Source organism: Lepisma saccharinum, chromosome 9, assembly GCF_977018435.1.
Source record: "Lepisma saccharinum chromosome 9, izLepSacc3.1, whole genome shotgun sequence".
NCBI classification, from domain to species: domain Eukaryota; kingdom Metazoa; phylum Arthropoda; class Insecta; order Zygentoma; family Lepismatidae; genus Lepisma; species Lepisma saccharinum.
This window is the reverse complement of record NC_139237.1, coordinates 30,750,531-31,253,103: the sequence shown is the minus strand read 5'-3', so window position 1 is coordinate 31,253,103 and position 502,573 is coordinate 30,750,531. Positions and strand designations below refer to the sequence as shown.

The 502,573-nt window shown below is 38.0% G+C and overlaps 1 long non-coding RNA gene across 2 annotated transcripts; it reads right to left on the bottom strand.

Moving 5' to 3' along the window:
- Positions 1-15,278: 15,278 nt before the first annotated feature.
- LOC145991984 (uncharacterized) lies at positions 15,279-397,414 on the bottom strand. Of its 2 annotated transcripts, XR_014442117.1 has the most exons (4): positions 397,320-397,414; positions 312,847-312,906; positions 21,071-21,127; positions 15,279-15,442 (listed from the first exon to the last, which is right to left on the bottom strand). It is a non-coding gene; the product is annotated as an uncharacterized LOC145991984 (long non-coding RNA). The 2 variants fall into 2 exon arrangements; XR_014442118.1 differs by lacking the exons at positions 312,847-312,906; positions 397,320-397,414 and adding an exon at positions 107,138-107,268.
- Between the last annotated feature and the right edge of the window lie 105,159 nt (positions 397,415-502,573).

Genomic DNA, 502,573 nt, shown 5'->3' with positions numbered 1-502,573 from the left:
ACATAACCATAACTACAAACCTCATGGAGCTGATAAGGTGTAGTCGAAGAGACTTCAGGATGAGGGTCTTAATAGTTGAATGGTTTGAGAAATGCCTCAAAATCTGTTATTATTATAGCTGGATGCTCCAAGAGGGCATTATGTTGTTTAAATTTCTCAACCTCTCCTGGTTTGGGCATAATCATACGTATAGGTTTATTCTCACCACAACGTTTTTTGTGCTTTTTAAGTTTCTGGTTAGCGTCACAGTTCTGATTATCAAAAGTGGACAAACACTTATGATAAATGTTGTGTTCCCCGTGACGCTTGGTTGCTTGCCTTCTAACCAGACAAGAGAGATTGCTTTTAAGACAGTAATGGGAAATATTGTTATCTGAAATAAGTAACAAATCGATGAAAGTAGCATGATCATCATCGATGGTGATGGATATTCAAAATGGCTGTATGCAGGATACCCGATACCCGACATAGCATACTCAAATTCAACCTTATACTGCATATAATGATGAACCTGCTCTGGATTGTTTTAACTATCAACTGGGTAAAGTTTTGCCAAGACACACGACAGAAAAGACTTGTTCTCGTTATTTTGTATATTGACCACAGCTTTTTTGTTCTGAATATCTACTGGATGGGGGACATAGATATAAGCAGAGAGGGGTGAGAATTGACTTATTTTCAGTTCCAGTTTGTGTGAAATTCAGCTTAATTACCAACCATTTCCTTTGGCCTCGAATTCCTCGTGTTTCGTGAGCAGTGTGTCCTTAAGCTGAGCATAGATTTGTTCAAAATTATCAATGTCACTCAAATATAAAGTCTGGGTTTTTGAACATTGGTGAAATATATCACGTGTTTCATCAGGTTTCTCATATTCAGAGGATAGGATAGTATAGAAGTTAATAGATTTATTTTTAAATTTATTTTTCAGGAGGTCTATTATTAAAGATTTTATGGTTTTTAAGAAAATGTTGATATCACAGGGTGGCTCCGATTTAAAGGAGTGATCATTGAGTCGATCACCAAAAGATATAGCACTAGGTGTAGTCGAAGATCTACTTTGTTTTGGTTCAGGGCTATCAGTTGGAGCAACTATATCTGCTTCTCTTTTTCTAGGATTGCTCTGGCTGGTTGAAGGTTGAGATTCACAACTGTTGTTATTTCTGCTCATATTAGGTATGCTAATAGCATGTCCACAATAGGGACAGGGTTGCGATGGTAAAATAGGATTTTTTGTTTGATCATTGCATATTACGCGTTTTGACAAATTAATTTTGGATATGAATTACCACAATTGGGGCATTCAGTTTTCCACATTGTTTTTATTTGTTAATTATATATAAATTTCCTGGATATACTACAATTCTAGAGGGTGCCGATATTTCAATCTCATTTGGAGATAATAGTTTTTAGAAGAGTTTTTAAAAATTGAAAATAAACTAATCTATGCATAAGTATATTAACAATAGTAAATTATTTTTGGTATTGGTGATTATATATAGATTTTGCTGGAGACACAAGTGTATGCCTAAGTGTATCAAAAATAGTAAATAGTTTTGGGTATTGGCATTTATATATAGATTTTGCTGGAGACACAAATTTATGCCTAAGAGTATCAAAACTAGTAAATTATTTGGGTATTGGTTATTATATATAGATTTTGCTGGAGACACAAGTCTTTGCCTAAGTGTATGATAAATAGTAAATTATTTGGGTATTGGTATTTATATATAGATATTGTTGGAGACACAATACTAAGCCTAAGTTTATCAAAAATGGTACATTATTTTGGGTATTGGTATTTATATATATAGAGAGAGACCATACAGACCAATCTTGGCAATACTGAGCGAAGTCCCAGAGTCTCCGGAATTAAGTATAACTGGAAGTAAGTATGACAGGAAGTTAGTATGGTTAGAAAATTAATGAGCTCGTAAAATCTATGAGAGAGGATGGAAATAAAGGGAGATAATGTCGTACTAATATATATATATATATATATATATATATATATATATATACAGCCAACCAATCAGCTGGGGGTCACGTGGATTTGATGGGACATTCCCGAGCTAGCTTAATTCTTAGAATTCCTACCAGTGTCACTAACGGGACATTCCCGAGGTTGGTTAATGCTTAGAATTCCCACCAGATTCACTGACGGAACATTCCCAATGGGTCAATGCCTCGATGTCCACACAGGCCTACTATTTATAGAATGGGTCTATACCTGGAGGTCCACCCGGTATTGATGAGCTGGGCCGATATCCACACGCGCCTAGTATGGATGGAATGGGTCCATGCCTCGAGGTCAAAGACACACACTCGGTATTGATGAGATGGGTCCATGCTATTGTCGCAGTGCGATCAAACATAGACTGCCGGTATTGACTGTCACCGTAAAACAGGTCAAGAGAACTGGTAGCAGGTGTATTTGATACATAAGCAAAGGTGAAGCTTGAAAAAGAATGGGGGCTATACTAATATTACTTACTCACCCAACCAATCCACAGAGTGTCCCCTTGGGGGTAGAATGTACCCGATCCAGCTAAATTTCTCAGAATTTCCAGAGCTAGCCTAATTCTCTAAATTCGCTACTTTCTCGTAGCTCCTAAATTTCTTCGCGATTGATGGTGGGTTGTCAGCGGTATGGTACCCTGCCCGAAAGGAGGAGGAGAGTTGGTATGCTTTCTCAAGCGACTTGAACCTTAGCGAGTCAAGTAGCTCGATCCCAGAACCTGACTATTTCGTATCGCTAAAGCGCGGTACTTCTAATTCCAGCTATATTTAGTTCTTTCAGTCTAGTATGACAATTGCCTAATTCGAAGAGTGCGATGAGTAGTAAGTACGCTCGTTCCCAACAGATGGTGTGCGATGTATTTCTGTTGAGTAATCTGAATAATCATAGTGACCTTCAGCACTGTTGATAATCTTTGATTTTCAGAACCTGTTTCGATGAAACATTGCACACATAATGAAATACGTGTGTCTGTCCTTTCCGCCATGTAACACATTGTACGTTTATTATTTTATAAAAGCAACATAATTAGAAAGTGTTATTTTCGGTTAAAATTTAGAACTGCTTCATATGTTCCCTAATTGTTACCGACTCAGCTAAAAATTAGCGGACTCGTCTGGGTAATTCGTCAATATATCCGATTCTTTTGACGTTGTAAAAGGAACGAAGGAACGGCTAAATACTCAAAATTTAAAGTTTGTTCATCTGTCCGCAGTTGAAAATTGTGCCCTTGTCTTAAAATATAGCAATAAGCACATTGACGTGAATGGAGATTTTCAACACGCACGTTATTACAACAATGTAACGTTTGTAGTAGAGAATTATGAATTTAGTGTTCAAATCCGTGGATGGTTGACGGGGAGTGAGAGATGGAGCTCTGGCTCACGATGAACATTAAGTGACGTTAGCGTAGACTTGTGGTGAAAGTAAATGACTTTGTTTACATGCAAGCATGGACGTCGCCTGAAATTTTCTAGGGGGTGTCGAATGAAAGATGTTGAGGACAACCCCCTCCTCAAAAAAAAATGTGACACAGAAAAGTGGCATGTGCTAATGGTTGTCAAGGGGGGGGTTAATTTTGAAAATTATTGTATTCTCTGTATTTTAAATTATGTTATCATATTATTATTCTATTAACACTACTAATAATGGTAGAAGTAGTAGTATTATCAGCAGCAGTAGTAATAGTAGCAGCAGACGTTTTAGTTTAGTTTTAGCATGTGGGAAATTTCTTAAATGAATAATATAGTACTTGTTACAACCAAGAATACATAACAGTCATTTCTAACATTAGTAGCAGTGGCAGCAGAAAAAGCAAACCCAGTAGTATATGAAGCTTTGGAAGTTAGTTCCTTTCTTTGCAGCCATACAATTAACAAACTTTAATATATCTTTATTTTACATTTTTTATTTTTATTCCTTAATTTATCACTGACCGCGGGGGCAAAGTCGGTAACGCGTCTGATTACCTTGCTAAAGGTCCCGGGTTCGATCCCCGGCCAATTCAAATCCGGAAACTTTTCTAACGTTGGAAGCGGCTCCAGACCACCCAGCGTCGAATGACATGGGTACCTGGGGGAAACATTGGAGGGGGTAAAGGCGGTCAGGGGCATGATGCTGATCACATTACCCCAACCACGACAGGGACAAGAAAGTGTGGGGCGTTACCCCCCCACACCTATACGCCTTCATGGCGTGGTGCTAACTGCAGCCGAGCATTTTACCTTTCTTAAAAAATTATCTTTAATTCTGTATTTTGAAAATATACGTACTTATTTCGCCATTATTACATATTAATCCCATCATACACATATTTAGACAACAATATGTATAAAATGGGTAATTGACTTTAATATAAGTAAGTATTTTGTAGGAAAAACATATGTTCTGAGAAGAAACGGGATATATATTTAATGAAACAAACAGTTGAAAACTACATGCAATTACCAAGTCAACTATTTGTAGTGCACGTGTACTCACCGAAGATGAAAAGTATTTTGCATGCCTTGTTCTGCAGCAAGATTCTGCTTACGTTTCCTCATATTTCAGAAAGTCTCATGAATCTCACAGTTTTCTCTTAGTTTTGTCAACTATCACCATCACAGTGCACCACACAACACTGCCATACGGTATAATTAACAAAATATGTATTCATAGCATTAAATTTTGTTGAAGAAGTATTTTTAAACTTTGCATATCAAATTAAGTTTTGAAATATTTTAGTTCCTAGCTCAATCAGTATATTTTATTTATTAATAGGGGAAGATACGAGTCGCCCTAGACGTAGTCAACTTCTGTATATAGTAATATCCTTATTATCCTTTACTTAGAGTACTGCCACTTTATGTACGTGCGGGGGGGCAAGTACATAAAGTGGCAGTACTTTAAGTAAAGGATAATAAGGATATTACTATATACAGATGTTCTATGTTCCCTGCGACGCCAGAGCTCCATGGTTCGGAAACCGGGCTGGGCATGGGTGTTCTTTGTAAATGTCCCTTCATCAATTTCTTATGATCACTCGTAGTGATTAGCCAAAAGTGGCAAAAAAGCGATTTCAAATAACAATTTAATCAATCGATTAATGTAGTAATTAAACTATTTATATGAAAACTTTTTTTCATTTCTGTATTTTGAAATGCGTGATTACTTTCTCTTTGTAGCCTTCAAAACCAGTGAGAGTATTCATTTCACAGAAATGAATAACTTTTAAAAGGGAAAGCCATCAGAAATTAATTATATACGTACATATATATTAGTTAATTTAAGTTGTTTTCCCCCACTCTTTAGATTAATATTGATCATAAAGATAAAATATGTATGAATGTAAAATATACAAAAAAACGCAATGATTCTAACTTATAGAATCTCGCGCATTGCGGGGATTACAAAGCTGGGAAAGGAAATTTTTCACCGCCCATAGTTAATTTTTTCTTGAGTCAAGCAGGAAGGAACCACAATAGAATATTTGCGCAGGGAATTGAATGCGTGCTGTAGGTGGCTTTTTGCTGTTGTTCCTATTAGCGATTGTAAAATTTAATATTTATTTAGCTGTTGGTTTAGTATTAGTACTAGTCCTGTGTTTACTGAAGTTAAAGGCAATGAATATTATACAATATTTGCGTGTGAAAATATTTGGAACAGGATATTTTCCGGAGAAATTTCAGATAGTTAATGCAGGTAGGCCAGTACCATCTCTTGTACAGTGGGATCCATCAGTATTACCGTGCAAATTGTCCATGACTATTTTTAGAGGTGTGCGGGACAGAATGTTTGGTTTCGGGACGGGATCGAGACGGGAAACGAATTTTTACTTTCAGAAATATTTAACATTAACCTTCAATTTCGACTTATGTCTCACAAGAGTTACTTCAAAATTTCTACTCTACAAACATCTTTAAATATTAGCATTTAAATTCCATGACATAGAACATTTGCTCCACAATATCTTACTTTGTTAAAATAGAGAACAAATACAAATCTAACATTGGACATCACACATTCGATTTTGGAAACATTCTCGTCTCCTGCAAACTTCCTACTATGACAAAAATAATACCTCTCAAACCTGTCAATTACAATAAAATTTGGGAGTCTAATTTTGCCTTCGAAGTTTTCTCACTAAGATAAAACAGGAGTTAGAAGTCTCCAACTCTCTTTCCAATGTGTTTCAGATGCTTTAATGTTTTGAATTATAAATGTTCTGCCCTCTTCCTTGGGATTAACAAACATCAGAGAACAAGATCATAATTGTTTTATTAACTAAAAATGGTGATGGCTGAGCCGAAAATGTGTTCAGACATAAATTGAAGAATATGAAATTTCCAATAACTGTAATAAGATAAATGTTTGTGATTTAACCAACCATTTCACTGTTAATAATATATGTAATTTCTTTACAGGTGCTGCTCGTTGTGGAACTTAGATGTAATGTCTGTGATCATCGGGAAACAAACTGAATAACCTTTTTGGCAAGGCAACAATAGCTATAACCCAATATTGTATTATTTGTGAACAAACGTTGAGTGAAGGTGACACTGTGGTTGTGATAAAAGGCTTAAACGCTAGAAAGAGCAGCAGTTTACGTCAAAAAAGATGGAATATTTGAGAAATTGGAAAATGAGACGAATGAGATTACATATTAAGTGCCGTAAAGACTATACTCGTGAGAATAGTATTACTGCTGCAAGTAATCGTTCGCCACAAAATTCAATACTCCTTTGATCAGCAGTGTATATATTTGACATCAAACGTGATTGCTTGTTTTGCAGTGAAGTTTGTGATTTTGAAGCAGAAACGAGAAAGAATGTGAACAGGCGAGTTAAAATATTTGAAGTTCGATCCTTAACATTCAAGGTACAAATCATTGAAGCTGCCATCAAAGGAAATGATGATTGGGGAAGGACAGTGCTTGATCGAATTCGTACCGTTATTGATGTAGTTGCAGTTGAGGCTAGGTATCACCATCCTTGTTTCACTAAATTTTACACATCCTTACCGACATCGGGAAAACGTGGTAGGCCTGAAGATGAGTGTATTTCTATAGCATTTCTGCAGTTATGCTGCTACCTTGATAATGATAACGACGAGTGTCAGTACTCGATGAATCAACTTATGACGAAGATGAAGGAATATCTACAACAAGATACTGATGTCTCAGAAAAAACTCTTAGGAAACGCCTATGTGATCACTACGGAGAAGACATGATAATAACAACACGTAAAGGGTAAACCGCTACAGTATGATTCCGTGATACAGGATATAAAATATTATCCAAAAGTCGGTACACACAGAAAGAAGAAGATCCAAAGAACGAAAGACTTAGAATTGTTAGAAATGCTGCCGCAATAATTCGGGAAGATATAAGATCTGAAACATATGTATCCAAATCCACATGAATGCTTGAAGACAGCTGATGATATGGTTCCAGAGACATTAAGGGTCTTTACAGAGGGTGTGATTATGAAACGAATAAAGGAAATGAATACTCCATCAATAGAAAATGTGTGTGTATTGAGCATGCTATTATATCAGCAGTAAGACCACGATCATTCAATTCAATGATTCAGATTTGACTTGGAGTTCATCTACATAGACATTTTGGTTCAAGAAATATTATTGATACGTTATCAAGCATGGGTTTATCTGCATTCTACAATGAAGCCGTATTGCATCTTAGTTCTGCAATGTTAAGTGATGAGGAAATTGTTGCTGACAAGGAATCATTCAATCAGTTTGTTTTTTATAATGCAGACATCAATGTTCGGACCTTGGACGGACTAGGAACTTTCCACAATATGGGGAGCATTATGTGCTCTACTCCTGCAAGATCTGTTCTTCCCAGAAAAGAAATTGTTCGATTGAAGAAGCAACCACCAGAATGTTACCTTGCCAAATTTGGTAATGTTCCATTACGCACATACGTTGTGCCTGCTGTCCGTGGCCTGCAGAAAATCAAGATTAAAAAATTGAATTCACCAAACAGGTAGAACCATCAGTGCATGTTGCATCACTTCTTGATTTTGTATGGATGTGTGGAAATCACCTTAATTTGTCACCAAGTCCAAGTTGGGGTGGTTATATGGAGCTTACCACTGAAGGTAGCAACGAATATCACATTTCTGAAATAAGTATATTACCATTTATAAAGCTGCTGCCGACAAGTGCAGATGCCATATACTCATCCCTTAAGTTCGCAGTTGAAGAATGCACGAAACATGGTCAAAATACATGTATTGTTACTTTCGACCAACCTCCATAACCAAAAGCCTCTGAAATTGTTGCGGCTTCTCATGACAACGGAGATCTGTCGTCAGTTGTTCTTCGTCTAGGGGGATTCCACATGCTTATGTCGTAAATGTGAGCGATAGGATACATGATAAGGGGAAGCGGATTGGAAGAAGCTTGGTCAGTAATATATGCTTCAAATTCTGTTGAAAAAATTATTTCTGGACATTCATACGCACGATCACTACGAGCACACTTTATCACACAGTTAGCATTATTAAGAGTTCTCTTTGAAAACATGAATATCACTGATAAGCACAATCATGACATACTCGAGCTTCACCAGTTACTTATGACTTCGAATCCATCTACTGTTCATATAATAACCAACGAAACTGTTAATACATTGTCTGAGAAACTTCATGTACTCATGAACTCATGCGGAAACAAGTCAAAGTTATAAGTTGTGGGTTCAGTATTTCAGACAAATTCAGTTGATTCGTCATTTTATTCGAGCCGAAAGATCAGGTCAGTGAGAGTTACATATCGAGTGTGTGAAGGAAATGCTGCCACACTTCCATGCTGCCGGTCACCTTGCGTATGCACTGTCAGCACTTCTCTACTTACAGCAGATGCTCAACTTACACACGAAGATGTCCCCAGAAGATTACTAAAAGTTCACATCCTAAGGATTTTTCACTGTCAGAAGGTCAAACAAGTTTTGGTCTGGGGTATGGACCGATATGACCATCGAACAGGTCCTTATGCGTACTACGAAAACATCAGGTGGCCTCACACATGGTCGTGGAGTGAGCGATAGTGTGCTGACGAATTGGGTTCAAGAAATGCCAGCAGCTACATACGTATCATACGCAATTGAAGAATTTTGCGAAAAATTTTATGTGTGGAGAGCAACACGTTGAACTAAGACATCACGCCAGGAAAGATACGATAAGGATGTTAAGAAGCTTGTGGCATGGTTTCAAGAACATCCACCGTTTAGAGAAACAAGCGAACTTGTGTCTACTGCTCCTGGTATTGTTGGTGACGAAACAATAAAGTGTGACACAGCAATTGATCTTGGAACAGATGCCATGAAAGCAATGACAAACAGCAATTTTGCAGATGTAAAGTTAAATGGTAACCAACAGAGTAAAACCTTTGTCTGCTGTTGTCTCTAGTATTAGGATGCATAATTAAATCATACCTGTGAACACGATGCACTTGTTTAGTTGCATTATGTGCTCAGGAGACACTTAAGATCTAGCAGCATGTTTTCAGTATGAGTTAGCGCCACAACCACTTTCCTTATTTGATGAGTCAACTGTGATGTGGAAATGTAAAAAAAATCAGTTTTATATGAAGCTCTGGAAAAACTTGTTCCATGTGAAATCACACCTCCGGATGAAACATGCACATATGTTCTCGATGGTGGGCATATACTGCATCGAGTTGTTTGGCCCCGTCAAAAAACTTATAATGACTTGTATACTACCTACGCATCATACATCTTCAATCATTATGGTGCTAACAGCATTGTTGTCTTCGATGGGTACAACTCCCCAACATGTACTAAATCAGAAGAGAGAAATCGTCGTTCAAGGAAACTATATTCTGAAGATATTAAATTTTCGGGAGAAATGATAACGAGCACAACTCAAGAGAAGTTCATAGCAGACAGTAGTAATAAAACAGGATTCATTGAGTCTTTATCCCATTATCTGGAAAGTGTCGGAATTCAGGTGAAGCAAGCCTTAGCAGATGCGGACAGATTGATCATAACCACTGCCGTAGATCTATCTCACACTGATTCAAATGTTGTAGTAATTGGAGACGATATTGACTTACTTTTGCTGTTAATTGTACTAGCTGATAAGAATGTAAATATATACTTTGTGAAACCTGGACGAGGTAATAATATTCCAAGAAGTTGTATAGCTCGCAACAACTCCAGCAAAAACTCTGAGTAGAAATGTGTAATTGTATATTGTTCTTTCATGCGGTGACAGGTTGCGACACAACCTCTGCTTTATTTCGACAAGGAAAGAAGAATTATTTACAATGTTAAATAATAGTGAATTGTTAGTGAAGTTAGTTCAGATATTCAATGAGCAACAGTTTCTGCTGTCTGTGTATGGCTCACCAACCAGCATCAAGTCTTTGGATATATTACGGCCAGAGCACAACTCGGATTGTCGGGGACTTTTAGTGTGTTGTTTGAAATACCATACTGGTGATATCTACCAATTTTTATTTCTGTTGGAATTTTTTCATTCTTTTATGACATTTTGCTTATTTTTACTGTACTATTGATAAGATAACCGAATCTAACTTTTTAGTAATACAAGAAAAAACATAGACTTAAATGCATAGCAAATAGTACTATTCTCTCAGCACGACACATTTTCGAGATTATGCACTGACCTGCACTGACCTTTGCAGGTTTTTTAGTTAACTCGTAATCCTCGTCAAAAACTACGGTAACATCATAATGTCATATTGTACAGAAGAGGGAGGACATCGCCCACCACCGTTGCCAGCCATAAATCTCTCTCTCTCTCTTCATCTTACAGCAAAGTTGGCATCTCTATTTTTTTTTAGTTGTAAGTAAATTGTCAACACACTCTAGTTAATAATGCTACATATTATACGCACACACGTACACACATACTATATTACCACCCACCCATCTCTCTCTCTTTTACGACAGTATATATGTTTGTTGATTAACCTAACCTAACCTAACCTAACCTAACCTAACCTAACCTAACCTAACCTATCTTCTTGTTTAGTATATGTAGGTTGGCAAAAATTGCTTTATGCACTGTAACGCAAGCCTCAAGCAAAGTTGCCAGCTTCTTGCTTTAGGTTAGGTTAGACAAAAAAACTGTAGGTGGGCTGTCGGTTGTTTAACTCTCCCCTCTCTCTCTCCTCTCTTTTTTTTTGTAAAAAGCCATGGCAAAAATACCAGTAGGTTGGCAAATTGCTTTATGCACTGTAAGGCAAGCCTCAAGCAAGGTTGCCAGCTCCTTGCTTTAGGTTAGGTTAGGTTAGGTTAGGTTAGGTTAGAGTAGGTTAGGTTAGAGTAGGTTAGGTTAGAGTAGGTTAGGTTAGGTTAGGTTAGAGTAGGTTAGGTTAGGTTAGGTTAGAGTAGGTTAGGTTAGGTTAGGTTAGGTTAGGTTAGAGTAGGTTAGGGTGGGTGTTGGCAGCTGTTGGTTGTTTAACTCTTCTCTCTCTTTCTCTCCTCTCTTTTTTTTGTAAAAAGCCATGGCAAAAATACCAGTGCTTTATGCACTGTAAACCAAGTCTTAAGTAAAATTGCCAGCTCCTTGCTTTAGGTTAGGTTAGACCAAAAAAAGCTGTAGATGGGTGTTGGTACTTGTCGGTTGTTTAACTCTTCCCTCTCTCTCTCCTCTCTTTTTTTTTTTTTTGTAAAAAATTATGGCAAAAATACCAGTAGGTTGCCAACCTTGCTTTATGCACTGTAAACCAAGCCTCAAGCAAGGTTGCCAGCTCCTTGCTTTATGCACTGTAAGCCGAGCCTCAAGCAAAATTGCCAGCTCCTTGCTTGAGGCTAGGTTAGACCCAAAAAAACCTTGGTGATTTTTTTCGAGTAAAATATTAGCAACACTGCGAGAAAATAAAACTTATGCCTTACGAGAAAAATCCATTAAGGCGAGCCTCAAGCAAGATTGCCAGCTCCTTGCTTGAGGCTACGTTAGACCCGAAAAACCTTGGTGATTTTTTCGAGTAAGCAGCTGGCAACACTGCCATCAAATGAGGCTCATGCCTTACGAGACAAATCCATTAAGGCAAGCCTCACTGAGCCTCAATAGAGGTCCGTCAACCCGGGCACTTCCTCTACTGTAGTCAATAGCCTAGAGTGAGTGCTGTGGGGCACAGGGATACTTTAATAATATTACAAATGTAACATGTTTACTGAAATGCCGAATAAAATATCAATTTCCCAGATAGAAATAACTGGAATTATGTTCCTAGGAAATAAAACGTTAACATTAAATGCGCATATTTTGGGAAAAAAATACATATATGTGGTTTAGAGGAGGATTTTCCTTTATTCAAGTTGTAGCAAATCTTGTTTTTGAAGTAAAAAGGATGAAATTATCACCCCTCCCCAGTGTACATAATTTCTAAGTACCAAACTACTTACATTATGTTTGTTTTATACGAGTCCAATGAATTGAATAAGTGTAATTTCAATTTGCACTCAGAGAGGGTCCGATAGAATTTTTGCTAAGTCAAAAGTGAAAAAAGTGACATTTCAAACATTAATAGGATGATTGATTTGTTTGATGTACATTTTGATGTTTTAAGTCCACTTTATGCACAGCAAGGCTAATCGGGACTGGACCTACAGTTCAAAGTGAGATATGAGCCACTATGTGAATCCACCAGGTATCGAATCCGGGACCTGATTACAAGTTGACGTTGATTAATAGGATGAGATTCCGCTACCTTGCATACTTAATGATTAAGTATCTAGGAACCAAACAACTTGCATTACTTTACTCGCTTTGGAAGGAGCCATTGGAATTATCCTCAGTCCATCGTGTAAAAAAATTTATTCCAGAAATGAATTGGTTGAGATTCGCAATCCTGGGTTATATAATAATTCAATTTGCAAGATATAAACTTGGATTACATTTAACATATAGCAAAGATTAAAATGAGCAAAGCATAATAATTTCTTGACAAGGTTAGAGTGGTTTGTATTTGACCAGCAATCTATGCAATGATACAATTCAGTGGTGTTAATAAAGAAAACACACAGGATCCTCTTACAACGCAACCTAAACTTCAATTTTTTGCTGGTAAAAATAAACCTCGGCTAAATTTCTTGTATAACTAGGAATAAAATTAGAGCATTCTAGTATACTAGGGTGTGGAATTGGTATTTCATTGGTGCATGTTCGAAACCATAGCATTCAAATCAATAGAATACTGTTCACCAAACCCCAGCTACTTAACCTGCACATTAATAACATTTTGTGCTTATCACGTTTTACAGTGAGTAATGAGTTTCGTAAATTCCCTAGGTGGAAGAACAGGTTCATATTGGTCCACTGGCAAGTATTGATGGTATATTTCAACTTATATTCATGCTCAAATTCTAAAAATGTTAAATTTATTTAAAGTACTCTCGAGCTAATGCATGTGTTCTTTTCAAGCTGGAAAATGTATATTATTTATCCCAGAAATCGGCGAAATTGATTTTATTTTGCAGTCCATTTCATCTAGTAGATAGGATCTTGACGTTTCATTAGTCGAGTTATGTGTCTCTAAATTGACATATTACTGAAGCATAATGAACATGTGTAAATTCTTTTGCTCCCTTGCAGCCAGATCTGGTTCTTTCGTGCACTCATTTTGCTGTGAACTGGAGAACTCACCCCCGTACCCAACTATGATGCCACCACTTGCTCATGGAAAAATACATAGACCAACTTTGTACGTGACGTGATATTGTTATTTATGCCGCGTCACCCCACTCCCCCTTACATCCACATCTACTTTTTCATAGCACCGCATTTGACTTGAATGACATAATATTGTTATCCGGGATTCCTTTATTTTGGATTTCATACAATCTACGGTAGATTATTGAGATGGGTGACACCGCCGGTTCTAGACGATGAAATCTCAGAAAAAAATTGTCATCACTTTAAAGTTCATGACGTTTGGGCGCCTAGGCGGAATTTCACCCCTTACACCCCATCAATCACGCTGGACTTCAGCTGACTGCTCTGTCTTTCACATTGATATAATGTTCTCTTTCAATTACCTGGACGGATTAGTATTTAGAACAGACAAACGAACCAGTGTCTATTATCGCTCCCCGTCCAATAGCGAAGCCATTGTAAGATTGTGTATAGCATCTTATTCTAAAACCAATTGTTTAAGGGAACATTTTGGACTGAACAAATTTAAATTACACGTTAGAAAGGAATTGCACTATCGGAGAATTCAGAAGTTATGTGTAGATTTATTTTTGTCCACTAATTGGGACTGGACCTACAGATTAAAGTGAGACACAACCACTATTTGCTTCCCCCGAGTATCGAACCCAAGATGTCTTCGTTACATGGCGACGACGTTACCACATCGAGAAGGCTCCTAATGTTGTGTGTAGGAAATGAGCATGCCAGGTGTAATATAAAGAGTGTCAAAAAGAGGAGAAATTTTGAAACGGAGTTATAGGTGAAGAAAATAAATACTGCAAGAGATTTCATCATATCAGTAAATAGCGCAGAACATACCATTACATAAATTACGTACCGCTGATGAAATGGGTAGACAAGATCTTCAATATAACGTCCAGTAGATGGCCGTTTTCTAAGCAACGATTCCTGCAGTCATCGAGGAACATCCTTCATAGCTCAACGTAACATGGTTACAGGAATCTGCGAAATTGCCTTACAGCTCCTTTCGACTAGACATGTTACAATGGAAGAATAGCTCAGATTCCTGTGGACATGTTACGTGGAGCCATGCAGGATGTCTTTGAATATGTAGTCTTCTACTGAACACGATTATTATGTTCTAAAACTTTCCATCTCATCAGCGGTATGTAATTATGTAATGGTATCATCTACGCTATTCATTTCCATGATTAAATCATTTGCAACTATTTGCTTTCTTCACCTACACCTCCGTTCCAAACTTTCCCGTTTTCTTAAGAAATCCTTTAGTAATCAATCCTGCAATATTGACACACATCTCGTAAGAACGCTAATTTTATTACTTATAAATTATCTTAGAAGACACGAAGGTATATTATTTTAGTTATTTCTGTCACTTTCTGATATTTAACATGCTCTATCGGGCATCAGCAAAACTTGCAAAAAAAAAGTGGACCGAGAGGTTATTATCCTAGGCATCACAAGTAATTGGATAAGGATTTTTTCCCCTTGGAAGAGCAAGATATGAACCTTTCAAAAGTTAACGGTGGGGAAAAATATTTGGAATTGTTCAATTTATTATAATTTAATTTTAAATTACATAATCATGCTAGTATTATTAGTGTAAATTATCCTTTATTAGTAACATCGTTACAAGTGAAATTTGTTTGAAAAATATAGTAAAACAGGCAATTCTTTAATGTTTGTGTGTTCCATTTTGAGGAAGTGCAAAACGTGCGTGAATCTCTGAAACTTCAGTTTCATTTTCAAATTGGAAACCTGAAAAACAAAATCCACTCTTATTAAAATCAGATATAAAAGCTATAACGAATCATATTTAGTATTATAAATAACCAATTTCATATTTGTATTTTAAACATAGAAAGCGTGGATAACTTCAAAACATATGTCACATTCAATTTGGCTAAGTCTACAGTCTCAGGAAATTTTGCTGGCAGCACTCCGACTAGAAAACGCTTCAAAAAATTGAATCTGCCATTCAAATTTAAGTTTGCTTCAGTAGAGAAAATAGCTTTAGTCACAGTTCTTTTCACAGGATGATCAACGCAAGGTTATCAGTATTTGATATTTAATCACCATTGCTTAATTGTTGATTTTCTAACGGGAATAACCAGACATAATAATTTCATCCTAATATTGTGTACTCAAATCGCAATGAATAGCCTCAGTTATATTTCACCATCTTTATACATGTAATTAAATGTTATTGGGTGTGTGGGTATGTAAGTATATGCATTCGTGTCCCTTATTTGAACATATTTCACATTGTTTTCCTTACATGAGACGATATTTTATTAATTATTTTACATATTAATTTTTAGTTGTTGAATTTACTAATTTGTTTATTTCGGTAATAGTGGTGATCGTAGCTGAAAGTAATGCAAAAATTACGTTGTTGAGGTAAACAGCTTGTTGTAAAATCACTTTATGCATTCATAGGCTAATTGCATCTCCACGTACGTTTAAGTTGGAATCTCAAACATTATGCAACCTGACTGAAAAACAGAAAGTGCATAATGATTACAAGACGTTAATATTTTACCAGTGTACTCTTGAAAACACCTACAATAATGATGTAAAAAGGTGTTGCATTATATGTTAATTATTTGCATCACAACATTCTAAAACTTTAGGTTCACCACACTCAATTATGGTAATTGCATATTCAAATAAATATAAAAAAATATATACAATTTCTACAATCAATTAATTTTAAAAATTATTTCAGAAAGGAATATACAAATTTACCAATGTTGTCTCATATAATCAGAACTAAAAATCCCTCTCCACAAACTGAAGTAAAACAGAATAAATTCTTCAAAAATAGTAATACATGCAAAAGGAAAAAATCTAGTGGTTTTTAGAAACAACATTTTCTTTTCTGCCGTAAATGTTTTTAAGACTATATTTTTGTACACTAAACACTCATATTAAAATAGAAACGAAAAATAAACTGAATATTTAGTCAACTTAAGTACTTGTAATGACATCGAGTTGACCATTGTAATTATTTGTTACGTTTTTATTTAACGAATAATGTATAATAGCTCTTACATTCTCACATGTTTATTTATTATTATTGGCAGCCATAGTTTCACTTATTTTAACATTAATAAGTATATATATATATATATGAGCGAAAAAAAATCATATTAATGTTAAAATTATAAATTTTTCAATGTTGCCTACTTGATCGTCGTTAAGTACAGAACTCTTTAATACTGATGTATCTACATGTGTAATAACAACAAGTTTAAGTTATATACATATATAAAACACAAGTTGTTTCATTAACCCTTAAGTCTCACTGTAGTGTTCTCATGTGGTTTGTTAAAAGAACGACGTGTGGAGACAGAAAATTTTTATACGTGTGACTGCTGCGAGGAGCGGAACATTTTCTTTGGCGTCCAGCGTCGTAGCATCCAGCTTCCTCTCTAGTCTTAAATTTTGGGGAAGGTGGAGGGGAGAGAAAATGTAAGAGAATAATTAATATTTCTTCAGTATTCAGTAACCATCCGAATGCATACCTTATGAGAGCTAACTGTGTTTGGGAAAAATCAGAACCATAGACATCGTTAGGGGGTGGGGGTTGCTAGCAGTTCTGTATGCTTTTTTCACTTGAAGAAAGCAGTTAAAGTTTCCTACTATTCTCTTTATGTGAACAATTTATCAGGCGACCGGACCCATGAATATATTTTTGTTTTTTTTAGTTATTAAAGGAACTTTTCATCATTGATATTTTGTCGAATTAAATTTTCCAGGGACAGAGAGTTCCATTCCAAACATTTGTAAATAGTGGCAGGCCGAATGAGAAAATTTAGTATTATTATTTCTCCTAGCAAGTCAAAGTTTATAAGGGATGAAATTGCATTCTTAATCCTTGTATTATTAACAATGGGAATTAAAATTGACCCAGTCCGAATCGAAGAAAATAAGCAAATACAAACCCATAAAAATCTTCGAAATTTCTTTAAATTAGTATGAATTCTTGCATATTTTTCTAAATTCCTAGCATTAATTGTTCTTTCAAACTATTTGAAAAAAAATGTATGCACAAATTTGTATTGTGCCTTTAAGCAAAACGCATTAGACCAAGTTCAGATTTTCATTCAGGAAAGTATAATGTTAAAGTTAGCAGACACGAATAAATAACTATTTTGTAGTTCAAGCTGGTTAAGGGCAGTTCTGTAGCAGAAAGACAAGGTAGATATTTAGTCCCTCGTGAGAGTGGAAATGTTTCAAAAGTCTTAAGAAAAATATGTTAGGACTTTCAATACTCCTTGGTCCTAAAGAGTAAGTAAATTTTGTCAAAGAAATTATGTAGACATACTTGGTACCCTACCAACTTCCAAAGGTTTTCAGTACGTAATTATAATTGTCGAAGGTATATCTAAATTGTACATTTAAACAACAAAGGAAAAGTTCATCCAAAAGTAATTGAAAAATTATCTAATTTATTTTTTGACAGCAGGATTTGTGTGGATGTAAATCATGACAACACGTTCTCTTTTTGTAATTAACTTCCCTTTTCTTTACATTAAGCATGAAACATATTACTTTTTCACCTTATTATATTAAAAGTATTTTGGATCAAAGGTATAAAGCTTTGTAGCACTAGTGTTCTTCTTTTAAATATAATATGCTCCTGAACTGGTTCAGTCAAAAAGTGCTTCCTCTCAAAAAGGATCTGGACCTGTTGTATAGGTATGAAGTATCCTTTGAAGAGGTTTGATGTGCGCAAAGGAAAGCTCCTGGAAGTTTGTGCGTGACTTTATATCTTCCAAGAAGGGCAAGGTCGGATAGGAACACAGGTAGCATTAATGTTTCTTTAAATCGTGCCAATTTAAGCTTTGCTTTACAGATTGGCAAAGAAACAATATACCACTCTGTTTACCCCGCTAAGTAGTGATGGGAATATTGCTTGTGGAATTACGATGAGAGGGTTGTGGGTTTGATTCTTGGGAGTGCTCGTCGATGGGTAAGATATTTTTCGTAATCTTTTTATAATTTCTGAAATTGTGTGTATGCATGAAGGGTAGTTCGGGAGCGGGTGATCGGAGGATGGAGATGGCGTGTCTGACGGTGTTGGAGGAGATGCTGTATAATCAGAGGCAACACTCAGGAAATGATCTAAATATTTGTCTAGATCTGTGTGGTGCGAATCATTCATCCATGAGGGACGGTGGACGGGATTGTCGAAGGCCTAGCGTTAGAAAATGCAGTGTGCAAAACATTTGAGCAAAGAGAAGAAACATATTTCAGTGAGCAAGAGAAACGCAATTCCAATTTAAATTCGGCATTTCAATTGGAAGTGGATGAATGGTCGCTGAGTATCAGGTGAATAAAAGGCTGAATTTACTTCCAAAGACCGTTCGCTCTCGAAAGGTTCAATGTCGCTGAAGTCGCCTTATCATGACGCCTCAGGTCGTCGCCAATTGCATACTCTTGACTGATTGATTAGTTGGTTTGCTTTACTTTACTTAATTTTTTTTTTGCCACTTTTGGCTACTTTGCGAAGATAGGGATGATGAAATTGATGAATGGACATTCATAAACATCCATGCTCAGGATGAATTTACTTCCAATTTCATACTCTTGACTGATTGATTAGTTGGTTTGCTTTACTTTACTTATTTTTTTGCCACTTTTGGCTACTTTGCGAAGATAAGGATGATGAAATTGATGAATGGACATTCATAAACATCCATGCTCAGGCTGAATTAACTTCCAAAACCGAAATCTGAACCCAGTATTCGGTCTTGTAGTGCGATGTACCAATTGCATACTATGTCTGTTTGCATGATTGTCAGTGTTCGCTCTGTCTCTCTTATCAATGTATACACACACACTCACGGACGTGTACACACTCTGTGTGTACATATGAAGAATTCCATGTTAAAGTAACGTTGAATTAAAATTTTGTAAAATTTTAAAACTTTTTAACCTTAATCTACTTGTGGGTTAACAATCTCTCTTTGTTTTGTATAAAAACTCAAGTATTATACTGAATTAAGTATAATGTTAGGAGGTAATTTACATATAGTTCGTTTATTTTAATTTTTAATTATTTCTTTTTCTACTGTGTTCCAACCGGTACATACGAAGAGAGTTAGTTTCTTATTTAACTTCTAAATTTATCTTCTACACCACGAGAATATTAAAAGGTCAATTACCTTCTCTCCTTCTCTTACAGATTACCCACAAAAGTTGAAAACCATTATTGATATTTGCACGAAGTGGATATTTTGTCATTCTCCGTCTGGTGCTCTCTAACAGTGTGCAAAAAAATTAGCAGGTTCTCTGCAGTGGCCAGCCGACTGAAGCACGTCCATAGAAAAAACAGCATTTGATCACGCTGAAATAGCAAGCTCTGTCCAGGAAGAGTTCAATATAAATTTTTCACCTGTACGAGGGGAATTTTTGACGCCACCTCCATAATATACTTTCCAATCCCAATGAAAACCTTGATCATGTTACTGCTATTAAGTATTATTTTTAAACATTTTAAGAACTACTGGAAAAATTGTTTATTGTATACGTAAATGCATTTATATAATACCTGCATAATAATATCAAAATAACAATAATGGTACAAATGAAAAAAGGGCAGTATTGAGCATTTTTACATTCTTGAGTACCTCTTTGTTGGAACCTAACAATTGACTGTATATCTGAAAATACTCAGCATGAAATTAACTTTTATATTTCCTTTGGATCCATTATTTTTTTTATATACATATCATACATGTTACTAACTTTCTCCACTCCATTATTTTCAGTAAAACCACACTTTTTCATCTTCATCTTCAGTTTCCATCTGTTTTTTTTTTTGAAACTTCTTTCTTTCCATTTCCTATAATTGTTTCCAATATGAAACATACGGTTGTAACAAACTTAAAAAAAATAGCCACGCATTATCAAAATTAAGACTTTTGCGCTATTCACCGAAAGCACATAGATTTGGCCCACACCGAGGATCCCGCCTGGTGCAGTCGCTCAGCCCTTCATCCGCCCCTGGCGCTGTAGACATCACGCTCTTGCGCGTGAGTTCACCTCCTCTCATGTGCGTATTTCTTATCGATAACAGACAATATCATTTCATGAAGTTTGGTTCATATGATTGTTCTTGATGGAATAGCCACTGTAACCAAAATGTTCAGATAGTCTCACACTCGAAATTCATTTGTGTGCTTATAAGGAGTTAGATGAAATTAGGTATGGCGAAACCGGCATGGACTCTTTACACGCTAATAACTAAAATATAGTTACATTTTACAATTTTACCTCACACTGTTAAAAGATACAAAATCTGCAGAGTGATTCCTTGACAGTAATAGACCAAATATATTACATTGTCATATGATGGATTTAAATGTATATGCTTACCTACATACCCATACCCGTGCAATACAGAGGTGCGCAACAATGTTCATCACCTTCAATCTGTAATTGTACGGAAAAATGTATTTTCAGTTTCGGCTTACTAAAATTTTAATCACTGCTAATTATCGAATTGAATTCTCTAAACTTATATGTTACCACAAGATATTTTTCTTATATTTCTATGACTACTATTATTAAATTTCTTAGTTATTAAAGTTATGTAAAATTATTGAAATAAATTAACTTTGAATCTTAATATTTAAAATTTGTTTTCTATATTTATTAGTTGTAAGTTTGTGTACACACGAAATTTGAATATATTGGTACAGGGACTTGCATAAGGAACCCTAAACACATTATTAAAAATTGCTATGAATCTCTTCATTAAAAATTAAAAATAATGATTGGCATACAAAGTGTGAACATTCAAGAAACAAACAATTCAGTACAATTATAAAACAAGGAGCATTTGGGTTAAGATAGTGCCATAAATCGCATGGTGTTGCAGTGCCAATCTGCCCAGCATGTTCTGCTCATCGCAGATCTGACCATGCTAAAGGAACATTCATCGATTTAGAAACTACCATCATGGGAATATCACACAAAACATGGGACATTTCCATTCGCAGATTGAACTCTCTAACAAGTGCATCAAGATTTGATCATATTTGAACACATCTTTGCACACAACCCACACACCGTTAGTGGAGGCTTTATACAGCTTTGATAATTATAGGTTGCAGACGGGGCTTAGCTCCTTAAAATTTCCTCGGAAAGACACATCAACCTCTTGCACTGTAGGTTCTGATTATGCTTGATATTGATCATTCACTTCATTTCCAGTTACCGGAAGAAATACATACTGAAACAGGCGTTGTGAATTATGTGGATATATTCCGTACGTAACGAAATGACAGAACGAATGCTGCAGAAGGCCAATTGATTGATACCTTTACCCGTATATTTTTGTGTGTTTTAACACCTGTGATTGTGAAGTACATTAGTATATCAAGCAGAAATTAGCTGCTATTATTCAAATGCAATGAAATAATTGCTTGTATGTTTGTCCAAACAAAAGCCTGTCAGTTGAACCCTATTGTAGCATTTGACCATAAATAAGAAAATATTGATTGATTTGTTATTTTAAGTCCACTTTATGCACAGAAATGCTAATCGGGACTGCACCTTCAGTTTATAGTGCGATCCGAACCACTATGTACCTTAACCGGGTATCGAACCCTAGACCCCTTGATTTCAAGGCAATGACGCTACCACTGTACCATCGGGAAGCCTATAAATTTGAAAATGAGACACCAAATAGCAGCAGCGTGCTGGTAGTGTCCGTGCACACATAATGGAAGGAATGCTGTCGCACATTTGAAAGCAGAACTTTGGATGGATTATCATAATCAATTTAATCTTCGTTCACAACGCCATTTTTTAATGTTCGTGTTTCTGATGTATCTTTTTGCGCAACGGTAACGAATTAAGGCTGGATTTGATTTTCATTTTCAAGATTTTTTGTACGAAATCTTGTTATACGTAAATAAGTTATGACGTTATAATTGTTAGATTATGACGTTATACTGGATAAATGAAAATGAGATCACATCTAAAAAAAATACATCTGTTTCTCAGCATATCGTAATTTCTACTTCTTATTAAATTATTTTCTATGAAAACTATAAAAATGTTGCTTTGTTGAAAGAATAAACAATGAATTCGAGATAGGAAAACTGTAAAAGTGCAACTTTTCTAACAGGGGTTATTTCACATTTCATAGATACGGTGTTGCTTTCATTCATGCAGAGATGATGTAAAATTTATTTATAGTTGCTTCTAATTACCACACTGTCATATTTCTACAATTCTGCAGAATTTTATGACTTGTTGAGTGTAACAAAACGGTTAAAGGAAAGCCAGGAATTGTAATTACTAATGCAATAGAGTGTCAAATTTTACATTTTCAGAATGGAGAAAAATTCGGGGAAAATGTTTGAAAAATTATATATCCAAATACTACACTTGGGGGAAAGCTTATCTTCATTTGGAAGCAGGAGAGAGTAGATGATGATTCTTGTAGCCCCTCACCCACTCACCCACTATTATAAATTTATAGCACAGTAGACATTCAAGATGAAGACGGGAGGTAATAAACAAATCTCATTACTCTATCTGGAACGACCACAATGGACTTTAGGATCACATTCGTTTTTGTTTTTTTAAGTATGTGTATTTCTTTTATACCATGAAATTGATCACACAAGTAGGAAGATTAACCTCGCAAAATTGATACAGGCTGAATTATTGTCTTGCCGCACCCTGTGGTCTAGAGGTTAGGACATCGCGCTGTGACTCCAAGGGTCCCGAGTTCGAATCCCGCTCGGGCTTGTTTGTTTGAGAATGTCCATTCATACATTTCATCATTTCATCACTCATCCCCATCTTCGCAAATTAGCCAAGAAGCACAATAAACTAAATCAATCCAATCAATCAATCAATCAATCAATTAATGTCTTAAGAGATTCCTGATTAATGGTTCTTCGTCGCAAAGTCACATAGCAGAATTTGCTGTGTTGATGAAAGCTGGCTGACCCTCAAGGTGGAGTGTATAGCAATGCGTCATACGATAATTTTCTTTCATGTCACGGGCATGAGAACGTTTTGGAAATTTTTAAGAATGGTCAAATCGGGTAACTTGTCTCTGGAAGTGAGGTCTATTTTCAAGGGTGCAAAACTGGAGAAAACTTTCAACAGAGAAAGGGAAGGAAACTTTATAGAAAAGAGTTACAGAGATGAACAAACATAATAAAAATGAAACTCAGAAACTAAGGAAGAGATACAGGATAGAGGGGATTACATGTTTCCAAGTTGAAAGTTACTGGCATAATTTGGTGAATTTGGTGATTTGAACCTACAACGTTTCGTTCTTGACAAAAAAGTAAAACAAGGAGTCCATCCAACCAACTTTCATTTTTTATGAAATAGCCTAAGCGGTAGTATCCCCCGTTTATTTTACTTCTTTCCCTCAAGTTTTACATTTCTGAGTTTTTCAAAATTTTCAGTTTTTCTCATTTGGACAAACAAACATATAAATGATTGCAGAATCGTCATTTATAACGGCATTTCAGATCTTGATGTCGTTCGAGATTATCGATGACCGGGAGGACGTGAACAGTAAGGATTGATTACGATAGGAGGTTAGGGAGGGGGAATGAAAAAGACATCCTGGATACTGGAATACATGTTGTATGTCTTTATATTTACAGAAATCAGGTGACATTACTACAGGCTTATCTGAAACTCGTTAACCCAGAACAGGCGCGCGGGACACATATGTAGACCAACCGATTTGTTTGACACGCAATGCCATCTGATGAGTCAGGTGCATTGCTCCCAGTACCTTCCTACCTCTTCTCTTTCTAAGTTTTAAATGTGCTTACACACTTCTAAGTATAAGGTACTCTGCGTTGTTAGGGTCAGGGCTACATAATAGCCCACGCGCCAATTCGTGTCATAGAGGGAGAAAAATACAAACCATCATTTCCAGTGGTAAACTATGTATTCTGCAATGGTTTGAAGACAGCTCGGAAGCTGAAGACGTTATTACAAATGATAATGATGATGGAGAATAAGATGACGTCATTGAGGACATTCGCTCAGGGATAATGTAGAGGATATGGATCAGAGCAATCACCTGACATACAGTGATGAAAATGGAACCGATTTGGGAAGATATTTTCTTGCCAAAGACAATTTAAATGAAATAAAATACATCCCTGGAAACTCCTACGTCCACACACGATCACTCAATATAGTTTTTCGCTTGCCTGGAGTAAAACGGAAATGGAAAAACCCAGTCGGAACTGTAGTGTTTTGAACTTTTTCTCAACAGTAACATTTTGTAAATTATCACCGTTTGTACTATTATTTATATTGATCTAGTGGAAAAAGGTATCTTCATTGGGATGCGAGAAACGCAGTGAAAGTAGATATGCACGCATTCTTTGGTATTCTTCAACAGTGTGCTTACCTTTCATTCATTCATGAAAATAAGACTTTAGTTTGGACTGATCTAAGCTCCTTACATGTAAATTTTACATTTAAATATCTTTGTAAAACATTTTTTGTGTGTTTTTTTATTTTGTTAAAAAACCTTGAATTTAAGGCTCGACTGTACTTTTGGCATCCGAATGGGCGATTTTGTTTTCAAAATTTTCCTCTCCATTCGAAAAACTGCTGTGATATTCCAAGATCTGAAAAATTAAATCAGCTTAGAATTCCTTCTAGAGCATTGGAATGAATTTTCGTAAACTTTGCTTTCACTGTTATCTAGATAATATAATTATATTAATAGACTTACTTAATCGCAAAACTATTGATAATATCTAGATAAAAGTGAAAGCAAACTACACAAAAATTCACTTCAGTGCTCTAGAAGGAATTCTTAGCTGACGTAATTTTTGAAATTTTGGAATATGAAAGCGGTTTTCGAAAGGGGAGGAAAATGTTTTAAAAAAATCGCCCATTCGGTTCCCAAATGGTCTTCTCAAAGCTTGTACTAAAAAAGTCATTTTATACAATGTTTTTCATTTCATCGCAATATTCAACTAGCGTAATATATCACAATATGATGATTACATAATATTTATGCTTATAACATACATTTTTGTACACAATTGTCTTCACTAAATGGATGCTAACAACATTTTGAAAAAAATATGTGAAAACTGTTTAAGTATATTTTATCATAAATTTTCGAAGGAACTTTTTTTAAAAAAAATTACGCATTACGTTCTCTTGTAAACAAACTCTCATTTTTCAAAAACAAAATTTGAAATTGCCATACAACGGGTTCAAAACGACCAAAAAATTGCCATGAAACAAATGTCTCTTTAATTTTGAAATAATGTTTCGATTTCTTTAATAAAGAATGTCATTGGCTACATATGTAGCAAGCGCGACTAATAGTGTAACAAATTTTGGCGCTCCTGTTCTATGTTTAACTAAGAGGAATCTATCTATTTTTCTTGCCCTTGTGCCTGTATAATGTATAATCCTTCTAACCGTTATGGGAGGGGAATCAATGGTTTTCTTGCCTGCAGGTCTGTTCCCATGAGCTGCAAATTTTGCTAGTTATACGTTTTTGCCTTTAAGGAGGTAAAAGTAACACTGGCTCATGGAATGATTTGTGTTTCACAGTACATAGAGTGTGGTGCATTTTCATGGTAAAGAATCAAATATCCTCTGAAATTATCGCGGCCACGTCAATTGGCTCTCTTCATTCTATGGTCACTTCCGTTCCCACTTCTTATATTGGTTATCTGGAGGAAGAATAGATGAGGAAGTAAAATGAAGAGCACAAATGGGTGGTGGAATATATCAAAGCGTAAAACAATTAATATGGAACAGGAATGTAACTCTGAAATGCAAGAAGGCAATATATAACACATACTATGTGCCATTAATTACGTACGAAGCAGAAACTTACTTGGATAATGACAGAGAGAGACAAGATAAAGATGCAGGCAGTGGTGATGAAATTCTTAAGGATAATATTTTGGAAGTTAGATAGGATAGAATAAGGAATGAGGAGATCCGACATACAGTTGGTGTGTTGAAGTTTCAGGGAAGAGAGATCAGGCACAGATGAAATGGTTCGGACACATGATGAAGATGGATGCAGAAATTTTACCAGTAGGAACTTACAATGCAAAAGGAGTGGGTTTAAAGCCAATGGAGAAACCAAGATGTCGGTGGAAAGAACAGATGGCAGAAAATGTTATGAGAAGAGAACAAGATTAGAACACTGTAGAAAGAGAGGAGTGCTGGAAGACCAGGAAGAAATGAAGGGGATTGACTTCTATGCAGACTCAACCAAAGGCATGAAACAACGAAAGATAGTAATGCTGATTAGTGGGGAATCGAATTGTTTCCTTTATTCTTGTCTCAACTTGTTTTATTAACTCGAATACATTGTGACATAAGGCAAGCTTTGGATTCCTATCTTGAAATTCTGAGCCTGTGAGAGGAAAATTACCCAGTTGAGAGGAAAGTGCTTCTATAGAATTTGTAGTTTGGCCGGTAGGTGTCTGGTTCGTTTTGATCTGTTTTAGATGGTTGGTGGTTGGCTCCGCTCTGCGGTAGATCTGGGAACTTGAAGGGATTCGTCGCGGCGAGACAAAGTGCAGGAGGAGAGGTAGTTGTGGGAGTGGATTGAGTGCCAGGAGAACAATTGTTTATCAGGAAAGACAGAAAGGATGTTGGTTGAATGTTACTCGGGAGACAGGATTAAGCAGCAGGAGAGAGAAATCTAAGAGAAGCTACTACCTTTAACGCGGTTGCCTGGACAGCTGCTCCGGTCTGTAAAGGTTGCAGTAATTTTGAGAACAGAGAGGGAGAATACAAAATTTGTAGTTATTTTGCTAGGGTTATGGAGCGCTCTATTTCATTTCGTTCTTCTGTAAAGCAGGTTGGGATGAGCAATTTCTGTAATTCAAAATTTTTAGGTTTGCGATCTGGTCTTTGCGTGAATGTCTTGTCAGTCAGGCATGCAATATATTTTGAGCGTATACCGGAAATTATGTACAAGAGGATATTGTCGCCAGTAGTTTTGGTGGAAAGAACTGTAATGCTAGGGATTTTTTAAAATATGTAATATCCTCATGAACTGGTTTGGTTAAAAAGTGCTTGTTCCAGAAAAAGATTTCTATCGGTGACCGACTTATGATGCGTTGATACTCTGGTAATTTAAGAGAACTGTTTTACCTTAGGCGTAGTTCTACCAGATGAATAACACGGTACATCGGTTTAGATTTTAGAATATTTATGATACATAAATGGTATGTAGAACCGTAATTACAACTGTCTAATACATCTTAGTAAGTAGGAAACGCGCGCGTAGTATGTTGCACTGCCGAGCTCACATGAGCAAGTAGTTCTTGCGCTTGTGCTCATGCTCCGCAGACGCATCGCAGCAGAATGCTTTCATTCCCGAACATACTCCCCCGGTTGAATGAACATCATTCAACTAATCTCCGTCTTTACGTATGGGGAGGAGCACAATTTTACTAACACTTCTTCTAAAAACTCCGTCTTTCGTTTTCACTGTCACTACACGCACAAGTCCATTGTTCCCAGGATGCACCGCTTCCACCTTAGCTAGTTTCCACTGTAGTGGGAATACGTCGTCCTCCTTCAGTAGTACAACTGTCCCTGGAGATAAATTCTTGGTGGAGGATGTTCACTTCTGGCGTTGTTGAAGAGAATGTAGGTATTCTTTATTCCACTGCTTCCAAATGGATCTTCTCATCTACTGTATCAGCTGGTATCTGCTGAGTCTATCGGCAGGTATGAGGGTAAGGTCAGGTTCTGGGAAGGTTGTTATAGTTCTACCAATGAGAAAATGCCCTGGAGTTAATATCTGGTAATCTGATTCGTCGGGTAAAACGCAAAGTGGTCTTGAATTTAATGTTGCTTCAATCTGCCTAAGTACTAAAATCTTCGTAAGTTAGTATGGTGCTTCCCATCACTCTTCGTAGATGATGTTTTAGCGACTAAATCGCCGCTTCCCAGAGTCCACCGAAATTTGGCGCTCTTGGTGATATGAATTTGCATTGAAAGTGCTCATTTGCAGCGTAGTCTTGAATTACATCTTGAAACTGGATAGATTCAAACATACTGTGTAGTTCCTGAAGTTATCTGTGTGCACCTCGAAAAGTACTGGCGCTGTCACTGTAAATGGCTGCCCATTTTACTCTTCGGGATATAAGTCTCTTCAATGCATCAAAAAATGCTTCGGTTGTTAAATCGGTAACAATTTCAACGTGTACAGCCTTCGTTGAGAAACACACAAAAAGTGCAATGAAACATTTTCTCATCGCTTTGCTCCTTGGCGTTCCAGTCTTTATCCTTATCGGTCCCGCGTAGTCTACGCCACTGTACATGAATGGATAAGCTGCTCGGATTCTGTGCTCCGGTAGATGTACCATCAGTTGTTTACTAGCTTCTGATTTCAGTCTATGGCATTTGTCTTCCCCGGACGATCCAATATTTTTGTCTGATAGAGGAAAGTAGTAACTGTGTTCCAGCATGCAGTAATCTGTCATGTTCGTATTCAATTAACAGCCGTGTAAGATTGGAGGCAAGATTATCTGACATTTAGCCTCAAAAGCTAGATCGCTGTTTTGTAAACGTCAGCCCACGCGAATAATAAAATCGGCGTCGAGAAATGGATACAGATCTTTTATTCCACTGTTTGGTGAAACTTCTCTCTTCAGTGTTAAGTTTTCTATTTCTTGCGCGTAGAATAAGGCTTGCGTTACTTTAATGCACGTATCTCTGGCTCGTTGCAAATAATTGGCATTCTGTTTCGAAGTACAAACATTTCTCTTCGTGGGTCCCTTGCAATTATCAATGAAAATATGACAAAGCGCCATAACTCTCATCATTCTCAAAAGGTTAGAAAATCTCGTAAGAATTTCATCTGATTTGTGGGTAGTTACCAATGAGGTTATTTTCACCTTTCTTCATTCTAGTATTTCTATAGGTGCATTCATTCCAAGACTGATGTCGTTGATGGCCAAATTCGGATCTTTATCTGATTGGCTTAAAAATACTGGTCCTTGGAATCAAAGTGAGTTTCCCTTTAGCTTCAGGTGTTCGACTCCTCTCGATAACACATCAGCAGGATTATCCTTTGACCTTTCAACCCGCCAATCACACACCGGTGTGTATTCTTGGATTTGAGCCACTCTATTTGCTACAAAGGGTTTCCAAGTCTCTGGGCCCTTTGCAATCCATGCCAAAACAATCTGCGAGTCTGTATATAAATATACCTCGTTTATTTGGAGATTTAATAAAGGTATTACTTTGTTAACTAATTTTGCCAATATAAGTGCTGCAGACAGCTCAAGGCGAGGCAATGTTATTTTCTTAAAAGGTGCAACCTTCCCCTTGCTGCACAATAACCATGATTAAACTTCTCCTCCTGCAGTTACAGTTCTGACTTAAATGCACGCGTCGTACATTCTCTCAGACGTGTCAAAAAAACCGTGAATTTGAATATTTATTACCTTTCCTTTAGGTAAAATGCATCGTGGAACTTTAATGCCTGAAATGTGGTATATTTGTACTTCCTTTCATTGATTTAATATATCTGGAGGTAACTCGTCGTCCCAGGATACATTTAGTTTCAATAGTTTCTGGAGAAACTGTTTAAACAGTGCAATAACAAGCCCAATAATTCCGAGCGGATGGAAGAGTTGTGCGATTTGACTGGCAACCCTGCGTTTGCTTACAACTTCGTAAATGCTCAAATCGTAGCCGGCCAAATTGTTTTCTTTCTTTGCACGTATCGTCGAAAGGCTTTGTTTATCGTAAGGAGGTTTGCTGCAGCCAGCAGCCTCACTGTTTCTTTGATTGTTGATAACTGGGTGATTGTTGTTTACCAAACGAGTGTTGGTGTCTGCTTTCTCGTGTACTTGATCCCGCGTAGGGGAAATTGTAATGCATTTCTTCTTCCCGTAAGCTGGATCGCTGCGTAGGTGTTAGGTTGTAAGATTTTATTTGTTCGCCGGTGCGAGTGTAGCCAACTCAGCATTGCGATCTGGCGCTAGCGCTGAATCTCCGGCCGTTGATATGCAAAGAGTGTCAGCGGTTGTATTCCGATTGACACCTAGATTTTTTGTACTGTCGTCGTTAAACAGAATCGTGTCTTTCACTTCCATTAGCTCTAAAAGTATAGTTTCCATTACTCTTCCAGAATTGGATGCCCATTTTCGTAGCTTCAATCCTCCTGCCGATAGTAATGCTGACAGTTCTTTACGTATATTAATGGCTTGATTCTCGTCTTCTTGCCCTGACAGCAGGTCATGTATATAAAAGTCTGTCTTCAATATTTCAGTAGCTTGTGGATAGTTGTGCATTTCCTTTGTCGCTAGTTGTTGTAGGCATTTAGTTGCTAGATATGAGCTAGATGTCAGGCCATAAGTTACAGTTTACAATTCGTAGATCATCAGTGGTGCGTCTTGAGATTTTCGCCATAATATACACTGTAGTTTCCTATCAGAAGGGTGCATATGAATCATCCTATACATCTTCTGAATATCAGATTTCAGAGCTATTATATGAGTCCTGAAGCGAAGCAGTAACCCAAACAGGTCCTCTTGTAGAACCGGTCCTGCACTTTGTAGACAATTAAGTGATCTGCCACTGGTTGTTTTTGCTGAAGCGTCGAATACGACCCGTACCTTGGTGTGGAGCTAGCTGTATTCACAACTGGGTGATGGGGGATGAAATATCGGATGTCATCAGTTGCTGGCGCCTCTCGCACTTCCTGCACTGCTTGCATGTGGTGTAATCTCTCGTACTCGTTTATAAATTCCACATATTCTTCTTTCAATACCAGTTCTCTCTGTAATCGGCGTTCTAACTGTAAAAATCTGGAGTGTGCATGTTCCAAAGATTCCCTTAATGCTGATCTTTCTTCGGTCAAAGGTAAACGTACCGTGTAAGTGCCATCTTGATTCCTTTCTGTAGTTTGGCGAAAATGTGCTGCCATTTTCTTTCCTTTAGGCGTCATAATTTCTTGCGACAAATCTTCAACCGACCAGAAACGATGTAAGAGCATTTCCAACGACTCACCCTGTATGAAGAATGATCTGCTTGGATATGACGTTGTTCCTGGAGTGTTGCCCACTACAATCCAGCCAAACTGTGTGTTTTGTAACGTAGGCTATGGTCCATGTTTCGACATCTTCTCTGGCAGTAGGATATGGAAAAATATACTTGAAGAAATTAAAATGTCAATCTTAGCAGGAACATTGAAGTTTTCATCAGTCAGGCCATTATCGGTAGGTATCTCCCATGTTGAAATATCCATTTTTTCTGCAGGCAAACGTTCAGTAATAATTTTCAAGGCAGAACATTGTGCCTCTACAGTAAAGACATTAAATGTTGATTTAATTCACAGCATAAGGTGAATTTACAGTGTTTGAACTTATTCCCTGTATCAACGTATTTTGTCTCTGTCTTCGTAACCCAAGACGTTGTACCGTATCCATACTAATGAGGTTCACTTGAGACACCGAGTCCAATAGGATGCGGCAAGGCAAGTATTTTCCATCTTTGTCCTTTGCCAGCACACAGGCAGTACCCAGCAAAACATTTTGGTTCTTATTCTTTACTGAATACGATGAACTGGCTCCCTCTCCGACTTGAGGGTTGGAAACACTGCTTGCTTCGTTCGCAGCTGATCTTCCTGGAGGGAGAGGAGGTACACGGCGCTCGCCACTACTTTCTTCGTGCAAACTCGTGTGATGACGCAAACCTACAGTACCTGCAAGAGCCTACTTTACAATTCAACACTGAGTGATTAGCAAAACGCAAACAGTTCGTGCATATGCGGTTCTCATGCAGGAATTTATATTTCTGTTTATTCGCCAATTTAAAAAATGACTGGCATCTGATTAAAGGATGAAAAGGAGAGGCATCTCTGCAGTAGATGCAACCTTTGCTCGACGTAGTAAAATACGTGTTAGAGGTTTGTGGCGGTCTTGACGTTACTAACAGCTGGCGACCTTGCAAACGGCTTCGTCGATGTCGCAGGTTCATTTGCTTCGAATTTCTGTATAGAATTGCACTTAGCTTCTAAAAATATAAGCAATTCTTCAATGGTACTGAATTCTGTACTGTTTGATTGTTTTTCAAAGTCTCTTCTCGTACATTTATCCAATTTGGCTGAAAGATACTGAACAAGAAAAATATCAATTAAGTCCGCGTCTTTCTGAATGTTTCTTAATGCTTCTATAGAACTTCTAATCGTAGTCGTGAACTTTCTTAATCCTGTTACACTTTCCTTAGTGACTAAAAATGCATTCAAAATGTCATTTACGTAAGCAGCGGCTATTAACTTTGGATTATTGTATTTGCGCTGAATCAAATCCCAGGCGACCTTGTAATTAGCACATGTGAGTTGCAAATTCTCGATCGTCTGTAATGCATCACCCTTTAACGAAAGCCGTAAATAATGCAATTTTTGTGTGTCTGACAAGGTTTAATTTTTTCTATGAGGGCTACAAAAATATCTTGAAACGATAAAAATTGAGTGTAGTTTCCGTCAAACGTTGGTAAAGTTACATCTGGTTGCTTGATTGGAGATTTAGTTTCAGGTTTACATGTGTTATTCTTCCTCGTCGAGTCCTTGTCTATTATTGAAAGCATTTTAGCTTCTAAAGTGAAGTAACTTTGCTCAAGTGACGCTCTCTTCTCGTTGTGAGATTGGTCATCTGATAATTCGGCTATATAGTCAATTACATCCTCTAGTTTTGATAAAACACTGCCGAGTTGCTTATGTCTAGCAACAATTTCGTTTACATAACCACTTGCTTCGTCATAATTGGACACGTAGTTGTGAAGCCGAGTTAATTGTCCTTGTATTACACTGCGTTGTCTCACAAGCTTCTCAAGCATTTCACTTTCTTCCCGCATTTTCTCAGGCAAGGTTAGGAATATGAACAAACAAGCATGGAAAAGGTAAATAAAAGGATTTACTCACGTACATGGAATCTGCAGCCGTCGATAATTCCTCTGCTCTTTGCAACCCTGTGACTGGATCGTGCAGTATGTTGATTCTCCTCGCTCGCTCTAATTTCCCCTCGCGCGGCGTGGCTGAAGTGGCGGGAAAACGCCTTCGTTCTGTAACTTCACTGTACTTTCACAGTCTGTAACACTTCACTTCACTTAAACTGCACTTCACCAGTCCCGTCGTTTACCGATACCCGTAATTCATCCGGTTTTGCGGAGGACCATATGTTGCGGTAATGACTGACTTATGATGCGTTGATACTCTGCTAATTTAAGAGAACTGTTTTACCTTAGGCGTAGTTCTACCAGATGAATAACACGGTACATCGATTTAGATTTTAGAATATTTATGATACTAAATAATACATAAATGGTATGTAGAACCGTAATTACAACTGTCTAATACATCTTAGATAGTAGTATGTTGCACGGCCGAGCTCACATGAGCAAGTAGTCTTTGCGCTTTTGCGCATGAGCCGCAGACGGCTCGCAGCAGAATGATTTAATTCCCTAACAATCGGTTGGATGGGAGAGAAGTATGTTTGAAGATCGTGGAAATTTAATCTTTGATGTGCTTAAAGGACAACTCCTGGAAATTTGTGAGGGGCTTTATACAAGGTTACCTCAAACTTGACGTATTCCGTAGAATGCATGATAGTACAGCGAATTTGCAACAACTTAAACCCTAAAGTGCCTTATAACAAGTGTGTTCATTTTCGACATATTCCACATTTATTGATTTTGTTGAAAAACACCCGATTTCCAGGTTCAAAATTAAAATAAAAAAAAGGTGTTGATCAAATTCAACTTGTTCTAATTTGTATGTCATGCCACCAGGTTAACAATGTTCTATAAACAGTAAAACAATCAAGACCGCCAAACATTTTCAAAGAGCAGGTCAAAACTTACTCGATGTAAAAATTTTAAATGAAATTGCTTACCAGAACACAGCAAATATCTCAAAATATCAATAAGACACTAAGCCTACAAATTTATAGAAAAATTTTCTTGTTTTATCAGCTGTCCGAGGACGTATTATAATGTTCACAAAAAATTAAAAATCTTGAAAAAGTTCAATATAAACGGGACAGTTGGAGCGCAATTATGAATTGGAAATTGAAAGATCAATGAAATGGAAGAAAGTTTGTGTGAAATAATGGATTTATTTCAAAAGTATTTCTCAAAATCTTCTCCTCTATGTTAAATACACACTCCAACCCGCTTCCTTACTTTTCTTTTAGTTACTCTTGAAGTGAAAGTGCATCGCATTTCTTCAGTCGTATCGAGCATTCTTTGTAGGAGATTTTCCACGGAAAGCACTAGTGTTGCGTAAACTAAGGCTTTCATGTGCCGCCACACATCAAAATCGACAGGACACTTGTCGGAACATCTTGCAGGCCACTGGATTGGCCGTGCCCTCCCGATCCAACTCCTTGGAAAAGTTGTGTCCAGACACTGCCGTATGGTGACTCCGTACTGCCGTATGGTGACTCCGTACTCCCGTACGGTGATTCGATAGTATATCCAACTACCACAATCTCCATTTTTGTGCACCAAAAGCACAAAGAAACCCTGGAAAAGTTAAAAAAACTTTTTCCTCTGAATTTATGGATGGGAGTAATTGACAACTATTTCATTGAGTCCTACTTTAAACGGGAAGAATTACAAAGATTTTTAAGAATTGATTTGATGACATTGCTTGGGGATGTTCCTCTCGCAACAAGTCGACAAATGTTATTCGAGAACAATGGCTGTCCAGAGCACTATCGAATCATCGTACGGCAGTCTCTGGACGCAACTTTTGCAAGGAGTTTGATCGATAGGGTAGGGCCAAACCCTTGTTCTGCAAGGTGTCCTGAATTGTTTCCTGTCGATTTTGATGTGTGGCGGCACATGAAGGCCTTAGTTTAGGCAAGACTAGTGATTTCCGTGGAAAATCTCCAACAAAGAATCCTCGATACGACTGAAGAAATGCGACGCTCCTTCACTTCGAGAGTAACTAAAACAGACGTAAGGTAGCGGGTTCGGGTGTGTATTGGACATCGAGGAGAATATTTTGAGAAACACTTGTGAAATAAATCTATTATTACATATAGACTATATTCCATTAAATTGTTCTTTCAATTTCCAATTCATAGTCCGCTCTACCTGTCCTGTTGTTATTGAACTTTTTTTCAGATATTTTAACTTTTTGGTGAACATTATAATACATCGTCGGAGAGCTGATAAAACAAGACAATTTTTCTAGTAGTTTGTACCCTTAGTGTCTTATTGATATTTTGAGATATTTGCTGTTTTTTTTGGTAAGCATCTTCATTGAAAATTTATACATCGAGTAAGTTTTGACCTCCTCTTTGAAAATGTTTGGCGGTCTTGATTGTTTTACTGTTCATAAAACATTGTTAACCTGGTGGCATGACATACAAATTAGAACAAGTTAAATTCGACCAACACATTTTTTTAAAAATTTTGATTTTGAACCTGGAAATCGGGAGTTTTTCAACAAAATCAATAAATATGGAATATGTCGAAAATGGACCCACTTGGTATAATCACTTTAGGGTTCAATTTGTTGCAAATTCGCTATACTATCATGCCATCATGGAATACGTCGAGTTTGAAATAACTCTGTTATATTCGAGGAAGTTTAGCGTATGACTAATAGTACTGTAACAGAGGAAGCGTTTTCTGCTTTATATCGTGCCAAGCTAAAGCGCTTGCTTTGCTTTCCAGCTTGGCAAAGAAGTAATCTACCTCGCTGGGGTTCCCCCGCTAAACATGGATGTATATACCACTTGTGGAATAATAATAATTATTACTTTGAGGATTTTTGGGTTTGGTTTTAGGAGTGCATGTCGTGGGATTGGGTGTTTCTCATGATCATTTTGGGATTCCTGAAGATTGTGTATACGTGGCAAGGGTGGCACGGGAACATGTAATCGGAGGGAAAGTGCTGCTGGGTTTGATAGAGTTTGAGAAGGTGCAGATGCGAGAATCAAGTTTTTATCTAGGTATATATCTAGATCTGTGTGGAGCGAATCATTCATACATGCGAGACCGTGGACGGGGTTGTCGAGGGCGTAACTTCAGTTAATAGAGTGTACTGAACATTTGAGAAAAAATAAAAATATATTTCCATAAACATAAGTAAACGCAATTTCCAATGTTAATTTGGGCCTCCCAGATGGTGTAGTGGTAGCCTCGTAGCTTTGTAATCAAGGAGTCCCAGAATCGATTCCCGTTAGAGGAACATACTGGTTCGGATCCCACTTCAAACTGTACGTCCAGTCCTGATTAGCCTTTCTGTGCACAAAGTGGACTTAAAACACAAACATAATCAATCAAAAAACAATGTTAATTCGGCATTTCAATTGTATGTCGTGGGTGGTCGCTGAGTATCAGACGAGGTACAGCCTGAATGTTTCCCTTGTCGTGTGGGTGGTCAGGGAAAGTCTTATTAGGTAATAGTTCTAGTGTGTTCTATTAATAGGGAGTATGAAAAAAATCACTAAATTAGGATATTGTTTAATTAGCAAACAAGTCGAATCTCTACCACGATGCGTTAATCTCCACACTCACCTTGTCGAATCACCGCTCGCTGCTGGCAGTTTCAATGTTGATGACGTTGCCTTATCCCGACGCTTCAGGATGTAGCCAATTCCATACTCTGTTTGTTCGTACACACACACACACACATACACACACACACACACACACACACACACACATACACACACATACACACACATACACACACACACACATACACACACACACACATACACACACACACACACACACACCCACACACACACCCACCCACACCCACCCACACATACACCCACCCACACCCACCCACACACACCCACACCCACACATACGTGTAAACGTGGTCTTATAAGGCCCGAGTGAGTGTACATATGTTGTTGGAACCACTATAATTTGATAAATTAGCATAATCAAATTCATTTTAAAATGTCGAGACCATGCATGTGATTACAAATACCACCGTGGTTTTTGAAAATTATCATTTATGCAGTTTTCCTGACGAAAAAATTGTTACTATTCTTGTTGGAACCTGGTACCAATATCACCTGTCTAATTTACGTGTTGTAATTTTAATACAATTGCATCCGTTGTGGGTACCATTCAATATTGCAAAACCCGTCCAACCAATCACAATTCTTGTAGGTCACATGATTTCTTCCTGTGTGTAAGCAGCTACGTGCCATACCGAATTGGGCAATAGTTGTGAAACGCGCTTTACGGCGTCAATTGAGAGCGCGTAGCTTGCATGTATCTGTCTCGTCGGCGCAGAGCATTCGGAAGGGAGGGGGAAAAAAAAGAAGAGTTCCTCTCGCGGCGGAGTAAGGAAGGGATTAACTGCGGCGCAGTCAGTGGCGTACTTAAGGAGTTTTTGCCCCACTGTGGAATTGAGAAAGTAATTACATTTACCCTAATCGCTGAATCTAATTTTTACTTTGCATACTTTTTTGTGTTGTTTGAAGATTTCAGAAATCAAAGCAGGCTTGTGCGGCCTATCATGGCAACTGTGTGAAACGAAGCTCTTTATTGGAACGCTACCAAGCGAAACGCAATATGTAACAAGCGACAAGAGATACGTACCGCTTGGAATTGAACCCTCAGTAATCAATTCGACCTTTCGCATTGATGCGACAGGGCAAGCTGCACATGTCGCTTGCGGGTCGATGCATTAGGTTTTTCGAGCATGAGCGGTGAATTTCTTGCTTTAGATTGAAGTCGCCAGTGTTCATGGGTGTCCGGAAGGGGGGCAAGGGGGGCCGTGCCCCTCCTGGAAAAGTCAAACAAATAATATATTTCACACATATAATTTCATTTCAGCCACAATAATAAGTGTTTTTTAATGCACGAACATGATAAATTCAAATGGAAACAATGTTTTTTGAGGGAACATTGGGGAAAATGTGGCTTATTTGACCCCCTGGAAAAATACCTTCCTTGCCCCTCCCTGGAAAAAAAACCTGCTGACGTCAATGCCAGTGTTGTCTGTCGATTGTCACCTGCCACTTGTCGCTTCGATCTGAAGTCTCCTTGAAGGGGTCAGGGGAAGAATTCTGACGCAGGCGACAAGCGACAGTGTGCTTCCACATCGATAAGAGACACGGGTCCCTTTTGGCTTGTAGACTAAAACATTCACCGCCCGTGCACGACAACAAGTGGAGGCGTCACGATGCACAACATTGATAAAAAAGCGACATGCAATATTTGCAGCTTACCGTGCTGTATCAGTTCGAAACGTAGCATTGATTACCGAGGCTTGTCGCTTGTCGCGTTACGCTTCGGTATGGAATCTGCTTAAACGGCAGGAGACTGGCGACATGGAGATTTTATACCAAAGCAACAAGCGAGATTAGAAAATTCAATATAAGGCAAAACATTCACCGCGCATACGAGAACAAAAGTACGAAGCGACATGATGCACAGTATTAACAAAACTGGCAAATCAAAGCGACACGCAAGCTACAAGCGACACCTGCATCTTGTCGTGTCGCTTCTGTTCGAAAGGTTCAATTCATTACTGCTGGTTCACTTCCAAGGGACAGGTGTTGGTTGTCGCTTTCGTGTGAAATCTCCCTTACAAAGCAAAAAAGCTGCAAACGACAGACGACAAGTGACAGGCGACAAGCGACACGGAGAATTCACACAGAAGCTACAAGCGGCAAGCGATACTAGCACAGTTAGTTTAAATTCAGACATTCACCGCGCATGAGCTAACAAGAGCACGGTATTGAGAAAATTGCCTAATCAGAGTGACACATGCAACTTGTCCTGTCGCTTTCTGAATGCTGGTTTGCAAGTTAAGCGTGTCACGTGCCGCTCGCCTCTGAAAGCTACACCAAGCCATTGTTTTATTCAATTCTCCTCAGGGAAGGAAGAGAATGCTTATACAAATACAGTCTCCGCAGATCATTTGCGAAGCCACTCATTATATTTGAAACTCTATTTTCTGTGCACACTCAGCGTGCACTATAATCTACCGAAGCGGCCCTAACAATTTATTTGCTGGAACTAGGATCTCACTTTCTTCATCGTTGTGAAGGGTCACTCGCAATAGAATTGTTACGATTTTGTCTCTCTGCCTGAGAACAGAATTTGGAGACTATAGTCGACAAAAAATTACTTCTGTTGGAGTTATTAAGTTTGTGGAGGAGAGTGGTGCTTCAGATGGCTGTTCCATGTAGACTGTACATTTGAACAAAACGAGCAAAGGAAAAAGTCACTTATTTCATTTCTTTGTAAAATGAATTAAGTGTTAATTTACCAGAAGTCCAGTACAGTAAAACTATCCAAGTATATAATGGTGTGAGTCTTAATCGACATTTTAATTAAACCTTTCTTCGCAAACTGATTCAAAATTGAATAGGGCAGTGATTCCCAAAGTGTGCTCCGCGGCGCCCAGGGGTGCGATATTTTCACTGAAATGTCACTTACTTGTTAGTCTACAGATGGTTTTAGATATGATTGTTCCAAACATTAGCTTATTTAGTCCTTTTTACATAAACAATGTTTCTGAATTTGAAATATGTGCTTATTTTTTAACTTAAGGCAAGCAACCTAACAACACTAACTTAGCGTTGCAAGTTTTAGATAGGCCTATGCCTACATTCTGACTTGGGCGCCGCGGAAAAATTTTAAAATTTCAAAGTTTGGGATCCTCTGAGATAGGGCATAATTGTAATACTCGTAATGAATGATTGACGTATAAACTTGATGTGAAGCGTACAGAAATATTTGTTTCGCGAATGGAGCGAACAATAAAACGTTTTATAAATCTCATTCCTTGCAACCACCCAATCACAGTAACTCTTGATCACCTGACCTCTACTTCCACGTCACCCATGAAGTTTGCTGGTGTATCTTTGCGTCCTAGCACAAGCATTTCGTTTTCGCGCCTTTTTTACCGGACGCCCGGTCCTTTCTTACTTCGGTAGTTCTTCTCGCAGTCAAGTAGGAGGGGTACGAGTTCCACCTAAGGCCTCCCCGAAGGCCATGTCGACCTCCGTGGCGGACTGGTTAGCACGGCGCGCTACGACGCCAGGGGTTCCGGGTTCGAGTCCCGGGTAAGGCACGGGTATTTGTGTTTGTCCAAATGAGAAAAACTTAAAATTGAGAATAACCTAGAAATGAAAATCTTGAGAATATACTGAAAAACGGGGGATACTTCTGGTTAGGGGTATTCCTTAAAAAATGACGTAAAGGTTGCTTCGTCGCCTTGTAATCAGGGGGTCATGGGTTCGATACTCGGTGGAGGAATTTCGTGGTTTGGATTCCACTTTAAACTGTAGGTCCAGTCCCGATTATCCTTACTGTGAATAAAGCGGACTTAAAGCACCAACTCAAACAAACTAGTTCCACTTGCACCAAAAGCAAGCATACAGTCAAGAAGTTTAAATATCGTATGTCTTCATGTCGTTACCCAGTCTCAAACGCAGGATAAAAAAACACGATTAAGAAAAAGAAATGAACCAATGTTCTCGAGGCCGAGTTGGGAGAAGTATATTATGGTAAATAATCATATTGTAGTCACGCACACTTCTGTGTTGTAGCAACACTATTGACTTTCAATGGAATCATTACTACCCAGAAGTGTCCGTGACTGTACAACCCTAAACTGATGTTGCGTCACATTTTGTTGGTATGTCGACTAAGAAACTCTCATAACATGTCGCAATAAAACAAGTGGCTTCACCAAACTGAGGTGGAGGCGAACAAACCATTATTCTGCACTGTTATCTCAAGAGTCCGATATTAGCAAGAGAGGGAGACATTTCTTAGTCACAAGAAATGTTTTCAATTCACTACTTATAAAAAGTATATGGTGTCGTCTTGGCAGAACGAACTGACCTGACTACAAAAGCACAAGAAGCTAACTGTCTCGATTATTGCGATCATACGGTCTAGTTTTATTATTGTGTGTAGTTTTACCAACTAACCTTGAAAGAAACAGTTTGGTTCGACGTATACACGGAACATTTCCAACCAATGGCAGCACAAAACATGTCGCTACTAATACACAGCGACGAAGTGCAATAAGCCTACGATCACAAAATGAACAATCTCTATTTTATGGTGGTATTTTAAGACTTTAGATTTCAATGTCGTTGGAAAGGTGTAGAGTGCTTAACACAAAAAATACTAATAAATAATATGAATGTGAAACATGCAAGGGTAAAGTAAAGTGCATTACAGCGTTGCATGGATGTAGTTGTAAGAAGCCACATATTATATCTCACTTAATGTCCCACTATTTTGGAACATTTCTTGATTTAAGGCAGTTATTTGGAAAATATTGTCCGTCGACGAAGCTGCTATGCCTGCAGTCATCTGTAGAAGACAGAAAATATCAGTCCGGATACGAGTGCATCAGCTCAATCTATGGCGTAAACTCGTTCCGACTTTTGTAATTGTTAATCGGCCCAGATTTGAAAGCACCACTGATGCAAGGCCTGTTGTTGAGTGAGCGTGTCATCCGTTTCTTTTCCTACCTACTAATTTATGATGGCGGGCCATCAGCAAAAAGTGCATAATTTTAAAGAGTGGGAAGTTGCATGAACGTTTACTATACAGGGTGTCGCAAAACTCTTTCAACAAAGCTTGGGAGCTGGTAGATATCATAAAAACAAGTAACTTTTCCCTATAAAGTTTACCTCGAAAGCGCTTATCCTGTACGTATGCAACCCAACACAGAAAACGCTTGCTCTGACATAACTAGCAGGGGCGTGGCAGGGTTGCCACTAGCGTTCCTCGTTAAGAGATTGATTGATTGATTGATTTAGTTTATTTTACTTCGCGTTTTGTGCCTCTTGGCTAATTTGCGAAGATGGGGATGAGTGATGAAATGATGAATTTGATGAATGGACATTCACAAACAACCAAGCCCGACCGGGATTCGAACCCGGGACCCTTGGCATCGCAGCGCGATGTGCTAACCACTCGGCCACAGGGTCGGGCCCTCGTTAAGAGAGACGACTTAAAAACAACAACTTGGGAGTCTTGCTTGAGCAAAATCCAAAACATTAATGATACTTGCGATGTTGTAAGAAGGATTCACAGTATTTATAAACTGACCAAAACAAATAATGGCCAGACTGAAATTCAAGATTACTCATTCTAAAATATCTCCATAATTGATTGATTGATTTGGTTTATTTTAATTCCCTTTTCTGCCACCTTTGGCTAATCGCGAAGATGAGGATGATATGAAATAACAAATGACACCAATGTCTAGACCAGGATTTAAACCCGATACACCTGGCGCCGTAGCTAGCTGTGCTAACCACATCACCACGGAGTGTTACGTACATCATGCAATATCAACAATTGCAAGGGACACGTGTTATAGGGGAAATCCACGAACGAACAAATGTATAGGGGTTAGAGCTGGCGCTCTCCCATTGTGGAAAGACCACAAGGTGAATGCAACGCGGTCCTGAAAACTCGCCCTTCTGGCGTATGACGTCATCTGAGATACACAGGTGGGAAAGAAGTAAAGTTTGTTTAACAAAACAACAGTATTTCATGAACTTTAGAATATTTTGAGGGAATATTTAAGAAAGTATACATCTTCTGAAGTAAAAAATACACAAACTAAAATATTTTTTGTATAGTATGATTTCTATCAGTTAGTCGTTAAACTTCCACCTTGCAGTGAAAAGTATTCTTTAATAATTAGGCTATCTGATTTCCATCAACCTAGCGTGCAGCATTCTTCTGTGCTTTTTATTGGGTCATATGTACAGGTAGATATCTCGGTGGTCGAGCGTGTTGAGTGGTATACTGGTAACCTACGTAGCGAGGGATCCGGGTTCGATTCCCTGTGGCTGGTGTAAGGTGTGACTTTCGTGAAGGGTAGAAATTCCACGTGCCAAAGGCCTGGGCCGCATTCTGCAGAATTACGAGGATCTGGAGCCCAGACACACAGGCAGCATAATCCTTTGCTTTGTGTTGACATGTTTGCCCTGCGGACCACAGCAGTTCTAGTATTTGTCTCGATTGTAATCACTGGCGTAGGCAGAAGAGGGGGAGGCTTGAAGGGACTAGAACCACTCCGAAATTTTGAGAAAAATCAACATTTTCAAATAAAGCAGTGAGAACTCGGTTGGAAACCCAAGTGAGTGCTAAATGCAATGGCCAATGTGCTGACGTGTCCATAATTTAAATAAATCAATCAAGTATGTTCAAGTTCTGGCCTGGGCATGAGTGTACCTTTGTAACTGTAACTCATAATTCACCTTTGTCGTCGCCAATAGTGGCTGAAAACATATGTAAATTAAAGAATGTAAACACAAACACGCTGTTGCAATTCTGACCACCTCTCTTACATTGAAGCAATTTTTTAATCTTTTCTCCAGGCCAGTGCTTCTCAACACCGCTGTTATGTACTACCTGGTTAGTAGAGGTAGAATGAGAATGAAATACCGGCATTGGTGTCATTAGTGTTTAGAAGAAAGTTACAAAATTCAGAACTAAATTATAATATTTAGAACTAATTTGTAATATTTGAAACTATATCAACTCTTTTGGTTTATGAATAATTTGTGTCTTATAAATATATGAATATTAATTTATGAATAATGAATAAAATACGCAAATAAAAAGGTTGATTTAGTTCTAAATATTATAATTTAGTTCTAAATATTGTAACTTAGTTCTAAACACTAAGAAAAAATCTGTCGGTACCTCACTCTACGTCTACTCTGGTTTTCTGGGGTAACACATACAAACACATACATAAGGAGGGAGGAAAACCCGTTTGTGCCTTATTTACTAAAGTTGCCTCTACGTTCAATAGGCTCTAGGTTTAGCCCCCCCACCTCAAATGAAACCACAGGCATGCTGCTGTACCACTTTTTTCAAATTCGTAAGGCAAAAGTATTAGGAATTATCACTGCTTTCTGTAGCTTCAAATTATTTGGGGGGTGGAATCAAATTATTAAATTGGAATGCACTAGAGGGGTTGAAAGTGAAAAATAATTTTGCATGTGAAACAGTGTGAGTTGCGCAAGAAATTGCAAGATATATAGCCTAGTCATTAATAATGTAAAACATTTTAAACGCTGATTTATAAAATTAGCAGGTAGATCTGCACATAAACATTTTTAATATATCAAATAAGCAATATTTGATCAAAATAAGAGTTATGAGACTGGAAACGGAATGAAGAGACAATTATTGAATTCAATATTTTGGAAAATTTTACCTTCTGTCTTTTAAACGTTCTACGAAATTTTCTTTCGTAGTAGCAATTTTCTTCTGAGTACAGGTTATCATGAGCAAGATATTTTGAATGAACTAACAATAACATCCAAAAAGTTTAAAATATAAAATACTTTCTCCTCAGTCGATTTGATTATTGAGACAACTATTATTTTCCGAGGTAAAATTAGTTTAAGTTTTCCATGAACTTTAAATTTTCCAGTTTCTGAAATCTCTAGCACCATATTTGAGGCTGGTTTAGGACTCCTATTTACATACTCCCACACAGAGTGAGAGAGGGAGCTGATATGCACTGCATGGTGCCTTCAGGTCGGCAGTTACGGCGAGATTATCAACATATCAAGGAACAACTGTCACCATTGAATCTAGACTTGCAACTCATTATTTTGCTCACACTTTTTCATTTGTTCCCTTGTTTAATGGAATCAATAAATACTGTTCAATATTTACTTATGCATAGCAAGCGAAAGTTCATGTCATCTTACACAATGTCATGATTCTTAATTTAGAGCTAGTATATTTTCCTAAGTTTCTATATTCTTTCCGTAAAGTGAAACGGAAGTTTTCAGTACAGAAAGAAATATATTGTGCGTCGTTGCCTTGTAAATTAGGGGTCCCAGGTTCGATACCAGGTGGAGGCACATAGTTGTTGGGATACCACTTTGAACTGTAGGTCGAGTCTCGATTGGCTTTACTGTGCATAAAACAGACTTTAAAACACCAAATCAATCAATATACTGTAAAATCAATAAATGTAAATCATATTCTTAGTTCTTAAATTCTTATTTATATTTTATTGCTCGAACAAATTAACATTGCTCAAACAATTACATTACATTTACATGTAAATGTAACGTAATCGTCTATTTCGGGTGTTATTGTCGATTTGTAGTACCTGAAAAGTTTCAAAAGATGAACAGAATAGTGTGTTAACTAACTGATACGATCCTAGCTGTAGTTCAATACCAATTCAGGATAACAAAACTGTTGGAAAACAAACTTTGTATCGAAACTTTCCAGGATTTATCCATGCTCTTAAGCCGCGTTTACACCGGGTTGCTCACACATGTTACCAGCAAATGTCGTTAATATTTCGAAGAATGCTTGTGAATTTCTTATCAACATCTCATGTTTTCAACAGATTTCCCGTGTTGGAAACAGAAATGTTGTTATCCACTAGAAGTCGCTACAGATCAAAGGGCACTTCCCCTACAATTAGCTCCTGTCCGCAGTGAAGGTCTCACCCAGAATCTTCGGTCTTATCTGTTTCGACAAAATGACACATGCTGCCACAGAGAGTACAACGTCCTCCACGGTCGGCATCTGGCAGCCAAAATGTTAACAAAAGTTATTAACAAAAGTAAAGTGAAAGTAGTGTTATGGCTACCAACATTTTGACAACATCTGTTGTTAACCGTGTTGGTAACAAAGAGTTCATAACGTTTGCAGGGAACATTCGGTGTAAATGCGGCCTTATCCATCCCGTCCCCCTTACTCCGTAACGGTTGCCATGTGTCAGGCACTCTTTATTCCTCGAACCCCTACGCATGCAGGATCTTCTGTGGCTAAAATTTATACACGCACGTTGCATAACTGCACTATCGTGGTTTTTGAGAAAGGATTGTTGTAGAAAGGACGTTAAAATTCCCGTGATGAGAGTATTGATCGAGGCAGAAACTGTAGTTGAACCTGATACGCTTTGTTATGGTTAGGCCTAGTGGCCGTAGCGGTTAAAAAGTTGGGTGATTTGTTAATTACAAAGAAAAAATGTTTTTCCTACTTTTGTAAAGCGCCGAGATCATGCTTTTTTACTAGAAAATGTCTGTGTTCCTTGTAACTATTCTTTTCTATTCAAACTTACGTAGTTGTGGAGCAAAAAACTGTGCATGATGACTAATTGCGACTTAAATATAGGGAGAAATACAGAGCTCATCCTCATATTCGCGATTAGTCAAAAGTGACAGAAAAGAAAAGTGAACTACACCAAAACAATCAATAATGTCCAATTACCATCCTTTTCTCCGTTATTTAGTTAACGATACGATACGCAGTCTCAAGGTCATGTTTCATGATGCCGGGGAAAAGATATTCAGCTTCTGAAATGTCACTTAAACACGTGGGTAATAGAATTCAAAACTATACGCTCTCCTATCCCTTCCCTTCACACACATATGCAAGCGCAGACTAATTTATTTGGGAGTGTTAAGGGGTGTTTCAGTAGCCTATCTGGACAATGTTACCTTAATTGTCATACGTTCATTTCCCCCTTTCACAGAAACCATTTCACCTTATGGTTTATGGGTATGCATAATCACCTTAGCACAGGTTATTATTGCTATTATTGTGACGGTATTTATACTATTTATATGTGCCGCCACTGAAAATCGAGTCCGAGACATCTTGATTACGGTGACTGCTATATCAGTTTTGCAACCCCCCCCCCCACCACCCCTCGCTGAGGAACTCATTAATGAGGCTATATATAAAACCAGTAGCGTAATTTCTCGTGCAGTTTGTAGTACGCTAAATATTTACACATAAAGAAATCTAATTAGAATTCAGTAACACAATTGTTATGCAAGAAAAGCTGCATGCTATGTCGAATAAATTGAATAAGAAGAATATACAGTCGAAATTATCTTGTACTTCGCCAAAATGTGTGTCTTGGAGCCTAACCCTGAACTGTATTTATCAGACTAACGAGTGTCTGGTGCCTGGGTTGTGTCGTCCATATAGGTTTGTGATTGTCACTTCATCAATCTGATCGTATTACCATTTTCCCTCATCTTCGCAATTATCGGCAATGAATATTTGAAAGAAGCGCTGATCCAGAAACTGTCTGTTTTCATTTCTTCAGCTTTGGTTTCAAGTTTGGTCCTGAAAATTGGTTAACTCGGATTTGCGACCAGCCAAAGGGATGGCCTTTTTCCTCTGGCCCATTTCTTTCAAGAACTTTAATAAATAGTCGGGCTGTTTGCTTTGCTTTATATCCAGTGTAAGCTTTATATCCAGTGTAAACTTACTTTTCTCGGGGCCACATATCTTCGCTTACCTAGGAACCTTTGAATCCTTTATCAAATCTGTTTACAATTTTAAATCTCCTCTCCTTGCCTTCTTTCGTTTATATTTGAATTAAACGTTTAAAATAGTTTGAGACCCTCAACATTGACCCATGTACGCAATTGGATCTCCGACGCTGTTTTTTCTTGCTTGTGGGCTAGGGGACGTCAAGGAAGGGGAGGGAGTGGGTGACGCCGTTTTTGGCTGATTCCAGGGTTGTCGCTTGAAAGTACGGAAAGGGGGGAGACTATGCCATTCCTGTTTTCTCTGTGTTGGTACTATTTGAGGGCAATTGACCTGAAAGGGAATGATTGTCTACAGTCGGATTAAACATTATGGAAACTCGAGTTTGAGCTCCAATCAAAACATTAACCAGTAGAGCTACGTATTTAAATTTCGTCACGATTGGACCACAAGTTTTTTTAATTACAGAATCTCAAAGAGAGTGTAGTTTGGAAAACACCAAAAAAGCGGCATTTTATTTGGTTCTCACGAGGATAAGAAATTGAAGGCATAATTGAAAAAAATAGTTATGATAGCTTAATTCACAATTCAATAACTTAACTGGCTAATTTTTAATTCGAGAGCAAACTCGAGTAGCCATAATTTTGAATTGGACGGTAGTTCGGCGGAATCTTTCTTTATTGTTTCATTTATGACGCAGTGTTTGTGCAAGAGATCGTGATGATTAGATATAATGAGATATCGCTGTTCGGGAACAGCACATGTTAACGGCTTGTAAAGCAATCGCCTGTTCTCTGTTCCCTTAGCACATTTTAAGTCTTAGCGCCTTTCAACTCATTCAGCAAAGTGTCATGATGTTTTAACTTGATATATAAATAGCAGATATTAACATACTAATTAGTTTAATAATTTAAATGAATAATAGAAATATGGGTACACATAACACGTACGCAAAATTAAAAAGTATTTAACAAATTGTGTTTCAAATCGGAGAAACTTGAATTCAATTTATCATCATAATTATTTTCTTTCTTTCACTTTCCGATCTCGGAATGTAGTCTTGAGGCTTAGGCCCCCTTCTTTCGCAGTGCGGTGTGTGCGAAGTCACCTATACCACTAACACTGCGTATATTTTTCGGGCGAAGAGAGACAGCATAGAATTGTTGCAGTAATCAGGTCATCTTATCATATTATGCCCTATAACTCCACAGTCTCCCGTGATATTCAGTCATGGCGCAATGCACAGGGAACAGCTGTACTTTACTGCATAGACAGGTCCCTAGCTTCCCCCTTCCCTGCATTGAGGGAGCTGCTGCTATGCCACTGGTCACCTCTGAAACCTACTTTGTTCTTTTTTATGTCTTATATTTTGTTCAGTTATAAGCCCACGAAATGATTCCCTGTTCAAAAGGGACGTGGGGGGGAGTTATGGACTGTTAGGTTAATTTGTGCAGTTATGGACAGTACGAAGCTTTGTCGTTGGCCAGGCCACTGTTTTTTAGAAGTCATTTGTATTTGATATTTATTATTTATTTTACGTCTCTTTTCTTCAATTTTTGGCAATTCACGACGATGAATCTTGATTATGTTAAATGGATGAAGAGAGACTCGCAAAACAGCCTCGTCCAGGCTGACGGGACTCGACTTGAGTGTACGATCACCCAACGCACTCAACAACAGAGTCGAACTTTTATAAATGGGGGAATTCATCTTTTCGCACCATATTTCTAAGGAAATTACGTTACGACTATGCGTCAATCAGTGAGTGAAAATATGAATATATGTTAATAATAAGTTCAGATAGGATTATTTGTGTGTAAAATATTTGTGTTGACGTAAGAAAGTGAAGAGAAAAAGCTGTATAGTTTGATCGGGTGAACAGGCTCTTTCGTTGCAGCTGTAAGGGATTAAGGGATTAGCGAGCTACCGATAAGTAGGTCAGTGGTACAAACATTGTTCGAACGTCGATCTCTCCTTCTCAGGACGAAGCAGCTGAAATAGGCTGGAATAAAATACTTGAGTGATGCGGCAATGAACTTTCTTATGAGGGAGCAATAGAATGTAGTTGTTTTTTTTTATGTGGTACCATATAGGCAAAATTAGAATAAAAAATTTGACATGTTGTATCATAATGTGGAGGAAAGTAAACGAACCATGAAAGAAATGAGCGTCCGGCTGGAAGATAAATTGGATAAGTTAGAAATTAAAGTATATTAATTGAAAGAGTAATGTAGTTTAATGTAGAAAGATAGGTCCAATGTTCCATTTGTAACATTTTGACTATCTACTCCGTCCGCAGTCAACCACCGGTCACAGGTCTTCTTGTACTGCATTTGACATGTTTAACTCAATGTAGTTCGGCGAAAAGAAAAAAAGAAGCAAGCACTTCTTATCGCTATCTTGCAGGAGGGCGAGGGACAGAGCAGAAACGTTTTTAATCAGCTTCTTACAGAAGGCCTGATTTTCCTGCATTTACTTGGGCCTCTCCGATGGCGCAATGGTAGCGTGGTCGCCTTGTAATCAAGGGGCCCCGAGTTCGATACCGGATGGAGACACACAGTATTTCGGGTTTAAACTTTAGGTCCAGTCCCGATTTGCTTTACTGTGCATAAAGTGGACTTAAAACACCAAATCAATCAATCCTGCATTTACTTGAAAGGCAAAAACGTATCAGCAGCAAAGGAAGTGAATTATCCGATGTATGATTAGACGTCGAACTCCACCTAAAAGAAGTAGATATAATGATTTTGATTTTGATGTTAGAGCTTGAGCAAGATGAGAAATTCACTGGCGCTGTTGCAAAATTGTCAACTGTAAGGGAGTTGCCAGAGCCTGCTTGACGCAATGAGCTCCTTACCATGTAATCCTGCCTCTGCGTTGCCAAAATGTTCAGCATTTTTCAACGGATGGTCGTCACCTTTATTCAGTACTAAACAGTATAATCATGAAGCTTACGCATCGAAAGTAGAGATGTGATATTTATCGTTGTTGAAGCCTTTGTCGACGAAACATTGATGGAAACTGGTGACATGTCGGTACTCGGGTAAAGGCTATGCGGAAGGGAGGGAAAAAAGAACTGACTGTCAGTAACAGATCTACATATTTTGGGTCCATCGCAAAACATTACTTAATGTGCCTTCAATGTAAAACACACGTAATTGTGAACTGAAATGCAAAACTTTTACTGCTACTAAGTTTCTTCAGTGTATGTATGTTGTTTGTGTGTGATTTGATTTTGTTATTTTGCATCGCTTTGCTATCACTTTTGGCTAATCGCAACGATGAAGATGAGTGATGATACGATGAAATTACGAAATTGATGCAGGAACACTCACAAAGAAAACATATGTCGTTACCATTGGCGTCGTAAACTTTCCTAACCACTCCGTACGGAGGTCGGCATATCTGTGGATCTTTTTTACGTAAGTTTTTAAGTCCACTTTTATGCACAGATAGGTTAAACGGGACTGGACCTACAATTTTAAAATAAAATCCGAACCACTGTGTCCCTTTACCGGATATCGAACATGGTATGTATATACCTATAGAGAGGAAAGTAGAATTGTAAAGGTAGAGTTTTGCAAAATAATGTGCAGATGAAACTTTCCATAAGTCACTTACGACAGATGTTTAAATATACAATTCAGCTGGAAATGGTGGACCAATAACTGGTTCATAATATTTCTACATTTGCGCACTTTTAATTTCAATTTGTCAAGTTTTGGGCTGGGTATGCAGTTCTGGTTTTGTTGTATCCACGGGATTTTCGTCCTTTGCTCCGCCTGTCTGTCACAATTACAAGTATTATACATTCATTGGACAAACCATTCGTTATATTAATACTATGCACGTTCTCTCCAATAACCAAGTACGAAAGTTAACTTTTGCATTTCAAACCCCCTCAACCTTTGGCTCAGGGCGGTTAACAATTTGAAATAAGACATTCTTACTTTTGTTTGTTTGCTTGTCCTTGTAAATACAAGATTTAAAAAAAATATTTGTAAAATAATAATAAATTTTAAAAAAACTGGGAACGAAATGTTCGATCACAGGCCAGTTTCATAAGTAAAGCGTCAAAGAAAGGCAAACGCTGTCTGTTAGCTATTGTCTTTCTTTTGATTCATAGTTCTTTACTTTGATATCTCATTGTTGTTAACTTTAGCGAAAGGGAAAACTATTTCACTTTGCAAAAGAGCAATTCATAAATAATCTCTAATAATAATCGTCATGTTATATCGCACGACTAATTATTTTGTTAGACCTTGCTTGTAGCCTGGAGCGAAAATTAGATACCGGTCAAAATAATTCTTACGCACTACTCTGGCAGCCCGATGAGTGGAAGAAGGGGAACGACTTGACGATTACTGCAGCAGATAACACTCACTTGAGCTAGCAGTAGAAGAACTCTGCCGTTGAAACCATTTGTACAGTCACTGGCACTTCTGGGTTGTAATTATCCAACTGAAAGTCAATGAAATCGTTACAACCCAGAACTGTTAGTGACGTGTCATGATGCAACAAAAGACAAGTACAAAGGCATGCTTTTCTAGGATTCGAACCCTGAAACGTTACCCTTGCGTTCTACACGTAAACAAAGACGGACTAGAAGTAAAATCTAGATCTAGCATTTTTGTTTTTCAGACTGTCCAGTATTTGACGAAGAGAAACATTCCTGTTTTAATTTTTTATTGAAGTTTTTTATGAGGAGAGCGTATAAGCAGCAAATCTTTGGCTGCGACTAATGCTAATTCCGTGTTAAAGAAAGGAACATGCTAGTATTAAATTCTGTGAAGTAAGGTATTTTTTCGTGTTAGTGTAGTATTTTTTTTGTCCCTAAGTAACTTGGAGTTATGAATTATAATTTGGCTGTTATATCTGTAGGGCCTCCCCGATGGTGTAGGAGGAACGTCCTTGCATTGTAATCAAGTGTCCTGTGTTCGATGGAGACACATTGTGTTATGATTTAACTTTAAATTGTAGGTCCACAATGACTAGCCTATTTATATATAAAGTGGGTTTGAAATAAAGCTCAAGTCAATTTAACTCACCTGATTCATCTAACCTATTAAGCACAAAACATTAACAACATTTAGGACAGCTGTATTATTCGTAAATTCTCGTAACTTCTTCTTCTCTTAAATTTTACAATTATTTTACACTTCTTCTTACAATCCAGTAATATAGTATTTTTCCCAGTGCTGACATTTTTCTGTACATATATTAATAGTGGACTAAGAACGGTGCCACTATATAATCAAGCTTTGTAAGCAAGTGGTCTCAGATTGGATGTCAGGTGGAGGCACATAGTCCGGATCCCATCCAGTCCCGATTAGTTTATCTGTTTAAAAAGCGGACTTGCAACAAATCTTTAGCTCTTTACCTGAGCAGTAAGTTGTTAATCTGAAATAATTCTACACACGTTTATGTAATGTATTTATTTGTATTAACATCATTAGAATTAAATGCAAAATTAACATTAAAAGTTTTCCTTCTAAATGCTTTGAATTCAAAGCTTTATTCATCCATAGCATTTGAGCTTCAGAGGGAAGCAGGCGTGAGAAGAACGCTTGGCACCTCGAAGTCTGGACAAGACTCCCCGAAGATTAGGGATGAACAAGCGAAAATAACTAACAATTATACCAACACAAAATTAGATTTATTCAATTACTTTAATTTTGTTACTTCCAGTTTCCAAATGCAGCAGTAGGCAAGTTGTCCATCATTGTGAATATTATGCACATTGTTGTATGCAACAAAAAACGAGGATTGAAAGAAAAGCTCTAAGAAAACCGAACACAATATCAGAATGTCAAATAACAGGCACACAGTAGTGATAAGAGAGATGGGAGAAGATAATGTAACGCAACGTGCACACGTCGCGAAAATTGGCTTCTAAGGCCTAAGAGCCTTAAACTTGCTCTCCTAACCTAACAACGTAGGCAGTATTAGAATTATAATTGTGAAAAATATATACCTGCTAGTTACTTAGGAGTGTTAAGTTTGATGCAGTAAGCAAATTTTATCATCACTTGATCCCGAGCGGCGTTCACCGACAAGAAAACATAGACCAGATCTATTTAGTGCCCACATCAGTGAATTTCGAGTTCAAATTTTGTCATTGTTGACGTGCATTTTGTCTATTTCGTATTTTTTAAAAAAAAAACCGACACTGTATAAAATCTCAGGAGCTTAGAGACCACCATCGCGGGGGCGGCTGCTATGCCACTGTCATAAAGGAAAGAAATCGCTATCTTCAGCTCAAGGTTTTTTCCTTCCCCAAAGTTTCCTGGTGGGGACCATTACCAAAGGTACATTCATTGTTCTCTCTGTTGTCTTGTATATAGGAAAATGTATTATACGCATATACGAGTATCAATGCTAATATCCCTGCGTAAATATTTGTATGTTGTTTCTTTATATTTTTACTTTGAATGCACACATTTAAACAGAAAGTTCGGCAAAAGAAAACGAGTTTTGGGCGCGGCCTTGCCAGATGGAGCTGTGACCAAGGATTATAGAGTATTATAGAAAGAGCATTCCGATACACAGCAGTCTCTCATTGGCCAGGAGCAGCTACAAGCTCTGACGTGAACAAGAGGCGTGCGAGTCTTAATCGTACATATCTTGGTTCTATCAACCATTTACAGTAGAGTATTAGGCAAAAAGCAAGGAATAAGACCTAGGCAATAATATGAAGAAGTTTACAGCACGTAATAACAATAAATTGTGTTATACAAATCAAGCAAAAATAATCACGACTATCATGAAGTATCAAATATCAAAACGTAATCACGCTACATTGAAATCTAAAGTTGCTTGTGGGAAAATAAATGCAATTTTACGTATGAAATATTTCGCTACGCCACCAACACTTATTATCCTTCATACCTTCAAATTTCCACAGATGTTCGTTATTTATAATGGCGTGTTCATAATAATTTATATATGTCTAGTATATGTAGGATGCAGCTGTTGATATTTGACGTCGCTTTCTACGTCTTTATGGTAACCGCAACATTAAAAATGAATGATGAAATGATAAATTTGATGGGACCGTAGGCAAGATGAGTGTGGACACTATGTTCAAATCAACATTTCCCACGTAATTCACTGTCCACAAACTATGGGAAAACTGTAGAAATATTCTACTTGAAGTGATTTGTGTTTAGAAAACCGTAACTCAGATATATTTTATTTTTGAAAAATTGAAATATGTCTTCTAGACATTGTAAAAGGATAGAATCTAATGTCGTGGGAAAACGTAATCCATCAATAAAAGATTAACTTCCTCCTCCCTTTGTGGATGAATTACAAAGAAACTCGTGCCAGCTCGATGGCCAATGTTGTCAAGTGCGTTAAGTGTTTGATTTTGGATCCCGTCATTAAAGTTCCCGAGTTCGAGTCACTCGTGGGCATGGATATTCTTTGTGACTGCCCTTTCATCAATTTCATGTGATCATCACTCATCGCCGCGATTAACCAAAAGTGGTTAATCGCTTGTCGCCTGTTACGTGTCGTTTGTCGCTTCAGTGTGAAATTTCCCTTACAAAGCGAGAAGCTGGAAGCGACAGGCGACAAGCGATACGGAGAATTCACACAGAAGCTGTAAGCGACAAGCGACACCATGGACGGTATTGAGAAAACGGGCCAGTTTGAGCGACACACAAGCTTCAAGCGGCACGTGCGGTTTGTTCTGTCGCTTCTGTTGGAAAGGTTCACTTGATTACTGGGGGTTCGTTTCCAAGCGACTCGTGTCGCTTGTCGTCTGTCGTTTGTTACAAAATGAGAAATCTCTCTAAAGCTAAACATTCACTGCGAACAACGGACTGAGACAACAGGATTATAAAAGCCCAATTCGAGCAATACGCGAACGACAAGCGACACAGGCAGCTTCTCTTATCGCGTGTTTCTTTCCTCTCGAAGCTACATTAAGCTATTATTGTATTGTCTTCACCTAAGGAAAGGAAGAAAATGCTTACGCAAAGGCAGTATCCGCAGAACTTTTGCAAAGCCACTCACTACATATTTTCTGTGCACACTCAGTGTGCACTATAATCTACTGAAGCGACCCTAAAAAAATATTGCTGAAACTAAGTTTTCACCTTTTTCAACGTTCTGAAATGTCAGTCACAATACAGCTTTTAAGATCCTTGCGCCCTGGGCGTGATCAGATTTAGGATACCCTTCAGTCAACTACAATAGATTGATTGATTGATTTGCTTTATTTTACTTCGCTTTTTGTACCACTTTTGGCTACTTTGCGAAGATGGAGATGAGTGATGACATGATGAAATTAATGAATGGACATTCACAAACATCATGCCCAGGCCGGGATTAGAACCCAAGACCCCCGGCGTCGTAGCGCGATGTGATTGATTGATTGATTTAGTTTATTTTACTACGCGTTTTGTGCCTCTTGGCTAATTTGCAAAAATGGAGATGAGTGACGATATGATGAAATTGATGAATGGACATTCACAAACAACCAAGCCCGAGTGGGATTCCAACCCTGGACCCTTGGCATCGCAGCGCAATGTGATAACCACTTCCCCACTTAACTAAAATTTTACCTCTGTTGGAATTATTTGCTTGGGGGAGGAGGAGGTCGCATCACGTGGCTTTTGCGAATATACTATATTTCAACAAAGAGAGCGAAGGAAAAAGTCACTTATTTCATTCCTTTTTAAAATGACGATAGTGTTAATTTTAGAAGGCCGCGGTGGCTCAGTCGGTAACGCGTCTGACTACCATGCTCAAGATCCCGGGTTCGATCCCCGACCGGTTCAAATCCGGGAAATTTTCTAACGTTGGAAGCGGCCCTGGCGCACACCCAGCGTCGAATGACAGGGGACAGGGGCATGATGCTGATCACATCACCCGCACTCACGACCGGATCAAGAAAGTGTGGGGCGTTACCCCCACACCCCCTATACGCCTTCATGGCGTGGTGCTAAGCACAGGGGAGCACTTTACCTTTTGATAGTGTTAATTTCTCAGAGATCCAGTACAGTAAATTTACAAGAATAAAATCGTGTCTCTTAATGGAAATTTCAATAGAATCTTTCATCTCAAACAAATTCAATATTAATTGAATAGTGCATAATTTAATAAATATCTATTGAAAGTAGAGAGTATAAACTTGATGTGAAGTTTACAGAAATGTTTGTTTCGCGAGTGGAGCGAAAAAGGAAACGTTTTCTAAATCTCATCCTTTGTAACCACCCAATCACGATAACTGTTGGTCACCTGACCTCTACTTCCACGTCATCCAAGAAATCTGCTGGTGCTTCTTTGCGTCCAAGTTCATAGACAATTAGCCTTTCGTTTTTGCGATTTTTTTTACCGGACTCCCCTCCTTTCTTATTTCGGGATTTGTCCCTGCAGTGAAGCACGAGAAATACGAGTTCCACTTGCGCCAAAAGCAAGCATACAGTCACGTTTAAATATCGTGTGTGGATGTCGATACCCTGTTTCAAACGCGGGATACAATAAAGAACCCTTATTACTAGGGAAAGGAACTTTAGGTAAATAAATGTTTTTTCTGCGATAAGATAGAGACCCTCATTTTTGCCAAAATTCTTATCATAGCCTTATATGTCAACACAGCAAATTTTATTTTACATAAAAACACATATTTTCCAGTTTTCCGTATGTAAATACATATTTTGCGAATTTTCGTTTTAAATACATAAAATCGCTCGTTGACTTCATCTACCTCGAAATCCTCCAAGGAAAAATGTTTATTCTCCGCACCTCTTTCATATCGAGAGTGCTAGGTTTGTTTTGTCTTTGAAAACGCTCGCTGGCAGACTTCTGGCACCTCGCCTACGATCCTATCGGGAGAAAATAGCTGTAAGTAGCTGGGGCTGGCTACACGTAACGATAGCAAGGCTTTTTAATGAAGCAATGCAGCTATTGTGGCCAGAAGACATAAAATTTGACAATGTTCTTCTCTTGACAGATGCTGCAGCTTACATGCAGTGGTCTTGCCGTTAGCTACCCCAAAATGGTGCACGTTACATGTGTGGCGCATGCGTTGCATAGAATATGTGAAAAGATAAGAGCTCTTTATCCCAATGTCGATAAACTGGTTTCAAATGGGAAGAAAGTTTTTATCAAGTCGCCTAGAAGAATAGACATTTTTAAACAAAAATGTCCTGAGGTTCCCCTTCCCCCTACACCTGTAGTTACGCGATGCAGATGTTATGCCCAGAACTTTGAAAAAAAAATGTATCTGTTGTAAATGATCTCGACAAAGAAGAATTCTGCAAGAACTGTTGATGGAGCCCTCCTTAAAAGTCGAATTGGCATACATCTCAACAAACCTGTCCATTCTCTCTAATTCCATATGAAAGCTTGAATCGTCCGCGAACACTTTGGCAGCTTCCATTGGTGAAGTCCGTATAGTAGAAACGAAACTGAAAGAACTCACTGGATCTAAATGTCTAAATGTACAGAATTTTTGGGGAAAAACCAAGGTTTTCAAACATTGTGCCAAATTGCATGTGTTTTGGAAGGAGGTGAAGTAGAGGAAGAGGAAGCTTTGGCAAACTTCAGCGTTAGTGACATTTCGTGCTTCAAATACGCAAGAATTGTTTCTTGTGACGTGGAGCCATCTTTCTCACAATATAAGATGCTTTTTAGAGATAATCGTCACAGATTTACAATGGAGAATTTGGAAAGAACTATGGTGATCCACTGCATCTCTTCCAAAAAATAGCTCGCTAAGAGGTAATCATTTAGAAACTAATTTCAGGTGTTTAAAATGCATGTTATAGTTTGTTTTTGTTACCAAATGTTTTTATTTTTGTCACATGTTTTCCTGTTTTTATCACATATTTTCAACATTTATGACACATAAAAAATAAATATTTCTGAGTTTTTTAGCACATAAAGTTCCGTTCCCTACTTATTACCACCTTGTTGCCTCGAAACACTTCATCCTTGCGATAGGCAACCGCAGGGAGCAGGCAAGGTTGAATGAATGAATGATTTGATTTATTTTACTTCGCTTCTTGTGCCACTTCTGGCTAATTTGCGAAGATGGGGATGAGTGATGATATGATGAAATTGATGAATGAACACTCACAAATATCCATGCCCAGGCCAGGATTCGAACCCGGGAACCCTGGCGTTGTAGCGCGATGTGCTAACCACTCCGCCACGGGGCCGCGCAGGCAAGGTTGAGACCAACCTCTTCTCAGCCTTTCATATACAAGATTATGAAACTTCGAGTGACGTTATGAGGTAGTGACATTGCACCAATGTTGTTTCTGTGTCCTCTGCGTCTCTGTGTTGATTCAGCGACATTTTTCTTTGGAATCTCTGCCCGTCAGCATCTCATTGTAAAATACGAGTGTATTTGTTCTGACAGACAGTTGTTACTCGTGTACAGTAAAATATATCAAATATTCCTTTATTCTTCCTAGCTTACTAGAAACATACTTTGTACATTTTTCAAACTTTACAAAATATTTCCTCTTTAATATGCTGTTGCAACTTACATTTGAAACTTCTTTCGTGTAATATTAATTTTGTTGCAGCCCACCTCCCCCGTGGCGGAGTGGTTAGAACATCGCGCTACGACGGCAGGGGACCCGGGCTTGAATCCCGGCCTGGGTATGGATATTTGTGAATGTCCGTTCAATCCTCCGTACTTTCACGTGTCGCCAAAATAGAAAAACGCAAATGCAATCTATACTTTGACTCCCTTTTCGGTTGCCGTGTTCTTGTGGATCCCTCGCTGTTCTTTTGTTTTCAATCCAGCGCGTCGTTAGGTAGTAATATACAGGTGGTCCATTATACTTGTTTCGGCGATTTGAAGTGTGACGTCAGCAGGAGTAGGTTATTACGTACTTTTGAATATCAAATTCAATTAACGGTTTCACCTTATTAATGTTGTGTTATATATTTAATATTATTTTCTAATTAATTTTTTTTATTTTCTACCTATTAAAAAGAAATTGTATCGATAATGATGCATGATTTTTATATGAAGTTCACTCACAAATGAACCAACATGTCCTGATCAAGACTCGAACCTTTAAACTACAATTTTGCCCGACCCTGTGGCCGAGTGGTTAGCACATCGCGCTGCGACGCCAAGGGTCCCGGGTTCGAATCCCGGTCGGGCTTGGTTGTTTGTGAATGTCCATCATCAATTTCATCATTTCATCACTCATCCCCATCTTCGCAAATTAGCCAAGAGGCACAAAACGCGAAGTAAAATAAACTAAATCAATCAATCAATTTAAATTACAATTTCGAAATCGCGAGTCGACCACTCAACCAACCGAAGCGACTGCCAGAGGCAGTGGCGGCGATTGGGTTCCAAAATTTGGGGACAAGGTGTAAAAAGTGGGGGTGGGGGCAAGGACAATTTACTTTCCCTTGGTACATAAGATTTAGCATAGTGCGGGGACAAAAGTTGGAAAAAGTGGGTGGGGGCAACTACACCCCTCGACCCCCTAAACGACGCCACTGGTCAGAGGCTTTTTCGAGTCCCTTACCTCTACCTCATAGCGCTGATGGAACCAGTCGGCTGTTGCCTCAAACATGGCCTAAAGGAATACGTAGAAAGGTAAACTGAAGTGACATCCATCCCAGTCACTAATGATTCCGTCCATGATATCTGAAATCGTATCCAAGTTAAACGATTTATGCTGAGCCCTGAATGTCTATGGTACAGTGATTCGGACCCCATTTTCAACTCTATATCCAGTCCCAATTAACCCCGATTAGTGGCTCTAATCGGTTTGGCGTCTGACTGCCACACGGGATACAAGAGTTCTATTCCCGGTGTGGGTGATCTAAATTAGGATTTTTTTCCGGCCTCGTCACCGAATTAAGCGGCTCTGGGGGCTATCCAGCTTCAAATCAGTGTGTACCTGGAGGCAAACCTACAGGTTAAAGGCGGCGCTGGTGCTGATCACAACACCTCCAAAATGGCCGAGATCGAGAATGTGTGGAACCCTAACCTAGTTCCCCTGAATGTGGCACGGTGCAGTATGCACGGGGAAGTTACCTTTACGTTACCAAATCCTTTCAACTACACAGAGATACGAACAGAGGGTCTGTTAAAAAGGTTGTTATGTATTATTACAATATAACTTAATTCCAGTCGGGAAGGACGCGGACGCCTTGTAAAAAATGAGTACCAGGTACGATTCCTGGCGAGACAGATTGAACCGTGATTTGAATCCGACATTTGAGAATAAAGTGAATTTGAAACCAATTTGGCTAATCAGAAAGACTAATCCCAGAATCACGTAAAGATTTCTCAAAATTGTAAGGGCAATTACGCTGTAAATGTATGGGAATTACAAATCTATTTATTAATTCTATAATATAACACATGGGGGAAAAATATAAGGACAGATAGAATAGGGAGAAAGAAGGGTGGAGCAGAGAACACTGGAAGCTACGCATCGTGATTCCGTGGCGCCGTCTTGTCCGAATCGAATAACCGTTGCGAGAGGCTTAACGATTTGAGAGATGGTTTGATAAGGTACCATCTGCTGCAGCCTGACTAAACGTTTCTGTTGTTTGGTGTAGTCACTTCAGGCCACTGGCGTACGCAGAAGGGGGGGGGGCTAAATGGGCTACAGCCCCCTATATTTTTATAAAATAAACAAATGAAAGCAGAAAAGTCGGGAACCCCCCATTAAAGTAAACCCCGATAACCATTGTTGTCTTTCAATAACTTTTAAAACGAAGGTTTAAAATCGTATTTGGAGCTCATATCTGATAAAAAAAAGGGACATTATCGAAATTGACTTACAGCGATGTAGCTTATTCTATGATCCAAGAAAGATATAATCTCTGAACCAGCGTTCACATTCAGCTGTAGATATTGGAACAATTTTGATATAATTCACATAAACTTCGAGTGACGTGGAAATGTGTTGTGGAGTTTCTTTGTAGGTGCGAAGATTTTTAACTACTGACGCACACATCCTTTCGCTTACAAAGTTTGCCTGACATCTCACACACCTTCACAATTATCTAAATACCATGTATGTGCATTTTATGGGACTGTATGCGAAAATATACCTGAGTCTTCAAACCGGCTATTCATATTATTCACCAAAGAAGAAAATGCTTTGGAACATGGTTATCCTTAACTCCGAAACTATCGTCCTTCAAAGTGAATCAATTGTTTTCGATGCTTAAAGTGTAGCCATGTCTAAATATCTAAGAAACTGAACTGACGAGACGGAACTGAACGCTTCCAGATAATCACGAACCGGAAGCCGTTCCGGTCGGCTACGGTCCATTTCGAGCCCTGACCTCACCTTATGCTTCGTCTGTGTTTGTAAAATAACAAACTACGTGTAAATATTTTGTGCCAAACTTCCTTTGTTTTCGTTTTTGTAATCGGTGTAAAATGGGCGCACAGTACTGTAGGTACTAGGTAAATAAACAAATAATGTGGTGTTCTGAACTACGTTATTTGGGTTAAAGGTATTTTACCAGTATTGTATGAAAGACGGAATTGTCCATTTCCATCATGAAACTGTGCGCAAGGGCAGGAAACAATAAACTGAGAAAAGAAGAGCGCGTCCAACAGCAAGGCGCCTTGAATTCCAGAGGTTAGGTTACGATGAACAGAAATGTATAGCTTACACTACGTACAACACGGGTTAAAATATTGAAATAATATATATTAGTATTTTAAACGATAGTTTTGTAAGACAGTAAATAAATTCTCAAGTCCGACTTCGCCACCCACCAAACACCCCCTCGGGTCCCAGCTGTGAGTCGCGCCCCATAGGTTGAGAAACGATGCGATCCACTGCCATATTCCCCCTAGCATTTGAGTCGGACAGAAACAAGTTTGGGAAGAATGCTTCTGCAAGCTGTGTCCGTGCATGGCTCCTGGAAGTCTGGAGAAGGGTCGGCGAACAGTAGGAATCAAGGAAGGAGAAAGATAACGTTTGCTTCCACAAATTAAACTTGCAGTCAGTGGCGTGCCCAAGGGGGTGGGGGATTAGTGGCGGTTATAACCCCCCGTTTGGCCCAGCATTCCTAAAAGAAAAATGTCAAAGGTAGGAAAATATGACAAAATGAGGGCAGACTGCCAAGACAAAGTATACGTAACCCCTCATTTTGTAAACTCCTGGGCACGCCACTGCTTGTAGTAGCATACTTTTATTTGCATTCTCTTATTTTAAGTTTGCAGGCAAGTTGTCCTTCACTATGTTTATAACTATGCCATATGCAATACAAAATTTAAGGATTGAAAGAAAATCGCTAAGGAGACCTAGGACAACGGCAGAATATAAAATTGCACGGCGTACTTCGGCGATAACATAAAGGGGATAAGTTCTATACAACCTCTCACCTCACTTAAAGCAATAAACGATCTTTCAAACCCATATATTTTATCTTCATATGTTTTTATGGGTATCACTGTAGTTGAGCCTGTGACATTTTGTAAGCTAAGCCTAATGGCGGCAAGCGACTAAAAAGTTGGGAGTTGTGTTAATCACGGAGGAAAAAAAAGTTTCTCGTACATTTTTAAAGCGCACACATCGCGCTCTTTTACTAGCAGATATCTGCATTTCTTATCGCTTTTATTTTCTATTTAAACTCATGTAGTTGTGGAAGAAGGGTTTCCTTTAAATAACAGTGCGTGATGACTAATTCGACTAAAATATCGGGATAAAACTAGAGTTCAACTTCATCTTCGCGATTTGCCAAAAGTGGAAGAAAAGTTAAGTAAAATCAAATCAATAATCAATTAGTAGTGTGTCATTACCGGTCGAGCATCCTTTTCTCCGTCGTTATTTAGATAACGATACGATACGCAGTCTCATTCATGCATCATGATGCCGGGGAATACATATTCAGCTTCTGGAAATGTCACTTATACATTTGTTTAATGAATTTTTCAAATATACGCTCTCCTTTCTCTCTCCTCCCCTACACATGCGCACGTGCAGACTAATTCATATGGGAGTGCCTAAAGGGGTGTTTCAGTTGACTATCTGGACAATGTTAGCCTATTTGTCACAAGTTAATTTTCCCCTTTCACAGAAACCATAAGGTGTGTGAAGATGAAATTTTAACTTATGGTTTATGAGTATGCGTTTTCACATGAGCACACATTTTCTTATTTTTGTGAAGATATTTACGTTATTTACACATAAATAAATCTAATTAGAATTCAGTAACTCAACTGACATGCAAGAAAAACTGTATGCCATGGCTAGTAAATGGAATAATAATAATGAGAATATTGATCTATTTTACCTACTTTGTGATGAATACTATAAATGTTGTGAGGTTGAAAAGTTTGTACTTCGCTAAAACACGGGACGTTAGAGATTTTATTGCCACAGCCAATTCCTGACGCGCACTTCTTCTCTGTGGAGGCAATGGAAACTGTTTGAGGAAATCTAATAAAACAAGGGAAAGTCAAAATTCTACAAATAACTAAGTTGGTACTTTCTTCAGCATTCCTTGGCACTTTCTATTTCTTTTCAACCAATAGCTGCACTGAGTTCACTATTCGAAGAGAAATGTACAAGAACCAGATAATTATTTATTATTACCCACACAGATTGATTTGATGGCACCCAACAAATGTCAAACATTTCGCTAATTTCCATCATTGTTGTTTCTACTGCTTGACCACTCTAGAACAGATCCTATTATTTTTTTCTGAAAATAAAATAAAGTGCATCCATAAAATATTTAGGGTACAATGACTATCTTTCTTAAAAACATCTTGAAGAGCAAGCTCGAAATTATGACTCAAACAGTGTCATTCCATTCAAAGTACACGTTCAGAGGGGGACATTTTCTTCCCATGGTTGGGAATGAAAATATAAATGTAGAACAGAGCATGGGAAAAATAGAGGGGGGAAATTCCCCGGTTCACCCCTTCATTCGAATACTGCTTCATCCATCCGATCCTATTATCATTCACCTTCATCTTCGTGATTAGCCAAAAGTAGAAGAAATGCGACGTCAAAAAATTCAAATCAATCGGACTCTACTTCAAACCCTGTTTTCTCTAACGTAGACTGTTGCACCACTACAAACATCGCACTGATTACGTAGATCATTTTGCAAACTATTGTGGGTATTGTTAGCATTGTATTATTATTGTTTTGTCAAAATAGTTTGCTTGACACTCGTTAAGCAATCAAGGATTTCCTCTTATCACTGGTGAATCCCGAACGAAGGGTCATCTTTCTAGGCGGATTCCAGCTTTGGCTGCAAGTCGTTTCACTCTTCTGTCTTTAACTTTAGAAAGATCCGACCATTAAAATTCAAATCTCGAGACAGCAGAGGAGACATTATTTTCATTGTTATAATGGTACTTTCTACATTCTTAATTTTTTGAGGACGCATTTTGAGGTGTTCATGCACCACTGGCAACCACCGTGCGCATTCCTATGCCCTCATATATCAATTTTAATTTGCTTCATATGTACAAGACGTTGTTTGAAAGTGTGTTAATATCGGGTGTTTCATAGACGAAAAAGTATATATATATATATATATATATATATTGGTTACTGGGACTCCCTGTTGGCGTAGTAGTAAACGTCGTCGCCTTGTAATCAAGGAGTCCCGTGTTCGATAACCAGTTGAGACATAAAATGGTTTGTATCCCAGTTTAAACTGTACGTCTAGTCCCGATTAACCATACTGTATGTAAAATGGACTTAAAACACGAACTCGATCAATCTATCAATTTGTTTACTGAAAGGTGCTATTCGGAAATGAGCAAAGCGTTTTCGTTACTTAAAAAAAAATATCCAACATTAACCAACAAAATTGTAATCGAAACGTTGCTTTATATATATCTCGGCTATGACTGCCTGGAAAAGTTAAAGGACGCCACGATTGTTAAATGTCCGTCAACTCATTATATTAGCACACTAAATTCTGGGTTCGAATTCCTATGTCAGTTTCATCTGTCTATGTGGCAAATAAATAATCAAATATAACCAGAGATATACGTATATAAAGAGACAGTAAACATATAATTTTGGGGGGAGGGGTACTGACTGCATTTACGCACAGCATCGGCAGTATTAAAAACAAGGTCGGTAATTGCTTTGATAATATATCAAAAGGTAAATAAAAGCAAACGTTGTTATTCACTTTGTTGATTTCTGGTTAAATATTTTTTTTTACTATTTCATTATCGGAAGAAAAAATTCTTACACTCTACAGAAGAGAAATCATGTATTAATTTCCGAATAATAGTAACCATTTTATATCATATGCATATCATTAACATTATTCTGTTAAGGCTTGCATGTATCCTGCAGCGAAATAGGACACCTGCCAAAATACTTCATCGCAACCAAAGCAGTGACTCAAAGGCCAAGACAGTAGAAATGCATGTTCCAACGAACGTCAGTGGCTTAACCGTTATCTGTTTCACGGCGCCTGGAGTTGTCTCGCTGAGAGCTCGAGTTTCGGTTTCGCTTGTAAGTGAGTGAACACTTATATACACAAGCAACAGTGGCGTGTGCATGGGGGCAATTAGTTGGGAATACAGTACTCCCAATATGATTCAAGTTCGCTGTATTATTAACTTCAACTGCAAATAAAGATGGCGAAAAAGTGTGAATGTTTTCTGCTATCGCAATTGTCCCCAATGGCGTAGTGGTAACGGTATCACATTTAATGGTGCGGTTAGGCGTTTGATCACCATTAGAACCTCAGCGGCTGTTTCCATTGGATGATATTCAGCCAACAACTTCCCCGAAAATTGTTTGCGCGAAATCACACCCATTGCAATGATTACGGCAAACGTTTCGGAGCGTGTTGCAAACACTTTATAGGCATTGCACCTTCAGTGATTGTGGCAGTGATTGAAAGTGCAAATATAACGATTATATTCTAAATGTAGTCCTGCATTTTGTTTAGTCTCTCAACAATGACAAGACTATCTATTAGACTAGATAAAACGATGTGTAGGGCCTCCCACATTCCTCAATCGCGGCTAATTTGGAGGTGCTGTGATGTGAACAAGAAAAAGCATTGATTCAATATTAACATATTATTTTGAGGTTTAGAGAATGATAAAATATGACGTGTGTAACACTCGTGAAATAATTCGTTCCCTATTTATTAATGATGATAATTTTGCAATTATTTGCAACAAAAGAAGAAATTATTCATTAAAAAATTGCTTCTTGAATTTTAATGTTAAAAAGTATCAATATCTATTCATGTTACTGATTGGGAATGATCTACCAAAAGCGCGGATTTTCATAAATGACTAGCATGTGAGTCAATATGAGAAAACAACCGTCTCCTCGAATTAATAGCACGGAGTTAGTGTAGAAACTAGAGCCCCTGGTAGCAGCAGATTTTTCATTTATCCTTTATTAAAGTTCAAGTTGCTGCTTCTCATATAGTACATGCATGCGAAATATTGAGGACAGAGTGCTGAAAACAATTCTACCCTCTTTCTTTGTTGCTACTAGCATTTCTAGTTTTAGATGAGAGTATTTACGTTTTGAACGAGTTTCCCCCCTTCCCTTGAAGCAACAATGCGGCGAATTCAGCAGTCTTTCAACAACCACCCCTTCGCCCTCTGTGATGTCCCCAACTTAAAATATATATTAGCTTCAAGTACATTAACTTGACATGACATTTGTGTTAAAATGTAAAACAATTTACCAATTGATTTTAGGCGAGTTTAACCACAAATATTTAATTTTCGATAGTTATAACTGCGAAAGTCAGTTAACAAAGCAACACCTTAAATCCACAATCATGCAATTATAATTTATTTTATTTTAAAGGTTATCCCATTTTTCATATGTCCCTGGTCATTAACACTGTGTTACACATACATATCTGTAAGTTGGACGGCAGAAATACAACAACTTGAAGTATGGGGGCATACATACTATTCACCTTGAAACCACATCAAAGTTGAGGTATTGATACCGATATGGTTGAATGCTCGGCGGAGACCTGAAGGCGCCAATGCAAGTCTTATTCATCTTGCCACTTTTATCGTGTGCGTCTCGAGAATCACTCCTGCAAGCACAAAGTATTTCAGGTCGGCTCTGTGGCTGAATGGTGGGCGGCCCCTGTGGCGGAGTGGTTAGCACATCGCGCTACGACCCCAGGGGTCCCGGGTTCGATTCCCGGCTCGGCCATGGATGTTTGTGATTGTCTGTCCTGAAAAGTCTTGAAATTGAAATATGAATGAAATGATATGAGTGAATGAAGTGTGATGGGGGAAGCTTCCGCATAGGGGCTTTCCTTTAAAAAAAAAAAAAATAAAAAAATGGTTAGCGTAGCGTGCAACAAAACTCGGTGTCCTAGGTTCGCATCCTGGAAAACCTGGACATGAAATTATTTTTGTTCCAACAATCTGTTTCATCATTCATCCTAACCTTCATGTTATATGGGATATCTGCGAGTGGAATCCTCAATTTGAGGAAGACACAGCCATTTGCTGGTGTTATATAGAGATTAATTCGACTAATATTACTTATCGCTTTTGTCTCTTTTGGTCAATCGCTAAGATTAGGATGGAATTGATGTAAGGGCAATAACAAGAATGTATGGGCAGTACGCAACAAACAGACTGAATCTGAGTCTAGACGCGAAAGCACCGATTGTCTGTAAAATGTAGCCCATCCAGAGCGGGATATATAGAATTTGGACTATCCTTTATTTTGGGCACTGTAGACATTTTTATTAATAATTTGTTCTCATGGTACTTAATTTTCACTTACTGCATCATGCTCTGTACTAATAACACTTGTAAAGTTCAAAACATTGATACATCTGATTAAAAATTACTCATTAAACTTCGTTTTCCTTTGAAACAGCCACTTTCAATATATATTTCGCCAGACAACACTAATACCGCACACGCACTAAAGGAAAACGAATCAACACTACCTTATGGTAGCCACACTGCACGCGAACCGGTAAATCGGTAAACAATGATGTTGATTTTGGTCGCCAATATCCCCCAATTGACTTTTATTTGTTGGCATTCAAAATGTTTACATTAGTTTTTTCGAGGAACAATTACTTATATTCGAACAATAGAGTTGTACATACTCTTTGTATGATCTAGGTGACGTTTGAAAATAGGCCATGGTGAAATAACTTATTTAATTGCTAGATAGTCCTTCGTTAACGAAATAAGCAAGTAAAAGGATTTGGCATGTTTCAATTTGCCATGGTTTTCACTTCTGCCCCTTCAGCATCTCATTTTTGTCTGGCCCTAGGTTATAGCCTAGGATAGCCTAATGGCAACCCCCTTCCTCCCTGAGTCCAGGACGTGGAAGAGAGATTGACATTTAGGCTCTTGCAGGAAAGCCATGCATTACACCCCGCTTCTGTTATCGTTATTTAAGGAACCCTCTCCATTTTATTTGCGGGCAGTATTCCCCACGCTTTCAGTGACGTACTCACAAATGCAGTAAAGGGATGTGAACATAAGGTGGTTATAAAAGAGTCCCGGGTTCGAATCCCGGTGGAAGCACATGTGGTTCGGATTCCACTTTAAACTGTAGGTCCAGTCCCGATTAGCCTTACTGTGCATAAAGTGGACTTCAAACAACAAATCAAATCAAATCAAATCATAAGGGGTTTTCAGATATTTCTTACCACTCCTAGATCATGCCATATTTTCCTAAATTTTATTTTTATTTTATTTTAAGGAAAGTTGAGCAAAAATAAGACTACCTAGTTCTAAAACTCCTTCTAAATACGCCACTGTTCTTAACTTTACAGCTGACATATCAATACACCTATCTATCACCCAGTAACAAAATTCACCTCCGATTAGCGTGAAACACAATAATATCATGTTTTGTTAATATTTTCTCGCCAATCTTATATAAAATTAATCATCTCCATAACAGCTACGATGAAAAAACTCCGTGGCGAAACTGCCATGAATAACAAAGGCCTCTTAAGTGGTTTCCTTATAAGTTGACACGTGGTCAGCACATCGAATCCCTTTGCCTCTGTTATCTTTATCCTCTATTTAACGTAGCTCCCAAATTACCTTCAAGAAACCGAAATGTTCGGTAATGGAATTGAGTTCTAAGTCTACTTTATGCAAAGATGGGCTAATCGGTGCTGACCTATAATTAAAAGTGGTATGCGAACCACAACGTGCATAAGTCCAACAGTAAGGGAGCGGTCGGAGCGTGGGTGACGCAAGCAGCTCTTTACAATGTCATGCTACCCCTGCGTTGTCAAAATGTTAAGCATTCTTGAACAGATGGTCGTCGCCTTTATTCAGTGCTAAGCATTTGTATCATCATGAACCTTAGACATCGAAAGAAGAGATGTAATATTTTTTTTTTTTTTGAAGCTTTTGACAACGTAGCAATGAAGGAAACTGGCAACAAGGCGGCACTCGGCTAAAAGCGATGTGGAGAGGAGAAAACAAATGACTGTCAGTGACGAATCTACATATTTTTGGCCCATCGCAAAGCATTATTTAAGTTGCCTTGAATGTAAAACAAACACACTTGTGAAAGGAAATGATAAAACATTTCCTCCTGTTCAGTTTCTTCTATTTATGTATGTTGTTTGCGTGTGTCTGCAAAGATTTGATTTTGTTATTTAGCATCGCTTTTATACCACTTTGGCTAATCGCGACGATGAGGATGAGTGATGATAGGATGAAATTAGGAAATTGATGCAGAAACACTTACAAAGTACACCCACGTCCAGGGGGAGATGCGAACCGTAACCATTGGCTTCATAAGCACTGTGCTAAGCAGTCCGTGCGGAAATCGGAGTTTTTTAAATGTATAGTTTTAAGTTCACTTTTTTGCACAGATCGGTTAAATGGGACAGGACCTATAGTTTTAAAATGATATCTAACATGGTATACCTCTGTAGAGGGAGGTAGAATTGGAGAGGTACTGTTTGGCAAAATCATGTGCAGATGAAACTTTCGATAAGTCACTTGTGACAGATGTTTAAGGATACAATTCAGCTGGGAATGATGGACCAATATCTATTGCATAATATTTCTACATTTGCTCGCTGTTACTTTTAATTTGTCGAGATTTGGGTTGGGTATGCAGCGGTTGTTAGGTAACTAAATCACGTTTGATGGTTCCCAATGTAAATAGTACTTTCGTTCTATCCACGGGATTTTCATTAATTGAACATTCATTGAACAAACCATTCGTTAACTTAATATTAAGCACGTTCTCTCCAAGAACCAAGTACTAAAGTTAACTGTTGCATTTCGAAGTCCCTCCCGCCTTTCGTTTCACGCTACGGCGTTAAGAATTTCAAATAAGACGTCCTTATGTTTCTTTGTTTGATTTTCCTTGTAGATACAAGATTTAAAGAAGAATAATATGATATATAATAACGAAATATTGGATCACAGGTCTGTTTCCTAACTAAATCGTCAAAGAAAAGCAAACGCTGTTATTAATTTCGTTGATTCATAGTTCATTCTTTGCTATCTTCTTTATGTTAATTTTAGCGAAAGAGAAAACTATTTCACTAATTAATCTTTAATAATAATAATAATAATAATAATAATCGCCATGTTATAACACATGAGGTATAATTTTGTTACACATTGCTTGCAGCCAGCAGCGAAAATTACATACCAGTCAAAATAATTGAAAGCACTACTACTCTCGCAGCCTGGCAGGTGGAACACGGGAGTGTAGATTACTGAAGCAGATAACATCCACTCCTGCAAGCAGCAGAAGAGCTCTGAAGTTGAATTATATCGAGCTGAGGCATTTGTACATCTTATCATGATGCAAGAAAGGACAAGTGCAAAAACATGCTTTTCTGGGTTTCAAACACTAAAACTTTAACCTTTCGCGCTACACGTAAACAAAGACGGACTGCAAATAGAGAAACGCTCGTTTTTTAAAAAAAAAATTTTTAGTTCATCTTTGTTATGAGGGAAAGGGTATATGCAGCAGATCTTTGGAAACACTCATATAGTTTGCAGGTAATGATAATTCCGTGTTAAAGTAGTATATTCTGTGAAGTAAGGTATTTTTTGGGGGATCAGTGTAGTATTTTTTTTGTCACCAAGTAACTTGAAGTTCTAAATTATAATTTGACTGGTACAGTCCGGCCAAGGGAAACGAAACTAGCTGGAAAGTACGATTCCAAACGCGAGAAGGGAAGCAGGTAGAACACCACCCTGTGGCTCTTGCTTGCTATAGTAAAACCACAAGCAAAAAAACCTGCTCAGACCAGCAAAGCCTGTGCACCGTACTCCTGCGAGGAGAGGAGGGGGAGAGTGGACCAGGCTTCCTTATGGCACGAGCTGAACGCTGGGACATTTCGTCCATGGTTTTTTTCCTTGTGGTCGCTCTGTATGGTCCTCTTGCTGTGTTTATTACTGCTTTCTGTGTTGTGTTTGTGATGTCTCTTACAATTCGTAACAAACCGTTTCGAAGTGGAACAAAGAAAACAAAGACGTATTGGTCCCTGTTGCACATTCTACAAAACACCCTTGATATAATACACAATGCCACAAACCAATCAGTTACTACATGTTCTTTACTGTATTTATAATAGTTTGCATAATAATACTGTTGATACTATTCTGATTACTGCTGTGTACATTAGTGCTAATTATACGATTTAATAAGGATACCAATTTAATTGAATGACCGAAAATGAAGTTCCATGTTTACAAACAAGTTTATCTACTAATGTGACGTAATGAATACTTTTCTGATATGTTCCGTTTGCTTATATAGTATATGGATGGTTATTTCTTTCATTCTGTACCCTTACATAATTCGTAAACATCTATACGTATTTTGGCGGCGATGTTACTACGTTTGAAACTTCATTGTTTTTTCAACAGCTGACGATTTTCACGAAACCGGCTTCCTGAACAAAGTGCCCCTATTTTGCCAATGCGCACTTTCGTCCATGGTCTCAGCTAAGGTAGCCAGACAGTATGTCTGTAGGGCCACCCCGATGGTGGCAATCTCGGTGCCTTGTAAGCAAGGGGTCCTGTGTTCGATGGAGACACGTAGTGTTATAATTCAACATTAAACTCTAGGTCCACCATGACTAACCTATTTGTACATAAAGTGGATTTATAATAAAACCTTAAATCAATTTAACTGATTCTTCTAAGCTTTTAGGCCCAAAACATTAACAAAATATAGGATATATATTATTCGTAACTCCTTTTCGCTCTTAAATTTTACAGTGATTTTATACTTCTTTTTTTTAAATCCTGCAATATTGTATATTTCCCACTATTGAAATTTTTCTATACATATATTAATGCTTGACTAAGAACGCCTCAATTTCCAATCAAGCTTTGTAATCAAGGGGCCCCGGATTCGATGTCTAGTAGACACACATATTGGTTCGGATCCCATTCAGTCCCGATTAGTCTATCTGTTCACAAATCAGACTTGCAACAATCCATTATCTCTTTACCTTAATATCCAGGAACAATAACTTTTCGATCTGAATTCTAATTTGCTAATTCTTCACATGTTTACCAACACGAGTCTGCGAGGAGTAGCGATCGACAAGCGAAAATAACAATTATACCAATACAAAATTAGATTATAGCAGTATACATTGACTTGCATTTTGTTACTTCCAGTTTGCAAATGCAGCAGTAGTCACGTTGTCATTGTGCACATATTTTGATTGAAAGAAAAGCTATAAGAAAACCGAGGACAATGTCAGAATGTCAAAGAACACGGCACACAGTAGTGGCAAGAGAGAGGGGTGTAGGTACACGTCGCGAAAATTGGTTGCTATTGCTAAGACCCTTCATTCATTTCTGACATTCACTTGCAACCTCGCAATTAGCCAGAAGTGGTAGAAATGCGACGTCAAATAAACTAAGTAAACTAACAATAAGTATAAAACAATTGCAAAAAACATGCATGACGCTTCGAAATATGGATTTTTGAATTTAGTAATCCTCTCTCAACAGTGGCGTAGCAACATATAGCGAAGCCCTGGATGAGATTAGAATGCGAGGCCCCCATCCAATGGTGGAAATTAAATGGAAGTGGGGGTGAGCAGTCGCTCCCCTCTTTTTTCAGAACTGTGCTAAACCTTATCTGCCAAGGGAAACTAAACTGACCTTGTAATTTTTGTTTTCTAATCATTGATACGTGTTTACAAGACATTCCAATTTAGTCGGAACAGTCTATTCTTTCAAATCCCTGTCCCAATTTCTTTCAAACTCAAGTCGTAATTTGACTAAATGTTTCGAGGTTTTATTTTGGAGGCGTTAACCCCCATATAAACATGTTCTTCATTTTAATAATGATTCCTAATTATTAATAATAATTAATTAATAATTATTTCTTCCCGATACTTTGGACCTTAACATTGCAAGTCTACAATTCTACAATTAGGAAAGATAATAGTAGGCAAATTGTTCACCACCATTTTAATTCTCTCATTACTCTTTAGTGTTGCCCATGGGACGAGACGGGACAGGCTTTTAAAAATTCGAGACGAGACGAGCTTGACCATGTGTCATAAAACAAACGAATATTTTCGAGACGAGACAGCATTTCCACGAGACTCCACGAGACGAGACAGGCCAAAGTCTCGTCTCGTGGGCAACACTACTCTACATCCTGTGTTCTTCTAAGGGGTCATTCATTCTTTTGATGCGAAGCTTATGTTGACTGCGTTTCTATTTCAACCCATTATCATGACACTGTGGAAAACAGACTGAATGAAAATACAGTGGAGATGGACATATTGCTTTTACCGTTGGGTGTACACTTAGCACTATACGAGCTACGAGCTAGCACTAGCTCGTACAATAATACTACCGAAACATTGGTGGTCACATCCAGTACTCCCAACAGCATTTCACCGACCAGGGTCGACCACCTGGTTAGCACAACGCGCTACGACGCTGTGGGTTCCGGGTTCGAATCCAGGGTTGGGCATGGACGTTCTTTGTGAGTGTTCCGTGATCAATTTTCATCATATCATCACTCATCCTCATCATCGCGATCAGCCAAAAGTGTCAGAAAATCGACGTAAAATAACCTAACTCAACAAATCCAATAGCATTTCGGATGTTCTCTTTTGTTCCACATTTTCGGATCTGTCTCCAACCTCCTCAAAAAAAATTCTGGGTACGAGCCTGTTCTAGGAAGGAAGGAAACAACGCAAGCGTTTAAATGTCTCGCGCTTGCTTCGTGCCAGTTAGAGGTGTTTGTTGTTAACTTATTAAAATCGGGAGTGCAAGGTCAAGAGATTGAAGAGAATACAAGACAAAGGAAGTTCTATTCAATGAAAGAATAAATGTGTAAAAATGTCTAAGCAAGTTTTCGTAAATTTTTCCTAACTGTTTCACATGAGAAATACGACGATCATGTTTTACTTCTTTCGTGCCCCTTAGACTTAAGACCTGCCTGCCTGTATGTTATGCCTCTGATTGGACGTATTCATTCAAATTATAACGTTTAACTAGAATTTAAAACCAGATAAATACAGAATGTTTTAATATTGCTGCCCACAAAAAAATAGCATTTTCCATGACCCCCCCCCCACTTCTATTTATAACATTTTTCATATCAAGCTCCTTTAAGCGCGAAGTCCCGTGCGGTCGCGCACTTCTTCCACCCCTTGCTACACCCCTGCCTCTCAATGCCTTGGATTGTCTCGAAAGTGAATATTCTTTACGTTGCTAAACTAACATTTCCCCCCTAGGATAGTGAAATGATCCACATTAATGAAGCGACTGAAGAATGCGACGTATGTTTACGTTAATTTTAAGCGTTTTTCTACGTCGTAGGTTAATCGTTAATGAGCATTAATGGTGGAATCCGAATGAACACGATGATATATTCATTCCTCACCCAGGATTCAAAAGTAGGGCTTCTGGCTTCGTAGCCACTTCTTCATGGAGGCTGGAAGGTAAGTAATGAATACATTTGATTAGATGATTTTTAGCGTCGCTTTTTTCATTTTTGGCTAATCCAAACGACGAGGATGAGTAATAATATGATGAAATTGATGAAGGGCACCGTCAAGGGAACACCATGCCATGTTCCTCCACCGCGTGTCGAACCCGCGACCCCTAGATACATCAGAGCGTTGTGTGTATCATTCATGTATCCTTCACTACGGCAGAGATCGAGAATGTGTGGAGCCATATCATTTGCTCGAATGGTGTCACGGCAGACTGCCATACACAGGGGAGAACTTTACCTTTTGTAGCAGTCGCCACATATATTTTGATGGCATAAAATCTTCGCTGTCCCTTCAAGTACAGTTGCTTCTGTAACTTTGTAAATATTACCACACTGAGGGAAGGAATACGCTATCTTTCACTAAACCTGAATACTGTGTGACCATTTACTTCATTGCATTATTAATTATAAAATTCAATCAAATACACGGCTATAAATTATCAGGTTTAGAAACGGGAAGAGTATTTATGTCGTTTACATTTTATTTTGCCATCTAGAAAGTAATGTTTACTACAGTGGATTTAATATTTTCGTTAAGGTCATAGAAGGCAAATATGTTGTTTTCAGGCATTATATAAAAAATTAAATCGATGTCTTCAACTCGAGCTTTTTCCCTCAAAGTTTTCTGGTGGGGAACATTATCAAATGTACATGTCATTGTTCTCTCGGTTGTTTTATGCATAAGATGGCGCAGTGGTAGCGTCGTTGCCTTGTAATCAAGGGATCCCGGGTTCGATAACCGGTGGAAGCTCATAGTGGTTCGGATCCCACTTTAAACTGTGGGTCCAGTCCCGATTAGCCTTATTGTGCATAAAGTGGACTTAAAACACCAAATCAATCAATCAATTATGTATAAGCGAATATCTCTGCGTAAGCATTTGTATGTTATCTTTTTACATTTGAACTATGAAGACACACACGCAAACCGAAGTGACGAGCAGGACACAGTTCCTACTTTGTGAAAATAGCGCAATGGAGAGATCAAGCGTAAGATACCGTGACAACAGACACAGGGGGAAAATGCGCGGTGAACTTACTACAAGCAGGGAAGCGAATGTTTTGCCCCTGCGACGTTTTGGGGTAAAGACTTTCCCCTCTCGTTTAGTCGCACGTTAAACTGAGTGAGCGAGTACAGAAGACGTCAAATACGTGTAGCATGCAACGTCGCAAAAAGACATCGCAGCTCTCTGTCCACGGTTTCGGCGCGGCTGCAGAGGCGAGAGTGAAAACTTCGCTTCACTTATCAGTGTTGCCAAACACGACTGTTAAAAAAAGAACTGCATTGAAATTAAATGTAGTTAAGGATTGCAATCAAGCCGTTAACTTTGAGAAGTATAAACGTTTGTCTTCGTGTTCTACGAATAGGGATCCTATGTTCGAATACCGAAGCGAGAAGCGACACGTGTCACTTGGAAACAAACACTCAATAATATATGCTATGCTGCACGGGTAGTGTTACTTCAGTGAGAAACCCCTCGTTGCTCGTCGCTTCGTCCCAATGGAACTTTCGTACCGAAGCGATAAATGGCTTTGGAAACAAAAATTCTTAAATAAATAAAACTTTCTAACAAATGTGATATGACAAACTACACGTGCCACTTGCATGTTTCACGCACTGGGGACGTTATGGTGTTACTTCGGTCTGGTGGTCATGCCTACGCATTGAATGCTTTCTTGCAGAGAGATTTTAAACCGAAACGACAGGCAACAAGTAGCAAACGACGGCTGCAAATGACACTGAAGTTCATACCGAAGTGACAAGCGAAAAGAAAGACAAGCCACTTCAGTCTTCAAGTAAGCATTCACTGTTAAAGCCCGAACACCAGACCTAGGCGAACCAATTCAGGATATTGACAAACGGAAGTAACAGGCGAGACTTGCTTCTTCGTTTCGAAACGTGTCGCTTCTCGGCTTCCGCTTCTGAAAGTCATGGATGTCATGCAGCGTGTCGCCTTGGTCTGTTAGAGCATTTGAGAAAAACGCTTGCTTGTAGACAGAGGTATCGTGTCACTTGTCACTTCGATATGAACACCCCCTCCCTTTTGCCGGATCGCTTGTCGCCTTGGTCAGAAATCTCCATTCTTATCCTCATCATGGCCGAAAGGAGACAAGTAACGAGTTTCTACTGATAGCATCGTTTCCTGGTAATGGAAGAAAATGAGCTTTACAAATGAATTTCTGTTACCAGTATTATAGTAAAACCCAACTAATAATTTGTTATAGGCACATATAGAAGGGTCACATTTGGAGGAATAAATTCTATCGTAGCATTTTGTTTGATTGCAGGATTAAAGCCGACCCCCGTGGTAGAGTGGTTAACACATCGCGCTACGACACCAGGGTTCCCGAGTTCGAATCCCGGTCTGGGCATGGATGTTGTGGGAGTTGATTCATCAATTTCATGATATCATCAGTCATCCCCATCTTCGCAAATTAGCCATCAGTGGTACAAAAAGCGAAGTAAAACAAAACAAATCAATTACAATTACACTTGGAGTGTTAGAAGATAATAGAAAAACAGATCTAGTTCCAAAGTTTTAAGTTGGCAACATTGACAGCTCGGAAGCAACAAGACGGCCAGGCGAGAGGGGAACCCCGTCGGCATTTGCACGTACCTTTCTTCGCCTCTCAACCCCCTGTGATGTTCGGTACCAATACATGCGAAATAGATCCCAGATTTTACACACCCACACTTCCTGGTCCCAAGAGATGCGATTAAACCCCACACTTTTGCACAGACGTGAAGCTTCCAGAGCTGGCAGAGTTTAACACACACGTTAACACACAAATCGAACAAATAGCGACTTTTTGGTACCTTCGAAATACTTCGCGTACATGTCGAAAGGGGTCTCAGGAGTCTCGCAATGGTCTTCTCGCTGTTGGGACCGGCAAAAAGTCCCAACAATTTTTTTGGTCCCATTAAAAAAGGTGTTTAAACATACGCTGGTTCCCACAAGAATATATCTGCGTACTCACCCACACACACACACACACCCACCCACACCCACCCACACCCACCCACACACACACCCACCCACATACACACCCACACCCACCCACACCCACACACACACATACACACCCACACCCACCCACACCCACCCACATACACACCCACACCCACCCACACCCACCCACACATATTTACTTCCGGCCCACTTGTGGCCTATTTCTGGTTTATTTATATTGCATCATGTTTTGCAAAAAATTATTACCCAATAAATTATTAGACATGTGTTGTTTTCTGATTGGTTGGTTATGACATAATGTGATGATGTGTTATATTCTGATTGGCCTATTGTTTCAGATATTTTCAATGCGGTCCGTGCTTAGCCTATATAAAGAGATTTTGCATTGCATATCAGCCAGTATTGTGAGAGCTGTTGAAGAGTGAGGGTGTGTTGTTGCAGTGCTGCTTATATTTTTTAAACACAAAAATATTGCAGATTTGTATAAATTGAATTACAAATCTCTTTGATTTAATATATAGAATTTTTAACAACCTGTCATAGGTTTATTAAGTATAAAGTTTTGATTTGGACCCCAAGAAATTTTATATAAATACCAAAGCCAAAAATATTAACACACATACACACATACACAAAATATACAAAACACACTGCTGAACCCAACTGATATTTTTTATTAAGCATAGAATTTTGATTTGAATCCCAAGAAATTGTATATAATAAAACACAACAAAAATGCCAAATCAAAAATATTGTAATCAATGAAAAAAGAATATATCCAGCCCCAATTGGGCTAAGCATCAAAAGATTTGTAATCCAGACAAATGCAGAACTCCCACAAAAATTTGCCCTAAATGCCATAGAGAATATAGCATGCAATACTTCACATATACACATAAAGGTACTTGCTCTGCACAGTCATCAATATTGCCCCCACAACCATCTACATCTGGTCTGAAAAGGAAGCATGAAACACCTGTTAATGCTGGACCAGCAAAGCAGCCACGCTATGAACCCATCCATAGCAGTTTTAATGGCCAATTAAGGGATCACCGGTTTGTATCAGAGCCAAGATGTGGTATTAAGAATTTTTTGAACAGTGTAAATACTGATGTGCAGGCAATTCTAAATGCACAAAATGGCTCTTATAAGCTGTCCTCAAATTGTTTACACAATATAAGAAGCCAAATGGCACAAAATTTACACAGCCCCACATAACAGAAACTGTACCGGTATTTTCAAATGCAAATTCAGACAAAATAATAAGCAGTTTGATAGATCAATTGAATATTAAACACTCTGAATTTTCAGCAAAAGAGTCTGGATGGAGCCTATGCGGATCTCCACACAGGCTCTATGTTAATATTTCTGAATTCAACCCATTACAAGGTTCCACTTATGTGCCATTACCTGCCAATATCAAAAACAAAACAGCCGTGGTTAATATAAAAAATAATGATGATAAATGCTTTTTGTGGTGTATTTTAGCTGCTTTGTATCCAGTTTCAAGGAATCCTGAGAGAATAACTTATTATAAACAACATGAAAATGATTTTGATGAGGCAATGAAGGGTTTAGAATATCCAATGTCTGTCCAGAATATTGATAAATTTGAAAAAAAGGCCAGGAATATCAATGGAAAACAATTATCTATTAATGTATTTATTTGTTCTACTGGCCGTGGCAATTGCTTCATAGCACCTCTCAGAATCAGTACATTTGATGATGAATCTGCTATTCCGATTGATCTGCTCTTAATTGAAGGGGATGATACATATCATTACACTCTGATACATAATCTTCAAGCTTTAGTCAGAACACAACTAGACAAATCTAAGACAATATTCAAGTTGTGCAGAAGATGTTTAAGTGTATTTTGATGGTAGAAAAATAATAAATGGGGTTCGTGAAAAAAATGCAGAAATTGCTAAAAACAAGTTAATTGATCATCTGAAATACTGTGGGAACCATAAACCTGTTCATATGGTGATGCCTAATCCAAGTGAAAATGCCAAATTCAAAAAATTTGAAGCCCTGTTGGAACACCCAGCATATATAGTCTGTGATTTTGAATCAAACCTCAAACCTCTTGCATTCTGTAGCCCAGATCCTGAGGAATCTTCAATTACACCATACCAGTTACATGAACCTTCCAGTTTTTATTATGTGGTTGTACAGGATGGTGTGGTTAGTAAAGAATATTTATACATGGGAGCAGATGCCATCAAAGAATTTGCACAAAGAATAGAAAATGAGTGCCATAACATAGCATCTAATGTTTTATTAAAATCAAAACCCATGTTGCCTTTAACAGAGAAACAGATTGAAGATTTCAACAAAGAAGAAAAATGCCCGGTATGTGATTCTGAATTTTCAGATGCAAATATCAAGATTCATCACCATTCTCATACAGATGGTAAATTCTTAATGGCCCTGTGTAATAGCTGCAATATTCAGATCCAGAGACCAAAATTTGTCCCCATATTTTGCCATGGTGCATCCAATTATGATTTTCATCATTTGATCAGGTACGAGGGTTTTGACAAGCAGAATTTAAATATTTTAGCAGAAAATAATGAGAAATATATTGCCATTAGAAAAATAATTAAAGTTAATGGTGTTTCTATTCACTTAAGATTTCTTGATTCATACAGAATTTTATCGGCTAGCCTGGCTACACTAGCCAGTCAATTATCTGATGATCAATTCAAAATCACATGTACCATGTTTCCAAATCAGGACCTGAAATTAATTAGGCGGAAGGGTGTATATCCATATGATTATGTTACAGATTTTTCTAAATTTGATGAGTGTTCTCTGCCACCACAACAAGAGTTTTACAGCAAAATCAGAGGATCTGGAATCACTGATGAAGATTATCACCATGCCCAATTGATGTGGAACAATTTAAAATGCCAGACATTTGGAGATTATCACAAGGCTTATTTAAAACTTGATGTGACCCTCTTAGCTGATATACTGCAGGCATTCAGAAAATCTTCCATGCAAAATTATAAGCTGGATCCCATGCATTTTTACAGTGCTCCAGGCCAAGCATGGTCTGCAATGTTTTTAAACACTAAAATGCAATTGGATCTGATCCAGGATCAAGATATGTATCTGTTTATGGAACAATGTATAAGAGAGGGCATGGTGCAATGTTCTCAGAGATATGCCAGAGCAAATAACAAATATATTCCTGATTATGATCCAGCACTGCCATCAAATTATATACTGTATGTAGATGCAAACAGCCTCTATGGTTATGCCATGATGGATAAACTACCATATGCAGGGCTTGAGTGGGTTGAAGATTTTAATATTGAAGATCTTCAGGATTTTGATGACAGTAACTATGGCCTGTTCTTAGAGGTTGATCTGACAATTCCTGATGATTTACACAACACATTTTCTGATCTGCCCCCAATTCCCGAGGTTAAGTGTTCACCTGGCTCTAAACAGAAGAAATTGATGATGACTCTAGAGCCGAAACAGAATTATGTCATATATTACAAAAACCTCCAGTTCCTGATGAATCATGGTGTTCAAGTGACCAAAATTGGCAAAGTCTTAAGGTTCAGGCACTCAAGATGGTTGAAGCCATATATTGATACAAACACAGAGCTTCGAACATCTGCAATAAGCCAATTTGATAAGACCTTGTTTAAATTGATGGTCAATTCAGTGTATGGCAAAACAATTGAAAATGTCAGAAAACATATTGATGTTAAAATAATTACTGACCCCAGCCGTAGCAAAAAATTGATTGCAAAGCCCAACTTCAATTACAGAAGAATTTATGATGAAAATATGGCACTTTTCAACATGAAAAAAACAAATATTAAATTTGAAAAGCCTATTTATGTAGGGGCTGTGATATTGGAATTGGCCAAATTACACATGTTAAAATTGTATTATAATGTGTTGAAACCTTTTTATGGTGATTGTGTAAAATTGATGTACATGGATACAGATAGTTTTATACAAAGATTCACCCCCACAACAAAAAGGTGCCTGGCAAGTTAAAAGATGAGACACTTGGTGATGTTATTGTGGCATTTGCTGGGTTAAGAGCCAAGATGTACAGCTTTGAAACATGTAGTGGCGCTGTTGCCAAAAAGGCCAAGGGCATTGGCAGAGTGACTGTTGACAAAGAGCTTGAATTTGAGGATTACAAAAATTGCCTCAAATCATGTAGCACAATCAGAACATCAGAAAATAGAATTCAGAGTGTGGATCACTTATTGACTAGCAATGTTGTAAGAAAAGTGGCTCTGGACCCACATGATGATAAGAGATGTATTTTGTCATGTGGCATACATACTCTACCATGGGGGCATTGTGATTTGAAAAGTGGCAAACAATGCCCAATTACGGAGCATGATTTGAAATAAATAAACATGCCTATGAACTTATTTGGGTTAAAAAAACAGGCTATTATGGAGCTGCCAACACCACAACCCTCTTCTGATATGTTATCTAAACTAAGTGGCTTGTTAATTATTCATCTGAACAGCATACTTACAGATGTTGATGATGAAACAGGTAAAACATTGTACATATTTAACAATAATTTAAATCATTATCAATTACCTGTAGGTGGGCAATTACAATTTATTACAACCCCTGAGGGTGATGTCAAGATTTCAGTAGGGAAAAATATTTATAGAATTAAGCACTCAAACATGATTTCTGGCACTGTATATACTGTTTCTGCTGGTGACTGCTTATATATTGAGGTCCCTGGATCCTATGACAAGCTTATACCCTTTTTTATAGAATTAAGAATCAGATATTCAATAATAAATAACCACTAAAACAAAAATGCCTAATGATATATTTGGCCATACAAGACATGAAGATCACAGTGATGAGATTCTGATGCTTGATGTCAGAGTCAAGAAATTAAGAAGTGATTTACAAACTTTACAAACCACACTCAATGCCAGTCTTCAATTAGAAATTACAAATTTAAAATCACAATGCATGGACCCTCTTCTTAAAATTGACTCAGAACTCAAATTATTGCTTCAGAAATATACTGATTTGGCCACATTAGATAATTTTCAAAGTTTAGAAGAAGCTGTAGCAGCTCTTCAAGCCAAATTTAAGACCCAAGCCACCAACTTTGAGCAATTGAAACAGCAATTGGAAGAGCAGATAAATAATGTCCAGGCACAGCTCCAAACAATTGTCAAAAGCATAAAATCACAAGAAGATTTTGATCTAGTGATTTCCACTCTAAAAGAACAGATTCAATCTCTCCAAATACCTAATCTGGACCCTCTGAACAATGCCATAGCCGAGGTTAAAGAAAAATTGAGACACTTGAAAATTTTATGAACAATTTGCCATCTTCTGATGCTTTGAGTGCAATAACTCGGAGTGTTGCCAACATTAAGCTGCAACTTGAAACATATGAAGATTTTGGAAAAATTCAAAGTAACATAACCCATCTTGAGGGTACAATAGCAGCAGTGCAAAGTGATTTGACAAATGTACAAGAATCTCTAGAATCCCGCCTGCCTGGTATTGTAGACACACTTGTCAGTGTCCAGGAACAGATCACAAAGCTTGAAAACCTTAACACTGAATCTGAGCTGTCACATTTTCATCACTTGATCGATGATATCCAAACAAAACTTGAAATTTTACAACAATCAACACCCACTCAGGCAGATATAGCCCTGCTCCAAAATGCTATGCAAAATGTGGCTGATGCTTCTGAATTAAATAATGTGAAATTGGCACTTGAATCTTTGCAAAATACTGTCACAAATCTGCCTACATCACAGGAACTTAAAAATATAAAGAGGGCAGTGAATCGCATATTGAAATCAGAAGATATCAAGAATATCCAGAGATCAAACAACTTACTCAGACAGTGGCCACTCTACCAACTAATCAAATTATTAATGAACTGCATGCCCTGTTTGAGGATATCAGAAGACAGGTCCATGATTTTACTGCTCAAAATTCAAAATTGGCAGTTATTGAAAATTTGCAACAAATTGTAGCTAATATCAAGCAACAGCTAGGGGCCATGGAATCCAATCAAGCAAATGCTCTGTCTGTTTTTGCCACCCAGCTTCAAGAGATTGTGCAACAATACAAGAAAGTTGTTGTGGACATAAAAATCAAGCCAGGCCATGATGATGTTGTTAGGACCATCAATGAGCATCTTGAATCTGTAACAAGCAGATTGCTTACAGCAGAAAAAGAAATAACCGGCATAATCGAGAATCCAAAACATACAGTAATTCTTGAATTGTACAGCATCCCCAACAAAGAATATGATTCACCATTTACACCAGGTGGCAAAATATATATGCTGTCCCCTGCACAATTTTATTACCAGTTTTTTGTTGGGGGCACACTGAGACCAATCAAGATCAAATAATGGCTTCAACCACAGGCACACCACTACCCCACCTTATCAATAACAAATGCTGACAACAAAGTAAAAATCACCAGTGTAGAGTTAGAGGATTTTACAGATCCCAATACATTAGAAACATCCTATGCTGAAGATGATGGCTCTCTGGAATTTAAAATACAAATAGGGGACAAATTATATTTAGAAAATCCTGTAGTATCAGCTGCTGAACACCCCATAGTTGCAATATTCTTGTTTTCATATTATGTCTAGACAAATTATTGTTGATGAATTACACAGACAAGCCAGACATAATTATAAGAGACTCCCAGTAGTCACAAAAGGCATAGATGATTTATGGCAGAGCGACTTGATTGAAATGGCAAGTGGGCAGTTGAAAAATTTAGACAAAATCAACAAGGGCTACAAGTATCTACTCACTGTAATAGACACATTTTCAAAATTTGCCTGGGCTGTGCCACTCAAATCCAAGACTGGAAAATGTGTTACAATCATCAATCAGAGTGGAAGATCACCGCGATATTTGCAAACAGATAATGGCAAAGAATTTTATAATTCTGTGTTCCAACAATTTATTAAAAGCCAGTGAATACAACATTATTCGAGTTACAGTGATCTCAAAGCCTCAATTGTAGAGAGATTCAACAAAACCCTAAAAAATATTATGTATAAACAATTTACACTTCAAGGTAATTATAAATGGCTTAATATTCTTCCAGAACTTCTACATAAATATAACAACTCGGTCCATTCCACAATCAACATGAAACCCTCTGAAGTAACTTCATCTGATGAGCAAAAATTGATCAGGACTGTTTATTATCCTAGATACCAGCCAACAACAAGAAAGGCCAAATACAGGGTGGGTGATCAAGTAAGAATCAGCAAATATAAGCACTTATTCAAAAAAGGCTTTACAAGAAACTGGAGCACTGAATTATTTACAGTGGTTCAAGTTAAACCTGGGACCCTTAACACATATATAATAAAAGATCACCGAGGAGAAATTCTCAAAGGCAGCTTCTATGAAGAAGAACTCACCAAAACTAAACAGCCTAACACATATCTCATAGAAAAAATCATCCGCAGAAAAGGCAACAAGTTACTTGTTAAATGGCTAGGACTTCCAGAACACAGCTGGATCGATGCAAACAAAGTGATAATATGAACACCTGGGATGTTATAGAAAGGCTGGCAGAACCTGAACAGCAGAATAAAAGAAATGTAAAATTGCTGCCTGATAATATTAGGTGTCTTATTGTTGGGCCATCTGCTTGTGGTAAAACTACACTAATAGTTGATAATTTTTTATTGGCACCCAACTGGTTAGACTGGAAAAACAGGAACTTGTATGTTTTCTCTAAGAGCTTGGAACAATTAAAATATCAGCAGCTGATGAAACTATATGATGGATTGGATATTGCCACTTTTGAATCAGATGTTAAGCCACTCCATGAATGTCTCGATAATTCTGTTGTTGTGTTTGATGACATTATACTGGAAAATCAAAACAAGGTTAGAAATTTCTTTACACAGGGCCGACACAAAATCATAGATTGTTTCTACCTGGCACAGACTTTTCAAAAATACCGAAGCAGCTGATCCGAGACAACAGCAATTTTATATGTGTGTTTCATCAAGATCATACCAACCTCAAACACATACATGATGAATATGTAGGTGGGGACTTGAGCTACAATGATTTTTCCAAGTTTTGCAGTAGGTGCTGGAACCAGGACAGTTATGGGTTTGTCACAATTGATATGACAAGAAAACCCAATAGTGGCAATTACGGAAATAAAATCAACAATTTTCTAGACATTGAAACATATATAAATAACCATGAAAAGGCCAATCATTGATGATCTTAAATTAAGAGATTATCTTGTAAAAAGATTTAAGGGATGGAAATCACAGAACCGAGGAATTTATGAACAACACAAACAAACAGAACAGCCTATTATTGATGCTATTAGTGAATTAGGTAAAAATATCAAAACTGTTACAGAGCAAAATCAAAATTTGATCACAGAGCTTGTACCTGTAGCTGCAAGGAACATATTAGTTTATCCAATCACCCCACTTTCCAGTATTCATACACCTAGTCCCGTTGCTCCTCGAAGAATTGAAGCTACTCAGGATCCTATTTAATTGGGTCTTCTTGCTCAAAAATATTTAAGCACACCTAAAGACAACAAAGATGAGGTCTTTGGCTTATATGCTGACACAGAGCGTGATGTTAGCATAATACATAGAATTGGCAATTTCAGAGTAACATTTATGGGAGATGATCTAATTGTATATTCAGAATCTCATCTTGGACAAAGAGGTGGTTTTGTTAAATATCCCGGCACACCTGGGTTGTGGGAACTGATGACTAGGAAAAGGCCTGGGAACTATACAGATCAAGACTATGAACACTACAAAGAAATATTAATAAAATCAGATGCTCTATACCAGAACAATGATCCAACACAAAAAAGAGTCAAGTCTAGCAGTGGAGCAAAATACAACAATTTAATCAAGCCCATATGGTCACAAATTAAGACAGGCAGTGGAATCAAACAATACAACACCCTGCCTAAAGAATTTGTGTGGGTTGATGATGTCAGGAAACTTGTAGACAGGTTATTGGTGATAGCTGGGGAGGAAAATGCTGGCAACCACAATTTTTACAAAGAAAAGGTTGGAATTATGGACATGATAAGCACAAAATTGTCTAATTTTATAGTAAATGACACTAAGGGCATTGGATATCTTATAAAAATTATTAATACTCTACCACCTAAATTTTGGAATATTTCTGAGGGTCGGGGGTTGGTTAGTGACATTATAAACAAGCTGCCATTTGAACTACATATTCCAGGCTATCAGTATTTTGGTCCCGGTACAAAATTGGACCATAGATTAAACAGAGGTGATCCTGGTGTTAATCCCCTAGATGCTGCTTGTAGAGACCATGACATAGCATACAACACACATTCTGATCTAGACAAGAGACATGTTGCAGACAAAAAATTAGAAGAGGCTGCATTTGGTAGATTTGTAAGCAAAGATGCTTCTTTGAGTGAGAGAATAGCAGCATTGGGGACCACCATAGCTATGAACACCGAACAAAAACTGGGGTGGGGGCTGTGAATATGTATATAATAAACCTAGAATGAAGGCCAAGGGTGTTATGTATCAAATACCTTATGCAGGTCTTAAATCTCTTAAAACTATTGATAGTCTTTTAACCAAAAAGCAGCGCAAGAAAAAAAGCTCTTGTATTGCCAAGGGCCATGGTATGAAATTCTTGCTTAGTACCCCCCAATTAAAAAAATTACAACAATCTAGAAAAAAATCACATGTGGGGGGTTTCATATTTACTATCCCGGCCATCTTAGCAGCACTTGCGGCTGTTGGGAGCTTGGCTGGGGGATCAGCTGCCATAGCAAAAACAGTAATAGATGCCAAGAAAAATAGGGCAGAATTAGATGAATTGAAGCGCCATAACCTGGCCATGGAGAAACAAGGCAAAGGTGTTAAGAGAGCCATGAATAAGTTTAAAAAAACAAGAGCCGCTTACAAACCAAGATATTGAAGCTTTAATCAAGCCACTGGGCATCAAACATTTTAGAGGTGTGTACATGTCTGATTCTTTGCCAGAGCAACCACTCAACAAAGAGTGTGGCATTGTTAATTTGGATAAGTACAAAAATCAGGGCACTCACTGGATTTGTTATCTTAAATATTTAAACAATGAGGCATTTGTGTTTGATTCATTTGGAGGTGTTCCACCTGAAAATTTAGTACAATATCTAAAATCAGCTAATCTTTATTACAATAATGCCCGTGTTCAAAACTTCAAAGATGTTAATTGTAGACATTTGTGTTTATCTGTTCTTAGGTATGTCTCAAATAAATAAACCATCAATTGAAAATTTTCAAAAGGCCCTGTGGTATTTAAAACATCATGGGGGTATTCCATCTCACCAGCCAAAATTCAATATTGAAACTCAAATTGCATGATGATATAGTGTATCCCAAAACAATAGCTCTAGCAGTAGGGGATCAAAAAATTGTCATCACTCCAGGGCAATATTATCTGTCCACTCTAAATGCTCAATTACCCAGAGGTATAGTATTAACTCAAAATTCTGTCACTCACAGAGTAGAGATTGTATCTGCTACAGAAACAGTGGATCTGGGTACTATAGGAGAGCTGTTAGGCTTTGAGAACAACACAAAACTTGAAGCAGCCATCAAACACACTGCTATTAATATACCTAAATTCTTAGCCATAGAGACTCTAAATATTCACTGTAATGTGGCCGAGGGTATGATCACCAAATCAAATGGCATAGGCACCCACAAACTGGCATCATTGCAACATTCAAACCTAACTCTGAATTTATGGAGCCCATCATCTACACTCCATCCCCAACATTATATTTTCCTGTGTGCCATAATAGAATAGATTACATTGAGTTGATGGTCACTAATGAAAAAGAAGAATTAGTTGATTTTGCTGGAGCCACAACAACTGCAATCATAGAAATTAATATTTAAATAAAAATACATACAAAAAAAATGGAAAATATTGAGAGTTATGAGCTACAATCATTCCCCCCAAACAGGAGGACATTTGCAAATTTAAATCAACCCAACACAGAGATTGAGGTTGATCTTGATGTAGGGGATGGCTTTATACACCCCCACAGAGCAGATCTATACATCAAATTTGATGTTGTAAAGCTCGATGGAACAGATTATCCGGCAAATTCAAATATAAGATTGGTAGATAATTTTGTGCCGCATCTGTTCTCTGAAATTAAGATCAGAAAGCATGGTGTTGTTATAAACAGAGTGGATTATCCCGACATTACCTCCACAGCTTTGGCCACACTAAAATTGTTCAAAACCGAGGCTTCTTACTACAAAATAGGTGGATTTGAGGCTGGTGATAAAATTATATCTAAGAGCCACACTGTATTGTTTCCTATGCGCCTGTTGCCAGGATTCTTCTCAGATTACAAAGATATTATGTGGAAGGGTGGTTTAAGAATCACATTTAGAAGAGCTGCCAATGATAATAATGCTTTGATGAGGTACAGCACATTAAACTCTACAGGGGAAGCTCTGCCTAATACCCTTCCTGATGAGGGCAAATGCATTATGCAGACTATGGAGCTAAGAATCCCAGTTCTTGAATATGAAGCCAGTTATGCTCTTAAATACAAAGCAGATATAATAAAAAATCCACAGATTCCTTTACAATTTTATACATATCAATGTGTACAGAAGCCTGCAACTGGTACTTATTATGAGTTTGATGCTACAAATTCATTCTCCAGTATACAATATGACATGCCGGATTTTGTGGTGGTAATGTTTCAGACTGGAAGACACAATAATCAGGAAAAAAATTCAAGTAGATTTGATAACTGCAACATCAAGAACATATATCTTAAAAATGGCAGAAATGAGGTATTTCCTAGAGAAAATTATAATTTAGACATGTCCAAGGATGATTTCCTTAAATTATATGAAGCATTTACAGCATACAAAAGGGTCACTACTGGCAATACTGACATGTATTACACACCAGATGAATTCAAAGCACAGAGACCCATGTTGTCATCAACACCTCAAAAAAGAAACAAGTTGTGGTTAATGACAGGACAAACATTAAATTTATCTGTGAATTCCACAATACACTCCCTGATGACACTATATGTAGTGTTATTCTCATAGGTGAAAAATCATATGTTTATGATGTAAGAAATGAGAGAGTCACAGAGCAATTCTAGAAGAATTACATTGTTTTAATATTAGATAAACAAATTGAACCTGGTGTCCAATTGAACTTAAACCAGAAGTAAATATATGTGTGTGTGTGTGTGTGTGTGTGTATGTGGGTGGGTGGGTGGGTGGGTGTGGGTGAGGGGGCTTAGTTTTAGGTGTGGGCAAAAAAAATATCAAGAGGGGCATATTTTTAACAAATTTATGGACAACAATCTCACAGAAGTGCCTTTTATAAGTGTAGGCAAATCAATCTGAGGGGGGTCGTCATTTGTACACTAGGATTCAAAATTCTTAAAATTAAGAGCATATCACACTTGAAGAATTGGGGAATAAGGGCATCTTGGCATAATTTTAAGTGTGGGCAAATCGGGCTGTTTAATTATATGAGCTCATCATTTGTACACTTGTAAGTGGTCCTGGTTGTAGTACCAATTACACTACTTTCATGTTACTGGTATGATGTAATTGAAGATTCATCAGGATCTGGGCTGCAGAATGCAAGGGGTTTGAGGTTTGATTCAAAATCACAGACTATATATGCTGGGTGTTCCAACAAAGCTTCAAATGTTTTGAATTTGGCATTTTCATTTGGGTTAGGCATCACCATATGAACAGGTTTATGGTTGCCACAGTATTTAAAATGTTCAATTAACTTGTTTTTAGCAATTTCTGCATTCACTTCCCGAACCCCATTCACCATTTTTCTACCATCAAATACAGTCAAACATCTTCTACACAGCTTGAATATTGTATTGGATTTCCCTTGTTGTTTTCTGACTAAAGCTTCAAGACTGTGTATCAGAGTGTAATGGTGTGTGTCATCCCCTTCAATTAAGAGCAGATCAATCGGGACAGCAGAATCATCATCAAGTGTACTGATTCTGAGAGGTGCTATCAAGCAATTGCCACGGCCAGTAGAACAAATAAAAATATTAATAGATAATTGTTTACCATTGATATCTCGGGCCTTTTTTTCAAATTTATCAATATTCTGAACAGACATTGGATATTCTAAGCCCTCCATTGCTTCATCAAAATTGTGTTCATATTGTTTATAATAAGTTATTTTCTCAGGATGCCTTAAAACTGGATACAAAGCAGCTAAAATACACCACAGAAAACATTTATCATCATTATTTTTTATGTTAACCACGGCTTTTTTGTTTTTGATATTGGCAGGTAATGGCAGATATGAAGATCCTTGTAATGGGCTGAATTCAGAAATATTAACATAAAGCTTGTGTGGAGATCCGCATAGGCTCCATCCTGACTCTTTTGCTGCAAATTCAGAGTGTTTAATATTCAATTGCTCTAACAAACTGCTTATTATTTTGTCTAAATTTGCATTTGAATATACAGCTACAGTTTCTGTTATGTGGGGCTGTGTAAATTTTGTGCCATTTGGTTTCTTACATTGTGTAAACAATTTGAGAGACAGCTTATAAGAGCCATTTTGTGCATTTAGAATTGCCTGCACATCAGGATTTATACTGTTCAAAAAATTCTTAATGTCACATCTTGGTTCTGATTCAAAACAGTGATCCCTAAGTTGGCCATTAAAACTGCTATGGATAGGTGGTGCATAGCGTGGCTGCTTTGCTGCTTTAGCATTAACAGGTGTTTCATGCTTCCTTTTCAGACCAGATGTAGATGGCTGTGAGGGCAATGTTGATGACTGTACATAACAAGTACACTTATGCCTATTGTAATATGCTTTGCTTAATATTTTATGGCATCTTGTGCACTATTTAGTAGCCTTTCTGCATTTCTTAGGATCACAATTATGCCGGTGCCTAGACCAATTAGAACTAGATATATTTTTATTGCATTGATTACAATATTTCAAGTTTGGCATTTTTATTGTTTATTTATATAAAATTTCTTGGTCCAAAAAAACAGAACTATGGATAGTATGCCAAAACAATTATAACAGCAGTTAGTGGCTGAGCTGGTGCTTTTATACGCAAACAACAGCAATAACTAGGCTCTGGTGATCCCCAATATAGAGTATTTTTGCTCTATTATGCCGTTGTATATCACACTTTACCAGGTATCAAACCTCATCTGTATATCAGCTAGCAGTGAATATTCTCAAAGTCTCACGTGTGGGGATATTATTCTGCCACATGTATTTCAATCTCACACATTTTACCAGGTATCAAACCCATCATTATTATTTTTTTTAAATATCATTTTACGCTTTCGGTTTGCTTTATGCGCCGGTATGGCGTCTTCCCTTTCTGTCAACTGAGGATAAAGTAGCGATGTCTAATATAAAATTAGATGTCAGAAATAAGGAGCCAGAAATATTTGTATTTGGAAGGACACCTTTTCCAGCATCCTTGAGACAAGGTACATGCTTATTTCAATTGTAATTGTAACAGGAATTGTGAAAAGTGGAAACATTACAAAACAAGCTGTTTCTGTTACGGACTTCCTCTAACGCAATTTGCTGGGACCTGTTGCATGAAGAGGCCGCCGCCCAACCGACACGCTGGCGGTAAACGACTGAAATAACCCTGTATAATACGCAATTAAAGAAAAATCGTAAATTGGAAATACGAATGTTCATTTTTTAAGAGTATTCTTTCTGAAATGGAAAATAGGTAAATTTTTCTGCAGTTGGAAACACTGAACTAGTTCTCCACCACCTGGAGAGAATTGACATCACTTTTAAATGCAATTAAACTAATTTCTCTCGGTTTTAGGCACATTTACAGTAAAGATAAACTGCAGAATACGGGACGATTCTGCAAAGTGCATCGTTTCTCTGATCTGTAGCTAAAAATGGTTCGGAACTCCTGCAAAATAGTCTTTCAACGGATATCTTGTTGTACAGAGTTTCACGTTAGTAATATCCTTTAGCAGTTTGTTAGACGGTTGTCTTGTTATACTATTTCATCAAGAGCGAAACATCGTAGGTTCAAATTTCAACTACTCCTGGTTTTTTTATTCTCTTTATATATTTTCTTTATTTACCGAGTACTAAGTGCTGAAATATTGTAATATAAGATTTTAACAAAATCACTGTAATCATTTATGTAATGCATACCTCCGGAATGTTTCTGCTCAACGTCTTGATTTTTTCAGTGATTGGCAGTATTTTTGACAACTTCTTTCTTTTCATGCAGCTACCAATGTTATGTTAGCACGGGTGAAATATTTATATCGAATAAATATATGTTCTTAAACGTGACGTAATCAATGTGTCTCGGGATTTATATCAGATGGAGGTTCATTGCACAGTGGTTCGGATTCCTGTTTAAACAGTATGTCCAGTCCCGATTAGCCTATCTGTGAATAAAGTAGACTTAAAACAACAACAACAACAACACACACACACATACCATCGCACACATACTATCATACACAAAAATACGATGTTCTTTGTTTGTGCTCTTCACTACGAACCTAAAATATACGTCGGATTTTCAAATGATACAATCAGAAATATTATGCTGTATTCAACGTTTGAAACTACCCACCTCAAAATTTATATCGCATGTTTCTGTATCCGGAAGTGCTGGAAACATAGATAAGCATTCTCGTCCAAAGCCGTTTACTTTCCGAAATATATTTGGAAGGAAGTAGGTTTGAACCCATGACCATCCTTTCCGCAAGCAAACACGATCCCCCTACATCATACGGTTTAGGTTATTTTACGCACTCAGTTCGAGTGAAGACATACACATTTCTGTTGTGGTGTAGTGCAGTGTGAAGTGGAAAGTTTTAGGTTTTCGGTCGAATCTTTAGGATAGCTGAGGAATGCTTGTAGGATTAAACATTATGACAAGTACTCGGAAGTTGATGACCTAAAAAAAAATGAAAAGATGCCTTATAAAATTACCTAAAAATGGTAAAAATTATTATTAAATAATTTTCGCTGTAAAATTGAAAGCTTCATTTTCTTCATCAATTAAAAGAGAATAGTCTAACACGTCGATGAAGCCCGTTGTTTGGAGGTTGAAACTACTGAAGCAAAGGGGAAAAGAGCAACTAAGTGATAATGCAGTTTTACTTGTTTACTTCAAGGTTACATATAATAGACATCAAGGTTTTTCTTTATAAATCATTCATCTTCTTTCAGAACAGGCCTTCTACATTACTGTAGTTGGCCAGCATTCGAAAATACAGTTCTGCTTCGCGTACACCAGAGTATAATTTCATTTTGTATTGTAACTAATTTTTCTTTAAAACCACAGATTAAAGCTATAATAGTGTCCAGAAAAAGAACCTAAAGGTAATGTTCACACAAAGTATCTTTATCCATTGACAAATATTTCAGTTAAGAATAATATATGTGCTTTCCATTGACCGTATTTTCGATTCATGGTGAATTTGCTAATAGGGCCATGTGAATAAATTTAAATATATAAGATCTACTAGTAAACGCATTTTAAAATTCACGAAAGAACAGGGGAGAAGAAAAATATACCTCAAATATAAATACAAATTCAACAAAACTGTTAAAAATACTGACAAATAACCTAAATGCCAAACAAGGACGAAAAATGAAAAGAATGCAACATAGAAAGTGTTTTCTGGTTCTAACAGAAGGAAAACTGACATGATATAAAGTTTAGCGTTGTTTTTAACGGTCAGAAAAAGTTGATTTTTCATCAATTTCCGGACCCTAATTCCTAATTGTGGCCATTGTACAATTTGTAGCGAAGGAGGCGGCTTTCGTAAATTTTTCTTGCTGAGGAATCGTATCGTCCCTCATCTCCACTTTATAATACAGAACAAAATCTGGTACACATTTTGAGTATGACTAGCAGTTTACCAACACGAAAATATGTTTTTCATAGTTTGAAGTTTGTGAGGATGCACTTGCAAGGTCTTACATTGTTTTAATTTCACACATACTTTATATTTCATACGTTCAATATGCCTTTCCTCTCTGGTTCCTACAGTCTTTGGAAAGAAGCTGAAGTTTTTTGGTAACCGGGGTCTGGTTCAAATGACTTCATTTCGCTCTCCTGTCCCTACTTTAAACAAAAACAAAGACTTCGCAACTAAACGATTGCTTGTACAAAACACAGAAGTTGCATACAATTTACAAAATATGGCAAATCACCAATACAAATGTTCAATCTTCCCTTTCACCGTTTTTCGTTGTTTTTCTGAATTCGTTTCCTCATAAAAGTTGCCATGGCGAAATTATGGTCATGACGATATGTGTGAATTGGCTTCTTCAAACTGGTAGAATTTTTCACGAGTATATCGTTGAGTGTAAAGTTTACTAAGTTTAACTAAGAAGTTAACATTGGCGTCTGTATTTCACGAGTTGAAAGGTCATAGTAAGATGAAGTTATTTCTCTGATAGGAGGAAACCACATGACACGTGGAATGCACAAAATCAAGTTATGTAGAGCTAAGTCTGTGATGGTGGTTTCGAATATTGCAAAGTTAGTGGGAAAATTTTGTTATATATGATACTCATACTTTCTGTTGAAATATGAAAAACATTTCAGATACAAAGCAGTAACGAATTAACGATCATTCTGAGGATTTGATTTTTTTGTTTGTCACTCACTATATAAATACATATTAGTAGTTTCTTAACGCATCGGTCTCAGTCCCAATAACCATTTACTTATGTTAATTGGCGATTTAATATTAGTTTTAGACGCATCGTAAGATGGTGGTGAGGGGATTGGCAACAGTCATTACGAAGGAACGGACAAAAAATTGGCAATCTTAGCAATTTGAACTCATTAAACACTCTCATTCGTTACAGTAATGCACTACATCACTACTAAACATAACTGTACATGTTTTTTTAGTATATCAAAATAATCAATTTGTTCGGTGTCAATGAAGAACATAAACAACACATAATATTAAAAACATTACATTTTGGGTACAACCATTGCCATGAACACAAAACAAAAATTGGGGTGGGGACTGTAAATAAATAACACCCTGTGAAAATGGCAACCATGAAACCCAAGGGCGTCGTCTACCAGGTACGCTACGCAAACCTCAAACCTCTCGGAGCTCTTGATGGATTGCTCACCAAGAAACAGAGGGAGAAGAAATGTTCCTGCTTAGTCAAGGGCCACGGAATAAAATAACTCCTCAGCATCCCTCAGCTAAGGAGGTTGCAGCGTTCTCGAGAGCAGCAGAAGACTGGAGGTTTCATATTCAGCATACCGGCCATCCTGGCCGCTCTGGGCGCTGTGGGTAGTTTGGCAGGAGGCAGTGCCGCCATCGCCAAGACTGTTATCGACGCAAAAAAGAACAAGGCCGAGCTGGAAGAGTAGAAACGACACAAAGTGTTTATGGAGAAGAAAGGGAATGGTGTGCGCAGGAAGCTCGATACCCTGAAGAAGTTTAAAAAACTAGAGCCACTGTCTAACTTCGACATTGAATCTCTGATCAAGCCACTGGGAACCAAGTACTTCAGGGCCGTTTTCATGTCCGATTCCCTACCCTCTGTTGTTAAGAAAAAAGAGTGCGGTGTGGTCAACCTAGACAGTAACAAAAATCTGGGCACCCACTAGATATGCTATCACAAGCAAACAAACAGTAATGCTTTTGTTTTCGATTCATTCGGAGGTGTGCCACCAGCTAGGTTGGTGAAGTACCTGGATGCTTCTAACCTCTACTAAAACGACGAACGCATGAAAGGTGTTGACGATGTGAACTGCGGTCATCTCTGTGTGTCCATGCTCGTCTTCCTTTCACAAATATATAACCCTACGATCTAAGATTTTCAGAAAGCGTTGTGGCCCCTGAAGCACATTGGAAATGTTCCACCTCACCAGTAAGACTTCGGTCCTCAAACATGTATTGCACGACGACATCATCTATCCCAAATCCACTGCCCTTCGCGCATTCTAGAGAATGTACCCGATACCCATTGTGACGGTGCACAACAACAACACCATCAAGGTTGGCAGCGAAAAAATCGGCGTCACCCCAGGCCAGTACAAACTCTCTACCTTGCCAAGAGGCGTGCTGCTGTCACAGAACTCCGTAACACACACGGTGGAACTGGTGTCTGCCACAGAAACCGTGGACCTTAGTACCGTCGGAGAGCTCCTGGGATTCGAGAACGGTACCAAGTTCTAACCTGGCATCAAGCACATCGGCACCAATATTCCTAAATTTCTAGCCATCGAGACTATGAATGTGCATTGCAATGTGGAGGAAGGCATGATCACCAAGTCCTCGGACGGCATCCCTGGCAGCCACAAGAAGAGGGGTATCATCGCCACGTTCAAACCAAATTCGGAGTCCATGGAGCCCATTATCTACACACCCTCGTCACCGATATACTTTCCCGTGTGCCGCAATCGCATAGACAACATAGAATTGGCGGTGACTAACGAGAAGGGCGAGGTGGTAGATTTTGCCGCAGCCACAACCACAGCTGTTGTGGAGATCAATGTGTAATAAATAACCGTGATGGAGCATATCGAAAGTTACGAGTTGCAGTCCTTCCCTCCCAAGCGTCGCACTTTCGCCAACTTCAACGAACCGAACCGAAGGATCGAGTGCAATGTGGACTTCGGGGATGGTTTAATCCACCCTAACAGAGCTGACCTGTACGTCAAGTTCGACTTTGTACATAAACAACAATAACGAAGCTTTCCTGACCAACGCAAACCTGAGGCTTGTCGATAACTTTGTGCCGTAGAAGTGTGGAAGTTAGGAAGCATGGTATCGTCATTAATCGAGTCGACTACCCCTGTATCACTTCGACTGCTGTGGGAACGTTGAGACTGTCCAAGGACAATGCAGCTTACTACCAAGCAGGGGGATTCGAAGCAAGCACGAAGATCAAATCCCAAAGCCACACGGTTTTGTTTCCCATGCGTTTGCTGCCCGGTTTCTTCTCCGACTACGCAGGCATTATGTGGAAGGGTCGTTTGCGCGTTACCTTTCGCAGAGCTGACAACGACAACGATGCGCTGATGCGCTACAGCACCTTGGGTCCGGACGGAATCACTCCACTTCAAAACACACTACCCGACGCTGCCAAGTGCCTTGTCAGATCCATATAGCTGCGCATGTCCGTGCTAGAATATGAATCCAACCATGCCCTCAAGTATAAGGCCCACATCCTGAAGAATTCCCAAGTGCCCATCCAGTTTTACGGCAACCAGTGCGTGCAGAAACCTGCTTCCGGCAATCATTTTGAATTCGACGTGACCACACAGTTTAACAGCATCTGGTACGACGTGCCAGAGTTTGCGGTTGTGCTCTTCCAGACAACAACCACGAGAAAGATTCTAGCCAGTTCGACAATTGCAAGATCAAGAACATCTACCTCAAAAATGATAGGAACGAGATATTCCCTCGCGAGAACTACAACCTGAACATTGCAAGCGACGACTACCTGAAACTGTACGAGGCGTACACATCTTATAGGAGAGTGACCTCCGTCAACGTGGACGTGTACTCCACCCCCAACGAGTTCATAGCTCGGAGTCCCATGTTCGTCGTCAACATATCGAAGAGGAAGCAGGTGGTGGTCAACGATCGCACCAAAATCAAAATTGTGTGCGAGTTCCACGACGCCCTGCCTGCCGACACCCTTTGCAGTGTCATCCTTATTGCAGAGACAACTTTTGTGTATGACGTCAAGAACGAGCGGGTGACCGAGCAGTTTTAAATACACTGTAACAAAAAAATAATCACACTTGAGTGCACGAAAAACTGCCCTTTTCACCCTGTGTGTGCTCTTTTCTTGTCCTGTAGGACACTGGGGAGTTATTTCTGTTTTATAAGAGGAAGAACAAGAAGAATTTGAGTATCGTAAACCAATTGAAAAATAATTACAGGACTATGAACAGATGGAACTGGCTTTGCTGGTATTGAGACGATAGTGGCCCCACGGAAGTGTGTAGATCCCACACTCAAGGATGCACCTCTTGTCGTCGCGCGCATCCAGGGCGATCTGCGTTACTTTGTTGGTGTTCAACACATGGTCGACGCTCTAGATGCGCTGCTCCATTTCTAGAATCGGCGATCTGGTCTTCTTCAGGTAATCGACGTAATCCTTGAACTTGAGGTGCTCTCAGACCACCTGCCTGCCCACACCCTTGGCCTTTTTGGTGACAGAACCCTCGGCTTTGATAGCATAGGCTTTGGCACGAAACCCAGCAAACACGACAATCACATCACCGTCGTTTTCGTCTTTGAGTTTGCCGGGCACCTTCTTGTTGCGAGCCAAGATTCCGTATCTGTTCGGCTGGGGATAGCCAGAGGTATCGAAGAGGTCGACGACGGTTGGGACTATGGCTATATCCCCATACGCATCGGCCAAACGAACGTGGTACACAAGACTGTCTGTGTCTGTGTACAGTATCGATATGTTGTGGCCGTAGTGCGATCGTAGTGTGCCGTAGTACGTCTCGAACATGTGCAGCTTGCTCAGATCCAAGACCGTGGCGCCAATATAGATGGCCTTGGTGAGATTTACTTCATCCTGCTTCATAAGGATCAGAGCAAGCTGCTCGTTATAGATAGTCCGAGACTTGAACAGCGGACTCGCCACTTGCCTCACGTTCACACGATTCGCACGTTCTCCATGGTTTTCCCAAATACTACGTTGTTCATCAATTTGAAGAAGTCGCGATCGAAGTCGGAAGTGGCGGCTGTGCGATGTTTGGTGTTGAGCTCGATGTATAGCCTCAACCATGGAGAATGGTTGAAGTTGAGGATGCGGTGAACCGTGTGGACGGTGACCCCTTGCTGCATCAACCACAGGAGGTTCCGGTAGTACACAACGTAACACTTCTTGGGCTCGAAGTCCATGACGAGCTTTAGTTGATCCGAGCCGGGCGGTAACTTGAATTCCAGAGCTGGCGCGAGGTCGCAAAACAAATCCTGCAGCTTTTCGGAGATCTCAAAGTTCACCTCGGCAAAAAACCCGCATTCAGAATCGTCGAAGCATTCAACGTCAAAATTTGAGGCATCAACCCACTCGAACCCTCCGGAGGGAAGTCGCTGCATGATGGAGTGTCCGTACAGTTTGTTGACGTCCGTTTGCATGATGTAGTTGGACGGTTGGGAGGGATCGTAACCGGTGGTCATATGACGGTTGTTTGCGTGCGAGTGTCGCTGCGACACCTGGACCATTCCACCACGAACGGCACGTTCTACGAAAAGCATCATGTCCACATCCGAAAGAAGCTCAAGCTTGAATTTTGTGAAAAGGAACATGGCCGACCATGCCAGTCCAGGTAGACTGTAGAAGTACATAGGGTCCAGATTGTAAATGGTCTTCGCGGTTGCGAGGAACGCGTGAAACACATCAGCAAGGAGCGCCACATCAAGCTTCAGGTAGGCGTCGAGGTAGTCCCCGAGGTTTTGCAATCCAGCTCGCGCTACATGGACTGAGTATGACGGTACTCCTCCTCAGTGATGCCCGAGTCTCGCAGCTGACTGTGGAACTCAGCAACTTCTCCGCGAACTTGGCAAGGTCGGTGACGTATTCGTAGGGGTAGACCCCCTTACACCTGAAGAGGCAGACGTCCATGTTCGGAAAGATGGCGGAGGTGATGAGCAGTTGCTCGTCGCTGAGTTTTCCTGCAAGGGCATCGAGGCTGGGCGGGAGGAACCTCAAGGAGTCAAAAGCAAAGCTCGATGCTGGAGCGCGATTGCTGGATTGGTACCCACTTGCTTATACTGATATAGCGCTCCTCATTCTGAGCCAAGACATTGATTCACGCTTTGTCGTTCCCGAGATGAGTAACCAGGTGGTGGAAGTCGTACCCCGAGCCGTTATGGAAAAACACAGGGATGATGCGCGGGTTCCGGGCGTTCATATTGCAGCGGTTGCACCAAGGTCCAACGTAGTGACCATCAAAATGGTCATTATGGCAAACTTTACTGTTGTTGGCAGTACACTTCTTGGCGCAAACAGGACAGACGGTAGTCTCCTTGTGCCTACGCCAGTCGTCAGGAGACAACGTTAACATAGGCTTGCGGAACAACAGCATTTTCCCTATCTCAATGGCTTCCCCAACCATCTTCTTGAGAAAGTGTTTGGCTCCGTCTGGACCGCGGTACACATACAGCTCGGATGCTAATTGCCGATCTCGCCACACCAGAACATTGGCGTAACTCGAAGCCTCGTGGAGTTTGTAAGGGGAGGTGGAGGAAACTTTGGGGTTAGGGTAGCAGGTTGAGAGGGTCTAAGGAAGGCTTCGAAGTCTGCAAAGATCGCAGCAGGGTGTTCTACCATAGCACTATGCAAATGAAAACACTCCTCAGTACCAGGTTTGGGCAATACTGCCACCCCCGGCTCGTTGGTATCACAGTAGAGCTTGTGGCGAGCAAGCTTCTCGGCAGCAATGTTGGGACTTCGGAGGTGTTGGTAATTGCTTTTCTGGCTTGAAACAAGCCGGGAGAGGGAGAGAATGAGGGTGTAGTGGTGGTGAATTTCATCCTTCATAAGACGAAGATGGATTTCCTGCGCACCATCAGCAGCTACGTCGCTTACGTTGATGAGATTGACAACGTTTTCATCCTTGCTGAGGTCATAAATATTGATGGCCAGTAGCAGGGCCAGCAAATCGCGTGCTTGGGTTTCGATTTTGTGAATGTCCGAAATCTGCACGGGTTAGGCAATCTCAACCATCGCGTGCTCCAGCTCTGGCTCGTAGGGTAGGTAGTGGTTAACTCGGTGTGGCTGGTCTCTACTGTCCACAGGGTGCAACGCTGCAAGCACCGACCAGAGAAAGCACTTAGCGTAACTGTTTAGAATATTCAAAACATCTTTCTTGGCTGTTATCTTAGTTGGCAGGAGGGAATATTTGGATCCCAACAGTGGCAAAAACTTGGTCAGTTTGACACAGAGTTTGTGCGAGGTGCCACACGGCGACCCAGCCGAGCTTTTAGCTTCGTGCTGCTCATGTTTGGCCAGCAGCTCCTCGACAAACTTGTCGTAGATGTAGATGGTTGCGAGGTTGTTACTATCCGCTATATACAGCGTATTGGCCTTAATGTTGTGGTAGAAGTTGTACGTTTCATTGGATGGCTTCTTGTACTACCAACATAGCGGTGCGTAGAACTTGGTGAAGTTTGTAGCCAACGCATCGCGGAGAATGGAAATAAACTTGTCGCGTTTAAACTCCAAGAAGCTTCGCACTTCGCATGAGCCATCTGAAGTGATTAGAAAGTCCTCGAACGTATGCTCGAAAGCAGTTTGGTCTGCTTTCGCCACAGGCTTGACGCGTTTGACAGATGGAGAGTTGAGGGGAGCTGCTTCCGCCTTCCTCTTGATAGAAGCGGACAGTTGTGACACAGGTGCACCGGCACCCTTACAAGTAAGCTGTTGCTGCTTGATGTACGCGATTGGCAAACGTTTACCGGTTTTGTTGCGGACAAACACTTGCCTGGTACGCAATCACGCCAGTGTCGTGCATAATTAGCGTTCGAAACACTTTTTTCGCACTAAGAACAAGTCTTCACCGAACGCATCATGCTGAGATTTTTTTGGGGGGGTATGTTTATTTATACACAGTATGCAGTGCAGCGGAGTATAATGAAAAAAATGCAAACTATTTTTTTACTTCGTAAATAATTCACAAGAAGCACTGTGACAGGACGTCTGTATTTTTTTATTGCTCTCACAGGACTGACTGCTCTACACTGTGTACTTCTGACCATTCAAAAAATATGTTATTTTTAAATACAATCATTTTACACGTACTGAAGCACAAAAAATAATACACAATCACTATACTTACGTACTACGAGGAGTGCAGCAACACGTGTCCTTACTCTTCAACTGCTCTCACGGTACTGACTGATTTGTAATGTAGAACCCCTTAAGTACCTTAAGCGCCAGCCGCATTGAAAATATCTGAGACAGCAAGCCAATCAGAAGACAGCGCGTCTGATATGACATCATCATATTACGCAATAACTTGTTGCACAATGTGGCGCAACTTTTTTCTGACCAGTCAGAAGAAGCCACATTGATATGGTGTGATTTTTTTCAACCAATCAGAACATACTGTTATATAATCACTTGGTAAAGTATTTCGCAATATGGATGAAACTTGCTTGGCGGATGGAGACGCGTCGAGGGGAGTTGCATTCCTGTTGGCCAGGGCTCGATAGCTGGAGGTGATACCGAGGCCATGCACCTGAATTTAGGATCCCAGTCAACATACTAAGGTTGCCACAACGTTATATGCATGTTGTATTTATGATGCACTAGCTAATGCTCCGAAAACTAATATCGCTCTTTTTTTAAATTTCTACTAGGGGGTCTTACCGCCACAGAAAGAAACCTTCCCGGGCATGCCCACAACAACTTCCCAAATTTTCGTCACAATCCTATGAATGGTATAGGAACACATAAGAGACATACTAAGAAACATTTATTTATATATATATATATATATAGATGTTGCACAACGTTGTGTCAACGTAAACTGTACGTTGTAGCAACGTTAGGTATGTTAGGGGCTAAGGTTGCCACAACGTTTTGAGAACGTTACCTTGTTGACTGGGATGGTAATATATATATATATATATATATATATATATATATATATATATATATATATATATATATATATTTCGCACTCAGGGTACAGTTTGGTCTCCGTTAAAAAAATCGCTGCATACTCGTCAATCATTTTCTAAATTTGCAAAATATCCCATTTTCAATTCGATCCATTTATCTTAATCGAAGAAACCGACAACTCACATATCCCATATCATTGTATGCTTGCCCCATTTGCTTCTTTTGCTGTTGTGCTCAATCAATTGGCGATTTTCTTGAAGAGGTCTAATAGAACAACATACGGCGCTATGAGAGATATGAAATTAAAGATATTTTAACAATATACGACGTCTTTAGAAAGGCATATTAAGGTCCAAAGCACTTTGTCTAACACTTACTACCATTCCCTATTGCTGGCAAAGAGAGTTTAAAATGATATAGTATTGAAAAAAGTTGACTTGTTCCGAAGCATTCACCAAGTTCTGACATTTGCACATAGATGGTTCTGTTGTTGTCGATTATCAAATATTTATTTTTGAAATATCTCTAAAACAGAGAGACAGGCAAATTCTGTTTTCAGATTTCTAATGTACAGTCGAAGATAAGTAAAAGTATGAATACAACCTATGCTCGGAAATTCAAAACGGCGACCGGAAGTAGGTTTATTTCTTAAACGGTAGGAGTTAGCCAAAATCTGTTTGCAGATTTGTAATGTACACTCGCCTGATTTTTCGCTACCTGTGTGGAAAATATCTGCCAGGGCTACCGCAAGGGAATCTGTTGCTTTTGAAACACCGTAGACTTAGACGTTGCCTCGTTCTTCCCAGCGTAGAGATGTTAATTATTGCAGATTAGGCACACACAGGAGATGCACTACGTAAAAATTTTCAGCGAGAAATGCAGGCTCCTTCAGAACTCGAACCCGGGTCTCTGGCATACCGTGCCATCGCTCTATACACTGAGCTACCGAGCCGGCTGGTATGCCAGAGACCCAGGTTCGAGTCATGGGTGAGCCTGCATTTTTCGCTGGAACTTTCTAAATGGAAAAAAAATTGTTTGCTCATTTCCTAGTTCTGCTCTAGATTTTCGAACTTTTTCTGATTATTTTTCAAATACTCATTTCAAATGTGAAATCTGTTTTCTCGTACCTGCTATATTTGTTATGAAATTTGAAAGTTTTACTTTTGCTTTAATGGACAATGATGGACATTGATGTTTACATTTGGAATAGATTGACAATGACGCTTAGATCTACCTAAACACAGATGAAGAAACGTCATTTTCTGTTTTTCATATCAGATTATGGCTTTTAGAAATATACATAATAATGCAGCTGAATTTTTAGCCTACTGGCTACAAGAAAAACAATCTACTGCACTGCTAACCGAACAGTCATATTTTCGAAATGGGAACCAGATTCTTGTTGATATTTTAAGACGAATACTTTGTTTACTGCCATGAATGGTTACTCTTCAATGCAAAGGAATCTTGGCAAAAACTTGTCAAATGCAATATACATATATGTATGAACTGCAGAGAAAAAGCAAATGTTAAAAGAATTAACGTTTCCTGTTAATCACTGCAGGCTACCACCATGCTGTCGGTAATGCCCGATCCATGAAAATTCTGAAATTGAGCCTTCTGCTTCTCAGTAACTATGACGTGTAGAGAAGAAAATTTTTGCGTGTGTTCATACCTTGTCAGCATTAAGAAATACAGCAAATTTCATGAACATTTTAATCCGTGGGTTGCATTTTGAAATTTTTCTGGGTGATTTTTTCTGGAATCAATCATATTCTAAACACGTGGTACTACGTTCTATTGAATACTATGTAAGTCCTTTATATCAATTTTAGGTTCCGATATTACAATACTAATCAAATACTCAATGCAATATTTTTCTGGCGCAGTGTGATTGTGTGTTCGTCACATGAATCTTCCTACCCTTTGGCATATCTTAGAGAAGAAGACCACTAAAGTACACTTGGACGCACTGAAAATACGTACAATCTTAAAAAGGTAAAGTTCTCTCCTGTGCTCTACACAACACCATGAAGGCGTATAGGGCGTGTGGAGTTAAGGCCTGACAGTTTCTTGATCTCGGCCGATGCTTGGGGTGATGTGATCAAAACCACGTTTTTAGCAGCCCAGTATTTAACCCCCAGAATATCACTTTAAACAACGCTGGGTTGACGGCGGAGCCCCTGGAAAATGTTGGAAGAGTCACGGTTCTCCCCGCCGGATATCGAACCCGGATCTCTCGCGCGTTAGTTGGACGCCCTGACGACTTAGGTATCGCTGCTATTTTTATAGGTAAACAATAAATAAATAAATCGAAATTTTTCCTATTTGTTGGAGGCGACTGCTAATATAAGATGACATACGAATAAAATGTAAAATTAAAAATGATCGCATATGAAATTTATAAATCTTGGAAATTTTGAGTTAAAAACACTGAAAAAAGTGGCAACATTTATAGGATTTCAAAAGAATTACTGACATTTGCTGAGGTAGAGGTAAGTATAATATTTCAATAGTCAATATCTGTGATATGAAATCAGGCATTTAGTACCAACATGTTTGAATAACACACATATAGAAATATTTTTAAACAAATACTAAAATGATATGTGATCTTACCGGTTGGCCGGGGCCCTGACCCGCGAGCACGAAGGTGGCTAGATATAAAATGTAGAGAAGAAACATCAGAATACAAGTGTCCATCGTGATTTTTCTTGCAGTCATCTGTAGTTGCTATGCCACTACGGGCCGTATTTATACTCCACTAAATTCCCATAATTCCTCCATCACAGGAAGTTTCTGACGAATGTTATATCTATCTCCTATTGTTTCCCTCTTGCTGCGGTCATGGATCTCTGCACACGGAATGAAATACCATTTCCCCTTGAAAATCAAGTCCTTTTGTTCTCCAAAAGGAAATTATGAACATCATTACGTTTGTGAAATCGATTTTAGTATTAATGCTCTCTTCCCTTTGGCTACGTTAATATTATCGAATCTTGCTGATGTGTCTATAGTGTAAGGCGAATCTAGTACGTTTTACAATCTCCCTCTTGACCAGAAACAAATCAAAAGTACAAAGTTCACCAAAACTAATAGTATAACGACATTTTCTACTTACACAAGATCTTGGTGAGTTGCATATAGAATTAGTCTTAATTTCACGATTGCCACTTACATAATATACAGGGTGTAGCAGAACAACTTCAACAACGTAAAAACAAGTAACTATTCCTCAAAAAAATTTGCTACCTCGAAAGCGCTTAGTTTCTGTAAGAGCTTAAAATCCATGGTATATGTAGGCAACTCAACACAGAAGACAATCGGCCTGACACTCCGCTACGGTGGCCGGATGTACGATTGCGAGTGTCGATTCATCAATTTCATCATGTCATCGCTCTTCGCAAATTAGACAATCGTGGCACAATGAGCGAAGTAAGATAAATCAAATCATTAATCGCTCTGACATAACTTCCAGGGACGCGTGGCAGGGTTGCCATTGGTGCCTCATTAAGAAAGACAACTTCAAGACAACAACTTGGGATGTACAAATTTTCAGCGAAAAATTTCTACATAGTACACTGGCGAATTTTTTAATAAAGTCTCCCTCCTCTTAGTTAGATTGGAAGCAACAAAGAAAAACCGATGATGAATTGGAAACACTCCAGCATCAATGCCGAAACTATATGCAAGATAAGGAAGAGCTGAACAGCTGTCAGAAGAGCAATGTTAACAATGAGTCATCAAAGAATTAGCACAGCGTTTATTTCTATTTGTTGTCCATTTTGAGCTCTCAAGAAATCAGGTTCTGAGCTGGCGATTTATTTCCTTCATGAATGAAAATAGGTTGTTCATTTTTTCGTTTATTTTCTCTCTTTTGTCATTAGCTCTAAAACAAATATAAAAATAAAACGAGCAAAGAAAGTCGTTTCTTTCGGCACGTGACACGCATATGTGGTAACTTTGCTATTTTTACGACCATATTATATCCCTCTTGTTTACTTTCAACGATAAGGACGAATGTTGGAGTGACCAGAAAAAATGAACGAACACAATAAGCTCTTAAATATTACCCACGTTTCGAAAATAGATTCCGGCCCCAGTGGCAGAGTGGTTATCACATCACGCTACGACGCCAGGCGTCCCGCATTCGAATTCTGACCTGGGGATAGATTTGTGAGTGTCCATTCATCAATTTTATCATATCGTCACTCATCCCCATATTTGATTGAGTTTGATTGATTGAGTTTGTGTTTGAAGTCCACTTTATGCACAGTTTAAAGTGGAATCCGAACCACTTTGTGCCTCCACCGGGTATCGAACACTGGAACCCTTGATCACATGGCGACGATGCTACCACTGCGAAATCGGGGAGGCCTCCCCCATATTGGCAACTTAGCCAAAAATGGCACAAGAACCGTAGTAAAATAAAGCAAATCAATCAATCAATCAATCGAACATAGGGTCTCCGGTTTCATAGAGCAGTATGCAAAGCACTCGGTCATGAAGACCCTCAAAATTGAAATAATAAGTGGAACAAAAAACCTGATGTTAGAGTATTTTAAGAGTTTAGACAGATTAACAATTCTCGTCAATCTACAACAATTTCACCTGCATTGTGTGATTTTTGGTTCTGCCCTAATATAATTGAACGTTCTCTTCCGATAATAGTTACACACTTCCGTCTTGCAACACACAACCTCGACTCGGCACGATATGTGCATTTCCTTGCACCTTTTCTGTATTCTTTTCTATTTAGGATATATTACGTTGCCTTTTTGCCTCTTGGTTAATCCGTGGCGATGAGAATGATTGACCAATTGATAACAAGGATGTGAAGCGCAAACATTCCTTAATCATGGTTCGAACCTAAGACCTCTGTCTTCATAGCACGTTACAATCTGCCACGTGTCTCTTTTCATCTCCAGTCACCATTAATTTGAAGAGATAGAAAACGACGTTACTCAAACAAATTGTATAAATAATTTCCATGACCATAAACATTTGTTGCACTTGTTGAGAGAAATCCATACCCTCGTAACGTTATAAGTAAACGTTAACCTAGTTCATGTCCCAGGAAAACTTCTTTGCACGAAAATCGCACTGTGTCCACAGGATTTACGACTGAACGCTTACTAAAGTAATAGAAATGTGCATCCCCATTTCCATTAATCGTTCACTCTTATTTTGAGGTCAGCTAATTCGAACATACGACCCTAAGACAGCTACACACTGCCAAAAAACTTCATGTCAACAAAGCAATTACTGTATATTTATATATTTTATTTTTGGTAATGGAATATTTTTCCCTTAAGCTTCTTATTTACGTTTGTTTGGTTTATTTTACTTCGCTTTTCTGCCACTTTTGCTAAACGCAACGATGAGGATGAGCGATGAAAAGATAAATTGATGAAGGGACAGTCACAATGAACACCGAACGAACACAATGCTAAGGCGGTGTTTAAGCAAGCTGTGTTAACCACTCTACCACGGAGGGCGGAATCCTTTTTAGTTAGGAGAAATCGTTCCTTGACAGCGAACTAAGAACAGTTAATATGCGTCACGTCAGAGTTATAATATTTTAAATTTCTAACAATCAATTGGGATTTACTCTTAACAATTTTTTCCCCTACATAAAAACTTCCACACAGTTAAGATCGTTTACAGTAAGGGAAATAGCGTTAAAGTCTATGCTTTAAGGAATGATTAAGCACACTATGATGACGGAAAATAATAATTCACATGACTATTGTGATGTATTACATCGGTGAAACATTAATTTTCCATGAGGAAGAAATATTGAAAAACGCAGGGACACAATGACCAATTGATTTTTTATTTTACTTCGCTTTTCTTCCACTTTTGAGTAATCACATAGATAAGGATGAAAGGTGTATTTAGACGAAATTTGTGAAAGGCAATCACAAACGTAGGACACAGCCCAAACTTCAGAGATCATTATACTGGCCTTGTCTCTAGACACCAGATCCTCGTTAGTGTGCAAAATTTACTCCATTGTCACAATGACGTAAGCATTCGTAGAATGAATTTGCATATCATTCTCCCCACCCTCCCCCTAAGAAATGTGAGCTAAACTAGTGCGCATTCTGTGATATGTTCATTACTTCTCAGGAACCACTGGCGGCCTTCAACTAGTTTATCCTGGAAAAAACTGCGGGTTAGGATGTTAACAGATATTTCAGGGACATTATCAAAAGAATACTGTCACAAACGCAGAATGCAAAACATTTCTATTTTCTCATTTCTACTACAACCCTGGCGAAAAAAAGGCGGCTGGAGCGTGGTGTTCATCGTATCACCTCCAAAATGGCCACGCTCGAGAATATGCGGTGCCCTACTACCACATCCCCTAAATGTGCTTTCATGGCACGTTGCTATACGCACGGGGAACTTTTCCTAACCTTTACTACTACTAACTACTCATGCCAGGAATTTTGGTATTTTTTATACTTCTTTATTTGCCCATTGCTAACCTGGTTCATTTCCATCCATAACAGCAATTAGTCGATGCAATAAACATACGCCAAACTTAAAAAGAAGCAGTTGTTGGCCGCGCGCACGCTCACACACACACACACACACACACAAGAAGGGTGGGGGCTAGCAACACAAGAATCTTCCACAAACTGCCCAGATCATGCCTGACAAGACTCCAACAGAAAGCTTACCGGAAACAAGTTTACGTGCGCATAGGGTAGAGATGGCCTTCTCTGCAACTGCCTTCCCCAACTTTCTTATCCAATACAGGAGTAATGAAGTGTTTCTAACTACCTTCCAATCTAACTAAGAGGAGGGAGACCTTTTATTAAAGTTCACCAGTGTACATCTCCTGTGTGTGCTTAATCTACAATAACAACTTGGGAGACTTTTTTTGTGCAAAATACAAAATAATAATGTTACTTGTAGGAAGTATTTACAGTATTCAAGAGTGATATTTCTAAAATACCTCCATCGTGTTTCAACTGTCAATCAATTTCAATAATCGCATGGCTGATTGAATGATTGATTTGATGTTGTTTTATTTTAACTTACTTCGCTATCTACCAGTTTTTGGTTTGTCGCGAGGAAAATCATGAGTGATGATAAGATGAAATTGATATGATAAACTATGTGATGTTATGATATAATGAAATAATGAACAGACACTTAAAAAGAACACTAATGTCCAGGCCAGAATTCCAAACTACGGATGGAATAATCGAATAAGACACGTGCGACAGTTGTTCATTAAATCGACAAGTGAACTAGTGCAAACATAATGTGTTCGAGGCCTCATTTCAAACACGCAGACTGTAATGTTATAAAAAAATATTTATTTTTAAATTATACCTAGATATGTTAGTGCAAATTTTTGATGGAATCCATCACATAATACAGGAGCAAGGCCATTAATGAAAAGAAAATAATGTTAATTGTTCTTGTAATAAAATGAAAAACGTCATTTAAACATTAATTAGTTTAAAATATTTGTATCAACTCCTGATCAGTTCCTGCCTGGACAAAAGTGCTACTGGAATATTTATGGTCGTCGTCGTGATTTCCCTGAAAAGACAGAAAGGTTAAGTGAAATAAGAAAAATTGAAATAGACAAGGATTATTCTGGGAACTGATCCACTTGACAAGTTTGCTCGTCATCTCCAAGAGAGTGAGTTAAAAGTTGAAATGCGTGCGCCGTCCGAAAATGTCACCCTTACACTAAATTGAACCGTGAAACATATGAACATTTTATTGCGTGTTCTCATTTTGTTCTTTCTTAACAATGTTTCTCGTTTGATGATAATAATCAACTACAAAATAAAGACACTAATTCCCACGTAAATACAGCATGAATTACGAGTATCTCTCATTTTGAACCAAAGTCATTAGATATCATGAAGTGTTGAATAAACTCGCAAAGGGACCAAACAAGTTTCGATCAAAATTAAATTATTGATATAACTTCATTAATATAGAGAATTTGATATGACCCACTTTGTATAGACAGATGGCGTGAAAGAGAGTTTGTTGTGACACTGTTTCTTACTCTTAATCTTGCTGTACTTCTTACACCTGTTCAAGCGGTTCCGGTGCCCATCTAGCGTCGTATAATATGCGTACCTGGAGGAAACTCCGGCGGGGTAAAAGTGTCCAGGGGCGTGCTTGTGATCACATAAACATCATCTTCGGCCGAGATCAAGAATGTGTGGGACCTTAACTCCACACCCCTATACGCCTTAATGGGGTAGTGTAAAGCACAAGGGAGAATTTTAATTTTTACAGAAAGAACAATCACAATAAACATCCATGCCCAGTCTGTGAGTCCAGGTTCCCTGGCGCTGTAGCATGCTGTGCTAGTAACTCCGCCATAAAAATCAAAAACTATATTTTTGTTATATAATTATACAATACAATACTTTATATGCAACTTTATATTGAGTACCAGATTATCACATTCTTTTTATAATACTTATGCCCACAAGCATCGAGTAACTACATAATAACGCAACCTCCTCTTACAGTAATGGAGTATCAATCAGCACACACATGTTTACAGGTACAAATAAAAATTCATTCCTAATTAGACACAGGAACCCCTTACCCTATAACGCTACAGCCCAATATTGGGTCAAGGCTTACCTACCGACTGCTGGCCTCCCTTCCAGGCAGGACACCAAGGGGGCGTGGAGATCTGCAGCCAGACTAGGGGACGGGTTGTCGGCCCACCGACCCCCCAGCCGTTGTATGACTTCGCGGCCGGATTACGCTCACTCACTCGGAGCTCCCCAATTTCCTCACTAAAGTGGGTTGACCCTGGCCCTATACATAGGCCAAAAATTCCAGGAGACTGAAACCGGGATCGAACCTGTGCCGTTCCGCAACCGCCACTCAAAACATGATGCCTTAGACCGCACGGCCACGGAGGAGGGCAATGACACCTTGGCCTCTTTCAAAACAGAATGTTTTCAACTCCATTAGACTTTTCGACTGATATTCCTCACTTACGGTAAAGCATGGAGGTAATATATCATATTTGATACTACATAAAATTGCAAGACTTCGCATAAGGCATGGCGCTACAGGGATGTAGGGGAGGCTTAAGCCCCACTACCAAAACAGATTACATCCTCCCTTATAGCCCCCAGAACTTTACAGTACGGTAGACGAATGTCGACTGGAAATAGGAAAAAGAAGAAGTTTTTTCACTTAATATATGCTACGTATTACAATACTTCAATTTGGCCAATCACCAGTCACCAAATTTTATACAAAATTGACATGATGTTCTGCTGCCTACATGGTAGGTGGATGTATTTGGTGGTTGTGGGGTTGTTCTTTTGTTGGAAGTTCAAACGGTGACGAAGAATATGTGCATGCATCAAAATGTGCATAATTCCCCCACAAATCGAATCACTATTTTCGGAATAGGTCTAAATTCTTATAGGCAGGAGGACGTTCTACATCTAATGAACCTTTAAGCTATATGTCAGTTCCTCATTTGAGTACCGGTATTATTAGTGTCAGGAATGTTCCCTTATTCGTGTCGTAATTATACAGTGTCCTTTACGGCCGAGGAAGCCGTGGAGTGGCGGGAAGTAAGAGCACGTCTGCCGGCAGACTGGATGCAACATCCTCGTAACTCAAACTGCCAGCTATGAAATTAAATTTTCTTGCATTGACAGTTACAATTATAATGAACACGTACCATGTTAAAAGAGGTGTTTGAAATTATGTCCTCCTGCATCCATATATTTATAAGAAATTTTCACTAACACGTATCAGTTTATAACCACCCTGCCTGAAGCTATCAAACACATTTCGGGTTATACAAATAAAAAAAATACAGTTGAAGTAATATATATGTAATAGCTCGCTTTCATACAGCATACACTTACATTTCTGCAAACGCACAAGCAACACCTCGAAGCAACCTTCCACGTAGCTGGCTTCGTACCGAACTATTTCCTTCACTTGACACTGGTACAAACGAAACAGGTAACCTCTCGCGCATGCGCGATACACGAAATCCTGTACGACAGGAAATGGTCATACATCCCTCTCCTTCAATGAAAAATTTCACGAAGGGAGTAAGTGAAATTTTACACTTTTGACATCTTCCATGAATAGTTATTACATGTATAAGTTCTAAATGTTTCACACTTAGGTAATTCAAAAATAAAATAAAATTTCCATGATACACAAAAAATAACTCAAAGTTTTGTTTCTTAATTTTTAAAGATGATTGATTAATTCATCAAAAGAATTCAAGTCTTGTATCAACCCAAAAATAAATCATGATTATCATTATAACAAATATCTGTGTTTACAAACAAAATATCAAAATAAGTAGAATACATATCTGCATACAACATATTTATCTATACTTTCATTTGAATAAATGCTTGTATAACTCTGCGTTTAACTTTTCTAATTGTTTTAAATAATAATCTCTCTTCTCACTTGAACATTTCCATACTCTCAAGTTATTACTATGATGATTATCACTAATATTACCAGTTTTTAAGTCTATTAACTTGAAGATATTAGTTGCTTCGTTGCAAACTACTAAATATGGACCTTCATAAATTTCACAATATTTTTTGATACGATTCCCTAGAAGATTACTAAGGTAGTGAGTTTTGATAAATACTAAATCTGAAACTTTAATCTCAGCTCTATTCTCTTGCCTTACATTATATCTTTCATTCCTTTTCTTTTTTATCTCTAAGTCCTTAACAGAAGTCATATATAATTTATTTTTCCATTGTGGAACATCATTGAGGGGTACTTGAAAGTGATTCAGAGTACATGATTCCAGATTTCTATTAAGTTGTAATTCAGATGGAGCATACCCTAAACAAGTATGTATGCTATCATTTAGTAAACTCACAATTATATCAATATACTTGGGCCAATCTTGATGTTTTTCTTTACAAAATACACGCATTAGTCTGTTTAGTTCACAATGACTGCGTTCAACCATATTAGAATCTGGATGGTACATAGGAGTGTATGTTAACTTAATACCTAGGTTAGTCAAAGTATTTACATATTTCTTAGAATGGAACACTGCAGCATTATCGCTTACTAACTTATGTGGAATACCAAAGTGTCTTATATATCCTTCTAAGAGGACTTTCACAATGCTATCAGCTGTACTAGATCTCATTGGATAGGCAAATAAATACCTTGTATTAGCATCCTGCAATGTTAACAAAAACCTTTCTCCTTTTGAGCTTCTAACCAAAGGACCTTGAATATCTAAAAATAAAACAGTTTCACCTCTGTTATAATGTAACTGAAAAGTTCCTTTAGGCGGATGCCTGTTTGGTTTTGTTTTCATACAAATTTCACAGTCTTTAACATAACTCAAAATATATTTTCTCATACGAGGCCAGTAATAAATTTTCCTCATTCTTCTAAGAACTTTATCACCACCAAAGTGGCCCATGTTATCATGATAATTTCTTAATAATACAGAAATCAAAGATTGAGGTATACATATCTTCCATGAATTTTCAAAATGAAAATCTCTCATTAACAAAACTCCATTACATATTTTATAATATTTCTTCCAATTTCTACATTGTCTTGGCAAATTCATATTCAAACCTTCAGAATTGTTTAAATAATTAATGATAGGTTGAAACACTTCATCATTACATTGTTCTTGCACCAGTATTTCTACTGGTATATCCAAAATTTCATTTCTCAAGACTATATTATTGTTAACATGAACCAAAACAGGTTCAGATCCTTCAAAATGTCTTGATAATAGATCTGCGAGATCATTATCAGAACCTCTACAATATTCCACTGTAAATTGGTATTTCTGAAGCTGGAGAGACCATCGCAACAAACGAGGGTTCCAATTCTTTGAGTGATTTAACCAAATAAGACATTTGTGGTCACATACTATTGTGAATTCTCTTCCTAGAAGATATTGGCTACATTTTTCTATACAGAATAATAGACTTAGACACTCTAGTTCTGTTATGGTGTAATGCTTCTCATGATTTCTTAATGTACGACTCATGTTACTTATTACCCTTTTTTCACCATCAACAATTTGAAATAAATAACCTCCAACGCCAAGTAAGGAGGCGTCTCCTTGGACATAAAATCTTTGATGAATATCTGGATGGAAAAGTTTAACATCATTTGAAATTGCTTCTTTCAGTAAATCAAAACTTCTTTGTTCTTTCTCTGTCCACACCCACTTCTTGCCTTTTCTTAATAATTCATACAAGGGAGTACATATAACAGCAAAATTTGGAATAAATTTCCTCATCCATGAGAAACTACCAATGATTTTTTGGAGTGTTTTTATATTTTTTGGAGCTGGAAGATCAAGAATAGCTCTCACTCTTTCGGGGTTTACATGAATACCAGTTCTACCAATAATATGACCTAAGTACAGTAATCTTTCTTTACAAAAAAATGTATTTTTCAAGCGTATAGTCATACCAGATTCTTGCAATTTGCAAAATACTTCTCTTAAATGCTTAAGATGAGCTTCAAATATACTACTACGAACACATAAATCGTCAACATATATTATTACATTATCAGAGAGTGTATCTCCAAGCACTCTACTCATTGCCATGGTGAAAGCCTGCACACCATTGCAAGTACCGAACACAAGTCTTTTATATTGATATTGGTTCCCCTCAAAAGAGAATGCAGTATATTTTCTTGATTTTTCAGAGAGTAATACCTGATGGAATCCAGCTGACATATCAATCAGAGTAACATAAGGTTTATCCATAAATCCTTGAACTGCATCTTCAATATTTATAGGTCTAATCTGGCTAATCTTCTGATGCTTATTAATATTACGAAAATCTGTACATATGCGTATACTTTTATCTGCCTTAAGTACTACTACAAGAGGATTAAGATATGGGGAATCACACTGTTCAATAATATTCCATTCCAATAACTTATTGATATAATCACGTACAGCTTGTCTGTAGTGATATGGTATAGGATAAGGTTTCGTAACAAGAGGTTCATCTGTATTAAGTTCTATGTCATGGATGTATTTATTACAATGACCTGGTTTATCATCAAATAAACTTCGAAATTCTACTAGTAAATCAAATAATTTCTCCTTTTCATTGTCAGTTAAAATCTCTGCTTGCAAAGTCTTATTCCTTAAATCACTAATACTAGCAACAGTTTCACTCATTTCAGATTTTTTCATTATTCTGAGGCAATCATTTTCTAAATTATTTTCAGATTCAACATAGGTGCATGAAATTGGAATTAACTTAACTAAATGTGAACTTTCTTCTGAATTAAACATCATAGCATTATCTCTAAAGTCAATCTAAGCTTCTATACTATATAAAAAGTCTAAACCTAACAACACATCAACTGATAAATCTCTTACAACAACAAACTGGATTAGAAAATCAATGTTATCCATTTCAAGATTTACACAGAATTTACCTAACACCTCTTGCTTTCTTTTACCAGTATAATCAAGTAAAATTATGTCTCCTACAAGATCAAGTTTAGGACTCTTTACTTCAGACGTTACTTCTCTCCATCTTTTCTCTGACATAAGCGAAATTTCACATCCAGTATCCAATAAACATCTATTCTTTACTCCATTAATGTTCGCAAAAAGAAATGCAGTACCTTTTATCTTATTTCTTAAATTCACAGGTAACACCATATTACTTGAGTTATACTGCGCTTCGTTTTCCAATATATCCTCGTAAAAATCAATATCTATCGTACTTACAGTTTTCAATTGAGCTTCACTCATCTTCGGTTTAGATATTACATTACAAACCTCCTTTACATGAGTTTCAATGTCAGAATTAATTACAGACACAACACCATTGTCTTCATCTATGCTACTATGTGTCGTCGTAACAGTAGACTCGCATCTTAGTTTAAAGGTTGTGATTGCATGAACAAAGGTGCATTCGCTCTAGGCGAAGAATCTACATTTACTGTTTCTGTGTCTTCAGAACAAGATCTCAGTCCACTAATTTGAGAATTTCCTAATACAGGCTCTCTCATAAATCTACTATGACTATTATTACTAACTTGAATATTGTTATACGGTACTGTATTTGTACTACTATTTCGATAACTAGTTCCACTTGCAATTCTCTCATTACCATCATGTCTAATAATGTCATCATTACTAACATCGTAACTATATCTACTTCTTCTACTTATATTTGAATCATTCCCACTTATATTTGGTAGTCTATAACTTGATTGAGGACGGTTAGGTCTTTGAACCCATGATATTTGTCTTACATTCCCATTTCGGTTAGACATGTTTTGATCTCTATCAACATTGCCACTATTTTCATTCACATAATTTCTTTGAAAAGAATTTCTTATAGGTACTATATTCCTAACTGTATCACCTTGTATAATTTTCACTTGTCTTACACCTACAAATCTACCATCTCTTTTTGTTTCTTGTTCATACCCTGTATATAATGCTTCATGTCTAGCTACAAGCTCAGCTGCTACATTCAAACTTATGTATGGCTGATTTAAAATAGCTTCTTTCACTTTTACAGGTAACTGTTGAGCTACTAGAATTATCTTTTGTCGATCACTCATATCAGGCTGTATTGTTTTTAACAGATTAATCTGAGACCAAAAGTAACTCAAAAGAGACTGTTTTAACTCTTTAGAATACCTTTTACACAAAATATTAGCCAAAAGAGTCGATTTTCATGAAGAACTCTCGAATACATTTAAAAACATAAGCTTAAATTCATCATAACCACATATTTGTGCTTTCTCTTGTAAGTACCAGTTTTTAGCAACTCCTTCTAATAACAATGGAATGTATCTCATATATTCATTTCTCGATACATTCAACATTTCAAACCTATCTTCCACTTCCTGTAGGAACTGGGAAGCTAAATAATCGGTTCTTGTTGCATTAAACTTAGGAAATCTATCTACATCCGAATATTTTAATATTCCTTGCTTTAATTTTTTTCTGACCTTCTAAGCCTTTGTTCTGAATCACTATCAGAACTATTATACTCTGTTACATTTACTTTACTTAACCTACTATCACGTTTACTTTCAGTGTTTTTGCCATATGGAAATCCTACATTTATATCAGCCTTATCTTTATTTCCTTTCACTTTTGCTTGATATTCAGAACCTGAAGAAATACTTTCAGGATTATATTCCTTTTCAACATAATTTTGTTTTTTCCTGTACGTAATATGTTCAGATACTTTACTCGGAAAAGATACCTTATTTTCATTCTTAGATTTCGATAAAGTACTTACATCTATTCTGGATTCTCCATCTACGTATGTGTTACAAGGAACATTCATACTAGACGAAATGTTATTTAAACTAAGTTTCAACATGCCTATTTCATTGCTCAAATCTCTTAATTGATATTCCATGCCAACGCATTTCCCTTCTATTACGTCAATTTTATGTGTAATATCAGAAATTTGCTGAACACAGCCTTTTACAGTAGTATCACATTCTGTAATTTTACATTTGGTAGACTGCACACTTTGATTCAAATCTTGAAAAGTATGACCTACTTTTGTATTTAATTCGTTCAATTCTTTAGCAAGATCTTGTAAATGAACATCATAATTATCTGACTTTACTTTTAATTCTTTCGCACTACATTCATTATTCTTAACAAGATCGAACAAACTAGCAAACTTAGCCTGATCTTTATCCATTGCTTTCTTTATTTCAACAAACACAGTTTCGTTTTGCTTTACTTGATTGTCAAAAACTTCCCGTAATTTAATGTTTTGTGCATTGCAATTATCTGCAATCTCATTAATTTTACCTTCTAAATGATTACGTAATTCTAAAACTTGTTGTTTGAACACACCTGTACATTCTTTCATATTTGCTTTATCTTCGGCTATTTTCTTTTCTATTCTATTTTCCAACGACACAAAATCTTCTTGAAGTAACTCAACTTTTGCATTCAGGTTACATTCAATTCTCACTATTTCACTTTTTACGACATCAATTTCTTGCTTCAACGAGGTTTCAACTTTGCACACACTTGAATTAATTCTTTCTTCAACGTGTTTAGTTTGTTGGATTAACTCCTTACCTTGTTCTCGTAATTGTCCCTGCATCTCGTTGCTCTGCTCTTGTAGTTTTTCGAACATACGAGTTTCCATTTGCTTTAAAAGCTGCTCCATTTCTTTCGCCTTTCCTGACATGATTACTGCACTGCAACGTCTTCGCACACAGCTGGCGAGGAAAATAACTGAATCGCAAAGGTCACGTGGTCGCTACACTGCCAGTCGCTCTCTATCTTAACAGTCCATACGCGCTGAGTAATGCTCGTTCGTTTCGAGTCCCTGTGACGGGTACGCCAAACTTTGTATAACCACCCTGCCTGAAGCTATCAAACACATTTCGGGTTATACAAATAAAAAAAATACAGTTGAAGTAATATATATGTAATAGCTCGCTTTCATACAGCATACACTTACATTTCTGCAAACGCACAAGCAACACCTCGAAGCAACCTTCCACGTAGCTGGCTTCGTACCGAACTATTTCCTTCACTTGACACTGGTACAAACGAAACAGGTAACCTCTCGCGCATGCGCGATACACGAAATCCTGTACGACAGGAAATGGTCATACATCCCTCTCCTTCAATGAAAAATTTCACGAAGGGAGTAAGTGAAATTTTACACTTTTGACATCTTCCATGAATAGTTATTACATGTATAAGTTCTAAATGTTTCACACTTAGGTAATTCAAAAATAAAATAAAATTTCCATGATACACAAAAAATAACTCAAAGTTTTGTTTCTTAATTTTTAAAGATGATTGATTAATTCATCAAAAGAATTCAAGTCTTGTATCAACCCAAAAATAAATCATGATTATCATTATAACAAATATCTGTGTTTACAAACAAAATATCAAAATATGTAGAATACATATCTGCATACAACATATTTATCTATACTTTCATTTGAATAAATGCTTGTATAACTCTGCGTTTAACTTTTCTAATTGTTTTAAATAATAATCTCTCTTCTCACTTGAACATTTCCATACTCTCAAGTTATTACTATGATGATTATCACTAATATTACCAGTTTTTAAGTCTATTAACTTGAAGATATTAGTTGCTTTGTTGCAAACTACTAAATATGGACCTTCATAAATTTCACAATATTTTTTGATACGATTCCCTAGAAGATTACTAAGGTAGTGAGTTTTGATAAATACTAAATCTGAAACTTTAATCTCAGCTCTATTCTCTTGCCTTACATTATATCTTTCATTCCTTTTCTTTTTTATCTCTAAGTCCTTAACAGAAGTCATATATAATTTATTTTTCCATTGTGGAACATCATTGAGGGGTACTTGAAAGTGATTCAGAGTACATGATTCCAGATTTCTATTAAGTTGTAATTCAGATGGAGCATACCCTAAACAAGTATGTATGCTATCATTGAGTAAACTCACAATTATATCAATATACTTGGGCCAATCTTGATGTTTTTCTTTACAAAATACACGCATTAGTCTGTTTAGTTCACAATGACTGCGTTCAACCATATTAGAATTTGGATGGTACATAGGAGTGTATGTTAACTTAATACCTAGGTTAGTCAAAGTATTTACATATTTCTTAGAATGGAACACTGCAGCATTATCGCTTACTAACTTATGTGGAATACCAAAGTGTCTTATATATCCTTCTAAGAGGACTTTCACAATGCTATCAGCTGTACTAGATCTCATTGGATAGGCAAATAAATACCTTGTATTAGCATCCTGAAATGTTAACAAAAACCTTTCTCCTTTTGAGCTTCTAACCAAAGGACCTTGAATATCTAAAAATAAAACAGTTTCACCTCTGTTATAATGTAACTGAAAAGTTCCTTTAGGCGGATGCCTGTTTGGTTTTGTTTTCATACAAATTTCACAGTCTTTAACATAACTCAAAATATATTTTCTCATACGAGGCCAGTAATAAATTTTCCTCATTCTTCTAAGAACTTTATCACCACCAAAGTGGCCCATGTTATCATGATAATTTCTTAATAATACAGAAATCAAAGATTGAGGTATACATATCTTCCATGAATTTTCAAAATGAAAATCTCTCATTAACAAAACTCCATTACATATTTTATAATATTTCTTCCAATTTCTACATTGTCTTGGCAAATTCATATTCAAACCTTCAGAATTGTTTAAATAATTAATGATAGGTTGAAACACTTCATCATTACATTGTTCTTGCACCAGTATTTCTACTGGTATATCCAAAATTTCATTTCTCAAGACTATATTATTGTTAACATGAACCAAAACAGGTTCAGATCCTTCAAAATGTCTTGATAATAGATCTGCGAGATCATTATCAGAACCTCTACAATATTCCACTGTAAATTGGTATTTCTGAAGCTGGAGAGACCATCGCAACAAACGAGGGTTCCAATTCTTTGAGTGATTTAACCAAATAAGACATTTGTGGTCACATACTATTGTGAATTCTCTTCCTAGAAGATATTGGCTACATTTTTCTATACAGAATAATAGACTTAGACACTCTAGTTCTGTTATGGTGTAATGCTTCTCATGATTTCTTAATGTACGACTCATGTTACTTATTACCCTTTTTTCACCATCAACAATTTGAAATAAATAACCTCCAACGCCAAGTAAGGAGGCGTCTCCTTGGACATAAAATCTTTGATGAATATCTGGATGGAAAAGTTTAACATCATTTGAAATTGCTTCTTTCAGTAAATCAAAACTTCTTTGTTCTTTCTCTGTCCACACCCACTTCTTGCCTTTTCTTAATAATTCATACAAGGGAGTACATATAACAGCAAAATTTGGAATAAATTTCCTCATCCATGAGAAACTACCAATGATTTTTTGGAGTGTTTTTATATTTTTTGGAGCTGGAAGATCAAGAATAGCTCTCACTCTTTCGGGGTTTACATGAATACCAGTTCTACCAATAATATGACCTAAGTACAGTAATCTTTCTTTACAAAAAAATGTATTTTTCAAGCGTATAGTCATACCAGATTCTTGCAATTTGCAAAATACTTCTCTTAAATGCTTAAGATGAGCTTCAAATATACTACTACGAACACATAAATCGTCAACATATATTATTACATTATCAGAGAGTGTATCTCCAAGCACTCTACTCATTGCCATGGTGAAAGCCTGCACACCATTGCAAGTACCGAACACAAGTCTTTTATATTGATATTGTTTCCCCTCAAAAGAGAATGCAGTATATTTTCTTGATTTTTCAGAGAGTAATACCTGATGGAATCCAGCTGACATATCAATCAGAGTAACATAAGGTTTATCCATAAATCCTTGAACTGCATCTTCAATATTTATAGGTCTAATCTGGCTAATCTTCTGATGCTTATTAATATTACGAAAATCTGTACATATGCGTATACTTTTATCTGCCTTAAGTACTACTACAAGAGGATTAAGATATGGGGAATCACACTGTTCAATAATATTCCATTCCAATAACTTATTGATATAATCACGTACAGCTTGTCTGTAGTGATATGGTATAGGATAAGGTTTCGTAACAAGAGGTTCATCTGTATTAAGTTCTATGTCATGGATGTATTTATTACAATGACCTGGTTTATCATCAAATAAACTTCGAAATTCTACTAGTAAATCAAATAATTTCTCCTTTTCATTGTCAGTTAAAATCTCTGCTTGCAAAGTCTTATTCCTTAAATCACTAATACTAGCAACAGTTTCACTCATTTCAGATTTTTTCATTATTCTGAGGCAATCATTTTCTAAATTATTTTCAGATTCAACATAGGTGCATGAAATTGGAATTAACTTAACTAAATGTGAACTTTCTTCTGAATTAAACATCATAGCATTATCTCTAAAGTCAATCTGAGCTTCTATACTATATAAAAAGTCTAAACCTAACAACACATCAACTGATAAATCTCTTACAACAACAAACTGGATTAGAAAATCAATGTTATCCATTTCAAGATTTACACAGAATTTACCTAACACCTCTTGCTTTCTTTTACCAGTATAATCAAGTAAAATTATGTCTCCTACAAGATCAAGTTTAGGACTCTTTACTTCAGACGTTACTTCTCTCCATCTTTTCTCTGACATAAGCGAAATTTCACATCCAGTATCCAATAAACATCTATTCTTTACTCCATTAATGTTCGCAAAAAGAAATGCAGTACCTTTTATCTTATTTCTTAAATTCACAGGTAACACCATATTACTTGAGTTATACTGTGCTTCGTTTTCCAATATATCCTCGTAAAAATCAATATCTATCGTACTTACAGTTTTCAATTGAGCTTCACTCATCTTCGGTTTAGATATTACATTACAAACCTCCTTTACATGAGTTTCAATGTCAGAATTAATTACAGACACAACACCATTGTCTTCATCTATGCTACTATGTGTCGTCGTAACAGTAGACTCGCATCTTAGTTTAAAGGTTGTGATTGCATGAACAAAGGTGCATTCGCTCTAGGCGAAGAATCTACATTTACTGTTTCTGTGTCTTCAGAACAAGATCTCAGTCCACTAATTTGAGAATTTCCTAATACAGGCTCTCTCATAAATCTACTATGACTATTATTACTAACTTGAATATTGTTATACGGTACTGTATTTGTACTACTATTTCGATAACTAGTTCCACTTGCAATTCTCTCATTACCATCATGTCTAATAATGTCATCATTACTAACATCGTAACTATATCTACTTCTTCTACTTATATTTGAATCATTCCCACTTATATTAGGTAGTCTATAACTTGATTGAGGACGGTTAGGTCTTTGAACCCATGACCTTTGTCTTACATTCCCATTTCGGTTAGACATGTTTTGATCTCTATCAACATTGCAACTATTTTCATTCACATAATTTCTTTGAAAAGAATTTCTTATAGGTACTTTATTCCTAACTGTATCACCTTGTATAATTTTCACTTGTCTTACACCTACAAATCTACCATCTCTTTTTGTTTCTTGTTCATACCCTGTATATAATGCTTCATGTCTAGCTACAAGCTCAGCTGCTACATTCAAACTTATGTATGGCTGATTTAAAATAACTTCTTTCACTTTTACAGGTAACTGTTGAGCTACTAGAATTATCTTTTGTCGATCACTCATATCAGGCTGTATTGTTTTTAACAGATTAATCTGAGACCAAAGGTAACTCAAAAGAGACTGTTTTAACTCTTTAGAATACCTTTTACACAAAATATTAGCCAAAAGATTCGATTTTCATGAAGAACTCTCGAATACATTTAAAAACATAAGCTCAAATTCATCATAACCACATATTTGTGCTTTCTCTTGTAAGTACCAGTTTTTAGCAACTCCTTCTAATAACAATGGAATGTATCTCATATATTCATTTCTCGATACATTCAACATTTCAAACCTATCTTCCACTTCCTGTAGGAACTGGGAAGCTAAATAATCGGTTCTTGTTGCATTAAACTTAGGAAATCTATCTACATCCGAATATTTTAATATTCCTTGCTTTAATTTTTTTCTGACCTTCTAAGCCTTTGTTCTGAATCACTATCAGAACTATTATACTCTGTTACATTTACTTTACTTAACCTACTATCACGTTTACTTTCAGTGTTTTTGCCATATGGAAATCCTACATTTATATCAGCCTTATCTTTATTTCCTTTCACTTTTGCTTGATATTCAGAACCTGAAGAAATACTTTCAGGATTATATTCCTTTTCAACATAATTTTGTTTTTTCCTGTACGTAATATGTTCAGATACTTTACTCGGAAAAGATACCTTATTTTCATTCTTAGATTTCGATAAAGAACTTACATCTATTCTGGATTCTCCATCTACGTATGTGTTACAAGGAACATTCATACTAGACGAAATGTTATTTAAACTAAGTTTCAACATGCCTATTTCATTGCTCAAATCTCTTAATTGATATTCCATGCCAACGCATTTCCCTTCTATTACGTCAATTTTATGTGTAATATCAGAAATTTGCTGAACACAGCCTTTTACAGTAGTATCACATTCTGTAATTTTACATTTGGTAGACTGCACACTTTGATTCAAATCTTGAAAAGTATGACCTACTTTTGTATTTAATTCGTTCAATTCTTTAGCAAGATCTTGTAAATGAACATCATAATTATCTGACTTTACTTTTAATTCTTTCGCACTACATTCATTATTCTTAACAAGATCGAACAAACTAGCAAACTTAGCCTGATCTTTATCCATTGCTTTCTTTATTTCAACAAACACAGTTTCGTTTTGCTTTACTTGATTGTCAAAAACTTCCCGTAATTTAATGTTTTGTGCATTGCAATTATCTGCAATCTCATTAATTTTACCTTCTAAATGATTACGTAATTCTAAAACTTGTTGTTTGAACACACCTGTACATTCTTTCATATTTGCTTTATCGTCGGCTATTTTCTTTTCTATTCTATTTTCCAACGACACAAAATCTTCTTGAAGTAACTCAACGTTTGCATTCAGGTTACATTCAATTCTCACTATTTCACTTTTTACGACATCAATTTCTTGCTTCAACGAGGTTTCAACTTTGCACACACTTGAATTAATTCTTTCTTCAACGTGTTTAGTTTGTTGGATTAACTCCTTACCTTGTTCTCGTAATTGTCCCTGCATCTCGTTGCTCTGCTCTTGTAGTTTTTCGAACATACGAGTTTCCATTTGCTTTAAAAGCTGCTCCATTTCTTTCGCCTTTCCTGACATGATTACTGCACTGCAACGTCTTCGCACACAGCTGGCGAGGAAAATAACTGAATCGCAAAGGTCACGTGGTCGCTACACTGCCAGTCGCTCTCTATCTTAACAGTCCATACGCGCTGAGTAATGCTCGTTCGTTTCGAGTCCCTGTGACGGGTACGCCAAACTTTGTATAACCACCCTGCCTAAAGCTATCAAACACATTTCGGGTTATACAAATAAAAAAAATACAGTTGAAGTAATATATATGTAATAGCTCGCTTTCATACAGCATACACTTACATTTCTGCAAACGCACAAGCAACACCTCGAAGCAACCTTCCACGTAGCTGGCTTCGTACCGAACTATTTCCTTCACTTGACACTGTTACAAACGAAACAGGTAACCTCTCGCGCATGCGCGATACACGAAATCCTGTACGACAGGAAATGGTCATACATCCCTCTCCTTCAATGAAAAATTTCACGAAGGGAGTAAGTGAAATTTTACACTTTTGACATCTTCCATGAATAGTTATTACATGTATAAGTTCTAAATGTTTCACACTTAGGTAATTCAAAAATAAAATAAAATTTCCATGATACACAAAAAATAACTCAAAGTTTTGTTTCTTAATTTTTAAAGATGATTGATTAATTCATCAAAAGAATTCAAGTCTTGTATCAACCCAAAAATAAATCATGATTATCATTATAACAAATATCTGTGTTTACAAACAAAATATCAAAATATGTAGAATACATATCTGCATACAACATATTTATCTATACTTTCATTTGAATAAATGCTTGTATAACTCTGCGTTTAACTTTTCTAATTGTTTTAAATAATAATCTCTCTTCTCACTTGAACATTTCCATACTCTCAAGTTATTACTATGATGATTATCACTAATATTACCAGTTTTTAAGTCTATTAACTTGAAGATATTAGTTGCTTTGTTGCAAACTACTAAATATGGACCTTCATAAATTTCACAATATTTTTTGATACGATTCCCTAGAAGATTACTAAGGTAGTGAGTTTTGATAAATACTAAATCTGAAACTTTAATCTCAGCTCTATTCTCTTGCCTTACATTATATCTTTCATTCCTTTTCTTTTTTATCTCTAAGTCCTTAACAGAAGTCATATATAATTTATTTTTCCATTGTGGAACATCATTGAGGGGTACTTGAAAGTGATTCAGAGTACATGATTCCAGATTTCTATTAAGTTGTAATTCAGATGGAGCATACCCTAAACAAGTATGTATGCTATCATTGAGTAAACTCACAATTATATCAATATACTTGGGCCAATCTTGATGTTTTTCTTTACAAAATACACGCATTAGTCTGTTTAGTTCACAATGACTGCGTTCAACCATATTAGAATTTGGATGGTACATAGGAGTGTATGTTAACTTAATACCTAGGTTAGTCAAAGTATTTACATATTTCTTAGAATGGAACACTGCAGCATTATCGCTTACTAACTTATGTGGAATACCAAAGTGTCTTATATATCCTTCTAAGAGGACTTTCACAATGCTATCAGCTGTACTAGATCTCATTGGATAGGCAAATAAATACCTTGTATTAGCATCCTGAAATGTTAACAAAAACCTTTCTCCTTTTGAGCTTCTAACCAAAGGACCTTGAATATCTAAAAATAAAACAGTTTCACCTCTGTTATAATGTAACTGAAAAGTTCCTTTAGGCGGATGCCTGTTTGGTTTTGTTTTCATACAAATTTCACAGTCTTTAACATAACTCAAAATATATTTTCTCATACGAGGCCAGTAATAAATTTTCCTCATTCTTCTAAGAACTTTATCACCACCAAAGTGGCCCATGTTATCATGATAATTTCTTAATAATACAGAAATCAAAGATTGAGGTATACATATCTTCCATGAATTTTCAAAATGAAAATCTCTCATTAACAAAACTCCATTACATATTTTATAATATTTCTTCCAATTTCTACATTGTCTTGGCAAATTCATATTCAAACCTTCAGAATTGTTTAAATAATTAATGATAGGTTGAAACACTTCATCATTACATTGTTCTTGCACCAGTATTTCTACTGGTATATCCAAAATTTCATTTCTCAAGACCATATTATTGTTAACATGAACCAAAACAGGTTCAGATCCTTCAAAATGTCTTGATAATAGATCTGCGAGATCATTATCAGAACCTCTACAATATTCCACTGTAAATTGGTATTTCTGAAGCTGGAGAGACCATCGCAACAAACGAGGGTTCCAATTCTTTGAGTGATTTAACCAAATAAGACATTTGTGGTCACATACTATTGTGAATTCTCTTCCTAGAAGATATTGGCTACATTTTTCTATACAGAATAATAGACTTAGACACTCTAGTTCTGTTATGGTGTAATGCTTCTCATGATTTCTTAATGTACGACTCATGTTACTTATTACCCTTTTTTCACCATCAACAATTTGAAATAAATAACCTCCAACGCCAAGTAAGGAGGCGTCTCCTTGGACATAAAATCTTTGATGAATATCTGGATGGAAAAGTTTAACATCATTTGAAATTGCTTCTTTCAGTAAATCAAAACTTCTTTGTTCTTTCTCTGTCCACACCCACTTCTTGCCTTTTCTTAATAATTCATACAAGGGAGTACATATAACAGCAAAATTTGGAATAAATTTCCTCATCCATGAGAAACTACCAATGATTTTTTGGAGTGTTTTTATATTTTTTGGAGCTGGAAGATCAAGAATAGCTCTCACTCTTTCGGGGTTTACATGAATACCAGTTCTACCAATAATATGACCTAAGTACAGTAATCTTTCTTTACAAAATATGTATTTTTCAAGCGTATAGTCATACCAGATTCTTGCAATTTGCAAAATACTTCTCTTAAATGCTTAAGATGAGCTTCAAATATACTACTACGAACACATAAATCGTCAACATATATTATTACATTATCAGAGAGTGTATCTCCAAGCACTCTACTCATTGCCATGGTGAAAGCCTGCACACCATTGCAAGTACCGAACACAAGTCTTTTATATTGATATTGTTTCCCCTCAAAAGAGAATGCAGTATATTTTCTTGATTTTTCAGAGAGTAATACCTGATGGAATCCAGCTGACATATCAATCAGAGTAACATAAGGTTTATCCATAAATCCTTGAACTGCATCTTCAATATTTATAGGTCTAATCTGGCTAATCTTCTGATGCTTATTAATATTACGAAAATCTGTACATATGCGTATACTTTTATCTGCCTTAAGTACTACTACAAGAGGATTAAGATATGGGGAATCACACTGTTCAATAATATTCCATTCCAATAACTTATTGATATAATCACGTACAGCTTGTCTGTAGTGATATGGTATAGGATAAGGTTTCGTAACAAGAGGTTCATCTGTATTAAGTTCTATGTCATGGATGTATTTATTACAATGACCTGGTTTATCATCAAATAAACTTCGAAATTCTACTAGTAAATCAAATAATTTCTCCTTTTCATTGTCAGTTAAAATCTCTGCTTGCAAAGTCTTATTCCTTAAATCACTAATACTAGCAACAGTTTCACTCATTTCAGATTTTTTCATTATTCTGAGGCAATCATTTTCTAAATTATTTTCAGATTCAACATAGGTGCATGAAATTGGAATTAACTTAACTAAATGTGAACTTTCTTCTGAATTAAACATCATAGCATTATCTCTAAAGTCAATCTAAGCTTCTATACTATATAAAAAGTCTAAACCTAACAACACATCAACTGATAAATCTCTTACAACAACAAACTGGATTAGAAAATCAATGTTATCCATTTCAAGATTTACACAGAATTTACCTAACACCTCTTGCTTTCTTTTACCAGTATAATCAAGTAAAATTATGTCTCCTACAAGATCAAGTTTAGGACTCTTTACTTCAGACGTTACTTCTCTCCATCTTTTCTCTGACATAAGCGAAATTTCACATCCAGTATCCAATAAACATCTATTCTTTACTCCATTAATGTTCGCAAAAAGAAATGCAGTACCTTTTATCTTATTTCTTAAATTCACAGGTAACACCATATTACTTGAGTTATACTGTGCTTCGTTTTCCAATATATCCTCGTAAAAATCAATATCTATCGTACTTACAGTTTTCAATTGAGCTTCACTCATCTTCGGTTTAGATATTACATTACAAACCTCCTTTACATGAGTTTCAATGTCAGAATTAATTACAGACACAACACCATTGTCTTCATCTATGCTACTATGTGTCGTCGTAACAGTAGACTTGCATCTTAGTTTAAAGGTTGTGATTGCATGAACAAAGGTGCATTCGCTCTAGGCGAAGAATCTACATTTACTGTTTCTGTGTCTTCAGAACAAGATCTCAGTCCACTAATTTGAGAATTTCCTAATACAGGCTCTCTCATAAATCTACTATGACTATTATTACTAACTTGAATATTGTTATACGGTACTGTATTTGTACTACTATTTCGATAACTAGTTCCACTTGCAATTCTCTCATTACCATCATGTCTAATAATGTCATCATTACTAACATCGTAACTATATCTACTTCTTCTACTTATATTTGAATCATTCCCACTTATATTAGGTAGTCTATAACTTGATTGAGGACGGTTAGGTCTTTGAACCCATGACCTTTGTCTTACATTCCCATTTCGGTTAGACATGTTTTGATCTCTATCAACATTGCAACTATTTTCATTCACATAATTTCTTTGAAAAGAATTTCTTATAGGTACTTTATTCCTAACTGTATCACCTTGTATAATTTTCACTTGTCTTACACCTACAAATCTACCATCTCTTTTTGTTTCTTGTTCATACCCTGTATATAATGCTTCATGTCTAGCTACAAGCTCAGCTGCTACATTCAAACTTATGTATGGCTGATTTAAAATAACTTCTTTCACTTTTACAGGTAACTGTTGAGCTACTAGAATTATCTTTTGTCGATCACTCATATCAGGCTGTATTGTTTTTAACAGATTAATCTGAGACCAAAGGTAACTCAAAAGAGACTGTTTTAACTCTTTAGAATACCTTTTACACAAAATATTAGCCAAAAGATTCGATTTTCATGAAGAACTCTCGAATACATTTAAAAACATAAGCTCAAATTCATCATAACCACATATTTGTGCTTTCTCTTGTAAGTACCAGTTTTTAGCAACTCCTTCTAATAACAATGGAATGTATCTCATATATTCATTTCTCGATACATTCAACATTTCAAACCTATCTTCCACTTCCTGTAGGAACTGGGAAGCTAAATAATCGGTTCTTGTTGCATTAAACTTAGGAAATCTATCTACATCCGAATATTTTAATATTCCTTGCTTTAATTTTTTTCTGACCTTCTAAGCCTTTGTTCTGAATCACTATCAGAACTATTATACTCTGTTACATTTACTTTACTTAACCTACTATCACGTTTACTTTCAGTGTTTTTGCCATATGGAAATCCTACATTTATATCAGCCTTATCTTTATTTCCTTTCACTTTTGCTTGATATTCAGAACCTGAAGAAATACTTTCAGGATTATATTCCTTTTCAACATAATTTTGTTTTTTCCTGTACGTAATATGTTCAGATACTTTACTCGGAAAAGATACCTTATTTTCATTCTTAGATTTCGATAAAGAACTTACATCTATTCTGGATTCTCCATCTACGTATGTGTTACAAGGAACATTCATACTAGACGAAATGTTATTTAAACTAAGTTTCAACATGCCTATTTCATTGCTCAAATCTCTTAATTGATATTCCATGCCAACGCATTTCCCTTCTATTACGTCAATTTTATGTGTAATATCAGAAATTTGCTGAACACAGCCTTTTACAGTAGTATCACATTCTGTAATTTTACATTTGGTAGACTGCACACTTTGATTCAAATCTTGAAAAGTATGACCTACTTTTGTATTTAATTCGTTCAATTCTTTAGCAAGATCTTGTAAATGAACATCATAATTATCTGACTTTACTTTTAATTCTTTCGCACTACATTCATTATTCTTAACAAGATCGAACAAACTAGCAAACTTAGCCTGATCTTTATCCATTGCTTTCTTTATTTCAACAAACACAGTTTCGTTTTGCTTTACTTGATTGTCAAAAACTTCCCGTAATTTAATGTTTTGTGCATTGCAATTATCTGCAATCTCATTAATTTTACCTTCTAAATGATTACGTAATTCTAAAACTTGTTGTTTGAACACACCTGTACATTCTTTCATATTTGCTTTATCGTCGGCTATTTTCTTTTCTATTCTATTTTCCAACGACACAAAATCTTCTTGAAGTAACTCAACGTTTGCATTCAGGTTACATTCAATTCTCACTATTTCACTTTTTACGACATCAATTTCTTGCTTCAACGAGGTTTCAACTTTGCACACACTTGAATTAATTCTTTCTTCAACGTGTTTAGTTTGTTGGATTAACTCCTTACCTTGTTCTCGTAATTGTCCCTGCATCTCGTTGCTCTGCTCTTGTAGTTTTTCGAACATACGAGTTTCCATTTGCTTTAAAAGCTGCTCCATTTCTTTCGCCTTTCCTGACATGATTACTGCACTGCAACGTCTTCGCACACAGCTGGCGAGGAAAATAACTGAATCGCAAAGGTCACGTGGTCGCTACACTGCCAGTCGCTCTCTATCTTAACAGTCCATACGCGCTGAGTAATGCTCGTTCGTTTCGAGTCCCTGTGACGGGTACGCCAAACTTTGTATAACCACCCTGCCTGAAGCTATCAAACACATTTCGGGTTATACAAATAAAAAAAATACAGTTGAAGTAATATATATGTAATAGCTCGCTTTCATACAGCATACACTTACATTTCTGCAAACGCACAAGCAACACCTCGAAGCAACCTTCCACGTAGCTGGCTTCGTACCGAACTATTTCCTTCACTTGACACTGGTACAAACGAAACAGGTAACCTCTCGCGCATGCGCGATACACAAAATCCTGTACGACAGGAAATGGTCATAAGTTCCTCTTCCGAAATTGTTTCAATTTCATTCCTCATATTTTCTGTTAATTCTTGTAATATATGGCTTCCGGTGTAAAAGCTTGGTAGTTCGACACCAAGAAAGAAAGTGTTAAGAGACTATGAATTTGAAATATTAAAATTGAGCACCACACCCAGCCAGTCTGGCTAAAAGACTGTTGCATTGTATCTAATTGGTCCTGAGTTCAATCCCTGGTCGAGGCACATTTCATTAAGTAGCTTGGAAACCACTAAAAAATACTGCAATATGTTCAAAAGTCTGCACGCTTTGTCAATTTAATGTTCTTCGGAGACTTGGGAATATGCCTACATTGACCAAGCGTGCTGATTTTTTAACCGTATTGCCGTATAATTGGTTGCATTTATATTTACCTCATGTCTAAGGTTATAAAATAATTCCTGCACTGTCTAAGTAGCCCATTTCGATTCCAACATGTGAAACCAGAAGAGCTATATGTGAGGAGAATATTAAAATTATGATTTAATTTCCAGTGCTTGATCACCTAATTTCCAAATTAAAGGAAAGCTTTGCTAAGGACATTGACGTGGTAATTGGAGTTGACCGTTTCATTTTAGAAATTTTCAATTTTATGAACTATGAAATGCAACAATCTTTCGCAGCTCACTACTGTCGTGATATTGAAGGAAATTTGAGATAAGAACCGTTCAGCGACTGTTTTGCAATGGTTGAAAAGTTCAAAATTGCATTTAACAAACTTTGTAAGCTTTGTGTTATTCATTAACAGTTGAATGCAATGGAGGTGATTGGGTTCAAAAACTGAGGGGGGTGGGGTGAGGTGCAAGAAAAGTTTACTTTCCCTTGGTTCATAAGGTTTAACACAGTTGAATGCAATGGAGGTGATTGGGTTCAAAAACTGAGGGGGGTGGGGTGAGGTGCAAGAAAAGTTTACTTTCCCTTGGTTCATAAGGTTTAACACAGTGCGGGGACAAAAGTGGCAAAAAGTGTGGGGGACATCTGCACCCCATGCTTCCCCTCTCCTAATCGCCGCCACTGCACAAATCTAAAATCTAAATGTTTTCCTCCATTCCATAAAAATAATGTCCTGCACTATTTTTACAATAACGGTTACATTTGAGGGAATAAATGCAGCACCTCTAGTTTACCAATCCTATTACGAACGAAACCCTTTATTTACTGCAAACTAGAAAAATGTTCTTTCACATTCAACCAGTGGCGATGATTATAGGGGCGTGCGAGCAGTTGCTTTCCCGCACACGTCTTTACTATATACCGACATAAAATATTTAAGGAATAATTTTATTATGGTCACAGCATTCGCATGGCAAATCCATCTTGTTACAGTTAGGAACTTTATAGAAAAAAGTTTCTATCTTGCATATTTTGAAAATGCTTTCGAAGATATCATGCCTAGTTCGACTAGTTTCAATTTATATATATGTGTATTGTATTATTTAAAATAACACACTGCTTAAATTATATGTGACTTTAGTTTCTGAGGTTCAGATGCAAAACAACTACACATAATATATTTATTTCCAAATATGAGCAATTTATTCGCCAGCCACATTAAGCAAACCAGTTAACAGGTAACGAATAAAGTAGGAGTGAGTGTTAATAAGAAGAAATTTCCTACAAAAAGAAATGGAATAATTCAACTATGTAGAATGTAATACAAGCAACTCCATCTCCCGTACTTGCTTCGAACATTTATCGTCCTGAGAATAGATAATATTCTGTTAGAGCATAATATCATAACTGCAATAAGATTACATTACATTTCTAAGTGAAGGATTAGGTATGGCAGTCGCCATTTATACCTCCTCGTTCGCAGTCCTATTAAAATGAAGCTTAAAGGTTCCTTAGATGTTGAACGTCCTCCTATTTATAAAAAAATGATTTCGCACCTGTTAGACCTATTCCTAAAATTAATGATTCAATTTTGTAGCACCTTTGGTGACTCATAATTGGCCAAATGGATGTATTATAATGGAAAATATTAAGTTAGAAAACTACTAGTTTTTCATATTTTCGGTCGAAAGGTACCTAACATAGGCTATAAAATTCTAGGGGAAAAGGGGCAGAAATTTTTTGTGGTTCTTCAGCCCCCTAGCTCGCCTGGAGCGCCGTCCCTGATGAGGTGGACATAAGTTAAGAAAAACAGATATTCTAAGGGAAGATGACTCACTAGATGGACAGTTTGATTCAGATGGTCACTGAAACTCATCAATGTAACATTTGTAAGAGTGCAGTGAAATATGTTAAAAGACTCTCAATCACTTTATTTACTTTATTTACAAAAGGAACTAATTGTTTCCAATTATCTCCGCAAAAACGCAGAATTACCCTGAAGCCAAGGGGTTCCTGTTTCGATACCCAGTGGAAGCATATAGTAGTTTAGACCCCATTTCAAACTGTGGCTAAAGTCCTGATTAACGTCTCTGTGAATAAAGTAGACTTAAGAATAAAACCTAAAAATTATTATTATTTCTCTTTTTAGTCTTCTGGGTGTACATGTAATATTGAAATTTTCGTTATGTGGAACATTACTAATTTTGTCCTGTACATTTATTTTTTAAAACTATAACATGTAATTCTTAGTTTTACAATCTCAAATATACGGATATATTATTTTAGTCGATCTCCTGTAACTTGTCACGGTATGCCAGATACTCAGTTCGAATCCTGGTTGAGGCTGCATTTTCGCTTAAATGTCTATGTAGTACATAATTGTGTGCCAAATTATGAGATAACTAGACAAGTTGTTTTGAAAATTTGCTTTAGAAAATTATATGGCTTGCTGGTCTTACCTTTGTTTACACTATAGGACACCCTAGAAACTTATGAGACGATAAGTAAAATAAATTAAATCATTCTACTAATATAGCTTACCGTTTTCTCATAGAAATACGCATAAATTTATAATTACGTATCGATATAAGATAATATATTCTATTATACTCCTATTAATATTTCAATACTTGTTCGTAATACAACTACTTTGGTTTCTTAAAAAGAAAAAGTAAGTTTGAAGCCAATAGTATTTAGTTTACTTGAGAAAATACTGTAAGCTGGGGAAAGATGGTAAGGAAAAATGTAACCTGTATCTCTATTAAACATGTACCATACATTTCAATTACTGTTCAGTATAGTTTCTACCCGCTCATTTTATAAATGAACAAATTATTTCTGAACCTTAAGATAAACTATTTTATATGTATGCATGTATGCAGATCAAAGCCAAGCTATCAATATCTTACTTATAAAACAAGTAGGATAATATGGCATAATATGCTCACTACTTAAACAAAAATAGAATGCACAAGCGTAAAACTTACCTCACACATTCTTAACTCGTGCGATGCTGCTTCTTCTATACATGTCTTCTATCATAGACACATATTTACAGGGCAGGTGAATTTGTTCTACTTCCAGATAATCCAACTGACCATAGAGTAGGGTATGTATTTCTACTTCTAGCATAGGCTCAGCAGGAGATAATGGAGTTTTTCTGCTGGACACGTGGAGGCATTTAAAATGTTATTTTTCGGTGAGGCAACAGACAGCTCTAGTTTTGTTCCGAATCGATTTGCAAATCCTTTTTGGTAACCTGGTGAACTTTTACAACTTCAATTGCTTGCGCTACTATAACATGGGCTTTGTTTCCTAGAACTTGGGTAACTAGCTCTACCATATACTCGAGGGCTATCAGTTCTACCAGAAGGAGATGTTCCAATTCCACGAGATGAATACGACACTGCTACTAAGGGGCTGAGACTTCGCCTTTGTGACATTGGACTTTAGCCAGTTCAACCAGGACTTGCTGGGCGGTATCCCGAAGAAGATATTTACGATGAACTTGGACTACGTTTTGTTCGACAGCTGGCACTAGCGCTCCTTGATCTAGAACCTGTTTCTAAGGGACTTTTGGACCTTCGTCGAGGTGAACTTAATGAACTTTTAAACGAACGGGACGTGGGTGAGCTTGAATTTCTTGGAGATACAAAATATATATTTGCAGTGTCTTGGTTAGCTGTTCCACAAGGGTTTCTTTTACGAGGTGAATATCGGCTTGGACTACGATTTCTAACACTAAGCGGTAGACTTCGTTTTCCGCTGCAGTTACAATCCGCTACTCGTTATACCGTTGCATAGCATTAAAAATGAATTGTAGCAGGTACATAAGATGAATCAAATCAACATGATAATAAGAAGAGTTACCAAAGCTGCCAGATCTTCTTGAACCATCTACTGTCGAAGTAGACGAGAAGAAGCTAGTCCTTTGATACTATGGTTCAGAATTTCTGTTCTTACTTTGGTCCCCATGGGGATTCAGTCTTTTGGTTCATATTTCCATGACTAGTGATAGAACCTCGCTTGCTCCCACTTAATCGAGCTGCATCACTAACATACTAAGTCTCATTAAAAAAACTCTGGAGTTCGACAAGAACTTTTATAAACAGAATCAATGGAATAAAAACCTGTATAGCCTATTGAATCTTTGTCAATATCGCTGTTGGCATAAAATCTGGCAGATAAACTCTGTCCAACCTAGTACGAATGCCCTGGCAGTTCGCTATAATTATCCGATTTACATAAGTCTTGAATGACACGTATTGTCTCAAGAAGGAGATTGGCTATATCCAATATCTTCTGAGATCTTGTATAACGATATCAATGATGAGGTATTCTATAAATAAGACTGAGATCATCTCTCAAGCTTCCTAACCTAGAACCACCCCCTCCTTCAATGCTTACACTGAATCCAGTTTTATCAATTCCAAATTTGCCAATTCTTCTATTGTCACTTCTCTCAGTTAAGACCATATCAAACTAGAACTCAACATTTTGTCGAGACAGTTTTCTTCCTAGAAGTCCTGAAGTAACAACACCTGTCATTGTAGACCGTTTTTCTATCAAATTTATATCTAAACCACCAATTCCGGAGGCGCTCAAAACTCCTTCACACGAAGTACCACCAGTTTCACCAACTACATCACTGTAACTTGAGTAGTATATGTTTATTCTTTCACCGGATAAATTCGTTTCATACCATAACCTATTTTGGCAAAAATTAACCTATATTTTCATATCTTCTAGTGGATTTAGCTAAGTTCTAGGTGTAGCAAAATGCCCAACCATGCTAGTACCCTCGTACTAAGGTGATTAACATGAGCTAAAATATTTGAATATCAAGCTTGAGAATTCCACCCTTAGAGTCATGTGACATTCTTTTAATTAATTGTGAGTGTATATAACTTATGCTTCAAACAAGTGGCTAGTTTTATTTGTGAATGGTGCAAAGGAAGTTTTTTAGATATGAAAACTACTGACTACTTGATTACTAGATATCTTGAAACACGCTGCTTTGCTAATACCTAAGGTAGTTTCTTAAATATTATTTAGGTTACTTACATTATGAAAATAAACTTTTAAGGCATCCTATGTGAGAGACTAGTTTAGTCTAGTGTAGTAAATTAAACAACTAAAATTGTTCTGTGACTCTTTCATTCTTCACATCTATGTATCATCTATACCTTTGTAAATATGTGCTATCATATTTATTTCTACTCAAAATAATTTCTTAAATATGGTATAAACCTCAAAGCTTTCATATTTTTATTACTAACTAACTAACTCTCTGGCCTTCTCAAACCCAAAGGTTCATGGCCGCAGCAACACAGGCCTTCCATCTGTCCCTATCTTGAGCAAGATCTATATACTTTTTTCCATCCCTACCGATTTCCTTTAAGTCCATCTCAACGTTTTATTACTAAAATATTTTGTTAGATATAAGAACTGACTACTTGGTTACAGATAAATGAAATAGATACTACTCTTAATACACCCTATTTTTTTCATCCTTATTTCCACACGTTTAATATAAAGAAAATAGATACTACTTTTATCACACCATTTCTTTCATTCTCATTTGCCATGACTCAACATGAAAATGTATATGGCTCAGCAGGTGATTGGTGTGAAATATTCCATGCATAGCCAGAGTATAGCGTATAGCTATTGTATAAGGTAGACCTAAAAACAGTAAAACAATGTATATATTTAACAGTATTGTAAAAACAAGTGTTTACATATCCATAGTGATGCTTGCCACCATTAGACTTGCTAGTATAAACATAAACAAACTACAAAACAAAGCAAAACAAAACAAAGTGCATTGGGGGACTTTATAATTCAGTCAGCTATAGATATTGCTCTCATTCAAGGAAATTATGTGGACTCCCACACAAACTAAAACTTAAAATAAGTAAATTCTCACCTCTTTTTGCTTATACATATGTCCCTCTTCCAGTAGATATTCAGAACAAGAAAGCTGTAGTCAATATAAAAAATAAAGATATTAAGTGGTGTGTCTTGGCAAAACTTTAGCTAATTCATTGGAATTATAATCCACAACTAGTTCATCATTATGTACAGTATGAGATAATCAAAATAACTCTTAGCAATCAATGTGTATGGCTATACAGAAAATAATTTTGTATATTCTCTCGGAATAAATACTACCAATAATGATAATGCAACTGAGATTGATTTGTTACTTATTTCAGATGAGAAGAATTTTCATTACCGTCTTGTTCATAATCTTTCTCGTTTGTTTAGAAATCAAATAACTAAATATCCTGGGGAAATCAATTTAACTATATTCAATAATTGTAACCAATAGAAGTACGTTAAATATAATAATCAAGAAATTGCTATCCAAAAACTTAAAGATCACAAACAATACTGTGGTGAGAACAAGCCTGTACGTATGATTATGTCCAAACCAAAAGAAGTTGAGAATTTTAAAGAACACAAGGCCTTGTTGGTGCATCCAGCTATACTAGTAGTAGATTTTGAGGCATTACTCAAACAATTCAACTATTCAGATCCTGAATATCAATTCCATGAGGTTTGTACTTATGATTATGTAGATGTTTGGCTTAATTTATTAAATCCTAATGAACCTTATGTGTACAGAGAATCTAATGCAGTCAAATATTTCTTCCAAAAAATAAAAGAAGAAGAAAGAAAATTTGGTAAAGTATTATCTGGGTCAAAACCAAGATTACGATTATCTGCTGCTGAAGAACAATTATATGATGCTACTGAGATTTGCCCACAGTGTAATTCATATTTTACAAATTAAAATAAAAAAGTCATCATCATGACCAATTCACAGGAGAAAATTTGGGGATTTTGTGCAAAAGCTGTAATCTCAAAATACAAAGAGACAAATGTGTCCCCATTTTTTTCACAATGGCCGTGGATACGATTTCTACTATTTAATTATGAAAAACTAAATATGCTGACCAAGGCAGTAATTTATTTTATAAAAAACATAAACTAAACGTAACGTTTCAACCTTCTAGCAGGGTCTTCTTCAGACTCTGTATCAAGTACAAAAGTAACAAGATACAAAAACAGGGCATTATATATACACAAACATTAATCCCTCCAGACTATTTAGAAAGTTGTTTGGAACTTTCTAGCAGGTGACTTTCACTTTCCAAACAACTTTGTAAATAGTCTGGAGGGAGTAATGTTTGTGTATATATAATGCCCTGTTTTTGTATCTTGTTACCTTTGTACTTGATACAGAGTCTGAAGAAGACCTTGCTAGAAGGTGGAAACGTTACGTTTAGTTTATGTTTTTAATAAAATACATTACTGCCTTGGTCAGCATATTTAGTTTTTCATAATAATGGTGTTATATTTAATTATGTATCTAAGTTATGATACAGAACATATAAATGTTCTAGCAGAAAATCAAGAAAGATACATTAGTCCTAGCAAAACAGTAAAGGTTTCTGTAAACAGTACTATTGGGAAGAGATTTCTAGACTCTATGAGATTTCTCTCTGCTGGCCTGGATGCTCTTGCCAACAATTTATCTGATGAACAGTTCCAAATTACAACTAATAGTTTTCCTGGCTTAGGAATAGAACATATTACAAAAATATTGGTCTATCCGTATGAATATGTAACTGACCATATTAAGTTTAATGATGAATCTCTTTCTCCTTTCAAGGAGTTCTACAGCCAACTCAGAGAAAATAATATTACAGATAAAGATTACCATCATGCACAATTAATGTGGAAGAAAGTAGGGTGTAAGACACTGGGAGATTACCATGATGCTTATCTTAAGTTAGATGTGACAATTCTTGCTGCGGTATTCCAAGCTTCTAGAATATTGTCTATGAATATTTATAAATTGGACCCTGCACATTTATTACAGTCCGCCAGATTAACTTTGGCAGGTATGTTTCCAAAGACAAAAAGTACGTTGTAGCTAATTTCAGATGTGGATATGTTTCTTTTAATAGAAACAGATATTTGTGGGGGCATGGTACAATGCACATAGATATATGCAAGAGCCAAAAATATACATATGATAAAAGAATATAATCCAAATGAACCCTCTAGCTATATATTCTATTTTGATGTGAATAATTGTTATTGTTATTCAATGGTGCAGAAACTCCCCTATGGTGATTTTGAGTGGATACAGCCTATATCAATATATATATATATATATATATATATATATATATAATGTGATGACACAAATATTGATTTCTTTGCTGAGGTGTATCTGTTTTCCTCAAAAGTTATATAATCTGTTTTCTGATTTGCCACCAGCCCCTGAGTTAAAGTGTCCACCTGAATCAAATGAGAAGAAGCTTCTGATGACTCTTGACCCTAAAGATAGATATGTCATACACTATAAGAATCTCAATTTTATAATAGCAAAAATGGTTCTTATAGTGGAAATTCGAAGAGTCCTCAGATTCACGCATAAGGAGTGGTTGAGGTTTCATATTGAAACTAAGACGAGACACAGAAGACTTGCTACTTCAGATTTAGCTAAGGATTTCTTCAAATTAATGAATAATGTTGTCTATGGTAAGACCATGCCGAATGTTCGGAAGCATGTAAATGTAAGACTAGTCTCTGATCCAAAAGGTGTAATAAACTAGTGACAGATCCAAAATTTAAATTTCGTAAAATATATCACGCAGATTTGTCACTTTTAAAAAAGGAAAAGCCATAGTTCAAATTTAACAAACCTAAATATGTGGGAGCTGCAGTTCTGGATATGTCTAAGACCCACATGTTGTAACTTCACTATGGTACAATAAAGCTTTTATATAAAGATGACTTTTCTCTTCTATATATGTACACAAATAGTTTTGTATATCATATCAAGACAACTAATCTGTATGAAGATATAAAACATCTTAAGTTAGTTGATTATTTTGACACATCTTCATACCCTCCTAATTCCTTCCGACAATACAAAGGTGCCAGGCAAAGTAAAAGTGAAAAGTAATGATATTATTAAGGACTTTATTGGATTACGAGCAAAAATGTAGATCTGAAAAATATATTCTTAAAGAAGCCAAGGAAGTAGGTAGAACTACAATATAGAAAATAATTCTCCTTTGATGATTATTGCAACTGTGTCAAATTTAAGTCTCCCAAACTGAGGGAAGAAAAATTAATTCAAAGTTTTGATCATATATTAACTACAAAGAAAATAAGATAAACTGTCAGAAGATGACAAGAGTCAGATTCTTTCATGCGAGATACATATATTACCATTAGGTCACTTTTGCCTAGGAGATGACAACCAATGTAATATTTGCCAATAAAGTAACCATGAATCTGTTTGGGTTTAGAAAACATGTTATGGAAGTGTCTGTTCAGATAGCCTCAACAAATCTCACTAATCTTTTATCTACGATAAATTGACTACTAATTATCCACTTCAACAGTATCATTCAAAATATTTTATATTTTTAATAATAATCTAAATTTATACAATTTCCCCATTGGTGGGAAATAGTAATGTACAAAAAATGTTGAGAATAAGAGTGACACAAAAATATTTACTCGGAGTATTATCTATCGTATTACTGTCAATATGATGAGATGAATACTGCCGCCACATATGATATATCTGCAAATTATTGTATGTATATAGAATTGCTGGGAGAGTATGTTAAACTTATATCTTTGTTTTTGGAGTTGAAAATCACTTATCCTATAGTAAATGATCATTACCAAAATGCCTAATACTTACCAGATTAAATGTTCTATAAGAAAACTATTATGTTTGTATAAGCAATATGAGAAAATAAAATACATGTTTCCTCGCAACTAACGTATAACTGAAAGCCTGTTTTTCCTGTGCTGCATTGGAATGTTGCATGCTGCCATAATTAGCCTTGGGAGTAAAAACGTCATTACTGAGTCTGCCCGTGCAAAATCAATATCCCCACATTCTCATACTTGCCGAGAAAAGGAGTACTTTCAACATAGAACGGGCCAACAGGGTGTGATAAAAATAATGTGTACTTTTTCAATAAGGCAGCTATAGTATATATATTCCCATAAGCAATGGTTGTGTTAAGTAGAAACAATTCTTATATCTTGGATGAACTATTTAGGCTATGCTATACCTTAAAAGCAGGATGAGACTACAGGGTGTGTTAAAAGTAATATGAATTTTCTCAATAAAGATGCTATAATCTATGTATTCCCATAAGTAAGAGACTATGTTACGACGAAATTATTTTTACATATAATAGTAATTGAAGAACAAGAAAATAAGATATATTAAAACACATTCACATTATCTAAGGATAAGTAGAAACAATGGTTAGGAATACCTATGTTTTCAAATATTTTATATTGAAGAGCATGGTCTATTTTAATTGCATATGATCTTAGAGTAATATGGTAGTATATGTTCCTACTAAAAAACTTTGAAGTTAAAATTCAAAAAAAAACATTTTAGATATTTTTCAAATTTTCACTTTTCAACAAGTTTTTCAATTCTTTTGAAAATTTTAATTTTTTTAAATATTTAATTTTTTTCAAACTTTTCAATATTTTTTTCAAATTTTTAATTTTTTGAAATTGTCCAAATTTTCAAAATGTTTCAAATTTTTCATTTTATTTCAATTTTTTCCAATTTTTTCTATTTTTTAGAAACAATTTTTTATCTAAGATTCCAACAAATGTATACCTTTGTTTTTGGAGTTAAAATCACTTATCCTATAATAAATAACCATTATCAACATGCCTAATGATATTTTTGGTCATACAAAACACAATGATTACAGTGATGAAATTCTTGAACTTGATGTGAGAGTCAAAATAATACGTACTGATCTACGAATATTACAGGAAATTATCAACTCTAGTCTCCAATCTGAGATGGCTAGCCTCCAGTCTCAGTGTCTGGATCCTAATTTCAAAATTTATGCTGAACTCAAATTCATTCTTCAAAAATACACAAATTTGCCCTCAATGGACAATCTTCAAAACTTAGAATAAAATGTTGGCAAATTAAAAAATGAGGTTGAAGAATTCAGACAAGCTCAGACTACTAATGTAGAACAACTGAAACAACAATTAAATAATTAAACAAACAGTATTCGTACAGAACTACATGCGATTATCCAAAGTATTAAAACACATGAAGATTATGATAGTATAATTGCTGATTTTCGTGAGCAGTTTTAATCCTTTGAGATACCTTCATTGGAAAATATAAAATTTGAACCACAAACAGATGATCTACACACTGCCATAACTGAAGTCCAAGCCAAACTTCAAATATTGGAAGATTTTATAAATAATCTAGGCTCCTTCACTGAACTTAATGCCATTGCTTGTGATGTTACTAACATCAAACTCCAGCTTGAGACTTACGATGATTATTGGGAAAATCCAACATTGAGGATACTTTGGAAACTATGAAAAATGAACTAACGAGTGTCCAGGAAATACTGGAATCAATATTACCTGGCATTACTGAAACTCCGAGTATAGTCCAACAGCAAATTACTAAGCTGGAAAATCTGAACACAATCTGAATTATCTCATTTCCATCATTTGATACATGAGATACAAAACAAATTTGAAACACTACAACAATCAGCACCTACACAAAATGACATAAAATATCTCCAAAATGCCTTAAGTACTGTAGCTGATGCCACTGAATTAGATGCTGTGAAAGAACATTTGACAACACTTCAGAATACTACAGTTAGCTTACCTACTTCTCAGGAACTAAGAGCTGTGAAAAGATCACCAATAGCATACTAAAATCTGAATATATTAAATACATTCAGGTGGAAATTGCACAAATTCAAGAAACTATTGCCAATTTGCCCACCAACCAAATTGTCAGTGAACTTCCCTCATTATATATAGAAATCAGTAGCCAAGTACATGATTTCTCTTGCCAAAGCTCCAAAATGAGGATTTTGGAGAGTCCACAGCAAATTATTTCAAATATTAAGCTTCAAATTCGAACTATAGAAACAAATCAAGAATCAGCCTTATCAAGTTTCACCACACAGCTGCATGATTTAATTAACAATTTAAACAACTGTATTTTGATGTGAAAATCAATCCTGGCTATGATGAGATTGTTACTACTATAGGAGAAAACGTGGAACCATAGTTGAGCAGATTGGTTGAAGTAGAATCTAGTCAATTATTTTCTGTTGAGATTGTCAGACTTTGCACTGTTACAAATAATAGAAGATACTGGACATATGTTAATGCTGGTAATATTTACAATTTATATCCTTACTCACAGACTCATGAATTTTTCCTCAATGCTAGTATTCAGTTTCTGGAGTTTGAATATTTGAAAAGGGAAAACATATTTAGGTGCCACTTTTTACTTTACAAAGAAAAGATGGTGTGTTCAGGGCACTTCAAATAAAAAAAGCATCTTGGGATGGGACAATACTACCAATAAATATAAAATACATGAAGATCAGCGATTGTCTGCTTTGATCTGGTAACCAATTATTATTTGAAGTTAAACAATTGTACCCTGAGGATAATCACGTTTATGTAATCTTATCTTACCAGAGAAAATATCTAGTCAAGGTATAGTTAAAGAACTACACAGACCAGCTCGTCGTAACTACAAACGACTATCATTGGTAACAAAAGTTATTGATAATCTATGGCAGGCTGATTTGATTAAAATGAACACATGAGATCTGAAAAATCTACAAAATAGATCATGGTTTTAAGTATTTGCTTGCTGTATCAGACAATTTTAGTAAATATGTTTGCGCTGTTCTTCCGTAATCTAAAACAGAAGCTGGTGTCACTGAGGCCTTAAAGTATATTCTTGAAAAAGAATACCTCGTCACCTACAGACAGACAGAGGAAACGAATTTTACAATTCTACATTCATAATATTAATGGTTCAGAATGATATTAAACGTCATTATACATACAGTAATTTGACAGCTAGCAAAATTGAGAGATTCAACAGGACCTTAAAAAATCATAGGTGGAAGCACTTTAGTTTGCAGATTAATTATAGGTGGGTAACAATTTTATCTGATCTTGTTCATAATTACAATAATTCTATGCATAGAACCATACGTATGAAGAATGCTGAGCTAAACAAATCTAATGAGGCACACTTGATTTCCATTGTTTACTGTCGTAAGTATCAATATACAACAAGAGAAACCCAAGTAAAATTAAGAAATAAAGTGAGGGTTAGCAAAGTTATACACCAGTTTGAAAAGGGTTAAACTAAAAATTGTTGTACAGAGTTCTTCACTGTGGTTAAAGTCTTACAGGGAACATTTATACATACATAATAAAAGACAATTGCAATGAAATATTGAAAGGAAGATTTTATAAAGATGAACTTAGCAAAACTGAATACCCAGATATATATCTTATTGAGAAAGTATTACGTAGAAAAAAAAACAAAAAGTTATTACTGAAATTGATGGGACTTCCAGAAAAAAAGTTGGATTACCACAGACAAAATAATTCTATGACAACAGCATGGAATTTGGTAAGACGTTTGCCTGATTTTACACTTACCTGTGTGTCCAAAAACCAGCCTCTGGTGGACATTATGAATTTGACGCCACTAATCAATTCATTAGTATACAGTAAGAAATGCCAGATTTTTTAATTGTGTTGTTTCAGATTGGGAGAAAGAGCAGTCAAGAAAAATATTCTAGCAAATTTTATCATTGCAAGATTAAAATTATTTATATTAAAAATGGATGTAATGCAATATTCTCTCTTAAAATTTATAATCTGGACATAGCACAAGATGATCTTCTTAAATTATATGAGGCTTGCACTGCTTAAAAGAGAGTAACTGAAGGAAACATAGATGTATACTTCACTCCTAGGGAATTCAAGGCACACATACCAATGTTTGTTTTTAACACATCAAAAAGAAAACAAGTGGCAGTCAAGGATAGAACTAATATCAAAATTTTATGTGAATTCCATGAGCCTCCGCCTCACAACACTATATGTAGTTTATTCTTATTGCAGAAAATAATTTTGTTTATGATGTGAAGAATGAAAGATTCACACAACAATTTTAGTTGAATTTACTAGACTAGACTAAACTAGTCTCTAGCATAGGATGCCTCAAATTTTTTCTTCATATTAGTAACCAAATAATATTTAAGAAACTATCTTAGGTATAATCAAAGCAGGGTGCCTCAAAATAACTAGTAATCAAGTAAGCAGTAAGTTTCATATCTAAAAAAATACATTTGGTACCATTCTCAAATACATCTAGCCACCTGTTTGAAGCGTAAGTTAAATACACTCATAATACGGGAGAAGAAATACAGTGGAAATTTTCGGCATTCCCGAAAATCCAAATGAAGATCCTTATGAAATTGTGAAAAATGTAGGACGGGCTCTAGATATGCAAGTGGAAAAGGAAATGATAGACACTTGCCATAGGTTACGGAAACTTCCCTATCAAAAATCAGCAGGTATTATTGTCAAGTTTGTAAGGCGGGCAGACAAAGAGACATTTGTACAAAAACGAAAGGTTAAAAGGAATCTTAATTGTACCCATGTAAGATTTTCTGGTAATGACAGTGTATATATTAACGAAAGCTTAACACCACTTCATAAGACCATATATGTTCAAGCAAGAAAAATAAAACGAGAGAAAAATTATGCATTCTTGTGGGTTGACAGTTCAGGTACGATTAAACTAAGAAAAAGAGAAGGCGACAGAAATGTTTTTGTTTTAAAGACAATTGAAGATATTACTAAATTGGCATGACTTTAAATAGCTTCCCCAAATGACATTTCCATTTACTATCAAAATGTTAGAGGTCTAAATACAAAAACACAAGAGTTTTATATAAATAATATTGTGAATAGCTACGATATAATTGTTATTACTGAAACTTGGTTAAATAGTGGTGTATACAGTAATGAATTGTTTGATGATAACTATAATGTGTTCCGACATGACAGGTTAGAAAATAAGAGAGGAGGAGGCGTATTCATAACAATATCTGGTAATGTTAACTTAAGAAAGAAAACAAATGATTCGGTGGTTCATATACTAAACTCAATAAATGATGTCCTCAACTTGAAGTAAAGGTATGACCGAAACCGATAACTATTTTTCAATATATTATCAAAATGTAAGAGGAATTAGAACTAAATTAGATCGAGTATACAGGAGTATATTAACCGCCAATTAACTTTATATTTTTAACTGAAACTTGGTTAAATAATAGTATTTTTGACAGCGAATTTATAGATGATAGATACCTTGTCTTTCGTCAAGACAGAAATTATAGAAATGGGGGTGGTTCATTAATAGCTATCTTAAATTGCTTCCGTGCTCAACAAATTAAATTTAACATTGACAACGTACAAGTGGTTTGTATTAAGGTTGTAATAGACGGAAATGTTTACATTATTGTCTCAGTATATTTTCCACCAAATTCAAAAATTGAAACATATCATGATTTTTTTGTAAAGTTTGAAGATGTCATTAATTTCAACCCTTATAATATTATACTTATTGGTGATTTTAATCTACCTCTTGTAATTGGTCCAGATTATGATCTATTGGAAGGTGATCGTATTTGTTTAACATTAGCAAATTTTATTTCTATGTTTAATCTCCATTCTTCCAATAGTATTAGGAATGGCAATGGAAGAACCTTAGATTTAGTATTAACTAATTTAACTAATATTAATGTCATTAGATCTACTGATACGATTGTACCTGAAGATTACCATCACCCTGCATTGATGGTCGAAATTGTAAATTCTTTTATAAAATTCAGAGAAAAGATCAGTGGCGTACCCACTTAAAATTATTCAAAAGCGAATTTTCTTGGCCTATATAAGGACCTAGAGAAAGTAAATTGGGATCAAATAATTAAACATCATAATCCAAATATCGCATTATCACAATTCTACTCATTACTAGACGCAGTTATAAGTAGGTATGTCCCTAAAAGGAAAAGATATAAAAGATCATATCGAAGCTGGTTCACATCTGAAATAACAAGAACTTTAAAGAACAAAGAATATTATAGGAAAAGGAAGAACTTATCATATTATAACAACATTATGTTTATAGAGACACGTAGGAATTTAAAGATTGATTGATTGATTGATTTAGTTTATTTTACTTCGCGTTTTGTGCCTCTTGGCTAATTTGCGAAGATGGGGGATGAGTGATGAAATGATGAAATTGATGAATGGACATTCACAAACAACCAAGCCCGACCGGGATTCGAACCCGTGACCCTTGGCGTCGCAGCGCGATGTGCTAACCACTCGGCCACAGGGTCGGGCAGGAATTTAAAGAGTATGATAAGTAAAGCATACAAGTCTTATTTGAGAAATGTTGAGGAATATATCACTGATAACTCAAAGATGTTTTGGAATTTCATTAAAAACAAAAAGAGAAATTTAAGTAAACAGAAACAAATGACTTATGAAGCCCAAAATCTCGAGTCCAGCAAGGAAATTGCCGATTCCTATGCTAAGTATTTTAACAGTGTGTATTCCTCTTCTCCCTCATCATATTCAATTCCTGAACCTTCCTATACTGAAGTAACTCATTGTCTTAACATTCACTCAGTAACTAATGATGATTATAACGAATCTGTAAAAAATTAAAATCGAGTAAATCTAGTGGTGCGGATCAAATTCCTACTAATATATTTAAAGCTTGCGCTGACGTATTACGCATACCACTTTGTCATATATTTAATCAGATATTAAAAACCCAAATATTTCCCGATATTTGGAAAATTAGTAAAGTAGTCCCCATTTTTAAATCTGGTAATGCTTGTGATGTAAAAAACTGTCGACCTATATCTCTTATATCCGCTCCGTCTAAGATATTTGAACAAATTATTTATAAAAAAATATTTAACCATGTCAAACCATTTTAAACTACGGAGCTACATGGGTTTTAACGGAACAGAAGTACTACAACTAACTTGATCACATTAACCCAATTTGTTTTTGACTCATTTAATGAGGGATCCCCAGTAGATGTAATATATATTGATTTTGCCAAAGCTTTTGACAAATTAGACCACTCAATTTTGCTTCAGAAATTATCAAACTTTGGCTTTTCCATAAGTTTATTAAAACTAGTAGCTTCCTATTTAAGTAATCGAACCCAATTTGTAACATATAATCAGGTAACCTCTTTTCCGTTTATTGTGCACTCTGGCGTACCACAGGGTTCAAATTTTGGCCCTTTATTTTTTCTATTATATATTAATGACTTACCACGAGCAATTAAATACTCCAAGTGCTTATTGTTTGCCGATGATGTAAAAATATACACGAGAGTAAATCGTCAGACTGACTGTCTAGCTCTCCAATCCGATTTAAATAAATGTTGCGTTTGGTCACAAACAAATAAGTTTTCTTTTAATGTCAATAAATGCTTTGTACTTTCTTTTGCTCGACGACATATGAGATACACTCACAAATATATAATTAACAGTAATTCTTTAAGTAGAAAAAGCATTACCAAGGATTTAGGAATATGGTTAAACAACAAACTCACCTTTGATACTCATATTGAAAAAGTAGTTAACGACTCTTTTAAAATGCTTGGCTTTGTTTTAAGAAACTCCAAAGATTTATTTAATATCAACTCTTTAGTATATTTATTTAATAATCTTGTACGAGCAAAATTAGAATACGGAAGTACGGTATGGAACATATATAACTCATGCCATATCAATAAAATTGAAAAAATTCAGAATAAATTTTTACGACATATTTACTACAAAAAATACAAGAGATCTTCATATGCAGATCGCATCTCCTATGTTAAATTACTAAATGAATTCTCATGTGATACACTTCAACGAAGACGCGAAACGGCTGACCATATATTCCTATACAAACTTGTCAATGGTATACTTGAAAGTGAAAATCTTATACAGTTGATAAACTTTAACGTCAATTATAAGGTATTAAGAGTAAGACAACCATTTTACGGCAACAAATCAAACACAAAATTCCATCAAAATTCTCCAATCATTAGATTATTAAGTAAACATAATAATATTGTCCCGAATGGAATTGATTTGGATTTTGCTTTTAATATTAAAAACTATCTATATAGTTTAAACAACATATAAGATATAATATACAAATAAAACAGATCCAATTCTAGAGTGATTTATTTATAGTCTCAAATACAATTTATAGCTTTCTAAATTTTGTATACATATAATCGAATTCAAATTTGAACTTTTGCTTTGTATTGATTATTCCTGTTTCCTATTTAAATAGTGCTATTCGTATAATTTCTTTATTCTTCTCAAGCTTTTATAGTTTGTTACTTATTTATGTTTTGTTTCTTCTGTCCTTTAGTTTTCTCCTCTGTTCAAAATTTGTAATATGTATATGTATGTAATTTTTTGTATTTGTATAACTTTTTGTATTCATATTTATCTAATGTTTTGTGTAATAATTACTATGTGTTTGTATCATGTATTATATATTTATGTAAATTATGTTGTATATAGCAAATTGTAATGCCTATTGTAATTGGAGCATTCGCTCTGTTATAGGCGATTGGTTAATAAATAAATAAATAAATAAATAATTAATCAACAGAGTGTCACATGACTCTAAGTGTACAATCCCCAAGCTAGATATTAAAACAAAAATAAGCTCTTGTTAATCACCTTAGTACGAGGGCACTAGTATTTTTGGGCATTTTGCTACACCTAGAACTTAACTAAATCCACCAGAAGATATGATAATATAGGTAAATTTTTGCCAAAATAGGCTATGGTATGAATCGGATTTGTCCGGTGAAACAATAAACATATACTACTAACTTGTTCCACCAATGTTCTCCCGTTTACTTGCGTATGTCCGACCTGAGATCCATTTCCACAAAAACATCACGCCTTCTATCTGATCCTGATGCTGTTGTTGTAGGTATGGAGTCTGGATCCTCAGGTTTTCCGTTCCCAAAACTTGTGTGGTTGTCGATGAACTCTTCAATGGTAGAATAAGTACATGTGCCTTGTTTGCCGTGTAAAGTCATCCCCCTGCATGGACAGTTTTGCCTGCAAAGACAAGATAAGAATATATATAAGACATAAAAGAACAAATTGACATAATAAAAACACTGTGAAATATTTGAGCAATAAATAAACACAAGAGCTTTCATTTAGGAATTGTAAAGTTATCATACAGACATTAGTCTAAGTCCGTGGTCTGTGAAAGCAACTTATGACAAATACAATGCTTTTGAGGTTTAAGTCGCCCGTGGAGCGGCGGCTAGCACGCCGGGAAGTGAGAGCGCGCTTGCCGGTAATTAGACCAACAGCTTTACGCTGACCTTGGCCCTGGGCTCATCAGTGCTTCAGTATCCAGAGAGTTGATGTCCAGTTTCCACGTGTTTGTGAATTATGATGGTGTTAACAAGTGTTGTTTGATTGTTGTTTTTTTTTACTTTAGGTATTACAGGTGCTTTTCTGCAGTCTAATAACGCCACGTTATAAGTACAATTTAAAACAACGAATTTTCAAGTACGAGTACGAATTGTTGTATGGAAGTTAGAAGGAATTTTGCAGCAGATATTCCCAGATATTCCTGTTCCACAGAGAGACAGTGTTGGAAAACGTGTGAACAAAATTTAGAAAAGCAGGGTTTGTTCTTGGAAGCGAAGGGTGTGCTTGTCGAGGAAAAACTAGACGTCGGAGCACGATTTGAACATACTCCTCAAAAGCCCTCCGGAACATTGCACAAGAAGCATATCAAGATACCACAGTAGTAGGAAAATACCGGAGCTGACTCACCCGGGCGAGTCGTAGCCTTTTACGCTGTATATTTTAAGGGTACCTTCACGGCAAATCACCTATAGGGTAGTACCTTCACGGTTAACCCAGTACCTTCACGGGGAAAGCACCTATAGGGTAGTAGTGACCCGTAGCCTTTTACGCTGTATATTTTAAGCTTCACGGCAAATCACCTATAGGGTAGTACCTTCACGGTTAACCCCCGAAAACACCTATAGGGCACTACCTTCACGGTTAACCCAGTACCTTCACCGGAAAACACCTATAGGGTAGTACCTTCACGGTTAACCCAGTACCTTCACGGGGAAACACCTATAGGGCACTACCTTCACGGTTATTTTCCAAACAGCCCAAAATAACAACTACCTTTCACGGTCTTTCTAGTACCTTCACGGTTAACCCAGTACCTTCACGGGAAAGGACCTATAGGGCACGGTTAATCCCGAATCGTAGCCTTTTACGCTGTATATTTTAAGCTTCACGGGAAAGCGCCTATAGAGCAGTACCTTCACGGTTAACCCAGTACCTTCACGGGAAAGGACCTATAGGGCACGGTTAATCCCGAATCGTAGCCTTTTACGCTGTATATTTTAAGCTTCACGGGAAAGCGCCTATAGAGCAGTACCTTCACGGTTAACCCAGTACCTTCACGGCAAAGCACCTATAGAGCACTACCTTCACGGTTAACCCAGTACCTTCACGGGAAAGCATCTATAGGGTAGTAGCGAACCATAGCCTCTTACGCTGTATACTTTAAGCTTCACGGGAAATCACCTATAGATCAGTACCTTCACGGTTATTTTCCAAACAGTCCAAAATAACAACTACCTTTCACGGTTAACCCAGTACCTTCACGGGAAATCACCTATAGAGCAGTACCTTCACGGTTAACCCAGTACCTTCACGGGAAAGCACCTATAGATCAGTACCTTCACGGTTATTTTCCAAACAGTCCAAAATAACAACTACCTTTCACGGTTAACCCAGTACCTTCACGGGAAAGCACCTATAGATCAGTACCTTCACGGTTATTTTCCAAACAGTCCAAAATAAAAACTACCTTTCACGGTTTTTTCCAAACCTAACGCAGGTAACTGTCAGCGTTGCCAACTCTGCGTAGCCGTTTACGCTGTATATTCACGGTGCCTCACTGTCAGCGTTGCCAACTCTGCCATAAAAAATTCACCACAATATTTTACGAGTTAAACTAACCTAGTGAGTTGGCAACATGTCGTTTACGCTGTATATTACAAGAGTTCACGGTGCCTCACTGTCAGCGTTGACAGCTCTGCGTAGCCGTTTATTACAAGAGTTCACGGTGCCTCACTGCCAGCGTTGCCAACTCTGCCATAAAAAATTCACCACAATATTTTACGAGTTAAACTAACCTAGTGAGTTGGCAACATTTATTCTATCATGCATTGTTTGAGCAGCAAGCTAAATTTAGCTAACAAATCAAAACGAGTGCTCTTCAGGGGATGAAGTATGCTTTCGAAAACAAAGAAACAATACAAATTCCAGCATTTCCTCTACCGATGAACCTCTTTTCTGTTCTTGGTTAATTACGCAAGGGAAAAAAAAAGGCTTCGAAAGAAAATCTTTACCAGTAAAAATATCTGCGAGACCTTTTCTCGAAGCAAGAAGAGGAAAAATTAATAAAATAGTCTGAGCAGTGGGAAAGAAAGAAATGCTTTATAACATGCCCACCAACGTGTTCGGCTACAACAGAAGGAAACCTGGCGCCACGCTTCCCAAGTACGTCAAGATATCCAGCGAAGAGGTCGTCAAAGCTCGAGATATGCTTGACGATGCCTTGCTTGCTTTCCGAACCGACCTGTTGGCAGCTACAATCATCCACTTGAACGGTATTGTGAAGCAGTTCGAAGAGAACACTGGCAAGATCTTCTTCATCTTCAACAACAATAGCATCTTCTACGAACTCTCCCTAGGTGGCGGAAGTCTCCGAATTGTGAACTTGCATCCCTCGAGCGGTGTCGCGATAAGTCTGCATCACGGGGAGAGTTTATTCAGGATCAAGCACGACAACATGAAAATCGGAGTCTCGTACGACAACGTTTCCGTCGGAGATCGTCTGTACGCCGAATCTATCGAGACGAATATGGAGCATCCGATACCGCTTTTTTTGGAGTTGGTGCTCTCCTATCCCGTTGCCAGTGTCAGTCGCCTATCGTAAGCAAGCAAGTAAGCAAAATGCAAGAAAACAATGAAGATAATAGATCCATATTTTTGCATCGAAGCCTTTGTTGTCTATAAGCCTCATGAGAGCAGCTATCGTGAACGAACTGCACAAACCTGCCCGCAGGAATTATACTCGACTGCCCGTGGTCAGCAAAGGGATAGACGACCTCTGGCAGGCCGACCTCGTGGAGATGAGCACGGGGAACCTCAAGGGGCTTCACAAGATCAACAAGGGGTTCAGATACCTCCTCACCGTGATCGACACTTTCAGCAAGTACGCTTGGGCGATACCCGTTAAAAACAAGACCGGGGTCGAGGTCAGCAAAGCTTTCGCTTCTGTTCTCAAACAGAGATCCCCTTGTTTCCTGCAGACCGATCGAGGCAGGGAATTCTACAACTCTGCCTTCGGGAGGATGCTCAAGGAGAACGGTATTCTTCACTATTCAACCTACAGCGAGCTGAAAGCAAGCATCGTGGAGCGATTCAACAGGACCCTCAAGGGGCTCATGTGGAAACGGTTCACCCTCCGCGGGAACTACAAGTGGGTGGATTTGGTACCCGAACTGGTGGAGGAATACAACAACCGAATTCACAGGACGATCGGGATGAAACCCTTGGAAGTGACCAAGCGAAACGAAAGGTGGCTGCTCTCCGAAGTGTACTGCAAACGAAACACTGGCGAAAAAATCAAGAAACCAAAGTATAAAATAGGAGACAAGGTGAGAGTGAGCAAGTTCAAGCGCCCCGGAGTATTCGACAAAGGTTTCACTCGAAACTGGTCTACAGAAATTTTCAACGTGACCGATGTTCTCCTGCCTTCATCACCTCCCTACATCCCCACCTACAAGCTGAAGAGCACCGCGGACGGTGAGGACATCGAGGGTCTATTCTACGAGCAGGAACTGTCCGCCACTAGGTTCCCGGACACTTACCTTGTGGAGAAAGTGCTCCGACGCAGCAAGGGAAAACTTTACGTCAAGTGGCTCGGTCTTCCCTCTTCGCAGAATTCTTGGGTTGATGCTATCGATATCATATGAGCTGGGAGGTGACCAAGAGGCTCCCGGACGTTGGCGAAGGTAAAGGAAGAAAGAAAAATGGCGAATTGCTCCCCGAAAGTATCAGATGCCTCATCGTGGGGCCCTCGGGTTGTGGCAAAACCACATTGATGGTAGACAATTTCATCCTGGCTCCCCACTGGCTCGATTGGGAGAACAGACACCTGTACGTCTTTTCCAAGAGCCTCGAGCAATCGAAATACCGGCAGCTGATTGCAATCTACGACGATCTTGAAATAGCCACCTTTGCCTCGCAGATGGTACCTTTGGACGAGTGTCGTGAGAATTCGGTGGTTGTCTTCGACGACGTCATCCTCGAGAATCAGGAAGAGGTTCGTAACTACTTCACTCGAGGTCGTCACAAGGGTATGGACTGCTTTTACTTGGCTCAGACCTTCTCGAAGATCCCCAAGCAGCTGATCAGGGACAACGCCAACTTTATTTGCTTGTTTCGGCAGGATGCCACCAACCTCAAGCACGTGTACGACGAGTTCGTAGGAGGGGATATGACGTACGAGTCGTTTCGCAACCTCTTCGCGCATTGCTGGAATGCTGACGACTACGGCTTCGCCACGATAGACATGACTCGCAAACCGAACCAGGGGAAGTATCGTAACAAGATCAACGAGTTTATCGTGATAAAAAATGTAATATAATAGTACGAGGTGAAGAAAAAATGAATACATCACGATCTGCTAATGTAATCAACCTTCCTGTGGAGCTGCTCTATTAGATCTTCAAGATTGTGTCGGGTAAAGAAGAAGATAACATCCACAGAATAATTGATATCGCCGATAGTTCGCCAGCGTTCGCCGTGCCGTGTCAGATGATCATGAAGGACTACATATTTAAAATCACGGGGAAAAAGATCGTGAATACCGAAGATCTTCACGCAATAACAGCCGAAATGGAAGACATGCTTGATGGATATCATAAGCAGAGTGTTAGAAAATTTTCAGATGCATGGTACGAGATGAACAACAAAAAAATAAGATTATCAACAATATCATTTCATTGACAGGTCTGTCTTGTTTCTTCCGTCGAAATAAAATAACAAAATTGTAAGAAAACTGATAGGCCCATTTTGCAATGTCTAAAAGGAAAGCCGAAGAAAACATCAAGTTGACCGAGTACCTTGCTAAACGATTTAAAGGGTGGAAGGAAGAGAATCGTGGATATTATGAGCAGAAGAAGCGACAGGAGCAACCGCTCATCGATGCGATCGGTGACTTGGGCAAAGAAATCAAAGATGTTGCCGAACATAACAAGGACTTGATCACAGAGTTGGTGCCGGTGGCAGTTCGCAACATTACGGACTGTCCTCCCACTCCTCCTTCACCCACCACAACTCTCCAACACTTCCAACTGCCGTCGCTTCCCACTAGGTTTCCGTCGCCCAGCAGCAGCAGCAGTTCGTCTTCCGTCGAGGGAATACGATTAGGACCGACCGCAGCCAAATATCTGAGCACCAAAGGCGATGACAGAGACGAAGTTTTCGGTTTGTATCCATCACCCGACCCTTCCGGGAGCGTCGTGTGGAAGATAGGCAGTTGGCACGTCACGTTCGACAAGGATGATATCATCATCTACAACGAGAGCCGAGCGGGACGCAGAAGTTTCTTCAAGAAGTACGCAGGCACGCCGGGACTATGGGAACTAATCACTAGAAAACGCCCCGACGCCAACGTGTATTCCGAAGAGGATTACGACAATTACAAGGAAATTCTCAAGATGACCGATGCTTTGTATCAGAACAACGACCCATCTCAGAACAGGGTCAAGTCAAGTAGCAGCGAGAAGTACAGGAACATCATTAAACCGTTTTGGAACGAAATGAAGGAGCAACCCACTCGCCTGCCTACCGGCAGCGGTATCAAGCGCTACTCCAATTTGCCCGTGGAATTCGTGTGGCTGGACGACGTTCGTAAACTCGTGGACCGGCTGCTGGTCATCAGCGGAGAAGAAAGGGCCGGAAACCGAAACTTTCACAACAAAAAGGTTGGCATCGTGGAGATGATCGTTTCCAAACTAAGCCGCTTCATCGTTAACGAACCGAAAGGCATCGAGTATCTGATCAACATCATCAACATCTTGCCCCCGCGATTCTGGAAGCTGGCGGAAGGGAAGGGGCTCATCAACGACATCATCAACAAATTGCCTTTCGAGATGCATATTCCCGGCTACCAATACTGCGGTCCCGGTACTAAATTGGACGCGCGACTGGATCGCGGTGATCCGGGTTTTAATCCCTTGGACGCTGCCTGCAAAGACCATGATATTGCGTACCGGGACAACAGGGATCTCGCAGCAAGGCACGATGCCGACATGCAGTTGGAACACCAGGCGTTCCGGAGGGTAGTCAGCAGAGACGCCGGCATGGGTGAAAGACTGGCCGCTCTGGGAACGACAATGGCAATGCATACGAAAAGAAAACTCGGTTGGGGTTTGTAACAAATTTGTATTTATTTCATTTCAATAAAAAATATCAAAACTGTTCAATGATTCTCTCGTTCTTTACATCGTAAACAAACTTTTTCCCTGCAATCAGGACCACGCTGCATACTGTATTGTCTGATATCGCCTCTTGGAAATCCACGACAACCTTGATGCTCGTGCGGTCGCTGATCACCACCTGCTTGCGTTTCGATGTGTTGATCACGTACATCGGACGTTTCTGGATAAACTCCGCTGGCGTGTAGTACATGTCGGTAGATCCTTCCATGGTGACCCTCTTGAACGCTGTGTAAGCTTCGTACAGCTTCAGGTAATCATCTTCCGCGAGGTTGTAGTTCTCTCTGGGGAAAATCTCGTTCCGCCCGTTCTTAATGTAAATGTTCCTAACTTTGCAGTAGTAGAACATACTCGAATCCGCATTCTGACTGCCGTCGCGACCGGTTTGAAACACGACCACCACGAAGTCGGGCATGTCGTACTGGATGCTGTTGAACTGTGTCGTCACGTCGAACTCGAAGTATCGACCGGACACTGTCCTCTGCAAGAATTGGTACATCTGAAACTCGAGCGGGATGTTCGGGTTCTTCATGATTTCTGCTTTGATCTTCGTGGCGTGGTTAGCTTCGTATTCGATGATCGGCATACGAAGTTCCATGGATTTTATCACGCACTTACCCTCGGACGGGAGGCTCGCATCGTCCACGGCGCCCCCAGCCGTCGCGGATTTCCATCGCAGAAACAAGTTGTTGTCGTTGGACGCTCTCTTGAAAGTGACCCTCAGACCGCCCTTCCACATGATTTCCTTGTAGTCGGAGAAGAATCCATAGAGGAGTCGCAGAGGGAATAGCACGGTGCTGAGTTTCCCGGGTAATTTGTTGTCGGTTTCGAAACCCGCCGCTTTGTAGTACGAACTCTCTGGCTTCGAGAGCGTCATGGTCGCCACGATGGTCGAAGTTAGTCCGGGGTTATCCATCGTGTCGATGACTGTACCATGCTTTCTCACTTCCACCTGGGAGAAGAGGTGAGGGACGAAATTGTCTATCAGCCTGATGTTGGCTCCTGCGGGGTAAGCTGCATTTTCGTTCCTGGAGACAATTTCGTATCTGATGTAGAGGTCAGCGCGATGAGGATGCACAAACCCGTCACCAACGTCCACATCAAATTCGATGTCCTTGTTCGGTTCGTTGAGGTTACCAAACGTCCTTCTGTTGGGAGGGAAGGACTGCAGTTCGTAACTTTCTACGTGATCCATCGTAACCGTCTATTTTATTTACAAGATAGCCAGTACGGCCGTGCTCGTGGCTCCGGCGAAATCCACTAATTCACCTTTCTCGTTCGTTATAGTCAGTTCTACTTCACTGAACTTGTCGTGCTGGATGGGGAAAAACATCGGTTTGACTGGTTCGTAAAGAATCGGCTCCAGGAATTCGGAATTGGGCTTGAACGTCGCAGTTATACCGGTTTCCTTGTGTGTTTGGTCCCGATTTGCGTCCGTCGATACAACCATGCTCTGAGCTAGGTTGCAATGTACGTTCAAAGTTTCTATGGACAGGAATTTTGGAATAGAGGACCCGACGTGCTTGATCCCCGGCGCCAACCTGCTGTCGTTAGGGAAACCCAAGAGCTCTCCGATGGATCCGAGGTTTATTTCTTCTGTGGCGGACGTAATCTCCACGCGATGAGTGACCGAACTCTCGGACAGAATGACGTTCGAAGGCAATTGGGCTTGCAGCGTAGTCAGGTTATATTGTCCAGGCGAAACGGTGATCTTCTTGCTTCCTACGTGGAGGGTGTTGTTGTATTCGGTGACGTTGCGAATCAAGTACATGCTGTAGAAAGCCACGAGCCCCAACGACTCTTGTTGCAGAGTGCTCCTGATTACATCGTAATGCAGTTTCAGTTTGAGGATTGAAGTCTCGCTGGACAAATGCAGGACTAGCATTTTTCTTTTATCGCTATTGTTTTATCAAATCCGTTGCTCTCTGAAACATTTCCAACGACGTCGAGTCGCCGCTGCCGGTTAGTTGTGAAAGAATGACCAGCATTACAACGCAGAGATGACCACAGACCACTTCGTCGAAGCCCTGCATCCTTTCATCGTTGTAAAATATTTCTGACGTCGATTTCAGGTAGTTCGCAAGCGCGAGAAGTGGAACGCCACCGAAAGAATCAAAAACGAAAGCGCTTCCGTCCTCGGCAATCCAATAACATACCCAGTGGGTTCCCGGGTTGAGAGAATTATCCAAGTTGACCACTCCGCTTTCGCCGCCACTTCGGGGTCCGTTAGCAGGCAATGTATCGGACATGAACACACCTCTGAAGTTTATAACGTTGAACAATTCGGCTAGAGACTCAATATCTTCGTTTGAAAGGGGGACTTTTTTTAAGGTTGAATTTCTTCAACGCTGCTGCGGTGGTTTGTTTCTTTGTTCTTCTTCTCTTCAATCCCGAACCAGTAGCGTTCATCTTGCTTTCCACGGCGAGGTTGTGTCTTTTTTGCTCTTTGAACTCTTTTGTGTTCTTCTTGGCATCGATCACGGTTTTCGCGATCGCGGCACTACCACCTGCGAGACTTCCCACGGCTCCGAGAGCAGCGAGGATCGCGGGAATGCTGAAAATGAAACCTCCCTGCTTTCTTGACCTAGACTTTTGCAACTTGCTTAGCTGTGGCCTGCTGAGAAGGAGCTTCATCCCGTGTCCCTTCTTTAAACATTTGTTTTTCTTCTCGCGTTGCTTCTTCGTGAGTATATAATCGATGCCCGAAATCTTTTTGAGTTCCGAGTAAGGGATTTGATAAGCCACTCCTTTCGGACGCATTGTGAAGAACTCCTATTTTATTATGTCTGTTTATTTACTTACTGCTATCCGTTAACTGCATTCTGCTTCAGCTGCTGCCTTCTTTTCTCTCTGTGCCAACCCCAAGACCAACATTGGGATAGAACAATAAATGGAAAGAAAAGGTTTTGGTGATACGATAGGGAAGAGACTGCCGTTTATTTCAGCAAAAAAAAAATAGATGGATGCTGGAAATTAAGTGAATGAAAAAAGTATTTACAGAAGCGTGTGAAGTGGATTTGTTACAGGATTAGAATTAGTCTAATTACAGTAATTGCATGATTTGCACTTCTCTCCGATTAGTGAATAGCCCAATGGAACGGTGTGAATGCCACAGTTCAAAACTATTCTCTTGTCGTCCTCTGCATCCAACGCCACTTTGTTCAGTTTCACGGTCTTCACATCATGGTCTATGCTCTGGAACCTCCTCTCTTCCCGCAGGATGGGGAGTTTCTTCTTCAGGCATTCGATGTAATCCTCGACGTTTAACTTCCCCTGAACAGTGCTTTTCCCAACTCCCTTGGACTTCTTGATGGTGGTGATGGTCGTTCTGATACAATACGATTTAGCCTTGAGTCCCACGAACTCTCTGATGATCACACCGTTCATTTCGTCCTTCATCAATCCGGGAACTTTCTTGTTTCTTGGCAAAATGCTGTAGGGATTCGGTTGTGGATAGCCCGAAGTGTCGAAATGTTCCTTCAATTCGGTTGTCATGCCCCTGTACGGATCTTCCTTCATCACATAAACGAAACTGTCAGTATCCATGTAAGCGATCTGGATTTGATTTTTGTATCGTGGCTTCATGATATTATAGTGGAACTCGTACATTTGCAGTTTCGACAGTTCGAGAACCGCAGCCCCCACGTACGTCGGTTTGTTGAACGTAATGCAGGATTTGTCAAGATGAAGCAACGTCAGGTTCTCGTTGAAAATTTTCCTGCTCTTGAAGCGTGGGTTGGCAACCCACTTCCTGCATTTTTTTTCGTCCGAAACTATCTTAACGTCCTTGTATTTTCTTACATTCTCCATTGTTTTTCCGTAGATGGCGTTATTCATCAGTTTATACATATACTTATCCAGGTCAGATGTCGCCACCTGCCGCTTCTGGGTGTTCATGTTTATGTAGGGTTCCATCCATTTGCCCTGCGTGAATTTCAAAACTCTGTGCACTTTAGTTAAAACAAGCCCCTGCTGGAGCAGTTTGCAGTGCACTACATAATGATCCTTCCTCTCCAACGTCAGAAGCAGTTTTGGTTGATTGGAGCGAGGAGGACATTTTAGCTCAGGCGCCAGAGGAAAATCCGAATGGAGCTGGTGCAATTCTGAAGGATACTCCAAGTCTACCTCCGCGAAGTATCCTGTCGATCCTTCAAAATTATCCTCTTCAAGCAGATGTTTCAGTCCTTCTTCGATGATGTCCGACCACTCGAAATTAGACTGTGGCAGCTTCTGAGTCATCGCATAACCATACAGGTTGTTGGCGTCCAAGTATATTATGTAGCTGGACTCCTGATTGGGATCGTACTCGTCTCCCATGTACTTGTTGTTTGCTTTCGCATGTCTTAAACAACATTGCACGATGCCGCCCCTAATACATTTCTCGATGAAAAGCTGCATGTCGCATTGATCTTCCGCGAAAAGTTGCAATCGAATGCTACTGGAATACAACATGGCATTCCAGGTGAATCCCGGAAGACTCACGAAGTGCGCAGGGTCGACTTTGTAATCACGAATAGCGGTTTGACGAAACGCTTGGAGCACGTCGAATAGGAGAAGCACGTCCAGCTTCAAGTATCGATCGTGGAAATCACCCAGCGAGCAGCATCGAAACTCGTTCCACATACGTTTGGCGTGCGCGTAGTCTTCGTCGGAACACACGGAGTCCTTCAAGGTTGAATTGAAAGCGTCTTTCGACGGAAGATCCGTCTCGTCGAACTTTTCGGGCCCGTCGACGTATTCATATGGGTACACTCCTTTCCTTCGAATAGCGTCCAAGGACACATCTGGGAAATTATCTCTGGTAACTTCCGGCACGTCCAACATGGCGACGCATTTTTCGAGGCTAGCCTGGAGAAAGCGGTAAGAATCGATGAATCTAAGTTCAATTCTTCTGTATTTTGGCTTCTTGCCAGCAGCGCACAACGTGCACTCATCGTCGCAGAGGATCATTTTGCTCATCTTACCATGATATCCCGGTGGAATATTCACCCACTTGCTGATAGTAATGTATTTCTCATCGGTCTCGGCAATCACACGGATGGATTTTTTGTCATAGCCCAGCTCTTTGACGAAATGGTGAAGATCATAATTGCTGAGCCCGTGGAAAAATACCGGTACAAACTTGGCAGTTTGAAGCTTCAAATTGCATCTATGGCATAACGGACGGATGTACTGACCTGTTACGTGATTGTGGTGTGCCACTTTTATCACACAATCATCAAATTTGGACTCGCAATTTGGACAATGTGTTGCACAAACAAACCTCAATTCTTCGTCTTCGGTAAGATCATTCATGGGTTTAGTCCTGAACAAAACATCACCCCATTCCTCCACTTCCTTGACTAGGAATTCCAGGAAGCGTTTTCCAGCCTCGGGTCCTCGGTAAAGAATCGGTTCCTTGCTATCTTCGTCCGCTCCTGCCATCCAGTGCACGTAGTATGCGAAACTGCAAGGTATGTGCTCGTGGTAGGCAGTAGTTGATGATTTCGCCGGATCGGGGTCGCAGATCGCCATGGGCTTCAAGAATGCCTCGAAGTCCGCAACGATGACAACGGGTACCTCCAGCTGGGACTTGTACTTTCTGAAGAAATGAGAAATACCAGGGAACATGCACCTGGATGGTTGATGCTGCAGGCATTCTCTGAGGTGATCCTGCAATCTCTCCTTGGCGGTTCTTGAACCTAGGTTGCTGAAAAATACCATACATCGATAACAGATTTCGATTTTATGTTCATATTTTGTTATCTCGCTTCTGACCAGCTTTGAAAGATCACGGATGAGGCAATAATGGTGCTGTTTCACATTTTTTATCAACAGCATGTGCACTACATTCACCTCATCACCTACAATTTTGCTGATCCGAAGCGGAAAAATATCTACTTTTTTGTTGCTGATTGTATATCCATACACATTTACACCGATTGGAATCTCGTTCTTTTGTTGATATGCTTTTTCGAATTTTTCGATTTTTGTCAGCTGCACAGGAAATGGAACGTCTTCGAAATATTCATCCAATTCATTCTCGTACTGGCTGTAACTTCCAACGCGCGCAGAGTTTTTTGTTTTATGATGCAAATGGGCCAGGAGGCACCATTTGAAACACTGGTTGTCGTTGTTTTCAATGTTAAGAACGGCTTTCTTGTTTTCGATCACCTGCGGGAGTTTCACATAAGTCGATCCCGAAAGAGGCTTGTATTTGCTTATGTTGATGTTGATGATATGTGTAGTGTTGCAAACACTCCAACCCGATCCTTTACCTTGAAACTCTTCCTACTTCCGGACGATCTCATTTATTAACTTGTCGTAAAGTTCGCTTATCACCTCCCTATCACTTTCCAGCAGAAGTTGTTGCTTTGTTCTACTGGAGAACACGTGAGTTTGTTCCGACGAATGCTTCTGGAAAAACGAATCCAAAACCATGTTGAATTTGAAGGGGCCCTTGTTGAGAGTGGAAACCACAGTCTTAACCACTTCTGCTTTCTTCTCCTCCAGGAAAATTTCGGCACTGCAGGGCAAACCCATATTCTCGCTGCTGAGGCTGTAATTTGCCAACATATTCCTGAAGGCCGTTCTCTTCGGCTTAATGCATTCTGGGTCGCGTGCTTCAGCCGATTCTATGATCTTCGTTCTCTTTCCATGGCTCAACTGGTTTGAAGACTGCTTTCGCTTTACCCCACTCTTCTGATTGACGGTCAAATTTTCTGTTGTTATCACTTTCCTGGATGTTGGAAAAGGTTTGGTGATGCTGGCGGGTTCTTTCGACGAACCAGGCCGTTGAATACATCTTTGTTTATGCCGACTTAGATGGGACTTGGTTTGCGGGATATTACAGAAGGGGCAGTGAACTTGGGGTTGTTTCGTCTTCGGAACTGCAGTGGATGTGTCTTGTGGCTGCGACATTTTTCTGCAACAGAGAAAGCCAACTTTTCAGGGATATGCAATAGGCTATTATATACATATTGGGCTATTGATTTGATTCGAATCTGTAAGTAAACAGTAAGACGCATCAAGATGCCGAACAATATCTTCGGTCACTCCAGAGGCGACACGGATACCGAGCCACCCGACAACACTGACATTCTGAAACTCGATCAACGAGTGAAGAAACTTCGCAGCGACCTGCTAACTCTCCAGAACACTCTGACCTCGAGCCTACAAGATGAGATCACAAGTCTGCAGAAAACATTAGTGGATCCGATCCTGAAGATCGAAGCGGAATTCAAATCACTGTTTGCCAAGTATGCTGATTTAGCATCCTTGGAAAGTTTGAGCAGCATTCAGGAAACAGTGAACAACCTGCGAGAGGAATTATCTAACCTACAAAAATCCAGAGACATTATTCAACTAAAAACTAAGTTTGAGGAACAGGAAACAAACATCCAAGCTAGCTTGAGCGAACTTCAAAATGTTATTTCTAACATTAAGATCCAACTTGAAACCAACCCTGCACCCGAAGACATACTTCTGATCAATCGAGCAGTGGCCGATCTACGAAACGAACTCGGTAGTTTTCGGGATGAGATCCCGTCTCTGATATCCTTTGCAGAACTTGAAAACTCGGTGAAAAACATCAGGGAGAAACTTCAAACCGTCGAAGAAGCCATTGCCAACTTTCCTTCGTCCGAGGAACTGAAAATTATAGGAAAGTCTGTGGCCAACATCAAACTGCAACTCGAGACGTACGAGGATTTCGGTAAAATCCAAGGCACCGTAAGCCACATCGAGGACACTTTGTCGACCATGAGAACTGATCTATCGACCGTGCAGGAAGCTTTGGAATCGAAATTGCCAGGCATAACGGAAACCCTGACCACAGTTCAACAGCAAATTGCCAAGCTGGAAAGCCTTAACACCGAAACCGAACTTTCACACTTCCATCACCTGATCGACGACATACAGAGCAAGTTGGAAACACTGCAGCAATCAACCCCTACACAGGACGACATGACGCGACTCTGGGATGCGCTGGGTACGGTAGCCGACGCCAGTGAGCTGGACGCCGTGAGAAAAGCTTTGACCGTGCTGCAGAATACAGTCGTCAACTTACCAACATCGCAGGAACTGAAAGCCGTGAAGAGGACAGTGAATCATTTGCTCAAATCCGAGGACGTGAAAAACATTCAGATTGAAATCATGCAAATTCGAGACACCATCGCCACGATGCCCACCAACCAGAACGTCAACGAGCTGCACACTCTGTTCGCAGAAATCAGAAATCAGGTTCACGACCTCGCGACACAAAACTCCAAATTGAGGCTCGTCGAAAGCTTGCAGCAGATCATCGCAAACGTGAAACTTCGAATCGATGACGTGGAGGCCGGTCAAGAGTCTGCTTTGGCTGATTTTGCCGACAAGCTTCGCGAACTGAACGAACACTTCAAGCAACTTCGCGTGGAAATCAAGATCAAACCTTCTTACGACAGCATCGTCAACCTCTTCAGCGAACACCTGGAGCCCGTACAGAACAAACTGGACGACGTGCAGGAGGAACTGCGAGCCAACGTCGGCAGCCTGAACGTTACCCTCGACAACTTAAAATCGACAGTCGTCCTAGAGATATTCAGCATCCCAAATCGAGAATTTCCGTCCCCTTTCAATCCACGAAGCAAACTCTACATGCTCACTCCTGTCAAAGCATACCATCAATTTTACCTCAGGGGATAACTTCAGTTTGTCAAGGTAACTTACTGGTCGCTACTGCGAGCCCTTCACTATCCGACTATGACTGTGACGAATATAGGGGACGAACCTAAAGTCCGTAATGTAGAGCTGGTTGATTTCACACATCCCGAAAGTGGAGAGACTGCATATGCAGAGGATGCTTCGCAAATCATTGACATTCAAGTCGGTGATAAACTGTATGTAGAGAACCCCACGCTCTCTCCAGCACAAAATCCCATCGTCATCGTGTTCCTTTTCTCACATGACGTCCAGTAGAAGCAAGTAAAATTTTGTTATGTAAACTTATTAAAGCTCAAACGAGACTTTCCTGATTAGCACAAAAATACACTGATATTGTGCGATCACGAGATAATTTGAGTTAATAATATGCAATGTAAAAGTAAATTCCAAGTTAACTCGGGTTAATAAAGCAAGTATAGCTCGACCACAAGGAAAAAAACCTTCCCTCAAAAGCGTTTGCACATCTTCCCTGCCGTTATCGGTGCTCGGGGTAGTATTGCCAGGTCAGACTTGAAAAAAATCGGGAGATTGTTTCTTGGGAAACCAGAAGATCTGCTACAAAATCCGATGATCTAATAGTAGCGGATGAACGACCATCTCGAGGGGGCGACATAGGCGTGTGCACTGGGGGGCAAGAGGATGTCTGCAGATTTTTTCCAGAGAGGGGGAAACAATGTATTTTTATCAGGCGGGTAAACGAGGCATATTACCCCATATAATGTTGCCCTCTCAGAAAACACCACTTGAGTTTGAAATTATCACGTTTCTACATCCATATTATAATAATGGATGTAAATTACTGTAACTGAAATCAACTCAATTTTCGGGTGGGATAAAATACAACCATCTAAAAATAGTAATGTACATGGATGTCCGCTGCAGCTGAATTGAAAGTATATGTGAATGTCCATGGTAATGTAGTAATAGTAATAAAACAATAATAATGTCCTAGCACATCGTTTGGCATAATTTCACAGTTCAAACAGCACTTTTCATGGCTGAGTGGAGTTCCACTCTTCCCTCCATGTTCAAGTAAGGTGACCAGGAAACTTGTTTTTGAGCAGGCCGTCGGAGGTACCATAGCAATAGTTTATTGTGGAATCCTACCGAGAAATCAATAGGTCTGGCAACAATGACTTTGGCCGCTCTGAAGGCTCCTTCCTCCTGTCTTTTCCCCCACCCGCCAGCGCGATGGGGTCTGCGTAAGTTTCTTTCCTTGTGGTTCCACTATAAAAACATAATTGCTGTACTTACCTCTGTTGAAGTAAAGCTGTTCTTTCTCCTTCTTGCGAAAGTTTTCATGCAATTGAACACAACGTGCACCACAAGCACATATAGATCTCAGTCACTAGAGTTAATACAGCAAAAATGTCACTAACAATTCACGGCAGGAATGCTGTTAATATAGTCACTCGGTCACCTTCTCGCTAAGCACTGCGAAAAGTCGAGGCGATCGTGGTAGGAAACGATATCGATCCGTCTAGGCTACATACATCGTTCCGTCTTGCTCACACAATTAGAGGAAAAGAATCGCGTAAGTAGCATTACCGACGACTCCTATACAAACATTTTTACTGGTAAAGATTTTCTTTCGAAGCCTTTTTTTTTTCCATTGCGTAATTAACCAAGAACAGAAAAGAGGTTCATCGGTAGAGGAAATGCTGGAATTTGTATTGTTTCTTTGTTTTCGAAAGCATACTTCATCCCCTGAAGAGCACTCGTTTTGATTTGTTAGCTAAATTTAGCTTGCGGCTCAAACAATGCATGATAGAATAAATGTTGCCAACTCACTAGGTTAGTTTAACTCGTAAAATATTGTGGTGAATTTTTTATGGCAGAGTTGGCAACGCTGACAGTGAGGCACCGTGAACTCTTGTAATAAACGGCTACGCAGAGCTGTCAACGCTGACATTGAGGCACCGTGAACTCTTGTAATATACAGCGTAAACGACATGTTGCCAACTCACTAGGTTAGTTTAACTCGTAAAATATTGTGGTGAATTTTTTATGGCAGAGTTGGCAACGCTGACAGTGAGGCACCGTGAATATACAGCGTAAACGGCTACGCAGAGTTGGCAACGCTGACAGTTACCTGCGTTAGGTTTGGAAAAAACCGTGAAAGGTAGTTTTTATTTTGGACTGTTTGGAAAATAACCGTGAAGGTACTGATCTATAGGTGCTTTCCCGTGAAGGTACTGGGTTAACCGTGAAAGGTAGTTGTTATTTTGGACTGTTTGGAAAATAACCGTGAAGGTACTGATCTATAGGTGCTTTCCCGTGAAGGTACTGGGTTAACCGTGAAGGTACTGCTCTATAGGTGATTTCCCGTGAAGGTACTGGGTTAACCGTGAAAGGTAGTTGTTATTTTGGACTGTTTGGAAAATAACCGTGAAGGTACTGATCTATAGGTGATTTCCCGTGAAGCTTAAAATATACAGCGTAAAAGGCTATGGTTCGCTACTACCCTATAGATGCTTTCCCGTGAAGGTACTGGGTTAACCGTGAAGGTAGTGCTCTATAGGTGCTTTCCCGTGAAGGTACTGGGTTAACCGTGAAGGTACTGCTCTATAGGCGCTTTCCCGTGAAGCTTAAAATATACAGCGTAAAAGGCTACGATTCGGGATTAACCGTGCCCTATAGGTCCTTTCCCGTGAAGGTACTGGGTTAACCGTGAAGGTACTAGAAAGACCGTGAAAGGTAGTTGTTATTTTGGGCTGTTTGGAAAATAACCGTGAAGGTAGTGCCCTATAGGTGTTTCCCCGTGAAGGTACTGGGTTAACCGTGAAGGTACTACCCTATAGGTGTTTTCCGGTGAAGGTACTGGGTTAACCGTGAAGGTAGTGCCCTATAGGTGTTTTCGGGGGTTAACCGTGAAGGTACTACCCTATAGGTGATTTGCCGTGAAGCTTAAAATATACAGCGTAAAAGGCTACGGGTCACTACTACCCTATAGGTGCTTTCCCCGTGAAGGTACTGGGTTAACCGTGAAGGTACTACCCTATAGGTGATTTGCCGTGAAGGTACCCTTAAAATATACAGCGTAAAAGGCTACGACTCGCCCGGGTGAGTCAGCTCCGCTATTTTCCTACTACTTACCACGTTTTTGAACATCAGGAGAGAAATTGAAGCAACTTCATAAGAGGAACTGATGCTTGTTAGTGAACATTTTCTAAAGATGTGCCGTATATGTGTGAATGCAGGAGGACATTTCAAACACCTCTTGTAACAAGTACGTGCTCATATTAATAGTAACTGTCAATGTAATTGTACAAATTTATTTTATTCCATAGCTATCGGTTTCGGATGTTGCATCACTGCCCAGCCCGCTAGCCGCTGTTCCACGGAGACTTGACCGTGAAAATCATTGGAAATAAACAATGGTATATTTTACATCCGAGATCAGATGAATAAAATAATTAAAACAGAAAAAACTTGATACAGAGTAGGGAACCCATTCTATATATTTGGTTTATGTAAATTTGTATTGCTGAAAAAGTTAATTAATAATCAGTCTTCCTGTACTAATTTGATTCAACTGATTTTTGCAGTGAATCCGCTGATGATTTCTTAAAAACAAATCTGTCGCACAATGTAATACACTGAACAGCTAGACAAATTTAATCCATAATTTGGGAACGAGGTGCGTTTGTTTAGTTTATTTCTATTTTCTTTATTTTGCCTCACTTTTCTATCTCTTTGGTTAAACTCGGCGATGAGGAAGATAGAAATGGATGATGGGACAAATAGAATGATACACCCATGATAAAAGATATATCATATGGAGTGGGCGCATGCAGGAGTATCGCTAAGTAATGGTGTCTTTTTTGCGATGCACACATACACGTAATCGAGACAATGAAGGATAGGTATTGTGTGCACGTACCAACTCATAATAAACAACAATAATATAAATGATTTGTATAAAATTAATACAACGCAAAACAGTAACGCTAATTTATAATCATCATCAGTAGTAGTATTAATCAGTAAGAGCGTTACTGTCCGAACTATTCGCACATTCCAAGTAACATTTACAATATAAGAAAGTAAATGTGATATCCCTTTGCATCATATTACTCTATAGGCTGTAAGCGACTGCCTCAAATATTCCGGCTACAAAATCGCAGCCAGTGTTGAGGCGTCGGCCCGAATGAACAACACATATTTGTTTGCTTGTCTAGTCTTAAACGAGGTTGGGGATAAAATCAATGAGACTATAGACACAAACAATGTATTTTAATGAGTGATGGATTAGGCATACACCATGACTAATCTTATAAAATGAAGCGCTTATTTCATGAGAATCATGTAGAGTCCGCTTGGAGTAACCTGCCGTATTTACGAAATCATGGAAACACTCGAAAATTCCTATGATTTTTTTATTTTGAGGAGCCGAGATAGACAAAGGTAAATATCAAGAAGCAGTACACGAGGTTGCTTTTCAAGACGAGATGAAATTCTAGGAATTTCAGCGTTTTCCATAATTCCCTAACAATGACTCTCAATACTCATAACAAGCCATATTTTTGAAGATTTTTCTCATTAATTATATGAATTATCCCTAATTAATTATGTGCATTTGTGTATGTTCTAATATTGAGCAACGATTATTTCTTGAATTACTTCCATTTGCATTTAATTTTGGGAAGGAAAAATGCCCAACGTGCTGAAATTCGAATCTGGAAATTGTTCCACGAACAGGTAACTTAATTATTGGACGACCTTTGCTTTTTATGCCACATTTCTTTTTGTCAGAAGAACGACACGAATCGACACTTTCAACGTCCATGTTTGTGATATTCTGCGGTTCGAAATCATGTATATTGCCACTTTATATGGAAATCATCCAGTATACAATTGGAATTCAAGAAGTCAATTTCAAACACAAACCAAAAATTCCTGTTCAGCATGATAACCTACATAAAATGGAATGGCTGGGATGAAATTTCGTTCAGGTGACTGCATAATTCCAAGATGAGCGGGCAAGGAATCGGCTATTATTAATGGAAATCATGTGCTTGCTAGATATATACAGGGAAATCAGGAAATTTTTTAACTTTTGCCTCTGGATAGCAGCAAGTAACAGCTACTAAGAAAAAGCGCACAGGTGCTTGAAGACAAGTGATTAATTGAAAAATTGATGGAAGCGAAGAGTATATTAATAATCAGCAAATGAAGAACTATGTGTAAACAAAATGACACAAATAACAGAAGTAAATCAGTGTTAAAGCCACGGATCCTCCCGTCAACATGAAATGAGTATAAGTCCTTCCTCTTCCTCCATACTTCATAATAATACCAAATCAGCCATCATTACGAATCTTGCAGAAGTCTTGAGCCAAGGAATGAGAGAATAACGAAGGCTTGAATTAACCAAGAAGAATAAAATGAGACACTACTATTCAACGCACTCTCTCTTATTATTCAGTTTTCTTTCCCTACTTCGTTTTCAAACTCCAAACCGTTGAAACATATTTAGCGCGTTTACCACGTTGAATGACTTGATGTTTTCGCAGCAGTCCTGAGCAACTAAAAAAAAAAAAAAAAAAAAAAACCTTTGCATTTTTCCTTATTGCTTCCGGAATCCACAGGAAGCAAAATACACGATAAGAATCCACACTAAGAAACAAATATCTATATTTGTTGTGTGTACTCTTCGCAACATCTTAATTGACCGCGCTGAAAAATTCAAATCCGGAATTTGTAAATTTGGCAACAAAGAGCTTCAGAGTATACAAATTGTATCCACCTTAGCAACAGATTTTCTTTCTAAACGAAAACGCCCTTGTAAAGTTATTTAATTCTTTCACATACCATGAAGTCAAAAACCCTAAGCCAGTAATTTAATACGTAATTAAACAAAAATCGTAAATTGGAAATACGAATATTGTTAATTGTTTAAGTATACTCGTTCTCAATTTGAAAATAGGGGAATTTATGTGCAGTTGGAAACACTTATATAGTTCTCCACTACCTGGAGAGAATTGGCATCACATTTCAATGCAATGAAGCAGATTACTCTCGATTATAGGCAACATTTCAGTAAAGAAATTTGCACAATCCCGGACGATTCTACAAAGTGTGCCTTTCCCTGATCTGTGGGGAAAAATTGTTCGAAACTCCTGCAAAATGTTCTTTGAACTGAAATCTACTTGTTTTACAGAGTTTCACGTTAGTAATCACCTGAAGCAGTTGGTTAGACGATCGTCTTGTTATACTTTTTCGTCAAGAAAGAAACATCGTTATTTCAAATCTCACCCACTCCTGATTATATTTTTTTTGTTATAAACTGAGTACGAAGTTTTATAATTAATGTAATATAATATTATATTAAATCACTGTAACTATTTATGTGATGCATACCTCGGGAATGCTTTAACTGAACTTCTTGATTTTTCAGTGATTGGCAGTATTTATGACAAGACCATTCTATTCATTCAGCTGGCAAAAGCAATGTTAACACATTAAATATTTATATGTTATAAATATATGTTCTTAAACAGGTTGTTGTAATCAATGTCAGCCGGGTTCTTTATCAGGAGGAGGCTCATTGCACAGTGGTTCGGATTCCTGTATAAACTGTAGGTCCAGTCCCGTTTAGCCTATCTCTGTATAAAATAGACTTAAAACAACAACAACAACAACAACAACACACACACACACACACACACACACACATACCATCACACACATACCATCATACACACATACACACAAATACGATGTTCTTTGTTTTTGCTTCTTACTGCGAAGCTAAAATATACGTCGATTTTTCAAATGATATAACTACAGATATTTTGCTATATTCAACGTTTGAAACTACCCACCTCACCTTTACATCACATGTTTCTGGATCCGGAAATGCTTGACGAAATAACATCAATATGAAGGGAAATATCAAAGGAACTTAGCTAATCATTCTTGTCCAAAGCTGTTTACTTTCCGAAAAAGATGTTGTAAGGAAGTAGAATTGAACCCTCGACTTTCCATTCCGCAAGCGAACATGATTGCGTTATTTTATGCATTCGTTTCGAGAGATGAAGACATACACATTTCTGTTGTGGTGTATTGCAGTGTGAAGTGGAACGTGTGTTTGCTGGAGTCTTTAAGATAGCTGAGGAATGCTTGTAGGATTAAACATGATGACTAAGGCTCGGAAATTGGTGACAAAAAGAAATGAAGATGACCTATAAAATGACCTAAAGATGGTAAAAAATATTATATAATAATTATTATAATAAATTATAATTTTCCCTGTAAAAATGAAAGCTCCATTTTTTTCATAAATAACATCAGGGTAAAAGTAATCATATAGCGCTAGAGCCCTATGTTGGGCTCTGGTTTACCTACCGACTGCTGGCCTACCTCTCACGTGGGTCACCAGGGGGACGTGGAGATCTACAGCCAGATTTGGGGGAGCGTGGTCGGCCCGAGCTACACCCAGCCGTTGTAAGACGTCGCGACCGGATTACGCTCATTCACTCGGAGCTCCCCAGTTTCCTCACGATTACAAGACAGTACTGCAAAGAGCATTTCTGCAAGTTACATAATGGGGCGTTACCTCTAGAAGGAGATATGGAAAGAAGGCCAGGAAGTTAGAACATGCGTCACACTCATTTGTCTCATCCTCAACCCGTGTGATTTATCCAAGGCGCTTCCCTACCTCATACTGTATACTATCAAGGGCAAGGTTCCTGACAAGGCAAAACCTACAGGAAGTTTGGTGGTTTAGCGGCAGCAAGGCCAGAAATATTGCCGTGAATATTCTGGGAATAACCCTGAAGATAAGCTTAGAGGTCTACTGACCACAAGCCTGCGTCATGACCAGCAAGGCCATACCTCTCCCCCAGAATGGACAGTCAGCGAAAATAACCACAAGGTTGTGAGCTCTCTCAGCTGGGTTGGTGATATAGACATGGTCGCCAATTTAATAAATACTCCTAGAACAAGCCACTCACTGTGAGTGTCCTGGCACATCGAGAGACGCCGAGAGGTCGTTCCATTGTTCGCTGCTCCTATCTTAGAGGGTAAGCCTCAAATTCCCTAAGTGGTGACACTTGAGATTTCTTTCTATTTTAGAATAAGATCAAATCAAAAAATGGCCAGTTATTTGGAGTTAGAACATAAGGAGACTGATATACTGTTAGACGTTTTAGACTAATAAATATATGTTACATATCAAGAAAGTGCCTCTTTATGTCTACCATCAACTAAGGATATTACCCAAGGTAACGCTAGTCTCCCCCTAAGCGTTACATAGTGGTGGAGATGCGGTTCTCTGCTTTCACAGCGGAGTTCCTTAGGAATTGCTTGTCTTGGTACTTTAGACTTGGCTCGATGTTATCTCTTGTGTTTTCTTGGTGGTCTTTGGTTCGAAGGCATTAGTTCTCTTTTGTCTCTTTCTGCCGTAATGGTTCCGCTTAGACAATTAATTGACTATCGAGCTTATTAAGGTGTCCGTATGACGAATTCCCTATGATAGGCTTGTCCAACACTCATCCATTCATCCCTATTTACCTTCCCGACCTTTTCCTAACTTCCAACAATATATCAAACCTACAAACCTGTCTTCATTCGCCTAACCTGTAGCATAGGTAGCAATGGTAAGTGCCACGGTCGAATCTTCTCCTGAATTTTAATTAGTTTTACCAAAAATTACTCCGAACCGCTCTTATTACTTGATGATCACTCGCATAGATTTTTCGTTACCTTAAATGACCAGTGCGAACTAGAATCCCCCCCTCCTGGAAGGGAAGACAGTCATTAGTACACAACATACAAAATATACACTGGGAAAAACCTTTAGGTGGAATACCACACTGCGATTCAAAAATACCAGTTTATTGACAAAAAAGAGTATTAATCACTTTTAGATTCACAGACGTTGACCCCCAATATTACTGACTTTCCGTCATTGTTCATGTAAATGTTCCACATAAGCAACTGCTCAATAACTTACAGATTTTCAGAAGGCACACCTGCACCTTTATATATAACAAGCATATCTGAATAATCACTCAAATCAAGTTGGAATGTTTCATACATATGCCACCCAACATGGACTTCCTTACAAAAAAAATCAGACGGATTTCAAATTTAACTATTACACGAAAACATGCTATCAAACAACTTGTTTTACATTCAAGCTGTCATTAGCTATGAGAGGTTCCATGCCTCTACTAATACTTGCTTAAACGCTCGAGAAAAGTCACATGACGTAGAGCGAAATTCACCATTTTCATTTTAACATACAGATATAAAAATGCCAACTTCTTCACTACATGAGTCCAAATTTTACTCCTTTCCAGTGATTTATAGTTCATCCAATTCTCGAATAAGCAGCGTTTCAAAAAAAATAAACAGCTCAATGCCCTTTGTTATGTTTCAGGATTTTACGCGGAAAGTACGCGAAATATGGCCATAGTCGCACCAAACATATGCCGGCATGCGTAGAACACCAGGACGTGGATTTTTCAAAGTTCCAAATACAACCCTCCAATTGACATTCAGATATAAGCAGTATTTTGTACTCACATGTCTTCATACAATACAAACCATGTGACTACTGTCGCCCGTTGAAAATTCCGTTCATCTTCCGATCTGTTGGACGTTCGCCTTAATATAAGTACATGTACTTGATTCTCAAAGCATAGTGCTTAAAAGGCGATAGGCTTAAGAATTGGCACTATCTTTACAATCCCGATAACGTTCGATTCCTGTACCATCATCTTCTTTGACAGCCTTACCCTTCTGTTTACTTTTTCCGGAAGTCCCCACCTTCATTTCCGGTTCCCGTCTATCCTTTTTCTTCTTCTTCTATTTTCAAGAGATTTTATGCTCACTCCTTCTCCCTCATGTCAATCACTTTTCTTTCCAATTTAAGTTCGCAAAAACGACGTAAATCCTTAAATTTACTACACAATTATTGCCGCAGCAATCATCACACAGATCAACAATAAAATGTTGTAATAATCCGTTTAAATACCACTACCTATTCTCTATACACGCAGGTATAGCAAAAGCCATCTATTGAGTAAAATCACATTATTTGTGACAGTGCCACAAACTGCTGCCACCTAGCGAGGAAATTCTGAACTCCTTCAATATACCCGTTTAGAGTTTACATCAAGATCAGTGTTTTTAACTTACTCCTTTTTAACCTGGATTTTTTTTAAAAAATAAAAAACATCATAAAAATAAATACAGTACTCAATCAAAGGTATTTGCAACAGTATTCGTTATAATTGGCGCCCAACAAGGGCAGAACCCATTCATATTACCTCACACCGTCACACTACATCGTTCGTACCCAGGTCTCTAATACCGGACCAGACTATTTACCAAACACAAAGATTAAATTACTTTACATATATTTAATTTACTCATTATACTGACCAATTATTCGAGATCTCCCCCGAGAGTTGGGATTCTCAGTTCGTACCGGTCATTACTTGCTTGAGCATCTCAACAAGCGTTAATTCAGGAATGGAATATCCAGTCACGTACCGCTCCTCCGCAAGGTGATGTCCACTTGACTAATAGTCCGCCGCGGGCACTATCTAGCTTGAAACTCGCAACTGTGTTACCCCCTTTGCAAAGAATTTAGCCAATTTTGCCCCTTAAGCTTCAAGGACCTTGAGTACCTGAGTATGCCTTCCCTAATTTTCGAAACAGAGGAAGAAGATCCGAGGCCTTCATTAAACCCATTGCAACCATACATCGACGGTGCACTACACCTCTCATTTCAAATTTAAGATTTAGTCAATACATCGCTTCACAGTTTAATCATTTTACAACAATACTTAGCTCCAAACTCTATCATACTCATAACATTTACTCTCTCAATTGTACAAAATCTTGCATTCCCTCAGGTGCAAGAACTTCAAGTGCTCATTGGACTTACGAATATTGAAGCATTGGAATAACTGAGAGAAAAGGAGCCAGACCACCGATCTCTGTGCTAGCCCGCCGCATTATCTTCCCTACTTGGTTACTAACCCGCCGCAGGTAAAATTTTACTTGGCCCACCAGAGTCAGTTAACCCACTCCCATCCTTGTCTCCGAGACCTTACTCCGAATCATATCTCACGTGATCCTCTGACTTGGCAAAGTCAATTACCACACGATCAAACTGATTTTCGTCTATGAAACCTGCATTCAACATTTTGTCAATCCATTTAAGTCGTTTTTCCTGAGAACATTTCCATAGTTTACTATTTTCTATGGATTGGTTCGTGATCCGCTCACCTGTGTTACAATCCACCAATTCTAAAGTTGAATTGTGATTGTTTACTATGCATAGGTAAGGACCAAGGAACAACTCGCAATATTTTTTAATTACCTTTTCACCCAAGTTCCCAAGAGCATGACTTTTGATAAAAACTAGATCGCCTTCACTAATGACTGAATGATTTACCTTTTCCTGGTTGAGTTTTTGGAGCCTTTTCTTCCGTTTACCAGAACTAGTAAGATTTGCCATCAATAATTTAGCGTTCCAGGTACCATTGTCTGGTACATGATCTATTTTTGGCGAATTGAGAATCCCCCTAGTCACGTTCAATCGCAGCTCTTCCGGAGAATATCCCGTTTGGGATGAAATTGAACTATTTAATAGATGCAAAGCTTGAGCCACCCTTTCTGGCCATTTAGCATGATTACTTGAGCAGAGCACTCTCATAAGTCTGTTCAGCTCTGAGTGGTATCGCTCGACCGTATTAGTACTAGTGTGATAAACCGGTATATATAAAACATTCACCCCCCAAGTTTTCATTGATTCTTGAAAGTACTTTGATCGAAATTGTGGACCATTATCAGCAAAAATTCTTTTTGGTACTCCCAAATGCACAAAATAAACATTTACCAATTTATTGACAACAGTCTTAGCATTACTGTTAACTATTGGGTAAGCAACGAGATACCTAGTGGCCGAGTCCAAAATCGTGAATAGAAATCTCCCTCTCTTTGGACCAGAAGCAAAGGGTTCCTGTAAATCTACGAACAGGTCTTGACCGGGCTTGTCAGTGACATGAGTTCGGGTTTGGAACTTAGCTGGGTGCTTATTTGGCTTGGTGCGCAAACATGTTTCGCAGTCTCTAACGTATGAATTTACGTCTGATCTCATCCCTTTCCAGAAGAAAGACTGATAAATGCGAGCCAAAGTTTTTGCGGCATCAAAATGCCTTTGCTCGTCATGGTAGTGAATCAGTATTTTACCGATCATCTTCACAGGAACACAAACTCGAACCTTAGACGTATTATGAAAATCTTTGATGCATAATATCTCATCCTTCAAGCAATATGTTTCATTCCATGTTCTCGAACGAGTGTCCCTTTTGTTCTCATCTCCTCTCAAATGTTTGATTATTTCATTAAGTGTGATATCTTCCGACTGGGCTTCGATTAGAAATTTTGATGGGAAAATATCTTGATCTACTCTTGTGAAAGCGGCAATATTAACCAAATAATGGAAGTCATCAGCATCTGGTAAATTTCGACTGAGTAAATCCGCTAGCACGTTCTCTGAACCTTTACAATACACCACTTGAAACGAATACTGCTGAATTTGCAGAAACCATCGAGTCAATCTGGCATTCCAGGTGTGAGAGGATTCCAGCCATGTCAGAGATTTATGATCAGTGACAATTATGAATCTTCTGCCCTTTAGATATGTAGCGAATTTGCTGATAGTATACAGAATAGCCAGTACCTCAATTTCGGTAGAAGTATACGCCTTTTCATAAGACTTAAGCAATCGGCTTACAAATCCTAGTGGCCTCATATCTCCACCCTTGACTTGATAACAATATCCGCGAATGCCTATTAATGATGCATCAGTTTGTATGTAAAACGTCTGCTCAAAATCCGGGTAATTCAATACAACTTCCTGGGCCACTAAAGCTTTTAGTTTCTCAAAGGACCTTTCGGCCTCATCTGTCCATCTCCACTTTGTCTTCTGCTTGAGTAAATCGTAAAGAGGAGATGCCACGGAAGCAAAATTCCGGACATATTTGGAAAGCCAATTGAAACAACCTAATACTCTTTGCAATTGTTTCAAATTACTCGGTCTCACCAAATTGAGAATACTTTCAACATAACTCGGGTCCTTTTTATAACCTTCCGTGCTAATCAAGTGTCCCAGGAACTTCAATTCACTTACAACAAACCTACATTTACTCAGCTTCAAAGTGAAACCGGCCTTTCTCAACCTGGAAAGGACCATGCTAACGTGTTTTACCTGTCAACCAATCACCAAGGGTCACGTGAGTTTGGTGGAGCATTCCCGAGCTAGCTTAATTCTTAGAATTCCCACCAGAGTCAATGACGGGACGTTCCAAATGGGTCAATGTCTCGATGTCCACACAGGCCTAGTATTCATAGAGTGGGTCGAGGCCTCGAGGTCAGACACACACACCCGGTATTAATGAGATGGATCGATTCTATTGTCGCAGTGCGATCAAACATGCACTGCCGATATTTACTGTCACCGTAAAACAGGTTGAGAGCACTGGTAAATGTGTATGTAGTTATACGCGTTGAGATTTTTAGCTTGACACAACGAAATATCTCGAAAAGTACGCATCTGATCAAGAAAAACTCCGGTATAAAATTTGTTGGTCTCGAAGGGCTTATCCACTGATGCAAAACTCTACACGCCACACCACTTCCTGGTGGGAGGGGGGCGAGGGGTAACTTTAAATGCTCAATGAAAAACCCCCATTTGTATTGCATATTCGGATTCTCCAGACACAAATACGTAGGTTTTGTCTGAAACTTTTTTGGATTTTTGATAGATGACGATGTAATCGCAAGAAGTAAGATTTTGCGCAATTGTCGAGAAATACACTGTCCTCTTCGTCAGGCTTCGTGGCAGATTATGCTGTGTCTGTTTGACCAGGAAACAAGGTGTAATGGTTTGTAAGATAAAACATGTGGTCCTGAAACATGCTCGGAAATCTGTTAAAAACGAGGTTAACGAATTATAAAACTGTAAAACGTTGAAGAAAGGAAATGTAGAGGAAAGATGGGTAAGGATGTTAAACAAAATGGAAGAAGATATAAACAAATTGGCTTTAAAGTAACGAAAGAAATGACACTAGCGTTCTTGATGTTAGAGAAGTTCCAAGCCGGAGGTATGACGTAGTATTTCACGAGTAGCGGGGAAAAGGAGGGGGAGGGAGGAAGCAAGTGGGCGGGGCCAGTACCAGCCATCGGCAGCACATCAGCAGCACAATATTACCTGTGAAGACGACTAACTCGACGAACCTCTGCGATTGCTATTCCCCTGGCCGTAAAAAGTAGGCCGGGTCTAAAATTGGTTACTGTTATTTGATTGTATTTGGTCGGCAGGTTCTGTACAGTGTGACACAAGGCTTCAACTTTATTTTCTAATGTTATTGTCTGGAATTGATTTGTGACTGAATCTAGTTGGTACGCTGTTGGAGCGCCAGGTGGCAGAATTGCATTGCAAGACTGTGAAACGGCAGCGCTGGGAGAACTAGTGAACTGCGTGTTTGGTGCTTGATTGTAGGGGAAGGAAGGCGGGGCTGTGGGCGTGGTTTTGACCTGACACGAGTTGGTCAGGAGAGCTGGTGTTGCTTGATAGGATTGCTGCGGAAGAAAGTTGTATGGAGCTTGAGAGATCTGCGTGAGAGGGGTAGGGAGGGAGTGCGTCACAAATGACGAAGCAGGCTGAGGCGTGGGGAAAGGATGCGTGTTGTTGACTTGTGGTTGCATACAAGTAGTGTGAATTGTGATATTACTGGGGCGAGAAATGATGAGCCCCCCTCAGGCAGATTTGGCTACACTTAAACCTAGCTCAAGATGTGCATATGAGCTTATTGCTCAAGTGTGGTACTCTGTCTAATCCAAGATTTTTGGAAAAATGCCCTTGGGAATTTCCCGTGAAATGATGAGCCCCCTGAAATTGATTTGCCTACACTTACAAAAGCTACATCTGTGAGATTGTTGTCCATAAGCTTGTTAAAAATATGCCCCTCTTGATATTGTTTTTGCTACACCTGAAACTAAGCCAAAGAGCCACCCACACCCACCCACACCCACCCACATACACCCACATACACCCACACCCACCCACACCCACCCACATACACCCACACCCACCCACACCCACCCACATACACCCACACCCACCCACACACACCCACACCCTCACATATTTACTTCCAGTCCATTTCCGGTCCAATTCCGGTCACTTCCGGTCCAATTCCGGTCACTTCCGGTCCATTTCCGGTCACTTCCGGTTCACTTCCGGTCATTTAAGGTCATTTCCGGTTCACTTCCGGTTCACTTCCGGTCCACTTGAGGCCTATTTCTGGTTTATTTCTATTGCATCATGTTTTGCAACAAATTATTACCCAATATTATGCAATAAATTATTAGGCATGTGTTGTTTTCTGATTGGTTGGTTATGACATGATGGCACATATCATTACACTTTGATACATAATCTTGAAGCTTTATTTAGAACACAACTAGGCAAATCCAATACAATATTCAAGTTGTGCAGAAGATGTTTGACTGTATTTGATGGTAGAAAAATGATGAATGGTGTTTTCGAACAGAATGCAGAAATTGCTAAAAACAATTTAATTGAACATTTAAAATACTGTGGCATACATAAACCTGTTCATATGGTCATGCCTAATCCAAGTGAAAATGCCAAATTCAAAAAAATTTGAAGCCTTGTTGGAACACCCAGCATATATAGTCTGTGATTTTGAATCAAACCTCAAACCCCTTGCATTATGTAGCCCAAATCCTGATGAGTCTTCAATTACATCATACCAGTTACATGAACCTTCTAGTTTTTATTATGTTGTTGTACAGGATGGTGTGGTTAGTAAAGAATATTTATACATTGGAGCAGATGCCATCAAAAAATTTGCACATAGAATAGAAAATGAGTGCCACGACATAGCATCTAATATCTTATTAAAATCAAAACCTATGTTGCCTTTAACAGAGGATCAGATTGAAGATTTCAACAATGCAGAAAAATGCCCGGTAGTTGATTCTAAATTTTCAGATACAAATATCAAGGTACACCACCATTCTCATACAGATGGTAAATTCTTAATGGCCCTGTGTAATAGCTGTAATATTAAGATCCAGAGACCAAAATTTGTCCCTATATTTTGTCACGGTGCATCCAATTATGATTTCCATCATTTGATCAGGTACGAGGGGTTTGACAAGCAGAATTTAAATATTTTAGAAGAAAATGATGAGAAATATATTGCCATTAGCAAGATAATTAAAGTTAATGCTGTTCCTATTTACTTAAGATTTCTTGATTCATACAGAATTTTATCGGCTAGCCTGGCTACACTGGCCAGTCAATTATCTGATGATCAATTCAAAATCACATATGCTTTGTTTCCAAATCAGGACCTGAAATTAATTAGGCGGAAGGGTGTATATCCATATGACTATATTACAGATTTTTCTAAATTTGATGAGTGTTCTCTGCCACCACAACAAGAGTTCTACAACAAAATCAGAGCATCTGGAATCACTGATGAAGATTATCACCATGCTCAGTTCATGTGGAACAATTTAAAATGCCAGACATTTGGTGATTATCATAAGGCATATTTAAAACTTGATGTGACCCTCTTAGCTGATATACTTCAGGCATTTAAAAAATCTTCCTTGAAAAATTATAAGCTGGATCCAATGTATTTCTACAGTGCATCAGGCCTAGCATGGTCTGCAATGTTTTTAAACACTAAAATGCAATTGGATCTGATCCAAGATCAGGACATGTATCTGTTTATGGAACAATGTATAAGAGGAGGCATGGTGCAATGTTCTCAGAGATATGCCAGAGCAAATAACAAGTATATTCTCCATTATGATCCAGCACTGCCATCAAATTATATACGGTATGTAGATGCCAAAAGCCTCTATGGTTATGCTATGATGAAAAAACTGCCATATGCAGGGCTTGAGTGGGTTGAAGATTTCAATATTGAAGATCTTAAGGATTTTGATGTCAGTGACTATGGCCTGTTCTTAGAGGTTTATCTGACAATTCCTGATGATTTACACAAGAAATTTTCTGATCTGCCACCAATTCCTGAGGTTAAGTGTTCACCGGGCTCTAAACAGAAGAAGCTCATGATGACTCTAGAGCCAAAACAGGATTATGTCATATATTACAAAAACCTCCAGTTCCTAATGAATCATGGTGTTGAAGTGACCAAAGTTGGCAAAGTTTTGAGGTTCAGGCACTCAAGATGGTTGAAGCCATATATTGATACAAACACAGAGCTTCGAACATCTGCAATGACCGAATTTGATAAAACTTTGTTTAAATTGATGGTAAATTCAGTGTATGGCAAAACCATAGAAAATGTCAGAAAACATAAAGATGTTAAATTAATTAGTGACCCCAGCCTGAGCAAAAAATTGATTGCAAAGCCTAATTTCAATTATAGAAGAATTTATGATGAATTGAACAACTTGCCATCTTCTGATGCTTTGAGTGCAATAACTCGGAGTGTTGCCAACATTAATCTGCAACTTGAAACATATGAAGATTTGGGAAAAATTCAAAGTACCATAACCCATCTTGAGGGTACAATAGCAGCAGTGCAAAGTGATTTGACAAATGTACAAGAATCTCTAGAATCCCGCTTGCCTGGTATTGTAGACACTCTTGTCAGTGTCCAGCAACAGATCACAAAACTTGAAAACCTCAACACTGAATCTGAGCTATCTCATTTTCATCACTTGATCGATGATATCCAAACAAAACTTGAAATTTTACAACAATCAACACCCACTCAGGCAGACATAACCCTGCTCCAAGATGCTATGCGAAGTGTGGCTGATGCTTCTGAATTAAATGATGTGAAATTGGCACTTGAATCTTTGCAAAATACTGTAGCAAATCTGCCTACATCACAGGAACTTAAAAATATAAAGAGAGCAGTGAATCGCATATTGAAATCAGAAGAATATCCAGACAGAGATCAAACAACTTACTCAGACAGTGGCCACTCTACCAACTAATCAACATATTAATGAACTGCATGTCCTGTTTGAGGATATCAGAAGACAAGTCCATGATCTTGCTGCTCAAAAATCAAAATTGGCAGTTGTTGAAAATTTACAGCAAATTGTAGCTAATATCAAGCAACAGCTAGGAAGCATGGAATCCAACCAAGCAAATGCGCTGTCTGTTTTTGCCACCCAGCTAAAAGAAATTGTGCAACAATACAAAAAACTTGTTGTGGACATAAAGATCAAGCCAGACCATGATGATGTTGTTATGACTATCAATGAGCACCTTGAATCTGTAACAAGTAGATTGCTTACAGCAGAAAAAGAAATAACTGGCATAATCGAGAATCCTAAACATACAGTAATTCTTGAATTGTACAGTATCCCCAACAAAGAATATAATTCACCATTTACACCAGGAGGCAAAATATATATGCTGTCCCCTGCACAATTTTATTACCAGTTTTTTGTTGGGGGCACACTTAGACCAATCAAGATCAATTATTGGCTACAACCACAGGCACACCACTACCCTACCTTATCAATAACAAGTGCTGACAACAAACCAAAAATCACCAGTGTAGAGTTAGAGGATTTTACAGACCCCAATACATTAGAGACATCTTATGCTGAAGATGATGGCTCTCTGGAATTTAATATACAAATAGGAGACAAAATGTATTTAGAAAATCCTGTAGTATCAGCTGTTGAACACCCTATAGTTGCAATATTCTTGTTTACGTACTATGTCTATCAAATTATTGTTGATGAATTACACAGACAAGCCAGACATAATTATAAGAGACTGCCAGTGGTTACAAAAGGCATAGATGATTTATGGCAGTGTGACTTGGTTGAGATGCCAAGTGGACTGCTGAAAAACTTAGACAAGATCAACAAGGGCTACAAGTATCTACTCACTGTCATAGATACATTTTCAAAATTTGCCTGGGCTGTGCCACTCAAATCCAAGACTGGAAAATGTGTTACAGAAGCCTTCAGGACAATCATCAATCAGAGTGGAAGATCACCGCACTATTTGCAAACAGATAATGGCAAAGAATTCTATAATTCTGTGTTCCAACAATTTATTAAAAGCCAGTCAATACAACATTATTCGAGTTACAGTGATCTCAAGGCCTCTGTTGTTGAAAGATTCAACAAAACCCTAAAAAATCATATGTATAAACAATTCACACTTCAAGGTAATTATAAATGGCTTAATATTCTTCCAGAACTTCTACATACATATAACAACTCGGTCCATTCCACAATCAACATGAAGCCCTCTGAGGTAACTTCATCTGATGAGCAAAAATTGATCAGCACTGTTTATTATCCTAGATACCAGCCAACAACAAGAAAAGCCAAATACAAGGTGGGTGATCAAGTAAGAATCAGCAAATATAAGCACTTATTCAAAAGAAGCTTTACAAGAAACTGGAGCACTGAATTATTTACAGTGGTTCAAATTAAACCTGGGACCCGATACACATATATAATAAAAGATCACCGAGGAGAAATTCTCGAAGGCAGGTTCTATGAAGAAGAACTCAGCAAAACTAAGCAGCCTGACACATATCTCATAGAAAAAATCATCCGCAGACAAGGCAACAAGGTACTTGTGAAATGGCTAGGACTCCCAGAACACAGCTGGATCGAGGCAAACAAAGTGATACTATGAACACCTGGGATGTTCTAAAGAGGCTCCCAGATCCTGAACAGCAGATTAAGAGAAATGGAAAGCTGCTACCTGATAATATTAGATGTCTTATTGTTGGGCCATCGGCTTGTGGTAAAACTACACTAATGATTGATAATTTTTTATTGCCACCCAACTGGTTAGACTGGAAAAACCGACACTTGTATGTCTTCTCTAAGAGCTTGGAACAATTAAAATATCAGCAGCTGATGAAGCTATATGATGGACTGGATATTGCCACTTTTGAATCAGATGTTAAGCCACTCCATGAATGTCTCGATAATTCTGTTGTTGTGTTTGATAACATTATACTGGATAATCAAAACAAGGTTAGAAATTTTTTTACACAGGGCCGACACAAAAACATAGATTGCTTCTACCTGGCACAGACTTTTTCAAAAATACCGAAGCAGCTGATCCGAGACAACAGCAATTTTATATGTGTGTTTCATCAAGATCATACCAACCTCAAACACATAAATGATGAATATGTAGGTGGGGACTTGAGCTACAATGATTTTTCCAAGTTTTGCAGTAGGTGCTGGAATCAAGACAGTTATGGGTTTGTCACAATTGATATGACAAGGAAACCCAATAGTGGTAAATACAGAAATAAAATCAACAATTTTCTAGACATTGAAACATATATAAATAACCATGAAAAGGCCAATCATTGATGATCTTAAATTAAGAGATTAGCTTGTAAAAAGATTTAAGGGATGGAAATCAGAGAACCGAGGAATCTATGAACAACACAAGCAAACAGAACAGCCTATTATTGATGCTATTAGTGAATTAGGTAAAAATATCAAAACTGTTACAGAGCAAAATCAAAATTTGATCACAGAGCTTGTACCTGTAGCTGCTGGAACATATTAGATTATCCAATCACTCCACATTCTAGTATTCATACACCTAGTCCTGTTGCTCCTCGAAGAATTGAAGCTACTCAGGATCCTATTGAATTGGGTCTTCTTGCTCAAAAATATTTAAGCACACCTAAAGACAACAAAGATGAGGTGTTTGGTTTATATGCTGACACAGAGGTTGATGGTAGCATCATACATAGAATTGGCAATTTCAGAGTAACATTTATGGGAGATGATCTTATTGTATATTCAGAATCTCATCTTGGAGAAAGAGGTGCTTTTGTTAAGTACCCTGGCACACCTGGATTGTGGGAACTGATGACTAGGAAGAGACCTGGCAACTATACAGATCAAGATTATGAGCCTTACAAAGAAATATTAATAAAATCAGATGCTCTATACCAGAACAATGCGTACCATGCCCTGTTCGATTAAGAAATATTGACCCTGGCAGACCTTGTCAGCTCCCTGCTCAGAAATGTGTAGAATAAGCTTTCTACAGGAAATGGTAAGAACACTGGCCTTTGGCAAGAGATGACGAGAGGCCATGCGAGGGTTTAAATAGGTGCGCATGAGAGCGACACGAGGCCTTTTAATCTGGAATCATCGGAGAAGCAGGAGCTACTGGTCTTATGTCTAAACCGAACAGGGTAAGCTAGTCTACACCCATTCTGCCATTTGCATTGCTCACTTCAGTCTAGAAACGAATCATGAGTCTATTTTAATCAATAGTTAGATATTTGTACCTGCCCGTTCAGGGCTGTCTCTACCATCAACTAGTACTAATCGGGAGGGGCAAGTTACATCCCTATTTAAGATCCCGCGTTCAGAGGAACGCTACGAATGATCCCACACAAAAAAGAGTCAAGTCTAGCAGTGGAGCAAAATACAACAACTTAATCAAGCCCATATGGTCACAGATCAAGACAGGTAGTGGAATCAAACAATACAACACCCTGCCTAAAGAATTTGTGTGGGTTGATGATGTCAGGAAACTTGTAGATAGGTTGCTGGTGATAGCTGGGGAGGAAAATGCTGGCAACCACAATTTTTACAATGAAAAGGTTGGAATTATGGACATGATAAGCAGAAAATTGTCTAATTTTATAGTAAATGACACTAAGGTGATTGGATATCTTATAAAAATTATTAATACTCTACCACCTAAAATTTGGAATATCTCTGAGGGTCGGGGGCTGGTTAATGATATCATAAACAAGCTGCTATTTGAACTTCATATTCCAGGCTATCAGTATTGTGGTCCCGGTACAAAATTGGACCATAGATTAAACAGAGGGGACCTGGTGTTAATCCCCTAGATGCTGTTTGCAGAGACCATGACATAGCATACAACACAAATTCTGATCTTGACAAGAGACATGTTGCAAACAAGAAATTAGAAGAGGCTGCATTTGGTAGATTTGTAAGCAAAGATGCTTCTTTAAGTGAGAGAATAGCAGCATTGGCAACCACCATAGCTATGAACACAAAAAAACAAAAACTGGGGTGGGGGCTGTGAATATGTATATAATAAACCTAGGATGAAGGCCAAGGGTGTTATGTATCAGATACCTTATGCAGGTCTTAAATCTCTTAAAACTATTGATAGTCTTTTAACCAAAAAGCAGCGGAAGAAAAAAAATTCTTGTCTTGCCAAGCGCCATGGTATGAAATTGTTACTTAGTACCCCCCAATTAAAAAAATTACAGCAATCTAGAAAAAAATCACATGTGGGTGGCTTCATATTTACTATCCCGGCCATCTTAGCAGCACTTGGTGCTGTTGGGAGCTAGGCTGGGGGATCAGCTGCTATAGCAAAAACAGTAATAGAAGCCAAGAAGAATAGGGCAGAATTAGATGAAATGAAGCGCCATAACCTGGCCATGGAGAAACAAGGTAAAGGTGTTAAGAGAGCCATGAATAAGTTTAAAAAAAACAAGAGCCGCTTACAAACCAAGATATTGAAGCTTTAATCAAGCCACTGGGCATCAAAAATTTTAGAGGTGTGTACATGTCTGATTCTTTACCAGAACAACCACTCAACAAAGAGTGTGGCATAGTTAATTTGGATAAGTACAAAAATCAGGGCACTCACTGGATCTGTTATCTTAAATATTTAAAAGATGAGGCATTTGTGTTTGATTCATTTGGAGGTATTCAACCTGAAAATTTAGTAAAATATCTAAAATCAACTAATCTTTATTACAATAATGCCCGTGTTCAAAATTTCAAAGATGTTAATTGTGGACAACTGTGTTTATCTGTTCTTAGATATATGTCTCAAATAAATAAACCATCAATTGAAGATTTTCAAAAGGCCTTGTGGTATTTAAAACATCATGGGGGTATTCCATCTCACCAGCCAAAATTCAATATTGAAACTCAAATTACATGATGATATAGTGTATCCCAAAACAATAGCTCTCAGAGCATTTTATGGCATGTACTTAATCCCCAATATTACACACCACAACAACACAATTGCAGTTGGGGATCAAAATATTGTCATCACTCCAGGGCAATATAATCTGTCCACTCTAAATGCTCAGTTACCCAGAGGTATAGTGTTAACTGAAAGTTCTGTCACTCACAGAGTAGAGATTGTGTCTGCTACAGAGACAGTGGATCTTGGTACTATAGGAGAGCTGTTAGGCTTTGAGAACAACACAAAACTTGAACCAGCCATTAAACACACTGCTATTAATATACCTAAATTCTTAGCCATAGAGACTCTAAATATTCACTATAATGTGGCCGAGGGTATGATCACCAAATCAAATGGCATAGGCACTCACAAACAAACTGGCATCATTGCAACATTCAAACCTAACTCTGAATTTATGGAGCCGATCATCTACACTCGATCACCAACATTATATTTTCCTGTGTGCCATAACAGAATAGATTACATTGAGTTGATGGTCACTAATGAAAAAGAAGAATTAGTTGATTTTGCTGGAGCCACAACAACCGCAATCATAGAGATTAATATTTAAATAAAAAATACATACAAAAAAATGGAAAATATTCAGAGTTATGAGCTACAATCATTCCCCCCAAACAGGAGGACCTTTGCAAATTTAAATCAACCCAACACAGAGATTGAGGATGATCTTGATGTAGGGGATGACACCCCCACAGAGCTGATCTATACATCAAATTTGATGTTGTAAAGCTCGATGGTACAGATTATCCGGCAAATTCAAATATCAGATTGGTAGACAATTTTGTGCCACATCTGTTCTCTGAAATTGAGATCAGAAAACATGGTGTTGTTATAAACAGAGTAGAATACCCTGGCATTACCTCTACAGCTTTGGCCACACTAAAATTATCCAAAACCGAGGCTTCTTACTACAAAATAGGTGGATTTGAGGCTGGTGATAAAATAATATCTAAGAGCCACACAGTCTTGTTCCCTATGCGCCTGTTGCCAGGATTCTTCTCAGATTACAAAGATATTATGTGGAAGGGTGGTTTAAGAATTACATTTAGAAGAGCTGCCAATGATAATAATGCTTTGATGAGGTACAGTACATTAAATTCCACTGGGGAAGCTCTGCCTAATACCCTACCTGATGAAGGCAAATGCATTATTCAGACTATGGAGCTAAGAATTCCAGTTGTTGAATATGAAGCCAGTTATTCTCTTAAATACAAAGCAGATATCCTAAAAAATGCACAGGTACCTTTACAATTTTATACATATCAATGTGTACAGAAGCCTGCTACTGGTAGCTATTATGAATTTGATGCTACAAATTCATTCTCCAGTATACAATATGACATGCCAGATTTTGTTGTAGTACTGTTTCAGACTGGAAGACACAATAATCAGGAAAAAAAATCAAGTAAATTTGATAACTGCAACATCAAGAACATATATCTTAAAAATGGCAGAAATGAGGTGTTTCCTAGAGAAAATTATAATTTAAACATGTCCAAGGTTGATTTTCTTAAATTATATGAAGCATTTACAGCATACAAAAGGGTCACTACTGGCAATACTGACATGTATTACACACCAGATGAATTCAAAGCACAGAGACCCATGTTTGTCATCAACACCTCAAAAAGGAAACAAGTTGTGGTTAATGACAGGACAAACATTAAAATTATCTGTGAATTCCACGATACACTCCCTGATGACACCATATGTAGTGTTATTCTTATAGGTGAAAAATCATGTGCTTATGATGTAAGAAATGAGAGTCACAGAGCAATTCTAGAAGACTTCTGCACAATGCATTGTCTTAGTATTAGATATATGAGTTGGGCCTGGTGCCCAATTGAACTTAAACCGGAAGTGGACCGAAAATGGACCGGAAATAAACCGGAAGTAAATATATGTGGGTGTGGGTGGGTGTGGGTGGCTCTTTGGCTTAGTTTTAGGTGTAGCCAAAAAAAATATCAAGAGGGGCATATTTTTAACAAGCTTATGGACAACAATCTCACAGATGTAGCTTTTGTAAGTGTAGGCAAATCAATCTGAGGGGGCTCATCATTTCACGGGAAATTCCCGAGGGCATTTTTACAAAAATCTTGGATTAGACAGAGTACCACACTTGAGCAATAAGCTCATATGCACATCTTGAGCTAGTTTTAAGTGTAGCCAAATCTGTCTGAGGGGGCTCATCATTTATCGCCCCAGTATTATCACAAACACACTACTCATACAGCTGGGAAACTGAGGGAAGGCTGTTGTGTAAATGGAGTTGCATGTACTTAGCGGCATCTATCAGTTTCATCGCTTCACTTTGTTCCTCATTGCGTCTAGCTTGAATCAGCATGTCTGCCTGATTTCCTGATTTGTCTCTAATAAGATTTGGATAGGCATGCTGTCTAAGTGACTGCCTTAAAATAAATAAATTAATTCTTTCTTGATTTACGTAACTGTAAGTGTGTTGAAGTTTGGCTGCTTCTTGAGATCGTTCAAAAATGTGAGCGCTATGTCTGCGAGGAACAATGACAACATCTCGCTTTTTTTATTTTCCTCCCACGCCAAAGCGCCCGCAATAATATCGAACTTTTCAAAAAAATGCTCAACTTCTTGAAGGGTATAAGCCATGGTCTATATTTACTGACATTCTTGACGGGGAAGGATTGATGGTAGTAGGGGTGCTAGTTTTTGGTGTACTGCTCTGAGGTTCTGGGTGTTTCTTTTTTCGTTTGGGTGTTTCTAAACCACCTAGAAACTGTGGAAAATTGAGCCTTGGATCAGGTTTAAGGGGGGAAGGAGCGGAGGAATTTATAGCGGAGGCTAAGGAGAGAATCTGGTCAACAGAACGATCTAGCTCTTCGTGAAGACTAATTTGGGATTCGTTCATACGAACTTAGAGAGGGGGGAATTTTATTCACTTATTTACAAGAAATGAAAAGTAGTGTGTTGAAAAGATTACGAATGCGCGGTTTATAATACGAAGTGTATTATCGAAAGAGAAGAATTTCTAGCGTTGCTGCTGTGTGCGGCGGTGATTTTTAAATTATGGAGTTTTGAGTGGCGTTAAAAAAAATAAAATGTTATTCAAATCTATTGAGTGGAGACGGCTCTCTCCAAAATGTAGCGTAAAGTCGGTATGGTACGGGATCGAGTCACGCCGGTACGTAGCTCAGATAAATAAGATAGGTCTTTAAGTTTGATTTAGCTAACCACTCTACCCTTAAGGAAGCTGATGAAGGATCATTGGGACTGGAGATTCTCCGGCTTGCTTTGGCTAATGTTCCTCCGTAGTTAGGACTGCTTCTGGACTTCTCGCTTGTTGCCGCCTCGTAACGTCGCGATTTCTCAACAGGCCGTGGTCGTCTTCTCGTTGATCAGTTTGCTGGTGGTATTGGAGTGAAGTGAGATATCGATTTACGGTCTCCAGGGGTTTTATACTTTGGATTTGAGTCATGACTTGGTGGACTTTGCACCTCCAACTGTGCACCTGGGGTATCCCTGGATGCTGATGGAAATTTACAGTGAAGGTGCAGTCATCGCGTGCAAGGGCCGTTGCCTTGCAGACTGTGCATAGCCGTGTGGAAAATTTTTGTTGCTCGGCTCTGAATCCTGTGGAATGTGGGGTGAATGAGCGTTCAAATTGCCAGCTTCAGAGCGATGTTTTACGAAAATTGATCTTTCTACGTTTATGATCCCAATTCCTTCATCAATATATTTATACACAAAAATTCTCCCCTCCAGACTATTAGAAAGTAGTTCTGGAAAAATTTGGCAGTTGGCTTTCCCTTGTCAACTGTACTTTCACCTGAAAGGGAATGTCGCTGGACTCTTTATCTCACGCTCTATTTCCTTCATTCTTCTTCCTTCTTTTCTCCTCTTTCTCTCATTTCCATTACACTCTTTCTAAAACCTTCTTCCATTCTCTGTTTAACTTCAGTCCCCCTTTCTAGTTCATTGTGTCTTCTTCATATTTCTTCTCTATTTCGTTGGACTCCTTCCATTTTCTCACTAGTATTCTCTTCTCCCTTTTTATCTGCTTAGCCTCATCCCACTCTATGTCGCGTCCTGTTTCTCTCATGTGTTTAAATATCTCATTTCTCTCTCTCTTAAGTGGTACATCATCCCTATCTTGTTTCAGTCTGTCTTCCAGCCTCTTTTTCGTTTCTCCCATGTACAAACTCTGACATACTTTATATTTCACTTCGTAGACAATCCCTTCTTTTCCTCTTCTCTGTTTTCCTTTTCTTGTTTGCATTTTTTAATCTCTTCTCCTCTAGTTTTCTCGTCCCTTTTTCTCTCCTCTCTTTTTCTCGCCTCTCCTCTTCTCTCATCTTTACAAGCCTCTCTCACATGGCTCTTTTCATTTCCTCTCGTGCCTTTCCCTCTCCCCGCTTATACTTCTCTTATTGTCTTTAATTTTTCTTACCTAGTCTCTCCTTTCCTGCTCTGCTCTTCTCTCTGCTTCTCTCCGTCCGTATAACCTCTATTTCTCTTCATTTTAGTTTCCTACTCTCGTTTTATTCATAGACTCGTATGAGATGAAACAGTAGGAAAATATATATATTTTTTAAAATAAAGAAATTCAGTATTGCCTTTTCTCATTACGGTTCAATACAACCACAGATCTTTAGGCAACAGGCCATGGGGACGAGAGCTTACGTACCGGCTCTCATATGCTTCACAAGAGGATGGGAACTCCCAGTCGTTATGACAGGAGGTACGCTACTTACTCGTAGCTCCTTAATGTATTCGCGATCGATGGTGGGTTGCCAGCGGTATGGTACCCTGCCCGAAAGGAGGAGGAAAGTTGGTATGCTTTCCCAAGAGGCTTGAACCTGCGCGGGTAACGTAGCCCGATCCCAGAAACTGCCTATTTCGAATAGCACGGCTAAAGAGCGGTACTTCTAATTCCAGCCATAGTTAGTTCTGTCACACAGGTATGACGATCGAGTAATTCGCAAGATTGCGATGAGTAGTAAGTACGCTCGTTCGCCAACAGATGGTGTGTGAAGTATTTCTGTTGAATAATCATAGGGACCCATCAGTACTGTTGAATATGTCTGATTTTCAGAACCTGTTTCGATGAAACATTGCACACATAATTAAATACGTGTGTCTGTTCTTTCCGCCATGTAACACATTGTACGTTTTTTATTTTATAAAAGCAACATAATTGGAAAGTGTTATTTTTGGTTAAAGCTTAGAGGTGACGAAGGAAAGCGTGGGAAGGAGACCGGCAGTCGGTAAGTATGCCTAGGCCCTCCATGGCCTGTTGCGCAACGGATTATTATTATTATATTATTTTGGGTTAATATTTAGAACTGATTAATATGTTCCCTAATTGTTACCGACTCAGCTAATAATTAGCGAACTCGTGTGGTAATTCGTCAAGGTATCCGATTCATCTGACGTTGTAAAAGGAACGGCTGAATTCTCAAAATTTAAAGTTTTTTCACAGTTGGAACTTGTGCACTTGTCATAAAATATAGCAAGAAGCGCAATGGCCTGAATGGAGATTTTCAACACGCACGTTATTAAAATATTATAACGTTTGTGGTAGAGAATTATGGATTGAGTGTTCAAATCCGTGAATGGTTGACGGTGAGTGAGTGATGGAGCTCTGGCTGATGATGGACACTATTTGAAGTTAGCGTAGTCTTGTGGTGAAAGTAAATGACTTTGTTTACATGCAAGCTTGGACATCACCTGATTTTTTTTAAGGGGGAGTCGAATGGAAGATGTCGAGGACAACCACCTCCTCTGAAAAAAATGTGACACAGAAAAGAGGCATGTGCTAATGTTTGTCAAGGGGGTTAATTTTTTAAATTATTGTATTCAGTAGTATATGAAGCTTTGGAAGTTAGTTCCTTTTTTGCAGCCATGCAATTAACAAACTTTAATTTATTTTTATTCTATCTTTTTTATTTCATTCTTTAATTTATCACTGGCCGCGGGGCTAGTAGTATAAAATAGGATATTACTGGGCCACAAATGTATGACCCCCCTCAGATTGGTTTGACTACACTTAAAAACTATGTCAAAATGCTTATATAAGCTTATTGCCTACAGTGTGCTACTCTGTCGAATCCAAGAATTTAGTAAAATATCCCTCGGGGATTTCCAGTGAAAAGTATGACCCCCCTCAGATTGCTTTGGTTATACGTACAAAAGCTGCATATGTTAGATTGTTGTGCATAGGATCGTAAAAGATATTGCCCTCTTGGCATTGTTTTGGCTACAATTAAAACTAAGCCAAGATTCTCATGTGAGCTTATTGCCTTTAGTGTAATACTCTGTAAAATGTAATCTTATTAGCTACTACTACACCCACACCAACCGACATCTATACCCACACCCACCCACACCTACACCAACACCCACCCACAAATATACCCACAGCCACAAATATTTACTTCCGGTCCACTTCCGGTCTACTTCCGGTCTACTTCCGGACCACTTCCGGTCTACTTCCGATTTACTTCCGGTTTACTTGACAGACAACTGTGGGTTTTTTCAGTTTTTTTAAGTATATAGTTTTATTAAGTATATAGTTTTTGATCCGAGCCCCAAAAAATTATATATAAATACCAAAACCGAAAATAGTTACACACTAAGTATGCACACTAAGTATACAAAGCACACTGCTGAACCCAACTGATATTTTTTATTAAGTATATAGTTTTTGATTTGAGCCCCAAGAAATTATATATAAATACCAAAACCAAAAATAGTAACACACTAAGTACACACACTAAGTATACACACTAAGTACACAAAGCACACTGCTGAACCCAACTGATATTTTTATTAAGTATATAGTTTTTGATTTGAGCCCCAAAAAATTATATATAAATACCAAAACCAAAAGTAGTAACAGACTAAGTATACACACTAAGTATACATACTAAGTATACAAAGCACACTGCTGAACCCAATTGATATTTTGTATTAAGTATATAGTTTTTGATTTGAGCCCCAAGAAATTATATAGAAATACCAAAACGAAAAATGCCAAATCAGAAATATTGTAATCAATGCGATAAGAATATATCTAGCCCTAATTGGGCTAAACACCAACGTAATTGTGATCCTGAGAAACGCAAAATGCCCACTAAAATATGCCCAAAATGCCATAGAAAATTTAGCATGGCATACTTTAATAGGCATATAGGCACTTGTTCCTCACAACTATCTACAACGTCCCTACAGCCATCACCATCTTCATCCGGTCTAAAAAGAAAGCTTGTTACATCTGATAATATTAGACCAGCAAACCAGCCATGCAAAGAACCCATTGATAGTAGTTTGAATGGTCAACTAAGGGATTACCATATCTTATCAGAGCCAAAATGTGATATTAAGAATTTTTTGAATAGTGTAAATTCAGATGTGCAGGCTATTCTAAACGCACAAAACGGCTCTTATAAGCTATCCCTCAAATTGTATACTCAATATAAGAAACCAAACAGTACAAAATTTACACAGCCCCACATAACAAAAACTGTACCTGTATACTCAAATACAAACTTAGACGAAATACTATGCAGGTTGGTAGACCAATTTCTTATCAAACATTCTGAGTTTGCTGCTAAAGAATCAGGATGGAGTCTTCGTGGATCTCCACACAGGCTCTATATTAATATTTCTGAATTCAGACCTCTACAAGGTTCTACATATCTGCCTTTACCTGACAATATCAAAAACAAAAAAGCCGTGGTTAACGTAGACAATACCGACCAGAAATGCTTTTTGTGGTGTACTTTGGCTGGTTTGTTTCCAGTTTTAAATCAAGCACAGCGAATAAGTCATAATAAACAAAACGAAAATGATTTTGATGATACTATGGATGACTTAGAATATCCAATGAATGTCCAGAATATCGATAAATTTGAAAAAGAGGCCAGAGATAGCAATGGCCGACCATTATCTATTAATGTATTTTCCGCTGCTCGTGGCGATTGCTTCATAAAACCTCTTAGAATCAGCAAACTTGATGATGACTCTGCTGTCCCGATCGATCTACTCTTAATTGATTGAGACGGTACATACCATTACACTCTGATACTCAATCTTCAGGCTTTAGTCAGAAAACAACTAGGCAAATCCAATAAAATATACAAGTTGTGTCGAAGATGTTTGACTGTATTTGATGGTCAAAAAATAGCAAATGGTGTTTATGAAGAGAATACCAAAATTGCTAAAAACAAGTTGGTTGAACGTTTAAAATACTGTGGCAACCATAAACCTGTTCATGTGGCTATGCCTAAACCAAACGAAAATGCCAAATTAAAAAAAATTCGAAGCCTTGTTGCGACACCCAGCATATATAGTCTGTGATTTTAAATCAAATCTCAAACCGCTTGCATTCTGCAGCCCAGATCCCGAAGAGTCTTGAAGTACAGCGTATCAGCTACAATAACCTTCTATTTTTTGTTATGTGGTTGTACAGGATGCGGTTATTAGCAAAGGACACGTATAATTGGGGCAAGATGCTATCAAAAAATTTGCACGTAAAATAGAAAATGAGTGCCATCGCATAGCCTATGATATATTATTAAAATCAACACCTATGCTGCATTTAACAGAGGATCAGAACGAAGATTTCAACAGTGCACAAAGATGCTCTGTATGCAATTCTGAATTTTCGGACACAAATAACAAGGTGCATCACCATTATCATACAAACGACAAATATGAAAAGGCTCTGTGTAGTAGCTGTAATATTAAGATCCGGAGACCAAAATTTGTCCCGATATTTTATCACGGGGCATCCAATTATGATTTTCATCACCTTTTCAGATACGAGGGGTTTCACAAGCAGGATTTAGATATTTTAGCAGAAAATGACGAAAAATATATTGCTATTAGCAAGATAATCAATGTTAATGGCAAGCCTATACACTTAAGATTTCTAGATTCATACAGATTTCTGTATGCTAGCTTGGCTACTCTGGCTGGCCAATTATCTGTTGCCCAATTCATAATCACATGTGACATGTTTACAGATATGGATCTGAATTTGATTAGGCGTAAGTGTGTATACCCATACGACTATGTTACCGATTTTTCCAAATTTGACGAGTGTGCTCTGCCACCGCAACAAGAGTTCTACAGCAAACTCAGAGCATCAGGAATTAGTGATAATGATTATTGCCATGCCCAATTGTTGTGGACAAACTTAAAATGCCAGACGCTTGGTGATTATCATAAGAGACACCTGATACTTGATGTGACGCTCTTAGCCGATGTACTTGAAGCATTTAGAACATCATCGATGCAAAAATATGAGCTGGACCCGGTCCATTTTTACAGGTTCCAGGCCTAGCATGGTCTGCCATGTTTCTGAAGACTAAAATGGAATTGGATCTGATCCAGGTCCAGGACATGTGTCTTTTCATCGAACAATGTATACGAGGGCGCATGGTACACTTCGGAACATCTTATTTGACCGCCCTCAAAAATTTCAAAGTCCGGAATTCGTAAATTTGGCAGTATAGCGCTTCAGAGCCAACTAAGAGTAGCCAACTTTGCAATATTTCTTCTTCCTGAATGAAAACGCTCGTGATTTTTTTCATTCTTTCACATTCCATTAGGTAAAGATACCCTAAAGCAGTAATAAAATATATGAGTAGACCAAAAAATGTTAAGTAGAAATACATATGTTGAAAATATTTCAAGATTCTTCGTTCTGAATTTGAAAATAGGAAAATGTATGTGCATTGTGAAACACTGAACAGGTTCTCATCCACCTGGAAAGAATTGCGGTCACATTTGAATGCAAGAAGGAACATTTATGACGATTTTATGCGATATGTTTAGTAAAGATACCTTGCACAACACCAAACGATTCTGCAAAGTGTGTCTTTTCCTTGTTTCTTGGTGAAAAATGGTTCGAAACTCCGGCACAATGTTGCTTCAGCTGAGATCAACGTGTTTTACTGAGTTTTCTGTCAGCAATCTCCTGGAGTGGTTGGTTAGATGACAGCACTTTCGTTTTTTTTTACTGTTTTCGTCAAGATCGAATCATCGTAGGTTCAAATCCCACCCTTTCCTTATAATTTTTTCCTTTTTATTTACCGAGTACGAAGTGTTCTAATAACGTAATATAATAGTATATGATATTACTGTAAATATTTATGCGATGCGTGCTCAGTGGCGGCGATTGGGTTTCAAAACAAATTGGGTAAGGTGGGGGAGGGCAAGGACAGTTTCTTTCCCTTGGTAGATAATGTTTAGCATAGTGCTTGGTCATCTGCCCCTCCACACTCCATAATCGTGGCCACTGTGCATGCCTCAAGTAATGCTTCTACTAATGTTTTTAATATTTCAGTGATTGGCAGGATTTTTAGAAAATACTTTTCCTTTCATTCAGCTGTTATAAGTTAACACATATTAAGAACTTACATGTCAACTTTCTGCATCCGGAAATGCTGGACATAAATCGCATAAATATCAACGGAAATATCCAAGAAACGTAGATAAGCATTCTCGTCCAAAGCCGTTTACTTCCCGAAAAAGATTTTGCAAAGAAGTAGGTTTGAACCCATGACCTTCCATTCCATAAGCAAACCACCCCCCCCTACACCACACGGTTCACGTTATTTTATGCACTCGGTTCGGATCCCACTTTAAACTGTAGGTCCAGTACCGATTACCCTTACTATGCATAAAGTTGACTTAAAACTCCAAATCAACCAATTCATCTCCTTTTAGAGTGGGCCTTCTATGATACTGTAGTCGGCCAGCATCCGAAAATACAGTTCTGCTTCGCGTATACCAGGGTGTAATTGCATTTAATATTGTAACTAATTTTACTTTAAAACTACAGATTAGAGCGATAACAGTGTCCAGAAAAAGAACCTCAAAGTAGATATTCACACGAAATATTTTAATCCATTGCCAAACATTTCAGTTAAGAATAATATTATGCTTTTCCATTGACAGTATTTTCGATTCATGGTGAATTTGCTAAAAGGACCATGTCAAGAAATCTAAATATGTAAGTTTTACAAGTAAATGCATTTTTAGTAAATGCATTTAAAATGCACGAAACAACAGGGGAGGAGAAAAATATACCTCAAATATAAGTAAAAATGCAACAAAAAACTGTTAAAAATACTGACAAATAAACTAAAAGCCAAAAAAGCCGAAAAATGTAAAAAAAATGTAAAATAGAAAGTGTTTTCCGGCTCGAACTGAAGGGAACGGACATGATATCAGGTTTAGTTGTGTTTTTAAGGGTCAGAAAAAATTTTGATTTTTCATCAACTTCCGGACCGTAATTAGTAATTATGAACATTGAAAAAGTTGGAGGTAGCTTACTTAAAATTTTCTTACTGAGGGATCGTATCGTCCCATATCTCCACTTCATAATAAACTAAAACATCAAGTTCATATTTCGAAAATGACTTGAAGTTTTCCACAACGAAAATATGTTTTTCATAGCTTGAAGTTCGTTAGTATTATCTTTCAAGGTTTCAATTGTTTTAATTTCACACATATTTTATATTTCATACGTTCCTCTCTCTTTTCATACAGTCTTTGTAAAAGAGGTGAAGTTTCTTGTCAAACGGGGTCTGGTTCAAATGACTCCTTTTCGCTCTCCTGTTCCTACTTTAAACAAACAACAAAATACTTCGTAACTAAACGATTGCTTGTTCAAGACACGGAATTTTTACACAATTTCAAAATATGACAAAACGCCAATATACATGTTCATCATTTTTCCCTTTCAGCGTTTCTCGATTTTATCTGAATTCGTTTCCTCATCAAAATTGCCATGAGGAAATTATAGATATGACATTATGTGTGAATTGGTTTCTTCAAACTGGTAGCACATTTTAACATGAGCTTCCTGGAGAAGAGGTAGCGTGCTTCATTCTTACGAGGGAGGTCGTAGGTTCGATTCTCCACCTAGGTAGGATTTTTTTCAGGAGTATATCGTTGGGTGTAAAGTTTATCCACCGTGCTAAGAAGTTAACATTGGTCTCTGTATTTCTCCAGAGGAAAGGAAATAGTGAGAGAAAGTTATTTCGATGATAGGAGGAAGTCACATGCCACGTGGAATGCGCAGAATCAAGTTACGTACAGCTAAGCCTGTAATGGTGGTTCCGAATATTGCAAAGTTCGTGCGGAAAGTTTGTTATATCTGATACTCGTACTTTCTGTTCAAAGAAGACAAACATTTTAGATACAAAGCAGTGAGGAATTAACGATCATTATGAGGTTTTGAATTTTTTGTTTGTCACTCAATGGATAAATACTTATTAGTAGTTTCTTATCGAATCGGCCTTCGTCGCAATAACAATTTATTTATGTTAATTAGCGATTTACTATTAGTTGTAGACGTATGGCAAGATGGTGGTGAGGGGATTGACAACAGTCATTACGAAGGAACGGACATAAAATTACCAATCTTATCAATTCGAACTCACTAAAGGCTCTCCTTCGTTACAGTACTGCACTACATCACTACTTAACAAAACTGTATATATTTTTTTAGTATATCGAAATCAAATAATCAATAAAGAACAAATAATACATAACTTAAATAACATTACATTTTGCATCCTTAATACATATATGTGATTTGTGAATTAATCATGATGTGTGTGTTAACACAACATATGAACAATAACTAAAAAGAAAAGTTTTAAATTTAAATCCTGGAAATCTCCAACTTCTAAGGGGAAATATGCACAGAAGGGACGTCCCTCAAGTGTGCATCGGATTCATTTTTTAAATATTCTAATATCAACGGTATCTGTTCAGCAAACAAAAAAAGAAAGAGGAGAGGGTGGATTTGAACCCGCGACCTTTCACGCTTGATGAAAAATAAGGATAACAGCGCCTAACCAACTGCTCTACGTTAACGTCATGACATAATAGCCTTAAAAACATGTTGATGTTTATGAAGCCTCCCACCTTCCTGTGTTTCTAGCACATTTTCTCGACAAGTCGTGTAAAATATATGTTTTTGAGAACTATTCGATATTATGCAAGCTATTGTAAATAAAATGTCGCATAAACTCCTCACAAATTTGCTTCTTTCTGCACAAACTTGATGGCAATTTCCTCCAGGTGGAGAAAAACTCTATTCAGTGTTTCAAACCCCCCAAATTTCAAGTCTGGCAAGGAGAATCGTAAATTTCCTTCAAGGTGTTTTTCCAATTTATTATTTCTGTTTGATTGCGTATTATAATACCGGTTTATAGTTTCTAAGTTCATGGAAAGTGTTAAATTGAAAACCTATCACTGCAGCGTTTTTCGTCTAGTGGAAGGACCTACTCAAAGTTGGCTACTCTCGCCTGGAGCTGAAGTGCAATGTTGCTAAGTTTACGATTTCGGGACTTAGAATTCTTCCGGGGCGGTCAAATAAGATGTTGCGAAGTGTACAATGTTCTCAAAGATATACCAGAGCCAACAACAAGTGTGTTTGCGATTATGATTCTGCGCAAACATCGAACTATATACTTTATGTGGATGCCAACAGGCTGTATGGTTATGCCATGATGAAAAAACTGCCATAAGCAGGGCTTGAGTGGCTGGAAGATTTCAACATTGAAGATCTTCAAGACTTTGTTGAAAGTGACTATGGCCTGTTCTTAGAGGTCGATCTGGCAATTCCTGATAATTTGCACAGCCAGTTTTTTTTATCTGCCGCCCATTGCTGAGTTCCAGTGTCCGCCTGGCTCTGAACAAAAGAAGCTGATGATGACTCTATAGCCAAAACAGGGTTATGGCATATACTACAAGAACCTCCAGTTCCTGATGGGTCATGGTGTTCAAGTGACCAAGGTTGGCAAAGTCTTGAGGTTCAAGCACTCAAGGTGGTTGAAGCAATATATTGATACAAACACCGAGCTTCGAACACGTGCGGTAACCCAATTTGATAAGACCGTCTTCAAATTGATGGTCAATTCGGTGTATGGTAAGACCAAAGAAAATGTCAGAAAACATTGGTCACTGACCCCAGCCAGAGCAAAAAATTGGTAGCAAAGCCCAACTTCAATTAAAGAAGAATTAATGACGATTATCTGGCGCTTTTTAACATGAATAAAACAAAGATCAAGTTTGATAAGCCTATTTATGTAGGGGCTGTAATATTAGAATTTACCAAATTACACATGCTGGGGGAGTGGTGGTGGTTCTAGACTCTTGCTAATCTTGACCTGTCAATCACCTGTCAGTTTATTAGACCAATTAGTCAACAACTGTCAGGAGGTGATATGTTTAATTCCTTTGGAGAAATCTTCCTAGATAAGGACTGTCAACTTGATTTGTTGTTGTGTGGCTAGTGATCCTGCTATGTGTATGTAATCTTTCTGTGTGTAGTATATTTCATGATTTTAGTTTAGTCTTTCGTCTGAGGAAGACCCTTATACAGGGTCGAAACGTTACCTGTTAAGTGTTTTTATCTTAATAATAAATTGCCTTGGTCAGCAACTTAGTGTTTTTAAATATGGAAAGAAGGCTTAATTATATTACAATCCAGTGGTGCTATCACCAAAAAAGCCAAGGGCATTAGTAGAGTAACTGTAGACAAAGAGCTCAAATTTGAAGATTATGATGATTGTCTGAAATCATCTAGTGCAATCAGAACATCAGAATGTAGAATCCAGAGTGTGGATCACTTGTTGACTACAAATATTGTATAAAAAGTGGCTCTGGACCCACATGACGATAAGAGATGCGTTTTATCATGTGGTATACATACTCTACCATGGGGTCATTGTGAGTTGATAAGTGGCAATCAATGCCCAATCACAGAACATGGTTTGCAGTAAATAAACATGCCGATGAACTTATTTGGGTTCAAAAACAGGCTATAATAAACCTGGCGCCAACACCAGCACCCTCTCCTGATATACAATCTATGCTATCTAAACTAAGTGGTTTGTTAATTATTCATCTGAATAGCATACTTACAGATGTTGATGTTAATATAGGTAAAACATTGTACATATTTAATAATAACTTAAACCACTACCAGTTATCTGTAGGTGGTCAACTACAATTTATTACAACCTCCGAGGGGAATGTCAAGGTTTCAGTAGGCAGAAATATTTACAGAATTAAGCACTCAAACGTGGTACCTGGCACTGTATATATTGTCTCTGCCGGTGACTGTTTATATATTGAGGTCCTGGGACACTATGACAAGCTTATACCTGTTTTTATAGAATTAAGAATCAGATACTATATAATAAATAACCGCTAAAAAACACAATGCCTAACGATATATTTGGCCATACAAGGCACGAAGATCACAGCGACGAGATTCTGATATTTGACGTCAAAGTCAAAAAATTAAGAAGTGATTTACATGCTCTACAAACCACACTCAATGCCAGTCTTCAACTCGAGATAACCAATTTACAATCACAATGCATGGACCCTCTTCTTAAAATCGATTCAGAACTCAAATAGTTTCTCCAGATATACACTGACTTGGCTACACTCGATAATCTGCAGAGTTTAGAGGAGGCCATAGCAGCTCTTCAAGCCCAATTTAAGACTCAGGCTACCAACTCTGAGCAACTGAAACAGCAACTAGAAGAGCAGATTGGTAGTGTCCAGACACAGCTTCAAACAATTGTCAAAAGCATAAAGTCCCAAGATGATTTCGATCTAGTGATTTCTACTCTGAAAGAACAGATTCAGTCAATGGAGATTCCTACTCTGGACCTCCTGAACAATGCCATAGTCGAGGTCAGGGAAAAAATCGAGACACTCGAAAACTTTATGAACAACCTACCATCTTCTGATGCTCTGAGTGCCATCACTCGTAGTGTTGCCAACATCAAGTTGCAACTAGAGACATACGAAGATTTTGGACAAATTCAGAGTACCATAAGCCATCTTGAGGGTACCATAGCAGCAGTACAAAACGATCTGACAAATGTACAAAAAACTCTGGAGTCCCGTTTACCTGGTATCGTAGACACCCTTTCCAGTGTTCAGCATCAGATCACCAAACTTGAAAACCTCAACACCGAATCAGAGCTATCCCATTTTCATCACTTGATCGATGATATTTAAACAATGCTTGAAATTTTACAACAATCAACACCTACTCAGGCAGACATAACCCTGCTCCAAGATGCTATGCGTAGTGTAGCTGATGCTACTGAATTAAATGCTGTAAAATTGGCCCTTGAGTCTCTGCAGAATACGGTGGCGAATCTGCCTACATCACAGGAACTTAAAAATATTAAAAGAGCCGTACATCGCATATTGAAATCTGAAGACATCAAGAATATTCAGACAGAGATCAAACAGCTTACTCAGACAGTGGCTACTCTTCCAACCAATCAGCATATTAAAGAACTGCATGCTCTGTTTGAGGATATCAGAACCCAAGTCCATGTTCTTACAGCCCAAAGTTCAAAATTGGCTGTTGTTGAAAATCTACTGCAAATTGTAGCCAACATCAAACAACAGCTAGGGACCATGGAATCCAACCAAGCAAATGCTCTGTCTGTTTTTGCCACGCAGCTTCAAGAGATTGTGCAACAATACAAGAAACTTGCTGAGGACCTAAGAATCAAACCAGACCACGACGAGATTGTTAGGACTATCAACGAGCATCTTGAATCTGTAATGAGTAGATTGCTTACATCAGAAAAAGAAATAACTGACCTAATCGAGAATCCTAAACACACAGTTATCCTCGAATAGTACAGTGTCCCCAACAAAGAATACGATTCACCGTTTACACCAGGAGGCAAACTATATATGTTGTCCCCTGCACAATTTTATTACCAGTTTCTCGTGAGGGTCACACTCAGACCGGTCAAGATCAAATACTGGTTACAACCGCAGGCTCACCACTACCCTACCTTATCGATAACAAATGCTGACAACATCCCAAAAATCACCAGTGTGGAGTTAGAGGATTTTACAGACCCCGATACGCTAGAAACAGCTTATGCTGAAGTTGATGGTTCTCTCGAGTTTAATATATAAATAGGGGACAAGTTGTATTTAGAAAATCCTACGGTATCTGCTGCTTAACACCCCATAGTTGCAATATTCTTGTTTACGTACTATGTCTAGACAAACCATAGTTGACGAGCTACACAGACCAGCCAGAAGTAACTATAAGCGACTGCCAGTGGTCACAAAAGGCATAGACGATCTGTGGCAAGCTGACTTGGTTGAGATGGCAAGTGTAATGCCGAAAAACTTAGACAAGATCAACAAGGGCTACAAGTATCTACTTACCGTCATAGACACCTTTTCGAAATATGCCTGGGCTGTGTCGCTGAAATCCAAGACTGGAACATGTATTACAAAAGCATTCAAGACAATCATCAATCACAGTGGAAGATCACAACACTATCTACAATCAGATAACGTCAAAGAATTCTATAATTTGGTGTTCCAACAAATAGTTGAGAGCCAGTCAATACAACATTACTCAAGTTACAGCGATCTCAAAGCCTCTATTGTAGAGAGATTCAACAGAACCCTAAAAAGTCATATGTATAAATAATTTACGCTTCAAGGTAATTATAAGTGGCTTACTATACTACCAGAACTTCTAGATCGATATAACAATTCGGTCCATGCCACGATCAACATGAAGCACTCTGATGTAACCACATCTGACGAACAGCAATTGATCAACACTGTTTACTATCTTAAATATTAACCAACAACCAGAAAAGCTAAATACAAGGTCGGTGATCAAGTAAGAATCAGTAAATATAAACACATATTCGAAAAAGGCTTTACCAGAAACTGGAGCACTGAATTATTTACACTGGTTCAAGTTATACCTGGGACCCGTAACACATATATAATAAAAGACCATCACAACGAAATCCTCAACGGCCAATTCTACGAAGAAGAACTCAGCAAAACTAAACAGCCCGACACATATCTCATAGAAAAAGTCATCCGCAAAAAAGGTAACAAACTACTGGTCAAATGACTAGGCCTCCCAGAAAACAGCTGGATCAAAGCAGACAAAGTGATACTATGAACACCTGGGATGTTATAAAGCGACTACCAGAGCCCGAACAGCAGACAATGAAAAATGGCAATCTGCTACCTGATAATATTCGTTGTCTTATTGTTGGGCCGTCGGGTTGCGATAAGACTACGCAACTGGTTGATAATTTTTTACTGGCACCTAACTGGTTAGACTGGAAAAACAGTCACTTGTACTTTTTGTAAGAGCTTAGAACAATTAAAATATCAGCAGCTGATGAAGCTATTCGATGGACTGGATATAGCCAATTTTGAATCAGATGTTAAGCCACACGATGACTGTCTCAATAACGATGAGAGATAGATTGCTTCTACCTGGCACAGACTTTTTCCAAAATACCAAAACAGCTGCTACGAGACAACAGCAATTTCATATGTGCGTTTCGTCGAGATCATAGTAACCTCAAACACATACATGACGAGTATATAGGCGCATACTTAAGCTACAACGATTTTTCAAATTTTTGAGGTAGGTGCTGGAACCAGGACAGCTACAGCCTTGTCACAATCGATATGACAAGGAAGCCCAATAGTGGTAAATATAGGAGTAAAATCAACGATTTTCTAGACGTAGAGACGTATATAAACAACCATGAAACGACCAATCGTTAACGATCTTAAATTGAGAGACCATCTTGTAAAACGATTCAAGGGATGGAAATTAGAGAACCGAGGTTTTTATGAACAACACAAGCGCACAGAACAGCCCATTATTAATGCTGTTAGTGAACTGGGTAAAGATATCAAAACTGTTACAGAGCAGAACCAAAATTTGATCACAAGCTTGTGCCGGTAGCTGCTCGGAACAGATTAGATTATCCAATCACCCTCCTTTCTAGTATTCATACACCTAGACCTGTTCGTCCTCGAAGAATCGAAGCTAGTCAGGATCCTATTGAATTGGGCCTTTTTGCTCAAAGATATTTAAGCACAACTAAAGACAGCAAAGACGAGGTCTTCGGTTTATACGCTGACAAGGAGCTTGACGGTGGCATCATACATAAAATTGGCAATTTTAAGGTAACGTTTATGGGCGATGATCTGATTGTATATTCAGAATCTCATCTTATGGAAAGAGGCGGATTTGTAAAGTATCCTGGAACACCTGGATTGTGGAAACTGATGTCTCGCAAACGACCTTACAACTATACCGATCAAGTCTATGAGTACTACAAAGAAATACTAATAAAATCGGATGCCTTGTACCAGAACAACGATCCTACACAAAAAAGTTTCAAGTCTAGCAGTAGAGCAAAATACAACAACTTAATCAAGCCCATATGGACACAGATCAAAACAGGTAGCGGGATCAAACAGTACAGCACCCTGCCTAAAGAATTCGTCTGGGTTGACGATGTCAGGAAACTCGTAGATAGGTTGCTGGTTATAGCTGGCGAAGAAAATGCCGATTACCATAATTTTGGTTATGGAAATATGGAAAGCTTGGAATTATGGAAATGATAGCCACCAAATTGTCCAATTTCATAGTCAATGACACTAAGGTCATTGGATATCTTATAAAAATTATTAATACTATACCGCCTAAATTTTGGAATATCTCTGAGGGTTGGGGGCTGGTTAATGACATCATAAACAAGCTGCCATTTGAGCTACACATACCAGGCTATCAGTATTGTGGTCCGGGTACCAAACTGGACCATAGACTAAACAGAGGGGACCTGGTTTGAATCCCCTACACGCAGCTTTTAGAGACGATGACATAGCATACAACACACATGCCAATCTTGATAGGCGACATGTGGCAGACAAAAAATTAGAGGAGTCTGCATTCGGTAGATTAGTAAGCAACGATGCTTCTTTGAGTGAAAGAATAGCAGCGTTGGGGACCACCATAGCTATGAGCACCAAACAAAACTGCTGTGGGGGTTGTAAAATATATATATACACACTAGCCCATTAATAATTGTTACAACTTAAATTTTGGATCTTAAGCTGTTCAATTCCATATAATAAACCTACAATGATGGCCAAGGGTGTTATGTATCAGATACCATATGCAGGTTCCAAATCTCTTGGGACTATCGATAGTCTTCTAACCAAGATGCAGCGCAAGACAAAAAATCTTGCCTTGCTAAAGGCCACGGAATGAAATTGTAACTTAGTACCCCCCAATTAAAGAAATAAAACATTCCAGGAAAAAATCCCATGTTGGGTTGCTTCATATTTAGTATCCCGGCTATTTTAGCAGCGCTAGGAGGAGTTGGTAGCTTAGCACGGGGATCAGCTGCCACAGCAAAAACAGTAATAGATGCCAAGAAAAATAAGGCAGAATTAGCTGAACAAAAGCGCCATAATCTGCCATAGAGAGACAAGGTAAAGGTCTTAAAAGAGTCATGAATAAGTTTTAAAAAAACAAGTGCCGCTTACCAACAAAGATATCAAAGCTTTAATCGAACCACTGGGCATCAGAAATTTTAGAGGTGTGTACTTGTCTGATTCCTTACCAAAACAACCGCTCAAAAAAGAGTCAATTTAGATAAATACATGAATCATAAATCAGGGAACTCACTGGATCTGCTATCTTAAATAATCAAACAAAGCATTTGTATTCTTTTCGTTTGGAGGCATTCCACCTAAGAATTTAGTAAAATGTCTAAAATCGACTAATATTTATTACAGTGACGAGCGTGTTCAAAATTTCCAAGATGTTAAATGTGGACAGCTGTGTTTATTTATTCTTAGATATCTGTCTCAAATAAATAAACCATCGATTGAAGATTTTTAGAAAGCCTTGTGGTATCTGAAACAACATTGGCGTATTCCTTCTTACCAGCCAGAATTCAATATTGAAATTCAAACTACATGATGATATTGTATATCCCAAAACAATAGCTCTCAGAGCAATTCTATGGAATGTACTTGTTCCCCAACATTACACACCACAACATGATTGCAGTTGGTGACCAAAAAATTGTCATCACTCCAGGGCAATATAATCTGTCTACTCTAAGTGCTCAGTTACTTAGTGGTGTAGTGTTACGTCAAAATTCTGTCACTCAGAGAGTAGATATTGTGTCTGCTACAGAGACAGTAGATCTGGGTACTGTAGGTGAGCTATTAGGCTTCCAGAACAACATAAAACTTGAACCAGCCATCAAACACACTACTATGAATATACCTAAATTCTTAGCCATAGACACTCTGAATATTCACTGTAATGTGACCGAGAGTATGATCACCAAATCAGATGGCATACGCACTCACAAACAAACTGGCATCATCGCAACATTCAAACCAAACTCTGAATTCATGGAGCCAATCATCTACACTCAATCACCAACATTATATTTTCCTGTGTGCCATAATAGAATCGACCACATCCACTTGGTGGTGACTAACGAAAAAGGTGAATTAGTTGATTTTGCTGGAGCCACAACAACCGCTATCATAGAGATCAATATATAAATAAAATATCATACCAAAAATGGAAAAGATTGAATCTTACGAGCTACAGTCGTTCCCCCCGATCCGTATGAGCTTTGCAAATTTGAATCAACCCAACACAGAGATTGAGGTTGACCTTGACGTAGTTGATGGCTGTATACACCCCCACAGAGCAGACTTCAATATCAAGTTTCATGTTGTAAAGCTCGATGGCACAGAGTATCCGGCTAACTCAAATAAAAGACTGGTAGACAATTTCGTACCGCATCTGTTTTCTCAAATCGATATCAGAAAGCATGGTGTTGTTATAAACAGAGAAGACTACCCTGGTGTGGAAGGGTGGTTTAAGAATCATATTTCGGAGAGCTGCCTATGATAATAATGCTTTGATGCAGTACAGTACATTAAACTCTACTGGTGCAGAGCTGCCCAATACCATCCCTGACGAGGGCAAATGTGTTATCCAGACTATGGAGCTAAGAATTCCAGTAGTTGAATACGAGGCTAGTTACGCTCCTAAATACAAAGCCAATATATTGAAAAATCCACAATAGCCCATAAAATTTTATACATATCAATCTGTCCAGAAACCTGTTACTGGTAGCTATTACGAATTCGATGCTACGAATTCGTTCTACAGTATACAATATGACATGCCAGATTTTGTAGTTGTACTGTTTCAGACCGGACGAGACAATAATCAAGAAAAAAATTAAAGTAAGTTCGATAACTGCAACATCAAGATCATATATCTTTAAAATGGCCGAAACGAGGTGTTCCCCAGAGAAAATTATAATTTAAACATGTCCAAGGATGATTTTCTCAAATTATACGAGGCCTATACAACTTACAAAAAGTTACAACCGGGAATATTGACATGTATTACTCACCAGATGAATTCAAAATACAGAGACCGATGTTTGTCATCAACACCTCAAAACGCAAACACGTTGTGGTTAATGACAGGACAAATATTAAAATTACCTGTAAATTTCATGATACACCCCCTGCTGATACCATATGTAGTGTTATTCTTATAGGTGAAAAATCATATGTTTATGATGTAAGAAACGAACTAGTCACAGAGCAATTTTAGGGGACCTCTGCGCAATGCATTGTCTTAGTACTAGATATACAAGTTGAGCCTGGTGCCCAATTAAAATATTCAGCATATTTTGGGTTAACATATTAATACTCTGAACTGACTGTCAAGTATTTAAGCACATTTTACAGAGTATTACACTAAAGGCAATAAGCTCATATGAGCATATTGGCTTAGTTTTAAGTGTAGCCAAAACAATGCCAAGAGGGCCATATTTTTTTCGATCCTATGGACAACAATCTGAGAGATGCAGCTTTTGTACGTGTAGCCAAATCAATCTGAGGGGGGTCATACTTTTCACGGGAAATCCCCGAGGGATATTTTACTAAATTCTTGGCTTCTACAGAGTAGCACAATGTAGGCAATAAGCTTATATAAGCATCTTGACAATGTTTTAAGTGTATCCAAACCAATCTGAGGGGGGGTCATACTTTTGCGGCCCAGTAATATCCTATTTTATACTACTGGGGCTCAGTGTCGGACCCCGTGGTGGAGTGGTTAGCACATTGCGCTACAACACCAGGGCCCCAGGTATGTGAAGTTTTTAACCCGCTCGATTAAATCTCCACGTATGTCCATGTCCCCTGTCTGCTAAATATGTAGCCATTTTTGAAAGCAATGATTTTTGTTTTTTAATATTTACCTTCATTTTATATTTGATACACTCCTCATATATGCTATCTATGTCCCTTTGAAGACCCTCTATTGTCTCGGGCAAGATAACTATGTCGTCTGCATACATAAAAACTGGTATAATTTGAACTCCTATACATGGGATAGAATCCTGGTCCATTTTAATTCATGCGCTACCCAATCTATGAACAGTGAGAATTGGACTGGTGATAGGATGCATCCTTGTGTGAGTCCCCTGAGCGAAGGCTGAATGCCGAGACTTGGTTTCGTTCGCATCTTACTCCGAATTCTACCCTCGCATATATTGCTTTCAGTGCTCTGATCATGCGCGCGGACATTCCCTTCTCATACAATTTTCCCCACAACATATCAAAATCAATGAAACATGCGTATAATTTCCCCCGCTTCTGCTTTATTTTCCTCTGTACGTGTGTTTGTAATATGAATATGTTGTCAGTAGTGTATATTGGCCGGTTCTACGCCATACTTTGTAGGTATGCATTTGTAGCCTCTGTTTTTTACTAATCGAATATCAGTTTTTGACATATTTTGACAATTTTTTGTCGATGTTTTTGCGTTTAGCGATGTTTTAGTAAATTTTCCCTTTTTTCCCACTCATACTTGGTAGGTATGCATTTGTAGCCTCTTTTTTTATCAATTGAATATCAGTTTTTGACATATTTTGACAATTTCTTTGTCGATGTTTAGCGTTTAGCGATGTTTTAGTAAAATTTCCCTTTTTCCCACCTCACACTTGTAATTATATCACGCAAGATAGTGTAAATTGATTGTTTCAATGCAGCACTTTGTAGGTATCCTCTTTTTTTATCAATCGAATATCAGTTTTTGACATATTTTGACAATTTTTTGTCGATGTTTTAGCGTTTAGCGATGTTTTAGTAAAATTTCCCTTTTTTTCCCACTGGCATTTGTAGGTATACCACGATCTTACGTGATATAACTTAACCTATTTATTCTTTTTCGTGCTAAACTACACGAGAGCCTGCCTCTACGTGCTTTGACCTACTTTAGAGTAGACCCAAATAGACAGTTCACAAACCGAAAATGGGGCTCGGTGGGGCTCGCCAAAACCTCAAAAACTCACTTTCTCTCCACGTTCCGCGCCTCATTTATTGCGCTGACGATGTTTCACAGCGAAGAAAACAGCACCAAAACCTCAAAAACTCACTTTACTCATTTGGGGTTCCGACTCGAAGTGAGGCTCGGTGAGGCTCGCCTTAATGGTTTTACGTGATATAACTTAACCTATCTTACGATTTTTTTTACGATCTTCAGTGATATAACTTAACCTATCATTTTTTTATTTGCACACCGAACTAACTTACATTATATTTTATATAACCTTGTTGATTTTTTTTTTTAGTATGTGGCAATTTTTTTTACGAATTTTTTTAAAACTGTTCCGTCACCCTCTCGTTCTTCACGTCGTGGACGAAGGACTTCTCTGCGACCAGGATGACGCTGCATAGAGTATCCTCGGGCAACGGACTGTTGAACTCGCAGACGACCTTGATGTTTGTGCGATCGTTGACCACCACCTGCTTCCTTTTTGTGGTGTTGATGACGAACATCGGCCTGTGGGTTTTGAATTCGCTGGGCGCGTAGTACATGTCGACGTTTCCCTCGGTCACGCGCTTGTAAGCGGTGTAAGCTTCGTAAAGTTTTAGATAATCATCTTTGGTCATGTCGAGGTTGTAATTCTCGCGCGGGAACACTTTGTTCCTCCCATTCTTGGGATAAACGTTCTTGATCTTGGAGTCGTCGAATTCGCAAAAAGATTTTTCCTAAGTCTTACCGTTTCCAAGATAACCCCACTTCCGGTCGCCATTTTGGATTTCCGAGCATATGTTCTATTCATATTTTACTTACATATAGGTGTATATGATGAATCACCAAACACATTTTTCCTAAGTCTTACCGTTTCCAAGATAACCCCACTTCCGGTCGCCATTTTGGATTTCCGAGAATATGTTCTATTCATACTTTTTCTCACATATAGGTGTACATGATGAATCACCAAACAGATTTTTAACAAGTCTTACCGTTTCCAAGATAACCCCACTTCCGGTCGCCATTTTGGATTTCCGAGCATAGGTTCTATTCATACTTTCTCTCACGTATAGGTGTACGTGATGAATCCCCAAACTGATTTTTCCTAAGTCTTACCGTTTCCAAGATAACCCCACTTCCGGTCGCCATTTTGGATTTCCGATCATAGGTTCTATTCATACTTTTTCTCACGTATAGGTGTACGTGATGAATCACCAAACAGATTTTTCCTAAGTCTTACCATTTCCAAGATAACCCCACTTCCGGTCGCCATTTTGAATTTCCGAACATAGGTTCTATTCATACTTTTTCTCACTTATAGGTGTACGTGATGAATCCCCAAACAGATTTTTCCTAAGTCTTACCGTTTCCAAGATAACCCCACTTCCGGTCGCCATTTTGGATTTCCGAACATAGGTTCTATTCACATTTTACTCACGTGATGAATCCGCAAACAGATTTTTCCTAAGTCATGAATTGGAGGGTTCTATGGCAACCTATATTAATTCTCGTAAGAGAACAGAAAACACACACACACACAAAAAAAACAATACTGTGGTCACTACAACAAATAGTCTTCTTCAACCCCTATCCAACAAACCAAAAAAATCATCATCCTAACTAGAACCATGTAACTAACATTGTGATGACTCATAATAAGCACCCCTTAATTGTATTACTTATAAGGGTATACTATTGCACAACGTTTTTGCAACAAGTTATTACGTAACATTGTGATGACTCATATCTAATGCCCTTCGTTGTATTAACTATAAGGGAGTAAACTATTACACAACATGTTGCAACAAGTTATGACGTAATGTGATGAGTCATATCTAACGTGGCGTCTTCTGAATGGTTAATTATTACAGGTGTTAGTAGTATAATTTATGCTACAACCAGCACCACTTACAAGTGTACAAATGATGAGCTCATATAATTAAACAGCCCGATTTGCCCACACTTAAAATTATGCCAAGATACCCTTATTCCCCAATTCTTCAAGTGTGATATGCTCTTAATTCTAAGAATTTTGAATCCTAGTGTAAAAATGATGACCCCCCTCAGATTGATTTGCCTACACTTATGAAAGGCACTTCTGTGAGATTGTTGTCCATAAATTTGTTAAAAATATGCCCCTCTTGATATTTTTTTTGCCCACACCTAAAACTAAGCCACACACACCCACACCCACCCACCCACCCACCCACATACACACACACACACACACACACACACATACATACACACATATTTACTTCTGGTTTAAGTTCAATTGGATACCAGGTTCAATTTGTTTATGTAATATTAAAACAATGTAATTCTTCTAGAATTGCTCTGTGACTCTCTCATTTCTTACATCATAAATATATGATTTTCCCCTATGAGAATAACACTACATATGGTGTCATCGGGGAGTGTATCGTGGAATTCACAGATAATTTTAATGTTTGTCCTGTCATTAACCACAACTTGTTTCCTTTTTGAAGTGTTGATGACAAACATGGGTCTCTGTGCTTTGAATTCATCTGGTGTGTAATACATGTCAGTATTGCCAGTAGTGACCCTTTTGTATGCTGTAAATGCTTCATATAATTTAAGGAAATCATCCTTGGACATGTCTAAATTATAATTTTCTCTAGGGAATACCTCATTTCTGCCATTTTTAAGATATATGTTCTTGATGTTGCAGTTATCAAATCTACTTGAATTTTTTTCCTGATTATTGTGTCTTCCAGTCTGAAACAGTACCACCACAAAATCCGGCATGTCATATTGTATACTGGAGAATGAATTTGTAGCATCAAACTCATAATAAGTACCAGTTGCAGGCTTCTGTACACATTGATATGTATAAAATTGTAAAGGAATCTGTGGATTTTTTATTATATCTGCTTTGTATTTAAGAGCATAACTGGCTTCATATTCAACAACTGGGATTCCTAGCTCCATAGTCTGAATAATGCATTTGCCTTCATCAGGTAGGGTATTGGGCAAAGCTTCCCCTGTAGAGTTTAATGTGCTGTACCTCATCAAAGCATTATTATCATTTGCAGCTCTTCTAAATGTGATTCTTAAACCACCCTTCCACATAATATATTTGTAATCTGAGAAGAATCCTGGCAACAGGCGCATAGGGAACAGCACTGTGTGGCTCTTGGATAATATTTTATTACCAGCCTCAAATCCACCTATTTTGTAGTAAGAAGCCTCGGTTTTGGATAATTTTAGTGTGGCCAAAGCTGTGGAGGTAATGCCGAGATAATCCACTCTGTTTATGACAACACCATGCTTTCTGATCTCAATTTCAGAGAACAGATGCGGCACAAAATTGTCCACCAATCTTATGTTTGAATTTGCTGGATAATCTGTTCCATCGAGCTTTACAACATCAAATTTGATGTATAGATCTGCTCTGTGGGGGTGTATAAAGCCATCCCCTACATCAAGATCAACATCAATCTCTGTGTTTTGTTGATTTAAATTTGCAAATGTCCTCCTGTTTGGATGGAATGATTGTAGCTCATAACTCTCAATATTTTCCATTTTTTTGTATGTATTTTTATTTAAATATTAATCTCTATGATAGCAGTTGTTGTGGCTCCAGCAAAATCAACTAATTCTTCTTTTTCATTAGTGACCATCAATTCAATATTATCTATTCTGTTATGGCACACAGGAAAATATAATGTTGGGGATGGAGTGTAGATGATTGGCTCCATAAATTCAGAATTAGGTTTAAATGTTGCAATGATGCCAGTTTGTTTGTGAGTGCCTATGCCATTTACAGTAAATATTCAGAGTCTCTATGGCTAAGAATTTAGGTATATTAATAGCAGTGTGTTTGATGGCTGGTTCAAGTTTTGTGTTGTTCTCAAAGCCTAACAGCTCTCCTATAGTACCCAGATCCACTGTCTCTGTAGCAGATACAATCTCTACTCTGTGAGTGACAGAATTTTGAGTTAATACTACACCTCTTGGTTATTGAGCATTTAGAGTGGACAGATTATATTGCCCTGGAGTGATGACAATTTTTTGATCCCCTACTGCAATTTTGTTGTTGTGGTGTGTAATATTAGGGATCAAGTACATGCCATAAAATGCTCTGAGAGCTATTGTTTTGGGATGAACTATGTCATCATGCAATTTGAGTTTCAATATTGAATTTTGGCTGGTGAGATGGAATACCCCCATGATGTTTTAAATACCACAAGGCCTTTTGAAAATTTTCAATTGATGGTTTATTTATTTGAGACATATATCTGAGAACAGATAAACACAAATGTCCACAATTAACATCTTTGAAGTTTTGAACACGGGCATTATTCTAATAAAGATTAGCTGATTTTAGATATTTTATTAAATTTTCAGGTGGAACACCTCCAAATGAATCAAACACAAATGCCTCATTGTTTAAATATTTAAGATAACAAATCCAGTGAGTGCCCTGATTTTTGTACTTATCCAAATTAACAATGCCACACTCTTTGTTGAGTGGTTGCTCTGGCAAAGAATCAGACATGTACACACCTCCAAAATGTTTGATTCCCAGTGGCTTGATTAAAGCTTCAATATCTTGGTTTGTAAGCGGCTCTTGTTTTTTTTAAACTTATTCATGGCTCTCTTAACACCTTTGCCTTTTTTCTCCATGGCCAGGTTATGGCGCTTCAATTCATCTAATTCTGCCCTATTTTTCTTGGCATCTATTACTGTTTTTCTATAGCAGCTGATCCCCCAGCCAAGCTCCCAACAGCCCCCAAAGCTGCTAAGATGGCCGGGATAGTAAATATGAAATCCCCCACATGTGATTCTTTTCTAGATTGTTGTAATTTTTTTAATTGGGGGGTACTAAGCAACAATTTCATACCATGCCCCTTGGCAATACAAGAGCTTTTTTTCTTGCTCTGCTTTTTGGTTAAAAGGCTATCAATAGTTTTAAGAGATTTAAGACCTGCATTAGGTATTTGATACATAACACCCTTGGCCTTCATTCTAGGTTTATTATATACATATTCACAGCCCCCACCCCAGTTTTTGTTTGGTGTTCATAGCTATGGTGGTCCCCAATGCTGCTATTTTTTCACTTAAAGAAGCATCTTTGCTTACAAATCTATCAAATGCAGCCTCTTCTAATTTCTTGTCTGCAACATGTCTCTTGTCAAGATCAGAATGTGTGTTGTATGCTATGTCATGGTCTCTACAAGCAGCATCTAAAGGATTAACACCAGGATCACCTCTGTTTAATCTATGATCCAATTTTGTGCCTGGACCACAATACTGATAGCCTGGAATGTGTAGTTCAAATGGCAGCTTGTTTATAATGTCATTAACCAACCCCCGGCCCTCAGAAATATTCCAAAATTTAGGTGGTAGAGTATTAATAATTTTTATAAGTTATCCAATCCCCTTAGTGTCATTCACTATAAAATTAGACAATTTTGTGCTTATCATGTCCATAATTCCAAACTTTTCATTGTAACAATTGTGGTTGCCAGCACTTTCCTCCCCAGCTATCACCAATAACCTGTCTACAAGTTTCCTGACATCATCAACCCACACAAATTCTTTAGGCAGGGTGTTGTATTGTTTGATTCCACTGCCAGTCTTGATCTGTGACCATATGAGCTTGATTAAATTGTTGTATTTTGCTCCACTGCTAGACTTGACTCTTTTTTGTGTGGGATCATTGTTCTGGTATAGAGCATCTGATTTTATTAATATTTCTTTGTAGTGCTCATAATCTTGATCTGTATAGCTGCCAGGCCTTTTTCTAGTCATCAGCTCCCACAACCCAGGTGTGCCGCGATATTTAACAAAACCAACTTTTTGTCCAAGATGAGATTCTGAATTTACAATTATATCATCTCCCATAAATGTTACTCTGAAATTGCCAATTCTATGTATGATGCTACCATCACGCTCTGTGTCAGCATATAAGCCAAACACCTCATCTTTATTGTCTTTAGGTGTGCTTAAATATTTTTGAGCAAGAAGACCCAATTCAATAGGATCCTGAGTAGCTTCAATTCTTCGAGGAGCAACAGGACTAGGTGTATGAATACTGGAAAGTGGGGTGATTGGATAATCTAATATGTTCCTAGCAGCTACAGGCACAAGCTCTGTGATCAAATTTTGATTTTGCTCTGTAACAGTTTTGATATTTTTACCTAATTCACTAATAGCATGAATAAAAGGCTGTTCTGTTTGTTTGTGTTGCTCATAAATTCCTCGGTTCTGTGATTTCCATCCCTTAAATCTTTTTACAAGATAATCTCTTAATTTAAGATCATCAATGATTGGCCTTTTCATGGTTATTTATATATGTTTCAATGTCTAGAAAATTGTTGATTTTGTTTCTGTATTTGCCACTATTGGGTTTTCTTGTCATATCAATTGTGACAAACCCATAACTGTCCTGGTTCCAGCATCTACTGCAAAACTTGAAAAAATCATTGTAGCTCAAGTCCCCACCTACATATTCATCATGTATGTGTTTGAGGTTGGTATGATCTTGATGAAACACACATATAAAATTGCTGTTGTCTCGGATCAGCTGCTTCGGTATTTTTGAAAAAGTCTGTGCCAGGTAGAAGCAATCAATGTTTTTGTGTCGGCCCTGTGTAAAGAAATTTCTAACCTTGTTTTGATTATCCAGTATAATGTCATCAAACACAACAGAATTATCGAGACATTCATGGAGTGGCTTAACATCTGGTTCAAAAGTGGCAATATCCAATCCATCATATAGCTTCATCAGCTGCTGATATTTTAATTGTTCCAAGCTATTAGAGAAGACATACAAGTGCCTGTTTTTCCAGTCTAACCAGTTGGGTGGCAATAAAAAATTATCAATCATTAGTGTAGTTTTACCACAAGCCGATGGCCCAACAATAAGACATCTAATATTGTCAGGCAGCAACTTGCCATTTCTCTTAATCTGCTGTTCAGGTTCTGGCAGCCTTTTTATAACATCCCAGGTGCTCATATTATCACTTTGTCTGCATCGATCCAGCTGTGTTCTGGAAGTCCTAGCCATTTGACAAATAACTTGTTGCCTTTTTCTGCGGATGATTTTTTCTATGAGATATGTGTCAGGCTGTTTAGTTTTGCTGAGTTCTTCTTCATAGAATCTGCCTTTGAGAATTTCTCCTCGGTGATATTTTAATATATATGTGTTAAGGGTCCCAGGTTTAACTTGAACAACTGTAAATAATTCAGTGCTCCAGTTTCTTGTAAAGCCTCTTTTGAATAAGTGCTTATATTTGCTGATTCTTACTTGATCACCCACCCTGTATTTGGCCTTTCTTGTTGTTGGCTGGTATCTAGGATAATAAACAGTCCTGATCAATTTTTGCTCATCAGATGAAGTTACTTCAGAGGGTTTCATGTTGATTGTGGAATGGACCGAGTTGTTATATTTATGTAGAAGTTCTGGAAGAATATTAATCCATTTATAATTACCTTGAAGTGTAAATTGTTTATACATAAGGTTTTTTAGGGTTTTGTTGAATCTCTCTACAATTGAGGCTTTGAGATCACTGTAACTTGAATAATGTTGTATTGACTGGCTTTTAATAAATTGTTGGAACACAGAATTATAAAATTCTTTGCCATTATCTGGTGGCAAATATCGCGGTGCTCTTCCACTCTGATTGATGATTGTCCTGAAGGCTTCTGTAACACATTTTCCAGTCTTGGATTTGAGCGGCACAGCCCAGGCAAATTTTGAAAATGTGTCTATTACAGTGAGTAGATACTTGTAGCCCTTGTTGATTTTGTCTAAATTTTTCAACTGTCCACTTGCCATCTCAATCAAGTCGCTCTGCCATAAATCATCTATGCTTTTTGTGACTACTGGGAGTCTCTTAAAATTATGTCTGGCTTGTCTGTGTAATTCATCAACAATAATTTGTCTAGACATAATATGAAAACAAGAATATTCCAACTATGGGGTGTTCAGCAGCTGATACTACAGGATTTTCTAAATATAATTTGTCCCCTATTTGTATTTTAAATTCCAGAGAGCCATCATCTTCAGCAAAAGATGTTTCTAATGTATTGGGATCTGTAAAATCCTCTAACTCTATACTGGTGATTTTTGGTTTGTTGTCAGCATTTGTTATTGATAAGGTGGGGTAGTGGTGTGCCTGTGGTTGTAGCCAATATTTGATCTTGATTGGTCTCAATGTGCCCCCAACAAAAAACTGGTAATAAAATTGTGCAGTGGACAGCATATATATTTTGCCACCTGGTGTAAATGGTGAATCATATTCTTTGTTGGGGATGCTGTACAATTCAAGAATTACTGTATGTTTTGCATTCTCGATTATGCCTGTTATTTCATTTTCTGCTGTGAGCAATCTGCTTGTTACAGATTAAAGATGCTCATTGAGGGTCCTAACAACATCATCATGGCCTGGCTTGATTTTTATGTCCACAACAAGTTTCTTGTATTGTTGCACAATCTCTTGTAGCTGGGTGGCAAAAACAGACAGGGCATTTGCTTGATTGGATTCCATGGTCCCTAGCTGTTGCTTGATATTAGCTACAATTTGTTGCAAATTTTCAATAACTGCCAATTTTGAATTTTGAGCAGTAAGATCATGGACTTGTCTTCTGATATCCTCAAACAGGGCATGCAGTTCATTAATATGTTGATTAGTTGGAAGAGTGGCCACTTTCTGAGTGAGTTGTTTGATCTCTGTCTGGATATTCTTGATATCTTCTGATTTCAATATGCGATTCACTGCTCTCTTAATATTTTTAAGTTCCTGTGATGTAGGCAGATTTGTTACAGTATTTGCAAAGATTCAAGTGCCAATTTCACATCATTTGATTCAGAAGCATCAGCCACATTTTGCATAGCATTTTGGAGCAGGGCTATATCTGCCTGAGTGGGTGTTGATTGTTGTAAAGTTTCAAGTTTTGTTTGGATATCATCAATCAAGTGATGAAAATGAGATAGTTCAGATTCAGTGTTGAGGTTTTCAAGCTTTGTGATTTGTTGCTGGACACTGGCAAGGGTGTCTACAATACCAGGCAGGTGAGATTCTAGAGATTCTTGTACATTTGTCAAATCACTTTGCACTGCTGCTATTGTACCCTCAAGATGGGTTATGGTACTTTGAATTTTTCCAAAATCTTCATATGTTTCAAGTTGCAGCTTAATGTTGGCAACACTCCGAGTTATTGCACTCAAAGCATCAGAAGATGGCAAGTTGTTCATAAAATTTTCAAGTGTCTCAATTTTTTCTTTAACCTCGGCTATGGCATTGTTCAGAGGGTCCAGATTAGGTATTTGGAGTGATTGAATCTGTTCTTTTAGAGTGGAAATCACTAGATCAAAATCTTCTTGTGATTTTATGCTTTTGACAATTGTTTGGAGCTGTGCCTGGACATTATTTATCTGCTCTTCCAATTGCTGTTTCAATTGCTCAGAGTTGGTGGGTTGGGTCTTAAATTTGGCTTGAAGAGCTGCTACAGCTTCTTCTAAACTTTGAAAATTATCTAATGTTGCCCGATCAGTATATTTCTGAAGCAATAATTTGAGTTCAGAATCAATTTTAAGAAGAGGGTCCATGCATTGTGATTGTAAATTTGTAATTTCTATTTGAAGACTGGCATTGAGTGTGGTTTGTAAAGCTTGTAAATCACTTCTTAATTTCTTGACTCTGACATCAAGCATCAGAATCTCATCACTGTGATCTTCATGCCTTGTATGGCCAAATATATCATTAGGCATTTTTGTTTTAGTGGTTATTTATTATTGAATATCTGATTCTTAATTCTATAAAAAAAGGTTTAAGCTTGTCATATGATCCCGGGACCTCAATATATAAGCAGTCACCAGCAGAAACAGTATATACAGTGCCAGAAATCATGTTTGAGTGCTTAATTCTATAAATATTTCTCCCCACTGAAATCTTGACATCACCCTCAGGGGTTGTAATAAATTGCAATTGACCACCTACAGGTAATTGGTAATAATTTAAATTATTGTTAAATATGTACAATGTTTTACCTGTTTCATCATCAACATCTGTAAGTATGCTGTTCAGATGAATAATTAACAAGCCACTTAGTTTAGATATTATATCAGAAGAGGCTTGTGGTGTTGGCAGCTCCATAATAGCCTGTTTTTTGAACCTAAATAAGTTCATAGGCATGTTTATTTATTTCAAATCATGCTCTGTAATTGGGCATTGATTGCCATTTTTCAAATCACAATGCCCCCATGGTAAAGTATGTATGCCACATGATAAAATGCATCTCTTATCATCATGTGGGTCCAGAGCCACTTTTCTTACAATATTGCTAGTTAATAAGTGATTTACACTCTGAATTCTATTTTCTGATGTTCTGATTAAACTCTGGAATTTGAGGCAATTTTTATAATCTTCAAATTCAAGCTCTTTTTCAACAGTCACTCTGCCAATGCCCTTGGCCTTTTTGGCAACAACACCACTACAGTTTCAAAACTGTACATCTTAACCCAGCAAATGCCACAATAACATCACCAAGTGTATCATCTTTTAACTTGCCAGGCAACTTTTTGTTGTGGGGTTGAATCTTTGTATGTTCACTGGTATCAAAATATTGAAACAATTCAGGCTGGGACATATCTTGATAAACATCTTCTGTCTGAATATCAATAACAAACTATCCGTGTCCATGTACATCAGTTTTACACGATCCTTATATAAAGGCCTCAACACATCATAAAACAATTTTAACATGTGTAATTTTGCCAGTTCCAATATCACAGCCCCTACATAAATAGGCTTATCAAACTTAATTTTTGTTTTTTTTCATATTAAAAAGTGCCATATTTTCATCATAAATTTTTCTATAATTGAAATTAGGCTTTGCAATCAATTTTTTGCTCCGGCTGGGGTCAGTAATTATTTTAACATCAATATGTTTTCTGACATTTTCAATAGTTTTGCCATACTCAGAATTGACCATAAATTTAAAAAAAATCTTATCAAATTGGCTTATTGCTGATGTTCGAAGCTCTGTATTTGTATCAATATATGATTTCAACCATTTTGAGTGCCTGAACCTCAAAACTTTTCAAATTTTGGTCACTTGAACACCATGATGCATCAGGAACTGGAGGTTTTTGTAATATATGACATAATCCTGTTTCGGCTCCAGAGTCATCATCAATTTCTTCTGTTTAGAGCCAGGTGAGCATTTAACCTCGGGAATTGGGGGCAGATCAGAAAATGTGTTGTGTAAATCATCAGGAATTGTCAGATCAACCTCTAAGAATAGGCCATAATTACTGTGATCAAAATCCGTAAGATCTTCAATGTTAAAATCTTCAACTTACTCAAGCCCTGCATATGGCAGTTTTTCAATCATGGCATAACCATACAGGCTGTTTGCATCCACATACAGTATATAATTTGATGGCCGTGCTGGATCATAATGGAGAATATACTTGTTATTTGCTCTGGCATATCTCTGAGAACATTGCACCGTGCCTCCTCTTATACATTGTTCCATAAACAGATACATATCTTGATCCTGGATCAGATCCAATTGCATTTTAGTGTTTAAAAACATTGCAGCCCATGCTAGGCCCGGGGCACTGTAGAAATACATTGGATCCAGCTTAAAATTTTGCATGGAAGATTTTCTGAATGCCTGCAGTATATCAGCTAAGAGGGTCACATCACGTTTTAAATAAGCCTTGTGATAATCACCAAATGTCTGGCATTTTAAATTGTTCCACATCAATTGGGCATGGTGATAATCTTCATCAGTGATTCCAGATCCTCTGATTTTGCTGTAAAACTCTTGTTGTGGTGGCAGGGAACACTCATCAAATTTAGAAAAATCTGTAACATAATCATATGGATATACACCCTTCCGCCTAATTAATTTCAGGTCCTGATTTGGAAACAAAGCACATGTGATTTTGAATTGATCATCAGATAATTGAGTGGCCAGTGTAGCCAGGCTAGCCGATAAAATTCTGTATGAATCAAGAAATCTTAAGTGAATAGAAACACCATTAACTTTAATTATTTTACTAATGGCAATATATTTCTCATTATTTTCTGCTAAAATATTTAAATTCTGCTTGTCAAACCCCTCATACCTGATCAAATGATGAAAATCATAATTGGATGCTCCATGGCAAAATATAGGGACAAATTTTGGTCTCTGGATCTGAATATTGCAGCTATTACACAGGACCATTAAGAATTTACCATCTGTATGGGAATGGTGTTTTACCTTGTTATTTGTATCTGAAAATTCAGAATCACATACCGGGCATTTTTCTGCATTGTTGAAATCTTCAATCTGTTCCTCTGTTAAAGGCAACATGGGCTTTGATTTTAATAAAATATTAGATGCTATGTCATGGCACTCATTTTCTATTCTATGTGCAAATTCTTTGATGGCATCTGCTCCCATGTATAGATATTCTTTACTAACAACCCCTTCCTGTACAACCACATAATAAAAGCTGGAAGGTTCATGTAATTGATATGATGTAATTGAAGGTTCCTCAGGATCTGGGCTACAGAATGCAAGAGGTTTGAGGTTTGATTCAAAATCACACACTATATATGCTGGGTGTTCCAACAAGGCTCCAAATTTTTTGAATTTGGCATTTTCACTTGGACTAGGCATCACCATATGAACAGGTTTATGGTTGCCACAGTATTTCAGGTGCTCAAGTAACTTTTTTTTAGCAATTTCTGCATTCTTTTCACAAACACCATTCACCATTTTTCTACCATCAAATACAGACAAACATCTTCTGCACAACTTGAATATTGTATTGGATTTGTCTAGTTGTGTTCTGACTAAAGCTTCAAGATTATGTATCAGAGTGTAATGATATGTGCCATCCCCTTCAATTAAGAGCAGATCAATCGGAACAGCAGAATCATCATCAAATGTACTGATTCTGAGAGGTGCTATCAAGCAATTGCCACGGCCAGTGGAACAAATAAATACATTAATAGATAATTGTTTTACATTGATATTCCTGGCCTTTTTTTCAAATTTATCAATATTCTGAACAAGCATTGGATATTCTAAACCCTCCATTGCCTCATCGAAATTGTGTTCATGCTGTTTGTAAAAAGTTATTCGCTGAGGATCTTTTGAAACTGGATACAAAGCAGCTAAAATACACCACAAAAAGCATTTCTGGTCATTATTTTTTATATTAACCACGGCTGTTTTGTTTTTGATATTGGCAGGTAATGGCACATAAGTGGAACCTTGTACTGGGTTGAATTCAGAAATATTAACATATAACTTGTGTGGAGATCCGCATAGGCTCCATCCAGACTCTTTTGCTGCAAATTCAGAGTGTTTAATATTCAATTGATCTATCAAACTGCTTATTATTTTGTCTGAATTTGCATTTGAATATACCGGTACAGTTTCTGTTATGTGGGGCTGTGTAAATTTTGTGCCATTTGGCTTCTTATATTGTGAAAACAATTTGAGGGACAGCTTATAAGAGCCATTTTGTGCATTTAGAATTGCCTGCACATCAGGATTCATACTCTTCAAAAAATTCTTAATGTCACATCTTGGCTCTTATACAAACCGGTGATCCCTTAATTGGCCGTTAAAACTGCTATGGATGGGTTCATAGCGTGGCTGCTTTGCCGGTCCAGCATTAACAGGTGTTTCATGCTTCCTTTTCAGACCAGATGTAGATGGTTGAGGTGGCAATGTTGATAACTGTGCAGAACAAGAACCCACATGTCTATTGAAATATGCCTTGCTAAATATTTTGTGGCATTTAGGACATATTTTAGTGGGAGTTCTATATTTGCCTGGGTCACAATTCTTTTGGTGTCTGGCCCAATTGGGGCTGGATATATTCTTATTACACTGATTGCAATATTTTTGATTTGGCATTTTTGTTGTTGGTTTATTATATAAGATTTCCTGGGGTCCAAATCAAAATTTTGTACTTAATATATATATATATTTTGTTCAGCTGTGTGCTTTGTTTATTTCTTGTGTATATTTAATATGTTAATATTATTAATTTTTATTCTCAGTTTATTATGTAAAATTTCTTGGGGTTCAAATCAAAACTCTATGCTTATCTTATGACAGGTTGTAAAGATAATGGCATACAAGTGGGAAAAGAGAATAAATATTGATCCACACTGACCTAGCACAAATACCTGCACGGACATGCGTGTCTAGAATGGCAATGACCTAGCGCTGAGTGTTATGTATTGATTTTTGTATAACAGGCTGGGACAGATATAAGCCTGACTCTAAATAAGAGTGGATTACAACAAACAAGCTGGATGCAACAAATATCAGATTTTTTATACAAAATATAAGCCCTTTTGTTTAATATACCAGAAATATATTTAATATGAATAATAAGAATTAAACCAAACAGGCCTGTAAGTATGAGAAGCACTGTAACAACACATCTGTTCTCCTCAGCCACTCTCACAATACTGGCTGAGGAGTAATGCAAAATCTCTTTATATACCCTAAGCCGGTCCGAGAAGAAAAAAAATCGGGGAATTTCCCGAGGGGTCATAATTTTTCACGGGAATTTCCCGAGAGTTTTTATTAAAATTATCTGTGAATTCCACGATACACTCCCCGATGACACCATATGTAGTGTTATTCTCATAGGGGAAAAATCATATATTTATGATGTAAGAAAAGAGAGAGTCACAGAGCAATTCTAGAAGAATTACATTGTTTTAATATTAGATAAACAAATTGAACCTGGTATCCAATTGAACTTAAACCAGAAGTAAATATATGTGTGTGTATGTGGGTGTGTGTGTGTGTGTGTGGCGTAGTTTTAGGTGTGGGCAAAAAAAATAACAAAAGGGGCATATTTTTACCAAATTTATGGACAACAATCTCACAGAAGTGCCTTTTATAAGTGCAGGCAAATCAATCTGAGGGGGCTCATCATTTGTACACTGTAGCTTCGGGCATTATTACAAAAATCTTGGATTAGACGGGGTGCTACACTTGAGCAAAAAACTCATATGGGCATGTTGAGCTAGGTTTAAGTGTAGGCAAATCTGCTTGAGGGGGCTCATCATTTGTACACTGTAGCTTCGGGCATTTTTACAAAAATCTTGGATTAGACGGGGTGCTACACTTGAGCAAAAAACTCATATGGGCATGTTGAGCTAGCTTTAAGTGTAGCCAAATCTGCTTGAGGGGGGCTCATCATTTGTACGCTATAAGTGCGCTGGTTGTAGTACAAATCACACTACTGGTGTTTTCAATAAGGTCCATGCTTTTATTATATAAGACGCCATACACTGCAGATCAGTCAGTCTCGTGAGAGCAGCCGAAGAATACGGACGTCCTGTTGCAGCGCTCCTCGTTTTTGTAAAAAAAATAGGTATTTAACTTTCTTTGAAGCTACATACCATCTATTATTTCAAGTTCAAAGGTGTTTCACGTGGTTTTTCATAGTAATTTCGACCAGATTGTATTTTGACGTGATCGTGCATTTTCTATTTCACCTCAAGAAATTCTATATAAATAACATACCTGAAAATTGTATCGCTATATATTAGACTTTTTGATTTCTGTGATTTTCGAAAAAGCAATGGCATCTACCACCAGTTTCAATCGTAAAAATGATAAAACTGAATGTGTTACTTGTGGGAAGCTAATCTCAAGGAACAATTTATCGGTACACAGGGCAAGATGTAGCGAAACAGGTTCGAGAATTAATCGTTCGTTACCTTTTAAGCCTTGTGCTCGATGCGGAAAAATGATCAGCATTGCACATTTAAGTAAACACCTCAAAATTTGCAAACCATCGACCGGACAAGCATCGAAAAGGAAAATCGATAATTCAGAAACGGAAGCTTCCACTTCCAAGCAAATTAAATTATCTAATAAACGCAAACCAATTAGATCTGCATTCAACGACCAACTCCAGGATTTTTCAATTAAGTCAGAACCAGGCCATGGCATCCTTAGTTTCTTGGATGAAACGAAAACATCTGTACTAAATATTTTAAAAGATAAACTTGAAAACAACTCTATAAATGTATACGTTGTTCTGTTTTCCGAATACGAGAAAGTTGATGGGACAGCGAGTATTTTTTATCATCGTACAAAAAACCAGACACTTTATTTTGCTGACGTCGAAAATTTGGACAACTTCTATTATAAAGTTTCCAACGAGCTGGTTAAGAAACATGACGATTTCGAGGCTAAAGGGTCGGGATGGTCTCTATGTGGAACATCTCACACGTTAACTGTTTACGTGAACCAATTCTCGCCTCTTCGTGCATCCAGCTACGTTCCTCTTCCACCGAACATTCAACACAAGAGGGCTGTGTTAAATATACAGAACAGCGATAAAAAGTGTTTTCTCTGGTGTGTGTTGGCAGAACTTCACCCGATTCATTGGTCAAATCATCCAGAACGGGTTTATCATTACAAACAATACGAGACCGACTTTCAAAGTGTAATGTCTGACATTGAATACCCGGTGACATTGTCGGATATAACAAAGTTCGAAAATCGTGCAGGAAAACGCATCGCTATTAATGTATATTCCTTCACGTCAGATAAATATCTCGTGCATCCCGTCAGGATAAGCGATATCGACGATGACGATGCTTGTGTAATAAATCTCCTTCTCATTTCCAACGAGGATGTCTATCATTACACGCTAATTCGTTCAATGTCTCGATTACTAGGAAGCCAAACAACCAAGCATGAACATTGCATCGAAGTTTGTCCGAGATGTCTAACCATGTTCGACGATCGAAAACAACTCGATTATCAAAATTACACCGGACGTCAAATTGCTATCGATAAACTTGCCGAACATAAAATTTATTGCGGCGACAACAGACCGGCTAGAATGTTGATGCCCGAAACGAACGAAGTCGAAGAATTCAAAATGCACAAGGCATTGTTAGAACATCCCGCAATCATCGTCGCAGATTTCGAGTCTTTCCTGAAACCACTCTCCTACTGCGAACCGGATCCTGAAATTTCCTCCACAACGCCGTACCAGCTTCATAAACCTAATAGTTTCGGCTCTGTTGTTGTGCGACGTGATAAAATAAATGAAGCATATATATACCGCGGGCCAAATGTAATCGAACACTTCCTGGAGAAAATGGTGGAGGAGGTTGAGTTAATTGGTAGCGTACTGCTTACATCAAAACCGATGGCACCTTTAACTGAAAATGAACTTCAAAATTACAATTCCACTGAGGTGTGTCCGGTATGTGATCAAAGTTTCACTGATGAGAACAAAAAAATATTCCACCACGATCATTTCAGCGGAAACTACATAGGTGGAATTTGCAACACGTGTAATCTTAAAATCCAGAAAAATTCATCCCCATATTCTTTCACAACGGAAGCGGATATGATTTTCACCACCTGGTGAGACATCTTGGCTACGATCCGAAACGTATAGGTGTCTTGGCCGAGAATGAAGAACGCTACATTAGTCTCAGCAAGCAAGTGTCGATTCCGGGAACGAAAAATACAATCGAGATGCGCTTCCTGGATTCGTATAGATTTCTCTCTGCAAGTCTGGATGCTTTAGCGAACAAACTCACCGACGATCAATTTAAAATAACTAGAGCTAGTTTTCCCAACGTAGACATAGAACTCGTTAGACGTAAAGGGATTTATCCTTACGAGTACGTTAGTGATGGTTCTAAATTTAACGACGACGCTCTTCCACTTCCAAGAGAATTTTACAGCAGACTCAGAGAGAAAGGAATCACGGACGAAGAATACCAACACGCGCAACTCATGTGGGAGAAATTAGAATGTAGGACACTCGGAGACTACCACGACGCATACTTAAAATTAGACGTGACGATACTCGCGGATGTTTTTCAAGCGTTCAGGAAAACGGCAACGAATATTTATAAATTAGATCCAGCGTATTTCTACGGCCTACCGGGATTAGCGTGGTCGGCAATGTTATTCCAGACAAAGGTCAAGCTGGAACTGATATCGGACGTTGACATGTTGCTATTTATCAAAAGAGGGATACGAGGTGGAATGGTACAGTAGATAATAAATGTACTTCTGACCACAACTTTGATTTCTTGACCAAACGACTACAAAAAGTTGAAAAACTCACTTTCTCTTCCTGTTCCGCGCCTCATTTAGTGCGCTGACGATGTTTCACGGGTGCAAAAAGGCAGTGATGAGTGAAAGATGAGCTCTCATTCTCTCATCCTTCTCATCTTTCTCATCTTTCTTATTGTTCTCTCATTCTCTTTTTATTCTCCTCTCATCCTCTCATCTTTTTTTTATTCTCTCATTTTTTTATTCTCTTATTTTCTTATTTTTTGAAAGATGAGTGCACCTTATCGTAATTTTCCAAGTCTGGGACCAAATGTTTATATATCGTGACCTACGTAAACCTCTCCTCTCATTCTCTCATTCTCTCATTCTCTTATTTTTTGAAAGATGAGTGCACTTTATCGTAATTTTCCAAGTTTGGGACCAAATGTTTATATATTGTGACCTACGTAAACCTCTTCTCTTATCCTCTTATTCTCTCAATCTCTCAATCTCTCATTCTCTCATTCTCTCATTCTCTTATTTTTTGAAAGATGAGTGCACTTTATCGTAATTTTCCAAGTTTGGGACCAAATGTTTATATATTGTGACCTACGTAAACCTCTTCTCTTATCCTCTTATTCTCTCAATCTCTCAATCTCTCAATCTCTCATTCTCTCTACCTTTAGAATATTGTCGTCAACATTAGAGATGAAGTTGGAGTGCTGGAATCAACGGGGCCAAATGTTTATATATATCGTGATCTTCGTAAACCTCTTCTCTCGGGGAGGGAACGATGTACCACACACACACACACACACACACACGCGCGCGCGCGTATGCCTCTTATTATTTCCGTATTGTAACACAAACAAACAAACAAAAAAATAATTGTTGTTTTTAGGATGCCTGGCCCCTAACCTCGCCAGGGTGCGTGGTGCCCAACCCAAAAAGGTTCTAACGGCTACGGCTCTAGATAACCGCACCTCTGTAGGGTTTCACGTGTTTTTTTTTTTTCCCCCAAACTTCCATGAAACCCTACAGAGGACCTCCGTAATGCATGCAACGTGTACTAACGACTCTAGTGTTATTTGATGTTGTGATATTTTTGGATATAGAGTTTTATTGTGAGATATAGATAAAAATAATTATGTTTATTATAATATTTTCTTGATGAAGATGGAGAATATGTGCGTGTTACAAATAAAGTTGCATGCTTTTTTTTTTCTAGTGTGTGTGTATGTGTTTTTGATGTTTCGACAGCATCTGAAACGATAAAAAAGAAATTTTATTGTTAATTTTCACGTGTAAAAACAACAACAAATTTTTTTTGTGCAAATTTTCTGATTGTCTCTCGTGCTATAGTGCAAAAAAGATATTGTAACTTATAACTAATGAAATTGACATTTGTAACTGATCTGAACTAGTGAAATTCGTATTGTGCCATTGTAACTGATTGTGCTAGCACTAAAAATTTCTTATTGTGCAAGAAAATAGATGATAAAAACTTGTTAAAACTGCTCTGTGACCCTCTCATTCTTCACGTCGTAGGCGAAGGACTTCTCTGCAATCAGGATGACACTGCATAGGGTATCCTCGGACAAGGCATCGTGGAACTCGCAGACGACCTTGATGTTGGTTCGATCGTTGACCACAACCTTCTTTCTCTTAGATGTGTTGATGACGGTCATGGGTCTCCGTGTTTTGAACTCGCTGGGCGTGTAGTACATGTCCACACTTCCCTCGGTCACGCGTTTGTAAGCCGAAAACGCTTCGTAAAGTTTGAGATAATCGTTTTTGGTCATGTCGAGGTTGTAATTCTCGAGCGGGAACACTTCGTTGCGTCCATTTTTGAGATAAACGTTCTTGATCTTGCAGTCGTCGAATTTGCTGGAATCTTTTTCCTGATTCTTGTCCCTCCCGGTCTGAAAAAGCACTACGACGAAATCTGGCATGTCGAACTGTATGTTGTTGAACTGCGTCGTCACGTCGAATTCCATGTGACTTCCCGTCGCCATCTTCTGCACGCACTGGTAACCGTGAAAGTGAATCGGTACCTGCGGACTTTTCAAGATCTCCGCTTTGTACTTGAGGGCATAGTTTGTCTCGTATTCCACCACCGGCATTCTCAATTCCATGCTCCGGATGATGCACTTGGCTGCTTCGGGTAAAGTGTTGGCTATCGGCGTGCCGTCGGCATTCAAGTTGGTGTATCGCATTATTGCGTTGTTATCGTTGGCCGCTCTTCGAAACGTTACTCTCAGTCCTCCCTTCCACATGATCTCCTTGTAATCGGAGAAGAATCCCGGAAGCAGACGCATGGGAAAGAGCACTGTGTGACTTGTTGTCGATATTTTGGTCCCCGCTTCGAATCCTCCCGCCTGATAGTATGCTGCATCCGTTTTGGATAATTTCAACGTTCCCACTGCCGACGACGTGATGCCTGGATAATCTATTCTGTCGATGACGGTGTTGTGTTTCCTCACCTCCACCTGCGAGAACAGGTGAGGCACGAAGTTGTCTACGAGTATCAAGTTTGCTGCTGCGGGAAACGTGTCTCCGCTTTCTTTCTTCACCACGTCGAATTGAAGGTAGAGGTCCGCTCTGTGAGGATGAATGAACCCATCGCCTACGTCAACGTCGTATTCGATCTCCCTGTTTGCCTCGTTAAGATTGGCGAACGTGCGACGGTTGGGAGGGAAAGATTGCAATTCGTAACTTTCGATTTGCTCCATTTTACATGTATGGTTATTTATTATACGTTGATCTCCACGATGGCAGTAGTTGTTGCACCTGCGAAATCCACCACGTCTCCTTTCTCGTTCGTCACCACCAACTCTATGTCGTCTATGCGGTTGCGACATACTGGAAAATAGATCGGCGAAGAGGGCGTGTAGATGATCGGTTCCATGAACTCGGAACTGGGTTTGAACGTGGCGATGATTCCCGTCTGCTTGTGACTTCCCAGTAATCCGTCCGAGGATTTCGTGATCATGCCTTCCGCCACGTTACAGTGTACGTTCAGAGTCTCTATGGCCAAGAATTTAGGAATGTTGGTTGCTACGTGCTTAATGCCAGCCTCGAGTTTGGTGTCGTTCTCGAAACCTAAAAGCTCTCCCATGGTGCCCAGGTCCACGGTCTCCGTTGCGGATAGGATTTCCACTCTGTGCGTGACCGAATTTTGAGAAAGATACGTGCCTTTGGGTAACTGAGCTTGCAAAGTAGAAAGATTGTATTGGCCTGGCGTGACGACGATGTGTTCGCTTCCTACGCTAATTTTGTTGTTGTGCTGCGTGACGTTAGGTATGAGGTACATGCTGTAGAATGCACGCAGAGCCACGGATTTAGGATAGACGATGTCGTCGTGCAGCGTGAGTTTCAAGATTGAAGATTCGCTCGTGAGATGGAACACGCCCATCCTAGTGATGCTGTTTGAGGTTCCACAATGCTTTCTGGAAATCCTCGATCGTAGGGTTATTTATTTTAGAGAGAAACGCGAGCACGGAGAGGCAGAGATGACCGCAGTTCACGTCTCCGAAATCTTGAATGCGTTCGTCGTTGTAGTATATAGAGGTTTTGTTCGTCTTCAGATAATGAATTAAATTTGTAGGTGGAACACCTCCGAAAGAATCGAAAACGAATGCTTTATCATTGTCGTTTTTGTGGTAACATATCCAATGCGTGCCTGGATTTTCTTGACCGTCCAAGTTGACTACTCCGCATTCTCTTCTTTTAACGCTTGAAGGTAGCGAGTCGGACATGAAAACTCCTCTGAAGTGTTTGATTCGTAACGGTTCGATCAGAGATTCAATGTCTCGGTTGGTGAGTGCTTCTGTTTCTTTTTTTTAAACTTCTTCATCACCCCCTTCCCCCCTTTCTTCTCCATGGCCAGGTTGTGACGTTTCTGTTCTTCCAATTCTGCTTTGTTCTTCTTTGAGTCGATGACGGTTTTCGCGATGGCGGCACTTCCGCCAGCCAAACTTCCAACGGCCCCCAATGCTGCTAGGATGGCCGGGATGCTGAATATGAAACCTCCGATCTTTTGCTGTTTCCGCGAACGCTGCAAGCGTCTCAATTGAGGTGTGCTGAGCAGCAATTTCATTCCATGTCCTTTCGACAAGCAAGAACGTTTCTTCTCGCGTTGTTTCTTGGTGAGTAACCCATCGAGGGCACCTAGATTTTTCAGATTGGAGTATGGTATCTGGTACACGACACCCTTGGGCTTCATGTTGATGCTCTATGTGTTATTTTCGCAGTATGTTATTTATATATATTCTGAGATTTTTTCTTGTGTAGTTTTTTTACGGTATGTTATTTATATATTTTCAAGGCCTTGCAGTCGCTACACAAATTCTATTACGTGCTTCGTTTTCTTGCCAAAAAGTTCCTTTGTCCCCTTGTACACGATTCGAGTTTTGTTCTCGATTAAAATAGATAGCTTCTCGTCCGATAACATGTTAGCGTATCGATCTGGTAAAAATAAACTGTATTGTGCGTTGAGCAACAGGCGTACCTTGGGACCATACTGGGTAGAAACGATTGAACCGGAAGTTATCGTGTAAGATTTGTCGACTTCCAATTCCCGAATTTTTACATACTCGACTGACAAATTTAGCATTTGTTTTAATGCTTGGAGATCACTTATTTTTTCAGTTGTCATATCGAAGAAGAGAAATTTTCAGTGTGTGTGTTAGGGAAATTTAATTGTTTTTTTCACCATGTGTGTTATTTATATATACCGAAGATTATATTTTTCACGATGTGCGTTATTTATATATCAAGTTTTTTTGATGCGTATATATTATTATTTTTTTAACAGAGGAAGAAAGTTCGTGCTTCGGAGAACGCGATGATTTGCGTAATGATACCTTCCGTCTCCTGCATAGACTTGTACCAATCTACTGTGTACCATCTTCTTCCCTGCCTTGCCTCGTGCAATTCGTCCAACCTTTCGTTTAATTTTTCCCCTGCAGCCGAAAGCAGAATGTTGAGATCATCACACCTCAGGTCGCTGATCTCCCGAAGATGGTCCTTGAGAACCATTTCACAAGGGATGCGAAATTCCGGCGTCGTTCTTGCCATGATTACAAGTTTATTAACATCTCCGTTAACTACCTTTTTGAATATTTTAGATAGTAGTTCGTGCGGGAAATCAGTTATGCAAGCCATGTTGTTTTTTTTACTGGATGTTATTTATATACCCCACCCCAATTTTTGTTTTGTGTTCATGGCGATGGTGGTACCCAGTGCGGCGACCCGTTCACCCAGCGATGCATCTCTGCTCACAAACCTTTCGAAAGCTGCGTGCTCTAACTTTCTGTCTGCTTCGTGACGTGCATCCAGATCCGTCTGCGTGGTGTTGTAGGCGATGTCGTGATCTTTGCATGCGGCGTCCAATGGATTCACACCCTTGTCTCCTCTCTCCAATCTTTTCTCGAGTTTGGTACCCGGTCCGCAGTACTGGTAGCCAGGTAGATGCATCTCGAAAGGTAACTTGTTGATGATGTCGTTTACGAGTCCCTTTCCTTCGGCCACGTTCCAGAATTTCGGAGGCAGCGTGTTGATGATTTTGATGAGGTAACCTATGCCCTTGTCGTCGTTCACGATGAAGTTGGAAAGTTTCGTGCTGATCATGTCCACGATGCCAACCTTCTCGTTGTAGAAATTACGGTTGCCTGCATTCTCTTCGCCGGCTATCACCAACAATCGGTCCACGAGTTTCCTCACGTCGTCCACCCAAACGAATTCTTTGGGTAACGTGTTGTAGCGTTTGACCCCGCTGCCTGTTTTGACCTGGTTCCAAATCGGTTTGATGAGATTCCTGTACTTCTCGCCGCTGCTCGATTTCACCCTATTCTGCGAGGCGTCGTTGTTTTGGTACAAGGCATCCGTCATGATTAGAATTTCCTTGTAACTCTGGTAATCTTCGTCGGTGTAATCTTTCGGCTGCTTTTTGGCAACGAGTTCCCACAGTCCCACCGTACCCGGATACCTGTTCCAACTATCCTTGTCGCCTAAATTGACTTTAATGTCGTTGCCTTCGAAGGTCACCTTCGATTTCCCAATCTTCCACACCACACCGCCGCCTTCGCTGGTTTCCATGCTGGGATACAATCCGAACACTTCATCCTTGTCGAATTTCCCCGTGCTCAGGTAGTCTCGTGCCAAAGGTCCCAACTCGATCTTATCCGAAGACGTGCTGCCTATGGCTCGACGTCGTGCCGGTGCATCCTTCAGTTCGAACGGCGTCGAAGGAATGCTTGAAATAGGCGTGGGTACAGCGTAACTTTTAGCTGCGAGCGGTACGAGTTCGTTGATCAAATTTTTATTTTGTTCCGTGACACTTTTAATTTCTTTACCTAGACCGCTGATGGCATCGATCACAGGTTGATCCTGACGTTTCTTCTCTTCGTAGAATCCGCGATTTTCGGATTTCCAACCTTTGAAGCGTTTTGCGAGGTAATCGCGAAGCTTGAGATTTTCGTCTTCGATTTTTCGTTTCGTCATGACGTTATTTATATACGTCGTTTCTCACAACGTTGCAACGTTTAGAAAGTCGTTGATTTTGTTTCTGTATTTTCCGTCGTTGGGTTTCCTCGTCATGTCGATCGTAGCGAATCCGAAATCGTCACCGTTCCAGCAAGTAGAGCAGCAGCCTTCCGAAAATTGATTGTAGTTCATGTCTCCGCCTACGTAGTCATCGTACGCATGCTTGAGGTTGGTGTGATCTTGACGAAACAAACATATGAAATTAGCGTTGTCGCGTACTAACTGTTTTGGAATTTTGGAAAACGTTTGAGCTAGGTAGAAGCAATCCATTCCTTTGTGACGACCTTGCGTGAAAAAGTTGCGAATTTCATTTTGATTTTCCAGGATGGCGTCGTCGAACACAACGACTGAATTTTCACGACAATCGTCGAGTGGTTTTATTTCCGAAGCGAACGTTGCAATGTCCAGACCATCGTACAGTTTCATCAGTTGCTGGTATTTGGATTGCTCCAAACTTTTCGAGAACACGTACAGGTGCCTGTTCTTCCAATCTAACCAATTCGGTGCGAGGAGAAAATTGTCCACGAGCAGTGTCGTTTTCCCACACCCCGAAGGTCCTACGATCAGACAGCGGATGCTGTCGGGAAGCAATTCACCGTTTTTTTTCTTCGTTCCACTTTCCGAATCAGGTAGACGCTTTACCACGTTCCACGTACTCATAGAATCACTTCGTTTGAATCGATCCAACTTGTCACCTTCGATTTCCCAATCTTCCACACCACACCGCCGCCTTCGCTGGTTTCCATGCTGGGATACAATCCGAACACTTCATCCTTGTCGAATTTCCCCGTGCTCAGGTAGTCTCGTGCCAAAGGTCCCAACTCGATCTTATCCGAAGACGTGCTGCCTATGGCTCGACGTCGTGCCGGTGCATCCTTCAGTTCGAACGGCGTCGAAGGAATGCTTGAAATAGGCGTGGGTACAGCGTAACTTTTAGCTGCGAGCGGTACGAGTTCGTTGATCAAATTTTTATTTTGTTCCGTGACACTTTTAATTTCTTTACCTAGACCGCTGATGGCATCGATCACAGGTTGATCCTGACGTTTCTTCTCTTCGTAGAATCCGCGATTTTCGGATTTCCAACCTTTGAAGCGTTTTGCGAGGTAATCGCGAAGCTTGAGATTTTCGTCTTCGATTTTTCGTTTCGTCATGACGTTATTTATATACGTCGTTTCTCACAACGTTGCAACGTTTAGAAAGTCGTTGATTTTGTTTCTGTATTTTCCGTCGTTGGGTTTCCTCGTCATGTCGATCGTAGCGAATCCGAAATCGTCACCGTTCCAGCAAGTAGAGCAGCAGCCTTCCGAAAATTGATTGTAGTTCATGTCTCCGCCTACGTAGTCATCGTACGCATGCTTGAGGTTGGTGTGATCTTGACGAAACAAACATATGAAATTAGCGTTGTCGCGTACTAACTGTTTTGGAATTTTGGAAAACGTTTGAGCTAGGTAGAAGCAATCCATTCCTTTGTGACGACCTTGCGTGAAAAAGTTGCGAATTTCATTTTGATTTTCCAGGATGGCGTCGTCGAACACAACGACTGAATTTTCACGACAATCGTCGAGTGGTTTTATTTCCGAAGCGAACGTTGCAATGTCCAGACCATCGTACAGTTTCATCAGTTGCTGGTATTTGGATTGCTCCAAACTTTTCGAGAACACGTACAGGTGCCTGTTCTTCCAATCTAACCAATTCGGTGCGAGGAGAAAATTGTCCACGAGCAGTGTCGTTTTCCCACACCCCGAAGGTCCTACGATCAGACAGCGGATGCTGTCGGGAAGCAATTCACCGTTTTTTTTCTTCGTTCCACTTTCCGAATCAGGTAGACGCTTTACCACGTTCCACGTACTCATAGAATCACTTCGTTTGAATCGATCCAACTTGTCACCTTCGATTTCCCAATCTTCCACACCACACCGCCGCCTTCGCTGGTTTCCATGCTGGGATACAATCCGAACACTTCATCCTTGTCGAATTTCCCCGTGCTCAGGTAGTCTCGTGCCAAAGGTCCCAACTCGATCTTATCCGAAGACGTGCTGCCTATGGCTCGACGTCGTGCCGGTGCATCCTTCAGTTCGAACGGCGTCGAAGGAATGCTTGAAATAGGCGTGGGTACAGCGTAACTTTTAGCTGCGAGCGGTACGAGTTCGTTGATCAAATTTTTATTTTGTTCCGTGACACTTTTAATTTCTTTACCTAGACCGCTGATGGCATCGATCACAGGTTGATCCTGACGTTTCTTCTCTTCGTAGAATCCGCGATTTTCGGATTTCCAACCTTTGAAGCGTTTTGCGAGGTAATCGCGAAGCTTGAGATTTTCGTCTTCGATTTTTCGTTTCGTCATGACGTTATTTATATACGTCGTTTCTCACAACGTTGCAACGTTTAGAAAGTCGTTGATTTTGTTTCTGTATTTTCCGTCGTTGGGTTTCCTCGTCATGTCGATCGTAGCGAATCCGAAATCGTCACCGTTCCAGCAAGTAGAGCAGCAGCCTTCCGAAAATTGATTGTAGTTCATGTCTCCGCCTACGTAGTCATCGTACGCATGCTTGAGGTTGGTGTGATCTTGACGAAACAAACATATGAAATTAGCGTTGTCGCGTACTAACTGTTTTGGAATTTTGGAAAACGTTTGAGCTAGGTAGAAGCAATCCATTCCTTTGTGACGACCTTGCGTGAAAAAGTTGCGAATTTCATTTTGATTTTCCAGGATGGCGTCGTCGAACACAACGACTGAATTTTCACGACAATCGTCGAGTGGTTTTATTTCCGAAGCGAACGTTGCAATGTCCAGACCATCGTACAGTTTCATCAGTTGCTGGTATTTGGATTGCTCCAAACTTTTCGAGAACACGTACAGGTGCCTGTTCTTCCAATCTAACCAATTCGGTGCGAGGAGAAAATTGTCCACGAGCAGTGTCGTTTTCCCACACCCCGAAGGTCCTACGATCAGACAGCGGATGCTGTCGGGAAGCAATTCACCGTTTTTTTTCTTCGTTCCACTTTCCGAATCAGGTAGACGCTTTACCACGTTCCACGTACTCATAGAATCACTTCGTTTGAATCGATCCAACTTGTTTCCGGAAGTCCCAGCCATTTCACCAAAAGTTTGTTGCCTCTCTTGCGCAAAACTTTTTCGATAAGGTACGTGTCGGGGTATTTAGTTTTAGAGAGTTCCTCCTCGTAGAAGCGCCCCAATAAAATTTCACCGCCACTGTCTTTTATTATATACGTGTGACGGTTCCCGGGTAGAACTCGAACCACGGTAAAAAGTTCAGTGCTCCAGTTTCGTGTGAAACCCCTGTCAAACGTTCGCTTCAATTTACTAACCCTCACCTGTTCTCCAATTTTGTATTTAGCTTTTTTTGTCGTGGACGTGTACTTTGGACAGTAAACGCTAGAAATTAAACGTTGCTCGTCAGACTTGGTAACGTCAGCTGGCTTCATGCCTATCGCTGCGTGCCGTGTGTGATTATAGTCGTTAACAAGTTCCGGGAGAATAGTGACCCACTTGTAGCTTCCCTGAAGCGTGAAGCGTGACCACATGCGCGATTTCAGAGTGCGATTGAATCTTTCCACGATGCTGGCCTTGACGTCACTGAAGGTCGAGTAATGATGAACGTTGTGTTTCCGAATAAACTTTTGGAATACGGCATTGTAAAATTCCTTCCCTTTGTCCGTGTGCAGAAACCGAGGTCGTCTGCCGCCGCATTCGCGAAAAATTGTCTTGAATGCTTCCGTGACGGACGTTCCTGTTTTCGCCTTCAAATGTAGAGCCCATGCGAATTTCGAAAATGTGTCTATGACGGTGAGGAGGTACTTGTTGCCCTTGTTCAATTTATGCACGTTTTTTAACTTGCCGCTACTCATTTCGACGAGGTCGCTTTCCCAGAGGTCGTCGATTCCCTTGGTTACCACAGCCAAACGTTCGTAGTTGCGGCGTGCAGGTCTATGCAATTCTTGGACGATGGCTTGCCTAGACATTTTTTATTATTTTTAGAGATTACGTTTCAAGAGAAGCACAAGCGTGATGGGATTCAAAGAGGGTGGCACTTCGCTCGTGTTTTGAATGATCAGCTTATCGCCGGCACTCACGTCGAAAACAGTAAGATCTTCGTCTTCGTGTATTTCATATATGTTGCGCGTTTCGTTCCAACGCGCCAGAGGAATGTTTCCTGCTTTCTGGACACCACGATTCGATATCAAAGTCATGGTGGGAACGCTAGCTTTTCTGCCGTGAGACCAGTACGAAAATTCGTTTATCTGAATCGTGCCATCGAGGAGAAACTTGTAGTACGGATGATAAGGATGTAGCATGTACAGTTTGTTACCTTCGACGAAGGTGGAGATTCTCTGTTGATTGGGAACGCTGTTGATTTCGATGGCTTGCAGAGAATGCAGTTTAGCGAATTTAGTATCGATGCTAACGAGGTTGCTGTGAAGCTGACCCAGTGTGTTTTGTACGGGCACCAAATGCTCGACTATGGTATCCGTTACGGTAGAAAATGACGGTTTGATTTTCACTTCCACGTTCAACTGCTTGTAGCTTTCGTTGAGTTCTTGCAACTTGGCACCGAAAGAGGCCAGCGTCGATTCCTGCGTTGATTCCAGCACTCCAACTTGATCTCTGATGTTGACGACAATGTTCTGAAGGTTCTCGATTTGATTCAATTTCGAGCTCTTCTCGGTAAGATCGTTCACGATGATTCGCATCTCTGTAAACTGCGTGTGAAGGTCGGCGACGCTCTGCGAAGTGGGCAGCGTCGACACCAGCGAAGCAAGTTCGTCTCGAATCTGTTCCACGTTCGCTGTTTCCGTTTCCAGTCGTTTCAGCATACGTGATATGTTCCTTTTCAAAGCGTGTAATTCTTTGGAGGTGGGGAGATTGGCCACTTTACTCTCGAGATCGCTCAATGAACTTTTGATGTCACTCGAATCGGATAATGCCGTCACCGCCGTTTTCAATTTTTCCAAATCTTCACTTGAAGGCACGCTCGTTCGTAACGATTCCAAGTCACCCTGTATGTTGTCCAGTACGTGATGAAAATGAGTAAGATTGGATTCGACGTTCAAATTTTCTAAATATTCGATCTTCTGCTGAACCGTGCTCAACGTGTCTTGAATGCTCGTCAACACACTTGCTTCAGCGTGAATATTTTTAATTTCTTCGTTGATCAATTCCAAGGACGCCTGAAGCGTAGCGATGGTGGTTTGAATGTGTTCGAAATCTTGATAGGCCTCCAATTGAATTTTTATGTTCGCGACGCTTTTACCGATGACCTGCAGTTCGTCCGACGATGGTAGGTTCGTCATTGTATCTTCCAAAGTCTGCAACTTGGATTTAATTTCTTCCAACGTGCCGGTGAATTCTTCTTGTAATTTAGAAACAACGATCTGCAAGCGTTCTATATCAATATCATTCACGACGGTTTGAAGTTCAGAGAAATTCTTTTCTATTGCGGAAGTTCGCTCTTCGATTTCGAGTTTCAATTTTTCCAAATCTTCATTTTTCGATTGAAATTGCTGTAATTTGGCCAAATCATTTTGAAGCGAATCCATGCTCAACTGTATATTTTGAATGTTGTCGTAAGAAGGTACGTCAACATAATTTTTTATCAGTGTTTTCAGTTCGGAATCGATTTTCAGAATGGGATCGAGACATTGCGTTTGGAGCGTAGCGATCTCAGACTCTAAACTTTTGTTTAAGGTCTCCTGCAAAGCGATCAAATCGGTCCTCAACTTCTTAACACGAACGTCCAACATGAGAATCTCTTCTGCATGGTCTACACGCTTGGCGTTGCCGAAAATATCGTTAGGCATTTTGGTTAACGGTTATTTATAATAGGATAGACGATTCGTAATTCTACGAAGAGAGGAATAAGTTTGTCGTAATCTCCTAGGAGTTCCACGTAAAGATAATCTCCTGCAGACACATCGTACGACATGTTAGAAAGTAGCTTGTCGTGCTTCATTCGAAAAATGTTCTTGCCGGTAGAAATTTTGATTTCGCCTGCGTTTTCCCGATTCACGGTGATTTGAAGTTTCCCGTCGATCGGAATTTCATAGAAATGTAAATTGTTATTAAAAACATAAAACATCTTGCCCACATCGTTATTTATTTCCGTCCAAATGCTGTTGAGGTGAATGATTAACAAACCGTTGAGTTTAGATAACATGGAAGGTAAGAGGTTATTGAAATTTGGTGATGCAGTGTCCATGTTGCTTTGTTTGCGAAAACCAAAGAGATTCATTGTTCTTGTTAGTTATTTAACACATCGTGCTTTTTGCTATTCTTCAAAACATATGGAGGAAAAGAATGAAAGGGAGAGCCCTCGGGCGATGAAAAGTTGCAACCTGTTATTATGTTGTTAAGCCCGCTCCAAATCGAGGCTCATTAAATTCAACTCTTATTTTTCATCGCCCGAGGGCTCCCTCTTTTATTCTTTTCCTCCGTCTGCCATTCTTCTTCAAAAACACAGCGGACTTCATGACTATGGGGTTACGGTTAACACACGTCACATTTATCGCTTTTATTGTAGTGCCCCCACTCTCGCGTGTGGATTTGACAATCGAGAACACGTAACTTGTTGTCCGTTGCATCCAATGCGACCTTGGTTACGCGCGTCGTGTGCAAATCATGCAATTTACTTGCAATGCGATGATCGGTGCTGAGTTGCCTTTTACCATGAAAAAGACATTCTTTGTAGTCTTGCATGCTAAATTTGCTGGTACTTATTTTTCCTACCCCCTTCGCCTTCTTGATCTCTTTTTCTTCTGTAATCTTTACACAGTACATTTTGGCACGAAGCCCCGCAAATTCCCTGCTGTAATTACCAGCCGCTTCATCTTTGAACTTTCCAATCGTCATTTTGTTTTCTGCCGAATGTAAGTGATGGCCTGATGGTAAGTTGCTAAAATCAAACAGATGCTTCATCTTAGTCAGATCATGTTCGAGGCTTGGTGTTTGGATTAGAAAAATGAAGCTATCCGTGTCAATGTAACATATTTGGATGTTATCTCCATAAAAAGGTTGAAACTGATCGTAGTACGATTGGTACATGTGCAATTTTGATAGTTCAAGGACGGTGGCACCTATGGCAATCGGCTTGTTGAGCATCACTTGCTTCTTGTTCCTCTCAACAAATACTAGATTCTCGTCGAAAATAGTGAAGTTTTTGAAGTAGGGTGACGCGACGATCTTCTCAAATTTCTTTTCGTCCGTGACCAACGTTGCGTCGATGTAATTACGCACGTTCTCCATCGTCTTGCCGTAGATGGCGTTATTGAACAGTTTGTACAGATCCTTGTCTGCAGGCGATGTCGATTGCGCTCTGCGGCGCGTGTTCTCGGCTATGTACGGTTCGAGCCACTTGCTCTGTCGGAACTTCAATCCTCTATGAACTTTCTTCAACTGCAAGCCGTGACTTATGTAAAATTGGAGGAGTCGGTAGTGCAGAACGTAATTCCGCTTGTTCTCCATGCTTAGTATGAGTTTTGGCTCCGATCCTCCAGGTGGCTTCTCCTTGGTGGGGGCCAGGGCCAATCCGTGATGTTTCTCGTGAAGCGTTTCGGGATAATCGAGATCCACTTCCAAGAAACAGCCCCATTCATTATCTTCGCTCCAGTTGAGAAAATCTTCGCAGGAGAGTTCCTCTTCGGTCATCCACCCGTAGTCGCTGATGGGAAGACACTGGGACATGGAGTGGCCGTACAGGTTGTTGACATCCCAGTAGACAATATAGGTGTTGGGCTTCGATGCATCGTAACCAGGCGTATGAGGATTGTTTGCTTGAGCATGGCGTCGGGGACATTGGACGATGCCACCCCGTATCGCACTCTCCATAAAAGCATACTGTTCCTTCTCTGCGATGAGGCCCAGTTCCACGTTGGTGTATTTCATCATCGATTCCCAAGTCAATCCCGGCGTGGTGAAAAAATACGCAGGATCCAACTTGTATATCGCGATGCATCTCTTACGAAACGATTCGAAAATATCCATCAGAAGTGTCACGTCCAATTTCAGATAAAGATCGTGATAATCGCGAAAAGTTTGGCAATTGAATGCCGTCCACACACTACGAGCGTGTTCGTAGTCCTCTTCGGAACAGACGTCCTCCGTGAGAGAAGAATAAAATACCCCCCGGGGTGGAAGTTCCGTCTCGTCAAATTTGTCGAAATTGTTGACGTACTCGTAGGGGTAGACACCCTTGCGACGCAACAGATTCAAATTCTCATCTCTCCCCGAAAAACATTTTTGCTTGGTGGCCACAAGATCTTCGTCGCCAAGTTGAGATGCAAGGCTTGCGAGGCTGGAGGACAGGAAATTGTAAGAGTCCAGGATTCGCACTTCCACACTTCCTCCTTCTTGGAGAGGGATCCACACTCTCACCACAATATATTTCTCGCTCGTTCTCGGGATGGTGCTGATTCGAGAAGTTATGTTGTGGAGCTCTTTGACGAAGAGATGTGTGTCGTACTTCTCCGTGTAGTGCAGAAACACGGCAACAAAATGCGACTCCTTAATTTTAAGATTGCACGAATTACAGATGGTGCTTAGAAATAATCCATTCTGGTGGTTATGGTGGACGACCTTGTAATTTTCGGCGGTGAAAGCCTGGTTACACTCCTCGCATCTTGTCGCCGCGTCATGTCTCTGTTGTTGTTCTGTTGTGAGAGCAGGTGGAGAAACGTAAGAGCCTTTCAGGCTGGGTGCAAGTTCTCTCGCGCATTCCGCTATCTTCTCAACAAAATGTTTTGCCGCATCGGGTCCGCAATACAAGATGACATCATTCAATTTTTCTCCGTAGATGGAGAAACTGCAAGGCTCGTGGTGAAAAATTTGGGTCGTGCTTGAGGTAGAGGGATCAGGGTCGCAAGACGTCATGGGAACTTGGAAGCTTTCAAAGTCGGCATAAAGGACGACGGGATGGTGGAGAAGAGCCTGGTGTTTCTGAAATTTCATCTTGGTTCCGGGTTCCGGCATGACATCTTCGGGTTCTGCATTCACGGAGCCAAAACACTTGTGCTGTTCTCTCATCTTCTTACCTCCGCGAAAAATTCTCAAACACCGATCGCAAATTTCGATCTTATCGTGATGCTTGCTGATCTGTCTTCCTACTAATCCTGAGAAATTTCGTATCAAACTATAACGACCATCTACAAGCAAGAGTCGAATTACATTATTCTGGCTTCTCGCAGGTCTTAACACACGAATGTTGTCGCAATCGTCAACCCCAAACACAGAAATATTGATATCTTTTCCTTTTTCCTCTCTATAGTTTTTTTCAAATTGATTGATCTTATTCAGGGGCACAGGATAGGAAATTCCTCTCATCATATTCTCGTATCTTCCCTCGTATCCTCTGTAATTGGACAGACGTTGGGGGTTATTATTATTAGCCGGGTGTAATGCGGCGATGACAGACCATAGGAAACTCTTCTGATCATTACTTTGTATGTTCAACACTGCATTTTGCTTTTTTTGTTTTTTTGTTTTTTTTTGAGTGCTGCGTAATGGTTTGAAATTGCAGACTCGAAGTTCTAACATGTGGTTGTGACCGCAAAGACTCCATCCACTTCCTCTACCTTCAAACTCTTCTTGTTTTTGTGTCAAGTGCTCAAATAGCCGTGTCACTATCTCGTCAAGATCCTCGTTATTGTCATCGTGTAAGCCTTCACACCCTACGTAAAAGCTAAAAGTGCTTGACTCGGACGAGACAACTTTCTCATACAGCAGGGTCAAGACGAGATGAATTTTAATTGCAACATTGAGGAGGCAATCACGTAATTTATCGACTACCTGAGATTTCGCATTGTTGAGGAAGGTGCTTGAGTCACATTTTTCATCCCTTCCAGATTTATACGTTATGATGCGTGCACTTTTATTCAAAGCACCAACTTCATGCCCATCAGTGCGAGATTTCTTTGCCGGCGAGACTACGTCATCATGATCCGGTAAACGACATTTTTTCAAATGCCTAGCAATATTAGGTTTAGAAATCAACTTTCCACAGTTGCAACATGCCACTTTCTCGCCAAGACCGGAGGGACCTGGTTGCGGTTCCATTTTTTCTCTCTGTTATTTATATATATATATACAGAGAAATTTTTTTGGGGGGGTTGTGGTGATGGTAGTGGAAAGCGCACTGAAACAGAAGGAAAAAAAGTTGAAAAATGCTAGATATTTTTTCCTTCCACATATATATATTAGACGCGAACAGTATGTATGTATGTATGTATGTGTGTGTGCACTGTTGTAGGAGGTTAAAAATATACGACATGTAAGTGTGTGTCAATTTTTTATGACTCCTCTGAATATGTGTGTGTCAGACGCAAAAACATAAAATATTAATATATCATGAAAATAAAAACTTACCTTTCAACAGAGATGGAGAGAAACTTCAAAATAAAAACTTGTAGCTCACTAAAACTTCCACGATGATATATATGTATACTGCCAGACAAACAATTAAGAATACTGAACTGCCACGATTGACGTTCACCTTTCAAGAGAGATAGAGAAACTTCAAAATAAAACTTGTAGCTCACTAAAACTCCCACGATGATATATATATATGTATACTGCCAGACAAACAAATTAAAAAATACTGAACTACCACGATTGACGTTCACTAGGATAATGACGTACAAAAAAACTGGTAGGTTATATAGGAACTCCTCTCCTTTTTTCTCCTTCTCTCCTTCCTACTCCACGCGACTCTCTTTGGTGAAAACACAATAAGCAAATAAAACCCTTGTTGACTGATTTATTCATGCTATATTTTTTCAACAAAAACTTTTGTGATATGCACAATATCCTGTGGGGGACAAATAACAATAAACGGGACGTTGATAGTTCCACCCATGTATGTATTGTCGATCATTTCCCCTCGGCCTCTATTCCACGCCCCGTCAGGTTGTGGTGTGTGAAACAAACGATTCCCAGTATAAAACTCAAAAAGCGGAAGATGCTGCTGTGTTTGCTTCCGCCACATCCCCCTCTGATTCTATTGTTATCGGGGATGTGATGGATTCTTCATTCAGAACCGTGGGAAAGCTGAAAAAAAATAGAATCTCTTCGGGCGAAAAAGGATGCAAGGTGAATGGGTTCGGGGAGGGGTTGCTGTGGATAGTTTGGCAATCGACGTAATCGTGGAAGGTGAGTTTGTTCTCCACCGTATTCTTGCCCACACCTTTTGCTTTCTTCGTGACGCTACTCTCTGTTCTCATGGCATACATCTTCGAACGCAAACCCGCGAACTCGACAATAATATCACCGTTACATTCATCTTTCAGTTTACCTAGGACTTTTTTGTTACGAGATGGAATTCCAAATCTGTTGGGTTGAGGATACGCAGAAGTATCGAAATACTCAAGCATGGAAGGATTTTTTATGTCTTCGAATAGGTTAGGTGTTTGTATGCTGTAAATAAAGCTGTCGGTGTCCGTGTACAAAAGTGATATTTTATCATTGTAGAAGGGTTTCATCACGTCATAATGAAATTCGAACATGTAAAGTTTCGACAAGTCGAGAACCGTTGCGCCAACGTAAATTGGTTTTCTGAATTTCATCAATTTTATATCTAGATTGAAAAGTGCCAAATTCTCGTTGTAAATTTTTCTCGACTTGAATCTAGGATCGGCTATCCACTTCCGACATTTATTCTTATCGGAAATTAATTTCACGTCTACGTGCTTTCTAACATTCTCCATGGTCTTTCCGTACACTGCATTGTTCATTAATTTAAAGAAGTCCTTTTCTAAATCGGAAGTGGCAGCTGTTCTATGTTAGTTTCTATGTAAGGTCTTAACCACGTGGAATGTTTAAACTTTAGTATTCTTCTAACATTTACTATCTGAACACCCTTCCCAATCAAAAACCGGATATTCTTGTAGTGGACGACGTATCTCTGTTTAGGGTCCAATGTTAACAAAAGCTTGTCTTGAACCGAGTCGGGTGGACATTTGATTTCGGGAGTCGGAGGCAAATCCGAAAACGTGTCGTGCAGCTGGTCGGAGAATTGGAGATCTACCTCTGCGAAGAAACCACACTCGCTATCGTCGAAATGAATAATGTCTATCGAAGTGGGATCTAACCATTCGAATCCCCCGTAAGGAAGTTTCTCAACCATGGCATGTCCGTAGAGATTATTAACGTCGGCGTAGAAGATGTAATTCGATACTCGATTTGAATCGTAATCTTCTTTCATGTGTACGTTATTAGCTTTTGCATGTCTCTGTACGCATTGTACCATTCCACCTCGTATCCCTCTTTTGATAAATAGCAACATGTCAACGTCCGATATCAGTTCCAGCTTGACCTTTGTCTGGAATAACATTGCCGACCACGCTAATCCCGGTAGGCCGTAGAAATACGCTGGATCTAATTTATAAATATTCGTTGCCGTTTTCCTGAACGCTTGAAAAACATCCGCGAGTATCGTCACGTCTAATTTTAAGTATGCGTCGTGGTAGTCTCCGAGTGTCCTACATTCTAATTTCTCCCACATGAGTTGCGCGTGTTGGTATTCTTCGTCCGTGATTCCTTTCTCTCTGAGTCTGCTGTAAAATTCTCTTGGAAGTGGAAGAGCGTCGTCGTTAAATTTAGAACCATCACTAACGTACTCGTAAGGATAAATCCCTTTACGTCTAACGAGTTCTATGTCTACGTTGGGAAAACTAGCTCTAGTTATTTTAAATTGATCGTCGGTGAGTTTGTTCGCTAAAGCATCCAGACTTGCAGAGAGAAATCTATACGAATCCAGGAAGCGCATCTCGATTGTATTTTTCGTTCCCGGAATCGACACTTGCTTGCTGAGACTAATGTAGCGTTCTTCATTCTCGGCCAAGACACCTATACGTTTCGGATCGTAGCCAAGATGTCTCACCAGGTGGTGAAAATCATATCCGCTTCCGTTGTGAAAGAATATGGGGATGAATTTAGGTTTCTGGATTTTAAGATTACACGTGTTGCAAATTCCACCTATGTAGTTTCCGCTGAAATGATCGTGGTGGAATATTTTTTTGTTCTCATCAGTGAAACTTTGATCACATACCGGACACACCTCAGTGGAATTGTAATTTTGAAGTTCATTTTCAGTTAAAGGTGCCATCGGTTTTGATGTAAGCAGTACGCTACCAATTAACTCAACCTCCTCCACCATTTTCTCCAGGAAGTGTTCGATTACATTTGGCCCGCGGTATATATAAAAAAAGGTAAAGGTAAAGTGTTCCCCTGTGCATAGCACCACGCCATGAAGGCGTATAGGGGGTGTGGGGGTAACGCCCCACACTTTCTTGATCCGGTCGTGAGTGTGGGTGATGTGATCAGCATCACGCCCCTGACCGCCTTTACCCCCCCAGGGTTTCCCCCAGGTACCCATGTTATTCGACGCTGGGTGGGCGCCGGGGCCGCTTCCACCGTTAGAAAAGTTCCCGGATTTGAACCGGCCGGGGATCGAACCCGGGACCTTTAGCATGGTAGTCAGACGCGTTACCGACTGAGCCACCGCGGTATATATATGCTTCATTTATTTTATCACGTCGCACAACAACAGAGCCGAAACTATTAGGTTTATGAAGCTGGTACGGCGTTGTGGAGGAAATTTCAGGATCCGGTTCGCAGTAGGAGAGTGGTTTCAGGAAAGACTCGAAATCTGCGACGATGATTGCGGGATGTTCTAACAATGCCTTGTGCATTTTGAATTCTTCGACTTCGTTCGTTTCGGGCATCAACATTCTAGCCGGTCTGTTGTCGCCGCAATAAATTTTATGTTCGGCAAGTTTATCGATAGCAATTTGACGTCCGGTGTAATTTTGATAATCGAGTTGTTTTCGATCGTCGAACATGGTTAGACATCTCGGACAAACTTCGATGCAATGTTCATGCTTGGTTGTTTGGCTTCCTAGTAATCGAGACATTGAACGAATTAGCGTGTAATGATAGACATCCTCGTTGGAAATGAGAAGGAGATTTATTACACAAGCATCGTCATCGTCGATATCGCTTATCCTGACGGGATGCACGAGATATTTATCTGACGTGAAGGAATATACATTAATAGCGATGCGTTTTCCTGCACGATTTTCGAACTTTGTTATATCCGACAATGTCACCGGGTATTCAATGTCAGACATTACACTTTGAAAGTCGGTCTCGTATTGTTTGTAATGATAAACCCGTTCTGGATGATTTGACCAATGAATCGGGTGAAGTTCTGCCAACACACACCAGAGAAAACACTTTTTATCGCTGTTCTGTATATTTAACACAGCCCTCTTGTGTTGAATGTTCGGTGGAAGAGGAACGTAGCTGGATGCATGAAGAGGCGAGAATTGGTTCACGTAAACAGTTAACGTGTGAGGACTTCCACATAGAGACCATCCCGACCCTTTAGCCTCGAAATCGTCATGTTTCTTAACCAGCTCGTTGGAAACTTTATAATAGAAGTTGTCCAAATTTTCGACGTCAGCAAAATAAAGTGTCTGGTTTTTTGTACGATGATAAAAAATACTCGCTGTGCCATCAACTTTCTCGTATTTGGAAAACAGAACAACGTATACATTTATAGAGTTGTTTTCAAGTTTATCTTTTAAAATATTTAGTACAGATGTTTTCGATTCATCCAAGAAACTAAGGATGTCACTGCCTGGTTCTGACTTAAATGAAAAATCCTGGAGTTGGTCGTTGAATGCAGATCTAATTGGTTTGCGTTTATTAGATAATTTAATTTGCTTGGAAGTGGAAGCTTCCGTTTCTGAATTATCGATTTTCCTTTTCGATGATTGTCCGGTCGATGGTTTGCAAATTTTGAGGTGTTTACTTAAATGTGCAATGCTGATCATTTTTCCGCATCGAGCACAAGGCTTAGAAGGTAACGAACGATTAATTCTCGAACCTGTCTCGCTACATCTTGCCCTGTGTACCGATAAATTGTTCCTTGAGATTAGCTTCCCACAAGTAACACATTCAGTTTTATCATTTTTACGATTGAAACTGGTGGTAGTTGCCATTGCTTTTTCGAAAATCACAGAAATCAAAAAGTCTAGTATATAGCGATACAATTTTCAGGTATGTTAATTATATAGAATTTCTTGAGGTGAAATAGAAAATGCACGATAGTAATTGTATTGATACTACGGACAGTGCCAGAAAGTATGAACCCCCCCTCAAGCAGATTTGCTATACTTAAAACAAGTTCAACATGAGCATATGAGCTTTTTGCTCAAGTGTGGAACCCCAGTATAATCCAAGATTTTTGTGAAAAAGCCCTCATGGATTCCATGAGAAAGTATGACCCCCTCAGATTGATGAGGCTACACTTATAAAAGCTACTTCTGTGAGATAAATTTGTTAAAAATATGCCCCTCTTGTGGCCATACTTAAAACTAGGCCACCCACACACATACACACACACACACACACACACACACACAGACACACACACACACACATACACACACACACACACACACATATTTATTTCTGGTTTAAGTTCAATTGGATACCAGGCTTAATTTACATATCTAATATTAAAACAATGTAATTCTTCTAGAATTGCTCTGTGACAACAGACCCATCTATGTGCAAATGCCTGAACTCGGTGAATACTTGGGAACAAGTCCATTTTTTTCATTATGTCAATATTTTTAACTTCTTTTGCCAGTAATAGGGAAATGGTAGCAAGCAATAAACAAAGTACTTTGGAGCTGAATATTCCTTTCTTAGACGTCGTATATTACTAAAATATCTTTAATTCACATATTTTCTCATACCGCCGTATCTTGTTCTATTAGGCCTCTTTGAAAACATTGCCTATTAGGACTCTTCAAGAACATTGCCTATTAGTAAAATAATAGGACAAGCATACGGCGGCATGGGGATATGTGAATTGTTGGTTTCTTCAATTCAGATAAAAGGATTGAATAGAAACTGGGATATTTTGCATTTGTTACATTCAGTTTCTTTGTTGTAATCTGTTCATATATAAAATCAAGCCCCGAGAAAGTATAAGATCAATACTTGAACAATATGTGCGCATGACGGCCCCAAAGCGGTGGGATCGATACTTTCCGCACGGTGCACAGTTCTATTTGCCCGCATTGAGTCTTATTAGAGCGAGCTCCGGCAGTTTTATTCTGATCGATTAGTTCCAGAGTTGTCCACCGCCGCGCCGGGGGGCAATGGCGCTGCGGTATGGATTGCATCGATTAGTTCCAGACAATTCCGCTCCCCTAAGCGTGGAGGCGCTGCGGTACGGATTGCATGTATGCTCAGCAGAAAAACGGGAGGTTCATTCAGAAGAAAGTACTTCGGCAAAAATGTTAGAGAATAGCTCATGTTTCTGAATGTACCCCTACAGTGTTTCTATTGGCTCTGTAAAACTATAAAAGCCAGGGTACAGTGCAGATTCTTCACCATTGCTGGATTGGCAGTGGAACCCACTGCTCCACCAAAGTATAGGAGACTTGAAGCATATAATTTGGCGGAATAATCCAAGTAAGGTTATATATACATACACATACAAAGCACAGTGCTGAACCCAACTGATCCAGTATAAAGTTTTGATTTGAACCCCAAGAAATTGTATATAAATACCAAAGCCAAAAAATATTAATACACATACACACATACACACACACACAAATCACAGTGCTGAACCCAACTGATATTTTTTATTCAGTATAAAGTTTTGAATTGAAACCCAGGAAATTGTATATAATAAACAACAACAAAAATGCCAAATCAAAAACATTGTAATCAATGCAATAAGAATATATCCAGCCCCAATTGGGCCAAGCATCAAAAAATTTGTAATCCAGACAAAAGCAGAACTCCCACAAAAATTTGCCCCAAATGCAATAGAAAATATAACATGCAATACTTCACATATATACATAAAAATACTTGCTCTGCACAGTCATCAACATTGCCCTCACAAGCACTGAAAAGAAGGCACGAAGCACCTCTTAATGCCAGAGCAGCAAAACAGCCACGCCATGAACCTATCCGTAGCAGTTTTAACGGCCAATTAAGGGATCACCGGTTTGTATCAGAGCCAAGATGTGGCATTGAGAATTTCTTGAACAGTATAAATTCTGATTTGCAGGCAATTCTTAATGCACAAAATGGCTCTTATAAGCTATCCCTCAAATTGTTTGTACAATATAAGAAACCAAACGGCACAAAATTTACACAGCCCCACATAACAGAAACTGTACCTGTATATTCAAATTCAAATTCAGACAAAATAATAAGCAGGCTAATAGATCAATTAAATATCAAACACTCTGAATTTGCGGCAAAAGAGTCAGGATGGAGCCTATGCGGTTCATCACACAAGCTCTATGTTAATATTTCTGAATTCACTCCATTACAAGGATCCACTTATGTGCCATTGCCTGCTAATATCAAAAACAAAAGAGCCGTGGTCAATATAAAAAACACCGACCAGAAATGCTTTTTGTGGTGTATATTAGCTGCTTTGTATCCAGTTTCAAGGAATCCTGAGAGAATAACTTATTACAAACAGCATGAGCACGATTTTGATGATGTAATGGAGGGTTTGGAATATCCAATGTCAGTTCAGAATATTGATAAATTTGAAAAAAGGGCCAAGCACATCAATGGCAAACAATTATCTATTAATATATTTATTTGTTCCACTGGCAATTGCCCGATAGCACCTCTCAGAATCAGTACAATTGATGATGAATCTGCTATTCCGATTGATCTGCTCTTAATTGAAGGAGATGATACATACCATTATACTCTGATACATAATCTTGAAGCTTTAGTGAGAACACAACTAGACAAAACTCATACAATATTCAAGTTGTGTAGAAGATGTTTAACTGTATTTGATGGTCAAAAAATGGTGAAAGGGGTTCGTGAAAAAAATGCAGAAATTGCTAAAAACAAGTTAATTGAGCATCTGAAATACTGTGGGAACCATAAACCTGTTCATATGGTGATGCCCAATCCAAGTGAAAATTGCAAATTCAAAAAGTTTGAAGCCTTGTTGGAACACCCAGCATATATTGTCTGTGATTTCGAATCGAATCTCAAATCTCTTGCATTATGTAGCCCAGATCCAGAAGAATCATCAATTACACCATACCAGCTACATGAACCTTCCAGCTTTTGTTGTGTGGTTATACGGGACGGTGTTGTTATTAAAGAATATTCATACAAGGGACCAAATGCCATCAAAGAATTTGCACATATAATAGAAAATGTGAGCCGTGACATAGCATCTAACATCTTATTAATATCAAAGCCTATGCTGCCTTTAACAGAGGAACAGATTGAAGATTTCAACAATGCAGAAAAATGCCCGGTATGTGATTCTGAATTTTCAGATACAAATATCAAGGTAAAACACCATTCTCATACAGATGGTCGATATAAACAGGCCCTGTGTAATAGCTGTAATATTCAGATCAAGAGACCAAGATTTATCCCCATATTTTGCCATGGAGCATCCAATTATGATTTCCATCATCTGATCAGGTACGAGGGGTTTGAGAAGCAGAATTTAAACATTTTAGCTGAAAATGATGAGAAATATATATCTATTAGCAAGATAATTAAAGTTGATGGTGTTCCTATTCACATAAGATTTCTTGATTCTTACAGATTTTTACCTGCTAGCCTGGCTACACTGGCCTCTCAATTATCTGATGATGACTTGAAAATCACACGTGCTATGTTTCCAAATCTGGACCTGAAATTAATTAGGCGGAAGGGTGTATATCCATATGACTATGTCACAGATTTTTCTAAATTTGATGAGTGTTCCCTGCCACCACAAGAAGCATTTTACAGCAAAATCAGAGGATCTGGAATCACTGATGAAGATTATCACCATGCCAAATTGATGTGGAACAGTTTAAAATGCAAGACATTTGGTGATTATCACATGGCATATTTGAAACTTGATGTCACCCTCTTAGCTGATATATTGCAGGCATTCAGAAAATCTTCCATGCAAAATTATGGACTGGACCCAGTGTATTTTTACAGTGCCCCGGGCCTAGCATGGTCTGCAATGTTTTTCAACACCAAAAAGCAATTGGATCTGATCCACGATCAAGATATGTATCTGTTTATGGAGCAATGTATAAGAGGGGGGATGGTGCAATGTTCCCAGAGATATGGCAGAGCAAATAACAAGCATATGCCTGATTATGATCCAGCACGGCCATCAAATTATATACTGTATGTAGATGCAAACAACCTCTATGGTCACGCTATGATGGATAAACTGCCATATGCAGGGCTTGAATGGGTCGAAGATTTCAATATTGAGGATCTTCAGGATTTTGATGACAGTGACTATGGCCTATTCTTAGAGGTTGATCTGACAATTCCTGATGATTTGCACAAGAAATTTTCTGATCTGCCCCCAATTCCCGAGGTTCAGTGCTCACCTGGCTCTAAACAGAAGAAGCTCATGATGACTCTGGAGCCGAAACAGAATTATGTCATATATTACAAAAACCTCCAGTTCCTGATGCATCATGGTGTCCAAGTGACCAAAGTTGGAAAAGTTTTGAGGTTCAGGCACTCAGAATGGTTGAAACCATACATTGATACAAATACAAAGCTTCGAACATCTGCAAAGAGCCAATTTGATAAGGGCTTGTTTAAATTGATGGTGAATTCAGTGTATGGCAAAACTATTGAAAATGTTAGGAAACATACCGATGTTAAAATAATTACTGACCCCAGCCGGAGCAAAAAATTGGTTGCAAAGCCCAACTTCAATTACAGAAGAATTTATGATGAGTACATGGCACTTTTCAACATGATGAAAACAAAGATTAAGTTTGATAAACCTATTTATGTAGGGGCTGTGATATTGGAATTGTCCAAATTACATATGTTAATATTGTATTATGATGTGCTGAAACCTTTTTATGGTGATCGTGTAAAATTATTGTACATGGACACGGATAGTTTTATTCTTGATATTCAAACAGAAGATGTTTATCAAGATATGGCACAGCCTGAATTGTTTCAATACTTTGATACCAGTGAACATACAATAATTCAACCCCACAACAAAAAGGTGCCTGGCAAGTTAAAAGATGAGACACTTGGTGATGTTATTGTGGCATTTGCTGGGTTAAGAGCCAAGATGTACAGTTTTGAAACATGTAGTGGTGCTGTTGCCAAAAAGGCCAAGGGCATTGGCAGAGTAACTGTTGAAAAAGAGCTTGTATTTGAAGATTACAAAAATTGCATCAAATCACAGAGTTCAATCAGAACATCAGAAAATAGAATTCAGAGTGAGAATCACTTGCTGACTAGCAATATTGTAAGAAAAGTGGCTCTGGATCCACATGATGATAAGAGATGCATTTTATCATGCGGCATGCATACTTTACCTTGGGGGCATTGTGATTTGAAAAGTGGGAAACAATGCCCAATTACAGAGCATGATTTGAAATAAATAAACATGCCTATGAACTTATTTGGGTTCAAAAAACAAGCTATTATGGACCTGCCCACACCACAACCCTCTTCTGATTTACAATCTGTAATGTCTAAACTGAGTGGCTTGTTAATTATTCATCTGAACAGCATATTTACAGATAATGATGAAGAAACAGGCAAAACATTGTACATATTTAACAATAATTTAAATCATTACCAATTACCTGTAGGTGGTCAATTGCAATTTATTACAACCCCTGAGGGTGATGTTAAAATTTCAGTAGGGAGAAATATTTACAGAATTAAGCACTCAAACATGGTTTCTGGCACTGTATATACTGTTTCTGCTGGTGACTGCTTATATATTGAGGTCCCTGGATCCTATGACAAGCTTATACCCTTTTTTATAGAATTAAGAATCAGATACTCTATAATAAATAACCATTAAAAGAAAATGCCTAATGATATATTTGGCCATACAAGACATGAAGATCACAGTGATGAGATTCTGATGCTTGATGTCAGAGTCAAGAAATTAAGAAGTGATTTACAAGCTTTACAAACCACACTGAATGCCAGTCTTCAATTAGAAATTACAAATTTGCAATCACAATGCATGGACCCTCTTCTTAAAATTGATTCTGAACTCAAATTATTGCTTCAGAAATATACTGATCTGGCAACATTAGATAATTTTCAAAGTTTAGAAGAGGCTGTAGCAGCTCTTCAAGCCAAATTTAAGACCCAGGCCACCAACTCTGAGCAATTGAAACAGCAATTGGAAGAGCAGATAAATAATGTCCAGACACAACTCCAAACAATTGTCAAAAGCATAAAATCACAAGAAGATTTTGATCTAGTGATTTCCACTCTAAAAGAACAGATTCAATCACTCCAAATACCTAATCTGGACCCTCTGAACAATGCCATAGCCGAGGTTAAAGAAAAAATTGAGACACTTGAAAATTTTATGAACAATTTGCCATCATCTGATGCTTTGAATGCAATAACTCGGAGTGTTGCAAATATTAAGCTGCAACTTGAAACATATGAAGATTTTGGAAAAATTCAAAGTACCATAACCCATCTTGAAGGTACAATAGCAGCAGTGCAAAGTGATTTGGCAAATGTACAAGAAACTCGCCTGCCCGGGATTGTAGATACTCTTGTTAGTGTCCAGCAACAAATCACAAAGCTTGAAAACCTCAACACTGAATCTGAACTATCTCATTTTCATCACTTGATCGATGATATCCAAACAAAGCTTGAAATTTTACAACAATCCACACCCACTCAGGCAGATATAGCTCTGCTCCAAAATGCTATGCAAAATGTGGCTGATGCTTCTGAATTAAACAATGTGAAATTGGCACTTGAATCTTTGCAAAATACAGTATCAAATCTCCCTACATCACAGGAACTTAAAAATATTAAGAGGGCAGTGAATAGGATATTGAAATCAGAAGATATCAAGAATATCCAAGCAGAGATCAAACAACTCACTCAGACAGTGGGTACTCTACCAACCAATCAACATATTAATGAACTGCATGCTCTGTTTGAGGATATCAGAAGACAGGTCCATGATCTTACTGCTCAAAATTCAAAATTGGCAGTTGTTGAAAATTTGCAACAAATTGTAGCTAATATCAAGCAACAGCTAGGAACCATGGAATCCAATCAAGCAAATGCTCTGTCTGTTTTTGCCACCCAGCTTCAAGAGATTGTGCAACAATACAAGAAACTTGTTGTGGACATAAAAATTAAGCCAGGCCATGATGATGTTGTTAGGACCATCAATGAGCACCTTGAATCTGTAACAAGCAGATTGCTTACAGCAGAAAAAGAAATAACAGGCATAATCGAGAATCCAAAACATACAGTAATTCTTGAATTGTACAGCATCCCCAACAAAGAATATGATTCTCCATTTACACCAGGTGGCAAAATATATATGCTGTCCCCTGCACAATTTTATTACCAATTTTTTGTTGGGGGCACATTGAGACCAATCAAGATCAAATATTGGCTTCAACCACAGGCACATCACTACCCCACCTTATCAATAACAAATGCTGACAACAAACCAAAAATCACCAGTGTAGAGTTAGAGGATTTTACAGACCCCAATACATTAGAAACAGCCTATACTGAAGATGATGGCACTTTGGAATTTAAAATACAAATAGGGGACAAATTATATTTAGAAAATCCTGCAGTCTCAGCTGCTGAACACCCTATAGTTGCAATATTCTTGTTTACATATTATGTCTAGAGAAATTATTGTTGATGAATTACACAGACAGGCCAGACATAATTTTAAGAGACTCCCAGTAGTCACAAAGGGCATAGATGATTTATGGCAGAGCGACTTGATTGAGTTGGCAAGTGGGCAGTTGAAAAACTTAGACAAAATCAACAAGGGCTACAAGTATCTACTTACTGTAATAGACACATTTTCAAAATTTGCCTGGGCTGTGCCACTCAAATCCAAGACTGGGGCATGTGTTACAGAAGCCTTCAGGACAATCATCAATCATTCAGGAAGATCCCCGCGCTATTTACAAACAGATAATGGCAAAGAATTTTATAATTCTGTTTTCCAACAATTTATTAAAAGCCAGGCAATAAAACATTACTCGAGTTACAGTGACCTCAAAGCATCAATTGTAGAGAGATTCAACAGAACCTTAAAAAATCTTATGTATAAACAATTTACACTTCAAGGTAATTATAAATGGCTTACAATCCTACCAGAACTTCTACATAAATATAACAACTCGGTCCATTCCACAATCAACATGAAACCCTCGGAAGTAACTTCATCTGATGAGCAAAAATTGATCAGCACTGTTTATTATCCTAGATACCGGCCAACAACAAGAAGGGCTAAATTCAGGGTAGGTGATCAAGTAAGAATCAGCAAATATAAACACTTATTCAAAAGAGGCTTTACAAGAAACTGGAGCACCGAATTATTTACAGTGGTTCAAGTTAAACCCGGGACCCTTAACACATATATAATAAAAGATCACCGAGGAGAAATTCTCAAAGGCAGATTCTATGAACAAGAACTCAGCAAAACTAAACAGCCTGACACATATCTCATAGAAAAAATCATCCGCAGAAAAGGCAACAAGTTACTTGTCAAATGGCTGGGTCATCCGGAAAACAGCTGGATCGATGCAGACAAAGTGATAATATGAGCACCTGGGACGTTATAAAAAGGTTGCCAGAACCTGAACAGCAGAATAAGATAAATGGAGTGCTGCTGCCTGATAATATTAGGTGTCTTATTGTTGGGCCATCTGCTTGTGGTAAAACTACACTAATGGTTGATAATTTTTTATTGGCACCCAACTGGTTAGACTGGAAAAACAGGCACTTGTATGTCTTCTCTAAGAGCTTGGAACAATTAAAATATCAGCAGCTGATGAAGCTATATGATGGATTGGATATAGCCATTTTTGAACCAGATGTTAAGCCACTTGATGAATGTCTCGATAACTCTGTTGTTGTGTTTGATGACATTATACTGGATAATCAAAACAAGGTTAGGAATTTCTTTACACAGGGCCGGCACAAAAACATTGATTGCTTCTACCTGGCACAGACTTTTTCAAAAATACCGAAGCAGCTGATCCGAGACAACAGCAATTTTATATGTGTGTTTCATCAAGACCATACCAACCTCAAACACGTACATGATGAATATGTAGGTGGGGACTTGAGCTACAATGATTTTTCCAAATTTTGCAGCAAGTGCTGGAACCAGGACAGTTATGGGTTTGTCACTATTGATATGACAAGAACACCTAATAGCGGCAAATACAGAAATAAAATCAACGATTTTCTAGACGTTGAGACATAAATAAACAACCATGAAACGACCAGTCATTGATGATCTTAAGTTAAGAGATTATCTTGTAAAAAGATTTAAGGGATGGAAATCAGAGAACCGTGGAATTTATGAAAAACACAAACAAACAGAACAGCCTGTCATTGATGCTATTAATAATTTAGGTAAGAATATCAAAACTGTTACAGAGCAAAATCAAGATTTGATCACAGAGCTTGTACCTGTAGCTGCAAGGAACATATTAGATTATCCATTCACCCCACTTTCCAGTATTCATACACCTAGTCCTGTTGCTCCTAGAAGAATTGAGGCTAGTCAGGATCCTATTGAATTGGGTCTTCTTGCACAAAAATATTTAACCACACCTAAAGACAACAAAGATGAGGTGTTTGGCTTATATGCCGACACAGAGCTTGATGGCAGTATCATACATAGAATTGGCAATTTCAGAGTAACTTTTATGGGGGATGATATAATTGTTTATTCAGAATCTCGTCTCGGAGAAAAAGGTGCTTTTGTTAAGTACACCGGAACACCTGGATTGTGGGAACTGATAACTAGGAAAAAGCCTGGCAGCTATACAGATCAAGATTATGAACATTACAAAGAAATATTAATAAAATCAGATGCTCTATACCAGAACAATGATCCCACACAAAAAAGAGTCAAGTCTAGCAGTGGGGCAAAATACAATAATTTAATCAAGCCCATATGGTCACAGATCAAGACAGGCAGTGGAATCAAACAATACAACACCCTGCCTAAAGAATTTGTCTGGGTTGATGATGTCAGGAAACTTGTAGATAGGTTATTGGTGATAGCTGGGGAGGAAAATGCTGGCAACCACAATTTTTACAATGAAAAGGTTGGAATTATGGACATGATAAGCACAAAATTGTCTAATTTTATAGTGAATGACCCTAAGGGGATTGGATATCTCATAAAAATTATTAATACTCTACCACCTAAATTTTGGAATATTTCTGAGGGTCGGGGACTGGTTAATGACATTATAAACAAGCTGCCATTTGAACTACACATTCCAGGCTATCAGTATTGTGGTCCAGGTACAAAATTGGACCATAGATTAAACAGAGGGGACCCTGGTGTTAATCCTCTAGATGCTGCTTGTAGAGACCATGACATAGCATACAACACACATACTGATCTTGACAAGAGACATGTTGCAGACAAGAAATTAGAAGAGGCTGCATTTGGCAGATTTGTAAGCAAAGATGCTTCTTTGAGTGAAAAAATAGCAGCATTGGGAACCACCATAGCTATGAACACCAAACAAAAACTGGGGTGGGGGTTGTGAACATGTATATAATAAACCTACAATGAAGGCAAAGGGTGTTATGTATCAAATACCTTATGCAGGTCTCAAATCTCTTAAAACTATTGACAGTCTTTTAACCAAAAAGCAGCGCAAGAAAAAAAGCTCTTGTCTTGCAAAAGGGCATGGTATGAAATTGTTGCTTAGTACCCCCCAATTAAAAAAATTACAGCAATCCAGGAAAAAATCACATGTGGGGGGTTTCATATTTACTATCCCGGCCATCTTAGCAGCACTCGGGGCTGTTGGGAGCTTGGCTGGGGGATCAGCTGCTATAGCAAAAACAGTAATAGATGCCAAGAAAAATAGGGCAGAATTAGATGAGCAGAAGCGCCATAACCTGGCCATGGAGAAACAAGGCAAAGGTGTTAAGAGAGCCATGAATAAGTTTAAAAAAAACAAGAGCCGCTTACAAACCAAGATATTGAAGCTTTAATCAAGCCACTGGGCATCAAAAATTTTAGGGGTGTGTACATGTCTGATTCTTTACCGGAACAACCACTCAACAAAGAGTGTGGCATTGTTAATTTGGATGAGTACAAAAATCAGGGCACTCACTGGATCTGTTATCTTAAATATTTAAAAGATGAGGCATTTGTGTTTGATTCATTTGGAGGTGTTCCACCTGAAAATTTAATAAAATATCTAAAATCAGCTAATCTTTATTACAATAATGCCCGTGTTCAAAACTTCAAAGATATTAATTGCGGACATTTGTGTTTATCTGTTCTCAGATATATGTCTCAAATAAATAAACCATCAATTGAAAATTTTCAAAAGGCCTTGTGGTATCTGAAACATCATGGGGGTATTCCATCTCACCAGCCAAAATTCAATATTGAAACTCAAATTGCATGATGACATTGTGTATCCCAAAACAATAGCTCTCAGGGCATTTTACGGCATGTACCTAATCCCCAATATTACACACCACAACAACAAAATTGCAGTAGGGGATCAAAAAATTGTCATCACTCCAGGGCAATATAATCTATCCACTCTAAATGCTCAATTACCCAGAGGTATAGTTTTAAGTCAAAATTCTGTCACTCACAGAGTAGAGATTGTATCTGCCACGGAGACAGTGCATCTGGGTACTATAGGAGAGCTGTTAGGATTCGAGAACAACACAAAACTTGAACCGGCCATCAAACACACTGCTATGAATATACCCAAATTCTTAGCCATAGAGACTCTGAATATTCACTGTAATGTGGCCGAGGGTATGATCACCAAATCAAATGGCATAGGCACTCACAAACAAACCGGCATCATTGCAACATTCAAACCTAATTCCGAATTCATGGAGCCAATCATCTACAATCCATCCCCAACATTATATTTTCCTGTGTGCCATAATAGAATAGATTACATTGAGTTGATGGTCACTAATGAAAAAGAAGAATTAGTTGATTTTGCTGGAGCCACAACAACTGCAATCATAGAGATTAATATTTAAATAAAAATACATACAATGGAAAATATTGAGAGTTATGAGCTACAATCATTCCCTCCAAACAGGAGGACATTTGCAAATTTAAATCAACCCAACACGGAGGTTGAGGTTGATCTTGATGTAGGGGACGGCTTTATACACCCTCACAGAGCAGATCTATACATCAAATTTGATGTCGTAAAGCTCGATGGAACAGATTATCCGGCAAATTCGAATATAAGATTGGTAGACAATTTCGTGCCGCATCTGTTCTCTGAAATTGAGGTCAGAAAGCATGGGGTTGTTATAAACAGAGTTGATTATCCAGGCATTACCTCCACAGCTATGGCTACATTAAAATTATCCAAAACCGAGGCTTCATACTACAGAATCGGTGGATTTGAGGCTGGTGATAAGATATTAACCAAGAGCCACACAGTGCTGTTCCCCATGCGCCTGTTGCCAGGATTCTTCTCGGATTACAAAGAAATTATGTGGAAGGGTGGTTTAAGAATCACATTTAGAAGAGCTGCAAATGATAATAATGCTTTGATGAGGTACAGCACATTAAACCCTACAGGAGAAGCTCTGCCTAATACCTTACCAGATGCAGGCAAATGCATTATTCAGACTATGGAGTTAAGAATCCCTGTTGTTGAGTATGAAGCCAGTTACGCTCTTAAATACAAAGCTGATATCCTAAAAAATCCACAGGTTCCTCTGCAATTTTACACATATCAATGTGTACAGAAGGTTGCCACTGGTACTTATTATGAATTTGATGCAACAAATTCATTCTCCAGTATTCAATTTGACATGCCCGATTTTGTGGTGGTACTGTTTCAGACTGGGAGACACAACAATCAGGAAAAAAATTCAAGTAAATTTGATAGCTGCAACATCAAAAACATATATCTTAAAAATGGCAGAAATGAGGTATTTCCTAGAGAAAATTATAATTTAGACATGTCCAAGGATGATTTTCTTAAATTATATGAAGCTTTTTCGGCTTTCAAAAGAGTCACTACAGGCAATACTGACATGTATTACACACCAGATGAATTCAAAGCACGGAGACCCATGTTTGTAATCAACACTTCGAAAAGAAAACAAGTTGTGGTTAATGACAGGACAAACATTAAAATTATCTGTGAATTCCATGAGGCTTTACCTGATGACACCATATGTAGCGTTATTCTCATAGGGGAAAAATCATATGTTTATGATGTAAGAAATGAGAGAGTCACGGAGCAATTCTAGAAGAATTACATTGTTTTAATATTAGATAAACAAATTGAAGCTGGTGTCCAATTGAACTTAAACTAGAAATAAATATGTATGTGTGTGTGTGTGTGTGTGTGTGTGTGTGTGTGTATGTATGTGTGTGTGTGTGTGTGTGTGTGTGTGTGTATGTGTGTGGGTGGCCTAGTTTTAAGTATGGCCACAAGAGGGGCATATTTTTAACAAATTTATCTCACAGAAGTAGCTTTTATAAGTGTAGCCTCATCAATCTGAGGGGGTCATACTTTCTCATGGAATCCATGAGGGCTTTTTCACAAAAATCTTGGATTATACGGGGGTTCCACACTTGAGCAAAAAGCTCATATGCTCATGTTGAACTTGTTTTAAGTATAGCAAATCTGCTTGAGGGGGGGTTCATACTTTCTGGCACTGTCCGTAGTATCAATACAACTACTCACGATCACGTCAAAATTCAATCTGGTCGAAATTACTATGAAAAACCACGTGAAACACCTTTGAACTTGAAATAATAGATGGTATGTAGCTTCAAAGAAAGTTAAATACCTATTTTTTTACAAAAACGAGGAGCGCTGCAACAGGACGTCCGTACTCTTCGGCTGCTCTCACGAGACTGACTGATCTGCAGTGTATGGCGTCTTATATAATAAAAGCGCGGACCGTATTGAAAACACCTGTAATAATTAACCAATCAGAAGACGCCACGTTAGATATGACTCATCACATTACGTCATAATTTGTTGCAACATGTTGTGTAATAGTTTACTCCCTTATAGTTAATACAACGAAGGGCTTTAGATATGAGTCATCACAATGTTACGTAATAACTTGTTGCAAAAACGTTGTGCAATAGTATACCCTTATAAGTAATACAATTAAGGGGTGCTTAATATGAGTCATCACAATGTTAGTTACATGGTTCTAGTTAGGATGATGATTTTTTTGGTTTGTTGGATAGGGGTTGAAGAAGACTATTTGTTGTAGTGACCACAGTATTGTTTTTGTGTGTGTGTGTGTGTGTTTTCTGTTCTCTTACGAGAATTAATATAGGTTGCCATAGAACCCTCCAATTCATGACTTAGGAAAAATCTGTTTGCGGATTCATCACGTGAGTAAAATGTGAATAGAACCTATGTTCGGAAATCCAAAATGGCGACCGGAAGTGGGATTATCTTGGAAACGGTAAGACTTAGGAAAAATCTGTTTGCTGATTCATCATGTACGTCTATATGTAAGTAAAATATGAATAGAACCTATGTTCGGAAATTCAAAATGGCGACCGGAAGTGGGGTTATCTTGGAAACGGTAAGACTTAGGAAAAATCTGTTTGGTGATTCATCACGTACACCTATACGTGAGAAAAAGTATGAATAGAACCTATGATCGGAAATCCAAAATGGCGACCGGAAGTGGGGTTATCTTGGAAACGGTAAGACTTAGGAAAAATCTGTTTGGGGATTCATCACGTACACCTATACGTGAGAAAAAGTATGAATAGAACCTATGCTCGGAAATCCAAAATGGCGACCGGAAGTGGGGTTATCTTGGAAACGGTAAGACTTGTTAAAAATCTGTTTGGTGATTCATCATGTACACCTATATGTGAGAAAATGTATGAATAGAACATATTCTCGGAAATCCAAAATGGCGACCGGAAGTGGGGTTATCTTGGAAACGGTAAGACGTAGGAAAAATGTGTTTGGTGATTCATCATGTACACCTATATGTAAGTAAAATATGAATAGAACATATGCTCGGAAATCCAAAATGGCGACCGGAAGTGGGGTTATCTTGGAAACGGTAAGACTTAGGAAAAATCTGTTTGCGAATTCGACGACTCCAAGATCAAGAACCTTTATCTCAAGAATGGGAGGAACAAAGTGTTCCCGCGCGAGAATTACAACCTCGACATGACCAAAGATGATTATCTAAAACTTTACGAAGCTTACACCGCTTACAAGCGCGTGACCGAGGGAAACGTCGACATGTACTACGCGCCCAGCGAATTCAAAACCCACAGGCCGATGTTCGTCATCAACACCACAAAAAGGAAGCAGGTGGTGGTCAACGATGGCACCAACATCAAGGTCGTCTGCGAGTTCAACAGTCCGTTGCCCGAGGATACTCTATGCAGCGTCATCCTGGTCGCAGAGAAGTCCTTCGTCCACGACGTGAAGAACGAGAGGGTGACGGAACAGTTTTAAAAAAATTCGTAAAAAAATTGCCACATACTAAAAAAAATCAACAAGGTTATATAAAATATAATGTAAGTTAGTTCGGTGTGCAAATAAAAAAATGATAGGTTAAGTTATATCACTGAAGATTGTAAAAAAAAATCGTAAGATAGGTTAAGTTATATCACGTAAAACCATTAAGGCGAGCCTCACCGAGCCTCACTTCGAGGCGGAACCCCAAATGAGTAAAGTTAGTTTTTGAGGTTTTGGTGCTGTTTTCTTCGCTGTGAAACATCGTCAGCGCAATAAATGAGGCGCGGAACGTGGAGAGAAAGTGAGGTTTTGAGGTTTTGACGAGCCCCACCGAGCCCCATTTTCGGTTTGTGAACTGTCTATTTGGGTCTACTCTAAAGTAGGTCAAAGCACGTAGAGGCAGGCTCTCGTGTAGTTTAGCAAAAAAAAAAAATAAATAGGTTAAGTTATATCACGTAAGATCGTGGTATACCTACAAATGCGAGTGGGAAAAAAAGGGAAATTTTACTAAAACATCGCTAAACGCTAAAACATCGACACAAATTGTCAAAATATGTCAAAAACTGATATTCGATTGATAAAGAAAAGGAGGATACCTACAAAGTGCTGCGTTGAAACAATCAATTTTCACTATCTTGCGTGATATAATTACAAGTGTGAGGTGGGAAAAAAAGGAAATTTTACTAAAACATCGCTAATCGCTAAAACATCGACAAAAAAATTGTCAAAATATGTCAAAAACTTATATTCAATTGATAAAAAAAAGAGGCTACAAATGCATACCTACCAAGTATGAGTGGGAAAAAAGGGAAATTTTACTAAAACATCGCTAAACGCAAAAACATCGACAAAAAATTGTCAAAATATGTCAAAAACTGATATTCGATTAGTAAAAAACAGAGGCTACAAATGCATACCTACAAAGTATGGCGTAGAACCGGCCAATATACACTACTGTTGTCTAACCTGCTGTACCCTTTCCTGAAGCCCGCTTGTAGTGGTGTGATTTTATCGAATATTTCTGTCCATTTCTGGATCCCACGGTTTAAGATGTGTGTGTAAATTTTACTCCATATAGGTAATAAAGAAATGCCCCTGAAATTGTTTGTGTCATTTCTGTCTCCTTTCCCTTTATAAATAGAACAGTTTAAGTAGCTCGCCCAGTCCTTCGGAAAGTACCCCTCTTTAAAAATCTTGTCCATTACTTTACTTTCTGCTTCCACCTTATGAACGTCAGTTTTGTTGACTTTGAAAAATTGCGCCCCGATGGAGTCAAGTCCTGCCGCTTTCCCCTTTTTCAGTTTCCTTATCGCTATTTTTATCTCATCGACCTCTATATCTTCGTCGAGAATCGTAACGAAAACCCCTAAAAAGTATATTTCCCGGGTAAATTCTAGGCGTGGTGACCCCACTTCTCCCCCGACGACAAGGCGACAGTGCGTTTCCCAAATGTAAGGTTCAATAGTGAACAGCTGCTCTTTCGGCAACGTAATTTCCGTAATATGCCCCACAAAGCGGTGTTATTATTTTCTGCTACGGCCTTTCTTATATCTTCAAAATTTCCCTGTTCCCATTTCTCCTTTCCTTCTTTTAAAATGTTATTATAAGCCATTCTACTCGATATATAGTTGTTTCTGGTTTACATGCTATTTACGTGTCTATACCCTTTAACGCCTGATCTAGTTTCTTTTTCATCGCTTTACACTTCCCGTTGTACCATCTTTTCTTTACAGGCCTGTCCCCCTTCCCCACTCCCTTTACCATATTTCTTCCTGCACGTTCAAAGATATGATATCCCAACTGGACCGCTTCGTCTATATTGGATTCGTCTAAGCCTGCGCACATACGTTCATGCATAATTTTGTTATGTCTTCCCCCATAAAACTCACGTATCGTTCCTCCCCCTCCATTGTCCATATGTATTTACGTATATTTTTTCCCGGCTCTATCTTGAGTTTCGTATTACTGTTATTTAGAACTGCCTTCCTGTTTATTTTGTACTGGAGAGAGAATTCGAGAGGCATATGATGGAATTGCGTTTGGGCATGCACACGAAAATCCCTGATTTCTTTCAGCATATCGAGTGAGCATATGATATAGCCAATTGTGCTGCATCCCCCCTCCCCCACGTACGTAAAGTGTCCTGGTTGATCATCGAAAAATTTGCCGTTTAATATCTGCATCTTATGTATCGCACAGAGATCCAACAGCGCCCTCCCCCCGCGTTTGAAGTTTTGTCCTTGCTTTCTCTCCTGTGACCCAAGTACATTCTGTCATCCGTCATTTGGTCCCCATCGATCTCTCGGTAAGTGTCCCATGGAACTTCCTCCCCCCATGCAAGCATTCAGGTCGCTCGTGACTACGATGCTGATTCTCGGGTGATCCTCCCCAAAACGCAACAAATAGTTTCCAAAATTATCGAAAAACTGTTCTGAGTAGAATTTTGACCGCGGTGGTTGCCTGTACACTGCTATTAGCATGAAGTTCAGAGACCCCCCGAACATTGAATCCCCAGCATCCCCTCATAATTAATATCTAGTGTTTTTTAAACTTTTTCCGTTTTTGTTTAAATATGATTGCTATCCCACCCGGATGCCTACCCCTATTAGCCCTTCTACACGTGACTTTCGAGAACCCCTCCCCCAGTGACTCTGGAACACTATTAGACCTTCCCCAAGTTTCCGTATAACACTGAATGTCAAATTGCTGGACAAATTCCATAAAACTCTCGTCACGCACCCTCTTCTCCAGCCCCTCGATATTCCAGGTTAGGATACGCAATCTGGGGTCGTTGACCGAGCGTTCCACATTTTGGACTAAAGAGGAAGTTCCCTCACCTGCATCTTGGAAGTATCCAGAATAATCCTTGTCTCCCTCCGGCGGTTGCACGGATTTCGGCTGCAGCTCCGAAGGACTCTCTTCTCTGTCGCTCTGGTCACCCTCTCCTGCCGCGTGTTTATGTTTGTGGAAGTTGCCACCGGGCTGACATTCTTCCTCCGTTGCTGTCACTTGGGCGAGGGTGGGATTTAGGAGCGGGCGTGGATTTCCAACTTGCTTCCGAGATTCGGCCATCGTCTTCATCTTCCATAGAAGCTGCACGCAACTTCCGAAACTCATGGTCTGGGGTGTTTGGCCGTCCACGTTCTATCAGATGTAGTTCCAGACGCTGGCGATTGTCCACCGTGTGAAGGGGTGGGGGGACTCCTGCTGTTTCCGCCGAGGTCGACGACTTCCTTCGTTCCTAGAGACGATTAAGGTCCTTTGTTTGAAGTTCTTGCCAAATTTACTTGTGCGTTTCTGGAACTTGCTGGAAGTGGTTTTGACGAGACGTTGTTAGGGGATTTCAGTTCTTCCAAAGTAAATGGTTTCCTATTTATGAGCAGCTTGTTATGTTGCAATTTAGCATGTTGACAGCGAAACGCCAACGGGACGTAAGGGAACCAAACTTGTCACAAATACATAACTCTCAATATACCAAGGTATATTATTTTAGTTATTTCTGTCACTTTCTGATATTTAACATGCTCTATCGGGCATCAGTAAAACCTGCAAAAAAAGTGGACCGAGAGGTTGTTGTCCTAGGCATCACAAGTAATTGGATAAGGATTTTTTCCCCTTGGAAGAGCAAGATATGAACCTTTCAAAAGTTAACGGTGGGGAAAAATATTTGGAATTGTTCAATTTATTATAGTTTAATTTTTAATTACGTAATAATACTAGTATTATTAGTGTAAATTATCCTTTATTGGTAACGTCGTTACAAGTGAAATTTGTTTGAAAAATATATTAAAACAAGCAATTCTTTAATGTTTGTGTGTTCCATTTTGAGTAAGTGCAAAACGTGCGTGAATCTCTGAAACTTCAGTTTCATTTTCAAATTGGAAACCTGAAAAACAAAATCCACTCTTATGAAAATCAGATATAAAAGCTATAACGAATCATATTTAGTATTATAAATAACCAATTTCATATTTGTATTTTAAACATAGAAAGCGTGGAAACTTCAAAACATATGTCACATTCAATTTGGCTAAGTTTACAGTCTCAGGAAATTTTGCTGGCAGCACTCCGACTAGAAAATTCTGCAAAAAATTAAATCTGCCATTCAAATTTAAATTTGCTTCAGTAGAGAAAATAGTTTTAGTCACTGTTCTTTTCACAGGATGATCAACGCAAGGTTATCAGTATTTGATATTTAATCACCATTGCTTAAATGTTGAATTTCTAACGGGAATAACCAGAAATAATGATTTCAACCTTATATTGTGTACTCAAATCGCAATGAATAGCCTCAGTTATATTTCACCAACTTTATACGTGTAATTAAATGTTATTGGGTGTGTGGGTATGTAAGTATATGCATTCGTATCCCTTATTTGAATATTTCACATTGTTTTCCTTACATGAGACGATATTTTATTAATTATTTTACATATTAATTTTTAGTTGTTGAATTTACTAATTTGTTTATTTCGGTAACAGTGGTGATTGTAGCTGAAAGTAATGCAAAAATTAAGTTGTTGCGATCAACAGCTTGTTGTAAAATTACTTTATGCATTATGAATGCATAAAGTAATTTTACAACAAGCTGTTGATCGCAACAACTTAATTTTTGCATTACTTTCAGCTACAATCACCACTGTTACCGAAATAAACAAATTAGTAAATTCAACAACTAAAAACAGCAACAACAGCTAATTGCATCTCCACGTACGTTTAAGTTGGAAGAATCTCAAACATTATGCAACCTGACTGAGAAACAAAAAGTGCATACTGACTACAAGACGTTAATATTTTACCATTGTAGTCTTGAAAACACCTACAATAATGATGTAATAAGGTGTTGTATTATATCTTAATTATTTGCATCACAACATTCTAAAACCTTAGGTTCACCACACTCAATTATGGTAACTGCATATTCAAATAAATATAAAAAATAGATAGAATTTCTACAATCAATTAGTTTAAAAAAAAATCAGAAAGGAATATACAAATTTACCAATGTTGTCTCATATAATCAGAACTAAAATCCCTCCCCACAAACTGAAGTAAAACAGAATAAATTCTTCAAAAATAGTAACACATGCGAAAGGAAAAAAAATCTCCTAGTCTTTAGAAACATCATTTTCTTTTCTGCCGTAAATGTTTTTAAAACTATATTTTTGTACACTAAAGACTCATATTATAAAAACAAAAAAAAACTGAAGATTTAGTCAACGTTAGTACTTGTAATGACATCGAGTTGAGCATTATAATTATTTGTAACATTTTTATTTAACGAATAATGTATAATAGCTCTTACATTCTCACATGTTTATTTATTATTATTAGCAGCCATAGTTTCACTTATTTTAACATTAATAAGTATATATATGAGCGGAAAAATATCATATTAATGTTAGAATTATAAATTTTTCAATGTTGCCTACTTGATCGTCGTTAAGTACAGAACTCTTTAATACTGATATATCTACATGTGTAGATATATCAGTAAGTTTAAGTTATATACATATATAAAACACAAGTTTGTTTAATTCGCCCTTAAGTCGCACTGTAGTGTTCTCATGTGGTTTGTTAAAAGAACGACGTGTGAAGACAAAAAAATGTTGCTTCGTGTGATTGCTGCGAGGAGCGGAGCATTTTCTTTGGTGTCCAGAGTTGTAGCATCCAGCTTCCTCTTTAGTCATAAATTTTGGGGAAGGTGGAGGGGAGAGAAAAGGTAAGAGAATAATTAATATTTCTTCAGTATTCAGTAACCATCCCATCGCATACCTTATGAGAGCTAACTGTGTTTGGGAAAAATCAGAACCATAGACATCGTTAGGAGGTGGGGGTTGCTAGCAGTTCCGTATGCTTTTTCACTTGAAGAAAGCAGTTCCAGTTTCCTACTATTCTCTTTATGTGAACAATTTATCGGGCGACCGGACCCATGAATATATATATATATTTTTTTTTTTAGATATTAAAGGAACTTTTCATCATTGATATTTTGTCGAATTAAATTTTCCAGGGACAGAGAGTTCCATTCCAAACATTTGTAAATAGTGGCAGGCCGAAAGAGAAAATTTAGTATTATTATTTCTCCTAGCAAGCCAAATTTTCTAAGGGATGAAATTGCAATCTTATCCTTATATTATTAACAATGGGAATTAAATTTGACCCAGTCCGAATCGAAGAAAATAAGCAAATACAAACCCATAAAAATCTTCGAAATTTCTTTAAATTAGTATGAATTCTTGCATATTTTTCTAAATTCCTAGCATTAATTGTTCTTTCAAACTATTTGAAAAAAATGTATGCACAAATTTGTATTGTGCCTTTAAGCAAAACGCATTAGACCAAGTTCAGATTTTCATTCAGGAAAGTATAACGTTAAAGTTAGCAGACACTAATAAATAACTATTTTGTAGTTCAAGCTGGTTAAGGGCAGTTCTGTAGCAGAAAGACAAGGTATGTATTTAGTCCCTCGTGAGATTGGAAATGTTTCTAAAGTCTTAAGAAAAATATGTTAGGACTTTCAATACTCCTTGGTCCTAAAGAGTAAGTAAATTATGTCAAAGAAATTATGTAGACATACTTGGTACCCTATCAACCTCCAAAGGTTTTCAGTACGTAATTATAATTGTCGAAGGTATATCTAAATTGTACATTTAGACAACAAAGCAAAAGTTCATCCAAAAGTAATTGAAAAATTATCTAATTTATTTTTTGACAGCAGGATTTGTGTGGATGTAAATCATGGCAACACGTTCTCTTTTTGTAATTAACTTCCCTTTTCTTTACATTAAGCATGAAACATATTACTTTTTCACCTTATTATATTAAAAGTATTTTGGATCAAAGGTATAAAGCTTTGTAGCACTAGTGTTCTTCTTTTAAATATAATATGCTCCTGAACTGGTTCAGTCAAAAAGTGCTTCCTCTCAAAAAGGATCTGCACCGGTTGGATAGGCATGAAGTATCCTTTGAAGAGGATGAAAATTTAATCTTTGATGTGCGCAAAGGAAAGGTCCTGTAAGTTTGTGCGTGACTTTATATCTTCCAAGAAGGGCAAGGTCGGATAGGAACACAGGTAGCATTATTTTTTTCTTTAAATCGTGCCAATTTAAGCTTTGCTTTACAGATTGGCAAAGAAACAATATACCACTCTGTTTACCCCGCTAAATAGTGATGGGAATATTGCTTGTGGAATTACGATGAGGGGGTTGAGGTTTGATTCTTGGGAGTGCTCGTCGACGGGTAAGATATTTTTCGTAATCTTTTTATAATTTCTGAAATTGTGTGTATGCATGAGGAGTAGTTCTGGAGCGTGTGATCGGAGGAGGGCGATGGCGTGTCTGACGGTGTTGGAGGAGATGTTGTATAATCAGAGGCAACACTCAGGAAATAGTAGTGGTATTTACAATATAACCAGCACCACTTACAAGTGTAGAAAGTATGAACCCCCCCCAGGCAGATTTGCCCACACTTAAAACTTGCTCAACATGCACACATGAGCTTTTTGCTCAAGTGTGGAACCCCGTCTAATCCAAGATTTTTGTAAAAAATGCCCTTGGGAATTTTTCAGAAAGTATGAACCCCCTCAGAAAGTATGAACCCCCTCAGATACCCATACCCATACACACCCACCTATACACACCTACACCCACCCACACCCACTCACACATATTCACTTCCGGTCCACTTCCGGTCCACTTCCGGTCCACTTCCGGTTCACTTCCGGTCCACTTCCGGTCTACTTCCGGTCCACTTCCGGTCCACTTCCGGTTTGCCTACTTCCGGTCTACTTGTGGCCAAGTTGTGGCCTATTTCTGGTTTATTTATATTGCATCATGTTTTTGCAACAAATTATTATCCAGTATAGAGTTTTGATTTGAATCCCAAGAAATTGTATATAAATACCAAAGCCAAAAATATTAACACACATACACACATACACACACTAAATATATAAAACACACTGCTGAACCCAACTGATATTTTTTATTAAGCATAGAATTTTGAATTGGACCCCAGGAAATATTTTACAATTTTGAGAATCTCAATTTAAATTCAGGAACAAGAGATTTGGATTTGATGTATCTGGAAATATCTTTGCATCTTGAATCAACCTGCAAACAACATTACATGTTAGGCTGGGCTGTTTCAACAGCAGTAAATATTTACCAAATGTTTCAACGTTAAAAACAATCAGAATAATATCTTCCAGGACCTGAACATGCAAACATATTTTGAAAGAAGAAACATTGCAAGATATATAAAATCAGACCACCTGTTGGATTGTTTTAGGAAAAAATTTGAAAATCTATCAGAGTATGATTTTTTTAAAGTGCAAAATGAAACAGAGGCAAGATGGGTACTTGACAGTGATGTTGGGTTTGGGTATGTGAGCATAGAATTGGGTTCTGAATATGATGATTTTGAATCCAATACATACTGGCATAGAATTGATGCATATGTGTTGCATTGTTATTGGGGAAAATATGTTGCTTTTTTTACAAAAAGTACTTCAAGTTTAGAAAAATTTAGGTTTTACAAATTTTTCCATGATCATAGAATTTATACAAACAGCAGGTGGCCTGTTGATGACATAACATGGGACACAACAATTTCCATACTTGATGAGGCAGGAAAATTGGATGTAAATTCTGGTTTATATTTTAATGAGTTGATTATGTACCTGCTTAAAAACAATATCAATTCTGGCTCATTCAATACAAGATGGACTTAAATAATTACACAAAATATTTTTTTTGTAGATGGAACCTCCACCAGATTATAAGTTAAGTCCATGGATTCTGTCACACCTATTCTAATACAATTAATATCACAAGTACTATTACAAGGCACGCACTGCATAAAATCATAATTCCAAGCGATGGAATGGATTCCACGATTCCATATCATACATACTGCAATTGGAGCTTCAGCAGTTCGGGACTGTGCAATATATTGTCTACAAATGTAGGAAAAATAATATTGTACGGGTTGCAAACAAAACTCCCAAAGCTTTTGTATTTCAGGTTTCTTAAATTTGAAACAGAATCCAAACTGTCTGGAAGTTCATAAAAGTGAAGCCATTCTACAAGCGAGTCTATCTCAGCTTCTGCATGATATATTTGAGCAAGAGGTGATGTGTTTATAATATTTGTTGGTATAGAGGTTTGTTCTGAATCTTATTAATTATGAACAGCTCTGCTGCATGTTGTGATGATGAATATCTAGTCCCTAAACCTAACAGAGCTGTGCAGTGATGTTGTTATTGGGAACAGGATTCAAATCCTACACAGATTTATGGAAGAATTAATTTTTGCTATGAAATTATATCTAGATCCCTGTGCAATAATGCTGTTATTGGGAACAGGATTCAAATCCTACACAGATACAGATTCTCGCTGAGCTTAATAGGTGATTGTCATGGAAGATACTCAATATTTCTGCTGTTATTAGGTACAAAATTCAATTACACAGACACAGATATAAATAATAATGCATACAGAATCTATAAATCTATACTCAATATCCCTATGCAATAATGCTGTTATTGGGAACAGGATTCAAATCCCACACAGAAACAGATTTTTGCTGGGCTTAGAACTATTATGGATAGGTGATTGCCATGAAATAATATCCCTATACCTGACAGAGCTGTGCAGTGATGCTGTTATTGGGAAACAATTTTAACAGAGCTGTTGTTTCCATAAATCTATACTCAATATCCCTATACCTGACAGAGCTGTGCAGTGATGCTGTTATTGGAACAGGATTCAAATTTGCTAAACTTAGAACTATGCCATGAACAAAACTGTGCGGTGATATAATTATTGGGAACAAGCTTCAAAACCTCGCACAATGCTGAGCTTAGAGTGAAGATACCAGTGATATAATTATTGAGAACAGGATTCAAATTTTGGATAGGTGATTACCATGAAGATACTCAATATTTTTGTTATTAGGTATAAATATTATTTTATTCAATTCTTCACCTCCATATCCATAACATCTCTGTGTAATTCCATAACAGTTCCATGCTCAGCTCACAAACAAATCTCATCTAACAGTTCCACAACAGTTCCATGCTCAGCACTGTGTCTCTGTGAGGCAAGCACAGCTCTGTTAGAGATAGGGATTAAAAATTATTTCATTCTTCACAAATAAATCTCATCTAACAGTTCCATGCTCAGCTCTGTCTGTGTGGGGATTTGTGCCTAATAACATCAAAAACAACACAGCTCTGTTAGTTCAATTCTTCACATCCATGTCCATAACATCTCTGTGTAATTCCATAACAGTTCCATGCTCAGCTCTGTGTCTATGTAGAGCAGATAGGGATATTAAGTATAAATTTAAAAATTATTTTATTCTTCACAAACAAATCTCTTCTAACAATTCCATAGCAGTTCCATGCTTAGCTTGTATCTGTGTGGGATTTGTACAGCAACATTAGAGACAGAGTAGATGGGTATAAATATTATTTTATTCAATTCTTCACCCCCATATCCATAACAGCTCTGTGTTTATAATAGATCTTCACATCTAACAATTCCCATAACAGTTTCATGCTCAGCAAGGCTCTGTGTCTGTGTAGTTTCATAACAGTTCCCGTGTGGGATTTGTACAGAGCACAGCTCTGAGATAGGGACTAACAGTTAGGGTATAATTAATTCTTAACATCTAACAACTATAACAATTCCTCCTATCTATTGAGTGTCTAGATGTTATTTCATCCCTATGCCATGACAGTTTCAACTCGGTATTTGTGTGGGATTTAAAGCTTGTCCAATTCTTCACATCTCCCAATGTGTGGCATGAAATTGTGTTTTTTGCCAAAAAAATCTCAGCATGGCCCTGTGTCTGTGTGAGATTTGAGGCCTGTTCCCGCTATAGGTAGATTTGAAATAGGATCTGTGCCTCCCGGCTTGAGAAAAAAGGGACTATGCATATTGTTTTGAGGTGGGATCTGAATCTCAGCAAAAGCCCTAATCACAGCGGAGCTGTGTCAGGGATCATAATTGATAGGATATAATTATATTCAGAACAAACCCCCTTATAAGATATGATAACTTTCAAGCTCTGCTGTTACAAACACTTCTCTGTATACAAACTGGGCTATCACTATAATAATATTTGCCACATGTTCTGTGATTATATGTAATCTTGTAATAATTATTCCTGTCGGTGATAAAAACATTGTTCAATTCTAACTAGTTCAATTCTTCACAATTCCATAACAGTTCCATGCTCAGCTAGCAGATAGGGATATTAAGCATAAATTTAAAAAATTCACAAACAAATCTTATTTAACAATTCCATAACAGTTCCATACTCAGCTCTGTGTCTGTGTGAGGCAAGCACAGCTCTGTTAATAAATTTTATTCTTTTCAATTGTATAATTGAGCATAGCAAAAAATCTCAGCATGGCCCTGTGTCTGTGTTTGAGGCCTGTTCCCGGTATAGGTAGGTACAAATCTGGCAATCACATAGGATCTGTGCCTCCCGGCTTGAGATATGCACATTGTTTTGAAACCTTACTGGGTGGGATCTGAATCTCGGCAAAAGCCCTAATAAAATATAATTTGGATGTGTTTCTGTATTTTTCAAGCTCTGCTGTTACAAACACTTCCCTGTATACATACTCTGCAACATATGGGCCATCACTATAATAATATTTGCCACATGTTCTGTGATCTGTAATCTTGTAATAATTATTCCTGTCGGTGATACAAACATTGTCACAAATTTCCTGTCTTGAGGAAATATCAACAAGGCTTATTCTTCACAAACAAATCTCATCTAACAATTCCATGCTCAGCTCTGGGTCTGTGCGAGGAGGATTTGTACCTAATAACATCAGTACAGCACAGCAGCTCTGTTAGAGATAGGGATGATTTAATTATATTATTATTGAAACATCTAGAAATTATTCTTCACAAACAAATCTCATCTAACAATTCCATGCTCAGCTCTGTGTCTGTGCAAGGATTTCTACCTAATAACATCAGTACAACACAGCTGCTCTGTTAGAGACAGAGCAAATAGGTATAAATATTATTTTATTTATTTCTTCATAACAGAGCTGTGTCTGTGTGAGGCAAGCACAGCTCTGTTAGAGATAGGGATATTGAGTATTGAAACATCTAGAAATTATTTTATTCTTCACAAACAAATCTCATCTAACAATTCCATGCTCAGCTCTGTGTCTGTGTGGGGATTTGTACCTAATAACATCAAAACAACACAGCTCTTGTCAGAGACAGAATATTCAATTCTTTACAATTCCATAACAGTTCCATGCTCAGCTCTGTGTTTATGTAGAGCAAAACTGTTAGAGATAGGGATATTAAGTATAAATTTAAAAATTATTTCATTCTTCACAAACAAATCTCATCTAACAGTTCCATAACAGTTCCATGCACAGCTCTGTGTCTGTGTGAGGCAAGCACAGCTCTGTTAAATATAGGAATATTAAGTATAGATTTAAATTTCATTCTTCACAAACAAATCTCATCTAACAATTCCATAACGGTTCTATGCTCAGCTCTGTGTCTGTGTGGGATTTGTACAGCAACATAGCTTTGTTAGAGACAGAGTAGATGGGTATAAATATTATTTCATTCAATTCTTCACCTCCATATCCATAACAGCTCTGTGAAATTTATTCTTCACATCTAACAATTCCCATAACAGTTTCATGCTCAGCAAGGCTCTGTGTCTGTGTAGATAGGGATATTAATATTTTTTTCTTCACAACAGTTCCTGTGTCTGTGTGGGATTTGTACAGAGCACAGCTCTGAGATAGGGACTAACAGTTAGGGTATAATTAATTCTTCACATCTATTGAGTGTATAGATGTTATTTCATCCCTATGCCATGACAGTTTCAATTCTGTATTTGTATGGAATTTAAAACTTGTCTGAAAAGTGGCAATCAATGCCTTTTGTTTCTATATAAACGTTTCAACATATGTTCAACATAATTTAAAACTTGTCTGAAAAGTGCCAATCAATGCCTATTGTTTCTATATAAACGTTTCAACATATGTTGAAACTGTTATGAAGAAAAAAAATATTAATATCCCTATCTACACAGACACAGAGCCTTGCTGAGCATAAAACTGTTATGGGAATTGTTAGATGTGAAGAATAAATTTCACAGAGCTGTTATGGATATGGAGGTGAAGAATTGAATGAAATAATATTTATACCCATCTACTCTGTCTCTAACAAAGCTATGTTGCTGTACAAATCCCACACAGACACAGAGCTGAGCATAGAACCGTTATGGAATTGTTAGATGAGATTTGTTTGTGAAGAATGAAATTTAAATCTATACTTAATATTCCTATATTTAACAGAGCTGTGCTTGCCTCACACAGACACAGAGCTGTGCATGGAACTGTTATGGAACTGTTAGATGAGATTTGTTTGTGAAGAATGAAATAATTTTTAAATTTATACTTAATATCCCTATCTCTAACAGTTTTGCTCTACATAAACACAGAGCTGAGCATGGAACTGTTATGGAATTGTAAAGAATTGAATATTCTGTCTCTGACAAGAGCTGTGTTGTTTTGATGTTATTAGGTACAAATCCCCACACAGACACAGAGCTGAGCATGGAATTGTTAGATGAGATTTGTTTGTGAAGAATAAAATAATTTCTAGATGTTTCAATACTCAATATCCCTATCTCTAACAGAGCTGTGCTTGCCTCACACAGACACAGCTCTGTTATGAAGAAATAAATAAAATAATATTTATACCTATTTGCTCTGTCTCTAACAGAGCAGCTGTGTTGTACTGATGTTATTAGGTAGAAATCCTTGCACAGACACAGAGCTGAGCATGGAATTGTTAGATGAGATTTGTTTGTGAAGAATAATTTCTAGATGTTTCAATAATAATATAATTAAATCATCCCTATCTCTAACAGAGCTGCTGTGCTGTACTGATGTTATTAGGTACAAATCCTCCTCGCACAGACCCAGAGCTGAGCATGGAATTGTTAGATGAGATTTGTTTGTGAAGAATAAGCCTTGTTGATATTTCCTCAAGACAGGAAATTTGTGACAATGTTTGTATCACCGACAGGAATAATTATTACAAGATTACAGATCACAGAACATGTGGCAAATATTATTATAGTGATGGCCCATATGTTGCAGAGTATGTATACAGGGAAGTGTTTGTAACAGCAGAGCTTGAAAAATACAGAAACACATCCAAATTATATTTTATTAGGGCTTTTGCTGAGATTCAGATCCCACCCAGTAAGGTTTCAAAACAATGTGCATATCTCAAGCCGGGAGGCACAGATCCTATGTGATTGCCAGATTTGTACCTACCTATACCGGGAACAGGCCTCAAACACAGACACAGGGCCATGCTGAGATTTTTTGCTATGCTCAATTATACAATTGAAAAGAATAAAATTTATTAACAGAGCTGTGCTTGCCTCACACAGACACAGAGCTGAGTATGGAACTGTTATGGAATTGTTAAATAAGATTTGTTTGTGAATTTTTTAAATTTATGCTTAATATCCCTATCTGCTAGCTGAGCATGGAACTGTTATGGAATTGTGAAGAATTGAACTAGTTAGAATTGAACAATATTTTCATCACCGACAGGAATAATTATTACAAGATTACATATAATCACAGAACATGTGGCAAATATTATTATAGTGATAGCCCAGTTTGTATACAGAGAAGTGTTTGTAACAGCAGAGCTTGAAAGTTATCATATCTTATAAGGGGGTTTGTTCTGAATACAATTATATCCTATCAATTATGATCCCTGACACAGCTCCGCTGTGATTAGGGCTTTTGCTGAGATTCAGATCCCACCTCAAAACAATATGCATAGTCCCTTTTTTCTCAAGCCGGGAGGCACAGATCCTATTTCAAATCTACCTATAGCGGGAACAGGCCTCAAATCTCACACAGACACAGGGCCATGCTGAGATTTTTTTGGCAAAAAACACAATTTCATGCCACACATTGGGAGATGTGAAGAATTGGACAAGCTTTAAATCCCACACAAATACCGAGTTGAAACTGTCATGGCATAGGGATGAAATAACATCTAGACACTCAATAGATAGGAGGAATTGTTATAGTTGTTAGATGTTAAGAATTAATTATACCCTAACTGTTAGTCCCTATCTCAGAGCTGTGCTCTGTACAAATCCCACACGGGAACTGTTATGAAACTACACAGACACAGAGCCTTGCTGAGCATGAAACTGTTATGGGAATTGTTAGATGTGAAGATCTATTATAAACACAGAGCTGTTATGGATATGGGGGTGAAGAATTGAATAAAATAATATTTATACCCATCTACTCTGTCTCTAATGTTGCTGTACAAATCCCACACAGATACAAGCTAAGCATGGAACTGCTATGGAATTGTTAGAAGAGATTTGTTTGTGAAGAATAAAATAATTTTTAAATTTATACTTAATATCCCTATCTGCTCTACATAGACACAGAGCTGAGCATGGAACTGTTATGGAATTACACAGAGATGTTATGGACATGGATGTGAAGAATTGAACTAACAGAGCTGTGTTGTTTTTGATGTTATTAGGCACAAATCCCCACACAGACAGAGCTGAGCATGGAACTGTTAGATGAGATTTATTTGTGAAGAATGAAATAATTTTTAATCCCTATCTCTAACAGAGCTGTGCTTGCCTCACAGAGACACAGTGCTGAGCATGGAACTGTTGTGGAACTGTTAGATGAGATTTGTTTGTGAGCTGAGCATGGAACTGTTATGGAATTACACAGAGATGTTATGGATATGGAGGTGAAGAATTGAATAAAATAATATTTATACCTAATAACAAAAATATTGAGTATCTTCATGGTAATCACCTATCCAAAATTTGAATCCTGTTCTCAATAATTATATCACTGGTATCTTCACTCTAAGCTCAGCATTGTGCGAGGTTTTGAAGCTTGTTCCCAATAATTATATCACCGCACAGTTTTGTTCATGGCATAGTTCTAAGTTTAGCAAATTTGAATCCTGTTCCAATAACAGCATCACTGCACAGCTCTGTCAGGTATAGGGATATTGAGTATAGATTTATGGAAACAACAGCTCTGTTAAAATTGTTTCCCAATAACAGCATCACTGCACAGCTCTGTCAGGTATAGGGATATTATTTCATGGCAATCACCTATCCATAATAGTTCTAAGCCCAGCAAAAATCTGTTTCTGTGTGGGATTTGAATCCTGTTCCCAATAACAGCATTATTGCATAGGGATATTGAGTATAGATTTATAGATTCTGTATGCATTATTATTTATATCTGTGTCTGTGTAATTGAATTTTGTACCTAATAACAGCAGAAATATTGAGTATCTTCCATGACAATCACCTATTAAGCTCAGCGAGAATCTGTATCTGTGTAGGATTTGAATCCTGTTCCCAATAACAGCATTATTGCACAGGGATCTAGATATAATTTCATAGCAAAAATTAATTCTTCCATAAATCTGTGTAGGATTTGAATCCTGTTCCCAATAACAACATCACTGCACAGCTCTGTTAGGTTTAGGGACTAGATATTCATCATCACAACATGCAGCAGAGCTGTTCATAATTAATAAGATTCAGAACAAACCTCTATACCAACAAATATTATAAACACATCACCTCTTGCTCAAATATATCATGCAGAAGCTGAGATAGACCCGCTTGTAGAATGGCTTCACTTTTATGAACTTCCAGACAGTTTGGATTCTGTTTCAAATTTAAGAAACCTGAAATACAAAAGCTTTGGGAGTTTTGTTTGCAACCCGTACAATATTATTTTTCCTACATTTGTAGACAATATATTGCACAGTCCCGAACTGCTGAAGCTCCAATTGCAGTATGTATGATATGGAATCGTGGAATCCATTCCATCGCTTGGAATTATGATTTTATGCAGTGCGTGCCTTGTAATAGTACTTGTGATATTAATTGTATTAGAATAGGTGTGACAGAATCCATGGACTTAACTTATAATCTGGTGGAGGTTCCATCTACAAAAAAAATATTTTGTGTAATTATTTAAGTCCATCTTGTATTGAATGAGCCAGAATTGATATTGTTTTTAAGCAGGTACATAATCAACTCATTAAAATATAAACCAGAATTTACATCCAATTTTCCTGCCTCATCAAGTATGGAAATTGTTGTGTCCCATGTTATGTCATCAACAGGCCACCTGCTGTTTGTATAAATTCTATGATCATGGAAAAATTTGTAAAACCTAAATTTTTCTAAACTTGAAGTACTTTTTGTAAAAAAAGCAACATATTTTCCCCAATAACAATGCAACACATATGCATCAATTCTATGCCAGTATGTATTGGATTCAAAATCATCATATTCAGAACCCAATTCTATGCTCACATACCCAAACCCAACATCACTGTCAAGTACCCATCTTGCCTCTGTTTCATTTTGCACTTTAAAAAAATCATACTCTGATAGATTTTCAAATTTTTTCCTAAAACAATCCAACAGGTGGTCTGATTTTATATATCTTGCAATGTTTCTTCTTTCAAAATATGTTTGCATGTTCAGGTATCTATATTATATAAAATTTCTTGGGGTTCAAATCAAAATTCTATGCTTAATAAAAAATATCAGTTGGGTTCAGCAGTATGTTTTGTATATTTTTTGTGTGTATGTGTGTGAATATTTTTGGCTTTGGTATTTATATACAATTTCTTGGGTTTCAAATCAAAACTCTATGCTGGATAAAAAAAGCAGAAATAGGGCACAACTTGGCCACAAGTGGACCGGAAGTAGGCAAACCGGAAGTGAACCGGAAGTAGACCGGAAGTAGACCGGAAGTGGACCGGAAGTGGACCGGAAGTGGACCGGAAGTGAATATGTGTGAGTGGGTGTGGGTGGGTGTAGGTGTGTATAGGTGGGTGTGTATGGGTATGGGTATCTGAGGGGGTTCATACTTTCTGAAAAATTCCCAAGGGCATTTTTTACAAAAATCTTGGATTAGACGGGGTTCCACACTTGAGCAAAAAGCTCATGTGTGCATGTTGAGCAAGTTTTAAGTGTGGGCAAATCTGCCTGGGGGGGGTTCATACTTTCTACACTTGTAAGTGGTGCTGGTTATATTGTAAATACCACTACTGGAAATGATCTAAATATTGGTCTAGATCTGTGTGGTGCGAATCATTCATCCATGAGGGACGGTGGACGGGATTGTCGAAGGCCTAGCGTTAGAAAATACAGTGTACAAAACATTTTAGCAAAGAGAAGAAACATATTTCAGTGAGCAAAAGAAAAAATTCAAATTCAAATTCGGCATTTCAATTGGAAGTGGATGAATGGTCGCTGAGTATCGGGTGAATAAAAGGCTGAATTTACTTCCAAACACCGTTCGCTCTCGAAAGGTTCAATGTCGCTGAAGTCGCCTTATTATGACGCCTCAGGTTGTCGCCAATTGCATACTCTTGACTGATTGATTAGTTGGTTTGCTTTACTTTACTTAATTTTTTTTGCCACTTTTGGCTACTTTGCGATGATAGGGATGATGGAATTGATGAATGGACATTCATAAACATCCATGCTCAGGCCGAAATCTGAACCCAGTATCCGGTCTTGTAGTGCGATGTACCAATTGCATACTCTGTCTGTTCGCATGATTTTCAGTGTTCGCTCTGTCTCTCTAATCAATGTACACACACACACACACACACACACACACACACAGAGACACACACACTCACGCACGTGTACACACTGTGTGTGTACATATGAAGAATTCCATGTTAAAGTAACGTTGAATCAAAATTTTGTAAAATTTTAAAACTTTTTAACCTTAATCTACTTATGGGTTAACAATCTCTCTTCGTTTTGCATAAAAACTCAAGTATTATACTGAACTAAGTAGAATGTTAGGAGGTAATTTACATATAGTTCGTTTATTTAAATTTTTAATTATTTCTTTTTCTACTGTGTTCCAACGGGTACATACGAAGACAGTTAGTTTCTTATTTAACTTATTTGTCTTCTACACCACGAGAATATTAAAAGGTCAATTACCTTCTCTCCTTCTCTTACAGATTACCCACAAAAGTTGAAAATCATTATTTATATTTGCCCGAAGTGGATATTTTGTCATTCTCCGTCTGGTGCTCTCTAACAGTGTGCAAAAAAATTAGCAGGTTCTCTGCAGTGGCCAGCCGACTGAAGCACGTCCATAGAAAAAACAGCATTTGATCACGCTGAAATAGCAAGCTCTGTCCAGGGAGAGTTCAATATAAATTTTTCAGCTGTACGTGGGGACGTTTTGACGCCACCTCCATAATACTTTCCACTCCCAATGAACCTTGATCATGTTACTGCTATTAAGTATTATTTTTAAACATTTTAAGAACTACTGGAAAAATTGTTTATTGTATACGTAAATGCATTTATATAATACCTGCATAATAATATCAAAATAACATAATTGGTACAAATGAAAAAAGGGCAGTATTGAGCATGTTTACATTCTTGAGTACTTCTTTGTTGGAACCTAACAATTGACTGTATATTTGAACTTACTCAGCATGAAATCCACTTTTATATTTCCTTTGGATCCATTTTTTATATACATATCTTACATGTTACTAACTTTCTCCACTCCATTATTTTCAGTAAAACCACACTTTTTCTCTTACAATAAATTTATGTTCATTTACTCTGAGTTTCCAACTGTTTTTTTCTCGAAACTTCTTTCTTTCCATTTCGTATAATTGTTTCCAATATTTAACATATGGTTGTAACAAACTTAAAAAAATAGCCACGCTTTACAAAAATTAAGGCTTTTTCGCTATTCACCGAAGGTACCTAGATTTGGACACCACCGAGGACACCGCCTGGTGCAGTCGCTCAGCCCTTCATCCGCCCCTGGCGCTGTAGACATCACGCTCCTGTGGGTGAGTTCACCTCCTCTCATGTGCGTCTTTCTTATCGACAACAGACAATATCATTTCATGAAGTTTGGTTCATGTGATTGTTCTTGATGGAATAGCCACTGTAACCAAACTGCTCAGATAGTCTCACACTCGAAATTCGTTTGTGTGCTTATAATAAGTTAGATGAAATGAGGTAGGGCGAAACGGGCATGGACTCCTTACACGCTAATAACTAAAATATAGTTACATTTTACAATTTTACCTCACACTGTTAAAAGATATAAAATCTGCAGAGTGGTTCCTTGACACTAATAGACCAAATATATTACATTGTCATGTGATGGATTTATATGTATATGCTTACCTACACACCCATACCCCTGCAATACAGAGGTGCTCAACAATGTTCATCACCTTCAATCTGTAATTGTAAGGAAAAATATATTTTCAGTTTCGGCTTACTAAAATTTTAATCACTGCTAATTATCTAATTGAATTCTCTAAACTTATATGTTAACACAAGATATTTTTCTTATATTTCTATGACTACTATTATTAAATTTCTTAGTTATTAAAGTTATGTAAAATTATTGAAATAAATTAACTTTGAATCTTAATATTTAAAATTTGTTTTCTATATTTATTAGTTGTAAGTTTGTGTACACACGAAATTTGAATATATTGGTACAGGGACTTGCATAAGGAACCCTAAACACATTATTAAAAATTGCTATGAATATCTTCATTGAAAATTAAAAATAATGGTTTGCATACAAGGTGTGAACATTCAAGAAACAAACAATTAAGTACAATTATAAAACAAGGCGCGTCTGTGTTAAGATAGTGCCATAAATCGCATGGTGTTGCAGTGCCAATCTGCCCAACATGTTCTGCTCATCGGACATCTGACCATGCTAAAGGAACATTCATCGATTTAGAAACTACCATCACGGGAATATCACACGAAACATGGGACATTGCCATTCGCAGATTGAACTCTCTAACAAGTGCATCAAGATTTGATCATGTTTGAACACATCTTTGCACACAACCCACACACCGTTAGTGGAGGCTTTATACAGCTTTGATAATTATAGGTTGCAGACGGGGCTTAGCTCCTTAAAACTTCCTCGGAAAGACACATCAACCTCTTTCACTGTAGGTTCTGATTATGCCTGATATTGATCATTCACTTCATTTCCAATTGATTGATACCTTTACCCGTATATTTTTGTGTGTTCTAACACCTGTGATTGTAAAGTACATTAGTATATCAATCAAAAATTAGCTGCCATTATTCAAATGCAATACAATAATTACTTGTATGTTTGTCCAAACAAAAGCCTGTCAGTTGAACCCTATTGTAGCATTTGACCATAAATAAGAAAATATTGATTGATTTGTTATTTTAAGTCCACTTTATGCACAGAAACGCTATACGAGACTGCACCTACAGTTTATAGTGCGATCCGAATCACTATGTACCTCCACCGGGTATCGAACCCGGGACCCCTTGATTTCAAGGTGATGGCGCTACTACTGTACCATCGGGAGGCCTATAAATTTGAAAAGGAGACCCCAAATAGCAGCAGCGTGCTGGTAGTGTCCGTGCACACATTATGGAAGAAATGTTTTCACAACATTAGAAAGCAGAGCTCTGGATGGATTAGCATAATACATTTAATCTTCGTTCACGACGTTCGTGTTTCTCATGTATCTTTTTCCGCACCGGTAAGGAATTAAGGCTGGATTTGATTTTCATTTTCAAAATTTTTTGTACGAAATCTTGTTATACGTAAATAAATTATGACGTCATAATTGTTAAATTACGACGTTATACTGAATAAATGAAAATGAGATCGTATCTAAAATATTTACATCTGTTTCTCAGCGTATCGTAATTTCTATTTCTTATTCAATTATTTTCTATGAAAACTATTAAAAATGTTGCTTTGTTGAATGAATAAACATTGAATTCGAGAAAGGAAAAGTGTAAAGGTGCAACTTTTCTAACAGGGGTTATTTCACATTTTATAGATACAGTGTTTTTTTCATTCATGCAGAGATGATGTAAAATTTATTTTTGGTTGCTTCTTATTACCACACTGTCATATTTCTACAAGTCTGCAGAATTTTATGGCTTGTTGGGTGTAACAAAACGGTTAAAGGAAAGACACGAATTGTAATTATAAACACAATAGAGTGTCCAATTTTACATTTTCAGAATGGCGAAAAATTCCGGGGAAAATGTTTGAAAAATTATATATCCAAATACTACACTTGGGGGAAAGCTTACCTTCATTTGGAAGCAGGATAGAGTAGATGATGATTCTTGTAGCCCCTCACCCACTCACCCACTATTATAAAATAATAGTAAAGTAGACATTCAAGATGAAGACGGGAGGTAATAAACAAATCTCATTACTCTATCTGGAACGACCACAATGGACTTTAGGATCACATTCGTTTCTTTTTTAAGTATGTGTATTTCTTTTATACCATGAAATTGATCACACAAGTAGGATGATAAACCTCGCAAAATTGATACAGGCTGAATTATTGTCTTGCCGGAACCTGTGGTCGAGTGGTTAGCACATCGTGCTGTGACGCCAAGGGTTCCGAGTTCGAATCCCGCTCGGGCTTGGTTGTTTGTGAATGTCCATTCATACATTTCATCATTTCATCACTCATCCCCATCTTCTCAAATTAGCCAAGAAGCACAAAACGCGAAGTAAAATAAGCTAAATCAATCAATCAGTCAATCAATCAATGAATGAATTAATGTCTTAAGAGATTCCTGAATAATGATTCTTCGTCGCAAAGTCACATAGCAGAATATGCTGTGTTGATGAAAGCTGGCTGACCCTCAAGGTGGAGTGTATAGCGCAGCGTTCTACGACAATTTCCTTTCATGTCACAGGCATGAGAACGTTTGGGAAATGTTTAAGAATCGACAAATTGGGTAACTTGTCTCTGTAAATGAGGTTTATTTTCAATGGTGCTAAACTGGAGAAAACTTTCAACAGAGAAAGGGGAGGAAACTTTATAGAAAAGAGTTACAGAGATGAACAAACATAATAAAAATGAAACACAGAAACTAAGGGAGAGATACAGGATAGAGGGGATTACATGTTTCCGAGTTGAAAGTTACTGGCATAATTTGGTGAATTCGGTGATTTGAACCAACAACGTTTCGTTCTTGACAAAAAAGTAAAACAAGGAGTCCATCCAACCAACTTTCCTTTTATATGAAATACCCTAAGCGGTAGTATCCCCCGTTCATTTTATTTCTTTCTCCCAAGTTTTACATTCCTGAGTTTTTCAAAATTTTCAGTTTTTCTCATTTGGACAAACAAAAATATAAATGATTGAAGAATCGTCATTTATAGCGACATTTCAGATCTTGATGTCGTTCGAGGTCATCGATGACCGGGAGGGCATGAACAGTAAGGATTGATTACTATAGGAGGTTAGGGAGGGGGAATGGAAAAGACATCCTGGATACTGGAATGCATGTTGTATATCTTTATATTTACGAGAATCAGGTGATATTACAACAAGCTTATCTGGGACTCGTTAACCCAGAACAGGCGCGCGGGACACATATGTAGACCAACCGATTTGTTTGACACGCAATGCCATCTGATGAGTCAGGTGAATGGTTCATAGTACCTTCCTACCTCTTCTCTTTCTAAGTTTTAAGTGTGCTTACACACTTCTAAGTGTTAGGTACTCTGTGTTGTTAGGGTCAGGGCTACATAATAGCCCGCGCGCCAATTCGTGTCATAGAGGGAGAAGAATACAAACCATCATTTCCAGTGGTAAACTATGTGTTCTGCAATGGCTTGACGACAGCTCGGAATCTGATGACGTTATTACAAATGATAATGATGATGGAGAATAAGATGACATCATTGAGGACATTCGCTAAGGGATAATGTAGAGGATATGTATCAGAGCAATCACCTGACATCCAGTGATGAAAATGGAATCAATTTGGGTAGATATTTTCTTGCCAAAGACAATTTAAATTAAATAAAATACATCCCTGGAAACTCCTACGTCCACACACGATCACTCAATATAGTTTTTCGCTTGCCTGGAGTAAAACGGAAAAAGAGAAACCCAGTCGGAACTGTAGTGTTTTGAACTTTTTCTCAACGGTCACATTTTATAAATTATCACGGTTTGTACTATTATTTATATTGATCTAGTGGAAAAAGGTATCTTCATTGGGATACGAGAAACGCAGTGCAAGTAGAAATGCACGCATTCTTTGGTATTCTGCTACAGTGTGCTTTACTTTCATTCATTCAAGAAAATAAGACTTTACTCTGGACTGATCTACTGCTCTTTACATGTAAATCTTTCTAAAACATTGATAAGTGTGTTTTTGTATTTTGTTAAAATAAACAACTTGAATTTAAGGCTCGACTGGACTTTTGGCATCCGAATGGGCGATTTTGTTTTCAAAATTTTCTTCTCCATTCGAAAAACTGCTATGATATTCCAAGATATGAAAAATTGTATCAACTTAGAATTCCTTCTAGAGCATTGGAATGAATTTTCGTGTAGTTTGCTTTCACTGTTATCTAGATTATATCATTATGTTTATAGACTTACTTAATCGCGAAACTATTGATAATACCTAGATAACAGCGAAAGCAAACTACAGAAAAATTCACTTCAGGGCTCTAGAAGGAATTCTTAGCTGATGCAATTTTTGAAATTTTGGAATATGAAAGCGGCATTCGAAAGGGAAAGAAAATGTTTAAGAAATTCGCCCATTCGATTGCCAATTGTCTACTCAAAGCTTGTACTAAAAAAAGTCATTTTTATACAATGTTTTTCCTTTCATCGCAATATCCAACTAGCATAATATATCACATTATGATGATTACATAATATTTATGCTTATATCATACATCTTTGTACACAATTGTCTTCACTAAATTGGTGCTCACAACATTTTGAAAAAAAATATGTGAAAACTGTTTAAGTATTTTTTATCATAAATTTTCGAAGGAACTTTTTTTTAAAAAAATTACTCATTATGTTCTCTTCGAAACAAACTCTCATTTTTCAAAAACAAAATTTGAAATCGCCATACAATGGGATCAAAACGACCAAAAAATGCCATGAAACAAATGTCTCATTAATTTTGAAATAATGTTTCAATTTCTTTAAAAAGGAATGTCATTGGCTACATATGTAGCCCGCGCGACTAATAGTGTAACAAATTTTGGCGCCCCTATTCTATGGTTAACTAAGAGGAATCTATTTTTTTTCTTGCTCTTGTGCCTGTATAATGTACGGTATAATCCTTCTAACCGCTATGTGAGGGGAATCAATGGTTTTCTTGCCTGCAGGTCTGTTCTCATGAGCTGCAAATTTTCAAGTTATACGTTTTTCCCTTTAAGGTAAAAGTAACAATGCCTCATGGAATGAGTAGTATAAAATACCCTATTACTGGGACGAGAAAGTATGAACCCCCCTCAGGCAGATTTGACTACACTTAAAACTAGCTCAACATGCCCATATGAGTTTTTTGCTCAAGTGTGGCACCCTGTCTAATCCAAGATTTTTGTAAAAATGCCCTCGGGAATTTCCCGTGAAAGTATGACCCCCTCAGATTGATTTGCCTACACTTATAAAAGGCACTTCTGTGAGATTGTTGTCCATAAATTTGTTAAAAATATGAACCTCTTGATATTTTTTTGGCTACACTTAAAACTAGGCCAAACGTATTCACACACACACACACACACACGCACTCACACACACACATATTTACTTCCGGTCCACTTCCGGTTATTTCTGCAGTAGTATGAAAATAGCGGAGCTGGATCGCCCGGGCGAGTCGTAGCTTTTTAAGCTGTATATTTTAAGGTACCTTCACGATAAAGAGATTTTGCATTACATATCAGCTAGTATTGTGAGAGTGGCTGAAGAGTGTGGGTATGTTGTTGCAGTGCTCCACATATTTTTTAAAAAAAAACACAAAAATATGGCAGATTTGTATAAATTGAATTATAGGTTTGTTTGATTTAATATACAGAATTTTTTATTATTCATATCAAACTAGTACTAAGACAATGCATTTTGCAGAGGCTTTCTAGAATTGCTCTGTGACTCTCTCATTTCTTACATCATAAACATATGATTTTTCACCTATGAGAATAACACTACATATGGTGTCATCAGGGAGTGTATCGTGGAATTCACAGATAATTTTAATGTTTGTCCTGTCATTAACCACAACTTGTTTCCTTTTTGAAGTGTTGATGACAAACATGGGTCTCTGTGCTTTGAATTCATCTGGTGTGTAATACATGTCAGTATTGCCAGTAGTGACCCTGTTGTATGCTGTAAATGCTTCATATAATTTGAGGACATGAGGATGAGGACATCCTTGGACATGTCTAAATTATAATTTTCTCTAGGGAATACCTCATTTCTGCCATTTTTAAGATATATGTTCTTGCTGTTGCAGTTATCAAATCTACTTGAATTTTTTTCCTGATTATTGTGTCTTCCAGTCTGAAACAGTACCACCACAAAATCCGGCATGTCATATTGTATACTGGAGAATGAATTTGTAGCATCAAACTCATAATAAGTACCAGTGGCAGGCTTCTGTACACATTGATATGTATAAAATTGTAAAGGTACTTGTGGATTTTTTATTATATCTGCTTTGTATTTAAGAGCATAACTGGCTTCATATTCAACAACCGGGATTCTTAGCTCCACAGTCTGAATAATGCATTTTCCTTCATCAGGTAGGGTATTGGGCAGAGCTTCCCCTGTAGAGTTTAATGTGCTGTACCTCATCAAAGCATTATTACCATTGGCAGCTCTTCTAAATGTGATTCTCAAACCACCTTTCCACATAATATCTTTGTAATCTGAGAAGAATCCTGGCAACAGGCGCATGGGGAACAGCACTGTGTGGCTTTTAGATATAATTTTATCACCAGCCTCAAATCCACCTATTTTGTAGTAAGAAGCCTCGGTCTTGGATAATTTTAGTGTGGCCAAAGCTGTGGAGTTAATGCCGGGATAATCCACTCTGTTTATAACAACACCATGTTTTCTGATCTCAATTTCAGAAACAGATGTGGCACAAAATTATCTACCAATCTTATATTTGAATTTGCCGGATAATCTGTACCATCGAGCTTTACAACATCAAATTTGATGTATAGATCTGCTCTGTGGGGGTGTATAAAGCCATCCCCTACATCAAGATCAACCTCAATCTCTGTGTTGGGTTGATTTAAATTTGCAAATGTCTTCCTGTTTGGGGGGAATGATTGTAGCTCATAACTCTCAATATTTTCCATTTTTTTTGTATGTATTTTTATTTAAATATTAATTTCTATGATTGCAGTTGTTGTGGCTCCAGCAAAATCAACTAATTCTTCTTTTTCATTAGTGACCATCAACTCAATGTAATCTATTCTATTATGGCACACAGGAAAATATAATGTTGGGGATGGAGTGTAGATGATGGGCTCCATATTTTCAGAGTTAGGTTTGAATGTTGCAATAATGCGTTTGTTTGTGAGTGCCTATGCCATTTGATTTGGTGATCATACCCTCGGCCACATTGCAGTGAATATTCAGAGTCTCTATGGCTAAGAATTTAGGAATATTAATAGCAGTGTGTTTGATGGCTGGTTCAAGTTTGTGTTGTTCTCAAAGCCTAACAGCTCTCCTATAGTACCCAGATCCACTGTTTCTGTAGCAGATACAATCTCTACTCTGTGAGTAACAGAATTTTGAGTTAAGACTATACCTCTGGGTAATTGAGCATTTAGAGTGGACAGATTATATTGCCCTGGAGTGATGACAATTTTTTGATCCCCTACTGCAATTTTGTTGTTGTGGTGTGTAATATTAGGGATCAAGTACATGCCATAAAATGCTCTGAGAGCTATTGTTTTGGGATACACTATATAATCATGTAATTTGAGTTTCAATATTGAATTTTGGCTGGTGAGATGGAATACCCCCATGATGTTTTAAATACCACAAGGCTTTTTGAAAATCTTCAATTGATGGTTTATTTATTTGAGACATATATCTAAGAACAGATAAACACAAATGTCCACAATTAACATCTTTGAAATTTTGAACACGGGCATTATTGTAATAAAGATTAGCTGATTTTAGATATTTTATTAAATTTTCAGGTTGAACACCTCCAAATGAATCAAACACAAATGCCTCATTGTTTAAATATTTAAGATAACAAATCCAGTGAGTGCCCTGATTTTTGTACTTATCCAAATTAACAATGCCACACTCTTTGTTGAGTGGTTGTTCTGGTAAAGAATCAGACATGTACACTCCTCTAAAATTTTTGATACCCAGTGGCTTGATTAAAGCTTCAATATTTTGGTTTGTAAGCGGCTCTTGTTTTTTAAAACTTATTCATGGCTCTCTTAACACCTTTGCCTTGTTTCTCCAAGGCCAGGTTATGGCGCCTCAATTCATCTAATTCTGCCCTATTTTTCTTTGCATCTATTACTGTTTTTGCTATAGCAGCTGATCACCCAGCCAAGCTCCCAACAGCCCCAAGTGCTGTTAAGATGGCCGGGATAGTAAATATGAAACCCCCCACATGTGATTTTTTCCTGGATTGCTGTAATTTTTTTAATTGGGGGTACTAAGCAACAATTTCATACCATGGCCCTTGGCAAGACAAGAGCTTTTTTTCTTGCGCTGCTTTTTGGTTAAAAGACTATCAATAGTTTTAACAGATTTAAGACCTGCATAAGGTATTTGATACATAACACCCTTGGCCTTCATTCTAGGTTTATTATATATATATTCACAACCCCCACCCCAGTTTTTGTTTGGTGTTCATAGCTATGGTGGTTCCCAAATGCAGCCTCTTCTAATTTTTTGTCTGCAACATGTCTCGTGTCAAGATCAGAATGTGTGTTGTATGCTATGTCATGGTCTCTACAAGCAGCATCTAAAGGATTAACACCAGGATCACCGCTGTTTAATCTATGATCCAATTTTGTGCCTGGACCACAATACTGATAGCCTGGAATGTGTAGTTCAAATGGCAGCTTGTTTATAATGTCATTAACCAGTCCCCGGCCCTCAGAAATATTCCAAAATTTAGGTGGTAGAGTATTAATAATTTTTATAAGATATCCAATCCCCTTAGTGTCATTCACTATAAAATTAGACAATTTTGTGCTTATCATGTCCATAATTCCAACCTTTTCATTGTAAAAATTGTGGTTGCCAGCATTTTCCTCCCCAGCTATCACCAATAACCTATCTACAAGTTTCCTGACATCATCAACCCAGACAAATTCTTTAGGCAGGGTGTTGTGTTGTTTGATTCCACTGCCAGTCTTGATCTGTGACCATATGGGCTTGATTAAATTGTTGTATTTTGCTCCACTGCTAGACTTTATTTTTTGTGTGGGATCATTGTTCTGGTATAGAGCATCTGATTTTATTAATATTTCTTTGTAATGCTCATAATCTTGATCTGTATAGCTGCCAGGCCTTTTCCTAGTCATCAGTTCCCACAATACAGGTGTGTCGGGATATTTAACAAAACCACCTTTTTCTCCAAGATGAGATTCTGAATATACAATTATATCATCTCCCATAAATGTTACTCAAAAATTGCCAATTCTATGTATGATGCTACCATCACGATCAGTGTCGGCATATAAGCCAAAAACCTCATCTTTGTTGTCTTTAGGTGTGCTTAAATATTTTTAAGCAAGAAGACCCAATTCAATAGGATCCTGGGTAGCTACAATTCTTCGAGGAGCAACAGGACTAGGTGTATGAATACTGGAAAGTGGGGTGATTGGATAATCTAATATGTTCCTAGCAGCTACAGGTACAAGCTCTGTGATCAAATTTTGATTTTGGTCTGTAACAGTTTTGATATTTTTACCTAATTCACTAATAGCATCAATAATAGGCTGTTTTGTTTGTTTGTGTTGTTCATAAATTCCTCGGTTCTGTGATTTCCATCCCTTAAATCTTTTTACAAGATAATCTCTTAATTTAAGATCATCAATGATTGGCCTTTTCATGGTTATTTATATATGTTTCAATGTCTAGAAAATTGTTAATTTTATTTCTATATTTACCACTATTGGGTTTTCTTGTCATATCAGTTGTGACAAACCCATAACTGTCCTGGTTCCAGCACCTACTGCAAAACTTGGAAAAATCATTGTAGCTCAAGTCCCCACCTACATATTCATCATGTATGTGTTTGAGGTTGGTATGATCTTGATGAAACACTCATGTAAAATTGCTGTTGTCTCGGATCAGCTGCTTCGGAATTTTAGAAAAAGTCTGTGCCATTTAGAAACAATCAATGTTTTCGTCTCGGCCCTGTGTAAAGAAATTTCTAACCTTGTTTTGATTATCCAGTATAATGTCATCAAACACAACAACAGAATTATCGAGACATTCATGGAGTGGCTTAACATCTGATACAAAAGTGGCAATATAAAAAAGTAAAAGTAAAGTGTTCCCCTGTGCATAGCACCACGCCATGAAGGCATATAGGGGGTGTGGGGGTAACGCCCCACACTTTCTTTATCCGGTCGTGAGTGGGGTTGATGTGATCAGCATCACGCCCCTGACCGCCTTTACCCCCCAGGGTTTCCCCCAGGTACCCATGTTATTCGACGCTGGGTGGGCGCCGGGGCCGCTTCCACCGTTAGAAAAGTTCCCGGATTTGAACCGGCCGGGGATCGAAAACGGGACCTTTAGCATGGTAGTCAGACGCGTTACCGACTGACCCACCGCGGCCACCTACAAAAGTGGCAATATCCAATCCATTATATAGCTTCATCAGCTGCTGATATTTTAATTGTTCCAAGCTCTTAGAGAAGACATACAAGTGCCTGTTTTTCCAGTCTAACCAGTTGGGTGCCAATAAAAAATTATCAACCATTAGTGTAGTTTTACCACAAGCAGATGGCCCAACAATAAGACATCTAATATTATCAGGCAGCAACTTGCCATTTCTCTTAATCTGCTGTTCAGGTTCTGGCAGCCTCTTTATAACATCCCAGCTCCTCATATTATCACTTTGTCTGCATCGATCCATCTGTGTTCTGGAAGTCCTAGCCATTTGACAAATATCTTGTTGCCTTTTTTCCGGATGATTTTTTCTATGAGATATGTGTCAGGCTGTTTAGTTTTGCTGAGTTCTTCTTCATAGAATCTGCCTTTGAGAATTTCTCCTCGGTGGTATTTTATTATATATGTGTTAAGGGTCCCAGGTTTGACTTGAACCACTGTAAATAATTCAGTGCTCCAGTTTCTTGTAAAGCCTCTTTTGAATAAGTGCTTATATTTGCTGATTCTTACTTGATCACGCACCTTGTATTTGGCTTTTGTTGTTGTTGACTGGTATCTAGGATAATAAACAGTCCTGATTAATTTTTGCTCATCAGATGAAGTTACTTCAGAGGGTTTCATGTTGATTGTGGAATGGACCGAGTTGTTATATTTATGTAGAAGTTCTGGAAGAATATTAATCCATTTATAATTACCTTGAAGTGTAAATTGTTTATACATAAAATTTTTTAGGGTTTTGTTGAATCTCTCTACAATTGAGGCTTTGAGATCACTGTAACTCGAGTAATGTTTTATTGACTGGCTTTTAATAAATTGTTGGAACACAGAATTATAAAATTCTTTGCCATTATCTGTTTGCAAATAGCGCGGTGATCTTCCACTCTGATTGATGATTGTCCTGAAGGCTTCTGTAACACATTTTCCAGTCTTGGATTTGAGTGGCACAGCCCAGGCAAATTTTGATATTGTGTCTATTACAGTAAGTAGATACTTGTAGCCCTTGTTGATTTTGTCTAAGTTTTTCAGCTGTCCACTTGGCATCTCAATCAAGTCGCTCTGCCATAAATCATCTATTCCTTTTGTAACTACTGGCAGTCTCTTATAATTATGTCTGGCTTGTCTGTGTAATTCATCAACAATAATTTGTCTAGACATAATATGAAAACAAGAATATTGCAACTATGGGGTGTTCAGCAGCTGATACTACAGGATTTTCTAAATATAATTTGTCTCCTATTTGTATATGAAATTCCAGAGAGCCATCATCTTCAGCATAAGATGTTTCTAATGTATTGGGATCTGTAAAATCCTCTAACTCTACATTGGTGATTTTTGGTTTGTTGTCAGCATTTGTTATTGATAAGGTGGGGGTAGTGGTGTGCCTATGGTTGAAGCCAATATTTGATCTTGATTGGTCTCAGTGTGCCCCAACAAAAAACTGGTAATAAAATTGTGCAGTGGACAGCATATATATTTTGCCACCTGGTGTAAATGGTGAATCATATTCTTTGTTGGGGATGCTGTACAATTCAAGAATTACTGTATGTTTTGGATTCTCAATTATGCCGGTTATTTCTTTTTCTGCTGTAAGCAATCTGCTTGCTACAGATTCAAGGTGCTCATTGATAGTCCTAACAACATCATCATGGCCTGGCTTGATTTTTATGTCCACAACAAGTTTCTTGTATTGTTGCACAATCTCTTGAAGCTGGGTGGCAAAAACAGATAGAGCATTTGCTTGATTGGATTCCATGGTCCCTAGCTGTTGCTTGATATTAGCTACAATTTGTTGCAAATTTTCAATAACTGCCAATTTTGAATTTTGAGCAGTAAGATCATGGACCTGTCTTCTGATATCCTCAAACAGGGCATGCAGTTCATTAATATGTTGATTAGTTGTTAGAGTGGCCACTGTCTGAGTAAGTTGTTTGATCTCTGTCTGGATATTCTTGATATCTTATGATTTCAATATGCGATTCACAGCTCTCTTAATATTTTTAAGTTCCTGTGATGTAGGCAGATTTGTTACAGTATTTTGCAAAGATTCAAGTGCCAATTTCACATTATTTAATTCAGAAGCATCAGCCACATTTTGCATAGCATTTTGGAGCAGGGCTATATCTGCCTTAGTGGGTGTTGATTGTTGTAAAATTTCAAGTTTTGTTTGGATATCATCGATCAAGTGATGAAAATGAGATAGCTCAGATTCAGAGTTGAGGCTTTCAAGCTTTGTGATCTGTTGCTGGACACTGGCAAGGGTGTCTACAATACCAGGCAGGCGAGATTCTAGAGATTCTTGTACATTTGTCAAATCACTTTGCACTGCTGCTATTGTACCCCCAAGATGGGTTATGGTACTTTGAATTTTTCCAAAATCTTCATATGTTTCAAGTTGCAGCTTAATATTGGCAAAACTCCGAGTTATTGCACTCAAAGCACCAGAATATGGAAAGTTGTTCATAAAATTTTCAAGTGTCTCAATTTTTTCTTTAACCTCGGCTATGGCATTGTTCAGAGGGTCCAGATTAGGTATCTGGAGTGATTGAATCTGTTCCTTTAGAGTGGAAATCACTAGATCAAAATCTTCTTGTGTTTTTATGCTTTTGACAATTGTTTGGAGCTGTGTCTGGACATTATTTATCTGCTCTTCCAGTTGCTGTTTCAAGTGCTCAGAGTTGGTGGCCTGGGTCTTAAATTTGGCTTGAAGAGCTGCTACAGCCTCTTCTAAACTTTGAAAATTATCCAATGTGGCCAAGTCAGTATATTTTTGAAGCAGCAATTTGAGTTCAGAATCAATTTTTAGAATAAGGTCCATGCATTGTGATTGTAAATTTGTAATTTCTAGTTGAAGACTGGCATTGAGTGTGGTTTGTAAAGCTTGTAAATCACTTCTTAATTTCTTGACTCTGACATCAAGCGTCAGAATCTCATCACTGTGATCTTCATGTCTTGTATGGCCAAATATATCATTAGGCATTTTGTTTTAGTGGTTATTTATTATTGAATATCTGATTCTTAATTCTATGAAAAAAGGTATAAGCTTGTCATATGATCCCGGGACCTCAATATATAAGCAGTCACCAGCAGAAACAGTATAAACAGTGCCAGAAATCATGTTTGAGTGCTTAATTCTATAAATATTTCTCCCTATTGAAATCTTGACATTACCCTCAGGGGTTGTAATAAATTGCAATTGACCACCTACAGGTAATTGGTAATGATTTAAATTATTGTTAAATATGTACAATGTTTTACCTGTTTCATCATCAACATCTGTAAGTATGCTGTTCAGATGAATAATTAACAAAGCACTTAGTTTAGATATCATATCAGAAGAGGTTTGTGCTGTTGGCAGGTCCATAATAGCCTGTTTTTTGAACCCAAATAAGTTCATAGGCATGTTTATTTATTTCAAATCATGCTCTGTAATTGGGCATTGATTACCACTTTTCAAATCACAATGACCCCATGGTAGAGTATGTATGCCACATGATAAAATGCATCTCTTATCATCATGTGGGTCCAGAGCCACTTTTCTTACAATATTTGTAGTCAACAACAGATCCACACTCTGAATTCTGGATTCTGATGTTCTGATTGTGCTACATAATTTGAGGCAATTTTTGTAATCTTCAAATTCAAGCTCTTTGTCTACAGTTACTCTGCCAATGCCCTTGGCCTTTTTGGCAACAGCGCCACTACATGTTTCAAAACTGTACATCTTGGCCCTTAGCCCAGCAAATGCCACAATAACATCACCAATTGTCTCATATTTTAACTTGCCAGGCACCTTTTTGTTGTGGTGTTTAATTTTTGAATGTTCAGTGGTATCAAAATATTTAAACAATTCAGGCTGTGCTATATCTTGATAAACATCTTCTGTTTGAATATCAAGAACAAAACTATCTGTGTCCATGTACATCAGTTTTACACGATCCTTTTAAAAAGGCTTCAACACATCATAATACAATTTTAACATGTGTAATTTGGCCAATTCCAATATCACAGTCCCTACATAAATAGGCTTATCAAACTTAATCTTTGTTTTTTTCATGTTGAAAAGTGCCATATTCTCATCATAAATTCTTCTGTAATATAGTTGGGCTTTGCAATCAATTTTTTGCTCCGGCTGGGGTCAGTAATTATTTTAACATCAATATGCTTTCTGACATTTTCTATTGTTTTGCCATACACAGAATTGACCATCAATTTAAACAAGTTCTTATCAAATTGGCTCATTGCAGATGTTCGAAGCTCTGTGTTTGTATCAATATATGGTTTCAACCATCTTGAGTGCCTGAACCTCAAAACGTTTCCAACTTTGGTCACTTGAACACCATGTTTCATCAGGAACTGGAGGTTTTTGTAATATATGACATAATCCTGTTTCGGCTCTAGAGTCATCATCAATTTCTTCTGTTTAGAGCCAGGTGAACACTTAACCTCGGGAATTGGGGGCAGATGAGAAAATGTGTTGTGTAAATCATCAGGAATTGTCAGATCAACCTCTAAGAACAGGCCATAGTTACTGTCATCAAAATCCTGAAGATCTTCAATATTAAAATCTTCAACCCACTCAAGCCCTGCATATGGCAATTTATCCATCATAGCATAACCATAGAGGCTATTGGCATCTACATACAGTATATAATTTGATGGCAGTGCTGGATCATAATCAGGAATATATTTGTTATTTGCTCTGGCATATCTCTGAGAAAATTGCACCATGCCTCCTCTTATACATTGTTCCATAAACAGATACATATCTTGATCCTGGATCAGATCCAATTGCATTTTAGTGTTTAAAAACATTGCATACCATGCTAGGCCCGGAGCACTGTAAAAATACATTGGATCCAGCTTATAATTTTGCATGGAAGATTTTCTAAATGCCTGAAGTATATCAGCTAAGAGAGTGACATCAAGTTTTAAATAAGCCTTGTGATAATCACCAAATGTCTGGCATTTTAAATTGTTCCACATCAACTGGGCATGGTGATAATCTTCATCAGTGATTCCAGAACCTCTGATTTTGCTGTAAAACTCTTGTTGTGGTGGCAGAGAACACTCATCAAATTTAGAAAAATCTGTAACATAATCATATGGATATACACCCTTCCGGCTAATTAATTTCAGGTCCTGATTTGGAAACAAAGCACATGTGATTTTGAATTGATCATCAGATAATTGAGTGGCCAGTGTAGCCAGGCTAGCAGACAGAATTCTGTATGAATCAAGAAATCTTAAGTGAATAGGAACACTATTAACTTTAATTATTTTGCTAATGGCAATATATTTCTCATTATTTTCAGCTAAAATATTTAAATTCTGCTTGTCAAACCCCTCGTACCTGATCAAATGATGAAAATCGTAATTGGATGCACCATGGCAAAATATAGGGACAAATTTTGGTCTCTGGATCTTAATATTACAGCTATTACACAGGGCCATTAAGAATTTACCATCTGTATGAGAATGGTGATGAACCTTGATATTTGTATCTGAAAATTCAGAATCACGTACCGGGCATTTTTCTTCTTTGTTGAAATCTTCAATCTGTTTCTCTGCTAAAGGCAACATAGGTTTTGATTTTAATAAGACAGTAGATGCTATGTTATGGCACTCATTTTCTATTCTATCTGCAAATTTTTTGATGGCATCTGCTCCCATGTATAAATTTTCTTTACTAACAACACCATCCTGTACAACAACATAATAAAAACTTGAAGGTTCATGTAACTGGTATGATGTACTTGAAGATTCATCAGGATCTGGGCTACAGAATGCAAGAGGTTTGAGATATTTATTCAAAATCACAGACTATATATGCTGGGTGTTCCAACAAGGCTTCAAATTTTTTGAATTTGGCATTTTCACTTGGATTAGGCATCACCATATGAACAGGTTTATGGTTGCCACAGTATTTCAGATGCTCAATTAACTTGTTTTTAGCAATTTCTGCATTTTTTTCACGAAACCCATTTACCATTTTTTGACCTTCAAATACAGTCAAACATCTTCTGCACAACTTGAATATTGTCTTAGATTTGTCTAGTTGTGTTCTAACTAAAGCTTCAAAATTATGTATCAGAGTATAATGGTGTGTATCATCCCCTTCAATTAAGAGCAGATCAATCGGAACAGCAGAATCATCATCAAATGTACTGATTCTGAGAGGTGCTATCAAGCAATTGCCACGGCCAATAGAAGAAATAAATACATTAATAGATAATTGTTTACCATTGATATTCCTGGAATTTTTTTCAAATTTATCAATATTCTGAACAGACATTGGATATTCTAAACCCTCCATTGCTTCATCAAAATCATTTTCATGTTGTTTATAATAACTTATTCGCTCAGGATGCCTTGAAACTGGATACAAAGCAGCTAAAATACACCACAAAAAGCATTTCTCATCATTATTTTTTATATTAACCACGGCTTTTTTGTTTTTGATATTGTCAGGTAAAGACACATATGTAGATCCTTGTAATGGGCTGAATTCAGAAATATTAATATATAACTTGTGTGGAGATCCGCATAGGCTCCATCCTGATTCTTTTGCAGCAAATTCAGAGTGTTAATATTCAATTGATCTATCAAACTGCTTATTATTTTGTCTGAATTTGTATTTGAATATACAGATACAGTTTCTGTTATGTGGGGCTGTGTAAATTTTGTGCCATTTGATTTCTTATATTGTGTAAACAATTTGAGGGACTGCTTATAAGAGCCATTTTGTGCATTTAGAATTGCCTGCACATCTGGATTTATACTGTTCAAAAAATTCTTAATACCACATTTTTGCTCTGATACAAACCGGTAATCCCTTAATTGGCCGTTAAAACTGCTATGGATGGGTTCATAGCGTGGCTGCTTTGCTGCTCTAGCATTAACAGGTGTTTCATGCTTCCTTTTCAGACCAGATGTAGATGGTTGTGGGGGCAATGTTGATGACTGTGCAGAACAAGTACCTATATGTTTATATGTGAAGTATTCCATGCTATATTTTCTATGGCATTTAGGGCATATTTTTGTGGGAGTTCTGCATTTGTCTGGATTACAATTCTTTTGATGCTTAGCCCATTTGGGGCTGGATATATTCTTTTTGCATTGATTACAATGTTTTTGATTTGGCATTTTTATTATTGGTTTATTATATAAAATTTCTTGGGATTCAAATCAAAATTCTATGCTTAATAAAAAATATCAGTTGGGTTCAGCAGTGTGCTTTGTATATTTAGTGTATATACTTAGTGTGTAAATATGTTTGGCTTTGTTATGTTTATTATATAAAATTTCTTGGGGTTCAAATCAAAACTCTATACTTAATAAAAATATCAGTTGGGTTCAGCAGTGTGCTTTGATAGAATGGAATAAGTATTAATCTACAGAAGCACTAAGCCACCACAAATACATATCAACACAGGCATGTCCTAGAAAAGCAAAAACCTAATACCATGTGTCATGTATAACAAACTGGGGCAGATATAAACCCTTTGTTCAATATATTAGAAATATGTTTGATATGAATAATAAAAAATTCTGTATATTAAATCAAACAAATCTATAATTCAATTTATACAAATCTGCTATATTTTTGTGTTTTTTTAAAAAAATATGAGGAGCACTGCAACAACATACCCACACTCTTCAGCCACTCTCACAATACTAGCTGATATGTAATGCAAAATCTCTTTATCGTGAAGGAACTTAAAATATACAGCTTAAAAGGCTACGACTATTTTCATACTACTGCAGAAATAACCGGAAGTGGACCGGAAGTGGACCGGAAGTAAATATGTGTGTGTGTGTGTGTTAATACGTTTGGCCTAGTTTTAAGTGTAGCCAAAAAAAATATCAAGAGGGGCATATTTTTAACAAATTTATGGACAACAATCTCACAGAAGTGCCTTTTATAAGTGTAGGTAAATCAATCTGAGGGGGGTCATACTTTCACGGGAAATTCCCGAGGGCATTTTTACAAAAATCTTGGATTAGACAGGGTGCCACACTTGAGCAGAAAACTCATATGGGCATGTTGAGCTAGTTTTAAGTGTAGCCAAATCTGCCTGAGGGGGGTTCATACTTTCTCGTCTCAGTAATAGGGTATTTTATACTACTAGAATGATTTGTGTTTCACAGTACATAAATCGTGGCGCATTTTCATGGTACCGAATCAAATATCCTCTGAAATTATCTCGGCCGCGTCAATTGGCTCTCTTCCTTCTATGGTCATTTCCGTTCCCCCTTCTTATATTGGTTATCTGGGGGAAGAATAGATGAGGAATTAAATTTAAGAGCACAAATGGGTGGTGGAATATATCAAAGCGTAAAACAATTAATATGAACAGGAATGTACATCTGAAATGCCAGATGGCAATATATAACACATACTATGTGCCATTAATTACGTACGAAGCAGAAACTTACTTGGATATTGACAGAGAGAGACAAGATAAAGATGCAGGCAGTGTGATGAAATTCTTAAGGATAATATTTTGGAAGATAGATAGGATAGAATAAGGAATGAGGAGATCCGACAGACAGTTGGAGTGTTGAAGTTTCAGGGAGGACAGATCAGGCACAGATGAAATGGTTTGAACACATGATGAAGATGGATGCAGAAATATTTCCAGTAAGAACTTACAATGCAAAAGGAGTGGGCTTAAAGCCAATGGAGAAACCAAGATGTCGGTGGAAAGAGGAGATGGCAGAGAATGTTAGGAGAAGAGGAGAAGATTAGAACACTGTGGAAAGAGAGGAGTGCTGGAAGACCAGGAAGAAATGAAGGGGGTTGACGTCTATGCACACTCAACCAAAGACAGGGAACGGCGAAAGTTAGTAATGATAATTAGGGGGAATCGAATTGTTTACTTGATTTTTGTCTCAATTTGTTGTTTTTTTTAACTCCAGTACATTGTGACAATGTAAGGCAAGCTTTGGATTCCTATCTTGAAATTCTGAGTCCGTGAGAGGAAAATTACCCAGTTGAGAGGAAACCGGTGTTACAGGATTCATGCTTTGGCCGGTGGGTGTCTGGTTAGTATTGATATGTTTTAGATGGTTAGTGGTTGGCTCCGCTCTGCGCTAGATCTGGGAACTTGAAGGGATTCGTTGCGGCGAGACAATGTGCAGGAGGAGAGGTAGTTGTGGGAGTGGATTGAGTGCCAGGAGATCAATTGTTTATCAGGAGAGACAGAAAGGATGTTGGTTGAATGTTACTCGGGAGATAGGATTAACCAGCGGGAGAGAGAAATCTAAGAGAAGCTACTACCGTTAATGCGGTTGCTTGGACAGCTGCTCCGGTCTGTAAAGGTTGCAGGAAATTTGAGAACAGAGAGGGAGAATACAAAATTTGTTGTTATTTTGCTTGGGTTATGGAGCGCTCTATTTCATTTCGTTCTTCTGTAAAGCAGGTTGGGATGAGCAGTTTCTATAATTCATAAATCTGTAGGTTTGCGATCTGGTCTTTGTCTGAATGTCTTGTCATTCAGGCATGCAATATATTTTGAGCGTATCCCGGAAATTATGTACAAGAGGATGTTGTCGCCAGTGGTTTTGGTGGAAAGTACTGTAGTGCTCATGAACTGGTTTGGTTAAAAAGTGCTTGTTCTAGAAAGAATTTCTACCGGTTGGATGGGAGTGAAGTATGTTTTGAAGATGGAAATTTAATCTTTGGTGTGCTCAAAGGACAACTCCTGGAAATTTGTGCGGGGCTTTCTACAAGGTTACCTCAAACTCGACGTATTCCCTGATGGCATGATAGTACAGCGAATTTGCAAAAAATTGAACCCTAAAGTGCCTTATACCAAGTGGGTCCATTTTCGACATATTCCACATTTATTGATTTTGTTGAAGAACACCCGATTTTCAGGTTCAAAATTAAAATTAAAAAAAATGTGTTAATCGAATTCAACTTGGTCTAATTTGTATGTCATGCCACCAAGTTAACAATTTTTTATGAACAGTAAAACAATCAAGACCGTCAAACTTTTTCAAATAGCAGGTCAAAACTTACTCGATGTATAAATTTTCAATGAAATTGCTTACCAAACTCAGCAAATATCTCAAAATATCAATAAGACACTAAGAGTACAAATTTATAGAAAACCTTCCTTGTTTTATCAGCTATCCGAGGACGTATTATAATGTTCACAAAAAATTAAATATCTGAAAAAAGTTCAATATAAACAGGACAGTTGGAGCACAACTATGAATTGGAAATTGAATAAACAATGAAATGGAAGAAATGTGTAATAATGGATTTATTTGAAAACTATTACTCAAAATGTTCTCCTCTATGTTGAATACTCACTCCAACCCGCTTCCTTACTGCTGTTTTAGTTACTCTTGAAGTGAAAGTGCGTCGTATTTCTTCAGTCGTATCGAGGATTGTTTGTTGGAGATTTTCCACGGAAAGCACGTAAACTAAGGCCTTCAGGTGCCGCCACACATGAAAATCGACAGGACACATGTCCGAACATCTTGCAGGCCACGGGATTGGTCGTACCCTCCTGATCCAACTACTTGGAAAAGTTGTGTCCAGATTCTGCCAAAAGGTTCAGTTAGCGGCCAACTGGAAATTTGCTTATGTGCTGATAAGGAGTAATGCGAAATGGGGAAGGTCGAAATGGGTATGGACACATTACACGCTAATAACTAAGAAAGAACAACATTTTACAATTTTCATTCACATTGTAAAATCTACACTAAATACTTTATAAATTCATATGATGGATTAAAATGTATTTTCATACCTACATACATCTTTCCAAATTGCACAGTAAACCTTCGCAACATTCGTCTTGTATTCTACACTGTAATTGAACGGAAACATGTATTTTTATTTTTTCTTCCCAAAATTTGAATCACTGCTAATTGTCTAATTGAATTAATTAAAAATATATGTTACCTAAATAATATTTGCTTATATATTGTTGATCATTTTTATTACATTTCTTAGTTAATAAATTTATTTATAAGTAATGAAACAAATTAAGTTTAAATTTTATTATTAATATTCTTTATGTATATTCATTAGTTGTAAGTTGGGTCAAGGACTGGCAAACGTTACTATAAATATATTATTCTATAATACTCTGAATCACTTTATGAGAAATTAAAAAGTATGGTTGGCATACAAGGTGTGGGCATTCAAGGAAGTAACAATAAAACATATTATTTTAAACAACGAATTTTTCTCTTAAAATTTTGCTCTAAATCTCAAGTTGTTGTAGTGCCCATTTACCAAGCATGTTCTGGTCAGACGATCTAAAGGATTTAGAAAATATCATCACGGGAATATCACACCAAATATGGGGCCTTGCCACTAGCAGATTGAACACTAACAAGTGCACCAAGATATGATCATGTTTGCTCACAAGGCACATGCCATTAGTGGCGCCTTTTTCCGGGTTTGATTATCTTAGGTCGCAGTCGCAGCAAGGGGCTTAGATCCTAAAAGCTTCCTTTGAAAAACACGTCAACTTCTTTTGCTGTAGGTTCTGATTATGCCTGATATAGATCATGCACTTAATTTCAAGTTTCAGGAAGATATATATATGATCAAACAGACGTTCTATGGATATATATTCCGTAAGTAAATATATATATATAGGGTGTCATAAAACTGTTTCAACAACGCTTGGGTGCTGGTAGATATCATAAAAGCAAGTAACTTTTCCCTATAAAGTTTACCTCGAAAACGCTTAGTTTCTACGCTATAAGCGCTTAAAATCTATCCCGTACGTATGCAACCCAACACAGCAAACGCTTGCTCTGACATAACTACCAGGGGCGCGTGGCAGGGTTGCCACTAGCGTTCCTCGTTAAGAGAGACGACTTGAAAACAACAACCTGTGAGTCTTGCCTGAGCAAAATCCAAAACATTAATGATACTTGCGATGTTGTAAGAAGCATTGACAGTATTTATAAACTGACCAAGACAAATAATGGGCAGACTGAAATTCAAGATTACGTACTCATTCTAAAATATCTCCATAATTGATGGATTGATTTGGTTTATTTTAATTAGCTTTTCTGCCACGTTTGGCTAATCGCGAAGATGAGGATGATAGCTATGATGAAATATAAAATGACAAGATTGTCTAGGACAGGATTTAAACTCGAGAGACCTGGCGCTTTGGCGATCTTTGCTAACAACATCACCACGGAGTGTTTCCTTTATCATGCAATATCGACAATTGCAAGCGACACGTAAAATACGGGAAATACACTAACGAATAAATGTAAATAATGCAAAAATGTGCAATACGAGTACCCTTTACAGTTCAGCGATTGACATAAGTATGCATTTCTTGGCTTTGGTTCTTAATAAGCAGTAGATTTAATGTGTGAATTTTGTTCATGTCTAAACAACGTTTTTCATTAAATTGAAAGTCGGCGTCTGTGGTAGAGTGGTTAGAACATCGCGCTACGATACCAGGAGTCTTGGATTCGAATCCAGGTTTGGGTATGAATGTTTGTGAGTGTCCATTCGTCAAATTCATCATATCATCACCCATCCCCATCTTCGGAAATTAGCCAAAAGTGGCACAAAAAGTTAAGTAAAATAAAGGAAATCAATCAAACAATGAATCATTAAATTAAAAGAGCCTTGCAATTATTTCCTTATGATTGATTGATTTGGTGTTTTAAGTCCACTTTATGCATAGTAAGGCTAATTGGGACTGGAGCTACAGTTTAAAGTGGGATCCGAACCACTATGTCTCCACAGGGTATCGAACCCGGAACTGCTTGATTACAAGTCAACGACGCTACCACTGTGCCATCGGGGATGCCTAATGAGACGAACACGTTTAGCAATAACGCTAGCACAGATAGGAATAATTTTCAAATAAATTGTATATTGGACCAATCAGTGTGTTTTGAATTAACATAACACTTCATTATACTCTGTAGGACGCCGTGATTGCGTTCCGAAAGCCCTATAGAGTTATGTAAACCTACTGGCGAAAAGTTGATGGTTATTCCCAATTGATTGCCAAGTTCCTGAAAAAGCTTAGATTTAAATGCTGACCCACGATCAGTATATATATATCTTGTGGCGTTCCATAGCGTAACACTATTTCCTCATACACAAATTCAGCTGCTGTACTGGCCATACAATCCGCAACTGGTTAGGCTATTAAGTACCGCGTCCCAAAATCTGTTGCGGCAATTATGTATCGGTGACGAAAATTGGATGAAGGAGGATGCAGACCTGAAAAGTCTAGGCAAATCCGCTGGAATGGCTTCTGTGAGGGAAAAGTACATAGTTCTCCTACTGGTGGACCTGGACGGCGTTTATTCTGCTGGCATGGAATGCATTCCCTAATTTTCCTTTGTATAAATATTTTCATATTCGGAAAATAAATTCGTGGTAATGCAACATTGTAACACTTGGTAAATCCAAGATGAGAGCCTCCTATGGGTAAAGCGTGGAGTGTCTCAATCACAGAATCACGTAACGTCATTGGAATGCATAACAATTTCCTGTTAGTGGCCCCTAATTTCTCCTGTCTATATAATAAACCATCTTCCAATACATGACGATAAACCTGCCTCTGGATAGATAAAGGTTGTGTTCCATCGTCCCGGTCTGGGTCCTACAAAATTTTAATAATTGGGCCAAAAAATAATCCTGTCTCTGATGTTCCGCGACATCTGTGGTTGCATCAAATAATGTAAGTGTCCTGGGTTCGGGAATGTTCTCTTCAATGTTGCCATCCTCTATATTTTCTCCACATTCTCTGCTGAGGGGATCGGCGATGTTTTCCGTAGTTTTGACATGTATAGGAGTGAATGAAAAATCCTCCAAAAGGTTACTCCATAGAAGAAGCTTTGTGCTTAAATTATGGGATGTCCTAACATACGTAATTGCTTTATTGTTCGTGTGCAAATCGAAATGGCGTCCCACAAGAAAAAAATCTAAAGGATTTGAGAGCATGTAAAATTGTTGTAAGTTCTTGTTCAATTACACTCAATCTTTTTTCAGTATCCGTCAAAGTTATATTACAGTATGCACATGGCAAGTACTCTCCTTCTGCATTGGGCTGCTTCAATACGTCACTGACAGCATGAGATGAAGCATCGGTAAAAACCTTGGTGTTCTTCGCTGGATCGTAAGGTAACAAAACAGGTGCAGTAATTAGTGCTTCTTTTAATTTTTCAAATGCTGATTGTTGTTCAGGACTCCATGTAAATTTCTTACCTTTACGGATTAAACCTTGTAATGGTGATGCAATGTCAGAAAAAATTTGACGTACTTCCTCACGTAGCTGCAAAGACCTAAAAACATTTTAACTTTTTGTGGTGGTAGGAATTTTACAATTCTTAATGGATGATAGTATCCTATCGCTGATACGATACCCATATCTACCCACATTGTGTCCTAAAGCAATTGTTTCGTAGTATCCAAATGGACATTTAGGCACAGCCAATTTTAATCCGGCAGATCGTAAACATTGAACATTTTTTCTAAATTCACGAACATATCCTTAATGTGTTAGGAAATACAAACATGTCATCAATATAGAAGGCAAAATTATTATCATTCATTCCCGCTGTAGCGAGCTGGACACACCGGGTCATCGCCGCGGGAGATGTCACATGTCCCGTTGGTGTAAAATTCATAGCAAATTGTCCTTTGGCTGGTCTAGTAAAGCCAGTGTATTTTTTTTGATTCGTCTGCTAAAGGAATCTGAAAGAATCCTTGTTTTAGGTCTGCACTACAGTAGTAGCTCTTACCGGGCATATTATGTAAAATTTCTGAAATGTTTCCTATTGCAACTGCATCGAAACCAGACCTGGCATTAAGTAATCGAAAATCCTGCACCATGCGATAAGCTCCTGATTTGTTCTTAACAAGAAACACTGGTGAATTGTGGGGGGATGTTGTTGGACTGATGATCCCTGCTTCTAGCTAGTTGTCAATTTTCTGATTTATTTCCGAACGCAGGTGTACAAGTATAGGGTAGGCTGGGACGTGAAATTCAGAATCGTAACGTGGTGGAGATTTGGGTTTCTCATCCATTTCCTAGGAAATGCGATGAGAAAATAGAATGTTATCTAGTAGAGGTGCTCGGATTTTCATTTATTTCATCATGAAGTAAATGAAAACTGGAAGAATAGTTTCAATAACCAGTTTTAAATATGTCCATGCCACAATTGATGTTGAAAATACATAGGGCGTAAAGTTTTTTTAACATTAATGGGAGAAGAATTATATAATGGAAGACTTTATATATGCCATGATAGATGTTCAGTCTAACATGAGGATGAATCCGATGAAACTTATCAACCTTAAGTCAGGGTGGGTCATCAGCAAAATGTAAAAATGCAGAGGAACCTGCGCCCTAGCTCCGTCGCGGTTACGCGCGTCGGGCTGGTGGTTTGGTATCAGGAGCGTCCGGCATTCCGCGTGGCGGAAGGTTCGATGTCGGGTTTTAGGCAGCCACATTTTGCCAAAAATACGGTCGGCCCAGGGTAGGCCGTGGACGTTTCCCTATCACTCCGCTCCTGGTAGCGCTGTGGTTTGCTCGCGAGCTCGGTATCATGGCTACGACAGATTCCAATCAGGAAAATTTCCACCATTTCCAGAATTTAATTTAATTTTGAGCAAAGGCATTTAGATTCAATGGTTTCTTGTAGTTACAGTGCTTTTTAGAAAGTAAAAGGTACAATTTTTTTACATGATCTTGGATACAAAAAGTATCACAGCGTTGTTTATATGGATTAAAATAATTCAGTAAGCAACAGTAATTGTAAACGATTTTTTTTATATATTTAACGTTCCTGTGCAATTTGCTCAGACTGTGATTAGGCTTACCCTTAACATATTAATTAATTAAAAAGGTGGATTAAAAGTGGATTTTGAAGTTATATTATGAAAGAAGAAAATAAATTTGAGTATGTTGAATCTGACTCGGTGGCACTATGGTGCATTTTAACTAGTCCCAGCATAGAGTATGCTTGTTTGAGTCAATATTTTGGTTTTGTTATTAATATTAATTGAGATTCCTTAAAAGTTTAATTTAAATTTGGTTTAAAACTGACCGTAACTTGTAAATGATTTAGAATGCTTGAACTATAACTCTAAGATTATTGCAACGAGGATATTACATTTTATATATATAGTTTTGGGAATGTATAAGGCCCCGAGGACCACTCATTTATATTCTTAATGACTGAAGTCTCCTAGCACCTTATGAAGGGAGCTTAGATTAAGGAGATAGTCAAGTTTATACGAGATTGTCACTTGCCTTATCTTACCTTAGCTTACGAATACATTGCCTCAAAATTTTCAATTCATGTTAATATGTAAAGAAACAAAACGCTAATTATATTCCTGGCCACGCTATACATTTAATGTCCGCTATTAGTATATAGTTTGAGTGGCGTACCGTGATTTAGGATATAAACCGCTCGATTAATTAAAAGTTCTAGTTTTGAAGTAATAGATGTGTAAATAGGCTGCAGTGACGTGAGATGTCCGAACACAGGTAAGCAGTAGTGACTTGAAAGAGTCCGTAAGAGTAAGAGTAAGTATATACATATACTTAAGCTTTAAGCATAGTTAGGCACAGCCAACTTAATTTGAATAACTAGAAGAGAATTAGAAGAGCATTACACGTGGACGTTTCTCACATATTAATGAGATTTTTTTGTTATTATATATTTATATATTATTTCTCTGTCCGAAAAAATGTTTTGTTTGACAGTTGAATATTTATCCTTAGCATGTTATAGCTTCGAATCTTAAAAACCTTTAAAATGTAGATTGTTTTAGATTTTAATATATAAATATTGCAATTTTGTCATCAAGTTACGGCATTTATTAATGTTAAACAAGTCTAAGATTTTAAATCAACTTGCGTAACATAATATTAATTTATAAAAAAAATGGCACTAATAATGTTAAATAAAAGCAGACTTATTGATTAATAATGTGCCTTAGGCACAAAAAGTTTTTTGCAGTATTAAAAATACTAGTTCAGCAAGTACATCACTAAAATTTTATAGATACACTTCAGAAGAAGGTATATAATTATATTAGCAAAGTTTTATTTTAGGGCCAGTTATTGAGAATGTTTATTTTATATGGATATGTAGACATCGACGTCAAGATATTTTTTGCGCCCCAATAACAAGTATTTTCTTTCGGATATTGGATCATGACCAAAATCCTGGTAATCCATTCTGCCATCGCAGAATGATTATGGTTAAAACACAACGGTTTTAGTTTCAAACTTTGCCACAATAATCTGCTAAGCATATTTTAGAATGAGTTGAGAGAATTAAGGATTCTTCAAGTTTTAGTGCAAGATATTTTTTCCTTTGTGAAGTTATATATCAGTATTTACAAAGCTATACTACAGTGTAGCATAGTCAAGGAAATCGAATGTTATTTTGGTTATCTGGTTTTTTTTTACCTGCAACAGTTTTATTATTCAGTGTAAATATTTATGTGCATCGAATACTTCCTACTCATACATACGAATAAGCGAAATAGCCAGTGACAGTTTATATATTAGAAGAAGCTTATTTGGCTTGCAACGAAGGTAAGATTTGATATAAACAGTGCATAACAACATTTTTCCTTTCGTTTGGTAATAAGTGAAGTGGCTATAAATTTAGCAAAACGTAGTACATTTTGGTGTAACCAGGCTTTTCTACATGCAGAAACAATGATATGTTTATTTGTGATAATTTTACTGCGAACACTTGTATACCAAGTTTCAATGCAACATATTACGACTATTTTATATATATGTTCTACATGCTTATTTACGATTTTACTTACATATGTGAGAATCCACGATTTTGTGTACTTACTTATAAAGTTTTTTTAATTCTTGGAACACATTTGAAGGGTCCACATCGGGTTCAATTCCATAGAAACATTGTGAACTATGGACTTCCTTCCTAAAACACGTCGGCCATTTGCAGGCTTTGTTTACATTTGCTGGAAATCAAGCTTTGCCATCGCGCTTTCGTATTGCCAAGCGTTAACTCGTCATGCCAATGACGAGTGCTCTCATCAGAGGATGAATGATGAATAACTTACATCATTAGCAATTTATTGCAAAGTGACTAGTTCTGATCCCATCATTCTTTAGAATGATACAATAACCTTGCAGTCTGCTTGTTCGAAACGAGGCAGAAAACACATCATGTTTACATTTGTTCGTTCGTGGATTTCCCCCATCTAACGTGTCCCTTGCAATTGTTGATATTGCATGATACACGAGACGGTCCGGGGTGATGTGGTTAGCAAAGATCGTTTAGGCGCCAGGTGTCTCGGGTTTAAATCCTTGCCTAGACAATGGTGTCATTTGTTATTTCATCATATCATCCTCATCTTCGCGATTAGCCAAAGGTGGCAGAAAAGCAAATTAAAATAAACCAAATAAATCGATCAATTATGGAGATATTTTAGAGTGAGTGCGTAATCTTGAATTTCAGTCTGCCCATTATTTGTCTTGGTCAGTTTATAAATACTGTCAATGCTTCTTACAACATTGCAAGTATCATTAATGTTTTGGATTTTGCTCAGGCAAGACTCCCAAGTTGTTGTTTTCAAGTCGTCCCTCTTAACGGGGAAGGCTAGTGGACACCCTGCCACGCGCCCCTGGTAGTTATGTCAGAGCAAGCGTTTGCTATGTTGGGTTGCATGCGTACAGGATAGATTTTAAGCGCAGAAACTAAGCGCTTTCGAGGTAAACTTTATAGGGAAAAGTTACTTGTTTTAATGATATCTACCAGCACCCAAGCGTTGTTGAAAAGTTTTGCGACACCCTGTATATATATATATATATATATATATATATATATATATATATATACACACATACACACACTACACACTCGACGGACGATTCCAAACTTCACCAAAAGTGCTCCAGAAGGCTAATTTATTGATACTTTTGCCCAATTTTTTTCGCACGTATATTCTGCATAAAATACGTTAGTATGTCAAGAAAAAAATGCCTGCCATTTTTCCAATGCAATGCAATTCATCAATGTACGTTTGCCCAATTAAGAACCTGTCAGTTTAACCCTACTTTACGTTTTGACCTTAATTTTAAATAAGAAAGGGCCAAATGGCAGACGCGTGCTGGCAGTGTCCATGCACCTATTCAGGAAGGAGTGTTATCACAACATTTGAAAGCAAAACTTAGGATCGACTATTATAATCCATTTAATCCCTACGTTCACAACACCGTATAAATTCTGGTTATATGTACTTGTACACTTTGTGCTTCAACTCACAATTCCAACATATGCAATGTTACCGATGTGAAAGCTTAGTATTTGTACTACTTTTAGGGGATATACGTTTGCCCACACATACCATGCAATACATCAAAAGTTGCAAAACACTGTTAAATTTGTAACTACATCGTCATAAATTCGGTTTGTAATATGCGATAGAACTTGTGATCGTAGTTGCGATAGAATAATATATTTCACAAATTTGTATTTTTAGAGTTTATGCTTTCCAAACCCATATTATTTGGTTCCTTTATTAAGGAGAAATACTATTTCTTTTCATGCTGGAAGAAAAAATGCATTTTATATTTGAATTTTTCTGAAAGAAATGATATACGAAATTCGCAGCAAACTTGCATACAATATTGCATGTTTGTTTAATTTCATATTTTAAGAGAAAGACAATATCAGTGAATTAATTTTTTTGTAAAATTATGACGTTATACAAGATACATGAAAATGAGATAATTTCTTACAAATTTACGTGTGTATATCATAATATCTCCTTTTCATTAAGGTATTCCCTAAGTAAACTAAATAAAAAAAGTTTGCTTTGTTTGATGAGTTGACTTCCAGTTACCACACTTTATAATTTGTACACATCTGTTCATATAAAGTTGTACACTTTTTGAGTTAAAATTCAGCTTCGGTGGCTATCGAAGGTGTCGGTGCAGCCGAAGTAAATTAGGACTTAAAGTGGTAAAACTTGTAAGTGCCAAAAGCAAAAGTGTTGGGAAATCGCATCGTTTCGCACATCAGGCCGTAAGAACGTGCACACTAGTGACCTCTTTACACGCCCTTTGAACTACTTAGAGGGCTACCAGCCACATTTCACGTTTACCACATTATCAATCATGGCACATTTCACAGTTCAACGTGGAAAACGGTGTTTGAATCATTGTGGCACTTACAGCGTTTACCAATTTTAGTCTTCAAATGTTCGCGAAATTATACTCTGCAGTTACTGACTCTCAAAGATTTTCTCTGCGTGCCGATAATTTTATGAATTGCCGAGTGTAAGTAAACAGTTTAAGGAAAGCCATGAATTGTTGTTATTAGTGCAGAGCAGTGTACAATTTTACATTTAATAACAGGGGAAAATGCTGGAAAAAATGAAGAAATTAAATATGCAATTAATAAACAAAACAAAACTGCCTCAATTTCTGCACTTGGGGGAAAGCTCATCTTCATTTGGAAGCAAAATAGAGTTGTTGATGGTTGTAGTTGCCCCTCTTTCACTATTATAAAAGTAAAATAGACATTTAAGATGAGAACGGGAAGTAATAAACAATGGAAGCTACTCTTTCTGTAACGACCCCAATTTACTTCAGCTTCATATTCGTTTCGTTTTCTCATGTATGCATACTGCTTCTCTACTATGAATTTGATTACACAAGAAGGATGATAAAAGTACTAGCTGATTGAATGTATTTGGAGATACCTGGACTCTTAGCTGCAAAGTCACAGAGTTGGCTGTGTTGATGGCAGCAGGCCGACCTCCAAGGTAGAGTGGAAAGTACATCGTTTTCCTTTCATGTCATAAGCACGTTTTTTTTTTTTTTTTAGTTTTTTTTTAAAGAACGGTGAAACCAGGTGATCTTTCTCTTGAAGTAAGATCTATTTTTTAGGCTGCTAAACTGGAAAATCTTTCAACAGAGATAGAAAAGGAAACTATACAGGAATATTATACAGAGTAGAAAGAAAACAAGTCACAGAAACGAAACACAGAAAGTAAGGAAGAGAAACAGGAGAGGTGTTTACATATTTCGAAGTTGAAAGTTATTGGCATAGTTTTGTGAATACGTGCAGATTCAATAGAGGAAGAAGAGAATGGGGAGTGGAATGAAAATAAAATGTTTAAGGTTACAATTATTGTTAATTCGCTTTTATTAGAGGAAGGTTCCAAGCTGGCACCAAAAGTAAGACATGATAGAATTTTAGCACGAAATATATGATTTTTTTTATTTTTATTTTATGAAAATAAATTAATCATTTGATAATCAACAAAATTAATTTTAACTTGTTTTCTAAAATTAAAATCAGAAATTTTCTGCCAATAATTGTACGATAACGTTTTGAAAGTATTGCCTCCAATGCAAAAATTCTGGCAATAGTGCTCAAAGACATTCGAAATTGGTGTGAGAATAATCGGTGATTTACTGAATGTTACAAGATCTAGCGGCGTTCACCTGCAACATCACGCATGCGCACAATACTTAGTAAAATGGTGACGTACATGGACGTGCTCTTGAAACAACCTGCTTTTCTTTAATTCCTCACAGTAAAGGACGAACTAATTCTTGCCAATCGCCGTGTCAAAATGAAAGACTTTTCGCAATTGTTGGGATTTCGTTTTAGCAAATGAATCACATTATTCATGCTGTGCTTGGCTATAGGAAACTGTGCACAATTACTGCGAGTTAGGGCATTCAAGTATGCAATTCTTCAACATAACAATACTTGCACACACATACACAAGTCGCCAAACACAGGATGCAATGGAGCGACTCAAATTCCACGAGATTTTACCTTACCCGCCCTATAGCACAGAGCTTGCACCTTGTGACATTTTCCTCTTTAGGAGGCTGGAAGGCACCCGAAGGGACATCGTTACACCAGTGATGCCGAGGTGCAAGCAGATGTGCGTCTCTGGTGCCGCAGAAGATGCCTGATATCTTCACGGAAGGGACACAACAACTTGTCCGGCGTTGGCATTTGTATAAAAACAATGATGGTGACTACGTGGAAAGTTAGTGACGCCCTGTTAAATTACATTTCAAGCTTTAAGAAGTTCATGTAAGTATTTTGCATAATTATTATTGACGTTAATGCGTATGAAGAAAGACTTAGGAAAAAGACCTCGCAGTTACATATTTATTTGTTTTTATTAATAACACGTTGAGCCTGACACAATGCACGTCTTCACTATGCAATTGTGGTCTGGAAATTGTTCCTCATATCTATCTGTGTGTAACACGAGGTAAGTGACTCTGATTTATTGAGCACATTAAAATACATATCCACATGCAAGTAATATTTTTGCAATTATTTTCAGCGTGTATATTCCAAAGCAGATTAACATTTACCATGCGTTTGTAGCAGTGCTTGTTTAACCAACGTTTTCGCAACAACATAAAAATATAAATCAAGGAATGTTTCCAGTAGTTCAATGTATTTTTTCTTTTTTCTGCTACTAACATTCATCAATTTGGATCGAAAAATACCTAAATTGTTGTCGTATTCCAACAGATAATATTTGCCCAAACAAGGAATGTGCTGACTACGGCTCGGAAGTTGATAAAGAATTATCTTCTTCTCTGAGCCTACAGAGCTATGCTAAACCAAATATAAGTCCGTTTGTCTTCAGCTAGAACAAGAAAACATTAATGCTTTGCGTTTGTCTGCAAATTTCTGGCATTTAGATTATTTTCAGTAGTTTTTGCATCTTTCATTACATTTTACTTAATATTAAAGATTTTTTCCTCCTTCCTTCTTTTTTCGTGAATTTAAGGTGCATTTGCTTGCATAACCTGAAGATTTAAATTCCTAATATGGTATTTTTTTTAAGTTTGTCATTAAACGAATACATGGTCAATGGAAAACCACAACTATCATTTATAAGTTTGGTAACGCATTACATAATTAATTGTGATATACTTTTTTCCTACACCAAATGTAAGATTTGTTGCTTGAACCTTACTTTGAGATTCCCTTGCTAGTCTCTGTTATTGATTTAATCTATGCTTTTAAAAATAAAATTAGTCACAATATTAATGTAGATATAATCTTCTGTACGCAAAAGAATAATGTACTTTCAGTTGCTGGCCGTCTACTGTTTGGTGAAAGATTCATTCTCAAAGGAGGTGAATGATTTAAAATGAAAATGTTGCAGTGAAATGTTTTGCGAGTTTGAAGTTAAAATAAAGAAATCTAAATTAGCACTTAACTGCTTTCATCCTTTTGCTTCAGTAGTTCAGTAGTGTATAAAAACCAAACATCTTATTATTCAACGGTTCTCTTTTATTATATTTAAAAAATTAAGCTTTCAACTGGAAGAAAGTTCCTTTCTGTACAGTCACTAACCTTTCAGCGATGTCAAGAACTGACATTACGAAATTAAATGTTTAGAGAAAGAAACCCGATTGTTAATACTATCACAAAATGTAAAGCAAGAGTCAGCAGTTTCACGCACTTCAACCCAATTTCCAAGAAGAACAGTACAAGGGTACAAACATACAAAACAAAATACTTTTAGTTCGTCTAATCCAACTATTCACAGAATGAAATATACTGCTTACAGTTGTCCTAACTGTACATACAAAACATGATTCTAAAGACAACAGTCCAGCCAAGGATTATTTTTGTTCATTCTGTAGGAAACGTGGTCACAAGGTTGTGGAACTCTTCCATTCGAACCACCTTGGGGAAAGGACGATGATGGAGACCTTACGATCACAAGCATGGTGGCCAGGATGACAAGGGATATACAACATTGTACCCAGATCTGTGAAACATGCCAATCCACACGTTCCAGGATCACGAAAGGTTCAGATAATAGGTGGCCGGAAGCTAGATTTGTAGGACAAGGACTCCACGTAGACCATTTCTTCTAGTAGCATTAGATCGAATACCTAATATAATCTGCTTAACCAAAGATTCGTACAGAAAATTGCGGTAGTTACGTTTTATGGCTTGCTGCTTTAGTCTAATGAAATAATCAGAATCTGTTTCGCCTTCCTCTTGTACACAACGTCGAAACTTATATCGTTCAATAACCTTATGGTACTATTATAATATGGCGGAGACAGCTATAAATCATATATTTCGCACTTTTTTTCATTGCTAACGTACTATTTTGGAATGCGGAACATTTCCTAAGGTGAAATAATGCATTTCTAACTAAGATAATGTCTATTTCTTACATTTACGAGTACTTACTGTTACTTGTTGTTTCGATTCTGTAACACATTATGGCGGACGATAGCGTACTGGTTCAGGGCGCGTTGTGCGAGTGTTTTGTCGATTTATGCAGTGTTGCAACCTTGTTTACCGAAAAATTCCATTATGTTAATACCTCGCAAATTATGCTAATATCTTGCAAACCATTCACGTAAGGTTAGGTTAGGTTAATTTAGGTTAGGCAAGCATAGTTTAAAAAATATAAAAAAATAAAAACGCTTCATGATATTTAAATTCAATTCTTTACTTACTTATATCACTCCAGTTTGAACTCAATATAAATGGTGCTTCAACATTCTATAGTTACATATATTTCATGGTACCTAATTGTTTAAAAAATTCATGCATTCTTCTGTTAAGTGGAAAATTACTCGCCATGGTTAATGCGAAAGAAACCTAAGAGAATTAACGTGAGACTTCAAGGTCAAAGTATAGAGCATCTTAAATGTCTAATTTGCTGTTACATTTTACTAGGGATAGGAGGTAATGCAACCATCATCCATTGCTCACTGCTTCGAAATAAAGTGTCTCAAGTGAATGAATTGAGATAGTTATTATTGCCGTAGTTAATTGAATATTCAGTTTTTCAAACAATTTCTCAGGAATTTTTACTTACCGTTAGACTGTAAACTTCGATACTGTATGGCATTAATACTTACAAAACAGAGCTTTCCTCTAACCGTTTTCTATGTCTTATCAATTCAGAAAATTTCCTGCGTGTTGTGGACAATTTTACTAGTAACTCGACGGTGCTGCTTTTCGAACATTTACTTCGAGTGAACTGTCTCACTCGATCTCCGACGGTTGGTTTCATCTCAAACGAATATGCTACTTTATCCTAACATAATCGTACAATGAGTTTCTGACTTCGTTTAAATTACCTTTCACTCAAATCCCTGATTTCCAAGCAAAGGAGAAAATTCTCTCCATTAAAAATATTAATTGATTGATTTTCTTTATTTTACTTCGCTTCTTGTGCCACTTTTGGCTAATTTGCGTAGATGGGGATGGGTGATGACATGATGAAATTGATGAATGGACACTCACAAACATCTATACCCAGGCCAGGATTCGAACCCGAGACACCTGTGACCTTCAAACCTAAAACAGGCGACTTCCCAGCGCAAAGAGGCTGGTGATCGCAAACTCAAAGCAAGTTGGAAAAGCTTTCTCGAGACTATGGTTCAGTCAAAACAAAACATGCTTCAAGCACATCTGGCAGTGACCACGAGCATTCCCTCCTCACTGCCCCCCCCCCTCTCTGTACGTTCCTTTAATTTCCAGATCCTAAAACCCGCGCTGTAGCCGCAGGACCAATTTGCCGAAAGGGTATTGTTTATAGCACCAAATTCGAACACCATCTTGGTCACGCACCCTATTTCATCTTATGATGACGTAAGCGTGGAATGCTTTCCTGGTTAGGGAGGCTTGTTAGTTTAAATTTCTCAGCATAAGTACACTCAAACAACGAAAACATTTAACCTGCCCTGGCATCAGAAGACGAAATACAGAGCTAGACCAAGAAGGTGATGAATTTGGTGCGACAAGTGAGACCAGTTGCAATGAATCGGCAGCGAAGATGGGAGCCGTCTGATAGGGACAGAGGAAAATTCGTAGACAGCGATGCCAACGCCTCCCTCGCACTTCTTCGTACTATTGTTAGGAAAGGGACTAACGACACTCTCGAAATCGGGATTCCTTTCAACATCCAGCCGAGGCTTAATATTAAGAATACATTTTCTCCTTGCTTCTTGTTTCGTGAATTTTAAGTGCAATCAGATACCACGTAACAGAAGCAGAAATAAGATAGGAAGCATAGATTAGTCATTGCTAAGCTGGGCCCTTGATGATAGGTGCAAAGGCATTTAAAGTTTTGAAAAATGTAGTTGCACCCGACTTTGTGCAGAATCCTTCGTATTATCGTCTAAAGGATAGTATTTTGACACACTATAAACCTGTAACAAATAAGTTTGGTAACATTATAGTATAGGGGAGACGGATTTCTTCAAATTTACAGGAGAAAGTACTTACGGAAATCATTTTCTGTACCGTTGTGGAAGTTTGTGAATGTAGTTTTGAACCATTTTAATGCGAATATTTGTTGTTTCCTGCGAAAATCTCTGTCTGACACGCTGTTTCTGCTGCCGCCATTTGCTTTCTCCAGGAGTGCACAATGTTCCATACAAGATGGGGGTGCACGGAAGTTGTTGCCAGGTGTAGAAAATGTTGTTTAATGTTTAATTCAACACTGAATCTTGAAGGAATAAGTGGAATGTGGGAAATGTGGAAATGCATGCAAACTGCACATTGGACTAGATGGGAAGTGGAGGTACATGTGTTCGAAGAAGGTCCAGGGACGTGGAAAGTTGAAATTCAAAAGAATTCCGTGTGGATTTAAACAATATGCCCGAAACGGTACATTTATAGAAGAAATTAAACTTCCTGCACCCAAGATTGTAATAATATGTAATATATGGCTATTTTTGCCGTACCCAAGATGTGATCTCATACGATATGAACTGGACATTAGCCCAAACTCAGTTGTGGACTGGTCGAACCACTGTAGGCAAGTGTGTGAGGAATGGGTAATTGATAATTCCTCCCCAACAGAAGATCACGGAGTAATTGTAGAAAATGATGAAGCAAAATTTGGAAAATCAAAGAAATGTATCAATAGAAGGGCACGTCCTCTTGACGGACAGTGGTTTTTTGGACGAATCGAGAGGGGAAACGCTAAAAGTTTTTAATTGTTCCTGTACAAAACCGAAGCGAAGAAACTCTGCTCGAAGTTGTCCGAAAATCCATCCTTCCTGGAACAACTATAATATACGATTCCTGGAAGGCATGTGTCAACTTACAAGGAGCAGGCTACAGACACCTTAGAGTTAACTATAGTGTGGAGTTCATCGATACACCGGCAAGTGGACATATCCATCAAGAGAATCTGCAGCGAATAATGAACGACGACATGCCAGTTCACTCTAAGAATATTGAGAGAGTGTGGCGTAATGTTAGACATTCAATTCCAGTTTTTGGACGCAAGAAATATCACTTCACGGGCTACTTATCTGAGTACATCTTCAAGAGTCTGTGATGATGGTGGTTTGTGAAAGTTTATCCGGTTGATGGAACTTGCCCCACAAAGAATTCAGACATAGTTTTGCAAGGGTGCGTTTACCTGGGTTCACCTCAATGTTGTTTCACCCAACACAATTCTCAAAATATTGTTGAATATATGTTTGTTTATCCTCCTCTGACTTACACCACCCAGGCCAACCACTTGCTTGATTTTTAGAAACGTGTTCACATAACCCGTCGGATGATACAAATCTAAGCAATTATAATTGAATAAAGCGAGAAGTTAACCGCACGTTTAGAAGTAAAAAAAAAGAGATTACTTGAAAAGCAAAATTAAGGAAATTGAAACAAACAGCAAAAATGAAAATATCAGAGATTTATATGAAGGTATAAATGAATTTAGAAAGGGGCGGCAAACTAAAGTAAACATGATAAAAGGTAAAGACGGTGATTTTCTAGCTCACGGGTTTCCAACTGGCGGCCCCCGTTGCCTTTTTCTGCGGCCCGCGAAGCCAGTTTGCAAAATACGTTAATTTTATTTATTTTTATTAAAATACATTATATTTTTACTGAAGGAACGGAAGCTCTGTGAAGAAAGACCATATCACAGGTAGAATTGATGTTGCAGTCAATAATGATCATCAGAAGAATCTAAAGTGACGTAACTTTCTCTTCACACCATGCATTCCACCCCTTCTCTATGTGGAATGACCTCGCCCGCTTCCGCGAAGGCTTCACTCTTTGTGTTTAAAAACAAACTGCGGCGCTATAGAGATCTGTTTCACTATGCACGATGTACGAAGATATTTCCATTGTTCCAACTCGGATTGTACTGTGACTGATTGTTAAAGTTTGTGAAAATATCGAAATGAGCAATATCTCCAAAAAACGTAAGATTGAAAATTAAAACACCTTCTCTCGAACCTGAATTGCGTGATTTGCAAGGCGATGTGTTCCTTCAAACTAGGCAAGAAAAGGGGCCAGAGTTTTTCAAATACCTTATAAAGGAACGCTTTCCAAACATCAATGTTCGGCACCACACACACGTGTGAAAGTGTTTTTTCTTCAATGAAGTTTATCAACAACCGCTACAGAAGCAGACTGGCAGATTCTTCACTCTTTCACCTTCTGAGACTTTCAAATACAGAAATTAAAATACAACTTTAATAAAAGAAGCAGATCGGGCTCAATTTTCACATTGAAAACTTACTATGAAGGATTCTTATTTGTATTGTGTGTCTTTAATTTCTTTCAATTCATCAATAAGTATTGGGTTTTTGTGAAATAAATTGTAATTATACAATTTTGAATTGTAATTCCATTGTTTTATTGCCTCATTTTCGAAATTTAGGTCATGCGAAAGTACTAAATTTTCAGTTCAGTACTTACAATTTTTGTATTTTTTAATCCCGCCCCCAAGAAAAAATGCGGCCCGCCTATCAACTGCTGGATATAATTTTGGCCCTTGGACCTTTTGAAGTTAGAAACCACTGTTCTAGCTGACCCAAGCGATATTCTAAATAGATGGAAGAACTACTTTAATGACCTTTTAAATGTCCATGTGGGATATAAATAAGACGTAAATGAAATACACACAGCAGAACCATTAGTTCCAGAACCTAACTTGACTAAAGTTAAATATGTTATTAAAAGGCTAAAGAATAACAAAGCACCTAGCATTGATTTAATACCAGCTGAGTTAATTAAATATGGTGGAAATTCATTAATATGTCGAATTCATAAATTAATATGCTTAAATGGAATAAAGAAGAAATCCCTCAACTGTGGAAAAAATCCATAATTGTTCCTGTTTTTAAAAAAGGTGATAAAATAAACTGCAATAATTACCGTGGAATTTCTCTACTCTCAACAACACATAAAATAATATCTAACATACTTTTAACAAGACCAACCCCATATGCTATAGAAATTATAGGTGATTATCAATGTGGATTTAAACGTAACAGATAAACTACAGATAAAATTTTTCACATCAGACAGACATTTGAAAAAAGTGGGAATATAATCAAAATGTTCATCAGCTATTCATTGATTTCAAAAAAGCATATGATTCGGTCAAAAGAGATAAATTATATAATATATTAGTAGAGTTTGGAATACCTAAGAAGCTTGTTAGTATGATAAAAATATGCACCAGTGAATCAGAAAGTAAAATTCGTGTGGGTATTAATAAGTCTGACAAATTTACAATTCATGATCGGTTAAAACAAGGAGATGCATTATCTCCATTGCTCTTTAATTTTGCCTTAGAATATGCTGTAAGGAAGGTAAAAGTAACTAAAGAAGGACTAAAATTGAATGGCGGGACTCAGTTGTTAGCATATGCAGATGATGTAGACTTACTGGGGGATGATGTGAATACAATTAAGAATAATGCTAAAATATTTTTCAAAACTGCTAAAGAGATAGGTTTGGAAGTTAACAAAGAGAAAACTAAATATGTGCTTACATGCCGAAACCAAGTGTTAGATAATATTCAAAATCTAATTATTGATAACAACTCGTTTGAACAAGTTTCCAAATTCAAATATTTTGGAGTAATATTAACAAATGAAAATTATATTAAAGAGGAAAAAAATTAGGCTTAATTCAGAAAATGCATGTTACTTCTCTCTTCATAAACTTTTGTCTTCTCGTTTAATATATAAGAAACTGAAAGTATTTGGATAGACACAGTATTTGTAGACATAGATTTAAACACTGGTAAAATCGTACTATTTCAACTGTGCATTTTCCTTGACTTTATAATAGGTTCTGATAGTCTATACTCTCCCTCCTTATAATGCATCCCATGGATTTAAAGGTATGCGCTGTATTACAGGATGTGTTGTTAAGTATTTCTCAAGTTGTGCTTGGTTTGTAATATCTTCTCAAAGTCACACTCCCACATGGTTTCAACATTGTAACCTTCAGATTGTAGGGCGTTGATTCTGCGACATTTTGTTTCATACCTGAATGCCGCCGTGTTCACACGGTTGACGTATTTATTATTCTCTGTTCTATACCGTTGACCACTAATACCTCCAGCTTCATCTTCTTCTTCTACTTCTTTGCTATTCTGTTTGTCGTACTTCGGATACACACTTCTGTTGGTGGATATACACCGTGGTCATCCGTAAAACCAGCACCCCAAAAATTCATAACTGGTTTGCGTCTCTTCGTGGAAGCCGTCTACTTTAAAACGTCCACCCAACACATATTTTTCACAGATCCTTCAACGTGGATGATGGTGATGTTATTTTGCTCCTCGACATATGTTAGCCATTTCAAGGCAGACTTCGACATTGTGTCGGCATGGTGGTATCCTCCTTGAGGAATTATCCCTATACTCTTACTAGGCATAAACAGTTGTCTGTATATTAATGAACATACGGATGCTATTGTAATACACTTCTGGAGAATGTCTATTTTGCTGATGTTCATAAAATCGTGTCTCAATTTTAAGCACTCCTCTCGCAATAGTGTTACATCCTTGATGCAATATTCCACTAGTTGTTCCTAATTGTTGAAAGGATTTTTTTTGCAATCGTTTTCGTACCACACCATAAATTTGTTTTGATCAGCCACAGATTTCATGTAGTCATATCCGTATGCTGAAGGTGGTTGTATTTATCCTACGTAATTTCTGTGTTCGTAGGTATTCCACACATGTGGATAATATTCTTTCTGAATTGGCAATCCAAAAAGTTGGGAAAAACCTGCAAGATTTGATTGAACGTAATTTATGCTATCGATGAAGTGTAAATTCTGGTACGCCATGCTCAGGATATTTGTCCCATTCAAAATAATTCTAGGTTCCATACCCCTTTCCAAGATTCTACGTAACAGAAATGTAGAATCGTATACTCGTGCCTTATGTGCACAAATAGTGATGTTGCTGAATTTGTGTTGCAGTTCCAGGTATGATAAAAATGTGTCCACAGGATCATCACAGAAAATGTATTGTCGTGATCCACAAACTCGACAGGACACTGATAAATCTTCTTGTAGTGAACACCCATGACAAGCTGTTTGCAACACAATTAGGTTTTGCACGTGAAGAAACGCATTTTTTTGTGTAAGGAATGTCAGTGTTGCATTCAAAAACGTAAAATATGAACAAAAATTTGAATTGTTATTGTGGTTTTGTTATTGGTATGTAACAGAAATGGTTGATGAGTTTGACCTGTCTGCACGATTTTCAGTATCTGCTGTTGCAATCATGTTTCTTTTAGAACCTGTTATTTGTTAATACAATCCTGTAACATTTTCGACACTGCTGAATTTCACTACAAACTGTACCATTTCGAAACAGGGTAGAAATATGCGTGGTGAAACACTCATGTTTCTTGAATATTCTATGGCATATCTCACATGTGTTGCGAATATTCGGCTGAGGTATACGCGGCGGTTTGGCACGACACATTGAACACATCTGCTTGCATAGATGGTTGTCTGGTCTGTCAAATATCAGCTCATTACACCATCGTACAAGAGGTAAATACATTTAGAAACATTTGCACTTGTCCCTAAAGAGAATGTTTTTAGGATCTCATAGATTGTTGTAAACAATTATTTTGTAATCTGTCAAATATTGTTGTAATTTTCTAAGTTCTGGAATCCCACTTCAAATACATGTATCAGCTGTTAGGTTCACTCCGGATTTACGCATCAGTTCAAATCCTGGTTTTTGTAGTTTATAACCGTTGCTGTAGGATTTAGAGGCAGGATCTTGATCTGCATATGGCTTCCCTATAATCAGAGCTTCTACCAAACACAAAGGTTTATCTCTATTTTGAACACGTACAACACTTTTCTTCACTGAGGCTGCCATGTAATTCGGTAAACAATAAAAACGTTTACCACCACCAACAGGTATGTCAACATGGTCTGCTCTTAAAATTAAACGGTCTGTAACCAGAAATGTTTTAGCACTCTGAATTATTTTAGACATAATGTCCCAAATCATATCAGGTTTCAACTGGTCACATCTATGCCACCGTACATATATGTCTTTTACTGTCACATCGGATACATTAGAGAGTGTGCGTCTAATTTTATCACTATCCTTGACACCTTTTTTACATAAATAAGTAGGGTCTTGATTCCTTCATGGATCCATGAATGGGGATCTACATTTTCGCGTTGATGGGCGAAACTAAATTCTACCCGCTGTATCTTAGAACGAAATTTTGGATAGTTACTTTCCTGTATATTGTGCAATATAATATTTCCGATAGTTTGTTCAGTCACCGGTACCTGTTTTCTTTTTCTACTTTTCTTACCTTCCGTAGAATCCGGGATGGGAATGGGCACAGTCCTGAACAAAGTTTTTTTCGAGGTTTCTTCTGGTACTGGATCCTGTCTCCATGACGGTTCTGGCAGAGGTTCAGGGAATGATATCGATACAACGTTCCTTGAAGTCCCTTGGTGAAGTAACGGAGTCAAAAGAGGCTATCTGCTTCTCCTTGGTAACTCTGGATACAGGATCGGGTGTCGATGACGGCCCTGGGGACACTTCGGAAATATCACTCCATCCTTCTCAGGACAGATCGGGTACGGATCATATCACGGTCGTAGTAAAGGGTCATACTCCTCGACTTAGGAGATACTTTCTCCCGCGATGATTTTCTGCTCAATATTCACCAAGACGATATAGTACTAACAGGTCGTCAGCGGATAATTGTACGTCCATAATCGTACAATGACTATTTCACGAAGGCTGTGTTGTGGAGAGAACACCGTTCATTATATACGCACGCATGACGAACCAGTTATTTCCGTTCCCAACGGTTCTACTGTGCCTATGTGATCTTCCCGAAAATACCAAACCGTCTTCACCAGATGTTTTCTGATGGACAGGAAAGCTCATATAAATTTCTCAGAAATCGTTAACCGTCTTCAGCAGATATTTTTCCTGACGGTCATGAAAGCTCATGTAAAATTCTCGGAAATCATTAACCACCTTCAGCAGACGTTTTCGTGACTGAAACGATATCCTTGTCGAATTCTCGGAACTGGTTCACTGTCTTTAACAGATGTTTTTATGAGTGAAACATTCTGCTTTTCAAAGGCCCCCGATCCAATCTTAATTGCCCAATAGTGAAAGTGATTATAGGTTCGGAATCTACACGTCGAGACCTTTCAGTAGAGTGGTCGAAAGGGGCTCTACAATCAACAGTTTTTACATAAACACAAAAATCACATAAAAATGTAAAGGGTCGTCCTACCGGTCCTAATTGAGCTAGAGCGAAAGCAGTTGCAGATTCGGAATCTGCACGACAAGACCTTTCACTTGAAAGTCACATAGAGGATCTTCGACCGGAAATAAAGAAACTAGGAAACCGCTGGACCTAGGAGGATGAAACCTGGTTCATACGAAAGTGCATCTTTTTCTGAGTAAAATGGCGTTTGAACCATCCCTCTACCTCAATTAGGAGTCGAGATATTCGAATTTGATTTATTTTAAAAAAGAAAGAAAATTATATAAACACAAAAATCACAATTTTTAAAAAAATTGTCGTTCAGCCGGTCCTAATTGACCTAGAGCGAAAGTAATTGCAGATTCGGAAACTGTAATCACAGTCACATATTAGTTCACACATATTTTCAGGAACACATAATGCATCACGGGGAGGCTCTCCGAAATGCCTATTATGAACATCAGGCAGGCACTGATGGCGCTGCGCAATTTGCAGAGGCTACCAGGTACATTCAATGGTACCTGGAGGAGGAGACCGTGGTCGAGGAAGTGCAAAAGCGTGCCTCCGCTATTTTCCGAGCTCAGAATACCCGGAACTGTGGCTCTTCGCGACCTATGTCCTCCGGAACGTGAACAGAGATCCTCCCATCACCTCCTTAATAGACCTAGATGCAGAGAGGTAGGGCAAGTTGGGGAAGATAAACAAACAGGAAACAAACGATGGGGCCTCAGTTCCACGGATTCTGGTCTTCGAGTTTGGATATGGTGGAAAGAAAAAAGCGAATTCTCCTGACAAAGATGTAGACGTTATGTATTTGCAAACTATAACAGGTACTTCTGCTAGAAAAGCTGTAGCCGTTATGCTATTTACACGGCATGTTCTTCCTTTTTATTACTTCCTCCTGACTGGTGTTACCACCATATTCTATGCGCATTTTTCCGGGCAGAGCATCCAACGCTCACGTTCCTCTCCTATCTTCTTCCATTCAAGGTACATTCTATACCGCCGTTTCTTCGAAAAAATACACTTTTTTTACTCTACTCCATTTCTTTATTCGCCTTCTATGACACCTTTATTCCTTTCCTTCTTTCTGCACTATATCCTACAGAGAAAACATCATTCTTACGTCTTGACTTTTTAATCAATGACGGTCAACAAACACGTTCAACGAATCTCTTCTAAAATTCCTGTCTTACATTCTTCCTTTCCCGGTACACTGTGTACTGCCGTCTTTACGAGAACTATATTTTGTTTCTTTTTTACTCAATTTTTTCTTTACACACGGCGCCTCTTTATTTTTGTTCTTCCTCCATCCCACACAGGAAATATCTTTATCACGTCTTCTCCACTGAAGGCAATTACTCTACCGACCACTTTCACTCCCTTTCCCAAAATTCATCTCCTTTTATACACTCAAGGTCAACACGTTCAATCAGATGCCCAATCGTTATCCCTTAAAGCAATTCCTTTACCGACCATTCTTCTCTCACACCCTCCCTCATTTCAGTCTCCGACATCAAAGTCAAAACCGCACCCACAATTCCGAGAATTTCAACTCATAAACTTCATCGGAAACACGCAAATTCCCCTCACTCCACCCACAATTCCTAGAATTACGTCACCGAAAACACGCAAAACAAATATACCCCCAGTGTACAAACACCGCTGAACGCGGTTGTTTTCTACTTGCGTATTGTGTGTATGTATATGTTTGTGTATTTTGTTTGAAAAGAAAACAACTCAGAATTCGTTTTATGCAAAAATTCATGACGTAATATTTATCAATTTGGAAAATATTTAATTTTTCTTAGAGCCAACATACCAATCATCTTTCACATATTCACAGATTTTCAGAAGACCGATCCTTCAAGTTATCTGCAGCAATGGATATGTTGACGAATAAAGCAGGAGCAAAGAATGTGTTGTAAAATCTATAATTTGTTTAATTATTTGAAATTTTTCGTCAGAAATAAGTAAATACATCAATTACGTATCTGATGTAGCGTCACCAAGAATTCGGCGTATGGTGTTGCTACATTGTCGCATGTGATGTTTCCTACATTGCCCCGCCTTGTTTTCACATCGTACAGATTTGGACTTTGAATGTTTCGAGCGTGGGCGTTTTTTTTACTTACGGGTGTACGAAGGGATTGCTTTATGCAAAGCCATTTTATACACAATGCGGCCCATTCTACTCCCTTCACCATATCCACTAATTACATTACAAATTGCATCATTGATTAATTCTTGTGGCACAACATGTACTCTTCGCAACATCTTATTTAACCGTGCTGTAAAAATTCAAAGTACTGAATTCGTAAATTTGGCAACATAGCGCTTCGGAGTCCACAAATAGAATCCAACATAGCAACAGTTTTTTTTAAAACGAAAACGCTTTTATGAGTTTATTTCATTCTTCCACATTCCATGAAGTTAAAAACCCTAAACCAGTAATAGAGGGAGGTTATTTCAGTCCTTTACCGCCAGCGTGTCGGCCGGTCGGCGGCTCCTTCATGCAACAGGTCCCGGCAAATTGCGTTAGAGGAAGTCAGTAACAGAAACCGCTTGTTTTGTAATGTTTCCACTTTTCACAATTACGGTTAAAATTACAATTGAAATAAGCACTTACCTTGTGACAAGGATGCTGGCAAAGTATCCTCCCAAATACAAATATTTCTGGCACCTTATTTTTGACAACTAATCTAAGGTTAGACATCGCTACTTTATACTCAGTTGTCGCGAGAGCGCCGCCAACTTATCGGGGAGTTGTCAGCCGCGAGAGGGCGCTTCACACTGCAGCTGTCGACAGTGATGCCAACCGTAGGGACATGTACCTATGCATAGGGACTTTTCACCGCGTAGGGACAGATTTGCCAAATGAGGGCAAACGTAGGGACTTTTTTCAATCTTGGAAAATAACATTTTATTGTGCAAGGGTACTCGCCAGTCAGTTGCACTTTCTTCGTTCTCGGTTTGGAATGAATAGACTAGTTTATCTGGATAGTTTAGCGAGGAGGAGAAAAAATGACTACCTAACAAATCTCCATCAGAATTTTGGAACATGTTATCGCTTACCAAGAAATTTCAAGGCAAGTTCTTTCTTTTTTGAAAACATTTCCACTCTCGTCAAAATAGTGCTAACATTGCCACATTCTAACACGGAAACGTAAAGAATATTTTCAATGTTAAGTGATACAAAAACAAAAAAGAGAAATAGAATCGGACCAGAATTGTTAAAGACTGTACAGCATAACCAACTAACATCTATCTCTTCACAGATGTAGCAGCACGTATGACTTCAAATAACATAATCGTAACGAACCGAAAAGTTCGTGGGATCTTACGAGTACCTAGAATGTTAACCAATTAATCAATGGGTGATATAAATTACTCATCATTCATCCTCTGATGAGAGCACTCGTCATTGGCATGACGAGTTAATGCTGGGCAATGCGAAAGGTACAAAATCACACTAAGGAACTAAACTACAGAAAAGACAATGGTCACTCGTTGGGTTTTGTGAATGAAATGAAAATTCCAGCGCCTCGAACACGTGTCAAGCTGAAGATAGGCGGAAATTTCAAGGCTAACAATTAACTGCAACTCTTTTCATTTCCGAAGAAAATGAAAAGGCCTCAAGCACTCCACCACGTGTCATTCTAAAGAATGATGGGATCTGAACCTGTCATTGTGCAATTAATTGCTGGGTGTTAGGATAATTACCTGTCTATCTGATGAATTAGGATTAATATAATATACGAAGTCCTCTGTTGGCTTCTCAATTTGTCGACAAGAGCGTCGTCTCACTTCTGCCCTACTGCTCTCCTAACCACTTCTCCCTTCTCAACTCCAATCCAAAAGTCAGTCCCCTCTCAGCTTGTCTCACCTCTATATCACTACGCCATCGAGCTCTTCCTCTATGCCGAATCGTGTTTTTTAATTGCCACTATGCAAACTGCCGACTCCATAAACATAAGGAACTACCTGTTTCCTGAATGGCTCAGGAGATTTGCATAACACGACACAGTGCATTGTTTACATGCCTCAGAGGCTGAGACAACTGAGAAAAACAAGTGAATGCCCTGGTCAACGTGAAGCATTCAGAGAGACTTTATAAAATAAACATATAATCTTAGAGATTGATACGTAATTAACAGTAAATGACTCAACGTTATTCATTAGGGGTGAGTGGATCCCGAATAGTCGGGACCGGGATCGGGAAAAAAAAATTCCCGTCCCGATCCCGATTCCGGGAAATGACTTCCCGACTTTTCGGGATTCCGAGCAGTCGGGAAATACCGAATGGTCACTTTAAAAAGTCGTAAATTATCGACTTTTTTGCATTGTAAGTTTGTGAAACTTATCGGAAATTTTAAGCTTTTATTCTACAAATGCAAAAACAAACATTTAAAGTGAAAATGACGTGTAGAATTCGAGATTTCCAGGGCTTTGGAAATTTCCCGTCCCGAAAATTTCCCGACTTGGTCGGGAAATTGCAATTTTTTCCCGTCCCGAATTTCTGGATTTAAAAAATTCCCGTCCGGACCCAAAAACGTTTGTCCCGCACACCCGTATTATTCATTAAGGCAAGAATTCACAATACCGGACCATTCTGTAATTTCTATGATACGTCTTATACTCACGAAATAATTAGTCGTGATAATATATCTCAAGTTAACATGTTGGGGTGATGTGAAAAAATTGTTCATTAACGTGTAGAATGATTCTCCAATAGTGTAATCGGGTTTCCTCAAACTCATACTTGGTACGAGGCCTATTATTTTTATTAATTTCACTACAATGGAAAACCTATTTTGATGATGTCTTTGTCGATTTTATGCTATTGCAAATCTGTGATTTTTCTACTCATACTTGGTACGAGGCCTATTATTTTTAATAATTTTAGAACAGTGGATAACCTATTTTGATGATGTTTTTGTCGATTTTATACTATTAAAAATCTGTGATTTTTCATCTCATACTTCATACGGGTGTTATAATTTCTTTCGAGTTAAAGTACGTAACGCCTACACCCACGCACACCTACACCCACTCACAAATACACCCACCCCCACCTACATCCACCCACACCCACTCACACCCATACCCACCTACACCTATTTACTTCCGGTCCACTTCCGGTCTAATTCAGGCTTACTTCCCGTCTACTTCCGGTCCACTTCCGGTCCACTTCCGGTCCACTTCCGGTCTACTTGACACCTGTAGGTTTTTCCAGTTTTTTAAGTATATAAGTACAGTAATTTTGCGATTCAAACTCATACTTGGTACGAGGCCTATTGTTTTTATTAATTAACTACAATGATAAACCTATTTTCACGATGTTTTTGTCGATTTTATACTATTGCAAATCTGTGATTTTTTACCTCGTACTTGGTACGAGTGTCATAATTTCTTTCGAGTTAAAGTACGTAACACCCATGCACACCCATGCATAACTATGCATACCGATACCTATAACCACGCACACCCACGTACACCCAAGCACACCCACGCACAGCTACGTTATGCAACAAGTTATTACGCAATGTTTACGCAACAAGTTATTACGCAGACCCGTATCTAGCGTGTTGTTGGTTTTGACGTAACGGGTGTCTTCTGATTGACTTACTGTTTTCGGATGCTTTCATCCGCGCTTAGGTTACTTACAGGGTTTTCGCATTACAGATCAGTCAGTATCGTGAGAGTGTTTTGAAGAGTATGGATGTGTTGTTGCAGTGTTAAAAGTTAAGCATTTAATTAAATTTAAAGCTACATACTATTTATTATTTTTAAGTTTAAAAAATGTGTCAAGTGATTTTTTCATAGTAATTTCGATCAGCTTGAGTTTTGGTATATTCATTATTTTTTTTTACTTAGTACAAATATATATTTTATATATAATAAAAAATAGCTAATATAAAATAAAACGTCATGAATATATTTGGGTTTAAAAAGCAACAACATAATCAGCCTGTAGAGAGAATTCCAGTAAACATGGAGGTATTTAGAGAAATTTATCATCAATTGAAACGGTTACTTCTTGTTCACTGAACAGTATTTGGTCTCAAGTTGACGAGGATACTGGAAAGCACATATTTGTGTTTAATAATAACTTATCATCATATAAGTTACCTCTTAGTGGGAAAATTCAAATAAATGTTTCTCCACCGAATGCGGCAGTTTTGCACATAGGTCGAAATTTGTATAGAATTAAACATTGTACATTACTTCCTGATACGTCTTATGACGTGGAAGCTGGTGAATTTTTGTATGCTGAGATAATTGGAGAGTATGATAAATTGATTCCTCTGTTTATCGAAATAAGAATAATCTATCCTCTTATTAATATATAAAATACCTAAAAAAAACTAAAAACATGGATATATTTGGTAATATAAGGCGACAGGAGATTGCAGATAATTCCAGCGAGGTTGCTAGTTCAGATGCACGTCTAAGAAAACTGAAATCAGATTTACTCATATTACAGAATTTTCTGGTTTTGATGTAATCAGATGTTACTTGTTGTCTCCGGAAATTCTGTATAAAAAAATAGCTGAAAATTTTATCGTAATAGCTAAAATTATTTTATTTTGAAGGTGGTTCAAGTCGTTTTTCACACAGATTGAATTTGTATGAATTTGTATTTCTATTGAATTTTTGTATTTTTTCCAGAGAAAATTTATATATAAATTCCAGAGCTGAAAAAATTTTTTATAATTATAACTATTGTTTTATAAGTTACATTCTATCAATTATCGTAAGTTTAAAAGTGTTCTTTTCTAGTAAATACAATCTTTTTGAATTTTGAGTTGATTGTTCCTCTTATTGTTATTTACTTAAAGCATATTAAAAAAAAAATGTCATCTACAAGTTCATCGAATGAGCTATTTGTGGGAAATTCATCTCCAAAACTAATATTAGCAAACATAGGGCATGACATAGCGAAACAGGTTAAAAAATAAATCGTTCGTTACCTACTCAATGTGGAAAAATAATTAGCATTGCTAATTTAAGTAAACACCTGAATATTTGCAAGGTATCATCCGGACATAGAACATTGAAAAGAAAAATTGATCATCCTGAAACTGAAGCTTCTGCTTCCAAACAAATTAAGATATCTAATGACCAAAAGCCGATTAGATCTGCATTCAACAACCAACTCCTGGATTTTCTCTTTATTTCGAAACCAGGCTGTGATATTTCTAGTTTTTGAGTGAAATTAAAACATCTATCAGAAATATTTTGAAAAATAAACTGCAAAACAACTCCATAAAAGTATATGTTGATCTAATTTGTAAATATAGGAAAATATATTATACAAGAAATATTTTTTTTCACAAAACAAAAAAACAAGTTCTTTATTTGGCAGACATTGATAATTTGAATGTTTTTTATTCTAAACTTACTAGTGAATTGATTAGAAAACATGATGAATTCGAGGGTAAGGGATCAGGTTGGTCTCTATGTAGAAGTCCTCACAGATTAATCGCTTAGGTAAACAAATTTACACCTTTTTCTGCTTCGAGCTACGTTCCACTTCCGGTAGAAATTCAGCATAAAAGAGCTGTGCTGAACATTCAAATACTGATAATAAATGTTTTATGTGGTGTATTTGAGGAGCGCTTCACCCGGTTCATTGGATAGATAATCCGGAACGGGTTAGTTACTATAAGAAATATATCGATGAGATTGAATATGCTATGACAGACATCGAATACCCTGTTGCTCTTTCTGACATAACAATGTTTGAAAACAGCGCACGAAATGGAGATGACAAACGATTAGCTATAAATGTATATTCGGATGCTTCAGTTAAGCATTTTGTGCATCCTGTTAGGATAACTAATATTAAAATGCTTCTTATTGCTGACGATGATGTTCATCATTACACGCTAATTCGTTCACTCTCCCGCTTTGTTAGAAGCCAAACAACCAAGCATCGTGCACACATCGAAGTTTGTCCAAGGTGTTTAACCGTATTCGAGGATTGTGACAGACGTAATTACCAAGATTTCCAAAATCAAGAAATTGCCAAACAAAAATTTCCTGAACATAAAGTCTACTGTGGAGTCAACAGACCGGCTCGCATGTTGATGCCCAAAGCAAATGAATTCGAAGAACTTAAAATGCACAAGGCCTTGTTGGAACATCCGGCCATTATCATTGCAGACTTTGAGGTTTTTCTCAAACCATTGTCCTATTGCGATCCAGATACTGAATTTTCTTCCACAACACCGTGCCAGCTTCATGATACAAATAGTTTTGGGTATGTTGTTGTATGGCAGGATAGGATAGAAAAACCATATATATATCGCGGACCGAATGTTACTGAACTTTTTTCAACAGAACGGCTCGCATGTTGATGCCCAAAGCAAATGAATTCGAAGAACTTAAAATGCACAAGGCCTTGTTGGAACATCCGGCCATTATCATTGCAGACTTTGAGGTTTTTCTCAAACCATTGTCCTATTGCGATCCGGATACTGAATTTTCTTCCACAACACCGTGCCAGCTTCATGATACAAATAGTTTTGGGTATGTTGTTGTTTGGCAGGATAGGATAGAAAAACCATATATATATCGCGGACCGAATGTTACTGAACTTTTTTAAAAAAAACATGGTGGAGGAGGTTGAGAAAATTGGCAGCCTCTTATGTCAATCGAAATCTATGGTTCCATTATCTAGCGATGAACTTCAATCTTACAATAACATTTAAACATGTCCGTTGTGTGATCAACATTTCACGGATGAGAATCGGAAAATATTTCACCATAATCATTTCACCGGAAACTACATTAGTGGAATCTGTAACACCTGCAACCTCAAAATCCAGAAGCCTAAATTCGTACCAATATTTTTTCACAATGGATCCAATTACGACTTCCATTTTTTAATTCGGAATCTTGGATACGATACGCAAAAATAGATATTCTTGCTCAAAACGAAGAGCGTTATATTTCTATAAGTAACAAAGTTAAAATTCCAGGAAAGAATGAAATCATAGAGATGAGGTTTCTAGATTCTTTTAGATACCTACCGGCAAGTCTCGATGCTTTAGCAAGTAAACTTACTGACGAACAATTTAAATTTACAAAATCTAGTTTTCCAAACATACATGTAGAACTGATTAAACGTAAAGGCATTTATCTTTACGAATATGTAACCGATGAATCTAAATTTGAAGATGACACTCTCTCACCTCAAAAAGAATTTTTCAGTCAACTGAAAAAGCCGGAATTACGAATGAAGAATACGAACATGCGAAATGAATATGGAAGGAATTGAGATGCAATACTCTTTTCGATTATCAAGATATCTCAATTAGGCATAGCAATACTTGTTGATGTATTTCAGGTATTCAGAAAAACAGCAATAAATATTTATAAATTAGATCCAGCATACTTCTACAGTCTTCCTGGTTTGACGTGGTCTGCTATATTGCTCCAGACCAGGATCAAGTTGGAATTGATATCGGATGTGGACATGTTACTTTTTATAGAAAGAGGGATACGTGGGGGATGGTGCAATGCTCGCAGAGACATGCAAAGGCAAACAATATTCACATGTCTGCGAATCAATACGATGCAAATCGACCATCGAATTACATATTTTATGCTGACGTAAACAATCTCTACGGATTCGCAATGATACAAAAACTTCCATACGGAGGATTCGAGTGGTAAGATACCATTTCAATTGATAATAATCATTTCGACGATCGTGAATTTGGTCTGTTCATTGAGGTAGACATAGCATTTCCAAATAATTTGCATGATATTTTTCCGATTTACCTCCAGCTCCTGAAATTAAATGTCCACCTGATTCTAATCAAAGCAAGCTTATGTTAACTCTGAAGAGAAAAGAGAGATATGTCGTCCACTACAAGAATCTACAGTTTTTCATTTGGAAGGGTGCTCAGGTAGTAAATGTAAGAAGAATTCTCAAGTTCAAACACTCTTCATGGTAAAAATCTTATATTGAGACAAACACGAGATACAGAACAGCTGCCATTTCAGAATTAGATAAAGATTTTTATAAACTAATGAATAATGCCGTTTATGGAAGAACGATGGAGAACGTCAGAAAGCATATAGACATAAAATTGGTTTCAGATAACAATAAATGTAGAAAATTAGTATCTGATCCTAGATTCAAATCGCGAAAAAATTTACAACGAGAATTTAACACTTTTTAATCTAGATATAAAATTAATAAAATTCAGAAAACCTATTTACGTTGGTGCAACAGTTCTCGACTTGTCAAAACTGTACATGTTCGAATTTCATTATAATATTATGAAACTTTTCTATAATAATAAGCTGTCAATTTTGTACATAGACACCTATAGTTTTATTTATGGCATACAAGCACCTAACCTCTACGAAGATCTTAAACATCCTTCCATGCTTGGGTATTTCGACACTTCTTCATACCGCCAACCTAACAGATTTGGAATTCCTTCCCACAACAAGAAAGTTCTTGGTAAGTTCAAAGATGAATGTAACGGTGATATTATTGTTGAGTTTGGTGGTTTGCGTTCGAAGATGTATACATTCAGAACAGAAAGGAGCGTCACGAAAAAAGCAAAAGGAACGTGCAAAGATACCGTGGAAAACAAACTAACATTCCGGGATTATATTGATTGCCTCTCTTCACAGTGGAGAATACTTCGAGAGGATAATAGAATACAAAGCTCAAACCATGAGATTACAACAAACAAAATAAAGAAAGTAGCCCTACATCCACACGACGACAAGAGGTGTATTCTCGAGTGTGGAATGCATACTTGGCCTTGGGAACACTTTAGTTTAAAAGTTAATAATAATTGCACTCAACACATGTGAAAAAAATAAACCTAACATCAAACCAAAATTTTGAAAATAACAAAAAAAATCCTACACGTAGTCTAATTTTTTATATATTATTCTCTATCATTCTCTCCTATTAAAATTTTTCTATCACTCTTTCATTTTTACATCATAAATATATGATTTCTCCACAATTAAAATTGCACTGCATATTGTATTTTCAGGTAGAGTTTCATGAATTCACATACTAATCTAATATTAGTTCGATCCTTTATAACTACCAATTTTCTTGTTGATACATTTATTAAAAACATTGGTCTGTGAATTATGAACTCATCTGGATTATAATACATATCTATGTTACCTTCAGTTACTCTTTTAAATGCACTATAAGCTTCATATAATTTTAAATAATCTTGTTCTCTAATGTTAAAATTGTAATTTTCACGACAAAAAACTTCATTTCTGCCATTCTTCAGATACACATTTTTAACTTTACAATTATCAAACTGGCTGCTATCCATTTCCTGATTGTCATCTCTCCCTGTTTGAAACAGCACAGCTACGAACTCTGGAATGTCATATTGCAAAGATTGGAACTGATTAGTAAGATCAAATTCAAAAACATTGCCTTCCAATGACCTTATAATGCATTGATAAATATAAACTTGAATCGGAATTTGAGGATTTTTCAAAATGTTGGCTTTGTATGTGAGAGCATAATTCGATTCATATTCAACTATAGGCATTCGCAACTCCATAGACTGGATCACACATTTCGCAGCTTCGGGTAAATTAGCCTCATTAGTTGTTCAATCTGCATTCAAAGTTTTGTATCTCATGATGGCATTATGATCATTGGGTTCTCTGCAAAATATGACACTCAAACCACCTTTCCACATAATTTCTAAATAATCAGAGAAAAATCCAAATAGCAATCTCATGGCGAACAGTACTGTGTGACTATGAATTTTTGTTCCAGCTTCGAACCCACCAACTTTATAATATGCACTCTCTGATTTGGACAGTTTCAATGTCCCCACTGTAGTGGATGTAATTTCAGGACAATCAATACTGTCAATCACTGTGCCATGCTTCCTAACTTCAATTTGTGAAAATAAGAATGGAACAAAATTATCTATATGTTTTACATTAGCCCCAGGGAGGGGATATTCTTCACCCTTACTTTGTTTTACAATATCAAATGTTACATGTAGAGCAGATCTATGTGAATGAATGAATCCATCCCCCACTGTGATGTCATACTGTATCTCTTTATTGGGCTGATTCAAATTTGCAAATGTCCTCCTGTTTGGAGGGAAGGACTGTAATTCAGAACTCTCAAAATTTTCCATCTTGGTATTTATTTATATATTTTAAATGTTAATTTCTATTATCGCAGTGCTATTAGCACCGGCAAAATCGATGATTTCATTTTTCTCATTCGTAATTGTTATCTCTATGTAATTAACTTTATCAGTAGAAACAGGGAAATAGATTAGTGGGATTGGAGAATAGAAGATGTGTTCCATAAATTCCGAATTCGGTTCAAATGTAGCAATGATACCTGTCTCATTGTGACTGCCAATCGAATTTTCTTCTGCTTTGATAATCATAGCTTTGCAATGTTACAGTGGATATTCAATGTCTCAATAGCTAAGAATTTTGGTATAAATTTACCTATGTGCCTATTACCTGGTTCTAATTTGCTATTGTTCTCGAATCCTAAAATTATCCCGTGGTAGATAAGTCCACTGTTTCATTGGTAGTTACAATTTCTACTCTGTGTGTTACACAGAATTTTGAGAAAGCAAGACAGTGGTTGGAAGTTCAAATTGTAAAGTAGATAAGTTATACTGTCCAGGAGGAATAATTATTTTTTCATTACCTACTAATAGAGTATTGTTGTAGGTAGTTACATTTGGAATCAGATACATACTGTACAATGCTCTCAGATCTATGGATTTTGGATAGATAATATCATTGTAAAGATGTAGTTTCAAAACCGAAGTCTCGCTGTAAAGATGACAAATTCCCATATTTAATATATAATACAGATTTTTGAAAATCCTTTAATTTGATGTTTGGTATTTTATTTAAAATTCTGAGCATCGTAATGCAAACATGGCCACATATAATTTGATCGAAATCTTGAATACGATCGTCGTTGTAATAAATTTTAAATGTTTCAAGTAACGAATTAATTCTGTATGGGGTACCCCTCCGAAACAATCGAAAATGAAAGCATTGTCATTTTGTTTATAGTAGCATATCCAGTGAGTACCAACGTTTTTGGACTTGTCCAAATTCACTTTGCCACATTCTCGAGAGTAAGATCTACCTTTAGGAAGAGAATCAGACATGAAAGCTCCCCTGAAGTGTTTAATTTTAAATATTTTAATTAAAGATTCAATGTCTTGGTTGGTAAGAGCTTCTTTTTTTTAATTTTCTGAGTGCTCTAGATTTCACACCTTTGCCTAATTTTTTCTCCATGGCAAGATTATGACGCCTTTGCTCTTCTAGTTCTGCCTTATTTCTTTTCGAATCAATTACAGTTTTGGCAATAGCAGCACTATCCACAACCAAGCACCCACCTGCCCCCAATGCAGCCAGGATAGCTGGAATGCTGAATATGAATCCTCCACAGTGTGTTTTTTTCTTGTATCTTGCAATCGTTTTAATTGTGGCGTACTGAGTAATAATTTCATTCCATTTCCTTTGGCTATACATTGCGTCTTCTTTTCTTGTTGTTTTTTTAGTTAAAATTGAAATAAGTTTTAAATTTTTAAGATCGTGATATGATATTTGGTATACAACTCCTTTTGGTTTCATGTTGTTTTATTATTATTATTGTTTTTTAGGGTATTTATATTACAAATCCCACCCTAATTTTTGTTTTGTATTCATAGCAATAGTTGTATCCAACGCTGTTATGTTATACATCTCTGCTTGTTAATCTTCCAAAAGCTGCCTCTTCCAGTTTTTGATCAGCCACATGAGGATCATTCAGATCTTTGTGTGTGTTGTATGCAATATCATGTTCTTTGCAAGCTGCATTCAGATAATTAATACCCCTGTCCCCTCTTTCTATTCGTTTCTCAAGTTTTGTACCAGGACCACAATATTGGTAACCAGGTACGTGTAACTCGAACGGAAGTTTATTAATAATATCATTTATTAAACCTCGACCCTCTGATATATTCCAGAATTTAGGAGGTAAAGTATTGATAATTTTAATTAAGTATCCCATACCTTTAGGATCATTTGAAATAAAACTAGCTAATGTGTCACTAATCATGTTTACAATACCCATTTTCTCATTAAGGAAATTATTGTTCCCTGCATTTTCCTCCCCTGCTATAACCAGCAACCTATCTATAAGTTTTCTCACATCGTTTATCCAAACAAATTCCTTAGGTAGAGTATTGTATTGTTTTTTACCACTACCGGTTTTTAGTTGATTCCAGATAGGTTAAATCAAATTTTTGTATTTATCCCCGCTGCTCGGTTTCACACGCTTTTGACTGGCATCATTATTTTGGCACAAAGCATCAGAGAGTGTCAAAATTTCAGAGTAACTTTGATAATCATCTTCTGTAAAATTTTTTGGTTGTTTTTTGGTAATGAGCTCCCATAGCCCTACGTTACCAGGATATCTGGACCAGCTATTTCTTGCACTCAAATTAATTTTTATGTTATCCCCTTCGAATGTAACTTTAGATTTGCCAATTTTCCATACCACACCTTCATTTCCCTCCATAGTTGGATACAAACCAAATACTTCATCTTTTTCGAATTTTTCTGTACTCAGGTAATCCCTTGCCAGGGGACCCAACTAGCTTTCAGATCACAGTATGTAGAATAATGTTGGTGTTGTTCGTAAAGACCTCGATTCTCTGATTTCCAAACCTTGAAACGTTTGGATAAGTACTCTCGTAATTTTGAATTATCTCCTATTTTATGTCTCGTCATATTTATTTTTTGATTAATGGTTATTTTATATCTTTTCAACGTTTAAAAAGTCGTTGATTTTATTCCTAAACTTACCATTTTTAGGTTTCCGAGTCGTGTCGATAGTAAAAAATCCAATATCGTCGCTGTTCCAACAAGATGAACAGAATTTTGAAAATTGGTTGTAATTTAAGTCTCCTCCCACATAATCATCGTATACATGTTTCAAATTAGTATGATCTTGACGAAAAAAACAGATTAAGTTTGTATTATCTCGTAGTATTATTGTTTGGGAATTTTGGAATAAGTTTGAGCTAAATAAAAGCAGTCTATTTCTTTGTGACGACCCTGTTTAAAAACAATTCTAATTTCATTCTGATTTTCCAGAATAACATCATCGAACACCACAACAGAATTTTTTAAACATTGGTCGAGAAGTTTTATTGTTGATGCAAATGTAGCTATGCCCAGTCCCTCGTACAACTTCATGAGTTGTTGGTATTTCGGTTGTTCTAAAGTCTTTGAGAATACATACAAGTGTCTATTTTTCCAAACTAGCCAATTGGGGGCAAGCAAGAAATTATCAACCAGCAAAGTGGTTTTTCCACAACCTGATGGGCCTGCAATGAGGCATCTTATGTTATCAGGTAACAACTCTCCATTTTTTCATTAGTTTCCACTACATCTGGTAAACGCTGTACCACATTCCATGTTGATGTCAAAGAATCACCTGGTTTGCTTCTATCCAACTTTTGTCTGACAGACCTAACCATTTCACATGCAATTTATTATCTTTCTTCTTCAATATTTTCTCGATAAGATATGTATTTCGATATTTTGTTTTACCAAGTTCCTCTTCATAGAATCTCCCCTTCAATATTTTGTTGTGATTATCTTTTATTATATATGTATTTCTATTCCCTGGTAAAACTTGAACCACTGAAAATAGCTCCGTACTCCAATTTTTAGTAAAACCCTTCTCGAATAATTGTTTATATTTACTGACCCATACCTAATCCCTTATATTAAACTTTGGCTTCTTGGTAGTATATGTATATTTTTTACAATAAACAGTAGAAATCAATCGTTGCTCATCGGAATTGGTCACCTCAGCAGGTTTCATGTGAATAGTACTGTGTACTCTATTGTTGTAATCATGGACTAGCTCGGGTAAAATTTGCACCCACTTATAATTGGGTTATAGAGTAAATTGTATCCACATGCGATTTTTTAATGTACTGTTTAATCGTTTAAATATACTAGCTTTCAGATCACAGTATGTAGAATAACGTTTAATATTATGTTGTTCTATTAACTTAGCAAATGTAGAATTGCAAAATTCTTTCCCTCTATCTGTCTGTAAATATTTTGGTATCCTTCCCTCACTGAATATCGACTTAAAAGCCTCGGTAACACAAGTACCAGTCTTGGATTTTAAGGGAACGGCCCATGCATATTTCCTATATGTATCAATAACTGTAAGCATATATTTGTAACCATTATTTATCTGATACATTTTTTTTAAAGTGCCCCTTGGAGTGGCCATCCCATTCAGATCAGCCTGAAGCAAATCATTTATACCTTTTGTTACTACACTTAATCGCTTGTAATTGCGACGGGATGACTTGTGTAATTCATTAACTATATATTGTCTTGACATCGAGTTCGAAGTGAGAATATCGCATAAAATGGATTGTCCTCAGAGTATAACCGCTTTATGTCAAATACTAGCTTGTCACCAATTTCAATATCAAAAACTGATAATTGTTCGTCGTCATGTACTTTATATTTATTGGTAGACTCATCCCATTATGCAATAGGTATTTGAACTGCCTTGTGTATACCATCTTTTCGAACTATAGTAAACTGAGGGATTCAAAATGTTTTGCATGTTTTAGAAAACTAAACTTCAGAAATCGTTAACTGCCATCAACAAAATATTCATGTACCTGAGTGTACGGATATAATTTGTAAACATTGGCAGCATTGACGTACGTCCAGTGTCGAGCAATTGGAACACTTTGTAACCTAACAATTTCCATAGAATAAAATTGACGAGAATCTACGTCATCTAGTCTGCTTAATACCGGTTAAAAGTTTTCGTTGATAGTACGAACCAACTCATCGTAGCTAGGTTTGATTCTTACATCAACATACAGTTGTTTATATTCCTCTTTGAGATCGTGAAGTCGGGTAGCAAAACCTGATAAAGCAGATTCTTGACTTGCTTCAAGAGTTGTAATTTGTAACGTAACATTAGAAATAATCTCCTGTAAATTTTCCACAAGTTTCAATTTAGAACTTTGGGTAGCAAGATCGTGTGCTTGACTTGTGATTTCTGTAAATAATGCATGTAGTTCGTTAATTATTTGATTGTTGGGGAGACTAGCAACAGTTTCTCTAATTTGCGCAATTTCTGTTTGAATGTTTTTGATATCCTGAGATTTTAAAATTCGATGTACTGCTCTCCTCATAGCTCTGATTTCCTAAGAAGTAGGCAAAGCAGCTACAGTATTCTGAAGTGTGGTAAGAGTTAATTTTATAGCATCGAGTTCTGTTGCATTAGCTGCATTTTTCAAAATTTCTTGCAGTTGAGTTATGTCATCCTGCGTAGGTGTAGACTGTTGCAGTGTCTCTAATTTACTCTGAATGTCGTCAATAAGATAATGGAAATGCGATAATTCTGATTCAGTATTCAAACTTTCAAGCTTAGTAACTTGCTGTTGATCTATAGCTAGAATATCAGTAATGCCAGGCAGATGCGATTCCAGAGTTTCCTGTACACTTGTTAGCTCATTTCTCATAGTTGCCATAGTATCTTCTATGTGATCTATGGTACCTTGTATCTTCCCCAAATCTTCATAAATCTCCAACTGTAATTTGATGCCAGCAACACTTCGAGCAATAGCATTTAATTCATAAGATGAAGGTAAATTATTGATAAAATCTTCCAATGTCTGTAGTTTCGATTGAACTTCTGTTATAGCGGTATGCAGTTCATCTGTCTGTAATTCAGATTTGATACTTTACAATGTAGGAACTTCGAAAGATTGAAACTCTTGCAATTTAGCAATACTAGCATTTACCTGCTCATATTCTTCTTGAGTTTTGATATTTTGGATGATGGTTTGCAGTTCGGTACGAATACTATTTGCCTGGTCATTTAATTGCTGTTTCAGCTGTTCGGTAATCGTTCTCTGGATTTGTCTAAATTTATCAAGTTCTTTTTTCAAGTTGGCAATATTCTCTTCTAAGTTCTGAAGATTATCTATTGAAGCTACATTAGTATATTTCTCAAGCAAAGATTTAAGTTCTCCATCAATTTTAACTATAGGATCAATCAGTTGAGTTTGAAGATTTGCAATCTCTGCTTGAATATTTAGATTTAGCGAATTCTGTAATATGAGTAAATCTGATTTCAGTTTCTTTAGACGTGCATCTAAACTAGCAATCTCGCTTGATTTATCTGGAATCTCCTGTCGCCTTCTATTACCAAATATATCCATGTTTTTTGTTTCTTTTTTGTTTTTAGGTATTTTATATATTAATAAGAGGATAGATTATTCTTATTTCGATAAACAGAGGAATCAATTTATCATACTCTCCAATTATGTTAGCATACAAAAATTCACGAGCTTCCACATCATAAGACGTATCAGAAAGTAATGTACAATGTTTAATTCTATACAAATTTCGACCTATGTGCAAAACTGCCGCATTCGGTGGAGAAACATTTATTTGCATTTTCCCACTAACAGGTAACATATATGATGATAAGTTATTATTAAACACAAATATGTGCTTTCTAGTATCCTCGTCAACATGAGACCAAATACTGTTCAATTCAAGATAAATTTCTCTAAATACCTCTATGTTTACTGGAATTCTCTCTACAGGCTGATTATGTTGTTGCTTTTTAAACCCAAAAATATTCATGACGTTTTATTTTATATTAGCTATTTTTTATTATATATAAAATATATATTTGTACTAAGTAAAAAAAATAAATATACCAAAACTCAAGCTGATGGAAATTACTATGATAAAATCACTTGATACACTTTTTTAAACTTAAAAATAATAAATAGTATGTAGCTTTAAAGTTAATAAAATGCTTAACTTTTAACACTGCAACAACACATCCGTACTCTTCAAAACACTCTCACGATGCTGACTCATCTGTAATGCGAAAACCCTGTAAGTAACCTAAGCGCGGATGAAAGCATCCGAAAACAGTAAGCCAATCAGAAGACACCCGTTACGTCATAACCAACAACACGCTAGATACGGGTCTGCGTAACAACTTGTTGCGTAAACATTGCGTAATAACTTGTTCCATAACGTAGCTGTGCGTGGGTGTGCGTGGGTATAGGTATGGGTATGCATGGATGTGCATGGGTTTTACATACTTTAACTCGAAATAAATTATGACACTCGTACCAAATACGAGGTAAAATATCACAGATTTGCAATAGTATAAAATCGACAAAAACATCGTGAAAATAGGTTTATCATTGTAGTTAATGAATAAAAACAATAGGCCTCGTACCAAGTATGAGTTTGAATCGCAAAATTACTGTACTTGTATACTTAAAAAAACTGGAAAAACCTACAGGTGTCTGTCAAGTAGACCGGAAGTGGACCGGAAGTGGACCGGAAGTAGACCGGAAATGGACCGGAAGTAAATAGGTGTAGGTGGGTATGTGTGTGGGTTGGTGTGGGTGGGTGGGTGTAGGTGTGCGTGGGTGTAGGCGTTACGTACTTTAACTCGAAAGAAAATATAATACTCGTACGAAGTATGAGATGAAAAATCACAGATTTGCAATAGTATTAAATCGACAAAAACATCATCAAAATAGGTTTTCCATTGTAGTTAAATTAATAAAAATAATAGGCCTCGTACCAATTATGACCTTGAGGGAACCCGATTACACGACTTACTCCGTATACAAGTATGGTAGCCATATTTGTTGATATGAACAATTGACGTTCGGAATGAGTTACGCTGTCTACAACGTTGCCACACTTTTGATTTCATACTTGGATAGCATGGATCGGGTAAGAATGGCGGAAGAGAACAGTAAAAAGTTGTTAATGTTGTAGAGATTGTAAGGTGGAGTGTGCAGGAGGATGGCCGTGGGCTAATTAATGTACTTATGGATTTCGGTATATTGCGAAGAGAACGTCCTTACATGTGACAGCGACAGTGACGATGTAGAAGAACATGTGGAGTGTGGACTGATTTGATTACAGGTAAGTTTGGCAACAGTGCATCGATCGTAAAATTGCAGGATACGAAAATGGCGTCTTCGATGATAAACGTTTGCCGTTAAAGTATTACGAAAATAAGATTTCTTATCGGTTCGTAATCACAATTAGCGCAAAACCATTCACGGATAACCCCACTGATCATTCTCGGTAAAGTGAGGTTAAGTTAGGTTAGGCAAGGCAAACATATTTAAAATTTGGGGTCGAAAAACCATACACGGGTAGCCCCACAAACCATTGACGGATAGCCCGACGAACCATTCAAGTAAGGTTAGGTTAGGATATGCAAACATACTTAAAATTTAGGGTCGTTGCAATATCAGGAATGTATATTTCGTTTTTTAGGTATTAGAAACACAAAATCTTCCGGTAAATAATGAGCAAACGTGCCGATAACGGGCCACTCATTTTCACTTATTTTGCGATATCTACACGTGACCCAATAATTTTATCTTCAAATTCGTGATTAGGAGGCCTCAATTAGTGAGTATGAGAAATATTAGAAAAATGGGGGAGGGGTCCTGTATTCTAAATTCGTTTCTTCGTTAATTGTGGATGCACCGAGTAGAAAGATTTGGAAAGTAAATGTGTATATTTTATCTTCTGTTTTGCATGCTCATGAGGTGATGTTTTTTTAGTCGCTTTACTTGGCGTAGGGACATTTGATCAGTTGTAGTGACATTGCCGAAAAATGGTTAGAGACACTGTCAGCTACCAGACGTAGTGAGTGTACCGTACACTCAAGTTCATTTCTCTTTGCGTTTATCAGTACGCGTGTTTTTTATACTGTCTTATAGCTAGTGCTATATTGTGTGTTAATTGTTATTCATTCATTAGTTATTCCACTAAACAAATATAGTCTTGAACAAAGAGTTTTTATGTACGATAATTACGTGAAAACGAATTCTTACAGAAAAGTGGTCAGGCAATTACGAGAGACAGGATCTCTTGAACCCAAGAAACGTGTTGTATTTCTGTTGAAGGAGATTATTTTCAACATCTCTTATAACACAGGAGGTTTGTGATCATCATTATTATTACTTTTAAATATAATTTTACGCTTTCGGTTTGCTTTATGCGCCGGGATGCTGTCAACTGGGGATAAAGCAGCGATGTCTAATATAAGATTAGATGTCAGAAATAAGGAGCCAGAAATATTTGTATTTGGGAGGACGCCTTTTCCAGCATCCTTGCGACAAGGTACGTGTTTATTTCAATTGTAATTGTAACTGTAATTGTGAAAAGTCGAAACGTGATGTTGTAATCTATGTGTCCCGGGATTTATATCAGGTGGAGGTCCATTGCACAGTGGTTTGGATTCCTGGTTAAACAGTAGGTCCAGTTCCGATTAGCCTAGCTGTGAATAAAGTAGACTTAAAACAACAACAACAACAAACACACAAATACCATCGATCACATACTATCATACACAAAAATACGATGTTCTTTGTTTGTGCTCTTCACTACGGACCTAAAATATACGTCGGATTTTCAAATGATACAATCAGAAATATTATGCTCTATTCAACGTTTTAAACTACCCACCTCAAAATTTATATCGCATGTTTCTGCGTCCGGAAATGCTGGACGTATACAGCATAAATGTCAAGAGAAATATCCAAGAAACATAGATAAGCATTCTCGTCCAAAGCCGTTTACTTTCCGAAATAAATTTTGCAAGGAAGTAGGTTTGAACCCATGACCATCCTTTCCGCAAGCAAACACGATCCCCCTACATCACACGGTTTAGGTTATTTTATGCACTCAGTTTGAGTGAAGACATACACATTTCTGTTGTGGTGTAGTGCAGTGTGAAGTGAAAAGTTTTATTTGTTCGCTCGAATCTTTAGGATAGGTGAGGAATGCGTAACGCAACTCCCATGCTGCGTTTGGGATCGAACCTAGAACCTCTAGATTTAATTGGGTGATGTAGTTATTTGTTATTCATCTCTCAGATGGTTGTCACTCGCTTGGCCTAAATGTGACAAATGCAAGAGGTTACCTTTTAAAGGAATGGCGATAGAAATTAGCTTAGATTAGATATGGGTTTTATACGCTCCATGACTGAACCGATATCGATTGGTTAAGGAAAGGATATTACTTGCCTTACAAATATATGGAGATTGTTCCTAGCTTGTCCTCTCAACTATCACTTGTCTCTTGTCACACACCATCGTCCAATAATCGTTCCCCACTTTGCTCCTCTCTCACAGTCCGTAGTCCTTCCTCTCTCTCCTATTCTCGCCAACTGATCACACTTCCTGACAATCCCAACACTCACCTCACGTTTGCCTAATTGCTTATTCTGCATTCCTTTCTCTGCTTCCTGCTATCCTAAGACTTTATACTTCTTACCCAATACCTTGGGTACGATACGCTCCTCTACCCCCTAATGAAAATCTTTTGATTTTCACCTAAAGATGAAAAATTTAAAGTTGTATTCCATATCGATCCTTTCTATGGAGAGATTTTTTTTAATTACAAAATATAGTCCAAAAATTATTGATTTAACATACCATAACCGAAAATATGAAATTTGAGTAATATTGTTCTTGAAAAAGGAAAAGGAATGGAGAAAAATAAACAATAAATAAACAAAATAAATAAACAATACTTGTCAGCGTATGAAAGGTGAACACTGACATGTAAATTTGTTATGCTGACTCAAGTATGCAATGATTGAAAGTTTTACGTCACACACGTTGACGTTATGATTGTCTATGCATAAAATATGTAAACACACAACACGTGACACAATTATAAGGTTATTGTTCCATCCGTATTGACCTAGTTAAAAGGTGTATGGCACAGTAACACACTAACGAGGTAATATGTCATCAATCCTGTAAACACTGACACTGCACAACACTATTAAATATTTTGAAGTTAATTATTTACAAAATCAGCAAAGTTTGTGATACTCATCCTAGTTACACTTGCACACATATGTCATATTATCGATGTAAATTTCACCGTCTCTTACTTTAGTGTATCATTTAAATATCGCTGTCGTTTTTATTTATAATATATGTCAATTATCACAGTAAATATTTAATTAAAAAAACTTGAAGTTAATCAAAATATATACACTGTATCAGTAACTGTCCTTGAGTAATAATATATGTACATGAATTTATGTATTTGAAGATAAGAATATAATAGTGTTCGATAGATAAAATCACAGCACTAACATTTGTCCATAAAATAATCCTTGAGTTATCCTGATTCTCATAAAGAGTTCAAGTAAAATACCATAATTTTGCTCTTGTTATCATCACTTAATAGTCTCTGCGTATATCAATGAAGTTTCTTCTTGAACCAAACCATGTATATATATGTATATAGTCAATTCCTTGTGGCCGTGAAAAATGTTTTTCACTGTGATGCATTAACTTTGCAGCTACAAATATTGTCATTGATGAAAAACGTACAGTAGAGAACTGCATATCATCGAATTGTAAATGTGAAGTATTTAGTTGTATGTAAATATTCCTTCAAATCGATGTATGTATTATCAGCGTTGAATATCAGGTCTCACTACTACTTGACTTCAGTAGGAGTTATTTAAAATAGAATGAAGGAGATCCGTGTTAAACAATTTCGTGCTTATCGACTGATTTCGCTGAACTGGGTAATTAAAATTGATGAAAGGTCTAATTGTAATTCCTGTTTCCACGTGTCTAAAAAATAAAAGAAAAATCTCAGAAATAAAAATCTTGAGAAATTCTCAAAAAAATAAAATCGTAGGAAAAATAATTCCTCTGCGTTCTTCAGGTGTAGTTCGTGTTGATTTCTTATATCTCCAAGGTTTTAGCTGGTGACCATCTCTAGATGTTGACATCTGTGAAAAAGTTTAACTGAAGACTGTTAACATGATTTCATAATATTGTTAACATGAATTTTCATTTCACCGTTAAAATTTGAATTATCTGTGAGGCAATTCAGGTAGGTTTTGGAAAGGAAACTTGCTTCATATATCGAACAGGCATTTCCTCCTTATCGTTAGTGTAATGTTGTGTGTGTGAGAGAACTTAATATCTCGGTATGTGTAGACGTTTTGTTGAGACAAGGGCGCTTCTAAGTCACCCTTATTTTAAGAAAGTAGTACTTGTAAATATTACAAGTATGAAAAATCTTGTAGTTGAGGGTTGTTATATTTGAGGAAATGGAATTTGAAAAGGAGTACCGCCTCAGTCATAACATTTACTCTTACTAAAAATTACCCAAATTCTAAATAATGCTATCCTTTACAAACCAAATATAATTACAATCTTGAGAAGGAAAAATAATAAATATAACTACTAATAATTACTAAAAGCAAATTGAACTTTACATATGAATGTAATGTAATGCTGTAAATACTCTTGAAGATTTAATGAGTGTATACTGTATACTACTGCAAAATTTAAATTATAATTGGTTTCTGAAAATATATTAATGCTTAAATTGACTGAAAATGTTTATAAATAACAATTGAATTGAATGAAATACTTTAAAATTTACTAAAAATAATGTGTCGAACGATCAACCGTCCTTCTGTTTATATAATATTATTAATAAAATATCGTCATTAATAAAGATTAATTGTAAAATACACAACTTGCTGATAGCGTCCATGACAATTGGAATACTTAAAATAATATTCTAAAAATTCGAAATTTCGTTGTACATTATAGACTCTTTCTCCCCCTAATGAAATTGCAATCAGCCTAAGAATACAAAAAAATATGGAGAGAAAAAAAATGAAAGTTGACAATAGGTAGTGTGTAACTATATGCATATGCACCTAACATTAAATAAAATAAAAATAAAAACTTAATTGCAATTTATATTCCAAATGTTGCCAGATGAATAAATATCGTTCTGAACAGACATACAATTCCATGTTCCCTTGTATCTTTCGATCTGATAACCTGAGTTGAAAGAATGCTCTGTCGCAGTTTATTCAGTTCCCCGGTTAATGTGGAATGGAAGATATCTGCTGTGTAATTTGCAACGTGTTGGTTACTTCATGTTAAGAAGAAAATTTTTCTCCTGTCGATGTAAATAGATATTGTTGCCGGAAGAAACGAATAGAATGCCTCACTTGCATATTTCTTCAGTTGTTCTGTCTTCCTGAATGTCACTCAAGTTTCCCCATTGCTTAAAGAAGAAGGAATTTTCTCGGTGCATCCAAATTGAACTTTATCCTTTTGCTGACGAAAGACATTTTACCATGAAGGCAGTTGAAATTGACTTTGGATATCGCTTCGAGAAGTATGAAATACATGTGAGGGAAATTATAAGTGGGAATTTTACAAGATGGGAAATTTCTACCATGCGGAAAAAAAAAATTAGGAAGTACTCTAAGTAACTTCATTATAACATTCAATAAACTAATTGAGTCGTATTTGGAATGAAGTATCCTAAATTAGATGGATCAATGTAATGTCTACATGTTTAATGAATGATACTTTATTTCTTCAAAACTGTCGTAATTCATCTCATGACTGTGTCGTTAAATTGTTAATAAAATGTGACAAGTGGCTGCTGATAACTCACGATCGTAACTGTATGTGTAAAATACTGCTTATTTCTTCTATGCTGTTAATTGACTTATTACTCTTCATATTAGATTTCAAATCTAGCTTTTATGTAAAGTTATGTAAGAAAAATATACAAAATAATTAAATCTCAATGTAAAATGCGTATAATTATAAAGGTAATCTTAATATTTATATTATTTCCATGTGATACATTTTATTTAAACTTTATAAATATCAAAGAACTCAATATGTTTACTATTCTCTTCGTTGCTATTATTATCTATATTATAATTCTTATTATCGCAATTCTTATTTAGTTATTATTGATCTGTAGCTCGTTTAATTGAATAATTTACTGGCTGTATGCCTAGTCAGCTCTTATTATAACTGTTCTCTTCATTTTAACGTTATTTAAATCTTATAAAACTGATAATCTCATATTTCTGTCATTTGTTTAGTTATTAGAATTATAAATGTAATTAACTTAAATTTAACAATTGAAATATTAAAATGTGTACTTGTTTAAACCCTATTTTGACTAACCACGCTAAATCATAGAGAATTTTAATTCTCATTTTTCCTTACCGAATGTGTTTAACACATTTTATTCATAAAACGTACTAAAGTCTATTATTGACGTACACTATTTATCTTTTGTAGTTCACAAAATATTATTTCCATCAGTTCTCTGCAGGCCTACAGAAATCTGAGGAAAATTTCTTGCGCGCAATTTATATTCATCGCCATTCCCTTTGTTCACTATTCGTGAATACAATAATATTAATTATTATTAGTATTTTCGCGCGTTCCTGTACTTGTTGTTCATTATTATGAAACCTCGATGTCTACGAGTTATGACTAATGAGTTTAGTGTGGTAATGACTAGTTTTACACTGCCGTGCAATTATTAAAGGCTAAACAATAATATTTCACATAATTTGTAATTTTAGTGTTTGTTAGTTTTAAAAAAAAAATATTTGCAAGATGTAAAATTTATTTAGTGCATCAGAGTACTGAAAAGGAAATTACGTACAGGGTAAAAGGCATGTTCTCCCTCATTCACTCCTGACTGTTCCTTTTCTTCAGTCTCATCTCCATTTACATTCTCATCGCCGCTACCGTATTCCGAAGCATAGTATTTCTTCAATCTCTGGACCGAAATTGAGTCTACGACTGTCTGTCCTCGTTTTGTCTTATATTCCACTTTGTAAACATTGGGATTTTCTTTTGCTATAATTTTACAAGGTTGGTCCTTTATATACTCCCGAAAAGCATTTAGCGGTGTGTACACGATGACTGCCATCGTATACTAGAACCAAATTTCCTGGCGTAAATTTAATGGACTGGTGACGTTTATCGTAGTACCTTTTTGCTTGTCGGTGGCGTTTCTGTAGAGACTCATAAGCTGCTTCTCGTGCTTTTCCGAGAATCTTGAATCTCATCTCGTTGTTTACATTTACACTGGGCGTTAAATGTAGTCCGCTCTCCCAGACTAATCTAGGCGTAAATCCATGAAGAAGAAAAAATGGACTGTTCTTCAAATTCTCCTGGTAATTAACATTGTACGACCACACGGCCGATTGCAAGTATAAAAGCCAATCTGTGTGTTTTGAGTTCACGAAGTTTTTCATAAGTCCCTGTAAAATAGCATGTGATCGTTCCAATAATCCAATTAAATTGTGATTAGCTGCTGGTGCGAATTTAAGTTGGATTCCACATTTCTCCGATATTTCTTTAAATAAACTAGCTGTGAATGAAGTACCTCTGTCTTTATTTATATGAGAAGGACATCCAAAGCGTAAAATTACATTTTCAAGAAAAAAGTTAGCTGCTGTCTCACTTGAAGTATCTGCTACTGATTGAGCAATTGAAAATCGAGTACCATGATCGATTGCACTAAGTATATATTTATGGCGAAGCAAACCACTTGGTGGATACGGTCCGCTAAAATCTAAAGCGATTCTATCGAATGGTTTCTGTGAGTTGAACGTTAAAAGTTCTCCATATGGCGCTCCTTTTGTGCGCTTATTCTGCTGACAAATTACACACTCCTCGACCATTTTCTGAATATGGTTCTTCATGAATGGAAAGTAAATCCTATCCAGTGCATTTTTGTATGTTTTAGTGAAGCCGTAATGCGCTCCTCTAGCTGGTAAGCTATGTAATGTCTCAATGACAGTGTTGCGAAGTGACTTCGGTGTGCATAATAATTTTTTAGTCGTAGCTCCCAGTTTATGTTGTCTATAAAGAAGTCCATTTTCCATCATATAATAGCAAGCTTGCCTCTGCAGGGAGGGGTTGGGTGGGTTGTTGCCCCCTCGTCTTCTTTTCCTTCCAAAATATTCATGATATTTCCAAAATAAGAATCCTCTCGTTGGTGTCTAGCAACATCAATTGTCTCATCTAACAATAACAATGTACATAGCTCTGGAAGCTCCTCGTCTTCATCCTTTGGATCATGTTCTGTTTCTCTGCTGATAGCATCCGCCATATTTTGTGTAGTTTTGCAGTGAATTGGAGTAAAATCGAACTCGGCCATCAACGTGTACCATCTAAATAATTTGTTTGAAAGTTGCGTTTAAGAGCGAATGAATGTGATTGCTTGAGTGTCGGTAATTAATTCGAAATGTCTCCCAAGTAAAAAGAATGTGAATGACTTAAATGCGTATATGATTGCCAACAATTCTTGCTCGATGGTTAAAAGTCGAGTTTCATGGTCTTTTAAAACTCTACTGCAGTAGGAAATAAGCTGAAAATCACCGTTCACATTCGGTTGTAAAATCACCGCGCCAATAGCCTTACTACTTGCATCCGTATATACCCTTACTTCTTTTGATGGATCATATGCCATTAATACAGGAGCTGTAAGTAAAGCTTCTTTCAACCTCTCAAACGCAGTTTGCTGTTCTTCCCCCCAGAAAAATTTATTCTTTTTTCCTTTCAATTTTTGCAAGGGAAATGCCATCTCGGAATATGATTTTAAAAACTTCCTGACATAAGATGATAATCCGAGAAATGTGCGAACTTGTTTCACAGTTGTCGGTGTCTTATATTTCTTGATAGAATCAATGATTTTGTCATTGATGCGATAGCCAAATTTTGAAATTTTATGTCCTAAAGCAATAATCTCAGTGTATCCGAAGTGACATTTTTCTATTGCAAGTTTTAATCCCGCGGCCTGTAAACATTGTAACATTTTCTCCAGAGTTACGAGCATTTCTTCAAAGGTATTGCCAAAGCAAAACAAATCGTCCACATAATGGGCAAAGTGATTGGGATCCAAATTTGAGCACGCTAGGTGAATGCAACGAGTCATCGCACTTGATGAACTTACGTGGCCCTGTGGCACGACGTTCATTTGATACTGTGACATTCCTGGTATTGTAAATGCTGTATATTTCTTACTGTCCTCGGTGAGAGGAATATTAAAGAATCCGCTCTTCAAGTCTGCCGTACAGTAGTATTTCTTGCCCCCATATTGTATAATATTTCATTGTTGTTATTCACACCCAGAGCGTCAAAGACAGACGAAACATTCAATCTGCGATAATCCTGGCATAATCTATAACCCCCCTTTGCCTTCTTTACAAGGATAACTGGAGAGTTAAAGGGTGATTTTGTAGGAGAAATAACACCTTGATTTAATAAAGTCTCAATCTGATCTTTAATTTCATCAGGAAGGTGAACTGGAATCGGGTAGGATTTTAAGTAAAATTCTGTGTCATCTTTTAGTTGAATTCTATGTTTATAATTTGTGGCTCTACCTATATCATCCTTTGACCACGCAAAAACATGTGAATATTTCATTAAAACAGCCAAAAGTTGCTCCTTTTGCTGAGGTTCTAAATTCGGATTCACATCAAACCGACTAGGGTCCGCCCGTGCGTCACTGACGTTCCCTGAGTCTTCCGTCGCAAAAACCTGTGCCTGTTCACCAATTTCATCCTTATTCTCATCATTATTGTTACTCATGATTGGCCTATCCCATGTTTCAGCTTTCCCGATAATAGTGCCCTTCTTAATTGTAACATTATAATTTAAAGGATTTGTGATCCAAATAAGATTCGAATCCGGATTAATAATTGCTCTGGCAACCATCAATCCCGTTTTCTCTTGAAACTGTAGGTCCGGTTCCAAGAGTGTCCTATCTTTGTCATATGAATTAGCCAATTTCAGTGGAATGCACAAATGTGTCCTGGGTTTCACTTTTATCTTTTTTAGCAGCTACAAATTCTGGTTGCAAAACATGCTGTAATAAATGGGAAACTTTGATTGACACGTCAAAAGCTTTCTTATTCTCATTTTTAATTTGGTTTCTAGGAGGTGTGCCAAATCTATGCAATGTAAGCTTATTTTCCTCAAAATCTAACTTAGCCTTTTGTCCCTTCAAGAAATCATTTCCTAATATAGTAGCTTCATTAAAATCCTTAACGATTCTAAATGGATGAACAAATGTTTGGTTCTGTATAGAAAATGGTAGTAACACAATTTCCTTAACCGTCAGTTGACTATTGGTGACCCCTCTAATCGCAGTATTTATATTAAATCGCTTGGCATTGACAGGTATGTTCTTATCTCCCGTTACCGAAATTTGACTTCCACTATCCAGGATGAACTGTCGAATTTCCCCATCTACTTTCACATTGATGTAAATCAGATCTTCAGAAGGAAAAGTAGAGACCGTTAGAGTTTTTTCCCGAAGGTCCTACACCTAGGTCCCCGTCACATGCAGGTTTCACTCGTTTAAAATTGCTTCTGTTATTACGAAAAGTAGAGTGATTTGCATTAACAACCTGATTAGTATGGTTATTTGGATCTTCGCGTCCCTGTTGTTGCTCCAAAAATGTTCGCGGCGATGAAGATGAAAAATGCGAACGCTGAAATCGAGGGTTACCGCCATTGCGCCATCGCCCCCTATGCGAACGTTGCGACTGTGTGTCGAGATTATTATTGTGGTTGTTATGCCAAGTATTTATGTTCTGAGCTCTATGATTACTATTATGATAACATGTTCTCCTATTCTTTCTATTTCTAGGAACATTTTCTCTAAGTGGATATGAGAATGATGACTCAGTAAATGAATTTTTTTTCCGATGTTCTGCAAGTGCATTTACTTTAGCCTCAAGATTCTGAAATTGCGAAACTAAATCTGACTCATGAGATTGGAGTCCCGTGTTCGACTGTAATTGATCAAGGTCTTGTTGCAGTGCATTTAATCGTTCCTCGATCTCCCGATTAGCCTGAGAATAACTTATGTCAACATGACCATTGACCGTGCGCTGCAACGTGATAGCTTGCTGAGTCGGCATGTAGGCTCGACTCGATTCTGAAGACGACAGAGCTTTCATTGTCTCACATTCAGTTTCTAGAATTTTACGTTTTTGCACAAGATATTTGAATTGTTCAACATGTTTAAGGTCTCGTAACATTTCATGCACTGAATCATATTCCCTGTTATAAACTTCTTTCATAAAGTTAGGTTGTAAACCCCCGCTTATTTGCTTAATTTGCTCACTAATGTCCATGGCAGGATCTAATTTTAATAACAATAACTGTTTTTCTCTCACATATTTTGAACAGGTTCATTTTCCTGATGGAAGCGTAATCTGATTTGTTCTTCTATTTGAAAAGTGTCCCCCGGTTCCGTAAATTCTTCCACAATTTTAGTTTTTAAAGTTACAAAATCTATATCCTGTGTTTTCTGAGTTCGACTCCAAGTATTGAACCATTCCAATGCTGAATCAGCCAAAAATGCCGGTAGCAATTGCCTTTTCTTTAAGTAATTCAACTCATTAAGAATAGCTAAACTTTCAAATTTGTCAATGAATTTTAATACATCCTCGTGAATGTTACCTTGAAACTGGATGGTTTCAAGAATGTTGGGGTGGATAAATCTAGATTGCGCCATGATTCTATGATTAGCCTATGCGCAGGAAAAATGCTTGATTAGCTTAAAAGTAGCACTAAGTTGCTTGTTTTCTTTTCTCATCCCCCGTGGGTTTGACAGGACATTATCAGCAATTCAATTGTTTACTCTCCCAAAAATTTGATAAGTTAGGTTCAACAATCGCGTAACAGAGTGACGACAGTACACATCTTTAAAATATTTAACCAACCTTTATGCAACATCCTAATGTTAATTCTCATCTTTTTACAAGGCAATCGGCGAATAACCTAGTTAAAACTCTACTATTATTTATTTGTGCCTTACCGCGTAGCCTATTGCTAGGCCTACCTTTTGCTTTCTTTTCTTGATCTTTGGTAACAATTGATAATTAACAAAACGTGAAGCGCTAACAAGTGAAAATTCCGGCGCCATATCTCACGTACGTAATTTGAAAAGCTAGAAGGCTCTTTTATTTTCATCATATTTCGGGATGAAATAGATGAAAATTGCAGTATTTCACGTACTGCAGTGTTTTCTCATCGCATATGCAAAAAAAAGGATGAGAAGCCCAAAGCACATCCACCACGTAACGCAACTCCCATGCTGCGTTTGGGATCGAACCTAGAACCTCTAGATTTAATTGGGTGATGTAGTTATTTGTTATTCATCTCTCAGATGGTTGTCACTCGCTTGGCCTAAATGTGACAAATGCAAGAGGTTACCTTTTAAAGGAATGGCGATAGAAATTAGCTTAGATTAGATATGGGTTTTATACTCTCCATGACTGAACCGATATGGATTGGTTAAGGAAAGGATATTACTTGCCTTACAAATATATGGAGATTGTTCCTAGCTTGTCCTCTCAACTATCACTTGTCTCTTGTCACACACCATCGTCCAATAATCGTTCCCCACTTTGCTCCTCTCTCACAGTCCGTAGTCCTTCCTCTCTCTCCTATTCTCGCCAACTGATCACACTTCCTGACAATCCCAACACTCACCTCACGTTTGCCTAATTGCTTATTCTGCATTCCTTTCTCTGCTTCCTGCTACCCTAAGACTTTATACTTCTTACCCAATACCTTGGGTACGATACGCTCCTCTACCCCTAATGAAAATCTTTTGATTTTCACCTAAAGATGAAAATTTCGCTGTAAAATTGAAAGCTTGATTTACTTCATCAATTAAAAGAGAGTAGTCTAATACGTCGATGAAGCCCGTTGTTTGGTGGTTGAAACTACTGAAGCGAAGGGGAAAAGAGCAACTAAGTGATAATGTAGTTTTACTTGTTTACGTCAAGGTTACATAAAATAGACCTCAAGGTTTTTCTTTATAAATCATTCATCTTCTTTCAGAATGGGCCTTCTACGTTACTGTAGAAGCATCCTAAGATACAGTTCTGCTTCGCGTACAGAAGAGTATAATTTCATTTTGTATTGTGACTAATTTTTCTTTAAAACCACAGATTAAAGCGATAACAGTGTCCAGAAAAAGAACTTGAAGGTATTTCTCACACAAGGTATATTTATCCATTGCCAAACATTTCAGTTAAGAATAATATATGTGCTTTTCCATTGACAGTAATTTCTATTCATTGTGAATTTGCTAATAGGGCCATGTGAAGAAATTACATATATAAGTTTTACTAGTAAACGCATTTTAAAATTCACGAAAGAACAGGGGAGAAGACAAATATACCTCAAATATAAATACAAATTCAACAAAACTGTTAAAATTACTGACAAATAACCCAAATGCTAAACAAGGACGAAAAATGAAAAAAATGCAACATAGAAAGTGTTTTCTGGTTCTAACAGAAGGAAAACTGACATGATATAAAGTTTAGCATTGTTTTTAACGGTCAGAAAAAAGTTGATTTTTCATCAATTTCTGGACCCTAATTACTAATTATGGCCATCGTACAATTTGTAGCGAAGGAGGCGGCTTTCGTAAATTTTTCTTGCTGAGGAATCGTATCGTCCCTCATCTCCACTTTATAATACAGAACAATATCAGGTTCACATATCGAGTATGGCTAGCAGTTTTCCAACACGAATACATATTTTTTCATAGTTTGAAGTTTGTGAGGATTCACTTGCAAGGTTTTACATTGTTTTAATTTCACACATACTTTATATTTCATACGTTGAATATGCCTCTCCTCTCTAGTTCCTACAGTCTTTGGAAAGAAGCTGAAGTTTTTTGGTAACCAGGGTCTGGTTCAAATGACACTATTTCGCTGTCCTGTTCCTATTTTAAACAAACAACAAAAGACTTCGCAACTAAACGATTGCGTGTACAAAACACAGAAGTTCCATATGTACAATTTACAAAATATGTCAAAACACCAATACAAATGTTCAATCTTCCCTTTCATCGTTTTTCGTTGTTTTTCTGAATTCGTTTCCTCATAAAAGTTGCCATGACGAAATTATTAAACTCTCTCATTCGTTCCAGTAATGCACTACATCACTACTGAACATAACTGTACATGTTCATTTTAGTACATCAAAATAATCAATATTTTCGGTGGCAATGAAGAACATAAACAACACATAATTTTAAGAACATTACATTTTGGGTACAACCACCGCCATGAACACAAAACAAAAATTGGGGGTGGGGACTGTAAATAAATAACACCCTGTGAAAATGCCAACCATGAAACCCAAGGGCGTCGTCTACCAGGTACCCTACGCAAATTTCAAATCTCTCGGAGCTCTTAATGTATTGCTCACCAAGAAACAGAGGGAGAAGAAATGTTCCTGCCTAGTCAAGGGCCACGGAATGAAATTGCTCCTCAGTATCCCTGAGCTAAGGAGGTTGCAGCGTTCACGAAAGCAGCAGAAGACTGGAGGTTTAATATTCACCATACCAGCCATCCTGGCCGCTCTGGGCGCTGTGGGTAGTTTGGCAGGAGGCAGTGCCGCCATCGCCAAGACTCTTATCGACTCAAAGAAGAAGGCCGATCTGGAAGAGCAGAAACGACACAAACTGTTTATGGAGAAGAAAGGGAAAGGTGTGGGCAGGAAGCTCGATGCCCTGAAGAAGTTTAAAAAACTAGAGCCACTGTCTAACTTCGACATTGAATCTCTGATCAAGCCACTGGGAATCTAGTACTTCAGGGGCGTTTTCATGTCCGATTCAGTACCCTCTGTTGTTAAGAAAAAAGAGTGCGGTGTGGTCAACCTAGACAGTAACAAAAATCCGAGCACACACTAGATATGCTATCACAAGAAAACAAACAGTAATGCTTTTGTTTTCGATTCATTCGGAAGTGTGCCACCTGCTAGGTTGGTGAAGTACCTGGATGCTTCTAACCTCTACTACAACGACGAATGCATGCAAGTTGTTGACGATGTGAACTGCGGTCATCTCTGTGTATCCATGCTCGTCTTCCTTTCACAAATAAATAACCCTACGATCGAAGATTTTCAGAAAGCGTTGTGGCACGTGAAGCACATTCGGAGTGTTCCATCTCACCAGTAAGACTTCGGTCCTCAAACATGTATTGCACGACGACATCATCTATCCCAAATCCATTGCCCTTCGCGCATTCTAGAGAATGTACCTTATACCCAATTAGACTGTGCAGAACAACACCATCAAGTTCACCGCAGGCCAGTACAGCCTCTCTACCTTGTAGGCTCACTTGCCAACAGGCGTGCTGCTGTCACAGAACTCCGTAACACACACGGTGGAACTGGGGTCTGCCACAGAAACCGTGGACCTGATTACCGTCGGAGAGCTCCTGGAATTCGAGAACGGTACTAAGTTCTAACCTGTCATCAAGCACATCGGCACCAATATTCCTAAATTTCTAGCCATCGAGACTCTGAATGTGCATTGCAATGTGGTGGAAGGCATGATCACCAAGTCCTCGGAAAGGCATCCCAGTCAGGAACAAGAAGACGGGTATCATCGCCACGTCCAAACCGAATTCGGAGTTCATGGAGCCCATTATCTACACACCCTCGTCTCCAATATACTTTCTCGTGTGTCGCAATCGCATAGACAACATAGAATTGGCGGTGACTAACGAGAAGGGCGAGGTGATAGATTTTGCCGGAGCCACAACCACAGCCGTTGTGGAAATCAATGTGTAATAAATAACCATGATGGAGAAAATCGAAAGTTACGAGTTGCAGTCCTTCCCTCCTAACCGTCGCACGTTCGCCAACCTCAACGAAACGAACCGAAAGATCGAGTTCGATGTGGTCGTCGGGGATGGTTTAACCCACCCTCACAGAGCTGACCTGTACGTCAAGTTCGACTTTGTAAAGAAAAACAACAACGAAGCTTTCCTGACCAACGCAAACCTGAGGTTTGTCGATAACTTTGTGCCGTACCTGTTCTCGCGGGTGGAAGTTAGGAAGCATGGTATCGTCATTAATCTTGTCGACTACCCCAGTATCACGTCGACTGTTGTGGGAACGCTGAAACTGTCCAAGGCCAATGCAGCTTACTACCAAGCAGAGGGATTCGAAGCAAGCATGAAGATCAAATCCCAAAGCCACACGGTTCTGTTTTCAATGCTCCTGTTGCCCGGTTTCTTCTCCGACTACGCAGACATTGTGTGAAATGGTCGTTTGCGTGTCACCTTTCGTAGAGCTGCCAACGACAACGATGCGCTGATGCGCTACAGCACTGTGGGTCCGGACGGAACCACTCCGCTTCAAAACACACTACCCGACGCTGCCAAGTGAGTTGTAAGATCCATGGACCTGCGCATCTCTGTGGTAGAATATGAATCCAACCATGCCCTTAAGTACAAGTCCAACATCCTGAAGAATCCCCAAATGCCCATCCAGTTTTACGGCTACCAATGCGTAAAGAAACCTGCTCCCGGCAATCATTTTGAATGCGACGTGACCACACAGTTTAACAGCATCTGGTACGACATGTCAGAGTTTGCGGTCGTGCTCTTCTAGACAGGGAAGGACAACAACCAGGAGAAAGATTCTAGCCAGTTCGAAAATTGCAAGATCAAGAATATCTACCTCAAAAATGGCAGGAACGAGACATTCCCGCGCGAGAACTACAACCCGAACATTGCAAACGACGACTACCTGAAACTGTACGAGGCGTACATATCTTACAGGAGAGAGACCTCCGGCAACGTGGACGTGTACTTCACCCCCAACGAGTTCATAGCTCGCAGGCCCATGTTCGTCGTCAACATATCGAAGAGGAAGCAGGTGGTGGTCAACGATCGCACCAAAATCAAAATTGTGTTTGAGTTCCACGACGCCCTGCCTGCCGACACCCTGTGCAGTGTCATCCTTATTGCAGAGAAAACTTTTGTGTATGACGTCAAGAACGAGCGGGTGACCGAGCAGTTTTAAAGACACTATAACAAAAAAATAATCACACTTGAGTGCACAAAAAACTGCCTTTTGACCGTGTGTGCTCTTTTCTTGTCCTGTAGGACACGGCTGGAGTTATTTATGTTTTAGAGGAGGAAGAAGAAGAAGAGTTTGAGTATCGAAAACCAAATGAAGAAAAAAATACAGGACTATCAACAGATGGAACAGGCTTTGCTGGTATTGAGACGATAGTGGCACCACGGGAGTGTGTGGATCCCACACTCAAGGATGCACCTCATGTTGTCGCGCGCATCCAGGGCAATCTTCGTTACCTTGTTGGTGGTCAACACATGGTCGTCGCTCTAGATGCGCTTCTCCACTCCTAGAATCGGCGATCTGGTCAGAGGTATCGAAGAGGTCCGCGAGGGTTGGGACTATGGCTATATCCCCGTTCGGCCGAACGAACGTGGTACACAAGACTGTTTGTCTCTGTGTATATTATCGATATGTTGTTGCAATAGTGCGATCGTAGTGTGCCGTAGTACGTCTTGAACATGTGCAGCTTGCTCAGATCCAAGACCGTGGCGCCAATTCAGATGGGCTTGGTGAGATTTACTTCATCCTGCTTCATATGGATCAGATCAAGCTGCTCGTTATAGATAGTCTGAGACTTGAACAGCGGACTCGCCACTAGCCTCACGTCCACACGATTTCGCACGTTCTCCATGGTTTTCCCAAATACTACGTTGTTCATCAATTTGAAGAAGTCGCGATCGAAGTCGGAGGTGGCGGCTGTGCGATGTTTGGTGTTGAGCTCGATGTATGGCCTCGACCATGGAGAATGGTTAAACTTGAGGATGCGGTGAACCGTGTGGACGGTGACCCCTAGCTGCATCAACCACCGGAGGTTCCGGTAGTACACAACGTAACACTTTTTGGGCTCGCAGCCCATGACGAGCTTTAGTTGAACCGAGCCGGGGGTAGTAGGTGGAACCGTACGTTCTGGCTGCGCTCTTTGACCTACTTTTTATTTTACGACGTTTTACGGACTAAACTAACCTACAATGAGAGAAAAGTGGACAGAAAAGCTCTGGCATCACTTTTTAAGCTATTTTTTACCTCCTGCAAATTTTGCTCTTATGCTACCTCGCCCTTTGACCTACTTTTGAAATGACTTACGACATTTTCCTATAAGTCTGCTGTCTCTTCTTACTGTAAGGTCCCTCAGTGTAATCTACTACGACTTTGCTCTCAGCGTAATCTGCCACGATGTGTTTTTTTTAAAACTCATGTGTGATCTTCTACAATGTGTGTGGCCCCCCTGCTACGACCTAACGGGACACCTCTCTCCTACGATGTTTTTGGGCCCCCTTGCTACGATGTTTTTCTCCTCATGATGTAAAAAAAATGGTATTGTAGCGGTATTTGAAATCGACTGTGCTGTGTGAAGGACATGTTCAGTGAACAATAGGAGAGCGGGAGAGTACAAGCAAGCGTCCCCCTCAATTTTTTTTCAAGAAATTCGATTTGTCAACTTAGTTTTTTTGATCCTAAAAAACTCTGCAACCCTATTGGAGTGCCTTGGGCGGTTTTTTTTAGATTAAAAATTTTGTAATGGGGGTTGTAGAAAAGCTATTCTTGCTCGACGAAGGCGATACTTTTAAAACTGCTCCGTGACCCTCTCGTTCTTCACGTCATGGATGAAGGACTTCTCTGCGACCAGGATGACGCTGCACACGGTGTCCTCGGGCAGCGCGTCGTGGAACTCGCAGACGATCTTGATGTTGGTTCGATCGTTGACCACAACCTGCTTTCTTTTTGTGGTATTGATGACGAACATGGGTCTGCGTGCTTTGAATTCGCTGGGCGTGTAGTACATGTCCACGTTTCCCTCGGTTACCCTCTTGTAAGCAGAGTACGCTTCGTAAAGTTTGAGGTAATGATATTTTGTCATGTCGAGGTTGTAATTCTCGCGCGGGAATACTTCGTTCCTGCCATTCTTGAGATAAACATTCTTGATCTTGCAGTCGTCGAATTTGCTGGAATTTTTTTCCTGATTCTTGTCCCTCCCGGTCTGAAAGAGCACTACGACGAAATCTGGCATGTCGAACTGTATGTTGCTGAACTGCGTCGTCACGTCGAATTCCATGTGACTTCCGGACGCTATCTTCTGCACGCACTGGTAACCGTGAAAGTGAATGGGCACCTGTGGACTTTTCAAGATCTCCGCTTTGTACTTGAGGGCGTAGTTCGTTTCGTATTCCACCACCGGCATTCTCAACTCCATGCTCCGGATGACGCACTTGGCTGCTTCTGGTAAAGTGTTGGGCAGCGGCGTGATACCGTCCCCGTTCAAGTTGCTGTATCGCATCAGTACGTCGTTGTCGTTGGCCGCTCTTCGAAATGTGATCCTCAGTCCTCCCTTCCACATGATCTCCTTGTAGTCCGAGAAGAATCCCGGAAGCAGACGCATTGGAAAGAGCACCGTGTGACTTCTCGCCGATATTTTCGCCCCCGCTTCGAATCCTCCCGCCTGATAGTATGCTGCGTCCGTTTTGGATAATTACAATGTTCCCACTGCCGTCGACGTGATGCCTGGATATTCGATTCTGTCGATGACGGTGTTGTGTTTCCTCACCTCCACCTGCGAGAACAGGTGAGGCACGAAGTTGTCCACGAGTATCAAATTTGCTGCTGCGGGGAACGCGTCTCCGCTTTCCTTCTTCACCACGTCGAATTGAATGTAAAGGTCCGCTCTGTGAGGATGAACGAACCCGTCGCCTACATCCACGTCGTATTCGATCTCCCTTCCGGCCCAAATCGAATTGAGTCGCGTGTCTTTCCACGAACTCCAGGTAGGCTTTCGCCGTAAGCCACACGATGCTCGTGACGATCTGATCGACCGAGTCGGTGGTTCGATATCCCGTGTCGAAGTATTCACCCCACGCTTTCTTCAGGATCGTGATCAGAAAATTTTTTCCCGCACGTCTATGGCAGTCCTCAACCCTTTAAATTGCACCTCGTCGCGGTCGGCCAGCTGCACGACGTACTTTTTTTTGGTCAGCGCGAAAAAGTTTTTCAGTACGACCTTCACCCGCAAGTTCGGGAACCAACCGCTCGTGCAGGTGATCGATCAAACTCTCCTGAGCGCGTTTATGCGTGAGTATGAAAAGCGAATCCGTATCCATGTACATCATGCGCGGTCGCGGGTTCTAGGGAAAATTTCTCGACCACGTCGCGCGATTTCAGCAGGATGGTTCGCGACAGAAAAGTGACGATGGGGACGCGCAAGCGGGGTTCTTCGAAACGAACGAGCCCCCAACGTTTTTTCCCGTACGGCCTGCGAATGTAAGGTTGGTTCACGTGAGCGCGAATTTCTTCGGGAATGTCTTTCAGTTCGTACATCTGATCGTACATGCTGCTCATCATCAATTTCGCCGTGTCCTGTTTCGCGTCCATTTCGAGTAATTTGCTCGGCGGCAAGGGTCTTGCAATTCTTGGCATCCTTGATTTTTTTACGCAAGGTCATGATCTTGCGGATGCACAGGGCGTTGAGCGTATCGGGCGAAAAATACACGTGGAGATCCGCATCCGTGCAGCCGGTTGGGATTCGTGCTGCCGCGATAAACGTCCACTTCCGTGCCTGGTGGTTCCGTTGTGGAATTCACGCCACTCCCAAAAGTTCACGTTGAAGGGTGAGAGCCCCGCTGCGACCATGACGCTCGGGTAGAGGGACGTATAATCCCCGAGAAAATTCTATATAAAATAACATACCTGGAAATTATATTCACAGTAGATTAAATTTTGATTTTTGTATTCCCCCGAGAAATTCTATATAAATAACATACCTGAAATTCTATTCACAGTAGATTGAATTTTTTGAGTTTTGTAATCACCCCAAGAAAATTCTATATAAAATAACATACCTGAAAATTGTATTCATAGTAGATTGAATTCTTGAGTTTTGTATTCGCACCCAAGAAATTCTATATAAATAACATACCTGAAATTCTATTCACAGTAGATTGAATTCTTGAGTATTTTGTATTCACACCCAAGAAATTCTATATAAAATAACTTACCTGAAAATTTGTATCGCTATATACTAGACTTTTTGATTTCTGTAATTTTGGAGAAAGCAATGGCATCCACCACCAGTTTCAATCGTAAAAATGATAAAACTGAATGTGTTACTTGTGGGAAGCTAATCTCAAGGAACAATTTATCGGTACACAGGGCAAGATGTAGCTAAACAGTTTCGAGAATTAATCGTTCGTTACCTTCTAAGCCTTGTGCTCGATGCGGAAAGATGATCAGCATTGCACATTTAAGTAAACACTTGAAAATTTGCAAACCATCGACTGAACAAGAAACATTGAAAAGAAAAATCGATGATCCAGGAACCGAAGCTTCCACTTCCAAACAAGTTAAATTATCCGATGAACGAAAACCAATTAGATCTGCATTTAACAGTCATATTCAGGATTTCTCTTTTACTTTGGAACCAGGCTGCGACATTCTTAGTTTCTTGCGTGAAACGAAAACATCCGTGATAAATATTCTAAAAATTAAATTGGAAAATAATTCCATGAAAGCATATTTTGATCTATTTTCCGAATACGAAAAAGTCGATGGTACAACAAGATTCTTTTATCATCGAACAAAAAACCAGGCTCTTCATTTGGCGGACGTCGATAATTTGGACGAATTTTATTCTGATCTTTCAAATGAACTGGTTAAGAAACATGACGATTTCGAGGCTAAAGGGTCGGGATGGTCTCTGTGTTGTAGTCCTCACACGTTAACTGTTTACGTGAACCAATTCTCGCCTCTTCGCGCTTCCAGCTACGTTCCTCTTCCACCGAACATTCAACACAAGAGGGCTGTGTTAAATATACAGAACAGCGATAACAAGTGATTTCTTTGGTGTGTGTTGGCGGAACTTCACCCGATTCATTTGTTAAATCATCCAGAACAGGTTTATCATTACAAGCAGCATGAACCTGAACTGGAAAATGCAATGGCTGGCATCGAATACCCGGTGACCATTTCTGATATATCAAAATTCGAAACACGAGCACGAGATGCAGAAGGAAAACGCTTAATCATCAACGTGTATTCCTATACGTTGGATAAACATGTCGTGCATCCCGTCAGGATAAGCGATGTCGACGATGATGATGCTCGTGTTATAAATCTTCTTCTCATTTCAAACGACAGTGTTCACCATTACTGTCTCATTCGTTCACTATCACGTTTGGTCAGAAGTCAATCAACCAAGTATGCAAACAACATCGAAGTTTGCCCAAGGTGTTTGACCACGTTCGACGATCGAAAACAAGTCGATTATCAAAATTACACCAGACGTCAAATTGCTATCGATAAACTTGTTCAACATAAAATATATTGCGGCAACAACAGACCGGTCCGAATGTTGATGCCCGAAAAGAACGAAGTGGAAGAATTCAAAATGCACAAGGCATTGTTGGAACATCCGGCCATCATTGTTGCTGATTTCGAGGCGTTCCTCAAACCACTCTCATACTGCGATCCGGATCCCGAAGTTTCTTCCAGCACACCTTACCAGCTTCACGAACCAAACAGTTTCGGTTACGTTGTCGTGCGACAGGATAAAATAGATGAACCGTACGTATACCGAGGACCCGATGCAATCGAACGCTTCTTCGAAAAGATGATCGAGGAGGTTGGGAAAATTGGATGCATGCTGCAAACATCGAAACCGATGCTTCCGTTATCTGCTATCGAACTTCAAAATTACTATGACACTGTCAAGTGTCCTGTGTGTGATGACCACTTCACAGACGACAATCGTAAAGTGTTTCACCATTCGCATACGGACGGTCGCTTCATAAGCGGAATCTGTAATGCATGCAACCTCAAAATCCAAAAACTAAAATTCGTCACCATATTCTTTCACAATGGTTCTAATTACGACTTTCATACCTTAATTAGGAAACTCGGATACGACACTCAAAAAATAGATATTCATGCTCAAAACGAAGAACGATACATCTCTATAATTAAGAAAGTTATGATTCCTGAGTCTAAAAATACCATCGAGATGAGGTTTCTGGATTCATACAGATTTCTCTCTGCCAGCCTCGACGCTCTTGCCAGCAAACTTTTAGGCGAACAATTCAAAATTACAAAAGCTAGTTTTCCCAACGTAGACATAGAACTCGTTAGACGTAAAGGGATTTATCCTTACGAATATGTTAGTGATAATTCTAAATTTAATGACGACGCTCTCCCACTTCCAAGATACATTTACAGCAGACTCAGAGAGAAAGGAATTACGGACGAAGAATACCAACACGCGCAACTCATGTGGGAGAAATTAGAATGTAGGACACTCGGAGACTACAACGATGCCTACTTAAAATTAGACGTAACGATACTCGCGGATGTTTTTCAAGCGTTCAGGAAAAAGGCAACGGATATTTATAAATTAGATCCAGCGTATTTCTACAGCCTACCGGGATTAGCGTGGTCGGCAATGTTATTCCAGACAAAGGTCAAGCTGGAACTGATATCGGACGTGGACATGTTACTTTTCATCGAGAGGGGGATCCGGGGCGGGATGGTACAATGTGTACAGAGATATGCAAAAGCCAACAACGTGCACATGAAAGAAGATTATGATTCAAATCGAGCATAGAATTACATCTTCTACGCCGACGTTAATAATCTCTACGGACATGCCATGGTACAGAAACGTTCTTACGGGGGATTCGAATGGGCATCAATAGATATAGAAAATTTCGATGATAGTGAGTATGGCTTCTTCGCAGAGGTGGATATCGAATTCCCCGACCATTTACACGATCTGTTCAGCGATTTACCACCGGCATCCGAGTTCAAATCTTCGCCTCATTCTAATCAATGCAAGCTTTTATTGACTCTAGAGGGGAAAAAGAGATACGTTGTTCATTACTCGAATCTCCGATTCTTGATCGGGAAGGGTGCTAAGGTAGCGAATATTAGAAGATTCCTCAGGTTTAAACATCCCGAGTGGCTGAAACCATACATTGAAACAAACACGCAACATAGGACAGTACCCACTTCCGATTTAGACAAAGATTTTTTTAAATTGATGAATAACGCGGTGTATGGCAAGACGATGGAAAACGTGCGGAATCATGTAGACGTGAAATTGGTTTCAGATAAAAATAAATGCATGAAGTGGGTGGCCGATCCTAGATTCAAGTCGAGAAAAATTTACAATGAGAATTTGGCACTTTTCAATCTAGATATAAAATTGATGAAATTCAGAAAACCAATTTACGTTGGCGCAACGGTTCTCGACTTGTCGAAACTTTACATGTTCGAATTTCATTATGACGTGATGAAACCCTTCTTCAATGATAAGATATTACTTTTGTACACGGACACCGACAGCTTCATTTACAGCATACAAACACCTAACCTCTATGAAGACATAAAAAATCCTTCCATGCTTGAGTATTTCGATACTTCTGCATATCCTCAACCCAACAGATTTGGGATTCCTTCCCTCAACAAAAAAGTCCTAGGTAAACTGAAAGATGAATGTAACGGTGATATTATTGTCGAGTTCGCGGGTTTGCGTTCGAAAATGTATGCCATGAGAACAGAAAGTAGCGTCACGAAGAAAGCAAAAGGTGTGTGCAAGAATACGGTGGAGAACAAACTCACCTTCCACGATTACATCGATTGCCTTTACTCACAATCGACGATACTGAGTATAGAACAAAGAATCCAAAGTGTAGACCATGTGATTACAACAAACAAAGTTAGGAACGTAGCATTAGATCCGCATGACGATAAAAGATGTATTCTGTCTAGTGGAATCCACACTTTGCCTTGGGGGCACTATCGTTTAGAAATTACTAAAAATTGTAGGCAATGCAAATGAAAAAAATAAACTTAAATAACTATAACTAAAACAATAAAAAAAACTTAACTGTCTCACATACACAATAAATAAATAGCAGGGACAATGAATCTTTTTGGCTTCCGAAAGCAAACCAATATGGAAATTGTACACCGCACGATGACAGATCTACCTTCCGTGTTATCTAAACTCAACGGCCTGCTGATCGTTCACCTCAACAGCATTTGGATGAAATTGGATGATGAAGTCGGTAAAACCTTTTACGTCTTCAATAACAATTTACATTTCTACGAAATTCCGATCGACGGGAAACTTCGGATCACCGTGAATCCGGAGAACGCAGGGCGAAAAATCAAAATTTCTGCCGGCAAGAACATTTTTCGAATCAAGCACGACAAGGTACTTTCTAACATGGCGTACGATGTTTCAGCAGGCGATTGTTTATACGTGGAACTCCTCGGAGATTACGACAAACCCATTCCTCTCTTCGTAGAATTACGAATCGTCTATCCTTAAATAAATAACCGTTAACAAAATGCCTAACGACATTTTCGGCCACACCAAGCGTGTAGACCACGCAGAAGAGATTATCATGCTGGACGTCCGAGTTAAAAATTGAGGAGCGATTTGATCGCTTTGCAGGAGACCTTAAACAAAAGTTTAGAGTCAGAGATCGCTACGCTCCAAACGCAATGCCTCGATCCTATTCTGAAAATCGATTCCGAACTGAAAACGCTCATAAAAAATTATGTTGACGTACCTTCTTACGACAACGTTCAAAATATACAGTTGAGCGTGGATTCGCTTCAAAATGATTTGCTCAAATTACAGCAATTTCAATCGAAAAATTTGGAAAAATTGTAACTCGAAATCGAAGAACGAACTTCCGCAATCGGAAAGAATTTCTCTGAACTTCAAACCGTTGTGAATGATATCGATGTAGAACGCTTGCATGTCGTCGTTTCTAAATTACAAGAAGAATTCACCAGCACGTTGGAAGAAATTAAATCCAAGTTACAGACTTTGGAAGATACCATGACGAACCTACCATCGTCAGACGAACTGCAGGTCATCGGTAAAAGCGTTGCGAACATAAAAATTCAATTGGAGGCTTATCAAGATTTCGAACACATTCAAACCACCATCGCTACACTTCAGGCGTCTCTGGAGTTGATCAACGAAGAAATTAAAAATATTCACGTTCAAGCAAGCGCGTTGACGAGTATTCAAGACACGTTAAGCACGGTTCAGCAGAAGATCGAATATTTAGAAAATTTGAACGTGGAATCGAACTTTGCTCATTTTCATCACGTACTCGACAACATACAGGGTGACTTGGAATCGTTACGGACGAGCGTACCTTCGGAGGAAGATTTGGAAAAATTGAAAACGGCGGTGACGGCACTATCCAATTTGAGCGACATCAAAAGTTCATTGAGCGATCTCGAAAGTACGGTGGCAAATCTCCCCACCTCCAAAGAATTACACGCTTTGAAAAGGAACATATCTCGAATGCTGAAACGACTAGAAACGGAAACGGCAAATGTGGAACAGATTCGAATTGAAATTACTTCGCTGCTGTCGACCTTGCCCTCTTCGCAGAGCGTCGCGGATCTTCACACTCAGTTTACCAAGATGCGAAGCATCGGGAACGATCTTACCGAGAAAAGTTCGAAATTGAATCAAGTTGAGAACCTTCAGAACATTGTCGTCAACATCAGAGATCAAGTTGTAGTGCTGGAATCCACGCAGGAATCGACGCTGGCCTCTTTCGGTGCCAAGTTGCAAGAACTGAAAGAAAACTACAAGCAGTTGAACGTGGAAGTGAAAATCAAACCGTCATTTTCTGCCGTAACGGATAGCATAGTCGAGCATTTGTTGCCCATTGAAAATAAACTTGGACACGTTCACAGTAATCTGCTCAGCGTCGACACTAAAATCGCCAAATTGTTCACCTTGCAAGCCATCGAAATCAACAGCGTACCCAATCAACAGAGAATCTCCACGTTCGTCGAAGGTAACAAACTGTACATGTTACATCCTTATCATCCGTATTACAAGTTTCTCCTCGATGGCACGATTCAGATAAACGAATTTTCGAACTGGTCTCACGGCAGAAAAGCTAGCGTTCCCACCATGACGTTAATATCGAATCGTGGTGTCCAGAAAGCAGGAAACATTCCTCTGGCACGTTGGAACCAAACGCACAACATATATAAAATACACGAAGACGAAGATCTTACCGTTTTCGACGTGAGTGCCGGCGATAAGCTGATCATTCAAAACACGAGCGAGGTGCCACCCTCTTTGAATCCCATCACGCTCGTGCTTCTCTTCAAACGTAATCTCTAAAAAAAAATGTCTAGGCAAGCCATCGTCGAAGAATTGCATAAACCTGCACGCCGCAACTACTAACATTTGGCGGTGGTAACCAAGGGCATCGACGACCTCTGGGAAAGTGACCTCGTGGAGATGAGTAGCGGCAAGTTAAAAAACGTACATAAATTGAGCAAGGGCAACAAGTACCTTCTCACCGTCATACACACATTTTCGATATTCGCATGGGCTCTACCTTTGAAAGCCAAAACGGGAACATGCGTCACGGAAGCATTCAAATTAATTTTTCGCGAAAGCGGCAGACGACCTCGGTTTCTGCACACGGACAACGGTAAAGAATTTTACAACGCCGTATTCCAAAAGTTTATTAAAAAACATGACATTCGACATTATTCGACTTTCAGTCACATCAAAGCCAGCATCGTGGAAAGATTTAATCGAACCTTGAAAACACACATGTGGAAACGATTCACGCTTCGGGAAAATTACAAGTGGGTCGACATCCTGGCGGAACTCGTCGACACCTATAATGATACGGTACACAGAACGATAGGCATGAAGCCAGCTGACGTTACGAAATCTGACGAGCAGCGTTTAATTTCTACAGTTTACTGTCCAAAGTACACTCCGACTACCAAGAAATCAAAATTCAAAATTGGAGACCAGGTGAGGATCAGCAAATTCAAACGCACCTTCGAGAAGGGATTCACAAAAAATTGGAGCACGGAACTTTTTACGGTGGTTCCAGTTTTACCCGGAAACCGACACACGTATATAATAAAGGAGAGTAGCGGCGAGATTTTGAAAGGAAGATTTTACGAAGAGGAACTCTCTAAAACAAAACACCCCGACACGTACCTCATCGAGAAAGTATTGCGTAGGAAAGGTGACAAACTGTTTGTCAAATGGCTGGGACTTCCGGAAAAGAGTTGGATCGATGCGAACGAAGTGATCTTGTGAGTACGTGGAACGTGGTGAAGCGTCTATCGGATTCGGAAAGTCAAACGAAAAAAAAGAACGGCGAGTTGCTTCCCGACAGCATCCGCTGTCTAATCGTAGGTCCTTCAGGGTGTGGGAAAACGACACTGCTCGTGGACAATTTTCTCCTCGCACCGAATTGGTTAGATTGGAAGAACAGGTACCGGTACGTGTTCTCGAAAAGTTTGGAGCAATCCAAATACCAGCAACTGATGAAACTGTACGATGGTCTGGACATTGCAACGTTCGCTTCGGAAATAAAACCACTCGACGATTGTCGTGAAAATTCAGTCGTTGTGTTCGACGATGTCATCCTGGAAAATCAAAATGAAATTCGCAACTTTTTTTCGCAAGGTCGTCACAAAGGAATGGATTGCTTTTACCTAGCTCAAACGTTTTCCAAAATTCCAAAACAGTTATTACGCGACAACGCTAATTTCATATGTTTGTTTCGTCAAGATCACACCAACCTCAAGCACGCGTACGATGACTACGTAGGCGGAGACATGAACGCTGCTCTTCTTGCTGGAACAGTGACGATTTTGGATTCGCGACGATCGACATGACGAGGAAACCCAACGACGGAAAATACAGAAACAAAATCGACGACTTTCTAAACGTTGCAACGTTGTGAGAAACGACGTGTATAAATAACGTTATGACGAAACGAAAAATCGAAGACGAAAATCTCAAGTTGCAGGATTACCTCGCGAAACGCTTCAAAGGTTGGAAATCCGAGAATCGCGGATTCTACGAAGAGAAGAAGCGTCAAGATCAACCTGTGATCGACGCCATCAGCGGTCTAGGTAAAGTGTCACGGAACAAAATAAAAATTTGATCAACGAACTCGTACCACTCGCAGCTAAAAGTTACACTTTACCCACGCCCATTTCGAGCATTCCTTCGACGCCGTTCGAACTGAAGGAAGTACCGGCACGACGTCAAGCCATAAGCAGTACTTCGTCTTCGGATAAGATCGAGTTGGACCTCTGGCACGAGGCTACCTGAGCACGGGGAAGTTCGACAAGGATGAAGTGTTCGGATTGTGTCCGAGCATGGAGACCAACGAGGGTGTGATTTGGAAGATTGGAAAATCGAAAGTCACCTTCGAAGGCAACGACATTAAAGTTAATTTAGGCGATAAGAATAGTTGGACCAGGTATCCGGGTACTGTGGGACTGTGGGAACTCGTTGCCAAAAATCAGCCGAAAGATTACACCGACGAAGATTACCAGAGTTACAGGGAAATTCTAATCATGACGGATGCCATGTACCAGAACAACGATGCCTCGCACAATAAGGTGAAATCGAGTAGCGGTGAGAAGTACAGGAATCTCATCAAACCGATTTGGAACGAGGTGAAGAGTGGAAGCGGCGTCAAACGCTACAACACGTTACCCAAAGAATTCGTTTGGGTGGACGACGTGAGGAAACTTATCGACCGATTGTTAGTGATAGCCGGTGAAGAGAATGCAGGCAATCGTAATTTCTACAACGAGAAGGTTGGCGTCGTGGACATGATCAGCACCAAACTTTCCAACTTCATCGTGAACGGCGACAAGGGCATAGGTTACCTGATCAAAATTATCAACACGCTGCCTCCGAGATTCTGGAACGTGGCCGAAGGAAAGGGACTCGTGAACGACATCATCAACAAGTTACCTCTCGAGATGCATTTACCTGGCAACCAGTACTGCGGACCGGGTACCAAACTCGAGAAAAGATTGGAGAGAGGAGACAAGGGTGTGAATCCGTTGGACGCTGCATGCAAAGATCACGACATCGCTTACAACAACACTCGCACGGATCTGGATGCACGTCACGAAACAGACAAGAAATTGGAGCATGCCGCTTTCGAAAGTTTCGTCAGCAGAGACGCATCGTTGGGTGAAAGAGTTGCAGCACTGGGCACCACCATCGCCATGAGCACGAAACAAAAATTTGGATGGGGAGTGTAGAAATAAAAAAATTCTCGAACAGTGAAAGAAATTTTCTTCGGTATATAAATAACACTACGTGAAAAAAAACTCCAGTTGTGTTTGTCATCTTATGAAAACAAGAGTAAACAATTACTAGACGCCCAAGGATTAAAACAAATGCTAAATTCATCAGTCGAATATGTAAAAATTCAGGAATTGGAAGTCGACAAACCTTACACGATAACTTCCGGTTCAATTGTTTCTACCCAGTATGGTCCCAAGGTGCGTCTGTTGCTCAACGGACAATACAGTCTTTTTTTACCAGATCGATACGCTATCATGTTATCCGACGAGAAGCTAGCTATTTTAATCGAGAAAAAAACTCAAATCGTGTACAAGGGGACAAAGGAACTTCTTGGTAAGAAAACAAAGCACGTAATATAATTTGTTTAATCACAGACACCCACCCCCGGAATATATATATATATATATATATAACATACCATGAAAAAAATGACAACTTGTATAACTCAACTTCCTCCCGAAGTGTTGCACAAAATATTTACGTTCACGTTCGACGGGGATGTAACTAAACTCATAGACTTGTGTAAAGTAACGCCACAATTTCGTTCACCGTGCAAAATGATTTTAATGGATCACCTCCGAGAAATAAGCGAAATGAAAAAATGTTCCGATCCCCAGAGACTCTCTTTCGAGCCGCAAACAAAAAAATTGACGATAGGTTAGACGAGCTGCACGAGTGGAGGCAGGGGAGAAGAAGATTTACCGAAGACTGGTACGCGTCGAACATTGAAACTGACGATCTTGTAAAACACATGATAGCATTAGGCGAAGCAAAAACTTTTTTTCTTTCCCAGAAATACATATATATATAAATAACACATCGCCACAGTTGTGTTGAGTGAGACGATATAAATAACATACCTTGAAAAAAAATACACGAGAGAGGGAAACAAAAAAAATCTCAGAACATATATATATAAATAACATACCGTGAAAAAAAACATGAAGCCCAAGGGTGTCGTGTACCAGATACCATATTCGAATCTTAAAACGCTGGGTGCCCTCGATGGGTTACTCACCAAGAAACAACGCGTGGAGAAACGTTCTTGCTTGACGAAAGGACACGGAATGAAATTGCTGCTCAGCACTCCACAATTGAGACGATTGCAGCGTTCGCGGAAACACCAAAAGACAGGAGGTTTCATATTCAGCATCCCTGCCATCCTGGCAGCATTGGGGGCCGTTGGAAATTTGGCTGTGGGTAGCGCCGCCTTCGCGAAAGCCGTCATCGACTCGAAGAAGAACAAGGCGGAATTGGAAGAACAGAAACGTCACAACCTCGCCATGGAGAAGAAAGGGAACGGCGTCGCGAGGAAGTTTTAAAAAAAGAAACAGCACTCACCAACCGAGACATTGAATCTCTGATCAAACCAATAAAAATCAAACACTTCAGAGGAGTTTTCATGTCCGACTCGTTACCTTCAACCGTTAAAAGAAGAGAATGTGGAGTAGTCAACTTGGACAGTCAAGAAAATCTAGGCACGCATTGGATATGTTACCACAAAAATGATAAAGCTTTCGTTTTCGATTCTTTCGGAGGTGTTCCACCTACAAATTTAGTTCATTATCTGAAAACGAACAATCCTATATTCTACAACGACGAACGCATTCAAAATTTCGGAGACGTGAACTGCGGTCATCTCTGTCTCTCCTTGCTCGCGTTTCTCTCTAAAATAAATAACCCTACGATCGAAGATTTCCAGAAAGCATTGTGGAACCTAAAGCATCAAGATTGGCGTGTTCAATCTCACGAGCGAATCTAAGATCTTGAAACTCACGCTGCACGACGACATCGTCTATCCTAAATCCATAGCTCTGCGTGCATTCTACAGCATGTACCTCACACCTAACGTCACGCAGCACAACAACAAAATTAGCGTCGGAAGCGAACATATCGTCGTCACGCCAGGTCAATACAATCTTTCTACTTTGCAAGCTCAATTACCAAAAGGCACGTACCTTTCTCAAAATTCGGTCACGCACAGAGTGGAAATCGTGTCCGCGACGGAGACCGTGGACCTGGGCACCATAGGAGAACTTTTAGGTTTCGAGAACAACACAAAACTCGAAGCTGGCATCAAGCACACGGGAGCCAATATTCCTAAATTTCTAGCCATAGAGACTCTGAACGTACACCGCAACGTGGCGGAAGGCATGATCACGAAATCCGAAGGGTTGCTGGGAAGTCACACGCAGCCGGGAATCATAGCCACTTTCAAACCCAGTTCCGAGTTCATGCAGCCGATCATCTACACACCCTCTTCGCCGATCTATTTTCCAGTATGTCGCAACCGTATAGACAACGTAGAGTTGGTGGTGACGAACGAGAAAGGAGACGTGGTGGATTTCGCAGGTGCAACGACGACGGCCATGCTGGAGATCAACGTATAATAAATAACACATAGTGGAAATGGAGCAGATCGAAAGTTACGAATTGCAATCTTTCACTCCCAACCGTCGTACGTTCGCAAATTTGAACGAAGCGAACCGGGAGATCGAATACGACGTGGACGTAGGCGACGGGTTCGTTCATCCTCACAGAGCGGACCTTTACCTTCAATTCGACGTGGTGAAGAAAGAAAGCGGAGACGCGTTCCCCGCAGCAGCAAATTTGAAACTCGTGGACAACTTCGTGCCTCAACTGTTCTCGCAGGTGGAGGTGAGGAAACACAACACCGTCATCGACAGAATCGATTATCCAGGCATCACTTCGACGGCAGTGGGAACATTGAAATTATCCAAAACGGACGCAGCATACTATCAGGCGAGGGGTTTCGAAGCGGGGACGAAAATATCGACGAGAAGTCACACGGTGCTCTTTCCCATGCGTCTGCTTCCGGGATTCTTCTCGGACTACAAGGAGATCATGTGTAAGGAAGGACTGAGGATCACATTTCGAAGAACGGCCAACGACAACGACGCACTGATGCGAAACAGCAACTTGAACGCGGACGGTATCACGCCGGTGCCTAACACATTCCCCGAAGCAGCCAAGTGCGTCATCCGGAGCATGGAGTTGAGAATGCCGGTGGTGGAATACGAAACGAACTACGCCCTCAAGTACAAAGCGGAGATCTTGAAATGTCCACAGGTGCCCATTCACTTTCACGGTTACCAGTGCGTGCAGAAGATAGCGTCCGGAAGTCACATGGAATTCGACGTGACGACGCAGTTAAACAACATACAGTTCGACATGCCAAATTTCGTCGTAGTGCTCTTTCAGACCGGGAGGGACAAGAATCAGGAAAAAAAATTCCAGCAAATCCGACGACTGCAAGATCAAGAATGATTATCTCAAGAATGGCAGGAACGAAGTATTCTCGCGCGAGAATTACAACCTCGACATGACAAAATATCATTACCTCAAACTTTACGAAGCGTACTCTGCTTACAAGAGGGTAACCGAGGGAAACGTGGACATGTACTACACGCCCAGCGAATTCAAAGCACGCAGACCCATGTTCGTCATCAATACCACAAAAAGGAAGCAGGTCGTGGTCAACGATCGAACCAACATCAAGATCGTCTGCGAGTTCCACGACGCGCTGCCCGAGGACACCGTGTGCAGCGTCATCCTGGTCGCAGAGAAGTCCTTCATCCATGACGTGAAGAACGAGAGGGTCACGGAGCAGTTTTAAAAGTATCGCCTTCGTCGAGCAAGAATAGCTTTTCTACAACCCCCATTACAAAATTTTTAATCTAAAAAAACCCGCCCAAGGCACTCCAATAGGGTTGCAGAGTTTTTTAGGATCAAAAAAACTAAGTTGACAAATCGAATTTCTTGAAAAAAAAATTGAGGGGGACGCTTGCTTGTACTCTCCCGCTCTCCTATTGTTCACTGAACATGCCCTTCACACAGCACAGTCGATTTCAAATACCGCTACAATACCATTTTTTTTACATCATGAGGAGAAAAACATCTTAGCAAGGGGCCCAAAAACATCGTAGGAGAGAGGTGTCCCGTTAGGTCGTAGCAGGGGGGCCACACACATTGTAGAAGATCACACATGAGTTTTAAAAAAAACACATCGTGGCAGATTACGCTGAGAGCAAAGTCGTAGTAGATTACACTGAGGGACCTTACAGTAAGAGGAGACAGCAGACTTATAGGAAAATGTCGTAAGTCATTTCAAAAGTAGGTCAAAGGGCGAGGTAGCATAAGAGCAAAATTTTGAGGAGGTAAAAAATAGCTTAAAAAGTGATGCCAGAGCTTTTTCTGTCCACTTTTCTCTCATTGTAGGTTAGTTTAGTCCGTAAAACGTCGTAAAATAAAAAGTAGGTCAAAGGGCGCAGCCAGAACGTACGGTTCCACCTACTGCCGGGCTGGCACTTGAATTCCGGAGCTGGCGCGAGGTCGCAAAACAAATCCTGCAGATTTTCGGAGAACTCAAAGTCCACCTCGGCAAGAAAACCGCATTCAGAATCATCGAAGCCTTCAACGTCTAAATTTGAGGTATCAACCAACTCGAACCCTCCGGAGGGAAGTCGCTGCATCATGGAGTGCCCGTACAGGTTGTTGACGTCCGTGTGCATGATGTAGTTGGACGGTTGGGAGGGATCGTAACCGGTGGTCATATGACGGTTGTTTGCGTGCGAGTGTCGCTGCGACACCTGGACCATTCCACCACGAACGGCACGTTCTACGAAAAGCATCATGTCTACATCCGAAAGAAGCTCAAGCTTGACTTTTGTAACAAGGAACATGGCCGACCATCCCAGTCCAGGAAGACTGTAGAAGTACTAAGGGTCCAGATTATAGATGGTCCTTGCGGTTGCGCGGAACGCCTAAAACACATCCGCAAGGAGCGCCACATCAAGCTTCAGGTAGGCGTCGTGTAGTCTCCGAGGTTTTGCAATCCAGCTCGCGCCACATGGACTGAGCGTGACGGTGCTCTTCCTCAGTGATGCCCGAGTATCGCAGCTGACTGTGGAACTCAGCCTGCGAAGGCAGAAACTTCTCCGCAAACTTGGCAGTGTCGGTGACGTATTCGTAGGGGTAGATTCCCTTACACCTGAAGAGGCAGACGTCCATGTTCGGAAAGATGGCTAAGGTGATGAGCAGTTGCTCGTCGCTGAGCTTTCCTGCAAGGGCATCGAGGCTAGCCGGGAGGAACCTCAAGGAGGCAAGGAAGCAAATCTCGATGCTGGAGCGCGATTCCGGGATTGATACCCACTTGTTTATACTGATATAGCGCTCCTGATTCTGAGCCAAGACATTGATTCACGCTTTGTCGTAACCGAGATGAGTAACCAGGTGGTGGAAGTCGTACCCCGAGCCGTTATGGAAAAACACAGAGATGAAGCGCGGGTTCCGAACCTTCATATTGCAGCGGTTGAACCAAGGACCAACGTAGTGACCATCAAAATGGTCATGATTGCGAACTTTACTGTTGTTGGCAGTAAACTTCTTGGCGCAAACAGGACAGACGGTAATCTCCTTGTACCTACGCCAGTAGTCAGCAGACAACGGTAGCATAGGCTTGCGGACCAACAGCATTTTCCCGATCTCAATGGCTTCTGACCTCCCTGTCAGACATCGAATCTATCACACACCATCGTCCAGTAATCGTTCTCCACTTTGCTTTTCTCTCACAATCCGCAGACCTTACTCTCTCTCCTTAACTCGCCAACTGATCACACCTCCTCACAATCCCAACACTCACCTAACGTTTGCCTAATTGCTTATTCTGCATTCCTTTCTCTGCTTCCTGCTATGCTAAGATTTTATACTTCTTACCCAATACCTTGGGTACGATACGGTACCTTAAGCGCCAGCCGCATTGAAAATACCTGAGTCAGCAAGCCAATCAGAGGACAATACGTCTGATATGACATCATCATATTACGCAATAACTTGTTTCTCAATGTGGCGCAACTTTTTTCTGACCAGTGAGAAGAGACCACATTGATATGGTGTGATGTTTTCAACCAATCAGAACATACCTGTTATATAATCACTTGGTACAGTATTTCGCAATATGGGTGAAACTTGCTTGGCGGATGGAGACGCGTCGAGGGGAGTTGCATTCATCTTGGCCAGGGCTTGATAGCTGGAGGTGATACCGAGGCCATCCACCTGAAGTATGGGGTCCCAGTCAACATACTAAGGTTGCCACAACGTTGTATGCATGTTGTGTTTATGATGAACTAGCTGAATGCTCGGAACACTAATATCGCTCTTTTTTTAAATTTCTACTAGGGGAGTCTTACCGCCACAGAAAGAAACCTTCCCAGGCATGCCCACAACAACTTCCCAAATTTTCATCGCAATCCGATGAATGGTATAGGAACACATAAGAGACATACAAAGAAACATTTATTTTTATATATATAGATGTTGCACAACGTTGTGTCAACGTAAACTGTACGTTGTAGCAACGTTAGGTATGTTAGGGGCTAACGTTGCCACAACGTTTTGATAACGTTACCTTGTTGTGACTGGGATGGTAATATATATATATATATATATATATATAAATATATATATATATATATATATATATACAGGGTGGACCAAAAGTCCCTTACCACCCCTTGTAAAAATCGTTTTAGTGGAAATTGATGAATAACAACCATGTGTGACCACATTAGGCCTAAGGGGAAGTCATAAGGTGGGGGTGCCCTTGACGGCGGCCATCTTGAAAGCCGCCATCTTGGATACAAGTCCAGTTTTGTAAATGGGAAGGTAGGCATACGATACATGATTTTAGGCTAGATTTTGATAAGGAGAACAATGGTGAAGTCGTAATGTTGAAATCTTCATTTGTTAAAAAGTTACAGGCATTCAAATGTTGGAATCACATTTTTACATATGGTGCTCTACGTGCTCTTCGTGAGCGCCCTCTAGCGCCACGCACGTGTGTAGTGTTTCACCCCAATTGTCCATGACCCTGCTAAGTGTGTCAGGTAAAATATCAGCACAGGAGGCAAAGATCCTTTCTTCCAGGTGAGCAACATTCCTGATCTTCTCGGCGTATACCTTGGCCTTTAAATGACCCCACAAATAAAAATCCAATGGACTCAGACCGGGTGAACGTGCCGGTCACTCAATGGGACCACGACGCCCGATCCACCGTCCAGGAAATTGTTCATGCAGATAATCACGGACGTTTAATCCATAATGGGGAGGTGCACCATCCCGTTGGAAAAATAAGGGAAATGTGCCATCCTCGGACAACACGGACGGCAGGATGAGATCACGCAATATTTCCAAATAATGATCAGCATTAAGGTTACCAGGAATGACGAATGGACCAATTAGTTTGGTACCCCATAGGCCGCACCACACCATAACTTTACCAGCTCCTACCAATTTACAGGGGTCAACCCAGTGAGAATTGGTAGCGCACCAATAGCGACAGTTTTGTTTGTTGACCTCTCCTTGCACATAAAAATTCGCTTCGTCGGAAAACAGGATTTTTGAGGCGAATGTTGGATCTCCTTCAAGTTGGGCAACTGCCGAGTCACAGAATTCCAATCGTCGATCTGGGTTGTCTTCTGATAAATAATGTTGAAGTTGCAATTTGTACGGATGCCAATTGTTTTTCTTTAGGATGCGTCGGATGGATGTACGGTTGACACCACATGTCGCTCAGAGGCGACGAGTACTGCGGTGTGGTGATGTTGCAACAGATGCCAACACTGCTTTGGTTGTGCCTTCGTCTGTTGCAGTAGTGGGTCTTCCAGACCTGGGTTTGTCCGCTACTGAACCAGTATCCATGAATTTCTGGAAGAGGTTGGCAACACTCACATGAGACACAGGATGTCGATCTGGGTGCCGTTCATTAAATTCAGCTGCTACAACCCTTGAACTCCTTCCACCCCATGCCCTTATTAACTCTTTCCTCTCCTCTGTGGTTAGTGGCATTATTTAGGCACCTGCAACAAATAAAAAATGAAGGTGTGTTTCCAACATTTGAATGCCTGTAACTTTTTAACAAATGAAGATTTCAACATTACGACTTCACCATTGTTTTCCTTATCAAATTCTAGCCTACCTTCCCATTTACAAAACTGGACTTGTATCCAAGATGGCGGCTTTCAAGATGGCCGCCGTCAAGGGCACCCCCACCTTATGACTTCCCCCTAGGCCTAATGTGGTCACACATGGTTGGTATTCATCAATTTCCACTAAAACGATTTTTACAAGGGGAGGTAAGGGAGTTTTGGCCCACCATGTACATATATATTCTCACACTCAGGGTACAGTTCGGTCTCAGTTAACAAAAATCGCTGCGTAATCGTCAATCATTTTCTAAATTTGCAAAATATACCACTTTCAATTCGATCCATTTATCTGAATCGAAGAAACCGACAATTCACATATCCCCATATCATTGTATGCTTGCCCCATTTGCTTCTTTTGCTGTTGTGCTCAATTAGTTTTCACTAATTGGCGATTTTCTTGAAGAGGTCTAATAGAACAACATACGGCGGTATGAGAAATATGTAAATTAAACATATTTTAACAATGTACGACGTGTTTAGAAAGGCATATTCAGCTCCAAAGTACTTTGTCTAACACTTACTACAATTCCCTATTGCTGGCAGTTTAAAATGATATAGTATGAAAAAAAGTTGACTTGTTCCCAAGTGTTCACTAAGTTCAGACCTTTGCACATAGATGGCTCTGTTGTTGTCGATTATCAAATATATTTTTTTGAAATATCTCTCAAACAGAGAAACAGGCAAATTCTGTGTTCAGATTTCTAATGTACACTCGAAGATAAGTAAAAGTATGAATACAACCTATGCTCGGAAATTCAAAACGGCGACCGGAAGTCGGTTTATTTTTTAAAAGGTAGGAGTTAGCCAAAATTTGTTTGCAGATTTGTAATGTACACTCGAAGATACGTAAAAATATGAAAACAACATATGTTCGGAAATTCAAGATGGCGACGGGAAGTAGGTTTATCTTTTAAACGGTAGGTGTTAGCCAAAATCTGTTTGCAGATTTGTGATGTACACTCGAAGATAAGTACAAGTATGAATACAACCTATGCTCGGAAATCCAAAATGGCGACTAGAATTAGGTTTATCTTGAAAACTGTTGGACATAGCAAAAATCTGTTTGCAGTTTTGTGATGAACCCTCAAAGATAAGTAAAAGTATCAATACAACCTATGCTCGGAAATTTACAGAGTTCATAATAGATCGCGCATGATCGTATAGGTGTTGCCAACTCGCTAGGTGTAGGTTAGTTTAACCCGTGAAAGATTATATAGGGAATTGTATGGGGGAATTTTTAATGGGGTGAGTTGGCAACACTGATTGAGTGAGTGAGGTTACTTCAATTCATAATGCATGATGAAATCAGTGTTGCCAAGTCACTAGTTGTAGGTTAGTTTAACTCGTGAGAGTTATTATGGGGATTTTTTATGGGGTGAATAGGTAACACTGACTGATTCAGTTCATAATAGATCGCACATGATTGTATAAGTGTTGCCAACTCACTAGTTGTAGGTTAGTTTAAGTCGTGAAAGATTCTATGGAAAATTTTTAATAGGGTGAGTTGGCAACACTGATTGAGTGAGTGAGGTTACTTCAGTTCATAATAGATTGTGCATGATGAAATCAGTGTTGCCAAGTCACTAGTTGTAAGTTAGTTTAACTCATGAGAGATATAATGGGGATTTTTTATGGGGTGAGTTGCCAACACTAGCTCATCATTTTCTGATATTCTCATCATTTTCGGTTGCAGAAGCGGGCTACTCCTACTATTTACTGCTAAACAGTTCTTGATCTATTCACCTCAAGACTATCTTGCCTCGCCTAATGACTGCCACACGGAAAACAGCGAACGCGAAAGCACGGTCTGCACGCGTCCGAGTGTGCAGCTACAATTCATAGCGTGCTGCTCTAACCACTTCGCCACGGAGGCGACAAGTACTCAGCTACCGAACCGGCCTGACCTCGCCTGATTTTTCGCTACCTCCTTGGAATCGTATCTGACAGGGCTACCGCAAGGGAATCTGTTGCTTTTGAAAGACCGTAGACTTAGACGTTGCCTCGTTCCTCCCAGCATAGAGATGTTAATTATTGCAGGTTAGGCACACACAGGAGATGCACTACGTATAAATTTTCAGCGAAAAACGCAGGCTCGACCAGGACTCGAACCCGGGGCTCTGGCATACCGTGCAATCACTCTAACCACTGAGCTACCGAGCTACATGGAAGAAAAAATGTTTGCTCATTTCCTGTTGCTCTAGATTATTGAACTTTTTCTGATTATTTTTCAAATACTCATTTCAAATGTGAAATCTGTTTTCTCGTACCTGCTATATTTGTTATGAAATTTGAAAGTTTTACTTTTGCTTTAATGGACAATGATGGACATTGATGTTTACATTGGGAGTAGATTGACAATGACGCTTAGATCTACCTAAACACAGATGAAAAAACGTCATTTTCTGTTTTTCATATCAGATTATGGCTTTTAGAAATATACATAATAATGCAGCTGAGTTTTTAGCCTACTGGCTACAAGAAAAACAATCTACTGCACTGCTAACCGAACAGTCATATTTTCGAAATGGGAAACAGATTTTTGTTGATATTTTAAGACGAGTACTTTGTTTACTGCCATGAATGGTTACTCTTCAATGCAAAGGAATCTTGGCAAAAATTTGTCAAATGCAATATACATATAAATGAACCGCAGAGAAAAAGCAAATGTTAAAAGAATTAACATTTCCTGTTAATCACTGCAGGCTACCACCATGCTGTCGGTAATGTCCGATCCATGAAAATTCTGAAATTTGAGCCTTCTGCTTCTCAGTAACTATGAGGTCTAGAGAAGAAAATTTTTGCGTGTGTTCATACCTTGTCAGCATTAACAAATACAGCAAATTTCATGAACATCTTAATCCGTGGGTTGCATTTTGAAATTTTTCTGGGTGATTTTTTGTGGAACCAATCATATTCTAAACACGTGGTACTACGTTCTCGTGAATACTATGTAAGTCCTTGATGTCAATTTTAGGTTCCGATATTACAATACTAATCAAATACTCAATGCAATATTTTTCTGGCGCAGTGTGATTGTGTGTTCGTCACATGAATCTTCCTACCCTTTGGCATATCTTAGAGAAGAAAATCACTAAAGTACACTTGGACGCACTGATAATACGTACAACCTTAAAAAAAGTAAAGTTCTCTCCTGTGCCCTACACAAAGCCGTGGAGGCGTGTAGGGGGTTTGGAGTTATGGCCTCACAGTTTCTTTATCTCGGCCGATGCTTGGGGCGATGTGATCAAAACCACGTTTTTAGCAGCTTTTACCCACCAGAATATCACTTTAAACAACGCTGGGTTGACGGCGGAGCCCCTGGAATATGTTGGAAGAGTCAGGTTTTCCCCGTCGGATATTGAACCCGGATCTCTCGCACGTTAGTTGGACGCCCTGACGACTAAGGTATCGCGGCTATTATTATAGGTAAACAATAAATAAATAAATCGAAATTTTTCCTATTTGTTGGAGGCAACTGCTAATATAACATGACATACGAATAAAATGTAAAATTAAAATATGATCGCATATGAAATTGATAAATCTTGGAAATTTCGAGTTAAAACACTGAAAAAAATGGCAACATTTTTAGGATTTCAAAAGAATTACTGACATTTACTGAGGCAGAGGTAAGTATAATATTTCAATAGTCAATATCTGTGATATGAAATCACGCATTTAGTACCAACATGTTTGAATAACACACATATATAAATATTTTTAAACAAATACTACAATGATATGTGATCTTACCTCTTCGTTGGGGCCCTGACCCGCGAGCACGAAGGTGGCTAGATATAAAATGTAGAGAAGAAACATCAGAATACAAGTGTCCATCGTGATTTTTCTTGCAGTCATCTCTAGTTGCCATGCCACTACGGGCCGTATTTATACTCCACTAAATTCCCATAATTCCTCCATCACAGGAAGTTTCTGACGAATGTTATATCTATCTCCTATTGTTTGCCTCTTGCTGCGGTCATGGATCTCTGCACACGGAATGAAATACCATTTCCCCTTGAAAATCAAGTCCTTTTGTTCTCCAAAAGGAAATTATGAACATCATTACGTTTGTGAAATCGATTTTAGTATTAATGCTCTCTTCCCTTTGGCTACGTTAATATTATCGAATCTTGCTGATGTGTCTATAGTGTAAGGCGAATCTAGTACGTTTTTTTCAATCTCCCTCTTGACCACAAACAAATCAAAAGTACAAAGTTCACCAAAACTAATAGTATAACGACATTTTCTACTTACACAAGATCTTGGTGAGTTGCATATAGAATTAGTCTTAATTTCACGATTGCCACTTACATAATATACAGGGTGTAGCAGAACAACTTCAACAACGTAAAAACAAGTAACTATTCCTCAAAAAAATTTGGTACCTCGAAAGCGCTTAGTTTCTGTAAGAGCTTAAAATCCATGGTATATGTAGGCAACTCAACATAGAAGACAATCGGCCTGACACTCCGCTACGGGGGCCGGATTGATGATTGTGAGTGTCGATTCATCAATTTCATCATGTCATCGCTCTTCGCAAATTAGACAAACGTGGCACAATGAGCGAAGTAAAATAAATCTAAATCATTAATCGCTCTGACATAACTTCCAGGGACGCGTGGCAGGGTTGCCATTGGTGCCTCATTAAGAAAGACAACTTCAAGACAACAACTTGGGATGTAGAAATTTTCAGCGAAATATTTCTACATAGTACACTGGCGAACTTTTAAAAAAGGTCTCCCTTCTCTTAGTTAGATTGGAAGCAACAAACAAAGACGGATATTGAATTGGAAACACTCCAGCGTCAATGCCGAAACTATATGCAAGATAAGGAAGAGCTGCACAGCTGTCAGAAGAGCAACGTTAACCATGAGTCATTAAAGAATTAGCACAGCGTTTCTTTCTATTTGTTGTCCACTTTGAGCTCTCAGGAAATCAGGTTCTGAGCTGGCGATTTATTTCCTTCATGAATGAAAATAGGTTGTTCATTTTTTCGTTTCTTTTCTCTCTTTTGTCATTAGTTCTAAAACAAATATGAAAATAAAACGAGCAAAGAAGGTCGTTTCTTTCGGCACGGGACAGGCATATGTGTTAACTTTGCTATTTTTACGACCTTATTATATCCCTCTTGTTTACTTTTAACGATAAGGACGAATGTTGGAGTGACCAGAAAGAATGAACGAACACAATAAGCTCTTAAATATTACCCGCGCTTCGAAAATAGATTCTGGCCCCAGTGGCATAATGGTTATCACATCACGCTACGACGCCAGGCGTCCCGCATTCGAATCCTGGCATGGGGATGGATTTGTGAGTGTCCATTCATCAATTTTATCATATCGCCACTCATCCCCATATTTGATTGAGTTTGATTGATTGAGTTTGTGTTTGAAGTCCACTTTATGCACAGTTTATAGTGGAATCCGAACCACTATGTGCCTCCACCGGTTATCGAAGACGGGAACCCTTTATCAAAAGGCGACGATGCTACCACTGCGCCATCGGGGAGGCCTCCTCCATATTTGCAACTTAGCCAAAAATGGCACAAGAACCGAAGTAAAATAAAGCAAATCAATCAATCAATCAATCGAACTTAGGGTCTCCGGTTTCATAGAGCAGTATGCAAAGTACTCGGTCATGAAGACCCTCAAAATTGAAATAATAAGTGGAACAAAAAACCTGATATTAGAGTATTTTAAGAGTTTAGGCAGATTAACAATTCGCGTCAACCTACAACAATTTCACCTGTATTGTGTGATTTTTGGTTCTGCCCTAATATAATTGAACGTGCTCTTGCGATAATAGTTACACACTTCCGTCTTGCAACACACAACCTCGACTCGGCACGATATGTGCATTTCCTTGCCTATTTTCTGTATTCTTTTCTATTTAGGATATATTACGTTGCTTTTTGCCTCTTGGTTAATCCGTGGCGATGAGAATGATTGACCAATTGATAACAAGGATGTGAAGGGGCAAACATTCCTTAATCATGGTTCGAACCTAACACCTCTGTCTTCATAGCACGTTACAATCTGCCACGTGTGTCTTTTCATCTCCATCACCATTAATTTCAAGAGGTAGAAAACGACGTTACTAAAAACAAATTGTATAAATAATTTCCATGACCATACACATTTGTTGCACTTGTTGAGAGAAATCCATACCCTTGTAACGTTATAAGTAAACGTTAACCTAGTTCATGTCCCAGGAACCCCTTTCCTTGCACGAAAATCACACTGTGTCCACAGGATTTACGAATGAACGCTTGCTAAAGTAATAAAAATGTGCATCCCCATTTCCATTAATCGTTCACTCTTCGTATATTTTGAGGTCAGCTAATTCGAACATACGACCCTAAGACAGCTACACACTGCCAAAAACTGCATGTCAACAAAGCAATTACTGTATATTTATATATTTTATTTTTGGTAATGGAATATTTTCCCTTCAGCTTCTTATTTATGTTTGTTTGGTTTATTTTACTTCGCTTTTCTGCCACTTTTGGCTAAACGCGACGATGAGGATGAGCGATGAAAAGATAAATTGATGAAAAGACAGTCACAATGAACACCGAACGAACACAATGCCAAGGCGGTGTTTAAGCAAGCTGTGTTAACCACTCTACCACTTAGGAAGAAATCCTTTTAGTTAGGAGAACTCGTTCCTTAACAGCGAACTAAGAACAGTTAATATGCGTCACGTCAGAGTTATAATATTTTAAATTTCTAACAATCAATTGGGATTTACTCTTAACCATTTTTTTGCCTACATAAAAACTTCCACACAGTTAAGATCGTTTACACTAAGGGAAATAGCGTTAAAGTCTATGCTTTAAAGAATGATTAAGCACACTATGATGACGGAAAATAATAATTCACATGACTATTTTGATGTATTACATCGGAGAAACATTAATTTTCGATGAGGAAGAAATATTGAAAAACGCAGGGACACAATGACCAATTGATTTTTTTTATTTTACTTCGCTTTTCTTCCACTTTTGAGTAATCACATAGATAAGGATGAAAGGTGTATTAAGACGAAATTTGTGAAAGGCAATCACAAACGTAGGACACAGCCCAAACTTCAGAGACCATTATACTGGCCTTGTCTCTAGACACCAGATCCTCGTTAGTCTGCAAAATATACTCCATTGTCACAATGACGTTAGCATTCGTAGAATAAATTTGTATGTCATTCTCCCCCCCCCCTAAGAAATGTGAGCTAAACTAGTGCGCATTCTGTGATATGTTCATTACTTCTCAGGAGCCACTCTCGGCCTTCAACTAGTTTATCCTGAAAAAAACTGCGGGTTAGAATGTTAACAGATACTTCAGATACAATATCCAAAGAATACTGTTACAAACGCAGAATGCAAAACATTTCTGTTTTCTCATTTCTACTACAACCCTGGCGAAAAAAGGCAGCTGGAGCGTGGTGTTGATCGTATCACCTCCAAAATGGACGAGCTCGAGAATATGCGGTGCCATACTACCACATCCCTTAAATGTGCCTTCATCGCACGTTGCTATACGCACGAGGAACTTTACCTAACCTTTACTACTACTAACTACTCATCCCATTAATTTTGGTATTTTTTATACTTTTTTATTTGCCCATTGCTAACCTGGTTCATTCCCAGCCATAACAGCAATTAGTCGATGCAATAAACATACGCCAAACATAAAATGAAGCAGGTGTTGGCTGCGCGCGCTCACACACACACACACACACACACACACACACACACAGAGGGGGGGGGGGTAAGAACACAAGAATTTTCCACAAACTGCCCAGATCATGCCTGACAAGACTCCAACAGAAAGCTTTCCGGAAACAAGTTTACGTGCGCATAGGGTAGTGATGGCCTTGTCTGCAACTGCCTTCCCCCACTTTATTATCCAAAACAAGAGTAATGAAGTGTTTCCAACTACCTTCCAATCTAACTAAGAGGAGGGAGACCTTTTTTTAAAGTTCGCCAGTGTACATCTCCTGTGTGTGCTTAATCTACAATAATAACTTGGGAGACTTTTTGTGCAAAATACAAAAGAATAATGTTACTTGTGATTTGTAAGAAGTATTTACAGTATTCAAGAGTGTTATTTCTAAAATACTTCCATCGTGATTCAACTGTCAATCAATTTCAATAGTCGCATGGCTGACTGAATGATTGATTTGATGTTTCTTTTTTACTTCGCTATTTGCCACTTTTTGGTTTGTCGCGAAGAAAATCATGAGTGATGATAAGATGAAATTGATATGATGAAGTATGTGATGATATGATATAATGAAATAATAAACAGACACTTAAAAGGAACACTAATGTCCAGGCCAGAATTCCAAACTAGGGATGGAATAATCGAATAAGACACGTTGTTCATTAAATCGACAAGTGAACTAGTGCAAACATAATGTGTTCGAGGCATCATTTCGAACACGCAGACTGTAATGTTATAAAAAAAAATATTTATTGTTAAATTATACCTAGATATGTTAGTGCAAATTTTTGATGGAATCCATCACATAATACAGGAGCAAGGCCATTAATGAAAAGAAAATAATGTTAATTGTTCTTGTAATAAAATGAAAAACGTCATTTAAAGATTAATTAGTTTAAAATAATTGGATCAACTCCTGATAAGCCTGGACAAAGGTGCCACTGGAATATTTATCGTCGTCGTCGTGATTTCTCTGAAAAAAAAAAAGGTTAAGTGAAATAAGAAAAATAGAAGTAGCCAAGGATTTTTCTGGGAAGTGATCCACTTGACAAGTACCCTCGTTTCTCCAAGAGAGTGAGTTAAAAGTTGAAATGCGTGCGCCGTCCGAAAATGTCACCCTTACACTAAATTGAACCGTGAAACATATGAACATTTTATTGCGTGTTCTCATTTTGTTCTTTCTTAACAATGTTTCTCGTTTGATGATAATAATCAACTACAAAATAAAGACACTAATTCCCACGTAAATACAGCATGAATTACGAGTATCTCTCATTATGAACCAAAGTCATTAGATATCATGAAGTGTTGAATAAACTCATAAAGGGACCAAACTAGTTTCGATCAGAATTAAATTCTTGACATAACTTCATTAATATAGAGAATTTGATATGACCCACTTTGTATAGACAGATGGCGTGAAAGAGAGTTTGTTGTGACACTGTTTCTTACTCTTAATCTTGCTGTACTTCTTACACCTGTTCAAGCGGTTCCGGTGCCCATCTAGCGTCGTATAATATGCGTACCTGGAGGAAACTCCGGCGGGGTAAAGGTGTCCAGGGGCGTGCTTGTGATCACATAAACATCATCTTCGGCCGAGATCAAGAATGTGTGGGGCCTTAACTCCACACCCCTATACGCCTTCATGGGGTAGTGTAAAGTGCAAGGGAGAATTTTAATTTTTACAGAAAGAACAATCACAATAAACATCCATGCCCAGTCTGTGAGTCCAGATTCCCTGGCGCTGTAGCATGCTGTGCTAGTAACTCCGTCATAGATATCACAAACTGTATTTTTGTTGTATAATTATACAACACAATACTTTATATGCAACTTTATATTGAGTACCTGATTATTATATTCTGTTTATAATACTTATTCCCACAAGCATTGAGTAACTACATAATAACGCAACCTCCTTTTACAGTAATGGAGTATCAATCAGCACATACATATTTACAGGTACAAATAAAAATACATTCCTAATTAGACACAGGGACCCCCTACCCTATAGCGCTACAGCAGAATATTGGGTCAAGGCTTACCTACCGACTGCTGGCCTCCCTCTCACCGGCCACCAATGGGGCGTGGAGATCTGCAGCCAGACTAGGGGGACGGGTTGTCGGCCCGACCGACCACCCCAGCCGTTGTAGGACTTCGCGGCCGGATTACGCTCACTCACTCGGAGCTCCCCAATTTCCTCACTAAAGTGGGTTGCCCCTGGCCCTATACATAGGCCAAAAATTCCCGGAGACTGAAACCGGGATCGAACCTGTGCCGTTCCGCAACCGCCGCTCAAAACATTATGCCTTAGACCGCACGGCCACGGAGGAGGGCAATGACACCTTGGCCTCTTTCAAAACAGAATGTTTTCAACTCCATTAGACTTTTCGACTGATATTCCTCACTTACGGTAAAGCATGGAGGTAATATATTATATTTGATACTACATAAAATTGCAAGACTTCGCATAAGGCACGGCGCTACAGGGATGTAGGGGAGGCTTAAGCCCCACTACCAAAACAGATTACATCCTCCCTTATAGCCCCCAGAACTTTACAGTACGGTAGACGAATGTCGACTGGAAATAGGAAAAAGAAGAAGTTTTTTCACTTAATATATGCTACGTATTACAATACTTCAATTTGGCCAATCACCAGTCACCAAATTTTATACAAAATTGACATGATGTTCTGCTGCCTACATGGTAGGTGGATGTATTTGGTGGTTGTGGGGTTGTTCTTTTGTTGGAAGTTCAAACGGTGACGAAGAATATGTGCATGCATCAAAATGTGCATAATTCCCCCACAAATCGAATCACTATTTTCGGAATAGGTCTAAATTCTTATAGGCAGGAGGACGTTCTACATCTAATGAACCTTTAAGCTATATGTCAGTTCCTCATTTGAGTACCGGTATTATTAGTGTCAGGAATGTTCCCTTACTCGTGTCGTAATTATACAGTGTCCTTTACGGCCGAGGAAGCCGTGGAGTGGCGGGAAGTAAGAGCACGTCTGCCGGCAGACTGGATGCAACATCCTCGTAACTTAAACTGGCAGCTACGAAATTAAATTATCTTGCATTGACAGTTACAATTATAATGAACACGTACCATGTTAAAAGAGGTGCATGAAATTATGTCCTCCTGCATCCATATATTTATAAGAAATTTTCACTAACACGTATCAGTTCCTCTTCCGAAATTGTTTCAATTTCATTCCTCATATTTTCTGTTAATTCTTGTAATATATGGCTTCCGGTGTAAAAGCTTGGTAGTTCGACACCAAGAAAGAAAGTGTTAAGAGACTATGAATTTGAAATATTAAAATTGAGCTCCACACCCAGCCAGTCTGGCTATAAGACTGTTGCATTGTAACTAAGTGGTCCTGAATTCTATCCCTGGTCGAGGCACATTTCATTAAGTAGCTTGGAAACCACTAAAAAATACTGCAATATGTGAAAAAGTCAGCACGCTTTGTCAATTTAATGTTCTTCGGAGACTTGGGAATATGCCTACATTGACCAAGCGTGCTGATTTTTTAACCGTATTGCCGTATAATTGGTTGCATTTATATTTACCTCATGTCTAAGGTTATAAAATAATTCCTGCACTAAGTAGCCCATTTCGATTCCAACATGTGAAACCAGAAGAGCTATATGTGAGGAGAATATTAAAATGATGATTTAATTTCCAGTGCTTGATCACCTAATTTCCAAATTAAAGGAAAGCTTTGCTAAGGACTTTGACGTGGTAATTGGAGTTGACCGTTTCATTTCAGAAATTTTCAATTTTATGAACTATGAAATGCAACAATCTTTCGCAGCTCGCTACTGTCGTGATATTGAAGGAAATTTGACATAAGAACCGTTCAGCGACTGATTTGCAATGGTTGAAAAGTTCAAAATTGCATTTAACAAACTTTGTAAGCTTTGTGTTATTCATTAACAGTTGAATGCAATGGAGGTGATTTGGTTCAAAAACTGAGGGGGGTGGGGTGAGGTGCAAGAAAAGTTTACTTTCCCTTGGTTCATAAGGTTTAACACAGTGCGGGGACAAAAGTGGCAAAAAGTGTGGGGGACATCTGCACCCCAAGCTTCCCCCCTCCTAATCGCCGCCACTGCACAAATCTAAAATCTAAATGTTTTCCTCCATTCCATAAAAATAATGTCCAGCACTATTTTTACAATAACGGTTACATTTGAAGGAATAAATGCAGCACCTCTAGTTTACCAATCCTATTACGAACGAAACCCTTTATTTACTGCAAACTAGAAAAATGTTCTTTCACATTCAACCAGTGGCGATGATTATAGGGGCGTGCTAGCAGTTGCTTTCCCGCACACATCTTTACTATATACCGACATAAAATATTTAAGGAATAATTTTATTATGGTCACAGCATTCGCATGGCAAGTCCATCTTGTTACAGTTAGGAACTTTATAGAAAAAAGTTTCTATCTTGCATATTTTGAAAATGCTTTCGAAGATATCATGCCTAGTTCGACTAGTTTCAATTTATATATATGTGTATTGTATTATTTAAAATAACACACTGCTTAAATTATATGTGACTTTAGTTTCTGAGGTTCAGATGCAAAACAACTACACATAATATATTTATTTCCAAATATGAGCAATTTATTCGCCAGCCACATTAAGCAAACCAGTTAACAGGTAACGAATAAAGTATGAGTGAGTGTTATAAGAAGACATTTTAAAGAAAATGAAATGGAATAATTCAACTATGTAGAAAGTAATACAAGCAACCCCATCTCCCGTACTTGCTTCGAACATTTATCGTCTTGAGAATAGATAATATCCTGTTAGAGCATAATATTATAACTGCAACAAGATTACATTACATTTCTAAGTGAAGGATTAGGTATGGCAGTCGCCATTCATACCTCCCCGTTCGTAGTCCTATTGAAATGAAGCTTAAAGGTTCCTTAGATGTTGAACGTCCTCCTATTTATAAAAAAATGATTTCACACCTGTTAGACCTATTCCTAAAATTAATAGTTCAATTTTGTAGCACGTTTGGTGACTCATAATTGGCCATATGGATGTATTATAATGGAAAATATTAAGTTAGAAAACTACTAGTTTTTCATATTTTCGGTCGAAAGGTACCTAACGTAGGCTATAAAGTTCTAGGGGGAAAGGGCAGAGATTTTTTGTGGTGCTTTAGCCCCTTGCTCGCCTGGAGCCCTGATAAGGTACACATAAGGGAAGAAGAACGGATATTCTGAGGGACAATGACTCACTAGATAGACAGTTTGATTCAGATGGTCACTGAAACTCATCAATGTAGCTTTTGTAAGAGTGCAGTGAAAAATTTTAAAATACCCTCAATCACCAGTTACTTTTTATACAAAAGGAACTATTTTTTTCCAATAATCTCCGCAAAACGCCGTATTGAACTGAAATCAAGGGGTCCCGGTTTCGATACCCAGAGTAGCATATAGTAGTTTAGACCCCATTTCGAACTGTGGGTAAAGTCCCGATTAACGTATCTGTGAATAAAGTGCACTTAAGAATAAAACCTAAAAATTATTATTATTTCTCTTTTTAGTCTTCGTAATGTGGAACATTACTTATTTTGACCTACATATTAATTTTTTTAAAACTATAACATGTAATTCTTAGTTTTACAATCTCAAATATACGGATATATTATTTTAGTCGAGCTCCTGTAACTTGGCACGGTATGCCAGATACTCAGTTCGAATCCTGGTTGAGGCTGCATTTTCGCTTAAATGTCTATGTAGTACATAGGTGTGTGCCAAATTATGAGATAACTAGACAAGTTGTTTTGAAAATTTGCTTTAGAAAATTATATGGCTTGCTGGTCTTACCTTTGTTTACACTATAGGACACGCTAGAAACTTATGAGACGATAAGTAAAATAAATTAAATCATTCTACTAATATAGCTTACCGTTTTCTCATAGAAATACGCATAAATTTATAATTACGTATCGATATAAGATAATATATTCTATTATACTCGTATTAATATTTCAATACTTGTTCGTAATACAACTACTTTGGTTTCTTAAAAAGAAAAAGTAAGTTTGAAGCCAATAGTATTTAGTTTACGTGAGAAAATACTGTAAGCTGGGGAAAGATGGTAAGGAAAAATGTAACCTGTATCTCTATTAAACATGTACCATACATTTCAATTACTGTTCAGTATAGTTTTCACCCGCTCATTTTCTAAATGAACAAATTAATTCAGTGCCTTAAGATAAAATATTTTATATGTATGCATGTATGCAGATCAAAGCCAAGCTATCAATATCTTACTTATAAAAGCAAGTAGGATAATATGTCATAATATGCTCACTACTTAAACAAAAATAGAATGCACAAGCGTAAAACTTACCTCGCACATTCTTAACTCGTGCGATGCTGCTTCTTCTATACATGTCTTCTATCTTAGACACATATTTACAGGGCAGGTGAATTTGTTCTACTTCCAGATAATCCAACTGACCATAGAGTAGGGTGTATATATATTTCTACTTATAGCATAGGCTCATCAGGAGATAATGGAGTTTTTCCTGCTGGACACGTGGAGGCATTTAAAATGTTATTTTTTGGTGAGGCAACAGACAGCTCTAGTTTTGTTCCGAATCGATTTGCAAATCCTTTTTGGTAACCTGGTGAACTTTTACAACTTCAATTGCTTGCGCTACTATAACATGGGCTTTGTTTCCTAGAACTTGCGTAACTAGCTCTACCATATACTCGAGGGCTATCAGTTCTACCAGAAGGAGATGTTCCAATTCCACGAGATGAATACGACACTCCTACTAAGGGGCTGAGACTTCGCCTTTGTGACTTTGGACTTTAGCCAGTTCCACCAGGACTTGCTGGGCAGTATCCCGAAGAAGATATTTACGATGAACTTGGACAAAGTTTTGTTCGACAGCTGGCACTAGCGCTCCTTGATCTAAAACCTGTTTCTAAGGGACTTTTGGACCTTGGTCGAGGTGATCTTATGGACTTTGAAACAAAGGGGACGTGGTGAGCTTGAATTTCTTGGAGATACAAAATATATATTTGCAGCGTCTTGGTTAGCTGTTCTACAAGGGTTTCTTGTACGAGGTGAATATCGGCTTGGACTACGATTTCTAACAATAAACGGTAGACTTCGTCTTCCAGTTCCACCAACTACACCACTGTAACTTGAGTAGTATATGTTTATTGTTTCACCGGACAAATCCGTTTCATACCATAACCTAATTTGGCAAAAATTAAGCTATATTTTCATAGCTTCTGGCGGAATTAGCTAAGTTCTAGGTGTAGCAAAATGCCCAACCATGCTAGTACCCTCGTACTAAGGTGATTAAAAAGAGCTAAATTTTGTTAATATCATGCTTGAGAATTTTACCCTTTGAGTCATGTGACATTATGCTGATTAATTGTGTGTGTATTTCACTTATGCTTCAAACAGGTGGCTAGTTTTATTTGAGAATGGTGCGAAGGTAGTTTTTTAGATATGAAAACTACTGACTACTTGATTACTAAATATATTGAGACAACCAGCTTTGCTAATACCTAAGGTAGTTTCTGAAATATTATTTTGGTTACTAATATTAAGAAAAGAAACTTTTGAGGTATCCTATGTAAGAGACTAGTTTAGTGTAGTCTAGTAAAATAAACAACTAAAATTGTTCTGTGACTCTTTCATTCGTCACATCTATGTATCATCTATACCTTTGTAAATATGTGCTATCATATTTATTTCTACTCAAAATAATTTCTTAAATATGGTATAAACCTGAAAGCTATCATATTTTTTATTACTAATTAACTAAGTAACTAACTAACTCTCTAGCCTTCTCAAACCCGAAGGTTCATGGCTGCAGCAACACAGGCCTTCCATCTGTCCCTATCTTGAGCAAGATCTATATACTCTTTTTCATCCGTACCGATTTCCTTTAGGTCCATCTCAACGTTTTATTACTAAAATATTTTCTTAGATATAAGAACTGAATACTTGTTTACCAATAAATGAAATAGATGCTTTAATACACTCAATTTTTTCATCCCTGTTTGCCACACGTTTTATATAAAGAAAATACATACTACTTTTAACACACCATATTTTTCATTCTCATTTGCCATGACTAAACATACAAATGTATATGACTTTTGGAACATACTGTCTATATTTCACCTACACATACTAGTATTGATTCAGTCTGCAATTCCTTGCACAAGGTTGTGATCAATTACTCACGCATGTGTATGTAACTTTTTATTTTTTTTCTCTTTTGCGCATGTGTCATTAGTGGAATTTCTTTCTCCAACATGCATGAACTTGTTACCTCAGTGGAATGTTTTCTTCTTGTTATTCATGGAAGTGTTTAAGGTTGGATATTGACAGAGTTTGTAAAAATATTTGGTTTCAGTAAGTTTTTCTTCAGAATATTATAATAGTATTATCTATTAAATTAGTAGAGTTTTTAAATTTAATTTTTTTCAGCACTTCACTATTTTGAATGGTCTGGAAATCTATTATATACAATTTTGGTTAAAGTATAGTGTGTTTAGTTTGCTTGAAGAGCTGATATACAAAGTGTCAGTTACTATAGAAGCCCTAAGGCTCAAATATTGGTATGTATGGTCATTTTATCTCTATATACAGGGTGATTCTAAAAGTAGGATACAAACGAAAACCACAGACACCTCCCATGAAATAGAGACGAAAGTGCTCCGTCCACTTTGCCGACTGATGCCTCCGTGAGGAGCTAGACAACGCCGAAAACGTGTGAAAATGAACTTCACACCGCTGTACAGCCAGTACCAGTGAAGATAGAAAGGCGGAACAAAAGAAGTCAAAAGGAGCACCAAAGTTGCCCATCCGAAAAACACCAGGGGGTAGCTGCGCAACTCATGCGCATGGGGTCATACAAAGGAAATGGGAGTGTCGCGCAAGACAAGTGAAGGGAAAGTTTAGAGATCGACAACGGTAGGGACAAAATAAGCAATGAAGCATGATGTAAGAATTGCACAGCGGGAAACAAACACCATGACTGAAGCAGTGCAGTCGAGAAAAGTAGTTCGGGGTTGCAGAACCACGGGAGGACGACGCAGGACGAAGAAACACACCGAGAATGTGAGCAAAGTGGTCCGTGACACTCGACAGGCAACATACACGTACATGGTTTGGGGCAGAAATGGCGGCGCTAGTGGTGCAGCGCATGGGGAGTCCCCAAAGACAGTGGGGAGACACCGCAGCAAGAACGAAATACGGTGCAACAAAAGAGAAAGAGGACCGGACGCGGAATGGTACCTGCCAGGGAGACAACAAATGTAGGACGAGGGATTCTTCGTAGCAGCACAGAGGTCGTGCGCCAGAAGAAGATTAGTTGCAAATCTGAACTCTTAACCAGCCAGACCAATCCTAGAAAAAGACAAGCAGATATAGATCTAACTAATGGTCCTAAAACAAAACATAGTAGACTTTTGACCACACCTAGTGCAGCAGATTTTGGTGGCCGTCTCAATGATTATCCTTTTGAATCGGAGCCACACTGTGATATTAACAATTTCTTCAGGAACATAAAAACTTCAATATTATAGTGTGTTTTGTACTACAACCAGTGCGAGAAAGTATGAACCACTCAGGCAGATTTGCCTACACTTAAAACAAGCTCAACATGCCTATATGAGCTTTTTGCTCAAGTGTGGAACCCTGTCTAATCCGAGATTTTTGTAAAAATGCCCTCGGGAATTTCCCGGGAAAGTATGACCCTCCTCAGATTGATTTGCCTACACTTATAAAAGGCACTTCTGTGAGATTGTTGTCCATAAATTTGTTAAAAATATGCCCCTCTTGATATTTTTTTTGGCTGCACTTAAAACTAGGCCAAGATGCTCATAAGAGCTACCCACATACACCCACACCCACACTCACACACACACACCCACACCCACACATATTTACTTCCGGTCCACTTCCGGTCCACTTCCGGTCCACTTCCGGTTTGCCTACTTCCGGTCCACTTGTGTCCTATTTCTGGTTTATTTATATTGCATCATGTTTTGCAACAAATTATTACCCAATATTAAGCAATAAATTATTAGACATGTGTTGTTTTCTGATTGGTTGGTTATGACATAATGTGATGATGTGTTATATTCTGATTGGCTTATTGTTTCAGATGTTTTCAATGCGGTCTGTGTTTAGGCTATATAAAGAGATTTTGCATTGCATATCAGCCAGTATTGTGAGAGTTGTTGAAGAGTAAGGGTGTGTTGTTGCAGTGCTGCTCATATTTTTTTAAACACAAAAATATTGCAAATTTATATAAATTGAATTACAAATCTATTTGATTTAATAGACAGAATTTTTGACAACCTGTCATAGGTTTATTAAGTATAGAGTTTTGATTTGAACCCCAAGAAATTTTATATAAATACCAAAGCCAAAAATATTAACACACATACACACACACACACACTAAATATACAAAACACACTGCTGAACTCAACTGATATTTTTTTATTAAGCATAGAATTTTGATTTGAACCCCAAGAAATTTTATATAATAAACATAACAAAATTCTAATATTTATTTTTGTTTAACAGGTACAACAAGTTCTGAGCACATAAGCAGTTTCTGAGGAATACAAGGCAGCAGCAGCAGCAAGCAAATAACTTATAGAAGGCAGTGTGTATCCTATCTAATTGCATGGATAATCTTGACACAGGATTTTTTGAGAGAAGATGTATTTCAAAATACATAAAATCTAAGTCACTTGTTGATGATTTAAAGCTTAGATTCTTTGGCCTGTCCGAGTATGACCTGTTTACAGTGCAAAATGAAACTGAAATGCAGTGGGTGCTTGCCAGTGACAGGCCATTCCAATGCCTCTATCTCAATTTTATCACCAAGTTTGAAAGGCTTGTATACAGCAGGTTCAGGAGAATTGTTGGATTGTTTGTTAATTTTTATACAGACAGGTGCCATTATGATTTAAGGTTGAAATTGTTTGACAATTATTGGTTCAACAATTGCTATGAGCATTGTTTAGAGTATAGGATGCCTATGATTGCATCTCAGAGTTTAAATTGGAGACATTATAAATATTCAAATAAAATTATTAACAAGATATCTAAAAATAAGAAGATTGAATTTGTTACAACTGATAATGGGAATTTGTACAGTGGTGAAGATTTCAATCCAGAGTTTGTATCATATTCCAACTATATATATATTTGAATGAGCTTGTCATGTATTTTATAACGCAAAAATTTAGAGATTGCACTTATGATTGTATTGTTCAGGCACTGGGGCAGAATAATTTGCATGACATATGCAACTGTGGGAGAGTTTTGTCCAGCCTCTCAGTGTGATTTCAGGCACAGGAATCTGGCAGTTGGGAATCAACTCGCAGCAGGCAGCCCCGATTATTTCAGTAGAGACAGCAATCAAGGTAAATAAATATTTTCTGCAAGTGTAAATCCCTGCCCATCATAGCCAGGCTCGGGTCTGTATGCAGGAAGAGGCAAGATATTTGTTTGAAATCTGCTTGGGTATAATTTTCTGAATCCTGTACCTAATAATAGCATCACAGCATAACTCTGATAGAGATAGGGACATTGAGTACCAATATTCAGAACAAACTTCTATAAGATATGACAACCTGCAACAATCTGGATGTATGAGATGTTTTATTGATTCTCTATTTTTCAGGCTCTCTTGTTACAATCTTGTTTCTCTCTATTGCCATCACTATAATAATATCTGCCACATGTTCTATGATTATATGCTGTATAGGATATTCTCATCAGTGTAATAAATTTCCTGTCTTGTTTCACATGCAGTTCCAAATCCCTGCGCATCACAGCCAGGCTCGGGTCTGTATGCAGGAAGAGGCAAGATATTTGTTTGAAATCTGCTTGGGTATAATTTTCTGAAGCCTGTACCTAATAATAGCATCACAGCATAACTCTGATAGAGATAGGGACATTGAGTATCAATAAAATATTCAGAACAAACCTCTATAAGATATCACAACCTGCAACAATCTGGATGTATGAGATGTTTTATTGATTCTGTATTTTTCAGGCTCTCTTGTTACAATCTTGTTTCTCTCTGCAATATTGCCATCACTATAACAATATCTGCCACATGTTCTATGATTATATGCTCTAACAACATAAACCTGAAAACATATCTGTAATCAATAACTTGTCAGTAATCAATTCTAACAAGTTTAATTTTTAATAGGCTCTTCCTGTCTTGTTTTACATGCAATTCCATCCCTGCCCATCAGTGCTGTAGAAATATCAGCCAGGCTCTGGTCTGTGTGTAGGAACAGGCAAGATATTTGTAGTTGAAATTTGCATGCAATAATCTGGATGTATGAGATGTTTTGTTTCTGTATTTTTCAGGCTCTCTTGTTACAATCTTGTTTCTCTCTGCAACATTGCCACCACTATAATAATATCTGCCACATGTTCTATGCTAACAACTTCATAATCTAAACCTGAAAACATATCTGTAATCAATAACAGTAATCAATTCTAACAAGTTTAATTTTTAATAGGCTCTTCTCCTGTCTTGTTTTGCATGTAGTTCCAAATCCCTGCTCATCAGTGCTGTAGAAATATCAGTCAGGCTCAGGTCTGTATGTAGGAAGAGGCATTGTTGAAATCTGCTTGGGTATAATTTTCTGAAGCCTGTACCTAATAATAACATCACAGTATAACTCTGCTAAAGAAGCAGCCATTAATGCAGATATTTTTGAAAACATTGACAGGCAAGACAGTGACCCTGGAGGTAAATCCAGAGGACACTGTTGCTGCTTTAAAGCAGAAAATACAGGATAAGAAGGGAATCCCTCCCGATCAACAGAGGCTCATATTTGCATGCAAGCAGCTTGAGGATGACAGGGTGCTTTCAGATTACAACAAACAGAAGGAATCAATAAAATATAGTTATATTCAGAACAAAACCTCTATAAGATATAACAACCTGCAACAATCTGGATGTATGAGATGTTTTGTTTCTATATTTTTTCAGACTCTGTTGTTATAATCTTGTTTCTCTCTGCACCACCACTATAATAATATCTGCCACATGTTCTATGCTAACAACTTCATAATCGATGCATGAAAACATATCTGTAATCAATAATTGTCAGTAATCAATTCTAACAAGTTTAATTCTTAATAGGCTCTTCTCCTCATCAGTGTAAAAAATTTCCTGTCTTGTTTCACATGCAGTTCCATCCCTGCCTATCAGTGCTGTAGAAATATCAGCCAGGCTCGGGTCTGTGTGCAGGAAGAGGCATGATACCTGCAGTGGTACATAAAATTTTGAAATCTGCTTGGGTATAATTTTCTGAAGCCTGTACCTCATCACAGCACAGCTTTGTCAGAGATAGGGACATTGAGTACAAACTTAATTGAAAACATATCTGTAATCAATAAGTCACTCACAAGTTTAATTCTTAATAGGCTCTTCTCTGTCTTGTTTCACATGCAGTTCCATCCCTGCCCATCAGTGCTGTAGAAATATCAGCCAGGCTCGGGGGATCTGTATGCAGTAACAGGCATAGCTGAAATCTGCTTGGGTATAATTTTCTGAAGCCTGTACCTAATAATAACATCACAGCACAGCTCTGTCAGAGACGGGGACATTGAGTATAAACCTCTATAAGATATGACAACCTGCAACAATCTGGATGTATGAGATGTTTTATTGTTTTTATGTTTCTGTATTTTTCAGGTTCTCTCTTGTTACAATCTCATTGCCCTGCCACGTGTTCTATGATTATATGCTCTAACAACTTATCTGTAATCAATAATAATTTTTCTTGTCAGTAGTTCTTCTCATCTGTGTAACAAATTTCCTGTCTTGTTTTGCATGCAGTTCCAAATCCCTACCCGTCAGTGCTCAGCCAGGCTCGGGTCTGTATGTAGGAAGAGGCAAGATATTTGTTTGAAATCTGCTCTGAAGCCTGTACCTAATAACAGCATCACAGCATAACTCTGTCAGAGATAGGGACATTGAGTATAAATTTAATTGAAAACATATCTGTAATCAATAAGTCAGTAATCAATTCTAACAAGTTTAATTTTCTTCTCATCAGTGTAACAAATTTCCTGTCTTGTTTCACATTTCCAAATCCCTTCACATCAGTGCTCAGCCAGGCTCGGGTCTGTATGCAGCAAGAGGCAAGATATTTGTTTGAAATCTGCTCTGAAGCCTGTACCTCATAACAGCACAGCTCTGTCAGAGATGGGGACATTGAGTATAAATTTAATTATATTCAGAACAAACCTCTATAAGATAAGACAACCTGCAACAATCTGGATGTAAGAGATGTTTTGTTTCTGTATTTTTCAGGCTCTCTTGTTACAATCTTGTTTCTCTCTGCAACATTGCCTTCACTATAATAATAACTGCCACATGTTCTATCTAACAACTTCATAATCGATGCAAAAAAATAAACCTGAAAACATATCTGTAATCAATAATAATCTTGTCAGTAATTAATTCTAACTCATTAGTGTAACAAATTTCCTGTCTTGTTTCACATTTAAAAATCCCTGCCCATCAGTGCTGTAGAAATATCAGCCAGGCTCGGGTCTGTGTGCAGGAAGAGGCAAGATATTTGTTTGAAATCTGCTTGGGTATAATTTCCTATATAAACGTTTCAACATACGTTGTGGTGGTGCAGAGAGAAAAAAAGATTGTAACAAGAGAGCCTGAAAAATACAGAAATATAAAATCAATAAAACATCTCATACATCCAGATTGTTGCAGGTTGTCATATCTTATAGAGGTTTTGTTCTGAATATAACTATATTTTATTGATTCCTTCTGTATGTTGTAATCTGAAAGCACCCTGTCATCCTCAAGCTGCTTGCATGCAAATATGAGCCTCTGTTGATCGGGAGGGATTCCCTTCTTATCCTGTATTTTCTGCTTTAAAGCAGCAACAGTGTCCTCTGGATTTACCTCCAGGGTCACTGTCTTGCCTGTCAATATTTTCAAAAATATCTGCATTAATGGCTGCTTCTTTATCAGAGTTATGCTGTGATGTTATTATTAGGTACAGGCTTCAGAAAATTATACCCAAGCAGATTTCAACTATGTCTCTTCCTACATACAGACCTGAGCCTGACTGATATTTCTACAGCACTGATGAGCAGGGATTTGGAACTACATGCAAAACAAGACAGGAGAAGAGCCTATTAAAAATTAAACTTGTTAGAATTGATTACTGTTATTGATTACAGATATGTTTTCAGGTTTAGATTATGAAGTTGTTAGCATAGAACATGTGGCAGATATTATTATAGTGGTGGCAATGTTGCAGAGAGAAACAAGATTGTAACAAGAGAGCCTGAAAAATACAGAAACAAAACATCTCATACATCCAGATTATTGCATGCAAATTTCAACTACAAATATCTTACCTGTTCCTACACACAGACCCGAGCCTGGCTGATATTTCTACAGCACTGATGGGCAGGGATGGAACTGCATGTAAAACAAGACAGGAAGAGCCTATTAAAAATTAAACTTGTTAGAATTGATTACTGACAAGTTATTGATTACAGATATGTTTTCAGGTTTATGTTGTTAGAGCATATAATCATAGAACATGTGGCAGATATTGTTATAGTGATGGCAATATTGCAGAGAGAAACAAGATTGTAACAAGAGAGCCTGAAAAATACAGAATCAATAAAACATCTCATACATCCAGATTGTTGCAGGTTGTGATACCTTATAGAGGTTTGTTCTGAATATTTTATTGATACTCAATGTCCCTATCTCTATCAGAGTTATGCTGTGATACTATTATTAGGTACAGGCTTCAGAAAATTATACCCAAGCAGATTTCAAACAAATATCTTGCCTCTTCCTGCATACAGAACCGAGCCTCGCTGTGATGGGCAGGGATTTGGAACTGCATGTGAAACAAGACAGGAAATTTATTACACTGATGAGAAGATCCTATACAGCATATAATCATAGAACATGTGGCAGATATTATTATAGTGATGGCAATAGAGAGAAACAAGATCGTAACAAGAGAGCCTGAAAAATAGAGAATCAATAAAACATCTCATACATCCAGATTGTTGCAGGTTGTCATATCTTATAGAGGTTTGTTCTGAATATTGATACTCAATGTCCCTATCTCTATCAGAGTTATGCTGTGATGCTATTATTAGGTACAGGATTCAGAAAATTATACCCAAGCAGATTTCAAACAAATATCTTGCCTCTTCTTGCATACAGACCCGAGCCTGGCTATGATGGGCAGGGATTTACACTTGCAGAAAATATTTATTTACCTTGATTGCTGTCTCTGCTGAAATAATCGTGGCTGCCTGCTGCGAGTTGATTCCCAACTGCCAGATTCCTGTGCCTAAAATCACACTGAGAGGCTGGACAAAACTCTCCCACAGTTGCATATGTCATGCAAATTATTCTGCCCCAGTGCCTGAACAATACAATCATAAGTGCAATCTCTAAATTTTTGCGTTATAAAATACATGACAAGCTCATTCAAATATATATAGTTGGAATATGATACAAACTCTGGATTGAAATCTTCACCACTGTACAAATTCCCATTATCAGTTGTAACAAATTCAATCTTCTTATTTTTAGATATCTTGTTAATAATTTTATTTGAATATTTATAATGTCTCCAATTTAAACTCTGAGATGCAATCATAGGCATCCTATACTCTAAACATTGCTCATAGCAATTGTTGAACCAATAATTGTCAAACAATTTCAACCTTAAATCATAATGGCACCTGTCTGTATAAAAATTAACAAACAATCCAACAATTCTCCTGAACCTGCTGTATACAAGCCTTTCAAACTTGGTGATAAAATTGAGATAGAGGCATTGGAATGGCCTGTCACTGGCAAGCACCCACTGCATTTCAGTTTCATTTTGCACTGTAAACAGGTCATACTCGGACAGGCCAAAGAATCTAAGCTTTAAATCATCAACAAGTGACTTAGATTTTATGTATTTTGAAATACATCTTCTCTCAAAAAATCCTGTGTCAAGATTATCCATGCAATTAGATAGGATACACACTGCCTTCTATAAGTTATTTGCTTGCTGCTGCTGCTGCCTTGTATTCCTCAGAAACTGCTTATGTGCTCAGAACTTGTTGTACCTGTTAAACAAAAATAAATATTAGAATTTTGTTATGTTTATTATATAAAATGTCTTGGGGTTCAAATCAAAATTGTATGCTTAATAAAAAAATATCAGTTGAGTTCAGCAGTGTGTTTTGTATATTTAGTGTGTGTGTGTGTGTATGTGTGTTAATATTTTTGGCTTTGGTATTTATATAAAATTTCTTGGGGTTCAAATCAAAACTCTATACTTAATAAACCTATGACAGGTTGTCAAAAATTCTGTCTATTAAATCAAATAGATTTGTAATTCAATTTATATAAATTTGCAATATTTTTGTGTTTAAAAAAATATGAGCAGCACTGCAACAACACACCCTTACTCTTCAACAACTCTCACAATACTGGCTGATATGCAATGCAAAATCTCTTTATATAGCCTAAACACAGACCGCATTGAAAACATCTGAAACAATAAGCCAATCAGAATATAACACATCATCACATTATGTCATAACCAACCAATCAGAAAACAACACATGTCTAATAATTTATTGCTTAATATTGGGTAATAATTTGTTGCAAAACATGATGCAATATAAATAAACCAGAAATAGGACACAAGTGGACCGGAAGTAGGCAAACCGGAAGTGGACCGGAAGTGGACCGGAAGTGGACCGGAAGTAAATATGTGTGGGTGTGGGTGTGTGTGTGTGAGTGTGGGTGTGGGTGTATGTGGGTAGCTCTTATGAGCATCTTGGCCTAGTTTTAAGTGCAGCCAAAAAAAATATCAAGAGGGGCATATTTTTAACAAATTTATGGACAACAATCTCACAGAAGTGCCTTTTATAAGTGTAGGCAAATCAATCTGAGGAGGGTCATACTTTCCCGGGAAATTCCCGAGGGCATTTTTACAAAAATCTCGGATTAGACAGGGTTCCACACTTGAGCAAAAAGCTCATATAGGCATGTTGAGCTTGTTTTAAGTGTAGGCAAATCTGCCTGATATCCCTACATTTCTCGCACTGGTTGTAGTACAAAACACACTACTTTATATCTCCTGAGAAATGAACTCCTAAGAATTAAACTTAAAAATAAATCTATCATACTACTATATAAATGTAAATCATATAAATCTATTATACATAATATATAATTATACTACTCTATCCTCTGAATATAAGAAACCTGATGAAACACATCATACATTTTGCTACTGTTCCAAGATTCAATTTCTATATTTGAGTGATATAGATAATTAGGAACAAATTTATGCCCCGCGTATGGACATATTATTTACAAAACTTGAGGAATTTGAGGCTAAAGGATCTGGTTGGAAATTATGTGGACTCCCACACAAACTAAAACTTAAAATAACTAAATTCTCACCTCTTTCTGCGTATACATATGTCCTTCTTCCAGTAGATGTTCAGAACAAGAAAGCTGTACGTAATATAAAAAATAAAGATAATAAATGGTGTGTCTTGGGAAAACTTTAAATAATTCATTAGAATGATAAACCACAACTAGTTCATCATTATATACAGTATGAGATAATCAAAATAACTCTTAGCCATCAATGCGTATGGCAATACTGAAAATAATTTTGTATATCGTCTCAGAATAAATATTATCAATAATGATAATGCAACTGAAATTGATTTGTTATATTTCAGATGACAAGAATTTTCATTACTGTCTTTTTCGTAATCTTTCTCGTTTGGTTAGAAGTAAAAAAAACTAAATATTCTGAGGAAATGATTTTTTTTTAGGTGTTAAACTACATTTAATAATTGTAAGAAATAGAAATACGTTAAATATAATAATCAAAAAATTGCTATCCAAAAACATAAGGATCACAAACAATACTGTGGTGAGAACAGGCCTGTACGTATGATTATGTCCAAACCAAAAGAAGTTGAGAATTTTAAAGAACACAAGGCCTTGATGGTGCATCCAGCTATAATAATAGTAGATTTTGATGCATTACTCAAACAATTCAACTATTCAGATCCTGAACCTGAAATACCTTCTACTACACCTTATCAAATCCATGAGGTTTGTAGTTATGATTATGTAGATGTGTGGCGAAATTTATTAAAACCTAATGAGCCTTATGAGTACAGAGAACCTAATGCAGTCGAACTTTCTTTCAAAAAATAAAAGATGAAGAAATAAAATTTGGTAAAGCATTATTATTGTCAAAACCAAAAGTACCATTATCTGCTGCTGAAGAAAAATTATATGATGCTACTGAGATTTGCCCACAGTGTAATTCATATTTTTCAAATGAAAACCAAAAAGAATCATCATCATGACCATTTCACAGGAGAAAATTTGGGGATTTTTTGCAAAAGATGTAATCTCAAAATACAAAGTGACAAATGTGTCCCCACTTTTTTCACATTGGCAGTGGATAAGATTTCTACTATTTAATTAGGCATCTTAGTTATGGTACAGACCATATATATGTTCTAGCAGAAAATCAAAAAGGATACATTAGTCTTAGCAAAACAATAAAAATTTCTGAACACAGTACTATTAAGATGAGATTTCTAGACTATGCGATTTCTCTCTGCTGGTCTGGAAGCTCTTGCCAAAAAATTATCTGATGAACAGTTCCAAATTACAACTAATAGTTTTCCTGGCTTAGGAATAGAACATATTAGAAAAAATGGTCTATCCGTATGAATACGTAAGTGACCATACTAAGTTTAATGATGAATCTCTTGCTCCTTTCAAGGAGTTCTACAGCCAACTCATAGAAAATAATATTTCAGTAAGATTACCATCATGCACAAATTAATGTTAAAGACAGTAGGGTGTAAGACAATGGGAGATTACCATCATGTTTATCTTAAGTTAGATGTGACAATTCTTGCTGACGTATTCCAAGCTTCTAGAATATTGTCTATGAATATTTATAAATTGGAACCTGCACATTTTTACAGTCCGCCATGTTGGCTTGGCCAGCTATGTTGCTAAGAACAAAAATTAAATTGTAGATAATTTCAGATGTGCATATATTTATTTTTATAGAAAGAGATATATGTGGGTGCATGGTACAATGCACGCATATATATGCTAGAGCCAACAATATACATATGATAAAAGAATATAAACCAAATGAACCCTCTAGCCATATATTCTGTTGATGTGAATAATTGTTATTGTTATTCAATGATGCAGAAACTCCTCTATGGTGATTTTGAGTAGATAGAACTTACATCAATAGATATGTTAAATTACTAAATGAATTCTCATGTGATACACTTCACCGAAGAAGCGAAACGGCTGACCATATATTCCTATACAAACTTATCAATGGTATACTTGAGTGTGAAAATCTTTTACAGTTCATAAACTTTAACGTCAATTATAAGGTATTAAGAGCAAGACAACCATTTTACTGCAATAAATCAAACACAAAATTCCATCAAAATTCTCCAATCATTATATTATTAAGTAAACATAATAATATTATCCCGAATGGAATTGATTTGAAGGCCAAGAGGGAAAAGCGATGAATGTCGATTTTTCGCCCATTTTGAGATCGCAGCGCCATCTGATAGCTCAGAAGTTGTACTATAAGAATGTGAATGACCTTGGTTGGGAAAACGGTGAGAAGTGCCTGAAAAACGAATTCAAACATACGGAGCAATCGGGAAAAACAATAAAAGTCCGAGCGCCGGGGGAAGAACGATGAGTGTTTTCTGTTAAATAATGGGTCCCTCACGTAAACGGGTTAGCGCTACGGGAAGGTTATTCCATTCGTTCGTTGTGCGTGTGTTGAATCATGCAGTGTTGTGATCAGTTCTATTGTGCACTATTTGTGACGAACATGAATGTTTGCTTAATATTTGTTGAGATATTAAGATTTTTAAATGTTTGTTATTTCAAATTATGTGCAAGATGTGACAGACAACTTTAATTATATTGGTACAGTTGTGGTTGGAACTTGTATATATGTTTAGAAATACGTCATAATCTGTTCGCATTGACGTCACATTCCCATCTCAACAGAGGAAGTGACTCTTACGTACAAGTCGCAAGAAGCTGTGGTTGAAGCTGGCAGCAATGACTCTGAAAAATCAAAGAGAGAAACCGAACTCTCAAGACTGGAAAGAGAACACAAACTTCATTTACTGAAAGCTCAGAAGTTTTATTCCCTCAAGAAGTTATACAAAAAGAAGAGTAGAAAGGATGACACCATATCTGCAGTTACCATGGATTTTCAAAAAAATTTACCGACCCCCAAAATTAGCACCAATCATGTGTATTATAAACGTCAGTTGAGCTTCTACAGTTTCAATATTCACATCCTTTCCTCTGGTGATTCAGTTTCTTCACGTACGACGACACCGTTGCTCATAAAGGATCAGATGATGAGAGCTCTATGGTCGACAGTTTTGTGCAGAACTCTTTGCCGGAAAAAGTTCGTCGCTTGCTCATCCTTTGTGATTTCTTGTGCCGGCCAGAACAAGAACTACACTGTCATTCGATACCTCCACCATCTCGTGACAGAAAAACGTCGTTTCGATGTCATCAACATGTTTTCTTCCAATCAGGGACCACTCCTACTTAGAGTGCGATAAAAACATGAGCTACATAAATCAACAGTCCTATGTTGAGTTGCCGGACGAATGAAGAGATGTGATATGGAACAGCAGACACAAAGCAACGCCATTTCCTGTGGTAAACTGCACGAAGGAGCTCTTCAAGACGTGGACTGAGTTCTTGAAGCCAATTTTCCTGCCAAAATGTCCAATTTCCTACCAGGCCAGTGCCTTGTTTGGAGATACGAGCTGAAAACCCTATCAAAATGTTCTACCGCAATACCTATCTTGGCACTTACTTGCGCGCTGATGTCATGTGGCGAGCACCGAAGCGAGGATAGAACAAAGGTACCTCTACTTCACCTAGAACCATTTTGAGAAACCTGTACAATTGACCGCTGCCCATTCCTTTGCCCAAGTACATGGATCACCAGGATTCGAATCGATTTTTCACCAACACAGAGGCTCAACAGTTTTACGAGACCATGTTAACCACCAACGCTACGGTAGAAAATGATGAGGATCTCTATGTGGACTACTTAGTTGATGATCAGGAATAGTTTGTGAGTTGCCCCCAAGACTGATCCAACTTTTTCATTTTGATGATAGTTTGATAAATAACAAACGTCACTCTTTTTAATGTTGTAGTGTTACTCTAATTTTGTCTTTGTTCATTAGTGCACAACTGCAATGTAGAATTTAAACCACATTTTTCGGCATAATTTTGCTTATTACTCTTTTTTGGTTTCCTCTGATTCTCCAGCAACATTTTCCTATGGTTAACTACATCTGTGGGAGTAAAAAGATACTTAAAAATAATTATTTTGGCATATAATTGCGTATTTATGAATATAAATGCTTGTTTTTCATTTCCTGGCAAATCGTTTCGAATGAACATTCATCGTTTTTCCCCTGAACTTCATTTCGATTTTGCTTTTAATATTAAAAACTTTCCATATAGCTTAAACAACATATTAGATATAATATACAAATACAACAGATCCGATTCTAGAGTGATATATTTATGGTCTCAAATACAAATTATAGCTTTTTAAATGTTGTATACATATAAAGGAATTCAAATTTGATCTTTTGCTTTTATTGCTGTTTTTTATTTAAATAGTTGTATTCGTATAATTTCTTTATTATTCTTAAGCTTTTATAGTTTGTTACTTTTTTATGTTTTGTTTCTTCTGTTATTTAGTTTTCTCCTCTGTTCAAAATTTGTAATATATGTTTGTTAATTTTTGTATTTGTGTAACTTTTGTATTTCTGTAACTTTTGTATTTGTGTAACTTTTGTATTTCTATAACTTTTTGTATTTATCTAAGGTTTTGTGTAATAATTATTATGTGTTTTTTATCATGTATTATATATTTATGTAAATTATATTGTATATAGCAAATTGTAATGTCTGTTGTAATTGGAGCATTCGCTCTGTTATAGGCGACTGGTTAATAAATAAATAAATATAAAAATTGTGATGACACAAATAATGGTTTCTTTGCTGAGGTGGATCTGTTTTCCTCATAAGTTATATAATCTGTTTTCTGATTTGCTACCAGCCCCTGAGTAAAGTGTCCACCTGAATCAAATGAGAAGAAGCTTCTGAAGACTCTTGACCCTAAATAGAGATATGCCATGCACTATAAGAATCTCAATTTTTTTTATATAGAAAAAAGTTCTTATAGTGGAAATTCGAAGAGTCCTCAGATTCACGCATAAGGAGTAGTTGAGTTTTTATATTGAAACTAACACAAGACACAGAAGACTTGCTACTTAGGATTTAGATAAGGATTTCTTCAAATTAATGAATAATGTTGTCTGTGGTATGACCATGGAGAATATTAGGAAGCATGTAAATGTAAGTTTAGTCTCTGATCCAAAAAAATGTAATAAACTAGTGGCAGATCCAACATTTAAATTTCGTAGAATATATCATGAAGATTTGTCAGTTTTTCAAAAGGAAAAGCCTTAGTTTAAATTTAACAAACCTATATATGTGGGAGCTGCAGTTCTAAATATGTCTAAGCTCCACATGTTGTAACTTCACTATGATACACATGATATAAATATAAAGATGACCTTTCTCTTCTGTATATGTACACAGATAGTTTTATATATCATATGAAGACAACTAATCTATGAAGATATAAAACATCGTAAGGTAGTTGATTATTTTGACACATATTCATATCCTCCTAATTTTGATATACCTTCCGACAATAAAAAGGTGACAGGCAAAGTTAAAATGAAAAGGTAATGATATTATTAAGGACTTTATTGGATTACGAGCAAAAATATATTTCATTAGATCTGAAAAATATATTATTAAAGAAGCCATTGGAGTAGGTAGAACTACAGTGGAGAATTAACTCTCCTTTGATGATTATTACAACTGTGTCAAATCTAAGTCTCCTAAAACTGGGGGAAGAAAAAATAATTCAAAGTATTGATCATCGTATATTAACTACAAAGAAAAAAGATAAATTGCGCTGGATTCAGAGGATGACAAAAGACAGATTTTTTCATGCGAGATACATATATTACCATGAGGTCACTAATGCCTAGGAGATGACAACCAATGTAATATTTGCCAATAAAATAACCATGAATCTGTTTGGGTTTAGAAAACAAGTTATGGAAACGTCTGTTCAGATAGCCTCAACAAATCTCACTGATCTCTTATCTAAAATAAGTGGACTACTAATTATCCACTTAAACAGTATCATAACAGAATATAATGATGATACTGGTAAAATATTTTATATTTTTAATAATAATCTAAATTTATACAATTTCCCCATTGGTGGGAAACAGTAATTTGCAAAACCTTGAGAATAAGGGTGATAAAAAAATATTTACTGGGAGTATTATCTATCGTATTACTGTAAATATGATGAGATGAATACTGCCACCACTTATGATATATCTGCAAATGATTGTTTGTATATAGAGTTGCTGGGAGAGTATGTTAAAATGTTTTTGGAGTTGAAAATCACTTATCCTATAATGAATGATCATTACCAAAATGCCTAATACTTACAGATTAAATGTTCTATAACAAAACTATTATGTTTGTATAATCAATATGGGAAAACAGAATACATGTTTCCTTGCAACTAACGTATAACTGAAATCCTGTTTTTCCTGTGCTCGATTGGAATGTTGTATGCTGCCTTAATTAGCCTTGGGAGTAGAAATGTCATTACTGGGTATGCCAGTGGGAAATCGATATCCCTACATTCTCCTATTTGCTTTACCTGCCGGGAAAAAGTGTACTTTCAACATAGAAAGGGACAAACAGGGTGTGTTAAAAGTATTATGTACTTTCTCAATAAGGCAACTATGGTATACATTCCCATGAGCAATGGTTGTGTTAAGTAGAAACAATTCTTATATCTTGGATGAACTATTAAGGCTATGCTATACCCTAAAAGCAGGATGAGACTACAGGGTGTGTTAGAAGTAACATGAATTTTCTCAATAAAGCTGCTATAGTCTATGTATTCCCATAAGCAAGGGAATATGTTACGAAGAATTTATTTTTACATATAATAGTAATTGAAGAACAAGAAAATAAGAGATATTAAAACACATTCACAATATCTAAGGCTAAGTAGAACTATGTTTGAGGATACCTATGCTTTCAAATATTTTATATTAAAGAGCAGGGTCCATTTTAATTGTATGTGATCTTATAGTAATATGGTAGTATATTGTCCTACCCAAAAATTTTGAAGTTAAAATGAAAAAAAATATATTTTTTTCAAATTTTCACTTTTCAAATTTTTCAATTTTTTTTGAAATTTTTCAATTTTTTTCAAATTTTCACTTTTTTTAAAATTTTCCAAATTTTTCAATTGTTTTCATTTCTTCCAATTTTTCAAATTTTTCCTATTATTTAGAAATATTTTTTTATCTAAGATTACAACATACGTATACCTTTGTTTTTGGAGTTGAAAATCACTTATCCTGTAATAAATAACCATTACCAAAATGCCTATCGATATTTTTGGTCATACAAAACACAATGATCACAGTGATGAAATTCTTGTACGTACTGTTCTACGAATATTACACGAAACTATCAACTCTAGTCTCCAATCTGAGATGGCTAGCCTCCAGTCTCTGTCTTTATTCTACTTTCAAAATTGATGCTGAACTCAAATCCTTTCTTCAAAAATACACTAATTTGGCCTCAGTGGACAATCTTTAAAAATTAGTGAGCAGTTTCAATCCTTTGAGATTCCTACATTGGAAAATATAAAATTTGAACGAGAAACAGATGATCTGCACACTGCCATAACTGAAGTCCAAGCCAAACTTCAAATATTGGAAGATTTTATAAATAATCTAAACTTCTACACTGAACTTAATGCCATTGCTCGTGATGTTACTAACATCAAACTCCTGCTTGAGACTTACGATGATTCTGGGGAAAATCCCACATTGAGGATACTTTGGAAACTATGAAAAATAAACTAACGAGTGTCCAAGAACTACTGGAATCAAAATTACCTGTCATTACTGAAACTCTGAGTATAGTCCAACAGCAAATTACTAAGCTGGAAAATCTGAACACTGAATCTGAATTATCTCATTTTCATCATTTGATAGATGACATACAAAACAAATTATAAACCCTTTAGCAATCATTACCTACACAAAATGACATAACAGAACTCCAAAATGCCTTAAGTACTGTAGCTAATGCCACTGAATTTGATGCTGTGAAAGAAGCTTTGACAACACTTCAGAATACTGTACCTAGCTTACCCACTTTTCAGGAACTAAGAGCTGTGAAAAGATCAGCAAATAGAATACTCAAATCTGGAGATATTAAAAACATTCATGTGGAAATTGCACAAATTCAAGAAACTATTGCCACTTTGCCCACCAACCAAATTGTCAGTGACCTTCACTCATTATTTTTAGAAATCAGAAGCCAAGTAAAAGACATGCCCTCTCTAGCCAAATTTCCAAATTTAGATTTGTGGAGAGTTTACAGCAAATTATCAGCTTTATCAAGTTTCACCACACAGCTGCATGATTTAATTAACAATTTAAACAACTGTCTTTTGATGTAAAAACCAAACCTCGCTATGATGAGATTGTTTCTACTATAGCAGAAAACGTGGAACCATAATTGAGCAAATTGATTGAAGTAGAATCTAGTCAATTATTCTCTGTTGAGATTGTCAGACTTCGCAGTGTTACAAATACTAGAAGACACTGGACATATGTTAAGGCTGGTACTATTTACAAATTATATCCTTACTCGCAGTCTCATGAATTTTTCCTCAATGGTAGTATTCCATTTCTGGAGTTTCGAAATTTGAAAAAGGGAAAACATATTTAGGTGCCACTTTTCACTACACAAAGAAAATATGGTCTGTTCAGGGCACTTCAAATATCAATAGCATCTTGGGATGGAATAATACTACCAATAAATATAAAATACATGAATATAAACGATTGTCTGCTTTGATCTGGTAACCAATTATCAACTGAAGTTAAACAATTGTACCCTGATCATAATCACTTTTCTGGAATCTTATCTTACCAGAGACAATGTCTAGACAAGGTATAGTTAAATAACTACACAGACCAGCTCGTCGTAACTACAAACGACTATCATTGATAACAAAAGTTATTGATGATCTATAGCAGGCTGATTTGATTGAAATGAAAACATGAGATTTGAAAAATCTACAAGATAGATCATGGTTTTAAGTATTTGCTTGCTATTATAGACACTTTTAGTAAATATGCTTGTGCTCTTCTTCTGTAATCTAAAACAGGAGCTTGTGTCACTGAGGCCTTAAAGTCTATTTTTGAAAAAGAATACCCCGTCACCTACAGACAGACAGAGGAAACGAATTTTACAATTCTACATTCACAAAATTAATGGTTCAGCATGATATTAAACGTCATTATACATACAGTAATTTGAGAGCTAGCAAAATTGAGAGATTCAACAGGACCTTAAAAAAATCAAATGTGGAAGCACTTTAGTTTGCAGATTAACTATATTTGGGTAACAATTTTATCTGATCTTGTTCATAATTACATTAATTCTATACATAGAACCATACGTATGAAGCCTGCTGAAATAACCAAATCTAATGAGGCACACTTGATTTCCACTGTTTACTGATGCAAATATCAACATACAACAGAGAAACCCAAGTACAAAATAGGAAATCAAGTGAGGGTTAGCAAAGTTATACACCAGTTCGAAAATTGTTAAACTAAAGATTGTAGTACAGAGTTGTTCACTGTAGTTAAAGTCTTACCAGAGAACATTTATACATATATAATAAAATACAATTGCAATGATATATTGAAAGAAAGATTTTATGAAGAGGAACTTAGCAAAACTGAATACCCAGATATATACCTTATTCAGAAAGTATTACGTAAAAAAAAAGTTATTACTGAAATTGCTGGGACTTCCAGAAAAAAGTTGGATTACCACAGACCAAATAATTCTATGACAACAACATGGAATGTGGTAAGACGTTTGCCTGATTTAGAAACTAGGAAAACGTTAAATGGTGAGTTGTTTTGTGACAATCTTAGATGCCTTATTGTAGGTCCATCTAGTTGTAGAAAAACTACACTACTTGTAGTTAACTTTCCTCTTGCTCAAAATTGGTTAGACTGGAAGAACAGACACATCTACGTATTTTCAAAACGTTTGGAGCAACCCAAATACCAGCAGCTTATGAAACTGTATGAGGGACTGGGCATAAATACCTTTGAATCAGAAATAAAGCCACTTGACTATCTTGAAAACTCAGTTGTAATCTTTGATGATGTAATTTTAGAAAATCAAAATGGAGTACGTACTTTTTTTTTTTTTACCAAGGGTCGTCACAGGGGAATATACTGTTTTTATCTGGCTCAGACTTATTCTAAGATTCCGCAACAGATACTTAGTGACAATACAAATCTAGCTTGTCTGTTTCGTAAGGACAACAATGATTTTAAACATACAGGGTGTATAAAAACATGTGTCAGAAATTTTAGGGATTTATTCTTGATATCAAAACATAACAAAAAGTCTATATGAACATGGGTCCGAAAATCCTTTGTTAGGGAGGTATGAAAGGAAATAATATTCATGGCACAAAAATGAGACATTGACCAAACACATTTACATGTATGAAAGGATTTAATATTCATGGCACAAAAATGATACATTTACCAAACACATTGCCATTTACAAAAATTGCTCGAAATAACCACGGCCTGCTTCCATGCATGCCCTGAGCCTGCGTTCCATATTTTGCCGGACGTTGTGGAAAACTCCTGGTGTGTTCCGTATTTGGTCAAATCCATGTTGGATACGCTCCCTCAGAACATCGACATTGGGTACGAGAGTTGAATACACCAAAGATTTTTAATGTCCCCAAAGGAAAAAATCCATTGGGTTTAAATCTGGCGATCGGGCAGGCCATGAAATGGATCCCTCTCGACCAATCCATCTGTTAGGAAACTTGTTATCGAGATACTGGCGAACTAACCGTGTAAAATGCGGTGGAGCACCATCGTGCATAAATCACATTCGTTGAATGACGTCTAGAGGTACATCATCAAGTAAATGCAGCAACTCGTGTCTGAGAAAGAAGTAGGGCCTAATGAGATGATCATGAATGATTCCACCCCACACGTTGAGGCTGAACCTCGGTTGATGTTTGTCCTGTCGCACTGCATGAGGGTTTTTATAAGCTCAGATGTCATTGTTATGATAATTTAAGATCCCATCACGTGGAAAGTCAGCCTCATCAGTGAATAAGGTACATGCTAAGAACTGCAGAAACACAGCACACTGCCCTAACATGCGTTGACAGAATTTTATTCGTGGCTGAAAGTGTGCCTCATTTAATCCTTGCACCTGTTGAAGGTGATACGGGTACAGACGATTTTCATGCAGAATATTCCATATCGTCATGTGATTAACACCTTCCCTTCTCGAAATTCTCCTTGTACTGGTTGATGGAGTTTCATCCACAATCCGCAGAACCCATTCTTCAAGCTCAGGCGTTCGTACATCGCGTGGTCTCCCACCATCTGCAACTCTCTTCTCAAATGTGCTTGTCTCTCGCAAGCTTTGGTGTAGTCGTACAAACGGTCTTTCACAAGGTAACTGCCTCCCAGGTTATCGTTCCGCATAACGTTGAGGTGCTGCGTCCGCATTCCCATCTACTAGGCCGTACATGTAGTGCATATCCGTCATTTCAGACACTGAATACATCGTTGTGATGTGTTGTGATGGAAGTTACTGTAAAACAGAACAAACGACAATCAGACACAAGAAAACAAATGCCATTCCCAACTGTACACAAGAAAGTGAGTACAAATGCACATTTGAGGTACATTACACAACCAGGAGTCACTACAGGGAATTCCTTTCATACCTCCCTAACGAAGGATTTGCGGACCCATGTTCATATGAACTCTTTGTTATGTTTTGATGTCACGAATAAATCCCTAAAGTTTCTGACACATGTTTATATACACCCTGTATATATAATGACTATGTAGGAGGAGATTTAAACTACAGTCAATTTTCAAAATTCTGCTCTTCCTGTTCGAACAAAGATGTTTTTGGATCTGTCACAACTGATATGACTCAAAAACCAAACAATGGTAAATATAGAAATAAAATTAAACATTTTATAAATGTTGAGTCATTATAAGATACGTTGTGACGTTATAAATAACTTATAAACAAATATGACAAAACAAACAATTGAAGACAATTTAAATTTACTTGACTATCTGGACAAAAGATTTAAAGGATGGAAATCTGAGAATAGGGGATACTATGAAAAACACAAGCGTCAGGATCAACCAATTATTGATGCTATCAGTGGTCTTGGTAGAGAAATTAAGGGTGTCACAGAACAAAATAAGAATCTCATGAATGAGCTAGTGCTTCTTGCTGGTAGAAATTATTCATATTTTCCTCCTACACCAATATATAGTATTCATACACATCTACTACTCCATCAACCACCTAATAAGACTATAGAAGATTCAGAAACAATTGATTTAGGTCCCTTGGCAAGAGATTACCTAAGTACTGGGAAATTTGACAAAGATGAAGTGTTTGGATTATATCCAAGCATGGAGCCTAATGAGTGAGAAGTCTGGAAAATTGTAAAATCTAGAGTAACATTTCAAGGAGATGACGTAAAAGTCAATTTGGGTGGAGCAAATAGCTGGTCTAGATATCTTGGCACTGTGAGACTGTGGGAACTCATCACCAAGAAACTTGTTAGAGATTATACACATGAAAATTAACAGAGTTACTCAGAAATTTTAATAATGTATTTTGCTCTATACCAAAACAATCATGCTAGTTAGAATAGAGTTAAATCTAGTAGTGGAGACAAATACAAAACCAACCAACTCAAAACTGGTAGTGGGATTAATCACTACAATACCCTACCCAAAGACTTTGTTTGGGTGGATGATGAAAACTCATAGATAGATTACTGCTCATACCAGGAGATGAAAATGCTGGCAATAATAATTTCTATAATGAAAAAATAGGCATTGTATATATGATGAGTGCTAAACTAGCCAAATTTATTGCAAATAACAGTAAGGACATAGGATACTTAATTTACATTATTAATACTCTACCTCCCAAATTCTGGAATAGTCAGGGTTTAGTTAATGCAATTATTAAAAAACATCCTTTCGAAATGTACATACCTGGTTACCAATACTGTGGTCCAGTGACTAAATAGAACACAGACTGGAGAAAGGAGACAATGGAATTAATCCTTTTGCTACAGCCTGTAAAGACCATGACATTGCCTACAATACTCACAATGACCTTAGTGCTCGTCAGAAGGCTGATCAAAAATTGGAACCAGTTCCATTTGGAAGACTAATCAGCAAAGATGCTTCATTAGGTGAAAAAAATAGCAGCATTAGATACAACCATTGTCATGAATACAAAACAAAAATTTGGTGGGGACTATAATTCTAAATATATATATAAATACCCATATGATGAAACATAAAGATATTGTATACCAAGTACCATATTTAGGTCTAAAATCTCTAGAATGCTTAGACATTCTCCTCACTAAAAACAACTGGAGAAGAAAAAATCTGGTTTGAGTAAAGGCCATGGGATAAAATAAACACTTAATACACCTCAGTTGAAAAGATTGCAGACTTCTAGAAAAAAAAGAAACACACTTGTGGATTCATATTTAATATTCCATGTATTTTAGCAGCTCTGGATGCTGTAAGGAGTCTAACAGGGGGTAGTGCAGCTATAGCAAAAACAGTTATTGACGCAAAGAAGAACAAAACTGCACTAGAAGAGCAAAAACGTCATAATCTGACAATGGTGAAGAAAGGGAAGGGTTATAATGCTTGGAGAAAATATAAAAATAATATAACCATTATTCAACTATGATATTGAAAAAATGATTAAGTTACTGAAAATTAAATACTTCAGAGGTCTCGTCATGTCAGATTCCTTACCTATCAAGGGACCATATTAAATAGAGTGTGGAGTAGTGAATCTGGATAGTTTAAAAAATCAAGGCATTCACTGGATTTGTTATTACAAACAAGCTAATATAGCTTTTTTTTATTCTTTTTGTGGAATACCAACATCAGGCTTAGTTAGCTATTTAATACTTGTAATATTTATTATAGTGACGAGCGTATCCAGGGTTTTGAGGATGTAAATTGTGGCGACATATGTGTTTCTATGCTGGCCTTCCTATCACATAAAAATAACCAAACAATCAAAGATTACAAGAAAGCATTGTTACAAATGAACCATCATGGCAGTATTCCATCTCAATAGTGAGACTTCAATATTAAAACTAAGCTTACACAATTATATTTTCTGTCCTAAATACATAGCTTTACGTGCTTTCTACAGCATGTATCTTATTCCCAATTTCACAGAACATAATAATAAGGTTGCAGTAGGAAATGAAAAAATATTAATATTGCCGGTCAGTATAATCTATCAACAGTAGAAGCTCATCTTCCTAGAGGAACGTTACTATCACAATATTCTGTTACGTACAGAGTAGAATTAATATCTGTAACTGAAAGAGTTGATATAGGTACACTTGGTAACCTACTAGGTTTTGAGAACAACACAAAAAAACTTTAGCCTGCCATCAAACACATAGGTGGCAATATTCCTAAATTCTTGGCAATACAGACTTTGAACATCTATTGTAATGTGGCAGAAGAATGATTATAAATTCTGATGGCAACATAGGTAGTCACAAACAAACTGGAATCATAGCAACTTTTAAACCAAACTCTGAGTTCATGGAACCTATAATCTACACACCCTCCTCACCTATCTTTTTTCCAGTATCTCATTATCGTTGAGACCACATAGAGTTGGTGGTAATCCATGAAAAAGGAGAAGTAGTAGATTTTGCTGGTGCCTTCATAACAGTAATCATATAAATTAATATATAAAATAACCATTAATATGGAGCATATTGAAAGTTTTTAATTACAATCTTCTCCTCCCAATCGTCGTACATTTGCTAATCTCAATGAACCCAATCATGAAATTGAATTTGACTTGTATGTGGGTGACAGTTTTGTACATCCTCACAGGGCTGACATGTATATTAATTTTCAAGTAGTAAAAATTAAAATAATTAAACATTTCCCCCTGGTGCAAACATAAAACTAGTAGATAGTTTTGTGCCACCCTTGTTCTCTCAAGTTGAAATTAGAAAACATGGCACTGTGATAGAAAGAGTAGACTATCATGGCATTACCTCTACTGCCATAGTAACACTTACATTTTCCAAAGTAGATGCTACGTTTTACCAAGCAGGCGTATTTGTACCAGGAAAAAAAAATAATGTGTCTGCTCAGGTTTCTTCTCAGACTACAAGGACATCATATGGAAAGGAGGTCTGAGGGTCACTTTTTGCAGGGCAGCTAATAACAATATTGGACTAATGCGTTATAGTACTTTGAATCCTAATGATACAACATTGCCCAACATCTTTCCTGAAGCAGCCAATTGTATCATCAAGACCATGGAGCTGAGGATACCAGTAGTGGAATATGAAACTCATTACGCCCTCGAATGCAAAACAAATATTCTAAAAAAATCCACAAATTCCTATTGGATTTTACACTTACCTGTGTGTCCAAAAACCAGCCTCTGGTGGACATTATGAATTTGACGCCACTAATCAATTCATTAGTATACAGTATGAAATTCCAGATTTTGTTATTGCGTTGTTTCAGATTGGGAGAAAGAACAGTGAAGAAAAAAATTCTAGCAAATTTTATGATTGCAAGATTAAAATTATTTATCTTAAAAATGAACCTAATACGATTTTGTCCGTGAAAATTATAATCTGGACATAGCACAAGATGATTTTCTTAAATTATATGAGGTTTACACTGCTTAAAAGAGAGTAACTGAAGGAGACATAGATTTGTACTACACTCCTAGGGAATTCAAGGCACAAATACCAATTAATGTTTTTAACGCATCAAAAAGAAAACAAGCGGCAGTCAATGAAAGAACTAATATCAAAATTATATGCGAATTAGATGAGCCTCCGCCTGACAGCACTTTATGTAGTTTTATTCTTATTGCAGAAAAGAATTTTGTTTATGATGTGAAGAATGAAAGAGTCACAAAACAATTTTAGTTGTTGAATTTACTAGACTAGACTAAACTAGTGTCTAACATAGGATGCCTCAAATATTTTCTTCATATTAGTAACCAAATAATATTTAAGAAAGTAGTTTAGGTATAAGCAAAGCAGGATGTCTAAAAATAACTAGTAATCAAGTAGGCAGTAGTATTCATATCTAAAAAAAATACCTTGGCACCATTTTCAGATAAATCTAGCCACCTTGTTTGGAGCATAATTTAAATACACTCACAACTAATCAACAGAGTGTCAAATGACTCTAAGGGTAGAATCCCCAAGCTAGATATTAAAAAAATTTAAGCTCTTGTTAATCACCTTACTACGAGGGCATTAACATGGTTGGGCATTTTGCTACACCTTGAACTTAGCTAAATCAACCAGATGATATGAAAATATAGGTTAATTTTTGCCAAAATAGGCTATGGATTTGCCCGGTGAAACAATAAACATATACTACTAACTTGTTCCACCAATGTTCTCCAGTTTACTTGTGTCGGTCTGACCTGAGATCCATTTTCACAAAAACATCACGCCTGGTATCTGATCCTGATGCAGTTGTTGTAGGTATGGAGTCTTGATCCTCAGGTTTTCCGTTCCCAAAACTTGTGTGGTTGTCGATGAGCTCCTCAAAAGTGGAATACGTACATGTGCCATATTTGCCGTATAAAGTCATCCCCCTGCACGGATAGTTCTGCCTACAAAGACAAGATAAGAATAAATATAAGACATAAAAGAACAAATTGATATAATAAAAACACTGTGAAATATTTGAGCAATAAATAAACACAACAGCTGTCGTTTTGGAATTGTAAAGTTATCATACACATTATTATAAGTCCGTGGTCTGTGAAAGCAACTAATGACAAATACAATGCTTTTGATGGTTAAGTTGCCCGTGGAGCGGCGGCTAGCACGCCGGGAAGTGAGAGCGCGCCTGCCGGTAATTAGACCAACAGCTTTACGCTGACCTTGGGCCTGGACACATCAGTGCTTCAGTATCCTGATAGTTCGTATCCAGTTTCCACGTGTTTGTGAAGTGTTATGGTGTTGACAAGTGTTGTTAGATTGTTTCGTTTTAATTTAAGTATTACAGGTCCTTTTCTGCAGTCTAATAACGCCTTGTTACAAGTACAATTTAAAACAACGAATTTTCATGTACGAGTACGAATTGTTGTATGGAAGTTAGAAGGCATTTTGCAGAAGATATTCCCAGATATTCTTGTTCCACGTAGAGACAGTGTTAGAAAACTTGTGAACACAATTAGGAAAGCATGGTTTGATCTTGGAAGCGAAGGGTGAAACGGCGTATGCTTACTGAGGAAAAACTAGACGTCGGAGCACGATTTGAACGTACTCCTCAAAAATCCCTCCGGCGCCTTGCACAAGAAACATACATTTCAATTTCGCCTGCGTATCAAGCTACCAAGTTTTTGAACATCAGGAGAGAAATTGAAGAGGAACTGATGGCTGTCAGTGAACATTTTCTAAAGATTTGCCGTATATGTGTGAATGCAGGAGGACATTTCCAACACCTCTTATAACAAGTACGTGCTCATTTTAAGAGTAACTGTCAATGTAATTGTACAAATTTTTTTTATTCCATAGCTATCGGTTTCGGATGTTGCATCCAATTAGCCAGCAGACGCAGTCTCACTGCCCAGACCTCTAGCTGCTGCTCCACGGCGACTTGACCGTGAAAATCATTGGAAATAAACAATGGTATATTTTACATCCGAGATCATATGAATAAAAGAATTAAAACAGAAAAAACTTGTTACAGAGCAGGGGACCAATTCTATATATTCGATTTATGTAAATTTGTTTTGCTGGAAAAGCTATTTAATAATCATTCTTCCTGTACTAAATTTGATTGAAATGATTTTTGCAGTGAACCCACTCGTATTATTTCTTAGAAATAAACCTGTGCTATATAGACGCAATGGACATAGACAAGTCCTCGTCATTCCTGATAATATGATACACGATGTTTTATCAGACATACACGACTCCCCATACACTGGAGGTCACGTAGGTCAAACCAAATGCGTGCAGAAAGAAAACGACAAGTATTATTGGAAAACAGCGCGCAAGGATGTAATCGACTGCTTTGTCAGGAGAAAAACTCACACTCTGGTAACAAACAAGGATTTCTTCACACACTCCCTATTGGAAATATACGTCATATCATGTTTAGAATAATTTCGGAGGATGCAATGATAAATTCTTGCGAAGTTACGATCTTCTATTGTGTTGTACAATCAACAAACGAATCCAGTACTTTAGATTACCAAGCAAATAGCATTTCCTGCCGTACTCGGGAATATGTTTTTAATCACACAGACAATGTGCAAATGCATTTATAACTCATAGAAAGAATGTTATATCATCCATCGTATTATGTATCCATATTAGTTTTTATTTTCAGACTCTTTTGACACTCGTAGGGTTTCCGTAACGCATGCGAAAGGCAGCAGGAATCGACGAAACTTGCGTCCGGACAAACAAGAACATTACGTGGCTAAAATCGTATTCCTCTCTGTTTTCTTGTGTAGTGGAACGAAACCCCTACGACCTTCGTTTCATAAGACTCAGAGCGACTTGCGGTCACTCCATTATCTCATTTCCGGTAAACAAACTGCACCGTAGCGACCATCTACGCTGATACCAGCTAGAAATTACTTCGTTCGTTTTTAGGGCTACTGTCTTCTCATAAAAACACAGAACGAAATTCCAATATTACATGTATACATTCACATTTCTGTCTTAAAATTATGTAACGAAGTTTACATTTTTTCCAGTTGCCGTATTATATCCCGTCAATAATTGTTTACGTAAGAAAATTCACAATTCTATGAGCCTGTAATATACACTAGCAAAAAATTTAAAAAAGAGAAGAAAGATAGAAAGAAACTACGCTTGAAAACCGTGTATACGCTTATTTCGCTTCTGCATTTTTAAATTCGCCTAGCATATCTCAGCAAGGCTTATCATCTATATTTATATGTAAACGACCTTTTGTGTTCGATGCGCTTGCAGACTTTTATCTTATTAAAGCTCCTTTTAATTAGTAGCTTACTTCACTTACTTCATTGAATTACACTCAGGTGAACCTCCTTGTACAATACCTTCCTGTCTCATCATTCCATGTCTAACTGTTACTTAGAGAAGATTACCATCGAATGATTGGACTTAGTAATAACGCCTGCAGGACCTCAGTTCCAGTCCATCGTACAGGGAAGCGCTTCTCAATTAAACGTTCCGTCTTCCATAGTTTTAGAACGACTGAAAATATAACAAATAAATAGGTACCTATCTGTTTTATTTAAGGCACAGTCGGCGGACAATTTTCTTAAACTGTACGGAAATTTCCAGAAATTTTATTCGCATACATATGAAAGCTGAAATATACAGAAATGTCTCTATTGATTTCAACGATAAGGGTAATTATGAAGTCTTGCAATTATTGCAACAATTGGATGAATTCTTGACTCAAAGGACCCCATAAAAAGTCATCCCTTAGAAAGAAGTTACTTAGGTGTATACCAGAATACCTTTTCCTTATTTTTAGAGGTATTATTATTATTATTTTTTTATGTACACGTGACGTTTCTCTTCAGCATAGGTGTTTCCTTGTGTACAAATTGCACTCTTAGATAGAGTAAAGTGGTGTTATTTTTTCTTCAGCCGGACATGGCCATTAATGTTGACCATTGGCTACATAGATTGTCTACGGAAATATTTGAAATCCGTATTGGAGGAAACAAGTGTGTGAACGAGTAGAATACGCAGAGTTCTTTTTATTTATTAAATGTATGAATGCGTGCTAGTAGATATATTACTATGTTCAAGGCCATTTATTTTGTATTTTTTCATATTCCCCCGATTTCAGCTAATTTTCCAAGGGGACAAATTCTAAAAAATCCAATTTTACTTTTTTATAGCATGAAAAATAATTATATTTTATCAAAGCTTAACTCATAGGGGAAAATATCCAAAAAATCTAAATTTTATTATTTTTATAGTATAAAAAATAATTATGTGTTTTTTTATCAAATTCAACTACTCCATTTATAGGATAAAATTTACTTTTTGATCCTAAATCACAATTATCCAAATTTTAAGAGAAATAGAAGTGTAGATACTGGTATTAAGTTAGCAGTACTGCAGTGCTGTGTAGTGTATATAATTATGTCTCAAATGTGTGTATTTCTGACTGAAATTTACGTCTGAAATGTGTAGATATTGGGTTTAAATCATTATCTGTGCTGTGTAGTGCATATAAAATTGTTTCTCAAATGTGTATATTCTGATTAACTTTTACGTCTGAAAAATGTACATGTGAGTATTTTTAGAAAGAAAAAGGCTATATATAAAAATATATATGTACCTTGGTATGTAGAATACTAATAACATATAAATTTATAATTATTTTTTATGAAGTATAAATTGTTGTAACATATTTTTGAAAAAAAATTAATATATAAAACCTAACATTTTTTAAAATAAAAGAATAAATATATAAAACCTAATATTTTAAAAATAAATATAATTATATATACACAAATTATATAAAAAGAATAATAAAAATTAATAAAAATATTAAATTTAACCAAAATAAAAAAAATGTATACAAACAAATATACCACATCAGACATAAATAATGAAGCTTCAGATATTCCAAATTTTCTAGCTAAACTGAAAGAAAAAAATAAAAATGCAATTAAAAATAAAATTGAAAAGAGTTCACTCAAAATATACTCGTATTTTATCTATGTTGTACGTATATAAATTCTCGTAGTAAAAAACAACAATATTTTCATCATCAATATGTGAAAACTTTACACCGTAATAATATTAATTGTTTGCATAATATTTATGATAAAGCATGTAAAGAACTTATCTTAAAACATGAACAGTTCCAAGGAAGAGGTTAGGGTTGGTTACTTGAGTTACAAATAGCAAGATATTACCCTCTTGGAGGATCTACATATATTAAATTACCCAACCACATTAAAAACAAAGAAGCTGTAATAAATATTAAAAATTATGATGACAATAAATGTTTTTATGGTGTCTCATAGTCCATTTTCATCCAGCATCTGATCATAAATATCGTATCTCTAATTACAATTATCCTGAATATATAGAAGAGTTTAAAAAAACCTATGTCAGGCATGAAATATCCAGTAGATATCTCAGATATCAATCAATTTGAAAAACAATTTAAAGAACACTACAATCAACCAATAGCTGTGCATGTTTATGGTATTGATGAAAAAGGTGAACTTTGTGTACTGCGTCACTATCCAGCAGAAGATGGTACACGTGTTATACATTTATTATAAGTTACACATTGGAACAAGAAACACTATTGTCTCATACAGGATCTAGGACGATTGGTACATAGTCAAATAACATCAGATTGTCATAAAATGTGATCGATGCTTTAAAATTTTAATGGAAAAAGTGGGGAAACACATGAAGAGAAATTAAAGGAACATATTAAATATTGTTCTCTCCACCCTCCCGGTACTTATAATTTTTCATCGAAAAGTATAAAATTTAGTAATTATAAATCATTGGTAAAACATCCATTTGTAATTTATGCAGATTTTGAAACAATACAAGAACCAATAGCTACATGTATTCCAGATTCGAATGCATCAAGTACAACAAATATAGCTAAACATAAACCACGTAGTTTTGCACTAAAATTAGTAAATACTTATGATAAAAATAATTCAGAACTATATTTTTATCGAGGTGAAGATGCAGCCCAAACTGTATTCAAAAACTTCGAGAGTGGGGTAAAACATATGGTCCAATCTTATATAATGAATTACCAATAAAGCCTCTTACACCCGAACAACAACAGGAATATGACTACGATGTAAATACTGTAAACATAATTTTAATTATAATAGTGAAAAAATGATGCACCACAACCATTTTAATGGAGAATATATCCATACAATTTGTAATTCATGTAATTTGCAAATATAAAAACCTAGCTTCATTCCAGTATTTATTCAAAATTTGCAAAATTTTGATGCACATTTATTTATCAAAGAATTAGGGTATGATGCAGAGATTATCAATATTATACCACGCAGTAAAGATAAATATATTGCCATAGAGAAAACTATCAAATTAGAAAATGGAAATAAAGTGGTTCTTAGATTCCTAGATTAATATCAGTTTCTTTCTAGCAGTTTGGCTGCTCTGGTGAGACAATTAACCAACGAGAAAATTGTTCATACAAAAGAATATTTTGGTGAGGATAAGATAGAATTGCTGAAAACTAAAGGGGTCTTCCCATATGATCACATGGATGATTTTGAAAAATTCAATGAGACACAGTTTCCATCAAAAGTTAAATTTTATAACAAATTTCAAGATGAAGAATGTAGCGAGGAAGATTATCAATATGCACATATAATCTGGAAAACACAAAATTGCAAAACAATGGGGGATTATCATGACAACTACTTGATTTTAGATACTCACCAGTTGGCTGATGTGTTCGAAACTTGTCGAGAACGTGGTTTTAAATTATATGAGGTAGATCCTGTATTTATGTACACAACACCTGGTTTATCCTCGCAGGCAATTCTTTAAAATACCAAAGTTGAAATTGGTCTCATCAACGATGTCGATCAGTTCATGTTTGTTGAATCTGCTAAACGTGGTGGTATAATGAAGTGTCCTTTAAGATATGCAAAAGCAAACAATAAATATTTACCTAACTATGATCCTAGCAAACCATCTAAATACATTTTATATGTTGATATGAACAATTTATATGGTCGTGCGATGACACAATCATTGCCAATTGGTAATTACGAAAGGATGAGCGCGAAAGAACTTGAAGACAGGGATTTCCTAAATTGGTCTGAAGATCATCCAAAAGGTTGTTTTTTGGAAGTTGATTTAGAATATCCATCTGATCTCCATGACAGATATCATGGATTAGCTATGGCACCAGTTTCTCAGAAAGTCCCAAGTACAGAGGAAACAAAATTGATATTATCTTTTGAAAATAAAACAAAAATATGTGCTTCACTATCGATTGTTGCAATATTACTTGAAGCAAGGTATGAAGCTTACCAAAATCCATAAGGGGTTAAAATTGGACAAAAAAAAATGGTTAGCTCAATATATTATGAAAAATACAAACAATCGAATACAAATTCTAATGTTGAAAAATCTTTTTAAATTAATGATTAACTCTATATTTGGAAAACGTATAGAGAACAAAAGGAATTGGGTACGGTGTAATTTGGTGTGCGATCCAAAAAAACTTAAGAAACTCATTTCCGATCCCACATACAAAGGTTTTACAAGAATTACAGATGATCTGACTCTTATTCTCATTGAAAGATACAAGAACAAAGTAATGTGTAATGCACCGATAGCTGTGGGTGTTGCAGTTCTAGAATTAGTTAAATTAGAAATGTTTAAATTTCATTATGATGTTATGAAACCTAGGTACAAAAAAAATGAAATAGCATACATGGATACTGATAGTTTTATGTATGTGATAGAAACATCTGATTTGAACAGAGATTTGCTTTCTATGAATGAATATCTTGACTTTAGTAATTATCCAAAAAATAATCCATTATACAGTATTGAAAACCAGATGATCCCTGGGAAAATGAAAGATGAGGCAGCAGGGTCTATAATAACAGAATTTGCTGGTCTAAGATCAAAAATGTATTGCCTAAATATTGATGGCAAGGAAAAAATTAAAAGAGCTAAGGGTGTAAGTCGACCATGTACAACAAAACTTACAATGGAAGATTTTAAAGAACGTTTATTTGAAAAGAAAACAATAAACACATCTTCATATCATCTTACTAGCAAATTGGATGGTGTGCACTCTACATTTAAAGATAAAAAAGCTCTTGATGGCAATGATAATAATTAGATTGCAATGTCCATACTAAAGAATATGGACACTATAACAAGTAAACATTGTGATAAATGTAAGTTGAGCATAAACAAGAGAACTTACAATCAAAGATTTTAAAGAATATTTATTTAACCAGCAAATTATCTAGTGTCTAAACTACAAAAAATAAAGTAGCTCTTGATAGCAATGATAATAAATTGCAAATATTAGATTGCAATGTCCATACAAAAAAATATGGACATTATAACACAAGTAAATATTGTGATAAATGAAAGTTGAGCATAAAGAAGATAACTTACAATGAAAGATTTTAAGGAATGTTTATTTAACTGTCAAATTATCTAATGTCTATAATACAAAAAATAAAGGAGCTCTTGATAGCAATGATAATAAATTGCAAATATTATAACACAAGTAAACACTGTGATAAATGTTTATGAATTAAAAATATATTTTTTTAAAAAAATAGTATTAAAATTGTTTTTATTTTTGTTATATTATATTAAATAGTAATAAATAGTATTAAAAATTATTCTATTGGCGATTATATTATATATATTAATATCAAATAGGATAAAATTAAAATTGTTCTATCACTCTCTCATTCTTTACATCATATATGTATGATTTCTCTACAATTAAAATTGCATTGCATATGGTATTTTCCGGTAAAGTTTCATGAAACTCACATATTAAGTTTATATATGTTCGATCATTTATAACTACCAATTTTCTTTTTGATACATTTATGAAAAACATTGGTCTGTGCATTATAAACTCGTCTTGATTGTAATACATATCTATATTTCCTTCAGTTACCCTCATAATGCACTATAGGTTTCATATAACTTCAAATAATCTTGATTTGCAATGTTAAACTTGTAATTTTCACGTGGGCATACCTCGTTTCAACAATTCTTCAGATATACATTTTTTAATTTTGCAATTATAAAACCGGCTGCTATCTTTTTCCTGATTATCATCTCTCCCTGTCTGAAACAATACAACTAAAAACTCTGGTATAGTAATTATTAGTAATATCGAAATCAAATATATTACCCTACACTGGCTTCTGTATGCATTGATATGTATAAAATTGTATCTGAATTTGAGGATTTTTCAAAATGTTGGCTTTGTATTTGAGAGCATAATTCGATTGATATTCAAATATAGGCATGCGTAACTCCATAGACTGAATTACACATTTTGCAGCTTCGGGTAAACTAGCCTCATTGGCTGTTCCATCTGCATTCAAAGTTTTGTATCTCATTATGGAATTATGAACATTGGGTGCTCTGCGAAATATGATACTCAAACCACTTTTCCACATAATTTCTTTATAATCAGAGAAAAATCAAATAGCAATCTCATGGGGAACAGTATTGTGTGACTTTTTGCTTGAATTTTTGTTCCAGCTTCGTACCCACCAACTTTATAATATGCACTCTCTGATTTGGACAGTTTCAATGTCCCCACTGTAGTGGATGTAATTCCAGGACAATCAATCCTGTCAATCACTGTACCATGCTTTCTGACTTCAATTTGAGAAAATAAGAATGGAACAAAATTATCTATAAGTTTTATATTAGCAGTAGTTGGATATTCTTCACCATTACTTTGTTTTACAATATCAAATTTTATATACAGATCAGATCGAGGTGGATGAATGAATCCATCCCCCACCGTGATGTCATACTGTATCTCTTTATTGGGCTGATTCAAATTTGCAAATGTCCTCCTGTTTGGAGGGAAGGACTGTAATTCATAACTCTCAATATTTTCCATCTGGTATTTATTAATATTTTTTTAAATATTAATTTCTATTATCGCAGTGCTATTAGCACTGGCAAAATCGATGATCTCATTTTTCTCATTCGTAATTGTTATCTCTATGTAATTAACTTAATCAGTAGAAACAGGGAAATAGACTGGTGGGATTGGGGAATAGAAGATAGGTTCCATTAATTCCGAATTTGGTTTAAATGTAGCAATAATACCTGTCTCCTTGTGACTGCCAATCGAATTTTCTTCTGCTTTGATAATCATACCTTTGGCAATGTTACAATGAATATTCAATGTCTCAATAGCTAAGAAGTTTGGTATGGATTTAACTATGTGCCTAATACCTGGTTCTAATTTGCTATTGTTCTCAAATCCTAAAAGTTCTCACATGGTAGATAAGTCCACTGTTTCATTGGTAGTTACAATCTCTACTCTGTGTGTTACAGAATTTTGAGAAAGCAAGACAGTGGTTGGAAGTTCAAATTGTAAAGTAGATAAGTTATACTGTCCAGGAGGAATAATTATTTTTTCATTACCTACTAATATAGTATTGTTGTAGGTTGTAGGTCAGATACATAACGTACAATGTTCTCAGAGCTATGGATTTTGGATAGATAATATCATAGTGAAGAAGTAGTTTCAAAACCGAAGTCTCGCTGGAGAGATGAAAAATTCCCATATTTAATATATAATACAGCTTTTTGAAAATCTTTTAATTTGATGTTTGGTATTTTATTTAAAATTCTGAGCATCGTAATGCAAACATGGCCACATATAATTTGATCGAAATCTTGAATACGATCGTCGTTGTAATAAATTTTAACATGTTTCAAGTAACGAATTAACTCTGTAGGGGGTACCCCTCCGAAAGAATCGAAAATAAAAGCATTGGCATTTTGTTTATAATAGCATATCCAGTGAGTACCAACGTTTTCGGACTTGTCCAAATTCACCACGCCACATTCTCGAGAGTGAGGAATACCTTTAGGGACAGAATCAGACATGAAAACCCTTTGAAGTGTTTCATTTTAAATATTTTAATTAAATATTCAATGTCTTGGTTGGTAAGAGCTTCCTCTTTTTAATAAATTTTCTGAGTGCTCTAGACTTCACACCACTGCCTATTTTTTCTCCATGGCAAGATTATGACACTTTTGCTCTTCTAGTTCTGCCTTATTTTTTTTCGAATCAATTACAGTTTTGCCAATAGCAGCACTGCCCCCGGCTAAGCTCCCAACTGCCCACAATGCAGCCAGGATGGCTGGAATGCTGAATATGAATCCTCCACTATGTGTTTTATTTCTTGTATTTTGCAATCGTTTTAATTGTGTCGTACTGAGTAATAATTTCATTCCATTTCCTTTGGCAATACATTGCCTCTTCTTTTCTTGTTGTTTTTTAGTTAAAATCGAATTAAGTTTTACATTTTTAAGATCATGATATGGTTTTTGGTATACAACTCCTTTTGGTTTTAACATCTTTGATGTTTGAACACGGGCATTATTGTAATAAAGATTAGCTGATTTTAGATATTTTACTAAAGTTTCAGGTGGAACACCTCCAAATGAATCAAACACAAATGCCTCATCTTTTCAGTATTTAAGATAACAGATCCAGTGAGTGCCCTGATTTTTGTACTTATCCAAATTAACTATGCCACACTCTTTGTTGAATGGTTGTTCTGGTAAAGAATCAGACATGTACACACCTCTAAAATTTTAGATGCTCAGTGGCTTGATTAAAGCTTCAATATCTTGGTTTGTAAGCGGCACTTGTTTTTTTAAACTTATTCATGGCTCTCTAAACACCTTTGCCTTGTATCTCCATAGCTAGATTATGGCGCTTCATTACATCTAATTCTGCCTTATTCTTCTTAGCATCCATTACTGTTTTTGCTATAGCAGCTGATCCCCCAGCCAAGCTCCCCACAACCCCAAGTGCTGCTAAGATGGCCGGGATACTAAATATAAATCCACCTATATGTGATTTTCTTCTAGATTGCTGTAATTTTTTTAATTAGGGGGTACTAAGTAACAATTTCATACCATGGCCCTTGGCAAGACAAGAATCTTTTTTCTTGCGCTGCTTTTTGGTTAAAAGACTATCAATAGTTTTAAGAGATTTAAGACCTGCATAAGGTGTCTGATACATAACACCCTTGGCCTTCATTTTTTTGTTTATTATATACATATTCTGGGTTTACATAGCTTAATTAAGTGGCTTAAATTTATTTAATTTATTACAACCCCCACCCCAGTTTTTGTTTGGTGTTCATAGCTATGGTGGTCCCCAATGCTGCTATTCTTTCACTTAAAGAAGCATCTTTGCTTACAAATCTACCAAATGCAGCCTCTTCTAATTTCTTGTCTGCAACATGTCGCCTATCAAGATCAGTATGTGTGTTGTATGCTATGTCATGGTCTCTACAAGCAGCATCTAGGGGATTAACACCAGGACCACCTCTGTTTAATCTATGGTCCAAGTTTGTACCGGGACCACAATACTGATAGCCTGGAATGTGTAGTTCAAATGGCAGCTTGTTTATAATGTCATTAAACAACCCCCGGCCCTCAGAAATATTCCAAAATTTAGGTGGTAGAGTATTAATAATTTTTATAAGATATCCAATCCCCTTAGTGTCATTCACTATAAAATTAGACAATTTGGTGCTTATCATGTCCATAATTCCAACCTTTTCATTGTAAAAATTGTGGTTGCCAGCATTTTCCTCCCCAGCTATCACCAATAACCTATCTACAAGTTTCCTGACATCATCAACCCACACAAATTCTTTAGGCAGGGTGTTGTATTGTTTGATTCCACTACCAGTCTTGATTTGTGACCATATGGGCTTGATTAAATTGTTGTATTTTGCTCCACTGCTAGACTTGACTCTTTTTTGTGTGGGATCATTGTTATGGTATAGAGCATCTGATTTTATTAATATTTCTTTGTAATGCTCATAATCTTGATCTGTATAGCTGCCAGGTCTCTTCCGAGTCATCAGTTCCCACAACAAAGGTGTTCCAGGATATTTAACAAAACCACCTCTTTCTCCAAGATGAGATTCTGAATATACAATCAGATCAACTCCCATAAATGTTACCCTAAGATTGCCAATTCTATGTATGATGCTACCATCACGCTCTGTGTCAGCATATAAGCCAAAGAACTCATCTTTGTTGTCTTTAGGTGTGCTTAAATATTTTTGAGCAAGAAGACCCAATTCAATAGGATCCTGAGTAGCTTCAATTTTTCGAGGAGGAACAGGACTAGGTGTATAAATACTAGAAAGTGGGGTGATTGGATAATCTAATATGTTCCAAGCAACTACAGGTACAAGCTCTGTGATCAAATTTTGATTTTGCTCTGTAACAGTTTTGATATTTTTACCTAATTCACTAATAGCATCAATAATAGGTTGTTCTGTTTGCTTGTGTTGTTCATAGATTCCTTGGTTCTCTGATTTCCATCCCTTAAATCTTTTTACAAGATAATCTCTTAATTTAAGATCATCAATGATTGGCCTTTTCATTGTTATTTATATATGTTTCAATGTCTAGAAAATTGTTGATTTTATTTCTGTATTTGCCACTATTGGCTTTCCTTGTCATATCAATTGTGACAAACCCATAACTGTCCTGATTCCAGCACCTACTGCAAAACTTAGAAAAATCATTGTAGCTCAAGTCCCCACCTACATATTCATCATGTATGTGTTTGAGGTTGGTATGAACTTGATGAAACACACATATAAAATTGCTGTTGTCTCGGATCAGCTGCTTCGGTATTTTAGAAAAAGTCTGTGCCAGGTAGAAGCAATCTATGTTTTTGTGCAACCCCTGTGTAAAAAAATTTCTAACCTTGCTTTGATTATCCAGTATAATGTCATCAAACACAACAACAGAATTATCGAGACATTCATGGAGTGGCTTAACATCTGGTTCAAAAGTGGCTATATCCAGTCCATCATATAGCTTCATCAGCTGCTGATATTTTAATTGTTCCAAGCTCTTAGAGAAGACATACAAATGCCTATTTTTCCAATCTAACCAGTTGGGTGCCAATAAAAAATTATCAATCATTAGTGTAGTTTTACCACAAGCCGATGGCAGAACAATAAGACATCTAATATTATCAGGCAGCAGCATTCCATTTCTCTTAAACTGCTGTTCAGGCTCTGGCAGTCTCTTTATAACATCCCAGGTGTTCTTAGTATCACTTTGTCTGCCGCGATCCAGCTGTGTTCTGGGAATCCTAGCCATTTGACAAGTATCTTGTTGCCTTTTCTGCGGATGATTTGTTCTATGAGATATGTCTCAGGCTGTTTAGTTTTGCTGAGTTCTTCTTCATAAAACCTGCCTTTGAGAATTTCTCCTCGGTGATCTTTTATTATATATGTGTTAAGGGTCCCAGGTTTAACTTGAACCACTGTAAATAATTCAGTGCTCCAGTTTCTGGTAATGCCTCTTTTGAATAAGTGCTTATATTTGCTGATTCTTACTTGATCACCCACCTTGTATTTGTCTTTTCTTGTTGTTGGCTGGTATCTAGGATAATAAACAGTGCTGATCAATTTCTGCTCATCAGATGAAGTTACCTCAGAGGGTTTCATGTTGATTGTGGAATGGACCGAGTTGTTATATCTAACTAAAAGTTCTGGTAGAGTACTGAGCTATTTATAATTACCTTGAAGTGTAAATTGTTTATACATATGATTTTTTAGGGTTTTGTTGAATCTTTTTACAATAGAGCCCTTGAGATCACTCTAACTCGAGTAATGTTGTATTGACTGGCTTTTAATAAATTGTTGGAACACCGAATTATAGAATTCTTTGCCATTATCTGTTTGCAGATAGTGCGGTGATCTTCCACTCTGATTGATGATTGTCCTGAAGGCTTCTGTAACGCATTTTCCAGTCTTGGATTTGAGTGGCACAGCCCAGGCAAATTTTGAAAATGTATCTATGACAGTGAATAGATACTTGTAGCCCTTGTTGATCTTGTCTAAGTTTTTCAGCTGTCCACTTGCCATCTCAACCAAGTCACACTACCATAAATCATCTATGCCTTTTGTAACCACTGGCAGTCTCTTATAATTATGTCTGGCTTGTCTGTGTAATTCATCAACAATAATTTGTCTAGACATAGTATGTAAACAAGAATATTGCAAATATGGGGTGTTCAGCAGCTGATACTACAGGATTTTCTAAATACAGTTTGTCTCCTATTTGTATATTAAATTCAAGAGAAACATCATCTTCAGCATAAGATGTTTCTAATGTATAGGGGTCTGTTAAATCCTCTAACTCTACACTGGTAACCTTTGGTTTGTTGTCAGCATTTGATATTGATAAGGTAGGGTAGTGGTGTGCCTGTGGTTGTAGCCAATATTTGATCTTGATTGGTCTAAGTGTGCCCCCAACAAAAAACTGGTAATAAAATTTTGCAGCAGACCACATATATATTTTGAAACCTGGTGTAAATGGTGGATCATATTCTTTGTTGGGGATACTGTACAATTCAAGAATTACTGTATGTTTAGGATTCTCGATTAGGCCAGTTATTTCTTTTTCTGCTGTAAGCAATCTACTTGTTACAGATTCAAGGTGCTCATAGATAGTCCTAACAACATCATCATGGCCTGGCTTGATCTTTATGTCCACAACAAGTTTTTTTCATTTTTGCACAATCTCTTGTAGCTGGGTGGCAAAAACAGACAGAGCATTTGCTTGGTTGGATTCCATGCTTCCTAGCTGTTGCTTGATATTAGCTACAATTTGCTGTAAATTTTCAACAACTGCCAATTTTAAATTTTGAGCAGTATGATCATGGACTTGTCTTCTGATATCCTCAAACAGGGCATGCAGTTCATTAATATGTTGATTGGTTGGTAGAGTGGCCACTGTCTGAGTAAGTTGTTTGATCTCTGTCTGGATATTCTTGATATCTTCTGATTTCAATATGCGATTCACAGCTCTATTAATATTTTTAAGTTCATGTGTTGTAGGTAGATTTGATACAGTATTCTGCAAAGATTCAAGTGCCAATTTTACATTATTTAATTCAGAAGCATCAGCCACATTTTGCATAGCATCTTGGAGCAGGGTTATGTCTGCGTGAGTAGGTGTTGATTGTTATAAAATTTCAAGATTTGTTTGGATATCATCGATCAAATGAGATAGCTCAGATTCAGTGTTGAGGTTTTCAAGTTTTGTGATCTGTTGCTGGACACTGACAAGGGTATCTACAATACCAGGCAGGCGAGATTCTAGAGTTTCTTGTACATTTGTCAGATCACTTTGCGCTGCTGCTATTGTACCTTCAAGGTGGGTTATGGTACTCTGAATTTTTCCAAAATCTTCATATGTTTCAAGTTGCAGCTTGATGTTAGCTACACTGCGAGTTATAGCACTCAGAGCATCAGAAGATGGCAAGTTGATCATAAAATTTTGAAGTGTCTCAATTTTTTCTTTAACCTCGGCTATGCATTGTTTAGAGGGCCCAGATTAGGAATCTCCATTGATTGAATCTCTTCTTTTAGAGTAGAAACCTTCTTGTGATTTTATGCTATTGACAATTGTTTGGAGCTGTGCCTGGATATTATTAATCTGCTCTTCCAATTGTTGTTTCAATTGCTCAGAGTTTTTAGCCTGAGTCTTATATTTGGCTTGAAGAGCTGCTACAGCCTCCTCTAAAATTTGAAAATTATCCAATGTAGCCAAGTCAGTATATTTTTGAAGCAGCAATTTGAGTTCTGAGTCAATTTTAAGAAGAGGGTCCATGCATTGTGATTGTAAATTTGTAATTTCTAGTTGAAGACTGGCATTAAGTGTGGTTTGTAAAGCTTGTAAATCAGTTCTTAATTTTTTGACTCTGACATCAAGCATCAGAATTTCATCACTGTGATCTTCATGTCTTGGTTTGGTTTGAGTTGCTGTTTTAAGTCCACTTTATGCACAGTAAGGCTAATCGGGACTGGACCTACAGTTTAAAGTGGGATCCGAACCACTTGTGCCTCCACCGGGTATCGAACCCGGGACCCCTCGATTACAAGGCAATGACGCTACCACTGCGCCATGGGGGAGGCCCTGATCTTCATGTCTTGTATGGCCAAATATATCATAAGGCATTTTTGTTTTAGTGGGTATTTATTATAAAATATCTAATTCTTAATTCTATAAAAAAAGGTATAAGCTTGTCATAGGATCCCGGGACCTCAATATATAAGCAGTCACCAGCAGAAACAGTATATACAGTGCCAGAAATCATGTTTGAGTGCTTTATCCTGTAAATATTTTTGCCTACTGAAACTTTGACATTACCCTCGGGGATTGTAATAAATTGTAATTGACCACCTACAGGTAATTGGTAATGATTTAAATTATTGTTAAATATGTACAATGTTTTACCTGTTTCATCATCAACATCTGTAAGTATGCTGTTCAGATGAATAATTAACAAAGCACTTAGTTTAGATATTATATCAGAAGAGGGTGCTGGTGTTGGCAGGTCCATAATAGCCTGTTTTTTGAACCCAAATAAGTTCATAGGCATGTTTATTTATTTCAAATCATGTTCTGTGTTTGGGCATTGATTACCACTTTTCAAATCACAATGACCCCATGGTAGAGTATGTATGCCACGTGATAAAATACACTCATGCTCATAAATTAAGGATAATAGAGGTTTTGGTGCCCCACGATACAGCACTGAAACAAACTAGTTGTGGTAGCACAGACACATGTTGAACACACAAGAAAGACATCCACATACCCTGTTTAACCGTGTTGATTGCAGAAAACCTGAGAAAAACCAAAGAGCGCAGATATGATACAAAGCAAGGGAGATTGTGAAATATTGTTCCACAGTTCTTTGAGCATGTGCACAGGTTTTAGTATGGAATGTGATGCCTATGCACATTGACACATGCAGTACAACGGCTTGGCATACTCTGGAGGGGGTTGTTGAGCAGCTGTTGGGATATGGCCTCCCATTCTTGCACCAGTACCTGTCGGAGATCCTGAAGAGTCCGAGGAGGTGGAAGACATGCGCCAACACGTTGGCCTAGAGCATCCCAAGCATGTTTGATTGGGTTGAGGTCAGGGGAATAGGCAGGCCACTTCATTCGTATTATGTCTTCTGTTTGAAGGTGCTCCTCCACAATAGCAGCTTGGTGTGGCTTGGCATTGTCATCCATCAGGAGGACCGTAGGACCGACTGCACCTCTGAAAAGACGAACGTAGTCTTGCAGAATAACATCCCGGTACACCTGACCTGTTACAGTACCTCTGTCGAAGATATGCAAGGGTGTACGTGAACCCAGGATAATGCCATCCCACACCATGACACCACCACCTCCATACTCGTCACTTTTGACGATGGTACCAGGTCGGTATCTGGTTCCTGGTTCATGCCAGATGGTTATATGATGAGAATTATTGTTGAGACTATACCTGGACTTGTCAGTGAAGAGTACCTGAGACCATTCTTTCATTGTCCATGTCCTGTGTTCTCTACACCATGTTACGGGCTACTCTGTGACCATGTGGCAGTGGAATGCAAATTGCAGACCTCCGGGCGAATAAACCGTGCCTCTTGAGTCGTCTGTACACAGTGTGTCTGGAAACAACTGTTCCAGTGGCAGCTGCAAGGTCTTGAGCAAGGCCCCCGGCAGTACTCCGTCAGTGTCTCCGGGCACTTACCGTCAGATATCTGTCTTCTCGTGGTGTTGTACACTGTGGACGTCCACTGCTGTAGTGCTGAGACACATTTCCAGTCTGTTGTAATCATTGCCATAATCGTGAGATGATACTTTGTGGCACATGGAGCACCTGTGACACGACCTGCTGTCTTTGGCCCTCCTCTAGCCGCCCAAGTATCCTTCCCCTCATTACATCATCAATAAGAGTTCGTCGAGCCATTTCACACACACATTCACCATTCGCACAACCGAACACAACTGCACACTTCCTATAGGCACTGTACTCTGGTCAGCAGTTTCGCTCCTGTGAGTCATTTGTCTGCTTACAGCGCCACCACACACTGGATCAAGGTCATAGTCAACACAGGTTCTTTGGTACAGTACCCGGGCATCATTTCAAGCTGCAACGTGCACATCAAATATTTCTTTGTACAAGATTCAGCATTATCCTTAATTTATGAGCATGAGTGTACATCTCTTATCATCATGTGGGTCCAGAGCCACTTTTCTTACAACATTTGTAGTCAACAAGTGATCCACACTCTGAATTCTGCATTCTGATGTTCTTATTAAACTCTGGGTTTTGAGACAATTTTTGTAATCTTCAAATTCAAGCTCTTTGTCAACAGCTACTCTGCCGATGCCCTTGGCTTTTTTTGCAACAACACCGCCACATGTTTCAAAGCTCTACATCTTGCCCCTCAACCCAGCAAATGCCACAATAACATCACCAAGTGTCTCATCTTTTAACTTGCCAGTCACCTTTTTGTTGTGGGGTTGAATCTTTGTATGTTCACTGGTATCAAAATATTCAAGCAATGCAGGCTGTGACATATCTTGATAGACATCTTCTGTCTGAATATCAAGAATAACGCTATCTGTTTCCATGTACATCAGTTTTACACGATCAACATAAAAAGGCTTCAGAACATCATAATAGAGCTTTAACATGTGTAATTTGGCCAATTCCAATATCACAGCCCCTACATAAATAGGCTTATCAAACTTAATCTTTGTTTTTTCATGTTAAAAAGTGCCATATTGCCATCATAAATTCTTCCATAATTGAAATTACGCATTGCTATCAATTTTTTGCTCAGGCTGGGGTCGGTAATTAATTTAACATCAGTATGTTTTCTGACATTTTCTATGGTTTTGCCATACACTGAATTTACCATCAATTTGAACAAGGTCTTATCAAATTGGCTCATTGCAGATGTTCGAAGCTCTGTGTTTGTATCAATATACGGCTTCAACCATCTTGAGTGCCTGAACCTCAAAACTTTGCCAACTTTGGTAACTTGAACACCATGATTCATTAGGAACTGGAGGTTTTTGTAATATATGACATCATCCTGTTTTGGCTCTAGAGTCATCATCAATTTCTTCTGTTTAGAGCCAGGTGAGCACACAACCTCAGGAATTGGGGGCAGATCAGAAAATGTGTTGTGTAAATTATCAGGAATTGTCAGATCAACTTCTGAGAACAAGACATAGTTACTGTCATCAAAATCCTTAAGATCTTCAATATTGAAATCTTCAACCCACTCAAGCCCTGCATATGGCAGTTTATCCATCATAGCATAACCATACAGGCTATTGGCATCCACATACAGTATATAATTTGATGGCAGTGCTGGATCATAATCTGGAATATATTTGTTATTTGCTCTGGCATATCTCTGAGAACATTGTACCATGCCTCCTCTTATACATTGCTCCATAAACAGATACATGTCCTGATCCTGGATCAGATAAAATTGCATTTTAGTGTTTAAAAACATTGCAGACCATGCTAGGCCTGGTGCACTGTAAAAATACATTGGGTCCAGCTTATAATTTTCCATGGAAGATTTTCTAAATGCCTGAAGTATATCAGCTAAGAGAGTCACATCAAGTTTTAAATATGCCTTGTGATAATCACCAAATGTCTGGCATCTTAAATTGTTCCACATCAACTGGGCATGGTGATAATCTTCATCAGTGATTCCAGATGCTCTGAGTTTGCTGTAGAACTCTTGTTTTGGTGGCAGAGCACACTCATCAAATTTAGAAAAATCTGTAACAGAGTCATATGGGTATACACCCTTCCGCCTAATTAATTTCAGGTCCTGATTTGGAAACAAAGCACCTGTGATTTTGAATTGATCATCAGATAATTGATTGGCTAGTGTAGCCAGGCTAGCGGACAGAATTCTGTAGGAATCAAGAAATCTTAAGTGAATGGGAACACTATTAACTTGAATTATCTTGCTAATAGCTATATAATCAGTACTCTCATGATTTTCTGCTAAAATATTTAAATTCTGCTTGTCAAACCCCTCGTACCTGATCAGATGATGAAAATCATAATTAGATGCACCATGGCAAAATATCGGGACAAATTTTGGTCTCTGGATCTTAATATTACAACTATTACACAGAGCCATTAAGAATTTACCATCTGTATGGGAATGGTGTTTCACCTTGATATTTGTATCTGAAAATTCAGAATCACATACCGGGCATTTTTCTGCATTATTGAAATCTTCAATCTGATCCTCTGTTAAAAACAACATAGGTTTTGATTTTAATAAGATATTAGATGCTATGTCATGGCATTTATTTTCTATTCTATGTGCAAATTCTTTGATGGCATCTGGTCCCATGTATAAATATTCTTCACTAACAACACCATCCTGTACAACAACATAATAAAAACTAGAAGTCTCATGTAACTGGTATGATGTAATTGAAGATTCATCAGGATCTGGGCTGCATAATGCAAGGTGTTTGAGGTTTGATTCAAAATCACAGACTATATATGCTGAATGTTCCAACAAGGCTTCAATTTTTTTTTAATTTGGCATTTTCACTTGGACTAGGCATCACCATATGAACAGGTTTATGTTTGCCACAGTTTTTTAAATGTTCAATTAACTTGTTTCTAGCAATTTCTGCATTTTGACCCGAACCCCATTTATTATTTTTCTACCATCAAATACAGTCAAACATCTTCTACACAACTTGAATATTGTATTGGATTTGCCTTGTTGTTTTCTGACTAAAGCTTCAAGACTGTGTATCAGAGTGTAATGGTGTGTGCCATCCTCTTCAATTAAGAGCAGATCAATCGGGACAGCAGAATCATCATCAAGTGTACTGATTCTGAGAGGTGCTATCAAGCAATTGCCACGGCCAGTAGAACAAATAAATGCATTAATACATAATTGTTTACCATTGATATCCCTGGCCTTTTTTCAAATTTATCAATATTCTGAACAGACATTGGATATTCTAAGCCCTGCATAGCATCATCAAATCATGTGTATGTTGTTTATAATAAATTATTCTCTCAGGATGCCTTAAAACTGGAAACAAAGCAGCTAAAATACACCACAAAAAGCATTTCTCATCATTATTTTCTATGTTAACCACGGCTCTTTTGTTTTTAATATTGGCAGGTAATGGCAGATATGTAGATCCTTGTAATGGGCTGAATTCAGAAATATTAACATAGAGCTTGTGTGGAGTTCCACATAGGCTCCAACCCGATTCTTTTGCAGCAAATTCAGAATGTTTAATGTTCAATTGATTTATCATACTGCTTATTATTTTGTCTAAATTTGCATTTGAATGTACAGCTACAGTTTCTGTTATGTGGGGCTGTGTAAATTTTGTGCCATTTGATTTCTTATATTGTGTAAACAATTTGAGGGACAGCTTATAAGAGCCATTTTGTGCATTTAGAATTGCCTGGACATCAGGATTTATACTGTTCAAAAAATTCTTAATGTCACATCTTAGCACTGATTCAAAAACAGTGATCCCTAAGTTGGCCAGCAAAACTGCTATGGATGGGTTCATAGCATGTCTGCTTTGCTGCTCTAGCATTAACAGGTGTTTCAAGCTTCCTTTTCAGACCAGATGTTGATGGCTGTGGGGGCAATGTTGCTGACTGTGCAGAACAAGTACCCATATGTTTATATGTGAAGTATTCCATGCTATATTTTCTATGGCATTTTGGGCATATTTTTGTGGGAGTTCTGCATTTGTCTGGATCACAATTCTTTTGGTGCCTAGCCCAATTGGGGCTGGTTATATTCTTATTGCATTGATTACAATATTTTTGATTTGACAATTTTGTTGTTGGTTTATTATATAAAATTTCTTGGCATTCAAATCAAAATTCTATGCTTAATAAAAAATATCAGTTAGGTTCAGCAGTGTGCTTTGTATATTTAGTGTATATACTTAGTGTCTTAATATTTTTGGCTTTGTTGTTGGTTTATTATATAAAATTTCTTTTGGTTCAAATCAAAGCTCTATACTTAATAAAACTATGACAGGTTGTATAAAGCTGATAGCCTACATGCACAAAGATAGAATAAGTATTAATCTACAGAAGCACTAAGCCACCACAAATGCATGTCTACACAGGTTGTAATAGAGAGGCAATAACCTAATACCATGTGTCATGTATAACAAACTGGGACAGATATAAGCCTGACTCCAAATATGAGTGGATTACAACAAACAAGCAATATGTGTCAAATATCAGACCTGTATGAGGAGCACTGCAACAACATACCCTTACTCCTGAGCCACTCTCACAATACTAGCTGATATGTTGTGCAAAATCTCTTTATATAGCCTAAGCACGGACCGCATTGAAAATCGGACCGAAAGTGGACCGAAAGTGAACCGGAAGTGGACCGGAAATGACCGGAAGTGGACCGGAAGTGACCGGAAATTGGCCGGAAAGGGACCGGAAGTGACCGGAAGTGGACCGGAAGTAAATATGTGTGGGTGTGGGTGGGTGTGGGTGTATGTGGGTGGCTCATATGAGCATTTTTGGCTTAGTTTTAAGTGTAGCCAAAACAATATCAAGAGGGGCATATTTTTGACAAGCTTATGGACAACAATCTCACAGATGTAGCTTTTGTAAGTGTAGGCAAATTAATCTGAGGGGGCTCATCATTTCACTGGAAATTCCCGAGGGCATTTTTACAAAAATCTTGGGTTAGACAGAGTACCACACTTGAGCAATAAGCTCATATGCACATCTTGAGCTAGTTTTAAGTGTAGCCAAATCTGCCTGAGGGGGGCTCATCATTTATCGGGTTTATAATATCACCAATTACACTACTCTCGTAGTAATTGTTTGGGAATTTTGGAATAAGTTTGAACTAAATAAAAGCAGTCTATTTTTGTGACGACCTTGTGTAAAAAAATTTTAATTTCATTCTGATTTTCCAGAATAACATCATCGAATAGAATTTTTCAAACATTGGTCGAGAGGTTTTATTGTTGATGCAAATCTAGCTATGCCCAGTCCCTCGTACAACTTCATGAGTTGTTGGTATTTCGGTTGTTCTAAACTTTTTGAGAATACATACAAGTGTCTATTTTTCCAATCTAGCCAATTGGGGGCAAGCATGATATTATCAACCAGCAAAGTGGTTTTTCCACAACCTGATGGGCCTCAATGAGGCATCTTATGTTATCAGGTAAGAACTCTCCATTTTTTTATTAGTTTCCACTACATCTGGTATACGCTGTACCACATTCCATGTTGGCCTCAAAGAATCACCTAGTTTTTCTTTTATCCAACTTGTGTCTGGCAGACGTAACCACTACACATACAATTTATTATTTTTCTTCTTCAATATTTTCTCGATTAGAAATGTATCTCGATATTTTGTTTTACTAAGTTCCTCTTCATAAAATCTCCCTTTCAATGTGTTGTTCTGATTATATTTTATGATATATGTATTTCTATTCCCTGTTAAACTTGAACCACTTAGAATAACTCCGCACTCCAATTTTTAGTAAACCTCTTCTCGAATGACTGTTTATATTTACCGACACTTACCAGATCCCCTATTTTAAACTTTTGGCTTCTTGTTAGTATATGTATATTTTTTACAATAAACAGTAGAAATCAATCGTTGCTCATCAGATTTGGTTACCTCAGCAGGTTTCATGTGAATAGTACTGTGTACTGTAATGTTGTAATCATGAACTAGCTCGGGTAAAATTTGCACCCACTTATAATTGCCTTGTAGAGTAAATTGTCTCCACATGCGATTTTTTAATGTTCTGTTGAATCGTTCCACTATACTAGCTTTCAGATCACTATGTAGAATAATGTTTAATATTATGTTGTTGCATTAACTTAGCAAATGTACGTAGAAATTCGTAAAATTTTTCCCTCTATCTGTCTGTAAATATTTTGGTATCCTTCCCTCACTAAATATCGACTTAAAGCCTCGGTAACATAAGTACCAGTCTTGGATTTTAAGGGAACAGCCCATGCATATTTGCTAAAGGTATCAATAACTGTAAGCATATATTTGTAACCATGATTTATCTTATCCAAAATTTTTAAAATGCCCCCCTTTGGGCGGGGGTCCATCTCAATCAGATTAGCCTGGAAGAATTAATTTATACCTTTTGTTACTACACTTAATCGCTTGTAATTGCGACGGGCTGGTTTGTGTATTACATGAACTATATATTGTCTTGACATCGAGTTCGAAGTGAGAATATCGGATAAAATGGATAGTCCTCAGGGTACAACCGCTTTATGTCAAATACTAGCTTGTCACCAATTCCAATATGAAAAACTGATAATTGTTCGTCGTCATGTACTTTATATTATTGGTAGACTCATCCCAGTATGCAATAGGTATTTGAACTGCCTTGTGTATACCATCTTTTTGCACTATAGTAAACTGAGGAACTTCAATATGTTTTCCATGGTTTAGAAGACTAAACTTCAGAAATCGTAAACTACCATCAACAAAAAATTCATGTACCTGAGTGTACGGATATAATTTGTAAACATTGCCAGCATTGGCGTACGTCCAGTGCTCTCGAGCATTTGGAACACACTGTAACCTAAAAATTTCAATAGAATAAAATTGACGAGTATATACGTCATCTAGCCTACTTAATACCGGTTCCAAATTTTCGTTGATAGTACGAACCAACTCTTCGTAGCTAGGTATAATTTTTACATCAACATACAGTTGTTTATATTCCTCTTTGAGATCGTGAAGTTGAGTAGCAAAACCTGATAAATCAGATTCTTGACTTGCTTGAAGAGTGGTAATTTTTAACATAATATTAGAAATAACTTCCTGTAAATTTTATACCAGTTTCAATTTAGAACTCATTGTATCAAGATCGTGTATTTGACTTCTGATTTCTGTAAATAATGCATGTAGTTCGTTAATTATTTAATTGTTGGGTAGACTAGCAACAGTTTCTCTGATTTGCCCAATTTCTGCTTGAATGTTTTTGATATCCTCAGATTTTAAAATTCGATGTACTGCTCTCCTCATATCTCAGATTTCCTGAGAAGTAGGTAAAGCAGCTACAGTATTCTGAAGTGTGGTAAGAGTTAATTTTATAGCATCAAGTTCTGTTGCATCAGCTGCATTTTTCAAAATTTCTTGCAGTTGCGTTATGTCATCCTGCCTAGGTGCAGACTGTTGCAGTGTCTCTAATTTACTCTGAATGTATTCAATAAGATGATGGAAATTCGATAATTCTGATTCAGTATTCAAGCTTTCAAGCTTAGTAACTTGCTGTTGAACTACAACTAGAATATCAGTAATGCCAGGCCGTTTTGATTCCAGAGTTTCCTGTACACTAGTTAGCTCATTTCTCATAGTTGCCATAGTATCTTCTATGTGAGCTATGGTACCTTGTATCTTCCCAAAATCTTCATAAGTCTCCAACTGTAATTTTATGCCGGCAACGCTCCGAGCAATAGCATTTAATTCATAAGATGAAGGTAAATTGTTGATAAAATCTTCCAATGTCTGTAGTTTCGATTGAACTTCTGTTATAGCTGTATGCAATTCATCTGTATGTAATTCAGATTTGATACTTTGCAATGTAGAAACTTCGAAAGATTGAAACTGTTCTTGCAATTTAGAAATACTAGCAATTACCTGTTCATTTTCTTCTTGAGTTTTGATATTCTGGATGATGGTTTGCAGTTCGGTACGAATACTATTTGCCTGGTCATTTATTTGCTGTTTCAGCTGTTCGGTATTCGTTCTCTGGATTTGTCTAAAATTATCAAGTTCTTTTTTCAAGTTGGCAATATTATTTTCTAAGTTCTGAAGATTATCTATTGAAGCTAAATTAGTATATTTCTCAAGCAAAGATTTGAGTTCTCCATCAAATTTTACTATAGGATCAATCAGATGATTTTGAAGATTTGTAATCTCTGCTTGAATATTTAGATTTAGCGAATTCTGTAATATGACTAAATCTGATTTCAGTTTCTTTAGACATACATCTAAACTTGCAATCTCTCTGGAATTATCTAGAATCTCCTGTCTCCTTCTATTACCAAATATATCCATGGTTTTTTGTTTGATTTTAGGTATTTTATATATTAATAAGATGATAGATTATTCTTATTTCGATAAACAGAGGAATCAATTTATCATACTCTCCAATTATCTCAGCATACAAAAATTCACCAGCTTCCACATCATAAGACGTATCGGGAAGTAATATACAATGTTTGATTCTATACAAATTTCGACCTATGTACAAAACTGCCGCATTGGGTGGTAAAATGTTTATTTGAATTTTCCCACTAACAGGTAACTTATATATGATGATAAGTTATTATTAAATACAAATAAGTGCTTTCCAGTATCCTCGTCAACATGTGAGCAAATACTATTCAAGTGAAGAAGAAGTAACCCTTTCAATTGATGATAAATTTCTCTAAATACATCCATGTTTACTGGAATTCTCTCTACAGGCTGATTATGTTGTTGCTTTTTAAACCCAAAAATATTCATGACGTTTTATATTATATTAGCTAATTTTTATTATATATAAAATATATATTTGTACTAAGAATAAAAAAGTTAGTAAGTACATCAAAACTCAATCTGATCGAAATTACTATGAAAAAATTCACTTGATACACTTTTTAAAATTAAAATAATAAATAGTATGTAGCTTTAAAATAAATTAAATACTTAACTTTTAACACTGCAACAACATATCCGTACTCTTCAAACACTCTCACGATACTGACTGATCTGTAATGCGAAAACCCTTTGAGTAACATAAGCGCGGATGAAAACTTCCGAAACAATAAGTCAATCAAAACCACCCATTACGCCATAACCAACAACACGTTAGATACGGGTCTGCGTAATAACTTGTTGCGTAAACATTGCGCAATAGTTTACCTTACGAGCCATCGCAATGTTGCGTAATTTAACTCGTAAAAAATTATGACACTCGTACCAACTATGAGGTGAAAAAATACAGATTTGCAATAGTATAAAATCGTCAAAAACATCATCAAAATAGGTTTATCATTGTGGTTAAATTAATAAAAACAATAGGCCTCGTACCAAGAATGACTTTGAAGCGCCAAAGTTTATGTACTTATATACTTAAAAAACTGGAAAAACCCACAGGTGTCTGTCAAGTAGACCGGAAGTGTACCGGAAGTAGACCGAAAGTGCACCGGAAGTAAATGAGTGTGAGTGTGGGTGTAGGTGTAGGTGTGGGTGGGTGTTACGTAAAAATTGGGTGTCATAGGGGAAATTATCTAAATCTTAGAATTTTTATACAATAAAATTGAAATTTGAGCTCTTGCGTAAAACAAATTTTCAGTTTTTTACACTTGGAAAATCAGCTTAAATTATGATTTTCAGTTAAATTACACTAAGAGAGCTCACTATAAAATTGTTAGATTTTGGGAGGGTGGCCGCTCGACCCCCGTTTCTAACTACTTGAGCCTAAAAAAGGTTCGTGAAGCGATTTTCTGGTACTGGTCAGTGTTGCCAACTCCTAATTGTAGGTTAGCTTTGCCTGTAAAATATCAGAAAGTAAAATTTCGTGGGGGTAGGTTGGCAACACTGTGAGCCCACTGAGCCCAAAAAGATGGCGTTGAACAGGCTTAACGACACTACTTTTAGTTTATTCTAACAATGGGAAAGAATGTGCGTTCTTAGTTTGAATTCACACAAAAAAGGTAAGAGTAAATTGTCACATGGTTTAACTATTCATTCTATATTGTCGCAGGTAGTTTTGCGTTGTACTCGATTGTAGATACTCTATAAGAAAATAAATTGTCATGGCGTGAAGTCTAATATCGAGGAGTTGCTTGATCGGTTAACAGTTCTTTTAGGTTAAAAGGCTGTGATGTCTGGTTGTGAATTTTAGAGCCCTTCAAATTGGTTAACTTTAAGGAAGCTGGAACTGAAACTCTTGTGTGATTATGTGTCAGAGTTTGCTGTGAGTGTGAGTTAAGAGGAAGTAAACTAATTCACCCTGCCGCATACTAAACAGTAGAAGTAGTGTATTCTGCGTCTTCATAGTACGAGTGTCGATTAATATCATGGCCTATTTTGACTTAAATTAACTAACATTACGCTATATTTTTATACATTCTGGTGGATTTTAGTTAATCGATAAGTGTAACAAATTGCCTCATCATTGTACGATATTTATACTAAGATGATTAACCAAAGTGCCGTGCTGGCCTGGAATGTCCTGACCCCTGTTAATTGGGTGGGTGTTTATTTAATATTAGTATAGCCCCCCTATCCCTTGTCTCAGATTCTTAGAATAGGAATTCTTATTTGTAAGTAAAATTCTAGAATTTCCCGTCAGTAACTCTGGTGAAAATTCTGAGAATTAGGCTAGCTCGGAAATTCTGAGAAATTTAGCTGGGTCGGGTATATTCTACCCACAAGGGGACACTCTGTTGATTGGTTGGGTGCGTGTATAATATTAGAATAGCCCTCCTTCTTTTCCAAGCCGCTCCCTTGCATATATATCTACAAACACATACTACCAGTGTCCTCTACCTGTTTTACGGTGGCAGCCAATACCGGCAGTGCATGTTTGATCCCACTGCGACAATAGAATCGAACCCTCTTATCAATACCGGGTGTGTGTGCTTGACCTTGAGGCATCGACCTATTCCATCAATACTAGGCATAAACCTCATAGGTCAATACGGGTGTTGGCGTATCTGCAGAGCATTACAGAGATACCAACCTGGCTGGCTTTCGTTTATTGCTGCTTGGCATGTTTGTAAAAATATCTACGATAAGCTATTTTCAGAAATGTGGGTTGATAAAAATAGCTACCTAGCAGTTTGGGTAAGCTGGCATGTTTGTAGACAGTTGTGTTGTGGCCAAGTGAATTAATAGATTTTTGGACAAGTAAAATGTTTCTGTGACTCAATCATTTTTCACATCATAAACAAAGGTTTCCTCTGCAATAAGAATAAAAATTAAATAAAGTGTTTTCGGCTAGAGGATCATTGAATTCACATTCAATTTTGACATTTGTTCTATCATTAATTACAACTTCTTTTATTTTTGATGTGTTGATGACAAACATAGATCTGTGTGGCTTCAATTTGCTTATATGTTTCCCTCGGTCACTCCTTTGTAAGCAGTGTATGCTTTCATATATTTTAACATAGTCATCTTGTGCCATATAAAATTTATAATTTTCACTGGAGAAAATTTTATTGCGTCCATTTTTAAGATAAGTATTTTTCATTTTGCAATTAACAAATTTGTAGAAATGTTTTACCTGTGTCTTTTCCCTCCCGGACTGGAACAGCACAATTACAAAATCTGGCATATCATACTGTATTGATTACATAGTACTAAATTGATTAGTGGCATCAAATTCATAATGTATACCAGAGGCTGTTTTCTGAACAAACTGGTAAGTGTAGAATGTAATAGGAACTTATGGTTTTTTCGGAATATCTGCTTTGTATTTGAGGGCATAATTAATTTCGTATTCTACTACTGGTATCGTTAGTTCCATAGACTTGATGATACACTTGGCTGCCTCAGGTAGTGTGTTGGGGAGTGCTGTGCCATCAATGTTTAAGGTGCTGTAACGCATCAGAGCGTTGTTATCATTGGCTGCCCTGCGAAAAATGACCCTCAAACAACCCTTCCATATAATATCCTTGTAGTCTGAGAAGACAACTGGCGGCAAACTCATGGGAAACGCCACTGGGTGGCTTTTTGCTACGATTTTGGTTCCTGATTCAAACCCCCTACCTGGTAATATTTTGCATCTACTTTGGAAAATTTAAGTGTTCCTATGGCACTAGAAGTGATCTATCACAGTATCATGTTTTCTAATTTCCAATTGAGAGAACAAGTGTGGCACAAAATGATCTACTAGTTTTATGTTTGTCACATTTTTCTTCTCAGATTAGTAATAAAAGCATTACGTATATTATCGAGTAGAAAAACTCACAGTTTTCCTCGGCCTCAGTTTACGTCTTCCACTTTTTACTCATTACTTAACTACCCACCTAATCAGTTACATGTTTCCACCAGAGAGAAATGTCTGAAAATTCTCATTTTTCAACACTTCAAATTTAATATACAAATCAGCCCTGTGAGGGTGTACAAAACTGTCTCCAACATCCAAATCTATCTCTATATCCCGGTTTGGTTCATTAAGATTGGCAAAAGTACGAGGATTGGGAGAGATAGACTGGAATTCATAACTGTCAATTTGGTCCATGTTAATGGTTATTTTATATTATAATTTCTTTGATTGCTGTTGTGGAGGCACCAGGAAAATCTACCACTTCTCCTTTTTCATTGGTTCCTACCAACTCTATGTGATCTATACGATTGTGGGATACTGGATAATAGATTTGTGATGAGGGTGTTTAGATAATTGGCTCCAAGACTCAAAATTTGGTTATAAAGATGCTATGATTCCAGTTCGTTTAAGACTTCATATGTTGTCATCGGTATTGGTAATCATCCCTTCTGCAACATTACAATGGATATTCAGAGTCTCTATGGCTAAGAATTTATGAATAATACCACCTAAGTGTTTGATGGCAGGCTCAAGTTTTGTATTATTCTCGAAACCCAGTAGATTACCAAGTTTACCCAGATCAACTGTTTACGTTGCAGAAACCAATTACAATCTATGTGTAACGGAGATTTGTGATATTATCACTCCTCTAGGCAGATGAGCTTGTAATGTTGATATTCTGATCAGGAGTGATAACGATTTTTCATTCCCAAGAGCAAACACTATTATTTTGTTCTGTAATATTAGGAATAAGTTACATACTATAGAAAGCACATCGAGCTATAGATTTAGGATAGATAATATCATTGTGTAAGCTGAGTTTCAATACCGAAGTTTCACTAGTGAGAAGGAATACTCCCATGATTCTTTAGATTTCATAGTGCTTTCTGAAAACTTCAATTGATGTGTTATTTATTCAAGATAGGAAGGCCAGCATTGAAACATACAGGTGGCCACAATTTACATCCTCAAAACCTGGATACGCTCGCCACTATAGTACAGATGAAGAGTATTAAGACAGCTGACTAAACCCAATGGTGATATTGCACCAAAAGGATCAAAAACAAAAGTTATGTTACCTTGTTTGTAATAACAGATACAGTGGGTGACTTGATTTTTGAAACTATCTAAATGGATTACACCACACTCTTTTTATATGGTCCTTTGATGGGTAAGGAATCTGACATGAGAACACCAAACTAACTAACTCTCTAGCCTTCTTAAACCCGAAGGTTCATGGCTGCAGCAACACAGGCCTTCCATCTGTCCCTATCTTGAGCAAGATCTATATACTCTTTTCCATCCTTACCGATTTCCTTTAGGCCCATCTCAACGTTGTCCCTCCATCTTCGTCTTGGCCTTCCTACAGGTCTCTTACCATCTGGTTTCCCAACAAGAATCCTGTAAACTCCTCTTTCCTCTCCCATTCGTGCCACATGGCCTGCCCACCTAAGTCTTCTTGATTTAATTATTCTAATAATATCTGGACATGAATACAAATTATATAGTTCTAAATTATGTAACCTTCTCCATTCACCTGTCTCCTCATCCCTTTTAGGTCCAAATATTTTCCTAAGGATCTCATTTTCAAATACTCTAAACATGAGAACACCTCTGAAGTGTTTAATTTTCAGTAACTTACTCAAATTTTCAATATCGAAGTTGGATAATAGTTCTTTCTTTTATATTTGCTCAGAGCATTAATGCCCTTGCCCTTCTCTCCATTTCTAGATTATGACGTTTTTGCTCTTCCAGTTCAGCTTTATTCTTTTTTGTATCAATGACTGTTTTAACTATGGCAGCGCTACCAGTTGCTAGACTCCCCACAGCACCCACAGCTGCTAAAATGGCTGGAATATTAAATCTTAAACCACCGGTGTGTTTCTTTTTAATGGAATACTGCAATCTTTTCATTTGATGTGGACTGATAGTTAATCTCATTCCATGGCCCTTACTAAACAAGATTTTTTCATCTCCTGATGTTTTTTGGTGAGGAGATTGTCTAGGGATTTCGGAGATTTTAGATATGAATAAGGTACTTGGTATACAATACCATTAGGTTTCATAATGATGGGTGTATATATATATATATATATATATATATATATATATATATAAAGATATTATAGTCCCCACACCAATTTTGTTTTGTGTCCATAGCAATGGTTGTATCCAGTGCTGCTATTTTTTCTCCTAATGAGGCATCTCATCTGATCAGTCTTCCAAATGCTGCTTGCTCCAATTTTTAATCAGTTTCATGACGGGCATCAAGATTAGTGTGAGTATTGTAGGCAATATCATGGTATTTACAAGCTGTATCTAAAGGATTGACTCCTCTGTCTCCTCTCTCCACTCGTTGTTCTAATTTGGTTCTCTTACAACAGTATTGCTATCCAGGTAAGTGCACCTCAAAAGGCAGCTTTTTAGTGATGTTATTAACCAAACCCTGAGCCTTCAAGAATTTGGGGGGTAGAGAATTGATAAATTTAATTAAGTATTATATGCCTTTACAATATGCCTTTTCTTACAATAAAATTGCCTAGTTTACCACTGATCATATCCACAATTCCTATTTTTTTAATTATGAAAATTTTTGTTGCCAGCATTTTCTTCTCCTGCTAAGACCAAAAATCTATCTCTGTATTCTCTGACATCATCCACCCACACAGACTCTTTGGGTAGAATATTATAGTATTTGATGTTACTACTAGTTCTGAATTGGTTCCATATAGGTTTTATAAGATTCTTATATTAGTTCCCAATGCTAGATTTAACTCTGTTCTGACTGGTATCATTGTTTTGGCACAGATCATCAGACAGTATCAAAATTTCTGAGTAATTCAGGTAATCCTCATCTGTATAATCTTTGGGGTGTTTCTTGGTAATACGTTCTCACATTCACACAGCGCCAGGATATCTGGACCAGCTAATCTTTCACCCAAATTGATTTTCACATCATCCCTTCGAAATGCGACTCTAGATTTTCCAATTTTTTTAAAAAAACTCCCTCGTTAGCCTCCACTGTTGGATACAATCCAAACACTTCATCTTTCTCAAATTTGCTAGTGCTCAGGAAATCTCTTGCAAAGGGATACAACTCAATTAGTAGGAGGTTGTTGGAGTGCTAAAGGAGTGTGAATACTGGATAGGGGTGTAGCAGGAAATTATGCATAATTTCTAGCAGCAAGAGGCACAATCTCATTCATGAGAGCCTTATTTTGTTCTGTGACACCCTTAATATTTCTATCAAGATCGCTGATATCATCAATAAATGGTTGGTATTGACGCTTGTGTTCTTCATAGCATCCTCGATTTTCGGATTTCCAGCATTTAAATCTCTTAGCCAAATAGTCACGCAATTTCAGATTGTTTTCAATTTTACGTTTTGTCATTTTTGTTACATTTTATTTATATCGTCACAACGTATCTCATATCGTCTTAACATTTATATAATTGTTGATTTTGTTTGTGTATTTTCCATTATTTATTTTTCGAATCATGTCAACTGTAGCAAATCCATAATCATTTTTGTTCCTGTAGGAAGAGCAGAATTTCGAAAATTGACTGTAGTCTAAATTTTTTCCCACATAGTCATCATATACATGTTTAAGATTGGTATTTTCCTTACGAAACAGACACACTAGGATTGTATTCTCGTGAAATAACTGTTTGGGAATCTTGAAATAAATCTGATCCAAATTCCCCTTACAACTGAGATTTTAAGACAGTGGTCAAGTGGCTATATTTTTTATCCAAAAGTTGCTATGCCCAGTCCCTCATTCAGTTTCATAAGCTGCTGGTATTTAGGTTGCTCCTAACTATTTGAGAATACATACAGTCTAACCAATTGGGAGCAATTGTTCCAGTCTAACCAATTGGGACCAAGCAGATAAATATCTACAAGTAGTGAAGTTTTTCCACAACCAGATGGGCCTACAATGAGGCATCTAATATTATTAGGTAGCAACTCACGATTGTTTTCCTATTTTCTAGTAAATCGAGCAATCGTCTTATCACATTCCATGTTGCTGTCATAGAATTATTTGGTCTGTGTTGATCAAAACTTTTTCCTGGAAGACTCAACCCTTTCAATAATAGCTTATTGTTTTTTCTATGTAATACTTGTAATATCTGTGTATTTAATTTTGCTAAGCTCCTATTCATAAAATCTTCTTTTCAATATTTCATTGCAATTGTCTTTTATTATATAAGTATGCCTTTTCCCTGGTAACCTTGAACTACAGAGAACAACTCTGTGCTCCAATTTTTAGTGAAACACTTTTCAAATAATGTTTCAATTTGCTAACCTTTACTTGATCTCCTAATTTGTACATGGGTTTCTTGTTTGTATGTTGATATTTGGGACAGTAAACAGTAGAAATTAATTGCACTTCATCAGATTTGGTCACCCCAGCACTCTTCATACGTATGGTTCTATATATAACATTATTGTAATTATGAGCAAGATCAGATAAAATTGTTACCCACCAAAGTTACCCTGCAAACTGAACTGCTTCCACATATGATTTTTTAGTGTTCTGTTGAATCGTTCAATTATGCTGGCTTTTAAATCACTGTATGTGGAATAATGCCAAATATTATGCAGATTCATTAATTTGATGAAGATAGAATTATAAATTTATTTTACTCTGTCTGTCTGTGAGTAATGGATTATTCTGCCTTGCTAAAAATAAATTTAAAACCTTAGTGACACAAGCCCCTGTTTTAGATTTCAGGGGAATAGCCCAATCATATTTACTAAAATTATTTATTACAGTGAGCAAATACTTAAGACCATGATTTATCTTATGCAAATATTTCAAATTTCCTGTGCTTATTTCAACCAGATCTGCGTCCCACAGATCATCAATTCCTTTTGTTACCACAGATAGTCGCCTGTAGTTACGGCGAGCTGGTCTGTGTAATTGATTGACCATATCTTGTTTATACATTGAGTTTGGTAAGAAAATATTACATAAAAGGATTATCCTAAGGGTACAATTATTTGACTTCAAATAATAATTCGTCATCAGTTTCAACATTAAAAACAGATAATTGTTCATCCTCATGTATTTTATACTTTCTGTTTGACCAAAAATATTATTAAGCATTTTGGTAATTATTATTTATTATAGTAAGGTGATTTTCAACTCCAAAAACAGAGGTATAAGTTTATCTTTTTTATTTTATATTTCTTAATTCTATATATAGACAATCATTTGCAGATATATCATATGTGGTGGAAGTTTCCATCTTATCATATTGTACGCGATAGATATTATTCCCAGTAAATATTTTTACCTCATCCTTGTTCTTATTATTTATGGTGAATTGTAGTTTCCCACCAATGGGAATTTATAATAATTTATATTGTTATTGAAGATATAAAATATTTTACCAGTACCATGATTATATTCTGTTAGGATACTGTTCAAGTGAATAATTAGAAGTCCATTTAGTTTTAGGTTGGCAACACTGCAAAATATATGCATTTGGAGGGCGGTTTCCTCCTGCCTCGAGTACACTGTGACCTTGGATTTCAATAGCAAAGGAGCGTTGGCCTCTACAGCAACGTATATTTTGCGTGGTGCAGTTTGTATTGACCAAGTCAGTTGTAGCGGTGAAGCGTGCATTCCGCAGGGAGTATGGTGATCAACAATGCCGTGGACGAGTTCCTAACAGGAAAACAATCAATGAATGGTGGAAACAATGGCGTGAAATTGGAAGTGTTAAAAAAAACGCATGGGAGAAAAAGAACAGTCAGAACACCAGAGAACATTGAACGTGTGCGCGTTGCTGTGGTTCGCAGTCCTCGGTGCTTGGCAAGGGTGTCATGCTCAGAAACTACAAATAACACGCCGAAGCCTGCAAAGGATCTTGCATATGGACCTGCAGTCCATCCCTACAAGATTCAAATGGTGCAGCATCCAGATGTTATTATGTTATTGCACGTGACATGCGTAGCTTTCAGACCGTCTTGCACAATATGTTGCATGCCAGTGACGTCATTTGATAGATGTTATTTTCAAGAAATAATTGTGTGCACATTGTTCATGTATACATTTTATGTAATCCAATGGTGCAATGTTGTTCTAGAAATGAAAAATAAATGTAAATGTAATCAGCAAATCATCTGTCTTCCATATAAAATAGGTAGTCGAAAATGCTCCACCCGATACATTATGATTATCCTGATCTGTGATTTTATTCTCTAAGTTGGCTATAAAACTTATGTTGAAGAGGAAGAGACTCATCATCAAATTTAGTATGGTCAGTCACATATTCATATGGGCGCACCATTTTTTTCTCTAATCCGGGAAAACTTTTATTTGTAATTTGGAACTGGTCATGAGATCGTTTGCTAGCGAGAGTATCCAGACCTGCAGAGAGAAATCTCATTGAGTCCAGGAATCTCATCTTAATAATGCCACCACCAGAAATATTTTTTTCTTGCTGAGACTGATATATCTCTCCTGATTCTCTGCTAGGACTTCTATGTTCTCTATATCATAAGTAATCAAATGTAGTAGAGAATTATGAATTTAGTGTTCAAATCCTTGGATGGTTGACGGGGAGTGAGTGATGGAGCTCTGGCTCACGATGAACATTAAGTGACGTTAGCGTAGACTTGTGGTGAAAGTAAATGACTTTGTTTACATGCAAGCATGGACTTCACCTGAATTTTTTTAAGGGGGAGTCGAATGAAAGATGTCGAGGACAACCACTTCCTCTGAAAAAAATGTGACACAGAAAAGTGGCATGTGCTAATGGTTGTCAAGGGGGGGGTTAATTTTGAAAATTATTGTATTCCCTGTATTTTAAATTATGTTATCATATTATTATTCTATTAACACTACTAAAATGGTAGTAGTAGTAGTAGTATTATCAGCTGCAGTAGTAATAGTAGCAGCAGAAGTTTTAGTTTAGTTTTAGCATGTGGGGAATTTCTTAAATGAATAATATAGTACTTGTTACAACCAAGAATATATAACATATATTCTTGGTTGTAACATATATATATATATATTAATAGGGGAAGATACGAGTCGCCCTAGACGTAGTCAACTTCTGTATATAGTAATATCCTTATTATCCTTTACTTAGAGTACTGCCACTTTATGTACGTGCGGGGGGGGGGGCAAGTACATAAAGTGGCAGTACTCTAAGTAAAGGATAATAAGGATATTACTATATACAGAAGTTGACTACGTCTGAAGTTTCTTCCAATAACATTGTAACGAACCTAAGAGTTTAAGGTTTTATATATGCAAGAAGTTAAGATTTTTAAAATGTTTGTTACTTCAAATAATGTGCAAGTTGTCACTGACAATTATAGTTAGAGTGATACAGTTATGGTTGGAACTTGTATATATGTTTATAAATAAGTCACAATTTGTTCGTGTTGACGCCACTTTCTCATCTCAGCAGAGGAAGTGAACCCACCTGAATGTTTCTCACCTGACGACAGACTGAGTTTGGAAAACAGGTGAAGGTGAAGAATCAATAAGAACTTGGAAACGGAGAGAATTCAAGAATAGATTTTGGGTTTTCGAGTTTTCTTCTTGCCGATAAATTGAAAGTAAGCAATTAATTATGTACTTTGACTTTCGCTATATGTGAGGGAATTGCCCAACGTTAGTATTGAATGTTCTAGTGGTTTATTGGTAAGTGATTATGAAATATAGGCGATTATAAAACTGCGTTTTAACTTTGAAAACAGTGTTTTTTCTTTTCTACCCAGCAAGCCCTGATGAGTGATAAAAGCGTCTCATGTTCCCGGCAAAAGTAGCAGTGGACTAACTTTGTGACGACTGGTGTACAACCGGGGTGGACGTTGCAACATCCAGGACATAACAAATGAACTGTTTTTGGTTCTTGTTAATTACGTCCAGGTGAAGGTTCATCGTACACAAACCTGTTAGTTGAACTTCAGACATGGTCGTCGATCTTAGCCAAGTTTTCACAATCTGTAATGTGCTAAAACTTTTTTCCAACTACACCTTGTCACAAATAGTGTTATACAAATATGTATTGCTTCTTTTTACAGCAGAGTAAAAGGTTGCATGGCTAAGCAAATCACTAAGTTTAATTTTTCCCAGTTCTTCGACCTCTTGTTTTCTTAGACGCCATAGATCATACCAATATTTTTCTTCCGAAACGAAATGTTAAATTTGATAAATTTGGTTTATCGTCTACGTGCTCTTTGCGAATTCTGTTGCAGACAGATTATTCATGGCTAGTGGATGTAGATAAATAGTAGAGGCGAGATGTGGTTCGCGTTGCAGGTTAGTAGTAAAGATTTGTACTAGGAAACTTGAAACGTAAGTGCACTTTTATTTCATTTCGATGATTGAGTTTGATTGTTTGAGTTCCTGTTTTAATCTACTTTATGCAGAGTAAAGATAATTGGGACTAGACCTACAGTTGAAAGTGGGATACCCGGTGGAGGTTTATAATCCCGAACCCTTGATTACAAATCGGTGACGCTACCATTTCGCCGTCGAGAAGGCACGTAAATAATTTCGAGTTAATGGGAAGCATATTCTCGCTGGCAAAATTAAAGTTTAATAATTGCATGACGCGTGGTTGACTTGACGCCATATTACTGTAGATTTGCTTTCATGATAGAGTCAGCAAATTAACCGACACGCAATCCATGTTGACGAATCGCTATGGGGGTGATCCACTGATATAAGTATCAATCGTCGATTTTAATATCTCATACAATATACAGCGGAAATGCAAGAGATCGAATGAAGAATCTCGAAATAATTAAGTTAATACACGATTTCGGTATTTTGTCACGTTTGTAGTGCATTTTAGGACAAAGGAAATCATTTTCTCAGTACGATATGTTTGTCATACATTTTGGAAAACATAGTTTCTTCATTTCTTTGCATCAGTATAATATGTAAGGAATATGGCATTTGTTATGCATGACATTTTGAAAACGGTGCAATAAAACGCTTGTACGCACGATTCCATCTGATAACGTCTTTGAGCGCAAAGTTCCATATTTCTTACTTCCGCGAAAATATACGCCCATAAACTGTCCCAAACCCACTAAACTGATATTCAATTTGAGAAAATTACAGTACAAAGTATTCGATACATTCTTTTACACAAGTGAAACAAATGTTCAAGGAATGCAACAGTGAGACTTCATAGTTAAATTCACAATTATATTATAGGATTATATATATATTCTTTGTGCAAATAACATCCCAAATTAAATGCTATTTAACTTTGCTTATTGAAAAAATGTTTACGGATTACACACAATGTATTTGTGAATTCTAATTTACGGAAGACCATAGAAAATTACCATTGATAGAACTGTGCATTTGATAGGTCCGTAGGGGTCAATATTTTTTTCTTTTAATAGTAGATACTGTTCCAATTTCGAAAAAAAATACAGTATAGATTGGGTGATTTTTACTACTATCTAAACACAGAACTATTCATTTCCTCTCATTACATAATTTGGAATTTGGATTTGGTTGTTCATTTTACGAATTTTGTCGTGTTACTAAATGCATTTTGTAATTCGTTGCAAAAACCAGGCAGTTCCGTTTTCTAGAGACACAAGATAATGAACCAATGGAAGGAATCTCTGCTAGTGATAATCTATGTATGTCCTACATTTAATATTCAACAACCTTCATTCACTATCTTTTATCACATATTGCTTTGTCCCATGAATTATACGATTTTAAAATTGTTCTGATAATATTTATACATGGATATTTAAACAAAATTACTTAACTAATGTTTATTAAAAGTATATAATATAGTGGTATTTTACACATAAAATATATTTATGTTCCTTCGTTTGTTACGGATTGGTAGCATTAATCACAATTGCTGACAATATGTTGCTCCTTTGACAGACATGAACATCATTGACATAATAAACACCCTATTGTATAATTTATTAATCTCAGTCCCTCCCCCACAATTATATATTGGCATTTGTAGAAGTATTTGAGCAACAAATGAGTATGGAACTAACACTAAGAGAAAACTAAATGTACGGACGAACAGGGAATATTTTCTAAAGTTAATGATTATTTATTGTATAATGTACACACACACACACACACACACACACACACATACGTGTAAACGTGGTCTTATAAGGCCCGAGTGAGTGTACATATGTTGTTAGAACCACTATAATTTGATAAATTAGCATAATCAAATTGATTTTAAAATGTCGAGACCATGCATGTGATTACAAATACCACCGTGGTTTTTGAAAATTATCATTTATGCAGTTTTCCTGACGAAAAAATGGTTACTATTCTTGTTGGAACCTGGTACCAATATCACCTGTCTAATTTACGTGTTGTAATTTTTAATACAATTTCATCCGTTGTGGGTACCAATCAATATTGCAAAACCCGTCCAACCAATCACAATTCTTGTAGGTCACATGATTTCCTCCTGTGTGTAAGCAGCTACGTGCCATACCGAATTGGGCAATAAGTTGTGAAACGCGCTTTACAGCGTCGTATCTGTCTCGGCGCAAAGCATTCGGAAAGGGGTGGGGGAAAAGAAAGAGTTCCTTTCGCGGCGGAGTTAGGAAGGGATTAACTGCTCCGCAGTCAGTGGCGTACTTAAGGGGTTTTTGCCCCACTGTGGAATTGAGAAAATAATCATATTTACCCTAATCGCTGACTCTTAATTTTTACTTTGCATACTTTTTTGTGTTGTTTGAAGATTTCAGAAATCAAAGCAGACTTGTGCGGCCTATCATGCCGCAACGGTGTGAACTTTATTGGCACGCTACCAAGCGAAAAGCAATAGGTAACAAGCGACAAGAGATACTTATCGCTTGGTAGTGAACCCTCAGTAATCAATTCGACCTTTCGCATCGATGCGACAGGGAAAGCTGCACATGTCGCTTTCGGCTCGATGCATTAGGTTTTTCGCGCATTAGCGGTGAATTTCTTGCTTTAGATTGAAGTCGCCAGTGTTCATGGGCGTCCGGAAGGGGGGGCAAGGGGGGCGTGCCCCCCTGGAAAATGAAAATCAACCAAAAATTATATATTTCACACATATAATTTCATTTCAGCCACAATAATATGTGTTAATTAATGCACGAACATGATAAATTCAAATTTAAGCAATATTTTTTGAGAGAACATTGGGGAAAATGTGGCTTAGTTGCCCCCTGGAAAAAAAATACCTTCCTTGCCCCTCCCTGGAAAAAAGCCTGCTGACGTCCATGCCAGTGTTGCCTGTCGATTGTCGCCTGCCATTTGTCGCTTCGATCTGAAGTGTCCTTGAAGGGGCCAGGGGAAGAATTCTGACGGAGGCGACAAGCGACAGTGTGCTTCCACATCGACAAGAGACACGGGTCCCTTTTGTCTTGTAGACTAAAATAGTCACCGCCCGTGCACGACAACAAGTTGAGGCGTCACGATGCACAACATTGATAAAATAGCAAGTTTGAGTGACACAACCAACCGACATGCAATATTTGCAGCTTACCGTGCTGTATCAGTTCAAAACGTAGCATTGATTACCGAGGCTTGTCGCTTGTCGCGTTACGCTTCGGTCTGGAATCTGCTTAAACGGCAGGCGACTGGCGACATGGAAATCTTATACCAAAGCAACAAGCGACATTATAAAATTCAATATAAGGCAAAACATTCACCGCGCATGCGAGAACAAAAGTACGAAGCGACATGATGCTCAGTATTAACAAAACTGGCAAATCAGAGCGACACGCAAGCTACAAGCGACACCTGCATCTTGTCGTGTCGCTTCTGTTCGAAAGGTTCAATTCATTACTGCTGGTTCGCTTCCAAGGGACACGTGTTGGTTGTCGCTTTCGTGTGAAATCTCCCTTACAAAGCAAAAAAGCTGCAAACGACAGACGACAAGTGACAGGCGTCAAGCGCCGCGGATAATTCACACAGAAGCGGCAAGCGACACTAGCACAGTTAGTTTAAATTCAAACATTCACCGCGCATGAGCTAACATGAGCACGGTATTGAGAAAACTGCCTAATCAGAGACACACAAGCAACTTGTCCTGTCGCTTTCTGAATGCTGGTTTGCAAGATTAGCGTGTCACGTGCCGCTCGCCTCTGGAAGCTACACCAAGCCATTGTTTTATTCAATTCTCCTCAGGGAAGGAAGAGAATGCTTTTACAAATACAGTCTCCGCAGATCATTTGCGAAGCCACTCATTATATTTCAAACTATATTTTCTGTGCACACTCAGCGTGCACTATAATCTACTGAAGCGGCCTTAACGAATTATTCGCTGGAACTAGGATCTCACTTTCCTCATCGTTGTGAAGGGTAACTCGCAATAGAATTGTTTGATTTTATCTCTCTGGTTGAGAACAGAATTTGGAGACTATAGTCGACAAAAATTTTATTTCTGTTGGAGTTATTAGATTGGGGGAGGAGGGTGGTGCTTCAGATGGCTGTTCCATGTAGACTGTGCATTTGAACAAAACGAGCAAAGGAAAAGTAACTTATTTAATTTCTTTGTAAAATGAATTAAGTGTTAATTTACCAGAAGTCCAGTACAGTAAAACTATCCAAGTATATAATGGTGTGAGTCTTAATCGACATTTTAATTAAACCTTTCTTAACAAACTGATTCAAATTTGAATAGGACAGTGGTTCTCAAAGTGTGCTCCGCGGCGCCCCGGGGTGCGATATTTTAACTGAAATGCCACTTACTTGTTAGTCTACAGATGGTTTTAGATATGATTGTTTCAAACATTTGCTTATTTAGTCCTTTTTACATTAACAATGTTTCTGAATTTGAAATATGTGCTTATTTTTTAACTTAAGGCAAGCAACCTAACAACACTAACTTAGCGTTGCAAGTTTAGGATAGGCCTAGGCCTACATTCTAACTTGGGCGCCGCGGAAAAATTTTGAAACTACAAATTTTGGGATCCCCTGAAATGGGGTATAATTTTAATAATGAATGATTGACGTATAAACTTGATGTGAAGGGTACAGAAATGTTTGTTTCGCGAATGGAGCGGACAAGAAAATGTTTTATAAATCTCATTTCTTGCAACCACATAATTACAGTAACTGTTGATCACCTGACCTCTACTTCCACGTCACCCATGAAGTTTGCTGTTGTATCTTTGCGTCCTAGCACTAGCATTTCGTTTTCGCGCCTTTTTTACTGGTCGCCCGGTCATTTCTTACTTCGGTAGTTAGTAGTGCAGTTTAGACAGTTGAGCGCCCTCTATTGGGGCTCGAAGAGCCCCCTGGTCTGGCAGTGTTGCCAGCTGCTTACTGGAAAAAATCACCAAGGTTTTTGTTTTTGGGTCTAACCTAACCTAAAGCAAGGAGCTGGCAACCTTGCTTGAGGTATTTTCTCGCAGTGTTGCCAACTCCTCACTCGAAAAAATCACCAAGGTTTTTTTTTGGGTCTAACCTAACCTAAAGCAAGGAGCTGGCAACCTTGCTTGAGGCTTGCCTTACAGTGCATAAAGCAAGGTTGCCAACCCACTGGTATTTTTGCCATAGCTTTTTACAAGAAGAAAAAAAAAGAGAAAGGGAAGAGTTAAACAACCGACAGCTTACCCACAGCTTTTTTTGCTCTAACCTAACCTAAAGCAAGGAGCTGGCAATTTTGCTTGTGCAATCAACCCGGTTGACTGCCCTCAAGTGGAGATTAGTGTTGCCAACTCCTCACTCGAAAAAAATCACCAAGATTTTTTTTGCTCTAACCTAACCTAAAGCAAGGAGCTGGCAATTTTGCTTGTGCAATCAACCCGGTTGACCGCCCTCAAGTGGAGACTAGCGTTGCCAACTCCTCACTCGAAAAAAAATCACCAAGATTTTTTTTGGTCTAACCTAACCTAAAGCAAGGAGCTGGCAATTTTGCTTGAGGCTTGCCTTAGAGCGCATAAAGCAATTTTTGCCAACCTGCACACACTGGGCAAGGAGAGCCGACACTGCTGTAAAAGAGAGAGATGGGTGGATGGCAACGCAGTATGTGTGTGCGTGTGTGTGCGTGTGTGTGTATAATATGTAGCATTATTAACTAGAGTGTGTTGGCAATTTACTTACAACTAAAAAAAAATAGAGATGCCAACGTTGGTGTAAGATGAAGAGAGAGAGAGAGAGACCCATGGCTGGCAACAGTAACGAGCGAATGCGCCATATCGTAATTTTCCAACTCCGTATATCGTAACCTTTGTAAACCTCTCTCGGGGGGAACGATGTGCCACACACACGCGCACACACACACGCACACACACGCACGCGCGCGCGCGCGTATGTATTGTAACACAAACAAACAAACAAAATAATAATTGTTGTTTTTTAGGATGCCTGGCCCCTATAACCTCGCCAGGGTGCGTGGTGCCCAACCAAAAATGTAAAAGTTTTCTAATGGCTGCGGTTATAGATTACCGCACCTCTGTAGAGTTTCACGTGTTTTTTTTTCTCAAACTATTAAAGCACATATTTGAGGAAAACAACGCCACCCATATATAAATAAACCCTCAAACTAACACTATTTAGAATTAGCCTACAAAATTTTTCTCGTAAGGCATTTTTTTGTAAACACTCTACCACCAACAGATCACATATAAATAAACATACCCCCCAAAAAAATGCGCTCCATGAAAAGTTGTCCTGTGTGCAAAATAAGCATATCAAGCAAACGTTTTGCAAGACATCGTGGCACCTGCGTGCCAGGCAAGCGTGTAACCGCTAAAAAATCATGTCCCAGGTGCGGTATACATATTACTATTAATAATTTGAAGAGGCATATAACATCATGCAAAGTTGTCGTCGGAACACCTGTTCCACAACCGTCGACCAGCTCGACCAAGAGGAAAGCGGAAGCCGACTCGCCACCATCCGCCAAACGCGTCAAGCCTGTGGCGAAAGCTAACCAGTCTGCTTTCGAGCGGTTGTTAGAGGACTTTGTCCTCACTTCGGAGGGCTCATGCGACGTGCGTAGCTTTTTGGAGGAGAAGCGAGCAGAGATTATTTCCATCCTCGGCGATGCGCTTGCAACGCACTCCACCAAATTCTACGCATCGCTACGTTGCCAGTACAAGAAGCCGTCCGATGAAATTTACAGCTTCTGCCACAACACCAAGGCGAAGACGCTGCATCTGGCGGATGTCGACAACCTCGAGGTCATCTACAACCAGTTTGCCGATGAGTTGGTGGCAAAACAAGAAGAACATCAAGCTAAAGGCTCGGGGGGTTCGCTGTGTGGCGAGCCTCACGAACTGTGCGTCAAACTTTGTAAGTTCGTGCCTCTCTCCGCCTCCAGCTACGTCCCCTTACCACCTACCATTGTGGCAAAGAAGGCCGTCCTGAACATTCAGAACAGTGACGCCAAGTGCTTTCTCTGGTCGGTGCTTGCAGCGTTGCACCCTGTCGACCGGAAAAACCATCCACACCGGGTTAACCACTACCTACCCTATGAGGCAGAGCTGGAAGATGCGATGGCTGGGATCGACTACCCGGTAGAGGTCCCGGATATTCGAAAGTTTGAGGCTCGTGCGCGGCTGGCCATCAACGTTTACGGTCTCACTGACGAAAATGCGGTGTACCCCATCCGGGTGAGTGACGTAAACAACAATGATGCTCGAGAAATCCATCTCCTACTTATCAAGGACGAGACCCATCACCACTACACCCTCATCCGTTCGCTCTCCCGGTTGGTGTCGAGCCAAAAAAGCAAGCATGATGGTAGCATAGAAGTTTGTCGAAGGTGCTTGTCAACTTTTGACAATCAAAAACAGCAGGATTATCAGCACATCAAAGGTCCCAACATCGCTGTCGAGAAGCTCGCCAGCCACAAGATCTACTGCAATGCCAACGAGCCTGGGGTGGCAGTCTTGCCCAAACCTGGCACCGTGGAGCGTTTCCACATGCACGGTGCCATGGTGGAGCACCCCGCTATCATCATCGCGGATTTCGAAGCCTTCCTCAAACCCCTGTCCACTTGCGATCCAGATCCCGAAGTTTCCTCCACCACCCCTTACCAACTCCACGAGGCTTCGAGTTATGCATACGTTGTGGTGCGACGTGACCAGCATATCGCCCCCGAGCCCTACGTGTACCGTGGTCCCGACGCAGCCAAACACTTCCTCGAGAGGATGGTTGTCGAGGCCAACGAGATAGGGAAGGTACTGTTGGCCCCCATGTCTATGCTCCCACTGTCCCCCGACGATCAACGTAGACACGACGAGGCCATTGCTTGTCCTGTCTGCGTCAAGGAGTACACCGCCAACAACCGTAAAGTCCAACACCACGATCACTTTAACGGTAGGTATGTTGGACCTTGGTGCAACGGATGCAACCTCATGGCTCGGGACCCGCGATTTATCCCTGTGTTTTTTCATAATGGCTCGGGGTACGACTTCCACCACCTCGTCAAGCATCTTGGGTACGACGACATGCGAATCAACGTCCTGGCGCAGAACGAGGAGCGTTACATTAGTGTGAGCAAGTGGGTGCGAATCTCAGGATCGCACTCTACCGTCGAGCTTCGCTTCCTCGACTGCCTGAGGTTCCTCCCGGCCAGCCTCGATGCTCTCGCAGGGAAGCTTAGCGACGAGCAAATGCTCATCACCTCCGGAAACTTTCCGAACTTGGACGCCGGCCTCTTCAAGCGTAAGGGGGTCTATCCCTACGAATATATTACAGACCCTTCCAAGTTCGCAGAGACGTCGCTACCCCCCCAGGCGAAGTTCTACAGTCAGCTGCGAGGCTCGAACATCACCGAGGATGACTATCACCATGCCCAGTCCATGTGGCACAATCTGGGCTGTCGAACTCTCGGGGACTACCACGACGCCTACCTCAGACTTGATGTGACGCTCCTCGCCGACGTGTTCCAGACGTTCCGTGCGACCGCCATGAAGATCTACCAGCTGGACCCTGCCTACTTCTATAGTCTCCCCGGACTGGCGTGGTCAGCCATGTTTCTGGTGACGAAGATCGAGCTGGAGCTTCTTTCGGACGTGGACATGATGCTGTTTGTGGAACGTGCCGTGCGGGGTGGAATGGTCCAGGTGTCGCAGCGACACTCGCGCGCCAACAATCACCACATGGCCACCGGTTACGAGCCCTCACAGCCGTCCAGCTATATTATGTACACGGACGTCAATAACCTCTACGGGCACTCCATGATGCAGTCACTCCCCTTTAGAGGCTTCGAGTGGGCTGACCCTTCCAACTTCGACGTCGAAAGCTTCGACGATTCGGAACATGGGTTCTTCGCCGAGGTGGATCTTGAGTTCTCCGAGAAGCTGCAGGATTTGTTCAGCGATATTCCCCCTGCACCCGAGTTCAAGTGTCCACCCGATTCCAACCAGAAGAAGCTCGTCATGGATTTCGAGCCCAAAGAGCGTTACGTCCTACACTACCAGAATCTCCGGTGGTTGATGCAGCGAGGGGTCGCGGTCCACGCAGTTCACCGCATCCTCAAGTTCGAGCATTCTCCGTGGTTGCGTCCATACATCGAGCTCAACACCGAACACCGCACCGCAGCCACGTCTGAGCTTGATAAGGATTTCTTCAAGCTTATGAACAATGCGGTGTTCGGGAAAACTATGGAGAATGTACGGAATCGCATGGACATAAAATTGGTAACGAGGAAAGCACAATGTCGCAGGCTCGTAGCGAACCCGTTATTCAAATCGAGGACCATTTATAATGAGCAGCTGGTGCATATGAGGAAGAGTGAGGTGAGGCTCGACAAGCCAATTTATGTTGGTGCCTCAGTATTAGACCTGAGCAAGCTGCACATGTTCGAGACGTACTACGACATATTACGTCCACATTATAGCCACAACATCTCGCTTCTCTACACGGACACGGACAGCTTGGTGTACCACGTCCACTCAGCCGATGCATACAGGGATATAGTCACGGTACCAGCTTTGGTCAACCTCTTCGACACCTCGGGCTATCCCCAGCCGAACCAGTACGGCATCCTGCCCCGAAACAAAAAAGTGCCTGGCAAACTCAAAGACGAGAAGGACGGTGATGTAATTCTCGAGTTTGCAGGTCTTCGCGCCAAGGCCTATGCCATCAAAGCCGAGGGCAGCGTTACCAAGAAGGCCAAGGGTGTCGGCAGACAGGTGGTTCGGGAGCATCTCGCATTCGAGGACTTTGTCGATTGCCTCAAGACCAGGTCGTCGGTTCTAAGAGAAGAACAGCGCATCCAGAGCGTCGACCATATCATCACCACAAACAAAGTTAGAAAAATTGCCCTGGATCCCAACGACGACAAGAGGTGCGTTCTCGAGTGTGGTATTCACACATTGCCGTGGGGGCACTATCGCTTAGCAAAAAGCAAAACCTGCAACATATGTCCATCTTAAACAGAAGATTCATAAAAACAAAACAAAACAAAAAAAAAAACACTTTGACTGTCATTACAAGAAACTTTGACTGTATTCTTAAATAACCAGCATGCCTATGAATTTGTTCGGTTTCAAAAAACAGATTATTATGGAAACCATACCAGATCATGAAGTCTTACCTTCCGTGTTACCTAAACTCAACGGTCTGTTGATCATTCACCTCAACAGCATTTGGACGAAACTGAATGACGATGTGGGCAAGATGTTTTATGTTTTTAATAACAATTTAGATTTCTACGAAATTCCGATCGACGGGAAACTTCAAATCACCGTGAATCCGGAAAACGCAGGCGAAATCAAAATTTCTACCGGCAAGAACATTTTTCGAATCAAGCACGACAAGATGCTTTCTAACATTACGTACGATGTGTCTGCAGGAGATTATTTTTACATAGAACTCCTCGGAGATTACGACAAACTTATTCCTCTCTTCGTAGAATTACGAATCGTCTATCCTATTATAAATAACCGTTAACCAAAAATGCCTAACGACATTTTCGGCAACACCAAGCGTGTAGACCACGCAGAAGAGATTCTCATGTTGGACATTCGAGTTAAGAAGTTGAGGACCGATTTGATCGCTTTGCAGGAAACCTTAAACAAAAGTTTAGAGTCGGAAATCGCTACGCTCCAAACGCAATGTCTCGACCCCATTCTGAAAATCGATTCCGAACTGAAGACGCTGATAAAAAATTATGTCGACGTACCTTCTTACGACAACGTTCAAAATATACAGTTGAGCGTGGATTCGCTTCAAAATGATTTGGCCAAATTACAGCAATTTCAATCGAAAAATGAAGATTTGGAAAAATTGAAACTCGAAATCGAAGAACGAACTTCCGCAATAGAAAAGAATTTCTCTGAACTTCAAACCGTGGTGAACGATATAGACGCAGAACGCTTGCATGTCGTCGTTTCCAAATTACAAGAAGAATTCACCAGCACGTTGGAAGAAATTAAATCCAAGTTGCAGACTTTGGAAGATACAATGACGAACCTACCATCGTCGGACGAACTGCAGGTCATCGGTAAAAGCGTCGCGAACATAAAAATTCAATTGGAGGCCTATCAAGATTTCGATCACATTCAAACCACCATCGCTACGCTTCAGGCGTCGTTGGAATTGATCAACGAAGAAATTAAAAATATTCACGCTGAAGCGAGAGCGTTGACGAGCATTCAAGACACGTTGAACACGGTTCAGCTGAAGATCGAATATTTAGAAAATTTGAACGTCGAAACGAATCTCGCTCATTTTCATCACGTACTCGACAACATACAGGGTGACTTGGAATCGTTACGGACGAGCGTGCCTTCGAGCGAAGATTTGGAAAAATTGAAAACGGCGGTGACGGCACTATCCGAATCGAGCGACATCAAAAATTCATTGAGCGAACTCGAGAGTAAAGTGGCCAATCTCCCCACCTCCAAAGAATTGCACGCTTTGAAAAGAAACATATCACGTATGCTGAAACGACTAGAAACGGAAACGGCGAACGTGGAACAGATTCGAGACGAAATTAGTTCGCTGGTGTCGACGCTGCCCACTTCGCAGAGCGTCGCCGATCTTCACACGCAGTTTACAGAGATGCGAAGCATCGTGAACGATCTTACCGAGAAGAGCTCGAAATTGAATCAAGTCGAGAACCTTCAGAATATTGTCGTCAACATCAGAGATCAAGTCGGAGTGCTGGAATCCACGCAGGAATCGACGCTGGCCTCTTTCGGTGCCAAGTTGCAAGAACTCAACGAAAACTACAAGCAGTTGAACGTGGAAGTGAAAATCAAACCGTCGTTTTCTGCCGTAACGGATACCATAGTCGAGCATTTGCTGCCCATCGAAAATAAACTCGGACAAGTTCACAGAAATCTGCTCGGCGTCGACACTAAATTCGCTAAACTGCATTCTCTGCAAGCCATCGAAATCAACAGCGTACCCAATCAACAGAGAATCTCCACGTTCGTCGAAGGTAACAAACTGTACATGTTGCATCCTTATCATCCGTACTACAAGTTTCTCCTCGATGGCACGATTCAGATAAACGAATTTTCGTACTGGTCTCACGGTAGAAAAGCTAGCGTTCCCACCATGACCTTGATATCGAATCGTGGTGTCCAGAAAGCAGGAAACATTCCTCTGGCACGTTGGAACGAAACGCGCAACATATATGAAATACACGAAGACGAAGATCTCACCGTTTTCGACGTGAGTGCCGGCGATAAGCTGATCATTCAAAACACGAGCGAAGTGCCGCCCTCTTTGAATCCCATCACGCTGGTGCTTCTCTTGAAACGTAATCTCTAAAAAAAATGTCTAGGCAAGCCATCGTCGAAGAATTGCATAAACCTGCACGCCGTAACTACGAACGTTTGGCTGTGGTAACCAAGGGCATCGACGACCTCTGGCAAAGCGACCTCGTGGAGATGAGTAGCGGCAATTTGAAAAACGTACATAAATTGAACAAGGGCAACAAGTACCTCCTCACCGTCATAGACACATTTTCGAAATTCGCATGGGCTCTACCTTTGAAGGCGAAAACGGGAACATGCGTCACGGAAGCATTCAAATTAATTTTTCGCGAAAGCGGCGGCAGACGACCTCGGTTTCTGCAAACGGACAACGGTAAAGAATTTTACAACGCCGTATTCCAAAAGTTTATTCAAAAACACAAGATTCGACATTATTCGACCTTCAGTCACATCAAAGCCAGCATCGTGGAAAGATTCAATCGAACCTTGAAAACACACATGTGGAAACGATTCACGCTTCGGGGAAATTACAAATTGGTCGACATCCTGCCGGAACTCGTCGACACCTATAATGAAACGGTACACAGAACGATAGGCATGAAGCCAGGTGACGTTACCAAGTCCGACGAGCAGCGTTTAATTTCTACCGTTTACTGTCCAAAGTACACACCCACGACAAAAAAAGCTAAATACAAAATTGGAGACCAGGTGAGGGTCAGTAAATTCAAACGCACCTTCGAGAAGGGGTTCACAAAAAATTGGAGCACGGAACTCTTTACGGTGGTTCGAGTTTTACCCGGAAACCGATACACGTATATAATAAAAGATAGTAGCGGCGAGATTTTGAAAGGAAGATTTTACGAAGAGGAACTCTCTAAAACGAAACACCCCGACACGTACCTCATCGAGAAAGTATTGCGTAGGAAAGGTGACAAACTGTTTGTCAAATGGCTGGGACTTCCGGAAAAGAGTTGGATCGACGCGGACGAAGTGATCTTGTGAGTACGTGGAACGTGGTGAAGCGTCTACCGGATCCGGAAAGTCAAACGAAGAAAAAGAACGGCGAGTTGCTTCCCGACAGCATCCGCTGTCTGATCGTAGGTCCTTCGGGGTGTGGGAAAACGACACTGCTCGTGGACAATTTTCTCCTCGCACCGAATTGGTTAGATTGGAAGAACAGGCACCTGTATGTGTTCTCGAAAAGTTTGGAGCAATCCAAATACCAGCAACTGATGAAACTGTACGATGGTCTTGACATTGCAACATTCGCCTCGGAAATAAAACCACTCGACGATTGTCGTGAAAATTCAGTCGTTGTGTTCGACGACGCCATCCTGGAAAATCAAAATGAAATTCGCAACTTTTTCACGCAAGGTCGTCACAAAGGAATGGATTGCTTCTACCTAGCTCAAACGTTTTCCAAAATTCCAAAACAGTTAGTACGCGACAACGCTAATTTCATATGTTTGTTTCGTCAAGATCACACCAACCTCAAGCACGCGTACGATGACTACGTAGGCGGAGACATGAACTACAATCAATTTTCGGAACGCTGCTGCTCTACTTGCTGGAACGGTGACGATTTCGGATTCGCGACGATCGACATGACGAGAAAACCCAACGACGGAAAATACAGAAACAAAATCAACGACTTTCTAAACGTTGCAACGTTGTGAGAAACGACGTATATAAATAACGTCATGACGAAACGAAAAATCGAAGACGAAAATCTCAAGCTTCGCGATTACCTCGCGAAACGCTTCAAAGGTTGGAAATCCGAGAATCGCGGATTCTACGAAGAGAAGAAACGTCAGGATCAACCCGTGATCGATGCCATCAGCAGTCTAGGTAAAGAAATTAAAAGTGTCACGGAACAAAATAAAAATTTGATTAATGAACTCGTACCGCTCGCAGCTAAAAGTTACGCCGTACCCACGCCTATTTCGAGCATTCCTTCGACACCGTTCGAACTGAAGGATGCACCGGCACGACGTCGAGCCATTGGTAGCACGTCGTCTTCGGATAAAATCGAGTTGGGACCTTTGGCACGAGACTACCTGAGTACGGGGAAATTCGACAAGGATGAAGTGTTCGGATTGTATCCCAGCATGGAAACCAGCGAAGGCGGCGGTGTGGTGTGGAAGATTGGGAAATCGAAGGTGACCTTCGAAGGCAACGACATTAAAGTCAATTTAGGCGACAAGGATAGTTGGACCAGGTATCCGGGTACGGTGGGACTGTGGGAACTCGTCGCCAAAAAGCAGCCGAAAGATTACACCGACGAAGATTACCAGAGTTACAAGGAAATTCTGATCATGACGGATGCCTTGTACCAGAACAACGACGCCTCGCAGAATAGGGTGAAATCGAGCAGCGGCGAGAAGTACAGGAATCTCATCAAACCGATTTGGAACCAGGTCAAAACGGGCAGCGGCGTCAAACGCTACAACACGTTACCCAAAGAATTCGTTTGGGTGGACGACGTTAGGAAACTCGTGGACCGATTGTTGGTGATAGCCGGCGAAGAGAATGCAGGCAACCGTAATTTCTACAACGAGAAGGTTGGCATCGTGGACATGATCAGCACGAAACTTTCCAACTTCATCGTGAACGACGACAAGGGCATAGGTTACCTGATCAAAATCATCAACACGCTGCCTCCGAAATTTTGGAACGTGGCCGAAGGAAAGGGACTCGTGAACGACATCATCAACAAGTTACCTTTCGAGATGCATCTACCAGGCTACCAGTACTGCGGACCGGGTACCAAACTCGAGAAAAGATTGGAGAGAGGAGACAAGGGTGTGAATCCGTTGGACGCCGCATGCAAAGATCACGACATCGCCTACAACACCACGCAGACGGATCTGGACGCACGTCACGAAGCAGACAGAAAGTTAGAGCACGCAGCTTTCGAAAGGTTCGTGAGCAGAGACGCATCGTTGGGTGAACGGGTCGCCGCACTAGGCACCACCATCGCCATGAACACGAAACAAAAATTGGGGTGGGGTATATAAATAACATACAGTAAAAAAAAACAACATGGCTTGCATAACTGATTTGCCACCCGAGCTACTATCTAAAATATTCAAACACGCAGTAAACGGAGATGTTAATAAACTTGTAATCATAGCAAGAACGACGCAGGAATTTCGCATCCCTTGTGAAATGGTTCTCAAGGACCATCTTCGGGGGATCAGCGGCCTGAGGTGCAGTGATCTCAACATTCTGCTTTCGGCTGCAGGGGAAAAATTGAACGAGAGGTCGGAGGAACTGCACGAGGCGATGCAGGGAAGAAGACGGTATACTGATGATTGGTACAAGTCTATGCAGGAGAAGGAAGATATCATTACACACATCATCGCGTTTTCCGAAGCACGGACTTTCTTCCTCTGTTAAAAAAATAATAATATATATACGTGCCAAAAAAAAAAACTTGATATATAAATAACACACATCGTGAAAAAAAATAATCTTCGGTATATATAAATAACACACATCGTGAAAAACAATTAAATTTCTCTCTAACACTCTGAAATTTTTTTTGATATGACGACCGAAAAAATAAGTGATCTCCAAGCATTAAAACAAATGCTAAATTTGTCAGTCGAGTATGTAAAAATTCAGGAATTGGAAGTCGACAAACCTTACACGATAACTTCCGGTTCAATCGTTTCTACCCAGTATGGTCCCAAGGTACGCCTGTTGCTCAACGCACAATACAGTCTATTTTTACCAGATCGATACGCTAACATGTTATGCGACGAGAAGCTATCTATTTTAATCGAGAACAAAACTCGAATCGTGTACAAGGGGACAAAGGAACTTCTTGGCAAGAAAACGAAGCACGTAATAGAATTTGTGTAACGACTGCGAGGCCTTGAAAATATATAAATAACATACCGTAAAAAACTACACAAGAAAAAATCTCAGAATATATATATAAATAACATACCGTGAAAATAACACATAGAGCATCAACATGAAGCCCAAGGGTGTCGTGTACCAGATACCATACTCCAATCTTAAAAATCTAGGTGCCCTCACCAAGAAACAACGCGAGAAGAAACGTTCTTGCTTGTCGAAAGGACACGGAATGAAATTGCTGCTCAGCACACCTCAATTGAAAAGATTGCAGCGTTCGCGGAAACAGCAAAAGATCGGAGGTTTCATATTCAGCATCCTGGCCATCCTGGCAGCATTGGGGGCCGTTGGAAGTTTGGCCGGCGGAAGTGCCGCCATCGCGAAAACCGTCATCGACTCGAAGAAGAACAAAGCGGAATTGGAAGAACAGAAACGTCACAACCTGGCCATGGAGAAGAAGGGGAAGGGCGTGATGAAGAAGTTTAAAAAAAAGAAACAGAAGCACTCACCAACCGAGACATTGAATCTCTGATCGGACCGTTACGAATCAAACACTTCAGAGGAGTTTTCATGTCCGACTCGTTACCTTCAAGCGTTAAAAAAAGAGAATGCGGAGTAGTCAACTTGGACGGTCAAGAAAATCCAGGCACGCATTGGATATGTTACCACAAAAACGATGATAAAGCATTCGTTTTCGATTCTTTCGGAGGTGTTCCACCTACAAATTTAGTCTATTATCTGAAAACGAACAAAACCTCTATATACTACAACGACGAACGCATTCAAAATTTCGGAGACGTGAACTGCGGTCATCTCTGCCTCTCCGTGCTCGCGTTTCTCTCTAAAATAAATAACCCTACGATCGAGGATTTCCAGAAAGCATTGTGGAACCTCAAACAGCATCACTAGGATGGGCGTGTTCCATCTCACGAGCGAATCTTCAATCTTAAAACTCACGCTGCACGACGACATCGTCTATCCTAAATCCGTGGCTCTGCGTGCATTCTACAGCATGTACCTCATACCCAATGTTACGCAGCACAACAACAAAATTAGCGTCGGAAGCGAACACATCGTCGTCACGCCAGGACAATACAATCTTTCCACTTTGCAAGCTCAATTACCAAAAGGGACGTACCTTTCTCAAAATTCGGTCACGCACAGAGTGGAAATCCTATCCGCGACGGAGACCGTGGACCTGGGCACCATGGGAGAACTTTTAGGTTTCGAGAACGACACCAAACTCGAAGCTGGCATCAAGCACGTGGCAACCAACATTCCTAAATTCTTGGCCATAGAGACTCTGAACGTACACTGTAACGTTGCCGAAGGTATGATCACGAAATCTTCGGACGGATTGTTAGGAAGTCACAAGCAGACGGGAATCATAGCCACTTTCAAACCAAGTTCCGAGTTCATGGAACCGATCATCTACACACCCTCTTCGCCGATCTATTTTCCAGTATGTCGCAACCGCATAGACGACATAGAGTTGGTGGTGACGAACGAGAAAGGAGACGTGGTGGATTTCGCAGGTGCCACTACGACGGCCATCGTGGAGATCAACGTATAATAAATAACCATACATAGTGAGAATGGAGCAAATCGAAAGTTACGAATTGCAATCTTTCCCTCCCAACCGTCGCACGTTCGCCAATCTGAACGAGGCGAACAGGGAGATCGAATACGACGTGGACGTAGGGGATGGGTTCGTTCATCCTCACAGAGCGGACCTCTACCTTCAATTCGACGTGGTGAAGAAGGAAAGCGGAGACGCGTTTCCTGCAGCAGCAAACTTGATACTCGTGGACAACTTCGTGCCTCACCTGTTCTCGCAGGTGGAGGTGAGGAAACACAACACCGTCATCGACAGAATAGATTATCCAGGCATCACGTCGACGGCAGTGGGAACGTTGAAATTATCCAAAACGGACGCAGCGTACTACCAGGCCGGGGGATTCGAAGCCGGGACCAAAATATCGACGAGAAGTCACACGGTGCTCTTTCCCATGCGTCTGCTGCCGGGTTTCTTCTCGGACTACAAGGAGATCATGTGGAAGGGAGGACTGAGGATCACATTTCGAAGAGCGGCCAACGACAACGACGCACTGATGCGATACGCTACTTTGGGTCCGGACGGCACCACGCCGATAGCCAACACTCTACCCGAAGCAGCCAAGTGCGTCATCCAAAGCATGGAATTGAGAATGCCGGTGGTGGAATACGAAACGAACTACGCCCTCAAGTACAAAGCGGAGATCTTGAAAAGTCCGCAGGTGTCGATTCACTTTCACGGTTACCAGTGCGTGCAGAAGATGGCGTCGGGAAGTCACATGGAATTCGACGTGACGACGCAGTTCAACAACATACAGTTCGACATGCCAGATTTCGTCGTAGTGCTCTTTCAGACCGGGAGGGACAAGAATCAGGAAAAAGATTCCAGCAAGTTCGACGACTGCAAGATCAAGAACATTTATCTCAAAAATGGACGCAACGAAGTGTTCCCGCGCGAGAATTACAACCTCGACGTGACCAAAAACGATTACCTCAAACTTTACGAAGCGTTCTCGGCTTACAAACGCGTGACCGAGGGAAGCGTGGACATGTACTACACGCCCAGCGAATTCAAAGCACGGAGGCCGATGTTCGTCATCAACACATCTAAGAGAAAAAAGGTTGTGGTCAACGATCGAACCAACATCAAGGTCGTCTGCGAGTTCCACGATGCCTTGCCCGAGGATACCCTATGCAGTGTCATCCTGATTGCAGAGAAGTCCTTCGCCTACGACGTGAAGAACGAGAGGGTCACAGAGCAGTTTTAACAAGTTTTTTAACATATTTTTTTGCACAATAAGTAATTTTTTGTACTAGCACAATCAGTTACAATAGCACAATACGAATTTCACTAGTTCAGATCAGTTACAAATGTCAATTTCATTAGTTATCAGTTACAATATCTTTTTGCACTATAGCACGAGACAATCAGAAAATTTGCACAAAAAAATTTGTTGTTGTTTTTACACGTGAAAATTAACAATAAAATTTCTTTTTTATCGTTTCAGATGCTGTCGAAACATCAAAAACACATACACACACACTAGAAAAAAAAGCATGCAATTTTATTTGTAACACACACATACATTCTCCATCTTTATCAAGAAAATATTATAATAAACATAATTATTTTTATCTATCTCACAATAAAACTCTATATCCAAAAATATCACAACATCAAATAACACTAGAGTCGTTAGTACACGTTGCATGCATTACGGAGGTCCTCTGTAGGGTTTCATGGAAGTTTGGGGGAAAAAAAACACGTGAAACTCTACAGAGGTGCGGTAATCTATAACCGCAGCCATTAGAAAACTTTTACATTTTTGGTTGGGCACCACGCACCCTGGCGAGGTTATAGGGGCCAGGCATCCTAAAAAACAACAATTATTATTTTGTTTGTTTGTTTGTGTTACAATACATACGCGCGCGCGCGCGTGCGTGTGTGTGCGTGTGTGTGTGCGCGTGTGTGTGGCACATCGTTCCCCCCGAGAGAGGTTTACAAAGGTTACGATATACGGAGTTGGAAAATTACGATATGGCGCATTCGCTCGTTACTGTTGCCAGCCATGGGTCTCTCTCTCTCTCTCTTCATCTTACACCAACGTTGGCATCTCTATTTTTTTTAGTTGTAAGTAAATTGCCAACACACTCTAGTTAATAATGCTACATATTATACACACACACGCACACACACGCACACACATCCTGCGTTGCCATCCACCCATCTCTCTCTTTTACAGCAGTGTCGGCTCTCCTTGCCCAGTGTGTGCAGGTTGGCAAAAATTGCTTTATGCGCTGTAAGGCAAGCCTCAAGCAAAATTGCCAGCTCCTTGCTTTAGGTTAGGTTAGACCAAAAAAAATCTTGGTGATTTTTTTTCGAGTGAGGAGTTGGCAACGCTAATCTCCACTTGAGGGCGGTCAACCGGGTTGATTGCACAAGCAAAATTGCCAGCTCCTTGCTTTAGGTTAAGTTAGAGCAAAAAAAATCTTGGTGATTTTTTTCGAGTGAGGAGTTGGCAACACTAATCTCCACTTGAGGGCAGTCAACCGGGTTGATTGCACAAGCAAAATTGCCAGCTCCTTGCTTTAGGTTAGGTTAGAGCAAAAAAAGCTGTGGGTAAGCTGTCGGTTGTTTAACTCTTCCCTTTCTCTTTTTTTTTCTTCTTGTAAAAAGCTATGGCAAAAATACCAGTGGGTTGGCAACCTTGCTTTATGCACTGTAAGGCAAGCCTCAAGCAAGGTTGCCAGCTCCTTGCTTTAGGTTAGGTTAGACCCAAAAAAAAAACCTTGGTGATTTTTTCGAGTGAGGAGTTGGCAACACTGCGAGAAAATACCTCAAGCAAGGTTGCCAGCTCCTTGCTTTAGGTTAGGTTAGACCCAAAAACAAAAACCTTGGTGATTTTTCCAGTAAGCAGCTGGCAACACTGCCAGACCAGGGGGCTCTTCGAGCCCCAATAGAGGGCGCTCAACTGTCTAAACTGCACTACTGTAGTTCTTCTCGCAGTCAAGTAGAAGGGGTACGAATTTCACCTAAGGCCTCCCCGATGGCCATGTCGACCTCCGTGGCGGACTGTTTAGCACGGCGCGCTACGACGCCAGGGGTTCCGGGTTCGAGTCCCAGGTAAGGCACGGGTATTTGTGTTTGTCCAAATGAGAAAAACTGAAAATTGAGAATAATCGAGAAATGAAAATCTTGAGAATATAGTGAAAAAAGCGGGATACTTCCGGTTAGGGTTATTCCTTAAAACAAATGGCGTAGTGGTTGCTTCGTCGCCTTGTAATCAAGGGGTCCCGGGTTTGATACTCGGTGGAGGCGCTTCGTGGTTTGGATTCCACTTTAAACTGTAGGTCTAGTCCCGATTAGCCTTACTGTGCATAAAGCGGACTTAAAACACCAACTCAAACAACCGAGTTCCACCTGCACCAAAAGCAAGCATACAGTTAAGAAGTTTAAATATCGTACGCCTTCATGTCGTTACCCAGTCTCAAACGCAGGATAAAGAATAACCCTTTCTACCACCTTGCTACCTCCATATCACAAACACATCACCCTTGCATTACGCAACCGCGATTAAGAAAGAGAAAAGAACCAACGTTCTCGAGGCCGAGTTGGGAGAAGTATATTATTGGTAAATAATCATATCGTAGAGTCACGGACACTTCTGTGTTGTAGCAACACTATTAACTTTCAACGGAATCATTACTACCCAGAAGTATCCGTGACAGCACAACCGTAAACTGATGTTGCGTTACATTTTTTTGGAATGTCGACTAAAAAACTCTCATAACATGTCGCAATAAAACAAGTGGCTTCACCAAAGTGATTTAGAGACGAACACACCATTATTCTGCACTGTTATCTCAAGAATCCGATATTAGCAACATAGGGAGACATTTATTAGTCACAAGAAATGCTTTCAATTAATTACTTATATAAAGTAGACGGTGTCGTCTTGGCAGAACATACTGACTCAAATACAAAAGCACAAGAAGCTAACTGTCTCAATTATATACGGTCTAGTTTTATTATTGTGTGTAGTTTTACCAACTAACGTTGAAAGAGACAGTTTGGTTCGACGTACACACGGAACATTTTCAACTAATGGCAGCACAAAACATGTCTTTACTAATACACAGCGACGTAGTGCAACAAGCCTACGAGCATACAATGAACAATCTCTATTTTATTGTGGTATTTTAAGACTTTAGATTTTAATGTCGTTGGAAAGGTGTAGAGCTCTTAATACAAAGAATACTAATAAATAATATGAATGTGAAACATGCAAGGGTAAAGTAAAGTGCATTACAGCGTTGTATGGATGTAGTTGTAAGGAGCCACATATTATATCTCACTTAATGTCCCACTATTTTGGAACATTTCTTGATTTAGGGCAATTATTTGGAAAATATTGACCGTCGACGAAGCTGCTATGCCTGCAGTCATCTGTAGAAGACACAGAAAATCTCAGTCCGGATACGAGTGCATCAGCTCAATCTATGGTGCAAACTCGTTCTGACTCTTGAAATTGTTATTCGGTCCAGATTTGAAAGCACCACTGATGCAAGGCCTCTTGTTGAGTGAGCGTGTCATCCGTTTCTTTTCCTCCCTCCTAATTTATAATGGCGGGCCTCACGCAAAAAAGTGCATAATTTTAAAGAGTTGGAAGTTGCATGAACGTTTACTACACGCTAGCTGAGAAATGATGACTACAATGACAGAAATATATTAATGTTGCAACAAAGTTATCATTGAGAAATTATAACATCTTGTAACTTGGATATCTAGAAAAGTATTACAATAAAGTTTGAACATTGTATTTTTGGCTTCATTAAAACGTGATGAAAAATGTAGGAACATTTTTATTAGATTCTCGTGTTTACAGTCAAAATACAATTAACACCTGCTATTTAAAATATTCTGGCACAATATGCACTGGGCCTCCCCGATGGGGCAGTGGTATCGTCGTCGCCTTGTAATCAAGGGGTCCAGGGTTCGATACCCGGTGGAGGCACAAGTGCCTCGGATCCTACTTTAAACTGTAGGTCCAGTCCAATGTAGCCTTACTGTGCATAAAGTGGACTTAACCAACCACAATATGTACTATTTCGCGAACATGGGAGTTGTTGAAAGGTTCCCAATATAGCTATTTTGTTCTTTGATTATTGGGCTGCTTTAAATAGAATTAGTGAAGGCAACGAGAGCAAGTGAAATATTCATTCGAGAATTAGACTGCAAGAATCACTAGCAGAGTTGTCTGTTTCCATTCGAATCGTGCCCGCGACAAAAGCAAGTTCCGAGCGACCCAGCTGGTCGCTGGTGCCAAAGAGTCTGGAATCGTCTCAAGCAGACCTTCACTGAGCACACAGGCAACGAATTCGGTTTCTAATACACTGATACTTATAGATATACAAGACCAGGGACGTGACAGGGGATAGAGGGTTGGGACAAGATATACTTTGTTGAATTTGGACCAAATTGTATGTTTTTACCATGTATTTAGTAACAATTGATTTGCTCGCTCCGGATTCTAAACATTTGTTTCTATGGCTCGCAAGTCAAGGTTATGCTTATTACTTTAAAGTTAGCACTCAGTTTTCCAAGAAATATATTTACTAAACGTTTCTTGCTCACTCCGACACCCACTGCGAACTGTTCTTAATAGTCAGTCACATCCATCTCATTCTTATTTAGAAAGAACAGGCGACTTAAATGGATTTTGTCAGTTTCAAGAAAATCCTGCTCACTTGCTCACTCCTCTCCCAATGTCCCATTTAGAATTTTGTTTTGCTTTGCTCGAAATACATATTGCTTTATGACGCTCATGCACACTCCTCCTTCTTTAAAAAATATTTCTTACGTATTAATAAAAATTTCCTAAGATGAGATACAAATTACGTCAAATTCTATTCTCGGCCATATGAAACGATCCAATTATGATTCATGTTTCATTACTGCGTGCGTAAGTATTAAAACAAAAAGTAAAGTAATTTTAACGTCAAAAAACGAAATTGTTACCTAATATTAATACTACTAATATTGATGCACTTAACTGAGAAATGTTTATTTTCTATAGTATATGCCTTGCTTTCTCTAGAAACTCGAACAAATAGGCACATAACGTCTGAAAGTGACTTTGGCCCAACGTGGATACATTTCTGAGGACGGCCTTGAACTTGTTTTCAAGTTAGTGTTGTAATGATTCAGGTTTCAGTATTGCAATCAACATTCTACATCTTCCCTTCTTCTCAGTTCTTGTGTGCTAACGGGAACTCAAATTTCAAACAAATTCTAATATGCATGAACAAGTTAAAGCTTGTGTGGAATCAAGTAACAATGGATTAGGAAAGGCAGAACTGATCTTCGATTGGCACCGGATGTAGATGCTATTAATAAATTGTTAATTTGACTTCACGTAATTGAAGGTTTCAATTTTTCAATGTAACGCAGCTGCTCTGCATAGCCATGGAGAGGTACAGTCGGAGAAAGAATTACCTGGGCCACGGGACCTAGAATTTCGTAACGTTTTAAAGCCTGTTGTTTATGCAACCCAAATAACAAATTGTTCGCTTAAGTTTGGCTGGTGGATCTGAGTTCTCGGGAAGGATTGAGCATTGATAGCATGAGTCACATGACTCATGCCCCAGCAACAACAAACAACAGCTGGGTGCTACGTGGCCTCAAGAACATTTCAGCAACTGGTTTCTTGACAAGATCTACTCGTAAGAAAATATTCTTTCGAGTGATACTAGTCATTGTCAAGAAGGTTCACTGAAATGATAGTTCTCATCACAGGCCACATGCCACACGCTAATTGTTTAAGTCCAGTTTATGCACTGGACCTACAGATTAAAGTGGGAAACCAAATGTTCCTCTATCTGGTATTGAATTCGGAAGCCTTTGATTACATGTCAAAGACGTTACCACTACGCCATCGGAGAGGCAATGGAACGCCTTGAGAAAGAGACGAATGAAACCATATTTGACGTAAATTTTAAAAATAAGACAATATTTTGTGGTCACAGTTCGAACCGTGCGAAAGGCATATATATTTTTTTGTCCCATCGTCCATTTCACGAGTTTATAATTCTTCCTCAGCAACAGGATTAATACGAGTGGTAGAAGATAAGCGAAGTAAAATAACTGAAACAGAAATAAAAGGAAAAAGGGAAACAAATTTTATCCATAATATCTGCAGTCACTTCAGTAGTGTTCAAGGAATGCTACCTTTAAAGAGAGCCGTGGTCTCTAACTTGTCTTTTCCCCTTCCTTTGTGTCTCGATTCCCTCTGTCACGATTGGTCTAAAACTAATAATGCGACGTTAATTAAACAATCCAAACAACGAAACAATGCACAATCAACTGCTCAACATTCCATTTTTTTTAAATCGGAAAACAATTGAGATGCAGTAAAATGAAGCAAGAAGCAGTAATAAGCTGGGAATTTGATACGGTATAGAATTAAATCGGTAAAGATGTTCCATTTGATTTGATTTTTGTAATTTAGTGTCGCTATTCTTTCACTTTTGGCAAATAGCGACGATGAGGATGAGTTATGAGTGATGATATGATGACATTGATTAACGGACACTCACCAAGAACAGCCATGGCCAAGCCGAGATTCGAACCAGGGGCCCATGCTGTCGTAGCGCTCTGTGCTAACCACTCCGCCACGGAGGTTGGTTAGGAATGGACATTATACCATATTTTGGGTGCGCAATTGGGATCAATCACTGGAATAACTAGACATAATATATTATTAATATATTCATATCATAATATCACGTCATATTATTCGGCACGAAGTAACATCATAGACATTCAATCTTGCATTATTGCCTTTCAACTATTTCTTCGACTTCAGGTTAATAACATCAATAAGAGAAATTATGAAACAAGTGATAATGAATGTGGGATATTGACAGTTATTTCGAATTACCTGATGCATGCATCATTACGCAGACTCGGTGAGCAAGCTCATTAAGTGGTCAACCTTCGACCTCGTCACCAAAGTTCCCGGGTTTGAGTACCGTCCTTGTCACAGATGTTTGAGTATTTCGTTATTAATTTCATGTAATGGTCAATCGTCCGCGACTAGGAAGAAAAGTGATGTTACGTAACAAAACTAATAAAAATAAACATGATCGAAGAGTACTTATTTCATCTCTCACGAAATCTCCTATAAAACCGGGATATATATGAAATATATGTATCTTCACATACTTTTTCGATTTCTATATTTAACTAGCCGAGACCGAGAACGGGAGAGCAATTTTCAATTCGAGAAACCGAGAGACGGAGACACTGTAAAGTCTTGTTTATTTCTTGCTTGACATATCCCTAATTGAGTTGTTGTTCTGTTCGTTATTGGCTTTGTATTGGCAATTATTGTCATTATTCCCCCCTTGTAGGTAAACCATAACGACGATTTATGATGAAATACAGTAGAGCATATAAAAGGGCAAGAACAAGAGAGTCATGCCTGCCCGGGACTTCAACCCAGAACCTTACGTAACGAGATTTGAAATTCTGGAGAAGGCATCTGTGTTTCGCTTGGCTTTCTCTTTTCTCAACTTCTGTTATTTTATCATGCACGTATAATTAAAATGGGTCTGAGAAAATACGTTGAGATCCATAATTGTGTTGGTTAGATGCTATAAATGTGAACTCCAACATGGAATAAATTATTACCTTTTGTATGTGGTTGAACATGACATTTTCTTACACTGTGACAATTTCTTTTTTAGTTTTTCTGCACAGATAAGCTAATCTCGACTGGACCTTCAGTTTAAAATGACATACGAACTACTACGTGCATCCACCGTGTATCGAACCCGGGATCCCTTGATTATAAGGTGACGACGTTATCATTACGCCATAGAGGAGGCCCCGTGAGAAAATATTATTCACTCGATTTATACAATAATTTATTTAAACATTTACATTTTCGTTATCTTCTTTCTTTTTTGTTAACTACTCTTCTACGACTCTTTCTTTGTCTTGGAATTTCTTCTTGTTTCAGGAAAAAAATAATACAATCAGGCTGTATACCCCCCCCCCATTCAAATTAGATAGAAAGCTCACTCTCGAGAACTAATTTACAAATAACGTAACCATTAGGAAACAATTCGAACGTTAACTGATATAACTGCAGATGAAACAATACTTACAGACGCTAACGAAATATCTGTTATTGTATAAGCTGACAGGCAACAGGTATCTGGTGAGTCATTCACTCTTGCTAACTACATGCGAAGGTCACGGAACCAAAGGGTGGCAAACAGGCGTCTGCTCTACGAAACTAGGATTAGCAGACGAGGCCCGTGTTCCTGTTATCAATGACGTACGAAATAAGGAGGAACACAGCTTTCATATCAAACTAGACCTGTGTTTTGGCCCCGTCATTGCATGTAAAACACTTTCCCGTCGTCGCCTTGATAGCCTACGTAAAGGCTTCTCTGCAAGAAAGATATCTTACCATTGAGGGGAGGAAAAGTGTGTGTGTGTGTATCGAGGTCCTTCAACTTTCGTATTCTTCTTCATTTCAGAACGCGTGCTGTATCGTCGATTTAATCTAATCTAGCCGTTCTAGGTTCTGTTTCTGTTCGGTAATTTCACATTGTCTTCCTGCTTAATTTATTCGCGACGAAGCTTCTGGTTTCGATAATCTGGACGATAATGGGATTGTGTTGGTTGGTTGATTTGGTGTCTTAAGTCCACTTTATGCACATAAGACTAATCGGGAATGCACCTATAGTTTAAAGTGGTATCCGAACCACTATGTGCCTACACATTACTTTGCTGCTAGATATTTGCATGCTAAGATGTAGCAAGTGCTACAAGTTCAGTGTGTGGAATTTAGATTTATTTTTGATTCGAAGAATCGGAGAATGGAGTAGTGAGAAAAGTATCACCTCACATGTTTGAATTATAGCCCCCCCCCCCCCACACACACACACAGGATAACGGCCGTGGTTTTTATAACGAAATATAACATGGACGAATTGTGTCAAGAAAAACTGGAGCCTATTCACATCCCTAAGGAACTTGGAAGAAAGTCCACGTAGAAATTAGAAAGT